The sequence below is a fragment of the Neodiprion fabricii genome, chromosome 1 (assembly GCF_021155785.1).
Source record: "Neodiprion fabricii isolate iyNeoFabr1 chromosome 1, iyNeoFabr1.1, whole genome shotgun sequence".
In the NCBI taxonomy this organism is placed as follows: domain Eukaryota; kingdom Metazoa; phylum Arthropoda; class Insecta; order Hymenoptera; family Diprionidae; genus Neodiprion; species Neodiprion fabricii.
The window spans coordinates 11,271,150-11,821,757 of NC_060239.1; the positions used below are offsets into that span (position 1 = coordinate 11,271,150).

Consider the following 550,608-nt stretch of genomic DNA (forward strand, 5'->3'; position numbering starts at 1 on the left):
TTATACGTATGTTTTTAATACACGTACATAAACCCTACGGGTGCCGTTCAAAATAATTTACGATCCATTCCCTCTTTTTATCTCTCTTTCTCTTTATCTCACCATCACATCACGTAAGATGTTCGTGTATAATATACAAACGGAATTAAATAATTTATAACTTATTTTTTTCAATAAAAATAAGGATAGTAACGCAGTATACGCATATATGTTGAGTATATACGTTTACTCGCTTGCGGATGATTCGATAGATAGCAGTTGTTTTTTTTTTTTTTGTTTTTTTTTTTTTTTTATGATGATACACACATTATTACATGTATTATATTTATTACATGAATGTGTCGATTAAATTTGTGTATAAATATAATACGTTTACGGCAGTATCTTTAAGGTATATTATTATTATTATTATTATTATTATTACTATTATCAACTTTCGTAAAATAACTTCAATTTCAATTGATTTATTTTTCATTTGTAATAAGACGACATGAGGAACCTCTGTGCATTTTATTTCACAATTATTGGTGTTTTCTGTTTCTTCGCTTTTCAAGTATACGGCCGACAATTAAAATTAATGTTGTTACATACTTACAATGTAATACAGTACGTTAACACGATATTGCGTTGTTACAATATGCGTATGTTTTAGAGAAAATACTGTTATTTCAATCGCGATTTATATCGCACAATGATATACAATGAAGCACAATGAAATTGCTTTTCAATAAATTTCCAATCAACAATTTTAGACAAAAATATATCTGCATTACTTTAACTTACACAAGTCATTCGTATAATAATGTTACAATCATTATAGCGTATATGAATACTGTTGTTTTACACGTTGGAAAAAAAAAGAAAAAAAAAAAAAAACAACTAAAGATAATTAAACTAATTATTCCTCATCCAATCAACATAATACTGGGGTTTACGTTTGTTTTTACTTTTTTCGATTTGAAACAAAAAAAAAAAAAAAATCAATCCTTTCTTTATTTTGTTTACGTTCTTGCTTTCCTGTTACAAATGTTATCACATCTGCCTGTATAGTTGCTCCAGAGCAACTGTACATATTATATGTATATACATATATGCATATATATAATATATATACAAATATTATATAAAGGTATTTTGAAATTGTCGGTTCAGATCCTTATGCAAAAATTATACTTTCGTTGACGAAGATATTTTTTCCTTCCTCATTTATTTATTAAATTATTTACTTAACAAAATTTATATTACTCAATATTTTAACACGTGGCATCGAAATCAACGAGGCATGAAAATATCGAAGATTGCAACTTTAATACAACTGGGCTCCAGGCTCGTGGTTGTTTTTTTTTTCTTTCTAATTCTTTGTTTCATAATTATTTTCGCAATGCATTTTTAAGTAATATTGTAACCAGCGGAAGGGTTACTTCTTTTTCTAAATCAACAATAAATAATGATAGCTTATATCGACGTGTCGATCATTCGTACGAACCCGACACTTGACAAGAATATATACATACATATTGATATATACATATATGTATATATATATGTATATGTGTGTGTTTTTGAGTACGTATAATCTATGTATTCGTTAGCTATTGTTATTGTATCTACCGTTGTACCAACAATCTATATGGGTATAGTTATTTTTTTCGAAAATATTAATTTCGCTCTTTAGTTTATTAAATTAGTCACACGGTTTATACGTGACGACATCCGGTCTTTGGAATCGCCAACACCTTACAATCTGTTGAGGGAAAAAACAAGAACACAGCATGGTGTTAGTTATTACGGGGTTGGTCTAAACTACGAAAAAACTTTAATTTGCATTATGACTATGAAAAATAGACACTGCGATGATTTCTCTAACTCGATACATAGGCCAAGTGATTCGCAACGAAAGTAAAACGTGACGAAGGTTTGTTTATCGCTATCAGAAACGATGCAAAAATATTTTTTTAAATTATTAACATCTGTCGAATATTGAACACAACAGTATTGTGTATGTATACAGCCTTGATTACTTATAAAATGCTTACAGCGTTTGCTATGTTTTGTTATTGAGAACTGTGTCACAGTTTGACTGATTCTTTTGCGTTGCAAAAATTTTAAGTTTTCTTTCAAATGGCTAATCAGATATTGCTTGATATAATCAACTGGCTGTCAGGAAGGAACGAAATTTTGAATTTAGAAGAAGTGAATACTCGTGTGCAGATAAAATTGCAGCGAATCATTCTACAAGTTTATACACATGATGTCGTTTAAATTGCTTGACTACGTAAGTGTGGCAGTATTTTCATAGAAAAACGACGAGAGGATGTACGAATGTTTGTTAAGGTGTAATTTTGTTCGTTGAAAGTATTGTATTATACCATATGCAAGAAAAAATGGTCACGCGATAAATAAATAAATAATTATATAACTTATTTGTCTATCCTTTTTCCCCGTGCAATGCCACAGGGTTAAGGATTATAGGTCATTCGTTTGAAGCTGACTAAAATGTTTTATAAATAATGCTGTCGCGTACATACCTATACGTATATGAAATAATACGTACACGTCCGTTAAGTTGTCAATTATTAATTATGCATACACAGATATACAATACATAAACATATCTATACATTTTGAAAATTTGAACTAAAGGACGTTGTAATAATACTTACAAAAGAAAATTTTTGCAACCTATAGATGATAGCCAGGCTAATTAAGCGGAGCATGCATCGATCGCTTCTCTGTCTATATTAATCAAATGATAAAAAAGTTTTGCGACCTCTCGAGGAGGTTTTTTAGTATACTGTTAATTCTTTTTTCAGCAATACATGGATGGGATGAAAAAAGTTATGTATTAAGATTAGAGCTGGGATGAAGTTGGGAGAAAATTAAGGGGGCGAGAAAAGGATTTGAGATTGGTCATCGATTTCGAGTGTCAAAGTGGGTAAGAAATGAAGATACGTAGAAATAAAATAAAATCTTCAGTCGTTATTGATGGACGTTAATACTCGTAAAATTATGATGCGATTGATGAAAATATATGTGAATTAGAATTAATAAGTGAAGATCACATGAATTTGGCGTTATTTGATGGAATTTTTCTTTTTTTTTTTTCTTTTTTTGTTGCTAGTTATTGCATCACGTTCCAAGTTAGCACGAAAAATCCATTTATCATCTTTTCATCAATTCTAGTTTTGTCAAAATTATGACTAGGACTAACTGTGGTAAAATTTCCTCGAGGTAAACTTGCTTTGAACGTGCAGGTAGACGGTTCATTCGGATGTGGTCCGTTTGTATAGAATCTCATTCATGATTCATGCAGGAACGCTTATTCGCACGCCAATAATCGGGTAATCGAATACGATGAGAACCCAACCTTTGTATAACGAATAATCGGCTAATATTGATAATCGTCATTTAAACTATAGTCCAGCAGTCGGATTTTGTTACAGATGTTTCAAATCATGATGGATTTTTGTATTTTTTCTGAAAAAAGATTAGTCAGGCTATAGCAGAGTTTTTTTTCTTTTTTTTTTTAACTTTATTTATTTTTAAATGTTTTTTTTCTCAATTGCATTTTTTTTTTTTTTGTTTGTTTGGGCAAGTTTTCTTTTTTGTTTTTCTGGCGGATTTATCGTTACTATAGATCGTAGTATTCTTTAAGCATCTTTAGTGTGTTACTGTACTGTCTGTGAAACAGAAGCATAATGAGAATAGTGGCAAATTTAAAAGAGTACAAGAAGAAGTAAAGGAGACTCAAAGTATTTGTAAACAGGAAGCAGAGATACCGCTGTTATTTTGTGCCGAAATCCTTTTTCTCATGGTCCATCGAACAAGGTATTCGAAAAAGAGAAAGTGCGGATAGAGAAAAAAACAAAAATAAGAATTTAAAAATATTACGCAAACTGCTTAAAAATTCTTCACTACAGGACTTTTCGAGGAACCATTAATCGTGCAGTCTTACACGCAAAATTAAAATGAGAACTGACAAGCATTTTTTTAGCAGCGATATGTATCAGAGCGTGTGAAACAATGACGAAAATTGAAAATACGGGCAGAAAAGATAAAGAATGTGATCAAGATCTGGTAATGAAAGTGAGGAGTATTTTTGGATAATAGATACTAAAGCATCAAATTTGAATCATACTTCTTAGACTACGCTGTAAAAAATATAGGTAAAACCTACGATGCGCAATGTTCTATGTGTTGTTGAACTGTAAACGTGCAACGTACGCCATAACGATAAAAAGAAAAAAAAAGATTTGTGTCTATGAAAAAATTGGATGAAAAACTTACTGTTCCGGAAGTACTCGAGGTTTGGCCGAATCACCGGGCCAGTCGTACATATTTGCTAGAGGACTGTCGTATGAGGCATCGTACATTTTGCTAACGATAAAATTTCGCATGTCTTTCGGCTCCGGATATTCGCTGGCTAGGCCACCTGTAATGAATAATGAATCTCAAATGGTAACGAAGCTCACGCGTCTCACTGATAATTAAGTAGGTTGGTTGGCCGGAAATAGATAAATTTTATTCATTTCATTGCGAGATAGTCGTGCGTTGTGTATTTATCAAATTTTTTTATTCGTAAGCTACGAAGATCTGTTTAAAAATACAAAAATTGGCAATACTAGAATTATAAAAGTAGCTTAGATATCGATGCTTTATTTCAATCGCTTTAAAATGGTTAAAAAAAACCTGTTAGATTCGTTCGGTTTCACGATACGATGAATTGCTTTATGTCGGAAGAATATTTTTCTTTAAGTTCACTGAAACACTTTGCTCTATCATCGTTAAATATTCAATTTTACAATATTGCACCGATATTGATCGTGATCGCTGATCAGCAAACGGCAATATTGAACGAAGAAGTGATGAGTGAAAAGAAAATCTGTTTCAATGACTTTGTGGAAAAGTAATCTTACGAATGAAACGAGCCATCGGGGTGTGAAATAGAATTATAGAACGAATCTACTGGAATTTCGACAATTGTGAAGCAATTTGAAACGAAGCATCGATAACTGAACTTTTGTTCATAACTCTAGTAGTTCCCTATTTTTGGCATTTTAAAAGAAATGTCTTATTGTTAGTACCTTACGGATGTGATAATTACGACCGCCTCGTATTCAGATTAACAAAAATTGTCAATTTCTGACCAATAAATCTCCTTAAAAACGACGAATCGTCGACCAACCGATTACTGACCCTTTTTGTAAGCGTATTCGGCAATCTTTATCGCAATTATGATCGAACACTCCTTGATGCAGCTCAACGGCGGATACAGACTTCCCAGTTCCAAATCCTCGTCTTTAACGTGGTCTGCTACCACCTGGGCGGAAATGAGGAACAGCTCCTCGGTTATGTGGTGACAACCCGTAGCTATCACACCCAAAGCTACACCTGGGAATATATAAGCGTTGTTCCCTTGTCCCGGCTTGTAGATTTTTCCGTTGTAGTTCACTTCCCCGAACGGCGATCCTGACGAGAATACACAACGACCCTGAAAAAGAGGTAGTTGAACAATTTCACTGCTCTTCTTCGAATGCGAACAGCATCATAGAGTACTTGAAGCTTATAATCTAACAAGTAGAGTTAAAACTATTAAAAAATGTGACATAAATAACCGGTTAGTGTAATTGCAGTCATCGATGGTCTGTTTGTTTTTTTTTTTTTTTAGTCAAACCAGGCCTTTATATTCTTTAATTTTTGTCGTACCATTACCGAATCACTGCAACAGTCACGATTTTTGATAATATTTACTATACTCGTTTTCACGTTGTACGGAGAATTTTATACTTATGACTATGTAGTAACTACAAATAGACACTTCTCATTAATCGTACCATCTGTCAGTCAGCTTATGAAAATTCTGTTCCCCGAACAAATCAAACTATCCTAATAATGTATTACAATTGCGAAGGTTCGACTGTGTCGAAAGGTGCAAAACGAGAAATTATCACCTCGTTCGTATGCGGTACGAAAATAGCATGTGCCGTGATACGATTTAATTCTCATACATTTTCACTCCCCAGCAACGAATTTGCACGTTAGACAAACGCTTATCACAAGCTAACGATTCATGGACTATTTTAGTAGGAGATCAGGAGATCTTATTTTTCCTTAAAACTTGACGTGAAATTTTGAAATTCTTTTCTGACGTTAACAAGTTTGGAGAGTTACGTGAATCAGGATCCTTTCGAAATCAATCGCAATCCGAGAATCACTTAATTCTGCAGAATCAGTACCCAAGTTTTTCGGTATCGATGAAAAAGTAGAATGCTCATAAAATAGAAGGGTTACAACTGTGTCCTATTTTTTTGTTCTATAATATTTTGGCCAAATTATAAAGTCTTCGGAATAAATGAAGAAACAAGAAAAACTACAGAAAATAACAATTGGATATTTTGAATTTCTACTTTGTCACCCTTCTACATTACGATTCTTTTTTCAACTTTGGACTCATTAAAAATTCGATATCGTGACTCTTCGAGAATTCGATGTTTGGCCATTTTAACTTCCAAGCTCCACCCGAGTTACTTTATCACAAGAGTTTATAATTTTTCGTCCCAGTAAACTCGGAAATTGTTGGATAAACGGATCAAGTTGATTAGAGAAAATTACACATTTGTAGTGAAAGTCGTGCAAGTTTGTAGCATTCTTCAATTCAAAAACTACAAATAATCGCCAAGCTTCGTCGATTCGAGTTGAATAACGGATTTCTCAGAACTTTGTTCACGATACTTGATTCGAGAATTCTGCAATGGACTTTTATACAGAGACTTTTTCCCGCATCGGAATACAACCCACCTCCGTGTTTTCGTAAGCTTGTTGAGCGGTGCACTCGGCTTTGCTCGTCGGATTGCTCAGCGCAAATATGAGGGGTCTTTCGTTGTTCTTGGCCATTTCTTGAAGCACTTCCGGCGTAAAAGCACCGGCAGCTGCCGACGCGCCTGTGAAGAGAGCGAAACGATTTTGACTTTAAAGAGGTTTTCCTGTCTGTCAAAGGGCCCGAAAATCCTTACCGATAAGCACCGTCGGCTTGATCTCCTTGACAACCTCCAGCAAGGACTTCATGACCGCGTGATCCTTAGCGTACCAGGCTTTGTGACCGTCCAGGTTTCCCACGGGCCGATTCTTCACCAGGAGACCGTCGATATCCATCATCCAGATGTTGGCTCTCGCTTCTTCTTGGGTACATCCGTCAGCTTCCATCGCCTTAACGCAGAGATCCGCGATTCCGATGGCTGCCTGGTGTAATTCATCACAAATCACGAATCAGAGATTGTTCTTTCAGAACATTTCACAGCTTTGGTATATAATACAAGTGGTAAAAATTTTGAACAGAATAACAAGCATCTCGAAGCTAATTCTTTGAAGTAAATGTGAAAATTTTAATACCAAGTCACTAAAAAATTGTGAAGATCTTTAAAAAGACAGAAGCTTGCGCAAAACGTAATATAGTCTCTACCGAGGATCAATCGGTTTGGTTGAAAATAATTTGTCTAGAATTTTTAAAAGAAACACGTTCATTGGTCTAATATATTCCATATGGTTTCGGTATTTATTGTTCGCAAACGCGTTGTACGAAGACAACGGTTTATAAGGAGGAAAAATTAACCCGGAAACCCACCTCGCCAGCACCCAAGAAAACGAATTTATTATCACGAATTTTCCGTTTGGTGATTCTTTTCGATGCGAGAATACCAGCAACCGCGACTGCGGCGGTTCCCTGAATGTCATCGTTGAATGTACAGTACTTATCCCTGTACTTGTCCAGAAAACGGAAGGCATTGTGGTTTCCAAAATCTTCAAACTGAAATTAAACATCATTGTCAAACGTCGGAGATATTCATTGAGAAATAATAATACACATGATTGCTACTAAATTACCTATAGGGTCGATAATTTTGCAGCATTTTTGGTCAAAACCTGATTGTCGACGATACAGATACTAATTCGTTTTCGAATTCAAAGCTCGCGCAAGGCGAATTAAATTACTAAGAGACGAAGTTTGAAATATTCTCTTACTATAGGACTACCTAATTTCGCACTATTTGACCGTTCGACTCTATTTTTATGTCCAAAAATGCAAGTTAACGAACCAATTTGTGAGGATTTAGAATTCTCAATGTTTATTTCAGAATAAATCGTCTGGGCTGTCTGAATAAAAAGTTGAAAAAAAAGAAAATTGTAAAGATCTCCAGCAATGTCATTTATGCCAATGATCGTGAAAACGAATGAAACAACACTTCTATCGTCATTAGAATGAAATAAAAACACCAGAGTTCAATCATTTCGAACGTTCCGAATAAAACCTCCTCTCAAATTGTTGATAACTTGAAATGGTGTTATTATAATTCGTTCAGATTCATTTCCGTTACACAGTAGCGATGTTGTTTGATAAAATATATGGAGATTTTCGACACGATTATTTCTATTTTCCCAACTTTTTCTTGTTGTTCAGACAGTCCCGCCAATGCGTCATTAAAATCACGGAACAATACCGTATCTAGGTCGTAAAACGAGTTGATTCGGTTTCTGTTCAGTGTTCGAACGATCGAAATCCACCCGTGCCTTGGAAGTTGATAAAAATTTTATGCCAAACTATACCTTAGCCGTGACAGTTATTACTGACCTGGATGAGGACATTTTGTCCGTATTTCTTGACGCATGCAGCCATGAATTCATCGATCAGTTCGTCGTACTCGGCGCCTTGTGATCTGGGCTTGTTGAGACCGATATAGTGCGGATCATTTCTAAGCTGTTCGTTGTTTGTCCCGACGTCGATTGTGATCGGTAAGCATTGGTGTGGCTTTATGCCGGCCAACGCCGTGTACAGAGCCAATTTTCCTACGGGAATTCCCATCCCGCAAGCACCCAAATCACCCAATCCCAGAATTCGCTCACCGTCAGTCACGCATATCGCCCGAACGGCTTGCTCCGGCCTGAAGGAAAAGGTGGAATGAAAAAGTGTATCGCAACTTTTCGCACAAGTCACCCACGACAGTTTTTATAACAAACGGACACTGAGAAAAATTTCATTTGTTACAGTAACTAGCAAAATTGAGTAAAACAGGTATCGTTAAAAAAAACTGTTTGAATATTGTTGGAATTACGAAAAACGAGGTACGCGTAAAAATTTTGCGCTTTTGTCGATCATTTTTTGGTAATTGCAACGCAAAATCAGTTTGTGAGGTTTACTCTATTTTTTTAGTTAAGTAAGGCTTTAACGTCAATTTATTGTTGCACAAGCATTTAATTTTCGCAACTTGCAAGAAAATATAGTAACAGTACTAGACCCTCTGGTAACAGTTACATTTTGTACCTAAAACTATATTTTTCGATTGTGGTAAAAAATGAGAATAATAGGACTGAGCGGTAACCGGAAATAAAAATTTCTCTCAGTGAATGAAAAGTGGTCGAGTGGTTTGCGTGGCAGTTTTGTGGGACGCGACTGGGCAATTTTTTCTCCCTAGGGACGAAAACGAACTCCCATGGGCTGAAAGTAAATGAATCGTAGAGTTCGCACGAGCGAACCTATCTTTACAACACTGAGATGAAATCGATCATTTTCCTCCCTCTAAACTGCTACGCAAAGTCCCACTTTTCATGCGCGTTAGTGATAAAAATTATTCACGAAACAAGGTAAAAGAATTGACAACTATTGGCTGGGACAATCTCTCTTCTTACATAATCCTCCTCAACTTCTCTCCGAATAATCGATCAGATTCTTGAATCCGGTGCTTGAACGTTTGATGAAAGGGGTGAAAAAGCAACGTCGTGGACGAATAAAAGTGCGTTACTAACCAGTTGTTGAGAATCTCGTATATGTGACCCTTGTCGTGGCAAGTGATGAAGAGACCTCGGGGTCTTCGGTAAATTACACCGAATTTCTGACAGGCAAGTCCCACGGTTGGTGTGTAGACTATGGGCATCATCTGCTCGATGTTTTCGCTGAGAAGACGAAAGAAGAGCCTTTCGTTTCTCTCCTGGTTTTGACGACGGTGAATTTCGCAAAATTAATCTGACGAATGATCGATATACATATACGTACACCGTGAACCGAAACTTTGAATTACCTGGAGCTCGACCAAGTAAAGATACCGGTTCAAATCCTCGGTGTACTTCATCACCGACGCCTTACACAGGGCAAGCTGTTCTTCTTGAGTTTTGAATCTTGGAGGCTGGAGACCGTGGATACCAAGGGCGATTCTTTCCTTCAACGTGAAGGCCAACCCCTGAAATAGCGTTCGCAGAAACGATTAAGTCACACCATGCAAGCACTTGTAAACGAGTTGTTGATTAAAAGATGGAAGTTCCTTTTTCGAAAACGAATTGCACAAGTTTGACGAATCGCGTTCGACTCGTGGGATTTCATTGAATCGCAAAGAATTTCAAAGGAACCTTGTGTTTCCGGAAAATGAAATTCGAGAAAAAAAAAGTTTTCAAAGTCTTTTCGAACGATCGGCGTTGCCTTTTAGACTCGAACCTTGACGGCGAAACCTCAATGTGTGTACCTTGTTCAATCTGGGATCTCGGAGATGACCTATACCCTTCACCATGTTGATTGGTACTACGTCTCCCGAGACCTCGTGAATCTCTCTGTGCTGAATGTCCTTGACGGCAGGGTGCGAAGGTGGAAGTGCGCGCGCCCAAGCGCCCATTCCACCCCTGCCATAGGAGGGTCTGAAAGAATGAATAACGAAAATTATCCTCTATAATCAACTCGTCGCCGTAAACAAGTGCGTGGCAATTTTTCACAGGGGGGGGGGGGGGATAATTGCTATCAAATTTACGTCATGTTCGATGAAATTTCACAATTCGCATCTACGTCGCGTCATCCCTTACTAAATTTATCCCCCGTCAGTCACACCTCCAGATCGTGACGTAATAGTCATTGGGGGTGAAATCAACCCCGCTCACTTTGAAGTGATAAATACTTGAAAAATTGAAAGAAAAAAAACTAAAAAAAAAAAAAGTGCAATGCATTTTCAACCCTTGTGTGTAAGGCCATGCCGATTATTTTCAAGTCGTGTCATTTTTAGTACAAAAACAAATGTCGTAAAAAAAATTCGGAAAGATGACTTTGTTTTACAAAAAATCATGCGGAAATTTGAATATTCGATTGAAAAGAAAAAAAAAAAAATTCTGGAAGGTATCGCAGGTCCAAAAACCGGCTGGGGTTGATTCAACCCCCGATGACTGTTAAGGGTTAATCTTTCAACGTTTTTTCTCCTCCGAATTTGTCGGATGAAATGTGTTTTCTATGTTTACACCGAGAAATGCTGCGGGGTAATAAAAAATCGTTCGTTAAAAATCGCCTGCTGCTAATGACGGGAAGAAAAGAAAAAAAAGAATTTGACGTTAAGTCTTGTCGTTAATAAGTGTGATCAAAAAATTTGTAGAAAAAAATTGTGCACATAAACAATAACAGCTAAGATTATAAATTTATCAATCGAGAATCCACGTGCCGGGATCGTACGTTTTTTTTATTTTTTATCGTTATATTCTTAGCCGTATTGCTTACGTTGTACACACTGCAAATATGCATGCAGAATGTTTTCTTCCTGCCGACGCAAATTGCCAATTTCACGCTAATTTTTCTTGCGTGTGTAAGAAATTCTTTCAATCCTCGTGGTACTCTATAGATTACAGACTGCGGACTGGCAATCATGCAGCGTTCGTTAGGTGCTGCTAGTCTACTTATTATTATACCGCAATTTGCCGTTGAAAGAAAATAAAATTCTTTGAAGTTGATACAGTATTCATAGATTAATCGGTATTCCTAGTTGAGGACATGTTGTATTGATTTTTTTAAACCTCTTCAAATCATTGTTACGGATATCTGACAAGTGCGTTAAGTACATATGTAAATACATGTTGCTTCGTGTATATACTCAGAACAATATACAGACGCTTGACGTAGTAAGTAAGTATAAGTAAAATATTGATCGTTTGATTTGAATTGGCTAGCGTGGAAAAAATCGAAAGGTTATTTCACCTCGACTAATTAATTAAGACAATAAAAACAGTCTCTGCCACAAGCCTGGTACTAAATAAAAAATGTCGATTATCAAATTGCAGACCCGAGTATATCCGGGGGATCGCAATATTCCGTTAATAATATTGACGCAATATGAAAGCTCATTCGTTAATTCTTTAGGGTATTTTCCAGTACCTGCAACAGTGAAAAAGTTTGGAAGACAAATATGAAACGAAGTGATTTGAAAACATTTTTTCGACGCCTTTGATGTCACGTGGAGCGTTTTTTGGCGAGCGTTTCAGATGTGAATCGAAACCTGGTACGAGTTCACTGAACTCGGTAGATTCGTTGAAAAATCGACGAGAAGAAACGAATGAAGAATAGTTAATACAAAATAAATACCTTACTTTTTAAATATCGCTTTGAACGACGATTGTCCGAATGACAGGAAGATTGATGTATTAATTGTTTAACAACGTCGTGTGATCGTTCTTTCTTGTTTTTTTGTACTTGGGGATAAAATGAAACTCACAAATCTAAGAGTTCGCTCAAGTATTTACCTACAATACATGTAACAAACGATAAAAAATTGTTTGATGCACGTCGAATTATATTTAAAGAAAAATTTTGTCACCAAGCCAAACTATCAAAATCCCGAATCATCGACGTGTGGTGATCGAATTAAAACGTGCGACAAGAACAGCAAGTTAACACGACAAAACAGCAATTTGTGTTTAATATTTGGTTACGTATACAATTTAACGCGAAACTCTGAAACGTCGTCATATATCATACACGTATCACGTGATACGCGTAGCGTAATGATGACAAAACATAATGAATAACAAACGAATAGCTTCCGGCAATTAAGCGAATTGCTATTATAAACGAGAGTGAAGTTATTGCAGTTAATTCCAGGATAAACGGTGGAAATATTTTAACGAAAATCTCGAAAAAAATTTTTTTTTTACCATATCTACGTATTTCTGCAAAATGTACATATACAAGGAAACTAACACGTGTCTCAACTCTTGGCTCGCTATCAAGCATGTGTCAACGGTGATGATGGAAGTTTGACTTAGCTAGTCGACATTCGAATTTTTTCACAACAGAAAAAATCCGCTGCTTATCTTACTTGAATTGAGCAACGAAAAATTACGCGGTACTCTGAATGAGAAGCCTCAACAAATGTAACAGGTGTCAGTGAGGTACGTTTGAACAACATGTTACTATGCCTTGAGGTTTAAAAAAAAAAAAAAAAAACGCTTTTCAAGTTATATTTAACGTATAAATGGTTTTCAAATAAATTCACACGTGTAAAAAGAGGAAGAATAAAATAATGACTCACGTATGAAAATGTTTGGTTAACAATCTTTAGAGATCATATCCCATTTTTTGCGATTTCTTTAGCAAAGGAATATATGTATATCTTTGCGATTATCTAATTTTAACCGTGCACTGAGAGAAATTTTTTAGTTCCGGTATTCGCTCAGTCCTTGACTATTTTCATTTTTTACGACAATCGAAAAATATAGTTCTAGGTAGAAAATGAAAATTAGTTTTTCAGCTGTTACCGGAAAGTCTAGTATCCGTTACTATCCTTTCTCACTACGATCACTGTTACTATATTTTCTTGTAACTGTTGCGAAAATTTAATGCTTGTGCAACAATAAATTGACGTTAAAGCCTTGCTTAACTAAAAAAAGTAGAGTAAACCGAACAAACTAATTTTGCGTTGCAATTACCAAAAAAGGATCGACGATAGCGCAAAATGGTTACGCGTACCTCGTTTTTCGTAATTCTAACAATATTCAAATAGTTTTTTTAACGATATCTATTTTACTCAATTTTTCTAGTTAATGTAAGAAATGAAATTTTTCTCAGTGTGAATATATTTAGACAGGTGATTGGCTTGTTGCAACGGATTATTCCGTATGAAATTGCATTTCAGTTTATTTAAAAGCAAATTCATCTTATCTCAATTCCGTATTAAATTCTGTTGCCAAAATACGTGATCGATATCAAGTTGAAGATCGAAGAAGCATTGATTTGTTTTTCATTGCCTACTACAAGGAAGTGGCGAAAAAATATACTTGATTGTAATATCTAATTGTTGAAAAAATTGTATATTTTTCACTTTCTTTACTCTATACTTTATTTTTCTTCTATTCCAATACGATTGCATCAAATCCATCTACGCTCCTTGGAATTCTATTTTAAAATTTAAAACCTGGTAGGTAGCAAAATCGAATACACAAGATAACTTCGTAAAGCGCGAAATAAAAAAATCTGGAACAAAATGCAAGATCACGATCAGTGGTCGAAATATTCTATTTATAAATGCTCGGGCGAAGAGGTATAAGGTCGGCGAGTAGATACAAACGACCTACACTCCCGTCGACCGACCATCCGGTTGGAAAAATAAAATTTACTTCCATCATTCAAACGGGTGAAAAAGTATTTTTTTCAATTAATGCCTAGTTTCATTCGTTGTCTTGACAAATTTCTCATACTTTGCCGATGGAAGGTGAAAGATTTGTGATAAGCTATCAATTTTCAATGGAATCATTAATTAAATGGACGTATGATTAATATCTATTATAATAATACACGCCGATAATCGCGAGCCTGGAAAACGAAAGTGAGTGCTTTTTCCGTCGATTCGTATCTCTCGTTTTTTCCTTCTTCTAAGGACTGTGGTTATCACATATGTAGTGCACGACGTATCAACGTCCAGTGGATAATCAGAAACGAGGACGTAATCTAACCTACTCGCCACGACGATGGTACGTTAGATAAAAATATATTATATGTATATATGTGTATCACATTGTACGCACAGTGTTGGTAATTAAACAATATAATATGAGTGAGATATTTAACTCGCGCGAAGTTAGCGGCCTTGTTGGAATTTTGCCATCTTTATCCTAACGTGCAGTTATAGGTGTACGTATTTATAATTCTCGGTCGTTTCGTTTATTGACCCATTTTTGCTACTGCGTGTTATTGTTATAGCATAATATTGTCAGAGTTAACAAAAACCCTACCATCGATAATAACGGTTAGTATTCGGTGATATTTGCCGTTGGTAAACTTGAAACAAGTATAAAGAACCACAAAATTTCGCAGACATTGCATAAAACAAAGAAAAATAATAAAGATAATGTCCCAGGACGGTTATTGCGTAATGATTTTGTATATAAATATAACGTATTTTTTTCTTTTGTCAGTCATTGTTGACTCATCATGCTGGTTACGCCTTACCGTCATTATACCGCAAATGTAAAACATGAAATAAAGAATAAGAAATAAGTGAATATAAAAACGAATCTGCCTGTAGTTACAAATTTACAAAAACTTTGGTCTGAATTTTGTACAAAATTATTAAAAATTTCGAATAGATTTGTTCGCAGCTCAATTTGAAGTAGCTTCGTTAACGCTGATAAAACGGAGGCGAGGCTGACGATCGTATCGATCATCGATCGTCGCAACGAAGATCATCGACAGATTACCGTTAACACCTTGACACCTAACAGGGGACAGAGATTTCTCCCGTGATTCACGGCTAAGCATATCCATCAGGTGTAACACCGACTTGGGTCGTTACAACGTTGACGCAATTTTCTGGTTTATAGTCGCGATAAAATTTGTGCAACAGAGTTTTGAGCTTCGCCAATGCAGGGCTCGAGGGCAAGAGAGAAACTATTATTGTTTCTGCATGGCTCCCAGCCAAGCTGACCGAGCTAAAGCTCAGCTGCAAAAGCTTTTTGACGATTTGAATTTTTTTTATTTTACAAATGCTACCTCGCAATGATGAAAAAATTTAGCATCAACGACTGTATAATCAAGTTAAATAGTTACGATTTACATGTAATAATTTACGCTATATTTTTTTCGAATTACAACAATATTTAAACCGTTGTTTCAAGGATACACATTTTTTTCGAAATTTTCTGGCGACGATGACAGAAGTCGAAGGAGAGTAAAAGTTTCTTTCTCGTTTTAATCCGATGAATTTCTCCTCTCCTATTTACCTTGAGGGAAAAACTAGATCGGAATTTGTTGACTACGAAGTGACAGTCATGAAACTACATAAATTGTAAGCATTCTTCTCGCTGGAGATTGTTCGGTGATTTGAAAAGCTCAAGAGATTCCAGTACATCGTAATTGATTTCACTCAATTTTCATGGCAAATTTCTGTTTCCAATGGCATTCCGGTTTACCGCAAGATTCGCAGATCCGTGCGACTTTATTAACGATTTCCAATCCGTTCTAGCATCCATAAAACTTTGATTTTATTTTGTTTTTAAACAAGCAACGATCACTTTAAGATTATTTACACCTGTCATATTCTGACGGAGTACATTATACCGTTCTGGTTTTGTTATTTCTTCAAAAAGAAGCTAAATAATAACGCTGCCAAAATCGTTAAAGGTCCAGTACCAAATTCTTGACGTTGTACATTCATACAATTTTCATCATCACGGTCGTTTCGTGATTTACTTTTTGAAAATAAGACCGACCATTGGTCGAATCAACGGACAACGACGAGGTCTACAGATATCTAGTTCTCAATTTCGAAATTCACTCTATACTCTGAGAACTTCCTCCGTCCATTTTTAATAATAAATTATGCAAGCTATAAAAGATGAATGAAAAAAACTACGAAGACGTTGAATCGTCGTCAGCTGTTTTCACTTTGAATTATCACCCTATCCCGTGAGTTTCGTAGCCTGATCATTTATCTCAGATCCAACCGATTAACCTTGAACGTGTGTTTTCACCTCGATATACAGAAAAGTCTCGATTACTGTTCGGTAAGCAATTACAGCGATGCGGTATCGCATGTTCATTATTTCCGATAAGGCAAAAGCAACTGTGCTAGCATTTTGCTGGGTATATTTAGGTACTCAGCTTGTCTAGCCGGCATGTCAGACGAGATTTGAGACGGTACAGTCAAAACAGAATTATCGCATAGTAGCATGCCTGTTATATGTCACAAGTGAAGAAATTTGAAGGATCACTTTACCCGTCAGCGCGAATAATTTGATATCTCAAAAATGTTGTATACTCCACGTCAGCTAGCGAAACTGATCTAATCGCGATAAGTGTTTTTCGTTCTTCTTTAAAAATCGCTTGACAAAGTGCGTTAAAACAAATAACAGAACAGGGAAATATCTGAAAGATTTTCGGAAATCGAGAAAAATCTGTTTCAAGGATTTCAATCATCAGCATTACTGCTGTTAGGTTTCTCTTTGAAAAATGTTTCTTTCCTCCAACTCTGGATTCGAGTGACTCGCTAAATTGTCGGCGTCTACAATTTGGCGTCTATTAGCGACGCGTTTCGCACGGACCAACGCCTACAAGGACATGAAACTCAATTAACCGGTTTTGGGTGAATAGCGTGGATTTTTTTCTGACCTTTGTCAGCTGCCGCTAGATTTTTGAGTCTTGCTTGAATGGGCGTGTTCACCCGATCGCGTTTTCGCACGAACAAATTTTATATGCGTACAATTAACCATAGAAGCAAAAAATAAACAGGTCACGTTTCTGCTTTGTTCTATCAAGTAACAAAAATTCAATCAATTACAGAAAAATGAAAACTACCTGAATATGACGTCATCCGCGCTAATTTTCTAATGTAAAAATGTGCAAAAATTCGATTGCGAGCAAAATCCGTAAAAAAAAAAGAAACAAAATACAACCTGATTAAGTTGTGTTAGTCTGCGTAATTTTTTTTCCCAATTCCGGAACTGGAACAAAGACTTCACCATAGTTGACTTATACGATAATGCAATCATTCCACAGTGATTTTGATTTTTTAATTGATTTTGTGTTAGTCAAAATTCCCAAGGTTCAATTGTCTTTTTCAATATTGGAAAGGTTGGGTTTTATAACATTTAATTTGAGCAGCTTCGGTCAAAGTTATTGGACTTCGGTTCTATTCGGTTTCTCGATAAAATTGTTCTGACAATAAATTATTAACTTGCACTGACAAAAATTTCATTTCTTACAGTAACTAGAAAAATTCAGTAACACAGGTATCGTTAAAAAAACTGTTTGAATATTGTTGGGATTACGAAAAACGAGGTACGCGTAACTATTTTGCGCTATTGCCGATCCTTTTAAAATCAGTTTCTTCGGTTTACTATACTTTTTTAGTTAAACAAGGCTTTAACGTCAATTTATTGTTGCACGAGCGTTAGATTTTCGCAACAGTTACAAGAAAATATAGCAACAGTGATCGTAATGTGAAAGAATAGTAACGGATACTAGACTTTCTGGTAATAGCTGCAAAACTAATTTTCATTTAGTACCTAGAACTATATTTTTCGATTGTGGTAAAAAATGAAAATAGTTAAGGACTGAGCGGTAACCGGAACTAAAAATTTCTCTCAGTGTGTAACCTTTCAAATTGGTCGCACAGGTTCAATTGGACAGGTATCAGAGTTTATATTGCGTGGAACGATCGTATATTCTATCCATGCGCGGATCCCTTGCGATTATCGAGCTTTGTCCTTGAGTATAGAACAATTTCCTCATTCAGCACGAACGTATCTGACGTAATAGGTGTGCTACACGTGTGTAGTACGAGTGAATACAAGGGTATCGTTAATTCGCACCATGCTCGCGGATCAATGCCAGCGGATATATCATCAGTTTTCGCCTTACGTACAAAAATTTGTTGTACATTATGACGATGCATCACACACGTATTAAACGAACAAGTATTATCTCTGTTTGATAAGCCGACAAAATATTTGCAAAACGCGGGGAGCGATTAATAAAAAGAATCGGCACATTATATCTGCAATCAGATTATAATAAATTACGAATTGAGTATTGATTGCATTTTTACTGCTCGCTTCTAGACAATGGAGACTAATTGACAGGAAGAAAACAACGATAATAGAGTTTCGGAAAGTTCGCACGGGTCTAAACATATCATGAGATATTTTGAGGAAATTTAATAGCACAATAAAAACACAGTTTTTATGTATTTAGGCGACGCGTTTATCGGATAAAAGACAGACAGATTTTAGTCGATTGTAAATATAACGGACAATCGTGAGTTTATAGTTTTTTGTTGGCTTTGAACAACTGCGGTATAAACTAATTTGAAGATGTTTAGCATCCCACCCCGTGCAATTTATCATGGTTTCTATAATTCGGTGTGAATTTAAAACAAAATTTCAATCTACATAATGATAAAAAGAACAAAAGGATTCACAGATTTCTTTTAAAAATCCAGGGCGAATTTCATTTGCAGGTTGACTAGAAGGTTTGGAAGGAAAACATTGATTTTTACAAAACCATTCAAGGATCACTTTCTTTAATGCATTACAATGACGGGGTTTTCGAATTTATAGTGATGTTTTTCTTTTTTTTTTTTTTCTTGTCTTGTTTTTACAACTAGGACTATAATTCAACAACGATTTTTCAGTTTACTTTGGTATCCTTTTTGCTGGACAATCACGGACCGAGGGCTCTTAAAGTGGTATTACCAGACCACTGGGTCATGTTTTATCGATTTCCAGCGGCTAATTCGTAACTGTAACCCACATAGTCTGTGGGCAGGGTCGTATAGTACAAAAACTGTTCGTGGAAGTATTTTCTATTTGATGAGGAGGCTGGGAGAAAAGTAGGTAAGTTATGGGTCCGAATTTACTGACATGAATACTTCACCAGGAGGACAGAGCTGAATATTTCCGTCCGCGAAATATATACGGCAGAATTGACGGTGAATTTTATGCCCCAAAGGAAATTTAGAGAACAGAATCCAGGAAACAAACGATTATTATAATAACAGGTTGATCTTGGATTTTTTACTTGAGTTATTCTGAAATGTAGCTACCCATTTTCCGATTAACATTACTTAAACAGAAGAACACCCGAAGTACTGAATTCGAATTGTAAAAAACTTGTTTTTTAGACTAATTTTGTTCACTATAGATATCTGCAGAGTTTGCTTGAAATTTTCACTATGAATAGTTACCTCCATACTGGATACAAATAGATTTGTGTAAGTGTGGTACAAAGACAGTTGAAACAATTTATGGGGACCTGATCAATGACAGAAATAAGCCCAAAAACATTGGAATTGGATAAGAAACATCAGAGTCCGTTCATTTTTAACAATCTAATTACAATACTTTTTCTGAAATCGTTGATATCTAAGCTTGTGTTATTCGAATTTGCTTGTATTAATTTCCGTAAAAATGCTGAGCTGTTGTTTCACTGATTGTCACCATTCATGTCGCTGGAGATGTTTCGAACGGTCTTTTCTCTTTTCCTGTTAAACTATGGGTCCCATTCATCTTCAAGCAGTGTTCAATGCTTGAATATAATAAAAACTGAAAAACTGAGGTAAACAGTGACGTAATGGAAATCATACAGCGGTCTGTTGCTTCTTCGGTGAGTGTCCATGTACGTTGATTAATTTAACCAATTCGTCATACACGCTTTTTAAAATGTCGCTAATTTTCAACTCGTTCTGTTTATTAGACCTTCGACGTACTTAGTCCCTTTCGAACACATGTATCATAATCCCTGCGATCGCTGTGATGATCCCATAGGACGTTCACAAGTTTGAAAAGGTTTTATCTCATTAAACTATTCGCGATGCCTCGGTATTTCACAATCCGAAACCTGCAGTTGGCCGCCGTCTGTGCCAACTGCTCCAATTGCATCGCGGAACTTGGAGAATTCAGAAGTGTGACAATAACGACGATGATAATTATACACCGGTGTAGGTACCTGCTGTTTTTTAACCTTGGTAATTTTATCTCTTTTTGTAGACGAACGGTGAAATATGCGGATTGATACGTTTGTTCATTTGCCGATCGGTATTCGTTCACCAATTACAGTTTCAGAGGAAACGCTTGACGGATTAATCGATTTCTCAATCGTCAGTAATACAGAGGTAGAAATATATCGCACATATAACAGTGATTGTTAATTTCGCTTTAGTACCAAACGCGATTCGCAAATACGCGAGTGTTATTCAACTCAAGGTATAGAGATCTGTCGAAAAGTTGTTCCTCTTCGGATATTTAAAACGAGTAATTCGTTGACGGCGATAAATTATTCCAATTGTAAACGAGTCGAGCTATTCTCGTCGAAAGCATCGGATGACATTTCGCTAGACTCGAAATCGGCAAATACCTCAACTGCATTGAAATAAATAGCGAACAAAGTTATCCTCGTACGTTTTTCGACCCTGGATTCGTGGCTATTTGTAGAATTGGCATTTCGAGATTAAAACCGACGGAATGTCGACCTGAAAATATATGCCAAACGATCGATTTTTCGGTCGATCAACGTATCGGATGTCTTGAAAAATGTGAGGTGCAAACCACTTCGCGTTAGTGTGTAAAAGATCGATGAAATCAGTCGGTAAAACGAATTCCTTTCAACCCGTTCGTTGACTATACAGAGTACATACATGAATACTAAGAAAACGATGAATCGATCCACGTCGAAGAATCGAGCAACGTTCACAGTTCAGGCGGAGGAGGACCGTTGAAAAAGGGTGAACGTCAAACGCGAACAAGAGAGAAGTTACAATTTGACAGGAGAAGTGACAGTGGGTCAGAAATTTTCCCTCAGGCTGAGAAAATCGCGTTGGTTTTTTCATTACGTACGAGAAACAAATCTAGACCGCAAATAACTCAGGTCCGGCTCTAAAAACACCTGCGAAGAAGCGAACGGATGAACGAGCCGAGAGCGAAACGGGGGGCTGCCTCGTATCGATCGGGAAGAGGGACTCGCCGGGAAGGTATTTTCGGTATGTTCGATGCAGCGTTTTTCGCGTAAACGCGAATACAACGTGTGACGGAGAGTTGAAAGAAGCGCAACGATGCGCGGCGAGTTATAGAACGACTCTAAAACGGAGGATGAGAGACCGGCGGATTTCGCAATTTGAATAAAATTTTTGAATTTTGTTAATATCGAATAATGTTATACTCACAAAACAGAACGTTGCAGAAAGAACATTTTTGCGAGGTGCTCCAGCTGATCGCAAAGATCGCTTCCCTCCCACTGATCTCTTTTGGCACGCGACTGCGCACGTCTCCTGCCTCACACCTCGCTACTCGAACCAGTTCAGCGCGGTTCTGGATCTCGGATGGACTCTGCGCCCCCCGGAACGAAACTGAACGTCACCTTCCTCCAACTCTCGTTTGGCGGAGCCACGCTGTGTGTTCACCTTCGCACAATACACCGATAAATCAACAGCTGAGTCGCCTCACGCACACGCGCTTCCTAACGCGCCGTCGAGAACCTCGACTTCGGGAAGATACCCGACCTGAGACTCGCCTGCCTGCAGGTAATAGCCGAACAACCGCAGCAAGGATCTTTCCTGATACCCCTTCTTCTACGAGAGAGTATCCCACGAGGGAATCAAAATTCTTTTTTTAATTATCGGCTTGTTTGCAGTTTGTCGATTCAATCCCGCCGCTCCATCAATTGTGTTTTGAATTTTTCCGCCTATTTTTTGTTTCAAATTTTCCCGCCGGTTTCCTACCTTACTTACCGACGGAACAGAAGTCCGCAAGCTAATTGCGAATTGAATTTTTATCGTAAATTTATCGACAAATTCTTGCAAACGTTCTGTCCTGCTTCGATCTGAATTCTTTCGTATCCAATTGATGAAAATCAGGTACAGGAGAAAAATAATCAGTTGTGATGAATATGTGATTTGTTTCCTGGAGCTTAAACTTTGCGGATTTAAAAAAATTATCAATGGTACTTCAGATCTTGCACAGTAGCACCTTAAAGTCGAGACACCGTTGAGTGTTTATTTTGAACTTCCTTAATGCGGTCGGCAAATACGTTATTTAATATTTACAACGTTATCAGCATGCCGTCACCAACCGCGTTTATCACCATCTAATCAGCGAGTGTATATGGATTCTATATATAGGTGTATATACAATTACATGTGTAACTGGATACCATTGTAGAGATTCGAGCAGGTCTCGTGGTCATATTGTCATACAAAACGGTTCACTGTTTATTTTAAAGACCTTCTCACACTCCAATTACGCTATGTGCATAGTTATCAAGTTAAATCTTCAAGGGCAGAACAGGCAGTTTATCTAAACAGGCACCTATGTACCGGTTTTATTTAGATTTTACGACACCGTCCTTCTCGCCAATGGCTGTAGGGCTTGCTTCAGTCATTCTCGTGCAAGCTGCTCGGCTGGGCATGATGATGTGATTTCGGGATTCAATGAAATACCGCTTTTTGTCATGGTGTAAACCTAGGTGGGTGGTTCCTTTTCAAACGAAGCTGCCAGGTCACAGGCTTAAACTTCACGTTCTCACGTTCCTATTTCTGGGAACTAATGACTTGTCGATTATATGTTAAATTTCTTTTCCAATTCCCTGATCCAAGAGATCTAGAACGTTTTTTCCGGGTTGTGTAATCAGTGAGAGTAAAATATTTGCAGAAAACATTAAAAGTGAAGTTTATTCACATTCAAATTATATCATTCGATATTTTTAATACAATAACTTTGAACTTAAAACTTTTTTCATGGCTCGATTAAAGGCACGATTCAAACGGGATGATGCGGTGTAGCTACGGCTGTTGACAACTGATTCCTACAACTGGAGTTACCGACTATCGGTTATGAAGTATTGCATCGCTTAACCATCCGTGGATAAGGTAGGAGCCTCGCACGGAAATCAGACGTCGGTAAAGCGACGTGCAAACTAACCGTTGCCCGTTGGCTGGTCGTGGATAAAAGTGAATAACACGTCTGGGTTCACACCAATGATAAGTTCCCTTGGTAAATAAGAACTACTGGCTGTAGATAGGTTTGACACGCGATATTTAGTTCGTTTCGCATCTCAGTTTTTTCCACTTCTCGAGCATGTGGGCAGATCATTTAATCTGGGAAACATTTTGAAAGCACTACAATTTCAACTTATTCTGCGGTTCTACTAAAGTCTAATTATTCCCGGAAATGCCTATTTGTGTCGGTAATGATTTAATTTTGAGTTGCTTTACCGACACGGCTGATCGTTGATCTGGATGTCTATTTTACATTCCGCAGGGTCCATTTAGTCTGAAAAGACGCGGACAAATCGATTCTGATATGATAACTTCAGCTTCGAAAATTGTGAAAAAAAGTGAAGCTGATCTCTATGAATATTTTTAGGATACTTTGAGATGATTTCCAGAATGATACAACCAATTGATTGGTGTAAATCTATTGGACGCAGTCCCAATACGCTGCGAGCAACGGATCAAAAGTTACAGCGAAACGACAGATTTTCTTGGTCATTTCTCTGCTCATGGTCTCACGCTTTCTTTCGTGTGTTCTGTGTTCCTGGGAGTCCTAATAATCTAAAAAGGGTTATACAGAAGGCCTCAAAACGAAATGAGAGGTTAATTTTATACGAATTATGTGACAATGACTCCGAATCTCTCACGTCGGCTGCATCATTACTGATGGTCACATGATTCGTACAAAATTGAACTCGCATTTTGTTTCGGACCAAAAACAAGATAACCGGAAAGGACAGATATTAACGAACATTATAGTAAAATGCATTAATGCCTCAACTTTCCGGCTAACCTGTTTTCAGTCCAAAACAAAATGCGACTTCGATTCAATGCGAATTATGTGACAATGCGGTCCATTTTTTCACGTCAGCTGCATCGTCAGTCATACTCACATAATTTCTATGGAATTGAACTCGCATTGTGTTTCGGACCGAAGGCAAGTTGGTCGGAAGATAAAGGCATTGTTGCATTTTACTGTACATACGTGTACCGATATATACGTAAAGTGTGTCATTGCGCATGTGTAGTTCGCATCGTAAACTACAAAGCAGAACAAACGACAATTTTATCTACCTCCACCATTTTCTTCGCCTACAGGTCCGTTAGGGTATTGGATTGGAAGGGTGAAATCCTTTGATGCCGATTATCACGCGCCACATCTCTCGTGAGCAATCGATATAGGTATCTACAAATATTGATGGAATTTCAAGCTTAACTTTTACGATGCAGGTCGATGCTCAGTAGAATGTGCCTTGCTAACAGACATAGTCATGCATCTCGGACTATATCTTTATTATTTTACCCTGAATTTAAGCGTAATTCAGGAATGTACCATAAATTCAAGCGTAAAATCAACATATTCATAAGAATTTGAGTGAATAAATCGATTTGAGTAATCCTATTATATCAAGTTAGGAAACTGGGGGTTTTTCAAATTTTCCGGTTCCCATTTCGTCAATCTAAATTCACTTTGTGTACTCAATTATATTCTGACGCCTAATTGAAAGCATAGAGAAGATCGTTGTTCGTCCATATTCCAATAATATATACACATTAGATAATTTTTTTACCCCTACCGTCTCCTTATTTATTGCAATCACTTGTATCTGATATGTATGTATGTATGTATGATAAGTTCTCCGTGCTGACTTAAGTGCACCTGGAAATGAATGAACACTGTATCTATTTCATTTCTTAATTTTCCACTAACAATTCCCGTAAATCCCATTAAGACTATCAAAGGGTAAATATTTACGCACGTACGAGTAATTTTCGCGCCTTAAATTCTAGATATTTAAGAAACATTTTAAGCATTTATTGGGTGGAAATTGTACGTTCGATGATTATTGTGGACGAAATAGTTGTGATGAGCTACTGTTGTAACTGAAGTTAGAATAAAATGTTAATAAAGTAGTCTGAATAGCTGACACATGGTTGCACCACATTGACATGGTGCCGCCGGAGTCAAGTGGAATCACATTTTAAAGATTATACAATGATTTTATGCACGTTAGAGACACTAAACATTATTTGATCCAAGATTCTAAATTATGCAAATTTAGGGGTGTAAATCACTCATAGGTGTGTACACCATGGACACCGCTTCACTGCCTTTCATCCGGAAACTTTTTCTGTTCACAATAATCAAAGAAAATTACCATCTCTTACTACAAAAATTGTGACTCACTCGTATGGTTTATAAGCTGGAAGTCTGATGAACGTAGGTTTATTAATGCAAAAAATTTCATCTTAAAACATCCCCGGTAACACATGTCGTGAGTCAACTTTCAGATGTCTTTACAAAGTCGTCTTTTTGTCATTCGTAGAGGTTTGTAAACGAATTACGCAACGCGAATTGGCGGAGGGGGGCGGGGCAAAAGTAAACGATTAACGTTACGTTACAGTTGCATTACGTAACAATCGCGTGACCCGGGAAAATTGTTTTAAAAGAGCGGTAAAATTGTCATTCGATTTCATCGGAGCAAATTTAGGGTACGTACAATCTCATTAATAACACATTGTGACCAATTTATTCGGAGTAATACACTATGTTTGATTTTACGGTAGAGTTGGTCGAGGAAGCAGAGTTGAAAAAAAAAAATGATTTTGAAACTTTGGCCATCTCTCAATCATCCTATAGCATTTGAAATAATTCTTAGATACACGAAGAAAATAAAAGAGCAAATTTTATTTAAAACTGCGGCCTTGCGTTAAAAAATTCAGAATTGAAAACAGAAGTTTTAATGATCTTTCGACAATTTTCGAAATATTAGAATATGGTGTTTCGATTGTTCAAAATGTTTAAAGTGCTCAACAAAATATAAGAAAAAAATCGTTCCGTCGTGCAACGGGTATCAGAATGATCGGATCGAAAAATAAGATTTTTCAGAATTTTTTGATATTTTTAAAAAATGCCAATTTTGAGATGGGTTTGAATAATCATAGAAAATTAACGGATGGAGGGAAAAATCGATAAATAATTCTGGAGTGCTTTTTTGCGACTGTAGAATCGTCTGAAAAATCGTGAAGCGAATCGAAAATGATAAGGGAAAATCATTGGTCGACTTGACATAGAATTTCTCATATATTTATTTATTTTAATATTCAGGGTAATTAACAACTGATTTATTGAAACTGGATCTACTTTGATTTTAAAAAGATGTTGGAGTGTGCTAATTTTGGCGCCATGCGTGTGATTGACGCGAGAAAAGATCGTAAAATGAAAAATACATCGCATAATCGGTGCAATATACGGTCATGATAATAAAAATTGAAATATGCTATGCATCGTCAATATAATATTTTAATATAAACCAGAATACGATAATCTTTGCTGAAATACGATGAAATTACGTCCCTCGTATGATAGACACCATTTTCAGGGTTGCCAACACTGCTCCGTCCATCCATAAGTTCCTAGTTATGCGGAATGAGCAGAATGGAAATGTCATATGACAACCTTATTGTTAGCGTAGTTTGTGCAAGTTAATTACGAACAGAGGAAAAAAGAGAAGTCGACGGTGCTGGTGGACAACGTAATTATATATTAAAAAGAAATCGGCAAAAAAAATGCAACTGACACCGTGTTGCTAAATTACTTGCCACAATCAGAAGATGCAGTTGGATTTACAAACTTCAGTAGGGACGTTGGCACAAGATTTTAGTATCATATAAAATATCATTTGACAAATAGTCCCGACTGATGAACGATTGGCAATAACTTTACGTTTTTTTGGAACTAACAATTCCTTTACTTGACAATATCTTTTTAAAGTATTGAAATAACTTGTACTTGAAACAGTTTCAAGATTACACCAAGGTAAATAAAAATATACAACAAATACTGGTTATGTAGAATCGTTTTACGTATAGATAGCTTTAAAAAAGCATTGACTGTTCTAATTGATGCAGTGAGATTTAGTGGTAGAAGCAGAAGGGATGTAGTCTTAATGATTGACAAAGCTGAGCTGCTATCTTAAATTACCAGACTGGATGATGCAGAACGATGAATGTCAGAACTAAGAATATTAATATTGTATTTCATAGTCATTGCGTTGATTTTTTCTACTTACTGCTGCATTTCAACTGTATATCGGGGAAAATTCCTGTGAATGACAGGAGCATAGTCGCAGTCCGACATCTCGATAAGATCACCCGCATTACGAACGCTTCCCCAGTTTCTCGCTCGCGCACATCTCCCGCACTGACTCAACGTCAAGGCCCAAATTACTAGCATGCGAACCTCTCAATAAATGCGCTCACCCTGTGAGAGCCTGTGAGTCAGGAGCACACGTATGGTGGAGGTATTCGAATTCGTGAAAAACTCTACACCTCAGGGGCTTTGGCGTTCTTATTAAGAGGTTGGATTGTACGGTTTACATGAATAAGTGTAAGTTATAAAAATATATAAGAATAATTTATTCAAGTTTCAATATGCTAACTTACATTCATCTCCAAATCGAATAAGGTGTTACTAATTCTGTGTTCTGCAATAGCACGTGATCGATCATCGAATTTGCGTAGTTTTGCCGCAATATAATCACCAAAGAGACTACATTCATCTTTCAACTGGTCAGATCTTGCAGGTACTTGTCGTATGTAATCAAACGCCTCTGCATTTCTTTGGTCTTGATCAATGTTATTTCTTTTCAGTACTCGGGTTCTCAGAGTACTGAACTCTGTTTTCTCAGTGTTTAATGCTTCTTCGGCATCCGATGCTTGCAAATTTTCTAATTCGATCTGTTCGTTTTTGAACTGGTTTCCTATGTTGTTACTGTCATCAAGACTTTCGCTGTTAAAATGCTCTGTTGGTATTTCATCAGACATGTTTTGCACATTCTAGAAACCACATCAAGAAAAAAACAAATAACTAATTGTACACCTATTATTTGTGCATTCTGTCGGAGTTGCTTTATATAATTTCCCAAACTTTGTTCATAGTTTCTCAAAATTGTCACCTCCTTGAATATTTATTCTCACACAAGCACTTAGTTTTCATTTATCAACATTTTCAGATGTCGTCCAATCCAGAAGCTGGAATGGAAATTCTTGCCACTTTTGATAATACTAAAAATTTCTCAAACTATCGACGAACAACAATACTCAGTGGAAACTATTTTCTCAATTGAAAATCCCAGTTCAGTACTGTCTTAATGACTGCAGTGGATGCTGATTACAATTTCATGTTCGCCGATATCAGCTGCCAAGGACATGTTTGCGATAAAGGTTTACTCAGAAGTTGTAGACAGATTGGAAAATTGGAAAGTAATAATTCTTTGCACTTGCGATAGCGAGCTCAATGAACAAATAATATTTAGGACATGGTGAAACAGCCAGGAGGCCTTGAAATTTATTATACCTTTGGGAAATGTATCTTTCAGAAGAAAACATAGTACTCGAGAAATAAGAGATGAATTGATAAGATTCTTTTGTAAAGCTGGTATGGTATTGTGGCGAAACGAATATGCTTGGACAAACATTCATTCCATACATCTTTAGCCTAACAATATTTGAAATTAAATCAGGATCTTTTTCAATAGAAACACTTACATTTAGCGTCTTGTAGGGTATATTTTTATTGTCCAGAAATTGTAGACTGGTGTAAGCAAACCATTGCGGTTGATGAATCTCACTTCGCCCTGTAAAATTGAATACTTTCAAGTAAATGTAACTTCGAGAAACGTCTCGTTACCTTTTCCTGTTTTATAGCGTTTTCTTGCTCGCGTCTTTTCACGCCTGTATGTGCTTTTGAGACTCTCTATTTTTTTTTTCAATTCTTCAGTACTCCTGCAACATTTTACAGCAATTTCTGTCCAAGCATCTTCCTTTGTTATTTTGTTATAATAAAGCGGATCGCGCGGGTTCCAAAGAACTTTTCTTTTACGATACTCGTTTATTACTTGTAAACACTCTTCCTGGGTCCAATTCATATCTGCAACATAGTTCAGCTAATGACATACGTACTTAATTGCTTGTGTCAATATCACAACTACTCTTCCTCATCTTGACTAGTAAGTTAACTTTATTGTTCTGAAATTTTGCTCACTGATATTCAATGTGTGTGGCTGGGGTTCTAAACTTCGCGCTGAATCATATTCACGCCGCCTACTCCCGAGACAGTTTCGGTGCACAACCCGAGGCAGTTTGCCGAGCCTCGTATTACCGTCCACATATTATATGCATCCCCGTGCGGCCAGATTCAACTTGCCTCATGCGTATACAGCAAGGGTATACGGTCTATCAATTCCGTTTGGGCAATCGGTGACAGTTGAAACTAGGGAGATTATAATAAGGATCACAAACTACTGTGCAGCGTATACATTAAACTATATTACCTGGAAATTGAACCATTGAGCTCAATATACTGAAATGCTCGCTGATCTATGTTTCGTACAGTACTCTGTACTAGGCGGTGAGAAAAAAATAGTGTAGTTTGGTTAGTACACCTATGTATCAGTGGTCCTAACGCATTTGTCTTATACATAGCGACTATCTTGCATAATAACTTTCAACACTCGAGTAATATGTTGTGATCAGAGAGTCGACATGGTTGCGACAAATGGCATGTGCCGTTGACGCAGTATTGCCAGATGCTCCACTAGATTGATTTCGTTTCTCACTAAAAATGTTCTAGATTCACCGACTACAATTACAATTGGACTGTGGGAAATCTAGACCTGGCGATTGAATTACGTCACTACCGGTCGAAATGGCATTTTAAATGGTTAATTTACGGATTTACGAATTTTGACAAATATCGTGGGACAGATTTAAAAGTATACGCAACAGCTTTAATAGTATATCAAATGGAAATTTAAGTCGGTCTCGATTAGAACCACAAATTAGAACTAAGGCATGTGTATATTTAACTCTAGGTAAGTAAAATCAAACAAAAACGGGTATATGTCCGATGAGAACGCTCGTGAATACGAAACCCAAGAAAATGACAACGCGCGTCGATGTACGACAAAATAAGTTTATATATTTGTATCACACCTCGACTTGTCCCAAAGTACAGTTACACCCGTATTCATAGTCCCTCCTTATTTCAAGGATAAAGGACTCCTTGATGAAGGCTTCCTTGAATCTCAGAGGCGTCCTCGTTTCATGGTCACAACTTGGCTCTCCCTTCCAGAAGGAAGACATATTTAGGGATATATGATTGCTTATGGTGGTAAAACTGCTGATCGAAGCGCCACTCGACTATATTTAAATCTAACTCGAACTGCTTAGCTCTCATTGTCAAGTTGCGTCGGTTGATGAGAGCGTATAACCTCAAAGAAGTTAACCTGTAAACTGGTTGTGATCCGCGTCATACGGGTCATAGGTGCATAGACGCCAAGCGCAAGCGTAAGCGTTGGCTACATGAAACGAACCAGCCAATCGCAGTGTCGAAGGTTTCCTCAAGGAAGCTCGAGACCTACCTTGAAAGAAGGAGGCCAATATGGTTCCTTGTTCTGTCGAGGAAGGTCTATGAAACGTGAAATGAGGAACAAGGAATCCTTGTTCCTCAAGAAAGGACTATGAATACGGGTGTAATTGGCCTCCTTCTTTCAAGGTAGGTCTCGAGCTCCCTTGAGGAAACCTTATGTATTTTGCTGTTTACATATGAACACGAATTTTGAAACATATAATTTTATACCTATTCGATTACGTTGGCAATGAGATCAGTCCACGTATCACCGACAGCCGGCCGCGAAACAGGCTCAATCTTCGTAAGTATAACAGAATTCAACAATACAAATTTCAAATGGGTTGCGGCCAGCCGGCGGTGGCGCTACGGGCTGACTCCATTGTCAACGAAGGGTGCGTTCCGAAACTAGCTGATAGCGTTAAAAACTCCCTAGGACAAAAGCAGAGGTAGTCGGCTCACGAGCTACTCACGAACTCGGCAGCGCAAAAGAGATAAAAGATAGTTGACAGCACTGGGAGTTCATTTCGGAACGCACCCGAAATCGACTAGGGACAAAATTAGCTGTTCAGTGTCTATGTTGCATGTAATGTACCTACAGTATATTCAACTTACGTTCTGGAGGCTCCATGATGCTATGAAACAGTCAAGTCAGAATAACACAACTAACAACCTGCCCGCACCAGGCTTCTCTTTCTCGGGCCGATTGAGGGTCGGCTTAATGCATGCCAGGAAGTAAAAGGGATACTTCCCATACGGTATAAGGACAGAATGAAGAAAATTGGGCGCTCGTAACAACCGATCTTCCTTCTCTCTCTAGTGACGCATGCGTAGTACTATTACAACAGCAGTTTGCAATGTATTCAAATGTGTAGGGTTATTTAGAGTAATGAATAGTGGAAAATCGTGCTTTTCACTGTAGAAGAAGATTATGTGTTGCGAAAATTTTTAGCTGATTTATTGAGTTCGTGTTATAGAAAACGTATGATCGTCGCCGTCAACTTATTTATTTTATTACACAAAACTGTATGGACAAGCGATTGAAACATGAGGGTAATAAGTAGGGGTGTGAGCCTGTTGATATACCAAATTTATTTCGGTATCTTCGTCCTAGAAACGTATCGATGTGGGAATCATTTGTCAATAGCGATACTCAAATATCGAGATTCCGGTATATACCATAATATCGTAATACTGGTTAATTAATATGGAAATATTGAAGGTTCGCTAAATCTCGCAATACCAAAAAATCGGTATGTATAGACGGAATATTAAGATTCGGTAGACAGTTAATATTGTTTTATCGTATATATGTGTATATTGTAGACATGGGAAATAATATGTTTCGTATATATATATATTTTCTAAAATATTAGGTAACGAAAATATCGTTTAAGGATTCTTGACCTATAATTAATATGAATCTGAGTTTAGAATATCTTGCCTACTGGCATTCACCGTTTCCAGATGCTGTTTACATTCAACAACGTTACTAACAGAATTTAAACGATTTTACTGTGAAATGCGTTACTGAGGCAATTTGGTTAATTTTCTAGTGAAATGTACTCACATGATGAGTTTCTAGTAGTCTGCTTCAATTTCCGTATTTTTTCAATTGCTTGAAAAGGTTCAAACAAAAAATTCGCAAATGGAAATAATTCACAAATCGTCGGTCTGCGGGATACTCAAAGTATAGATGTATCACGTATATGTACATAAGTAGGTACATGCATTACACAGCCACACAAAGTGTCTTGTTCTGGTAGTGCTGGAGCAATTCCGACACTGGATTCGGATTCAGCATGTCCAACACATATTGGTATGGTGGTCTAGTCCGCTGGACAAGACACTTTTTTTCATGAGGCTGCGTTATTATCGAGGATAAAAGCAAAAAGTATACGCATTACGTACGTGTAAAATAGAAAAGCGAGGGCAGCGGGGATCTTCAATGAACCCTCCGCGTTGCCTGTTCCGATCCCCTGGACCGCCCTTCGCGCCAGTTAGCCATATACTCGGGTTCGAGAACAGGTCTGATCGATTTTGGAAGGAGCTTATTTTCGAGCTCGGCCCAGCCCAACGGGCAATGTTCGGGTTACTCGACAAGCTGATCGTGAACGAAACCCTTGGGTACTGGTGCACTAGACTGTTATCTAATAAACATCTAGAGTAGAAACTTAGCCCTTCCTATTTCCTTGGGTAATTGGAAGCCAAAAGTCGAAGGACCACCCTTGAGAAATCATGATATTTACACTTCTCTGGCGGGAACGTCGCTTGGCGATAATCGCAAGACGTCTCGTCCCCGGCAGCGCTGCAGCGCTCTAATCTCCGAGGAATTCTGTGGGTTTATGAGGATCTCGTCTCAAGATCTGACACTCATCGAGTTATACGTCGGTGAATATCTATAGCATATCCATTTTCGGGAAACAGTACAAGGAGAGATACTTATTGACAAACAGTTGGAATCTTATGTGGTTATAAAATTATTCATTTCTCAACAGATTTTATAGTAAACTTCACACAAATTCTCGACTAATACATTATAAATCATAGCGTTGGATTTGCAAAAGTCTTTTTGTAATTAACACGCACTGAGAGAAATCTCATTTTGTTATAGTTACTAGGAATTTATTGTACAACAAGTATCGTCACAGTAATGTTGAAATATAGTTCTAATTACAAGAAAATGTGGTAAAAGTATAGTCAACTAACAATACTAAATCTTCTGGGAATAGCAACATTAACCTGTTCGCTGGGTGTACTATATTATTATAAAGGAATGAAATTTAAGAAAATTAACTATAAAACAGCGCAATGAGAAAATGAAATGTCCTGCAAAACATTTTTTTGTTTTCTGTGTTAACAGTGGCCGGAAAATGATCGGCTGACGTTGCAGACACATTGTTTCTATTAAAACTATGTTTCTAATTTCTCTTAAAATCACGATCAACTCGACTCGATGAGATGTTGGAAGGAGCGATGTTCGATCTACTTGATCACTAAAGCCTGCACTTGATCACTAAAGCCTGGAGGAGCATCGATACGACTACTGCGTATCAAATTGCCCACTTTCTCGGGGAATCACGCATAAAAAACATCACAGTGACCTCCGAAAATTTTGTTCGAGTCTGGGAAACGCTTGTATCTCAATACGAAAACAGAGGACTTGACTACTCTCATATTATGGATTTTTCGCGATGTATCGCGTTGCGAAAAAAATTGTATTCTGGTTTTTCACCGAATTTTCTTTGTGACGTATGCTATACGAAATTAGAGGGTGTACCATCGAAATTGCCGGTTATTCTTGACTCTGAGGATCATGCCTGACTCTCGTTTAGGGTAAACCCTTAAATTAAAATGGTAAATTACGTATTAGTTTAAAACATCGTGGGTCAAACGTCAATGGTTTAAGGTGATACCTACCCCGAAATTTATTTTGTTTCAGAAGATATGTCAATCTTATATTTTATCTCTCGTTGTATATCTTCTTCAACTAATTTACCCGGCGTAATGGTTAGGAAAGAAGCAGACAATAGATGCGACGATCTTTACTGTGTATCATTATTTTACTTTAAAATTTACTTTACCTTTACATCCTCTAATAAACAAACAAATAACAGTTATTCGCCTTAATTCATTATTGACAACCTACGGTGTATAAATATACATTCGCGTACACAAAAATGGTAATGTATGGCGAAGTATATATTCTCAATGACGAAAAATCACGTGTGTATTGTCTGCACTCAAATCATACAGGATGCAGAAAACTCGAAGAATAAATCCTCAATTTGCAGGTAAACTTCTACTTGGGGGTTGGTCCTGAATTTTGAGGCAAACCGTCCGTTCGGGAATACAAATGTACCGCTTTAAATTTAGTGTAAATTCAGGGGTTAATTTGGGGGCTTTTCCGTAAGGGTCAACCCTGAATTTGAAGATTGATCCGGAAATTTAGGGTAAACTATCAATTAAAAAGTACTAATATATCCCTCAAAGTTGGGGGTTAATTTCGCCGTGAAGTCAGCAGTCCATTTGGGTTTTTTTCCCCCACGAGGGAAGCCCTATCATTTTCCAAAGCTTAATGAGATTTTGCTAGTTAAAAAACAAAGGAATTGTAAAGTATGATTTACCGTATTCAACGCAGGTTCGAAATCCTCTTAAGAGTGCACGATAAATTTTTATTTCCATTATATAGGGACACAATTTGATCTCGTAATATATTCTGTACGTGTTTAAATTTAAGTTTTCCCAGATGTTTGTCAATTTTTCGTTATTCTAGCTCCAGACTTGACCTTAATTCTTCTAAGCACTCTCATGAATATAAAGAATTCGTTTATTACAAAGCGAAACGAATTCCCAACATATGCTTGCCAATTAAATGAAAGAGGACGGGAAGAATTAATTTTGTAAAAATTACACAGTGGATAGAGGAATGACAACACCGATAAAATTCAAAGACGAAAGTCTTACGACAAGTCTGCAGTTCGTAAAGTTGACGTAATAATAGTAGTATTGAAAAACAGCTATTCGCAACTGTTACGCTTCTCGTTGTCTAACTGATTCTAGTTCCAAAACAACTCTCTTTCGTAGTTTTTCCCATTTAATTTTGCAATAATTTTTTTCGAAAGGTAACACGTTTTTCTGGAAAGTCCAAAACGTTCTGGGAATTAAGAATTGCACTGGTTTGAGGAGAGAGTACCTATTCCTAGTTAGAAGTTTTCCCTTCGTCTTTCTTATCCGAGAACTTACACGCCTTTCTATTACCACAGCAACAAAAACAAATGTCGAAAAGGAAGCTGACTAGCAAGAGTGGTAGCATTGATTATAATAATATGAAACAATGGAAATATGTTTGCTTTTCTATCTCGATAGAGCACTGCGAAAAAATTGTGTCACCAACAAACGTGGAGGAAATCTCAAAAGTTCTACCACTCTTTGGTTACTTCATCACCCAGCTCGATTCAGGTAATAATGTTTTGCAATGGGTTTTAACGATACGAACGAAGGCTTCGCCGGCAGAAAGATAACCCAACTAACATCTACACCAAGTAAATATCCCAGATGTAACTTCCGTTGCCTATCTGCGGGCAAGTGTCGTTTTTTTCGTTATACTTCTAGAAATCCATACAGCATATTTCATCAAAAGTGCAAACGTTTTATATGCATCAATGCTCCATTGACCGTGTATCGATTCTCCATTGGCTCCGATTCAGCGGTTATTGAATTAACGTTTTCAACTGTCTCTGGCCAGAATTCAATTCCATAGGATTAAATTGAACCTGAAGCTCCGGGACTCTACGTACAGCACTGCTGATCTATTGTTGTCTGAATAATTGGATCGAGATAAACCTATATTTAGTACTAATCTGGCCCGTCCCAACTACCTCACCGAAGCGATAGCAAACCCATGTCAATATTCAACGAAATGATTCTTTAGACGGTCCATGGAACAAAGTTCCAATCTTGGCTTCCATTCAACACATCTGTTGCATAATTATTTTGGTTCTTGAATGTATCTCAAATACACCATAGCTAGTATAGCTTCATATCGACAGTGAGTTGTATTTTTTCACTTGATGTCTAAATGTTTCAGGTTACAATTATTCCCGACTTTTGTCTGCAGGATTGTCCGCTTCCTGCCGTTCAAAGACTGAAGCCCAACCTATGGAGAAACTTTCGAACCCTTTCGAGTTTTGTCTGATTCATTTTCCATGAGGAAGCTTTTGTTGTTACCTGGTAACTAATACGTAGAAAGTACGTTAGCTTTGAAGCTCGCATATTTTCTGCACCTGTTTTGAAGCTATAAGAGAATTATATATGAAATCTTTTGAACCAATGCTCTTAGCCAAGCGAATAGGAATATGCCTGATAAGATAGAAGGACGGGATTGTCAAATATATAATTTCTATGTTTTATTTGAACTCGAAGAAAACTATTCCGTTGTAGCAATATTTGAATAACTTGAAAAAAGGACGGTAAGCGTTTTCCACTACTCTCATTCAGTAGCATATTTTGTGATACATGCCGTTTACTTTATAGTTCCAGCAGTGTTGCTGCGCTCCATTTTAACTTCAATTCATGTCCCTGTTATTCATTTTCGATAGGGTGGGATCGACAATTGAGTCCATTCTTTCCTCAGTACCTACTCAGTACGCGGTGAATCTCATGTATACAATCAGATAACGCTAGTCACAGCGCGCTTAGCACTCTACAAATACCGAATTGAATGAAATCCGCGATGACAGGTAATGTAAGTGTTGCATGCTACTCTGGAATGCTATCTCAGCGGAACAAACTGTAGCCCAGGCATTAGGGCTGAAATACAGGGGTAATTTCACAATGAATTGGGGAAAAGTTTTTACTGCTGAAATGGCTTTACTTTGGCCTCCACATGAGCACATTGAGTTTTCCTCCTCGAGCGCTTCTACGTGAAAGACGATGGCGACCAATACTGAAGCAAACAAATCATTTACGAAATATGTTGAATGTTTTTTCTCTAAAAAGTGTTTAAAAATATTGATTTTGAAAACTCTGAGTGTGCGTAAAGTGGTTTATTTCCGAACAGTGCGGTAAAGTAATGTTGGTGCATACGCTGAATTTAAATGCTATATTCTTCATAGTAGGGCTTTCTTTGGCGCATGGAGTGGAATAAGAGGAAACTGTGAGATAAAAATTGACTCCCGGTATAGCTGGCACTGTCGTAAGTGAGGAACTGGGTAGTTCTTATTTAACGCAATTGCATATTTCAATCTTTGTTTACGCAGTCTTCGGTCAATTTTCAAAAGCTGGTTGTTTTCGGTACAAGATTTGAAAAATACACAGTGTTTGACGTCATTGAGCCAGTTTCGAAGTGGGACTAGATAAAATATACGTTTACAAAGCAAGAATAACAGTCTACAGTGAAAAAGCTGTCTCAGTTTACCCAATCAAAATTACCACGACTGAGGCACTCTGCGAGGAGTTTGAAAAATGTTCGGGGTGAAAGTCGCCCAGAGTGACAAAATAGGGTTAATACAGCAGCATATTTTATAGTTGTAGATATAGAGTGTCGCATAGCGTGTATAAGCAATGGACGATCTTATATTAATTATAAAACGTATTTTGTTAATTATAAAATCTTTGGTAGAATCACATTGAGAAATTTACGTACCATGTTCCATGCAAATTATACATTGGATGCAAACCGTTGCGGGGCTTTGAAGAAAAAAGAGATTGCCAACTGCATTTTTCACAAAGGGCTGTAACGTAGTAAATTTTGTGCAAACATGAGTCAAACGTTACTCAAGCCCAAAAACAAGGAAAAAGGACTAGATTGTTATTTCGGGTAACAGATAAGTTCACCGACGCTGTGGCGTAGCCGCGAAAAGGTGTTTCATCGTAGCATATCGTGACCCATAGAGTGTGTTACAGACTGTCATTTTCAATAATTTCCAAATTGCTTATTGTCATTAACGATCAGATTTGAATCTGACACCGTCAGCCATTTGTTAGAGAGAGAGGTTCATGATTGTCGTCGACTCGGTAAATCGTTACCCTTATGGTTAACAAGTGTTACGCGCCGGAGGTTTCTAAATAAAGAAATCACCCTTCGTAACAATATTGTGGTTGCGAGGTTCCCCGCTCTTTTTTGCATACAGGGTGGTCTTTTTCAATTGCTCCAGGCGAATATCCTGGTAACTAGAAGTGGTAGGAGAAAAAGTTTGATAGAAAACTTGAGAGGCTGCGAACGGAGAAGATGTTGCTGATGTGCGTTGGTTTGTGGATTGCGCCACTTCTGTGATTTTCGAGTGCTTCGTGATTTTAGATGGCGAACACATATTTCAATTATGATCGGGTAATACTGGATTTTGAAGATATATTCAAGAATGAAACTTTGGGAATTAATGCCTTGCCTCAGAAAAAAATGGCCAAGTACACTACTTCCCGAAAATTTTGAAAATTTTTAACAATTGATATTTTTTTTTTTTTACGTTTTTAATTTGTCCAGCATGGCGGCCATCAGTCCGTCATCGCGTCATAGTCAAAATACGTGTTCCTTGTTTAAAATCACGAAGTACTCAAAAAGTTTGTTAAAAAGTGGCGCAATCACAAATCAACTTGTGTCAGCATTATCTTTTCCCCTCGACACCCTCGAGGTTTTGTATCAATCTTTTCCTTGTATCTCTTCAAGCTTTCGAAATATTAGCCTGGGGCGATTAAAAGGGCCACCCTGTATATCAAAGTGCCTACCTCCATGTTAAGTTATCCGTGGACGTAATTTGGGTGGCTTTGAGTGGCAGGACTTTGCGGTTTCAAGTTTGTAGCTGAAATAATCTGGCTTGTCTCTGCAAGAGCTGCGTCAGTTAATAATTGAGTTTATTTCGAGTATCACGACCAGCTGGCAGTCAACCCTAGTCACGTGTTTCCGAAGTCTGGGCACACAAGTACCGACACAATACGTGAGCAGTTCCATATAATTTGTGCCACTGAAGCAATACCGGAACAGACTAAAATTAGATATTTCGAATTTATCGGAAAATGCTTCTTCCGATAAATATTAATTCATGGTCCATAAAATACATGCCAACGGAGAAACGTCATTGTCAGAACAAATGCAATACAATTTTGAAGTGCAGTTGAAGCTACATTTTTCGCACGATGTGCTCCACACGACTATTCTTAAATTTACCTCTTTTCATCCGATCAGTAACATATGCTTAGAAATAATTCACTCATTATCAATTAGGACACGTTTTACAAGACAAGATTTATAAAATGATAATGCAAACGATTTTTCTTCCTTACAATGAGACGTGATTTTTCAGAATTCGATTTGCTTGGAATGTTACACTTAGATGATATTCTAAATGATATGACTCTTATAATTGTTTGTACTATTCGAGAAATGGCGATTAATAAGTTGGAGATGGTGAAGGTCAGGATAGTCATGTTGGTATCAAGCGTCCCGCGCATATTCCATTCTGCAAAAACTGATCTTACGATCCGATGCATTGACTTTTGCAAGTGACAAAAAGATCTGCAGGAACATTAATTGGACACATTGGATATACATACTGCAACATCAAATTGATAACATCTCTATATCTGCGGTTGAAGTCTGTTACCATTAACCCTTGATCATGCATTCAGGGTTTCTAGCAGGGTGGAACTCCGCGCGAATTCTGGTTGCGTCATGTCATTGCTTACGCACAGACATGAACTAGTATGAGGATCAATATTATGGATATGGGAGACTGGGGCTAATTCGCGCAAGGGTAAATTGGCACACTGGTTGTATCTTTTGATCCAAGCCGTGTTTAGCAGTGGTTATGACATTTGAGTAATTAATCAGCTACCGTCAAATTCTGAACTAATTATGCTATCAGCCCATTTTTCATCACAGGACGAACTTGCGATTCTCAGGTACACTAGTTGGTTTCTTAGCTTTGATTCAATCAACGTCTATTTCCGGAAGTTGAAAATTTCAAAAACTGTTGCGGAAGTGCAAGGAATATATTGAGTTATTTATCTCAAAATGTGTGAATTTGCCACTTAAGCCGTTTCTAACGTAAATGATGAGATAAGCTGTTTCTAACTTACGATTAACTGATGAGATAAGCTGTTTCTGTCCGTAGGTATCGATTTGTTGTAAACGCGCCAACTAACGCCGAATACAGGGCACATTGGGGCATAATAGTTGATTATTACATACATATGGTATGGTTAACCTACCAAAAATTGAGAAGATCTAACAATGGGCATTGGTAGTGGAAGATTTACTCTTCGAGATAAGATTGTAGCTAATTATTATCATTGGACAAGACCAATTCTGACAACGAAAATTTGAAAAGTGCCTTGTTTAGACCGGTCTCCTCTATCTGTAGTCGAACGTCGGGCAAGATTCTGGTAGCTAAAAGAATTGGCGTTGCAAATAATTGCATGTAAGTTATTGATTTCAAACGGAAGTAACGAGTGAAGTCACTTTTTTTTATCTCAGGTGCATGAAAAGTGGGGCTTTGCTTAACAGTTTAGCGGGACGGAAGTAGCCAATTTCATCTTAGTGTTGTAAAGATGGGTTCGCGCATACGCAGTTCACAATTGCATAATTTTTGCTCCTTGGGAGATCAGTTTCGTTCCTAGGGAGAAGAAATGGGCCACTCGCGTCCCGCAACACGACCGTGCAAGGCCCCACCACGTTTCATTCACTTTTTATAGAAACTATCGTGTGTGACTCGGGCCAAAAGTTGGCGATGTGCAACTTCCGTCCCTTATCACACAATATACTATTACGATGGACCTATAGGAGGGGATGTAGTAGATCGTGGAATTCAAGATCACCGTTTTAAGTCTTGTAACATTAAGAGTGGAATGTAATAAGCTAATATCCACACGGAAGGGAATGATTATTTGAGTCAAGTGATATTGGTTTGATGCTACAGTCAAATGCAGCGAACACAATACTTACTTAATTCGACAAAATACTATTGACGGACGAAATATTTGCGAACCTAATCAAGCCTTTGAATGATCATGCCGACTATCAATTTATTCAAAATAACACGACGCGAGTTCCTAGCAATAATGTGAATTTTGTGTCAAATAAATGTGTGATGGAAATGCCTAAGAATTTGATTCAACGCATCGTAATCGCTTTGTTTCAAATATATGAAATTTTATTTTCAAAAACATAATTCTTCTAATGATATCATTTGTCATTCTGTTGGCTCAAAATTTTTCGGGATTCACCAAATATTTAAAACTATAAAACTTATTGTTGTATATATAGAAGTATAAATTGAACACGTATCAATAGTTTTTGTTTATCTATAGTCAATATCAACTTCGATGACTCAAAACTTGGTATTATGCTTTCTCCGGTTGTAGTAGATCTGTTGATAAATTTATGTTACGTTATTTGTACCTGACTTCCTAACCAACTACCTGGTTTTATAATTGTCTCTGAAGCTACTTCCGTAGCGAAAAAGTTCGCCGCCTATCGGCCGTTTATAGTTCTAATATACTGATATTTACGATGAATATATTCTGTAAAATTTTTTGTTGGCTAGATTCATGTACTTATTTTGTTTGGAGTATCTAATTGTTGCTATCATCGAACATGGTGCTTGGAAGAACGATACATAAACTTCGAACGAAATGACATTCAGTTGAGTCAATTCCGGAAACACATCAAAAGTTTCACTCTAATCAATACTTCACTCGATTTCGACAAGAAAGACTTTTATTCAATCAAGGAATTCGCCTGACTAAATCATTTTGACCGACTAACTAAATCGACATTGTTGAATTGACGTCATTGTATTTGATACAAATAATGGATACCAGATTGAACCGAACGGACTCCAAAAAAATCTATTTTGTTGGTTGATGAATTTCTTTTCCTCTGTACTCGGTTTGTAGTGAAGATATGAAAATGCACACACCGCACCTGACTTCCACGAATAAATTTACTTGCGGCATAGAGAAGTGTAAATAGTATACATAATTCACTTAACGTCACTGTATTTTATTAACACATTTATTAAATGATAGTACATAATATTTTATCAAGTAACGACAATTAGTAACACACTCGTATGTAGCGTTTTAGTCAACGTCACTCACAAGGTAGTCACATAAATTTCTGTATTTCTTTCGTTTCTAATATTTCAAATTCACTTTTCTCTCTTTTTTTCATACTTATAGATATTATTACAAACTAAAATGTTTCACAATTTGTGCCTGCGGTACCGACGATGTGAGCGCCTGAGTCTGTCAAATGTATTGGAGTAGCTAGTTTATCATATGATAGACATTTCATTTCATTCGAAAAATACAGAGGGCATTCCATTCCAGATTACCCAGCCTACGGCGCTGACCATTTTGTATTTTCTTTGTTTTGCATCTGTAGGTTCTCACTTAGAAAACTAATAAGAAATAAGTATAAAAGTTTTTTAATCCTATCGTTTTGTAAGATTAACCCCCCTATCTGAAAAAACGAAATTAATATAATTTCTGAAAAAATTTGAATGAACTTCACGAGGTAAAAATTATGATACTATTCCAAAACGGAATTGTGATGACCAATCGGTTTTTTTCTGGATTCAAATTTATAAACTGAATAGTTTCGACGAAATCGGTTATAATTTTTTTTACGCACATTTCCCATACAATTTCTTAAAATTAAATTAGTATAATACACAAATAAAGATTCTACAACTGATCATTTTGACATTACAGGCTCAGTTTTCGTCTTAAAATCGACGTTCTTGAGATGGTTCAAATTTTCACAAATACATGCATACAGAAAAATCTCTAAAATATCTTTTCGTAGTTTTGGTAGTGAAAACTATCATTCTATAAAAAGTTCCGAAATCGTCAGGGTCACAGAATGGACGTATTGGGATGGAATGCATTATGCATGCAATACTTGAAGTAAATGTAGTAAAAAAAGCGTCTACAACTTTGCATCCTTGCGGTCATAATTAGAGTTTTTTAGCGCACGTCGGGGCTACAAGTACTATAGGTATATAGAATGTTGACCGAATTATTTTCAATTGTATAATATATCGTTACCATTGAATTAAAATATCACCAACGAGTGAGATCACAGATGGAAACCATAAATATTTATAATATACATCTTTACACGTTCTTTTACACAACAATTTTACATGATAGTATACAATAATATTATAAAATGTACACGGTGATCTCATTTGTACGTAAATGCGTAAAATATAACTTAAAAATTTACAAATAAAATAAACACACTCACACGTTTATGGAATAAACGGAATGTAGAGCTGCACCAACGGAAATCATCGTCCGTAATAAATTATAAATCATATAATAAATATGTCATTAGATAAATGTATAACTTGTGACCATTTCTTTCACAAAATATACGCTACCTTCTATACAATATATAATATTTACGGATATGTTGATATATAATACTTTTTTATATACAGTACATATATATATATATACGCACTATATAATATATAATATATAAAGATTGTCGGGACGTGGGAATTGGTCCTTGTCGATTACAAATCGCAGATGGTCAGAGAAATGGATAATGTGGAATTTTTTCGCACGGAAGAATGTGAAAACAAATTATTCCCCTAATTGAATAAATAATTATGTAATTATTGTTACATTCCTAATTCTCTCGATATTTATATGATTCGCGCGTTAAATCGACACGACCCAAATCTCCCGGGGATATGGTACTTTTTGTTATTGTTTTGTTTCTGTTATATATATATATATATTATATATATATATATATATATATATATATCTCGTTCCTGAAGGGTTCATATCGGAGGTGGGGCAACATTGATCGACAGTTATTTGATGACTATACAACGTACATATTTTATTCTCTATCTAATCTACGTCTCTCAAAATATTTCGTACAGTTTACACAATATTTCAATATATATGAGGGTTATTTCAGGACAGAATAGTTCGCATTGTTTAACGCGACGCAAAGGATTATCCTAATGATATTGAAATCGTGTGCGATTCAAGAGCGTTGAAGAATAGTACCGTAGATACCGATATTCAAATTTCACGCTGTTAGTGACGATCACCTAAAGAAGTCACGGCTCATGATTTACATAAAAATTAGAAAATTTGAGTTACATTTTACGAAGAAGTAAATTGAGTTACAATAATAATTTTTTTATTCGCGAATATGATATGTTGGGAAATTCAATCGAAGTGGAATTATGAAAATAGTTTTCTTTGGGCCAGTTTTACTCGACACAACTCCCTTTTTGCACACGTATCGAAAGACTGTTTTTGAGGTGTAAGCCTCGAAAAGTTACATTTACGCAAATCCAGATACTCGGTTTACAAAGTATCGATTTCACGAAAACTTGCAAATCATACAGCAACGGCTTACAGTCTTTTTAGAAGTTTCAGGTCGGTCGGATTCACGTTTATTACGAAGGATTGTGGCGACGGTTTTCGACTTCGCGTGATTTAAGCCTCGAAGTTTTAGCTACGACTTAGAGGTGTTGATTTTAATTGAAAAGCCAAATTTTTTTGGCTAAATGAGTTTATAGTAGCGCACTTTTAATCCGTGTACATGTCGCTGATCGTTAATATTTTGTTGACGTATAATTTTCGGGTCGAATAGATAGAACTTGTCAAAATTTAAATTCACACTTAAACCTGGTAATGCCAGATTTTTCTTCTCGATACACCGTTAAACATTTTCGAATTGAATTTATTGGTAGGTACTAAAGTTGACACACTTTTTAAATTGATATTACACATTACATGTTATCGTCGATGGGTCATTCGCAGCGATGTCAGTCACCCAGTCAGTGTTGGGGGATTCCACGTGAACTGGTCCACTTCCAGACCCCGATAACTTCGATTTAGTTAATAACCTTTTTGGATTTTTTTTTATCATCTGAGAGTACGTTCCCTGATTGTTTTAAAAAGATTTTCACATCCCTGTGTCGAGGATCTCCAGAGTCAAAATTTGACGGTTTATGAAAACCCAAAATTTTCTATCGATGTCGTCTCGGAATCGAAATATTTTATCATCAAAAATAAAGTGTTCGATGGATTTGTATTAAGACCATTATAACGAATTTTATTGCATGAACATCAATTTGAAAGATGAAAATCAAAATTTCGTCAATTGCGTCGTACTTAAAAATATTGAAATGTTTTTTCCGGATTCTATATATTGTTTGACGCTCAACGGCGCCTTCATCGAGATGGACAAATTCGATTTTCATTTGCCATGAAATAATTTGAAAGAAGTTTTTGTTCTGCTGAACGTAAACCGTAGAGGTATAAAGTATATATGAATAATTTAAATGGCAAATTACATTCCAGCAGCTTAAGGGGACATATACACGTTGAGAAAAAAAAACAATAAAAAATGTTTTTCTCAAAACGCAACCACACGTCTTCAGGGGTAAATCACTTATTGTCATTTAGTTAAATTAGCTGTTGACCTGTGGAAATAATCCCCGTAGATGAACCCAACCTAAGGTGAAAAAGCAAACTCATAGAATTTCTTTTTCTATCAACTGTGTTTTTTTTTTACATTGTATGTTCTCTTGAATCATGAGTAAAATGACGGATGTACAGTCTCAGATAAAAGAACAAATCCCCTGTAAATCAACTGAAATAGAATCCGAAAATGAGGAAGTGCGAGCAAATAGCAAGGAGTTTTATAAGTACGTATGCATATGCATATGCAAGGACTTTTCTTCGCAATACGTTGGGCAAGTTAAAAATAGGTGAATCAAGTCCTTTTTAACGACGCAAAAATGACAAAAATCGTAAAGATTAAGCTAAAAGCATTTAGAAACGACAAAGATTCTGGAGCAAATATTGCTACACCGGCGGATTTGTTTCGTAACTCCGAGGGAGCTGACCGGAATCTTAAACTTAAGATACATCGGGTCCGTGGATGCAACAGGACGAACGGGTAGATATACACGTAAAAAAGCCGCTTACCGGGACACAGAATATGTCCTAAACTTGAACAGCTCAGTTCTATTTGACCTGTTTGCGATACCCTTTGCTAAATCCTTGGGTGAGTACGCTTATAATATAATATTATATAATATTATATTATAATTAAATAAAAATATTAATTATAATGTAATATAATATTACAATCCAGTTTAACAATAAGACATATTTAAAAACGCACACCGATAACTTAGGGCGCCCTGTATCTAGTCTAAAAGGATTCTACACGCTATTTCATACCGAATAACATCTTCACTAACGTCAGGAAACTCTATTTCCACTTACTATCAAGAAAACAAACAAAAAGTCAGATTATTTTATATCAAACGGAAATCATATTTTTTATCTCTGGAAAGATGTTATCACTGGCGAGACAATGTGTGAAAACTGAAAAAATAATTTTTGAAAATTTGAAAGCATGACACAGTTTAAAAGTCTACTACAACAGAAAAAAAAAAAAATGCAACATTGTTTCATGGCAAATGGCAATCGAATTTTTGTACTTCGAATGTTAAGTGTTACAAGCGTTGAGTGTAAAGAAATACGTTAAAGTTGAAGAAAATTTTTTTTGGACGGTTCAGAATAATGTAATTCACAAAATTTCGGTATTTTGCTTTCGTATTAATTTTTGGCAACCAAAATATTTTCGGAAAAATTGAAATAATTTTTTTCAGCAACTTTGATTCAAGTCGATTCCATCAATCACTTTGCTCTTGTCGATACAATGTTTGAATTCCGGGCTAATATCTATAGAAAATTCTCGTATTTCGTAAACTATGGAATTTTGACTCTCGAGAACCTCGGAACTGAGACCAGAAATTTTTTTTCTTTCAAATTAGTGAACTTTTACATGTCCTGAAACGGAAGAAAAATCGAGGATATCGGGATCTGGAGGTAGCTCACTTGACGTGAAATGCCCCTGGCTTACTTCGCTCTAGGCTAATAAAATATTGGCACATAAATTACCCATCATCGTTCGATAAGCAATGAGGTTTAGTAAAAGCCTCGGAAGGATGAAGAAGAGATCCAACATGGCTGACGTATATAGCGCGCAGCTTGTAGATAGATTCTAGATCGGTGTAATGTTGAAACAGTGATGAAGGGTATTTTTATACTATGTATACATAGACACATATCCACGTGAACAATTTGGCAAGAATATTCCTAATCCATAGGGTATCTTTTTCAGTATCTTGTTTCATTTCTGATTTACCTACAAACTAGACAAAGTGGTTCTGAGGAAAATTAATCTGTTCAAGTTGATTTTTGCAAGAATTCGAGTCGACGGTGTTGGAATGTAATAATGTCTCTTAAATTTCGTAGTTGCGAAACTTGTTTACCACCTCACTTGGTGGCTGGGAATCCCAATTGACGTCACGGCGTGCACCGTAATGAATGTTTGCGCCACCCTCCGAGGCTCGACGATGAGCATTGGCTGGTTGACCCCTGACATGACCAGGTGAGCCACCGGCTGCGTCAGGTAACATTCGGTCTTTGGTTTTGGGAGTAGTCCAGTGCATCGACTGATTCAGAAAAACAACGATGTCACTTACTTCATTTCGTTTTTCAAATGAAAATATAAGAAGCTTTTAAGAGTTCAAACAGAAAAGCTCTCAGGAACCTTTAAGCGTTCCAATTGCCAATTGAACAAAAAGGGAGAAGGAAGAAAAAAATCGTTGGACGGTCTTATTTCCTATAGAGTAAAACACTTACTTGATGAACGTGTTCCTTCATACCCAGCCACTGTTTGTAGCTGATGGAAATTCCACTGTGTCGCCATTTGTCGTAGTTGAGCCTTTTCTCCGGATCGCAGAGAGTTTCCTTGGCATTCTAAAAATTCAATTTCTCTTATTTACGACGTATGTGAATTATAGTCAAGAATGAACTCCGGTACGTTTTATAAACGCTTGATGAATAGAAATTATTTCCATTCGGGTGGGAACAGGAAGTAAATCCACGATCATACGGGTATTCTTCAGAATTATTTCCATGTTTTATGCCTTAGATGCGTCTTCAAAATTAGGCGCAGTATTTTACGGGAGTATAATATCAAACGCGGTGCGCGTAATGACTTCTCTCGATATCTTCAAAATTAGTCATAAATGAATTCAATAGCATGCCTGGCTAGTTCGAATACTAAGACTTAAAAAATTTTGGAACATTTTTATGAAACATTTAGTTACAGTATAAATGAAGGTATGTTGTACTGCTGAATTGGGTCTTCGCATGCAATAATTTTGTGTACGTATTAAACAGAAAAATATTTTTCCTTTATTCGATTAAACGAAAATGGAAGAAAAAATAGTAGGTTTAAAACTAAAATAATATAGTGTCCTCCATAAAATGTTATCTAATTATTTTGTGTTTGCGTTAGATACGTTTGAAAAATGATGTTATTTTTTCGAATGCAAAGACCCAATTTGAGTACAATGTTTCATTAGATTGACAAGAATAGTACTATATTGTTAATGCACATCTACAATTTACGTATGAGACATAAGAGTTACGTTTTCGAACGAATCTCGCAAAAGCAGCGTATTATCATCAAAAGTATGTCCTTAACTTTCTGTTACATTTCATTTTGCAGATAACGGGAAATTCAATTCATTCGTAAACAAATCAGAGTTGAAAAATGGGGAAAATATAGATTAAATCACGCTCTAACTCTGGCTAGAAAAATATATTTTTTGTACCATTTTATAAAACTAATAAGATTGACAACGTATTTCGATTTATAAAATTCACATCAGTTCATTGATAATTCCTAATCGATGAAAGTCGAGAAAATTAAACAACTTTGTGCAATTTGTTATTTACTGTAGTTAATAAAAGAATTTCAGGAAGCGAAAAATGTTGCTTGAACTGCTGGTTTTTAAATATACTGTTCAAGCCATTGAATGTTTGCAACATGATAACAGTGTGACTCAATCTGGATTTTCCCTATTTGACAACGTTCATACAGGCAAAGATTACCAGTTTTCTTGAAATTCACCGTGATCTCTTTTTCATGCCACACGCATTATGTGCGTCACGTCTCAACGCCAACGGGAAGTGTACTTTCAGTCTTAATAATCGAATCTTTTATATAACACGAAGTGATCAGTCACCTTGAGTTGCTGAAATTTTATTTCGGCCTCCTTGTTCCCCTCGTTTTTGTCAGGATGATATTGAAGAGCAAGTGCCTTGTATTCGGCGGTGATTTGTTCAACCTACAAGAAACACCTCTTTATAGATACGTAGTAGGGCTGCGTTAAAAAAGTTGCTGGGGTTGAAAGACAACTACAGTTTTTTATCGCCCAAGCTGAAGAACCTGAAGTTGATGGTGTAAAATATCACTTCTTCTCGATTTTATGGATTTTCAAAATTCAGAATATGTCACGCCGTTCATATTGATCGAATTAAACACAGCGACTATATCACTCTTTAAAATATTCAATAGCTTCCATCAGTTGAACAGATTAATTAACACGAGCCACGGACTAGAATTTTGCCATCCAGTTCACGAGGCCCTCACTAATATTTTTACATTATTTCATTGCTTTATAACTTCAAAAGCTTATCGAATTCGAGCCGCATTGAAAGCTTGTGTCCAGGTTACAAGCTTCGGATTAATTACAACGTCAAGCGACAATTAGTTATTCCCACGTTCACAATAATCAAGAACTAGTCGACAACGAACTTGTGGATTGTTGCAACGATTATAAAATAATATAACGACGAATCTTTGAGGCAAAATGGTTGGTTCAATATGCACCAGCACGACAAAACGACCGTTCGATAAATCTTGCGTAGTCGCAGTTTCGAGCTAGGATGCCCAAACGGAAAAAAATGACGACGTAGCCAGATGGCTTTAAAATTAAGACCATGATTCTTAATCGTGACTAATGAAAAGAAAAAACATGATCATCTTGCCAATTATTGTCTTGATCAATACACCATATTTTTAGCGCAAATTACTGAGTTGCAAATGAATATTGGTTAGCATCAATAATCACAACAGAATGAAGCTTGTTAGCGATTAACAAAATTCGCATAAGTCGAGTATTTCTTGAAAATGATAAAATGAAAGTCGTGAGCTGATGACTGAATAAAAAAGAAGCTAATTGTTTAGATTTATTCAATGTGGAGACAATCGAGATATACAGAAAAACTTGATGCTACTTCAAGTGCCGCAGTTTATTGTTGTTGCCATGCTGATATTTGACAGCTTAAACGAGATGAGACCCCACAAATCATAAAATCACAATAAACGGAAAGAAATCTGTGTTCACAGTGTGTTCAAATGGTTCCGATAGAATTAAAATAACGATGTTGAAACTTCGTGAGAAAAATATTAATCATCATATTTGAACGTATCTATACCAATGAAGTGAATGTTAGAGTTAAGAAAAAGGAAACTGCTCATGTCTAGCAACAAATATATCATTACAATTTGCGATATCAAGACCGGGCATTCGGCAAAAATAAAAACCGTATTGTAAAATCATTCAGCAAAAGCCAATGTGTCATTTAATGATTCAGCCAAGTGTGCGGTAAAAACATTTGCGTTTAAAATCGAATAGATACGCAGCATTCCAATTCGTGTGAAATCCGTGTGGTAAACTTACGGCTGTGAACAAGAACACTTTGCGCAATTTAAACCGCAAAAAACGATAATCACGATGTCGATCAGAGCTCCGGCTCACGCTATACGTCAATATAGCGTTGAAAAACGTTCGGCCTCACAGAGCGCACGTACTCGAAGTTATTGGCTAAGAAAATGTTCTAGTATGATTGGACATTTAATTAGAAATTTAATGGGTAAATTCAACGGATAATAACGAAAACTCACCGTCGCAGACTCATCGCATCCCAAAAGAGCGTAGAGATCCTCGTCCGGGTTGGGTTTGTAACTCAATATGTCATCGACACTCATTGTTTGTGTTGTTACTGTTGTTGATGGTCAAAAAAGAACTTTAACACTGCCTAGTAAAAGTTACTGGGGTAGCTGAGTAACGTCAGTAGGTTTGCACCTGTTGCCTGTCGAGCAAATCCGTAATTGTGAATGAGCGACTGTGGCCTAGAAAAAGCCTCCAAGGCTTCGCGACGCCCTGGATTGGCGGCGCGCGCGCTCTTCGCGGACTTTGTTAAAACGTGAGCAGCTGCGCAGTTCGTATTTATGAACGTATAAGCTGGACTTTTGCCGGACACTAGCGACCTCAGAGCGAGCGGCCAACTTCAACTTTCACTCGTTAACGGAATAACCTTGTCCGGCTGCTCTTCTTATCTTGGTCTCAATCTGTTTGAACGGTACTCTGTAGTTGGTTCCTCATGGTAACGGTCCAGTCTTCGGTATCACGCCGACTCAGAACGACGTGTGGACTCGGCGTGAAGCGCAGAATCGATTTCGTTGTCAGACTTCACACTTGAGGGATATATACCCTGCTCATCTCATTCCTTAGGTATTACATTTTGTAGAGGAACCGTATTTGAGCGTTGCAGCGATGATAAATCTGAAATAAATGCTTTTGAAGAAGGTGTAAAAGGGTGATTAATAAAATTAGAAAGTTTGGAGGCCAAATTTGTATAGGAAGAAAAAGGGTGGGTTTGCTCGGTCGGTAAAGGTAGGCGTACCACATGATCTTGAGGACTGCGCATGATGTTGTCCAATTTCACGTGAAAATCGAAACCGAAACAAAATACTGAAGAATGATTTGCAGCTAAAATGTATGAAGATACTACAGCTTCCTGTTGAATGCTTACAAGTTGTATCGGGGCCGACCATAAACTGCGTATTGATATTTTTGAGCAGGTTTAGACACTACCCTCCTCCTCTGTAACATTGCATAACGCGTTGCATATCCCACCTCCTTTTCCCAGAAGGCAACGTAACATTGGCTTAACAAATATTATTATAGATTTCCGCTTCCGCTTCAGTAGAATTCGGGCTATATTTAAGTAAATAATACAGGTAAAATATAACCGAATTCGTGCCCAATTTGAGTTGAAAAATCATTAATTCTGGGAAAAGATAAAGAGGCAGTGAACAGCGTTACGTCGCAACGGCTCTGATCCCCTTCCCCAACAAATCGTAACGCTTCGCTACCCCCCGCTCTCTTAAGTGCGTTACGTCGTTTATGAAAGACCTCATGCTTGGTAAATGAATTAGGAACTTACGAAATACTGTTGAACGTAACATGAAATCAGCCCGATTCAGCCAAAGATCTAATCAATTTTTTACGCGAGATACGTTCGTGCAGTGCTGATTTCGTGGTTATTCTTCTTGAAAAGAAATATCTTTTGCATTCTACGAAACTACGTACAGGTGGTACAAAAATGTATATATACTGCAATGCGGCAGATATAGAATACTCTTGAATTCTATTACAAAGGTCGTCGCGAAGTGAAATTGTGCTTCGACACTGATTTGCATATCTTCGTGATGCGAATTCGGTTTACTGTACTGCTTCACAGTAAAGTTGGAGTAGAGAGGGAAGCAATCAAAAGGTTTATGGACTCTTCCGAAATATTTTTCCGGTTGAACTCTTCCGTGATAATTTTCAGATAATCAGTGATAACTTGTTGGCAAGAGGGTGATGCATCAGTCTAAAAGTGAAAGAAGTAGGTATGAAGATGGTTCAAAAACCATAGATGGTTCCATTAGAAGGGAAGTGAATAGAGAATACCAAGACTGTGTATACCAGTCTGGTACCACCACTATACTCTGTGCTTGATCCGATATAATTTTTCTAATTACTCATAAAATCATCGAAAAAGGTACGAAGGCATAAACATTCAAATCTTTCCAATCCAGGTATCTGGATCGCGATGATAAGAACAAAAACTTTAACACTTCGCATTATTTTGCGATGCAAATAGATCAATTTGGAACGTACCCCAATGACTAACGATTGGATCGAAAGCTTCAGCTGAAGTTTCGAACTCGAGAACCTCTATCGGCTTCTGTGCTTTTTTTGACGCAATGTACGAAGCATAGATCCACAAGTGCCTCGCTTCGCGCCACTGCCAAATTTCAGCGTTCCCGATTCGTTATATTGTTTCGTTGTGCTGAATCATTCAGACGTATCGGGCTAGATCCTGCATTTTCGTTATTGAGTAATATCGCGGAGTGGTGAAAAACTCCAACTAAAGATAATGGGGAAGACGAGGAAGAGGAGGCGCTCGAATGACGACCAAGAAGACATGTCTCATAAGTGGCGTAAGCTTCAGAAGAAACTGAAGCGTTGGACCGAAAAGGAGGCATGGGACGCCATGTTGCGAAAGCGCGTTGACAGCTATCTGTCGAGCGGCTATAAGGCTACTTCACTTCTTTCCAGTGTCAGGAGCGTTCCACTGGATGGGGACGAACGCAATAAGGGATCGCTCTTCGACCATTGTGTCGCAACTAATGACCATAGTGTCAGAAACACAGGCCATAATGCCTGACTGAATGACCACAGTGTCGCCGAGTCCCTGGCAGGTAATTCACAAACACCAGACATAAACTCTCCGGCGCTTGACGAATAGATACTAGGGATGCTTGGTGACGATCCATCAGCTGCTATGGACGATATTGCGGATTTCCACCCTGATTTGGTTACACGCTGGAAGATTTGGGTGACGAAGGGACTTTCAGCCGACCTGAGGAAAGATCTGGTAGAGAAATACTCTCGCATCGGCCCTTATGGTATAGAAGCGCCAAAAATGAACCCCGAGGTAACGGCTTCGCTGTCAGAGATCGCTGCTAAACGTGATACTCACTTCGACCATACCGAAAATACTGTGGGTTCAGCGCTCGCGGCCCTAGGTCCGGCAATCTGAATGCTGATAGGAAACCCTGAGGACGGTGTAGACCGTCTTGCGCTCATTGAATATTTGTGCGATGCCGGATAGTTAATGACTGATGTCTTTAACTAAGATTCAGTAACTCGAAAAGATTTGATCACGCCACTGTTGAATAAATCCTTTAAATCAACTCCGGAGGCAGCTATACCGGACGAGTGGTTATACGGTACAGCGTTCACAGAAAATATTAGGAGTGCCAAAGCGATCGAAAAGGCGAGTAAGGATATCGTTAAACCCGCCGCAAAGCAGAAGAAACTCAACCAGAAGACGAATCAGGGAAACTGGAGGGGCCTGTCTGTGAGGTTCAAGCAGACGGGCCAACAACAACAAACCAACAAAAGCCATACGCGAAGTATCCGCAACCTCAGAAGTTCAGGGGCCAACAGAATCCGAATCAGAATCGCGATCATTCAGCACAGCCGCTGGGGATATCGGTCGACGTATCAGAGGAACTAGAGGTAAGTGTTCAAGCTGGCCGACTAAGGTAGTTTTCGGAAAATTGGAAACTCATAACCCGGGACCCGGTTGTTCTTGGCTACATAAACGGTTCTAAGTTGAAATTTTCATTCACCCCGTCACAATCGCGGGTACCATCCGAAGCTCCGAGATCGAAGGAAAATTCTGTTCAATTAAGAACAGAGGTGAGCAAATTGTTACAAAAGGGTGCAATTGAGCCATGTACACCGTGTGAAGGCCAGTTTCTATCAACGTACTTCATTCTACCAAAATCAGAGGGATCCAGTAGATTTATATTCAACCTTAAGCGGCTAAATCAGTTTCTATCTCCAGGACATTTTAAAACGGAGGACATAAGATTGGCCATAGCTTTATTGTCGCCAGGCGCTTTCATGGGAACGCTAGATATAAAAGATGCCTTTTTCTTGCTACCAGTGGATTGCCAGAGCCGAAAATTCTTGAGATTCAGTTTCGAGGGCCAGATATATGAGTTTACGTGTCTACCTTTCGGTCTTTGCACAGTACCACTGGTCTTCACCAAGGTGATGAAAGCAGTGATGAATGTACCTACTACGCGCAAAAGGTTTTCTGCCAACAATTTACTTGGACGATTTGTTATGTTTTGGCCTTTCGCGAGAGTCATGCACGACTAATATACAGGCGTCGGTTAGGCTGCTGAATGACCTGGGGTTCGTAATAAACAATAAAAATTGTTGCACTGAACCGAGTAGAATATTTAAATTCTTGGGCCTTATCTTCGACTCACAAGAATACGCGTTAGAATTGACTGATCATAAAAGATCAGCGACCTCACAGACGATCAGCAAGTTCCCCGTAGGTTCGGAATGTAAAATCCGGGAATTCGCGCATCTGGTAGGAGTGTTAGTGGCTTCCTGTCCGGCAGTCGCCTACGGCTGGTTATACTGTAAAAGGCTGGAGACAGAGAAACTAACTGCTCTGATTTTGAAGAACGGCAATTACAACGCAAAGATGACTGAAGTCTGACCTGGTGGAAGATCAATGTAGAAAGAAATTGGAATCCCATCCGCACGTCACTGGATAAATTAGGAATCAGCTTAGATGTTTAACTTACGGGATGGGGTGCTCAGTGTGGGGACGCGAGTACACACGGGTTTTGGAGCGCGGAGGAGCGTACTTGGCATATAAACCATCTCGAGCTGTTAACAGCCTTCCTTGCGTTGAAAAGTTTCGCTGCCAATCTGCGCAGCTGCGAGATTTTGTTGCGTATGGACAATACGACGGCCATCGCCTATATTAACAGACTGGGGGGTACCCAGGTGCTGAGTCTAAACAAATCAACACGGGAGTTTTGGCAGTGGTGCAAAGTCAGACAGCTCTGGGCCTTTGCATCCTAGATACCCTGGAAGCAAAACATCGAGGCGGATGCAGTATCTAGAATAGATAATATTTATACGTAATGGAAGTTGGCGGATTTCGTATTCCGAAAAATCATATCAGTGTTTGGTCCACATGACACAGAACTATTTGCCTCGAGAATAAAGAAGGAGTGTGTTAGGTTTTGTACGCGTTATCAAAGCCCCGAAGTCACGGCGGTTGATGCCTTCTTGATCTCGTGGGGTGGTATGAATTTCTATGCTTTTCCCCCGTTTGCGCTGGTTGCCAGAGTTTTAAGAAAGATAATCCTGGACCGCGCTACGGGCACTCTTGCAGTGCCACACTGGCCTGAACAGGCGTGGTACCCGTTGTTCGTGTCACATTTGACTAAGAAGTTAATAGAATTCAAACCTAACCCTGATTTATTATTGTCACCTTGCAGAAGCCTGGGTCATCCGATGGCGAAGAATCTTACCCTGGTAGTCGGAGTATTATCAGAAGAGCCTTCGCAAACAAGGACGCTCCAGAAGAGGCGATCGACGTTCTAGTAGATTCTTTATTGGAATCAACCTTAAAACAATATAATAGTTGCTAAGAAGCTGGTGGGAATTTTGCACATAGCACCACTACGATAAATTCGGAGCCACCGTCAAATAGGTGCTCCGGTTCTTATCCAGGAAGTTTCAAGAGGGAGCACGATATGGTTCGCTGAACACTGCCAGATCCGCATATCACTCATTTTGTCACATAGCATCTCGGATAACCCGATCATCAGCCGTTTCTTCCGTGGTATCTATAGAAGTCAACCTTCAAAGACCAAATACGAGAGTACTTGGGACACAGAACCGGTCCTCGACTTGATTGAATCCTTGCAACCGGAGTGCTCGCTCACAAGTCAACAAATGGCCGAAAAAACAGCAACGCTATTGGCTCTGATTACAGCCCACAGGCTTCAGACTTTTGAGCTGATTGATATCGATAACATTTCAGTGTCCTCGGCAGGCAATGCAATGGAAATTCCGGATCTGATTAAGACTTCTCGGCCGGGTCGATTTAAACCAAGTCTGATCTTGCCGTTCTTTAACAATCGACCTGTCTTATGCACAGCTATGGCGTTGTTAGACAACGTCAAGTTTACGGAAAGATTGAAAGGAGACTGTGAAAAACTCGAGATGAAGAGACCTTATAAACCAGTAGGCGCCCGGACAATTAGTCGGTGGATAAGAGCCTTCATACAGAAAGCGGGTGTAAATACAGCAGTATTCTCGGGCTACAGAGCCAGGCACGCATCGTTATTTGCAGATTTCAGAAACGGCGTAGATGTAAGCATCATCCGCAGGACGGCGGGTTGGACTCAGGGCTGAAAGGTTTTTGCCTGGTTTTACAATCAACCGATCCAGGCAGCCAGCGACAGTTTTGTGCTCTCTTTGATTGAGTCTCGTACAGATAATCCTCAACATGTTCCTACTTAGTTGGTCTCAGAACCTTACCTATAAAAAAAAAAAAAAAAAAAATACAGTATGGACAAAAGAAAAAAATATCACATTTTCTGAACATCTACAAATATAATCTCGAGAACGAGACTCGTGATATAATTACAAGATCAAATGAACTTACCTGCAAGTGACGTTCGATCGGATTTATATGGTGAGCCTCGTTCGAAGATGATTACATTCCCATCCCAATTACACCCTATTATTAAATAATAATTAATTCCCCGTGATCATCTTAGAACAACCTGTGCCTATTTTTCCTTTTATTTCCTCCAAACATAAAGCTCTGAAAAATATAACAAGTCGGGAACGCTGCTGCCCAGTGGGGATCATAGAGATGCAGCTATCTGTTGTTTTCTAGCTCTAAAAACGTTGTTAATGTTCACCTGTCGGTAACTCGACAAATGTAATCATTCTCGAACAAGAGTCTCCATATAATTCCGATCACACGTCACTTACAGGTGAGTTTGTTTGATCTTGTAATTATACATTATATCATATCATCATACATTATACATTATACATCGTATATCATGCATCATGCATCATGCATCATGTCATACATAGTATTAAAGTTCGAAACCAAAATTTGGATGACGGATGTTCGGATTTTCAGAAAGTGACGTCACCCAAAATTTGTTTCTCTTGACGTCATCGATCTATAGTTATTGTCGACGACGAAAATCAGCTGGCCGAATTCCTCAGTCTAGAAACAACCGCGCAGTAGAGCGGACGGATGAGAGTCGCGCTCCGCATATTTCGAGTACCGGGTTCTCAACCTCCCGGATCCTGCGATCCGGGTCCGCTTCCTGGTAACACTGGAGTTCCAGGACAAGCGCTCCGCAGTTTCTGCGCTCCAGGTCCACTACCAGGTGAAACTTGACTTCCAGGACGAGCGCTCCGTAGTTTCTGCGCTCAAGGTCCACTACCTGCAGGAACTCGACTTTCAGGACAAGCGCTCCGTAGTTCCTGCGCTGCAGGTCCGAGCTGCCTGGTGAAACTCGAGTTCTAGGACAAGCGCTCCGTAGTTCTGACTGTCGAGATCCACCTGACGACTTTTGACCTTACGGATTATTTTCAGGTTTACAAGTTTGATTATTGGAAACGTCATGTTTTTTACTATCAAACCAGTATTCATGCTTCATATAACATGTTGAATCGAACCTAAAAACCGAACGACCAGGATCAACAAATTGTAATTGATGAGTGGTACATGACAATACCGTCGTTCCATTATAGCTAAAATTGCTGTGCGTAGTGTTTCAAATCTGTCAGCACTTAGCTGATTGTTCTGTGGTATTTTTTCACGAAATTTATTGTCATAAAATCACAATACGTTATACCTACGTGCATGTGTAAACGTGATTTGTAGCATTATGTAGAAAAAATTTTACGGGCAGATTCGGTTTGCGTCACATGCACAAAGACAGTGTTGATTCTGTATACAATGAAGCAAATACCAGAACTTTTTGGGGACTCATCGTGCCCCAGTCACCCCTAAAACTATGTCATCTGGTAAAACACTGACAACGAGGAAGCGAGCGTACGAGCACAAAAACCAGTTACACTAGGCATCCGACCCCGAGCAAGCTTTGGCGACAAAACTTACGCACTCCATTTTTCTTCCCAATTCGAGATTCCAGTAGCGAGGCGCTTCAATGGCCAGCTCATCACTTCGCCATTTTACGACAATTGATGACATGAAAATTTTTTTGGTAGTTTCCAAATGTGAGTTGAAATATACTCGAAATTTTAGATAGCTTCGTTAGTTATCTCTCATTACAAATTAAATAGACAACAATGAACGTTTCGCTTAAGAATGATCGTATTTGATTGATTTGAAGAAAAATATGTGTACTTTTCTCGATCTTTCATATGGCAGCATTTAAAGAACCCGGTTTCCACTTTGAACCGACACGAAAGATATTTTTTGTCCATTATCTGATTTTATTATTCACCTTTTTTCGGTGTTACTTGAATATTTAGTTATACAATTATTGATTGCTTTCAGTTTTCAACCATTTGTATACCATAATAATATAAATGCAATAATTATGATCAACTATTTTCATGTAAACCAATAACAAAAAGCTATGTGACTATTTGTGCACGGTGAGTATAACATTTTTTTAATATTTAATGGTAATTGTGATTCTGTTAATCTAAACGTTTTTAAACTTGTAATGTTTATAACAAATTATTCCAATCCATTTTTGGCGCAAGCCCAAATTTTCTCATAATCTTCTTGGTAAAATGTGTTTATGAAAAAATTATATTAATCCTTACACAATATTTTTGATGTGTTCTAATACTGGAAATATTTGTTAGTATTTGAGGTATAACCCGAGGTGATAAGCGGTGGTCGTCGGACGTAGTTGAAGGTGATCGGAGGTGGTTAGAGATGGTTGCGGGTGATCAAGGTGGACGAGGATTTGTGCTAGGTGAGTGGAACATTCTTATGATATTTGATGGCAATGGTGATTGTATTTGATATTTAATTTTGCAAACTTGTCATGCTTACAATAAATTATTTCAATTCATTTTTCGCGCGAACACAATTTCAGTATATATAAATGCGCTAATGAAATTTATAATATAATTGATTAGTTGATTAATTACATTAATCCTAACACAATATTTTTGATGTGTTCTTATACTGAAAATATTTATTACTATTCCAGGTATAACACGAGGTGGTTAGCGGTCGTCGTTGGAGGTGGTTTGAGGTGGTTACGGGATGGTTGCGGGTGATCGAGGATTCCAAGGTAGGCATCTTAGATTTACGAGCAAAGTCTGATTAGTACTTTGTCAATCTTGTGAGACCTATGAGATAAGTTCCTAACCAGACAAAAATATATTGAAAATTTACAGTATATGACAACAGCGATACCTTATCACATGGACAATGGCCCACCTCATAATCAAGCTTTACAAGTCCTCATTAAGAGTAAGTTTTACAAGTTCTTGGTAACAGTACCAACAATTACTTAATAACTTCTTTCGAAATTAATAATATGTTTTTGTTTTCAGTATTAAAGGCTATTAATGAGGATAGTCCAACGGTGCCCACATTATTAACGGACTACATATTGAAAGGTGGGTTGATTTCTTTCACCTTGTCTTGAATCCGTGCGAGATAAACACTTGTAAATTTCACGGTCCAGTTATTATCATGAGGTTGAAGTTCGTAATGTTATTCAGGCGATGAATTTTTAGAAAAACTTGGAATACAACTTCAGGATTGTCTGAAAATAAGTAAACCGTAATAAACCAAATAGTAATCATATAAAGTTATCAGTAATAAGCAATTGCGGGTAAAATATTAGCTTACTTTTGTAAATATTTATGAATATAGCCTCTATGAATGTTCATTGTTGGTGTATAAGGTCTGGCAACGTACCTACTTTCTGTGAGACATGTTGAAGATTTTTAACATAATTATGTTTCAGTTCTGTGCCCCACCTACTGATCCACTGGTACATATCCTCCGACGTGACATCGCTCTGCTACGTATAAAGAAGAAAAGATTTATTAAGATGCAAATTGCTCCTCTCTTCTTGCCATTATGCTTTCAGCCATTGTTGCGCTGTGTGTTTAAAATTTAGGACAGTATATAATATAGAATAACAGGTACAGCTACGAATATAGCACTACAATAAATCTTATAGAAATGAGCTCTCATTGAGATTTCTCTGTATTTATAACTCGACGCGAGAAGGCAAAAATCAATGTAATGCCATCTGTAAGGTAATTTGACTCGTGTTTGCACAACGAGAACTCGTTGGGCATTTTGCGGTGAAGTTTGAAAAATTGTTGTACAAGAAATTAAATAACTATAAAAATGGATAAAAAATATTATCTCTAATTGTGAATGTAGCTAATACAGCTTTAACCGTATATTGATTATGTTAATGATCTATTGTTACAAGATCGGAATTAGATAAGCTCTCTAAATACTCTTTTCTAGACTATTAATTTATATCACGTATATGTATACTATGATTACCCTTGCCACGTTTTATGTTGCGCTTGTGTAATTTGTATATTATTAACCTTACGTTTTACTCTATTTGCGACAAGTTGTGAGTGTTTCTAATTTCTTGGCAATTATTTATGTACATGTATGTGTATATATGTATATGTATACTTATGCATGTGTATATACATATGTACACACATTTAAAACTAGATTCTTACAATAAACACAGAGGCTTTAGTATATTCACATACGGATTTCTGTGTATAGGTATACTTGGACTAAAATATCCTTATCTCTAACACGGAGTACTTCGTAATTCGCATTTGTTCTTGTGACCCAATGTCCTGCATACGATGGCAAAAATCGAGATCCAACTTAACTGAGTCTCAAAGCCCTGTTGACATAAAAGCAGCTATTTGATAGAAATTATAGTTTATAGTTTACACAGCCCATTGCATGATATTTCATTATAAATACGTATGTTTCAATGTATTTAGGAATAATTTATCAAATGTACAGAGGTCATGTGCAAATAATAAATAAATTCGACCGCTGTTTGACGTATTCATTAGAGCTTTAACAACAAATTTAAGCTTTGTTACTTCTTTTATTTCAATATGGATAATCAAAAACATTTCCGACTATTCGTACTGTGATTAGAAACAGTGATGTAGAGTACGGGTATTTTTCTAATAATGCAAACACGTGCCGCTAGCTTAGTTTTGACATATCTAGAATACCACGCCTTGCGAACTAGCTTTCCAGACAGAGATGAATGATGAATTTTAAGGACTGCATTATCGTTGTTGAATACTCTATGCCTCGTGGGAAACGAAAATCTGTAACGATAAAATTGATGCACCGGATCATCGTCGACTTTAACTTTTGAAATGTCCTACCATTTCCGAACACCTCCAACCATCCTATTTACCTATATTACTAGATTAGCTATGATATGAAAAGAGAAGAATTATTCATTTCGAAATGGGATTCTATTCGACGCGCGCACGACGTATTTCATAACATTGATATTCCGATGTATTCCGTAAGATAAATATTCATAAATATTCCAACAACTTTTCATTTGCTCTCTCGATCTTGGATTTTCGTAGGCATAGAATCGAAACGCTGTTTTAGCTAGTCGCAAGTGAAGTATCTACGTTGGGTAGAGATGCCGAATAGTTTTTCGAAAAGTGTTTGAATGGAAAAAAATTCAGAGTAACTGTAATACATCACGGATGCGCCAATTTTGATTAAGATGAAATGGATTCTCCGTACATGAGACAGTATTTAACGCAGCGTAGTGATTTAAAGACCTGAGAAGATGACAGGAAGAGAAGGAACGAGGCTTCTTAACACTTCGAGTGTATTTTAACACACATTTGAAAGGTACGAGTGAAGATTTTCATCATCCAACTGTCGCAGAACGGCAGCGTTATCAGCTGAGCCGTTAACTAAAGGATATATCTTCAGTCAACGGCTGACCATCGAAGGGCCTGGCCGCCTGAGTCTGGAATCGGCAGGAGAGATAAAGTGCGTATTGCTTGTATGAAATGTGAAAACTAAAATCATTATACATCGTATCATATTATCATACATCGTACATCATACATCATACATCATACATCATCATACATAGTATCAAAGTTCGAAACCAGAGTTTGGATGTCGGATGTTCAGAAAGTGACGTCACCAATTTAAAATCAGCCAGCCGAATTCCTCAGTCTGGAAACAACCGCGCAGTAGAGCGGACGGATGAGAGTCGCGCTCCGCAAATTTCGAGTACCGGGTTCTCAACCTCTCGGATCCCGCGCTTCGGGTCCGCTACGTATTTCGAGTACCGGGTTCTCAACCTCCCGGATCTACAATAAATTATTTCAATTCGTTTTTCGCGCAAGCCGAAATTCAGTAGCTGTCAGTCCGCTAATAAAATTTCTCGACTTCCGGGATAAGCGCTCCGTGGTTCCTGGTTCACGTTTACAATAAATTATTTCAATTCGTTTTTCGCGCAAGCCGAAATTCAGTAGCTGTCACTGCGCTAATAAAATTTCTCGACTTCCGGGATAAGCGCTCCGTGGTTCCTGGTTCACGTTTACAATAAATTATTTCAATTCGTTTTTCGCGCAAGCCGAAATTCAGTAGCTGTCAGTCCGCTAATAAAATTTCTCGACTTCCGGAATAAGCGCTCCGTGGTTCCTGGTTCACGTTTACAATAAATTATTTCAATTCGTTTTTCGCGCAACCCCAAATTCAGTAGCTGTCACTGCGCTAATAAAATTTCTCGACTTCCGGGATAAGCGCTCCGTGGTTCCTGGTTCACGTTTACAATAAATTATTTCAATTTGTTTTTCGCGCAAGCCGAAATTCAGTAGCTGTCAGTCCGCTAATAAAATTTCTCGACTTCCGGGATAAGCGCTCCGTGGTTCCTGGTTCACGTTTACAATAAATTATTTCAATTCGTTTTTCGCGCAACCCCAAATTCAGTAGCTGTCACTGCGCTAATAAAATTTCTCGACTTCCGGGATAAGCGCTCCGTGGTTCCTGGTTCACGTTTACAATAAATTATTTCAATTTGTTTTTCGCGCAAGCCGAAATTCAGTAGCTGTCAGTCCGCTAATAAAATTTCTCGACTTCCGGGATAAGCGCTCCGTGGTTCCTGGTTCACGTTTACAATAAATTATTTCAATTCGTTTTTCGCGCAAGCCGAAATTCAGTAGCTGTCACTGCGCTAATAAAATTTCTCGACTTCCGGGATAAGCGCTCCGTGGTTCCTGGTTCACGTTCACAATAAATTATTTCAATTCGTTTTTCGCGCAACCCCAAATTCAGTAGCTGTCACTGCGCTAATAAAATTTCTCGACTTCCGGGATAAGCGCTCCGTGGTTCCTGGTTCACGTTCACAATAAATTATTTCAATTCGTTTTTCGCGCAACCCCAAATTCAGTAGCTGTCACTGCGCTAATAAAATTTCTCGACTTCCGGGATAAGCGCTCCGTGGTTCCTGGTTCACGTTTACAATAAATTATTTCAATTTGTTTTTCGCGCAAGCCGAAATTCAGTAGCTGTCAGTCCGCTAATAAAATTTCTCGACTTCCGGGATAAGCGCTCCGTGGTTCCTGGTTCACGTTTACAATAAATTATTTCAATTCGTTTTTCGCGCAAGCCGAAATTCAGTAGCTGTCACTGCGCTAATAAAATTTCTCGACTTCCGGGATAAGCGCTCCGTGGTTCCTGGTTCACGTTCACAATAAATTATTTCAATTCGTTTTTCGCGCAACCCCAAATTCAGTAGCTGTCACTGCGCTAATAAAATTTCTCGACTTCCGGGATAAGCGCTCCGTGGTTCCTGGTTCACGTTTACAATAAATTATTTCAATTTGTTTTTCGCGCAAGCCGAAATTCAGTAGCTGTCAGTCCGCTAATAAAATTTCTCGACTTCCGGGATAAGCGCTCCGTGGTTCCTGGTTCACGTTTACAATAAATTATTTCAATTCGTTTTTCGCGCAAGCCGAAATTCAGTAGCTGTCACTGCGCTAATAAAATTTCTCGACTTCCGGGATAAGCGCTCCGTGGTTCCTGGTTCACGTTCACAATAAATTATTTCAATTCGTTTTTCGCGCAACCCCAAATTCAGTAGCTGTCACTGCGCTAATAAAATTTCTCGACTTCCGGGATAAGCGCTCCGTGGTTCCTGGTTCACGTTTACAATAAATTATTTCAATTCGTTTTTCGCGCAAGCCGAAATTCAGTAGCTGTCAGTCCGCTAATAAAATTTCTCGACTTCCGGAATAAGCGCTCCGTGGTTCCTGGTTCACGTTTACAATAAATTATTTCAATTCGTTTTTCGCGCAAGCCGAAATTCAGTAGCTGTCAGTCCGCTAATAAAATTTCTCGACTTCCGGGATAAGCGCTCCGTGGTTCCTGGTTCACGTTCACAATAAATTATTTCAATTCGTTTTTCGCGCAACCCCAAATTCAGTAGCTGTCACTGCGCTAATAAAATTTCTCGACTTCCGGGATAAGCGCTCCGTGGTTCCTGGTTCACGTTTACAATAAATTATTTCAATTCGTTTTTCGCGCAACCCCAAATTCAGTAGCTGTCACTGCGCTAATAAAATTTCTCGACTTCCGGGATAAGCGCTCCGTGGTTCCTGGTTCACGTTTACAATAAATTATTTCAATTCATTTTTCGCGCAAGCACAAATTCGGTAGCTATAAATGCGCTAGTGAAATTTATTCTACTATTAATTAATGAATTAATCATATTATTTCTAACACAATATTTTTGATGTGTTCTTATACCGAAAATCTCTATTATTATGGCAGGTATACCGGTGGTGGTTATCGGTGGTTGTTGGAGGTGATTGGCGGTGGTTGAAGGTGTTCGGAGTTGGACGAGGAGGAGGACGAGGAGGACGAGGATTTGTGCTCGGTGAGTAAAACACTTTTATGATATTTGATGGCAATTGTAATTATATTTTATCTCAAATATTTCAAACTAGTCATGGTTACATAAAATTATTTCAATTTATTTTTCGCGCAAGCACATATTCAGTAGCTATGAATAAGCTTATACAATTTATTATATTAATAATTGATTAATTAATTATATTAATCCTTATATAATATTTTTGATGTGTCCTCATACTGAAAATATTTATTACTATTTCAGGTATAACCCGAGGTGGTTGGCGGTGGTTGAAGGTGGTCGGAGGTGGACGAGGAAGAGGACGAGGACCAGGACCAGGAGGTGGACGAGGAGGAGGACGAGGTGGACGAGGAGGCGGTGGGGTGGGTCGCGGGAGAGGAGCGGAGGGGAGGGGGAGGGGGCGGGAAGGGGAAGAGGTGGGCGGGGAGGGGGAAGGGAAGGGATGGGGAGGGGGAAGGGATGGGAGGGGAGGGAGGGCGGGAGGGTGGGTGGGAGGGAGGGAGGGCGGAAGGGAGGGACGGGGGCGGGCCGGCGGGCACGTGGCGTGCTGTATTAATTTTAACGGGCTCACACTGACATCCGTCCTCCACTCCCCTCCCTCCCTCCCGCCCGGCCCGCCCTCCCTCCCTCCCTCCCTCCCGCCGCTCCCTCCCTCCCTCCCCTCCCTCCCCTCCCCTCCCCTTCCCTTCCCTTCCCCTCCCCATCCCGTCCCTTCCCTTCCCCCTCCCCGCCCACCTCTTCCCCTTTCCACCCCCTCCCCCTTCCCTTTCCCTCCCCTCCGCTCCTCTCCCACGACCCACCCCACCGCCTCCTCGTCCACCTCGTCCTCCTCCTCGTCCACCTCCTGGTCCTGGTCCTCGTCCTCTTCCTCGTCCACCGCCAACCACCTCGGGTTATACCTGAAATAGTAATAAATATTTTCAGTATAAGAACACATCGAAAATATTGTATAAGCATTAATATAATTAATTAATCAATTAATAATATAATAAATTGTATAGGATTAATCATAGCTACTGAATATGTGCTTGCGCGAAAAATAAATTGAAATAATTTTATGTAACCATGACTAGTTTGAAATATTTGAGATAAAATATAATTACAATTGCCATCAAATATTATAAAAGTGTTTTACTCACCGAGCACAAATCCTCGTCCTCCTCGTCCTCCTCCTCGTCCAACTCCGAACACCTTCAACCACCGCCAATCACCTCCAACAACCACCGATAACCACCACCGGTATACCTGCCATAATAATAGAGATTTTCGGTATAAGAACACATCAAAAATATTGTGTTAGAATTAATATGATTAATTCATTGATTGATAGTAGAATAAATTTCACTAGCGCATTTAAAGCTACCGAATTTGTGCTTGCGCGAAGAATGAATTGAAATAATTTATTGTAAACGTGAACCAGGAACCACGGAGCGTTTATCCCGGAAGTCGAGAAATTTTATTAGCGCAGTGACAACTACTGAATTTGGGGTTGCGCGAAAAAAGAATTGAAATAATTTATTGTAAACGTGAACCAGGAACCACGGAGCGCTTATCCCGGAAGTCGAGAAATTTTATTAGCGCAGTGACAACTACTGAATTTGGGGTTGCGCGAGAAACGAATTGAAATAATTTATTGTAAACGTGAACCAGGAACCACGGAGCGCTTATCCCGGAAGTCGAGAAATTTTATTAGCGGACTGACAGCTACTGAATTTCGGCTTGCGCGAAAAACGAATTGAAATAATTTATTGTAAACGTGAACCAGGAACCACGGAGCGCTTATTCCGGAAGTCGAGAAATTTTATTAGCGGACTGACAGCTACTGAATTTCGGCTTGCGCGAAAAACGAATTGAAATAATTTATTGTAAACGTGAACCAGGAACCACGGAGCGCTTATCCCGGAAGTCGAGAAATTTTATTAGCGCAGTGACAGCTACTGAATTTGGGGTTGCGCGAAAAACGAATTGAAATAATTTATTGTGAACGTGAACCAGGAACCACGGAGCGCTTATCCCGGAAGTCGAGAAATTTTATTAGCGCAGTGACAGCTACTGAATTTCGGCTTGCGCGAAAAACGAATTGAAATAATTTATTGTAAACGTGAACCAGGAACCACGGAGCGCTTATCCCGGAAGTCGAGAAATTTTATTAGCGGACTGACAGCTACTGAATTTCGGCTTGCGCGAAAAACAAATTGAAATAATTTATTGTAAACGTGAACCAGGAACCACGGAGCGCTTATCCCGGAAGTCGAGAAATTTTCTTAGCGCAGTGACAGCTACTGAATTTGGGGTTGCGCGAAAAACGAATTGAAATAATTTATTGTAAACGTGAACCAGGAACCACGGAGCGCTTATCCCGGAAGTCGAGAAATTTTATTAGCGGACTGACAGCTACTGAATTTCGGCTTGCGCGAAAAACAAATTGAAATAATTTATTGTAAACGTGAACCAGGAACCACGGAGCGCTTATCCCGGAAGTCGAGAAATTTTATTAGCGCAGTGACAGCTACTGAATTTGGGGTTGCGCGAAAAACGAATTGAAATAATTTATTGTAAACGTGAACCAGGAACCACGGAGCGCTTATTCCGGAAGTCGAGAAATTTTATTAGCGGACTGACAGCTACTGAATTTCGGCTTGCGCGAAAAACGAATTGAAATAATTTATTGTAAACGTGAACCAGGAACCACGGAGCGCTTATCCCGGAAGTCGAGAAATTTTATTAGCGCAGTGACAGCTACTGAATTTCGGCTTGCGCGAAAAACGAATTGAAATAATTTATTGTAAACGTGAACCAGGAACCACGGAGCGCTTATCCCGGAAGTCGAGAAATTTTATTAGCGGACTGACAGCTACTGAATTTGGGCTTGCGCGAAAAACAAATTGAAATAATTTATTGTAAACGTGAACCAGGAACCACGGAGCGCTTATCCCGGAAGTCGAGAAATTTTATTAGCGGACTGACAGCTACTGAATTTCGGCTTGCGCGAAAAACGAATTGAAATAATTTATTGTAGATCCGGGAGGTTGAGAACCCGGTACTCGAAATACGTAGCGGACCCGAAGCGCGGGATCCGAGAGGTTGAGAACCCGGTACTCGAAATTTGCGGAGCGCGACTCTCATCCGTCCGCTCTACTGCGCGGTTGTTTCCAGACTGAGGAATTCGGCTGGCTGATTTTAAATTGGTGACGTCACTTTCTGAACATCCGACATCCAAACTCTGGTTTCGAACTTTGATACTATGTATGATGATGTATGATGTATGATGTATGATGTACGATGTATGATAATATGATACGATGTATAATGATTTTAGTTTTCACATTTCATACAAGCAATACGCACTTTATCTCTCCTGCCGATTCCAGACTCAGGCGGCCAGGCCCTTCGATGGTCAGCCGTTGACTGAAGATATATCCTTTAGTTAACGGCTCAGCTGATAACGCTGCCGTTCTGCGACAGTTGGATGATGAAAATCTTCACTCGTACCTTTCAAATGTGTGTTAAAATACACTCGAAGTGTTAAGAAGCCTCGTTCCTTCTCTTCCTGTCATCTTCTTAGGTCTTTAAATCACTACGCTGCGTTAAATACTGTCTCATGTACGGAGAATCCATTTCATCTTAATCAAAATTGGCGCATCCGTGATGTATTACAGTTACTCTGAATTTTTTTCCATTCAAACACTTTTCGAAAAACTATTCGGCATCTCTACCCAACGTAGATACTTCACTTGCGACTAGCTAAAACAGCGTTTCGATTCTATGCCTACGAAAATCCAAGATCGAGAGAGCAAATGAAAAGTTGTTGGAATATTTATGAATATTTATCTTACGGAATACATCGGAATATCAATGTTATGAAATACGTCGTGCGCGCGTCGAATAGAATCCCATTTCGAAATGAATAATTCTTCTCTTTTCATATCATAGCTAATCTAGTAATATAGGTAAATAGGATGGTTGGAGGTGTTCGGAAATGGTAGGACATTTCAAAAGTTAAAGTCGACGATGATCCGGTGCATCAATTTTATCGTTACAGATTTTCGTTTCCCACGAGGCATAGAGTATTCAACAACGATAATGCAGTCCTTAAAATTCATCATTCATCTCTGTCTGGAAAGCTAGTTCGCAAGGCGTGGTATTCTAGATATGTCAAAACTAAGCTAGCGGCACGTGTTTGCATTATTAGAAAAATACCCGTACTCTACATCACTGTTTCTAATCACAGTACGAATAGTCGGAAATGTTTTTGATTATCCATATTGAAATAAAAGAAGTAACAAAGCTTAAATTTGTTGTTAAAGCTCTAATGAATACGTCAAACAGCGGTCGAATTTATTTATTATTTGCACATGACCTCTGTACATTTGATAAATTATTCCTAAATACATTGAAACATACGTATTTATAATGAAATATCATGCAATGGGCTGTGTAAACTATAAACTATAATTTCTATCAAATAGCTGCTTTTATGTCAACAGGGCTTTGAGACTCAGTTAAGTTGGATCTCGATTTTTGCCATCGTATGCAGGACATTGGGTCACAAGAACAAATGCGAATTACGAAGTACTCCGTGTTAGAGATAAGGATATTTTAGTCCAAGTATACCTATACACAGAAATCCGTATGTGAATATACTAAAGCCTCTGTGTTTATTGTAAGAATCTAGTTTTAAATGTGTGTACATATGTATATACACATGCATAAGTATACATATACATATATACACATACATGTACATAAATAATTGCCAAGAAATTAGAAACACTCACAACTTGTCGCAAATAGAGTAAAACGTAAGGTTAATAATATACAAATTACACAAGCGCAACATAAAACGTGGCAAGGGTAATCATAGTATACATATACGTGATATAAATTAATAGTCTAGAAAAGAGTATTTAGAGAGCTTATCTAATTCCGATCTTGTAACAATAGATCATTAACATAATCAATATACGGTTAAAGCTGTATTAGCTACATTCACAATTAGAGATAATATTTTTTATCCATTTTTATAGTTATTTAATTTCTTGTACAACAATTTTTCAAACTTCACCGCAAAATGCCCAACGAGTTCTCGTTGTGCAAACACGAGTCAAATTACCTTACAGATGGCATTACATTGATTTTTGCCTTCTCGCGTCGAGTTATAAATACAGAGAAATCTCAATGAGAGCTCATTTCTATAAGATTTATTGTAGTGCTATATTCGTAGCTGTACCTGTTATTCTATATTATATACTGTCCTAAATTTTAAACACACAGCGCAACAATGGCTGAAAGCATAATGGCAAGAAGAGAGGAGCAATTTGCATCTTAATAAATCTTTTCTTCTTTATACGTAGCAGAGCGATGTCACGTCGGAGGATATGTACCAGTGGATCAGTAGGTGGGGCACAGAACTGAAACATAATTATGTTAAAAATCTTCAACATGTCTCACAGAAAGTAGGTACGTTGCCAGACCTTATACACCAACAATGAACATTCATAGAGGCTATATTCATAAATATTTACAAAAGTAAGCTAATATTTTACCCGCAATTGCTTATTACTGATAACTTTATATGATTACTATTTGGTTTATTACGGTTTACTTATTTTCAGACAATCCTGAAGTTGTATTCCAAGTTTTTCTAAAAATTCATCGCCTGAATAACATTACGAACTTCAACCTCATGATAATAACTGGACCGTGAAATTTACAAGTGTTTATCTCGCACGGATTCAAGACAAGGTGAAAGAAATCAACCCACCTTTCAATATGTAGTCCGTTAATAATGTGGGCACCGTTGGACTATCCTCATTAATAGCCTTTAATACTGAAAACAAAAACATATTATTAATTTCGAAAGAAGTTATTAAGTAATTGTTGGTACTGTTACCAAGAACTTGTAAAACTTACTCTTAATGAGGACTTGTAAAGCTTGATTATGAGGTGGGCCATTGTCCATGTGATAAGGTATCGCTGTTGTCATATACTGTAAATTTTCAATATATTTTTGTCTGGTTAGGAACTTATCTCATAGGTCTCACAAGATTGACAAAGTACTAATCAGACTTTGCTCGTAAATCTAAGATGCCTACCTTGGAATCCTCGATCACCCGCAACCATCCCGTAACCACCTCAAACCACCTCCAACGACGACCGCTAACCACCTCGTGTTATACCTGGAATAGTAATAAATATTTTCAGTATAAGAACACATCAAAAATATTGTGTTAGGATTAATGTAATTAATCAACTAATCAATTATATTATAAATTTCATTAGCGCATTTATATATACTGAAATTGTGTTCGCGCGAAAAATGAATTGAAATAATTTATTGTAAGCATGACAAGTTTGCAAAATTAAATATCAAATACAATCACCATTGCCATCAAATATCATAAGAATGTTCCACTCACCTAGCACAAATCCTCGTCCACCTTGATCACCCGCAACCATCTCTAACCACCTCCGATCACCTTCAACTACGTCCGACGACCACCGCTTATCACCTCGGGTTATACCTCAAATACTAACAAATATTTCCAGTATTAGAACACATCAAAAATATTGTGTAAGGATTAATATAATTTTTTCATAAACACATTTTACCAAGAAGATTATGAGAAAATTTGGGCTTGCGCCAAAAATGGATTGGAATAATTTGTTATAAACATTACAAGTTTAAAAACGTTTAGATTAACAGAATCACAATTACCATTAAATATTAAAAAAATGTTATACTCACCGTGCACAAATAGTCACATAGCTTTTTGTTATTGGTTTACATGAAAATAGTTGATCATAATTATTGCATTTATATTATTATGGTATACAAATGGTTGAAAACTGAAAGCAATCAATAATTGTATAACTAAATATTCAAGTAACACCGAAAAAAGGTGAATAATAAAATCAGATAATGGACAAAAAATATCTTTCGTGTCGGTTCAAAGTGGAAACCGGGTTCTTTAAATGCTGCCATATGAAAGATCGAGAAAAGTACACATATTTTTCTTCAAATCAATCAAATACGATCATTCTTAAGCGAAACGTTCATTGTTGTCTATTTAATTTGTAATGAGAGATAACTAACGAAGCTATCTAAAATTTCGAGTATATTTCAACTCACATTTGGAAACTACCAAAAAAATTTTCATGTCATCAATTGTCGTAAAATGGCGAAGTGATGAGCTGGCCATTGAAGCGCCTCGCTACTGGAATCTCGAATTGGGAAGAAAAATGGAGTGCGTAAGTTTTGTCGCCAAAGCTTGCTCGGGGTCGGATGCCTAGTGTAACTGGTTTTTGTGCTCGTACGCTCGCTTCCTCGTTGTCAGTGTTTTACCAGATGACATAGTTTTAGGGGTGACTGGGGCACGATGAGTCCCCAAAAAGTTCTGGTATTTGCTTCATTGTATACAGAATCAACACTGTCTTTGTGCATGTGACGCAAACCGAATCTGCCCGTAAAATTTTTTCTACATAATGCTACAAATCACGTTTACACATGCACGTAGGTATAACGTATTGTGATTTTATGACAATAAATTTCGTGAAAAAATACCACAGAACAATCAGCTAAGTGCTGACAGATTTGAAACACTACGCACAGCAATTTTAGCTATAATGGAACGACGGTATTGTCATGTACCACTCATCAATTACAATTTGTTGATCCTGGTCGTTCGGTTTTTGGGTTCGATTCAACATGTTATATGAAGCATGAATACTGGTTTGATAGTAAAAAACATGACGTTTCCAATAATCAAACTTGTAAACCTGAAAATAATCCGTAAGGTCAAAAGTCGTCAGGTCAAGGACCTGGACAGTCAGAACTACGGAGCGCTTGTCCTAGAACTCGTGTTTCACCAGGCAGCGCGGACCTGCAGCGCAGGAACTACGGAGCGCTTGTCCTGAAAGTCGAGTTCCTGCAGGTAGTGGCCGTTGAGCGCAGAAATTACGGAGCACTCGTCTTGGAAGTCAAGCTTCACCAGGTCGCGGACCTGGAGCATAGAAATTACGGAGCACTTGTCCTGGAACTCGAGTTTCACCAGGTAGCGGACCCGGAGCGCAGGTTGCAGGAGGTAGAGAACCCGGTATTTGAAATTCGCGGAGCGCGATTTTCATACGTCCGCTCTACTGCGCGGTTGTTTACGGACTGAGGAATTCGGCTGGCTGATTTTCGTCTATGTAGATGGATGACGTCAACACAAAAAAAATTTTGGGTGTTGTCACTTTCTGAACATCCGAATATCCGAACATGCAAACTTGCATTTCGAACTTCAATACTATGTATGATGTGACGTATGACGGATGATGATGTATGATGCATGGTGTATCTCGATATGATATGATGTTTAATGATTTTAGTTCTTACATTTCATACAAGAAATACGCACTTCATCTCTCCTGCCGATTCCAGACTCAAGCGGTTAGGCCCTTCGACGGTCAGCCGTTGACTAAAGAATATTCTTCAGTTAACGGGTCAGCCAATAACGATGTCGTTCTGCGACAGTTGAATCATAAAAATTTTCGTTCGTACCTTTCAATTGTGTATTAATATACGCTCGAAGTTTTAAGAAGCTAGGTTGTAACTATACCTATCAAAAAAAAAATCGCCAACAATCACCTTTTTACAACAATCACATTTCATCTCGATCAAATTTAGCGCATCCCTGATGTATTACAGTTACTCTGAATTTTTTCCCTTCCGAACACCTTTCGAAAAACAATTCTGCTTCTCTACCCAACGTAGATACTTTACTTGCGACTAGCTAAAACAGCGTTTCGATTCTATGCCTACGAAAATTCAAGGTCGAGAGAGCAAATGAAAAGTTGTTGGAATAATTATGAATATTAATGTAATGGAATACACCGAGCGCGTGTCTTACAGAATCCCATTTCGAAATGAATAATTCTTCTATTTTCATATTATCGACGTATTATTGTAGATAACCTAGTTTGTCTCCTGGAAAACTTATAAAATTTATAGTATGCATCACGTATTAATCGTAAATGGATCATGTAATATATATTAATATCGTACATGAACCACATATACGTATAGACTTTTTGGTCTCCGCATCATTATTACATCTGATCTATTATTATTCATTATCTATGTATACATTCTTCTCTCGGGTACCTGTACTATTATTAAATCACTGTTTTGCTACGAATTTTGGAAGAAATATTTATTATTAATTTCTTTCATCGCCGACAAGTCGGTACGTACACACAGGCTTTGTACTGGCTTGGGCCTACCATTGCGAAGATTGTGTTACTCCGAAGGTGAATGCAGCCAGCATCATATCGAAATCGGCAACTCTCTGATGTTCTGCAATTAGATCTCAACTCTACCGCTGGAACATCTCAGGGAGCGCAAGCGCACGACGATTTTCGGTTGTCACACCAAAGCCCATTGGGTCAACTGTCTTTATATTCTTCAGTCAACGGTTATAATAACGAGGCTCCGATCCAAATATAATTTTCGTTTCATTGGCAGTATTTTGTCTTTGTAAAGCCAGATCAATATCGCAGTAGAAACATCCAGACAGATTCTAAAAAGATAGACGAGAGCAGCGCGTACGTATTCTGGCAATATGATGAAAAACATGTTCAAATCTGAGCCCCGTTATTATAAAGTAAATGAGACAGTTCATTCTGCAACCTTGTGCAAGTCTGGTACCAATTTTCATCCGAAAATCAATCGGGAAATTATTTAGTCTGTACTAAACATAATTTAATTCGATATATCAAAGCGATAGACTCGTTAGGGTGGAGTAACCATCGCCGGAGGATTGCCAGACTATACTATACCCTTCTCAGTACTATTGAAGGTGTCTTCCGTAGAAGTTGCAGGCTGGATCAAAAGACAGTACGGAAATATTTACTTACGCTTAGATCATTAAAATGAAGAAATTATTGCCAACTTTGCCGTGGAATCAAGCAAAAATACCAGAGCCGGACCACGATAACGACCTTTCTGCACGTACACGTCATCAAGCTGGATATCGCTTTTCGTGTAGTGATATTGAAACATCATACAAAGTGATACGTACTTATAGGGCACATTGAATTGTGCATATTCCCGCCTATACACTCGTTTTTCACTCATATTGATAATTGATCGGAAAAAAGTCCGTAAATGTGTACTGCCTTCATTAATTTAGAAACTCGAGGTTCGAATAGCGACGCTGTATATACCAAATAATTCCTGACATTTTTTCACTATCACTGTCGCTCTCTCTTTTTATGACAACAGCTGTTCACCTCATAGTTGACGCGGTACGATATCACCAGATTCTACAAATGCATAAATCCCGAGGAAATATCTTACAATTATTGTGGCACATTATATCTAGAGAAAAAAAGTGACCGATTACCGTTATGGTAAAAATTTGTACGGTCGTGAAATTCGTAATTACAGATCGTTGGTGTGAATTGGTAACAATAATATGCTGACAAAAAATACAGTATGCAGTACAATACATGATACGTTTTATCAGGAAAGCCTATGGTTACTGTAACTATAGTTTCGTTATAACGTTTTCACTGTTACGAATGACGATGTCTGTAAAATCCTCTCTGGATTTGGGGCTTGTCCAATAGGCACTCTCGGCAATTCCTGTAAGTTTTTCCGTCATCTTCTTTCCTGTCTGTTGAAGCAATCTCGAGAAATGACCGTTCGGATTTTGCAACAGTAAATGAGGATGACCGAACTCCTGTACATAATAGATAGTCAGTAGGTAATTATTCATCAAGGTCGATTTACACTCGACAAGATTGAACAACTCGGACATGAAGCTACAAACCACAATGCGACCCTCTCTTATGACCATAACTCGATCGCTGTCCATTACAGTGTTCAGTCGATGAGCCACGGTGAGCACCGTGTAATCGGCAAACCTCCGCTTGATGGTGTTTTGGATCAAAGCATCGGAGCTGCAATGATAGAAGCCGCTCATTGATCTCACCGTTATCCACAAAGTCGTTGACAAGTCATGAAATGAGACCAGAGCAAGGTCACGTTGTCGGATAATACACAACGACGTTGAAAATGAGCCTGATACTATTTATACTGACCCATGGTCGATGTTTGCGGTAGCTTCGTCAAGAACCAGCAATCGATTGTTCTTCAGTATGGCTCTAGCCAAGCATATGAGTTGGCGCTGTCCAACACTGAAGTTTGCTCCGCCTCCAATTACACGGAAGTCGAGGGATCGTACTGCATCGCCAAGTTTGACTTCTCGGAGACTGTCCCACAGCTGAGCGTCCGAGTATTCACCAAATGGGTCCAAGTTGTAGCGGAGACTTGCGGAGAACAAAATTGGCTCCTGAGGAATGATCGAGATGCGAGGACGCAGCTCGTGCAGTCCTATCGACTTCGTGTCTACTTCATCCAGTATTATTTCACCCTCCAGTTCATCTCCGGTCAAACGAAACAGCGCTGATATAAGCGAAGATTTTCCAGCACCGGTTCTTCCGACAATTCCAACTTTCCAGCCAGGATTTATCTTCACATTCAGGTTCTAATATTCAGTACAAGAATGAAAAAATTGGGATAAAAGACCTTTTCATGTACCTTCGACACTGCGCATGAGAAATCACGTGTACGATCCCATTGAAGAAACGTATTATGGAGTAAAGTGTAGAGTATCAGGACAAAATGTTTCCTTGGTTTTCCGGACCGAAAAGATAGAGTTTATACCTTTTTAGGAGAAATATTTTTATTGTTAGTCAAAAGATTACCTTCAGCACTAGCGGTTTGTTGCGGACATATCTCATGGAGACATCTCTGAAGACTAAACTGCCTTCAGAAGGCCAAGTGTCCGGAGGTGGTTTGTCAGTTTTGAAAGGTCCCTCGTTTGGCAGATTCGTGTACTGGAGGATCCTCTCCACTGCTGTGAATAATGAGATGACCGCGGCACTCTGTTGCATCCCGAACTGAACCATTCCGCCCAAGGCGAGGCACTTCGAAATGGCCAGCCCAACGTTGCCTCCGAGAACATTACCTACAAGTTTCAGAAATCATAATCGGAAATCTCTTCAATAACCTTATTCGCGGGTTTGGCGATCCGTGACGATCAGTAACAATCAATAGAAACTAACCCTTGCCCATCAGAATAAACAAGAAGCAAACGAAAGTCGTCAGACCACACAAAATCAGGTCAAGGGTGAATCCAAACGCAGTTTTTGTTGCAATGATCCAGTACCAGGCACTAGTGTGCCTATCTTGGAGACTGTCGAATTCGTGCAGTAACATTTTTCCAACCGATCCTCCCTGACTTCGTATCGTTGTCAACCCGTCCAGGGTGGAACTGACGTGCGAAAAGACTGGACTTTTGGCTAAAGACATACTGAGTTAATTCACGGTCTGGTGCTGACAATAAGTGCAAATTATAACGTTCGATGAGAGAATAAAACTGACTCATAACTTACCGAGTCCTTCAAGTCGCTTAATGTTCTGAGCCGTTCTAAGGTAGTAAATTCTTATTACATAGAACAGTCCACCTACGATAACCAGTGGTATGATCGTCAGTGGATTCACGATGCTCACCATTGCGAATGTGCCTAATGTTAGGGTAAAGATCTGAAGAGCGTCAAGCATCGTTATTGGCAGCTGCTCGTCCATGGTTCCGACATCCTTTGAAAATCGGTTTAAAATCCTCCCTGCATTGTGACAAGGGAAAGTAACTAATCACTCAAGTTTCTGTACAAAGGCTGGATTTAGAAACTGAAGTCACAAAATATATGATCATTCATCGTACCGGATGGGTTAGTTTGGAAGAATCTCATGGTGGCTTGCAACAGATTAGCGAACATCGAGTTGTGTAAGTTCCGATTGGCGTTCATGCATATTCGAAGGTGAAACACGTTACGAAAGATCATACTTAAAATATAGGTTGCTATGAGTATGCAGTAAACGTAAATTGCCATGTTATTACGAAGCAGTCCATGTTCGTCCAGCCATTGAGATTCGATTGTCGAGTCTAGCTGCTGATGGTTATATCTGGTAGAATTGCGGCTGATAGCAGCATCGGAAGGAGAGTCGTTTGACAGTGTGAACGTGGCTCTGTGAGCATTTTGGTTCGTCCAATATGTTATCCAGTACTCACTTGCATTAGTTGATACTTGCGTGATAACGAAAGCTGCAGCGGCTGTAATCAGTGTACACATGTTACCACCCGCTGTAATGTAGCTCTTGTACACATGGTTTGACATTTCTCCAGTTGCTACCTCCTCCTGTTTTACATCTAATGACGAAGTCTCTGTGCTCTCTGGGAGTTCGCTTGATTCGTCGTTGCCATTCACAACTGTAGCTGGATCCTGAAAGTACTGTCATCACTTAAAAGACTTACAAAATTTATTTTCCAAGTAAAATATCGTGATCAATTAAAATAGTAGTCGATACAGCGCCTCAGTTCAGTAAGAATTTGTAATTAATCATCTGAACTCTAACCCGTGCCGATAACAGGATGGATTCTTCCATCCTCTGAAATACCGTGCAAAATACCAAGCAATCGCGATGAATTGCATACCTTGGAAATGACGAAAAAGGCAGATTTCGAGGGTGTGCAATTCGTCGCGATTGCATTACTATGATGAAATCAATTTTGTCTCAGATAGTTGCACTAATGACCTCTCAAACCTCGCAGTAATACATTTTTTGGGCATTCTTACTTTTACAATAAAATACGTACTGAAAATGTGTTCGAAACACGTGTATTTGGAATGGAAAAATCCACCCTATAGTCGGCATGGGTGAAAGTTTAGATAAAAATCTAGAAGAAATAGGCAATTTTTTTAAATCACGCCGCCGACGTGTCATTAATCCAGCCCTTCCTTCCAGCACCCGTCCTTCCCGTCACTATCGTCACATTTATATCTATGCAGTTTCAACCCTTCATTCCACGTTCATGCCTTCATCGTTGTGACGATTCAACCCTCTACCTTGCGTATATACCATTGACATATAAAGATTCAACCCCTCATCCTACGTACATGCCCTTATAGCTCTGAAGATTTAACCCTCTACCCTATGTATATACCATCATACCTATACTGATATAACCCTTCGATCTACATATATAACGTAACACCTATGAAGACATGACCCTTCCCCTTCTGTATATAGATCCAACTAGGAATCAAGGATTCAACACTCAATCTGTCATACATATACATCCCTATACCTACAAAAATTTGATCCCTTACCGCCTTCCCTCCTCTGTTTCATCAAAACTTGAAAATCGGGGTTGGCGTGCGAAGCGTGCAGGGGGACGAAGCCCCTCTAGTATGTATAATGTAGTCCTTTATTAAGGGTGTATACACCGTTTTTTAACGGCCGAGCAACAATTTCGCTCGCGGGGGAAACACAGTAATAGATTACGACGAGGATTTTTCCACCTGCTCTTCAATATTGACGTAATCATCATGTAAATCGTTTGCGTGAAAAAAATCCCACATTTCCTGTCGTTATCGTGTTGTCGTGCCTAAAGCTATTCTGTATACGAATTTTCTGATTTTACCCTGTCTTCTGCGGTCTTTTCGAGAATCTCCTCATCTTCTTTGGGCGCATCAAATTCCTCTAACTTCACAGTATCCAATAGGTTTAGTCCAGAGTGAAGCAGTTCTTCATAAGTACCCTGGTACTTGACACTACCCTGAAATTGATGAGTCAATCAGACGATGTTGCTTGAATCCTTTCATCAGGTTCAATCTTCAGACCGTGTTACTCAAGATTCTAAGTGAAGAAAAGTGCCACTGACTCGATTGATAACGATGACACTATCAGCTTCTGGAAGAAATTGCAGCTGATGGGTGACGAGGATTCGAGTTTTGTCCCTCAAGAAACCCTGGATGCACTCCTTAAACAAGTGATTTCCCACTTTTGAATCCACAGCGCTGAGAGGATCGTCGAGTAAGTATAGATCGGCGTCTCTGTAGAGAGCTCTTGCCAGGTTAACCCGAACCTTCTGGCCTCCGGACAGAGTCGCTCCTTTTTCCCCTGCGTAAGTCAAATCACCCTGAGGCAGCTGCTCGAAGTCTTCGTTTAGCGCGCAGACTCTAGTTACCTACGAATAATACATGGGTAAGATAGGATACATGAAAACGTGTTATTTCACCTTAGAGTTGGCGTGTGAAAAGAGAAATTTGGTACTCGAGAATGTTCGTACACTTATTTATTACAAATGACCAATCAAGTGGTAACTTATATCTATTTACCTCTTGATATCGATCTCTCTCGTAAGGTTGGCCAAATATTATGTTGTCGCGTATTGATGCGGCGAAGATCCAAGGGTCTTGGCTAGCGTATGATATGCTAATGTCGGAATGGTTGATTTCAGTTTTGGTGTTGTTTTTGGTGGTGAAAAATGACATTTTTCCAGCACCAACTGATAACTCGCCCAAAAGCAGGTGAAGTAAGGACGACTTCCCGGAGCCGACGGGCCCCACAAGCATTGAAAGTGTCCGACTCTTGACCTTCGTCGAGAGATCGAACAAGGTGGCTGGTAGCTGTCCGTGAACCCAGTTAGCGGAAACCCGAATTATTTCAAACTCAACATTGCATTTACTCGAGGTGTTTCCGATACTCTGAATTTGACTGTTCGGAGCTGAAGCGATTTTCTCCATCGAACTTCCTTCATCCAACAGCAGCTGAATCAACGATTCATATCAAAGACATTTTCATTTACAAACCTACGTGAGATGACGACAGCAATTACCATTTGCACTCCTGGTCCGGTTTCACCCAATGCATCACGGCTTTTATCGGCAGGCACAGATTGAATATCTTTTCCATGGTTGACTTCGTCCAGTAGTAAGAATTCCTGAAAATAACGTGAACAAGAATTTGCCAACCGGTCATTAGTACGGAAACAAATTGTCTTGAACTTACAGTGATCCTCCTTAAAGACACCTTTGTTTCGGAAGCTCCGATGATTGCCTTGCGAACTTTTGTATCACACAGTACCCCCAGAATTTCGAATGATGTAGCGAGTGCGAAGGTGATTTCGGCAGTGAGCTGGTTTCCCATTAAGATAAACGTTATCAGAGTCGCGAACAGAGAAACTTTCCTCGACGATCTCGTAATGCTGATGAGTATAACCGAAAGGTAAGATGAGATGGAGATCAATTTCACCTCCAGTGAACGAATTTTTGACACTTCCTGTTCAAACGGTTTTTCCCACGCGTACATTTTTACAACCTGCGATAGTGAAGCCACACGTTAAATCGCTCGTTTTCTCGCGTAAATCATGTGATCGCCTCTAAAAACCTCTCAACCTCTATTCCAGAAATCAGTTCGCCCATCAGCTGCACTCGTTCGTCCGTCTTCACCGCGATTTTGGATCTTAATTTAGCCGTAAGGCGGCCGACGTAGAATTGGATCGGCATCGTCTGGATAATCATCACCGCTATTCCCACCAAGGCAATCACACCGACGAATTGCCACAACACGTATCCTATCACCAAAAACTGTGACAATTCACGCACCCGCACAGTTTCATCAGACTACTCAAAGATCATGCTTTAAAAAACGTCGCCCACTCACTTGCAACGGCATGATCCAAATGTAGTGGAGGTTATTCATAACGTAGTCGAACCTCGCCACGTCGTTGCTAATCAAGTTGGCCACTCGGCCTGTAGCTATTTTGTCAACCGAGGCCAGATCGAGGCGCAGAAGCTGAAATTTGAGAACGACGTCTTTGTAGCTGAGTCTTCCAGGCTGCCAGTCATTGTTAGTTGCGAGCGAATAAGGAGGGGTACAAAAAAACGAAAGGCAAAAAAGTCGACGAGACGAAATCCCGTAACTTGAATTACCGGCAGTTGAAAAAAAAAAAAAAACACAAACACCAAAAGAAGACTTTGAGAAAAATGAAAATTCAGGACGCAAAAATGTGATAATAAATTTGACCCGACATTTGTTTTGAGAATAGCCAAGGTTACGAAGGGCAAAATATTGAATTGCCAAAGTACCAAAGAGTCAAAAAATCGAATTTTCAAATGTCAGACTCTTGTCTTAATAGAAAATCTACGAATTCAAATTTAGCAGTTACCACTGACCAAAGACACGAAATGTCGAAATCTTGAAACCCGTTAAAGACAGAATGCCAAAATTCCCTAATGTTGGATGACGTCAGAATTACATACATTCTCTGCAACGCCACACGCATCCGATGGCCGGTGTCTAGTGCTATGTAGCACAAGTCTACATAACTATGACAACTGTATCACGGCCTTTCGTCTTTCTGGCCTTTCTGCATTTTGCGGATCGTAATTTCGCTCTTTCTCAACTTCGATTGTAGACAGCTAATTTTTGCGGTTGTGTGGCTGTTCGATTAGCCGCTCTCAATTTTTCATTTGGGAACTTTCATTCTTCTGTATATCCACATTCTGTGCGTCGCCATTCAGAATGGCGACTGTTCCGGATATACTTTTTCGGATAATAAAGCGGTTGGTTGAATGAGCTTTTGGGAAAATAGTTATTCCAATAGGTGATTTATCGTAAATCCCAAATTCGGTACGCTGTTCGTTCGTTGTTTTAAAATTCGCAGATCGAAAATTTTGGGTTTTCGACCATACGATTTTACCATATTATATTTCTGCGAGCGGATACATTATACCCTCCTTCTGTATTGAACGCGAATTCGTATAGATATACAAGAATTTAATAATGTTCATATATAATTTTCGTGGCATTCAATGATACAAATGAATGTCCAAATGCATATGTAATATATGTATATGATTGCGTGAAGACATCAAATGAGAAATAACCAGACAACTTCTTGATTAGTCAGTTTCTATTGTATTTACTAATGGTGTGCAATGCACTTTTGTAATACCGTTACATCTATAATCCCAATAAAATGACATAATCAGCTCTTGAGTCGAGAATTCTTTCAAAGTGAATCCTCGATTGGGAGGTTCACCCTCAACTTGGAGGTAAACCCTCAATTTGGGAGTAAACCCTCAACTTAGGAGTAAACCCTCAACTTGGGAGTAAACCCTCGACTTGGGATTAAACCTTCAACTTCGAGGTTAACCCTGAATTAAGGGGTACGAATTTACCCCTTAGAGGTGGAGGGTTATTTTGGGGGTTATTTTGGGGGTAAAATTAGGGTTTTTTTCCGTAAGAGTACCGAGAAATTGATTACGATTGAATCAATATATTGATAACTATTATTTATATTGCTCTTTCAAAATGCAAAAGGATATTTTAAGTAGAATTATCAATATTTAAATATAGTTTATGCTGAACGTTTGAATATATTAATATTTTGATAAAAAAAAAAATTGATTTTATATTATTATTTTCAATATCTAAAGTTGTTTGTACTTTAATTTATCAAATAAACTTCTTTGCTATTGTCTCAAAAGTACAAACATTGAAATATAATAGATTGATTTTTATATTGAAAAATCGGTTTTTTTCTCAGTATGGCATACCTTTTGATCAATTTGTTCTTTGAACAGTTGGTTTAAAAATTGTTCTAGAACGTCATCAGTAAGGAGAAAAGAATTTCGTAAAAAAATCGCCTGTTTCTAATGATTATTATGAAGTTCATGAGCTGTGATTGTTTCCCAGTATGATCTTTGTATACGCTTATAACGTATCTGAATTTCATTCAAATCGTTTGCTGCTTTTGAGAAAAAAATTAACATATGATCTTACATTTTTATCGATTTATTTGAACACCAAGATAGACAGAGATTTGAAACTTGCAGGATCGACGCATCCCACCAGTACCAACATACCATCAAAACATGATCCAGATATACTTTTGTGACCGAGTCATTACGCTTATCGTTCTGTGGCCTTTGATAGGGTTTCACAGGGTTTCGAATAAGAGAACCACTTACCTTTCGGTATATCATGGAACAGCACGCGACCCTGACGCGCATTCCGATTTCCTGATTTCGCAATATGGCGTGCTGAGTAATGAAAACCTTGCTCAGAATGAGAAGGATCAGGATGGTTGCGTAGAGAACAACCTGGCTTCGGGTTATGGGGTTTTCGCCTGGATTGAAGTAGCTGATAACCCAGCTTTGGACCACGGGCTGCAGAGGCTGTAGCACCACTGACAGCACGAAGAGACACAGTCCTTGCACCATGTAAGGAACCCACAAGACTCGAAACAGAGCCCAAGCCAGACTTGGCTGTCTCTTCGGCTTCTTCTTCTTACTGCCTTCTCCAAGCCTAGGAATTTCCTTCGCTTTCGCCAACTCCTTCTTCCACTCTCTAAATTCAAGTAAGCTTTGAAGAAGTGTCAAACCCGGGAATAAAAGTCATTGACTGTACCTACCGTTCGAGACGGTCACCGAGTCCCTTGGACTCGTCGGATTTTAAGGGATCGTACAAATCTGTGATCTGCAAATCACGCTTCGCTCCTTTTAAGAAGATCGGCAACGTCCAACTAAAATTCGATACATTTTGTCGTGAGGAGTCAGGTACGTATTTCGTCCGAATCGGGAGTCTCGAACTTCAGGTTTACTGTATTTATAACGATTTCCGAAAAGCTGTTATTATGCCCAAAGTCATCATCTCGTTTTTGCACTATTTTATTCATCGATTTCAATATCTAATGAACAACAATTTAAATCCAAAACCTATTTTCAGCTCAACTATCCATGAATTGCGTTTGCCAGTAAGAATATTTTTATACCTCTCGCTAAGAGAACCTCTAAAATAAGATGAAGCATTATTATTATTAATATTTGTTAATCGCTCGAAAACATTCAATGTATAGAACTCGAAAACATCTCGAACCCCCGAACTCGGTACGGTGTAAGATATTACAGGTTCGACGCCCACCGAGCGTGTTTTCGGATGAAAAATAGGACGGCAGCCAGGGAAGAACTCGGTATCTACGGAACCGAAAAACAGAATGCCGAATCGCAACTGGATCGCGGGACGAGTACTAAGGACGTCCTGGTTAGTCAGTGGCCGTGCGGGACTCAAATGACGCAAAAACTAATACATGGAAACTGAGGCTCTGATCGCAGACCAACTTCCCAAGGCAAGGTGGAAGCTATCATTGTTGCTCCTGCAGGTACTGCGGTTCGGTATTTTACGAAATATCGACTACAGTTGTTACGCGATAGATGGTGAACATTCCGATGCGCGACTACCGGAAAATTATCTATCTACGCCCAGCCAAGATGGTGATTAGTCTATTTTAAAGTCCGTACATGTCGATTATGCACTTACTCTCCACTATATCCCACGCAAGAAATGAGAGGAGGTTGAAGGAATCGATATTGTTGGGGGGTTGAATGGAGGAAGGCGTCAAGAGGCTGGTTAGTTGCTGTTTAACATTAAAGGGAGCATTCTGCTGATTCGACGTGTGAGGCGAGGCAGCGAGGTTATGATAAGAGGAGCATGTAGGATGTAAGTTAGCTGTTTGGAAAAAGAATCCGAGGCCTGGAGGACATAACACAGCGATTTGCTGGTTATAATCGTTTCTGAAGAATCCAACGATAGAAGAAATGGCAGATGTTCGGACACATTTTGTTACGATTTTATAATATCAGTAATAACTTGGGCATATCATGTTAGATCAAAGGTGAGTGCGATTTTCGTATTATTATAAGACGTGGATTTTGCGCCGGGTGCATAATAATGAAGAGTACAGCACCGAATAACGCGCTTCGCTACGTTGAAGTTGTGGAAAATAGTTGACTAAACGAAACAAGTCAAGGTAGAATGAGATCGAATTTTCTTAATCTTAAAACACTTTGAAATGGGAAATTCATATCAAAGCTATTGCTTTCAATACCTTGAGATTTTTTTTGGGAGATTTGAAGGGAATTCTCTCAGCTCCCGAGTAGACGAATGTCATTCATATCGAGTATGCGATTATTGCGCATGGAATGAATTGGAGAAGTACTTATTAAAATGTATAAACTACCCCAAGTCGATCAAATCAACTTTCTCAGGTGTAGTGGGACGATTGCTCATTTTGTATAACGAGTTATTAGTTGAAGGCAATGCTCGAGGAACATGGAATGGCACCGTCGTCGCACATGTTTTCAAAAATTAAAGTAGATCAAATGTTGTTAATTAATAATCAGTTTCCATGACAAATGCAATCGCTAGGATATTTGATAGCCTGAACGGTGAAGTGGTTGGCGATAACAGCAGATGAGATATTCTTTCAATGGCACAACAAAGCAAGGCCTTTCATAAATTTGATCATTGAATTCTGAGTGAGAAGATGAAGCAATTTCCGAATCAATTGGACCAGTGAAACAGATCTCCGATTATAATAAGGAAAAAGACTGAGTAAAGGTTAAGAATTTACAATCTGATTAATTTCAAAATTCAACTGGCATTCCCCAAAAAACTTTTCTTGGCCCAATATTATTTTCCACTCTTATAAATGACTTACCTAGGTATGTGAATAAGGTTGAAGTACGTAGGCTTATGACTTGAAAATTGCTCTGGAGATTGATAACAATATGAACTTATTTTATCTTCAACTTGATGTTGATGAAATTGTAAAATGATGAAAAAATGTCTCGTTTTCTATTTTTGTATCAGCATAACTCAATTCTTTAGTATAATTGTAGGTACCAAAATCATATGCATATTTGTGATTGTATACTTAATAAAAGACTTAGGTATTATTTTCGATTCTTAATTGAAATTTGTTAAGCATATCAATGATATTATTTTAAAAGCCACTAAAAGATAATCATTTCTAAATAGAAATTCTCGGAACTTCAAAAATTCTACAACTATTTCGACTCTTCACATTTTGCCAGTGAAATCAGTAATAACGTATACATCATAAATTTAGATTCCATTTCACGATAATGAGAAAATAAGTCCTGGAAAGATACAGTACGGGGCTTTGGGTAAATTGTTGTTTACGGACACGGAACCAATGAATAAGAGATATCATGATTATTCAAACGCATCTGAGAAATATGATCTTCCGTCGATTAATATTTATTTTGAACATCGGGATGCTGTAATTGTTTACAAAACTGTTAACTACTTACCTCATACAAAGCCACGATTGGCTTTTTGGCTGCTAAAGTTTCTAATTTTTTTTTCAGTATGTTAAAAAATTGTTTTCGAAAAACCAACTTTGAATACTACTTGTACATTTTTTGTTATATTGAATGTACTTTTTTTTTTCTTTTGTTATCTATGGTGAGTGCAAACTGTCAAACTATTCGAGTGAATGTGAAATTTTTATTCCATCTCCTTCATAATTCATGCAATAATGGGTCAATTGCAATATAAGCAACAGAGAACTCCAAAATCTGATTGAACGTACTAATATTCATATTGCACTAAGAAGCAGAAATCCTAACTTTGTGGAATGAGATCCTACAAATTGTTCAATGACGGTTGGTAATTGACTAATAAACAATTATGCGTCAACAATTAATTTTGATATTGATGAAGAATTTTCTGACAGGCTTTCAAAAGGATTAATTCCGATGTGTAAATAATAGTAATGCAATCACTTGATTGGATAATTTATACTCTATATTTACGTGATGGTTATCTATATTCATATAAGTATCAGCCGTTGTTCAAAGACTGGATCAGTACTAAGGAATATATGTGATTAAGGGCTGTACCGGTACGAGTTATTGAAATTTAAGAAAAAAAGTTCCGCACAAAATTCATCAACGGCAATCATGTACTTTTTTAAACCCATTGTTATCATAATTTTCTCACCCGAAACATAACGCGTTCAAGAAACTCGCTGTTTCCTCTGGACTCTTCAGGCTGTGTTTCATCGTGTTCTCCATGTTTCATTTATTGCACGTCCGCCTCACGATGCAGTTTTGACATTTATTCTCTTTTAGACGTAATATATTTCATCATCGTCATCTGCCGGAAACATAAAGCAGGAATTCGTTGAAGAATAGAAATATCGAATCAGTCAATTCAATATTATAATCATTAATTTTCTTCCCTTGAATTATTCAACAAGCTTAGTTCCAGTCAAAGCACAAATGATTAAACGAACAAGCTTATCGAATTTCATTCACATTTTTTCTTTTCAGTTTCAATCGTTGAGAGATTAACATTCAGAATTATCCACAAAATAGGTAAAAGAATATATACAAATTTCGATACTTCGTTTCTGTTTAGAAGAAAACTAAACATAAATCTTAGATTCGCAATCTCTTCGAATATTTAACGTAAAGTTGTGATTGCGTCTTGAACAGCCTTCAAAGAGAATAGAAATAAGATTTTGAGAAAAGAGGCTTGAGAACGTGTTACGCTCACACTTGTATTGTAAGTAAGTCATCGTATTACAAATGCATCTTAGACATATTTTAGCGTTTCATTTGAGATAAGATATCCTTTCGTTTCCGATGTACCTCACATACTGATTAGAAAACTTACCATCAAAAACGGCTGGCATCTGAATATAAATAAGTCGAGGTTATCGTTCATCAGTTATCTCGAGTCAGACGGTATAAATGATTTTTATTTCAAGCATTTGTTCTGCTAATTTCGTTGATTATTCTCTGAAGTACTTTTCGGAGATAAGGTTTGTTACTTTATTGCTCTGACGTCACGTTGCATTTCTGTTGTCAGTACGACTTAGTTACGAAATTAAACCAAGCCAAATTCAATCAACGAATATCATTGTCAGTAATTTATGTATCTTCCTATGTGTGTTGGAAGAAACATACGTCTTCTGGGTTTTCTAACGAAAAATAAAGTTCCAAAGGGTGATGCAAATATCATAAATTATTCCGTGGACGTACCAGGCAGAAAACTAAAAAAATTTTTCTCGACATTATTTTCATCAGCGGTCAATTTTTTCGAGGTAAGGCCTCTCGTGATAAAATGGACAATTGACCGAATCGTCAGTTTCAAAGATCTCAAGCAATCAACAGAGAGTCTCCGAACTCCCAGTAATTATTCCTGGTCACATTAAATTTTTCCCAATTCTCGACAAGCCTGATGTAAAAGTAAAGTTTCAAGTTCCTCGAGCATCGCTTTAGGCAGATGCTCGTCTGTCATTTTGACGTTGTCATGCAACTGGTTGTTAATCGTCCATTCACAGCGATTAGAAATACAAGGTCGTCACTGATACACGAGTTGTTACATCCGAGATTACATCATCAGGTGATAGAGGAATTAGAAGTTCTCAAATCCAATACGCAGAAGAATCTCATTTTTGTTTATAATAGGTTTGATGAAAATCGCGTTTCACAATCTGCAACTGAAAAAATTCGGAAAACCGGTCCGAAAGTATCATATTTCTGCTTCTACATATTGAATTTACCCGATTAAAATTACTTGCGTAAATATGAAAATTACTGTGCAATCAACATTACGGTCATTTTCCGTTCTGGCTGATGATTTGACCGATTGGAAAGCACAACAGTTTCTGGTCGTAGCATCAAGTGAAACTAAAATTCCTCGAGGTGATTTTAAAATTCAGATTTAAGAAATTCGAAATCAGACTACGTTATTTAAAGCACAGACGCGAAGCTTCCGAACGTAGTTATGGAATATTCGAAATTGCAGAGCGAAATTAATAGGGATGCATATTTATTCCGTTTGCCACAATAGATTTCTAATGTGAGGACTGTAATCGATGCTACTCACTATCGCTCTTACTCAGCTAATTCCATTCCCTTTCTTCTGCATTCTCACACCTTTCTTGCACCCATACGTTTTGTCTCTAGAAATACGCCCATTCTAACTCTCAACAACGTTCGCATCTAGACTTCTTATATAGCTTTTGTACAGCACACTTCGTTCCTACCACCATTGCATCATCTCAACGACTTCGCAAGTAATGTATAATTGATATTTCAAAAAGCCCAAGATTATTCGATCCTCATCCTTACTTACGTTTGTCCTGGTACGTAAAAGCGGAGCCGAACCAATTTATTTCTACCGCTCGGGAGTGAACCCCCTTCACGCACGCAACACATCGATAGGAAGTCTGCTATCAACAACCTTATTCTCGGCGTTCTTCCGAGAAAAAAGAAAAGGTGGACAAAGGTTTATGAAACTTTTTCAAACAAAACCATACAAATTTTTAGGTTTTTTTACAGGACGTTCGGATTTATTTGAGCTTTTATAATCACGGAATCAGATGCCAGTTAACATCTGTTTTTAAATGTCGAATCTTGAATTTTGATTTTAACCTCTCCTTCAATGGTTGGTAGATAGTTTTGTTTAGTCAGTGAATAAATATTCTTAAATGATTTGATTAGTTGGGTAAAACCGGTTGGAATTCAATGTTTCCGCGTAAACTACAAATATGAAAAATTAAGCATATTTTCAAATTTTAATATAAAGAGACACTATTGACACACTTACTTTTACAAAATATCTAAACATGATTGTGAAGGGTGAATATCGAGAACATAGATATTTTTTGTTCTTTTCAGGCTACCGAAAATGATATGAAGCTGATGGTGACGGTAATGAATTGAATTGATTGAAAAATAGTTGTATTGACTTGGATTGCGTTGCGCTGAATCGAATTGCCTTTAATTGATTTGCTGAGAATATTGCAAAATACGGATTTTCCAAATTTTGTACCGTACCAGGTACAACTACACAAACTGAAGAACAAGACGGCTTTTTCAGTTAATCGGTACAACTAAATAACATTTGGTTTGACGGCATTGTACCGAATTGTAACAGACTGTAGTGGATGATGGTGTGAGGTCACAGTCGGATCGATTTACCGCACGTTATGGATTTTCAATTTGAAGCAATTATCGAATATCGATCATCGATCCAAGACACGTCACTTCTCAGCTTACGCCGAGCGAATAACACCTCATGCGTGAACAGAAGTCCGATTTCGTAATTTGAATATCCCTCACAACACCATCCAATATAATCAAGTGGCAGTAGTAGGTAGGATAAACGATTAGTAATCCGAACGTCGCAAGCTAACGAGGTTCGTGCCTTGGTTAGGAAAAAATAATTTCGTAGGTTTTCTAATCGATCCAAAATACGTTATCATCGCTTTTATCTGGTGATAAGTTGTTAAAATGCTGTTTATGCTGACTAAAAATTATTACCATCAACTATACACCCTTTCTACATCTATATTTTTCTTAATTCATTAAAATCGCAGCCCATAATTGTAAAAACAATACCCAGTGCTAGTGACAGACCTCACAGCCGGGTACTACAAGTACCCAAGTTTCCTTGTGCACTAGCTATAGGTCTCGCGGTCACCCTTCTCGATAGATTCAAAACAATAATAGTGGGTTCGGGGTCGATTTAATGATTGATAATATGGCCACCAGATATGAAACTGTACTTCAGGGTTTATTGAACAGGTTTTACTTTCATTCAATCAGTAATTATTCAACGCTTGTGTTAACTGGGGTAACTTTCTAACGGTTATCCGTTCAACACGGGTCTCGTCGCGAGCAGAACCGGAGTAGGACCCAGGATGAGGTGACAGGTATCATCTCACCCAAGATCATTGATCAGTACCTGTACTATTTTAACCGGGGGCTGCAAGCCATTGCCAATTTCCCGACACGGAAACCACCCCGGGATAGCTTAGCTTACCCCGGCAAGGCCAGCCCACGTGGCTACACCAATTTCGTGTGATTTGTTATTTATTTTCAAGTGTTCGTGATTCGCGGATTATAATAACCACGTTGGTTTCCCAACGCGCCAACCACCCCGGGTCCAAACCCCAATCATGAGGCCCCGGGAAGGCCAGCGCGAGAATCCCCAACCGACTCTATCCAGTTCTGTTCTCGCATTTAATTACTCGATCACAACTATTTTTGAAACAGGATCCCAACGTCATTTAATAATGAAATCGATGATTATGAGCCTCGATTCGTCGAGTTGATAGCCTCATATTCACACAATTAGCTGCATCACTCTCGCACACATAACGAGCTACTTTTAACAAGACTCACGTGTTGTTGCTCCCGAGTTTCGACTAATACTGATCTGGTTTTGGATTCTTCTCCATATTTTCGTCTCGCTCGCTCTCGCGGGGATTTTCTGAACTTTGGACTGTATTGTCTTGTTGACCACTCGCTGTAGTGTGCGTGAGATTAGCGTACTTTGATTCAATGACACACACATCGTAGTATTATGATACATTCCGTCCCTTTACTAATCTCTAGCTGATCTATAGCGGTCGTTCACCCCCTCGTCTTACCATACCTCTCTGTTATTACATATGGTTTCAAGTAACGCTCGTCCAAACTGTAGTGCTATTCAGCACACTTCTTCATTTTTTACACATTCTCAGGTTGAGATCGCGTTAAACATCGAATTATAACTTAATAATCACATGGGGCGATAATGGTCTGTGGCAACGGCCGATTACGAAATTATAGATCATAAAGGACTAGTTTCAGCTGTTGTTTTCTGTCTATATATTGGTCTGCGTCGACAACAAACTATCCTCTCGACATTCAAAATATATTTTATAAATACGACCTCAATCGGTCAAGTGGTTCAAAAGTTACATGATCATTAACAGGCGCACCAAAGAATTAAATATGTTACGGAAATGTGTTCAAATTTTAATCAAATTGGTTAAGTTTACGAGCTTTTCGCTATCCAAATTTATTTAATTCTTAAATAATCGGTAAATTAACGGTGTAATTGTCCGATATTGAAACTTTGATTGCTAATTCCAAAATCCGAATGGTAATTTCCTGGGTTTTTGTATAAAATTTGATTCTAAAACTCGTGATTGGGAAATTCGAACTCGCAGAGTGAAATTAACAGAGATGCACGTTAATTCATTTTGTCACGATAGATTTTTAATTTTAACAGACCGTAATCGAATTTATTTGTACTTTTATCACGTAGATTCCGTAGTAGCTATAGGAAATTTATAAACATAATAAATTTACCACACAATTTATTCAACTCAGAACACGCTTTTGCATTTCTCCAACCAGGTTGAGTAAAATTAGGAAATTTAATTGCCAATTTAATGAGAATGCTTAGTATTTCACTTCGAAACACCAAATTTTTTTTTTCACCCACACTTTTGTGCAGTAAACGTGTAGTAAACTTATGAACATTTTTCACAATACATTTTTCCTCTACTTCTCTGTATTCAAAACTCAACCGATACCAAAGCGTTTTTATCAATCTCTGCGAGTTTTCCCGAATTGCGTCACGTATCCCGATATATTTCCCTAATTACCCGTCTGTTTGAATATTCTTGAAATATGATTGTCTGGATTACGCAAGAGCAAATGCGGGTGGTGAAAAATTCCGTGAATTGTGAAAAATCATGTAGAAATTTTTAATCTAATTTATTAAATTGTTGGAGTACAAATCAACTTTAAGAAATTGAAAAATTGGCTCAAAAAACTACGCACCACGATGCAGCCTCCTTCTATAACCAGAACCCGACCACCGTCTATGATCGTGTTAAGTCGATGAGCCACGGTCAGCAAATCTTCTCCTACCCATGCATGCCTCGATATTCTCACAAAGTTATTATAGCAACAATTGATTGATCGTCGTATTAGTGCTTGTAAACGAAAGTCAGAACATTTCCAATTATAGCAGCGAATTTAGAAGGAAATATTTGGGATCATGAGAATTGTATTTTGAGTTTAAGGGAAATGATCATTAAATGAACGAATTTTTTTACTGCACAGTACAATTGTTTTAAAACGAAATTCGATCTTTCAATGAATTTCATCTGACGAATTTTTTCAAAAATGGTTCAAAAATAGAAATAAATGTCCTTCCACTCTGAATCTTGCGTGAAAATATGTTATTTCGAAGACGGAATATGTTTACCTTGTTTCAAAAAAATCAACTCGGGTACGTTTGAGATGCGTTTAAAAATTCAAAGGGTAAAGACAAGTGATTGATTTTTTTTCCAATTTCTGGAAGGATTTCAAGGGTCGTACCAATATAGGAAAAGTCGTCGATGAAATGAAAAAATGTCACTGCCAACCGTTTGCAAAGTTAGCGTGGAGAGCCCCATGTATTAGTTTGTTCAATTTGTAACTTTTTAGGTAACTTTTGTAGGTAACATTTTTGTGTACGAATCCATTTTCCAGAAATATTTTGATATCTTAATTAAAACGATACATACTGAGTATGTAGAATTTTTTATTTCCCTCATTTTTTTTAGTGCATTAAATCAATCGTCAGCCCTTTGCCGAATGGAATACCATTGATTGAAAATATAAGGAAAAGAATTTTCATGGTTTCTGTCGACAGGCAACTTCGTATTGTCCTTTACAGCGTGGCTTTGATGACCTTTGCTATTCGGGGAATAGCAGGAGGTATTCATACATATTTCGCTGCGTTTTTTATTACCATTTCTTGCTTTCGTCGCAGCTTTTAATCCAACTCGATGAGGGACAACGGCAACGCAAAGGAGCAAGAAAGGGGCGAATGGAATGGAAAGAGCAAGAGGAATGAGAGGAGAAAACACGTGTCTCCCAAATGTCAAACCTTATACGAGGAAAACACGTTGCCTATTGCGGCTGCCTGACAGATGCCCGTTTGTCGAAACAGCTGCTTTGTATTTCGTATTGATCTCAGTTCTCTGAAATTTGGTGAGTAGTAAAAACTTAAATGACGATCGTAAATTCTGACTAAGTTAAAAATGTTAATAATTAGTATTTGCATTTGGGTGAGTATTTGATGAAAGAGTCTGCGTCGCTGACAACAAATTGCCTCGAGACAATGTATGTATTTAGTAGAAATTAGCTTACTTTTTAGTAGGAATAATCATTTAGTATATTCTATGAAATGAGTCTGACAAAATTTTCGGTATTTTTCTGTTTCTTTCATGAATGCAATGGCTATTTTTACGGAACACAATATTCAGCAATTGAAAACAACTATTCCATCGATGCATGTAAAACTTTATTATTGCATAAGGCGATGTTATACATGAGTAAATTACTATAATCGCAGGTTTTCATTCTACTTACGAACGGAATAACGAATCAAATTTTCGCTTACCAATTAACAATTTAGATAGTGTGGAATTTCGCTTGTTATTTTTATGTTCGTCGTAATCAACCAATTGTTTTAATGATGAAGTGATTGTAAAGACAGATCTTGGATAAATAGGTCATAAAAACACAGTAATTTATTACCGACATTTCGGTCCTTGGTATAGACCCTCCTCGGGGACTTTTATTCCATTGGAACAAAAGGTAAGAAATATTTTTCTATCAAGTTCAAGTGTACGAGCTTATGTCAGAAATCGGTATCGCCTTTTGATCATCGCCTCTCCCACTTCTCCATGCGTAGGAATATCTAACTTCTTTTTAAAAACAATCAAGAGTTAACGCGGGTACTTTTAACAGTCGCAAAGTGGAGGCGGTCTAAGTTAACGGATAGTTGAAACTAGTAAGTGGTTAACCTTCGTCAACTACATATTTTGGGGTCTTCTTTTTACCTCTTTCGCCTCCTTTACCTTGCAACCTTTAGAAATATCCACGTTAACTCTTGATTGTTTTTAAAAAAAAGTTAGATATTCCTTCGCATGGAGAAGTGGGAGAGGCGATGACCAAAAGGCGCATAGTATGCCGGGCTCTCCGACAACCACGATGGCCTCTTGCTTTAATGAGTTTTTAATGTAAATTCGATTTAATAAATTTAAGGTGAGTGTCCCTCGTTTGAGCTGTCGTGAATTTTGAATTACGATTACTTATAATTGTTCACCCAATCTTAGTTTCGCCTGAGCGGTATTTTTCGGGAGTACGTGATAAACTACGTTTTTCATTCTTTTGCACGGTAGCTACGTGCTTGTTTGTAATTATCAATAATTGTAACTTGATGACTGACTTCGACGCTGGCTGTTCCCGGTCTACGTGCGACCTGGTTGTAAATATAGGTTAATTATTTATGACACGGCTATCTAACACGTGTAATAACTTGAAATAATTTCAATGATTTCTTTCTTTTTCACAGTAATTAAATGCGCTTTGAGGAAGGTCCGCGTGTAGTCTGCAATAACTGACATAATTTTTAATCAACGCTAAGATACCTTGATCTACGTGACCTGACTTGTACATACGTGGTTAGTTACCTCATACGTGATACCGATTTCTGACATAAGCTCGTACACTTGAACTTGACAGAAAAATATTTCTTGCCTTCTGTTCCAATAGAATAAAAGTCCCTGAAAAGTGTCCATACCGAGGGCCGAAATGTCGGTAATAAATTACTGTATTCTTATGACTTACCTATCCAATATTTCTCTTCACAACGAATTATTTTGTAGTAGAAAGACTCCAACGGGGCCTTTATTTTATCTTGATGTATCGAGTTGGAGCTGACTAATAACAGAAACAATTAAAAATAAGATTACGCCTGAAAGTATGCAACTTAAGTTTCATCGACGTAACACGGGACCACTTGCTTCATTTGAATACCGGGATCGTATTAACCATATCATATGAAATGGTTTGATTGTGCGCATGCGCAAAAGCAACTGAAAAACTGTCGAGCCGATTTTCAAACTACTTGTTCCAGTGAATATTTTCGACATTCAGAAGTGACTAAAGTATGTTGTTTCGATGCGATAGAAGGAATGTGCTTACACGGAGAAAAAATATGAATGTCATTAGAGAATGCGGCACTTCATATCGCGTGCTCGGAATTCATGACCGTTCTATCTTTTGGCTTGCTGTATTTTTATTCCTCCTGGTGATTGTATGTTTTCGTTTGCCATAATTCGAATTACAGTGTTATATTTGATGGTAGAGGGAGTCTCGTTTATTGTTAGCTTAACCAGGAAAAACAAATCCGCCAGCTTCACTGCGATTTACGTATCCAATACGATAAGCATTCTGCCGACGAATTGTTTCATCCGTTGATATTATTTGATTATAAGTTATAGCTTAATTTATTCGATTAGGCTTTTTGAGCTGTTGATTGTGCGCATGGATCTATCTTTTTGAAATTGTATTTTTTGCAGAAATACCTTATGGTTTCATTCCGATAATAATAAGCTTATCATGATTAAATTGTTTAGAAATTGAAAAAAAATATATTCACGTCATAGTACTGATTAATGCCAAATTCAAGGAATCAATAAAAAAAAGTCAATCTTTTTAATGACCCGGCAAGAACAGGGGGGCACAACTGATTTCGGATAAAAACAAGGGCCAAACGACTTCGTGATGACTGTTGATTCTAAGACGTGGTTTAATTTATGAACGTACATAAAATGGTTTGGAATCTCTCGTTGCAGTGGAATCGACTCGCTGCTGGCTCAATTTTCTGCACCATTCTGTTAGTTCTTAGTTACTTTCTTACGGAAGTAATGGTATCTGATCGTATAACTGATTTCTCGCAAAACACTCGAGTACGAGATTCATGCTCACAATCATGACGTGGAAGTTAGTGGATCAATGTATTATTGTTCATTAGAAAAAACTAATGAAGTGCGAAAATTGAAAACTTTGTGAAATCTCATCAGTATTCAAGACCCTATTACAATCATGAGCAATGAACTGTAACTGCATTATTCTATTTGAAAGAGATTTAGCGCGTTCCGCCGCTAACTACAGACTCTTAAAGCTTCAGCTTCCGCTGACAATTTCTGTCAAGTTCTGTCGGATTCAAACCTATCAGAGAATCCGCTTGTTCGAAACAAAAATTCGTGGTGTCCGCAAAAATTTCCATGGAAATAAATAAGATTTCCTCGCTTACGCCAAGTAGATTATTTCATAGGTTTATATTCGAATTGGAGTATATTGTGTTACAAGGGCGTAAAGTGGCGGGCTTCCGGCGAGTGTGAAGTTTGCAGCATGAAGCAAGGCGAGCGCTATAATCACACGGATCAGTTATCGCCCATCTGCATGTGTGACATACTTTATTTCTTGCGATACCTGTGAAAGGAAATTTGATTTGAGAAGCAACAAACGAGCCATTGATACCGCATAAAATTGGGTTTAGGTAACTTAAGCTTACAATTAATGACAGTGCGTGAAATTGATTTATTCGAACGCGCGCTAAAGAAAACCCTAGTGTGTAAAATTGAGCACTTCAGCTGCGCGCATGCGCAAACGTTGCTCAACCAGATTGATCGGAAATGAGACACCTTACACACGTTCCACGGGATTTGAAAATTGAACTTTTTAAGCACGTGTTTGAAAACATATCTATTGCGATTCAACCTAATCGAAAATAATTTTTCCGTGAGTATATTCGTATTTCTATCTCATGAAATAATTAAGCACTTTCAGAAGTGTATACAATATTTATGTTCTACCGCGCAGGTAAAATTTTGTAGATTTCTTAACGGGATCTCATATTTATTATTACATGTTCGTTCCACGCAAAGAATGCATAAGTTTTTTTAACAGCAGCCATGTGCATACTGCGCTAAATTTTCAACACCCTTATCAAAATTATAGTAAAGAACAATCATTCATCTTCATCGTTAAACCAAAAATTATATAGCGTCATTTGCACTTCAAATATTAGTACTAAAAGAATTATTTTTGATGAGCAGTTTTACCTCTTGATTCGATTATTCAAAAATTACTTTTGCGCGTACGCATGTATTACAGAACGAAATTGGTAGTTCCAATGACACATCTGAGGGATTCATATTTCGAAATCATTCTTTTTAAGTTCTTTCATGATCGATCCCGAAATACTGTCTACTTGATGCTGGAGTCTGAAACTTGGGGAAATTTGAGCAGGAAACACACTCAAGATTTGATGAATTGCAAAAAGCACGTTCTTTATTAGAAAATGACCCCATGACGTCGGAGTCTGATTGTCGGCGCCATTACAAAATAGCACATAATCAAAGTTTTTAGTTTTAATGGATGCAAATTATAGTTTTTGGGGTTTCAAATTACTCATATCATACAAATTAATGAAACGTAATCGATAACATACCTGTCATACCATCCACACGCGAGATAACACGGTCAATGATTAGCTGTCAATCTGGTTGCATTAATTAACGCTTGTCAGACGCAGGGCTTCTGATTCCTTGACTTATTTCTCTCTCGGTACTCGAGAAATCTCGAATTTTCGAGAAATGTCTAAAGCCTTTAAAAAATCATAAAATTGTTAGTTAAATGCAAAGTAAAATTACGCTTATTAATAACCATGAACGTTTAGCATTTATTCAACCTTGTTTATATTAAAATTTTAATTACTTAGACATTTTCCTATCAAAACTATCCAAGTTATACTGTGTGTACCTTCTTATCAAACTTTAAATTCGTCTTATTATTAAAAAGTAGATCATCCGACTACATATCTTAGCTTTCATCCTGAGGTAAGTAAAAATACTAATCACACCATCTTTTGATTAAATAAATACTAGATACCTGAAGTATCGTCATAAAAACAATCCTTAGATCAAAGTCGCACACAATCAAGACTACAATTTCTCGATTCCTCGTAACTTTTTTTCCTCTCGAGCGAGTCCAGACATCCCAAGAATTCGCGTTTCGAGAAGTCAAGACCACAAAACCTTAGTCAGACAAGTCTAGCGATAACGAAGAAGTTTTCGAGAGGGAATTACGAAGTGGCCTCATCACCGCGTATATCCATCCGCAGCTGGAGCAAAATCCGTGCGGTTACAGCTGCACGTATGTTAAATCGCAGCCGGAGAGGCGCGCGGCAAAGAAACGCAGGCAAGGCAAGGCAAACCGAAGAAGGGAACGGTTTCTTTTAGATGCCAGATGCGCGGGTGTTCCGAGGAGCGCCCTAACCAGACTTGAACGCGGTCACGTGGCCGCGTCGCATGGCGAAGCAAAAGCTCTGTCAGTACGTCGCGTTGCGCGGTCGCGAACCGAACGCGAGGACTCCTCACATTCTGGGTACCATTCGCGTGTACGAAGACCAGCGTTAACCAAAGGATCGTCGATTCGCGACAAACGCCGGTGCGCGTGCGTGTTTGCTTATTTATTTATTTATTTATTTGTTTGTTTGTTTGTTTTTTTTTGGTTTTTTTGATTTTTTTTTCGTCTCCTTTACTCTGCAAATTGAACTCTGGGTATCGAACCTTTTTTCTCAACACGACTTCGTCTCCGTTTGCGGTAACAATTCCCTTCGTACTTCGGAAGAATATCACGAGGTTGAAAATAAGAGAGAGTGAGAGAGAAACTGTGTCCGATCGTTTCTATTGACTGGTGCTCGGTGTTCGCTAGCGATGTTCTTCTCATCTTGACAACTTCAGGTTTGAAAATCTGGAACACATGCCTGAACGGAGATTGTTTGGTGAGCTTTATTGTACTGTTAACTTCTGTTGTGACGGCAGGGTAATTACCTGCTGCTCAAATCGTATAACCGATGATAAACGATGGAGGAAAAATTGGTGCTACTCAATTTACCACCATTTCAATTCGTCAGTCGTCGACACTGCTTCTGGTGTTTACGATTATAGACAAGATTTGCAAAAGGTGTTGTCCCTCGTTGAAAACCTCTGTATTCTCGCGTACGAGAAAAGCTTGATATTCTGTCAAACGATGTGTCAAATTATATTTCCGATTCGGTACTGGAAGCAGTTTGGACGACCGTGTATTTTAAGAAGAATTCGATTGGCGCTGAAAGTTGCTCTAAATTCATTAACATTCGAATATATCCCAACCCCGATAGTACGTTCAATATTGGACGAAGTATTCTTTCGTACAGCGTGTGGAATACAGTGTGCTTTAAGGCTTGTAACAAGTGAAATAATACATTTTTCCGACCGCTTTGAAGAACCTGTGGGTGGGTACAACGAATATTCGTTCCATTAGGTGTTCCAGCCCACCAAGTATATTAATAGACTAAAACTGACAGGCGAACCAAACCAGACGTGCGCTGCTCTCTATTACCCCTCCCGCTATTCCCCTCCCCTGCCCCTTCCCCTTCACCACATTTATGCACGTGTGATTTACCCAGACTTTCCAGGATTTCGAAAGGAACGACCAAACTAGCGTTGCGGGTGGTTAAATAAATCGTAATTAAGTCGGTGCATAGATTTGTCAGCTGCAGCTGAAAATTTCCGTTGTTGCAAACCTAGATACGAAAGTTTCATTTTTTCTTATAATATGTACTCCTTTTTCCTGTAACTTTAAGTTCGATGCACATTAAGTTAGGTATGCTGAAATTTAAAATAGCCCCTGGATGATAAAATTTTCACGTATATTCATCACAGTATTCATGTATATATTTTGTACGAATGAAACTTCTGTATGATAATTTTGGTGAACATTTCTTTTCGCACTTTTGTTAAATTTTTATTATAAGAATTTTTCACATACGTATTTATAGTGTCCGATACACATTTTATTTTCTCAAAATTGACCTAGTTTTATAACGCATTAATAAAAACATTTTTTGTTAGTATTAGGCCGTGATTCTATACGAAACCGTTCAATTTCTTGTTCAAGAATATTCACCTCTTTTGTTGTACGTGTACCTTTATCTCGTTTTTTCTACAAAATTCACGTATGTCACTTTTATTTAATTGACATAAATCTTTCTTATGTCAAGTCAGGGCCAAACGAAATTAAGAAATAGATTTTTAAACAATATCGTTAGATTGGTTGTTTTCACGACTCATCTATAATCAACAACTCGCCCTCTAGATAATTCTAATTTATTAATTTTCAGCGAAACTACGAAAAAGTGATAATTTTCTGATCCCCCCAAATTTCACGTGAAGTCTTAATCGACACATTTCGGGTATTTACCGCATAAAAATGCAAAATTGATATACAAATCCATGGAACCGGACTACCAAGAATTTCCTTGACCGTATCAAAGAATGTTATTATTTGTTTAGTATTGTTAAAAATTACACCAAGGATGTAAGATCTCTGAAATGCCTGCACACGTATATATTAATGATTTCTGCGATGTATAATAGCGTCAATGATTTGCGTCATAATAATTACCGGCCGCCATTTTGAGCTGCCTGATTATTGCTACATCGACGAACACATCTGGACAGATGTGTCCAATATTCTGTATTACATATTCATTCGACAACTGATTCTGCGCACTGAACACATTAAGATTTTGCCCGAAACGTTATCTTTCACGAATCAGAGTTGAAAGTAATCTCTCATTGACTTAAGAAAACATTTACGCCATTTTAACCTGTTCCCACTAAACAATTCACCATGATTGAATAAATTCGATGTATTTTTCCTTAGGTATTTCATCTGTCGTTTATTCGTGATAAAAAAAAGATTTGTTTAATATGGCTAGTAGATGCTCAAGTGAACGACATTTTCTGCCGAGAATCGACATCTGCGTGAAAATGTTTTTTCGTGAACTCAAATATCAAACAAAAACAGATGCTGGCCTGAAATCAGCAGACGCGTTCTATTTCAATAAAAATCTACTATTATTAGCTGAATTGGATTGTAACCGCTTCAACTGCTCGTGAGGTACACACTGCATCTAACTTATCTGCAAATCATATATGGGGCATTCCACGAGTTTTCGATCGAGTTCGGAAGTTGAGATCTTAGATTTGCCCCGAAATCTTTCGTTTGAAAATACTATTCGTAAAACACAGCCCCGTTAATTTCTGTTTTTTTTTTTTTTTTATAACAAATCTCATCTAGTCTTCAGATATGATTTAATTAATTTGTTCCGAAAAACTAGTTTTCTGAAATCTGCAAACGTCCAGAGCACATTAAAAAAAAATAAAAATACAACCAAATTTTGGAGTTCTTGTGGACGGTCGAATTTAATTTCAAATAATGATTATAAATATTTATAAGGGATAAAATTTTGATTTCGCAATGTATTCGTTATTTTGTAAATCCCTAGGTGAATGTGGTTTCTTTTTACCCATATTACTAAAAATCTTTTCCTCTTTTTCGTATGACAAATTTGTCGCAATCATAATTTGTTTTTTTTTTTTATTTCCATTACCTTCCGAAACAACGCATCTTTTTCCGTAATGAAAATTCTATTTTCGACGAGTGCCAAAAAATTGTGTTACGTTTCGCTAGATTTTTGTGAATCTTTTTAGATTTTCAAAAATGGATGCCTCGGAAACAGTAAATTGAATCATGTCTCGGATTGGGACGATTGGTTAAGTAAAAACATAAATGGGGTTGTATTTTGTAGTCAGTATTGTAGTAAAAAAAATTCCAGAGCAATCTGAAATTTCAATTTCTGATCTTGATCGACACCTCATACATGGGGCATTCCATGCAAAATCATTGAACATTTTGCCCGATCATTTTCAATTTGATCAATTCTACTTCATCGTAGAATATCCATTTAAAAAATTAAATGCTATGTTTTTCATGAGTTGAATGCACTCAAGGTTTCAACGGGTAAAATTTTTCAAAAATTCTTATCTTTCGAAAGAGTGAGATTTAAAATTTGAAAAAAATTAGAATTTTTTCTTCACACGGATACTTTTTGACAAAACAAAACGGCCACATTGACATTAGTAGGTCACACCTTAGAAGAATCGCATAACGGTTACACTGTGTGAAATTTATCTCAAACGTGATGTTTTGCTTTAAAAATGAGTTTCTAAATATCCGAAAGAAATATCTAGGTATTGTTTAAGGATCGCAGAAAAAGCTCTCTCAGTTTTCCTAACCAAACTTGATTATTTAAATATTGTAAAACATCGGCAAAGTTAAGGAGAGTGCCAAAAATGTCTAAAAAAAAGTCTTGAAAAATGTTTCGGATGCAATTCACCCCAAGTGACCTATTAGGGTTAAAAGTAATCAGGTCAGAAGCTCGGTCATTTGAATTCGGCACTTTCCGAACTTTTCAAATTCGAGATTTCGGAGTAAGACGAATTAGGTACGTGGAATCGTAGGGGCAACCAACTGCGGAACAAGTATGAACTATAAATATTAACGAGAAGATTTACACGTGTTCCTTGGCACGCGTTTGTAAGGGCACGTATTTGACCGGAAATATGAGGCAGGTGCGAGGAAAGTGTAAAAATTATAAACAATCCGTCCCGATATGTGTAGCGGGACGGTCTTTATTTATCGTACCGAAATCAAGGTGAATTGATATTCACACAGTTCTTCTGATATTCCAGCTATCTGTCTCAACCGCAATAAACGTTATCATCAATCGTAAGCGACGAAAAGTTACTTTTCATTGATATTTTATACTGAAACCATTGTTTTCAAATTATTAAACTAGCGATACTCATTTATATGGGTGAACGTTGAATTGTAGAAAATTTGGTTTTTAAAACCAAATCGTAACATACTTAGGTACATAGTTTTTGCAACATGATTTAATAATATCTGACCAGCTTTCAATCGTTTCCGTTTCTTTTTGAATCTTTCAAATGCCATACACAGCCATTGACTAAAGTTTCTTAAAGACGACTAGCCTCATATTTCGATTAAATACAACATTCGAATAAGCTTTATAAGAAATTCAAACATCATTACAGGATCAGATCAAAGTGGATAATTTGTTTAACCAGTAACGACAGGAAAGGCAATCATGATAAATAAATTCTCTCTTATCTCTAAATACCGAAGCCTTCTTTTCAATTTTCCCTCCTTTTTTTCGACGAAAAAAAAAAGAATAAAAGATATTATTATAATCACCCTGAAAATTAAAAGTTGAGTACTTAGTAGATCTTGAAATTTCAAGAAACGATGATATTTCGAGAGTGGATCAACGGATTTTGATGATTTGAAATCTTGCAAGTTGTACCGAAAATTTATCGTATTCTACAAAATTCCACGATCAGTATGCTAAAATTCATTCAGAAGGAGAAAGGTTTTTGATTTCCTCGGTCGACAAATCCGAAATGATTAAAAAGTGCAAATGGAATAGCATAAGGTAAAATAAAATTTAATACAACGGATTCGAACAGCACACCTTCATGACGACTTTACGATACCGAGTTCTTTTAGAGCAATTAGGAATACAATAAAATATGAGGGATGGAAAGTTCTAAACAAGTCGAAAGTAACTTTGAACAACAATTTTTATTCGAAGTCGAGTGTTCTGCCCCAAGAGCTAAATAACCGTCCCAACGTATTCTGAGGCACGTGCCGATACCTTCGGGAAAAGTCTTTTCAATACCCTTTCGCAAACTCGTGCCGCAATTATAAAATGCTATTAGCCTGGTGTACAGGTATAAACACGCGGAGCACGGTAATAATCCGACCCTGAGGCATTCCGGACTTGCTGCAGCTGTACAAACATGAATTAAACAAAATATCTATTAAACGTTACTTATAGCTGTATTTTGCGGCTGTTTTTTGAATACGGTACAATTCTTCACATCTGTTAGTCAGCCCGTCTTGTTCCTAGCATAAAGTTTATGGAACAACGAAGAGCCGTTATTTTTACATGGTCTGACACAAGCGGTTATTTTCACTGTAAATATCACGTACTTGGAAAAAATGAAATCTATTATGCGTTGTTCGTTGCATTTTTGACAAAAGTTTAATCTACTTCTAAAGGGACAAATACCCGAATAAACGATCAATTGAAATTCTTATGAAAATTTGGTCATTTTGCAATGGAAAATAGGCATTTTTTCTTTTCTATGTGAATTTTGTCCGTTCTTGTTGTTCTATGAAACAAAATTGGTCTTGAAATATCTCAACCTTTATATTCGCGTTAACGTTTTCTTAGTGTGTTTCGGAAATTAATGATATTAAGAGATAATGACGGAATGACTGAATCATCGAGTCAGGAAATAAGTATGAACTACCGAATAAACAACTCGTATCAGTCTGTGAATCAATTTTAGAATTTATTCACAGGAGAAGTTACAATAAAACATTAGAATTTTTTAAGCAGTTGACTCCTTGTGCAGTTCTGATTTAAAATTCTGAAGCTGTTCAAAACTCTTGCTTTTAGTGGGTACATTTTTTCCTTTTTTTTATGTTGAATCTGTTTCTGTATACATGTTCATTATTCTTGAAGGGGATTGCAAATTTCAAAATGAATCAAAAGGCAATAAAACTTTCGAAAGTGATGTATTATGTATACATTAGGGTGGTCCTTAATAGGGTTGTTTTTGAATTTTTATGCTCCGAGGGGCTTAAACGTTTTCAAATTGATAAAAAAGAATTCCCTGAAGATTCGAGCTCTCTATATCAACTCTTAGATAATCCGCTTTTTGATCGAATTATTTTATGAGAAGAACGTGAGAAAAACTTTTTTTCTCTTTGAAATTTTATAAGTCGTTAACGAATATACCGAAAATAATGAAAAATACATATTTTTGTAGAGAATTGAAATCTCTGATGCATAAAATTCGTAAATGAAAGCGTTCATGTATTAATTAACATTTAAAGTTTATTTTTATAAAAAATTATCATTCTGTCAAGTATAGCTACAAAATGAACAATCGTGTATTAAAATATATCGCACATTACTTGTAGGCTATAAAATTTAAGATAAATTCATGTAATTACATTATTGTAAAACCTCATTACATGATAAATGAAAATCGAAAAATTACTTTCTACTAGTATTGATCGATGCAATGCTAAAAAAATTTACAAAGTCTTGATTGGTATTGTGACTCAGTCACAATTCTCTGCAACAATTTGTATTTTCCATTATTGTGGGTATATTCGTTAACGACTTATAAAATTTCAAAGAGCAACAGAAGCTTGTCCCATTTTATTTCCATAAGATACTTCGATCAGAAAGCCTACTATCTTATTGTTACAGTTGAAAGAAAGCCAAAAATTTCACGGATTTATTTTAAAACTAACTTGAAAGCTTTTAATCCTCTGGGAAAATGAAAATTCAAAGACAACCCTTTCATCGACTACCCTAACGTACATATCAACGGTGCATGATTTTTTCCCACACTTATGGAAGCAAGACTTGTCTACACGTATACTACACGTAAAGTTGGATACCGGGATTGGCAGAGCGACTTTCAGTGACCAGAGGACGACGTTCTGTTCGGTGCGAGTCCGATTCAAAGTCGCGGAACTATTTCTAGTGGTGAATGAAATGTTTAGCTCAGCAATGATCTATAAATTGTGTCCCCGCCCAGCAGGAGAGCTAAGCGTGCCACGATAAGATCCGAGATCGCAGAACCCCGCAGAAGACGAACGGAAAGTTCAATTGCGATTCGAGATTATCAACGTCAATGCTCTTTGATGTAGGTTTTTATCACGGGCAAGAGAAGGACATGGTTATACACGGTTTAAAACGCGTCGCGAATAACTCTCTTCGCGGCATTGGAAAACGTGAGAACCTTGCTTGACCGAAGCGATAATTCTGTGTGCAGATACATTAACATACCTACGGTGCCGCATCTCTTCTCTGCATAAATAAAACTCAACGTCTTTCTTTCCGCCTGTCCGTATCCTCGCTTGTAACTCCAGAACTACCGAACCAATTTAGATTCTTTTTTTTTTCTTCTGTGGATAGCTACAACGTCTGAACAGGTTTTAGGATATACTTTGTTACATACTGAGAAAAATTTCATTTGTTACAGTACGTGCCTAAATGTCAATCGAGAAACACACCTGATTAACTTTGAAGGAGGAATTCCTCAAATTCTCAACAACTCATTATCGAATAATTATTTTCATACAACCCCCGTTATAACTGAATTGTATGCGCCATTCGATCGGTTTTCACGTTTCTATAATTTCCAGTACACCAGAATTGGACCGCATTAAATTTCGCCTTACAAGTTTCTGCTCGAATTCGAAACCTTGGCCGTAGAAATAAATTATGAATTGTCAATCGATCGCGCTTCACGTTTCACCTTATAATTTAGAGATTGCACAATGAAATTATGTAGCCGTTTTTCACTCGTCGTTCATCTAACTCCTCAGAAATTCTAAGGCTTATTTTACTGGAAATCTTGGCCGATGATGATCATCGAGAAGCTATTGAAAATGCGTTAAAAAAATGTACGATTCACGCGGATGTAAACTACCAGGTATTAGATAATCAACGGTAATTTTCTCAATAACACCTGTGGTAGAATTTTTCCTCGACGTGTACCCTTCCAATTTGCTCCCCGAGCCTTAAATTTTTAGATATTCTTGCACGTACTTAAAAAATTTGTCCTTTCTGTGTCAAGCACACATAAAAATGGACACCCTGTAGTCACGGCTATACACAAGAAACGACAAGACGTAAAAATAAGTTAGAATCACGAATGCGAGACGCACTGCGGAAGAAGGCCATATCAGGACTTCCGAGTTGTCGCTGATCGCCATCCGCTGGCACTTATGCATGGTGCACATACAGCGCGAAGATATATAGTACGTGTAGACTTCATCGTGGCTACGTGTTTATTCGTATACAACGCCTGTACGTGCGGCTCGATCGGCAATAATATACCACTTATTATTAAGCAAGACATGTACAATTTTTGTCTTATTATTAGGCACCTTTCGGAGCCGTGTCCAACACGTGTCTGCATTGGGGATACAATGTTGTTCCATCTTGTTTCACTGCACAACTCGATACAGCGTCGAATTTCCTTTTCTCTTGATAGAAACTTTTACCATCGCACATGCCCGTGTTGGTTTACTAATTTTGAGAGAAACATTTTTGCGAATAGTTAAAAATTCGTAGGGTTCGAAATTTATTGTTCAGTCAACCAATTGCATGACGAACTTGATTGTAATTTTTGGTTGCTGAATTATAAATCAACGTTAATTTAACCAAACTCTGTTAATCAACGTGCAGCGGTCAAGGGTACAATAATGATTGTGCAAAGAATTTTACAAATAAGCTAAATGTTGTCTATTTATAGATCTTCAACTCGACTATTCGGTACCGTTGAAAACAAACCGCTTTAATGATGATCTGTGAGGTTTGCGGTTGGAGCAACTCCTCCACAGTCACCATTCACAAATATGTTAATTTTGACTATCTCACATTAATCAACGACACGATATACTTTGTTACTAATCGTTTTTGGTGTCGGTTAATTTTACGTGACTGCTGAAATATTTTCATTTCATTTCTCATTTAAATTGTGATCATTTGCAATTATCCTAGTAACGTTCAAGTCACGCTGCAATAGCTCGTATCGACAATAATATTTAATGGTAACTAAATTATATCGTTCAACAGATTAGACAAAGGAGCCGTAAATTTTTAAACAGTTAGTTTGGCGATGTGGTTATTAAAGAAAACGTCTGGCATTCAAATCCCTGCGAGCACAGCGATTTTTCATAAACCAAGAATGTGTTTTTCATCGATTTGCGGTCAATAGTAAATTGATAGGAACAAAAATGCGTCTTGCATATCACAGAATAAATAAAATTACGCATAGCTGATAGAAAATCGTTTTTTATGGCACTTATCGTGCAGATATTGTTCCGACTAAAGTTTCTCTCTGGTTTCAATTACTACATCTTACGGTGGAATTTCTGCATTGTTGTGTCAAATCTATATACAAATATCATCAATCACGCCGATAAATTTTTAGTTAAACACGCTATGATTTTACAAGCGATCTTAACTATAAATCTCGATTGTCCCCTCAGGCAACTATATTTTATAATATGTTTGATCAGAATCTTCTCCCAGTTCGTTAGGCACAGATTCGATTGAAAATCACTACGCATTCAATATTGCAGTCAAATTAGGTACCCACCTCGTCTACGTGACTCAGCGGTACGGCCTGATAGAAAGTTTTAGTTTGTCTCTTTTAATTCGTGGCTGTTTTTTAGCGAGTTGCATTACGCTAAAGAAGCCTAACGCGAAAAAAATTTTCTCAATGGTATTCGAAACGCAAATTGCCCAACAGTAGCTTAATTTTTAATCAAGAAATATCAATAATTTTTCAGATTTATTAGACACAAGCCAATTGAAAGTGAAGATAGTTCGGGATATAAAAAAATTCATAATTGTTTCAAGCGAGCCTTCAAAATATTATTTGAGAAAAAAACGAGATGCTATTACCGTAAATTGTCCTTATATTTCTTCGCATTGTTGTACAATAATGTGATCTAAACTTCGATAATTTTGGATCGATCCACCTAAACTTTGAATCTTCTAGAATTCTATGAAAATACGCATATTTTGAAGAAAAAAAATTAACAAAATTCTTACATTTGTGCAAAAGTTGTAGCGCTTTGAAAAAGAACGTATATCCGAGAAATCTGTATAAACGGGTATTTGTAAAATACAAATGGCAATAGTCATGCAGGCAAATCAACATTTTAAAGGGAGAAAACGAAGAAATACCGGTATTCTAAACTTTACCAAAGAATGATGCATATTTTTTTGTCTTTCAATTGTTCGTCTCTTGACATTTCGTATGAGAGTTGAATATCCTTTAGCCACAGCACACCGCAAGCCTAACTGTTTCTAATCCTGCATATATGCTCGTGTATCATGAATCCTACGTAATAAGAGATCATATGCTTTATTTCCTGTCTGACATAATCTATGCGACTGAATGCCACGTGTTATATTCCCTACGTGTCAAAAATTTATAATAAACCATGTTGAACGTGTGTCAATCAGCCATATTCTCTAGAGTCTAGATAATTACATTAATTTTCTAGGCATCTTTTGTTAAAAATGAATTTAGCATGTAGCAGATAAATATACTCTAATTTAGATTTGCGGACATTTTTATTATTAAATTGGTGACAATAGGTGTGAGATTTAATTTTGTTACTTTTTTTCAGAATGACCGATTTTCTGTCGTCTGAGTGGCAATGGCTGTTGGTAAGCACAATCTTATTTCTTAATATTTTAATGATCCCGTTAAAAATGGTAGAATCAGCATTAATTTTATTATTCTTATTTTTGTTCCGAAAAGTTACTTAACACTGTCGTATCGAAAAATTTAAATTAAAAACGAAAAAACTTATTAATTGTTTAAAAAAAAATCACATTCACCAGTTTTCCTTGATTTACGTACTCCATGTATCTATAAGTAACCTAGTGAAGTTAATCTCCCGTCAAATTAAAATCAAGTAATTATTCTACAATATCAATTTCAATATATTCAACAAGAGAAAGTGGTAAAAATTACAGTAATTATTCTACGTTCTTATGACAAATTTTTTCCCGAAAATTCAAATAAAATTCTTGAGATTTCGTTACATTTTACTCTATTTGAGTAAATTTTATTTGAATTACGTGAAATATTGTAGGGTTTCAAAGAGCCTCAATTATTTAAATAGTGTTTGTACGATATTTACATACAAAAGTAGGAATGAATCTGCTCCGATATATTTTTTGTAGCAGTAGATACTTACAGTGTTATTTATTTAACACTAGCCGCCTGATCCTTGAGTGTGAAAAAACCGCTTATGTGGATTTCTGATAAAATTTTCCGCCTCAGTCGCTCTCGCGGACATTATTCAACAAATGACTCTGTATTTTGTAAGATCTTATGCTATTACATTATGTTATGCGTGACATTACTTTTATTCGATTTTATTCACCCAATGTTTCGTTGATTTTTTTATAGTTAAAATAAATAATAGAAAAACTTTGATACGTTACGGTGCCAATTTTTACTGGAAAATAACCAGAAGCGAAATCACCTTTGTTAACTATCTTATGAACAGAAGCTTATGCTATTAGTCAGACTAGGTATTCTGTGAAGCGATCGGTATGATTATAATAATTAATACACGTTCGTGAATAAAGATAGTTATCGAAACTAATTTCGCTTCTGACTATTGTCCAATAAAAATTGGTACCGTAACATATCAAAGTTGCAGAGAATTTCGTAATCGAGAAGGAAGATGTCCACCGTTTTTGTCGTAGGATGCACGGTTCACGAGATATTCGATAAAACTTGTTTTCCAAGGTGGCGGAGAAAGCAGATAGAATAACTTGGTCTACAATTTAAGATTAAGCTTTTTTAAGCCCTCGCTACAGAATATGTAAAAATTAGCCTTCTCGGTTCATTTGCATTTGTATGTCTTTTTTCGAACAGAATGACTGGACTACGACAATAGCGGACTCCTAATTCTCCGATCGCTCGTCTCTCTCTTTCCTCGTTTCACTCTCTTCTTCTTCTCACAATATATAACACAACACACAACATTTCAACATTATTGGTGATCGTTCATTTAATATAACAATGATATGAAGAAAATCGTTACGTTCGGAATCGAGGTCACATTGTCATCGTTCCTACGTATATCAGACGAATGTTATGAACTTCACATTTACAAACCGACATATAATCACTGACATACTTATATTTCTCATCGCCTGTTTTCCTGGCCGGGCAGTCATTGTCGCAGAATTGTCGCAGCAATCAGATGACGTCATATCCAAATCGGATGTCACTTGTAAGATCTGAATAATAGCACGTTCCACAAGTTGACCCATGTCAGGATCAACTTTTCCCATTCAAGCCCTTCAAATTTTTTGTAAGTCTTTTCCATATATCTTTTTTCGTTCTTGCGATATTCGTTTGGGGCGATTAGAACCAACCATCCTGATACTTTATGCATAAACAATTTGAGTGATTATTGCTAATCGGTTACAGTTTCACTTCGTCAGAGTATGAGATGCTTGTTGGATCGTCTATTGATCGAAATTTGCGTAAAGTTTCAAGCAGATTTTTTGATTTGGTGTAAGATTATTAGATAGTTGACGATTATATCGTTGACACTTGTCGGTTAGTTGGATAGTTGTTGATTGTTTGAAAGATCGGTGTGTACTGGCTGTCGTTAGTTGATAAAAGAAAGAATTTCAAGGTTTTTTGGAAAAGTGGAAGGGCCAAGAGGTGTGACGGAGGTGATTTTAGTTGACTGGGTTGGTTAGCGATACTGTTTATTCGAAGTAGCGGAAAGGTCGAAGATGCTGTTCCTTCCGAAAAGTAGGAAAAGGATCGGGTAAATTTGTAAAGTTAAACAATACGCGACCCTCACATCTGTTCACCGAATGTTGTAAAGTGGGAAAACTCCGCGTCGGAAATCAAGTAAGAAATTTTTGTGTATTGATTCATTGTCGACAAAGTTATTTATTGTTTAATTGGAAAGTTTTGAGTGAAAACATCGTCTTGCCAGATGTGTACTGCTTTGCTTCAAACTCTTGTAGAAAACACTGGAATATAGCTGAATTGTCAGATAAAAAATTTTAATGTATGTCGATTCACGTGACGCCATTACTTGATAGAACTCAGAAGTGTTTGGAAATTATATGCGGATATACCGGGACAATTTCTTGAAACTTGAAAATCAACCGCGCATGCGCGAGTTTCATCGGCTGTTCATGCAGGCTGGCCATCCCGAGTTTCAGATGTGAAACTGTTTCTGGTGGCGATGTAGTTGATACGAATTTTCGAGGTTAGAATCTCAAGTAATCGAGCTAGTGACTCGGAAAAGTTTGAAAAGCATTTGTTGTTGGGTCGGAGAGTTGATTCTTCAAAGAACGGTCGGAATTTAATGCTTATGCTCTTTGAAAATTCAAATTTACAAATTGTGTGTTAGTTGGCCCGCCTGCATCGCAGACAAAATTTCGCCGACCAATGAGATCGAATTATTTGGCGCATGCGCAGTTGATTTTCAAGTTTCAATACATTTTTCCGGTATGTTACTGTCAAAATTATGTGCTGATACGCAACAATAGTATGCTTTGAAAAATGCAATTATAATTCAACTGAAATTACAACAATCTATTTTTTTACACAGCAGGCCCAGACTCCAAAATTTATTATTCTCTGGACTTGGTATTAGTATCGACTTGGGACTATAGACTAAATTTTTTTGAGGGATTCATCTACAACGTATCAAAAGTTATTAAAAAAAGTTTACGAAAAGGCAAATGCATAAGGCTTCCGCCTGGTATATTACGTACATCAAAGGGAGGGCCTGAAACTGACATTTCATTGCCTGCCACACTCGCAGTTGGCACTTTCAACAGAAATGAGAAAATACGACATTGTTTTTTCAACCTACTGTGGCAAATGGGCGTATTTAGATTCGCTAGTAAATTTTAGAACAATAAAGGCTAATTTGGTAAGATTATTTCGTCATTGAAAAAGAAACTATTACACGTTCTAACAATGTGCTTTGACTCACTTATTCTTTTAAGAAACTCAAGAATGACATTTATCTATGATAAGATGTGAACAACAATTTACAATTTTGGACAAGTGAAATTGTGTAGCTCGAAAAATGAGCCTACAAATTGGTGAAAAATGTAAAAGATGACTTGCATAAAATTCTTTTCGTAAAACAGCAGGATTTTCTTCGGTTAACTTTCCACAACAGCTGATTGTCATGATTATTCGAAGTGCGTCACTTGGCATATTCTGTTTTGATAAAAATAATCTAATTTATCCCCAGCATTAGTGTTTTTAATAAACTGTAGGTCCGTTACAAGTTTCTATCGAAGCGTTGTTAAATACTATAGGAATAAAAAACCCATTGCTCGAAAATCACGTCACTGCGTGAGATACTGTGAAAGTGGCCCACGTCTTTTAAATTCACAACTGATTCTAGCGGCGACAAATGCCCGTCTGGACTAAAGTATTTATGCAAGACATGATGGTTTTTACTTTCCGTTGTTTGACAATATACCGTTAGGGATCTTCACCGTTTATAAAAGATGTATAAAGCATCTCTGTATACAAGATTTTCATTTCTACCGCGACCGCCAACCCCAGCTAACCTGCCCTTCACCTCTTTCCTCCAATAACAAAAGAGGCCCAAAGAAGGGGTCAGAAAGGGTAAAGAGATACAGATGGCGGCAGTGTACTTCCGGTCCTGAACGTAGGACGGACTCTTGATTCCCAGTCCTCAACTCCCATGGGGGTGGGAGGAGTCTATTATCACGTCCGGTGCCCCGCCACCCGGTAGCGTAGCCCGAGCCCAACCCAACTTGACAGAGCCTAAGCCAACGAAGCCTAACTTGACTGACGCAAGTCGGCGGAGTGAGATATCGAGAGAGAGAGAGAGAGAGACAGGAACAGAGAGAGTGGGGGTGAGAGAGAAAGAGAGTCAGGTATAGAGACTTGCGACGGTTCAGGTTTTGTCTAGTCTCAATCAGACGCCTCTTGGCGACGGTTCTCACACGTAGATACACATACGTGAAGTACACGTGGTCAGATTACGGACTAAGTCGAAGTGGATTCAGATCAGCGTGTTTTTCTCGACTAACATACCAACGAAAGTGCGATTAGACCCCCCCGGTATTCTTGGAATATCAACTAAGACGCGATCGTTCTCTTATCGCGACCATGTTTTGACAGCTGATACGACAGTTGTCGAATTCTTCCGTGCGCGATACGTAGCGTACACGTGTGTGGATAATACGCTGCGTCGTCAGACCACACTGTGTTCAACGAGTACGAAAAAGCCCAATCCGAAACGGACGATTTTCATTTTCATCCTTTTTTTTTCATAAACGGTATTCAGTTGCGGTCGATCAAGTGATCGGAGTGCTTCCGAAGTCGATCCTTCGATCTTACTGAGCAATGCCCAAGACTCGATAGTGGCGCCAACCGCGAGGTTCGCAGCTGCGCAGAAATCTGATCGCAAAGAACTCGATCACCCAGCCCGACGTATGTTCACAGATAACCCAACGTACTTTTCGGTGGCGGGACCCGGTTCTTCATCCGGCGGGGTCCCCACGACTTCCTCGTCGCAGCCGAGAAGCCTGGCATCGTTCTTCCGCCGAAAGGGGGACAAGATGAGATCGACGACGTCGGCGAGCGTCGCGCCTACCTCAACAACCTCGACCAACATCGCCAGCAACGCGATCCAAATAATCGACAGGGCGAGGAGCTCATCGACGCTACCAGATGATCAGACCCTGGCCCAGAACGGAGGCCAGTCGCTTCAGCCAGGCGGCACGACGCCCCAACGACGCAGCTTCAAGAACTTCTTCCGGTCCGTTAGCGCCAATGCTGACCCGGAGAAGACCCAGCAGTTCCTCAACGGCGACCCCAGGCCCTCTGACGTAGCCCCACCGTCACCCTACCTGCCCCATAGGTCCCACTCGCACTCTGAGAACGACAGACGCCGACCTGGGAGGAAGAAGATCCTGAAGTCGGCGAGCGAACTTCTGTCCAACGACATGGTTTACTGCGGACTCGCTGGCGAGGATGTCGTCATCGGCCAATCGACGGCCGATCCTGGCGAGGAGGTCTTCCTTGGAGCCGAGGACGCCAGGTACTACAACGTGTCGGCCACTCTTCCCGTTCCTGGATCAGCTGCTGCTGGTCGGAGGCGACACTCGATTGGCACTTTCTTGAACAAGACCAACGGATCGAATCAATCGGTGAAAAAGGTCATCGAACCCCTCAGACAACCCGACACCATGGCGCCTCCAGTTCCGACTGTTGATGATGAGACTACCGAACCCCAACCACCCCAGGAAGCCAAAGTCTCACGCCGACGACGTCACAGGAGCGCTTGCGGCAAGGGTGAGTCGATTTTTTAATTATTTCAAAGTTTGAATGTCTTGCTTCAATTAGTTTTTCTACACCGCCGCCCAGTCTTGTAGCGTTATTCTACTTATGCTACCTGCACAACCTTTGAAATTACATAAGATGCTATAAAAGTTGGCGCCCAAAAAGACAAGACATGGTGGGACGCTTTCTATCTGAGCCATCACATTTGATACTTTTTCCTAAAGTGACCACAATAATGCACTCGAAGACAGTTCAATGCGTGGATTTGGAAATTCTATTATCGTGCTGATCATCATAGACAGTTGTTCGGTGAATTACTTACTTCTGCGTGGGAACACATATTTTAAACAAAATTCCTTACAGAGTGGCATCAACTTCTGTAATAAAATTCATATTTTGATCAGCCTGATCATAAACAAATCACACGAGCATGAAGAAAGCTCGGTTGCACTTTTCTATACGTTCTCACGTACCTCCTCACCCTGTAGTTTAAACTTTGGTGGATCTTTAAAACCAGAAGCCATAAAACTTGTAGGGTTATCTATAATTGAAACGTTCAAGAAATTTGCACAGTGACATTTTCACCGCTGTTTTCCAGATCAAATTCAAGGATAATACTCATTAATCTATGTCTATGGCAAATTTGCAAAAGTATAAAACCTTGAAGCTCAAGTTTTTTGTTACCAAGTGTTTGAAGTAACAATATGTTACGTTAGACATTTATTCGATTGCATTACAATGATAGAATCGATTCATTTTTCTTTGCTTATATTTTATTTTCCAGTCTTTCTCTTAGCTTCGAAACTAGTTTGACCTCTCTTTTATCCATGATCAACATCAACATCTGTTCGCTGCCATAATTTTCGTACATAGGTATCTACTCTTACTGTTAATTATAAATCTCTTAACAAAGATAAGATCCCCTTCGAGGAATCATTGCGTAGTTTTGATGAACGATCATAGCAATGCAACTAAAATATAAAACAAGCAGCAACAAAGTGACAGGCCGCTGATCAGATCCGTTTTCACGGTTTCCAGCCAATGACCAATATTTTAGCACACTGTGCCCGTATGCTCTGCAATCGACCGGTGAAGAGTTTGTTGATTGACAATGAGACTGGTCTGAGAGATAGCCGCACACTGCACTCTATGTGTAGTCTGCCTTGCGGAGATCGCGCGTTGAATGGACCACCATCACAATATTATAGAGTCTAATGAAGTTTCAATAAAGTAATTAAACGCGAGCGTCGGATCCTCTTGATGCATGATTTTATTTTATTTCTTTTGAATCGCCAACAATTACTGTCGCATGTCGGTAGAAAGGCATAAGTGATGTACAGGGTGGTCGGTTTCTATGGAAAAAGGATGTAATTATATGTATAGAAAAAGTCTTCTACAAAGACTTGTAGGGTTGTGAGGGACAAAGATGATGCCATTTTTGAGATTTTGTCATACGAGTAACGTCTAATTCTGGATAGAGAACGAACAGCTGGGTGGCACTTGCAAAATCTCAAAAATGGCACAATTCAGAAGTTGATCCATATCAGCATCGTTTTTTTCCTTTAAAAATCTACGGATATTGTACCAGACTTTTTCTTTTATCTCTTTTTGTTTTTGATAAAGAATATTCGATCATAGAATATCGAATTACTACTCGAGTTAACGTCTGACTTATCCGAAATTCGAATTGGTTTTTGACTTCAAAATATTTTGAACCACAGCGCAGTGGTAAATCGTTGAAATAAAAAATTAATGATCGAAACGCTGCAGCAGCACATCGAAAATATGAAGTAGCCAGTCGAATAAATTCAGTTAACGAATCGATAATTGGTTAGGTATATAAAATCTAGATTAATTAGATTCCGTAAAAAGTGGTCACGTTATAAAATATGATTGCATGTAGATATTTTCGATTGTCTTTTACACCGGAAGAGAATTCTTAGTAACAAGTTACCTCATTTTCCTATTCATAACTTGTTTCATCCAATTGTAAGCAATACGTTTTTGGATGAAATAGAATTCACTTGAATACAACAAATTTATCCGAGTTGATAAACTTATAATTTCACTAGATACCATATCGTTTTTGGCTGACGAAACCCTGTGACTATCTAATTAATTCGTCTTTTCTGTACCTCCTTTATTATTGTTTCAAACTTGTTATAAATAAAAATTATTTTTCTGAATGTTGAATTGAAGCAAGTGTACATTTAGACATACAGACATTATCTGACGACGGTATGATCCGTCGTCTGCTACAGTTTAATGCGCATGCGCCACTGTCAGAGAGCAATTGTTGGAAAGGGTGACCAACCGTCACGAACGTACCTTAAAAATTTTGACAGTTGTCACTGGCAGTTGTGTTCGACACCGATAGTTATGAAAATTTTTCAAGTTATGTACATCATGGCGACCTATCACCTGATTTTATGACCGTTGGTCACGCCGACGAACAACTTCTCTAGAATTTAAGCGCATGCGCATTGAATTGTAGCAGACGACGGACCATTCCGTCGTTAGATAATCACTGCCTATAGGTATGTTTTCTTCTCTTCGATGTAATGTACCGAGTTCGGTTGTTATACGATGCTCCAAGAATAGTTAATAATTTCAAAGCGTCTCGGATCAGTTGCTCGAAGAATCGAAAAGCTCGAACCCAGCAATCCAACGGTTTTCAAACGTAGGTACCCAAGGCAATAAACAGTTGCATTATACATTCATGAAAAAAGTTTATCGTATCAAATTACAGCGCTGCAGTAGCGTACACCGCGTTTATACGTATATAGCTGAAGCGGGACCGATGATAGAAAAGCCTCAAGGGTTCGTTCCTGGAATACTAATTAGACTTCCGTGGTAACGGGGCGGTATCTTTCGCATCTACAATATAGCCGAAGATGCATCTTCTACGGTGCATGCGCGTACGGTACCGGCGGGTCTTGGGGGGCCAAGGAAAGCGAGAGAGAGAGAGAGAGAGAGAGAGAGAGAGAGAAGGGAGAGAGTGAGAGAGAGAGAGAGAGAGAGAGAGAGAGAGAGAGAGAGATGGACTGCTGGTGGTGGCAGGGCGCGGGAGGACTGACGACTTCCGGCGACACCGGAAATCCCCTCCCAACAGCTGCTCGCAGCTCGTTTTCTCGTCTTTCATGTACGAATACCTTATACTTGTTTATAACGTGCAATACTCATCCCAACTCCAACGAGTAGGTACTGACTGAGTTATATCATTTTTGGTGCAACAGCACTCGGATCCAGCCGCGGAATCAGGGAACCAGGCCGAGAGTTTCAGAATCGCTGGAAAAAGTTGAGGAAAATTATTGAACCTGATTTAAAAAATCTGGAAAATTTAGAGGCACAGATTTAAGGTACTATGAAATAACAAAGTCATATTCTTACTGACAATCTGATACCCGCTTTGGATGTTTAAGGAAATAACGTAACATGAGGTTTTTTCAATGTAAGTTGCAAAAAATGTTTGAAACATTTTTTCAAGTTTTTGCAGGACCGGTCTCAAGCTTTTCGTTCTCAAACAATCATCGCAGGCTGCAACACTTTTGACCAATGTTGATAATTGTATAATGCAAATTTTGGAGAATATTTTTGATATATTCTGAAGCTGTATTGTGGTGACTATTGATAATTCTTTGAATATATTTAAGGTTTATTTGCTTGAGAATGATGAGATACTGTTCTGAATTGAGTAACGTTGTGGGATTATGCAGTTGATTAAAAGCAGGCAAATCCTGTAATCAGCCGTCGTGTATTTACCACTGTTGACATCTGGAGGCCCACAAAGGTGGTCACTAAAATGCCAACCAGAAATATTCCACACGTTTCCTACCACGTGTTGCCTTAAAGAAGTACCTAATTTGGTCAACGCAACAGCCAGACCCTCGGATTCTTGACTCGTAAGGTGATTGTGAATCATATGTCAAATTAGTTTTTCCTCATGCAAAAAATGCCGAAAGGAAGCGCATGAGATCAATGAGATTATAGAGGTTGACATTAAAGATGAAAATTCATGTAGGAAGAGGGGGACAAAGAAATCTTAACTTCAAAATCAGTGTATAATTGATTGGGAAAATGAATGTCACCAGAATATGTAACGAAGAACGTACAATAACATACAATATTTAGGATTCGAAAGGGAAAAGAAGATGAGAGTGTCTGATTTTTTGTAAGTCGATTCCCAAGGTCAGGTGCAGGTTAACTTGATGTTTTTAAATGGAATAATGTATTCTTTTCACCGGCATTTGAGAGGTTATCAAATTCTACATCAAAAAGTACTAAGGTTGGAAAAAGGGCAATTGCTTTGTTTGTATCGTATTTCATTTATTTGTTACCAAAAAGTAGCGTAAATTTATTTTCTACTTTCTAATTTTAGTTCAAATGCTTCGTGTGTATTTATTCATAAATATCTGAGAAGTATCAACGGTAAGAACAATCAGAAACAGAGTTGTAAAAATAATAAATTAAAAATAATACATTTTTCATTGTGAAAGTAAATAATAACCTTACTCAAATTTTTTTACTATGCCTTTCATTCGTTTCAGATAGATCAGAAAGTGTAGATGAAAATAGTATATTGCTTTACGAGTGCAGAAAATTAGCGATTTCTGGTGAGCGTGAAGTTGACAACGTGAGCTGCTGAAGCAAGTGCTGCGTTCAATAATTTATCAAGACTTCTATTAAATTAAATTTCGAAATACGCATTTTTTCCAACACCTACTTAGAAAATTTGATTTTCGAAGTCTGTGGAGCGTGCGAAAAGTGCTACATTTCCGAACAGTGCTGTCAGACACCGTTGGCGCATGCGCACAACGGAAATGCTCGATTGTATACACTGGAGCTATCTTTGGAGCATGCGCACTTTGGAACAACTTACTTTTGCCCACTCTGTCATGAAGCTTAAGTTAACAAACTTGAATTTTACGCGCTTTCAGTGGAACTTTTGTCACTTCTAAAAACAAACTTTCCTTCGCAGGTATTAGAAAAAGTAGCGTATATCGCACGTGCGGATTGGCGATATCCTGATCAGCGATCGCCTTGACGGCTCATGCTAGAAACTTCACATTCATCGGAAATCATGCAATTCTAGTATTTATAACAATGTAAAAAGTGTGCTATCATTTGCACAGCAAAACGTTCAGCCTCTGTCGATTTTCTCGAAACTTATTGTTCGTTAAAGTGCAACAACCAACGTCAAAGTGCGTGCATTTTTTCCGGAGCAGTACGCATATACAAAGTACCGTGTAATAAATGCGTACGCATCTGATGTTCACTGACAGGAAAAGCGCCAGTTCCGCTATACCAACTTCCGGCACGCATCTCGAAATCTACGCGTGCCCGACAATCATACAAACTTCTTAAAGCCGACGTGGTTTCGGAACATTTTAATAGCCGTACGTGCAGCGTACTTCATGGAACACTACGTGAGATGCCCTATTACTGTTTAATCGAACCCTAAAAGTGTTTCACTGTCGATGCAGCATACTCGAAGGGAAACTTTCTCCATTGCGTGCGTCCGCTTAATAAACGATATCCACATATTTGACGCCGTATCCATTTCCGGCTCACTCAATTTTCGCGGAATCGAAGCATGTTATGATTTCGGTGCATATGGGTACGTTACCGGTACATGGATATCGAGAAAAGGCGTATGGAGGCAGTCGAAAATAACTCTTCCGGTCTCCCCGTAAATCCTAACGCCGGACACAATAGATTGAACACAATCAAGCTTCGTTACGCACTTGCTTCAATTTCTGCTCCCCCTTTTCTTCTCTGCCCTTCCTCATGGATTCCTCAATGTTTCTGTCCTGATTCTCTTGAAGTATACTTATACATTAGTTTTGTACGGCAATTCTTGTAGTTACGGTCCCGATGCATGTGCGTGATCTGTACGATTTCTGACTTCCCTTCTCGGTAGAATTCTCTTTGCTGAGAAATGGCCTAATGGATGAAACTAGAAACTACACATCAGAAGCTCTAGATTTTTGGGGGAAAAAATACTCATAGAAATTTCAGCAGAATCCGTGATCTATAAGTCTGACTCTCCCTGTAAGTTCAATAGCTCTCACTTCGAATATTAGATCTTTGATGCCTTACACAATCAGGATCAACAGTGATTTTTGATAAACGGAATCCGAGGTAGAGATCGCGCCGTTTACGTATGTGGTATAAGGACGAGAAGTTGCATGATCTATGAATCCCACATACCCGCGACGCAATACTTACGAGTACCTAAGGCAATGTATAATACAGATAGACCTAGGCCTGCTTTAATTTATGTAAATAAATACGGGTACGTGTATACCTATACGTACGCACATGTGTGTACGGACATGTGTGTAGCTACAGGCCACAGCGACAGACTTCGCTTCCGGCCGGTAAACGTACAGCAGCCGGATGTATCGCTTGTCTACTGTTTTTCTACGCCGCGTAAAACTCTTTTTGCTGTCCCTGCAGAAGCCTGCGGATCCCACATACCCCTTTTCGAGATGAATATGAGGCACTAGACTACGTGGTACCACTAAACGTGCGCCTGACAGGGTAAACCAACGTGTGGGCGAAACACGTTTTGCGTACTGATTCTTATGAATAAAATGAAGAATTGAATGGCAGTAACAATTTTTGGGGAAACTTCGTCTTCAGAGGACCGATCCTCGAAACCAATAAACCACCCCACGTAGGCATTCGTCTCTTTATACTATAGTAGAAGAGTTCTTGAGCGAGTCTCACGCCCATCCTCTTTTTAAAAATATATATATAAATTTTGGGGTAATTATGAGGTAATTTTGAATTATTTTCCTCTACAATCTGCATGAGTTATTGAATTTCCCCAAAGAAAATCAAGCCAACTAATCGAGACACTTGCTCTGCGTTGTTCGTGCGTAAAAAATTGCAGTTCGATTACAAACGGGGAAACGGGTTGTCGCTGCTCCAATTCGCAGTGGTCTCCGTTTATATCCTCCCAATATAGCTTGAGTAAAAGGATGACAAAGTTATTTCGGAAGTAAAGGGGTAGAGGCAGCGGTGCAATGCAGCGGAATAAAGCGCCGCTGTGCTGAAAGCGAAGGAAGGCGTTAGCTACTTCCGCAGTCCTCATAAACAATTAACTCAAACAAACTGTTCAGTCTCAGCACGGCAAACGTAATCAAATGCAGCACGTGCTCCATGTGTTTCATTTTTAATTGCACTAGGAAATTCTTGCAACGCACGCGGCATACAAAGGAGTAGACGGATTGCAAGTCATTACAAATCTGGCGGCATCGATAAGATAAACTAACAAATCAATGGTACTACACCTTTTTCTTCTTTTTATCGCTATTGCGGGCAGAAAAACAGTTTCAGGGTTACGGAACAAATTTGATGTTATACAGTCGATCGTAGCTACTGTCGTTTATCTTATATAATATTTAACTACGTCAAGTCGAAACTTCAGCAGGAATAATTCAAGTTTATTCTTTATACGACATTCTAAAATAATCGACTATTCCAGATTATTCATTTTAATATGGTTTGGATCAATTGATTCTTAATTACTCGTATGAGGAGTGATTGTGAGAAAGCTTCATAGACAGTCGGGTGAGAAAATCTGGATTTTCGATTTGAGCATTTATGGTAATCTTAGGTTCAACACAAAACCGGCATTAGCTATAAGCGGGTCAAAGCACCCCCTATTGCAGAAATTGGTAGTATCCAGCTATCCCTTTGAATACTAGGTTAACTGCATTCAAAATAAGCACACAACTATTTGCTACCATTTAGGTAGAGTATGCTTGGCTAACGACAGGATGTTCCGTCGTCTGGTATACTTAAATACGCATGCGTTACAGTCCGAGAGCTATCGTTTGCCAGGGTGACCAACCGTGACGAACGTAACCTCAAAAATTTTAACAGTCATCGCACGGAACACTCCGTCTATTAGAAGTTCATCTACAGTTCCATGAAAGATCCACATCCATGATGGATCTCTAATCGATATCTACAGAAATCCACAATATATACGGTCAGATTAAAGCCAGTGATAGATATCCATTGGTTGTCTCTAAATATTTGTGCACGTAAGTGGAGGTAGCATAAACAACCATCAGGCGGCCAATGGTCGCTCTCCTCTCTCTAGCCATAAAAGAGAAATCCATATTATACAAATCCCTAGAAATTCAGTTCTTGTAGTCTATATCGCCTAAGCCTTTGACTTTTTGTCTGGGATAGAACAAAATGTGCACATAACAGTGTCTAATATTGTTCATGATCTGTCCGTTAGAGGTAAATGTTCCGTGTGCGTTGTCGCTGGCGGGTGCATTCAATATCGACAACTGTTAAAATTTTTGAGGTTAAGTACACTTGGGGACAATGAATCTGAGACAGATAGTTTTTTACACTAGACAGTTATGTTGGCAACACAGAGAAACCTACACCGCTATAGCGGACCGAAGGCGAAACAAACTCAATCTCAATAAACATAACATAACCCACGACCGTCGAATCTAACCTTAGAATACGTGTCAATCCAACGAATCATTATCCCTGCGGCATCTTCCGATGAGTTAGATCGCGATTGCTTGGCTCAATCGTGGTTATGGAAGTCAATATGAGATTTCTCGTCGAGGAGTGGAAAATCCTGCAGCTATAGACCGAATTTAAAATCGCTATTGAAAATTCAGGCTTAGATACAACCGAACAGCGTTGAAGCTTCTTTCAATTCAATGAACAACTTACGCACATCTAACCCTCCCATCGTCCGCTTGTGAGAGACTATTTTTGTTTTCACAGACCTCTACCGTACTATTTTTATGCAAGAGTCGTTTATTTTCGTACACTGTCTGCATTTTGTTAGTTGCTCACAGTGATTATCTGTCGATAGAAGAAGCTGGGATACATGTACCTGCTTTACAACATCATTCTAAAATCAATTTTGGGCTTTACACATATTAAACCGTTAGTTTAGTTGTGGTTACATTTCACGAATAACTTGAAATCACAAATGTTGTGGGTCTGTCTAGTTCGCGCATTGATTACCTCTATCATTGTGTAGTTTTACGAACGTTTTCAAAAATGAATTAGAATCCTCTTTCAAAAAACTACTTTAACTTCTGTTACTTGAGATACATGACAGCGTATATGACAAAAAACTGTAAGTGTTCAGAACTCAAATACAAATGTAAATAATAGGGCATCCGGCATAATATACCATAGGTATAACAAAGGCTAGTGGATTCTGGGGTTCAATTTATTGGTGGTATTGGAAAGTTTCCAGCCGTTCAGGACAATGGCCGAGAAGAAGGAATAGCCTCGTGGAAATAAAACCCGTAATTCTAGGTACCCGTAATTTTCAAGAGTCTTGCTCGGTCTGCGACTCATATGCAAGCCACATGAACAGGGACGTTGACGATTTGCTGCCCACGCTGATTTCCAAAAAGAAGAAAGTGTCCTTTCCATCAATTTATGGCCAAAATTTGGACCGTTTTCCCTTCAGAAGACACTTTAATTCTTACGAACAGTCGGTCTGGCCACAAGACCTCTGAGTTAACCTCAATATTTAAGTACACTGAGAAAAATTTCATTTGTTATAGTAACTTGAAAAATTCAGTACAACAGGTATCGTTAAAAAAACTGTTTGAATATTGTTGGAATTACGAAAAACGAGGTACGCGTAACCATTTTGCGCTATCGTCGATTCTTTTTTGGTAATTGCAACGCAAAATCAGTTTGTGAAGTTTACTCTACTTTTTTAGTTAAATAATGCTTTAACGTCAATTTATTGTTGCACAAGCATTAAATTTTCGCAACAGTTACAAGAAAACATAGTAACAGTGATGATAACGAGAAAGAATAGTAACGGTTACTAAACTTTCTGGTAACAGCAACAAAACTAATTTTCATTCTGTATCTAGAATTATATTTTTCGATTGTGATAAAAAATGGAAATAGTTAAGGACTGAGCGGTAACCGGAGCTAAAAACTTCTCTCAGTGTAGCAGCTCCGAACTTTGAACTATAACCAACGAATTTGTGAACCTACAATTTGTATCAAACTTCATTACTATCCAATATTACTATTATACGAAATTTTAATCTTGTACTTTAATATTGTGGCCCGGTGCATTTGAAAATCGACTGCGTTATAAAGTTTCAAACAGCAACGTGTTTGCACGAGGAACATCTTAAACTTTAAGCACAGGCATTCCTTAATCAGTTTCTGTACTGGATTTCTGACAACCAATTACTCCATTTCTTGCTAATTACTTTCTTTCTTGATATGCAATAAACAATCAGAGATTAAATTGACTTAAGCGAATGTTAGGACACAACTTGTCACTTTTAGGGATACTACTTAAGGCCCCGCTGACCCGGTGTGTCATGTACATATTTTGTGACGTCAGAAGCGAGGAAATTTCCTTGTCAAATCTTGCGAGAACGGGGGTACGAATCTGACTAGAAATTTTTTTAAATCGTAGCTTGAATAAAAGTGTACGTTTTTATCTCTGTCATTACCAACGTAGATCGCTGATAATACTTATTACGAATAATGATGAAATGAATAAAATCACGTCACATCAAACATGCCCGATCGGAAGTACCGACGTGTTGAATTGTTAAATATTTACCGCTTCTACGATTTCAGAAATTCTTTCACTTCCCACGGGGAGATAGAGACGTAAAAAAGCATACATGTAATCCGGAAAAACCTATTCCAGCAGTTATCTCTCCGTAAATATTGCACGATTCGACGAGGAAATTTTCAGGTGACAAGAGTCCGTTCATGATCGACAAGAAATCTGTCTCGACTTGTAAGTGATTTCAACGGTTGGATCTAACGAAACTGGCCAATGAAATCAGCAGCCGTAGATCAGCGTTGACGTCCAGAAGAGTTGTAAACGCTTATGACGTCACGAAAGTGATATTCACAATGCCAGGTTAGTCAGGCTCCTTAATATCTGAAATAACTGTATTCCAAATCATTCATAACAATCTATAACTGTAAAACGATTTTTATTGGTCGTGTTATATCACAGAAGAGAATGTAATAAATAACAATAGCTTCATTCAAACAGTAAGAAAAAAACAAATTGTTGAAGCATGGGAAAGAACTAAAATAAACATTGTCAAGCATAAAAAATGTTTAACACTCTTGAAATATAGTGAATAATAATAATATTCCGATCTAAAAACACGAACTGGACGAAAAAAAGACAAGTGAACTAGTCAATTCTAATTTTAATACAACGCTGTACAAATAAAACTGCACAGAAGGAAAACACGAGAACTTAACGAAAAATAGTGACTATGCTTTGAATGATAAAATATTCCCAATTTTCAGAGATCGGGGTTAGCAGTAATTTGTAATAAGAAAGAAGCTCCGTCATACGTGGATTACATAATAGAATGCAAAATTATGCAAATTCCTACAGTACAGTTCAGAATTTGAGTACACGTAGACAAGTTATTTCCTTATTGAAAGAGTCTTAACTCCTTCAAGCCGTTTGCATAATCACTCCACATTGTTTTCATCTCTGTAACAAGTAATTATGAACGTGACTCGCACAGCTTAAACTGGCCAGAATCTTCCGAGACGTTTGCGCTTCACGCTTCGTATACGTGTGGAATAAAATAATACTCTTTGGAATTTTACCTCCTGACGAAGAAGGAAAATAAAGAACAAAATGAAAAAAAAAAACGTAACACTATTTTCCTGTTTTCATTCGATGCAATATTTTTTTGACAATATTAAATAGTACGTAGATCTATGCAGTTTGATTAGGTTAATTGTAGTTCGTGCGGATTCTAGTTCGGTTATTGTGATGTTACAAAAACGTGATAATGTCAACTTAAAAAAGTAATATTCGTAATGTTTTTGTAACATTTCGATTAAACGATGGTGTGATCTTCCTTTATAAAATTTCTATAATATTTCTCGGGTGGGAAAAAAAACAATGCTTATAAATATTCGACAGCGAGAATCTGATTTCGAAATTTTCATCACGACTTTCGACAAGGTACTCCAAGTTCTAGACCGTAAAAATCAGATTGATTTTTTTGATTTTGAGGCTTAAACTTCGAATCCTATGGCCTCTCTGATTTGAAATCTTGTATGCTATCTACTCGGCTAATTCTAAGAAGCGCTTGTTTACTGCGACATAAAATGAGGCTACTAACAGTAAGCGATACAGGATCGAATTCAAGACGTAGTAGAATTCCTAGGAATGTTCATGATTTGAAAATAAATACTGTATATGTTTAGGAATAGTTGTATCTTATAGGTACGTAAGGAAAAATTGTAACTAGGCCGGAGGAAAACAATCAGACGCTAATGCTTGTCGCACATGTCATCATTGCATTGGTTGGGTTACATTTGAGTAATAATTTGACAACAACTGTGATTGGTCATCGTCCACTTTGAAACATTGGAATATCACAAAAATTTCGTGCAGAGAATGTTTCTATTACATCTATAAAGTTAAAATTAGAATATTTGATAATATACCAAACAATTGGAACATTCAGAATGTCTTGTATTGAAATTAAAACATTTTTGTAACGTTGAAAATTTATATAACAGCTGAAATGTTTCTAATTCCTCATAAAAATATGCCAGATAAAACGTTACAGAATGAATTTTATGAAAACGGTGACGACTAGCTATTTAATTGTTTTATTTTTTCAGCGCATGCCCTTCGCATCTATTTACAAAAAGACATTATCTCGCAAGTCGATTGTTAGGTATTTTATACGCCTTGCCTGTATACGCAGCGCTATAGGAGGACACCATGCGGTGTTTCAATATGCGTGAAATATTCAGGTCACTCCTCAGGGTCCAACACTTTCGAAGATTTATTGCTTAGAGTGAGTATACAAATACGGCTTACGTAATGAGGTCAGTTTCCAGGATAAGGCCCTTCAGAGGAATCTTGAGCTAGGCCCTGCTTATACCTACAGCAGCAATTCAGAAATGTCATCGACTACTTGAAACCCCATGCATGTATGACATCGAGTCAATCGCTGACTTGGGGCTTTGCAATAATGCTCTAGCGATCTAAAATGTTCCACTAATCAAGAAGTACGACGAACGTGATAAATGATCTATGAATTTTTTAATCGTTGCCATATTAAAAACGCATAATAAACAGGTTGGACATGTTTCGAGCTTCTTCGAAGAGACGATAATTTAACATGTAACGGCAACCTAAACAAAGTCGTGGATTAACGTTGAAATCACATTTTGTAAATGTTACGCAAAATGGTTCACAGATCCGTTTTCAAACGTTTTGCGAACAAGTCAGAGATCTCATTACCAAATGACATTACAGAAGCATTGACAGTGCATAGTGACAAACCAGTTTAGAGACATGTTGTCACTCACACACTAAACGGTATTAAACCCTTGGTTACTAAATATTCGAGATGATTAAAAGTGTGCTATCGAATGAAAAAATGTCTAAAAAATCAACGTCCTAGTTAAAGGTGTTTTAATTATTCGCAGTAAAACAGATTCTTTTTTTTAAATCATTTACCACTTTCACGCATATATTAATCGTGTTCTTATCAATCTCCAGTGATATTATCAATCATATAAGAAATTTTGGCATGGTGGAAAGTTAGCAACAATACACCCTATGCATAATCAATTCAAGCAAATTGACGTTGGACAAAAGAAGAATAAATTACCGTCGATAAGAACGGCATGTTTTATAAGCGAAACGGAATACACACGTACACCGGATGAATGGATCGTACAAGGTTCGATACTCATTGGCTACAACTCGACAGTTGATACAAACTGATTGATTGCTATCAATTAGAGGGGGTCAAGAGACTCGTATATCGTTAATACGGATAAATAGATGAACCTAGGACATAATTCGTTGTTGTAAAGGAGAAATCTACAACATTTTGTATCTATATTATTAATTTAACCAGTTGACAAGATCCGTAACGACATCTAATCTAATCCTCATCTATCATATAGTAAATCATTTCTGCAGCAAGAATGAAACCCAGAGCTTAAAACTCATTTACCAAAAGTAGTCTGTGAAGCTTGTCGTTCAGCGTCAAAGAGAGGCAATCGAAGCTACATTTTAGGTCTTTACTAACGTTTGTGAGAAAATATTCCTACATGAGTGACGGTATCCGCGTCAGCTGATATTTTCAGAAATGAGAGTATATACCGCAAATGAAACTACGATTGCCTATCTACTGGCGTATAGTGACTAGTTTCATGGAAAAGTTCCCGTATAGCGATGCCTGTCAGTTTTTAGCACTTTTGGAAACGAAAAGCAAGTATCGCAAACGTAGGAGTATGGTCCGAATGTGATTTTTTTCTTTGACAAATTTAACACACTTAAAAGAACAACAACAACAACAACGTTAGAAAAAATAAAGAGAATACGTTTCAAGTATCACCGGCAACGCGTAATGACGCTTGGGTTGCCTACGGTAAGGCGAAACGATGACACAATGAGTTCAAGCCTAGCGATCTGTAATTCCATAGCTCGATCTCGCCTCCAGAAGCTAGACCATACGGCAAAAATTCTTCATTGACCCTAAAAACGCGCACAAAGCCTCTTTGATTTTAAGAGTGGACGAAACGCTACCCTGATGCAGTCAAAAAATATTCTCGCTATGATCAACTGTACATTTTTCCATACAATAGAACCCTCTGTGTGTGGCAACAGGGCCAGAGGCGAGTGTATAAGTACGAACCGAAATGAAGAAAAAGTATGAACCAAAGTGAACAAAAAGAGAGGTATTAACAGAAAAGGAAAATTTATTATAACACAACAACTGTCACTTTTATAGTCGAGATTGCCATCATTTATTGAATATCTCTAATTCTTTCGGGCACAAGATTTTACCCTCGAATCTTACAAATCATATGTGCTAGTTTTCATAAATTAAAAATTTTTAATACATTATTAATAATCGCTTCCTGTCCCACCGTACCCATCTCGACCCTACAAGCTATTATATAAGATATTCCATGCGGGGTAAGGGAGGGTTGAGTCAGTATTTATCATTAAGAGAAGAAACCCAAAATTCGAAATGACATGAGATTTACACAAATTATTTCTAAAAGTAAGTATCTACGATGATTTGATGGTAATGTGAAGATCGGTAATACATCGGGAGCGCTCACTTGCGATAAGTGTATAACCAGTCTATCACAAATGTATAGAATTTGTTTTTTTTTTAAATCTTGAGACGTTGATACTTTATCACGCTTCAATTATACACACGATTTATTGCTGGCAGTGTTAGTTCCCATTTAATGTACCGTCGTTATGAATTATACCGTTCTGAGGTTTGTTGAGCTTGTAGATGAATCAGACACGACTATATTGGCGATAATACCGAGCGCATGAGATAGGAGCTTTCCAAGAAAGACCGAACGAACACGTGTTCTATCTCGAGGCATAATCTCGGCGCCTTAGCTCTTCCCTGGGGTCACATTGGGCCATCTTTTCCGGGTCGAACACGTCTATGAAGAGGCTTTCGCCTTCCGCCCGAGCCGATTGCTTCAGCGATAGTCAACTTTGGTGTCAAAAATGCGACCCTCGATCCTCTTACCTTTCGAAAAGAAGAACTAAATCGTCCTTCTTTCGTGATCAAAAATTTAACAGAGCTATTCAAGTTTCCCTGCGTAGTCAGACTGTGAAACGACCGAGATTCATTCAGATTCTGAATCACTCGTCATGTTTATACGCAACACTTGACCATAGGTTTTCGGAAATTTCCTATGACGCTGTTACAGATATAGAAATACGTGCGTATCGTAATATATAACATCGCATAACTGAATAAAAAATAAATGGGTAAAAGATGACGTATAGGAATATTCTCTGGCAAGCTGTCATTGCACATTAATCTTCCAGGCTACGAAAAAGCTCAAGTCAAGCTATAATGTTGGTTTTTAATTTTGAAAGGAACAACGTTGTTTTCGTACATGCGTTAATTAAATTAGAGACACACCGTACGCAATACAAGTTTGTTCTGTTTCCGGATACAAAATAGAACATTTTTGAACTCTGTATTAATCATTTTTAGGATTTCCCAAGTTACAGAGGAACGGCTAGACCGATTTGGACGAAATTTTGTTGATAGATACGTTCAGTACTTGGTGGAGACTTGTCACAAAATTATTGAAACTTCTGGAACTTTCGGTTACGTATAATATTTTAAATTCTGAAAAAACAGCCAAAGCGATTCAATTGAAATTCCGGAACAAAATCAATTACACCATTTTTTTTTTTTTTACAAAATAGTGCCAATTCCAACTTAAAAAATAATCAATTGCCTCGTTCTCCCCTATTCGAACATCTAACGAACTGAGCTGTGCTTTGAGAACAATAAGCGCTATCATCCGGTTGTGCCTGTTGTAAAAAGCTAATCTTCTTTGTTCAGCCGTCTACTTAAAATGTCAATTGTCGTCACTCATAACGGAAGTGGTAATGCAATGCTGGTCTGAATTATATCTCTGCTGTCCAGGATACAAAATAATTTCCGTAGACGCAAGTGCGCAGGCAGTGCGTCAATGAGGATATACGATTATTATTATGATGTTATGTGTGTATATACCTTATACATATATTATAACACGAGTATGCTTATTTATTAGGTTTGTGTTTCAATATTCAATATACAACTTACATAAATATACATAACTATACATAGATGTTGGGGTGATCCTTATTTGGGGGTCGAAAAAATTTTCATTACTCAAAAAAAAAAAGAAATCTGTCTACAGTTTTAAGCCACCGTAATAACTGCAGTATACGGGTTTCAAGGAACTTGAAGCTTCCCGTTCGTGTAAAGAAAAGAATTAACCTCAGGTAGATCAAAAAAATTCTCAGCCGGTAATAATATTCATGATATCCACGTCATAGATATAACTGTTTGATTGCTTGTAAAATAATTTATCAAAATTTTACATAGTAATGTTTTTCATGCGTTTATTATTATTATTAATGACATATTTAAAAACGTGTATTGGGTTATCGTTACATTCTTTTATCAATTTCTCGTAACAGTGATATCTATAATTTGTAATTATCAACTCTTCTTCATCCGGATTTTAATACGTCATTTTATTTACTGGCTCAGGAAGTCCGAAATCAGAGCGATTCATGTTTTCCAAACTCAGAATGTCAGTAATTTCTTTCGGTGCTTTATAATCCAATAATGGTTTTCAGTAAGACCTTCATAAAGGTATTGCTAAACACTAGTTTCATTCGGAAAAGATATATTATCTGAATCTGTTGATGCAAATTTTTTTTCAAAGTAACAAGCATCGCGCATCGCCATCTCAATGAAAAATTATTTTACCTCAAATTGTCAACAGACATATGGAAATTCCAGCTGTCCTTTGAGTTTATACAGGGAGAATCGATACAACGGGTAACACACAAGCCCCATTAATGAGACGGTCAAAGTTCCCCATATCAAAAAATGCAGACAACCATTATCCTTGTTGCTTCTCATCGCTACATCTTCTTTTGGTCACATCCGATGACATGTCAATGACGGATGATGAATTACGCATTTCATTGGCAAGCCTCGCACTTGAATTTGAATTGAAGTTGTTTCTAATCTGTACTCAATTCGATGTTTCAGATTACATACTTACAGAAGAGTCCGTTTCGTCGTAACGTTTTGGAAACGGTGTAAAATTTTCCATGCACAATAAGCGTCGGACTTGATTTAGACATTGCGTGCAAGCATAACAAGCAAAAGTATAATTTTTAAAGTGGTACAAATGCAAGATAAAGCAGCAGTTTGGATTTCGTCGAAATCTTTGAGGTGTATGTACAATCACGCGAGAGCTACAGGGCGAGAGAATAAATGATAAACCATCCCAAAGGACATGTCCTAACTAAACACACAGCGGATATTCTGTCGTCGACGCAGGCGTCTCGAGTATAACGTGCGTTCAGGATTACGGCCAGATATTTTCAGCGCCATATTTCACCTACTATACAATTATCTCAATCCAACCGATCCCGAAAAAACTATCAGAATTTTAACACAGTAATATATAATAATAAACTCCACGAATACAGGTATGGTATGATCACATCTACCTTGAATACATTGTAACGTGGTACTTTGATGCTACTCTTAAAAAAAAAAGGTCCCTGAACCTTGGATGGTCTAACTTATTGTTAAGGTATTTTTAGCGAAATACAGCAGCACATTATCAGAGAAATCAGTATAGCAATGAGTCTCACACAACAAAATTGATCGAGAATTTGACTTCACAATTGATCATGGATCATCGTGGATGCCAAAATTTGGCTGTCAACAGTATTGCGAACGATAAGAAGAGGCCGTCAGATTATCCAGACTTACAATTAGCGGTCGGATAAAAAATATTGTTTGAAGGTGTGATGATTTGTTAGTTGAAGAGTCATCTTACGCCCTTTCGATACAAGATCATCGTCGGTGATTAGCATACGTCTTTAAGGATTGTAGAAATAAATTCTCCGCACGAGATAATTAATCCAAAGCTCGACAACGTCAAAGCCTGAATTTAATTCCATTCGAATTTTCCCAAATAGCCACAAAGAGTCTTCATAACAACAATAGTTATACTCATACTCGACTTACTAATAAAGTTGTAACAGTCTTCCCAATCTTACGACTCCGGACGCGGTGCTAGAGGTCAAGCTGATTCATCGCGATGCTGAGGAAAGGGGCCCCGTCCACAGCTGGTCGAATAACGTATCTGAATACGCGAGGAGTTCAATACTTATCTAAAGAATTTTTAACTTTGACTTGAGGAAACAGGAGGTAGCTTTATCCACTGAAATAAAAACAACGTTGACAATCAAGATGCGTCTAAAGAATTATGTGCAGTAAGCTTCATTAATGGGTTCCCAGTGGCTCACTATTTTTTTTTTTTTTTTTTGGGTGGGGAACCTAACTCGAATGAGTTTCCTTTCTAAGCAAATTTTATATGCCAATGACTAGCGGTGCAAGTGACAGGGGAAACAAACGATACCTGGATACGTGACCATAGACTGATCAAATTTCCGTAGAAAAAAAACTTATTTTAGTTTTGAATCCAAAAAAATAGTGAGCCACCGGGAACCCATTAACGAACATTACCCTACGCGGATTGAAACAGAAAAATAACTCCTTACTAATCCAGTGTCCTTCGACCGAAAATGAGGTTCTAACGAATTTATAAATGCGATCGAGTGATTCAGCCGAAAACAACAGTCGTCAGTCCACTTGACGCCGGTTGATTTTTTCCCGTGAGTCAGGCAAACTGGGTTTTTCTAAAAAAAAAGTAATGGCATCGTAACGGAATCGGTAGTTTTCGACGTTCGGTATTATCGTAGTTCTACATACTTCATGCTAACGAGTGAGGATGCGCAGGAAGACCCGTGTAGGATTTTATTACAGTACTTGACCCGCCATTGATAACAATTGGGGGGTCTACTCATCGAAGATTGTGGTCGGACAGAAAGCCCCTTGAAATACGGCGACGACGCGCAGTGAGTCAACCACGTGCACTTGTGATTTGATCTGCGCATGCGCCGGCCGCCGCCTCAACAACTCGCCGAGTTCTCGCTTCCATTTAGTTTACAGTAGCAACAAGTCTGGTTCGCCTGGCTGTGGGCGGATGGATAGATGTTGATTTGCGTCGAGAGAAGGAACACGGAAATTCCTATATTTTCATCGAGATTAAGTGCGACGCTGCGATTATGCTACCGCGGTGATATGTTCTTGTCCACCGACTGTTTACACCGCAGTTTTCGCGGATCTCGGTGAGTGCAGCCGCAGTTTCGGTAGCCGCAGTGTTCAAATTTTGACATATTTGTTCAGTTTTTATTTTTCCTGTGGATTTTTTGGTTTCCTAAATTTTTCCCTTGCACCGATATTGGAATACTACGCACTGCGCTCGCTGCTGGTTGGAGACAAACGTCACCACTCCAATATTGCTGTAATTATCAATTAGAAGTACCGGGCTTAAATTGAACTTTTCGCAAAGTTATCTCCGAGACGTGGGCTGTACCTGAATTACACTCGCATAATGGGCATTAGAAAAGAAGTCAGGGAGGCCAGAAAGTACGCTGCTTATCTTGGTAAGGAAATTGTCAAATATATATTTTCCAAGCATTAAACCTGCTTTGGGTATTCAGTTCAAATATTGTGTCATTTATTCAATGTATTTATTGCTTGCAATTAGTTGCGATAATATTTCTTTCGGTAAATCTTTAACTATTTGTACCTCATTTCGCTAAAATTGTGATGATTGAGTCTCAATTTATTATAACATTGCTACGATACTTGAAGTTTGTGATACCGCGTGTATATAAAATCCTTTATTGTACGAATTCTAATCCACGCCGCTAGGTGCGAAATTCTCTCGCGGGTTAAACACAATCTTGCCACTACGTATCAAGATGTTTGTTTCACTTTCACATTCACCGTCCAGCAAAACTTGACTTTGGAATTTGCACTAATGATTTCAAAAGTTGCGTTTTCTCCTTCCTGAAAATATGAACAATTCTCATGTCCTTCTAATGTTCCATGTTTTACAAGTACATAATCGCTCTGTACGATTCTTCAATTACATAAATTGATATTGCGATGCGTCGGTCATAGGAGTGTAAGAAACGAAAACCGAGTTTGAATAATAATCGATTATACTCGGAATATCGGATAATCGGAAAGAATAATCTTCAATCGAAAATCGATTGTTTTTGGACATTCTTAACTCTTATTAACTACTCTTATACTTCAAGTATCTATACTGACTTCTTGTGATTCCTCAAATCTGCTTTATTCTGTTACATCATGTCATTTTAGATCCCACATCGTGTAGTTGCCCGCGTCTATCGTACTATCGTATTCAAGTTCTTTTCTTAAAGCTACGATTAGTGCATCTTTGTTCCGCGTTATCATTAAGTTATCGTTTGCTATAAGGTGTGTAAAATCACATTTATCATCTCATTCTGCCCTAAAGCGTAGCTAGGGCATAATAAATTTATCTGTCTGTCTATCTCCGGACAGAACGGGATAAACTGACGAACTTCAATTTTCTGTCCCGTCAGAGAGGAACGAAAGTAATCAAATCTGACTGACCGGGCCTCTCGTAGATAGCGTACAAACATATTCAGTGTGTGAGTGCGTAGGTCAGGCTCGATGTACAGACGTTCGCTCTTAACGAGCTAGATCATGTTTCAATTTTTATCGCCACTGCGCTTCGTAAAGATTAAATGAGATTCAGATTATTTGCTTAACTTTCCTTTGAATATCCAGTTGCTTGTAGAATCTGCTTCTGAAATTTTCCTTGATGAATCCTTCGAGGCAACACATTGTCAAGGACATCTGACAGGCAGACAATTTATTCCGCGATTAATTTTTCCTTATTCCTCAACCGCATAAACTTCAGCAAGACCAGTTGCACCGTGTCATAAATATTATCGAATTGTAGGCACTAGTAGTACACCGTTACTTTTATAAATCATAGCCATATCGGTTATGCCTGGAAGACCCATCCAGAGAAAATGGCATTCTGAAACAAATTCTTTGCGCGAGGCAGTTTATTGACGTAAATCACATTGAGTTAACTGCTCGCTGTAACCAGAAAGAAAAAGTCTGATTCATATCGTTCAAATGCTGCTTTCATACATAGACAGGACAGGATAATAACTGTATCCGTGTATATTTATGTGGAGTATATCTTTATTTGTTTCTTTTTTTTTGTTGTTGTTATTTCTACAATGTTTCATAATTATCCGCCTTGCGCCTGACGTTGAACCACATACATTAGCAGAACTATATTTTTCAAAGAATTAACGGGTGAATTAGTTGTAATAAAAATTTTCGCCACCAATAGTCGATGAAAGTAAAATTATAGTGCACAATGCGTACTTACAGAAGCACAAAGAATCTTCAAGACTGTTCTTCAAAGTTGTTCGTATAATATTAGCGTCTTATTAAAGGCTGAATAATAATTTCTTGTATATGAAGTGTAATTGATTTTTGCACATAGCAGGTACAAGGAGTTTAAAACGAGCATTAAATTCTGAAGTCTTGATTAGAGAAGAAAAATTGAAATTAGTTGAGACATTCGTTGAAAATGAATTGAATAATTGGCGATGGTTTTCATGCACTCAGGGACTCGTAAATAATAGAGCCTTCTTTTTCAGAGAATCTATTGATTTTGGTTTTGTCTCAATCAGACCCTGGGTTATTTTGGAGTAGTAGACTTGTTAGACGGTCTTAGGTATGGAATAAACTACGCAACAACATTTTGCTTGCTTCTTTGAAATAAGTTAAAATTACTTGTTTCGAAAAAATGCGTCGTGAGAATTGTCGAGATGTGTATTATAGTAATTATTTCAATTGTAGGAAACCATATCAAGGAATTCGTTGATATTACGAAATATGCAATGTTTATTTGGCATCGTTTTTAAATTGCAATGCTGATGAAGTATGGTAGAGAAAGAACACACGCGTAATTCGTTAATGGAAAATCTCGAAAAGGATCGATTATTTTTTTTCAAAGTAACATGTTTCATAGTTGTAGAAAGAGGAAATAAGACGCTAATTGTTATAATTGGAGCCCTTGATATTAATATTTAGTGGTTCCTGACCGTAAATTTTCCATTTTACATTTAATTTACGCGAGAAAGTAATTTTAGTTATTTCTGAACTTTGTAGCTCAGTAACGAAGCAATGTACATAGTAAATGCCATACATATTTTTGTAGGCAATTTAATGCTCTACAAAAACGGTCGGATATAATTTTTTGATAACTGAACTCTTTAAAAAATTATTCAATGTTAAAGTTGAAATCATATAAAAATTTACTTCTTTTCGAGATTAACAGCGAAAATACTAGACTTATCACAAAATATTGTTGGTTTTTCTCGTCAAGAATTTCAAAACAAATTTTCCCGAGTTGAAAATTAATTGAATGAAATGATTTTAAATCGGTTCAAATGCTTTGAAAAAAAAAACCCCACAATATTTTGTGATGAGTTCAGTATTTTCGCTATTAATCTGGAAAACAATGAAATTTTTCCATTATTTCAGGTATAACCTTGAATAACTTTCAAAAGAGTTCAGTTATTAATAAATTACAGCAGAAATTAAATTCTCTACAAACATATGTGTCAGAAATTTATATGTATTGCCTAGTTACTAAGCTACAATATTCAGAAATAACTGAAATTATTTTCTCGTGTTAATTAAATCAGAAACGGAAAATTGCGTTCAGGAACCACTAAATATTAATATTCGGGGCTCAAGTTATAACAAGCGTCTTACTTCCTCTTCCGACAACTATCAAACACGTAACTTTGAAAAATAAAAATATTTGATTTTTTTCGACCAGTCCAGTATACACATGCGGCCATCGTACACAGCGAGATTTATCTTACGATTCACAGATATAACCGAACTGTAAGAAAATAATATAATTTAGGTTCGAAGTCAGGCCCTAGGCCGGGGCAAAAGTTTCCTAGAAATTACGCTGTGGACAGAAGATCAAATCTTAATATCGTCGCGACGGTCGTCGACTAGTCGGCGTCGGACGTCGGACGGCGTAGCGAGTCGATGCCTCAACTTTCCGACGTCGCCGAGAGAATGGAGGAGAATGAAAAGAGATAAAACGATGAATTTTCACCCTCGACTCACCCCGCCTTGCCCAGTAACGCCTCGCATGAATATTACATTGAATATTTCGGCCCTCGGACCCTTGTCCGTCGGATAAGCCGTTTGTATGGGAATGTCTCATTTGTCGTTGTACGTATGCGGACTGCGGCACGCACATCTCTATAATACACCCGTACGTCTAATGTATGCAACTTCCGATCCTCTGGTCTCTCGCGTCTTATCTGCCAGCCATACTTTTATTAACATTGGTACATAAAGAAAGTGAAAATAACCGGACGAGTTAGGATATCGTACGAACGGAACGTATTCCTTCACGTCCTCTCGACCCGACAGCAAAAATTCTAAATATGCTAATATATTTTAGAGTCCGAAAGACAGGCGCCAGTCGAATCGTCTCCGTCTCCGTCTCCACCTCGGAACCTTGAGCATGGATCGTATTGAAGTTAGTCGCGTTGTCGTAACGATTCGTGCTGAGGAAGAAGCGTTATTTTGCGATTTTCGAATTGTTTGAAATTCAGTAAACCGTAATAAGAGAAAATACACGCATATTTCGAAATCTTAGTTCCTTCAAAATCATTGTAGAATTAAGAAAATAGGGAATTTTCATGCAATATTTCGATACGATAACGTTACTAACTTCAACCTCGTGAGCAAGGCAGCCTTTAATAAATGAAAAAAATACTAATTCAATCACATTTTTATTATTTTCCGAACAACTTGTTTGGTAAACTTACCGTAAATAGTCGGAGATACGAATGAAGACTAACCCAGGATTACTGAAAGTCATTCTATTCAACCTGTTAACTGCATCGAAACGAATCCCGTTGAAGTTCGAAACGTTAATGTCCCAATGCATTTTTTAGGAAAAATCGTTATTCCACTGGTTTAATAAATATTGTCTGACTTATTGTTCGTAAACCGTAATAAATTAGTACACACTTGTAGTTGAAAATTCGATTCCTAAATTAGTCACTCTGAAGTTGCAAAATTTCTAATATATATATATATATTATCATCCAAGGATACATTTTCATGTCAACGTTACTAACTTCAGCCTCATCAAATGAACACATTACTATTTTTTGATAAAAAGACTCGGCTTATCATTCTCTGGTCTAGAAGTGTCGATAGTAGTTCTATAAGTCTTTAGAAAAAAAAAGAAAAATCTTTCGCTCGAACGCAGGAAACTTTGATCGATGTACTTTCTTACAAAGATATTTACTAGAACTTTAGTCTCGAAATTCTATGATATTAACGACAGCATTAATTAATTTTTCGTCGTCAGTTCCTCAACGTTTATCATTTTTGAACGACTGTATTAGCATATACAAGGTTTCAACAGAGGCGTGCACTTTCTTTGACGAAAGTGATTGGTCGCTACGATTTACATTCTCAACGCGCGAAAATCAACCCAACAGAATTTAATGTATGAAACACGCATTTTAACCACTACAGTCATCGAGGTTCTCAGATGAGAATGTCAAGCAGATGTAAAGTGCTGCTTAATCACATGCCTCTTTTCTGAGCATACCGCTACCTCGCACATGAGTAGGTACTTTGATGGGTGAGAAAGAAACCGAGTATAGCTGCAAAGACGGCATCGGAAGAAGAAATGACTGTTTTACAATTAACTACAGGCACTTGATGAAAATAAGATACAGTTTGGACCACCCGCTCACTCTTGCCTTCTGCTATACAAACGTTAACATGAATGTTTTCTAACTTTTGAAAAACTCCCTAATATCCTACTACATTCTTTCGTACAATTTCCGTTCAGTATTCAAGTTTTACACGTACAGTGGATTAAAGTGAAAGACATCGAAATAATTTCTTATTCCATAACTGCACCCAGTTTTATTATATATACACAGTTTTAATCTAGGGTCAAAACTAACTGTAAATAAATTGCTCACAATCCGATGTTGTGTTGAAAAAACAGAATAAATTTTAATGATTTGTACCAAAACAGCAGAGATTACGATTTTTCTCGAAAGATAATAGCAGTTTTCATCACTCGTTTTATACACTAGTGTGTAAAATCTTGAGCTTGCGTAGAGGACGTCGTTTTTCGCACGAACACGCGCAAAGTACGAGATGTTGTTAGTTTTTTCACTACGTTCAGTACTTCTTTACATATCGTATGCGTAAAGTTGGAAATCGTTCGAAAAGTTGGTATGTTCACTTTACTCATGGTATGCGTAAAAGTACTGCTTTACTTACCGAAAGCACAGACAAAATCTCGTACTTTACGCGTACAAGTATTTATGGAATTGCTCGTCTCTTACAACCGTGATGATCGAAAGTTCGAAGAATATTCTTTAAAATGCTTTTCTGAAGCACGTTTTTTTGATTTTTTTAACGTCTAACGAAGCAGGAGTAGATATACATACATGTTGGATCTAATTCATTTGCAATTTCCTTGATACATTTTTCATTAGACTTATCATTCTATCGCAGTCTGATGTTGATTTATGAATTTGCCTCGGATCTAATACCTTAATGCCCCGTCAACATCATCGAAGGAAGCAAAAGGCCAAGGTTCTGTTCGCAACCCGTTCGAAAAAGGTTACCGCACGGCTTACATGGCGCGTTTCTTCGTCGATGGCGATTCTCCTTTCAAGACACGTACTTAATAATTATATGGCCATCGCCTAATTCGAAAACTGGCCAACCAAGACAATGGACTTCCCCCCTTGCTAAGACCGCCGGTTGGTTAGTCGCGCGGAATACGTCCTACAAGACAGTGCTTCGACAAACAAAGCGCCATCATCGTCTTGCGATTAGCGATTCGCGTCTCCGCTCGTCTCCAAGTGTAGATAAGATGGCAAATCTGACTCCACGTCTGCAGAGACGCAACAGGCCAACGTTCTTAGACTTGTCCATGGTTACCACGCGTGAGTAGCGTCCTGTAAAACATTCTTCTGAACTCAAATATTACGGGAAAAATGGTGAAAAATTGCTAAGTGCTTTGTTTTTTTTATCGAGAAACCACTTTACCAATACGATGGGCATCCAGATTTGAGATTAAAATATTTTCAAAGACTGAAACATAACTTCGCGCGACATAACACGACTTCGATCCTTAAACTGCACACCGGGGTCAAAATGACCCCGCGACATCTTCACCGTGAATTCTGTATGAAAAAAAATCCAAAGTTATCTGATTTAATCCAGCACATATAATATGAGCTGCTGTAAAAATCATTCGTCCATTCTCTTTTCAAAAATTCAACTTCACTTGCTCAGATAAATACCTTTTTTTCATCGCACAGTATCTTCATATGTTTTTCCTGACATATCTGTATCTTGAAAGTTATTCAGTAAATTTTCAACTCGAAATATTAAAAATTCAGTGAGTCGTGATTTTTTTAGTAGAGCGATCCACTTTTCTTTTATTTATTTTTTTTAATCATATTGGCAAATTCATTTTCCTAAAGATGACTAATTCTCCTAGAAACATAATGGTTAAAGAGTATGCTAGATTTTTTTTCAAGTTATTTGAATTGCGTAATGATTTTTGATGCGCGGTCTCCAGCGATAAGCAGCGTAAGGGTTAAGTTACCTTGACTTAGAACTTGAAGCAGTTACGTGCAATGACCTGGCAGAGCATCGGATCATTTTTTGTGTATTCAAGAGACGTCTGACGACCAATTGTCTCTCCACTGACTTGTAGAATATCTCAGATTGAATTTGTGTAACTTTAATTGGACTCGTAGAACTTGGTGTGATTTCGCATAACTTGAACTGATCTCGGAGGACATGAAGTAACTTGTCAAGACCTAAAATCAGCATAAGTGACTTCATGAAACTTCATACATAAAGTGGTCGTCAATAACCTTGTAGTTGCAAGGCGACCTTAAATAAATGAATGAAAAAAAAAAAAAAAACTTCATACAATTTTGATCTCTTTCATGTTTAGACTGTTTTAAAATATACAGTGACTGTATGTACAATTTCATGCTACCTTCACAGACTTCGCACAACCCAGAATCATTATATATCATAATTTTGAGTATCCAAATATTACTTGATATGATTTAAAAGAACAATGAATTTCTTTGAAGGATTTTACGTCTCTTGTTCAACTTTAAGTGACATTTCGTGATCTCAGAGACCTTATCGTTGGTCGCACTGTACATTAAGGTGATTTTATAATATTATTTCAAAATAACCCCATAAGTTAGCTTAATTTGCGTGTCTTTTCAATAACTGTAACAAAACTTGAATTTCGATAACTTCCATCATTATTACATTGTAATTTCAAGCACGTTCAAAAGATGCTCCACCAATGAGGGCATTGAACTTCAATTATAGAGACGAATCCCCCAATATCAACTACCGACCGTGTGATCAAAGGGATCCAACGTCATAAGACAAACAGTTTTCTATCGTTTTCAACAAAAGCTGATACCAAAAGTACATCGCTGGCTGAAACCGGATAACGAAAAACCTCCAGGGTTTAGGGAAAATCCAGAAATCGAGTGAGAACGCTCTCCCCATCACCCGGAGCTGGGGTGAAATTTATTGAAATGTGTATGGATCTAACACGAGTCTGTTTCGTAGCTGGCGCGGGCATGCCTTGCTCCGTTACGGTAGTCAAGTTCTATTCTTGTTACTGCCTTTGCTCTGCTCGTACAACGTGCAAGTGCACCCACCACCAACTGTAAACCGGCCTAGTTTACTTACCTTCGTTCCGTAGAACAGTTTACTTACGCTTACTTAAGCTCAGAGAGGGACCCCCGACATAAAAGGTATACATCGTTATTCCTGGCCGTCAATTTACAAGAATTTTCCACGCGCAAGGAAATTCGTTGGATACACTTAGTACTTCTTACATACCTGTTCAGGTATACCGAATTTTATCGACAAAGGGCTAAAACTAGCCTTTGTAAGACAGATCCAATGTCTCAATACATAGATGAGACCACACACTCGATTTAGAATTACATATATATTGATCGAGAAAACTTCATCCATGGATTCAACAACCGTATTTTATGCTTTGGAAAGAATTTTACCGAAACAGCGTGTTTCATACCATCAATATCTTCAGGCAGTCATTTGAAAAACGAATCAATCATTAAGAGAGCGGTACGGATCATGTCGTAATTATCATCTGAATTTGCAGCTAAACAATAACTAATAATAGTCAAGCATGGAAATTAAGCAATTACAGTTTATCGGCAACACAATCCGGTTCTTTGCTAGAAAGTTTGAAACGCCAAAGCTTTTAACTGTATAAAAATAGAATTATATAAATACTTTTTGATTTTTTGCTTTACAGCACAATAGGAGGGTAAAGTTTGGTACCTAATTTTTCAGTCAATAGTAGTTGAATTTTGAAGATAAATTTTAAATCCGTCAATAAAAGTGTCGTTTTCTATCATAATCAAAGCTGCAAACTTAACTTCAGTTATGTTTCCCTTGCTAATAACGTACATTTTTCATATGAAGATTTCGACACCCGAGAAATTAAAATTGAACCAACCATGTGCTTGAGCGCTAACATAAAGAAGGCATTTTTTGTGAAAGAACGATTATTTGTTCACCACTATACATTGAACAATGAATCAATGAACCGATTAGTGAATATTTAAAACACAGTATGAACCTTCAATCATGTACCATTTTTTTTTTCATCGATAGATAGTTTTAGAAACTAATTGTCCCCCAAAGGCTGTAGCAAAATCTACAACATTTTCATCATAAAAAATGATTATAATCTTATGATAACTGAAAATTCATCATAAAAACCAGTTTACAGTAAACAGAAGCGCAAAGTTGTATACCAAATCCCAAATTCTGAATATAAGCTTACGCATATTATAATTTCGCTTACGACAGTTGTCTAACAAAAGATATTCCCTGATATCTAAATTCTTAAGCAACTGTTTCTAGAAGCGCGGAAATATGAGTAAACGTTCTCGTCTGCGGTTTCGACCACTGTGCGTAATGATTCAAAAATTATTATTCACAGCTTCGTTCGTTATTTAAGGCGAAAAATGCTGGAGTAATCGCGAATTTATGCGAATACAGTTCCAGATATTTTCCGAAATAAATATGAAACCGTGCGGTTTCATAGAAACGGGTAGGATAAACGCGCATGCGCGAACAAACTCGGACTCACTGTGCAATACATGTGATGTGATTGTATTCGCGCATGCGCGTTCAGCCTACACGTGACCATCAAAACGCACGGTCTGCGAAGCGAAAATAAAAAAATGTGTTACCGGAACTCCCTTCGAGTCCCGAGAGAATTGCGTATGATGTGCATTCCGCGTTATTAAACTGGTTCGTTAATTATGCCTAAATTACACGGTGTGTAATTATGTGCCGACCCAGTTACTCGGACTTTTGTTAAAAATGACAGTGTCACCTGTATCAGATGATTTATAGAGAATTCAAAATTCCCTTTAATTAATCCTCGGAGCAGATACAAATTTCGTCCTAAATATCCTATTCGACAATACAAATCTAAAGTTTTAGCCAATAATACAAAAATTTTTTAAAAATTATAACACTTTCACAAAATTTTGTGTGTGAAAAAAAAATATTTTTTCTTAGGTATTTTTTCAGGGATCGATTCTACAACGTTTAAAAATTATCTAACGATTTTTTCAAAGTTAATCGGACGAGTATAAGTTTAGAAATGGTAGACCGTGAAAAATTGAACACGGTCTCACAGACTCGTGATCGAAAAAATAGATACGGGCTCCAAGGGTTAACGTCCTGAAAAAATTTAACACGTTTTTACGTGCTGCTGAAGTAATCGTAGAATTTTTTCATTGAAATTCGAAAAAGAATAGCTTTTCTTTTCGAATGTTTGTCGGTAAAATTGTTCCAGCACTGCAGTTGTCTAGCGTCTAGACTCCTCGTCATTACACGTCGTGTCATTTCCTCCGTGCGTTTGAAAATGTATACCTAGGTATTTACATCCACGTATCCTACATAATGTACACGTGTCTACACGTATAAGATACACATGGCACGTGTGCATGATGCACCTAAAACGAGAAAATGTAAACAGACGTGGCTATTCCTACAGGAGTTGAGGCTAATGGCTTTGCCCCGGCAAAACATAAACCGAATAATTCTACGGGGTTCGTAGTATATATTACTGCATGCACGGGCGTGTCGTTTGTCGATATTGCGTGGCTAGGCGAGGACTCGGAACCGGAAATACCTCTGTGTCTTAAATGTATTGCGGTTTGGTGCGTAACACGCGTGTATAGATATTGTATACTAGACGCTCGCACTTTCGCACCTTCGCGTCGTTCTTTTCTATTGGAGAACGGTTTTTTACGTTTGGTATTATAAATAAACTTCTGCGCGTAAAAAATTTCTGTCAATTTTTGCTTCCAAGTTTGCTGGCGGAACACATCGATGTTTCTAAATGGAGATACATCGAACCATTTGAAATTACGTAGAGTCACTTGAATATTTTTAAACTAGTTCAAAGTCTTGAAGTATTGAAGTAAGATAGTATATATATGTATGCACGCTCCATCTTATTGTTGAGAAACCGAAATCGATGTGTGATCGACTATTTTATTTTAGAATCGCAGAAAGATCAAAAACTTGACGCTTTTGCGGAGAAACTGTTCGTGATCTCATTTACCTAGCCGGCATGTATTTGTGCAAAGTGAACACTGTACGAAGATAGAACTTTATGTTAAGGTACGACGTATGATGAAGCAGAATCTCGGAAATTTCAGCTTTTTTGAAAAACTATTCTCAATTCGCCAGTTTCTGAATAAGAGAAAACAAAAATCGAAGATGAGTTGAGTGGAAATACCACCTCACACGCAATTTTACTCAAGTGCAGTAAGACATGTGCTGCAATTGCTCCAAATTTATGCTTCCGCAAGATAATTCGAACCTTGTATAAATAAGTATACAACTTGGTATCCTGGGTGGTCGACCAGCCGGGAAAATCAGGAACGTTGAGCGAATCGTTTGATTGTCTCATTCGATTACATCTATCAGTGTAGAACCCAAGAATCATCGATGCTCTTTCCAGATCCCAGTTGTTAATCAATTTTCATAAGTAACAAAAAAATAAATGAATAATAATAATCGAATTAAACTCATTAAATCAAAAGCTGCGATGATTTGTGGTGTATTTAAGAGGTTACTCGCTCGTCTAGCCCAAATAAAATCTGACAGGACTTCATATTACAACGAATAATATTTATGAATGAATAATAGGTTTTTATACTTCTTCATATTTTAGAGACCACGTCTCATACACAAATGTGTCTAACTTGTTCATCGGACCTAAAGCCTAACTATTTTACATTCAGGTTACAACAGTTTATGTTAAGAAAAACTTAAGACTCGCTGATTTGTCAACTTGAAAACTGTGACAATATGATAATTAATTCAGGCGGCTGCCGTTAACGGTACTTTCTTTTACACTGTCTTCTTTAAACTCAAATCAACATTAAATTTCTGCAATATACATATACACGTACATTCCATGGGGCATTCCATGACATCTCGAACAAAAATCTACGTCGATGTATCAGATTAGCTTTATAATTTTTTGTATGAAAGTACACGACGAAACACGCAATTCCAATTTTTTTCAGAATTTTTCGACCCAGCGTACCTGAAGTATAATTTAAGGACTTGAAAAAAAACCCAACATTCTAAAATCAGAAGAAATGTCAAAAAATGTTATACAAGATAGCCAAATTTTTGACACCTATTAGAAGATGGAGACTTTATAACTTCAAAAGATGAATAAGAAAAATGAAGATAAAAACAAAAATTATTTAAAACAAAATATAAATATAAACATCATCATAATATATTTGATTCTCTATAATCCTCTAAATAGACATTTTTCGACCCATTGTATAAAAAACTCTTATGTTCATTCTTATGTCAAAAATATACTCGAACAATAATAATTTTGTTCTCATTTATCTTTTGAAGTTACGAAATCTTCTTCTAACAGGTGTAAAAAAATTTGTTATATTTTATAAGATTTTTCAAAAAATTTTCAGATTTTTAAGAGTAGGATTTTTTCTCAAGTATTTGAAGTATAGTTCAGATATGTTGGAACGACAATTTCTGAAAAAATTGCAATTGTGGTTTTCATCGTGTACTTCCATACAAAAAAATTTAAAAACTAATCTGAGCAAACGACGTAGAATCTTGATCGAGATATCATGGAATGCCGCATAAATATTTAAATATATATATATATATATACATGTGTATTATCGTGACACGTGTTGTAACATTCTATACATGACTTTTCTTCGCATCATTACAGGAACTGCAGTGATGCCGTTCGTTACTGGAGAGGCCGCGATAGACGACGTCATTCTTGTATCAAGTAAGGAGAGCGAGGTTGCAGTGCTGTGGGTCAACTACCTTGTATCATGCTTTGCGCACATAAGCCAACAGCAAGGGCGACCACCCTTCAAGTAAGTTTACTCCTTATACCATAGACGAAGTTATACCTCTGTTTCAGAGAAACAAAGTCAAAAGCAAAATGGTAACGAGATGTAGAATAACAAAGACGCGTAATATCGCTTTATGTAACGCGAGAATGTTTCACGCATTTTCCATGCGTGTTTTCCGTACACAAAGTATCCGTTTCTATGACTGTCGAGTGAGTTTGCGAATGCGCATGCGCGAAGTGTTGAAAAACCACTTTCCACGTCCTAGGAGTGAAAAGTGGTATTTTCTGTACTGCGCGCATGCGCTGTTGCAAACAAATCTAACATGACGCGACCCTAACCTCAATTTCGTGTTCCGTGAAAAAACGCATAACATACTCTTGTTATATAAAGAATCGTGTGCATCGAAAAGGTAACGAGGAGCTTTTAAAAGATTCGAAAAAAATCAGTGCTTTCGAGAGTCAAAACAATCATGTGAAAAATCGCGAGTCAAATCGGTGAGGTCAAAGGTCTGACCCGGGTCGATTTGACATAGAATGCCCCGAATGTAAACTCACCCGTTGCATTAGCTGCTTTTTACTCAAGATACGAACAAACCGCTTGCACATTTTGAGTCACGGTGTTAAAAAGATGTAAGCATTTTTTTCAGTAGCTAAACATGTTACGCGAATAATCTGCACTCAGAAGTGAAATCGCGTAGGAATGGTATCAAAGCTTTCATCGTTTGAGTGTTGGAATATGAATTGAACGGGTACCTACTGTACACTTACAGCATTATATGCAGCATATTTTAAACCAAAGGGTTTCAAGTTCGAGGAGCATGTATAGTAGGCGTATGATATAGCTGTATGTAGGAGAGCTTGGAACAAGGTTTATTTTATCTCTTGTACTTGGCAAGCGATTCCAACGCCTAGCGTGCTTGCCGGTCAACAAGAAAGAATTTCTGCACGCTGAGGAAGCGGCTCGAACTCGCATATTTTTAGATGGGAGTATATGAATGAACGAGTGAATGAAGTTGCAACGGACACGCACGAAGAAAGACGGGGGAGACTGCGAAGGAGAAAATTAACTACCGACATTATTCGCATACTTACAGTGCTTGTACAACGTACATCGCAGATTGACCTAGCAAATTTTTCCTCTTCAATAATCAACTTTTCTTGAAATGATACCTATTGTTCATATTATTCGGACTGTGATTTATGCGAGTATACGTCATACAGATGATTCCACGAACATCCGTCTTGAGCATTCAAAATTGTGTCGGGCAAGGCTGCTATCGATGGACCGACTGAAAACGATTGTTAATAAAAATTAGATTTTTTGTCAGAGAAGCAAAAGTAATAGACGTTTTCATTAAAACCTGTTTTACTAAAAGTTTACACGTGAAAAACATTAGCGTTAACCTTCGATTCGGCAAAATTGATTCATACTGTTTGCACGCAGTCCAATCATACAACAACCAGTTCTTCGCTGTACTATCGAAATAATAAACTTGAAACAATTCAATGACGCATGTATAGGCGTGGATAGTGAATTGATGAAGAATGAATCGATATTTAAAAGTTATAAAACGTTATAAGATTGCCCTTATATTAGTACGTAAGATAATGTTATCACTTTGAAACTATTACAGAAGAAGCAAATATTTTTTGTTTTTCATTACACAGTTCTTCGCGAAACAAGACGATCCATCTGATTTAAATATATAAAAAGTTAATAGAAAGTAGATCAAAAATTTTTTTAATGCACCTGCTCCTCTTTACTGAAATATCACAGACAAAATAAAACATAAAATTCTTTGATTCTCCATGCCTGTGGACAATGAAACAATATGTAAATTGTTTACTTTTTCTACGTTGTCTATCGTCTTTCAACCATAATAGATAATCAACATCACAAAAAAAAAAAAATTAAACTCTTACAAATAGCAAAACCGTCTGTTAATTCTAAATCAAATGATGACAAGATAAACATCTTTTTAATGCAATTGTGAGTAAACCACAAAAGAAGCTATTGAGAGACTCCCTTGCAAACTTCAAAAATAAAAAGTAATCACGAAAACAAAATGAAACATCAGGCAGACAGTGATTCAGTCATGAAAATTCGTAAAAAAAAGCACATGATTAAACCTACGATCCCCGAGTGGGATAACAAAAATAAAATAGTTTATATTATTTCAAAGAGTGGATCTTTGACTTCAAAATCATGCAAGTCGATTGCGCAAAAATTAATGCTATAAAATTTCAAACATATAATAATGGTTCGACAAATTTGGGTAACCTAATTGTTGCAATACAAATTAAACCACGTTAAAATACATTCGGGCATGTTGCTGAATCATAGAAGATCAGGTTTCATCGGAACACACGTAGATCACTACAGACATCTCGGACGTGATGAAGGCTTGCATTCTTGGTGGTAGTGTAACTTCCAGTAAACCATGTACTTGACAAATTGGCGTAAATGATTACATCGACACAAGCACAGATTCATTCTATTTTTCAGAATAGTCCCAACTTTTAACGGCTGTGAAAGATTGATTCGAGTTTCCTCCCAAAATACCAGACGCTCCTATTCATTTTCCGTTACAAAAAACACCGTCGTTTCACTTCTATCTTTTATCATGCCGATTAATAATTTTTCCTATCAGCTCAACTCTTTCACTGAAATTCGACAGCAAATTATTATCATACTTATATTTGTAATTTTTTCAGAGTACAGCACGTGACCGTCGAGGAAACGAGGACTCCAGAAGCAGAGGAGAAAATAAGCGCGGCTCGTCTTCGGATAATCGTCTTGTGCCCGAGCCTTTTGGAGTATGCAACCTCGAATCCTGCGCAAGCAGCTAGCCTCTCGAGGCACTTGGTTTCGGATAAGGTCCTGGCTATGATGCTCGGGGTTGACGACACCCACATTACTGAAAATCATAAGGCCGCCCTGGTCTCCTATAACGAGTGGAGAAAGTTCTTCGTCAAAGATAAAGATGAAGATTTTGTAGGCGATCTTATGAGGGCGGCAGTAACAGTTCTGGGAACTTCGGCGTATCAAACTTCGAAGACCGACCAAACGTCCTTCTCCATTCTACCAAAGAAAGTCAAAATGGTTAGTTGCCGGCATCGATTATTCGACTTTACAATTTTTTTCTGAACGTAGATAAGTACTTGAGGTAGTCGACTGATTGACTTGAAAATTTAAGAAGTCGTTCTCTTCCCAATATGCTCATTTACACGACATACGTTACATCTAATAAAATTTAATACACTTTTGCCGGTCCCTTTCACGATGTCAAGAAGATAAAAATATTGTGTTCGCATTTGCGACACCGAAAATTTAGTTTACCCGATCATCAAAGCATTCAATTATTCATGCGTCATTCGACGATCAAAAATAAAGATTACTTCGATTAGCAAACAGGTAAAGTGATAAATTAATTAACTGTAAAGCGAGTGAAAAAAATTCAGCGATTGGACTGTGAATTGCGTTGGGACGAAATTTATGCACAACTGCACTACGATTTGATTCTTCACGATATCATGAATTGGTTGGCGCCTGAGTCAAGTGTTTAAAATTTGTGCACAGGGCCAGAGCAGAGTGATCGCCTTACTGAACGACCCTCTCCAGCCAGAGGACGTGGTTACAGTGGTAGTTGACAGATGCGGAGAAGCCATAGTCGTGTCGCATATGAAAAAAAGAAATCCCTATACCCTCCAATTCTCTATACCTGACAGATGCCTCGAAGTTTCCATGCTCGTCGGCGTTAGGATTTCCAAGAACGGTGAAGCTCTGGGCGTCCGACAAGTCAAATGCGAAAGTCGCCTGCGGGAGTTGGATCAAATTTTAAGGGCCAATGACAATCCTCTGGAATTCATGTGCCAGGTATGTGTGCACCTGCAAATCCTCCAACAACAATACGTTGTTCGCTAGCAAATCGCCAAGAAAATTATGTAAATGTCAAAAGTTATATTCACCTCTCTGTTTTTTTCCACGTTACGGAGGCAGCCTAAAAAAAAAACCTGTGAAAGAAACATCAATCTTCTTTGTCCTAGAAATATGTACGAAACTACGTTTTTTCATCCTTCAGTATCAACTGTTCGTATCTGCATTTCGAAATTATGTGATTATTGGGCTGGAAAAACAAAAATACGTCTTTGAACCCATCGATGTTTAAAATTTCGAAAACACGAATTTTTCCGTTTATTCGAAAAACGACTTTGGCTAATCTGAAAATTAGTTTTTTCGGATTGTACTGAGAATAAAAATTGCGCGCAGTGTCACTTCCCCTTGACTGTATCGAACTATTCTTTATTTTCTTAATGATTTACGTCCTTGTTACTTTGTTCATCTTCTTAAATTTCAGACTCTGGGCTTTAATTCGGGAGACCGCGAACAGCTGGATAATTGGATGGTGCACGCTTTTCAGCGAAACTTACCACCTCATTTTAATCTTCTGTCAAGTCCCGCTGGAACTGTGCCAGCTCACAAAAATCAGACGAGTAAGTTTACTCACTTCAGGGAAATTAGTTGATCAGAAAACAGCAGTGAAATCCACCTCTACCATTCTCAATGAAAGCTAGCTACGAAGTGGCTTGACCCTATTACAAATATCTAGCCATTTCCAACACCGATAACTAATCAAGTGTGTATGTGCAAAAAAATTTATCGCACTATCTGAAATTTTTGCCTCCTTTTCGCGGAATGTTTGTTGATGGTAATTTTTGTCCTGTAAATCTACAGCAATATCCCCCATGTAACCAAATACCGCATTTTTTGCGGCTTCTGCTTTTGCCTGATCAAATACCGGCTTTTGTTCCTGATGAACAATAAGAATAGCGCATTACAGAAAATTAGATGGCAACATGTACTTTCAGCAATTGAGATCAGTTGAAATTGATAGTAGCTAGATAGCAAAATTCTAACCAAAGCAAAATTCACTCTCATGTTGCCAGAAACTTGTATTGATTCTTAGGCAACTTGGTGTTTCAAGTTTCTGAAGAAAAGTGCTATACAGTACTTAAACAAATAATGAGCTTTGTTGGAAACTGTTTTGATATTTTCTTTCGCATGTGAAATATATTTCCAAGGATAAAGCTCTCTTCGAATTGAAACATTGAAGTTGTCGAAATTTTATGACATTGTGAAAAATGATTGGAATGGATTTTCTTAACTACTACTAGTGTAATAAAAAAGTATGGATTTGTCTCGGCCCATTCTATTTTGCACGGGATTCATCGTATGTAATACAAAACCAAATTTTTTTTTCATTTTCGGACATGTCTGATCGAAATCTACCTAGAATGCATAGTCGGTAAGATAACTCCTTTATGGTTCAGGCATGGATTGTTTATAGAAGCTATTTTCTTGCTGAAGTACTTCGAGTACTCGTTACGATTTTTCCGAGGTTAACTCTCAAGTATGATTTTCATCTAGTATACAGTCATTAATGAATATAACTTTCCGAATTTATATATAAAGTTGTATGCTTACCATCTTCCTTTCGAAAAATTAGCGGTTGTTTTACATTTTTTCGTGAAATATTCAAAAAATAAAGCATTATTTTGACGAAAATCTGTCACATCTAAGTACAAATACAAAGTTTTACTGATTTTTTGATAAATATTGCAGTTTCTTTTCCCTTTTTCTTTCAATTTTTAGTTCACCAATCGCTCTGCAATTCATTTGCAATTCTTTCACCGCCGTCATAAATGAATAAATGCATGTTTGTACGACGTTAGAAAATTTAATAATAAAAAATTGAAATTTTCAGGCCCTGAAGAGACCCCGACGCTTCTTCATTTCGCAGCACGTTTTGGTCTGGAGAAATTGGCTTGGCAACTTCTAGATTGCCCGGGCGGTGACCTAGCATGTGACCTTAGAAACGTGTCGGAGTTGACACCAGCCGATCTTGCGGAACAAGCTGGCCATACGAAACTAGCACAAACTCTTCGTGGCTACGTGGTAGGCTGACTCTATACCCAACATCTACGTAAATACAACATCTCCCTTCCTGTGTGCCTGCACATTTAACCTTTTTCCTACTATTCAGTCACTCTATGTCGCACGTTCCTTATTTCATGGCCATTGGAAGAAAGCTAAAAACATTCTTAACGACAAAATTTAGAGTGCTGGTTTCCCCAGTGATCATCAGGAACCTGGCCGTCCGTCTCTGACTTGGACTGAATTGCTTCGGTTTTAAAAACATAAAATTGTTCCTTGCTGACGTTCTTGTTCATGCCATTTGGTGTCACTCAGAGTAATCATTTTCTCTCGTTGAACAAAACCACATGACAATGATAATTATGAGTGTGAAAGTGAGCGCATATCTATAAACGTGACGTTGCAGCACTAACGAAAGAACTTCTCATTTTTCATTGCATGTTTTGGACATCATGCCATCTCTTCATCCGCTTCATCCACCTCGCAGCAAATGAACGAGTTCACTAACATGTACACTTACCTGAAAGTCATGAGCGAGTCAACATCGACACCAACGCCAGGTAAACAATTGAAGTAACTCTGGTTTTATTTGAAAAGTATTCTTATTTCATCCAAACTTTAAGAAATATTTTAAGATTGAATAAATCGGTTCGAAATGGGAAGTATAGTCAGATGAGTAGCTCGTAAAAGTTTAAAGATTTTTGGTCATTTTGGATAATTGATCCCAATCATCAGTGAAAAGTAATACACGCTGCTGCGAACAGAACCCTTAGCTAACCCTTGAAGTAGGTAACAACAATCCAATTGTAATTTCACTCCGTCAGGCAACCACACCCCAATTCAAGACAACGAGGATGAATACAGCCAACCCAGAGCTTTGAACGACGTGTATATGGTACCCCCAATAGCTAGACCGTTGACTTCCATAGTCACTCACCCATCTTCATGCCCTTCTTCAAGCACTGTAGCGGATTCAAATATGGGCGACTACGCTATAGCACCGGCACCGACACCAGTGCAAATCATACCTCCTCCGACAAGCACGTCGACAAATGGACTCGATCTTCCATTTCATGGTTATATGGAAATGCACCCTGCCAGTAAGTTGAATTATTATTTCATGATTGGACAATACTCAATCGACATATGTGAAAGGATATTCTTTTTCTATGAGTCTAACGATAAGGGTAATTTACAGGCTTCAAAACTCCGGCTACACCAACACTTTCTCGGTCCAACTTTGCATCCGGTAACTCAGGGACCTGTGAAACAGTTACGGAACAAAATCGGGACGAATCAACACCGACGCCAAGCTTATCAGGGAAATCAAACTTTGCCAAACCACGTGAACATGCGGGACCACAAGATGAGCTCCTTGAAATTATACACGACTTCAAAAACAATGTGTTCACGATTTCGGAGGTTGAAAAGCTGGTAGATTCTTGGAAGAAACGTAACGACGTACAACAGAATTTTAAAGAGAAAGACAGGCAGTTGATGGCGATGCGAGACGAGTACGAAATTATGCAGAAACTATTGAGGGAAAAAATGAAAAGGCCCACACCATTCGATAGAGTACGAAAGCTGTTCGGTATTTCGAAGAAAGGTCAGTTTGCAATGAACTTTCTGCATCTTAATTTGAGAAATGTATCAGCTTTTCCTACTTTTTTGTATATTCGTTCACAGATACAAAGGACACCTCTAGTGGAGAAGAAATACCGATACAAAATAAGAACGTAACTACTAATACCCGCCGACCAGTCAGCAGTTTAAGTCTTCACAGCGTATCGAGTAAGTAAAACCTATGCCAAAAAGCACACTCCCGCATAAGCAGCAGTCTGACTATGAGAAAACTGTGGTATTGTTCTTGTTGTTGATGAAAATAATACCGGTTTCAAATACATCCTTAAATATGACCAATGCAATATTTTCAAAAAATAGACCTGATTTGTGATGTCAGATTCTTTACATTTAGTCTATTTTCTCATGTTCAATCACATGTTTTCCGAAACTCACTCCGTGATGACTTGTTTTTTAGACCAATGATTCAGATATCTTTATTTTCCGACAGCATGTCGCAAAGTTTCTCCAATCTGAGTTGATCTTTTAATTACATACGAGTATTCAATGCAAAAACTGAGCTTAATAATAATGAATAACTTTCGTACGAATGAAAAAAGTTTTGTATATATACTCGAAAAGTAATGGTAATTGGGTAATCTTCAAATTGCGAATTATAAATTATAAAACTAACACCTATATCAGCGCAACAAATGGTTAATTCGCCTGACCTCAATCGGCCTACGGCCAGCTAACGACCTTACAGCTTAGATGCATCTCTAGCTCAAAAGAACATTTTCTTTATATAATATTTATTAATTTTATTGACCAGTGCAAACTCTCCCAGAGAACAAAATTCTAAATTCATTGCGGTGCGAGCAACATCAGAAACACGTCAGTATGTCCTTTCAAAAATTAAAGTTGACAGTAACTAAACAGCAAAATGCCAACTGAAGCAAAGTTCACTCTCAGATTGGCAAAAACTTATTGTATTTGACCAATAAAACTGATTGTATAATAGTGTATGTCCGTATGTTGCTTTATTTATTCTGTAAGATAATATTTATCCTCCAAATTATCCACCAAAGATGCTTTAAGTGCAACTATAATTCATGTGACTACAATTCCTTGATCAGGAACACAATGCTATCTTAGCTAACCAGTCTCAGTAAACCACTTACATATCACGCAATATAATGTCTAATAATGTCTCTTCACAGTAACATTCAATTACATTATTACTTAATTTCATCTTAAAATTATCTATGTACTAAGCGTTTCACAATTACTGAAGAATTTATGACACCAATGTGAGCATTCAAGAGTTTTATCAAACCTCACAACGTTTCTCTTGTTCCGCAGGTTCATCTTCCTCGGGACGCATGAGTATGGTTAGTGAATGCAGTGGAACGAGCCTCGGTGATAGTGGAACTCATTCTGATCCCGAGGATCGAAAAGTAAGTAAAAAGACCCCACGTGTGTGGGCAATCTCGTATACGATTGGATCACTTAAAAATAAAAATTTCCAATACCTGATTGAAAAGTGCGATTTTCGAATCCTGTGGCGTGTGCGTAAAGCGTCCCATTTCCACGTAGTGCGGAAAACACACGTTGGCGCATGCGCACAATTGAAATGTTAAATTTTATACACTAGAGCTTTCCTTGGCGCGTGCGTACTTTTGAACAACTCGATTTTACGCAGTGTAGCATTGAGCGTAATTGGTACCTAATCTTGATTTTACGCACTGTCAGTGGCATCTTCGTTGCTTTTCAAACACCGAACTCTAACAGTACTGGAATTCGTTCCTGCTATACTGTGGCGTATAGATCAAGCGAGCCGAAAGAGATAACTTGGCAATTACAGCTGATAGTATTTTTCTCTGCCTAGCTACGTTGCGCACGCGCACGTCTAATCTTGTATAATATATACTCAAAATTTATTCGCCAACTCGGTAACATTTACCCGAGTTCAGTGAAAGACAAATAATAATGATTAACTTGAAAATTGAAAATGACAAAAGTAGGATATTATGTATCAAGGGCGGAAACAACGCGATCATGAGTGTGATGCTTTCCGCTCGACCGAAACGAGAGTGGTAATCACACGTAGAATCGCCTTCTATCCGACATGTAGACGATTTTTCTTGTCCTAGTCCTTTTGAAAATTCGCCTTTCGTACATGAGACGCGGGTTCATGTAAACGACCAATTCACGCACGCTTCACATCCACGAAAAGCACTTTTTGAAGGATGGTTGGAAAAAAATAAGTTTTTTCACTGTTCTTCATAACAATATATTCATAAAATTTTGAATTTTTCACATTTTCTGCAATCCACATTTTTTCCTTATGAAAGTGACTCCTCCTGCCTCAAAATACGTCCTCGTTGAATATTCCATTATAGATGGGACCGAAGATATTACTTATTGAGTTAGTAGACGGCGCGTTAACTTTTCAAAGAAATTGAATATTTCGTAATTCTGATAAAAAAAAAATACCTCAGCCGCTTAAAAAATACAGGTCTTCTCTTTTTACATATACATCATTTTCGTTAAAAAAAATCGATTAAATTACATTTTCAATTCTTGCTCCTTTTGGTGTTAAATTCCCCATATCTATGTCGCTTGTGATTTAAATGAAAGCCAAATAGTCATCGTTAATCAATCAATTAAAAATTTGTGTAGCGTTCTAGCACGGACAAAGAAGAATCAATATACTACGAAGTCCCTCCAGCACCGCGACCATACCCGCAAAGGTATTCTCCGGTTCGTTGCGGCCCAACATCAATCAATTCAATCGGTACAAACAGCTTGGGCCGAAGACCACCACAAACTGCCGCGAAGCCATCGCCGGAAGCGTTCTACATGACCTGCACTCCATCCGGATTACCAATTCACTGTGTGTACTTTACCTTATCAGATTTATGTCATCACAATTAGATCTGAAGCATGGATCGCGGTTGACAGGCGAAAAAGTGTAACTGTTGATTAGAAACAGTAGAAGCGTGATTGGTTCGAGTCTGTTTCAGTCTCTGTCTTTTATGTCACACTGTTATCACTTTCTCCTTCCAAACAGCGGTTACATAAATATTGGACGAAATCAACGTGACACACAGTCGATCCTTCAAGTTTTGCTTTACCATTTTATAGCGATCGTCTGCAGAACCTTCAATTAATTATAACTACGTAACTACGCATTCTATTCTTTTACCGTCGTGTATTCTGGTCTACCCATAAGAAGTAATTTCTTTATTCGCAATCTTGCGTGTCGTGGCCTATAGAGTACGTTGACTAGGATGAAGGATTCATGGGATTCCATGGATACAGATTTTATTCCGGAATACTTTATACGCGTACATTAGCGTGCAGGTACCATGAGAAGAGAGAGAGGAAAAAAAACACCTCTTAAGTAATTATTCAGGCAAAGTTTTTCCACGTAAAGTGCGCACGTGCAAGTTAAATTCTTGCTGCGTAATTGAAATGACATGACTATTCATGATGCAACCGATGTAGTGTTCGTCAGTGATACATGTGTGAGTGATACTTTTTCGTTATTGGTTATTTCTAAATCTACATTTTTACAATCATAAATTTGCGATGAATTTTTATTGCTACTTTTCATGCTCATAAAGAAAGGAATACGCACCTTTGCGAAGAGTACAAGGCATTAAATTTTTCGAACAACAGGTATAAAAAGATGACTGTCGTCAAATGGACGTAGAATTTCAAGGCTGGAGAAATAATTATGCAATAAATGCGTTGGATGTTTCTTACAAATACTTATGTCTATTTCAGCCTTCAAAGCAGACGGGACACCCAGAGAGCCAAAAACTCCCATCTCGCCAACCGACCAGCCTGATTACCTTGATCTTCCAACGAGAGAATCTACCAATGGTAATTTGAACGCAAAACCTGTTTTCGGCAACACGGTAACTCCTCCACCAGGGATGTGCATTCCTACAGAGTACGTTAGCAATCAACAACAGAGGCAGATCACTCGAGAACAACCGACTTTTGGGCAACCTGAACAAGGTAGTAACTCCGAAAAAACAGTTGTCGGAGGTGACGAAGAATACGTCGAGTCGGATGTAGTCACGGAAGCTTTGACCGGTGATACAGGACTCTCGGACACGTCGGACCTTCCGGAGTACGTCAACGTCGAAGTGCCTGCGACGACGACTTTGCCGTCCAAGGTGAAAAAGTTACCTGCACCTCCGATACCTCCTCGTGTTAAGACGTGAGTTTCGATATTGTTTGCAAGAATTATTTTTATTTTTTTTTTTTCAATTATTCTACGTTTACAATTCAAGTATTTTTTACTACCAAAAGTAAGCAGTGGGGAAGGATTTATCCGATTCAGTGACGTTTTGTTCAGGGTTTCACGCGCGAACCAAATTGATCGAATATTTGAAATAAAATATTTCGAAACTTGACGAGTTATCAACTGTTGTGTGTAACTTTTTTTTTAAATACACTATAGCGATATGAAATTAGAAGAAGAAAAAAATAAGAATATAGCTAAACCTGCTCTGCCATCAAGTGCATGATCGAACATGCAGCTGGTTTTAGGCTCGTTGAATTTGATTTAACGCGTCGAACTGCTAATTCCTAGAATAAACTTATCTAGTTTCTAAGGATATCAGAAATTTCACATTTTAGTGTCGGTTTCATGAAAAAAAAAAACATCTGACTCTCTGCCCGCTTCAATTGTAGATGAAATCTGCTCTACGCGGATGACTCAGGTTTAAATTTATATTCAGCCCGTTAAAATTAGTGGCAAAATCATTGCGTAACGCGAAGTTTATAGGTTTTCAAAAATTAACCTATGCTCCAGTAAAAGGTATAATAATATCACGATAAATTTGAATCCCTGATCGATAAGCTGAAAATCAAGTAATAGATCAAATTGCCTACATTACAATATCTTCTGGAACGCTATAACTTCTGTTCGTTTAAACAATGTTATAAGAAAAATGTAATCTCTCAAGAACTGATTTAATACCGCAGTTTTTTATGTTATTTCGTATAGTAGTTTAGAGACATTGTTTCGTCACGGAAGTCAATTTTATTATCGGCTGCTTTATCAGAAATTTTATGTGCTTCATAATTCCTTGTTTTTTGCTGTGATCTCCAATTGCTTTTGAGCTGTACATAAATTATGAATACTGTAGGCTACTGTAACCGCACTCTGAAATTCTTGTACTGCCGGAACCCTTATCGACAAACCTCTCTCATTACACAACTCCTTATCTTTGGCTGCTCTTGATTCTGGAAACCGTTAGAGCGGTAATCACTGAATTCAACGTACGTACAATAATACTGTTCCACTATGCTATCCACTCTTCGTAACTGGTACCATTGATTTCTAATTCTGAAACTATTTACCCTCGCTTGAACGGAAGAGCTTAAACCCCATAGAACCCTGACATTTCGCATTGAAAATAATTATCCTCCATTTACGCTGAATCAACTGTATCGACTCTGATCAGTATGACGAAGAGTGTTAATTGGGAATACTTTCCATTTGAATATGAAAGAGATTGTTCCAAATCTTGGTTTACACATTCCCGAGATTAGAGGAAAACTGTCAAATGTCCAAATACGATCCGAAATGTTTCTCTTATCGTATATTTTCCGTATTACTGTAGCATTTCTTTCATATAAATGCAAACAGTATGAATAATAAACGTGGACAGCAATAATTAAATCTCTATCCATACCGTGCAATCCATCAGTCGCTGTCAACGATGAATTTCGTAAGATGTACTCTTAGATCACGTGATTTCGGTAAGGTGCGAAAAATAAATTGCTCTTGTTTTGCTTTAAAAAGCGGACATAATTTATTATATTCAAAAATGTTCAGAGTGGGTTGATTGAATTTGGACAATTATAAATTTTGTATATATATTCAGAGATTTCGAATTTTCGGAATAATTTTGTTTCAATACAAACGTAAATTTTTCTTATTGTTTCATGTTATAAGGTGCACATTTTTAAGTATATCCTAAAGTTTTCACGGAGCAATGAAAATGATATTACAATGAAATCGCTATAAATATTTCAGGGGCATAGAATATGTTTTATATATACTCATAAAATTCATCGTGAATAAATATTCCATTATTTATCTACTCTAAAAGTTTCAGGATTCAGTCCTAAATGTCTTCTCTTTTTGATAAAAGCAATTGACATTTGTAATTTCTTTAATTTACCTTTTTTATGTTACGATTATAATTATCATCTCATATTCGTCCCACTCTAAAAACTTAAACATACACTCCAATATTTGTATTTTATATTAAATTATTCACTTTTTGAAATAGAGAAATGAAAATCTTTCATTTTCCGGGCCTTCGCATTTTGGAACTTTCCGAAGAGCTGGCTCGAAACGGTCTTCAAATTCGAAAATATCACACTGTTTCACATAAAAAATACATTACGTTACTTTGTCATTCATCACATATTTGAAAATATTTATATCGCGTTCGATTACGTTTGGATTGGCGAAACACGATGGTTTTTTTCCTGCTGCCAATTGGTACTGTAACGAATTGTACCCAAATATAAACGAACACGACGTCACTCGCGGTAATTAATGCAATACTTAGAATGAGAATCGAACAAAATTCCTTTGCAGTGAATTAAATACACGTTAGTCACTAACTTCTTGCTTAGACTGACTCACAAGTACCGTAGTTGATCGTAATTATTCCATTAACACGTTTTTAATCATATTAAGATTGCACATTTGCAATGGAAAACTAAAAGCTTAGTTTGTATTTTTTGAATGACCTACGTTTTCTAATTCGCAATAATATGTTTTTGTGTTTTAGTGTTCGTTGAGGAATGAAGTATGTAAAGTTTGACAAAGAAGGCATCTCGCAATGTGTAAGTGTAAATATATTTTCATAGCATCTAAAGTGATTATACACCTATACGTATGTACATAACTATTTATGTTTTGATTCAGAATTATTTAATTGCAAGAAAAGCCAAACACGTATCTCGAGTTGAAATTTAACCCTTATGGTTTTGCTTGTGAATTTAATTCTAGAAATCAATTTTGCACGCATGTTACATACCTTTTAAAATACATTATATAATTCCGCTCGAAATGCAACGTCTTTGTAACGTGTAATAAGTCTTTGAAAGTGGTATTTCTGTAGCCATACAAAAATATGAAAAAAATATTTAATCTTCATGAACGATTTCAGATCGTAATTCAGTTTTCCGTTTCAGTATAATCACAGTTATTAATAAAATGGAAATAAAATTATCATAAGAAAGAAACGGATAGATATTGCAAAGATTACGGGTTCGATTGAGAAAACTTTTTCATCGCGAAATGTAATGGGATCACGTCAATGTGGTAATTCGAATTACGGTGCTGCAACGAAATCGATTGATTTAATGCACCTCGTAAACCGTTCTGCACCGATCTAGTATTAAAAAAATATCTGATTTGCATTCTATTAGTACATAAATATAGAATATTATATTATATTACACTTATATTAGATTAATATTATACTCGTATTACATATTACACATTTCGCCATAGTGACGTAATTATTCCGTTAGCGGAGTGGCTCGTTCTTCAAGTATTTCAATTTCTTTAATCAAGGAAAAATAATAATTCATGAATAACCAGACATTAGTGAAATTTGGGTATTCAGCAGCTCACTCAAATGATTTACAGAATTGCGAGAGCAAATTTTTTACTGGACATAAATCGGAGCGAAAATTACCAAAGAATTCGTGTTAAATTTTCGGTCGAAATACGTCGCAAAGAATTAAATTCGTAGCCCGATGGAAACTAAATTTTTATTCGTAAATTGTCGCTCTTTTGAAATAATATACCACGAAGAAAAATGAGACCACATAAAAGGAATAGCCATGTCCGGTAAATATGGTGTAATTTCGCTACGGATGGCTGATTTTCTCATAAAAATATTCAATGAATACGTAGTAAAGTTGAGAACATGTAAATTACCAAATACTTGGACGCGTGTCCAAATAGATAAATACAATGCTAGTGAGCACCAAATCAAATCTTTTGACTCTTGGCATACCTACATAAAAATATATAGATTTTGTATGTATAGAGAGAAAGAGAGAGAGAGCGGAAAGAAGGATTTGCCAAATATTGTAAATAGTTTAACGTAGTCTTCATAAATTTTTTTAGTAAATAATAATGAGAAAAGACTCATTGATTTGTTAACTTACTACGGCTCATCCTATACTGAGTCCTATGCGTATTTAGAGCATGCATAATTAGTTAACTTACGAACTAAATGACATATTTCTACTACTCCTGCAACCGCTGGGGATCGAAATATGAAAATTTTTCCGTTTAGGACGTCCTGGAATGGGACGTTAGTGATTAGAAATTTGTATAATTAATTGCAATAATTTTTCGGACGTTTTCTTACATCAATATTGTAAAATTTTTTTTTAAGCTCGTTTCCTTTCATGAAATTTCATTCGGCGAACACAAATCCTCTGCATACTTCTGCACGATTCTAATAATACCCCGGTTGTAATACCGATTACACAGTTATTTAGTATTTTTGTATAATGTATTTTATTTCATACCTGTAGATGCATCTTCCAAACAACTGCTATTGTGTAAAGCGTTTGGCGGAAACAATGCGCCTATATTTGAAATTTGTTGAACAGAATTAACGATCGACGGATAATCTAATCACTGTCAAATTTTATTCTAATTACGCAATTTTAGTTTCGTATGAAAAAATATGCCTTGCGCTATACAACTCATGAACATTGTTGTACGCGATATAATTATTGTAAATCGTAATTATTCACCAGCGCTTCGTTCTAGTTAGTACACTTTAGGTATACATCATGATAATATTCGTGCCCTAGTACCAACGATGCATTTATATCTACGGATTCTTTAGCCATAAACGTGAGCCGCGATAATTATTATAGCTATTTCTTATTAATGTAAGAGAAAAAAATGTCTCTATATAGATATATGCCTTCACGCTCTATATTATACAGCGCTAATTTATATTTATATTTTCAAGTACATAATATACTATATATATTATATATGTGTAAAATTTACTGTCGTATATACGTTAACTGAAAATACAAAGATGCGAAAAATTTTCCCCCAATACTTCAGGTTCGTGTTTATTCATGTAAATATCTCTACGGCATCGAGAATAATATTTATATTTAATGCTGCCTATAGCAGACGCAAACACATACATAATGTATGTATGCAAATGCCTGCATAGAACAAGCGCTATACCTTCATATCTTTTTTGTAAAGTTATAAACCCATGACACAATATATACAATTTATAAAACTCACGCGTTTTTCAAGTCGCGCGAGACGTGTGTCTTTTTAAACATTAATCAGTGCCAGTTTTAAGTTTCGAAATGTCAAGTTTGAATGTCAAGGTTTTCGATTTTGTACCTATACCCTAACGATACCAAGGTATAAGATCGGTTGCTTTATAAACTTCTGAAAACAACTAAATACCAATTTCAGATTCAGCATCCCGATACATTTTTTTTACAATATCTTGTTCTTAGCTTTCTGGACCATTATTTTTATGTTTAGAATTATTCAAAACTCATTTGGGTTTGATAATCCGGCTTCCAAGAACCGGACAGTAAATATTCAACTCCCTAATTTACACTTTGGTAACTCATCTTTACACGTAAATTCCACACTGATGCAAATTGCTATTCCGAATGTTCAAACTACTGTGAAATTTCGATGTAATAAAAGGTTTATCCAATTCTTAAATATTTCACAGGTCGAGATTTCTTGACAAATGGCTGGTTATGTTAAAATTTGACGATAATAGTGATTTGCTTTAAAAAAATGTGTTCATAAAAAGTTCTTACATTTTGCCAATCTCATGAAAATGAGACTTTTGGCTTGTACAACTTCTTAGAGGTGTCGAGTTAAAAGATTAAAAACGTTTACTTCTTTGAAATAAATTACATTGTAAATCTTTCTTTATACATTTGACAATTGAATATTTTTTTTATTTATACGTCAATTAACCAGTCAACTTCTATTTCAACTTTGAATTCCAAATCAGAAAAAACCAACACTTTTATCATTCTCCAAGTAACATCAATTCAAACACCCAGCATGATTACTAACGTATTTACTTTCCTTCTTGTTGCAATCAATTGTTATACATTCAAATATACATTTTTCTCACATCAATTCTTTCCCCTCCCTCCATTCCCTGATTTTAGAGTAGCGACGAGATCAAATCCAAAAGTACTCGAATTAATAACTTGGGTGGGTATAAAGCTACATTTGATAACCGCTCGTAACACAACCATGTTTTTTTCTTCTTTTTCCCGTTACGATGCCACTCTGTGACTATTAAGGATGTACTGATTATACATTTTGAACCAAAAGTAAGTCTCGTCGACAATATTGAATATTTTACGACAAGATAAAAATCGTAAAGAAATCAACCGCATTAAAGACTATAAGAAAATAAATCTTAACCGTAATAATGAGCAAAAGTTATCGATAAATTGATTAAACAAAACGTTGTTTAACATGTTATTAGGTAATGTTTTTTTTTTTTTTTCATGTGAAATGAATTCGTTGATTTTTATGAATACACGTTCATTTTTAAAGAATTTTCTGATTATTCAGTTTAGCCGTTTTTAAAAATTTTAAAGTTTGAAAAATGGAGCCAAAATCGCCAATTTTGAATACACTTTCGTAAAAACGTTGTCTATTACAAGTAAGAATTTTCCGGGGCATTGAACGAATACTTTCGTAAATATAGCCTTTACAAATTTTCGAAAATGGAAATTTCAAAATAATGAAAGAATTCTTTAAAAATTCATGTGTAATCCGAAAAATCAACGAATTCATCTCACACGACAAAAAAAAAAAAATATTCCCTAAAATTTTGTTGATCAATTTTTTCTTTAACCAATTTATTGACAACTTTTGGACATCATTATCATTAAAATTTAATTTTCTTATCGCCTTTATTGTGGTTGATTTTTTCCGATTCTTATCTCATCAGAGTATTTCATATTGCCGACAAGACTCACTTTTGGTTGCGAATGTATAGTTAGTACATTCTTAAGGACGCTAAAGCGGTTTAAACTGATCGAACCATATTCCAAGACGCAAATCTTTCACTCACTCAACCTTTTCTGACTATCCGACCGTTTCGCAAGCTAAACGTTAAGGTTTTGAATTTAATATGGGATTCAAGACAAAAAAAAATTCCATACTCGTTCTTGCCGACATTTTTTTTTTTTTCTTATCCGGATTTACGATTGATTAAAGGCAAACACATGTTATATTTTGTAATCGTTTATTTTTTTTTTTTTTTTATTCATAACTTGAATAAACATAAAAAAATTGAACAGCTAAACAGAATCATTCATAGACCTAAAAAAAATCACAGAGACTACTTTCAATTGATTCTAAAATCTGGCAAATTACATGCGATATTCTCGAGGGTCCGAAAAAAGCGGCTGACTGACGGGGAATGCCCCATATTTTTATAGATATTTCCTAACACGGGTGACGGTGTATTATTGTTATTTACGGTTTGCGGTATTCAATTCAATTTTGAAATAATTGAAAAATGGAAGTAAAATCCGATGATTTTTCGTTCTTTCACCTATGAACGCATAAAAAAAATTTCTCACGCCAAGATCCAATTACGCCCTCTGACTGAGGCACTATTAACTTCACCTGGACAGATTTATACTTGACACGGAGCTGAAGTTAGACTCTGTACGATTTATGTTTACGCATGAGTCATTAAGTTCCAACGAAATTCACCAGCTGACGACAATTATGATGACATATTTCTGCTGATCGATTTGCAATCTTCAAAGGTAGTCCGTTCTTGGTTGACGAGAAAAAGAGAAAGGTAACGTGGTTAAGAGTTGCTACCAATAATTATTGCAACCTTGATTCGACCTGATTTTTTGGGCAAGCTGGGATTTTTATAAAGGCTTGTAAGAACCAAAGTTTTAACTTTACCGCGGTATATACGTCGTTGAAAATAAAAACGATACGGGTAAGTGAAAAAATTAGTATAAATATAGTTTTGGCAAGGTGACTCGTCGTGCAACTTTTTAAGTGCGACTAAAGTATTTGAAATTCTCGTGGCGAATAGTCGACTGCAAGGTATTTGTGATTCATATCTTACTTGATCACCTTGGTGAAGAAATTTTACTGAACACACAATTGCCGAAACACTGTGAAACCGAATATTCCATGCAAAATTCCAAAAAACCTCATTTCACAGAATTTTTTATAGAATCCCATTAAAAGCGACAGTCATTACGACAAAACAATATTCAGGGTTTTTCAGTAAAATGATGGTTCTCTCGATTTATTTTGTGCAAGGGTGAAATTTTCGTTTGTTATAGTCACTAAAAAATTCTGCCTTAAATTCGTATAGTTACGAAAACTATTTGGATATGGCCAGAATTACAATAAATTGAAGTGAAAGTAACTATTTTGTGCAATCAAACTTGCCAATACTGCATTTTCCTATGATTAAATTAGTTTAATACCATTTCACTATTGCACCAATATCAAATTATCGCAATAGTCACAAGAAAATATAGTAACGTCGACCATATAATCAAAAAGAATAATATAACACATACCTACTTTTCTGCTTACAGCTGGAAAACTAATTTTGATTTTGTACCCGAAACTATATTATTCGGTTACGATATAAATTGAAAATATTCAAGGATTGTGTAGTAACTGCAAATTAAAATTTCTCTCCGTGTAATTTTCAAGTTATGCTTCGAACAATACTTAATTTTAGTCCTAAAGTTTCTTGTATTTTGCGATTTCTCAATTTTCCCCAAGCCTAATGAATAGCCTACACGGTTACAGGGTTGCATTTATGGGAATCCCTCACTGAGAGATATTTTTAGTTCCGGTCACCGCTCAGCCTTTAACTATTTTCATTTTTGACCACAATCGAAAAATATAGTTCTAGGTCCAAAATGAAAATTGGTTTTCTAGCTGTTACCAGAAAGTCTAGTATCTCTTACTATTCTTTCTCATTACCATCACTGTTACTATATTTTCTTGTAACTGTTACGAAAATTTAATGCTCGCGCAACAATAAATTGACGTTAAAGCCTTATTTAACTAAAAAAGTACAGTAAACCTCACAAACTGATTTTGCGTTGCAATTACCAAAAAAGGATCGACAATAGCGCAAAATGGTTACAATTTTTTTTAACGGTACCACTTTTACTGAATTTTTCTAGTTACTATAACAACTAAAATTTTTCTCAGTGCTTCCAGCTGCACAACAATAATAATAATAATAATAATAATAATAATAATAATAGTAATATCTCGAAATTCACTGCGCTGTGTTATTTCTCTTTCATTGTAATCCCCGATAGTAATTTAATTTCAGTTTTCAGTTGTGTGGGTATTCTTATTTTCTTTTATCGAGTTTAAACATTATTTTTGTACTTTTACTATACTTCTCTGTACTTATAGTTTGTTCCCGTATACTTGAATTTATTGTTTTACAGTTCCTCTCACTTTTACTGTATTTTAGTTAGTTTAATTTTTATTGTATTTCATTTTCTAAGATTGAACTTTTCGCTTTCTTATAATTCTAGAAAATTTGTCGGAGAAATTATACCGTCAATTTAATTAAGCTGAAATTAGCGAGCCAAATGTACGATTCTTGAGTCAAATAAAATATGTTTGATCGATAGAAATATGTATCAGAAAAATAGTTTCAGTGTGGTTGATTTATCAAATTCTTTCTTTGCGTGATACAAAGGGAATTTTTAGGCAAAACATTCAGTGTTTTCGTGAGATTTAAAAAATAAAATCTTCACTATCGCGATCTGTAAATTACTCCGTTTATGAAGATTTTATCCTTGATAGTGGAATAAAATTTGCAAGAAATTATCGAAATGTGAGAACCGCAGAAAAAATTTAAAAAGAAAAACAAGTCGGTCCAGATATGAGCCGAAGTTTATCGGGAAGCCTTCGCTCGATTCCTAAAACCACGTCCTTCCTGCAATGGAGCGCGGTTCGCCACAATTCGTCGTACTAATAATTACTTGGCTTGCGGTTTCCTATAGCTGTAGCGAATATCCTCTGCTGTTAACGACGGTTAAAGTAGGGATTCAACCGATAAATAAAGACTCGAACGCCTCTATATATACAGAAGGTCGTATGGCTCTTAATGCCAGTACAGGTTTCGGACTCTGCATCGCGAGGCCATTCGTCACAGGCTTTACCTCACTCATCGTGAACACACGTAATCAACTAGAAATACGCACCTCCGCAATTTACGCATCGAATATACAGGTAATCATTTTATTATTCCACATTTAATTTTTCTTCATATCATTGGGCAGGCAACTATTTTCGAACGCATCTGTTAAACAGGTCAGCACGAATTTTTTGTCTCGGTTCTAGATGTCAGATTTTCATTTCTTGCACGTAACGAACGATATTTCGTGTTTAAAAAAAAAAATCACCTATCTTCTCAAACATTTGTTGCGAATAACAATTAAACAATTTTCAGTCTCATATTTAAATCAGTTTTATTCAAAACTAATAATTAATCACAGGTCAACAGAAATTTTTTTTTTTTTTTTTCGTTCTTACATTTAAATAAATAAATTTTGATTCTATGCATTGAACAATAACCGATTTCATTTCTTACTTACAAAATTTGCTTTTGTCTTTTTTGCGTTGATAAATGAGTCTTGAAGTTTTTGGTTGATAGCTATGACCAAAAATTTCAAAACTTAATTATCGACGTAAGAAGTTTATTGTTCGATATATAGAATGAAAATTTATTTATTTAAATATAAAATAAAGAAACAAAAAATTTTCCCTAATCTATGTTATACGTCTTTACTCTTCCATTTATTTGAAAATTATTTTTAAACCAAATTAAACTCCTAATTTCTAAAGATAATATATGCCTGTAATCTTTGTGAAAAATTAAGGCTGTCTACAAATTTCTTTTTTTAATTTCATACCTGTTTCGTTAATCAAATAAGTTGTACAGTGTCAAGATTTTAAACGTTTAATTTTCACGGTTCAAATTATTGAAATTAGGGGCAATTTCGCGTAAATAAATATTGAGCAATAATTTACATTTATCAAGATCGGAAATAAATCATGGAAAATGATTTTTGTTTTACTTTTATTTTTAAATCCATTTTTTATATCATGACACAATTCATTCGATTAAGAGAAAAATCGAACCAGCAACATATATACGGGGCATTCCATGACAACTCAACCATAACCGTAACCTTATATTTTGGTTTCCATAAAAAATTTTGTAGGTGTAGTCGACCCATAAAAACGCCCCAGTTAATTTTTTTAACAGTTTTCTGAAATATACCCTACGCGCATCAACTGTCAAAAGTCGTGGAACACGCCAAAATTTCAAAGTCTGAAAAAATACCAAAATCGCTGCATTTTATTACGATCATTTCGGGACAAAGCTCATGATGGCAGACGATTACCTTCCAGCTGTACAGACACCTAATAATTTTTTTATTCGACCATCGCGTGGAAATATCTTCTTTTTATATTAACCCTAATAGGTCACTAGGGGTGAATTTCACCCCAAACATTTTTCAAACTCCTCGTAGAGTTCCTTGGTCGTGTAAATGGGCGTCGTGGCGCCATTCTTCATGCGAAATAAGAACCTTTTTTATACATTTTTGGCATTTTTTTTAACTTTACCGATGTTTTACAATATTTAAGCAATCAATTGTGGTTGGAAAAACTGAGAGAGCTTTTTCTGCGTTCCTTAAACGTTACCCAGACATTTTATTTAGATTATTAGAACTCATTTTTTAAGCAAAATATCACGTTTGGGGTGAATTTCACCCCCTTGTGACCGTTAAGCGATTAAACTGAGGTGTGACCTACTATGGTTAAGCATTCAAATTAAGGCTGCAATATTTTTTGGTCGGCGAAGATACATTTTCTTTCAAGTTTTCAAGAACAGCTTATCAACTTTTCTAACTGTCTTAAATTATCAGAAAAATAATAAATTCACCAAAGCGTGAAAAAAATCACACTTTTCCTTGCTCTGATCTAATGAAGAGAAAAATGTTCTAGGTTTCTGACGCTTGGCAGGATATCGATTGCCATCATGCGTGTTATGCCAAAATAATCGGTATAAGATGGAGTATTTTTGATATTCATTCAGATTTCATAATTGTGTGTTTTTTCACGAGTTTCGTCAGTCATTGCTCGTGGGGAATTTTCAGATAAATGGCAAGAAGAAATTAAATCAGATGTTTTTGAGGTCCGACTAACGTCTACTAAAAATTTCAAAAATTATAAAAATAACAGGATCCGGACCTAGTCGAGTTCGCACGGAATGCCCCACATATGTGTGTAGGAAATCTTACGCGCAAAATTATATCACAATTCGATTTGGTATTTGCAATATTCGATTTAATATATATTTATATTAATTAACAAAAAGAACGGAAGGCATTTATTAAAAATACAGGGAATTGTTAACGAATTTCCTGGTACATATTTGTATTAAAAAAATATCTTTTACATTCGATGGATTTTCGTGGGGACATTTTGGATAACTTGTCAGACGATTTATTAAGCGAAACAGAACGCAGTGAACAATATGCAAACGCAATATTCAAACAAATGTAAGAGATATTTTTGCAATAAAAATTACAGAAATGACGTTAACAATTTCCTGTATTTTCACACGATACCTGCTGTTAATTTTTTTTTGTTGATCAACACCTTACGACCATTATTTGCTAAGCAGCAGAGAGCAAGTTTAGTCCCGTCCTTGCAAGCATAATGTATTCAAAATAGTAATTCACCGGCATAAATCTATGCATAAGATATCTGGAAAATTTCAGTTGTATGCAATATATTTTAAATTAAACTGTGATGTAATTTTTCGCGTCAAGTTTGCAGCTTTATACATTTTACCGTAAAGCTCCATCATCATAATTATTAATTTGGAAGGTTGACACAGGATTTGCAAAAGTTACGGATAATAAGTCGTATTTGTCACTCGTACCTACTATTTCACTAAGGCTGATTGGAAAAAATAAAAATTTCCCAAGTTTGATATGAATGTTAGTGAATATTATAATTGAAATTTAAATGATATTTATTAGTGCAAGGTATTCAAATTATAATGTAGCAAGAGGCAGAATGATTTGCAGTTTGCGAGATATTAGTGGAAAACTTGGAAGTACGTATATGATAATGTCTGTAAACAAGAAAATCATGCAAATGAGATTACTCGTTATACTTTGAAACTTGTCTTGACTTCCAGGTGACAAGTTTTGCTTGTTATATAAAATACCCGATTCGTGTATTCGATAATTTCGTCCAGAAATTAACTCATGCCACTTCGACAATCACACAATGATAAAAATTATCATACCTTTTCATAGAACCTTTACGTTTTCTAATAAAAAGAAAAAATTGCAATCTTCAATTTTCCGATTCTTTCGGTTTTTTCAATATTTAAGAATTTTGTATGCAAATTACAGAAAATAATCATCCATACATCTTTCAACAAGTTCACCCTTGTAGACATGTTACGTGAATTCAAAGTCCGATCACATGTGTCCAATCATTATAATGCTGTTCATACGTACGCTATTCTGGACCCGAATCTTTCAGTCAGTAATTACAATTGCATGTACAAGAAATTTAATCTTATCACATTCCGCAACAATAATTATAATAATATTCCATTCACTGAGCCTCAAATCGTAAAATAATAACTCTAACGAAGCGTTACAAATACATCATTAGTTATACTTTAAGGTAATTGGCTAACATCATCAACGTTGTAGTTTATAAAATTCTTCATAATCCAAATTAGAAAAAAATCTTTTTTACCGCTCTGTATCGTTAAGGATCTAAATGAACTTAAACAACATCTTATTCGGACCATCAGAGGAATAATAAATTTTTCTTTTCACTTTACAGGGAGGCAAATAACGCAGAGGCTCTTATCGGTTCTAAAAATGGCTACTGGTAAGAAGTACTTAGTGGCCACCATCCTCGCCACTGCGATTGTTTCGATAACGATCTCAACCACAACTGCACAAGAAAACTATAATTATTATTCTGAGAAGCCAGGCTCGTGTCCGCCCGCACTTCCGGTACAAATATGTAGCAGAGGCTGTTACGTAGACGCGCATTGCCAAGGGATAGGAAAATGTTGCGCAACCACCTGCGGCGGCACAGTTTGCTCCAGGCCCGTGACGATGCGAGCCCGTCCAGCTGGTAGGTTGAAAACATTGCTGTGCAGGTCGAACTTCAACGTCGTCATGTCGTCAATCATTAATTTCAATAATAATCGTCGTACATTGTTTCATCACTGTCACTATCACTATCACTATACATTGTCAGAAAATTCACGGTGAAATTTCATTACACACCGAGTAGTGTAAAATTAAACATCATCGGTGTAAATCGTTCGATTCTTGACACTACGTGGTGTTAAAATCAACACCAAAATAGCGTGAACTTCTATAGAATATTTTCAGTATTAAATTTAACACCGAATTTCTAACAGTGTTTCATTATATTAGTATATCAGTATGTCACTATATCACTATATCACTAATATATCATTGTATCACTATCATTATTATATACGGTCCTCAGTCGCTCTGTATATACGCACATTTCGACGTTTTGCGATAGCGAATTGATCGTAGTAAAGTTTTCTAAGATATTTTCAAGAATTATATCTTGAATGTATTATTTTTATTACTAGCTTTGGAACCATCAGTCGCTATAGCTCGTTGGGGATCGCTGTGCACGTAGAGCTCGTTTTCTATTTTATCATAAGCAATAATAAGTAATTTTTTATTGCAATAAGAATAAGCAATTTCTCAATAAAAAAGTGACAGAATGTAATCTCAAATAGTACTAAAATTTGGTCTATTGACAGAAAAATTTATGAGAGTTCAAAATAAAATGAATTGCTTCGTGAGAATTATCTCACACAGATGTACTACATGAGCAATTACACTAAGAGACACTTTGAACAATGCTGATTACATTCACATAACTTCAAAATTTAATGTAGTTCTGAATGCTTACACATCGACAAGTGTTCTCAGGACCACAAAAATTATGATATGAACGATATATTTTTTACACATCCATCGACATCCGCGTTAATGTGACTTAAATTTACGTGTGACAGAAAAACCCGGATTTTGCCCATCGACTCCAACTGGAAGATGGGTCTGCACTCCCACTTGTTCCTCCGATGCCGACTGTCCAGGAGCTCGAAAATGCTGCAGGAACCGATGTGGAGCAATGGCTTGCCAGAAACCGGAAGAATCAGCGCCGGTACCAGCGGAAGTACCTGTTAATGCTAACCCGTACCTTGTATACATGCCGAAGTGAATGTGAATGCAGCCAAGCTGCAACCAACCAATCAAGTTTAAGTGGAGTATTAACAACAGGATTGTAAAAAATTTTTATACAACATACTTTTATCGACACCTTATACTTTAATCTCGGTTTTAAAAAAAATTTCACAAATACGTATATTCACCTGCGTCAAAATGTGTTGCATGATAGAATACTTATTGCTAATATCGAGGTTTCTTCGAGTTTATCTCCGAATTTAACCCTTTCGCCTGCAATATCGTACGTCGATCAGGTCAAACGTGAGAATCACGAGTGAAAACCATGGTATTTCAACGTGCAATCGACTTAGCTATTCATTATCGGTACGCGCTGTCGGCAGTTAAATCTCAGGCCAAGATATACTTACGCAGGTACGAACGCATTTATATCCTAGTCATTTGTAATTTATCGTGTACACTCACTGCGAGTGTAGTTGCGTGTGTGGATTTATATGATAAACGAATGAATCAATTTCTGTAACTTAAGTGACGTAATGTAATAGATTCAGATATACTTTTTCCAATACCTGCTCCGGAAGTTGGATATTTCCAAAGCCTGTGGAATGTGGGTATACTGCTCTGTTTCCGAACAGTGAGGTCAAACAAGGTTGGCACATGCGCACAACTTAAGTGCTATATTTCACACACTGGGGTAGTGGTCGCCTAACTTTTAAGCCACTAAGCAATCATAATACTCGTAAATTTTACTGTGAGCTACCAAAAGAAATCAGGACAAAACAAATTTTTTCTTTCTATACCACACATTTATTTATTACCTATAAACATACATTTCTAGTATATATTACATCCAATTGAATAAAATTGTTTATATTGTAAAGAATTTAATAAGAAGGGTGGGAAGAAAATTTTTTTTCATTCAACTACAATTAAGTTTGATGAGAAGGATGGCACTCTTTTTTGTCATCAACAATGTTTTCAATGTTAAGTGAGTAGATCATAGCTGCCATTCGAATGCAGTTGTCCAAATATTCATCGATCAATCTGTTTCTGTACAATCTGTTTTCGCGAGTCATCGGCCTGAGCTAAGCAGTACAACCTCAGGTTTGCCAACCTGGGCGTGACCGCGATCTATATAAAATTTCCCTGCGATCAAGACCATAATTTATCTAACCCCAATATTACGTACTGTATTGAAAGTTCTGTAGCTCGCATACTCGAAAACAAGCATAAATTGTCAACCAACACTTACAATTAGTTCACTTCGTCCCCTTGGAGCTGCACAAAATATTTACCCAGCTGGCTCCCTTTAGTAGGTTATGGTTACTTCATGGTCGCCTTGATTGATGCTGTATTCGCACGACCGTCTTGTTTACAGGTCTGAAAATGACCCTAACTTGTCGGTAGTAGGTGTGACACTCATTTTGAGGTCAAATTGGTAGTTTTATCAACGGTCACGCGGATTACCACCTATGCAGGGGTGTGATATTGTGTTATATTCATGAATTATATTATTTTACAATCGTTGCTGGAAAAATACACCAAAGATTAGAATTAACGACGGTTATTCAATGAAAAATATGCAAACGATTGTATGATCAAGTAGAATGCAAATTAGCTATTTTCGAACGATCTGCCCAAAAAATATCCAATTATTTACACAAATCAATCCGGGTTAAATGAATACAAGTAATGTTATTCAATAAAATTTGTTTATTTTTTTTTGATAATCATCATACATCATACATCATACATAGTATTAAGGTTCGAAACCAAATTTTGGATGTTCGGATGTTCGGATGTTCAGAGAGTGACGTCACCCAAAATTTTTTCTCACCTGACGTCATCGATCTATAGTAATCGTCGACGACGAAAATCAGCTAGCCAAATTCCTCAGTCCGGGAACAACCGCGCAGTAGAGAAGACGTATGAGAATCGCACTGGGCTGATTTCAAGTACCAGGTTCTCTACCTCCTGGATCCGGCGTTCCAGATCCGCTACGTGGTGAAACTCGACTTCCAGGACAAGCGCTCCGTGGTTTCGGTGCGCCAGGTCCCCTACTTGGTGAAACTCGACTTCCAGGACAAGCGCTCCGTAGTTTCTGCGCTCTAGGTACGTTACCTGGTGACTTTTGACCTTCAGGGCCAGAACTCCGTAGTTCCTCATAGTTCCTGCGCTCCAGGTGATTTACCTGACGAATTACGACCTCCAAGTCCTCTACCTGGTTAATTTCGACCTCCAGAACGAGTGCTTCGTAGTTCCTGCTCAGTGCAGTGGGCAGTGAAGGCGTGAAGTATCTCATTCATTTCGTATCAATTGGTAAAACACTGATAACGAGTAAGAAAGCGCAGCGAACACACAGCTAAAAAATGTTAAAAACACAGGTTCTCGTTTTCTGGCTGTAACTTTTGATTTGTTGCTCGCAGCGTATTCGGACTGCACCCAATCAATTTCTCTCGTAAAATTGCGTCGGTATAGTGCAACAAAGAATTTATTCTAGCATTTTTCAAAATGTCGAAAATTTTCGATAAAAATACAAAGCCTTTCCTCTTTGCTTATTTTTTGACCGTAAACTTGTTGCTGTTTAGTTGTTATTATTTAATTATTATAACTGTTTCCATTCGAATTAATATGTTCCAATCACTATTACTTGATTATTAGCGTTTCCGTTTTAGTTATTGTCATTACTTTGTCTTGAATATCCGATTTCATTTGTTGTTATATTAAAATAAAAATTACAATTAAATGATGAAAATGTTGCGTAAGGCATTTATACTTGAGTTTTCGCTACTGATGTTTTCCATTGGTGGAAATATTTCGATATGTAGAGCCGTGAACTGATTGATCGTCACGACCTGATTTTCACGAAACAAATAATCAATAATACCGATCTCGGAATCGCAGGAAATCTGTTGCGCGCAGAAGGTCTTGTTCAGAATTTGTTTGCCTTTCCGAATGAAATGTCTTTCGATAAGAAATTTAAAATTGTTTTATTCAGATAGGACGATCATTCATAAATGCCATAAGCTTCGGACGATGTGGTTTTTCATTGTGAATGAAAAATTGTAAAAGATTCCCCAGGAATAATAAAATAATATTTAGCTGCAAAGAATATGAACATCTCTCTCTCGTCGCCTAAAAATGTCGAAAGGTACGGGGAGACATGGGTCCCCTAAACCGATAAGCTATACGGCCCAGAGCGTCCTTTGTAACAGCTCTGAGTGTGTGTTAGATCCTTCGCGGAAGTTGCTTCCGAGATTTGTTGGATCATTCACTCGTGAACAAGTAAGCCGTGTGTTAACCTAGGGCCGATTTTGGCGTTGCGAGCATGGGGACGAGAGAGATGGAGGGAGAGAAACAGAGAATTAAAATTACTACCATCAGAGGAGGGTTCTTCTCTCAGAGATTCGGAATAAAATTCGGAGTCGTGATGACGCATGAAATGAAAATATTTATTCGATCCTGCGGAACCTTGATCCAAGAATACCACATTGTGGGTTACTTACCGTAGCGCTAAATAATATATAAGTAATAAATAACAAATAAATAAGTATAGATTTAATTTATACTGAAATCAAGGATTCTCGGGACATTGAGCATCATCAGTTGCGTGCGCACTCCTCCCCACTCCGCACTTGGCGATGGAAGGGGGGGTTTTCTGACCGTATAAACGATCGCGCTGGAGCGAGAGCGGCCTGTCTATAGAGAACTTCGGTACTAAATATCTCGTGACGATAAAGGGATTTAGAGACGAACCTTTTCTTGTTATACATATAACCCGTATAACCTCTTTCCTTAACCTGACCCGAACAAAACGTTTGGTCTCAGATTCGATTTGTATGACCCTTTTCTGACTAATTCGACCTCCAGGAACTCAGAAAAAGCATCGAAAAAAGGTCGGTATCAATAGCAGACAAATTACGAAGGAAATCTTTTAATAAAAATTATGTATTCACAAAAATTCTCAAGACTTTTTCGACCTTTACATATAAAAACTAGGGATTTTTTTTTTTTTATCCAAGATTAATACATCGAGTTGAAGAGCTAATATTTTACATATCATCACGTGTGATCACGTAAAATAATACAATGGCACAGCAAACAAATCGACTTTTGAATGCCAAATTATCCATATTGATTATAAATTTAATAACTGTAGTTCAAACTGATATGTTTGTATGCACTGGTTTTTGAATAAGAGTAAAAAGTATGAATTGAAAAGCGCGTGTGTGCAGCATGCGCATTGTTGCTATTCTACGTATAACACGGTTTCCTTTATAAACCGGATTTTACAGAGGCGAATCTAGGACTCATAATAACAAAACAGTGTTGGATGTGTAATACTTATTTTTTGGCATTCACACGGTTTTATACGATTCCGTAACGTATATCTAGGTATTGTATAATTGATTGATCAAATCCTGGATTAGAATAGAAACCTGTAATGGATTCTTTGGCTTCTGTTATAGCTCTGTAAATAAATCTTTAACTCATTTAATAAAAAGGCCCGCAAAGTACCAGTCACTACAAACTTTTCATTTCATCTATACTTCTTCATATTATAAATTTATTTCGATTTGTATGAACAGGAGTGTGATATATACTCAATGTACATGCCTACATTTGATGATGTACGTGACAATCCAGTTTGGTCACAATATTTTCTGTACACCAAGAAAGTATTATTGGCAATTTACAACTTTACTGTACTTGGTACAAGGATTCTGCACCTTTGGTGTTTTTTTTTTTTTTTATTTTTTTTTTGCGTGTTGGTGTGTGTGTGTGTGTGTGTGTGCGTGTGTGTGTGTGTGTGTGTAGGTGGGGGGTTATTAATATGTGCCACTAATCTACCTTTAATATGTTATACTTGCAGTAAATTTACAATTAGTTGGGAAAAAATCAAACATCCATCAATTTTGCCAGTGCAAGTTGCATTTTGACATTGGCTAGCATCGCGCTCTTGTATGCAGATGCGGTAACTTTGGTGGTAGGGATCACGTCGCTTAATGTCCCACGGATTGAGTAGTGCCTGCATCTAACATTAGAAGTACTATTGTCAAAGGATGCTGTTTCCTGATGACATTCCGTGATTACAGCGACAGACAAAGTCATAAGAAAAACTATTCAATCGGTGGACAGTTTGTGAATCCTTCCCACCAGAAAAAATTGAGCGGAGTTGCTGGACTTATATAAGGGACCGTGCACTAAATATTTTAGATGTAACTACAGCTGCCTATCTGCTGGTGAATCCTCATTAGCGTAGTTTCCCATAAGGAATCCTGGCTACAAGGAATGACGTTGAAGCTATGGTATGTTATATCTGTGACAAATTACAACAAATTGAATAATCACTCAAGTTATAGCTCAGGCTCATTATCTTGCATACAAAGTCTACAAATAATAGAATAGTAGCTTCTCGGTCAAAAACGAACGAATAATAAAATCGTCATAACATTGTCTATCAATAATCTTCATATCAACGTGAGTTGTGTGGAATGTGTTCTCAATAAATCTCACTTTTTCAATACCTCGAAACGGTTTAAGCGACATTGTATTTGCATGTTTCAGAAAAATACGATTTTTCGGTAAATTCTCCTTTTTATGTTTTTTTTTAGCTATTTTTATGTTTCCTACATTCACTTAAATTCTGTGAATCTGTAAGACTTGCCACATTTCTTATTTAATGATGTAATGCATAGATTGTCGATCAAGAAGCTATTTTTGCCCCCAATGGCTGCGGTCTTGCAGTTCGATCCATCCTTCTCTGTTGCTGTTCAAGCATTCTTTGTTGTCTCTCTTTCCGTTTCTGTTCTCTTAATGCTTCAGTCGGGTCTCCTAATTCTTTTACTGTCTCTTTTTCCCAACCAGCAGTATTATCCTCCCATTCTCCAAGTTCATTCTGGGGATTGTTGTATGTTTTTACCAATTGAAACAATTAATCAGGCTATAACCTAAGGCTAACGATTACTTGGGTACTTCTTTGATTGACTAGAAGATGCGAACTAAGGTAAAAACTTCAGAAATTAAAGTATCAATATTTTATGAACTATTTTGCTATGTTTAAAAACATTGTTCCGTGTGTATTCAAATTTTATATAAACTTATGGGTTTCTAAACAACAATCTATGTTGCACATAAGTACTACTTGTCATTGTCACAATTTTCTATCGATAAAAGAATCTCATTTTAGGTTATTGTTACAGAAAAAAACATCGTAGAGTTATAAAGAATGACAAAGACATATCAATTCATCACTCTTACTTTCTTAAGGTAGTTTGAGTGTGGTGTTACATGACCAATTCATTGGCTTTTACAAGAATCAATCTTATTCTTTTCACGAACATTGATTCGATTTGAAATTTTTTGTGACATGATCATTTCAATGTTAGGAACTGCGCTTTGGTCAGCGAAGACCGATAAACTGTCATAACAATTATTAATGAAGTAAGTAGCAAAACATAACTTCAAAGCCTGTCTCACGGCTAAATAAATAGATAAAAAATCGGTACAACGTTCATTCAGTGCTAGCTGACTGGAGCCCACTTTCCAACAATAGCACAGTCATATTACGAGAAATTTGGAATCGATTTAAAGTTTTAAGAGAGAATGTGATAGATTCTTGTAAAACCTCTTTAATCGACACCACGCTCAAAAGACCTTACCTCCTTCTATTTTTGTTAAATACTACACATTGGCAATATCTCAAAAGCATGTCTCTAATGGCATTAGATTTTTGATTGGTGGTTGATAAGTGTTTGTAATAGGAAACCTAATTTTTAAAACAGAGTTAGAAGAATGGATAATCGGAATATTAATACTTTAGACGATTTCCTAATTTCGTTTTCTCATGTTCCAAAATCTCATCTAACAGAAATAAGTCTAATGTGTGAACTGGAAAGGAATCCCAATCGAAATTTAGAGATCTTATCAAATTGCATTTACTGTAATCGCTTTACGGGTTTCGTAATTACTAATGTAGCTATAATCACTCCTGTAACTTAAACTTTCAATGAAAACCAACTGTCTCAATGTTTGTGTATAGCCTGAGAAATATTTATTGAATACCTACAAGTTATACGGCTTGTGAAAGTCAAAACTACCTACCCTCTTAGATTGTGGAAAATCCTCAAAGATCCAAAGTTGTGCTCTATTCTACAGCTTTTATCAGCCAGTATTAAATTACTGTGACAATTGTAACTAAGATACTTACAGTGGGTACAGGATCAGCTATGACTGCAAATCTGGAAGTATTCCAGTTTTTTTCTTCCTTTGGCTTATTCTTAATAAGAATTTTTGTTTGTCTTGTTATTTTTGGTGTCATGTCCTAAAAAAGTTTCAATGCATATGGTCACAGCAGTACTAATATAATGTAAAATTTGGTAAGAACTATTTGTCATTGAGTTTTATGATTTGTTTTCAATTAATACCTCAAAGAAATCTGGTTGTGCTTCATCATTGGGGGATTCTGGTGGCTTGGACACTTGTTGTCTATACTGTTCAATTTTTGCCTGAATAATGTTTTCTGGTTTGTCTGGTACAACAACAATGGGATTATCTCCCCATTGCGTCCACTGTTCCAATTCCTGTAGACAACATTTCAAATCGTTATTTGTACATCATGGCGATTTATTTTTCCACTACGTCTTACAAGTATCCAACTGTATTACAAGTTTACTTCTGTGTTTTAAAAGAAGAGCATAAAGCAGCGGCTACGCAGCAAACAAAATGAAAACAAATCACTGTTTATAAAATAGAAGCAAAAGAATAGATGAATGTCTTTGCTTTGAGTCTGATTTATACCATGTGATTATTGACGTTGTTGGGTATGACCCCAACGGCTGAAAGTGGTATGGATTCACAGGAAGATCTCCTACGTTTTCGAAAACAGCACATTGCTCGCCTGAAGACTCCAAAGATAATGAGGAACAGTGCCTTAATTCTATTCATCACATATTGAAGAGCCATCACACTAGGTTTGCCTAGGATTAGAGCTAAGCTCTAACCTAGATGTAGATTTGTGTTTAACAATATGCACAGCTCAACTAGCTACAAAAGTTAGATTGTTTTAAAAACTGCTGTGTCGTGGCAAGGTGCATGTTTCATTTGTCTCTATATCCCAGTGAATAAGGATCTGATTGTACATAAGCGTGTTAATTTCATACCGCGAATTTTCGGTGGCGACTTTCAGTCTTTAGAGAATCCTAACCAATAGTTTGTATCACGCATATCACGTATATTTAACCTAACCAAAAAGTTCAGGTCGTCATATCATCTGATTACGTGAAGTTTACTTGTTTAACGGGCTTACTTATATTTATTGTTATAATAATTTATTTATAATTGTTATAATGATTTTTAGGAATTCTGCGAAATAACAGTCGGCAAGTATTACAATCTATGTATACACCGAATACATACATATATATATATCGGTAGATGTATGCTTATAAGATATAATATATAAATGAATGTATATCATATAATATAGATAGAAATTCGTATACGTAGTATATTGTACAGGCACTTCACTGATAGTCTCTCAGGGTGCGTTCCGATCGCGGTCTTGTTACAGTGGGCCTAGGAACCGTGTGGGACACGCGTGTGCCATGCGTGTGCACCGTATGATTGGCTTCGCCAATTTCAGGAAAAACGATCCCGCGAATTTCGAATTATTAGGCAACTTACATACGTTGACTGAAAAATCGTTGACTGAAGAATATAAAGACGGTTGCCCTAATGGGCTTTGGTGTGACAAGCGAAATTTGTCGTGCGCTTGCGCCCCTGAGATGTTCCAACAATAGAGTTAAGAACTTATTGCAGAACATCAGAGAGTTACCAATTTCGACATAATACTGGCTGCATTCTCCTTCCGAGTAACACAGTTCTCGCAATAATATGCGCAATGGTATTTGTCGCTCTTCAGGTTAGTCATGATTTTCATCGAATTTAGGCTTCTTGAACTGATCGTAAAATCAGAGAAGCTGTGTATGTAAAATTCATTCCATGGTTATGTAACGTGAAAATCAAGCACATTTGTAAGCACGAGAAAACCTAATCAGCCCTGCCTATGACACTTGAGACGCAATATTAATTATGCATAATATTAGACTTATACTTGTCTGTTGCATGTACAGGCCATATCTAGGAGAAGAGAGTCGACTCTCGGCTACACAAAATTGGCCGTGCAGGGGGAACCTATGGATAAAAAATATTGTCTCTAATAGTGAATGTAGCTAATACAGCTTTAACCGTATATTGATTATGTTAATGACCTATTGTGACAAGATCGGAATTAGATAAGCTCTCTAAATACTCTTTTCTAGTCTATTAATTTATATCATGTATATGTAAATGTATATTTCTTTAGTTTATACAATCACTGCGCTAGGATTACCCTTGCCACGTTTTATGGTGTGCTTGTGTAATTTGTATATTATTAACCTTACGTTTTACTCTATTTACGACAAGTTGTGAGTGTTTCTGATTTCTTGGCAATCATTTATCTACATGTATGTGTATATATGTATATGTATACTTATGCATGTGTATATACATATATACACATGTTTAAAACTAGATTTTTACAATAAACACAGAGGTTTAAGTATTTTCACATACGGATTTCTGTGTATAGGTATACTTGAACTAAAATATCCTTATCTCTAATACGGAGTTCTTCGTAATTCGCATTTGTTCATGTAACCCAATGTCCTACATACGATGACAAGAATCGAGATCCAACTTAACTGAGTCTCAAAGCCCTGTTGACATAAGAGCAGCTATTTGATAGAAATTATAGTTTATAGTTTACACAGCCGTTTGCATAATATTTCATTATAAATACATATGTTTCAATGTACTTAGGAATAATTTATCAAATATACAGAGGTCATGTGCAAATAATAAATGAATTCGACCGCAGTTTGATGTATTCATTAGAGCTTTAACACTAAATTTGAGCTTTGTTACTTCTTTTATTTTATTATGGATAATCCAAAACATTTCCGACTGTTCGTGCTGTGGAAGCATGTGGATTGAACCAAATGTAGCAAAAGATTAGAAACAATGTATGTAGAGTACGGGTATTTTTCTAATAATGCAAACACGTGCCGCTAGCTTAGTTTTGACATATCTAGAATACTACGCCTTGCGAATTAGCTTTCCAGACAGAGATGAATGATGAATTTTAAGGACTGCATTATCGTTGTTGAATACTCTATGCCTCATGGGAAAAGAAAATCTGTAACGATAAAATTGATGCACCGGATCATCGTCGACTTTAAATTTTGAAATGTCCTACCATTTCCGAACACCTCCAACCATCCTATTTACCTATATTACTAGATCAGCTATGATATGAAAAGAGAAGAATTATTCATTTCGAAATGGGATTCTATTCGACACACGCACGATTTATTCCATAACATTGATATTCCGATGTATTCCATAACATTATTATACATAAATATTCCAACAACTTTTCATTTGCTCTCTCGATCTTGGATTTTCGTAGGCATAGAATCGAAACGCTGTTTTAGCTAGTCGCAAGTGAAGTATCTACGTTGGATAGAGAAGCTGAATAGTTTTTCGAAAAGTGTTCGGATGGAAAAAAATTCAGAGTAACTGTAATACATCACGGATGCGCCAATTTTGATTGAGATGAAATGGATTCTCTGTACATGAGACAGTATTTAACGCAGCGTAGTGATTTAAAGACCTAAGAAGGTGTTAGGAAGAGAAGGAACGAGGCTTCTTAACACTTCGAGTGTATTTTAACACACATTTGAAAGGTACGAGCAAAATTTTTCATCATCCAACTGTCGCAGAACGGCAGTGTTATCAGCTGACTCGTTAACTGAAGGATATATCTTCAGCCAACGGCTGACCATCGAAGGGCCTGGCCGCTTGAGTCTGGAACCGGCAGGAGAGATAAAGTGCGTATTTCTTGTATGAAATGTGAAAACTAAAATCATTGTACGAGTACATCATATCATATCATCATACATCATACATCGTACATCGTACATCATACATCATACATCATCATACCTAGTATTACAGTTCAAAACCAAAGTTTGAATTTTCGGGTGTTCGGAGAGTGACGTCAGCAATCTAAAATCGGCTAGCCAAGTTCCTCAGTCCGGTAACAACCGCGCAGTAGAGCGGACGGTTGAGAGTCGCGCTCCGCAGTTTCGAGTACCGGGTTCTCAACCTCTCGGATCCCGCGCTTCGGGTCAGCTACGTATTTCGAGTACCGGGTTCTCAACCTCCCGGATCCCGCGCTTCGGGTCCGCTACGCGGTGAAACTCGACTTCCAGGATAAGCGCTCCGTGGTTCCTGGTTCACGTTTACAATAAATTATTTCAATTCGTTTTTTGCGCAAGCCGAAATTCAGTAGCTGTCAGTCCGCTAATAAAATTTCTCGACTTCCGGGATGAGCGCTCCGTGGTTCCTGGTTCACGTTTACAATAAATTATTTCAATTCGGTTTTCGCGCAAGCCGAAATTCAGTAGCTGTCAGTCCGCTAATAAAATTTCTCGACTTCCAGGATAAGCGCTCCGTGGTTCCTGGTTCACGTTTACAATAAATTATTTCAATTCGGTTTTCGCGCAAGCCGAAATTCAGTAGCTGTCAGTCCGCTAATAAAATTTCTCGACTTCCAGGATAAGCGCTCCGTGGTTCCTGGTTCACGTTTACAATAAATTATTTCAGTTCGTTTTTCGCGCAACCCCAAATTCAGTAGCTGTCAGTCTGCTGATAAAATTTCTCGACTTCCAGGATAAGCGCTCCGTGGTTCCTGGTTCACGTTTACAATAAATTATTTCAATTCGTTTTTTGCGCAAGCCGAAATTCAGTAGCTGTCAGTCCGCTAATAAAATTTCTCGACTTCCGGGATGAGCGCTCCGTGGTTCCTGGTTCACGTTTACAATAAATTATTTCAATTCGGTTTTCGCGCAAGCCGAAATTCAGTAGCTGTCAGTCCGCTAATAAAATTTCTCGACTTCCGGGATGAGCGCTCCGTGGTTCCTGGTTCACGTTTACAATAAATTATTTCAATTCGGTTTTCGCGCAAGCCGAAATTCAGTAGCTGTCAGTCCGCTAATAAAATTTCTCGACTTCCAGGATAAGCGCTCCGTGGTTCCTGGTTCACGTTTACAATAAATTATTTCAATTCGGTTTTCGCGCAAGCCGAAATTCAGTAGCTGTCAGTCGGCTAATAAAATTTCTCGACTTCCAGGATAAGCGCTCCGTGGTTCCTGGTTCACGTTTACAATAAATTATTTCAATTCGTTTTTCGCGCAAGCCGAAATTCAGTAGCTGTCAGTCCGTTAATAAAATTTCTCGACTTCCGGGATAAGCGCTCCGTGGTTCCTGGTTCACGTTTACAATAAATTATTTCAATTCGTTTTTTGCGCAAGCCGAAATTCAGTAGCTGTCAGTCCGCTAATAAAATTTCTCGACTTCCGGGATGAGCGCTCCGTGGTTCCTGGTTCACGTTTACAATAAATTATTTCAATTCGGTTTTCGCGCAAGCCGAAATTCAGTAGCTGTCAGTCCGCTAATAAAATTTCTCGACTTCCAGGATAAGCGCTCCGTGGTTCCTGGTTCACGTTTACAATAAATTATTTCAGTTCGTTTTTCGCGCAACCCCAAATTCAGTAGCTGTCAGTCTGCTGATAAAATTTCTCGACTTCCAGGATAAGCGCTCCGTGGTTCCTGGTTCACGTTTACAATAAATTATTTCAATTCGTTTTTTGCGCAAGCCGAAATTCAGTAGCTGTCAGTCCGCTAATAAAATTTCTCGACTTCCGGGATGAGCGCTCCGTGGTTCCTGGTTCACGTTTACAATAAATTATTTCAATTCGGTTTTCGCGCAAGCCGAAATTCAGTAGCTGTCAGTCCGCTAATAAAATTTCTCGACTTCCAGGATAAGCGCTCCGTGGTTCCTGGTTCACGTTTACAATAAATTATTTCAATTCGTTTTTCGCGCAACCCCAAATTCAGTAGCTGTCAGTCTGCTGATAAAATTTCTCGACTTCCAGGATAAGCGCTCCGTGGTTCCTGGTTCACGTTTACAATAAATTATTTCAATTCGGTTTTCGCGCAAGCCGAAATTCAGTAGCTGTCAGTCCGCTAATAAAATTTCTCGACTTCCGGGATGAGCGCTCCGTGGTTCCTGGTTCACGTTTACAATAAATTATTTCAATTCGTTTTTCGCGCAAGCCGAAATTCAGTAGCTGTCAGTCCGCTAATAAAATTTCTCGACTTCCAGGATAAGCGCTCCGTGGTTCCTGGTTCACGTTTACAATAAATTATTTCAATTCGGTTTTCGCGCAAGCCGAAATTCAGTAGCTGTCAGTCGGCTAATAAAATTTCTCGACTTCCAGGATAAGCGCTCCGTGGTTCCTGGTTCACGTTTACAATAAATTATTTCAATTCGTTTTTCGCGCAAGCCGAAATTCAGTAGCTGTCAGTCCGTTAATAAAATTTCTCGACTTCCGGGATAAGCGCTCCGTGGTTCCTGGTTCACGTTTACAATAAATTATTTCAATTCGTTTTTCGCGCAACCCCAAATTCAGTAGCTGTCAGTCCGCTAATAAAATTTCTCGACTTCCGGGATAAGCGCTCCGTGGTTCCTGGTTCACGTTTACAATAAATTATTTCAATTCGTTTTTCGCGCAACCCCAAATTCAGTAGCTGTCAGTCCGCTAATAAAATTTCTCGACTTCCGGGATAAGCGCTCCGTGGTTCCTGGTTCACGTTTACAATAAATTATTTCAATTCGTTTTCCGCGCAACCTCAGATTCAGTAGCTGTCAGTCCGCTGATAAAATTTCTCGACTTCCGGGATAAGCGCTCCGTGGTTCCTGGTTCACGTTTACAATAAATTATTTCAATTCGTTTTTCGCGCAACCTCAGATTCAGTAGCTGTCAGTACGCTAGTAAAATTTCTATAACTTTATAATCTTCTTCTAATCTTTTTGATAAAATATGTCGATAAAGAAATTATATTAAACCTCACACATTATCTTTGATTTCTTCTCATGCTGAAAATATTTATTAGTATTCGAGGTATAACTCGTGGTGGTTGGCGGAGGTCGTTGGGGGTGGTTAGGGGTGGTTGCGGGTAATCAAGGTGATTCCGGAGGAGGGGACGAGGATTTGTACTCGGTGAGTTTAACGTTTTTATAATATTCGATGACAATTGTAATTATATTTCATCTAATCTTTTCCAAACTTGTCATCTTTACAATAAATTATTTCAATTCATTCTTCGCGCAAGCACAAATTCAGTAGCTATAAATGCGCTAGTGAAATTTGTTCTACTAACAATTCATTAAATAAATATATTAATTCTTACACAACATTTCTGATGTGTTCCCATACTGAAAATCTTTATTATTATTGCAGGTATACCCGTGGTGGTTATCGGTGGTTGTTGGAGGTGATTGGCGGTGGTTGAAGGTGTTCGGAGGAGGAGGTCGAGGAAGACAAGGAGATGAAGGTGGACGAGGATTTGTGCTCGGTGAGTAAAACACTTTTATCATATTTGATGGCAATTATAATTATATTTCATCTAAAATATTTCAAACTAGTCATGGTTACATAAAATTATTTCAATTCATTTTTCGCGCAAGCACATATTCAGTAGCTATGAATAAGCTAATACAATTTATTATATTATTAATTGATTAATAAAATTCTTATAATATTTAGCGGCAATTGTAATTACATTTCATCTGAAATATTACAAACTTGTCACGTTCACAATAAATTATTTCAATTAATTTCTCGTGCAAGCACATATTCAGTAGCTTTGAATAAGCTTATACAATTCATTATATTATCAATTAATTAATTAATATTTTTATAATATTTAATGGCAATTGTACTTATATTTCATCTGAAATATTACAGACTTGTCACGTTTACAATAAATTATTTCAATACATTTCTCGTGCAAGCACATATTCAGTAGCCATGAATAATCTTATACAATTGATTATATTAATCATTAATTAATTGATTATATTAATCTTTATACAATATTTTTGATGTGTTCTCATACTAAAAATATTTATTACTATTCCAGGTATAACCCGAGGTGGTTGACGGTGGTTGGAGGTGGTCGGAGGTGGACAAGGAGGAGGACGAGGACCAGGAGGAGGACGAGGTGGACGAGGAGGCGGCGGGGTGGGTCGTGGGAGAGGAGCGGCGGGGAGGGGGCGGGAAGGGGGAGGAAAAGGGAGGGGTGAGGAGGGAAGGGGGAAGGGAAGGGAAGGGAGGAAGGGAAGGGAGGGCGGGAAGGCGGGAGGGCGGGAGGGCGGGAGGGAGGGAGGGAGGGAAGGTGGGCGGGAGGGAGGGAGGGAGGGAGAGGAGTGGAGGCCGGATGTCAGTGCGAGCCCATTAAAGTTAATAGAGCATACCACGCGCCCCCCCCCCCCCCGTCTCCGTCCCCGTCCCCTTCCCGCCCTCCCGCCCACCCTCCCTCCCGCCCTCCCGCCCTCCCTTCCGCCCTCCCGCCCTCCCACCCACCCTCGCGCCCTCCCTTCCCTTCCTCCCTTCCCCCTTCCCGCCCCGCCCCTTCCCTTTTCCTCCCCCTTCCCGCCCCCTCCCCACCGCTCCTCTCCCACGACCCACCCCGCCGCCTCCTCGTCCACCTCGTCCTCCTCCTGGTCCTCGTCCTCCTCCTGGTCCACCTCCGACCACCTCCAACCACCGCCAACCACCTCGGGTTATACCTGGAATAGTAATAAATATTTTCAGTATGAGAACACATCAAAAATATTGTATAAAGATTAATATAATCAATTAATTAATGATTAATATAATCAATTGTATAAGATTATTCATAGCTACTGAATATGTGCTTGCACGAGAAATGTATTGAAATAATTTATTGTAAACGTGACAAGTTTGTAATATTTCAGATGAAATATAAGTACAATTGCCATCAAATATTATAAGAATATTAATTAGTTAATGAATAATATAATAAATTGTATAAGCTTATTCAAAGCTACTGAATATGTGCTTGCACGAGAAATTAATTGAAATAATTTATTGTAAACGTGACAAGTTTGTAACATTTCAGATGAAATGTAATTACAATTGCAGCTAAATATTATTAGAATTTTATTAATTAATTAATAATATTATAGATTGTATAAGCTTATTCATAGCTACTGAATATGTGCTTGCGCGAAAAATGAATTGAAATAATTTTATGTAACTATGACTAGTTTGAAATATTTTAGATAAAATATAATTACAATTGCCATCAAATATTATAGAATTGTTTTACTCACCGAGCACAAATCCTCGTCCACCTTCATCTCCTTGTCTTCCTCGACCTCCTCCTCCGAACACCTTCAACCACCGCCAATCACCTCCAACAACCACCGATAACCACCACGGGTATACCTGCAATAATAATAAAGATTTTCAGTATGGGAACACATCAGAAATGTTGTGTAAGAATTAATATAATTATTTAATGAATTGATAGTAGAACAAATTTCACTAGCGCATTTATAGCTACTGAATTTGTGCTTGCGCGAAGAATGAATTGAAATAATTTATTGTAAAGATGACAAGTTTGGAAAAGATTAGATGAAATATAATTACAATTGTCATCGAATATTATAAAAACGTTAAACTCACCGAGTACAAATCCTCGTCCCCTCCTCCGGAATCACCTTGATTACCCGCAACCACCCCTAACCACCCCCTACGACCACCGCCAACCACCGCGAGTTATACCTCGAATACTAATAAATATTTTCAGCATGAGAACAAATCAAAGATAATGTGTAAGGTTTAATATAATTTCTTTATCGACATATTTTATCAAAAAGATTATAAGAAGATTATGAAGTTATAGAAATTTTATTAGCGTACTGACAGCTACTGAATTTCGGCTTGAACGAAAAACGAATTAAAATAATTTATTGTAAACGTGAACCAGGAACCACGGAGAGCTTATCCTGGAAGTCGAGAAATTTTATTAGCGGACTGACAGCTACTGAATTTCGGCTTGCGCGAAAAACGAATTGAAATAATTTATTGTAAACGTGAACCAGGAACCACGGAGCGCTTATCCCGGAAGTCGAGAAATTTTATTAGCGGACTGACAGCTACTGAATTTGGGGTTGCGCGAAAAACGAATTGAAATAATTTATTGTAAACGTGAACCAGGAACCACGGAGCGCTTATCCTGGAAGTCGAGAAATTTTATTAGCGGACTGACAGCTACTGAATTTCGGCTTGCGCGAAAAACGAATTGAAATAATTTATTGTAAACGTGAACCAGGAACCACGGAGCGCTTATCCTGGAAGTCGAGAAATTTTATTAACGGACTGACAGCTACTGAATTTCGGCTTGCGCGAAAACCGAATTGAAATAATTTATTGTAAACGTGAACCAGGAACCACGGAGCGCTTATCCCGGAAGTCGAGAAATTTTATTAGCGGACTGACAGCTACTGAATTTGGGGTTGCGCGAAAAACGAATTGAAATAATTTATTGTAAACGTGAACCAGGAACCACGGAGCGCTCATCCCGGAAGTCGAGAAATTTTATTAGCGGACTGACAGCTACTGAATTTCGGCTTGCGCGAAAACCGAATTGCAATAATTTATTGTAAACGTGAACCAGGAACCACGGAGCGCTTATCCTGGAAGTCGAGAAATTTTATTAGCGGACTGACAGCTACTGAATCTGAGGTTGCGCGGAAAACGAATTGAAATAATTTATTGTGAACGTGAACCAGGAACCACGGAGCGCTTATCCCGGAAGTCGAGAAATTTTATTAGCGGACTGACAGCTACTGAATTTGGGGTTGCGCGAAAAACGAATTGAAATAATTTATTGTAAACGTGAACCAGGAACCACGGAGGGCTTATCCTGGAAGTCGAGACATTTTATTAGCGGACTGACAGCTACTGAATTTCGGCTTGCGCGAAAACCGAATTGAAATAATTTATTGTAAACGTGAACCAGGAACCACGGAGCGCTCATCCCGGAAGTCGAGAAATTTTATTAGCGGACTGACAGCTACTGAATTTCGGCTTGCGCGAAAACCGAATTGAAATAATTTATTGTAAACGTGAACCAGGAACCACGGAGCGCTTATCCTGGAAGTCGAGAAATTTTATTAGCGGACTGACAGCTACTGAATTTCGGCTTGCGCGAAAAACGAATTGAAATAATTTATTGTAAACGTGAACCAGGAACCACGGAGCGCTCATCCCGGAAGTCGAGAAATTTTATTAGCGGACTGACAGCTACTGAATTTCGGCTTGCGCGAAAACCGAATTGAAATAATTTATTGTAAACGTGAACCAGGAACCACGGAGCGCTTATCCTGGAAGTCGAGAAATTTTATCAGCAGACTGACAGCTACTGAATTTGGGGTTGCGCGAAAAACGAATTGAAATAATTTATTGTAAACGTGAACCAGGAACCACGGAGCGCTTATCCTGGAAGTCGAGAAATTTTATTAGCGGACTGACAGCTACTGAATTTCGGCTTGCGCGAAAACCGAATTGAAATAATTTATTGTAAACGTGAACCAGGAACCACGGAGCGCTCATCCCGGAAGTCGAGAAATTTTATTAGCGGACTGACAGCTACTGAATTTCGGCTTGCGCAAAAAACGAATTGAAATAATTTATTGTAAACGTGAACCAGGAACCACGGAGCGCTTATCCTGGAAGTCGAGAAATTTTATCAGCAGACTGACAGCTACTGAATTTGGGGTTGCGCGAAAAACGAACTGAAATAATTTATTGTAAACGTGAACCAGGAACCACGGAGCGCTTATCCTGGAAGTCGAGAAATTTTATTAGCGGACTGACAGCTACTGAATTTCGGCTTGCGCGAAAACCGAATTGAAATAATTTATTGTAAACGTGAACCAGGAACCACGGAGCGCTTATCCTGGAAGTCGAGAAATTTTATTAGCGGACTGACAGCTACTGAATTTCGGCTTGCGCGAAAACCGAATTGAAATAATTTATTGTAAACGTGAACCAGGAACCACGGAGCGCTCATCCCGGAAGTCGAGAAATTTTATTAGCGGACTGACAGCTACTGAATTTCGGCTTGCGCAAAAAACGAATTGAAATAATTTATTGTAAACGTGAACCAGGAACCACGGAGCGCTTATCCTGGAAGTCGAGTTTCACCGCGTAGCGGACCCGAAGCGCGGGATCCGGGAGGTTGAGAACCCGGTACTCGAAACTGCGGAGCGCGACTCTCAACCGTCCGCTCTACTGCGCGGTTGTTACCGGACTGAGGAACTTGGCTAGCCGATTTTAGATTGCTGACGTCACTCTCCGAACACCCGAAAATTCAAACTTTGGTTTTGAACTGTAATACTAGGTATGATGATGTATGATGTATGATGTACGATGTACGATGTATGATGTATGATGATATGATATGATGTACTCGTACAATGATTTTAGTTTTCACATTTCATACAAGAAATACGCACTTTATCTCTCCTGCCGGTTCCAGACTCAAGCGGCCAGGCCCTTCGATGGTCAGCCGTTGGCTGAAGATATATCCTTCAGTTAACGAGTCAGCTGATAACACTGCCGTTCTGCGACAGTTGGATGATGAAAAATTTTGCTCGTACCTTTCAAATGTGTGTTAAAATACACTCGAAGTGTCAAGAAGCCTCGTTCCTTCTCTTCCTAACACCTTCTTAGGTCTTTAAATCACTACGCTGCGTTAAATACTGTCTCATGTACAGAGAATCCATTTCATCTCAATCAAAATTGGCGCATCCGTGATGTATTACAGTTACTCTGAATTTTTTTCCATCCGAACACTTTTCGAAAAACTATTCAGCTTCTCTATCCAACGTAGATACTTCACTTGCGACTAGCTAAAACAGCGTTTCGATTCTATGCCTACGAAAATCCAAGATCGAGAGAGCAAATGAAAAGTTGTTGGAATATTTATGTATAATAATGTTATGGAATACATCGGAATATCAATGTTATGGAATAAATCGTGCGTGTGTCGAATAGAATCCCATTTCGAAATGAATAATTCTTCTCTTTTCATATCATAGCTGATCTAGTAATATAGGTAAATAGGATGGTTGGAGGTGTTCGGAAATGGTAGGACATTTCAAAATTTAAAGTCGACGATGATCCGGTGCATCAATTTTATCGTTACAGATTTTCTTTTCCCATGAGGCATAGAGTATTCAACAACGATAATGCAGTCCTTAAAATTCATCATTCATCTCTGTCTGGAAAGCTAATTCGCAAGGCGTAGTATTCTAGATATGTCAAAACTAAGCTAGCGGCACGTGTTTGCATTATTAGAAAAATACCCGTACTCTACATACATTGTTTCTAATCTTTTGCTACATTTGGTTCAATCCACATGCTTCCACAGCACGAACAGTCGGAAATGTTTTGGATTATCCATAATAAAATAAAAGAAGTAACAAAGCTCAAATTTAGTGTTAAAGCTCTAATGAATACATCAAACTGCGGTCGAATTCATTTATTATTTGCACATGACCTCTGTATATTTGATAAATTATTCCTAAGTACATTGAAACATATGTATTTATAATGAAATATTATGCAAACGGCTGTGTAAACTATAAACTATAATTTCTATCAAATAGCTGCTCTTATGTCAACAGGGCTTTGAGACTCAGTTAAGTTGGATCTCGATTCTTGTCATCGTATGTAGGACATTGGGTTACATGAACAAATGCGAATTACGAAGAACTCCGTATTAGAGATAAGGATATTTTAGTTCAAGTATACCTATACACAGAAATCCGTATGTGAAAATACTTAAACCTCTGTGTTTATTGTAAAAATCTAGTTTTAAACATGTGTATATATGTATATACACATGCATAAGTATACATATACATATATACACATACATGTAGATAAATGATTGCCAAGAAATCAGAAACACTCACAACTTGTCGTAAATAGAGTAAAACGTAAGGTTAATAATATACAAATTACACAAGCACACCATAAAACGTGGCAAGGGTAATCCTAGCGCAGTGATTGTATAAACTAAAGAAATATACATTTACATATACATGATATAAATTAATAGACTAGAAAAGAGTATTTAGAGAGCTTATCTAATTCCGATCTTGTCACAATAGGTCATTAACATAATCAATATACGGTTAAAGCTGTATTAGCTACATTCACTATTAGAGACAATATTTTTTATCCATAGGTTCCCCCTGCACGGCCAATTTTGTGTAGCCGAGAGTCGACTCTCTTCTCCTAGATATGGCCTGTACATGCAACAGACAAGTATAAGTCTAATATTATGCATAATTAATATTGCGTCTCAAGTGTCATAGGCAGGGCTGATTAGGTTTTCTCGTGCTTACAAATGTGCTTGATTTTCACGTTACATAATCATGGAATGAATTTTACATACACAGCTTCTCTGATTTTACGATCAGTTCAAGAAGCCTAAATTCGATGAAAATCATGACTAACCTGAAGAGCGACAAATATCGCGGCAAATAAAGCGATTGATGCAACGCAAATAGCAACTGCAAACGCAGTGGCTGCTGTTACAGCTAATGATGCAGAATCCTCGGTTTCTTATAGTTACAAAGATGCTTAAATTAATTAAAGTCTTAAATTAATCCTATACTTACAAAGATGCTGCAACTACTAACTGGGACCCTAACAAGTTGTTGAAGTAAAACTGAGGTGAATAATTTGACTACAGAAACGAAATGAACATATGAAAGTTTACCTTCGGAAAAATAAAGTCCAGGCTGACAACCGATGTACTGAGTTTCACCAGTGCCATTGCAAGTTTCACAGGATACATGACAGGCTTCGCAGTTATAATCCATCGTTTCGTACGTGTTTTTAGGACAGGCAGCGTAGCACGTGTTTTCGTGCAAGACTAAGTGGTGTTTGCACGCAGTGCAATGATCCAAACGATTTTGGCAGCTAGCGCAGTTTGCCTCGTATGGTATGCACGTCCCGTTTTCTAAATCTGAGTTTCGGTATTGTGTTTTAATGACAATTATGCTGATCTCGCGAAATTCCATTATAGTACGAATTTTTAATTAAAAATTTTAACGCTATGGAAAGTGTAAGTGCAAGGTTAAAGTTGAGCGTGCTAACGAGGTTTACCGGTTCGAGAATTTATGAAAGATTTAACCCAAAGTAAATGAAAAACTCGAGTAAACACTTTCCACGAGTTGACCGATTTTGATCCCTTTCAAACCTACTCTCTTAATATCCCTCGGGGCACTGTTGCAGGCAGACAGCAATGTCCGTGATCAGCAGATGAGCCGGAGTACAGGAAAGACAAGACCTACACCTGATCCTACTCCTGAGACTACCCCCACTCCTGATCCCACTCTCACTCCCACTCTTGATCCTGATCCTACTCCTTCTCCTACTTCTACTCCTAATTCTACTCCTACTTCTTCTTCTACTTTTATTAGGCCTCCGACTGCCACTTCTACAACTCCTGCTTCTACTTCTATTCCCACTCCAACTCCTAATCCTACTACTACCCACACTTCTACTTCCTTTTCTACACCTACTCCTGATCCTACTCCTACTACTACGACTACTTCTATTGCTACTTCAACTCATACTTTTTCTGTTCCTACTTCTACTTTTACTTTTACTCATTCTCCTACTCCTAATCATAATGCTTTCACCCCTACTCCTGATTTTACATTAACTCCTACTACTCCTACTTCTACTCCCATTCCGAATCCAACTACTACTTTTACTGCTATTCTCACTTTTACTCCTATTTTTACACCTACTTCTGACCCCACTTCCACTCTTATTCCTGATCCTATTCCTACTCTTATTCCTGCTCCAGATCCAACGCCTACTTCTACTCCTGATCCTACACCTGGTCTTACTCATGGTCCTACTTCTGATCCTACTTCAGATCCTACTTCTGATTTGACTCCTGATCCCACTCCTGATCCTAGTCCCGGTCCTGCTCCTGATCGTACTCCTGATCTTACTCCTGATCCCACTTCCACTTCTACTCTTGATCCTGATCCCACTCCTACTCCTGGTCCTACTCCTGATCCCACTTCAGTTCCTACTCCTGATCCAACTCTTACTCCTGATCCTATTTCTCCTATTGATTCTTCTCCCACTTCTGATCCTACTCCTGATTCTACTCCTGGTCCTACTCCTGGTACTACTCCTGATCCTACTTCTGATCCTACTCTGGATTTGACACCTGATCCCTTTCCTGATCCTACACCTGATCCTACTCCTGGAACTACTCCCACTCTCGATCCCACTTCCACTCCTACTCTTGATCCTCATCCCACTCCTACTTCTACTTCTACTCCTGATCCTACTCCTACTCCTGATCCTACTTCTCCTATTAATCCTTCTCCCACTTCTGATCCTACTCCTGATCCTACTCCTGGTCGTACTCCTGGTACTACTCCTGATCCTTCTTCTGATCCTACTCTGGATTTGACACCTGATCCCTTTCCTGATTCTACACCTGATCCCACTCCTGAAACTACTCCCACTCTCTATCCCACTTCCACTCCTACTCTTGATCCTCATCCCACTCCTACTCCTTCTCCTACTCCTGATCCTACTCCCACTCCATTAAATATTATAAAAGTGTTATACTCACAGTCCACAAATTATCGTCATCCTCGTCCTCCTCCCCCTCGTCCTCCGCGTCGTCCACTTCGATCACCCGCAACTACCGTTAACCACCTCCGACGACCACTGCCGACGACCTCCGGTTATACCTCGAATACTGATGAATATTTCAAGTATTAGAACTCATCAAAAATGTTGCGTAAGGATCAATATACTTTTTTCATTGCCACATTGTGCCAAGAAGTTCATGAGAAAATTATAAAAAATTATTTGAATTTTATTAACGCATTGATAGCCACTGAATTTGGGCTTGCGCGAAAAATGAATTGAAATAATTTATCGTAAATATGACAAGTTTGAAAAATCGTCATTAAATATCATAACAATGTTAAACTCACCGAGCACAAATCCTTGTCCTCCTCGTCCACCTCCTACCACCTCCAGCCACCGCCAACCACCTTTAGCGACCACCGATAACCACCTCGGGTTATACCTGGAATAGTAATAAATATTATCAGTATAAGAACACATCAAAAATATTGTTCAAGAATTAATATAATTAATTTATGAATCAACAATACGATAAATTTTATTACCGCATTCATAGCTACCGAATTTGTGCTTGCGCGCAAAATGAATTGAAATAAGATTTTGTAAACAGGACAAGTTTAAAAAATTTTAAATAAAATATAATGACAATTGTCACGAAATATTATAACAATGTCAAACTCACCGAGCACAAATCCTCGTCCTCCGAGTCCACGTTGTTCTCCTGGTCCACCTGCGACCACCTCCAGCCACCGCCTTCCACCTCCAGCGACCACCGCTAACCACCTCTGGTTATACCTTGAATAGTCATCAATATTTTTAGTATACGAACATATTAAAAATATCGTGTAAAGATTACCATAATTATTTAACTAAATAATAATATAATAAATTTCAATAGCGCATTTGTAGCTACTGAATTTGCTTTTCAGCGAAAAATGAATTGAAATAATTCATTGTAAAGACGACGAGTTTGAAAAATTTTAGATGAAATATAATTACAATTGCCGTTAAATAATATGAAAATGTTTCACTCACTGTTCACAAATCCTCGTCCTCCGAGTCCACGTTGTTCTCCTCGTCCACCTGCGACCACCTCCAGCCACCGCCAACCACCTTCAGCGACCACCGCTAACCACCTCGGGTTCTACCTGGAATAATAATAAATATTATTAGTATAAGAACACATCAAAAATATTGTGCAAGAATTAATATAATTAGTTAATGAATCAACAATACGATAAATTTCATTACCGCATTCATAGCTACCGAATTTGTGCTTGCGCGCAAAATGAATTGAAATAAGATTTTGTAAACAGGACAAGTTTAAAAAATTTTAAATAAAATATAATGACAATTGTCACGAAATATTATAACAATGTCAAACTCACCGAGCACAAATCCTCGTCCTCCGAGTCCACGATGTTCTCCTGGTCCACCTGCGACCACCTACAGCCACCGCCAACCACCTTCAGCGACCACCGCTAACCACCTCGGGTTCTACCTGGAATAATAATAAATATTATTAGTATAAGAACACATCAAAAATATTGTGCAAGAATTAATATAATTAGTTTATGAATCAACAATACGATAAATTTCATTACCGCATTCATAGCTTCCGAATTTGTGCTTGCGCGAAAAATGAATTGAAATAAGATTTTGTAAACAGGACAAGTTTAAAAAATTTTAAATAAAATGTAATGACAATTGTCATGAAATATTATAACACTGTCAAACTCACCGAGCACAAATCCTCGTCCTCCTCGTTTACCTTGTTCTCCTCGAATTTCTTGTCCTCCTCCTCGTCCACCTCGATCACCCGCAACCAGCCCTAACCACCTTCGACCAAGTTCAACCACCGCCAACCACCTCCGACGACCTCTAACGACCTCGGGTTATACCTCGAATACTAATAAATATTTCCAGTATTAGAACACATCAAAAATACTGTGTAAGGATTATTACAATTTTAGTATCGACCCATTCAACCAAGAAGATTATGAGAAAATTATAAAAGATTATAGAAATTTCATTAGCGCACTGACAGCTACTGAATTTGGGCTTGCGCAAAAAATGAATTGGAATAATTTATTGTAAACTGACACCGGAACCACGGAGCGCTTGTCCTGAAAGTCGAGTTTCACCAGGTAGTGGACTTTGAACGCAGAAACTACGGGGCGCTTGTCCGGGGAGTCGAGTTCCACCAGGTAGCGGACCCGGAGGGCAGGATCCAGGAAGTTGAGAACCCGACACTCGAAATCTGCGGATCGCGATTCTTCTACGTCCGCTCTGCTGCGCGGTTGTTTCCAGACTGAGGAATTCGGCTAGCTGATTTCAGATTGACGACGTCAAGTGAAAAAAAAATTTTGCCGACGTCACCTTCTGAACATTCGAACATCCAAACTTTAGTTCCGAACTTTGATACCATGAATGATGATGTATGATGTAATGTATGATGTATGATGTAAAATGATACGATATGATGTATTATTGTTTTAGTTTCTACATTTCAGACTAGAAATACGCACTTCATGTTTCTTGCTGATTCCAGACTCAAGCGGCTAGGTCTTTCGATGGTCAGCCGTTGACTAGAGATATATTCTTCAGTTAACGGGTCAGCTAATAACGCTGCCGTTCTTCAACAGTTGGATGTTAAAAATTCTCGCTCGTACCTTTCAAATGTGCGTTAAAATACACTCGAAGTCTCAAGAAACTTCATTTTTTATCATCCTTTCAAAAAACAAAAAAAATCGCTGACAATCACTTATTTAGATCTTTAAATCAGGACACTGCGTTACATACTGTCTCATATGCGGAGCATCCATTTCATTTCGAGCAAAATCAGCGCATCTCTGATGTATCACAGTTACTCTGCATTTTTTCCCATACAAACATTCTTAGAAAAACAATTCTGTTTCTCTACCCACCGTAGATACTTCACTTGCGACTAGGTAAAACAGCGTTACGATTCTATGTCTACGAAAATTCAAGATCGAGAGAGCAAAGGAAAAGTTGTTGGAAGAATTATGAATAATAATGATATGGAATATATCGAGCGCGTGTCGAATAGAATCCCATTTTGAAATGAATAATTCTTCCATTTTCATATTATAGCCATATTATTGTAGATAATCTAGTTTGTCTTACGGGAAATTATAAAATTTATAGTATGCCTTACGTATTATTCGTAAATGGATCATATATGTATATTAACATCGTACATGGACCGCATATAGGTATATACTTTTTGGTCTCTGCATTATTATCACATCTGATTCATTATTATTTATGATCTATGTATACGTTCTTCTCTCTGGTACCTTTTCTAACAATTAGTGTAAAAAAAATTGAAGTAGTCAAAGACCTCACGCCAACTTCACATGTGTGATTTTCACGTGGAGCAAACAGCTGGACGCAGCATGCTCTGATTGGTCAATTACCAAGCCAGCGAGTCTCATCCAGCTATTTGCTGCACGTGAAAATGCAGCCTAATACTACATTTTGCGACTGTATTCTGCACCAGTGTTGTACAATAGAGATGGTGGCACCAGTACAGTACCAGTGCAGAACTTGGAGCATATTACTGTATATGCTTCGAGGCGCAGAATCGTGCAGCAGATTAGCGCTAGCGAAAAACGCTAAAATAGTTACCAGAAAGTAGTTGCTTCAAATCCCCAGATCTAGGTCGCTTTCCTTTTACGTCAATCTTCTGATACCACTCGACACTAAGTGATTTCATTGGCGTGGCGTATTCTATTAGATTTAACTAATGAAATTATTTAATATCGAACTATGTCAGAAAATTAAGGTAAATGGAAATCGGCCCTTATCTAATCACATAACGATAATATGTATTATGCTTGGAGCACGTTAAGCTCTGTTCATTTTAGTTACACTTTCTACACTTTTTACACTTTACCTAGGAAAGGGCACCTTCCATTGGCTAGATTCAGGAAAAGTGTAAAAAGTGTAGAAAAGTGTAACTAAAACGAACAAATGTAAGGTATTATGCATCGTATTCGTACATCCCGTAATAGCAATCAGAATTGCCCAATAACGACTTCTATCGCATAGGCATAGCTTCAGCGAGTTGTACATACTTAGTAGGGTTATAATTATATTTGTTAAAATTACGAATACCGGGTCATACCACGATAATACACATCCCAATGTACTAGCATGTGACAATAATTCATGGTTTAAAATGTGCCTGTCATTTGAAAGTCTATGCAAGGTGGGTTATACCGTGTATTTGTGAGCCAACTTAGATTAAGTATAGAATGCTCTTCAAGACCTCTACGCAATTCGCATTAACAATTTCGTAAACGGTGATTTTGATAATTCTAGCAACAGTATTCAATAATTTGCCTTTTTAAACAAACCTATATAACAAAGTAAGACCGCAAGCGATTTTCAATATGCACATTTTGTTTCTTTTTCACATTATTTTATTTCTTGAGCTATCTCTATAGGGTGATCAATACCTAGCATAATTTTTCGACACTCATCGTTATGCAACTTGAATATATTTAACGATGATTTTTTTAGGTATTCCTCAAGTGGAGATAGTCATTTACTCAAGTAATCCACCTTAAAATGCAGAGTGATTACAGCGATTGCAAACAAGATTTAAAACGAAATAATCAGGTAAGTTATAATCAAGTTGAATCTAGTAGTCTGATCGTGAGTAACCGGCCAAACACACCGTCGATAATCAAAATCAAGCTGTGGAACTGGACAATCAAAATGTTGTCAAATTTCATGGAAAGGTGGTAGTTTCATGGAATCATAGGTATCAAACGTTACAGCAATATTATGCTTAAAAAAACTAGAATTCATGAAACTAAACCTATCAACCGGAGCTAACAGCCCAATATAGTAATCATGATTGATATAATACATAATCAAAATTTTGCCAAATTTGTGGGAAAGTAAGTACTCTACGAAACGACGAGTGAAAAACTGAACAGCATTAGGCTATTTTAAAGAGGTTTAGGTTCGTAATCTAGGAATCCAATCATAACAATTGTTTTTTTTCTCACAATCACAACCACTCCAGCTTTAACTGTGGAAATTGATTTCCACAAAATTCATGACAATTTTATTTTGTCAATAACATTATATTTTCACCACTTTATTTTAATATTTTTTTTACAGCAGTCCGTGTTGGAATCATTTATTGCTGGATCATGTTCTGGGACCGTGTCCACTATTTTATTTCAACCTTTGGATTTAATCAAGACCAGACTTCAGAGTAAAGTAACACGGCCAGTAGGGTAGGTAAGAGTCTATTCTGTAATTTCAACGTCTTATTGTACTACCTCAGTAAAAGTGATGTTTGTCCTTATGAGTAACTAGTAATGAGATTATAATTCTATAACGCTGTTTATTTATATGGACTTGAAGCCGGTTGCATACAGTTTTATTGGTCGAGTATGCCACGGTTAATTACTATTCCCGTTGCATGTGTTTAAGGCAATGTTTCAACGAGTGAGATAATTTTTACTGAGACTTTTATTAATACATAATATTATTCATTAATGCCCTAACACAGAGACTGCCAATAAAAATATCAGATTCAGATATATCATATACCTGCCAGTATGCTTAATTAAGTTAGCCATTTAGCTTCTTATGCGGAATCGGAGTTCATCATTTAATCCTATGTTGACACCTAATGTGGATCGAGTATTTTTGCAAATAGACACACAGTTGTAAATAATTCGTTCTCGTGTAAGTACTTCAGTGCCTTCGAAACAAGCTGATTTTTTTTTTCAAAAATGGAATGCGTCAATGTTTTTAACAAAAATCAGTGCGATGATGGGGACTAGATATTTTTAGCAAGTTTCTGAAAATTAAGCATGTGAGAATTATAGAAATCTTTACCAAGCATTTGATATTTTCATCTTCTAGTCATTTCTACAGCCTTAATTTCACCTGCTCCATTGTAGAGAATGTTGATCCATGTGAACAGCTTGATTCAAAACACAAAAGCAATTTCTTATAAACTCTTTTGAGGTTACTGTATTCAATTGTTCTATCAACCATGTGCTGAAATCAGCCTGGAATACCAAATCAAGGAAATAACAAGGTATTCTTCCAAAGTGAAACTATTTCTTCTAGTATCGTCAATAGATCGATCATAGCAAATCTGTTACTTTCAGTAATCAATATACTATGTGTATTCTCCTGCTGTAGAGGTAAAAAGAAGTGTTGCTTTATTCGGTAAAATATTTTGAAATTTTGGAATCACCACCGAAATTTAGTATCATGTTTCTCTTTGTAAGTGCAGAAATTACTCACGCTTTCCAATTTCTGCAGCATCTATTTTAATAACCCCACAAATGCACCAATTTATCGAGTTAGGTGCCAAATTTCAATTCGATATCCTATTCCAACTGATCACAATAATCTGCTACATAAGCTTCTGATCTCCAAGTCGAAACATTTCTTCCTTGCAAATTCCAATTGAATTCATCAAACAGTTTCATCAAATCCGTAAAAAATGCGAATTTCTGTCAACCTGGAATCACCCTCGCGGAGTAAAAATCTCAACTTGCATCTGAATTCGTATCCTTATCTTGCAGATGCTGATTTCCCGTTATTATTGTTATTGACCTTTACATTGTATTACAGTCAAAGTGATAACTGAGCAGCTTAAAAGAATAATGGCAAATGTTTGATTTTTTTATGTACCTAAGGGTATGTGATACTCCTACCTTTACCGACTGAGCAAATTCATCCTTATATTTACATATTGAAAAAAACAAACAAATGAGAATGGTTATAATTTCGACGATGCACCGCTCTTATAGTGGAATTAAACAATGTTATTTCATATCCCAATTATCATTACAACAATACGTGGTTTTTCTGGGGCCATAAATTCTATGGATGAGATACCTTTCGCCATACCTGAATGAATTAAGAGTAAAATGAGCTATCGTGAGACTTTTTTCATACAATATTGAGGTCAGCAAGCCAGAACTACGAATTATAATATTTCGTGAATAAAATACGCTCAGCTTAAAGTTTTTTGATTGGCGTGGCTGCGCAAAACAGAGTCCTGCCCATCGAACTATAATACAACACTGTATTTAGCACAGCAACTTGCTAGTTCTTTATAGTTCTGAGACTAATGGATCGAATTTCCACGGTGCGTTATGAGGTTGGCTACCTTTGATAAATCAAACATAAACGTAACCGTAAACACTGTACTGTTGTATGATTATCAATTATCTTGCGTAGAGAATGCATTTCTCAGTGGTATTAATACATAGATATGTATTTTTTTTTATGATATAAATATCTACAAAGTGATACAGACATACTCTTAGTAATATATAATTATATGACACATTTTTAATAAATAATATATTATCAGACTTTTTTTTTATCTATGTAAACATATACTTATAACCATGTTATCAATATTCTGTGATTTCACCATTCTGCGCTAAGCAACGTTACACATGAGACCTACGAACCGTGAGATATCACCTCATTATATTAAATGGTGAACGTTTCTTACTACGATAATATCGTAAATATTTTTTCAAAAATATCTTAACCCCTTGTAGCCCAAAATCATAAATTTTAAAATAAATAGCATTTAAGGACTTGTCATTAATATCATCCGTATGGATTTTGTAGGATCTTATTTAGTTTGTTACAGAAATGTCAGAAGGGGATACAAGGGGTTAAATCAATATTTTTGTTGTTTCTGGTCTATTCCATTGCTCGGATTGGCCGCTTACAATAGAAATTTGTACACTGTGTCACACTGTGCTTTAAATGGAAAGCACCCCGTGTGGTTCTGATTCCTGACCTGTCATAATGATTAACCTCAAAATATATACGTGCTTCTATTTATTTCGTGAACGTCTGGACACTAAGGGCGCAACTCGTTAAAGATTAACCTCAAAAAATTGAGCAAGATTGGTCAAAACTGGTTAATGCGGTAAAGTAAGTTTTATATTTTTTGGGCGAACGCGCATAGAAATTTTTGCCCACGTTATAGTGAGAAAAACTGGAACACGCGTGTCTTGACCTAGTATATCTAGCGACCTTGGATTCAGGCTGTGTCAGAGAGACTGAAACAGATTTCTAAACCATGGACCAGCAACAGCCTGTTTCTATCTCTCTTGCACAGCCTGAATCCCTCGATAGCAGCGACATTCGTGGTCCCTAGGCGAAACGGTTAATACTTCAATAAGGGGACACCCCCACCACTGATATTTTTAGCGAGTTCCCAGACCTGTATGTAAGACCGTGATTTCTACCTACCTATATGTGTTCACAACTTCCCTCAATTTCTGTTTGTCGGAATATGGCGGTCAAGATGGACGTGATTGACTGTACTCTGTTTTGCTGTGCGCGGCTGACGAAAGCTTTACTGAAGCGCCACTTCATGCTGCGTCGACCACACCACGGCGCAAACCAAGAACCGCCCAACTGCACCTGTTTTATTCACGAAATTATTATAATAATATCACGATGGCTCATTTTACTCCTCAGTCTTTCCGGAATCGCGAGAAGTATTTCGTTCACAAGCTTTATGGCCCCAACAATACGGAAAATGCAAAAATAAGAACACTTGTCAAAAAAAAACCACACATTTTCGTGACGATTTTTCGGATATTAGTACCTTTTCAGAATTCCGCTACGAAGAAGCGACATTCGAACCATTCCCGTTCATTTGTTTCCTCAATACGTGAAAAATAAGGGTGAGTTCGCTCGGTCGGTAAGGCTAGGAGCACTTACCCTTAAGAATCTATGTTTTCCGGTCCAATTCCAAATTATTACACAGAAACTCTTACTTAATGACTAGATATTATATATTAGTATATTAAGCTATTTCGATTCCTTCACATATTACATTATCCACATGTACTTTACTCTTGTTTTTTTAAATACTCAGTTAATTTCGTTTGTTTTTAGCTTCGCCTTTGGTTGTTTTCTATCACGTGTCTGCTTTTTCGGAAATGCAAGTATTAGATTGAATCGCTCCTTACTTACTATTCGAAATAGTTCAGTACGATTTCAATCGTCTCCCCAGCTTCTGTATGACCACCTGGAAGACCGGTCTTCGAAGATCGCGCGTGGCATCCAAGCCGAATTATAATTGCTACAATAAACTGGTAGTATGAGAGTGTCGATATGTTTGAAGGCCCGAGGATTCTTTCTTTTTTCTCTACTACAGTGCAACCTCTCAATAGTGCCACTTCCAATAATTCCGCATCCACTAATCTATACTCGGGCACTTCCCCCACTACCATACTACACTCCGGCATTTGCTGCATTCTCCCTGAACAATGCCGTTGGTGAAATACATACATTCTTACTTCAGTGATTCAGCAGTATGTACGTAACTTTCGTACCTCTCAATAGATAGGGTCGAGAACTAATTCTCGAGAATGAACGTTTGTAGTCAGAGTGGGGGAACTGAGATTCAAAGAAATGAATTCCCCCTACAGCCCGTGAGCGGTTCTAACGGAGAGGTTGCACTATAGTCTTATTAAGCACTACTGGTCATGATTGAGTTATTCTTATAGTAAGCTCATTTTCACGTGTAACAAGTTGAACTTACGAGTTTCAGATTGTATTTTCAGTTTAGAGGTTCCAGATTTCATCTTCATCAGTATAACGATTGTTAAGTTAGGGTTTGAATGTTATGAGGTTGAAATTAGTGATATTGATACGTAACGAAACATTTAAAAAATATCGCCATCTGGTAAATTTAGAATCATTTTAAAGTAGTTGCGTTTGCAAATTATGAAAACATTTTATTCTATATATCTTTCCTAAGCACATGCTGCTGAAATAAACGTTAACTTTGGCATTGCTTTTCCATTCAGTGATTTGAACTAATACTGTAAATAATAACAAACCGAGCCTAATGACCTTGAATATTATGTAATGATAATGCAACACATGTAGAAGAAAAATATTCAGCCACCGCAGCCTAGCCATTGGAAACGGTAAAAACAAGGAGCAGTACACTTGTTTCTCGAGTACTGATAAATTTTATTTTCCATGTTGCAACCTCTAATAATTCTGGCCGATTTTGTCACACCTTACGGTTCAAAAAACGTTTTATATTATTCTCAACAATTTATGTTAGTACTTGGTGGGTGCAGGCAATGTGAGATTTCCGTACACCAATCATAGTTCTCTGACATACCTTGTGATGTTAACAATTCCAGTATATTTTATGCAGCAAAATTTGAAGTGTCGTTTTAGGCGGTAAACAATAAAAAAAAAATATATTATGGACGCGTAGTTGAAAACATACAATTCATTACCTTACGTGATTCATTTATTGAATAATTTATTTCAAACAGACATAATGTTTCCTTTGTCGTGTAGTGTGAAGAATGATAATTGACGGCGAACTAATCTATTTTATTTTATCACTCCAACCATATGATGATATTGATAAATTTTTGTGACCAATTATTTACATATATATATCTATATATATATAGCACCCCTTCACCGGGAATAGTGGATATTGCGATCTACGTAATACGTAATGAGAACGTGTTTGGATTATGGAGGGGCATTACACCAGTAAGTACATTGAAATGCAAAAATAGCAATGCCCTCTGATTGTGAGTGTATCTAAGGAATTCCATGGGTTTTCACTTAGTGTCGGACCGTCACCATTTTCAATTTGGTTGTAGCTTCAACACACGGTAATATTACCGAATACGATTTTTAAAGATCTCGAAAAATTGCAGAAAATTCCCTGAACAACGAATATTTTGTAACAGATCGTACTACCTTCTGCAGAAAATTTCCCCTGCTAGTCAAGCGGGATAAGGTTATTATATTTACCTGTGTGGAGAGATAACAATGGAGACTGGATCGTTGACATCGGATCCGCGAATTATTGATGACTGACGATGGCGAGGAAGCGGGATGATGATTAAAAATATGTAGATTCTGTTTAACTATGAATAGAGGATACTTTATTTATGAGGGTACAAAGTTATACGATCTATATCGCGAGAGAACAGAACGACAACTGAGGATTTACAACGCGAGAATACACATAGATGATAAGCAGATATGATCTCGCAACAGTAGATAATAGGACATAGGATACAGAGCTGATTTGTTTTGAATCGCGACACGGGCAAGCGGCTAGATTTCAGGTAGAGACGGACAGGTAAACATTACACGCGAGTGTGAGTACATAGGTGAGGATGATTTCAAATATTCAGTGAAATGAGAATCGGATGAGTGCGAAATACTTTTGTTTAAACTTGTGCATCGCTACTTTGCCGAAACAGTACCCGAGTAAATAAATAAATAAATAAATAAATAATTGTACAGAAATGTTAAGATTTTATCGAAAGTCGTATTTGGTGTCTGACTTATATTGCTTTTGAAGTTAATAATTATTTATTACTGTTATGATTTAATTTAACCCTAGTCACTTACATGGAGTCCAGTGGAAACCAGAGCCGACTTTAACGTACAATTTTAGTCAGCGTGCTTGAATCAGGGTTGTTTGTGCAAGTAAAATGAAGAATAATTTAAAAAACCTTGGGGTCGCAGAGATCCCATGTATGTATTACATATTGCTGTACTTTTTTTGCTTCAAGAATTTCTCATCCATCATTTTTTGCTAAAACTCAGATTGAAAACTATTTCTAAATTTTTAAATTTTCTTCAAGTCGTGATGTATTGTCGTGTACAGTAATAACGTTCCAAAGTTAGCTGGGGTATAGGTAACCCTGTGTAAATAATGTGGAAGTTTGCATAGGCGTAAGTGACTAGGGTCAATGTTCTAAACTTTTTAGGACGTTCCTATGCAACTAAACAACTGCTTAACTTGACTGACTTAGATGGGGCCAGCATAAGAACACTCCGCTGGGATGCGTTTTGAGCCCATAAAATGTTAAAAAATTAAAATTATACAAGTAACCCATCAACTCGAAACGTCGAAACGTTGAGATTTAGTGAAAACACAACTTTTTATGTTCAGGGTGATTACATTAACTTTCCTTCTTCTTTTTTCGCGAAAGAAAAGAAGTGGGAAAGTAAAAATGCACAGAAATGGTGAGTAGGCAGCAAGAAAAATAGTTAAATTTCGATGTTTTTTATCACGAAAACTATTATTTTCATTCCAATTGGGTTTTTTTTTTTTTTACTCGAAAGTATATACATTTAGGTACCTGTACAAATTTTCGTCTGGGACCCATTTCCTAAAATCGCTGTTGTCGTCAACGGTTCGCAGTTCCCAGGATTCCGCCCAGTCGGTTGATCTCAAACATAAATTGAAAGAGAATTATTTCCGAAAAGATTTTCTTTTTAAAAAGGAATTTCCCGATTTTTTAAATTGACCCGAAAGTTCAACAGTTTTGGACTCGAGGATGGTGAATGATATTGAGGGAAAAAACGTTAACTTTATATTTTATTAAAATTGAAATAAAATTGGGATATGTGCTGATGGTCTGACGCTGAATGAAAACTCATGGAATTCCCTATATCTGCACCATTCGGTGCATAATCTTTCTTCTTCTACCATTTATACCTCCGTGAGTCCATTAAAAATTTCATATTGCCTGTACTTGCTTCACAACAATTCAATTACAATACTGTCTACAAAAGAAACAAAACTCACATTATGAAAAAAGGTATAGTATAAGTATAATTGTTGCAAAGATGAGTGAGTTCAAACAGTGACGTAGGCAAGTTGGGTTATAAGCTTATCATTAGCCCTGAAACTCCAGCATTTGCTCAGTTATATTTTTCTCATGATTATGAGCATGTCGTAAGTCAGTGACGACGACTCAAATCGGATGTAACAATAAAAAATCAGTTACTTACAATACATAATAACTTCACAGTCCCTAATCCGAGTGGTACCTGGGGTTGGATTGTACTTTGCATCATTGAACTGGTTGCAAAGTACTCTTCATCTCAAAGAGCCGCTAACTTCGCTGGAAGCAATTGCATTGGGTATTACCGCTCGTTCTATGGCTGGAACTATGCTCATTCCTATTACAGTTGTAAAGACACGATTTGAGGTGAGAATTACGATATGATTTTACCCGTTCATGATCAGTGTAACTTTTGATCTGGGAAATTTCGTGACAGTTACAAGGATGATATGCATGGTATTATCACATGTATGTGGCAAAATTTTTATCGAATAACTACTTATAGTATATTTTATGACAAAGGACGAAAGTTGCGATCGCCAACTTTTGGTCCGAGTAATACACGATAGTTTCTATAACCAGTGAATCAAAAGTGGTAGGCTCGTGGCAGTTTAATTTACGGGACGCGAGTGGCCGATCTTTTCCCTCAAGGGACGAAAGTGAGGCTACTATGAACTGCGCATGCGCAAACCAACCTTTACAACACTGCGATGAAATTGGCTACTTTTGTCCCGCTAAACTACCACGCAAAGCCTGACTTTTTATGTACGTGTGATGAAAAGTATTGTTTGTGTTTGTGCCCGCATATCACTATTGGAAAACTGAGCTTATATTGCGATAAATCTTGTGGAATCAAGTTTAATATTTATTAAAATCTTGTTTTCAGAGTGGCATTTACAAGTACAGTAGCATGCGTTCGGCCCTATATGCCATTTACAAGTACGAAGGTACCAAAGGTCTGGTGTGCGGTCTAGTACCAACGTTATTTCGCGACGCACCTTTCAGCGGGCTATATCTCATGTTTTATACCCACTGCAAAAAGGCAATACCCCAAGGTATGCTATATTTATTGAAGTATCAATATCAAGAACAATATTGCTATCATGTATTATAATTGGTGATATTTTATTTTGTGCTGAGAGGACGGATGTCAGCGAATCAAAATTAACCAAGTTGAGTCGCGCGCGATAAGAGAAGGTCTTCTCAAGAGAACCTCTCGGTATATAAACACATAAAAAAGTATTTGGAGTTGAATTTCTTTAATTACACTTTACAAATAATTAATACACAAGCTGAAATATCAAAGTGTTGCTGAATGTCCCTCGAAAATGTGAATTAATACTTTGGAGTAGCTGGATTATTAAAAAATCATAATACTCTTTCGCTTAGAATATTTCAGTAGATTTCTATGGACCATCTTAAATAATTTCAATATGGAGGAAAGCATGTTTTACGTATTCTCGAATTTCTTATCTCTCAAACGCCATTATACGGAATTTAGATTTTTTGATATGTTTCGGTTTCGTTTTGGTAGCGATCTGTATGGATATTGAGGCGCGAGTTAGTATGCTCATTAAGTTGTCTGTTCGATGTAGTACAGAATTATACATCTTATTTTTCCTCAGATTACAAAAGTTCCAATAGAACAACTTCAATGCACTTTGCGTGTGGATTGTTCGCCGGATTATTGGCTTCATGTGTAACTCAACCAGCAGATGTAATAAAGACTAGAATGCAGATTTATCCTCAGGAATTCAAAACACTCTACACTTCCTTTGTTTCCGTTTATAACGAACACGGAATCCTCGGCTATTTTAAGGGAATCGTGCCTCGTATGTTACGGAGAACATTAATGGCTGCAATAACTTGGACGATATATGAAGAAGTAAAATTATTTTATCCGTATTGCGAACATCGTAACATCCCGTTATAAATGATGATCAATATTCTTTCTATCCGTTTTCAGGTAACTAGTAAATAAACAACGTTTCGCGGTAGTGTTTCGTTCCAGTAATCAGGTGGATGGAAAGATCATATTGTTGTAAAATATGTGTATTGTAATGTGGCCATCTGTGGGAGTGTAACGTCCAGCAAGAATTTTAATTGCGGCCTGGCATGTTCAGTGGCCAGAGCAATCCCACAGAAAACGAGAGGTTCCAGGTTCAAAGTCCCGTCTAGTCCGAACCGTGAAACATTTTTGCCGAACTCACAGAATTACACGTCACAGTATATATCTGTGCAGGTATGCTGATAAGGAGAACACATATAAAGTTTGCTCATCGTATACACGATATGTGTATATATATTCACGTGAAATGTACCCGTGAGGGTATTATTGATCATAACTGAGCAGTGTAATTACATTTTAAGATACAATCAGGCCTAAGTCGCATGAATAATAAAAATGTAACAAATCATATTTTTAACCATACTTTGAGTATTTTTATGCAGAAAATTATGTATAGGTATATTTAAAAATAATATCTTATGCGAGAGTAAAAAGTACGAAGATTGTCAATTCCGCTATTGTATATACAATAATAATACCTTTTCTCTTCAAAGTTACAATAAATAGTCTGGAGATTTTTCTTTTACCTTATAATTAGTATTATTGTTTTAAGATTAACCTTAACATTGAAACTCTAACAAGGCTTACAATAATCAACTGTGAAATTCTCACTGTCAACGACGTGGTATCGATAATTTTTGTACGTTATCAAGTCCTGGTTACGCATCTCGGTCACATGATCCATAATTTCTTTAATTACCGGTGGGAAACTTGGCACTCCGGCTATCGTCGCGATGTCATCATAGTAAGCCCACTGTCTGTCTTTCAGCTTAATTATGTGTCTCAGCTGCGAAAAATCGATTAAACAAACCACACTTGAATACAGCGAATTACAGTAATATACAAGTAATATTTGTGACGATGATACTAATGTGGCAGTAATAATGCAGTAATCACTGACAAGACTCATGATAAAGTAACAACGTATTTTAATGACAGATGAAGTGCCTTAGACGACATTTGTCACCTTGTACTATGAGGTACTTTTAATAAAAATCTTACAATAGAATCTAAAATCGAACGTTACAGAATTCGTGAAAATTTCAGCACGACCCTACGAGGAATTTCTATAGTTGCGACCAATCGTGTAACCGCCTTCTCGTAGAGTTTCTTTTTCGTTAAGCTGATATATCTTCTTATACCTCTGCCCGTCTTACGACATTGCCTCAACCTAAGTTTAGTTTGGCGCGGTAATATTTGAATCTCACAAAGCGCTGCTTTTTTCCCGCAAGTGAGCAGGAAATAAGCACTTTTTTCCCGGAAATGCAGGAAAAAAGTATAAAAGTGAATCTTATGCTACTTTTGTTCCGCTTTTCAGGTCAATAAAGTGGCCATTTTATACAGTTGAGTCGGAAATAAACATATTTCCTAATATGCTCTTTCGAGATGCACAAATCAATGAATTTTGGCAGTCGTATAAATTGATAAGTTGTTAATAGTTAGTGATACAAAAAAAATTATTCAACAAAAAAGATAGAAAATATCATTATCTACAATAAAGGTCATTATCATTTTGGGCCTAGAGTGCACGCTTACGGAGATATAGGCCGAAACGGTTTTTCTCAAAATGGCGGCACTTCCGCCCTTAAAATTTGTAAGGATTTTGTGAATTCACATTCAGTGCGTCATACTGAACCTATTCATGAAAAAAAATAACTCCTGTAATTTAGTGCAGGAAAAAATTCCCTATTGCCTGTACTAAATCATTTATGTTTGAGTTGTATTCAACTGGGATATTATTGTTTGAGTTATTTTGTCAGGTTTATTTTGTTGCAAATTTATCGGACGTGAGACGAAACAGAGGCAACGAATTGTCTGTTTATTGAAAAACAACCGAAGGCAACTTTTCCACCCGGTCACCCGCTTCAAGGTTCTCCACGTCCAGATCATGCATCTATTTATCATGTAGCATATTCAAAACCAAACACCGAAAAAATAGTGAGACGCAAAGCGCCCCGCGGCAGAGCTTGAAGTAAAACTAATGCATCTTTGGGGTCATTTTGTATCCTCATCGATAATCAGTTATCTACATTCTTGAAACATTTCCAAATACCATTTACTCAGGATTTAATAAAAATTAATCAATAATTATAAAACCGTTCAACAAACCGGAATCCCTTCCTGTAACAACTTTCGCTTTTCCCTCTGAAAGTCCTCGCGCATTTCTGAGGAGGAAGGCAGCTTAACGCGACCGTCCATAACCTTCACGATATACTGGGCCTGAATGTGGAACATTGGAAATGGGACAGCGAGTCCTGGTAATCCCATGAAGAAAAGATTCGGTACGTCTGTGTGCACAAGATATTTGTAAACTGGTTCCACGAGGTTGTCCTTTGTACTGATAAACACTTTTTTAGATAGGAATGGAAACGTGAACTGGTAACCTACGATAAAATAATCAGAACTAATTAATTGGGTGTGTGCCAATAAATTGATATGTCGGTTTTAATTCGAGGTGAGATCTTACCTGTACAGTAAACGAACTCTTCAACGACCGCAGTAGCTCCACTTTTGAACACGAAAGTGTTTCCATGGATTCTATCAATTCCTGCTACTTCTTGTACGTTTTCTGGCAGTTTTTTCATTTTCAGATCTTCCAGATTGTGACTTAGGTAGATCTGAAACGATCATGAAACAGTGAAAGATTTGAAAATAGATGAAATAATGCGAATGATTCAATGTCGGTGACAGATTGTACACGGGTTTCATTCATTTTCTGTTCAAGATGTTTTTATTGCAAGGGCTATCGCTCTTAAACAGTAAATTTGCTCGTGTAAAATTCCGAAGGTATTCAAAATTTGAGAGACCGTAACAAATTACTTTTTGTGAGTTCTTTAGGAATTAAGTAAATTCATGCGACTGCAAGCACTGCGACCTTTTTTAATAGAGGCTTGTGAGGTTGTAAGTCTCACATCGAACGGCACGTCCGAACTCGCTGAACTTCAACCTAATTTAGTGCAGCTTATTTCGCATGATTGAAATGACGACTGCTGGTAATTATACGAACTAGTAAGAAATGGGCAATAGTGGGTGGAACCGAACAACATTTTCGGTGATATCATCTTAGTCACCTAAACTGAATTACACAAAATTCTCATTATCATAATATAATTTCATACAGAATTGGAGAAGAATTTTGGATTTATTGATAACATATCCAAAAGTAGTTCATTAAGAATTCGCCTGTGTGTTCGAAAGAAGTATAGGTATACGGGCAAGTTATTGGGATTTCATTTCGAGTCGTGAAAAATTCTCGCCTACTTTTTTCAGTGTCGAATAGGCAGCACACGTTTGCCATTTGCGCGTTACATTCTTGTGTAAATGCTTACACGCTGCCGGAACGGGATAACAATATATAAATTCCAGTTCAAGCTATTTATCGTACTATCTTTACGTAGCTAAGGTGATTATCAAAATATAGTGACATGAAAAATATTACGATTCACGCAACTTTAAACAAGCAGTGAAAATAGTATTTTAGCTGTACTTTTCATCACTACACAAGGCAATTTTTCATGTCCATCACTTGAATGTGAAATCTGTATATTTGAAATTTATCTAGCTGTTTTCGAGATTATCGCGTGCGTTTGTCGGAACAAACAGATGGACTGAAATTTTTCTAAGAACCTGTTTTTCGAATATCAGAAATCCGGAAATGCAGAAATTCATTGTAATTTTACTTCCGGCGTATCGCCACATCTCGTCACTTTCAAACGATCCTTACAGTAACCTTATCGTCTCATTTCTGTCCTCCTATTTCCGTTCTGGCACACGCTACTTGCTTTTGTCGAAAAGTAGGTAATAAAGATCAACTAACTACCAATTTTCAACCATCCGAGAATCAACCATTTATCATGAAGGTGGTGAAACGTCGTTGAATTTGTTATAAAAATGTAATTTGATATCTCCTACAGCCGAAAGAACTATAATAACCCCGAAATCCCCAATCTGAATAACGACCAGATGACCTTCTGTCAAAAATTGGTTTATATTTTTATCCAATACCTGGAAGCACTTATGAGATGCCTTACGCACTCTGACCCTATTCATTCTGTACCCATGGTCATTTTATAGTGGTAAGCATTTCGATCAAAGATGGAAGTCTTACCTTTTCAGCGTACTTGGATAGCTCGCAAGCAATGTCCACGCCAGACCACGAGGCGCCCAGAATGCAGACCTTCTTGTTCGCGTACGTCTCTGGCTTCCGGTACTGATGACTGTGTATAGATCTTCCAGGGAAAGTCTCAATTCCAGGAATGTGAGGAACGTCTCCCACAGTATAATGTCCGTTGCAAAGTATCACAGCGTCAAAGATCCTTGTCGTTACAACGTTTGTTTCCAAGTCCTCGGAAGTTACTAGCCACATTGTTTGGCCGCTTGGAAAACCTTCGGGCTCAACATTTTTCACTACCGTATTTAACTGCGGGCAGAAACATTGTCACAATTCAAGTTCTAGAACGTTAATGAAGAATCGTTACCGATTATCTTTATATTACTTGGAGCGTGGGATCTTTCAGGCTCCTCTGGCGCCCTTCAAAGCCATAAAAACATTTGTCTGACACTTATATTTGTAAAACGCTTATTTTTCGAGATCATTGACTGGTCTTATTGGAATAAGACCCCCTGTATATCCGCCCATGTTCCACATAATATATTAGATAGATCTAATAGATAGCGCACATTTCGGAATACGTCCTATGTATGCATATATTTCAAAACACATACCTTTATATGAGGGAAGAGATTGAAGTGCTCCGTATAACTCAATAGATAATTCCGAACAACGCTGTGATGCACGAAAGACGGCCCATCTTGATCTTGGAAGGGAAAGTCAGGAATTTGCATAATTTCTTTTGGCACGTTCGTCCTGTTAATACATAATCATATAAAGCGCATTTTTTGTGCACTTCGGGTCTAAGAGATGATTTGACGTGCACACTGAGTCATTACTACATTTAAGTGTGTTGGAAGCCTCATTTTTTCCGCGTAAGCATTTACAATTACTGCAAACTAGTCCCACTCAAGTAAAATATAAGGGGTGTTCTATTCAATTTTCATGCTTCGTACTTGAAAATCTACGTGAAACTACGTACAGAGGTCTAGCAAAATCAGGTGAATTTACTTATCTGTCAATTTGTGCGTCAGTTTTTCGGGTGATTTGAGTCTAGAGATTTTCGAAAGTTCAAAGGAAATGTTCATCTTAAAAAAAAAAATGTATTCGAAACATCTCAAATGCATGCGTATTTGTTGATAGACAAAGTGATTAAGGTTCATGGAAAAGTACGCCGGACCATTGCCGAGGAAAGAAAAGTCTGGAACGTGTGTAATGCCGGAACAACTTTTGATATGTCAAGAGTGAGGCTGCGTAGGTATAAGGGACGGTTACGTCATGTTGATTGAAAGCATCAATGTTGTCAATTGCGGACTTGGTTAGGTATAGTAAATGTGACAGGGAAGAGAAAAGAAGCCGTATTATAATAGTCCATGCCGTTCGGAAATATACCATTTTATTGTGTTTTTCATTTACTTTTGTCTCACCTGAGGTTCTTGTACATGCTGCTGTGAACTGGAAGTCCGCGAGAGTCGAAATCCGTCTCGTCGGTATAAACCCATGTTCCACCAACCTGGTCGGTTTGCTCAAACAGAGTGAAATCGAAAGTTTCTGGATTCGTGGCAAGATGTTTAGCTACGATAAGACCAGAAACACCACCGCCAATAATTGCGACTCTCGTTTTACTTCCGGGCATATCTCTCCGACTTGGTAGAAACTGACTCGGGTATATTGCTAAAAAGTAGAAATTAAGGTAAGGTCATCATTCAGGATGATTATAGCGATAGGTTCTCTTGAAATGACCTGGTCACCGCTGCACCGTAGCGCGTCGGATTCAATTCGCTCAATGTTAAATTCCCCAGGCGCGCACGCTCAAGCTTTGAGTTAGTGTATCATTTGCGTTTGTTTTCAGCTTGTCGGTATTATTTAATTTTTTATGACAGGATGAACTGTCATTACCGTACCGAGGATGACAAAATCACAGTTATATTCTTTGAATGAAGGCATATAACCGGGCGCCAACTGTCAAAACGACACACCACACCGACCAATCAGAGAACAAATAAAATGCCAACAATGTGCTGGATATATTTCGATGACTTCAAGATCCGATAGTCACGGCAACTTTTTAAGAGCGGACAAAAAAAAAAAAAAAAAACAATAAAGACCTCACCTTTTAAACTGAAGAAAATCAGAAGAGCAGAGGCGAAAGGAAATTCTCTTGAAGAAAATAATTAAGAGAATATACGATTTGAATGAAGCCGATTGAGTTGTCAAACGCTTACCAGATAAAGCTCCGCCCATTGTACAGAGAAATCATAACCTTCACGAACTGTTAGAATTGGATTTCTTACGTATTATTCAAATTGCGACAGCAAAATGTTCATGTACTGTCTCTGGAAAAAAAAAAAAAAAAAATAATAGCACGGCGTTTTCCTTTCAAGAGGTTTAATATTATGTTACTACGTATGGTTTCATGATGTGGCTAGACTGTGGGTTCATTGTAACTAAACCTGGATAAGCCGAGCTATCATCACACTTTAAATGCAAGGAGACACTCCACAGGACTGACTCCTCAGTCTCTACCCCTACACATGACAAGGCAACTCATCGCACTGCTCACCCTGAAATAGCTTATCTTTAAGTTTGCTCATGTAAGCGGCCAGTCAAGTGTCATTGCTTATAAGTTACTAGATTAGGCGTGAGTTCTGTAACTTGGTATTATTTGCATAACCAATATATATTTGAAGTAATATGTATATGTGCCAACCTCTGCTTCAATAACCGTATCCTAATCTTATCAACCACACGGAACTCATACGGGCTTCCAGTTATATTAGGACGCGAGAGGCATAGACTTAAAGTCTCGCTCAGTCTTCCCCTTGGCTGCCTGGCTGGAGTCGCGAGAGAAGCCAAAGTTCGGTAGGCAACGTCCTTAAACGTCAGTCTTCTTTACAAATTTTTTTTTTTCTTTTGTACAAGATTATTTAGTCATAACTTATACGTTACTGTATTCGATTAATATATTTTAGTTTCCCAAGGAGGGCCCCCACTCACGGCCGAAACGTCAAATTTTTTTCTTACTTTATTGACGTTTGACACCGAGAAACTCTACACACATATTTTAGCTCCAATATTACGGAAACAAAATTTTAATCGTGACACATGCCAGTGGAAGAAGAACTGGTTAAAGGGACTGCAGTTATAGTTTATAAATCAACATTTCTGAAGTAGTATTGCAAAACAAGGCGAAGAAAAAGTTGTACCAGTTTTTACAGAAATAATTCTTTCTCGTTTTACAGAACTTCTGACGTTGAAGATCGATTGATGCGTTCGGTACACGCTTGATTTTGAGAGGGCGATCAGCTTGACAGTACAAGAATCAAAGCATGTAGCATCGTTTAGTTTAATTGTTAGAGTGGTCATAAAGGTCATTTTTGAATTTGAACCGATTCAGCATCCCCTGGATCGGTTTCAAAAAAATTATCAAAAATTGGTATAAACACTTCGGCGTTCCAGTTCAACTAGAAAGGGTGCCTGTGAGCGTGAATTCATTTTGAGTTTCGAATTTGGGCAGAAACCGCCATTAATCACTGACAATGAAAAATCGATGTGAAAAATGAAATATTATATCAGCTATTTCAAAAGTATTTCCATTGTAGCGTGGAAACGAAGAAAAAGTCATAGCTTTGTACGTTGGCACTCCTGAAACAATTCAAACCTTGGCATAAAAATTCTTCGAATATTGAAGATAAAAAAGAGACAAATCACATGCAATTTTATTTCAAATCAATCAGTCGTCAATCCCAATTCGCATTCATTACTCACTTGAAGTTGGCGATCGATCATCATCGTCGAGTGTTTTTGTTTATCTCAAATTTTCGAAGAATATTTCCAATTTTTTTTGGAAGCTATCCGGAGAGAGACCTTTTTAAAATGAGGTTCTTAAGGACCACCTTAATGATTTTTGTTGAACTATTTTTGAAAACATTATACACCAATTTTTGTAACTATGATATGGCAACGATCGTAAAATTTATTTATAGTAACAAGTCATGAAAAAGACTGTGATCTCTGCAAGAGATGTAGTGGAATAAAAAAATTGACAAGTAATTATCCTGCATACTTCGAGGCAAACATGAACGCGTATTTCTGTTCTATTCCAAAATATTCATGGAACTATCAGCTAATATTATTCTTTTTACAGACTACTGTAAGGCTATGTTATTATATCGAATGATAACATATTTCTCTCTAATCAAACATTACTATGAACGATCAACAAGTTTGTTATCATCGACTTATTCTGTTCTCTTAATCGCGCTGTTACATGCGTTGATTAGACGTGAAGCAGTTTTCTGTTCCGGAATACATCACAGAAATAAAAGCAAAAAACTATACCTCATTACGACTGAATCGGTCTTTGTTACCCAAGAATGGATGTTTAGCACATGCTCTTGTAAAAATAATTTCAGAAATGTGGGACCCCATAAGCACCATAACTGACTTTGCATATATGTACGCTCTTGACCATGGAAGTTCCTACGTTGACCACCAGTCAACTCTACCCTCGACTATGGTTGACTCTTAATCACGGAGCATTAAAGAGGAGCACAATCTTTGACTACGAATATGGTACCTTTTTTTCATATGGCAACCAAGTGGCGTTCCGATCGCTCCAGACCCTCCGCGTCCGGCATAGCGGCCATGTTAAATACAATTTGCAAATGGCGGTTTCCGCGTCGGCGTTAGAGGCACGGAGCCACGGAGTATTAAAGGTATATATTTTCCGTCAAGCGCCTACGTCACAGTCCAATTTTAGTAGATGATTTTCAGCAAATTTCTCATTGCGTGGACCATTATGTTCAATTTGGTTGGATTTACATATAAATCGCGTAGACTTCATTTCCGGGTTTGTATTTTCCGCCTATTACGGATACTGAGGGTCTGGGCCGATCACAGCGCTACCGCCCGGCAGATTATTTTGGAACCACTTTTCGACTCGATACGTAACCAAGATTGTGCTCCTCTTTAATGCTCCGTGCTCTTAATAGATGCTCGAAATTCTACCCGTTAACTTCAATACACTTTTCAGTACGATTCACAAAAGATACATGACATCGTAGTAAATGTTCTCGTTCGATGTTTCTACAAGCATTTCCGATTCGCTCCTTCATATCCTCTGGAGCAGTTGGTACCACGCTGTAAACTTTTTCTTCGAGCTAGCCCCATAAAAAATAATCAGGGCTTGCAAGAACAAACACTTTGAAATAAAAGTTTTCCACTTTTTGTGTAGAATCCCAATATGTGAAAACAAGTTCACGTTCCCATTTAAAAAAGAAATCGTAACCGCTAAGTGACCCTGCAAAGGTGCACCGATGGAAAGTACGATAGCAGCCTCTCCCCGCTTTTCCCGTCAGTAGCTAATAACGAAATTTCATCAAAACGGATTAGCGGCAAGGAACCACCGTCCTCGCGCAATACCAGACCATCGAGGAACTACACACACGATAAATTTACTACATCACGATAAGCTCTGCATCGTAACGTTCCAGCAGGTGTACATCAGATAACAGAGTTAGCAAAATTGACATAAAATCGGTAGCGAAAAATGCTTGCTGCGCATGACGTCATGTAACAGGTGATTCATAGGTATTCGCGTTGCAGTATGTAGATTTCTGATCATTTTCGTTTTGTCGATTACCGGTAACGGACGTCTCAATTCTCGAAATGGCAAGAGCTAACGAAGGAGTTGGTAAGTACTGTTTTATTTCTTGCGATTGAATTTCGAGAGCAACACTTCAAGTTACACATTTTTAAGAGTAAACCGTTTTAATGCGTTTGGCTCATAGCTTTAGCTTTATGCTTACTGAGTAACGGATAGCCATTTTTGGATTAAGATAACGAATCTAAATTCGTTTCCCAATCTTTATACTTGATAAGCATAGCCTGAGATTCACGACAACGACAGACTCAGTTTTATTTGCAGAAAATTACGATTATTGTTCATTATTTATTATTGTACCCTCATATAGGTTTGTATATTAATATTTGTATTTCGGTGTGATTTTTCCCTGCATGAGTGCGTAGGGTTGTACGGTGAATCACGGTTTTGCATAGAATCCGGTTTATTGTAAACCACGTACAATCAAAATTCTGTTGTACTGGATCGAATCGCTTTTCTAGATTCTTCTGTCTCGCCTCTCGAGTAGGTCGCAAATTGTTGTGCGTGTGTGTGCGCAATGGCGCCGGGATGATTCTATAATCGCGAGAAAGATCACGAATTCCGGACGCGTTGAATTGATATGAATGTTTTTTTTTTTATCCAGAAAATGCAGACCTCAGTCGCTTCTGTAAGGTATCATTTAATTTGGGAACTCGCGGATTTAGGAGTGACGCAAAAATCTGGAAGGTAAGAATTGATTTAATATACATTGTAACGTGGCATTTTTGATGCCCGTTACAAAGGGCTCCTTGAACCCTGGGCGGAACCAAAATTTAGGAATTTCCGAAATTGAGTCGCGAAGTTTTTGCAAAAGAGCGCCAATTTTGTGGATTTTGTGATCGTTGAGTGACGTTTTAGTTAGGGAGCCGCGAGCTCATTAGAGTAAGAAATAGAGTAGGTTTCGTGTAATTTTCTGTTTAATTTTAGACTCGCGATGAGCGACTTTTGGATTATCTTTTTTTTTGTTTTGTATCACCGCTATTGGGAAATATGAGATTTTATTTTACTTCTGTTAAGGGCGTTGCCTATGCCTCGAAGAGCGCGCGCGAACAGAGACTCACGATTTTCCTTCTCATTTCCTCATTTTTGAAGATAATTAGGTTCTTAGGAGGTCATTTTGAAGGTAAAGGATAGATCTGTGTCGCCTCTTTTGCCGAATTTTTGATTTCGCTTTCAGATTTGCGAAAAACGTACTTGAAAGTACGTTATCTTTGAAGTGAGACACAGCGGACAGTGAATTTTTTTTCAAGATTCGGCGAAAGAGGCGACACAGATCTATTCTTTATCTTCAAAATGACTCCCTAAGAATCTAAGTATCTTCAAAAATGAGGAAATGAGAAGGAAAATCACGAAGCATGAAACAGCAAATTTTTCGCGCCAAAGGCGGGCGGCTGCTAGCGCCACGACCGCGTTGGCCGGCGACCATGCGAATTACGGGCGATGAGAGTAGACTCAAACCCCCCCACTACAATTCCCCTCGTTCGAATCCTCGTCGCTCGGCACGTGGATAGTGTTCCGCGCTTTTATTTTTGCTTGTGTTTTTCTACCGTGTTTTTTATTATTTCGAGTCAGTATTTATTCCCGCGATGGCTAAGAAGAGAAGGAACCTGTCTTTGAAGAAGGAGAAACGACCCGGCATAAAGATTTTGGCAAATTTCAGGAAAAAATTAGGTAAATCGAATTATTTATATGATTGATGTCGCATCCTCTCCGACTTCGAGATTCAATCACTTGAGTACGAACAATCGCAGGGCTTTAATCTAAGAAGGTACTTTCAAGAGCCGATATTGCTGTTCATGATAGCAGTATAAATTCATTCTCAAGTTTTTTACACATACGAAAATATAAACTAGAATGCATTGTGACGTGTGGTATTAGCCCGGTTTGCATTAGTCGCTAAAATATGTCATCAATTTGTTACGTGTTCAGGTTAAATGATCGAAATCATTATTCGGCAATTTGCATTAGTGTTTACACTTTGTCGATCATAAGGAATATTCTCATCACTTATTGTGACTACCTAAGTATCCAAGGTAAAGTTACAAGGTATCTGGCAGAATTTTCCACCAATTTGTTACCCGAGATCGTAGATTTTAGACGCGCCCGATAACTCTCAATCCGCGAACTCCCTCAAATCATCGAAGCTCAGATAAGGCCGCGCGTAAGAAACAGTAAATTCACGACCGACAGACGACAAAAAACTGTAATATATATATGTACACGTGTACATAAATATAATAGCTTTGTATCTAGCTTACGTGCAATATTTCTGCGATTTATGTTTAGCTAGTTATATGTATTACTGTGCTAAAAATTTGCTAGTCATATCGTTATAATTATATATCTGATTATTCATTCCAGGAGTACTTTCTGCAGTCGGACCAGACTGCGTGTATACCTATATATTATGTAAATATTCTATAGCCTATTTTTTCATTACTATCTGTGACCTGCACTCGTGACGTACTACTTTCCATAGTTTGCGCTTTCTATAGAATTTATTTAGCCATATAATGTATACAATGCTCGATGCTTTGTTATATCAATTTTCTCTATCAAGATTACTGTCATGTTTCACTTATACTGTTTCAATTTAATTTTTATGAGATCCTTCTCATACAGATTTCGTGATTATGTTTATTAAGTTTAAGCGAGTTTAATTTTACTTTTACCATTTTATATTATTTTTTATCATTTTGTATTCGTTTGGTGCAAACCCGATCACGGTTGGGAGGTAGGGACGGGTTAGGCGGGTCTCTGTTTGATAGCGACCTCCACGTGGTGAGACCTGGGAGATAGATGATATTTTCGTTGTTATATCATGAATTTGCTCACAGCTATTCGTTGCATTTTCAATTTAAAATGACCTGTGACGACGTCTGGCCGGTATTCGTAAATAGTTACGTATTATTTTCGAGACTGTATTTGGAATAGCTCTCAGCCGATCAAGCTATGCTTTGAGCTGACTCAAGACAGTCCTGCAAATCGAACCTGACTATGAATACCGGCTATTAGACTATTACCAGTCACGTGATCGCATTGCGTAGAAATACGGACGCCGGCGAATATAATTTTCGTTGAAATATTAAGAATGTGTATCTATATCAACATACGTATAAGGAATTCTACGTCACGTCAATCAAAAAATAACCTCGTATTTTTTCAATCTATTCATACTTTTCTTCACATGAAATAAAGGTAAAAAGAATCGACACGCATTTTGGTGTTCGTCCGAATTATGTTTGTTTTCGAAAGTTACAAGACAATCGTTCAATTTTGATGCAAAAGGAGCGCGCATATATCCGGTTCTATTCGACGTAAAGACATCATTTACAGTGCATTCGGAAGGTGAACGAATAAGCTTTCATAAAAAAAATGCAATGTTGAATATTATTGAAAATCCCAATTTTTATAAACAATTCAAATGTTTGACGATTTTTATCTCATTAATGACAAGTTTTCCAATTATAAAAAAAATAGTTTCGGGTTCCTTATTAAATTCTGTATTACTAGTAAATTTCTCAAGTGGAATCTGAAAGGAGTCTACTTTTTTTTTATATTATTCATCAGGCGCTGCGTCGTGCCGAGCGCGATACACTGCGCTGTTTAAAAGTATTTGAAACCGAATGCCCGTGAGGGGTGGAAGAGGCTAGCCGCGTCACCCGCCCCACTCCGGCGACAGCTCGGTTGCTCCGTCTCACTTTTTTCTTTACCCTCTCTCTCGCCACGGTTAACGCGGGAAGCGGAGTAGCCCGCGCTTTTTAGCTGGGCAACGCCCTTAATTAAGTAGCGTGTGTATTTCGAGTGTCTCTCTCTCACTCCAAAAATTACCCCTCCCCTCTCCGCGGTACTGAGCTATCGAGCATATGCCCGAGGAATAGCGCATTAATGATTTTGAGGCGTGTTAATCACGCCAGGCGCCCAACAAAACTTCGCGATATTGTTTTAGATCCAGGGTACATCGTGGTCGCCAAATTATTGTGCACGCGGTAAGCTCTCGGTCATTTTCTCCGAGTGACCGAGGAGCGGGAAAAATCCACGTCACAACATATAAGCAATTATTCTGATCTAGCGAAACTAATACGTGCATATTTACACACAGATTGGTGCCTGTATGGAAACGCATAACTTCCACACATACACTGAGCGAGTGGATGACACATGGAGAGTAATAACTGTCGACAATGGCTCGGAAGTTGTGGATGTGCCAGTAGATACAGATCTAGAGGAAACTCTGATCAATCAATTCTTGGAATTCCTGATGACTCGGGCACAGTCAAGACCAGTGATCCTCATAGCACACAACGCCTACGGGTGATTATTGTTGCTGTGTAATTTATCGATTTCTTAAACATTCGTACACGATTTGGTTTCAATTGCATTATTGATTGGCAGATTTCACGGGCCACGGATTCTACGACTGGTTAAACGTCTGGGTAAGATGAGAGAATTTCAGTCACGTGTCGCAGGATTTTCCTGCACGCTCCGTCTATTTCGAAAAAAATATCCTGAGCGCCATAGTCACACGCTCAGAAATGTCGCTCAAGATATACCCGGCTTCAACTGGGAAGAAGAAACAGCAAATAATGCGACTGGTAAAGCGCATATATTGATGGAAGTAATACTTCACTACCAGATTGAAAATATTATTACGAATTTTACGGAAAGCGTTGAAGCTTTATTAAGATGGGTTGAGATTATTGATAGGGCAGCCTCTCTGGGGAGGATTGCAGAACTTTCCTACCATCAAAGGAAGAAACTTATTGAGGCAGGAATGGACTACGAAGATTTAGCGGAAGCTTATCAATATTCCGGCACAGAATTACGAGGAGTTTTAGAATCACTGCCGAAAGTTAGGCTAAGTCCGGACGATATTGACAATATACTGGAGCATCTCAGCGTCTCGGTACCGGGAGCTCTTCAACCGATAGTGTGAAAATTATAGCCTCTAGATTCCACTTCGAAAATGATAAAACTTTTGTTTCGCTATCATTATCCGAGGTTAAACTTTTTCATCTTTCAGGAGGTGTCTGTTTGGGCAATGATGCCCCAGGGATAGAATAACTTATTTTTACATACATATATAAAGCAAGTACGGAAATTCTTACCTGCACTCGTGGGAAAAGCCGTGGTGGGCGTAACTAACCCACTACGCTGGACCCAGAGGACAAGGGTAGTTCAGGGTGAATAAGAAGACCCAAAACATTATTTATACATACTTGAAACTTCCTCATTCGCCTGAATTCCGTAAAAATGAATGGAACCAATTAGGAACCGCTTTAAAAATCGGCACGCTAAAGAACAAATCCTTAACAAGCCTTGCACTAACAATGAGCAGAAGCAGGGTAGTTCATCAAAAATCTTTCAACAAGACGTTTCAAAATTATCTCTTAAACAGAGCAGTTCTTCGTAAACCATCGATCGGAGTAGTTCAAAGATATTTTAAAATCTTGGCGAATGATGTAACTCTAAAGAAATTCCGTGCTTATAATACTGTGAAATAATATTATTACTATTAACAATATTCAAACATTATAATTTCAATTCAGCTTTTGAATAAACCTAATCATTGAATTTAATTGACGTTGTGATTTAACCTAATTGATAACCTTCAACGTGAATAGATCTATTAAACTGTATCCGTATCCATTTTAGTATATCCACCGGCGCTCTATCTGGCATTGGTGAATTCTTTTCTCCACTCTACCATTTTTTGCAATAGCTCTCGTATCATTCGTTAAGGGGTGACGCCATTCTAGGATTTTGTGAAATTTGATTTTTTTTATTGCTTGGATTGAACAATATTTTAGGGTCACAAAAACAATATCTAGTTGGTCTTGTAGTGGAAAAAAATCTCAAGAGGTTCAATTCTCGATTTATGCCTTGGAGCGCGCGCCGAGTGCTTGTAAAACTGAACGCATTTTTCTCGAAACCACTTTTTTCAAACCGGGAGGACAGATTACTTGAATATCGTTGCATGGATCGATCTGAAATTTTGACAGTAGCTTCACAATTACATTCTCTATGGAAGTACGTAGTTGTTTTTTTATTTAATGTAAAGTTTTATTGATTTATAAAAAAATTACTGCTTATTTTTTGCCCACAAATCGACTCATTTTTCTAAAAGTGTACCATTTCTATAGAATTTGATAAAAAAAAAAAAAAAAACCCTACGTAGTTCCATAGGCAATAACATGCAGATTGTAAAATTTTTTTGGTTTTTTGTGACGGGTCTTATACTCGATGGATTTCATTTTGCATCTGAATGATGATCAAATATTTTTTTTCATACTTTGATACGTAATAGGTGAACCCGCTAAAAAGAAATCATATTCCTTTATCCATACTCCCAAAATAAATCGTGAAAGTTGGGCCCATTTTTGACCAGTAGAGCGGTGTTACCCCTCAATCCACCGGCACGTGTTTGGTATTGGTGAATTAAACTTTCGATTGAAGACCTTTCCTTAAACCTCACTGTTGATGCCTAAGAGCCAAATTTCCAAAGCGCTTAGAAAAGGAGGCAGAGCAGGTAGAAGGGTTAAATTTCATAAAAACCAGAACGAACGTGCGTAAACAGTGTCACATAATTTTTAAACGGCGTATTGTCAGAAAAGTTGGAGACAACTTCACGATTTGTACCCCATTCAGTTCCCGTCGAATACGCAGAGCCGCCCGCAGAGCCCGAAATGATCTAAATCGAGTAAAGTTGAGTGATAACTTTTACTCCAAATCGTTATCTTCTCTCAATACCAGTTCAATCAACAAGGAAGAACAGCGTTCAGTTCAGGTAAATCGCACTTAAGAGTTTAATCCTAGTATGAGGTTTTAAATTATCGTGGCGAATTCGGGTTTCCGTAAATAAATAATAGCCAAACCCAATCCGTATCATAACACTGTTATTGGTTCACAATTATCAAGCTCAGTTTTTTAAAATGCCAATTTCAGCTGTCGAAAAAGCCAAAAATGATCCTACATACTCACGGATGCCTAATTACAATTATGTAGGGTTATATATTCAAAGATATTCACAAATATGCCGTTAACATGTATATGCACACAGATACCCCAACACAAAATTTTTAGGTTAAATTAACTCATTGACTTTATTTAAAAATTGTTGTCGGATCGAGGAGATATTAATCGTATTGCAATTCACCCGAATGAAGATATCAATTACTTTCATGAACTGCAATGAAACAAAATAAATCACTGAAAGTGTAATTTGCATTTCGTTCTACCCAAATATCAAAATACAAATGTGATTTGTATTTTACTTCTTGCTGATGGCAGTGTGCAAATCCACTTGGTATTATATTTCATCGCAATTGCAAAATACTGATGTAATTAACATTTTATTCCTTTTCAATTACAAAATCAAAATCTAATTTTGATGAAATACGTAATGGTCTCTAATCAAATTCCGAGATACAATGTTTTTGATTAAAATTCTCAAATACAGTGTTATTGAACTAAATCTTGAAATGCGTTCTTGTTGACCGAATCCCGAGTGACGATTTCTTTCTGCTCAGTCGTCGATGTAATTTAAAAAAAAAAAAAATTATAATTCATACTACATACTGACATGAATTATAAAAAATTGGATCACTTCTTATGCGAGCGATTCAAGTTCCTACTTCTTTTACCGTCTGGTTGTATTTCAACTACAATTGAGGTGCGGTAACTGTGATGTGCAGTTGTTATGAAAAGAGAGGGGAAAATTACCACGGAGTGCAAGTGTTTCAAGTACGTGCAAAAAACGATTTGATAAAGAGTGAGCCGGGAGTATTCCTTGAGGGACGTCAATGAGAACGACGCTCCACATATATTTGTTGTTCACATTGCGAATCCTCAAGGATTCCTCCCCGTACGATATAGCATTTTGAAAGTAAACCATTTCTACGTTCCATTTGAAATCATGAGCTTTCAAATTGTGACAACTGAAATTAGAAAGAAATAACGACTGTAGTTTTTTAAATCACATATTTCCGCGTCATCCCAATCATACGCTTCTGTAAAATGAAAAGTAACTAGATGGAAGTAAGACGTTCTGTTTTTCTACAGCGCTCAGTCAAGCTTTTGCCACTATCACCTGCACTCTGTACTCGAGGTTTTTGAACGCTATGATGAACTTTTATAACTTTGAGTCTCGTTATTCTCGAAAGGAAATCTTAATTTTATGCTCGATTTGTCAATAATCCATTATTTCCCGACGGATTATTAAACCTGGAATGGAAATAAAATTATAACTAAATAAGGTATAACGTACCCGATTCATGAATCTAGAATCTAGGCATGAAAATGGGCTTACATCGGTAATACTTTTTCAATTGTAAATACTGCTTCGGTGTTCCAAGACCGTCTGGATTTCAGGAAAGACGTGTGTGTATTCTTCAACGCTTTGGACGATAACAGTTTTTTTTTTTTTTATGGAAGCAATAACCTCGCTTGCACTATCTCTGATAGCAGCGGACATAACACATATTTCTGTAGAAAGTATGATAGCTTTGATAGCTGTTGTTCGAGAGCCTATCTATAATATGTATTAATCAAAATAATGTAAGGACGGTAAGACAGCTTGCTGCTAATTGTGAGTAAATACATTGCTGAAATTTCAGTATGTATGACCTAATTTCTACAATACAGTGTTATTTCATAGATTTGAGAATGCAATCGATAATATAAATATTCGTTTACAGGTGCATTGAACTTTATTTCAGATAATTCACTACCATCTAATTAACCGTAGCCACGTGTAATAGTTAAGAATTTTAGCATTATTCCGAAAAATCAAAAGCTTGAACTGATCGTATTTTTGATTCCGAGATTTCAATTGAAAAAATTAAGTAACATACGCAAACGAATGTGATTTATAAAATATACAGATCTTACTCACAGAATTAAAAAATTTTCATTGGTTCCGAATACGGAAAAAAATAAACAACACACATTTTGAGTTATGATAAAGTTTCGCAATTTATATTAGGAAAAATGTCTTAATCGCGGTAAGAATGGATTGGCATAAATAATCTTCTATCCATTGTTCATTGCAGACAAGATTTAAATACTTATGCTTCACAGGCTAGGATTATCTGAGGAAATGATTATTTTTCACCGTGTATATTTTCAGCTAGCATTTGATGAAAAATTTCGATACGGTCTCGGAAATCCTGACGAATGACTTTTTTGCCACGCTATTGAGTGAATGTCGCTTTTGATTTTTTCTTTATCGTTCTGTCTCGGACAGAAAAAAAATTCATGTTGCTCCAACAGTCCTTATTGGCTAATCATTCGACAATCGCAATTGTAAAACTTTGACTATAAGATCTGGATCTGTGATACCAAAGACCATAAAATGCCAATGTCTCAGAACCATTTAATCTACTCTAAGCGAAGTTTATACCCAATCTAAATCGAACAATTCTTTATTGCAAATCGGAATTTTGAAGTCCCCTAGATATCGATTCGCATACAATTCATACGTAGTTTGGAACTGTTTTCTAGTTGCCATTCTGAACTCTGGACTTTTCACTTATGACGCAAAATTAGTGGCCGATGAACTTCGTTGATACCAGTTTTGGAGCGACTTGGTCGAATTGAAATTTCGGATTGAAACATTTTGCGCACCAGATCAAAATCAGCAGCCGGAAAAACTTTCGGATATCAATTTCTCTACCCTTCGAATCGATCGATAGTAATTCTTTTCACAGCAATCAAAGGTACGCCAAATCAAATTTCTGAGCTTCGTCTTTAGATTTAACATCAGCGATGTTAAAGGATAGCCTGGTTCCGGAATGAAACAATATATTCCATATTGAGGTTCGCTGTTTCGAATTTTCGAGTTTTTTACTTCAAATGCAGAATCGGCTGTTCGAAAAACCTTTGGAATAACTCTCGATACCGTAAAGCTTTTAGCCGAAGTTTTTCAAGTGCTCGCGAGCAGCGTGACAAGACTACAAAATAATGTAATCTTCAGAGATAACCCTGAGGTACCGGGCGCCGAACATGGTGTATGTAGCGAATGCATTACCCATTACAAAAAAAATATGTAATACATCAAAACCATGATTTGTAACAACGTGAATAATTGACAATGGACGATAACGCAATTGGTGATCACCAAAGTAACAGGTAATGGATTTGAATTACATTATTAATGACCAAAATACTGAGGAATGGATTCGAATTGCAACGGTTTATTACTAAAGTAATAGGTCATCGTTATTGCATCATTATTGCCACAATGTATGCATGGATTCCAATTGCAATAATCATAACTGCAGTAATTGCTTTACTGATAACTCTTTTCTTGTAATAATAGCTGAAGTTAAATATTACAGCATCCGAAATGGCGGTTATCTAAAGAAAGAAGAGGAAAAAATTGCTCACTTAACCGTGGAGGTCAGATAATCGATTGACAACATTCCGATTAAATGATACTGGATATTCGCAGTTGAATGATTTAAAAATTAACCGTTACATTGAGAATGACGATACCTCAATTATCTTAATTTTATCATAATTTATCAATGTACTGACTATAAAAATAACGCCTAAGGGGGAAAAGTATATTATTCGCTGAAAATGGAATGAATAATACAGCGATGTCCCATTATTAACTATCAAAATGATTCACAGCGATGAGAAAACGCAATAATCATTGAAAAATTAATGTGTAATGGAATGGCTAATCCATTAATAAAGCAATGCACTTTTCACAATCACTCAGGTGGGTATTACGACAGGGAAATAAAATATATGTCGAGATGGGTTTTCAAAACACTACGCGACACGGCAGGGAGCGTCATCAGGTTCAAAGCACGACTGTCTGCCAGAGGCTTTCATGCAGCGAGAAGACGTGGACTACTCGGAGACGTTCTCACCAGTCGTGAGGTACGATTCTCTCTGAGTACTCCTAGCGATCATCGCGGAAGAAAATCTTGAAGCAGTACAGTTCGATGTTCGAACTGCTATTCTCCATGGACTTCTTGACGAGGTCGACATGATGGAGATTCCGACGGGACTGGAGGTCAACGGAAGTCGAGATAAAGTGGTGTGTCTTCTCGAGAAAGCATTGTACGGACTCGAGCAGGCTCCGCGCTGCTGGGACTTGGAAATCGCGAGTGTTTTGAAGAGGTTCAATCTGATAGAGACTAATGCGGACAAGCGTGTTTTTCCTCGTACCTCGCGCTGTTCGTAGACGACGGGATAATTGCATCGAAGTCTGCGGGTATAATCGAGAAAATTGTCAGAGAGTTGAGCAAAGAACTCGATATAACGATCGGAGATTGCATTAACTTCGCCGGAATGCAAATAAGTCGAGATCGCGAGTCAAGGTCGATGTTCGTACATCAAGAGGCCTACGCGAAGAAAGACATAGAGCGATTCGGAATGAGTCGAGCAAAAGGGGTCGCCGTACCGGCGGATCCTCACACAATTTTGTACCCGGTAGAATCAGAAGCGAACGAAAGGCAACCGGTAAGTAGTATGGCCATGAGAGTTCTACACGCAGATTCCGGTTACCGACACTTACCCACCGAGCCGCTCCGCGCAGCTCAGACTCAAACGCTTCTCCGCTCCGCGCACCCCAGACGCAAACCCTTTTCCGCGATGACGTCACAGTCTACCGTACCGAAGGTCAAAGTCTGTAGTGCTCGCCTGCCGAAGGTAGAGGGCGCAGCGGGGGGGCCAGAACTTTTTTACCGTCCCGCATTCTTTTCCCAAGATAGCACTGCTGATGTGTAACATTAACCACTCCAAATTCCTTTCCCACGGTAGGGACGGTAAAAAAGTTCTCGCCCCCCCGCTGCGCCCTCTACCTTCGGCAGGCGAGCACTACAGACTTTGACCTTCGGTACGGTAGACTGTGACGTCATCGCGGAAAAGGGTTTGCGTCTGGGGTGCGCGGAGCGGAGAAGCGTTTGAGTCTGAGCTGCGCGGAGCGGCTCGGTGGGCTGCGCGGAGCGGCTCGGTCGGTAAGTGTCGGTAACCGGAATCTGCGTTCAGAACTCTCATAGCCATACTACTCCGGTACCGTATCGCGAGGCAATAGGATCGCTAATGTTTCTCGCGGTAGTAACACGACCAGCTATTGCACACGCTGTAAATTCGGTTAGCAAGTTTCAGAACGAACACGACGAGAGTCATGTGCGAGCAGTGAGTCGAATTCGCGAATCAAACTCGCGGGATATTCAGATGCGGATTTCGCGAGCGATATAAGGACCAGAAGGTCGACGACGGGTTACGCGTTCTGTCTAGCAAACGGAATTGTAACGTGGTCGTCTCAGCGACAAAAACTCGCGTCTACGAGTAAGACGGAATCGGAGTATATCGCGGCATCGACGGCGGCGAAAGAAGCTGTATGGCTACCTACGTGCGCTGTTGAGTGAACTAGGGTACATGCGAAACGAGTCGACGAATTTGTACGTCGAAAATCAGAGCGCTATTCGATTGATTCGAGATCCGGAATTTCACAAGCGCGCGAAACATATTGATGTGAAGTTTCACTACATCCGCGAGAAAGTCGAAAACGGCGAAATCAATATAATCTTCGTGCCTACCGAGGTTCAATCGGCGGACATTTTTACCAAAGCGCTACCAAAGAATAGATTTGCCGAATTATATACGAATCTCGGGCTGTGCATAAAACGCTCCGACGGCGGAAGTGTTGTGGCAAGTTATCGCATTTGATGCGAACGCGGTGCGAGGAGGACCGAGTGTAGCCGAGCGCCTTGCAGCGATCGGAACCGTACCATAATTATCGTGCATATGCGATAATTTCATGCCTACGTACGATGTACGATAGCACATTATTAACGTACGCAGATTGTACGATAATTTCCATTATGATGCAAATTTTGAGAATTTAAGATGTTGGTGCCACTATTAATCTTGAAGTCGAGGGGGAATTGGTCAGGGGGTCGATTTTATATTTTCACTTTTTCATCTTACCTCAGCTGAGCATTGTGATTGGCTGTCTAACCTCATGTAGCCAATCAGAATGCTCAGTTGGGGTGAGATGAAAAAGCGAAAGATACGAAATTGACCCCCTGGTGTCTGTGCTACACGTAAAGCATATAGGGTACGTTCTAGTTGCGATCGCAGCGCTGACAAACTATAAAGTATTTACAAAAATGTCAATATTACGTTTAATATAATTTATTTATTCATTATAGACACTGTTTTGACACTTCACTTTAGGATGTGAACACTAGCGCCTCGGAGTCTCGAGCGAAGCGAGCGAGCGAGGTCTTACAGGAAGTTAGTTGTGAGCAAACTGTCGTTAGAAAAGTACGCAGTGTGTAATAAATAAAGATATTCATATGTTATTACGTTTCCAAAGATTAACAGAGGGTTATTATTCTACCGCGTCGTTTACCTCTCCATTCCTAAAACCACCTGCGATCCTTAGCCTTAACAGAGTGTTTTGCCTTTGCCCAGAGTTACGAAATGGCAACGGCTAACGTAAGAGTTGGTAAGTGCTGTTTTATTCCTTGCGATCGAATTTCGAGAGCAACACTTCGGACGTGTTCGGAAATTGACTGAAAGTACTGTCAGTACTGAAAATCTACAGTATACGTCACTTGGACTATACCATTTTCAGTACTGACAGTACTTTCAGTCAATTTCTGACCACCGCCCTTGGTAAGCATAGCCTGAGATTCACGATAACGATAGACTCAGTTTTATTTGCAGAAAATTACGATTATTGTTCATTGTTTATTGTTATACCCTCATACAGGTTCGTATATTAACATTTGTATTTCGGTGTGATTTTTCCCTGCATGAGTGCAAACTCGTGCGTAGGGTTGCAGGGTGAATCACGGTTTTGCATAGAATCCGGTTTATCGTGAATCACGTACAATCAAAATTCTGTTGTACTGGGTCGAATCGCTTTTGTGGATTCTTCAGTCTCGCCTCTCGAGTAGGTCGCGGATTGCTGTGTGTGCATGTGCATAATGGCGTCGGGATGATTCGAGAATTGCGAGAAAGGTCACGAATTTCAGTCGCGTTGATTTGAAATGAATTTTTTTTTTCATCCAAAAAATGCAGACTTCAGTGACTTCTGTTTAGTAACATTCAATTTGGGAACTCGCGGATTGTGGCGTGATGCACAAATCTGGAAGGTAAGAATTAATTTAATATACATATAAGCAATTATTCTGATCTAGCGAAACTAATACGTGCATATTTACACACAGATTGGTGCCTGTACCGAAACGCATCACTTCCAGACCTACACTAAGCTAGTAAATGACACAAGGCTAGTAATAACTGTCGTCATAGACTTGGAAGATGTGGATGTGGATGTGTCAGTAGATACAGGTCGAGAGGAAACTCTTATCAATAAATTCTTGGAATTCCTGAGGACTCGAGACCAGTCAAGACCAGTTATCCTTGTAGCACACGACGCCTACAGGTGATTATTGTTGCTGTGTAATTTATCGATTTCTTAAACATTCGTACACGATTTGGTTTCAATTGCATTATTGATTGGCAGTTTTCACGGGCCACGGATTCTACGACTCGTAATACGTCTGGGTATGATAAGGGAGTTCCAGTCACGTGTCGCAGGATTTGCGTGCACGCTCCTTCTATTTCAAACAGAACTTTCTAGCTCTGAGGTGGGTGGTAACACGCTGAGAGTAATCGCTAACAATATGTACGGCTTCAACTGGAATGAAAGAGCAGCAACTCGTAAGGAGCTAATATTATGGCAAGTAATAGATGCCTACGGGCTTGAAGACAACATTAGAAATTATACGAAAAGCGTTCAGCAAGAGATAAGAAGGGTTGAGATTATTGAAAGCGCAGCCTCTCTACAGAGGATATCAGGACTGTCTCGCTATATGAGGAAGAAAATTGCTGAGGCAGGAATCGACTACGTAAAATTACAGGAAGATTTTCAATCTGGCGGCGACGCAGAAGTATCACGATTACTGCAGAATATTGGGCTTAGACCGGACGTTATTGACAATATACTGCAGCATCTAAGGGTCGCGGAACCGCGAAATCCTCAACCAATCGAATGAAAATTATAGCCTCTAGATTTCACTTGGAATATGATCAAAATTTTGTTTCACCATCATTATCCAAGATTAAATTCTTCTGGCATATCATACAATTGTACGATAAGCAGAATTCTATACGAAGCTAACCGCATATGCAAAATCCGACGTTCGTGTCGGTAGATTTCTGTTACCCCGAATGCATTGCATGCATACGGCTTCTATTATCACCTAATAATTTTGGGAAACACTCATGTTAGTTTACGTTAATCTTATAGTTAAATAATTCTTAAGGACTATCCTAACCCAAACAGACTTACATGCACGTGTGTACAATAACCACACCAGATAATACGTGGTATTTTGTCAATACTGCAGGCTAGGATTTGTGGACGAGACTTCTCGAAGCGAGAATTCTCGGGAAATCTGGCCTTATTGGAGACGAGAAAAAAAATGATGATAAATCGTCAAATTGTGTCTTGATTATGAGTAACTGTAGATAGTGTATAATTTCAAATTACACATTGTTTTTATGAAGATACTTCAGGTACTTACCGATTTGTTTAATTAACAAACCGTGTGATTAATATTTTTACTGACCTAGGAAAGGAACCAAAGATACATATATATTCGAACACCTACTTTTTAATAAAGAAACAAACTAAAAGTTTTACACCAAGATACTCAAAGTCTAATTTAGTTAGTTTTGTTAGAAAAATTTTTAAGATGTGCAAAATTTTATTCAAACAAGACTGAATAAATAATAAACGTTGACGATTAATAAGCTTGATTGCAATTTGAATTTCAGTAGTAATCGTCTTTACAGCACTTTTTATGGCCCGAGCTGTTTATTTTAAACCAGACGCCCGAAGATCGCTTCACGATATTTTCGAACATACAGAAACTGGCGCGCACGTGTAGCGTAATAAGCCTTTTCATCTTTCAGGAGGTGTCTGTTTGGACAATGATGTCCCAGGGATAGAATAACTTATTTGTACATACATATATAAAGCAAGTACGGAAATTCTTACCTGCACTCGTGGGAAAAGCCGTGGTGGGCGTAACTAACCCACTACGCTGGACCCAGACGGCAAGGGTAGTTCAGGTTGAATGAGAAGACCCAAAACATTATTTATACATACTTGAAACTTCCTCATTCGCCTAAATTCCGTAAAAATGAACGGAACCAATTAGGAACCGCGTTAAAAATCGGCACGCTAAAGAACAAATCCTTAACAAGCCTTGCACTAACAATGAGCAGAAGCAGGGTAGTTCATCAAAAATCTTTTAACAAGACGTTTCAAAATTATCTCTTAAACAGAGCGGTTCTTCGTAAACCATCGATCGGAGCAGTTCAAAGATATTTTAAAATCTTAGCGAATGATGTAACTCTGAAGAAATTCCGTGCTTATACTACTGTTAAATAATATTATTACTCCCAACAATATTTAAGCATTATAATTTCAATTCAGCTTTTGAATAAACCTAGTCATTGAGTTTAATTGACGTTATGATTTGACCTAATTAATAACCTTCAACGTGAATAGATCTATTAAACTGTATCCGTATCCATTTTAGTATATCCACCGGCGCTCTATCTGGCATTGGTGAATTCCTTTCTCCACTCTACCATTTTTTTTAATAGCTCTCGTATCATTCGTTAAGGGGTGACGCCACTCTAGGATTTTGTGAAATTTGATTTCTCTTATTGCTTGGATTGAACAATATTTTAGGGTCACAAAAACAATATCTAGTTGGTCTTATAGTGGAAAAAAATTTCAAGAGGTTCAATTCTCGATTTATGCCTTGGAGCGCGCGCCGAGTGCTTGTAAAACTGAACGCATTTTTCTCGAAACCACTTTGTTCAAATTGGGAGGACAGATCATTTGAATATCGTTGCATGGATCGATCTGAAATTTTGACAGTAGCTTCACAATTACATTCTCTATGAAAGTACGTAGTTGTTTTTTTATTTAATGTAAAGTTTTATTGATTTATAAAAAAATTACTGCTTATTTTTTGCCCACAAATCGACTCATTTTTCTAAAAGTGTACCATTTCTATAGAATTTGATAAAAAAAAAAAAAACCCTACGTAGTTCCATAGGCAATAACATGTAGATTGTAAAATTTTTTTGGTTTTTTGTGACGGGTCTTATACTCGATGGATTTCATTGTGCATCTGAATGATGATCAAATATTTTTTTTCATACTTTGATACGTAATAGGTGAACCCGCTAAAAAGAAATCATATTCCTTTATCCATACTCCCAAAATAAATCGTGAAAGTTGGGCCCATTTTTGACCAGTAGAGCGGTGTTACCCCTCAATCCACCGGCACGTGTTTGGTATTGGTGAATTAAACTTTCGATTGAAGACCTTTCCTTAAACCTCACTGTTGATGCCTAAGAGCCAAATTTCCAAAGCGCTTAGAAAAGGAGGCAGAGCAGGTAGAAGGGTTAAATTTCATAAAAACCAGAACGAACGTGCGTAAACAGTGTCACATAATTTTTAAACGGCGTATTGTCAGAAAAGTTGGAGACAACTTCACGATTTGTACCCCATTCAGTTCCCGTCGAATACGCAGAGCCGCCCGCAGAGCCCGAAATGATCTAAATCGATTAAAGTTAAGTGATAACTTTTACTCCAAATCGTTATCTTCTCTCAATCAACAAGGAAGAACAGCGTTCAGTTCAGGTAAATCGCACTTAAGAGTTTAATCCTAGTATGAGGTTTTAAATTATCGTGGCGAATTCGGGTTTCCGTAAATAAATAATAGCCTAACCCAATCCGTATCATAACACTGTTATTGGTTTACAATTATCGAGCTCAGTTTTTTAAAATTCCAATTTCAGCTGTCGAAAACTAGCCGAAAATGATCCTACATACTCACGGATGCCTAATTACTATTATGTAGGGTTATATATTCAAAGGTATTCACAAATATGCCGTTAACATGTATATGCACACAGATACCCCCACACAAAATTATTAGGTTGAATTAACTCATTGACTTTATTTAAAAATTGTTGTCGGATCGAGGAGATATTAATCGTATTGCAATTCACCCGAATGAAGATATCAATTACTTTCATGAACTGCAATGAAACAAAATAAATCACTGAAAGTGTAATTTGCATTTCGTTCTACCCAAATATCAAAATACAAATGTGATTTGTATTTTACTTCTTGCTGATGGCAGTGTGCAAATCCACTTGGTATTATATTTCATCGCAATTGCAAAATACTGATGTAATTAACATTTTATTCCTTTTCAATTACAAAATCAAAATCTAATTTTGATGAAATACGTAATGGTCTCTAATCAAATTCCGAGATACAATGTTTTTGATTAAAATTCTCAAATACAGTGTTATTGAACTAAATCTTGAAATGCGTTCTTGTTGACCGAATCCCGAGTGACGATTTCTTTCTGCTCAGTCGTCGATGTAATTTAAAAAAAAAAAAAAATTATAATTCATACTACATACTGACATGAATTATAAAAAATTGGATCACTTCTTATGCGAGCGATTCAAGTTCCTACTTCTTTTACCGTCTGGTTGTATTTCAACTACAATTGAGGTGCGGTAACTGTGATATGCAGTTGTTATGAAAAGAGAGGGGAAAATTACCACGGAGTGCAAGTGTTTCAAGTACGTGCAAAAAACGATTTGATAAAGAGTGAGCCGGGAGTATTCCTTGAGGGACGTCAATGAGAACGACGCTCCACATATATTTGTTGTTCACATTGCGAATCCTCAAGGATTCCTCCCCGTACGATATAGCATTTTGAAAGTAAACCATTTCTACGTTCCATTTGAAATCATGAGCTTTCAAATTGTGACAACTGAAATTAGAAAGAAATAACGACTGTAGTTTTTTAAATCACATATTTCCGCGTCATCCCAATCATACGCTTCTGTAAAATGAAAAGTAACTAGATGGAAGTAAGACGTTCTGTTTTTCTACAGCGCTCAGTCAAGCTTTTGCCACTATCACCTGCACTCTGTACTCGAGGTTTTTGGACGCTATGATGAACTTTTATAACTTTGAGTCTCGTTATTCTCGAAAGGAAAATTTAATTTCATACTCGATTTGTCAATAATCCATTATTTCCCGACGGATTATTAAACCTGGAATGGAAATAAAATTATAACTAAACAAGGCATAACGTACCCGATTCATGAATCTAGAATCTAGGCATAAAAATGGGCTTACATCGGTAATACTTTTTCAATTGTAAATACTGCTTCGGTGTTCCAAGACCGTCTGGATTTCAGGAAAGACGTGTGTGTATTCTTCAACGCTTTGGACGATAACAGTTTTTTTTTTTTTTATGGAAGCAATAACCTCGCTTGCACTATCTCTGATAGCAGCGGACATAACACATATTTCTGTAGAAAGTGTGATAGCTTTAATAGCTGTTGTTCGAGAGCCTATCTATAATATGTATCAATCAAAATAATGTAAGGACGGTAAGACAGCTTGCTGCTAATTGTGAGTAAATACATTACTGACCGAGTTGAAATTTCAGTATGTATGACCTAATTTCTACAATACAGTGTTATTTCATAGATTTGAGAATGCAATCGATAATATAAATATTCGTTTACAGGTGCATTGAACTTTATTTCAGATAATTCACTACCATCTAATTAACCGTAGCCACGTGTAATAGTTAAGAATTTTAGCATTATTCCGAAAAATCAAAAGCTTGAACTGATCGTATTTTTGATTCCGAGATTTCAATTGAAAAAATTAAGTAACATACGCAAACGAATGTGATTTATAAAATATACAGATCTTACTCACAGAATTAAAAAATTTTCATTGGTTTCGAATACGGAAAAAAATAAACAACACACATTTTGAGTTATGATAAAGTTTCGCAATTTATATTAGGAAAAATGTCTTAATCGCGGTAAGAATGGATTGGCATAAATAATCTTCTATCCATTGTTCATTGCAGACAAGATATAAACACTTATGCTTCACAGGCTAGGATTATCTGAGGAAATGATTATTTTTCACCGTGTATATTTTCAGCTAGCATTTGATGAAAAATTTCGATACGGTCTCGGAAATCCTGACGAATAATTGATTTGCCACTCCATTGGGTGAATGTCGCTTCCGATTTTTTCTTCATCGTTTTGTCTCGGACAGAAAAAAAATTCGTGCTGCTCCAACAGTCCTTATTGGCTAATCATTCGACAATTGCAATTGTAAAACTTTGACTATAAGATCTGGATCTGTGATACCAAAGACCATAAAATGCCAATGTCTCGGAACCATTCGATCTACTCTAAGCGAAGTTTATACCCAATCTAAATTGAACAATTCTTTATTGCAAATCGGAATTTTGAAGTCCCCTAGATATCGATTCGCATACAATTCATACGTAGTTTGGAACTGTTTTCTAGTTGCCATTCTGAACTCTGGACTTTTCACTTATGACGCAAAATTAGTGGCCGATGAACTTCGTTGATACCAATTTTGGAGCGACTTGGTGGAATTGAAATTTCGAATTGAAACATTTTGCGCATCAGATCAAAAGCAGCAGCCGGAAAAACTTTCGGATATCAATTTCTATACCCTTCGAATCGATCGATAGTAATTCTTTTCACAGCAATCAAAGGTACGCCAAATCAAATTTCTGAGCTTGGTCTTTGGATTTAACATCAACGATGTTAAAGGATAGCTTGGTTCCGGAATGAAACAATATACTCCATATTGAGGTTCGCTGTTTCGAATTTTCGAGTTTTTTACTTCAAATTCAGAATCGGCTGTTCGAAAAACCTTTGGAATAATTCTCGATACCGTAAAGCTTTTAGCCGAAGTTTTTCAAGTGCTCGCGAGCAGCGAGGCAAGACTACAAAATAATGTAATCTTCAGAGATAACCCTTAGGTACCGGGCGCCGAACATGGTGTATGTAGCGAATGCATTACCCATTACAAAAATAATATGTAATACATCAAAACCATGATTTGTAACAACGTGAATAATTGACAATGGACGATAACGCAATTGATAATCACCAAAGTAACAGGTAATGGATTCGAATTACATTATTAATGACCAAAATACTGAGGAATGAATTCGAATTGCAACGGTTAGTTACTAAAGTAATAGGTTATCGTTATTGGATCATTATTGCCACAATGTATGCATGGATTCCAATTGCAATAATCATAACTGCAGTAATTGCTTTACTTAACCGTGGAGGTCAAATGATCGATTGACAACATTCCGATTAAATGATACTGGATATTCGCAGTTGAATGATTTAAAAATTAACCGTTACATTGAGAATGATGATACCTCAATTATTTCAATTTTATCACAATTTATCGTTGCACTAACTATAAAAATAATGCCTAATGGGGAAAAGTATATTGTTCATTGAAAATGGAATGAATAATACAGCGATGTCCCATTATTAACTACCAAAATGATTCACAGTGATGAAAAAACGCATTAATCATTGAAAAATTAATGAGTAATGGAATGGCTGATCTATTAATAAAACAATGCATTTTTCACAATCACTCAGGTGGTATTATGATAATGAAATAAAATACATGTCGATTGTTGTCAGTTAATTTGTAATTCTGCGAAGTTCGGTCAAGAGTGGTTGCGAACAACGGATGCTCCTTTATTAGAACTTTTTGAAATCATAGAGCACAGATAAACCAGTGAAACAGAGAATGCTAACGACACGACAGGTGGACACAATTGAAGATCTGTCAGCAACATTAATTATTCTTTGAAGTAGTGTGATAATCGTAAGTGAAAATGGTCAAGCGTTCGCAAAAAAAAAAAAAAAACTTGTTTTGAAAAATTTTGATGCTTGCTTTCGTGTGGATTTTTCTTTAAACAGCTGATCGATGAAACATTCACCTAGTATTTAAATCGATAATTTGTTTGAAAGGAGATCGGAAAATATTAGAGAAACTTATTCTTAATATCAATTGTATAGTGTCGCTCACAGACACAGATAAATTATTATTTGTATTGACGAACTCCTTACATATTTTGTATGTGTGCGAACAAACTCACGTGGCTATTGATACAGAAAACTGAATAAGTGAAAAAAAATCAGATAAGTGAAAAGTAAAGAAACTTACCTTGATCTCAACGGAAGAACTGTTGAAAAAATGCGTGTCTTGTCACAAGGCCGGTGCTGCTTCCAAAGTCACGAAAACTTTCAGCAGCAGTAAGAACGCTCACAATTTCTGATAAAGTGTCGTTACCCGATCGACGCTCGGAGAAACACTGACTGAGAAAGCGAGTATCCAGTAATTCCGTTTGTAATCGCGCCCTAAGCGAAAGCATGCCGCAACCGATTTAACTCGGAGATTCCAAACACAGCATTCCTCAGCATTGTTTAGTAAATCGCATTGAATTTCTCACTAGTAATACACCTTGTATTTTCCTTTGTTTCTAACTATAATTGCTCGTGAATGCTTCACAAAAGAGAGGATACCGTTGTAGAAGTATGTACACTTGGGGACAATGAATCTGAGACGGTCAATTTTGTACACTAGACAGACACAGAGAAACCTACAGCGCCACAGTCGGCCGAGCGCGAAACTAACTCAATCTCAATAAACATAACATAACCCATGACCGTTGAATCTAACCTTAAAATACCGCGGGGATAACGACTTGTTGGATTGACACGTATTCTAAGGTTAGATTCGACGGTCATTGATTATGTTATGTTTATTGAGATTGAGTTTGTTTCGCGCTCGGCCGAATGTGGCGCTCTAAGTTTCTCCGTGTTGCCAACATAACTGTCTAGTGTAAAAAATTAGCCGGCTCAGATTCATTGTCTCCAAGTGTACATGGGAAAAATCTACTTATTCTTCCTAAAAATAATTCGATCTTTATAAAAATGAATCACCTTCAATAGAGCAGGACACGGAATTTATGCTGTTGGTCACAATCGAATTTCTATTAAAAATGTGTCTTCACGGAATATACATTACGCGTTATTCATTGGATTCACTAATCGTTACTTGTTATGATTCAAGTAGACAGAAAATAAGTTCCAGTTAAGTCATTAGTGTCCGTTGATTCTCCATCGAAAACTAATTAATGATCCGTATGGCTTGATCGTAAGTGTCCTAGTAACGTAAATGTTTCCGTTTCGTGATTTAAGTAGATAAAAAATAAGTTCTCCTTAAGTCATTAGTGTCCATTGATTTCACATCGATAACTAATTAATGCTTCACATGGCTTGATCGAATTATTCCGTCACATGATATTCAATTCGAATCGTTGTTCGTCAAACTTTTACCCTTTTCTCCTCACCAAGGCACGTAATCGAATTTCGTTCGAATTATTTCTGTGATACTGGCAGTTATGGGCCGTGAAACATGTATTAGTGTCAATGATTAGCAACTGCGAGTTTGATCAATTTATTAAGGGCATTCGAAGTAACCCATTAATTACTTTGCAGGCAAACAGGGTGACAGGGGGGTCCATCACGTGTGACAAAACGCGACAAGGGGGGGAGGACATACTTCGTGACGTCACATCTAATCTAAAATAAGAATAAAACTGAATATGGCCACGGGTGAAATTATTTATTAGATAAATTAAGATATTTAAAACATCAAAATTTATTGTATTTACACTTTTTCGGCATGCGTGGCCTGATTCAAAACATTCGCAGGCCAACTCGTCGGCCGCCCATAATGTTCATACACCGAAAGACCGATAACGATTTCGTTCGACGCTTAATTTTCCTTGTTGACGGCCATTTTTTTTAACTCTGTAGCTTATTTGTCATTAAAAATTAGCAAGTTATACAAAACTCTGTTTAATGAACAATCAAGTTCTAAATTAAAATGGAGGGGGGAGGGGGAGTGTCACATGTGATTACTTGTGACAGGGAGGAGTGGCCTGCAGGCAATTCACTTAAATCGACATTCAGAATTTGTTTTCAACGTGTTATTCCCATTAAGCGTGTTGTGCGGCACGGTTCAGCACTCTCGTTGCAATCTCAAATCTCACATCAGAATCCCAAAATTTATTGAAAATTGCTGTACTAAATGGTAAAGTAATTTACAACATATACTTATACATATAGGCCGTGCATTGCAAAAGTGTTATGATTTAATTTTCATTTGACGTCGAGTTGATAGCACTTTCGAAAACAAGTTCCATCTAACTATTGGATAACTCCGTTTATTGGGAGACAAATGGTTATGCTCCGATAAATGTTATACGTGTGTCATATCGCCCCTATTCCGATTAATGGTTGCGCATTGAAAATTTAAGTTTCAATGAAATACATCTTTACCAAACACATTAATAGCTTATCGACTCGTGTTTGCAAATCACGTACCCCGTGCGGGAAATTATACACTAGTTGTTTGCATTTATCAAATTGTGGAGCGTGTGAAGTTTAGTTGCTGTAAATCCACTGTTGTGGTGAGATACACATGTATTAATTGATTTAATTCATCATTATTGGAGGTCAAGAAACATATTCTTCATTATTGGATGTAATCCATACTCACGCGGTCGAAGTGTATCTGACGCAAAGTGCTAGCACTGCGAGAAATAAATGGTATAATAATAAGGATATCCGTTAGCGTATCACGGCAAAGTTTTCATCCGGAGCTCACCAGCCATGCATATTTGTTGTTAAAACAAACTTATCGACGTGTGAAGTTCGATCGTAATTGTACTAGAACCTCCTCCATTACTTATTGTTAGCCATTCTAACTGTCCAGAATCGTAACTATCAACTTTGGCGCCCAGGGCAAGTGTCTGAGTTTGCGCCCTGTCTAAATAAAATTATTGAAGTTCTTACAATGATATATTACTTATTAGCTCCACGCGTTGTACCCATAATTAGAACATATTCCAACATTGTATTGAATTAATAGACGGGGCATCGTTCTTATGGAAATTGTTAACTATATGGTTCGTTTCTACGCAAATCGTTTCAATCGAAAACTAATTCACGTTTCCCTTTTCTACAGAATTGTTTTAAGACACAAAGTTCCTTTTTACAAAGTTCATGGCAATCTTTGATTCGGTTACCTTTACGGGACCGGTATTCGATATATCGGCCTTTAGCAGTTTAGGTAAATATATCCAATTTTACGGTGTTGAATGTTATGCGAGCTGTACCTCAAAGCAAAAAAACGGCAGATAATGCTCTTCGGCTCACTACTCGTCACTTTCCATGAAAATTTCGAAAGGGAGAAAGACAACATAATATTTGCAACTATCGATAAAGATTGTGAATTTTTTAAGAACACGAAGCAGTTGCTAGAGACTTGGAGAAAACATTATTTTCTTTATTTTTGAATCAACAATTAAAAACATATAACCAAAAATGTGAATTACTAGCACGGTTTCTTTATAATTCTCTACTTGATTCTTTTGCAATATCAAAGGCTAGCCAAAAAATGACAATACATTTAGCGTACGGTCTAGTAACTGGAAAGCGGTATTCAAAAAAAAAAAAAAAAACAAATTCAAAAAATACAAATACGGTCACAAACCTAAACGGTTTGACGCTCAAACTTAGAATCAAGCAAAAAGTGTCTGATTTATCTACGCTTGGAGGAATGAATTCGAAGCATTTACAGTAAAACATAAAAACAATTATCGTCGGAGCGTGATCAGTAAATAACGCAAATCTTATTTAATTTTGATTATTCTAATTAGCAAGTAGTCAATCAGACATAAAAATTTTCTTATCGCATGAACTTTGACTCTAGTCCCACTTCTTTGCAAATCATTATTTCTGATTTGGATAATTTCATAAAAATTCTTTATAACTGCAATACTTGCTTCTTTCTTGACTAACTACGGAATAAAACCAGGATTATAACGCAGGGATGCAGGAACGGCCTAACAGTTCGCCTCTGTAAGTGCAGCAACGAGTGCAAGCTATTCGTCTGCGAGGTCAGGAATTAAGTTAGACGTAAGCGCGAGAAGGGCTTCGCGGCCTGACTCCGTCATCCTGCGTCGAAAAAGTTAGACAGAATCCAGGACATGACAAAACAGAGAACTAACACATCTCCATCCCGATCCAAATAGAGCTCCTTTAAATAAATTTAATCTTACTGATTTGACAATCAATTTGGGACAGGAAACTCACCGGCAGGGTGTTTCGTCAACGCATTCTGCATTGAAAAACCCGTGAACGTTACATCGCATTTCTCTCAAAATAAATTTAATAAATTTATGTTATCTGTTCATACAGATTTGATGCATTTTCACCATCTCGTACCTCAAAATGCTTCGTATAAATATATCTCTTCTCTGATTCATGTTATCGGCTAAATTTCGCATCAAAAGTGATGTGACAAAAAATATTCGTCAATATTTTACTAAAAAATAGAAAGATTAAAAGTCGATTTTTTTCCGTTTATTTCGCCATCCAATGACATAGATAACAAAGTTTTAGGACGTTAAATTAAAAAGTCGAAAAAATCGGCGAAGGTTCCGTAAAGGTTGAGATACTCATAACATCGCGAATCTTACGTCAAGTCTAACTAATTCTAGCTTTCGGGGTGATACCTTCCACGTTTTTATCACGAAATTGTGCGTTGTGATTTCTGATTTGTCGAACTTATTCTAACCAGTAAGGTTCCAGAAATGAGTTAGATAAACTTTCCGAAAGAAAAGTTCTGAAATTTTGGCAACAATTTGTCCGCTGGAATTTTTCTGATGAAAAACTCCAGCCTTGATTATTTAATCTGGTTCGAGCGTGTTATTGTCGTCCCAGACGTATCATCGGTCATCTTCAAAAACTTCCGCTTCTCTTTTTCGATTAAAGTATCTAATCTATCGGTTTTTTTTCCTTCCGAGCTTTCATGTAGCGCGTTACGATAAACAAATAAATATCTGTTCATTAGAGTGATTTTCCTCCACTACGCCTCTTATCTCGCATCGCTTTATCAATTTCTCATTCAAATGACCCCACCTCATTCTCAACCAAACCATTCGTTGATGGACAGTATGGTGTAGTCTCTTTATATGTTATTCCATTTACTCTGCAATAACACTGGAATTCTTCTGAAACCAACTGACATCCGTTATCTCATATTGTACTGCAAAGAGATTCGATTCTAGGCCTAAGCTTGGTAATTTCCATTTCTTTCACGATTAGGTTCAAAGTAGGACATCATCAAGACTTCCACAGGTCCTGTGTATCCTTTACCGTATAATGTAATGTATTCGGTACAAAATTATCGCGTACAGCAAATATCGATGTTTATATGTAGACACGGATTCTGACTTTCTGAAGCGGTAAATTTTTTGGACAAAACCGTTACATTGGCAACGTGGATTCAGCTAGTTGCAGTTGGCCGTGAATAGGCTTCCACTTAGAAGGATTAGGACGTGTAATTTAATAAGACCTCGGTTACAAGGGTACCACCAAAACTCTTAATAGTGGATTTTCATAGGACTCACAATTAGCGGGCTACATCGAGTATCATTTTGCCTGCTAGAATTCTTTGAAGTTAATTATTTCTAATATTAAATGCAGTGTCTATTTAAATTTATAAAATTGAGAATCTCAATGTTACCGGGTGTATCGGCTGCTCCGAGTCCCGCTTAGCGACCTGTCGCGCTGGGTGATAATTTTGGAATGATCCCTCGCGCCGAGCGCTCCGATTTTGGGTTTGATCGCTTCGATTTCCGGTGGCGCCCTCTGCGCGGAACAGATTCTCCGCGCATTTACCCCATTTCGGTAGTGTACGTGCATAGTCTTATTCATCCGACATATCCATTAAGGCAACCCCGAACTTTGAATGCGAGTACTTGAGTGACACAGACACGTTTGCGTTCTGTCTTTCAGAACAGCCCGTTGCACGTTGCGTTCGCTCCTTGTACCGTGCCTTGGGTTTCAAAGTAACCTCTCAGAGCACTACCCTCGCTGTATCGGGGGTACAAGCTTTTTATTTTCCGGATTGCCTGGATTCGTAATTGACTTATCAATTGGTATATCAATAGACGAATTATAAGTATCGTTTGTAGAAAAAAAAAAAAAAAATCAACTAGACTGATTCGCGTACTACAATCGCTGAAATTAGAATATCCAAACATAGTTCGAAAATTAAAGTTTATCGAACTCATTGTCCAAGCGCGATCGATTTTGATAAATTTAAAACCATAGTTCTGATGTAGCTGGCAGTTGCATCTCCCTGCGTCTTGATTAATACTTGGGTACTCAGTGACCTCAATGCAACGTTTGCAAAGAAGAAAGAGGTAAAAATTCGATGCGATAATTTTTAGAGAGCTACATTATAAATGCCGATTTCAGAAAAATCGTGACGTCTGTTATAAAACATGGAAGAATTGTATCGGAGCATCGGCAAAAAATGCTAAATATCTTGGAGAATTTAAAAGTAATCGAAAACAAAATAAATCTTCTTCAACTCATGTGATTTTGGGTACGAATTAGTGTCTCTTGCCAAAAATGATTTTCTATCAATCTTTCAATTGCCCTCAATGCTTTAGCCTATTAATCTATTATACATTTATCTTCTCTGGCAAGAATTGATTTCAACCTTCGCTAGTTCTTGCACGTTCCCCATAGTGTATTTGAAAATAACTGTACAGAAGAGTTTTGTGAAGATATGTTTCGTTAAAAAATGATGATTTCGAAAATAACAGAAAATTGATAAAAAATTATTCTCGTTACTGAGAATTATTCCGTACTCGATTTGTTATCCTAAAAAAATCCACAACTTTGTTACGTCGACATGTAACGGGGTTAGAATTTCAATCGATGACTCTCCTTAAAAGAGAATAAATAAAATTTTATAAAAATGTAGTGAAATATTATCACTCATCTCGAAAGAGGTCTGGGTTGAGATTGGAAGCTGAATCCATGAAGAGTAGCCTAATAGCCGTAAATGTCCTGTACAAAGTTTTATAAATACTTAGCTTCGAGAATCCCCAATCGAAGCCAGGCATCCGATCAAGTAATACATAAAGAATTGACAAGAGTCTCGATTCACTCACGTGAATCATTTCTCAATTCACGGATAATCTGATGTGGAACAAGGTATATTATCCGTATAGACAACGCGGCTCCATACGCTTTTTCCTCCCGCGGTTGATTCTAGCGTGAAATCAGGCACGCCTAATCTGTTCGCCGAATGACGGTGACGGCGTTGTATTCGCTCCGTATTCCGTATACCGCCGGAATCCTTTTCACCAACAGAAAATAATTAACCGCGTATAATAAGAATTGCGGATGAGATGATATCACCGCGTGTGTGTTGAAAAATCCCGACGAGTGAGTGAAAAACGTTTCAAGATCCGCGTCAGTTACAGTTCATCGGTTCACGAAGGTCCCGGGTGCTGATTGGCCGTCGATTTCCAGTTTCCTTCCAGGATGCGTTTCGTTCTGTCGCCTTAGCAAGGACGCGAACCGCCTATAAGAGACACCGCGCGAGTCTCCGTACCGTAGTTGATTTCCGAACAGCGTTCTGCCTTCTCGCCCGATCGTCGCTCCTCGAAGAAGCTCTCGAGACCCCACCACCTCTGCATAAGGACTACTTAAACAAGGACCTTCGACGAGTGGTCGCAAGCGGGTGACGCCGGCGATAAAGAACGTATCGGCGAAGATGCCGCGAACCTTGGCGAAAGGGCTCCTCGTCCTCCTGGCACTTAATTCCGCGACTTGCTCTTTCGCTCCTCCGAGCGTCGGAGGTGCCGCGGAATCCGCTCTTTCTCTGAGCGACATAACGCAGCGGAAGAGCGGTTCGGAATACGTCGCACTCGGTGACGGGAGGACTAGCAATTCCGAGAGCAAGGGATTCGACAAGGGCGAAAAGGGCTATCATGGACTGAACGAGGATCGTGGTCACTACGACGATCGGGACAGCATCCAGAAGGGATACGACGTCGGTAAGCACAGCTCGGGACAGAGTCAGTCGGTAAATCAGGGGAACAACGAGTTCAAACAGCACGGAAGCGGGGACTATAAAAAGGGCTATCACAAAAGTGGCTTCACCAACAACTACCACAAGGACGAGTCGGGGAACAAGGCCAGCTTCTACGAGGACAGCGACGACGAACGCGGTCACAGGGGATACGACAATCGCGCCGGGTATTACGGGAAAAAGGCTGACGACGCCTACAGAGACGGAAGGTACGACGGAGCCTTCAATGGGAGGAACAACGGGCATCAAGGATTCTACGATAACGGTGCGAGGTGAGTCGTGTTCTATTCCCAGTATATTTCGTACCAGATGTTGCGAGAAAATTGCCGGATCTTTGAGAAGACTGAATTGTCGGGATTTTTCAGTTTTCATTCAGCAACGGTTACCCGAGAATTTCACTGATATTTGAACTTTTCGATGCAACTGAAGTTTCCTTGTATTGACTTCAATTATTTATTTACGTCAGACATGCGTGAAAATTTGAGTCTTAAATACATCATAGACTTTTTGTAAAAGCTTGGGATTAATCTGGCTGAACAGAGTATAACTTGTGGACATTTCGACGATGAATAACCAAACTTTAAATATTCTGTAGTACGAGTTCCAATTTCGCATTTTAAAAGTTTTTCAACCGAAATTCTTATCAAGTTACCACTTTTAGTATACAACGTTCGTTCGCAACCTTTCGATACGCCAAAAACTGATCGATAAACCAATAAAAATTTTATTCGTAAAATAGAAAAAACTTATCCAAATAACTTTCAAATCAAAATGTTAACTTTAATATTAAATTCACGAAGTATCCAACAAATGGTAATTCTTAAGCGACCCCCCCCCCCCCCTCTTCCCCCTTCCCGCACCCTTTCGAAATTGTAAGAATAGAAGTTCGAAAATGAAAATTCATTCAAATTTGGCTATACGGAAAGTTTTTTCCTTCTTAAAAATTCTACAAGTGATGCGCATTACGTAAGGTAAACATTTTTCACGACCAAGTGCATTTAAGAATGCAGCATGTGAAAATTTCTAGCCTGACAGACTAATTTAAGTCTTAAACAGTCACGTCGGAGGACGGAGAAGAAACTGTTCCGATCTACTGGGAAATTCATTAAAGGTATTAATTTTAATTTCATTAAAAATTTTTCGTAGATACGACAATCGGCAAGGCCACGCTGACGGTTACGACGACAGTCGATATCACGATGACAGAAGGAACTATCTGCATGATGGTTCCGGCAGATACTACGACAGGAATGGAAACGAAGTTTATTACCGCAGAGAGCAGCCCTATCAGCAGCCTTATCACAGTCACGCTCAATACCCTCAGGCGCCTTTGGTCTCCGGACCACTCTACTCCAAGGATTACCTAGACGCCCCACCACCAAGGTATATTTCCTCCGAGGAGTCCTACAGAGGCGGAAGAAGATTTGGGTAATTGTTGAGACGTTGTGTTTTACGACATCGCACGAGACAATGCAATGCCAATTACGCAGCCCTGATAATAATTATTCCTACAATTGTGTCTAGCTGGTATAACATGGCCGACGTGTATTTTAAGTCACGTGAGTGACGCTTATTCCTTAAAAAAAAAATGTCGTACGTGCGATCTGTATTATCCCCAAATTAGCAAAGCAAAGCAAAGTACAGTCAACCCGGTGTCTATTTAAAAGATCTAACGAAAAAAAAAAACTAGCTGCGGTCAGCGGTCAATCACCCTGCGATTGTCCGGATCGTGATCGTGAGTTGGCCAGACATTCTGAGCCTGTCATGCTCTCTGGACTGGACATTAGTTCTGCTTCTAGTGTACCGTTGAGGAATCAACGTAGATTTTATTCTCTCTCCTTATTCGTATTCTATAAACATGCTGAGAGATTTCTTGGCTGCGTATTAAATTTTATGCGTGTTTCATAATTTTTGGTTCGTTGTAATATTCAGTTGAGATATATTTGCTGAATATCGTTGTGATGAAACTTCTGGTCAAGGAAAACTTTGATGACTTTTCGACTCAAAGCCTTTGGTATCACTTTGATTTCGATATCGTTACTAGCATTTATACGTATAGCAGAATGAAGTCTTTCAGAGGAACTAGTCAGAGTCATTGATGAATTGGATAAATGTGATATCGGTCGCGTTGTAATTATTTGATAATAAATAACATGAAAATAATGTTATCAAAGTTTAGTCTGTTCAAACGATGGATGTTTATATTTCTATAAGTTACAAACGGTGGTAAATAAAGTCAGACAAATGTTCGATTCGTGAAAGAAAAGATTCGTTCACTTTTGTGCAACTACCGTTAATTACTGATTGTATCGATAATCTGGCGATAATTATGGTAACGAGAGCGAGACATCTGAATCGCAATATATTTCAATAATTTTCTACCCTAATTGTTTTCAAGCATCAAGTCTGTCACAAAATAATTATACGGTGACGGAAACCGTAACTTCGCATCTATCTGCAATCAAAGTTGCTCGTTATAATACCGGTTGCCTTAATTAACAACAGCGTCTTTAAATGCAAACTTAAACTAGGTCACTCCTCCGAAAGTTTTTGTTCAACTCGAAGTGTGTGTAATTTCAAATAGCGGGCATGTGCGCGTAACACAATAGCGTGATCAAAGGTGGCACGTTGAAGACAGGAACTTCGGTAAAAAGACAGCGGAAATCGTTACGAGAGCGTATAGCGTCAAATCCAGATCCATTACGTTACGAACTGACATACCTGTCGACTCTCTACAATTTCTCGCACTGTCCTATTTCAAAGTTGTCATTTATTTTCAGCATTAAATAGTTGCGTGCGAAATACTATTTAAGTGAAATATCAACCGCGTGTCCACATCAGTTACAAAATTTATGCATTGTCGCTTTAGTTACAAGATTGTAAAAATTTTTCATGAATTTTTCCATACAACTTTGTAAACATTTTTCCGAGATATTTTTTCCGACTAACGGTTGCAATGAATTTTCTTTGCTAAAACACAATCATTGTCAGATTAACTCTACATTTCTGACAATGATTCATTTTTTCTTACGAAACCTGCAAATGTGATTCTGAAATTTATCATTCTGTAGGTATTCATATCGAGAAACTAATTTTTTTAAAAACTTTTTATAAGATTCTGTACCGTTTAGTTTCGATAGTTTGCTTTCGTTTCATCCGAAAAGCTCTGAATTCTTCGCAGATTCTCATTTCATGTACCTCTGAATAATTATTAACTGTAATGAATTGTTTTGAATTTCTCTGAAAAAAGTCGAACGCTGTATCTGTACGTTCCACATTCGTACTGAGGCTCAATTTACTAAATCAAATTTAAATTTCGAACATATGAAAATTGTTTTTCTTTTACACTTATTATATGTAATACACTGATGAAATAAAATTTCTAAAATGAAATATAACAATTTATTTGAACGACCACGGTTTACTTCATTCAAAACACGGATTTTGAACCAATTAATCTTCAATAGGCTGCACCGTTAGATGTTCCTGGCAAGAAATAAAATAGCTATTGAGTAACCCTACGTGTAAATCGAATTGCTTGCATCCTATCCACGTACGTGAAGAAATCTTGCACGGAAACTTGAAAGCTCGCGGCATATTACGAGTGCAGAAATGTTTAAAATAAAATAGAGAATGCCATTGAAAAATACAGAGAAATCTCAGAGTTTTTCGGAAAAATTTATACCCTAATACGAAAAATTAGAAATTGACAGCAATTTTCTGTATACATCGTACCTAAAATTTTCTTCTGCATTACACGGAGGGAAAGAATTATTAAAGTCAAGTGATATTTGTTTGATTCAACTAAATGCTACAGTCAAACGCGGCGAACACAACACTTATTTGATCCAATGAAATACTTTTGTTGGACGAAAGGCTTCCGACAACTCAATATAGAACTGAATCAAGCCTTTGAATGATCATGTTGACTATCATTTTATTCAAGATAACACAGCGTCCTTGCAATAATATGAATTTGTTATCAAGAAAATGTGTGATTGGAATGATTAAAAATTTGATTTAACGAACCGTTATCGTTTCGTTTCAAAAATATGAAATTCTTCTATCAAAACAAATTTAGCTTGTTTGAATTCATGTTTAGTTGAGTCAAGAGTTCAAACGGTTGAAGCAGGTTGAATGAAATTTATTGTTACAAATATCTTTTGAATTGACTGAACATTAGAGTTATTCAAGCTCACAAAACGTGTTCTTCGGACAATATCATTTACAGTTCCGTTACCCCAAAATTATTGCGGGATTCTCTCGATATTTAATGGTTAAAACCAGAAAACCTGTTGTGTATGTCAAGTGTAAATTCAACACGTAAGAATAGCTTCCGTTCATTTGCAGTCAATATCAATTACGATAACTCGATATCGTGTATTATTATGCTTTCCTCGGTTGTAATCGGTCTGATAACAAATTAGACTTACGTTGTCCGTAGTCGACTGAGTACCCGGTTTTATAACTATCTCTGAAGCTACTCCTGTAGCGCGAAAGTTCACCGCCTGGTGGGCGTTTATGGTACTAGTACACTGATGGTTACGATGAATTTATTCTACTACTTCTTTCAAAGCATGTTGTTTATCTTTTATCTTGTAAACAAAGTAATGCTGCTGATTCAACCAGTTACGCCAAACAAGCTCCGATTATATCAACGAAGTACGTCGTTCAATCGATCCAAATTTTTTGTTGGCTAGATTTGTGTACTTATTTTATCTTAAATACCTAATTGCTTCTATCAACGAACGTGCGACTTGAAGGAACAATAAATAAACTTCAAATGGAACGGTGCCAAGTTGACTCAATTTCAGAAGTATGTCAAAAGGTTCACTCGAAACAATACTTCACTCGATCGTGATGAGAAATACTTTTGTTGAATCAAAGAATTCGCTTGACTGAATCGTTTTGACAAACTAACTAAATCGAAATTGTTGAATCGAAGTCATCGTATTTCGAACAAATAAGGGATACTGGATTGAAGTAAATGGACTCCAACAACATCTATTTTGGAATTCCTTTCCCTCTGCGTATAATCTCAATTTACAATTTCACTACTAAGGTATTTTGCGTATTCGTACGGAGAGCAATACGCAAAGTAAAATTTTCAAAATTGCAGTAGTTCAAAATTGAGTAAAGTTAATCCATGAAAATAAAATTTGGGCATTATCATCCGCAGATATTTTCCCAACCGGAGAGACTATCACGAAACGGAATATTACTATCCTGGAAGAGGTCGCTCGTATGACGATCCTTACATTGGTGGTGGTGGCGGCTACCGTGGAGGTAGTTACGGAAGTGCTCATTCGCGAGGATACCGAAAAGCTTATCACCAACCACTGGACGCTCATTACGGATACAGAAGAACGTATTGATCGCATACCTGTTCCAATATTGTCTACGCAGCTACTACATGTACAAAAGATGAATGAATAAATTAACGAACATATTTTGTTAACATGAATAAATTTTAACTATAAATCCTAAATACACTGACACTGTGAGAGAAATTTTTAGTTCCGATTACCGCTCAGTCCTGGACTATTTTCATTTTTTACCACAATCGCAAAGCATAGTTCTAGGTAGAAAATGAAAATTAGTTTTCTAGCTGTTACCGGAAAGTCTAGTATCCGTTACTATTCTTTCTAATTACGATCACGGTTATTATATTTTCTTGTGACTGTTGCGAAAATTTAATGCCTGTGCAACAATAAATTGACGTTAAAGCCTTACTTGACTAAAAATGTAGAGTAATCCGAACAAACTGATTTTGCATTGCAATTACCAAAAAAGGATCGACGATAGCGCAAAATTGTTAGGCGTACCTCGTTTTTCGTAATTCCAACAATATTCAGTTTTTTCAACGATACCTGTTTTACTGAATTTTCCTACTTACTATGACAAATAAAAATTTTCTCACTGTATATGTCGGAGTCAGAAGGGACTCATTCCTTCCATCGTTTTGTCCGTTTTCCATACTTATCCGGGAATTGTAACGAATTCACAGTAACGAGAACAGAACCGATATCTCTGGTTGCCCGACCAAGACTGATATCTGCTATCAGCTTATCGCTATCTCTAATCCTCTTGTTTATCAACTCTCCACTAATCCCGTGACCGTGACTACGTTTGGTATACATATATCCCATAACACCTAATGACGTGTTTAGCCCAGCTCATAACGAACCATCTCTCAACGAATAACTTGAACTCGTTTATTAACAATTAAAAAAATACAGCATAACGCCAAAGAAATACAGCTTTATTCCGACCTGTAGTTATATACTCGAAATGCCTCGACGGAAGCAGTGATAAGATGTAGACTCCATTATTCTTTGGCAGTAGAATTGCTGAGTTGGAAGCGATATGCTTGCTACATACTCAAGGTCAAGTACACGAGGAAATCCAAGGCTGTCAAAACGATCGGATAAGAATTTTCTGAAAAATGATTATTTGATCAATTGCAACTGATATTGCACTTCCCGTAAAAAGCGACGCAAGCATTGCAGGCGCGTCACGCAATTCAACACGACGCTCATTGACTGACATATGTAATTGCAAAAAAATGTCGAGTAACTGAGAATACAACTTACGACCATCATCCTGCTGCATAACCACGGAATTGTCATAAACGATTCGATTAAACATCGTCAGAAATACGTTGAACGCGTTGAAACACGTCCGACGTACCCAATTGTACTCGGGGTCTGTGACATCATCCATGATGCCTTCGCTCCCTTTTTTATTGCTTGAATTTTTTACATAATAGACGTTAGAATTTGGAAAATAATTTGTAGCGGGGAAAGTGTTTTTCAGTAACACGTGGTACGGACGACGGTTTACTCATAGCGTGAAACATTCAATGCCAACTGAGTTAAGAGCAAGTTTCATCTTCTTTTTTCACGCAATCTTTGAAATCGAAATTGCCGGGCGTGGAGACTTGATTATATTCGTCTATGTGGTAAGATCAGAGAATAAACGGTTGAATCGAGAGGAATGACAATTTTTTTTTTTCAATTTGAAATATGATACTATAATATTGCTACGAAGAACTGATTGGATTATTGCAATACGTACGTTCATAATTCGGGTAACACTGAACAAGAAATGAAAATTTATTAATTTTATACAGTCGTTTTTATTAGCGATAAATAAACTTACATATCTTTACAGTAACAATGTACGTCGTAACTCTCTGAAAATATATAATATCTATCATAATTTGTAGATAATATAATAATATCTGTTTATGTTACGATAAATTCATTCGACACTTAAAAAGATAAACAGAAAACGTAACCGTATCTCAAACAATCGCAATCAATGCTCGATATATGTATATACTATATAATTATCTCTTAATTGAATTTATCTTCCAACAAAATGTTTCAATGACTGTGACTGCTGTGATTTCACACGTTGCGTTTCACCGAAGAGAGATTTTCATTTTACAAATAAATAAATTCAGGAAAAAACGAAAAAACTTTCAACCCAAGTGTGATAAAATGTCAATAAGGCTCTCATTGCGAGATCCTCGCGCGTGTAAATTTTACAATATAGGTATAATATCTACAAATACGTGTGTGTGTGCGTGTGTGTGTGTGTGTGTGTGTGTGGAATGAGTCGAGTTTATCAAAGTTTTATCGTTTTCTCCAACATCATAACGTGTTCCACCTAATTATGAAATTTTGAAGACAATTACCAACGTTGTCTAATTGTAATATTAAGAAAGCGATCAAATACTAATTTGACACATGAAACGCGACTGCAACGATTAACAACACGCTAGTAGAGAATAAAAGGTGACGTACGAATGATAGTAGAATAACAATATATGATGATAAAGATTTGAGGTGAAAAAAAAAAAAAAAAAAAACCACTCTCGATTAAGTCGGCGTTTACGTAACGTAACGAGTGAAGCGATTGCATCTGAATAACAAATTTAATTTCGCATTATCGTGTATTGAATACATAATATTAATTAAAACTTACAATTTGTTTGTCATATACATCTGCCTATCAATATGGCTGCCGCGTAACTCAATATACATATTAATTAATTAATGACTCTCAGCCTCAAGCTGGCACCACATCGTTGTAGAAATAAAAATACGTGCGAGGTGTGATGTATAAACGCCTCGCGTTTCGTCTTTATAACGACTGAACTTATTTTACATAACGTTCTATTATACAGTTCTCCGTCGATGTGCAGCCAGCCTCGGTTTTAATTTTCGTATAATATATAGGTTTAAGGTATGCAGATTGACAATCGTATTTGGATAAATCTTAGTACTGTTACGTTATATAGTATGCCGCGGTTCGGGTGTAACAATTCACGTTACACCGGTAGAAATAATTGTTAGACTGTGTGATTCTTTGATTCGATAAAATGATTTGCTTTTAACTGCCTTGAAAATACTTTGCTTGACGTGAGAAAGTTCTTTACTTTTTTTACATCTAACAACTAGCAAACAATTTCAAGTTGAGAATAGTTTGATCAGTTTAATGAAATACTTTGCTTAAACCGTGTCGAGGAAATAGGTTCACAGCGTCATTGAATTACATTGTTTTATAAAATGTATAGAAGATTTTTCAATTTGCATAAATATGCTAAATGATAGACGTAATGACAACTTTTTTTTATCTCAAGCAAAGTTTTTTCAAATCAAATGAAAATTATTTCATTGAATCAGAGATTCATAATCTAAGAAGTATTTCTCTTCGTGTATTTATATAATCCTATTACATACTACACTGAATATAATATTTTTTCACTAGTAGTTTCCATATTGTTAAATGTATTAGGTGTATTTATTCGAATTTTCAAAGCTACAGATAAGTTATATATAATATGTAAGGGTTTATAGGTAACTGTTACAGTATAAATTTTGTTCACGAATTTAGATATCATCGTCGAATATATTAACAATAATGTTTATAATACATTGCATTTATATCTGTTTGTGTCTTTGTGTATGTATGTATATAGTTTTATATTTATATAATTAAATAAATTGGTAAAAATCTATACATACATAATACATCGTGATGCGTATCTTGTATTCTAAATTCGTGAAAAATTTTGAACGTCACATTAATTTCTTAATTGTAATTCATATAACCGTGGGTAAAACGTACAACCAGCAGTAGCTGATGCAACTTTTATCGGCAGTGAGATGATATTTCTTGACCGCAAGAAATATCAAATCACTTTCCATATCTATTGTACCCAATATAATATATCAAAGCCAGCAAACTGCAATAAAGGGACGTGGGTAAAATTCCCAATAAATAATAACTACATAGCATTAACAGCTATGAATCGTGTGTTTATGAACGCTATTTATTACCGTTACCAGTTACGTGCAAAGCAGCAGTTATAACTGCGAATTAATTTGAGTTTTAACTCAAGACGCCCTCTAAGTTCGAGATGGCTCATTTAAAAATTGTCTTAGATCTTTTTCTTGCCACCGGAACGCTTCTGTCGCGTATATATATATATAAGTGTTTATGTCGTTCGAATTAATGGAATATCTTCAACTCATCGAATTGGTCCTGCCCCAATAAAAATCCAATTTCCGGTGGTGATATACTTACAGTTTAAAACCTGTCATCATTTTTTCCTCTGCTTGATCCCGAATAATAGAGGCGTTACATGAGCACGATGGTTCCAATTTTCTGTTTCTTTTTTTTTTTTTTGTTTTTCATCTCTTGCGTGTTTCATTTTTTTGTTTTAGAATTCTTATTATCTTTTTCTTTTGTTTTATTTATTTATTTTTTTTTTTTATGGCCTATGTAAGCAGGTCAAATTTGTTTCTTTTCTTTCAAATAATTTCCGTACGAATTTCGGGAACTTTGATTTAAAGTTGTAACTCACTTAATAATTTATAAAGTATAAAACGCCCTTAGATACGACATTTATAATTATGCATACCTATTGTATTATATACATGTAATAATTTAAATTTCAAAAGACATCGTCTTAGCCTTTTTTTTCACAATACAAACTCACAGCAAATTATCATAGGCAATCGCATGTACCTTAGTACCATTACTTCCGAAACGGTATAAAAAAAAAGTAGGATAATTAATATTCAAGCGCGCATAAAAAAAAAAAGCAAAAACATCACCATTTCAACAATTTAACAATTTCTGTCATTTCTCGTGTGTATACCTACATGTATAACTATGAGTACATAATAGCAGGCGCATTTTCACGCCGGTAGAAAATATCAAAAAATGACCTCGTCGAAACTTCATGTATTACAGGTATATATTGCCTTAATAATGTTAAAAAGACGTATGTGAAGTGTATAAGCATTGGAGATACATGATCTCCTTAGCATTTGTATTATATGTTATTATTTGTCATATTCATATTCGATGGTATACCACGGCTCACTTTGAGCGTTATTATTTAAGGAGATCCAGTTCCAAAAAACAACAATTCTTTGAAAAAAGCATTTTGTTTGTCGACACGTATAACTTTGATCGATCGAGTTGGACTTGCAGTTGTTATTTAATGATTGTATAACACGTGTTCTTTTACGAAAATGTGTCAATTAATTTCTTAGGATTTATCGACAAATCTCCTAAATTCAATAAAAATAGTTTAATGTAATCAATTAACAACAGCTACACGAAACCTAGTTTTACCATCTTGCGGACACTAAATCCCCTCAAATAAATACAAACGTCATAAGTATCTCGTACTTGTCGGTATATATACGAGTATATATATATATATCGTTATTTTGTAAAAATTGATAATCTCCGACACATAGCAGTTGCCAATGGGTGAACTGTTAACGTATAAAAATTAATCTTACAATCATAATCAATTACAAAATTCGAAGCATTCTCTTCAACGAGACTGTACAGCATAATCACTTTCTGATTCAGGCGGAGTAAATATGTTTTAAATTATGTTGAGTTCGATTTTGTGTGGTACATAATTAATATAGTATACATACGTACATATACACTACGTATATGTACTGCGTAATATGTATATACTTAGTTGTATTGTCGTTTAATTGTAGGTAATATTGTGTTTGATTATTCACCATGAACAGTAAGTCAATAGTTTATTTGAACACGATCATTTCTTTCAATCCATATACTTTTTGTAAACAGGTAATCACTACATTACGATATAATCGTCACACTAAAAAAGAAGAGAAAAACATTCGCGCTGCCAACGTTGATTTCGAACCGCGGTTAATTCAGTTAAATATTTACTTTAAATTCAGAAGTACCGTTAATCAATCAATTATTAGATTGAAAAATTTAGAGAAAAAAAAACAGATATTTTTATCCGTTTTTATTTGCACGCCGGAACACACCAAGCCAAGTGATTTACATTGTACGTAATAGTACAAAGACCTCTTCACCCTTTCAATCTTTCATTGTCGCTCTGCATTTAATCGTCAACGATAATGTTACCTTCATTATTTTAACTAATTATAATATTATGCTAATTAACGAACGTAAAACATATATGTATTATACGTTTTAATTTTAAAAATGTAGGACGAATCTTAGTACCTGTTGTACGTAATCGTAGGTACCAATCGTCTGAAAAGACAAGTTTAAAGGCAAGAATGAAATTGGGATCACGAAAAGGCCCTTCCAAGTGCAACTCTCTTCCCAATGAAAGAATTGTTCATTTACGTGCAGAATAGATGCAATTTTTATCCTCTGCGTAAAGCGCGAAAGAAGCTTTAAAGAAGCTTCTTCTTCTCCTTTCCCACTTCCCAATGATAATCTTCCCTCGCGTCATCATTAGTATGGTGTTAATTAGACTTTAAATCTACATACATCTCAGCATTCGACGCAGCTGACCTACTGTGCAGCCTGACCATCACGCCCAACGGGTGGCTTTGTCGTTCGTGCAAGATGTTTCCTGAACTTACCAGACAGATTCCGAGCAGTAAACCGATTCGCCTTTCTGGTCGTATTTCACGTGCGCTAGACTACCGGCTCCTCTTCGGTCTCGCTGTCGTTTAATGGCTGAGACGCGCTACTCGCCGAGGCTGTGAAAGAGTTTGTTCTTGGTCTTCGATGCCTCTTCTGTTGGTTTGTTTCCTCGGTAAAACCTCGGGCAACGATCAGTGGCTGGAGGGCTGATCGCAGAGACCAATATAATCGCGGGTAAACTTGTTCTTGCTGCGCTATTATCTGCTTATTACGCTCCAGCTTCTGCGAAAGAAACACGATTGTTGTTTGTAGGACTTGCGAGGCTCAATTATTGGACACAAAGATGACACAGGGGCAGCTCGTTTGGCTTGTGAAAACTTCACCAGACGGACAGAATATTTCAACAACCAGTTTCGAGTTCCAATTACGTTTCATGTCAAGATTGGTTACGTTAAGAAATATCTGTCACTTTAGCGCTTTTTTTCGTGTACTCAAGAACGTTCGTCAAGCGAAATAAAACTGTCAGTTTACCTGGTCATTTGTCGATTTTCAATTTTGGGCTTCGTTCGACGAAAAAAGTAGCATTCTATAGATATGCATTTTACGAATCGATAAGCCAAATGACAGGGATCTTACAAAATGGAAAGCTAGACTTACCTTTGGAGCGTCTTCGCAAGTTTCGCACGTTTCTTGTACGACAGGGAGTTTCTTGCATTCTGCAAACTGTCTCAAAGCCTTTTCCCGGACGTATACGAACGGCCGAATAACCCTGAGGTCACGCTCTCGGATGTAATAATGTGCTTTCATGGTGCGGAGTTTACCGTTGTGAAATACGGACATGAGGAATCCCTCCGTAAGGTCGTCGAGGTGCTGCCCGAGCGCCAGGACATTGTACGAGTGCTCTTTAGCGACGGTGTACAAGCGGTTCCTCTTCGTTCTGCTGCAGAAGCTGCACGCCGACCTTCCAATCTCTTCCTCAAGAGCGGGTTGCTCTTCGTAAAAATACGGTACGTCCAGCGCCTTGAGGTACGTCATTAGCTGAAGGGGGTCGTAGGCTTTGCTGTCAACAGTTGCCGCCCCTATCTCGAAGTTGACACCCTTGGACCTGACGTAGAACTGGTACTGGTGCAGAGTGTGCAACAGGGACAGGGAGTCCTTGCCACCGGATAAGCAGATCATAACCTTGTCTCCGTCCCTGATCATGTCAAATTCTTGCATCGCCTCTACCGAAGGTTTCCAGATGTTTTTTGGGGGACACAGCCACTGCAGATTTCCATCCTCCGAGGGTTTGTCCGGATTCAGTCTTTCCTCTTCCTCAAGACCCGAGCACTCGGAAACGATCTCCTCGTCCTCGGAAAGATCATTGACCCGTTTTTGCTTCGCGTTTTTCCCGTTTATTCGCAGTCTCCTACATCCGTTAGAGTTTGACTCGGCGCTACTGCTTCTCCGAAGTTCGGACTCAGTTGACTTGTCGTTTTCATGGAAGGACAGGTTGATTCCACTGTCCTGAGAACTGACAGAGTTTATCGCCGAGTAGATCTTCGGCAGTGTTTTTAAGTCTATTTCGACCCCACTACGGTCCTCGTCGTCAGTTTTACCGCCAGCATCCTGCTTGATGACGTAGATCACAGTCTCGTCTGACGAACACTCGCTCGACATTTTACTCTCCTGAGAAAGTTCACTCAGCTTACCAATCGTTCCGGCCTTCGGTAAAACTCTTTCGGGTGAACCACATCCATTCGATGATTTGTCAGAGGATGAGGTGTCGGGTGAGAACCTGTGAAGACCGTCGACAGCGTTCACCATACACCTGATCTCCGATTTCACTTCGCTTGCCATTTCCTTTGAAAACTCCATGAGATACTCAGCAATATCGCTCGCCGAGAAGGAATCGTGCTTTTCCTCGCAATGGTTGAGGCTATGGATCCGCGAGTGGTGCTGGGGCGTGTTTTCCGTTGTGTTAGTTTCCGACAGTACGTCGTCGACCTGAGATATCACCTCGCGTATTTCCGATTTTATTTCCGTTGCTAATTCCTTCGTAACTTCCTTCAAATAAGCGTGAAGATCTTCCGAACTCTGCGAAAGGTTAGAGACCGGTGAGGACCTACCAACCCTCATGTCACAGTTACTGTAGGAGTTAGCGTTGGTCAAGGAGTGGGTCGGACTCCCATTCTCATACTCTAATGAGTTCAATTCCGTTTGACTACTGCAGCTGCAGTGTCGGTGTCTCGAGGTATTTATACCCAGACTAGCCATCGTCTGGGGACTCAATATCGGGGGAGAAGTACCCGAACTTCCCAAAGAGTTGCATCGCGCTCTACCCGTGTTACTCTGGTCACCAGCGATTAGCTGAGCAACCACAGGCGTTCCCAAAATTGCCGGAGTCACGGCCTCGCCGACTGCGAATCTCACGGGCATCGGGGAGCTTGGACAAGTCGACGGAGACCTTTGTTCACCCGAGGACGTCGCGTATTCCGGAAGGGACAGCTGCGCCATAAGTGGAGGCGACACGGTGTTCCTCAAGTGTGAGGACAGAGTTTGCCCGAAGGAATACTTTTTGGGATCAGGAACTGGTGGGATCGGCCTGGTCAATACTGGGAGGCTGTGATGTCTCGGAGAATTCGATGTTATCGGGGCGTTCCCGGTCCTGGGAATGTCGCTGTTCAATCTGCGAATCCCGTTTGCTAAAAGCAAAGAGTGGTTTGGTATATCAAAGGCGCTGTATCTGAGTCTGTATGTGACCGGATTGAAGGGAACGTCCTGCTTGACGTTTTGCGAATTGCCGAGAAGAAGGTCCTGTGCTTCGTTCGGCAGGATGAACCATCGAAGTGCTTTGCCTTGTTCGGTGAAGACGACGCTTTGGTCAATTTGCAGAGGATATCTCTGAGCCATTTTCCTCGCTCTGTTGAAGATGTTTCTCGCTGTTTGAAGGCAATCGCTGTAACTCTGAGGAAATACACCGGGTCCAGACACGCGTCGCTCGGATGTGATCATCTTTCCGTCTGTATACCTTATCGAACCCAGCCATTTGCGGTCTTTGAATACGCTGTTTGTATGGTGGCGCCATTCGCCTGTGTCCGGATTCAGAACATACTGAGGCAAAAGCTTCCATCCTTCCGTCGCAACCATTTTCAGCGCTTCGAGGACGAAAGCAACCTCGGTTTCCGACATGAAGAAGGGAAACGACAGACGGGCGAATCCTGGTCGGAGCATCTCCACGCTTGATTCTTCATTGCAGCCACTTGAATAACAAAAACAGAATATGTTGTAACAAGAGAAGAAGTGAGTAAAATGATAGAGTAAGTTACAAATCGTGCATTATTACCAACGAGTAAACGAGACTCACTTTTGCTGCAGAATGGCCTCGTATTCTTTGGCTAACTTTTCGTCAATTCCCATCAACTCGTGAGCATAACGTCCCGTGCAGGCGCAGCCGCCTCTTGCCTGGACTCCGAAAACGTCGTTGAGAACGGCGCAAACAAAGTTATGATGGAGAAACGTGCCTCGGGGATGACGGACCATGAACGAGAAGATTGAAAGTCGTTTGACGTTGTGTGAACTGCTACCGAGAAGTATGAGCTCTGGTATTGTGCGCACGTGTGCCAAAACTTGTCTGCAAAAAGAAAAAAGATTTTTTCCTTATAGTATGCATATAACTACGTACGGTTTAGTTGGAAGAGAAAGTCATCCCAATGTTCAGTAGAGAAGTCAGGATAACTGTCTTAATTTTCTACAGTAGCCAAGTGACATGGAAGAAATTCTTGGTACGTTCGAAAAAATAATCCTCCACTCTTTTTCGTTTTAAATGTCGCCCATATGCGAGTGCCGTCATGTTATGTTGCGTATATTTTCATCCTTAACATCGGTTTATTTGAAGACTTCGCTCCGTGATGCTATGCCGCTCAGGTAAAGAACCGCTCTGATGGCCGCCTGTACGAGATCCCCTTTTGGCAGGGACACAATTTTTATTTATGGAACTCGACGAAGTGTGGACGTTGGTGTGTGGAAAAAGTAAAGTCTTTGCACCTTTTTTGGGTCACGTTGGATTCGTAGCTTTTACAACGGATTTTGCTGACGATGAGTAGTGTGACACCTGATACGATTCAACCACGGCTATTTCAATTGCGTTCGCCGCGTTTGAATGTACCTACCTCCAGAAATACGTCGGAAGTAATCTTTCATCGTTTGAAAATTGACGCACATTGTAAGCTGAGAAAAATGAGTAAGCAACATGAATGAGTCTCCCCGGAGTGCATGTAGCAGTCGGATTTTCGCCGACGGAATTATACGCGTCGCAAAATGATCCCCAACGTAAATCATCAGAGATTTTCAGCGACGTATCACAAGTAACAAGCGATCCAAAATATAATTTCTAGCATTAAGGTGTACCTAACTATATTGGCCAGATTCCAAACCTACGAAAACCAGTTTGGAATCCCGGTCGCCGTGATATTTTTTACGGCTCCATTTATTCGCGCGACTTGTAAGAATTTCAGAGATGCTATGATCATTAATTGCAATTTATACAGTGCCCGGTATTCTAGTGGAGCGATATTACCGTTCGGCGCTAGCGAGGTCGTATTATCTACCACAAGCGGCGAAGCACTGTATCTCGTTTATTGCTTTCCACTTTTCATTTCACGGGCAATTCCCCGGAGTGAACCTTTAAGCTGAACGAAGACATATAAAGATGCAATAAGCTTAAAAAAAAAGTACCGATAGAGTTAACTTCTATTGAAAATATAAAACGCAAAAATACTCACTTGGTGATTTTATCCTGACGAGCCATGATTGCTTGTGGTGTAACATTTTCTTTCAGCTGAATGGCGAGTCCGCATCTAATGGTCTCCACCACAGCGGCAGTTCCGCTCTCCTCGCGCAGCTCGGGATCTTGCAAATATCTATGCGAATCCCTCATGTCTTCGAGGCTAGACTCAGTCTTGAGAAGCGTTCTCTTTGTCACCAGGACTCCCGGTGTTTGAGCGCCGCCGATGAATTTGTGACCGGTGAATATGATAGCATCTTTGTGGACCGTGTTCTCACCGACTCCGGGCAGGTGAGGATTCATGTCCATTTGTACGTACGGAGCTGTAGGACAAGAAATGTCAGGGGATAATTTTTATTACTGAGTCGTTGCAGGGGAGTCTCGCCATGAAGACTTTGCATAGAGCTTTACGAAAGGCTAAATCCGCACTGGTAGTAAAAGTTGATTAGATCCGCCTCCGAGTAAGAGTTAAATCCTCTTCAGAATCCCCAGATGATCACTGCACAGAAAGTTCGTTTCCATGATTGAATTCTTAAGAGATGTCCAGCTCTTTCTCTGGCTTTATTCGAGACTGAATTACCGAAGGGGCCAGCTTTTCACAGGTGGAAACTCATTTTCAGAGCAATTACGGTTCCTGGGAGATTCGCGGCGAATATTTCGAACTTGAAAAACACCTCGTACTAACCTGCCGATGTGTAATCCCAGATACTGATTGCACCATGCTGATGAAGAAGAAGAGTCGTCGCCACGTCATCGGCAAGAACGCCGGTGATGCAACTGGCAGCACTAAAACACCCGACAAGTTGAGCTCCAGTGAGACGTTCCTTAGCTAGTTGCCGGTCCAGGTCATTCAGGTCCAGGAAGCCTTCCTTGGTCTCGGCAATTCTTATTATCTGAAAAACGAAATCAAGAATGTAAGTTTATGGCAAGTCATTGCTATGACTGGCCGTAATTATTGTACCTACAGGTTTTCCCACTCAAGATCAAACGACGGTAGAAACCCCGCGATTATCCGATACAACAGGTTACCATGAACTTATCGAGTAACAGACCAGCATTGTTCAAGCTTAACTTACGGCGGGTGTTCGCCGATTTCATTTCATCTCGCAATGCAGGATTAGTCCTTCGACAATTACACGAGTGGAATTTCTGTGGTTAGTTAGATAGAAAGTACAATAAAACGAAAGGATTCGACTTCAAATTACTAGTCACGTGATGGAGTGGTTATTTTTAGCACTCCGGGCTGATTAGGCTTTATCACGACGCTATATTGACCCTCGAACTTGCCTTTTTCTTTATATATCTTGCGATGAGCCTGCACAAGCGTGTTCGATAGGCCACTGGCATGCTGATTGAGTAAAAATCACTTACGATACCGTGGAAACCATCAACTAAATTTTGTTAAAATTTTCTCGTTCCTGATATGAGAACGGTATACGTATGTGCATAGTTAAAGTTTACAGAAGCTATAGTTGTCTGCCGATGTACGTGTTTTTAATAATAATAACGGTATCGCGTTGGCAGTGATCACATCCAATAGCTGCAATATCTCGAGAGATACCCCCGTGAACCATTAAAGTGTTTGTGAAAGTCAACAATAAGTTCGTGTTACGTCTATATTCTATCTTACATATCGTCATAAATCATAATGGTAAAAAAAAAAGAATTCAGCATGCTATAATAATATGTCGGAATCATTCCGTGAAGAGCAGCGGGTTTTCTCCTAATCAACGGCTGTGAGGCCAACGTACCAGAGTCACGGTTCACGATGATCGGGAGTGACTATATATATATATATATATATATATCTGCCAGCGAGTAATCGACTTTATGTCGGTCACCGAGTAGTGGAATTCAAATGGCATGAGCTGAGCGATAGCTTCCCTGAACCTGTTTGCTGACGATAACTGGTGCAAAGCTTGCGGATCGAACTGTACGCTTAAAAGATAACGACGTTTACAACCCAATGCTCACTTCCCATTTGTAAATATGGCAATCTAATACTTTTCTTCACATGGATGCACAGAGCTGCTGCCACTTGAATATTAGTCGACGTTTTGGATAAACATCGAACCAGTGTGTTCTAAATGGTCAGATAAGTTTGACTTGATAGGGCTGAAAGAATCGAGATTTCCATTCTGCAATCCTAAGACATACATAATTTATCTTCCCAATTTCTGTATTAAACTTGGCAACACGAACACAGATGATAATCGAAAGATTAGAGACTGAACAGGTTTCGGTGCACATATTCAAAGTCAACGATTAGCACTGTTACTTGCAACCTATTATCAAACAACGATTTCATGGTAAAATTTCAATCGAAACGAGTCACGGTGCTGCCGCTGAAGTAAACCGAACTGTGTTTGACTTTTCATAAAGTACAAATAATAAATTGCCAACCAGTAATATCGATGTGCAAACCATAGACTTAAGGTTGTATTGAAGGTGTTCGTTTTCTGATAAGTTACGAAATAATAAATTTGTCATATCGAAAGATGCAGTCTGTTTACACGATGAATAAAATGACGCTGAAGAGCTGAATCGGGACATAGACGTCTGCATACCTTGACTCCGTGATCTCTCCAAGGTCGCAGGTTAGCATGGTGTTCGAAAGGGCCAACGAAGACAACGGTGGGCTTATTCATATCCAGATGCCGAAGCAATGCGCGTAGGGCGCCAGCGGTTCCATGACCCGTGAAAAGGACAGCGTCCTGTTCACTAGCACCGACAGCATGCCTCACAATATCTCGGGCCTCGTGCCTGCAAAGAAAATAATCATTTTCTAGTCATCTTCTTCAAACTTATTCCGTTATGTTGAGTATTTAACCACATTTACTTAAATTACTCGAATCTTCGCGTACGGATATTATGGATAGATTTTTAGATTGCGCTACACGAGAGAACAGTGGGACCTGTCTTCTCCAATTGTAGTGCACCGTCAAAACATATTGCAAAGCTTTATAAAGCGGTCCTTCTGAAAAAAAGTGCGTTTCGGAATGTTTCATGTATCCAATATCATGACTGGGATGAAAGACCGTAATTCTTCAGAATTTCACCAACACCTTCATATCATTTTTGCCAGGAAGAATTTCTTCGTTGCAAGTAAATTTTTATACCTAAAGGTGCAATGCAATTTATATCGGATACATATACTATAGCCGATACGTCAAAAAAATATTATAAAAAAATTGTGAAACTAACGTTAGTAGACAGAAATGTAAGTATATCCAACCGTACCAAAGGCGGGAGTTGCAGCAAATTGGGTTAGATATAAACAATAGTTATGATATTTTTAAGGTCGCTGATTGAAAATGTCATCCCGGAATTTCAAAGAATGCAATACAGCTGTCAGAAATATAAGAGCGCCGCTAATTCTATGTTTGAAACGATGATCGAATTCTCACAAAATTGTTTTTATGATCCTCTGACTCGCTCCAGATCTCTCTTATGTACACTACAATCCGATACGGCAGACTTGAAGTCACGTACGAGGATTGAGGTCAAAAAACAAATAAAAAATTTGTAAATCAATTAATTTTCATAAGGTTTTACTGCTTTTTATTCTCGACATTAGATCTGTCGGTTCCAAATTCGTATCTTCAAGGTCAGGTTACGTATCAGTGACCAAAAATTATCCAGCCATAGGAATCCTGTTACGAAGGAGTAAATCGATGCCTGCATATCCGTCTCCAGTCTCGAGCATCACGACTTCAGGGTGGCGATAATTTTGCTCAAATAAAATTCCCGACTTTTCCCTGACTTTTCCCGCGAAAAAAATTTGAATTCCCTGACATTTTATCCACGAAACTTAGGTAATGTCGGGCAGCTTTTATGACCGAAAGCTCCAGAAAATGTGCACCTTGAATATATAAATTTGGATCCAAAAAACACATAGTATTGCTTCGTTGCCTAAAAATAATTATAAATCCAACAATGTCATATCCGAAAATGAGCTTAACTCAATTTACAAAGCATAGCTGAAGTTTCAAAAACGATTTACAAGAGAATTACGTTGTTCCGACATTCCCTGACAATTCTCGGTTATCCATGTCTGTTCGTCACCTTGGACTCTACCACGCATGTGATATCTTCGTGACACAAATCGCGCACAATGAATTATTACTGTGCATGAAAAGTTGCTTCCCAACACGCGTACGGCTAAGGCGGTGTACCTTCGGGTGCGTAAATCGACCTGATTTACCGGTTCTTCTTCGCTGTTCCGGCATTTGAAGGCCCTTCTTTGTTTGGGGGTTAGAGCTGCGCCAAGCGGTGGTTGAAGTGAGGGATATTGATCCTCGGGAGGGAGTTGGCTGCCACCCCCGGCGCCATAAACTCAAGCCAACTCGACCGACTCTTGGTTCATACACGCCCTACATGTATATACGTGCATACGTGTATACGTATATATAATACATGTATAAATATATTCGTGGCTCTGTCGCCCTCTAGGTGCCAGTTTGCTGGGGGTGAATCCCAGCGGCGCTACCTGTGCCTCTTGTTTAATATTCATATAATGACGTGGAAGTGGTTCGTGACGAGCCGCGGAGCACGAGCTTACAGGTAAGCTTTCGTCAAACTGCTCGCTCGCTTTCGACAACTCAACGATTGTGTTCGATTGGTTAACGAGGGGACGATAATTGAGTATTCGAATCAAATTTTTTTTATTTCATATTCTTGTAGATTGGAAAAAAATATTTTGGACGTGTTTTTTATTTTTTCGATTGAATCAAAATTGCCATTAATATAACAGATTGAAAGCTATAACATCGTGACGTCACCCATTTTAAGATATATCTATATATATATGTATTAAAATCAGTGAAATTCAATCACCTATAACATGAAAAATTATCATTTTTAACGAAAAACAAAAAATACTTCCTCTTTATTTTGGCTTGCACTGCATTATGCACCCCTAAAAATGGAAAAAAAAAACTTCATTCAAATGCTCAATTGGCCAACTGAACAATTATTCAGCAGGCATTCCGTCTATTCATGGATGAATGATTTTTAATATTTACTCCAGTTCTCGATAAATCACACGTGCGCTGTATGATATATTTATTTATTATGTTTATTATGATATTTTATTTATTTGATATATATTTTGTGACGGAAGCGTTTTTCTTTCTTTTTTTTTGTCGCTCCCATTTTAATTCTCAGAACGTGGTACCAATTACCATCGAACACTTTTGGGCGTTCAAAGATCTATTTCTGGTTCGTCGGATACTCTGCAGCACTTGAAATACCAGAATTTTCCTATCTACGATTTCGCACGTTTCAAAATGTCCCGATCCTAGCCAGATCTAGACGTCGAGCTGATATTTTTTACTGACATAAAACGACTGGATATTCCATCAGACTGACGCGTACTACAACGATAGAAATAACAAAAATATTATCATTCCTCTCGACTGTAATTGTCGTAAATATTGAGAAAATTCAATTCAAAAAAATATGGAGTTAGATTGCTAGAAAGCAAATTTCATGTTACCAAAGAATCTGACATATAACAAGTATTGCTGCTAATTTGAAAAAAAAAATCACTGGACCTTCTCCGTCTCATCGAAGCCGAAAGTTTGGATTTTCGCTGGAGTTGCATTATAGAAAATATATACGAAACAGGAAGCAGAGTGTGGAAGCGAGGAAAACTTTCTCTTGATAAAAAAAATAGCTCTTGAAAGAGGAAGTTATAAGAGCACCGTACGTAATTGCGTATATCATCATGAATGGAAAACTGCTCATCGTCTCCCCGTAAATGAATAACTGATGTGAATTTACATTCATCGTCGCACGATACGCGTTACAGAGCCGATATTATGGTTGAACAAAAAAATACTTGCGAGGCGCGATGATAGTCCGAGGGCTGATTCGAGCGGTGAAATTACAGACCCAGAGGAAATGACTTTGTCCTTTACGACTTACGCCCGTGGTAAAATTACTTCCTGATCAAATAAATCAATATGATTGAAGGTCTTGGACTCGCGTATGCAACGGCTTACAGAAAGCCCGGAAATATTCAGGCGTCTTACAATTAGACGCGTACTTACATAGAGAGTAAAATTTCTAGCTATAAGATATAAAAATTGTGACGTCGCGATCTAAGCGAGCTTTCAAAAATATAAATTTATGTACCTATACACGTCTAACGGTAATCGAGAATAGATAAGGATTATCAGTTGTCTTTCGAACGGAACGTGAATGAAAAAGAAAAATGGCCGTAAAAAATTTAAACACAGTCGGTTGGAATCAATTTTTCACAACCATCCGTTGACGCACGTGGCGAGAACGTTTTTATCTTTTATTTTGCATTTTTTCTCGCTTCCTCATCGTGGCACCGGAGGTGTTAAATTGAAAAATAAGAACATATATCATTTCTATAATCACGATACTATCAAAAGCCGAGACTTTTAAATAGTGTGGATATTTCTTTGGCGCCACCCAGATTCCAATTATAAACACGTCTGAGTCAGTCAAAGGTCACTTAAGTACGAAAATAACATTTATATCTCGAACATTTTTTCGCAAGTTTTACAGTTTTCTTTTATTGTACACGATAATATTGCTTAAATAATCTAAATCATATCAGAGAATTCGACTCTGAATCTGATGAAGGAAACTAGATTCTCCTTTGAGTTCTCGGATCAAGGAAGCCATTTGCACGCGACAATAAAGAGCAACGTTTGCATTTTCCATGTAAACTATAACGTCCAGGATGTTTGTCGCCAACGCGACGACGCACGTCGAAAATTTCCTACGGAATTTTTTAATAAACACTCGTCAATTCCGCACCTACAAGGGACGTGATATAGCTCGTTTCTTTTGCGGAACTTGATTAAATATTCAGGAAACATTTACAAGGTACTGCTAATCCTGGAAGACATCACGGTAAATTACGTACTGTCTACTCAGCTGCACAAATGATGATAAACAAACATTTATCGATACACGATACGATTCAGCCGTTATGGCTGGGGAAAGAATCGAAATTGGAATATCCGTATGCAAACGTACTGTTCGCGAATTGAAAAGAAATAGACAAACCGCGGTGAAATTCGTGCGAAAACAAATTTCCAGTGGTTCGCTAATTTAAAATGCAAAATGATTAACAAAAAAAAAGAAAGACGTATCTTTTTGCAACGTTAATGACACCAGCAATTCAAAAATATTCAAATATCAATCTTCGTCTAAAATTAGACGATTATCGGAAGCTTTCAAACCACAAAAGAAGATGTGATATATTTTCTTGGCAAGCGAAATCTTTCAACACCTGAAAATTTATCGGTTAAGTTTTTACTATTTGTGCCTGGATATTTTTCACCTAACAATAAATTTCCTCTCATTTTCACATTACGTACGATGCAGTTTTTCTTAACGGTTTCAAGACCCTGACAATTGAATCGTATCGTTAGCAGAAATTAATTCTGACCATGCGAAGGTAACAATTTTATTGCGAAAATATAATTGTGATTCATAATTCTGTGCGACGCTTATAATTTTCAAAACAATCTTAAGACACTGTGAAAGTCTGACATGCCCAAAGTTGGGGGACTGAAGTATATTCCAGTTACTCTCAATTTTATGATACCTTACTACGCCTGTGTTTACGGTTAATATGTTTTTTTTTCAATATGCATATATTTTTACTTTTTATGACAGCGTCCAGATGAGGAACACATGTTTCGATAAAAATAACGTTACACCCCAAGGTTCTTCTTCACATATCTATAATATACGGAACGCAATAGCTATCGTATCCATTCACGGTGGAAAGTGAGTTGAATTCAATTTTTTAAAATATAATAATAAAATAGTGTTCGATGTTTATTCCAAATTAACATAGCACAATGTATCTCAGGATTCGACTGACCTGAATAAAGAAGACTGCAAACTGCAGATTGACGTTGATGTCCGAGTGTCACCGAGGCAGGGAAGAACTTCCTTGGTGATGTATTCCTCCAGGAACTGCAACGATCTTCCAGAGGCGGTGTAATCGCAGTAGACAACTGAAACCAATGAGTCTGAATTAATTAATTACAGGCAAAAGGATGATCTGTTGGAATTAATTCTTCGCAGGTTATTGTACAAGAATCCAGAAGCTAAAGTGAAGTAAAAAAGTTCATCTTTGAAGATACAGATACTAAGTTTGGAATCGTTTGAACAAAGTGTGAAAAATTAATCCTGAACAAAGTAGAAAATACCACGCGAAGAGAAGAAGATGTTGTACGAAGAGTTGAAAATAGAACAAAGACTGACAGCTATAAAAAATGAAGCAGAAATCAAACAAAACTACTTTTCCATCTTTGTGTACAGAGCATGAGTGAACATCCCGTATGAGCATAATGAATTGTATTCTTATTGTTAGTAAGTCAGCGTTCTTTGTTCCAAGAAAAATGATAAGAAGAATAAATTGAATGAGAAATGGATGTAGGATTGGAAAAAGTGACTAGCTTCTAAAAATGTGACGCGACTGGAACAAAGGTTGATGACATGTGTGTCATATTATGTTAAGATCAATCTTTGTACGATGTAAACATAACCGAAATCCGTATCTAAAAAAACATCGCAGACATGATGTTTATAATGCGATGTAAATCTCCGCCCTGCATGATCACATCTAGAGATATAATGTCGCGCTCAACGTCTGTAAACCAGGTTCCAAAAGTCTTTATCAGTGAACGTCAGGCTGCCTATTTAGGACAGCCTGTAACACTATCGATATATTTTCAGTACGATAAAGAACAAAAAAAAAAAAACTAGTCGACCAACCATGTATTCAATGCCATCGACGTACAGCTGCGGCATAATTTCATTCTTTAATTTCATCGCAGTTTTCGTTTACCTAATTGTTCCATCATTTTTATTGAATACTTGAATACAATTGCAGAGAAATCTGCAAACAGAATCACAATTACGGGGTGTAGAAACATCAACTTGGGTTGATGCTCCAGAGTTTCTACACTCAAAGTAATAGTTATTTCGTCGATTATATCATACAGAAGTCTAAAATTATGTCAGCTAATTGTTACGTACGCGTTAGATCGGAATGATTTTTATAAAATCAGGCATTCTTACGTAGATCGGTCGGGATCCTTATCGTATCTCAGAAATCGGTACATTCTCGAGCACTTATATATTAATCATAACAACAGCTAGCAATTAGCGTTAATTGACGGCTAGTCGTCGGTGCAACGGGTGGCAATTACGTATCTGGATGCATGTAGTATAATTATAATTACGATATCCGCCACGATGATAAAATAACAAATGAACGCTATTATCAGAATATAAAGTAGGTAAATTCATACATTTCCAGCCAATTTTATCAAGTATTATACTGATATCGCAATACTTTGTGATAACAGTACCGCCTCTGAAAATTTCAAATTTTTCAGTTTTATTTTTTTTTTCTACACGGGTGTTTTTGAGTTATTAATATTCAAACACTTTCGCAGTTTCACCTTTCCGAAATTCTCAATAATATAAAAAAAAAAATCTCTCCAGAGTTTCCGAATAAATTGAATATATAAAAATCTATGTACACCTCATAGTTTGCAAATTGTTGAAATACTTCGAAATATTTTCAACTTCGTGTAATAAACGTGCTCCAAATAGTTTACAAACAACGTTATAACCTGTCGCCACTTTGGGAGATAAGAATTTCTGCGCCACATCGAGAACTGTCATATAGACTGTTTTGCAATACATATTGTAATTTATTGAACGTTGAAACAGCAATAGAACTGCCGACAACCAGACTGATCTCGATCCCAGACTGCGAAGTAGACGTGCCAGTAATTACGATCGTTCGAACTTTGCCGACTTTGCGTGCATCCTGAGACGTGCTGAATGATCGCATCATAAAGGTATGTATACATACATACATATATAGAGCTGCGTGACCCCTAGTTAAAAGGTAATGGCGGCGTTTATGAACATACGCATAAAATCTCCCCATCCACCGCGGTGCGAATAACTAACCAATCCGTGGTTCAATTTATTTAAACTTTGCGGTATATCCTTTGCGTCATTGGTCAGACCGTGAATAGCAACGAGATAATTAATTGCATCGATGTAACCGGTTATCCTAAGTACCTTGTACACTCGGATATTTCATACATTCATTTATCTTTACATACTTACAACGTCTGGTTACAAATGGAACATGCAGTGTGTGCTTAACGACGGAATGACTGCTAAAACATCTCTGCAACGTTTTGAACAGTTCTTAGCAGGAATTCAAGCACGAGTGTTTTTCGGTACGTGATTTTACTATGAATTCTTTTCTGTTCCCAAATCGCTGAATAGAAAACTTCCAGACCGAGAAATGATGAATTGAATGTTTAAAATGAGCCGGCGTGTCTGGAAACGGTCGAAACGTGTCAGAAAAAAATCGGACATGTTCGGGCAAGTCCGGAAACCATCGGAACGGGTTAATAAATATTCGAACACGTTCGGGCGCGTCCGGAAACGATCGGAGCTGGTCGTAAAGGAATCGAAAGGGTTCGAGCGGGTCCGGAAAAAGTCGAAACGGTTCGGAAAAAATTTGGAACGGTTCTGGGGGGTCCAGAAGCGGCCGGAACAGGCGGGAAAAAAAAATCTGACGGATTCAAGCGAGTCCGAAAACGATCGGTACAGGAAGGTACAGAAATATTCGACCTACGTTAATTTTTTAAAGTTGAACCACCTCAATTGTTTGAAATCAAATCAGCAACTATAACGATTCTCGCGATTGTCATTCTTTTCAATTCAGCAAAAAATAAAGGTACATAAATAATCCAAGCTGTTGGGAATGGAAAACAAAAATTTATCGAACCGTGTAAAACGTGACCATGATAAAGAAATTAATAATACACATAATTATTGAATATAATGACAAAGATTTCTCGTCCAACTTTGTGTTATTCAATTCTTTGCGGTCACCGAACATTTTATACGCCTTTGTTAATGATGCACGCAGTTATTCGCGCAAGTCTCAGAGGTGTAAATTAATTCTCGACACAACTGGTTTTTCATTGTTTGACCGCGGTACAACTGTGAAGTGTATACCACACAAATGCAGAACGTCCGATATAATAAGCTCGCAGCACAATTCACGTCGCATGTTCTTTGAATTTTTTCAGGTGGCGAATACACGCTCAAAGTCTCGACTAATTACAAAGAAGCTCATTAAAGGCGAAAGCATGGCTGCAGTAAATGAGAATTATCAACCTGCTACCGCTAAGTAAAAAAATTGCGCAATTATTGCGTAGCTCGAAGCATGAATTACCGGGTGAGCACCTAAAAAAATCAAGCACCATAAGCAGCTAAATTTCATTAGTTTATGAGTCTACTAAAATCGGTTTATCTGACATACATTAATTTTTGTTTCGATCTGTCGCGTTTTTTATTCTGATAAATTTATATTTCGTTGAAAAAATTCACTTTCTTCAAATTTCTTCAAATTTATTCGCGCCATTACATTTTTTGTTTCTTACGGACGTCAGACTAAATCTACTTTCACGTAATACGAAATGCTTCAGTTTTCTGTGAAATTGACCAAGATTTTGGTAAATTTGCCTCCAGTAAATTTTTCGGTCAAACGGACGTGTTTGAAGGATTGACCTGCAGAACTATTATGCGGTAGGTTTGATTAATCGATTAATCAAGAAACAATTAATCGATTCATCGATTAATCGGAGAAAACGATTATTCAAAGCTGCCGATTAATATAGATTGATCGTGAAAGATCGTAGAAAAGCCGCAGCTTTCGCTGAGCACCAACTGTAAGCGACGAGGTGCTTGACACACGTACCTAAGGGACTAATAATCTCAATAAAAACTAATGCAAAGAGTAGCTCATCCTATTCAACGATCGAGTCTTGATATGGACGACATGATCAGGACCCGATTCAATTATGATATAACGGAATTGCGCGACAACGACCCGATCCAAAAATATTATCGGGAAATAAACTATGCATCTGTACATAACTTAAAAAGAAAAAGAAAAAAAAGATGATCAATTCCACTTGCCGCTATTTGCAAATATATAAGAAGTACTTGATTTTATAACACAGAGAGATCTACAACAGACTATTCAAGCTGTTCGCTAGACGAAACGTGTAAGGAAAGTTTACCTAACCTAACCTAACTTAACCTAAGCGAGGAGTACACCAGTTGGCAGGTGTAATTTACGTCTTATATGAACACACACAACAGGGGGAAGGGGGACAAAACATTATTATCGCTGCAAGTTTAAGTATGAGAAATATGCAGCTCAAAGGTTCAGAGGGATATTCGCGAGCATATATGCGGTTGATGTTGTTATGCAACGTTATCGCTCAAGTCGTTAACCCAATTGCAAAACGGCAAAGGCATTAGGCAGCGCGCGTTCAGTTAAAGAAATATTACATGCGGAGATGTATGCCTGCGGGTTTTACTTCCGCCTCGATCATTAGGTACACCACGAGGATTACTGGGATTATTGATTACACGCAGAGAAAGTGAGAGATGATGTTGTTTGACGATCGAAGGATGAGCTTGTAGTATTTCATGTGTTACGGACTTCCGTTGCAGCTTTCAAGGGTTTGAGGACGTTGGATTACAGATTTGTACGAAACTTCGTGTAATCGGAACCGGAGAATGTTCTTAACGATAAGATTTGTTCAATTTTTTTTCAACTTTTTCCATTCTCAGTAATAAAATTTCGAAATTTCACGACGATCTCAAGACATTCGACGTATTTCGCGATCTGAGATCGAAAACGAGGTTGAATTTTTATTTTGCGATACTTTTTTCGAATAAATTACCTCGAGAAATTGCAATCACATCTTGGCGCGGAATTTTTGTTTCATACACACGCCGCGGTGAATTTCCATAAGACCGGTGATCTACACCGTCCTTGGACTAGTGCCTAGGTCGAATAACCTTGAAATGATAAGATTTATTCACTAGCGAATTTTAAAAGCAGCTGTTCACCGCGTGTCGGGTTGTTTTCGTCGATACTTCGCACGTGTGTATATATTATATGTTATGTGTATAACATATACATATAAACTCTGTTGACGGTTATAATAAAGCTGATTATTGAATGACCGAAGACCGGGGATCAGGCCTGTCATGAGGTAGAGCGACGCACTTTTAATAATTCTGATCAAGACATCGCGTATTGTTGGATCTCCGAAAATTACATCACCTATGTATAGACAAACTCTATTTTGTGGGAGTAAGAAGTTTCTTCTCTGCATGCACGATGTATAAGGAGACTCTAATGTGTTGACGTTGTGTTTACCCTTTTTGAATCCTTGCTTCCGATGAGAATCCGATGTGCAAATCATTAATCTACGAGAGAATATTTGTTGAAAGAATGTAAATTCGGAAAATGATTTTTTTTTGTACGTAGATAGCATAATCGGGCTGTAAAAACTGTATTGTGATTTGAGATAAATTAAAAACTGTGGAAATCGAGGAGTTGGGTTTTTTATGACCCTGGTATAAAAAAAAAAGTGTTTCTTTTGTAATATTTTTTTAATTATCTTTTAGTAAGAAGAACAATCAAAAGTTGGACAACGGTTATGGGTAACAATCGAATTTTGTGTGTGTGAATAGAATGCGACTGAAAATGTTCAACGCTGTTGCAAAGTTCCCGAAATTCCTGAAATTTTGCACACGAAATCGGAACGTGAGAAAAAAAATTGCTCGAGGAGCAAAAGGAAAGAATGACTAACAACTTATATTCGGGTGTGATAAGTATCGCGTAAAGTGTAAACAAGTGCAAGTGACAGTGAATCCGAACGAAAGCAGAGCTTCGTTAATCCGGGACTTTGCACCTGCATCGGCTAGCATCAGTGAGTAAAGAAACGTGGCTCTTAGAAGCCACGAATAGCCGAGGCGGCCGGAAGTCTGGTGCCTTGCACTGGGACTTCCGCTGGAGCGTGAAGCACACGGAGTGTTTCGATGCTGACTTCTCCAAATAGACTTTACGAAGCACCGTTTAACTCCTTCGTGTCAACCATCTTACCCCGCAGACACACCGATGAGCTTTCCGTTTTTTGTCCATTTTGTGGCGTTTTTAAGCCGCACGCAATTTATGTTTGATTTACGTAATTTTTAGAATAATTTTCGAGACGGGTGCAGTTGAATTTTGACTGGAACAGTCCGTTGAAAAAATATTACTGTGCAAAAACTTGCGCATTGGAGATGGCTTTGAAAATTATTTGAATTTGGAATTTTTAGCGTTAGGTTACGCTCCGAAATAACAATTTTCACATAAATTTATGGTGAATATCGAAAAAATAGAAATAAAGGAAGTAAGGAATGAAGAAAGGCTCGGAAACTGATTTTTGTTTCAAATTTCAGAGAAATTGACTGAAACGGTCGATTTCAAAGTTATTTGCAGGATTATTAAAGAGAAAAATGTTTACCGGGACGCGGTGCGTATAATGTATGAGCAATAAAGCAATTTCACTTGTTTTTCAGGCATGCCACTTTGAATAATGGGAAGAGAATTAAATCGCAAGTAAAAAGCAATCGGTCGTTTCTTCGATATTTCAATTCTGCGCTACAAAAGTTTTGGGTCAATTGCAAAAAAAAACTATTGTCCGAAGACTTCCAGAAAAAATATGACTCGTCTGAAAAAAAAAAACTTGTGAAAATGAAAATTGCCGAATATTTTTCGCCTGTGATTTTCAAGTGCGATAAAAAATCATGTGACCGTACATGTATACACATAGAAGTAAATTCGACTTTGCGGATGAAAGTCGGCATTCGGCGACAGCCAGTTTGCTTACCTGCAAAATGAATATTCATAAAGCCGGAGTCAAGATATTCGTGTGTAAAAAGTCAGAGGCGGGAGTCTTTTTTAACAGTTATAAAATCTTGCAAAATATATATGCAAGTACAATACGCACACAAGCACCGTTTCTTGTCGATTTTCTATCCAAGCGTCACAATTCAAATCCGAATCTAACCCACGCGCGATCTGTTGAATTGGATTAAACACAGAAGGTCGCCTCCCTACGTACCTGCATATAAATATGCGTATGCAAATTATGCGAATACGAACGCATTGAACAAACGCGTAAAGTGTAAACGGGGTCAGATACACGCAGGCATGAGCGAAACAAAAAAATCGAAGAAAGAGAAAGAGAGAAAATGTCGTACAGACACTTTGTACAGGTTTGTGCGTTCTTCATGCATATGTATGGACATTATTACCTGCAGGGCGCATGAGAGTAACCCGTACAACCCATATAATACACGTGCTGGCCGGGAAAACTTTGCCATTTGAAACTGCGGCTGCGCAGATGTTTAGCACGTGTCGTGCTGGCGGTGGTTTTTAATATCGAGGAACTCGTGTATGAGTTGAGTTAAGATATGCAAGGCTGTCGTCATACCTGATTGAGAAGTTATACATCTGAAGAGAAACTGAAATTGGAGAAATGAAAGAACACAGAAAAGCACTAAAGCTCGAATTGGTATTTTTAGTCTAGTCAAAATGGGTGTGAATTAAAAATCTTCAAGATGTGGCTGCATTTTTGCGTACAGGGGTTTTCGACCCTCAGGAATTCAAATTTGAAGTCATTTTTGAGCTGCATAGCCGGTGTTTTGAGAAAACCGCCAAATTTGAAGTTTTTTTGCATTTTCCTCAAAAACTGCTATCGATAGATGAAAATTGACTTAACCATCGTGTAGAGTGGAAAATTCTACATCGAATTATGTCCTAACACGTCGGAAAGGGAGTCGGATTAACAAATCAAGAAAATGAAAATTCTACTTATCGACGACATCTGGGGAATTTTTTGGTGAAATAATTTCTTTTTTCTTAATCCGTTAATCCGACTCCTTTTCCAACATATCAGAACAGAATTCGATGTAGAATTTTCAGCTCTACACGATAGTTAAGTCAATTTTCATCTATCGATAGCAGTTTTTGTGGAAAACACAAATAACGTCGAATTATGCAGTTTTCTCGAAACTTTGGCTATGCAGCTCAAAAATGATGTCAGATTTGAGTTTCTGAGGGTCGAGAACCCCTGTAAATAAAAATGCAGCCATATCCCCAATATTTTTAATATATAATTATTTTGACTGGACTATTTACTTAGAAATTAAACGCTGGTTGTAATTATTCTTATAGCGGATGAACACTGAGTCAAACATTCAGAGGTTCTCAATATTTGCAAAAATCTGTTAGTCCATATTAAATTGTGCGTCGAAAGTAACGAACACCTGTCCAACATTCATTATCACGTGAATGTGAAATCAACCTTAAACAAGTCTTGTATAAACTTTGGCTATAAAAATATTGACACACATAATTCGCGAATGCTTGAGTTGAATTTTGTCCAGGTGCCGATAAGTTCCTGCTCAAGCTCAAAGCGTATAATGCAAGTAATGCCCGTTAGCAGCTGCTGCATTCCATTTCAGGCTTGCGAAATAATTCAAGTGCGGTTAATGCCTGTAATAAATGGAAGTTGAATCGAGCGGGACAAATTGCCGGAGGTATAAGGTATATAAACGCAAATTACTGGACTGGCTGCTTTCATCGCGGGTGTATATATATAAGGATAAATTGCACGAGTGATCGAGTAATAATATTCCATTGCGTAATAATTAATAATCCCCGTCATGCATTCGCCTTTCCCAACAGCGATTCATATCGAATGATTCCGTGCAAAAATTTTCACGCGTAACATTCGAATTATTCAAGTGTTGCGAATTGTGATTCAGAAAATTTAAATCCAGGACTCAATTATTCAGGCGTAAGAAATCATCCCCGAAAAACACTGCTGTTTGTTATTACGCTTGTCAAATTTTCTGAAACGCACTGAACGCATCAGGATGAATTTTGACAGTGTAGAAAATTTTTGATAGCAAATACTAATCGCATTCAATTAATTCACCAATTAGTGACGAAACAATATTTGACTAGAACAAAGTTAACTTGAACCTAGAAGAAAGTCATTTCAATGATTCGCATTTCTTCTATCTACCAACTCAGATTCTTATCCGGCTTGATAAGAATCAGATAGTTCTGTATTAAATTTTATAAAACTCAAATGTTCAATTAGTCGGTATCCCAAATTACCCAAGTAATTGCCTCTTGAATATGCAAACGTTTTTATCACACGAATCTACTTTGATAGAACATTATAAAACAAGAACTGCGATTCAGTCTCTGAAACGAGTTAATTTCTGATTATCCTTTCCAGGAATAATTCTGCTTTCAGACTTACGTTATACAGAGTTAAATAACTATATCCCCCGATTTTCAACAACCTTGCAAACTTGTTTTCACTGTTCAAACAACAACACCAAAGTTTTAAGGAAACCTGAACAACACTGAACTAACTGTTTTGTGTTATAATATTAGTTCGATTCCAGTTGTCCGCGATTAAAAATGAAATTCGACGAATGGTTTCCCGGCAAGCAGTGAAATAAGATCAAACTTACGAGTTACTTCACATTCATGTACGGCAATACAGCGTTATGGAAAGGCAATTTTTTAGGGTCTCATAAGTATACCGATGGCGAGTCCACTTAATGTTATTAGCTTGATTATCGCCGCAGCTCGAGGCGTTAAATCTAGGTTTTTCTTTCGTCTAAGAAATCCAATTACTTAACACCAGCTCTCGTAACATGTAACGTACCTACTCTCAAAAGCTGTGCTCCACTACTTCTGTAACCATGTGTTGTAAAGTAGTTGTCCGATCTTTTTCACTCAGAAATCTGTAGTGATTTCTTTTCAAACTTTTTCCAATCAATAATGAAGCTATCAAAGAGGCAAATGAACATTTTTTAATTGTAATAAAATATGTGTTACTGTGACAGCGTTTGTCCGATCTAATTGCAATTTTTTCACAATATATTTACACCTTTGACCAAATTCACCTTTCACCGGAAGAAATTCGTTGTTAAAAGAATACAAATTACAATTATCAATCAATCGCTTGCATTGGAAGTAACATAAATTTTTTTCAGACGTCCTCTCGTAAAGTTCCGGAAATTAAAGTCATCAGGTATTTTCTTTTGCATTGGTCAGTATATTTCCAAACGCTTCTTGGTTCATTGTATCTACGTTACTCAATTCGCTTCTGATAGTTGAGCCAAGTGCCAGGCCGGTCCTCTCTCTCTCTCTCTCTCTCTCTCTCTCTCTCTTTCTGTCTGCCGAGAATTTAATCAAAGAGTGTGTGTTTTCTTTCGGCGAGCGACGTATCTCCCACCTCGCCAATTTATTTATACACATCGATGATTGAACCCCCAAGGCGAATAGGAATTTCGCCGAATAGACTAAATTCAGAGGTTCAACGTGCATGAAACCTTTTTTACCCATTCTTCTTAAAAGTAAAATTTACTCTTTATAAAAAAATATTATGAGATCTATTATTGTACTAAGTTTGAGCTTGGAGTAACATCCTTGCGATTAATTCGTACAGAATTTTTTACAGGATTGAGAATATCATTGATAGACGTAGTGCGGTAACAGGTGAAAATCTGTAAAAAAAAAAAAAATGCCAGGGCGTTTCAGAATTGGGATAACGATTAGAAATTTCAACGCAAAGTCAATCGGAGATGGTTAGAATAGTTAGACGCTAATCGAATTAGTACACTATGCCTACAATTACAGTATATAAGGTGCTCGATGACGTCACTACGATTGCACGAGTCCTTCAATAACTAATCATTACAGACACAATTTGGTACAGATGAATTTTACACGATACGTTTTGGCTTTCGATTATAACCTTCGCATATATACACTTTTTTTGACCTCGACGAAAAATTTTTTAAACAGGCATCGTCCTTATGCGGACCGCAACATACCTGCGTCGGTTTCTCATAAATGATACTGAAATTTTGTACCGCACTGACAAAACGAAGGGAAATTAGTTGTATGGATTTGAGACTGCAAAATTCCAAAGTTGTAACGATACGTGATTTCGTCATTCAAATTCGATATTGACATGCGGGATAAATTTGAAAATCCTAAAGTGGCATCACCATGAGAGGAAAAAAGTGACACGACATTCTAAAGTCTGTTATATGAAGCGTTATGAAGCAATTTATCCCATCCTTTGTATATGCTCCAAATGAATCACGTTCGATGCAGAATTTTTGTTGCATCGTTTTGGCCAGGAGCCAGAAATCTGTAAGGATCTAGGAGAATAAATACCCGTGATCTGCTTTGCAAGCCTTATTTAGGAAATCAGAAGCCTGTTTTTCTCGAGGGATTTCGCGAATGCAGAACATGAACGGAAAAATCAAGAGTAAAATAATTCTCGTCTCAAGATTTCGTGCCTTAGGCATGTGGCAAGAAGACGGACCGATCGTAGTGATTTAATTCTTCAATTGATTTAATTCTTCGGCACTTCATGCAAATGCAGGAAACGCATTTTTCACGCCCAAACAACGCGAATAATGTATTTATACAACGCGAGCATGTTTTACGCGTTTTTCTGTTTCTATGACGGTATAATGAGTCTGCGAATGCGCATGCGCGAAGTACCGAAGGGAGCACTTTTAAGTCCTACGAGTTCAAAGTGGCCTTTTCTTTTCTGTATTCCGCGCATGCGCCGTTGCGAACAAATCTGACATTACGCGACCCTAACCTCAATTCCGTGCTTCGTGAACAAACGCGTATAGGTACAGGAATAACTGCAACGAATAATTCGAACATCTCAAATTGGCACAGCCGTTATGTATCGGCTAGCTTAAGGTCGAACCGTTGCTGGCATTTAATTAAACTGACCTTATTGCAAAAACAGGAAAGTCTGCAACGTTAGTCAAGCGCGAGCGCGGTCATTACGCCCGTTATTCGCGTATTTAGGTAATATATGTTATACAGCGTACAACGTGCATGAGAGCCTCGCATTTTCGAATCGATAAAACCGAGCCAGTCATTCGAAACCAGTTGTAAAAAAATGAACAAAATTCAGCATGCTAGACGTTTCACCCGTTGCCGATTTTCACCAAATGTATAGTGGAAAAATCTTTTTCTTCTATGTATGAGACTTGCATAATATTTTGCGATTTATTTGCAACTATCCGAACACCTGTTATTTTTTGAAAACAAGTTTTGTATGAAGATTAAAAATATCTATCTATTTATTTATGGAATTAATATTTGCCGCAGGTTTAAATACGTTGGAAAAAACCCAATTGTACTTTTTCAATGTAGAGATTCTTCGTGTCGACCTAAATTCGTAAAACGCGAAATACGAAATTGTAACTTGTACTGTAAGAAAATGTATAAACACGTAGTATGTAGCACATGATTTCAACGTTGTTCTATAAAGTATTCATATATTCCAAGGAGATGACCAAACGATTTTGCAACGTTCGCAAAGTCAAGTAAATATTTCGTTTTGTTATTGCGAACCAACAATATTTGCCTTTATTTATTTTTCTCGAAATAAAGAAAATTAGTTGGCATTATATAAGATATTTTTGGTCGCTTGACTGTTTGGAAACAAAACGCGTTTGCAAGTTTCGTGAACAAAGAGCGTTCCATATAGTACATTCAATGACAATTTGACAAACGTTCGATCCTCGTCATCTCTCCCTCACATTTTTCCGATATTTATCTCAACTGTAATTTGCAGATTGAGGAAATTGTTGAGCTTAAAAAAAATCAGCTGTTCCGTATTTATAGACAACAGTAAATTGGAGTCATTTTCAAAACTGATGAACACAAAATTTGTCAAGTTACTTTAAATCTTTAGGCTCGTAAAAAACTTGTAAATGACTAATGTTACAAGAAACAATTAAAGAAAATTTTACAAATATTCAAAGTTGGCACAATGATTTCAAAGCATGGTCCAGAAATCTGAAATGACGGTCAGGGTTAGACGTGAATGGATTTGAAATAAACTTGTATAAAAGCACAAAACGGTTATTTTTTTTCCAAAGTAATAAAATTCCAGTTACGACGTAAAGTGTTTCTGTTTTTTTTTTTTTAACTAATATGTAGATGAATATATTATTTTTTATATATGTAAAAAAGGATATACCTGTGTACATAAATTTAATTTTGCGAATCTCGTATATCTTTTTAAGTATTACGACCGGTAGTAACAATTTGATTTACGCGCATATTTTACAGATTCGGTCGGTTTTCTCGCATTTTACGAGGTTTCACCCGTTTTAGCACGTGAAAGACGAAATGGTTATAATACAAAGCTTTCGGCGCGTGTTTTTTCCTCCTTGTTGCGTTGATTTCTTGAAAACTTGTTTCCCTCCCCACGTTGCGTAACCCTCGCCGCGCTACGTTGATTCTGTTTTTGTTTTTGTTTTCATTTTGGTGTATTTTTTTTAATTGAATTAGGAACTTGGCAGGGGAGGATCCTCCGATGCCAGGCGTGAATCGGCCGATGCCTAGCCTCTAAATTTATAGTTATCTCTTCCCTTCCGCGTGTTACAAGCAGACTGGTCACGTGTATTTTTGTATCGCGTCTACGGTATCGCATACACGCGTGTTCGAATAGCAACAGAGATAATTTATCACGGATAAAAGATCGGTGAACACCTGATAAGATAATGAAACGTTCGCTTCAGATTAGAATAGAATTGGTAACTTTCCTCGGGTTACAATTAGGAAATGTGCGTTAGTTACAACAAAAAATTTAGTTCGTGATCATAAATTTAGAATGAAAATTAACGGTGAATGTATGCCGATTGCGATTCAGAGCCGATTTGAAACTCGAAATATCGAATTCTGCAAAAAAAAAAAAGAATTCACCATTTAACTGCATCAAAGTCGATTGTTAATACGTTTAGTGAAATTCACGTAATCGCGAAACGCAGTTAAAAATAATAACTGTACAAAATTTACACAAACGATTTTGCACCCACACTTACGCAAGATGCTGACGCCTGGTATAATAATAGCTCTAGACGCCTTTATCAAAAATCTTAGTGTAATCTCGTGTTGTTGACGTTAAATTTGAAGCAGCGAATACGCGTGTACTTCATATCCGTATAGTATACGTTCACTACTCATACATTCGCACCCACATCACCAGACAAACAACTTTATTCGCCTATCGTTATTGTGTAGATAAAAATTATTGTCTAGTGCCTAAAGACAGAATGATTTACTTCACGCACTCATCCAGCCAATAAAAACATTTTGGCCACACAAGAATGGAAAATTTATCAACATTTTCCCCAACGATAGTGTAACACTATTAACTCCGGTTTCAGTTTCACATCTCTATCATATAAGAAGAACGCGCCATACAAGTCGCAAACAATTTCCTCGCCGTTATTGTTCACACCGCAACCTTTCTTCGAATACAATGCCGCAGTTTCTTGACTCGATCTGAAGGAGGTTTGCAAAGCGGAAAAGGCTTAAATGCCACTGGTCTTTCTTTTTCGCGTCAAAGCCTCGCGGGGACGTTTCAAGAGAAAAAGCTCCGCGCTTAAGTTGAGCCCTTTTTTCCGGATTGTCAACCCTGCGGAAGGATCTTCAGCGGAATTCATTTCCGTTCAACCATGTATGTACGGAACCATGCAAGAAACAGAATCAAAGGATTCTCGATGGCACTTTAAGTCATTCGGAAATCATTGATAAGCAACGGGAGAAATCAATAGTGGAATGGAAACCATTGGAAATCGTGCAATTGCGCGGTAGTGAAAATATCAAGTGTCTTAACAAGACTACGAGGTCGTTTTAATAATCCTTCTCCATTTTTCCAGTGCCCTGTAAGGAACGGCGAAACATACCCATGAACTACCAATGAATATGCAAACTTACCGCTCACTAGGATCGTAATAAGGAAGTCCGATAAGCTTAAGGGATAAGCCACCATGTGAAGTTAGAACGTGTGCCTGGGATCTTCCCATTTTTCATTCTAGTCAATTTTTTTGTCCGGCTTCGGTAATCCGGTTAAGAGAACTCAAAAGTAGCTTATGCCAGTCTTATCTCTCGCCTGCACTTATCTCGGTAAACCTTCAGCTGACATCTCGACTGTACTTACGAAATGTGAAATAAATGCGAGCAATGCACAATTATCGTTGCGCGAATTCGTTCTATAATTTGTCTTCAGTCAGAAATGGTAGCGAAAATACAGCTCAATACTCCATAACAACATGCAGTGTTCAAATTTTGTTTCGAGAGGAACTTGTTTGCACAGCTATTCATGGTTCGTAATTTTCACAGTTAGTCGGACTCATTTTCCACTTCAACAACTTGGAGGCGATCATTTCTACAAAGTCCTTCTTCATTTTATATTTATCTTTTCACGCGGAGAGGTAATCGATGTTCCTAAATATTGTAAAAAAAATAAAATTTATTCATCTCCATCGCTTATCACATCTTCAACCTGATTGCACGCAAAGATTAACTCGGGAAAAATCGAAGGTATTACAAGGATGAAAATGTCATTGCTATTACCTATACTTTACAAAATTCGACACATATATTGAGATTTCCTTTCAAAAGGACTCTTTGTTATAATGTCTCGATCGAAAGCCTTTGAAGTTTGAAACTGGCCACTTTGTTTCAGCTCATCCAAATACAGCTTTTAGAATTTCTTTGTCAGCTTTATTAGACTTTTATCGGATATAAAACCCTGAGATATTTGAACATTAATTTCAATCCTCAAACGTTCTTCTCACGGATTATCGATTCATCTTGTAATCCTGTTTCCCCAGTAATATGAAAAGCTAGAGGCTTTTCTATCGTCGATCTTGTTATTTCGTAAATTTTTAACGACTTCAAGATACCCAGCAAATCGAATAAACTTAGAGATTGTAAGTCAGACCTCTGCAGTTGAAGTATACGCAATGAAAACGTAAAATCTGGGTAGTCCATTAATTGGAATCACATTAGCAACGTCCTCACGAGAAACTTTAACAAACGACACCTTCTCGTGTTTCCTGTGTGACTATGATCAGTGAAGGAAAGTGAGCCCCTCACGTCCTGCAGATAAAACTTGATTTACGTGGCCGATTTTCCGCGACATGAAATCGACCTCATCCGATCCCACATATCTTCGAAGCAATGATAACGACATTGATCCCAAGGAAGGTATCCCAGGTCGAGATCTCCGATTTGATTGCTTTTGTAATATGTTATAGTAGACTAAAAACTAAGCGAGACGTGTCTTTCTTTACCTGCCATTAAACACTTTAAGGGGATGAAACCACCCCCCAAAGTAAGACATGTCAAGGATCGATTTGGCAGTTGTTTGTTTCGTATCTAACTGAGAAAATAACATTTTTCATTTCTCGTTGCGAGAAAACATTTCCAGTCGGATTTGTGAAAAACATAATGTTCTTGCGGGTGGAACTGCCGAATCGCCCATTGACATCCCTTACTTTAGAGGGTCGTTTCACCCCTTTAAACTGTTTAATGGCAGGTAAAAAAAAACACGTGTCGCTTAGTTTTCAGTCTATCATAACATAGTAAAAAAGAAATGAAATCGGAGAGACCGACCTGAGATACCTTCCTTGTCGGAGCCCTTGATCCTTGCGCGTCGGTCATGCGGTCGAACGGTTAACAGTACTTCCTCAGAGAGGCTGGCAAGACGGCGAACGGGTCAGTTGCCACGTGACGACGGGGATCCCGTGGCGTTCCTCACCTGCAGGAGTTCACCGTTTACATTTTTCGTTTTTGCCGCTCTGAGTCCATCCTGCAGAGCTTGTCGCGTTAGTCGCGTAGCCCGCAGTGCCAACTGCAGTCGGTGACACTCTCGTCCCGGGTCGTCGTTGGGTAGGTAGGTCGGTCAGGTTAGGTGCCACCGATCGAACTGACGACCCAGTTCCGAGTTCACTACCCCCTGGGTTCCACCGCCTCGTCGGCCAGCGAACAGCGCCGGTTCACCCGCCTGGTATGAGCTTCTAGGTTCAATTACTTCCGCGCAGACCTTCTCCCACCCCGATTACGGTTAAGCAGCGGCGTCACGATCGCTTTAATTTGAAAATTCGTTCGCCGAAACATCCACCTAGAGAAAAATTTCTTCTTATGGTTTCAGGCTGTACCGCGGTCCGTAACTATTTATAGTTTCTACCATAACCGAACAGTATTTTAACGCTGGGTACAAGGTGAAAATTAGTTTTGTATGCGGTAACGAGAAAATTCTTTTTTGTCATTACGATTAATTGTACTGTATTTTTTTTTTTTTTTTGAAACTCCTGCGATGTATTGATTTTGGTGCTAACGCATTGAAGCTCTTGTTTAATTGAAACGTGTACTGAACTAAACGCACAGATTCAATTTTACAACAACTAGAAAATGTAACACTGGCAACTATAATTACAGTCAGTATTTACTTCTACCGCATATTTTGTTTTTAATTGCCAACAATATTCAAACCGTCATTGCATAGATAACAATTTTATTCGATTGTTCTAGTAATTTCAAGAAACGAAATTTTTCTCAGTACATTATCTATTTCGTAGTCAAAATCAGTTTCAAGGGTTACGTAATTTTCTGTCACATTATTCGACAAAAACGTCGCGTATATGACTATAATCATATATTCAGGTCCATCTTTATTCGATTCTAAGAGGCATTAACGATGCAAATTTTGGCACAAAAGAGATGAATGACAGTTGAAGAACTTGACGAAGAATAACCGAACAGCACAGCTGAAAAACGCAACAAATTTTTGACGATGATGAGTCAGGCTCACTTTATGATCATTTTCACTACTGTTATTATTAGGGTAAAGTCGTTTTGGAACATTGGCCGTAAGCCATTGTCGAAGGGGATGCGTCTTGCGATCTCAGTGCCAAGGTGAAATTTATGAACTTACGATTACAACGACATCTTTATTCTGTATTTATTTATCCATGTGTTTTCATGTCCCTTGCGCAACCATATATCGACACCATAAACGAAGCTAAAAATATGAAACCGTACGAAAGTAGGTTTTGCATCGCGCAGACAAACCGTACAAAATTCATTTCATCAATCATTTTTTACTAGTACCTACACTTCTTTCAATCTCACCGAAAATTGGACAATAACGGACGTTCTTTGTTCTTGCAAAAGCTTTGAAATTCTTATCAGACTAACAAATCGCAGTTTTTAAAACATATGTGATCAACGTGACTGATGGATAACGATATTCTTCAGGGTGACATAATACCGTGAGATATTACAATTCGTGTAACCCAAGAGGAAGTTAGATGTGAAGTGTGAATCGAAAGCTGAGGTTATGCATCAAATCAGTAGATTGGTGGAGAGATTTTCTAATGTTCGAAATTTAAGTTGCTGAAATCAACATTAAATATGTACTTATCTACCGATCATTTCTCTCACACGGGATACTTCCAAATTCAATTCCATATTTTCCTCTTTTAATTTCAACGGTTCAGATTTTCCAATCAAGGTTTCATAGTTTTTCAATTGTTACACTTTTTCCGCAATCCTCAAAACTCGGCGACGTTGAAGGTGTAACTATTGATAGGTATCCAATCAGGATTTCGTTTCAATACTGAGAAAATTTCGCGTACACAGAATGTTAAGATAGGATACTTGTTATACTCAGTCAAGCATTCATACGTATGCCACGGGCAGGAAGCCAAAATTGATAGCAGCCGTGTCCCCACACATGTCGAAATGTACGAAGCAAGGTGGAACGACGTGGAGGACAACCGATACAAGAAGCTTCAACGTCTGAAAACACGAGCCAGAAACGATCCTGAATAATTGAATCTCGGACCGTGTAACTCTGGAGAAGGGCTGCTGATTTTGGAAGAATCCAGTTCTACCGGTAATAGAAAGGTATTCCTTTTTGTTTTCGACTTTCCAGCCTAATGTCTGCTGAACTCGTGCGCGTCTTTCTTCAGAAAGATTATGATTCCGAAAAAAGGATTGTTGTATATTTAAGAGTTTAATCGCCCGTTTAACCCAAATAAAGGTTCACAGGAGTTCATATTGGAACAAGTAACATTTAACAATGAATATCAAGCTCTTACATATTTTCATATTACGCGTCTTCTTTACGAACTGACGACGATCGACGTTGCCCATAAAAGATTGGTTATTCAAACCGGACGTCTCATACCCACGTGTGTCTAACTTGTCCACCGGACCTTGGCCTAACTATTTTTCAACATCAGATTACAACGGGATTGGAAGTCGATTGCAATTCTTCATCGACGTGCGAATTCTTTCGATTAATGGAAGGTGGAAGGTGATTTGAAAGTGGGCGTATTTACCGCGAGCCTGAAGTGCTGGGTGTGATTGAAGGCGTTTGCAATGACCGAGCCGAGAGTCGAGCCAGCTAGTCCGAAGACCCCGAGAGACCTAAATCCGAAGAAACGTGACCCAGAAGCATAGCTGGCAGGTCAAACGGCTCTTGAAACGCCCTGTAGTTGGAATGTGGTGCGACCCAAATACGCGGACGGCATTATATACACACAGCCACACGGTTTGCGGGGTCAGTTCCATGAAGAAGAGGCAAAAATAGTTCTTCTTTGTTCGCGATTTACCAAAGCTAGCGAGTCTTCGAGAATTCAGGAGAAACGCTCAACTAAACACCAAAGTCTACGTGTCGTCCATACTTTCGTCACCTACTGTTGCTGAGCTTGATGATTAGCTGAATTATTTGATGAAAACAAACATCTGATCCGCAATAAAAAATATTGCCTTCATAGCTACAGTACTTGAGGTTAAAATGATGTATAGATAAATACGGTTTATAGATATAGATACTATATAGATAGTTGCATAAGTTTCGCCCAAATGAAATAATAAAGTGCATAAAAAAAAGAAACTCCTACAGATAAAGTTTGATAAAAAAAAAAAAAAAAAAAATAGGAGTCTATTGCACTTTAAGCAATAACTTCTTATGTCATCTGCAAAATTATTTACCAAGATGCCAAGCCGTCGATATGACTAACAAGCTAGCCGTGCGGAGCAACGAATTTCAAAAAATTTAACCATGTAATAAATCGGTGCCACGTAACGCAAACATTATTTACCTGTCATTTCCTCATCCCTGATGTTTATTCCTAGCCTCAACAGTTCAGTTGAAAAATTGAAACAGTTTCAAACCGAGTCCAGTTTCAACGAAACCATAAAATATATTTAAAAAAATCCTAGCAATATTTGAGTACAGATTACAACAGATTGACGGAAAACACTCGTAAGACTACATTTCAAAATCGATATCTAAATTAGAAAAAAAACTGTTCACCATAGGACCTCCAGTCGTACAGCATAGCTGAGAGAATTGCTACGTCTCATCGTGGTATCACCTCGTCGTTCAATGCGTATACCTACTCGTATATTCGCGCGCCAACTTGTCTGGCGTACAATAATTCAAACTGTCATACCATTTTGTTTGCCAGGTTCGTAACACCCGTGTATATATCGTACAACGTCGTTCAAGCGTGCGTGAGATGTACAATCACAGGTACCAGCTCTATACCCACATTTACATCTATGCGTACACGACGTATCATGACTATGAGAAATATACCGGCGGATAATGTTCGCGCGGCATTTTGCACACGGGTATAATTATTCCAGTTCAAGCCATCAGCCGGCGATTATCTCTTGCATAACAATCAGGTATACGATGTATCTGCATGTTAAGGCGTGTAAACGGTTAGTCCTGAAAACAGGGCGTGCCAAAGATGATTTTAGGTAGTAAGTGTGTGTTTATCTCGACAACAATACAAACCATTGTAAATGAAAATCGCGTTGCCTGGCGCGTGGCGTCACTTTCGCCGGGCCAATTAGAGCACCGAAGTTCAGTGTTGCCACTTTGGTAACTGGGAATGTAGCAGCTCTGTGAAAAAAATTTACTAGATAGGTCGTAGAATGTACCGAATGGTGTTCAACTGTTGTGAGGTTATGTTTCATGCCGCCAGATGGTACTTTCATTGTTTTCGTATTTGTCAGTGAGGTAGGATACCCAAAGCAGTGTTGTCAACCTTAAAGAAATTTTTTGAGATATAAAGAAATTAGAGCCCGCTGAAAGGAAGAAGAAAAATTGTTTTCCCAAAATCTGAAAAAAATATGAAGATCTCAAACTAAATCTCAAGACTAATAGCAAAATCTCCAAAAATGATCTGTGAAATCGAAACAACAACCTAAAAAACAACCACTTGTGAGGTTTCTGAAAAAATATGCCCTAAGCAGTGGCGACAGTGGCGACAATCATAGACTGGGAAAAAACTAATTTATATTTTATTATTTATAGATTTCGTAGATTTTTTGAAAATCGACAAATTAACTATCCAGTATTAACCCCTTATTGCATGAATTATGAAGGAAATGAATAAAATTTTTACATTTACGCGAATAATTTGACAATTTACACTTACCGTAGACAACAGAAAATACGTTCAGTTACACGAAGTGTAAAAATTAGTATTCAAAGTTGGTTTTGAAAAAAAAAACCTTCTAACATACGGAAAAAAATAGAACTTCAGCAGCCAAATGGCTTTGTATGAGATAAGAGGTTAAATACTGAAAAATGGATAACAATTCCCTTTATTTGCTTGGGGTGTGGGTTGGGTTGCTTGGAGTATGACCAATTGACTTGGTGTTGGAGTTTGGATAATTATGGTTTATCTGAGTCGCTTTTTCAAAATTTTCTTACTTTCTGTTTAAATTTTGTCCGTTTCTTGTTTATTTACGAATTTCTATTGTTTCGAGTTTCATTTAAAACGAAATTGACTTCAAATTTTCGTTTTCCTCTAAAAAATGTACCAAACAAAGAAAGCTGAGGCAATTTCGACCGCCTACTGAAGATTTGCTTGCTTCGGAGGTTGGCAACACCTGTCTGAAAGGTCTCTTTCAACAAGTTGCGCATGCGTGGCCTACACAAAAGTGTACGAAATTCCCAAAGTTTAAATTTTCACTCAAGATCTGTACCAGTTTATGGAAAATGGCCTTGAGATAAATACAGTTTCCAGACCTTAATCTCTTCCATACCAGATATTCTTGATCATGGAGTACCTAGTACATCTGATCCTTGATCGGGTAAAGTCCAATTCCAATTCAATTTCGCAAATGCAAACTCACTAAAATATTTCCAAAACCTACTAAAAAATCACAAAGTGTACCAGCGTAATAAAAACAATTGAAATGTACTAGAAAATGACAATTTTACTAGAAACGGCAACACTGCCGGACCGAACGTTCTTGTCCACGGCGTCATCTTTTATCAGTGACATGCGCCGTGAGTGGGTGCGATAAAGTCAATTAGTCGATGCCTGGCATACTGCAACCGTATGCAATTCCGGCCTCGAGCACGTGGCGGCCCCTCCCGCGTACCATAATTGCAAGTTACGTAAAAGACCCGAGAACGTAGGTGACGCACAATGCCAAGGCTACGGACGGCACCTTTATGCACGCAATAAATTTATACCGCTCGTGCGTATCGCGCACGCAAATTAACCTGCATGCCGGCGTGTGCGAGCACCATTATGGGAACCCATTACTGGACAGTGTTTGTAGCTATTGATTCGATTTACCAAATATCGCGCGATCAAACGGGCAAAAGAAATGCTTGTTCTTTTATTCGTTTTACCAAAAAAGTTATATAGCAAAACAATAATTTGGAGTATCGAATGAAACCTGCATACGTGTAATTTCAACCACCTATCCTAGGTGAAATTTGTGAATTATTCATGACATTCGTACAAGAAAGCCTCAATTCCAAGTACCTATATTATTTTCAATATTTAAGCTACCTCGCATAATAGCTATTTATGTGGCATGCCCGTAAACCGCCTGTTGTTTTGACAAGGATAAAAATTTCCGAAATTATTCTGAAATTATCCGAGCCAAAAAACGGTTTACGGGCATACCACATACAATATTTTTTACGGGATGGGAATTGAAAAGCAAAACGAAGAGTGAGGTTATGTCGCGATCCGTTCGACGAAGCTACTTTATTCGGCAGTTTGGGATACGCACTTCGAACTGCGCATCAAAACTGCGGAATAAAGACTTTATTCCGCAACTTTGTTCGCTGCCGTAGAAAGCGTCACTTTACGGAACGAAAACTGCCACAAAAAGTGGACTTTTCAATACCCATGCCGTAAAAAAATATATTTTGTGTCGATCGAAGCATTAATTTATAAAGACGTGAATCAGGTTTAACTTTTTCTTTTTTTGTATTTGAAGAACGGTAAGGATAAAAAAAACTACCCGATGATATAAAGTGTGTTACGAGTAGATTACTGGTAATTGTTAAATACATAATTTCAACTATTTCCGCTATAATATCCATTAATTTTAATCGAATATCAATTATAATTAATTGCTGGGGTTACGTACGAATTACATTAGAAAATTATTCTTTTGCTGGGGCGAAGGTGTTACACAGCTTTTAATTTACGAATAACTTGAAGGCTTTCACACATTTCTCTATTTGTAAGATTAGACGAATTATTAGACATTTATTTCTCTGCAATTAGTTTATGAGTGTGTATTAAAACTTTCCCCTTCAAACCAAGAAAGTGTGGAAGGAATTAAAAGACCTTGTCTATATCATAAAAATTCTATCAATATATAAAGTTATGTTTGAACAAATAAGCGATTAATAAATATTTTGTGTGATATGGGTCATTCGTTCGAATGAATATTTATTTATGTCACTATGGTTTTTCTTGAGGATATATGAAAACTATATATCCACCAAAAATTCTGACAACGTGACCGAATCTGTAGGTTGTTTCTCCATCAAAGAAATTCGAGTGGAATCGTGACTGAAAATTTCATAACTCATATTTGAGCAAGAACAAGGATGGTGATAATAAATCTTGTATCATTTTTGAAAATAAAAAATATTCAGTTTTCAGAATGCACTCATCGACTTGTAACGAAACTATTAATGAATAATGTATAGATACCAAGAAATAGGCGAGGGACTTCATTTTATTTACGTAGACTTTAAACGTCAAGGAAGAAACTAGTTTTTGATGGCAATTCGACAAATACAGGTTTAGTTGTGTATAATTAATATTCAGTTAAAATTCTTAAAAATCATTAGAGATTAGTGAAATAATCATAATGATTCTAAAAGCCACTAGAATTTCAAGGAAAACTGCAAAATTATTAACCAATTAGCCAAACTTTGCAAGAATCGTATAAAAGGCAGGCTAAAAGCTGAAAGTCATTCGGATGAATTTGACTTTATAGTCGTTTCAAAACGTATAATAATAAACAAGTGTAGAACTATAATACGATAACAGAGCCGTTATTGTTACCGATAAGCCTGCACAAGCACATGTATAAAACGTGGGTAAACGCCGAGATAAATAACAAGTCTGCATGTAACCTCGTACATCTCGAACCGCTCTCGTAAAAGTTATCAATTATCATCGAACGTCACAGACTCAACACAAACCTGACCTCAATCGCGAGATAAAAAACGGAGAGTCCCAACACCGGCGAAACCACGAAGGATGATTTACGATAGTCAAGATGTATGAATTTTTAATCATCACCTTCCTCGACATCTGCATCATAATCCATATCGTGAAAATCGACTTGTTGCCCAACGGTGCACGGGCAAATAATTTACACAGCTGCACGCATCGGAATATTTTATCCGCAAAGGCCGGAGAATTGTAGGCATAATCGTCGTAATACCGCAGTGCAATATACAATGGAAAACAGCAGACGCAGTGCGTGCCAGCAGAATGTAGGATATCGGTTTTATCAAGTATACACGAGCAGTATCGGCCACTGCACGTTTCCATGACTTTAACAAGCCGCTTGAACTCCAGTGTCCGCAACGATGTGTGTCTGAACGTTTCTTACATAACAGATCTATACCGTGTGCCCGTGAGGAAAGTGCGCGTGCGTCAAGTCGTTCGAATTTTATTGGCTGACAGTGACCGCCTGATTGAGCAGCCGACGCAATACCAATCGCGACTTTCAGAAAATGTCCCTAGGAGCCCACAGCTACCTGTGCGGCAACTGCTTGCGGTGTTGTTAAAAAAAACAGTTCGTTTATCCGGAGCTAATCCGAAGTAAAATAAATCACTCACACGTTGATCGTGTAAATCAAATCGCGGGATTCCTTCGACGGTTAATTTATTACTGTAATCCGGAAATCGTTATTAACAAAAATACTTTGCAAAAACTTCGCGCTTCCCTTGCGAACTAGGAAGAGGTTATATTCGCACATAATTGGGCTCCTAGGGACATTTTTTGACAGTTGCGATTGGTATTGCGTCGGCTGCTCAATCAAGCGGTAACTGTCAGCCGATAAAATTCGAACAACTTGACGCACGCGCATAAGGTGCGCACTTTCCTCATGGACACACGGTATATTTAAGGTATAGACACGGCGGCGAGACGAGCAGTGAAAGGGAATAAATATTTTTTGCTTCTTTTCTTCTCTTTCCCGCGAGATCGATTGTTACTCGCAACTTCTTCTTATTTTCGTTCTGTTTCCATCTATGGTACATAAATTATGCACTCAGTATACGCAAATCCTTCGCAAGAATATCATGTTGTACATATCGAAGAAATTGAAAGGAGCGGTTTTTGTAATGTCACATTGGTGCCCACTTTTGGCGGGCGATTCAAAATCGGTTCAGAGTTAATTATTATCGTTTGTCATTTGTTTCTTATCTCATTCGGCAATTGAGTAGCAAGACGCGGCTAAGCTCAACTCTAACACGCGTTGCGTAATATCGCGAAACTGCACAATCGAGTTGCATAATTACGCCACACGCATGCCGAGAGTGCTAAATCTGCAGTCGACAAGAGTAATTTGTTTGATTGGATGGTGGGGAAGTTGCGTTCTATAGCGTTAAAGCGAGTGCTGAGCCAAAGCCAGGAATCAATCGAGCTATTTTCTTTTCGCGTCAGAATTTGCCGAGCATAATAAGATTATCTTTCATTTATCACTTTGCCGATACGTGTATACGTATATGATAAATTCATTATGAAAAATATGGAGGTGAAATGCATTTGAATATACTCACCAATAAATGTCAAGCGTATTGTGGAGGAATTTCAAACGCATTGCTTACCTGTAACAAAGAGAGACATGATTTAAAAAAAATTACAGCATCGATTCAATTTCTGGTTTCAATCATCTCCTGCTTACAACGTAAATTTAAAATTTACGACACGGATTCGATGATCAGGGTGTCCCATATTTTAGAATCCTATTTATTCCTCCAAAGTCCCAAGTCTTGAATAACGCGAAACGAACACGGTATAAAACTTGAATGTTAATATCCGTTTGTCAACGTTCTGTACAAATAGGAAATAATACATAATATTTGAAATAACAACTGTGGTGTAAAGAGGTTCAAGAACTTCAAACATGAACGTGTATACATACATGTGTAAAAAAAAGTAAAGAGCCATTGTGCGAACTGATTATGCAAAAGCTGAGTTTACAGGTGAGTGTGCACGATTTCACTGCCACGAGAACGAAGTCAGTGCTTGTAGTAGAAAAAGTCTTCGTATCGCAAAATCGTGACAAACGGGTAGAGCGAAAATGCCTTGGCCGTGGTCCGCTGGCTTTCGTAGGAATTATGCAATACTCGTGTTCTATCTTTGGTTGAAAATGCAAATACACAATGCTCGTTCAGCGGCAAGGTCTGACAATCAGACTCGCTTTGTTCCCAGTGTGCATCGTAATTGACGAGCAAGGTAACGGGTATAAAGTGTTACCGATGGATCACCTCCTGTTTCCGAATCTCTTGAGCGATTGATCGCGCCTCGCTCTGTCAACCATTTCAATAACATTTCCATGGGCTGTAGGTGTTTGCTGTTGAATGAATTTAATGAAATGAGAAGCCTGGAATATATTCTGAAATTGGACTGATTTCTCACACTGCCCTGACTTTCAGAGGTGCTGGAATAATGATTTATTTTTTGCACGTAACCAATTTTATTTGCAGTTCCTGTGAATCGTTTCACATTTTCACCGTTAGATACACGCTTACTCTATATTTCAGGGTTCGAATATGAATTACGATTTGGTACTTCGATCGCTCTATATTTTATCAGAGAGGATATATCTATTTTACCGACCAATTACTAATAGAATCTATAGTGTTATGTTTATTCTCGTCAAAGCTACATTACGTATATTTGATCAATTTTTACAGGCATGGTCCAACTTTTTCAATTGTTTTCAGATAGAATTAATTAGCTGCGCGTAGGCCTGATTGTAAGACTAGAAGATGTAGATCGAGTCAATTACTCAATTTCCGCAAGTGTGGCCAAAAGATTTTGGAACGATGAACAATTGAATCTAATTAAGCGAACAAAATGTGTATCGATTCAATTAAATCTGTAGACAAACGAATTTATGCAAGCTCTGATACATGTCTGCCATACACAAAAAAAAAATCATCTTCGCAGCTGTTTCTGTGAGCAAAATATTTAATCATTTCTGTGCAGTTGAAAAAAATATTTACCCATTACAACCCCGTGAAATTTGTTTTTCCCCCGTTATTTTATAGAAGGCAATAAACACAGCTGTGTGATTATGATCCCGAGTTCGGAGGAAGACCGGTACTCGTACAATTTTAGTCAAGTGTCTAAACAAATTGGCAAACGATCGTGGGAAAGTGGAAATCGATCGTTACCAGTCTCCTAGGCGCAGTAACAGCGGAAACATACATCGTGCGAGATAAGAATGTTTCCGGTGCTGATTCACCTTGTTGGCTGCTGCAGCGTGACGCTGTTGCATTTTACTTTTCACTACACACCATGAACACATAAATTCTGCATGGATCGTCACAGGGAGATATGTGTGAGTTTGGGTTATCTGTTCTGCAGAATTTGTTTGCGATGTCAAGGCAAGCGGATACACGATTAATTACAAATACAATGCGCGTGCATGATTCCTCGACCACAATTAAATATTGTGCAGCAGTCAATCCCGATTCACTCAGCTTAACGTGAAATCTCTGAAAATTATCAATATTCAGATTGTAATGCAACATTTTTATTTCTATGATCGATACTTGCGTTGTCTGTACAATGTATAATATTGAATTTGGCACTCACAATCATACTCGAATGTTCCAGGAACTGCAATAATACGCTTAATTATTTGTGCATATATAACGTCGAATTATAATTGGCGGTTGAGAATCAGCGCCAAATTCACCGCACAGCTGTGTTCAGCAATGTGTATTAATGCCTTCCCGTTCCGACTAACTTGTTTTCGGTTCGAAACAAACAGCGAGTTCGATTCTATAAGAATTACGTGATAACGACTGCCAATCTCTCACGTCGGCTGCATCACCGGTCATTGTTACATAATTCCAATAGAATCTAACCCGCATTTTGTTTCGTACCGAGAACAAGTTAGCCGGAAAGGGGTTGCACCAATGAACATTACCGCACACGCATAATCGTATACAGAGTGAATTCCTAACGACTGCACGTTACGTCGTCTGCTAAACTTTAACGCCCACGCGGTATAATCCGAGAACAATTGTTTACGAGGGCGACCAACCGTCATAAATGTAACCTCCAACTGCCAGCGACAATTGTCAAAATTTTTGAGGTTACATTTACGACGGTTCGTCGCCCTGGCAAACAATTGTTCTCGGATTGTAGCGCGTGCGCGTTAAAGTTTAGCAGACGATGGAACGTGCGGTCGTTAGGAATTCACTCTCTATATGCATGAAGAGGTAAGATTTTCGAGCCAATAAAATTCGCTGACCATTTATTAATACGCGTACTCTTTTCTCTCATCTGGCACTGATCCAGGCGGGAAAAGCTACGCTAACGAGGATCCGCATGGCTTGAAGGTATTGCAGTGTCACTTAGCAGAGGGTTGGCCTATGATTTGGGGCTTCGTGGGTTTAAAATTTTCGTTCTGGTGTAGCACGTGTCGGTGACGTGCCTTCGTCACCAGTCCTTGTTTTCCACAATTTTATAACCCAAACATTATCTCTCCGCATCGATCAAGTTCGCCAAGGTCTCGGTCGAAACTACTTCATCGTATCATCATCACATACACGCGCCGTAACTACGACGAATTAATTCAGCGCTGTTCAGTATCTTTCCGCCTGAGCGTACACAGATATACTTTGCAAAAATAGACGAGGTAAGTTATGTCCGCTTTTCTCTCACCTCCGGCTATTTTATTGCGGGAAACATCGCATTTCGCGATATTTAGCGTAACGATCTATAGTTCAATTCGCGTGATCGTTACTTGGCACCACCTTCAGCGCATTTCCGTTATCATCATCACCATCTGTTCTCGCATAATTTTCACCGCAATTTTCAGCTCTTCCTGTTGCAAAATATGTCAGGAAATTCTTCCAAGAATTTCTGCGAATAATCCAGCTCCTTCGATCTTCTTCTATTACAGAATCATGACTTCGTCGCAAAATTTCCTTGTCGTAAAAACCTAGTATTCGTAGGTGTCGCAGAATGAGAAACGAAGATCAGCGTTTGCTGAAGGAGAACCGGTTTCGTGTAGATCCCGGCAGGGTTTCCTAGGGAGACGTTATCTCCGGATCTGCAGACTACGTCACTCCAGGGGCTGCTTCACCGGTCGTCTCGAGAATCACAAAACGAGAATAACGATCCCCCGAGATATCGACTAGATTTCGGGACAACGGCTCCGAGAGATCTCCCGATATAAGAAGGAGAATTGTTTCTTCACGAGATCGCCGTGAAGGTCATTGGTTACTGGCGAACCATATTATCGACTATATTCGTTATGACAGATTCGTTTCTTATCACCAATAGGTGATTATTTCGCTATTTTTCAAAAAGATTCATGATTTCGCCTCTGTTATTTTCATCTTTTTTTTTATTTTTTATCCTCTTTGTTTTCCAATATTTCTCGCAAACAAAATTTATCGAATATGGATCATATGCAGCGCGTTGTTTTCCGCGCGTCTGCAGCTTCGTCAATGAACATATTATGTAGAAGATAGAAGTCTTTTATTTAAAAAATACGCATAACCGCCTTGGATTATGACTCGGGTTTTGAAGTGATACGCCGATTTAACATTGAACAACAAAGTCAATGTTGTCCGATTAAAATTGTGACGAAAAGAATGCTCGGAATTATACAGTAAACAACGAATAACAATATAGATAGTAATAATACACACGTATAATTCAATGCCGCGACATTAAAAATGTTGAAAATTATGATTGTCAATTTGCACTTTGCCCCCTACGGTCAGAGGTTTTCACAACTTTTCTGATTGCTCTCTGTTACTTTTCCACGCGATTACGCAACTGTTTACATTATAACGATACGGTCCATGAACGAATATGTTTATAATGTTGATATTATTATTTTCTAATCAGATAAAATATATTAGGCGCAGGTAGACAATATAAGTACACATAGGTAAGTACTAGTGTTCGCGTATGTATTATTATTCCATGTGCGAAATTTTCCCGCGACAATTACCCGCGTCTATGTGTGATTTCAGATTCAATGCATCCGTCCGATAATGAACTTTTTCATCTATTCAAAGTTTAACACTTTGATGAATATCAGCTTTCGGTGTTCTTTTATAATATACACACATGTTATTATTACGGTATTATTGTATGCATAAGCGTTAACAGACTTGTCATTGGTATAATTATGTGCACGCGTGCTCGCATTTATGTGACGCGTGTATCCATTTATATCTGAGCGTTTTTAAACCTGGCCAAGTCCCATCGAGAGTCAATAATTATTCACCGTCAATTTTGACGTCATCACAACTCGGCCGTAGATACAAAATGAGAACTTCTTAAATTACAATACAATGGAACGAAATGATCAGCCCCATTATGAAAAATGTTTTCAGGCGAAATAAATTCCAGGCGATTATTAGTCAGTGCATTCGATATCGAACCGCGGCTAGAAGCACGGATTTTACGCTGCTGTCATATCTCAACATCCAGAATCTCAGACGCCGCGACGCCGCGACGCTGCGAAACCATTTTAGGCGGAAATCAGGGCCCTGCTTGTGTTCCGATTCAATAACTCGTAACTCCATAACTCCGAAGCTCCTGCGCATCGAATTCACCACGGTTTTCTCGATTTTTATCCATCAATGAATTTACGAGTTTATTTTATTCCACTTTCCAATACATCCTTAGATCGTAAATTTCTACCATTGGATTAGAAATTTTTAAATCGAAGAACATTGCAGGAATTAGAGTAGACTTTAAAAATGCTGTTTGAGGTTCAAATCGATGCATCATATTATTCCTAACTCTGTATACGTGAAATCGACGACACTGTGATGTTAGAAAATCTCCAATCAAAGTTCGTGTCATTATATTTCACCCTTGGATTATTACAAGACCGTGAAGTAGTACAAGCAGATCGAATCAACGATTGGCGCAAGCGCAAACAAAATGGCCGCGACTTGAACGAACAGCTGATTTCCATGCGGCCAAAATGAAGGAGACACAAAACGCGAGGATAATTCGGTTTCATCCATTGCAGGTGCAGTTGCACTTTCTTATCGTCAATATTTCCATTCCAAAATGGTTGTTGTATATTGATATAGCTGTAAGATAAATTGTAAATACATGTAACTCATATCCTGCGCCGCATTGCGATTCGGAAGCAATTGAGCGCTGGCTGACATAGATGTATGTTTTACAGCAAGTAGCAAGAATTAACTGGCCAAAGTTGCGAATGAATGGCTCCGCGTTGCGTTTCATCGCGAAATTGAGGAATTCCATTAGCAGTACAACAGCTGAACGTTGTACTTACACAAGCGGCAGCGCGAACTTCTCGCTGCGCGATGACGCAACAATCTCGTAGAGCAAGATTTTTATCCAAAAATAACCGACTTATATAAGCCGATGTTAATATCGTACATTGACGACGAACAACAGACGATACGTGTGTCGTATACGTGTATTTTGAACCCCCTTTTGTTAGTGGAAAGTTAGTTAGACCGAATAGCAAACATCTAAACTTCCGCATATCAGCTCTATACCCGATATTTTGCAAACTGCAGATGCTGCTGGTCGATCAATAGCTATGCCACACTTTTACAGCTCGCTAGACGATAAGTCAGATTGTGAACTCATTTCATGTGACTCTGAAGACGCACGAATAACGAAAATAAAATAATAACCAAACCTTGAATTAGGGTAGGAAAGTAAACTAATTAAGAAACCATCGATTCAATTGCACAAGAATTTAAAGTAAGCATTGCAGATTAAAAAGAACAATTAGGAAAACTAACTGGTTTGAAAAAATCGATTGCAGACCTTCCCGCGGTTCCTGTTATTTGCGAAAAATTTTTATCTTCCTAACTTTTTACTCGGGAATGAGTCGGTCAATTTTGCTCAAGATCTAATCAGCTCTTAGTTAAAGGAGGAAGATGCAATGGGTTAAATTAACCGTAAATTGTTCCATCCATTTACGAGTTATTGTGAAACAAAGAAAATATTATCGTTCCTGCAGAAAAAATAAAACAAAAATGGAGTAGCGTGACCGGTTATGCTCAAAATCAATATGTGAATTACATGATTCAACTCTGAACAGTTGTTTTCGAGGTGTCCTGTTACAAATAAAGTAATCACACGCATAAACATCCATCTGAAAATAGTCGGAGACGATATCTAAACCTATCGAAACGTGAAAATTCGACTTTTCGCATTCGGGGAGCAATTACGAATTCCGCAATCAGCGATCTGCTGTCCGACAGAATAGCAAATGCAATTAGCCTAAAGGATAACAACGTCGGCAAGTGCTTGAGGCTTGATCATGATCGAGGCAAAATGAAAGATGAAAAAGGCAGGCGGAAATCATGGCTCGTAATCGAGAGTCCCGTTAGTTCTTCGATCGGCGAATGGACAAGGCGCAGTTGCGTATGTCGTAAACGCGTATAATATGTGGCAGTACGTACAGTTGTGCATGATTGCAAAAAGTCGCGTACACACCGTTCCGGAGATAAGAGGCGACTGCAGGTCTGGCGAAGTCAGATATCGACGAGAAGCAGCCTCACCGCGATGCGATAGTACGATATGTAGTCTCTGGTAAATACCGAGAATCGTACATGGTCTACAAACCGAAGTGAACACGTGAAACGAACACGGAAGTTCATGCGACGTGTGTAATTTGCGTAAACGGAGAGGTGGGGGGGAAAAAAAAATGGAAAAAATACACGGGCACGTTATCCTTGTTTGTTTGCACAGAGAGCAACTTTCTCGCCTGACACTTGTCCTCTTTTACCAAGGAACATTATCCGGAGGAGTGAATTTCACGCTAAGTGATGTAGCCACACGCATAAAACTGCTGTACACGTTGGTCAAATCGCAAGGAGATCTACCACCATTGCTCGATGAAAGTTTTAGTGCACAGGTGCGGTCGCGTAAAGGGTGATAATATGTTACAGGTATGAGGAAAAATAATTGAATATTGCGAAATAATTAAGTGCACGTTATAATGGCTACAGGTGTTATATTAATTTATACCAGTCTGTATCTTACGTATAGTGATTTATCGTCGAGAAGATATGAATATTATTTTGTAATACGTGAAAAACGAAAACGTTGTGCCTGTAATTTACGTTACGTACAGAATTACCTGCAGATTCGTTAACTTTGAACAATGATAAACATTGCTTTAATCAATCGTCATTTGCGTCTTTCTCGGTGTTTTACGTAAGATATACAATCTTTTACTCGAAATGTAAATAGCTTGAATTTTTGGTACGCATTAATTGTGCGGACATTATACTTATGCTTGAAAGATACATCAGTTCCATAAAAAGTGCGAAAATATCTTCGCAATCGTTGTACAAATAGTCTGATTTTAATTCCTCCACAAATTTGTCGGATGGTGTTTTTTTCCCGGCGATATCAATTAACCCAAGTTATATAAACTGATATTTTTGTAAATAATTGCTTTTTCTATTCGTCGAAATTTTTGCCCGAAAAAACTACCGATTCAAGTTTGGTACAATTAGAGGGAAGGCCAAGCGTCTGACGTTACCTATCCAACGCGCCTAGTGATTCATTGCCCAATTCCCTGCCTGATTACTACACTAATCACGGCTATTGTCCCATTGTATTCTCCATCTTTCACTCTTTATCTTCTCGTCTTTCATGGTCTATTTCATACTCTTACTATGTAAGGTAAGTGCCGATGTTGTACTTACAAAGCTATTCGTGCACCTTAACGAAATATGATCTGCACATGCTTCACCGTAACTCTTCAACCTGCCGGAGAGACCGTAAAGCTGCTTGAATCGTAGCTTGAAAGTGATATCGTTACTTCACGTGAAAGTGTAATAGGTGCATAGATTCTCACGCGATGATCGAATTCGTTGGATGGATGAATAATGTGGATAGCGAAGAAACGTCGTACCTACGATCGGTGTACAAATAAAGCCGGATTGTTGTGGTTGCGGTTGGATCGGTTGCTCCTTGTGGGTCACAGGTCAATCTACTTAGCACTTTCCCTTCTCTCGATACCGCGGGATTCCGTGTTATTGCAGATTTACCGCTGTGGCCGTGTACCAACGCTTGAAAAATTCAGAATTCTATTCGCCGTTCCGCAATGGTGATGGATGAATGGATATACGTGTATGCAGAAAACCGCGGGTGCGGATAATAATTTATGCAAGACATCTGCATACCGCCGCATGCTTTCCCTGCCTATATTGCATGTGCAGTGATATCGAGTGAAAGTCGGAATATTTGTTGCAGTTAAGTGAACCAAAGAAATTGAACAGAAATAAATAGTACTCGTACACCCAGCGATATAAATACGCCAATTTCAACCTCGTGGAAAGTAACTTAAAAGATACTTGGAAGAATCTGTTCGAATTTTGGGATCACCAAGAATTATGCCCATTTTTCAGCTAGTCAGTAATGATAATTCAACATGGTTTTGCCCTTTTCGAAGTTTAATTCTGTTAAAACCGTTTGAAGGTTTTAGGATAGCAAAGCCGGTTCTGGACACGGATTGCTTTACCGATATTTATCGACAGTTAGCCAAGACTAAAAACTTTTTGTAGAATGTTCGGTGCTGAAGGGATATCCATCAAGTGATAAAACAGTCTAGCAAAAGGTTTGCGTATCGGCTAAGTGTCGGTAAAATGTTGGTATAGGAATCTGTGTTTAGTTTCTCAGTATAACTGCTAATTCCCGGTCCTTGACGTCCCGGCGCAATTCATTGACCAAACTGGCGAGCCACGAACGCGAGATACACATGCGACGATGTGAATTACGCGAGGCGAAGACACGTGAGCCAAGGAGCACATGTTGGTTGTGGTCACATGACCGCACCGCCCACCGAATGACTGACTAACTATCTGTGAATGACCTGATTAGCGGAATTGGATGATTACCTACAACGTCTCAGTGGTTCTCAGGGGGTTTCATCGACCGATTACGATACCTCAATCGATCCGTTCCGGTATGCGGTGCAATGATGCAATTATTTTTAACAAAGTTGGGAACCGCCCGCAGGCTGCCTGGATGCCTGAATGCTCGAGTGCCGCCGCCAGGCTGAGAGCCTGAGAGCCTCCGACAGACCAACTGCATCCTTGTCTACAGGAAATGGTTCATACCAGACGATCATTGCAGCACCACTCAAGTACCCGTAGGTCCGTTTGTCCGCGGAGTATTTGAATCAACCATGGTTAACGAGGAAGAGATTTTCTCAGCTTTGTACAGGATATTACCGCTCTTGCCAGATCCCTTCCGTTACACACCCAGCTTTTTCGCTTGCGAAACGGGCTGCACGCTTGAGCCGTATTACAAGCTCTGTCAATTTGTGATGTTAGTTGCCGCACCTTATCACACGACGACTTGGATTAAATTAACTTATACGCTTCGACGGATATACTCGTATATGAACTAGAAAAGTATGATAATGATTTTGAAAAATTGAACCTTCAATGCCCCAACTCCAAATTTTATGTCGCGTTATTTCAATTAACTGAGGACTAATTGCTTTTCTTTCATGTGAGTTGTTCCTTACACCGCGATAAACGGCGATAGTTAATACCTGGAAAATTCGTTGAGAACCATCTCAAGGTCTGCACGGTTATTACTGCAGATTCAAACAATCTAATTGTCTTCGCAATAGCACTCTAAATTTTGAATGTCATAAATTTTCACATTTCGAACTAGCCAGGACTAAATTTTTAAGAATTGTTGATTACTCTATTCGCATAAGTTGCAATTTACACTATCAAGCAGCCATAATATTATAGAACATATTGAATTGACATTTCGTTTCTACGTGCGTGGATAAAAAAAAAAAAAAAAAATTTAATGCAACACTAATTAATATCGATGTACTTTTTATCTTCATTGACGCGGACGTGGGTCAATTTGCATGAATTGGTTACATAATTAGACTATTATCGTTATCAATCGTAGACGTCTGGCGATTTGCCGGGATATCCAGAGGTGATTCAACTCTGCACTTCCGCTGACCAATATATAACTTCATCTCAAGTTCCACCGCGACAAACGGTCGCACGGTTGATCGGTTGCAATACGACCTTCGGCGTGTTTATGTCGTGATAATTGATGCACGTTGTAGACATATTTCTTACAATGCAGATTTGCAAACGAGTCAGTCTATATCTCTACAAGAGATTTCGATTCTACAGCTTTATTTCTTGGAGATATAATCGTGTATTTTCAATTAGAAACAAATAACAGTATCAATTTACGTGGAAATTGTCTAAAAAATGAAGGATGAGGAAGATTTGTCATAAAATTTATCAAACGCCCTTCGTGACTAGCAATAAGAAAATAATGACTTCCGAAACGTTGAGAAAAATGATGATTCCTAAGATGCTGAAATAAAACAAAATAAAAAAAAAAACAATCTGCATCCTCATCCGGGCTTTTGATTTAAACTGTAGTTCCGATTGTTTTAAAGTAAATTCTTTTTTTTTCATTCCCCTATCAGATGTGACATATTTTAATTTCTCAACCATGCCCTTCGTGATGTTTACGCTACGGAAATCGCAGACAGCTGTATATCGTTGAATTTCATCCTTGACCAGATGTACGAAGAATAAGAGTTTGCTGTTGCCGAATGTCCAAAAATAACATATCGCGCGTTGGCTAATTGCTTAATAGTTACTTTACACTATCGTCGGACTGGAAACGGAGCCAACAGTACGCGTCGTACGATAGTTTGCTACAGAAATAAAGCGTAAACGCTACTACGTACATTTTCGCTGGTTTTATACAAACAAGACAATTTTATAACCGCAGACGCGGGGTAAACGCCGAGACGTCTGGATATGATTTACCCATTAAATTCGTTACTCACTGCTGGCAACGCGCGTCATTACTCACCGAGTGTAATGTTTTATATTTATACATCGTGCGCGTAACTCCGTACGCAAGCCGCAAGACTTTTTATCCTGACTAAGAAAAGTGCGAACGTAACTTTTGCAAGTTTCATCATTGCTGAACATTTGCATCCGATCGTAATACTGACAGTGAAACGAGCTGCATTAAAATTTGGATGTAACGAAGAAGACCTGCATAATTTGGGTCCATGGATAATATCAAGCGGCGTAATTACTTCCAAGTTTTCGTCATATTTACCTTCGCACACTAATTGTATGTAAACAAATGAATAATAAATAGCCTGTATATTAATTACTTATACTTCTTCAAATCAATTACCGATATGTTGTCTCGGAATGTGCGGTTAAACCGGTTTATCAACATTTGCCATCGTTGGAATTCTCATTCTGCGTCTCCATGGCAATTCTTGAAGAGATCGCGAAGAACAAAAAAGTAACAAAATAATGCAAACATTAATAACTTTAAACGATTATCAGGATCCTTTTTCGAAAACGAAAATTATTAATTATTATATTTCTTCCGGCATAAAAGTCACTTCGGGATTCTTGAACCCGCGAGACGTTAAAAACTCATGTTTTTTACCAAAATCATGCTCAAAATTCAAAATCACCTGCCGTCTATGTGCTGCAGTAAATATTCATGGACGTCCGATACTGTCGCTCAGACGGTAGGATTCTACGTGGGATTTATTCTAGTGGGTATATTACTTCCCGTTGTCATGTCTCTTGATATATGACAGAGGTAACCTTTGCACGGATTGAAACAACGATAAATGAAAAATTATAAACACGAATAAATAAATAAAAAATCACACACATTAAATTGATCTTCTAAAATAAAATCTATTTCGAGTTTCTCGTCTGTCTCCCTTTTATGAGGCGATAAAACCTTTGTTCAGAAAATCTAGTATAAACACAGTGATGTGAAGGATTCGAGCACGTGACGAAAAAACGTTATATTCTACATGCTGCACGGAAGGTGCTATTTTCAAGACGCATATGCTTATTCTTGAATGATTTGAATGATGCAAGTAACAAAATTCCAGATCAAATTTGTGGATTACGCAACATCAAGAAAAATGGACGCATCGTTTAATATATGTATAGTTCTACAAATTCGGAAGCGAAAAAAGCGTCAAAATTTCTGTAATTCAATTTTGTTACTCTGCGATATTTTTATCCATCGATCATAATTTGTCATTGCAGAAAAATCGGGTTCAAAGTCCGTCGTTACACCTTCGATTCGAATCCTCTAAAAACTCCCCCTGATTTCGGAAGAGTAAAACTAAAAAAAAAGTAACTTCAATATTAACCTCCTTTATGTTCTAATGAAAAAATTTGTTGATTTTTATCGATCCGGTACTTTGGCGATAAATTGTGTGTGGATTATTGCTAAAAACATTAAATTTTATCAATAGCTTTATCACAAAAACTTATTAAATAATCGTTGTTCTTTTCGATTCGGTAATCTTCGAGAACGCTGAGTAGTCTGGTGGATTTTAACGTGATTCGTGAAACTCCCTAGCGGTATAATGACTTTAATTTAAGTTGGCAATACTGGTCACCTAATGGAACACACGCGTACCACATAATTAAAAAGCCCTTCTACCGACTCGTCGTATAGAGTCATTGTTTAATGAAATAGGAAGAATAGCAATTCGTGCGATAATCAAACTCTGAATGTACTTCGGCAGACCTTCACGGTTATTCGAGTTTCGCAGCGGAAATTTATCGCCGCTAGAGAACATAACACGAGGCTAACCATGAGGCGTTTTTTATTTCCCTGAATTTTAAGGTTACCTATATATTATATCGTACAGCGTTACAAATATGGTGATCCTGAAGAAAAAAAAAAAAAGGTAAAAGGAAAAAAAGAACCGTTCGTTCGACACCGATTATCCTTGGGAGATTTTTTTTTCAAATACTTGGCAGAAACGACAGCCTAACCGATTCTGCAATAATTTGCGCACTATTTTAATAACCTCGTAACACAATACACGCGCTACCTACTCGCCAAAAGAATTCTGCCTTATGCTGACAAAACCGGAAGTATTCCAAATGATGACGCCCCTCGGGGTCAAGTGAAATTGCCTTTTAAAATATAGGCTAAGGTCACTTAGTCCCGAGTGCTTCTTCTGGGTAGAAAAAAAAAAAACAAAACCAAAAAAATAACGAGTTTAAATACTAATTAAATTGTCTCACGATGCGTAGCGATGCGATGTAATCGACGGTATATTATGATTGATACCCTAACTGACGGGTATGCGGATATGAGTAGAAGCCAATTGAGCTTCCAAAGTGGAGTAACGTAACGTTAAGACAAAATATCGCTTCTCACGGTTACATCAAAGTCTCAAGTGTACACGGAAAAAAAAATTCTGTTCGGCGAGCTGTATTCTACAGCTCCAGTAACTATACGCACTCTACGGTCTATCTTGTAGTTACAGCAACTATATATTAGTCAGCTCTGATAGCTGCAAGTTGTTCAGCTCTCACAGCTGAATGGTTTTGCTCTAAGAGCTGTAAGTTGCGCTGTGCTCTGGTGCGTTGACATATTTCATAACCTTCAAATTTCATAAGTATGATTTAAATACAGTTGATAGATAATTGTTTAAATAGTCCATTCAAATATGTAAATGACACTGAATAAATAATGATAATAATGATGAAAAATAATACTAACAGCAATATAATTGTACTATTTAATAATAAGCGCTGTGAGCGGAGCCGAAAAATTCTGGTCTAGCTCTTCGAACGAAGCTGTTTAGCTGAGAGAGCTGAACAACGTACAGCTATGACAGCTGACTAACAGTCAGTTATACGAACCATGCAGTGCTCTTCCAATAACAGAACGCTTAGTTCGACGAACTGTTTACAAGTAGCTATCTAATATTTAGTTCCACGAGCTGAATTTTTTTTTCCGTGTAGTTATTTTTGCAAGCTACCATAAACAACTAGCAAGTGTTCATTTTTTACGCATCATATGTTTTATCTATCAGCAGACGTAATTGACAGCTATAGGTCGGAACGGTAGCCATTTCAAAACACTTCATGGGCATGCTTACGGTCAGTAAGGATCATTCGCAAAGAATAACTTGATACTTTTTTAATCCACATTCCACGCGTATGTCGTTTCTTTGGGATTTATCGATTGCATTGAGCATAAATTGAGATAAATAATTGTTGAAAGAATATTTCCTACAATAATAATCAGTGTGTTATTATTCGGAGTAAAGTTTTCGACAATTGTTTATATTTTTCGGGGAAAACCGGCAGAATGTTGATCATTAACGAGCAAATTAATGTTTGCCGCATCGTAAATACACGATAATTTTTTTTTTTTTTTTTTTTTACGTGTAGTTAGGTTGAATTTAAACGAATCTGAAAGTAGGATGGTAATACTGACGGTAGGACGGTGGCAATTTATTTGTTATAATTTGATGGCGTCGCGCCATATTGACCCGAGTACTTTGTAGAAATTATTCCGGTGCGATCGAGCCTGGTTAGAAAAAAACCAGCCTTGATAGATGGTACACGAACATCGGTGGTTCTCCCACACATGACTGATGCAGGGACAGAAATACGTCGAAGCACAAGGTCAGCGATGTCGCGAATGTATTTCGAGGCACGACGGAATGTATTTATTCGTGAATAAATCGGCGGAATGAACTAAATTTGAAATCGATATTACAAATACGAGACGTTCGGACATAGTCCGGCGCCACGTGAGACTCTTTAGTCACGGTCCGTTAAAAATCCTATTTTTCTAGTCCAATCAAAACAGATCCGAATTAAAAACATTCGGGATACGGCTGGTTTTTGAGTATAGGGCTGTTTACGACACTCAGGAACTCAAATCTCAAGTAATTTTACAGCTGCATAGCCGACGTTTGGAGAAAGCAGAAACATTTCAGGTTTTATGCAATGAGAGAAATTTTTAGTTCTCCGGTTACCGCTCAGTTCTTAACTATTTTCATTTTTTACCACGATCGAAAAATATAGTTCGAGGTACAAAATGAAAATTAGTTTAAGCCTTATTTTACCGAACAAACTGATTTTGCGTTGCAATTACCAAAAAAGGATCGACAATAGTGCAAAATCGTTTCGTGTACCTCGTTTTTCGTGATTCCAGCAATATTCAAACAGTTTTTATAACGATACCTGTTTTACTGAATTTTTCCAATTACTGTGACAAATGAAGTTTTTCTCAGTGTACGGTTTCCTCGAACACTGATATCGATAGATAAAAAATGACTCGACCATCGTGCAGACTGGAAAATTCTACATCGAATTATGCCCTCGCATGTCGGAAACGAAGTCGGATTAACGAATGAAGACAAAAGAAATTATTTTACCTAAAAATTCCACAAATGCCGTCGATAACTGAAATTTATTTTTTCTTAACTTGTGAATCCGACTTCGTTTCCGACATGCGAGGGCATAATTCGACGTAGAATTTTCCAGTCTACACGATGGTCAAGTCAAATTTTCATCTATCGATAGTAGTTTCTGAGGAAAACTTAAATAATGTCAAATTTACTGATTTCTCGAAACGCCGACCATAAAGCTCAAAAGTGACTCCAAATTTGAGTTCCTGATATGCGAAAATCCCTATTATGTACACAAAAATGCAACCATATCACGAATATTTATGACTCAGATCTATTTTGACTAAATTATCTCATCTTTAACTCTCGGCTGCGGAAAGAAAAATTACGATTTCCAAAAAAAAAAAGAAAAAAAATAAATAAAATAAAATCAAACCAACCAACATTTGTAACATCTATAACAAACGAAATGCGCAATGAGATTTCGCGAGCTTTCACTCTGATTTTTAAGTAGCTATAACATACACTTACCGAATAGAATCTCGCATTCGAAATCAGACGTCACACTCCATTCACCCCATTAATTACCGTACATATCACACATATTATACGACAGCAATATTATTATTCCTTTTCGACAGGTTGCTTTTTGATTTCCATTTATTTTTTCTCTTTGTTTTTTATTTTTCTATTTTGTTCCTTCATTATTATTCACCGTCCGCTATTCATCCGCGGCGAGTAAATTCGATGCTATCTGTATAATGAATGAAAATTTACTCGGCGGTAAATCGCGCGTAACAGTGTGTAAGTCGCAAAATGGGTTACGCGTAGATCGTTTATTGCGTGGCGTGCCTTTCAAATAGTAAATGTAAGAAAGGATTTTTTAAAGTCCGTGAGAGTGTAACAAGTTTGCTCGCGGTCGTTGCTGCCACGGCTAATTTCTCAAAGTTTTTTTTCATTCGTTTCTCTGATGAATTGCTTCGGTAATGGGCCGAAGCAATTTCGTCCACGTTTACGACGAGCCCCTCGAGCGTTATTAGCGAATTCGGAGATTTGACAGCTGCAGTTTGACCCCGTTCGCCAATTTCGCCCCGTGCGCACCGCTGATACACGCCGGTGATTATATTTGCAAACATGTTATTATATGCCTCGTGATTTTTAAATTACACCCTAGGGTAGGATACCTATAGAATTGCGCCGATGGTGCGTGCGTGAAAATCTCTGCAGATTACCGAACCTTGGCAACATTCTGTTTCGTACATGTATACATATGATATTCTGTATAACTATACACTTTTGTACATACAACTGCGTGGTTTCGCAAATTTTTTGCTTATATACACACGGTGCCGCAGCCTCCGAATCTACCGATATCGGAGGACCGAGTGGAAGCCATTTTTTAATCTCGGTATCGGGTTACAATCCAATTCTCTCTTTTTTTTTTTTTTTTGCCCGTGTGGTTCGATGCATGAATGTAACCAGGTCAGAGACCTTTGAGCGTTGCCCAATATCCGATACAACGATCGTGCCCGAGGCGTTGGAGGTCTGTATTTGCGACGCGAAATGAAATTTACGGGTATTCGCCGCATGGTCGCCACGCAGGTGAAAACCTACGCAAGCCGACAATCGGATAGAGTCGAAAAATTTTGCGTTAGATCTGGAAATACACAGCTTTATTTTCTGGAATGCTTTTTCTACATTTATGTGAATTTCAAGAGGTTTTTCTAAATAACAGTACCCGTATGATTTGTATGACGTTACTTGTCTACATTAACGTTGTAAATTTTGTCCGGCGATATTTTTTCGAAACATTTAAAACAAATATTTAATGCAATGAAAATCATTGTTTCGCTTGTACATTACTGTGTTTATGAGGATGAACTGAGCATTTTTCGACTTCAAATAACTTTGACGAGTTAGGATTGCAAAAAATTGATATGTTTATGGATTCTTACGGTTGACTGAATTTCAGATAATTCTAAACTTACGAACCGTAATTTATTTTTTCTAAAAATACATCGTCGCAATTACGTTTCGATCTTCAATCTAATCTGTTTCTTCGATTAAGCCTTCCTAGGTCAAGTCCCTAAGGTATAAAACTATCGGCAAACTTGTGCGCTTACACCGTATATATATACAAAAATAAAAGGATTCCTGGATTCAAGAAAGTTTATCACAATGAAATCAATATTCATTAATGTGTCTAAGTGATAGCTTTTCAGCAGTAAAAGAAAACAACATGTTTCACAATTGAAAGACTGTGCAACTATTGACCGTAACAGACATCATTGTGAAATAAATACGTGAATATAATAATGATTACTTCGCAATTTGACAAACTCTAAAGTGATATGGCTGTAATCAAAAATTCAGTCTGAAATGCGAATTTATTTACTAGCTTTGTTAACCCTTTCAGTTAACATTTTTCCACTCAATATTCTGGCCTGAATTTTGTTACACGGGGATTTTTCAGGCCGCTGATCACGAAACTGAATTTAGAATTTGGATTCATCGCCGTATCGGATCCGGCATCTTGGACTTAGAAATGATCAAATTCTGATTTCAGATTGGTGCCAAAATATTGAGTGGAAAAATGTGCGACTGAACTGACTAGTCTGTTTTAGAAATTTTTGAAGTGCGACGCTGAGCATTTCACTGTGACCGAAAGGATTAAACTAACGAACGGTTTTGTCCTGTAGCAAACGAATACACGCGTTTAATTGTAAGCTGTAGAATATACAAGTGAAATTGCTCAACCGCGTTTCAACGCCATAAGGTGTAGTTACAGGTAATTACTCTCGATTCTGTAAACACAGCGATAAACGGAATTCAACAACGAAATTGCGAAGCAGAAATTCTAACAGTAACGTGGCACTAAAGCATCGTTAATTTCATTCCTGACCACAACATGGCAACTGAAACCTTCCGAATTCAATTTCCCGAAATAACTAATACCGTAAAACCGACGTCTGATCACGAAACGAGAAAACAAAGGAGAGAAAGAAAATTTTACACCACATTTGTATTCAACAGTCCGTTACATTATGCCAGCAAAACTTTTATCTCTGTGAAATAGGTACCTAATTGTGACCAATAGTGCTTAACTGTTCGCATATTGGCGACCATTTATCGCCACTTATGTAACAACGACCCCAATTGTTGTGTTTCGACAAGATATTCTCATGATAATGAATTAACATCGAAATAGCTGTTCGACCATCCGATCAATGTCAACGTCCGTTGGTACTCGTTGAATATGGGGAAATTAATTGCCAGAACAATGTCGCCAGAGAAGTTTGCGAGCGAGCTATAAATGCTCGACAGTTTCGAAAAAACAACTAGACGCAACGACGCGTTCGTATTAAGGGAAAATTTTTTACCTCCCGAACGGTATCGATTCCAAACTGCAAATAAACTCGTTTTTACACGTAGACGAAACAGCTGGAACTTTTCCTTTGCTGATCTTTGAAAAAAGTTGTTTACTTCGATCTTGTAAATCTGCGATTAAGCTCAAGTAAAGGCTTACGTTCTGTGGTAAGCTTCTCTAGAATCCGGAGATAGCGAATGAAATTTCATAACCTTGTGCGATTCTTCAAGTGTGAGGATAGGCTTATGCGGAATTCTGTAGGCTTTCTCACGATTGGAGTTTTACACTTACGAACGGCTAAACAAGCATCGGTGACATGGCGATGTCATACGATACTTCGTCGGTAATTGACGGTATAATGTTTGTTTCATCGTTACGAATGGCTTCTTATTAATGTTATTCTACCGTTACAGGAGCATAAAATAGAGAAGGAGATATTCAGAAATATTCAATTCCTTGGAGAAGCATATTTTTCTTCACAATCGAACAATGCACTGAAATGAATAATTTATTTAAATATTTTCCAGGCATTGAAGAATTTATTGGTTACAGGTTTGTCTAACTTTCATTCTCACTGAATCGAAAAAATACATTTGATTTAAACAATTTCATTTCATTTAAACCAAATGAAATATTTACAGTGTGATTCTTTTTTTGTTTCCTTTTTTTTTTTTTGTAATGCATGAATATTGACCAATCACAGTATGAATCATTTCACGCAATCGTAATCAAATCTCCAGATTACAACGCCAAGTTCGAGAGAATTTAATTTCCCTTAAAATTTTTATTCCTCACTTAAGAAAAAGTCTAAGAAACTCTGCGAAGATTTTTTCCTAAACATTAAAGTAGCGTGCCGTCTTTTTTCGCTTCTTGCCAATGCTCGAATTATAACCAACTTGTCGCAAATTTTTTTCACCATTGTTAACCGTATTGCCAAATGATCAACGCGTTGAAATTAAAAGGTTGCAAATCGCGTTACAAAATGTTGGGGTCAATATACTTGGTTCGGCGGCTCATCAAATTCATAATTGGCTAATAGATCACGTATCCATAATAATTTCAGTTGTTTAAAGATGCGATCAATTTTTCAAATCTCTTTCGATCCTTGCATCTAATGCAGCATTATGGCACCTAAATATTATACAAAAATGTTGAATTGCCGAAAATTGAATTTGCCGAACAAGTTTCGCTTACCATCAGAAGTCCAATTTCTTCCAAAATTTAGTCGCTTGTCATTCTTACGTAATGGTTATTAAAGTGAAAGGAGGAACAACGCGACTTTAACCGTACAATTAGCCAGGCACCCACGTAAATTATACTGTACTATGTCCGACAACTTGGATTATTGAAAAGAAAAAAAAAAAGAAAGAAAGAAAGAAAAAAACGCCACCTTTTCGCGTCTGCTGCGTCACTTTTGGGAGTCAAGACGTTACTTGCGAAAATCATGACTTAATTGCGACGTAGATATGGAGCCAATATCTCGTCGCGAAATAACAACCGGTTGTGTAAAGCGATAATAATTACCGAAATAGTTTGTGATCCTTCTAGACGATGACTATAATTATAGCGAAGAGTGCACAAACTGATTGCACCATGTTAGGGATGGGCGATGTAAAATCGATTTTTTGACCATGGGTGTTTTTACGGGAACGTAGATATTTCCGATCGATGTTTTTTAAAGTCGATGGAAAATATTGAACTATCGACATCGTCAATTCGGGAGGAAATTAAATTTCTGTGCCAACATCTGACGGTAACTTGTCTATAAAAATTAAATACACATTACTAAGTTCGATGGTAAATCTGTACTTTCCACTAAATATCTCACTGGTAATTAGAACACTCGATTAATTCAACCTTCTATAAATACTCATATTTTACACTTATCTTTAACAACGATGGTAATTTGAAATTTCCGCGCTCGCTTTTCTTTCCGCGATTACAGCTGGAAGGTTTGAAATTTTCGCGCTTCTTTTCACCATCGATATTTTATAATCGATAGTTCGATGGTAAGGAATTGAAAAAATCGATGGTACGATGTCGATGTGTTTTTTACTACAACATCGCCCATCCTTACCGAATATGTTAATGACCGAGGAGGAAAGAGGATGGCCGAATATAATGAAACAAAGGACCAACGTTGGTCACGACGCGGTCAATTTCATTCGGCATCGCTTCGCGACGTAACGCGTGATGCTATTCTCGTCAAATAGGTTAACTGCTTCATCAATAACGCTTAGCCAGCCTACTTGTCGTCGAGCACATCACACCTCCGTTTGAAATCGCGATAGGATGAATACGTCAGCCGCGAAAGAATCGCACGTTTCTTACAAATTTCGCACTGCCGTTATCGTCCAGCTTTTCTTCCGGTATATTCCCGGCTTCCCGGTTTTCCCGGTGAGTGCCGAACGTGTAAAAGTAGGTACCGCACACGATGAAGAACTTTTGGAAACTTGCCCGAAGTATTTTGCTCAAAACAAGCAGCAATTCGTAGCTGTGCGTGGACTTGAATAACAAGACTCTCAGGATATAATATTTTTTCCAGCGTAAAAAACATTTACGGATGATATTATTTCACACGTTTCCAAATTTTTTATATAACCTTTCTAAATCTAAAGGGGATCCTCCTTAAAGGTCAATATCGTTAACCCGATCTCCGTTGTTTTTGGGGATACAACTTTTTTGCACCATTCACGGATCGTCAAACGGCGAAAGAGAGATTCTGTAGTTTTAACTTTTCCCTGGCCGGTGCTTATTAAAAAATATTAACAATAATCCCAGTTGGAGTTCGGGCAAGAGAAAGAATTTTTACATAAAAGCATCGGAAACTTTCACGTGAGGCTAAAGCTAGAAGTTAGCAGCCAAGCGTGTTAAGCTTTTTGGAAATAAAAAAATACAGTTCAGTTTTATCTTGATAATTCTACAAGTGGATTTGGGGTTCAAGGCAATTCATAAAATTTTGATTTGCGAATTTCGTTACCTTGTTCAAACGAACAACGTTTGGCTGCTAGATTCAGCCTCGTAACTTTCCCCTGATCACAGTTGTTACTTGAGTCGTACGAGGCTGAAATTTTATAATTTTTAAATCCTCTGTTGATCTATATTTCTAGCGTAACGTGATCACTCTACGTTCCATTCGCAAAGTTATCGTTTTCAATAACGAGGAAAATCATCTGCAGCGATTCGTACGACAATTTGAATTAACCGCTAGGTATGGAGGGTGAATAATTTCAAAATTACTATTCATTGTTTATGAAACTATAATGATTTTCGGAAAAACTATCGCATCAAGATTCGAGTTCTTTCCTTCGTACTAATTTTTGCGACATCGCTATTGTTTCAAAACACTATTCCATACCTTTGTTTCATTTTTCGAATACTCTCAATGCGCTTACTTTTTGTGTATTACGACTAGAAAATGCAATTTTAGTACAGTAAAAGTGAAAAATGACCGTAAGGATCGTATCGTGTTTTTTATTTTAAGGCCCCGCGGTTTTCATTTCAATTCGTATTCTCCTTTAAAATAGATCTATTCGAAAATATTCAACAGTTTAGATGTCGTTGGAACATCTGGTACAAATCGCCTATCCGTGGAACTTCCATACATTTTACTCGCAAAATTGATCAGTGTATCGACATTTAACGAAACGTGAAACACCTCTTTTAAGGTGCACCTGACCTTAATCCAGCCGTCTGAAAAATAAACACTTGTTTCCTAGTTTGAGATCACAGCATGTACACGGATGTGTACGACACTTATACAATAAACGATTGTTTCATATCGCGTCATGCCGATCTGTACAAAGTTGGCCAAGGCCAAGTCTTATAAAAGATCGCCCATTATCTTATATCGTATGTATATGATCACTTGCCCGATGGCTAAGTCGCGGATTGAGTCTCTGATCTTTGTTTTTGACGAATTAATCTCATGCACAAATTAAGCTCATGTAATATATGATCGTGTGTAACAATAGACTACATTCTACACAATCCATAAACAATTCTATCGTTATTCGTCGTTGATGTGAATGATTTTTCTCCTCGAATTATCGGTAAATATAAGCTTATAAATAGCTAGACGAAAGGCGATTCAAAAATAGGAGCTACGATTTTCAGAATACGTAATTCAATCAATCAATTATGATTGATTTAATAATAACTTGTGACAGCTTGCGTTGACTTGTGGTCGAAATAATTCCCTTACAGTTTCGTCGCGTCATCAAAGTTTTAACTACACCAATTTTAAGATTATTGAATGTTTTTTAGGTGCGAATAATACCTTCGAAACTATCATTTTTTCCCCTTTATCTAATCGTTTCGGGGATACGAACATTAGATCCTTTCCACAGTTTCAATTTTTTAAATTCTTCCAAATATTCTCGAAACATAGATTTTTATAGTTTCAAAATTCATTCCGAGATCGATTTTAAAATGATCAGAACAATTAATGAAAGGTTTGAAAATTTTGAAACAAGGTGTATTATTATGAAAAGGCTTAAATAATCGTAACTGCTTACAACTTTTATGTAAATTGAATGAAATGAAACGAAAAATTTAAGGGTTTCAGAAACGAACACCCATCACCTGAAAAAGTATCAACGAAATAAAAAATGGTGAGATCAAAATTTACGAATTCAACTGGCATGAAATATATCCAACAGGTTTTAGTAAACCGACTATCTTTTTACCTACGTAAAAAAACTGGCCAAATTATAAACGAAAAATTTGACGGCACTTGAACGATTCTCTCTAAATAAATAATCGTAAACATTTGAATGTGATATTTCACGAAAAGATTATTAATTTGCTGTTACAATTTTTTAAACTACAGGATGAACATCGTCTTCGTCGTTACACAAGGACCGATAAAAATTGTTTACGGACTTGCATACATAATACGAAGGTGAATATTATTTCATACACTTGGGTAATTGTTACTGCGTTTGTCGTTGCATAAAGAAAGAATAATAACCTCTGTGTTATTCGGTGAACATAATGGCGTAAAATTGACTAAATAAAACAGTAAGTGTTTGGTATTTACCGACTCAACAAGCGCCATTTGATCAATTAACCGCTTGTTTAATTGCTGTAAATAACGGAAATTGTACGGTCCAATCAGTGCTTGACGCGCGCATATGTTGATTCGTACGTGTATTGTACAAAATGATAATAGCTCAGGGTTGAGTTTCGGGTCGACCGGCCATTAGACCCGCAGAGATCGTTGACCTCGTCACGTTAGTTTCACGTGTGAAAATTTATTGCAACAAACACATTAATCACCCGGTGTATTTTGGCCCACACGAAGCAGCGTTTCTCCATACAGTTATAAAAGGCACGTGCAAATACCACGCGTTTGTACGACTTATTGCACATACGTTCGCTGTTTTTAAACTCGGCCGCGTTCGCTGAAAACAACTGTATTACCGTTTTTAATCTCTAAATTTTATCTTGTCTCATTTTCTGTTATCCACGGAGGAGACAAACACGGGCTTCGTTAAACCAGCAACAAAAAATCAGCGATCGCTGATCGAACTTTGGTGAAAGTTTTTTATCTGATTTTAAATTCAAACATTCCACTTGCCTCGAACGGTTGTTCGGCAGTTCCTCCGATACGGTAGATCAATAATTAGCTAATTATCTGAAGAATGGCAATTAGAAACTGATGGATCATAGCTATATAATTACACTCTACATTTCGCAGTTACGTATCTAATTCCTTTAGTCTTTTAATTTTTAGGACGATTATTCGAAATCGGTTCTGTCTCTTAATAGTGTAGAAGAGTCCAATCGACGTACTGCATTCACCTTTATTTCTGATGCAGATATCCTCGTACTAAAATATATACCGCTACGTGTTACGACGGTGCGTGAAAACTGTATAATAAGGATTCTGAAAAGGATCGATCGTAATAAACGCTAACGATCTTTTGAAAGGATACTTCCGTGACATTTTGAAAATCGTTACTAGAAGTCGAATAAAAAAAAATCCTTCAACCAAGGTTTAGATTATGGTAGTATAGACCTTAAAACGATGTTTCAATCTCCTGCGATGAAAGTGTATGCGAAAGTATTTTTTCGCAGTGGCGGGTATAATCTTCTTCAAAAGATTCCTTGCGCATACATTTTCATCGCAAAGGGTTCAAATTTTTTTTCAATGCATATAATACCATAACCTAAAAATTGCTGGAAGAATTTTTTTAGCGACTTTTTTTTAATCGTATAAAAATTGGAAAACCGATTTTTTTCCATTTCATCCAAGTATCCCCTTAACGCTTTGAGTCACACATTATTGTGCCGAGTCAACGTTTGTAACAAGATGGTATTCCATGGTTTTTGGGGTCGCTGATTACGAGACTGAAATCAGATTTCGAAATTCAACATGGTGGATCCAATATGGAGGAAAAAAAATTTTAATTTGATAGAATACAGTCAAACAACTCTACGCAGAGTTTTTCGGGGTCACTGATTGGATTCGCTGTACTGAATATCCAAAATCTGATGTCAGATTCTTAATCAGCGACCCTAAAAACCCCTCGTCGGGGTATTTTCTCCGGAATCGATCGAATTTGAAATTTTCGTCCGCCATATTGGATCCACCGTCTCAAGTTTTCAAAACCCGATTTTAGAATTGTACTTAGAGACCAGCGACACTCATCGCCGGCAAGTATTCACGAGTCTTTGGATAGACGGACAAAATAAGTCGACTAAGGTTGTAAGAGGCGAGTATACTCGGAAGTGAATAGCCCCTCGTCTCGAGTGTTGAAAACCTACTAATTGTAAGCCGGTTTCAGACACATCGCGAGCATCCGCGAGTGCAATTATTGACGAGTATAGCTGATGTCAAGTCTAACCTCCCACACCACTCGCGGATACTTGTACGTACTTGGACTTGGGTAGGCTCTTAATTATTCGCCCGTCTTCGACCGTTTCTACTTGCGAATATTCGCAAAAGATCGCGAGGATTCCCGCGTTGTGTGGGAGTTCATTCAAGAGTACGATGACGAGTAAAATTTTCCATTCACTCGCGACAATTTACCGTCAGCGATCGGATAAAGGCCGAATAAGAGCACGACTATGAACGAGTGTCCGAACAAAAAAATGCATGTAAAGTATGTGGTAAGAATACTTGGCACTATGACTTAAGGCGTTGAGTCTTAGCTCCAGTCTTATCGTTAGTGAAATTTGAGAATTGCTGAAAAGAGTCAGGGGTATCAAAATTTGTTTATTCCTAAAGCTAGTGATCGCCTGGAACTTTGAGCGTGAATATAAACGAAACACTAATACCACGACTCAAGGTTGGCGAGAGTAATATGATTCAATTATATGGTTAAAACTTCAGAAATTAGTTCGTCGTTTCGTGTGGCAAAAAGTGTGTAGATAGCGTACAAGTGCTGGAATATATAATGTGAAACGTGCAACGGCGTAGCGCAAATGTGGCGTGAAGAAATTCCCTGAACATATCTCGGGTTGGGACAATGAGTTGGCACTTTGGCAGGACGCCAGATGCTGCACGCAACTTTTTATAAACACATATCACTGTTTTGCTTGTTAAGGTCTTTCTTCATCAGGGCCTTTTCGCAACAATAAAAAAGGGCTTGAAAGTTTCTCAATAACAAAAAACGTGCAAAGGTACAAAGCTCAGATGGGTTCGTACCAGACTGAACATTCGAGCTGATCAACCTATACGTTTCATAAATTGATCACGGATCATCGATCCTTTTTTTTTTTCTTCACGAAATCGAAGTGTAACACAAGTATAACTCAAAATAATCTAAAAAAAAATAAGCAAAAAATTAAAAACTCGGTGGAAGATGTTCTTTTTGTACACTCTACACCATACTTGAAAGTAAAAGGGATCGCCGAAGATGAGGGTCAGAGGTTGGTCTGGGTTGGAATGCCTCAGCTATTGGTATATTTAGCGGTATAGACAATAGATGATTTTCTACCATTCCATTCGGTATAAGAAATCGAAACCCATAATCCACCGCTGTCGTCCGCTGATTAGGTATAACGGACAAATGGCAATCTCCGTACCACGTCTAGTCAACAATTCACGACTATCCTCTCAAATGGCTTTCTTGTGCGATTTGAAAGGATTTTAACATGATCAATCCAAGTTATCCAGCAGCTTGGCGGCGCATGAGGAGGGCTTAGACACGAGGGGCAGAAGTGGTTCTTGAATGTCAGACGACGCACGTTTCGAGGTGAGCAATTTTGAAACACGTACTCAAGCTACAAGAAGCCAAAGCGAGTCGCGATGCTTACAATTAGCCAAGGCCCAGGAGAGGAAAGTCGAGAGGATAAATACCCATGATGCATGTGTGCACGAGTACACGAAGATGATCTTCTCTTACCGCGGATGTATTTCAGTCGCCGTCACGCAATTGTGCCTACGCAAAAATAATACCCGGTTGATCAATCGCCAAGTAGTAAACGTCTTAGACCGCGGCTATATAACGCAGGCATAACGGGTATAGCGCTAATGTTTAGAAGATTTCAAGCATCGTTGCAGACTATAATAAGTTCCCTGTACCTACTCGGTGCTCGTTGGGCTTCTTCTATGATACACGGTACCAACCGCGTCACATACGAAGTGTAGATGTAGCATGTCTTCAAGAGTCACAAAGTATCGTCGTCAACTATAACGGTACATGCGTACAACCGTCTAATTAGAATTTTTCATTGCCGTTCGCTGATGAGATCCCAAGCATCGTGGCATTCGATTATTAACTACTCTGAGCTATAGTTTTAATAGCTTCGTTAGATTGTAGTGAAAAAAAAAAATGCAATCCTGACTTTTATGTTACGTAATTGAACCGCAAAAACGTATCGCTGTTGTCATTCTTGCAGCAATTTAGCTTAGCTAAAGATCAAGGCTGTACTTTTTAGTCGGACTGGGTATGCTGGTTAGCTGGCTAAGACACTTAGCTATTGTATGGAAAAAAAATTCATATCGAATTGGATTGCATCATCTGCTAACTGATCAACGCGCCGGGTGGGGGTCAGCTTTGATTGATAAGAAAGATATTCGAAAGTATAAGTATTGAAAACAGAAATTTCTTATCACAAAGGCTTCTCTTCTCCTCCAATGAGTTGTATGTACAAAGTACATAAAAAAATATCTTGATCTCGGCCCAACGGTCAAGTGATTTCCTTCGAAGATGCTTACTTTTTATTTTTCACGTAATGATGCATCATCAATTCGTATTATCATGGTAAGTTCCATCAGGCCCGAACCTTTACGTTTGCACCATTATTACGCTCCCGTCATCAGTCTAAATTTTGCATTTGTCAAAGTTGAAGCTCGTATACCGCGATGACGACGACGTGACGAAGGCAAGAGAAGTTTCGTTGACCCTTTTTTTTGGTGATTATTCTGACCTAAATAAAACGAACCGCACGTGGAAATATTGCGAACACCGCACACATTCGCAATCATCGTGGGGTTTCTTTGCCATCATTTCGGCTACGTATATACGCATACTTATATAAATATATATATATATATATATATATATATATATATATGTAATACACACGTACGCACGTACGAATGTGTGGATATTATCGTACGATCTCATCTGCACGCTCATCAACCGTTCTTAGAAAGGAACAAACGTCTACAATGTGGTTATGTTAGAGTGTACAGGATATGCTGTATAATACAGACTGCTTGCCGCCCGGGTTTCTCAGAATGAAATTAGCGCGCAAAATTGCTCAATCGACGCTTGACGCCCGCGGCTAGCTTTTTGCCAGACTTACGCCTTGGTCTAAATATCGTTTATGTAACGCGAGCATGTTTCACGCGTTTTTCCATGCGTGTTTTCCGTACACAAAGTACCCATTTCTATGACGGTCGAGTGAGTCTGCGAATGCGCATGCGCGGAGTACTCGAACGACCACTTTCAAGCCCTAGGAGCTAAAAGTGATCCTTTCTGTACTCCGCGCATGCGCCGTCGCGAACAAATCTGACATTACGCGACCCTAACCTCAAATTTCGTGCTTCGTGATAAAACGCGTAATATACTCTTGTTACATGAAGAATCGTTTTGCCTACTTGTTACACAATATATTATTTCCCATACTGAGCGCATATACCAATGTATGACACGTCGCATAATGTATATATATTAGTGTTTCAAAAAAAAAAATTCGAATTTTTCTTAACGCTACCCGATAAAATGCCTGTTTGGGACTTAAAAAATAATCTCTTAAAATTTGACCCACGTAGCTTATGCGTAAGAACTGCCGCAATTGATTTTTCCTTTTTTTTCAGTTTTTCCTAAAAATCTCCCAAAATATAACATATATGGGACAAAGTGTGACACAATCTTTTTTATGAAATTCAATTTACCGTGAAAAAAGTCTCTTGTGATTTTTTCATATATTGCGTATTTATCAATATATTTACAAAATGCAAAATTACAACTTCAAATATTGACTTTTCTTTTCCAAAACAATTTTTTTTTTTCTAATCTTCAGATCTCATATTAATTTTCAATTCTCAATAAAAAAATGAAATTTCATATGGAATCCCAAATTTTGTTGATTGACTCTGAAATGACAAAAAAAAGAATTGTTTTGGAAAAGAAAAGTTTTTAAAGCACTCTAATATATGTATATACCTGCCATGCCACTCTGACATGATAAAAAAAACGAACGTCTGATACTTGACGTAGCTGTATTCCAAACTTCAATTCATGTGAATTTATATGTATAACGTAAATATAGTATAGGTATACACAAAGAGACATAGATTCCTTCCACTGCGTGTAAATAAGATTAGCTTATTGTTATCGCATTTGCCTAGCAATAAGATACATGCTGCGCTATCATAATACTTAGAAAGGATAACATTTTACCCGACGGATAACGATCCTGCGAAAAAAAATATGCCTCGCCAACTTGTAACATTTTCTTCATAGACAGTCACGAAAATATGATAGACGGATTTCACAAGGTATATATAGTACCTATTCTTATAACTCTTTCATCTATTTCGGTAAAGCGACTACTTTTTCACCTCTCTTTTCTTACTCCAAGCTCCTTCTATAATTACTGTCACTGACAGAATGTTTGACGGCCGACCATTTTCTTTTCACTCCGAAGCGATTAATTTTCAAAAACTAAATGACGACCGAATGTTTACTACATTATAGACGGTAGATTGTACCTGCATTATGCTAACTGTACTTTTCTTATCGCACTCCGAGACGACAATAATTCCGGATTGTATTAATTAACTCAAGGCTGGCAGAAATGGATTAATTTTTTGCATCAGGTAAAAATTTGTGGTGTGTGTATACTCACGAATGAATTATCGATCATGGTGGAGGGATTACAAACGTATGTCTTACCTGAAACAAAAAGAAACAAACGATATAATTATACACAGAATAATCGCGTCGTTGGTTTATTCTCTCGTTTTAAATATCATCGATCATGTAAATATTTTACCTCAGAGATTAACATACATCGTTACCTGTATATTATACACGCGCATTTTTATCAGACTCATTCCGCCATTATACTCTTATTATCTTTCGAGAGAATAGAGCCGATGTACGTCTTATTTTTCTACCTGTTCCACGTTTTACACTGAAATACGTACAAACGTCACATTGAACGTAATAACATTGAAGCGATACGTAGTAATGGAATCTGCGCAAAACACAAAACCCAGAACCAGAACGATAAATAGCTTTTACAAGTATATTCCTGCAAGCTTTGCAGACCACGCTGCAACGCGTAAGACGCACTGCAGCATCGATTTGTATCTGGGGCACCAAAACGTGCTTCTCTAATGAAAATAAACGCGGAGCCATTTGGGTGCAGGTATAACGCGTGAGAATGATGACGTGGAAAAGGGTTAACGATCGCTAAAATAGGCGAAGTAAGCCGGTGTGACGGAGCTCGGGTTTTCCATAAGCTCGTAGGACTGTACCGCAGTTGATGAAAAGCGAGCGAACAGCTTCTTGCGTATTCTAATGTTCACGGTTTTACCATCCCGTGTGAAAATTAATTCGAGAGAAAAATCCATGGAACATAATATTTGGCTACCGACAAGGAACAGCAGCTTGGGTTAAAGATTCTTCAATACAAATATAACATAGGTATTATATGCACAGTTGGAAACCGTCGACGTGGAAAGCATGGCAAAATGACAGGCAGTTCTTGATTCATCGTGTGGAAAGTCCATCAGCACGTCCCTAATATCGATAAAAAGCATTTTCAAATCCCTCTTGAGCGTATCCGGCTTCCCAACGTTCACGGATCAGTTCACGGTTCATCCTCCTATTTCCGTAATTTTACAAATTGTTGGCTCTGACATGCGGTGAAATATATTTTCAGGGAAAGAAACGTCGATAGAAGATCCGGAATAATAGCTACGATCCTTGCTTCCCGCTCAGGTGTAACGGTACTATGGTACTAAAGTGCCTCCTGTATACATATATTGCTATTTTACATCTGGGAATTTTTTTCGCGCATTCATTCGCGATGAAATGAAAATTGCGGTTATCAATCACTCGACTTTGATATTAATAATAATTCTGCAGAGCACCGTAGACAGACGTGTCTATGAATTTATAAGGAAGTGTCTTTTACGAGGAAGCAATCTCTTATTCTCGTCAAGCATCACGTACGGCTTTTATCGCCGTAGTTAAAATTTATTTCCTAATGAAATTCGGGAAGGAAACAAAACGGCTCTGGAATTTGCAGAAGAACGTCACGGGGCGTTTGAATTTGAAAAGATCCTAAGGCGCCTAATTCCGAATTATTCGGGGGCGAAACTTGAAGTAAAGAAATCAAACGTTTTAGAAACAACAAAATTTGGAAGGATCGAAAACCCGATAGCTCGAAATTCCGAAATGCAAGATTCCGAATATTCAAATTACGATAGAACAAAGTTCCAAAGAGTAAAGTTCTGGTAGAGGAAAATTCCGAAAAATAACGTTTCGATAGAGTAAAATTCCAAAAATTCAAACATACTGACGCAGCGTAGTTTACTCAACGAGAGAGTGTAAGAAATCAGAAAAACCGAAAATCAGAACAACCACGATTCCGGACGCAAAAATATCGAAAATTTAAAACAAAGACCCAAAGAGGTAAAATTTCACCAAGCCAGAAATTCAGAGAACTGAAAATCTTGGATCATTCAGAATTTCGATGTTTCGGATTTTTAAGCTTTCTCATTTTCGCACTTTCGGAGTTATATGCCCTTTTGGAACATTGAGCGTCGATGTTCGTACCATTCGAAATTTTGATGTTTCGTCACAGTTTGATTTATATACTTTAAATTTCACCCCCAAAAAATTTCAAATTCGTAATTTCAACCCCGCCCGAATGCCACGTCGCGTCGTAAAAAATCGAGCATCCACGTAAAATCAAAGAAATTGTTTTTTACTTTCTATCAAAAGATGTACCTATTGCACGAAAACCTTACGTACATATAATACTACATTCATCCTGGCAAAATATCCTCTGCAATTTTATTAACCAGCTCATACGTTGCATCGTTTCCACCATCGTTTAAAAACTCAAATTCTCTCTTGTGTACAAGACAAGCGCGTAGGTAAAAACGTTTCCTCAGCATAAAGAATCACCAATGTTTATACGATAGCGGTGTTCCAAGTGTCATAGAATGGTCGCGTGTCCGCGTCAACTTCCGGCGTTTAATCACCGGAAATAGGCTTGGATCAACCAACTCTGTCCCTCTGGGTAACGTGTCCATCCGTCAGTCCGTCCAAATCGTATTCTGTTAGTCTGTCTATTTCTCCGTTTCTCTGTTTGCCGTTTACGATGTGTATTATTTTCTTCGCGCTATTGTTCTTCTTTGGAGAGCGTCTCGATTACCTGGGAACAAGTTCAACACGTTCACCAAATCAAACAAAACCGATGCAGTCGTAAACGATATTCGAAGTTTTACCCCTTTTAAGGGTTTTTCCGAAGCGAAATCAAACTTTTTCACTGATTCTTATGCAAATGCATTGAAACTTGTCGTTGTTTAGGTTTCCCAAAAATTATACGGTTTCATTTCAAGTCCTGATGACAATAACGCGGTATTTTTTTTTTTTTTCTTTGTATAATTGGAAATCAAACTAGGCGTATCTTGTTCATAGCTGCAATATGACCTCTAGTACGTCTGGTTGTTTTTTCTTGCACATTAAATTTGAATATACGTACATATATCGATTTGTCTTTTTTTTTCCCCTTTTTTTTTCTTTATTACGCACTACAGCCGAACAGGACTAGAATTGTAAGTTAGAGACGTCAAACAATGTCGAAAATGAATCTGGAACCTTGACTCACATGTTGATCCGTGTTTAAAGTCGATAGAACACGACATGTACATACATAATATATATATATATATGTATATATAGGTATGTACGGATATTACCCTGTTACAGCGTGCGCGAAAAAAAGCATTCAAAAATTTATTTGTCATAATTTCAAACTCACAATCAATTACAACTGTCGAAGAAGAAACGAGGGACCTTTTTTTTCACAGCCACACACGGATTCTGCATGTGAAATTTGATTTCAGATAATATTTAATCTTCATTTACATTAGCACCACTAATTCTTCCTAAACTTCATAAAAATAACCTTGGCCTTTACTGAAATTCGAGAGTTAATTGCAGCTCCGAACGCGGTTGGTCCATTAGACAGTGATGTCGGACAACAACTCAGCCATTGTAGAATAGAGCTACGTGCACTTTTTCGGGTATCTGTACTATCCCAACTATCCAAACTATTCGAATAGTTAGAGCACTTGATTCATTTGGATACTTAAACTATCCGAACGGTACGAATAGTTCGGTTTCCAGTGCGGAGTTCGTGTTAAGATAATTGTACTACAAGTATCACAGCTACGTGTTAATTATAACTACTATTATATGTTTACTCTTGAAAACGTTTGTGAATTCACCAGAGATTTTCTACGCAGAAATGGAGCAAGAGTACAATTTCCGTACAGCGAGGTGGAATTGCCATAAATTCCATGTGAATTCGTCAGCTAATTCACGATCTTATGAAACTTTGTTGCAAAAATACACAACCGTTTTTCAAATTTTTCAAACTTGTGGTGTGAACGTAATTTATCTGCAAATTTTGTACAAATTCTTCTGGATATACTAACTATTCGGATAGTCAAACAATCCGGATTTGAGGTTTCGCATCCGAACAGGTCTGCTTGGCAAAATGAATTTCCCGCCATTACCCTGGAAGTTAATAGTAACGATACAGCGCGCTTTGGCATATCGAATCAGCAATCGCCGATGATATTACAATATCGGGAGAGAAAAGTGGATTGAGCCGACCGAGATATGACCCCGAACGATCTTGCTGGGTACGAATTCGATCTTGTGACAACGCACATGTGGCACGTTGCGGGGTTTGAAATTGCGAAGTGAATTTGACGTGCACTTTTAGGTCACGGACGACGAGTCTCAGCTTATAATACACCTCGTACGCGTTACAGACTCGAGTATTTTTGCGAGAGTGGAACTCGGAGAGCCCTGACTAGAGTCGGACTTCGTCACCCAACGGGTGCGAACCTTTCGTTGCGGGACAGATGTCGCAGTGGATAACCGCAGACGCGTATACGTGTATAGATTACAGTCTGGTATTTAGGGATGAAAATAGTTTGCGAATTGGGACAAGGTCTAGATTCGCGGAAGAGTCGGTGGTATCCGCAATTCTCACGGTGAGATACCGCCAAAATTTCGACGTACGCTTCTTTCCGCGAAAGTATGTATGACTGGCTTTGGCAACTCCGTCGGTAAGTGTATACCTACACAGATGACGTTCGGTTAAGGATCGTTAATAATTTCGCCCTTGAGAAACAAGTTTCGCCGCAACACACGGAGAGGGAGAGGAGGAAAAAAAACGGAAGAAAAAAAGAAGAGAACAGAAAAGAAAAGGGAAGGGAAGGGAAGGGACGGGGAAAAAAGGGGGAATAGAAAGGGGGACAAAGACCAAGAAGGTCTCTGGTTTCTCCGTGCTCTTGAAGCTTCCTACACGCTCTTCCTTAGGTAAGCTTCAGCTGTTGGATGTTCCGCTTAAAATGGCTTCGCTTTGTGTTAATAACCAAGACTCCCGGACAGGTTTCAGTAAAGTCACTGAAAGCCTTCTTCTGCATCGTAATCGATGTGCAGTACGCGATCTATACGCTGTGATGCGTAAACTTACGTAACTTCGACTCTAGGTTGTAATGTGATTATGGAAAGATATTCGCATGCTGTGCTGTTGGCAACAATGGTTGACGGTTGCCACTTAAGATTATCCGAACCCTTCTGTGAAAACTGAATAAAACATGTTAATTCAAGATCAACGTCAACGGAGATCAATCAATGAGTGTCTTATACCGTAAATTGAGTAAAGTAATAATAATCAAATACGCAAACAATAATAATAATAAGAGCTGTTACGAACGCAAAGAAAACGCATCGATCAGTAGAATTACAATTCTGTTAACCCTTTCAATCACAGTATGATATTCAGCGTCCCACCTCAAAAATCTCTATGTCCTAGCCTCGTCACAGTTTGTATACAACTTCAAATGATCTTTGTTATTTTGTATAATCCCCGAAAACCCCCGATTAACGAGATTCGACCACAATCATCGAATTTTGATAGTTTTATTGATTTTACATCCGCCATATTGGAATCGCCATCTTGAATTTAGAAATCATCAAATGCCGGCTTCAGATTCGTGATCGGTAACCCCAATAACCCCTGAATAACAAAATTCAAGCCAAGATATTGGGTTAAAAAATTTGTGACTGAAAGAATTAATCAGAGTTTATCAAAACGATTTTAACTCAATCGAAGGAGCAAGTGCCGTAATTATTTATTCTGCACTTTAAAAGAACCTTTGCATGTTCTTTCTAATTCACGATATTCGTAACCGTTCTGGGCAAACCGCAAACCGCATATATGTGTCTGCGTGTGTGTGTGTAGATATACGTATCATGCGGTTACACGCATGCTGGCATATCTTGCGGCGGTAGACGAAAAAAGAAGTGAAAAATTGAGCAGCGGTCAAAAATTTCGCCAGTCCGGCCGAGGAACAGTGGTAAAAAGTGTACCCGTAGAGCTGAAGCATAATGGAAGAAGAGAAGCATGAGAAGAAAGAAAACTTAGACGGAAAAAATAACGAATGACTAAAAGAATGACGTCACTCGATTCGTACAACACAGGAAGGAGCTTACAATCCATCCGTTGGATATCCCGCGAGAGACGTACGCACGAATAAACACGGACATTATCTTTAGCTGAACGTGTAAATGTTTTGCCAAACTTATGCCTACATACCTACACGTCTAGCTATTTTATACAACGCGCAAAACTATTCTAACAATTTGTCAACAAGCAGTTCTTATAGCTGCATGATTCGTTTCGTCGTCCCACTCGTACCTATATGGAGAGGAAGATTTCTATCAAACTGAAAATGAACAAGAAACAAACGAGATGGTTACTTGAACAGTTCTCGTTCCTTTTTCCCAAGAACAGGTGTATTTTCATACGAAATGTGAACGAAAATCAGGATAGATACTTAAGCTGATGGAATTAAGAGGCAATCGAATCGAATTTAAACGAAAAATGAAGGTGTGAGTAAATAATGCTTTATGGATAGTTACAGCTTTATAAACTGAACAATTAAGTCACGAATAACGACCGTACGATTCGAGAAGTAGGGAAAGAAATATCTTCGACGATACTTTCGTAGTCGAAATCACCCAAGTTTCTTTTTTTGAAAAAACAGAAGAAAAAAAAAAACAATTAACCGTAAAAAACTGAAGGAATAATAAAATGTTGTTAAAGAGAAATAGCAATAACAAACGCGGCTGCTGTATATATGTGTAAGTATGTATTTTCCTCTCGACCGAAACAAATCCGTTTCTACAAGAGAACGATAAGCATACCGATTGTACGTAAATATTATTTCGTAATAATATTTCTAAATATGTTTTCACAATTTCAGGCGAAAAATCGTACTGCCATGATTAATCCGTGAGCCGCATCACATGATCGTTAAATGCCTTTTAAATATCGGATTCCGTCTGATATAACAGGCGAGACAATCGCCCGATGCAAGCATCGGTCGATTATGCTAATACGACGTATGGTAGGTATGAGAGGTAGCTGATTTTCATTAATTTTACGACTTGTTTATCAACGGTAAAAACGAATAACCTCTCCTCTTAGCTTCTGAATAACCGATGAAACAACAACAAGACATAGCCATTCGAGTTTCATTATTCCGATTACTTTTCCTACCTCTTTTAGTTAATTACAGCGCTTCCGGTCGGTGCTGCTTCTGATTAGATTCGCGGAAATAGAGGTGAAAGAAATTACAAACGAATACAGAAGTGCCCGGTAAAAGAGAGAGTTATCAATTTGCACTAATTCATTCACACATGTTAACAACAAAAAAAATTTTTTTTTTTGGAATTTACATTTAAATAAATAAATTTTGATTCTATACAGCAAATAATGACCAAAATCTTTATTTATTACTTATAAAGTTTACTTTTATCTTTTGTTCACGATGATAAGTAAGTCTTGAAGTTTTTGATTGATAGCTATGACCAGAAACTTCGAGACTTATTCATTAACGTGAAAAAGACAAAAGCGGACTGTATAAATACGCAATGAAGATTTTGGTTATTGTTCGACGTATGGAATCAAAATTTTTTGATTCAAATACAAACTCAAGAGAAGTTTTTTTTTCTGTTGACCTGTGATTAATTGTTATTTTTGAAAAAAGTGATTCAATTGTTTTTTGGTTTTGAATTTTGTTTAGCTGGTATTTGCGATATTTGTTTGAGAAAATAGGTAACATTTCTCAAAATCTGAAATATCGTTCTGGTTTCTACAAAAGCAAACTTTACTTAACTTTATCTTACCTTTCATTAGTTATGGAAGAAATGAAAATTTGTCATCTAGGACCCAGATTCAAAATTCGTGTCAACCCGAGTAATCATATCCTCCGAACATGGCATTGTACAAAAAAATTCGTTCGTCTGTATCCAGATCACGACATCGCGGTTAATAATTGCAAGGCGATAATATAAGCAGAGCTTAATTGATCTACAATAATACGATCTAACTTCTGTATAAAAATCGCGATAAGTGAAAAATATTACAATTGCGCAACAACGATATAGCGATAAAAAATAATGACAGTGTAGTGGTAGGAAAATATCTGCAACCCTATTTACGCGTCTCTGTGTGTTTGTGTGTGTTTGCGCATATCTGTGCAGCTCAGCTGTCTAATTAAATATGGCGAAGCCCAGTTACGTGATTACACGCATCGCACACACACGCGTACTACGGGCGATTGTAAGTTAAATTATTGTTGTTATGCACACAACCGTGGGTACGAAGATAATTATTATTGAGTCAAGCCTACGCGTTGGTGCCAGCGTGTCTGGTAAAGACGTTGGAGCTCGCTCACGATCAGCTCGGTTTAGAAAGTGACAAGGCCTCGTCGTCATTTGGCACTCTGCACGGCCAAACCTCGCCAGCGTTATAGCCAGACAATATCGTAGGAATACGAAGTTGAAGTTCGTTACGTTATTAGACCGATGCATGGTCAGGAAGAAAAACGTTACCTCGCAATTTCAGGATTGTTGGAAATTCGGCAATCCATAATTAAAACAAAACGTGCTCGTATTGTGCTGACTAAACTTTCTCAAAATCTTTCCAAAATAGTAAATCAACAATTTTTCTTTCGATGCTTTATTACGTTAACTTTACTCAACTTTAATACTAAAATAGGGCTCGCGTAATAGTTGAGCTCGGATTAGAAACTTCTATTCGCATACGCAAATTCATACCGATCTATGCATCTATGGCGATAATGCGATTCACGTATGCGTGTAATGTATGCATAGATCGAACGTGGAAGTTGACGATACCTACGTGTTCGTAATATGCAAATAGCGCGATAAGCATTCGCCGATTCCTTTGTAATTATATGTATATGTATGCTGATCGGAGAATCACCCGATCGCTAAACGGAATCGGTAGAAAATAATTCTTACGAAATTTGCAACTGGTTCGGGTTGACTGACTCCGCACTACCGCGGACTGCGCAATAAAATATTTTTAAATTAAAACACAGGCGCAGCGCACAAACTTTGTATTCATTTTTAACTACCCGTCCCCCAATTCTAAAACCTCTTTCAGTGCACATAACATAATCGTACCTGTAAAAATAACTTGATCATTCTTCTATTCAAAGCGAGAAGCCTGAGTTCGTTTATTACGTGGTTTATACGAGACGAATTTTTTCTTGTGATGCTATTTTGCGTCGCATGGGTAACAATATGCGAAAAGCAGAATAAAACAAAATAAAAAATACTTACTAATTATTGGTATTGTAGACAGCGAACGTATTGCACTCGCATTGAGAAAATTTACGAACTTGATCATACATCTGATAGAACAAAGAAATTCCAGTTAAACGGAAAAAAGTTAAAGCTTAAAGGAAGTTAAACGATGTTAATTTCGAATGGATCGAACGCACGAGATCCATCAACGCCTGATATGCTCCGTTATTCCCGGGGCATTTTTGATCGCCAAAAGATATAAGTTGCGCCTTATACGAAGAATCGAGAAAGCACAACATATTATTATAAATTCGCAATTTCGTTACCGCCAGCGGTTGAGGCATATAGGACGTAAGGTGTTGGTCTACACCTACTTGAAAGTTTGAAGTGCGCACGAAAAATCATATTCATACGAAAGTTCGGTTTGTATGAGCTAGAAACTAACGGTCTATTAATTTTACGCACTGGGCAGGTGCCTTTCATGCAAAGGTTCGATGACACCTCCCTCTTTCACCCATGATCTCATCATGGTACACCTGATTACAACCGATGGAACATTTCTAAGAGAAATAAATAATAAGAGTCGTGTGTTCGCACAGTCGTTCATTTAAAATGCGAGGTCGTCCATAACTGCCAACAAAGCAACGTCACTTTCTAACGTTAAATTGTCGGTGTATGAGAAAGGCAGAAAATCAGACCATTTTTTCCACTTATACGTGATCCGGAAAAGAGTTGACCGATGGGAAAATGGAAATCTTTCACGCATCCACCTACGGTTGGATGCCCGTTTACAATAATGATCATACTGACCTATCGCAATGATCGCAACGCAGGCGGCGGCAATTGACTTGAAAAAGAAAAGAAATAACGAAGGAGGAAAAAGCCTTGTAGGTATACTTTCGCGCTGACATCAGCGGTCGATATCTCAGCTACAATCTCAACCGGGACTCGCATTCCTTTGTCCGTACGAGGACGGATCGACCAAATCCGCAGAGTGACGTCAGACCATGATCAGAGACGTGAAAGCTGAGATTTGGCAGGCACCGATGTATCCCGACCGTAGACGGTAGACACTTCGCAGACGTTGCTGTCACGTTGCGGTGCAACAGCTGGATGCAGATTTCAAACCGAACGTCGCATGTGCAGGTTTCCGATTTCAACCCGAGGAAATAGTGATTGTTCTTGAACGAACCGCGTACCACCGTCGCCATCAAAGCAATCCACTTTTGCCACAAACCGCAAACTCGCCAACGTCACGTTGTAGGTTGAAAGCCCCTTGAAACTGGACAACACTGGGAAATGAAAATATCAAGCTTCTAGCTTGTTCAGAAACTGCGGTAAATCTCATCGAAGGACTCGGCATAGTGCTGTGTATTTTCCACGACGAAAGAAGGTAAGGGTGTGTTTTTGCGCAGCCATATCTAAAAACTAATCGCATCTCGTGTCCAATGAAGACCGTCTTGAATTTTCAAGCAATCGCATTCGAGTTCATTCAGCGTAGATTTTAAACTCTAGAAATCTCCACGTGGTATGTGTGTAGCGTTGTATGTTTTCAAGATGGTTTCCATCGGGCTAACAGCTTAATATGCTCTCCACAGAATTGGACTAAGAGCACACCTTATCTTCTTTCATCGTGGTATTTTCAATCACTGCAAATGAATTCGATTCTAACCTGACCAATTTCATTCGAGAGTTGTCTGATTCGCAGGGCAGAGGTTCCGAAATCCCAGGTGTAGTACAATGGGCCATGAAATGAAATGAAACGGTCGCCACGGTCCGGAAACGCAAGTGGCCTACTTCCCTGATTAAACGTGACCAATCGTTTCATCTCTGAAAAGCTCAGTCTTGAACGTATGAGTAGCATCGTAAGAACCGCGCATGATATCGTTATAATGTCCCAAGGATACAAAAAAAAAAACAAAAAAACAAACAAGTCGCTGACCTCGCTACGAAACTACTTGAATTTAGATTCTAACCATGAAGCATTTTAGTACCAAGCGTACATTGTACGGTAATGTTCATTAATGGGTTTTCAGTGGCTCACGATTTTTTTGGAATAAAAACTGCAACGAGTTTCCTTTCGATGAAAATTTCATGCGCCAATGATCATAGACGCATAAGACTTCTACAGAAAAAAAAAACTGGTTTCAGTTTGGATTCCAAAGAATAGTTGGCTGCTGGGAACCTATCAATGAACATTACTGTACCGATATTGTTGCGCATTCAAAACTGTACCCCGAGCTGTGCATATACAGCAGTTGCAATGTCACTTTGGTGATTTTGTTTAGCGACTGTTTACGTGCCATCACATGAGAGGTACAGCGTATGCTTCATTGCAGTGACATGACAGGGACAAATTTCTCATCGCTTTGTTTTCGCTCAGTGGCACAACGCGTCAGTAGACACGCATGACGAGTGTGGCAACGGGAGATTGTATAACTCAGGGAATAGATTTTCAAGTTCACCCACGGTTTCCGATTACGGATTATGAGGTTTCAGCATAGTGGTACCGCTGGTATAAATATGCGCGATGACTTCCTCAGAGGGCAATAGTGACACCGCCATGCACTTGGCGTGTTCTTTTTTGTTTACCCATTTTTAGAGGTGATCATACACAACAACGATTCGTCCACCGACTGTAATTGGACATTGTACATTACACGTCACCTCGTAAGGTCTCGGTCGTTTATTCAGTTAGACCCGTGACGGAATAATTAATGCATATGTTTATTGTTGATCACAAGGTAAGCTTCCAAATTTCGATGTGAGGCCTGAATACCGTGTAATCGTTGGGTGAAATGACCTCCGCAAGAATAATGACACGGACATACAATTGACTTGAATTTAAGATTACTTTCAGTCCGAACAACATCCTGCTTTTCGGGCCGGCGATTCTGGTATTAATGATTGTTCATTATTCTGACATACATGTTAGGTCTTTCTATGTACACATTTGCATTCGTATATTTGACATTTCGGATGCATAACTAAATACGTGCCATTTTTATCATTTCGTCATCACCGTACATTTTTCTATTTTTTATTTACACAATTTTGGTCCGTTAAAGTAAACCAAATTGAATTTCAAAAGAGAAGGAACAGAGAAAGCAAGTTCCTACGTACCCATTTGCTACTTGAACACTCGACTCTTGATAAAAATATAAAAACTCGATGAATAAATCGTCATACCGATCCAACGAAACACAGACAGAGGAAAAAACATTGATTCATTGTTCGAAATCAAGCGAAGTAGTCCATAGTGATGATGAGAATGTAGATAAATATCTGGTGGCAATCTTTTTGAAATTTTGCGTAAGAATGAAATCAAGATGGAATACTGAAGACAAAGTGGTTTTATTCAGTTTCGTGAGTAATTGTTAATTGTAAGAGGCTGCTTTCTTGGGGTGAAAAGGAAATATTGAAAAACATCTTTATTGGCTATAAGAGTTACAAATAGATTCTGCGGCAGAAACTCGGGAAAGACTTTTCTATATCAAGTTTCGCACGTACAATCATTAACGTGATTGATATATCATTTGCAGATATCCGTTAACAACAAATACATACATATATGTACAATGACACGCATCGTGGCAGAAGCCTCGTTGCGATGAGCTTTGCGCGATATCATGGAGTCATAAAGAACCCGACCATTCGTTGCAACCTCTCGCCGCCATCCCATTAAAATAAGGTTACAGGCCATCTAATTTTTTAGTTAGTTATTGCGGACAGTTAACTTTTCGAATTAACTTTGAGGCGCAAACCAATTAATTTTCCCCACCATCTTTTTGTAATTTCGCCTTTTTATCAGTGGCTGAAATCGCGGAGATGAAACTCGAACGATGAGTTTACTGAAGATGGAAATGACGATGACGAAAATCTGCAATGTCATGTGTTCGAAACACGTCATTGATGAACTTAAATTGATTTCGCTAACTTGAGTCAACAATGGTCAAAGTTAGCTGTAAAAAAAAAAAGTGCCAATAAAACCGAAGAACGTATATTCCTGATATAATCATATTTATCAATGGCCCAGTATCTGATGATAAGAAGGCTTATAGCGAGCGCGTAAATCGGCCATAAAAAATTCCACAGTATAACAAACGTAATCTGTAATATTACCGCAATTACCCGTTGGTTATAATCTAACGATTAAACGACGAACTTCCTCAAATAGGAATAATTTTTTATCAAGCTTACTCGTATTGTACAAGTCATGAAAACAAACTCATGCCGGGATCAAACCGCAAACTCTGCATGGTGACCTAGAGGCGACCTTCGTAGAGCTTTGAAACACTTCGTAGTCTTCCAACCGGCACCGTCGATCGACCTTCAATATTGCACGAGGTGATGGGATCATAGCGCGATCAGGTTGTCAGATTTCTAGCGAAGGTAATACTACATAATCGACCAATAATCAACAGGTTATTGCATGCCACGTACATACGCCAAAGTCTACACAAGCGACGAAATGAGTAGCTACGCGTTCGATTCGGCTGCGATAAAAAATGGCGACCTTATCGCATGTCTTCAGGCATTGGGCACCTGTTACTTGAGCATAAACTGCAGGCCAACCGAAGCAGTTATTGCCTTGCAAACGCAATTACACGTGCCTGCCTGCTGAGTAAAATAATATGATTACCTACTGCCTACGGGTTTGGTGAACGCTGCACAATGGGCGCTTTCGACGAGGGTACCTACACTATTCGGCCTTGTGATTGTGCCATTGGATTTATTTTTTAATCGTATCTTCGATCCCGCTGTCCTTGAACGGGCACGTGCAATTTCATTTTGCTCTTTTTCTTTTTCATCGATTTGGTTACCGATCGATTACAGAAAGGTCCGATTCGATGTATCTGATTATTTCAGCATGAGAAACAGAATACGTAACATGTGATTACAAAGCATAATGTCAAATAGCGGGTCACTGGGGCAAATATATAGAACTACTCGATGTCATGGCCCTTCACATTATGTCCCTCACCTTATCCGGCACTTGCGGTCGTTCGTTATGCATGCGATAAAAATCGGAAATACGACTGTTCTCTTACGAATGAGTCAACCCGTTATAAAGTCAACCGTATATACTTGACCGTCAAATTTTTACATTGATGATTAGACTGCAACGGTCTGCCCGGAAGTGCAGCAGTGTTGGATCTACTTATGTGACACAAACGTTGACCGATCATTCCTAAGTCGTACATCAAAACAACTGTACCAAAGTCATCGTTTCTTGTTCTGGTCACGGATAGTGTTGATTTTCAGCGGTTTTCAGCGACTTACGAGAATACGATCAGTCGGTGAGTTCGTAATTATTGTAGATCATCACGGTTGCTGATAAATCATTTTCCCCGCGATAAAACAGTACGGGGTACAACTAATCGAACGTACTGCTATTAATTGAGTTAAAGGAGAATGAAAAAGTGACGCAGACACGATAAGGGTGAGTAAAAAATTAGACACTTGATCAAGTCTGATCGTTGCGCTGTTGATCATTGAAATTATAGTGCGGATACACACTTATACGACTATCTACTTAATCTCGAATAATAATCAATCGCCGTGGTTATAATTGTTCGAGATACGAGAAATCTTTTTGAAGGCCGAGTCTAAGTTGGATCGTTGCTTATCCACGAGTAATGGAATCCCAATTGTTTATCAATAATAAAAGCCTCACGCGAGACGGTACTCGATGATATCTATTTACGGAGGTGAGTCAAGTCGAGTCAATTCACCAAGTGAGGAGGGAGTGAACGTCGAATAGGTTCACAGCATGTTAAACACGCCACGGACCTATTCGCGTGCCGCCGCAACTTATCGATGTTGAGTTCCGGGAAATTTAGGAATAACGCTGATAGCCAACGGAAAGAGACGAAAGAAGAGGAATGAAAAAGGGAGAAGAGGACAGCGGTAAGGCAAAAAAGCTTCTCTCTACGCAACTTACCGCAGACCGCACGCCAACCCATTTCACATTAGTGGCGTCAGCGTTATTTTAACAATTGAAAAGTTCACGCTATTTATACGCATCGCCGTGCGTTATACATCGAACGGCTAAAGTATCATCTTGTTCGTTACTCGCCACCGTGGACTTGAGGCCATGTAGGTTCAAATCTCACGCTCGCACGTTCTTCCAGACAATTAATTTCACACCATTGCAGGTTATTATAGTCGCAGTCACAACCTCGGTCAATTTACCTCAGCCATTACAAAGCTAAAAATTTTTCAATGCACGTTTTTCATAGATGCTCGCATTTTCAAACTCGTAAAAATCTGGTGGTGGATATATTTCATTGAATGATATCGGAAGTTTCGAACTTCTGTGTCAAAAGAAAGATGTGTCAGTAACACCAAATGTACACAGTAGGTGAACATATTTATCTTGTAGACAAAGAAAAACCTCGTATTTTTACGCAAAATAAATCGTTTTTATAAATACTGATTTTAATAACTAGGAGAGAGCGTCAGAGTCAAAGGAGGTCACCAACCTCGTCTCACTCATGAACTTTAGCAATTTTTCAAAGGGGACTGTAAAATGTCAGCAGCGAATGATTGATTTATTGTCAACTGCAGACACTTTCAGATTCTGACATTTTTTTTTTTTTTTTTACTATTTCTTTTGTCTTACCCTGTATATCTAAATTGATGAATTTTTATCTTATTCGAGGTAATTTCTTTCAAACGTGGTGCAAACGCAAGTACGGAGGTAAGTATCTCTTAATATCTCTTAATGATCCGGTCGAGTTCACGTATCTTATCGTTGACAAAAGCCGTCGAGAGGAAACACGCGGTACGATAAACATTAATAAGCGCCACTCTCGACCCAACTATAAGTGAGAATGCAAACGCTTTGTTATTGTTATAAATTCCTGACAGAGATCCGTGTCGGTGTCATTTTTTAATCAGCATACCATAGCGAGAGTGCCGATGTATGTATCATATTCGATTCACCGAAGATGCTGACGATCTGTCTCAAGTCTGGCTCTACATGACAATATTTACGCTTCTCGTTCGTCATACGTTATACGAGAAGCTAATATTTATTTTCTCGAGATATGATTCGGTGTTTTTTCGAAAGACTACATACGGAAGAATTTCATTGTTCGCGTGCGACAGTAATTACTGAATTTTATGAATGAACAGAACCTTGTATAAATCATATTTTTGAATGCATTTAAAAAAATTCACTCGAATAAATTAACTAGGAAATTTCCAACTCCCATAACTATCTACGACCGCAATAAAGGTGGAAATTCCCGATTTTTTACTGCACAAGTCTGACAAGCAAGGTATTTCAAATTCTGCAACTTTAAGATTGGTGCACAATACCTATGCTTGTTATTTTTTTAACGCAATGCGAACATGACGAGTGTTTTATTCAAATCACAATGGCAGAACCAGAGTGGAGATTCTGAGCGCCATTTACTTGCGGAAAAATAACAAAACGTCGGGCATGAAAACGTCTATGTCAAGAAAAGTTCCTGTTTTCAGGAACGTTGATAACACAACACTGTCACGATCCAGACAAACGAGCTCAACATTTTCCCCTCCGCGTATCAGGTGGAAAGTATAAAACCGAAGCTGCAACACAACAGCAGAAATGCTATTTTCGTTTTACGTACGATTATGCCAGTAAATTTGTTTAGTTTTTCAATCATACTATAGATAAATATTTGAATACTCCTGAAGCAGAGATAGTACACTACCTCTATTTCTTCCTATTACACACATGTTTGGCTTAGTACTATAAAACTAGAAAGAGAAAGTGTTGCTGTCGGTCTGTCCCGCAGTGATGAACTCATCTTTGATTTCGTTGAAAACAGTCATTTTTCTTCGGTGAAAAACTACCACCAGAGTATAGACTCCGTATAATTTCTTAAATATTGATGCCGAATCAGCTGCTATTGCATGAGATTCAAACAGAAACGATCGTTTGAAGTTTGAATCGCAAAGATCCATTCAATCAAGACTTTATTTACATTTCAAATGAAATCTAAACAGTGAGACGAAAAATAGTCGAATCTATAGCGCGATATAAAACAGAGAACTTTTGAATTACGAAACGTGAAACGTAATAAATGCGTGAAAAATGGCGATGAGTGACAGTTGGCTAAACTTTTAGAGATTCTTCGACATCCACGAGTAACCTTCGACCTGCTTTATACTTGCTGAAATCGGATCACGACCGCGTGTAAAATTCATTCATAGTAGGTACTGGTCTGTCCCACGCCCAGAGAATCGCAGGTCCTTGAACGGGTCGTGGAGTTCAGAGTTTATCGTTGTTGTACAGTTTATCAGTACATACCTACACTGTGTACAAGAAGGCGGTCCGCCAGTGTCGGATAACGCAGATACCGGGAGAGCTTGAGCTTCCCATCACATCATGGTATAGACATTCCGCCAAGGCTGTACAAACATTCCTCGACGAGAAAGCGTTCCGAAAAATACTCACTTGGTTTTGGTAGAAGGAAATGTCGATGATGCCAAAGCCGGATAACAAGTCGATAACTGCGCAAAACTGTCTGTCTGGTAATCGTTATACTGTTTGGCAATTAAGGGGAGCAATAAAAACCGATATCATCGTCTCCTTTCTGGGACAACGATGAACTCATCGATGTCTGCGGGCTGCATAAAACTGGTTCTCTCGACCGATTCAAATTCCGTGAAGCCTAGTACCGAGATAATAACACCTCGTACGTACAAACTGAGGTGAAAGTAATGAATTAATATCTCTTCGGACGATCCAGTTGAACACGGTTATAAACTATCGGGTGGCTGCCGTTTTTTTGTTACGTCGCTACTTCGGGTCCCATTTGTCAAACGCACGCATGCGCGTGTTTGCGAATACCCTGGATTAGAGGACGTTGGGCGAATCCATTATGCTTTTGGTGACTTGGAATCAACTTCATGTATATCCTCTGCAATATTATAGTTGAAAATAAACTTTTCATGATAGAAACAACGACAATTTGGGAAATATAAATCATTCTAGTTCCAACTGATATAAACTTCTTATCATTCGAATCGGATTTCCTCTGCTTCCTTACACGGGTGTATGGCAGTAATAAGGAGGAATGCTCTTTTGAAGTGCTTCGGACGAGGCCACCTTGATACAGACGGTCCAACACGTGTCGAGCAACGTTATTGCAGATGGTTAACCGTACGTAACGAAAGTCGCCGGATCAATATCGACTGAGTAAACAGATTACTGATAGTATTCTATCACGCATAACCCATTCTCAAACGACATACGTCACTTGTAGGTATTCCTATTTGACTAATGATAAACAAGTTCGGATAAACCTTGATACATCGTGGTGTTCGTGTATACGACTTCAACAAAATTTATCCACCATTGAATACATGGCCAAATGTACCAAACATATTACGTATCGTATACTTTACACATACCGATACTCCCGTCTATCTATACCTGCAATTTTATCTCGAACCCTTTACAGCGTACAATATTGATTCGCGATTTTGCGGTACCGTGGACTGTAAAGATAGGGTCTGACTGTTTGAGAACACGACTGGTCAGCTTTCATCCTACGGATAAATTCGAAAAATTCGTGCACTGGCAATGAATGTATATTAACAGTAAGCTCGTGCGAATGTTATGTTTTTAATGTTTTTAAAATTAGCATAGACTCTTACTTTCTCAATCTTTCGCTCTAATGCGCTCAATGGTCAATAAACAGATATCATAAAATTCTAACACAATCGAAACATCGACAGATTTCTATGGTCAGAATAGTGTAAAGTTTATGATATTATAAATGACGAATTGTTTCATTTTCGTATCATATTTTACCCGTCGACGCCCAACGTCATGCTCATATCTCGAATTAACGCGATCGTATCTCAATTCAACCTTCTGAATGATTGAAAAAATTGTTCAATTGACATAAATAATATTTACAACGGGACAACTACTTTTTTTGGACTTTAACTCAAGATTGTTCACCTTCTTAACGACCTGCGAGTCTGTCAAACTTATCAAGGCTAATGCTCCGCAGCACGAATCGTACCTCTGAATATATTTTTAGACACAGCATACTAAACTCACGAGATTGATTATCATTAACTTGGCGTATTACGTAGGCCGGATTCTGTCTTCTATGGCTTATTTACGGAAAAGTAATTCACTCTCATCGACGAGAAGTAATACATTCAAACAAGCGCCCGAAAAAAGAACATTGAAATTTACTTCCGCTTCAGTCACCATACGACAATTTGTGTGTACCTGTAGCCTTGCTCACTGACTAAAAGTAGGTTACAGATACAAGTTGCGAAGCGCTGCTTGCGTACCTGGTAAATAAAGTCAAAACAGTTTTTTACCGCAATGATTAACAGTCTCACATTACTCAAATATTGAATGAAGTATATTATATTTACGGATAAACCAAAATTAGCGGTTAATTATAATGGCTCGTTAGCTTTTCCCTTCACGTTTTTCACATGTAGTAAATTACGTAATATACCTTCACGAAGATATTCAATTAAGAATTAACGATTACAAAACTTCAAATATTTACGGCGTAAAGCGCGATACAAAACTGCCATTAAGGCCATATAACAGTCCTACCTTTACCGATCGAGCAAACTCACCCTTTTTCTTCCTATATTAAATAAACAAATGAACGAAAAGTGTTCACATTTCATATTTTCGATAAAGTTAGGACTACTACATGACGTTAAAATCCGCATAAGTATAAAATGCCAATAAAACGTGACAAGATGAACATCGATCTCTTTCCAAACACATGAAGCTTTGAGAAAAGTTTTACTTGTACGGAAGAATTGGTGTAAAGACTATTTCTGCAAAAGTAGAAAATGCTCCTTCGGCAATCGTCCTGTTCAATACCTCCGATGTATTGACGGTTACATTATATTGAGCACCACAGGAGGAATTTGATCGATGAAACAAAGGTGTCTAGGCGTCTGTAATGTTTACTAAAGTAAAAATTCCTGTGTGCCTAATACCCATGTCTACGTGGTGTTAAAAGTTTCATTGAGCATTAAACTATTGTCGGCTTAGAGTTATAAATAGCCTGTTGGCGACAATGTTGGCATAATATAAGGGACCAGTTACCGAGCTACGAGGTACTACCTACATTATCTATGTTCGTTAGACGTGGTTGCACTTAATGAAGTGAGTAGCATCCACGTGCCCATTTTACAGGTGGACGAACTTTTTCCTTTGCAGTCGAAAAGAATGTCGAGTACTCGTGAACTTTAACACAGATATTTGCGACATGATTTAGAGTGCCCGAATAAAAGTTCGCAGGAAAGATTCCGGCACTGCTGATCAGAGTTTTCGTAAGACGTTCTACGTAATGTGTGGCCGATCTCTTGTAACTTTACTTTATACATAAATCGGATCGTCACGTGGCAGGCTTATCCCGCGACGGAATCTATTGTATGCACTAGTATTCAAACGAGCAACATTTTTGGATCCTTAATATTTTAAGCATCTAGTGGTCAAAGTTTCACATAGGGTCTTGGGGACTCTATTGAAGTCCGTGAAATTTCATGAAGATCTGAGAAATCTAATGAAACCTCGCAAAGTCATCGAAATCTTATACGCATGAGACATGAACTTGTGAAAAGTCCCACGCAGTTGGATACGAAGCCTTCTAAAGCCTTTTAAATCGTTACGAAGTACCGTGACATGTTATGAAGTTTCACGGAGTCCCGTAAGTCTTATGTCGCCCTGATATAGTAACTAGTACTGTACATTACAATACATAATTATAATTAATACCTAGATAAAGATAAGATTATTCATTTTCAAATACAACGAGATGAGATGCAAAATAGTTTCTCGTGACATTATGTTTATAGAATGAGGATTTTTTTCATTTTCATCCTGATGATCAATAACGTAACAATAAAAACTGGACATTTTTGATACATTGAAGGTAAAAAATTGTTGGGTCAAAAAAATGTTTCTTTGTTGATGGCAAATAAAATATATGGCTGTTACGGGTAGTAAGTTTCACTTGAGGACAGTAAATAAAAAAATTAAATAAGACTTTGTTCAAACAACAAAATATTTTCCTGGTAGTTTGGCCCGAACAATCTTTTTTCTCAGTAATAGTAGATTTCGAAGACTTTCTTTCAGTAAGGCATTATTATTGAATTATTTATCTTCGCAAAATTACATCGAAGCCGTAGCTCCATGTGACGTCGCCTATGTTCCATTAAGCAGTTTGTCTCATCTCTGTACCGTAACAGAGATGAAAATCAAGATGAAATAAAGCTTTCTAGATAACGTATTCAAAACTGCTAAAAGCTCAAGTGGAGTTCCACAAAATTCCATGAAGCTTCACATAAATCGAATATCATGAAGCCGTGGAAGTCTCATGAAGTTCTATAGAGTTTCATATTGTACAAGCCCTGAAGTCTCTTGAACTCCTCCAATGTATTGAGTCCGATGTACTAAAATTATCAAAACGACTATAACCCATCGAAATGATCAAATTCCCACTGAAAGCATATTACTTTCGTATTATACACTGGCTTATTCCCGTGATGCGCCCTACAGGGACTCCTAATTGTAGGCAAATTAGGGTACGAGATCACTCTGAGCAATTCAAAGTTTCGCCGAGGTAACACATCAGCCGTGCTAACAAAAGAGCATCGGAGCTGTTCTGAGTGGGCTTGTACCCTGATTTGCCCACAATTAGGGGTCCCCATGAAGCGCATCATCCATAAACCTAAATGGAGAAGGACTGCGCGGTCCGTGCACCGAGCTGAAGCCCTAATAAAAAAAAGAAAACAACAGCGGGAGTCCGACCTCTCCGTTGCGCAGTCGAAAGTACGACGAAGAGCCGGACAGGAGAGGAAAGCTATACAGGCAAGCGGGTAGGTATACTTGTGTAAGCTAGGTGTTTCCCTAGTCAAGTCACCGATTAAAGTGAGAGGTAGGACTCCCGCTGTGCCTTTCTCTTTCTAATTAGGGCCTCAGCTCGGTGCACAATCTATCTTTATAAGTCTATATGGCATCGTCGCAATAACCCGATATACGAAACAATACTGCCATTACATCACGCCCAAATAAGGTATATTTGTATAAGCTAGGTGTTACCCTAGCCAAGTCACCGATTAGAGTGAGAGGTTGGACTCCCGCTGTTCCTTTCTCTTTCTAATTAGGGCCTCAACTCGGTGCACAGTCCACGGACTTACATACAGGTCTGGCAACTCCGCCAAAATTTCAGTGGTGGGGGTGTTCTCTTATTGAAGCACCGATCGTTTCGCCTATTGACCACGAGTGTCGCTGCGACAGAGGGATGCAGGCTGTCTGAGAGAGACGGAAACAGGTTTAGCCTGCATCCCGTGCTGCATCCCTCTATTGCAGCGAAACTCGTGGTCACTAGGCGAAACGATCGGTGCTTCAATAAGAGTACATACCCCCACCACCGGAGTTGCCAGACCTGTATGTAAGACCGTGGTACAATCTATCTCCGGTATACGAAACAATACTGCCAACACATCACGCCCAAATAACATCGCTGTTCCGTAACACCTGAATCGTGTGACATTTCAATTTAAAATCGCGTCCACTTGAAATATCTGGCTATTTGAATAAAACATTTCCTCCGTCACGGTCGACGGCGGGCATCAGGTATACGCACCTATGTGTGGATGCATACCTATACGCTCTCCAGCCATCCCGTAAGCACGTGGTAAATCTTGGAGGTCACGAGCAGGACGGACCGCAGAAGCTGGCCGTCGTATGTGCACGCCTACACCTCCCCGCGTAAACAAGATATGACGTCATCCGGTTATTTACGATATGCCGGGAGACGTTCGGGTTCGGCGATATTCAACGGCTGGCTCTCTCGCATCATTATGCGCGGCTGGGTGATGTGATGCCAGCGTGGTTGGGTGTAGCGTCTGTTATTATGATGCGTGCGTATGAATGCAGGCGTGCGCGGCTGTGCGTGTGCTTTTGATACTCGCGTGCTGCACGCATCAGGGATCACGCGATTTCATTGTACCTCTCTGTTGGCTTTGAAAGTCTGAAATGACTACTTCGTACACTGGTACTACCCTGGTGAAAATTTCAATGACTAGGAATTTTTACAGAAATCGGAACATTTCGTATTAGATCGCACAGAATTGTAGATTTGCGTAGTTTTTCACAAACAATTGTTGATTTTCTCTCAAAATTGTACAGTGTATTGTTGATTTTTTATGAAAAAATTACAAATTCTTATGACAAATTATGTTTGTTCACAATTTTTTGTAAAAAATTATAAGTAATATTCCAAATTCCCTAAAAATTGGTAGACAAAGTTGTTTTCACCAGGGTAGCCCGTGTTGGATCGGTTATTTTCGCCGAATTCCAGCCGGCAGTTGTTTCAAATTCATAAACAATCTTTCCTGTTTCCGTGCACATATTTTCAAAATTACGCGAGTATTTTACAAGAGTACATATGAAGTCGATATTCAAAATTCTCCGACACCTCTCGAGTGTGCGGTGAACGCAACGTGTTCCATGTGGACTTAGGTTATGCAAGTGTATAATATACGACTCGCGTACCATTATAGCGAACAGAACGGACAGAACTTCTTTGTCAAATGGCAATCTGGCGGTTTGTGGACACGTTCCTTATATCACGTAGATGTTTTTTTTTTTTTATATCTGCGTTGAATGACTTCCGGGAAGGTTGAGGAAACCAATTTTGAAATTGACTAGCCGCGGAATGAATTATAACGATTCAAACTAAAGGATGTAGAAATCGTTGTTTGTCAGAAACAAATGATTCTTCAACTATCAGTATGAATCAGTTACACTACAGAAATATAAGTTTGTATTTGATAAACCTCGTTTTACTTTACATGACTGTTATACTACATTAAATCTGACCTAACCTAACCTAACGATTGACGAGTTTGTAGCAAAAGAAAATCAGTTCAAATGATCATAGCTTTGAGCCTTCAACCCTACGTCAACTTCTCCTACGTATACCTATCACATAATAAAGTTTGAATTTAAATTACTTATTTAACAACAGAGTCTCATAAAAGAAAAATTAACATCAATCACGAAAAATTAATGCATGTTCGCTAATAATCAATTTCAAAGGCGATCCTTTAATATTTTGCCTTTGATGTATGCGACTGAATAAAAGAGACCGATTGAAATTTCGTTAAAACGGAATAAAATAAGAACAAAAAACTGTTGGCACAAAAACTGTTTTGAGTGCTAACTGCAGGCATCCCGCATTGTTATGTTTCGTTTCTTTTCGCTGTTTTCTTTTGTAGGCTGTATAATGGATATTCAAAGTAATGCCTGAACGTTAATTTCGACATGATATTGCAAATTTGAAAGATCAACAAAAGCCTCCTTCACACATATATAATTTAGCGTACGTGCCAACATTGTACCTACACATATATAAATTTCCTTGTAAGAAGAGATGGAACGCGAAACTATACATCTATAACAAACATGTTTAATTAGAACTTCCTCCGCAATCGCTACATACAGATATTTGCAGCTACAGAGCAGGCAGGAGAAAGGATTCTTCAATTAATCGTCAGACAGTCGCAGAAAATTGCAGCAACCGTGCCTCTTGTAGCTAGAATTACAGATTGCACCTTACAAATTGATCGGGAGTTGCGTCATGGAATTTTTTGCAAAACTCATACCGTAAAAACGAAATTTTACAGTAAGCCTTATAAAAACCAGGACAGATGAGAATACGATCGAATAACAAACGATATATTTCGAACACCGTACATTACCGGTGATGGAAAATTTCTCTTGCAAACTTTTGCACCGTCTCAATTTCCGATGTAAAGGCGTATCGATTTTACGAGTGAAAACAACATCCGATACACGAAACATATAATGCTGTGAAATTATTGTTGTTGTAAAGAAATCTGAATGTTTATCGCAGCTATAACTAGAGGAAGGAAAGCGAAGACCAACTCTCTCGCGAATCTTCCGGTCACTTGCGCACGTATATCTACCTACCTGCTATACTTGCGGAATGTGAAATTAGTATCCTGAACATGCCTCTACGCGCTCTGAAGTTTACCGCTCCGAGCCTTGTTTATATTTTAAGTAAGCGCTGGCAGGGTACGAGATAGAAATCTCTGCAGCAGCTGATATCGTGGCATGGTCGATGCAAGGTGCTCAGCTGTGCCTACCTACGTGTATGGTGGTTGTATGGTGGTTGCACGGTGCATCGAGTTCGACGTTACCTCCGCAGATTTCAATGGTTCGTCTGTTTTTCATACAGGCGTAGCAGCCGCGATTACGTAACCGCAATGTTCTGTACCACTCACATTGGTAATGACGATTAAAATTCTTTAAACATCTGCACAGTCGAGAAGCGCAGGATATTAAGCGTGTGGCATCTTAACCGAGCTTGGGATACACGATGAACGGTCTGGTCACAAAAGTGTAGATTACGGGGAAAAAATTCGGTACTTATTAAAATGGAAAAGCCTGACGTCTTTTCAATGGCTTGATGAACTCATTCGGTCGCAAATGTTCATTTGACTGTAAAAGCTGTAACGAATAAATGCATTATACGAATGGAAGGGAAAAAGTTGTTTGCAACAGAATCAATGTGCCTTGTTGTACGGATGTAAGGTCGCTGGATGTTTACAAGTTTACATTTGTAAACGAATAAGCTTCGTTCGATTGAATGGAAGTTGCCTTCGTCAAGATATGTATATAGATATATACTGAGAAACAAATATGTTCAACATAGCCCTCAACCTTGTGCATAATAAGACTCTGAAGATGTCATCTCAACAACAGACACTTAGTATTTTGGGTCAAGTGCACCGTAAAAGATAGTTGAGGACGTACACAATCACGCAAATTATTGATAGTATACATATATGGCCATATTTTTCCTCTTACACCAGCGCTGAAAATTGATTCTGTAGAAATTAATATAAGGAAAGTAAAATTCAGTACGAGATAACAAATTGCTTATAGGTGATGAAATAGTCAACGAATTATGTTATAGTCGAAATGGTGTAAGAAAAACTACATACGTAATAACACGTGCATGTTCAATAAAATATAATACTTTTTTTAAAAGATAACCTACTGTTTATGTTGATAATGTAAATCAATCAGTACTGCTGTTCTTCCCGTGAACGTAATAAACTATCTAACCAAACACTAAGTGGCTTCGTAAATTGTGCCTGTTGTTTTTTAAATTTCCAAAGTATTCGATCGAAAGCAGCAGTGATTATTAGTATTTTTTTTTTTTTTTAAATTACGAATACTTGCATTCATTAATATTTCTGGAATGCCTGAGTTTTTGGTCGTTTTTGCAACCGATCATCAGAGTATAAATCTACAACCAGCTGTTTTGAGTTCAAAATTGAAAAAGTAAATTCTGTCAAAATATATTCACAACAGTATAAAAGATCGGCGCAATATTCCGTAGTTAAATATCGATAAATTTTTACGAAAACGAAGTTCGGTAACATTGAAATTTATTTTTTCTTCATATCTATTTTCTCTGATGCTCGTAACATTTCAATTAGCCATAAGGTACCTACGGAATTAATCATAATGCCAGACTATACGACGTGTAAGAAATTTAAATACGCATAATAAGCCGGAGTATTGAATTTGCAGGATAAATAAATACACAAATACCTAACAATTTTTTATTCTTAAACGGTGCTACTGTGTAATCTCGTAGCGGTCGAGACGGCGGTGTCGAATGTTGCGAGACGTTATTTTGAAAAGGCCAAGGTGCTAGAAGTCAAAACCATATCAGGCACAGAAACGAAACGAGTCGAACAAGAAGCACTCACGGCATACTTTATTATCGAAGAGCCGCGGACACCGGCCGGTGCGTATTATACCTGCCGATGTAGGTATACGAACCAATGCCCGACACACACAACGTCTTGCCGAAGTGCTGAAACCGCTTTATAGTTATATAGATATACATTCTTGTCTTTACGAGTGTTTACCTCTGAGTCTGCTTATAAAAGAGAACGATATGAGAGGAGACACGGAGCGGAAGAGGGAGGGTGGGAGAGAGAGAGAGAAAGAGAGAGAGAGGGAGAGAGAGAGAGAGAGAGACGAGGCTGAGATAACTCGCAGCACGTGCTAGTCACGCTAAATAAGTATAGTAGTTGACTGTCAGTAAGAAGTACACAGCCGGGCTGCAGATGTAACAAATAGATTTGATTCATTTGAATTTACGTGCTGCGAATGCATATTTTCGCCCACGATTCGCCTATATGTGATGTATATATTGCCGATTGGTGATGAGGCTGAAGTTGGTAACGTTAACGTAGCGAAACATCGGGAGAGAAAATCATTATTTACTCAATTTTAGAACGACTTTCAAGGAATTGGCTTTTGTAAATAAGGGTATGTTTTTTTCATCATGGTTTGATAAATTTCGGACATTGCTAAGGGTGCGAAGTAGCAATTTTTCCTAAACACGCATCGTTATGGTGATATGCCAAAAGTGAGTCCCGGTGAAAATATTGGACACTTCGCGAAGAGATAAAGATCTGAAATAAATCAATCATAACCAACTTGATAAGATAACTTGTTTTCGATAATATTAATGCCAAAAAGTTGTTAGCAAATTGTTTAAACGAAAATTTGTGTAACCAATCTCTAGTGAAATTGTTTTTATTTCATACACTTAAAATGAATTTATTAATGCTTCTGAATACCTAACAAATTTTTTTTGAATTTTCGGCGATTCCGAAAAATACGTTTTCGAGAATTATAAAAATTTTTAAAATGGATCAAAAGTCCTGAATTTTGGATAGGTAAATGGTTATACATTATACCGAAAATATTTTAGAGGCATGGAACGAATAGCTTCATGAATAGAGCGTTAAAAAATTTTGAAAAATAGAATTATTCAAAATCGTCGAAAATTCCAAAAAAATTATACGTCCCATAACACCTTAAAATAACGTTAGGTATTAATTTCATCCTCACGATTGGCGACGACACTCAACAGCGTGCATTTTAATTATAAAATTAGTGTACGTATCATATTATACGTGTAATATCTGTTGATTTGTATTTATCTTATTTACGGTTAATGTTCTACAGCAACTTGATGCAGTGTTTTTATCAACAAAAAAAAAAACATCCAGCTTTGTTCACTTAATATTTATAACAATTGTACACAATCTCAAGCGACAACATTTATCGATGGTTTATTTTCTCCCAGTGCTGTGGAGAAAGCACGAGCACAGCTGTGATGACACAGGTCAATAACCGAAAATCATCAGAATAAAGACTGGATGTTTAATTTATAAAAATTCTTCTTCTTGTCTTTAGTCTCCGATTTAAACAACCTCTGAAATAAGTATTTTATTTTCAAACAATTGACGAAGGGAGAGAAAGAAATTTAATGATCTAAAGTCGCCATAGCGTGCAGGCGGCATAGTTAACACGCGAAAACAAAATTATAGCTATAATTACGTTTCGGTTATTTACTGGCCACCTCATTTTTTCTCTCTGACGTATTTCCTTGCACGACTTACTTTAGGCCTACCCGTGGGCGTATATGATGACGCAATGATGAAACACATCCGTCGGCTTTAACCTTGCACGAACATAAGTATGCATGTTTTGCGTTCTCGCGTTTAGTTGAAACGTTTGAATTATCCCTGTTATGAATTGTTCTTCTCATTCCTACGAGTACGGCGGCAGCATGTCCATATCAGTTAGCCTGCGGCGTAATGAAAACGTAACAATTAACCTCGTCTCGCCCATCGCCATACCGCAGTTCACGGTGTTGCATCACCGTGGAATTGCAACGCTACGGTGTACGAAAACTAATTTTCCTCGACTTATTACGGATATATCTGTTCTGTATACCGGGACAATCTCTTGAAACTTGAAAATCAACCGCGCATGCGCGAGTTTTATCCGCTGTTCGCGCAGGCTGGCCATCCCGAGTTTCAGCTGTCAAACTGTTTCTGCCGGCGATGTAGTTGATACGAATTTTCGAGGTTAGAATCTCAAGTAATCGAGCTAGTGACTCGGAAAGGTTTGAAAAGCATTTGTTGTTGGGTCGGAGAGTTGATTCTTCAAAGATAGGTCGGAATTTAATGCTTATGCTCTTTGAAAATTCAAACTTATACATTTTGCGTACGTTGGCCCGCCTGCATCGCAAACAAAAATGTCGCTGCGGGAAGAATTCGCCGACCAATGAGATTGAATTATTTGAGGCATGCGTAGTTGATTTTCAAGTTTCAAAAGATTGTCTCGGTATGTACTCGGCATAGATGTTTTACATTTATGTTTGTATCTAGAGATATCGATCTAATCTCAACCCGATATCATATATCATTTAAAGTACAAATGATACTCATAGTCAGAACAAACGTTTCGAAAACCAAAAATTACTCATCGCATCTTATTATTCACGGTGAGGTAAAAAGCATCGATATCCGATACGTGAGCGAGACGTTTGAGCAACATCTGAACGAGGCAAAGCAATATGGCGTCGGAACGGGTGATCAGCTGATTATTGAAATAAATCATACGGATATCAAGACGTATATCATTACTGATTACAAAACACAGCGAGAGGCACTTTTCTCATTGAATGCAAGCAATGCGACTCGCTCAGAATTGCAGGTAGTATTACTTTCGCGCTCGGACGACGGTTTTAAAATAATACATAATATCGTTACCCATAATGCATCGGAACGAACACTCGATTAGTGATAACGCGTAAAGCTGTGATCTCTTGATTGAAATGTATTCAAGGTCAAACAAAATCTAAAAATGTACAACGTCAATACACCAAAAAGTGAGATCGAATGATGTTTCGCTGATAAAATTAAACTTATTTTCACTTTTGACCGTCTCATTACGACAGTCATTGCGATACGAACGTTATCGAATATTCGCATTTGTAATTTATCACCAAAGCCCGGTGTGCACAACCATTGGTATGCCTGCGATTGTGAGTCATTGTTTGAATTAAATTACGAGTACATAACCGATATAATAATAACGTTCGCGCGATATCCACTATTTGTGAATTTCCAATAACATTCACCATGAATGTGTGTATATCACACATGTGTAATATTTATCAACGAACAATATCTAGCTCGAGTTCCGCCATGCCTGAGATATATCGGCTTCAACGTTACGTAGCTAGAAGTTTTAAATTCGTAGTTTGAGCGTAGACTAGCGACGATACACACGTACACATACCTCGTGGAATATTCCGCGGATAGCAAATCGCGCGTGGAATTCGCACAACACATTATCAAACCGACAGTCAGCCATCGTCGCCGACACGTCTAGGTATATTATACGAAGCCGCAACCATGTTGGCAGTTCTCGTACGGCGCGTAACAGCTAGGTTTTCAAACTGTACGCACACTCGTGCATGCTTGGCTATGCATACACCACCGGAATTAAATACTCTCGCACAGAGGCGTGTATAATGCATCGTCTATTGTTCACCGGCGCTAATTACGCAACAACTGTTATTACTGCGGCGAAGCAAAGCAGCTGATAGGGTGGACGAATGTTATTAGCCACGTGCATCGTACCTGTGATACACGTATACGCAGTTATATATACGTTTAAGCGTACAGTGGTTTTGCGGAATACGCATCACGCGTGACTGAAAACAAAGAAAAAAAAAAAAAATGTTCGGATCTCTATGATTGCGGAGTATCTTCATAATAACTGTTTTTCACTTCTTTAGTTTTCAAATTGGGATACAGAGGGATATGGAAGAAAGCTTTGAATCTTAACGTTAGTCCCAAAGAAGTGCTTAAACATCGATCCGACAGTTATGAAACCTCAAATCCGGATGGTTAGTATATCCAGAACAATTCGTACGAAATTTGCAAATAAATTACGTTCGCACCACAAGTTTGAAAAATTTGAATAACAGTTGTGTATTTTTGCAACAAAGTTTTTATATGATCGTGAATTAGCTGCCGAATTCACACGGAACGTACAGCGATTCCGCTTTACTGTGCGAAAATTGTAATCTTACTCCAATTCTGCGTAGAAAATCTGTACCGTATTTATAAACGTTTTCAAGAGCATACGTATAATAGTTGCTATAACTAACACGTAGCTGTGATACTTGTAGTACCAATTATCTCAACACGAACCCCGCATGCGAATCCGGACTATTCGTACCATTCGTATAGTTTAAGTATTCAAGTAATTCAAGTGCTCCAACTATTCGAATAGTTCTGATAGTTGAGATAGTACGGATAGTCGGGACTCGAGTACTCGAGCTATCCCGTATAGTCCGGATACTCGAATTTGAAACGTTGGATCGAGTGGATCCGGGTTGTTCGGATAAACCGGATATTCGAAAAAGTGGTAACTCTAATTTGAACCTAAAATAAGACTTGATTATTTTTCACCTGTATCTATGTACACATACAATGATGTAATATTATTTTGAGTTTAGCCTGATCTTGAATTATAATATTACATACGTCATTAAGTTTCTTTTTCAACTTAAAGTTTTTTCTATGATAGAACTGCGGTTCGCGAGGGAATCGTCACGTGTAAATTCACTGTACGTACAACACCTATATGTATAATACGACACGCTGTGTGCGAGAATTTCGAAGGAGGAGGAGGAAAACATCGGGAGAGAATCATCCTTGACGAGATTTTATGTTGTAATAGAAGAACTTTGAATCACGCTCCTTCCCACGCTAAATTATTTGTAGCTCCGCATGTAACGCGAATTTTATTCTTGCAGGTTGGATTCTCCGTTGCTTGGTGCTCCTTTATTTTTAATCCCGCCTCGCCGTGATCTGGCAATTGGATAATCAAATTTACGACGATTCTCACGTGCAGTATTCAAACAGGAACAGGAAAATGTATGAAAGAATTTGAATCTTTTTTTTCCATGTATTTTTTCCCATTATTTTTTGGATTCGTCTTGCCTATTTATTATCCTCTCACGAGGGCATAAAGAAAAACTCTATGAAATCTGCCGGTTTCCTTGTTTAATCAGCTGTTGAAAGCTAAATTCTCGCAACATTATTTACTGAATTTGTAAATGGAAGAAATCCACTCACATTGTATTGTTCATAAAAAATATCAGTCGTCTCTTTATACACAATATATATATGCTGTATAAAAATTTAGCCTGCTGATATAAAAAAATGTCACCTAATTATGGCAACAGCACCGTCAGATTATTATAGCAATATTATTCTCAGATAGCAGTCTTGTGTGGTTTACGAGATCCAAATCATCCCTCCCATAATTTGCTATGGTTATATATTCTTTCATCCATACTCATACACGTTCAAATCTTCTCTCAAAATTTAGTATGGGACTGAATAGTGAAGAATTAAAACGATGTAAAACTGAGCTGTAGGATTTGGTATAATCATTAAACATTCGGGCATTTGTTTGTTAGATCATCCCTGTCCCACTTTTTGTGTTGAACGCAAAAATCATGAGAAGAAATGAGGCTGAAGTTAGTAACGTTGACGTAACGATACATCAGGAGTAAAAATCATTATTCGGCAATTTTAGAATGACTTTCAAGGAGTTGGCTTGTTAAAATCAGTGTATATTTTGTTTATGGCGTACTAAATTTTGGAAAGTCATGAAGGCGCGATTTAGCGATTTTCCCAAACCTGCTGAAAATGACCTTGTCTTGAATCATATAATGTTATAACAGAAATCGATGTGTAATTTATTACACGATTTATCGTGTCAATATGAGAAAAATTTATAAAAAATTACGTAATAAATTATAAGAGCAAGAATCATAAAATACGTTAAATCAAAAATCGTGTATAGTTAACTATATAATTTTTTATCTTGTACGATTCGCATTTTTCTGATTCATTACGTGATTTTTTATATATTTTTCTCGAATTTATACAATAAATCTTGTAATAAATTACACGTTGATTTCAGTTATAAAATTCCATATTATTTTCAGTCGGGTAAACACGTATCGTTACAGTAACTTTACTAACTTCATCCTCATGGCAAGAATTAATGCTTCGCTGGGTCGGTATTGCGAATAAAAAAATCAAATTGCAGTAGAAGTGATCGCGTAACGCGGTTGAAAATAACCAATCAAACATTATGGTTGCCTTTTAGAGAATATTTACGTTTTACCGTAACAGTTGAAATAAATCGTATCATTTGGACAAAGCGTGCTGATTGGTCTAGGAGCCATTGGGAATTAAGTGAAGAGAGAATGGGTCAAGGGAAGAGAAGAACAGTGGCCAATGCTGATAAGGAAGACAAAGTTGGACGAAAATAATATTTTAGGACGAACGATTTCCTCATGCAATCGCTTTTCTTATACCAATAGTATGTAACCGCAGGTACGTTTTAATCGTAACGGTTTCCGTAGAGTGTGAAAGACGAGTGTAGCAGATTGCGAAATATCTTGAATAAGTTTATCCTCGTTTGGCGGAACTCAATTTTCGAAAGATCTGATTTCTAAGTTCCATCAAGCTTGCGGTTCCCCCTTTCCATTATTAGTCTTCTCTATCCGACACTTGGTATTTCCCGGTGATTCGATATTACATTTTGTGGTATCAAAGAAAGTGGAATTGAATCACGCGGCCGTTCTCTTTGTGTTATCTTTGATATGCTCAAAGTTCTGTGAAAGTTACGTCTACCGCAGAAGTGAAATAATAAAAACTGAAAACGAGAAGAAGAATAATAGAACAAGGATAAACATGCAAGAATTACTTCAAAGGAATCGCATGATGGAAAGAGATTCTCACCAAGTTTTGCAATCGCCAACTTCGCGTTCTTTCGCGTGATAAAATTATACCAGCTTTGCATGTCTGTCTGTATTTCACGTAGCTATACGATTTTGAAAGCACAACATTTTTATAATCCTGGTACAGACACTTTTCTGAAGAATTCAGCCGTGACCTTCATCGTGAAACGATCGGTTCTTCACGATTAGGATGGAAATTCAATAACACAGAGCTTTGTACCGAATCTTTCGATGAGAAAATTTTTTACGCACTTTTCGAGATGTTTAATTTTGCTCAAAAAAAGGATTGCTTCGCTGACAATTATACGAAAATCATTCCAGCAGTTCTTACTTTCATTGATAATATTTTTCAACGAAAGAGAAAAAAAAAGTTCCAAGACCGATTCATTTCGCAGAACTATAATCAATCTCTCTTCCTGAAACACGGACAAAATCACCTTCGAGCTAGCTGGAAATCGTTAATTGTAGTACAGACTGATGTCAAATGTGACGACATTGCACTATCTGAAGGTCGGTAAGTATCGGAGCGAAGAGAGCGGATAATAAGAAGAAAAGAGATAATTTCGATATGCATTTCCAGGAGTATAATCCAACCCCGCCGACAGTAAAGACGTTAACAGGAACTTGGGACAATAAGGATGAACATCTAATGGGACACTGAGCACCAATTAACCGATTTTCGATATGACACTTCATGCACTCTGAATCGTCAATTATTGAAAGTTTGTCCATATTTTCGCTACTCTATACTATAACACAAAATCTACACGTAGACCTTACTCTGTATTCTACGTCATCATAAAATGATCGACGACGGGAAGTCACGAACAAAAACATTCGACGGATGTAAAAGCAAATTATTATCCTGACATTTTTCCAACGCACCTGAAGTTCAGGCACATCGAATTTGACCGAAAACCCAAGTCGCTGCTGGAACTGAGATTCTACGATAAATTTTTAAAGAGTAACCGGAACCCAGAAAAGTTATCGACTAAATATCAGAGCAGTGCATTCGTTGATTATTGATACGGTTTTTCGACGAGTCTGAAGCTAGTAACGTCAACGTAACGAAACATGCCAGGCATAAAATCATTACCGTGGAAATTTCTGAATGACTTTCAAGGGAGTTGGCTTTTAAAAATGTAAGTATATCTCGCTTATCATGGTTCATAAAATTTCAGACGATCCTGAAAAGTGCGAGGTAACGATTTCTCCTAAGCATCCATTGTTGGAATAACGTTACTGACTTCATCCTCATGTTCTTCGATGAAGTTCTATCTCTTTTAATTTAAATCCCCGTTTTTTGGCGAGGTGTATTCGATTCGCTCCCACTGACCTTTTCTGCGTCCGAAGGGTCCGAAGAACGTGCTGCTTTTGCCGATGACATTGTCGTCGATGTACTTCAACAGTTTGGTGGTGTCTTCGCCCTTCTTAACGGCGATAGATTTTACGGGGCGAGGCGGAGTCCTAGGCAAGGCACTCTGCAGGGGCAGAGATTCCTCCGACAGGGAGTTGATCCTGCGCTGCGAACCACCCCAGTTTTTCGAACTGGATATCTTCACGGAACAGCTCATCCTCTCATAGTATGCGGGATTACAACTGTCGCGAATTCAACCAAATTCACCAATTCAAATATCACTGTGTAATATCTTAAATCGATTAATTATACGACGTTTTTATCCTCGAGTTTTTGGATTTTCACAAAACTTTTTTACCGACTGAACCACGCTGTTTTACCGACTAAACTAGCGAGCAGTTGTCTTTACGATTTCTACCCGTCGAGGTGACGAGGACGACTCACTTAATCCTCAACGATTTTGGACGGGGTTTTGCAAGATAAATATAAGAATATAGACGAACAATCCCGAGGATGTGATCTCTGCATATATAATAGTCGCAAAATCATAAACGCGAACGACGTAAAGTACCGGCAAAATATTTCAAATATCTCGGAAAAGCTGCAAGCTTTTACAATCGAACAAACGACGCGAGATATATTTTTTTACCGCTTTCCGTTTCGATAATGTACTGCGTGACAATAAATATTAATTGATAGATGTATATTTTGTAAGACACTTGAATTTATTGAATATTATTATCACTTGGTATTCTTATTGCAGATTTCACATATAATGTAGGTGGGTACCTTAAGTATCGATTCAATAAACCAATTTCATTTATGCTCCGCGCTATTATTGTACTCGATACTTTTTCTTCTCTTATTCAATCATCAACATTTTTTATCCACAATTTATTTTCACTTTGTTTCACTGTGTATTCTTCAATCCAACGAGCACTATAATTGTTTAAAACACGAATTCTCACAAAAACGAATCGCGAAGTCAACTTCGAGTTATTAGTGGTAGAATAATTTGACCTGGCACCAGTACAATATTATGGCATCCCAATCAGCGAGACGAGTTTCCCAATCTGCCGCAACTGATCTGCATCGTTAAAAGATTTTTCCTTTTATTCAAACACCCGTGGTATTAAACGAAAACCGTGAGCGCACTTTTTCCACCTTAAACGGACAATCCCGAGCTGTTTCCAATGTGCAATTTGAATTACGATCAACGTTACAAACGCAGCTTTAAAGTCGAAGCACCAAAAGTCGTTTTCAACAAATTTGTCTTGACTTTTTTTGATTCTCAAATATCCAATATCATCTTCAATTCGAATTCACCATCGATCATCAATTTTAAACAATATGGCGGATAATCCAGAAACAGTAAAGAATTATAATAGTTTTCTTGCCTTATTCGTCTTTTGTTTTTTAAATCTTCATCTCCTCCTTCTTGTTTGATCCCTCCTCACTCTTTCTTTCACTTTGTATTTTCCTTTCGTTCTTTATGCGTCTGGCTTTTAAACTGCCGACGCGTGATCGAGTTGCGTGCTAGCGTGTGTTTCTATGTGTATGTGTGTGTATGTGGGTGTGGGTGTTTCTCGTTTTATCGAGAAAACAAACGTGATAAGTCCGTGCAGCCACTACGAGCGTCTTACCGAGACTGGCAGTCTGCTCGTAAATGTCCCTCCCGCCAGACTCTGAGCATCTATGACGTCACGGTTTAGCGCACGCGCTCAGCGACCATTTTCTACCTTGTGGGAATGGAGCGAATATCTCTCCGCGACCAGCTCTCGTTGTCCGATATCGTTAGATCATCGCATTATCGACGAAAAGTTAATGAATAATCGGCTATCGACCGTGGCTTTGATTATATGCGCATTTCGAATTTATTTTACAATTTTTCTCCGATATCAACTCAAAAGAATAAGTCATGAGAAAAACTTGTGGAAACACACTCGTTTATTGCGTTTCCCGACGTCTGGTGAACGAGACTTCCCGATTTCCTCAGACGAAACTGAATTATTACGGAATCCGTCTGAAACACATCGAAGAATTTACGGAGTGACACTTTCCATGGTTTCAGAGTGGAAGAAAAAAGAAATTATGAGCAGAAAAGCACAGCAGAACTTAGTCTACTAATTAGTGATGGCTACCAAGCTAAAAATAATCGACTCGATTAAATCCGTAACGATAGATCGATTATTTCATATTTTTGTTAGCAACGACGCATTTCAAAACAAAGTTCCGTAAATCTTAGTACGTAGTCTTAATGGCGTTAAGTTTTTTGATAATTTATGGTTTCATTAAAAATACTCTTCAATTTCAGGTAAAAATATACGTTTATATTTCACTAATCATACCAAATCGATTATTCTTCAAACTCGATTAATCGACCGACTTAAATTTAATGGATTATTTTTGGTCATTTTTACACTACTAATAAAATCTTTCTTGGAATCGTCCATATACATATTTCATCCTTTCTTTACTCCGAAAATATTCGAACTTTCATTCTATACCCTTTTATTGCAAAACAATCCCTTCATCAAATCTATATCGTTTCTACTACATCTGATCTATTTTTTAAATTTGATTCAATTTAATTTCAAACGCGATGAAACAAATCACCCGCGTCTTTGTCTTTGTCGTCCAGCTCATGTCTTGTTTTTATATCGATCCTCTCTCACTGATTCAATGAATCTTTTTTTCGCGTGCAACTCTTTTTGCACAACATGCTGATTTATAAGAAAAAATAATTTCAACTACGCTTGAAATGAAGATCTGGGAAAAATCGTCGAGTGTTATTTCAGCCCACGAAAACTATAATCTTGCAAATCGTACAAAATATCCAAGATATTGACGGGAAACGTGGCCCAGTTTACGAAGAGAGCTCCATATGGCGCATACGTTATCCGTTCGCAGGACAAAGAACTAGACTCATACGGCGATATAAACGGAGGCCTTATTCGTGAGCCAGGCGGGTGTGCCACTCCACTGATTAATCATCGATCATGTTTCGACTTAGAAAAATGTAATGCGATTAAATTAGCATTTTTTAAAGTAATCAGTGTAGCTTTTCTAATGACATTTTCGTAACTATTCAACTTATTTATTTGCTACGCTTTTTTTTTTATTCAGAAATTTTGTTCATTTTGTTAATTTGAATATAAAATCATCAACGTACGGCACAATCAAAATATTTATTGACCGAAAGCCAATATCGATTATTTAAACGTTTGAATTATTCGATTTATCCGCATTCTTTAAAATTTCTAAACTTTCATAGATACATCCTAAATTGTTTAAGCACAAAATTGAAACAATTTGATATTATTCTATGCTTATCGCAAATTTCTATAAAATTAATTGAGAATCTCTAAATTTATTGCAATTTGTATGCCGCCTGTAACTTTTAAAAACTCTCCGAGAACCTGTAAAAATGTTTCAACTTTGGTACTAATAATTTGGTACAGATGTTGAAATAAAAATTGTTACGGTACGGTAAGCATAATATAAAAAGACGTTTGGGTTTGAATTTTTTGTTTTAAGCGATTGATTAAATCATCAGTTCTCCTATACGAGAAATTGGCTTTGGCCAATTATTTCTGAAATTATAAAACTCTTGTATTTTTCGAACATCAATGACTTGAAATTGGAGTCACGTTTAATTTTGTTTAGAAAATCGAATATTTTGGATAAACGAGCTATGAACTAGACGACGACGATAAAAGGGTGAACCTGTATACTACATATACGAGTATATATTCGTTTGTGTTGCACAGATATGCGTGATACGTCCGTGTGACGTACACATTTCAGCTGACCTAATAACCACGCAGCCTCCTAGCTATTTTACTATTTTTGTCAATGGCAGTTGCCACTACGCAGTGGCGAATAGTGACAAAGAACAAAGAAATTCATTCAAAATTCAATGCGGTCTAGCTCAGAAATTGCTCTATGCATTTGCCACGGTGTAAAAAAATTATTATCAATAGTAAAAATTAGTTCTAATGCCAAAAAAATTAATATCGAGACAATGTTTTTCATCGATCTTTTGGATACTTTTTTTCACATTTTGTCAGATACTGGGATTGTTACTTACGTACTAGTTACGGTAAACTTTGGTCAGTTTTTTTAAGGCTTACAAACCAAAACAATCGGGCAAATTCTTTCGTTTTGAATGATAGACTGTTTGAAAATATTCTAGTTTTTTATAAACCTTCGAATATACAATTATAACTATGGCGTAATATCCAATATGTATATTAACTTTGGATAGAAAAATGGTAAAGAAATTGATTTGTAAATGCGGTTGCGTTTTAGGAAAATCTTTCCAATTATAGCGATAGAACGGAATTTCAGATGGGATAATTTTGGAATATCAAAATGAAAAAAGTACAAATTCACTGAAAACTGTTTACCTAAAAATATGTTTTGTATAACATTCTTTATTCTGAGCATTATTTATTGAAAGAATTGATATGAGCGTATTTTTGATAATATTAGGTTGAAATGTGCATTTATAGCGAGATATCGATAACACAACTAGTTTGAATTTCGCTATTAGGCGATTCTTTCATTTTCTTAATCTTCAATATTCAAAACTTAGAATATTCAGATTTTTCAATGGGGCTTAAAGCAAAAAGTATTTTCAGCTTTCTAGCCATTGAGCATCTTCGATGTATTTGCAAAAAAGATTCATAGAAGATTATAATAAGCAAAATTTTTATAATTTCATTGCAGACGAAAGAAGCTCATATTCGAAATAAAATAGGAAAAAAATAACGATGCACCTGTATTATAAATAAATAATTGAATCTATCGAATTAAACCGTTCGATTTTTCGTACATCATAGTGTACAATTTTGATTTTCGTTTTTTACGATTTTCTCGAGTTATACTGCGTATTAAATAATTGTCAAGTACGTGAAACAGAAGTAAATTTTCCGACAAATCGATTGCCGGTATTTATTTTGTTGATTTATTCTCGCTTTGCGAAAAAAGGCAAATTTTTTTTTTAATAATTCGGTATCCGAAACATGTCCAATACATCTCAAAATTGTCCAAAAACTGTTTCTTCGCTCAAATAAAGGCATCAAGTGTTAATATCTTAATTCAAAAGTGAACGGGTAAAAAAACATCCAAGCTGTTGATCGCACCATTCGGCTTATCAAGTCTACAGAGAATTACCCAAAACTAATTATTAAAAAAGTTACGCACCAAACTGTGACCATTGACCGGTTGGCGGTAAATAGGAGGGTTGCCCTGCCAACCAGATCCGGGGGTGCCGAGTCAAACTTTCCATGACAACCCGGTTATATTTGCGGGCATTTGGACAAAGGAAAATGACCAAAGACTCCGAGACTTCCCTGACAGCGTGTCGCGGTTTAATTTTTCCTCCCGTTTCGCGGCTTTCTATCAATCACAAAAATCCTTAAATCGCTTCAACTTTGCCCGCAACATGCTCAAGTTCCAGCTTGCAACGCCGCAGGATCTCAGGGCTGCTGCAAAAGTCGAGCACAAGCGGCAGATCGAGGAGGCGAGGAAATCCCGCATATTCAACCCTCGATCCAGGCGCATTGGGGTGAGTTCAGATCGTCGGACCCTGTTTCGTTCTCACTGAAGAACTAGACACGTGATTTTTACAATTTTTCATTCGTGATTATCCGCCGACGTCTCATTTTCAGGACCAGTGTTTCACGTTTTTTACAATTCGTGTAAAACTTTGTTAATGCTTGAACAAATTTAAACGCATTACCGATTGGTGATGTATCGTAGATTTTTACGGTTGCGTTGGATTTTTGCGTCTACCGTTCATTGTACGGTCCATTTTAAGAATAACTTCGATCTTACTTTCGTGATTGGTAAAAATATTGGTCATCTTACAGTAAGACTGCTCTGCAAGATTGAGATTCATTTTTAATCTTATATCGTACGTAATTCAAGTGTATTTTAGGTGATTAACAAGTTTCGCTAATGAAAAGCTTAAGAGTTTTCGGTCTTTTACGCTGAGAAAGACTTCATTTGTTATAGTAACTAGAAAAATTCAGTAAAACAGGTATCGTTAAAAAAAAACTGTTTAAATATTGTTGTGATTACGAAAAACGAGGTACACGCAACCATTTTGCTCTATTGTCGATATTTTTTTTAAATTATATAATAATAATGTTAAATAAGGCTTTAACATTAATTTATTGTTGCACAAGCATTAAATTTTCGCAACAGTTACACGAAAATCTAGTGATCGTAATGAGAAAGAATAGTAACGGATACTAGACTTTCTGGTAACAGCTACAAAACTAATTTTCATTTTGTACCTAAAACTATATTTTGCGGTTGTGGTGAAAAATGAAAATAGTTAAAGACTGAGCGGTAACCGGAATTAAAAGTTTCTTTCAACGTATAACCCTAGAACACTTGTACGGGGTTGTAAACGACTCCGGCCGACTTTTAACCCTCGCTCCTAAATCAATTGCGATTATTAGCTAGGAACCGTGACCATAATTCAGTTTTACTTCTATTTCACTATATGGCCGTTTATGTTTCGTGGCGGTAGGTGAATTTTACTTTTCTTACTTAAATTATGATATTTTGATTTTTTATTACGTATTTTAATTTTAACATACTTCATATACTGAAGCAATTTTCATTGTGGAATCGGACGCTTTGTAAAAATTGTATGTGATATTTTTACGCAGAAAATGGCTTAAATTCGAAATCAGGTCCGAAATTTGGAAATCGGTTCATTACAAAAAAAAGATATACGATTTTGTGCGAAAAATTACGTTTTTGCGGTTTATTAGTTCTTTTTAGTAGTGAATTGAATTTTTGCACCAACTAAAATTTAATGAAACTAAATTTGCTCTTCACCCATCGTTTCCTTATTGAAAAACGAAAACATTTATTGCTTAACCGAGTCCCATTATTACTTTTAGAACGATTTTGCGAACACGAATCGTGTGGGGTATGAGCTAAAAATTAAAATAAGAGATGTGTTTTAAGGAATAAAAATCTTTCAATCTCTCAAAGGTCAATGAAAGGCCTTAAATAATTTTTGAATGAGTAGATTAATCATAAAATGACAAGAGACCTTTTTTTAGACAGCGTTTAATACCCTAAAAAAATAGTTTCTAGTTTTATCAGTACACTATGGCGTTGGCGAGTTATAAAATTCCAAAGTTTGAAAAAAAAAAAAAAAAAATGTCCTACGATATTTAAATGGGAAATAGGAAAATCGCGTCGACGCATCTCTCAATATTAATATTAAGAACACAAACTTTGACAGCAATTTTTTTCTTGTCGCAATTTGGAACAATTTTTGTGTCTTGAATATTGAAAAAAATGAGTAAATTTTTTTTGACACACTCTAGTGTTCACGGATAAAATTAGATGTGCACCGCGAGCCCACGCTGAGGTCGGAATTCTATTTTAAGCCGTGCCTCTACGTCAGGTACGTATGTATAGGCAGGTTTTCCTGAACCTCGAAAAAGGTAATCGCACACGCAGCCCTTGGCGTCCGAGGCTTGAAACCTGGCTGCATAAAACGCGTCGATACGAACGCGCCCACGTCGCGTGAGCGTAACTCGTTACTCAGGTGTTGATGCGGTATAGCTGATGGTGCATGTGCCTACAAACTCGAGGAATAGCGGCGTAGGAGCAACGCGGGATTAAAAAAACTTACTGTCATCATCGAAAATACGCTGATAAACTGCTGACTTTGCCTTGGCCTGCAATGGAACGAGCGCCTTAAAAGTTTATGGGACTTACTCGAAGACAGGAGGAAAATACCCTGAAACTAAAACGCGTTTCATGGATCTTTTATGTTACATTTTGCGTAAGGATTACGTATTTTTTTTTTTTTTTTTTTACATTTTGCTTGATAAATTTATTGTTGAACTATAACGATTGTACAGTAATGTTCATTAATGGACAAATCAAAATTGGAACCAGTTTCCTTTCCAAGCAAATTTTATGTTTCAACGACCAGCGGCGCAAGTGACGGGAGAAACAAACGATGCGTTGATCGTAGACACATAAAATTTCCATAGAAAAAAAAGCTTATCTCACTTTTGATAGCCAGCCACTCGGAATCCATAAATAAACATTATTCTACATATGTATTGCAGAATTTTTTTTCACCAATCGTCAAGCTCGTGAAGAAATCTGTTGCAGACGATTTCAGGCTACACTGTGGGTCCCATATTTCCCTAAAAGTACATACCATCTTTTTTTCCTTCCCTTATAACCACTGTGATACTGAAGGTTTCCCCTAAATGTACCCTAAAGCAGTCAGTTTTTCGTCAAAACTCCCCTATTTGAATCAGTTGGTTGGTTTTTTCTTTTATAAACTAAAATGGACTGAAAAAATCAATTTGATCGTTGAGAACAATGTTTATATTTGCAACTAAACGTGCAACAAAATGATTCCGTAAAAATTATGATTTTATAAAATATAATAAAGTTTTGAGATTCGGTGTATTTCTTTTTTTCTTTTTTTTTTTTGTATCTATGTCAAGCTGGAAGTTTTAGTTGATGAAAACAAAAAGAATCAAGTAAAATGTAATACTTCAATATATTTTACATTAGAAATTTCTTTTAATCCCCCCTAATATTACCCGAAAATTTTTGTATTTGCATGGGATTTTTTTTTCTCTGCAATATGAACATGTTTTTGGGGTGCAATCGACGAAATTCCACAACGAGCAAAATTACGGACATCCTAGTGTTTATCTAATTTTGCTCTATTTGGTCGGAACAGTGGAAAAATATTGAAATCCTAATACTTACCCATTTTTACAAAGCTTTGTCCGAAGGGTGTTTCAGCGAAGTGGTTGGAGTGCCGATATCATTCGAAGCCATTTCGTAATCTCCAAAACCAAACTGAAATTGGTAAATGTTAAAATAAAATTCTGTATTAGTAATCATCAAGGCAATGATTGGTAGTCACGAGAAATAATTTAGGATTACAGGAATCTCTTCGTAATCTTAAAAAATCACGTATAATCAAAGTAAAATTTATCTATCAAGTCATTTCTTGTAATCACTCTATAAAATGTAAGTAATCACGAAACACGTAACCGTAGTATCAATTTTTGTTCGATGAAACACCCCTTACCTTTGCTTAAGTTCCCCTAAAGTTACTTTACCTGAGCACTACGAAACCTGCGATTTGTATAAAGAATTAAAGAATAACAGATAAAATGACGTTAAACTCAGACACAAACAACCTTCTCAAACAAATTTCAAATCGTTAAGTTACAAAGTTCAGGGCAGTGATCACATAGATATGTATATTATACGACCAGGAAGTGAGTCTATGATTTTTGAGGTAACGCCAGAAATGTGAAAGGTTGCGTGACGGGTTGACAAATATTCACAAAGGTCTGACCTCTTCTCATTCTGCAGAATTGTGTAAAAAAAAAAAAAAAACATTTCAATTCCAACACACACTTCACTCTTTTCCTCCCTCTACGATATTTCCTCTGAAACTATTTTCCTCATTTCTCTTGCATAACTATCACCGTGTGAATTAAACTCCGATGCGTTACGGGAAATCGTTGCGTGATAGAATCTCTCTCGAGTTGGTATTGCAAAGGCTGATGCATATTTCTTGTCTTGAGCACGACTGAAAATACTCCTGCGCTCTTGATTGATAACACGTGAGTGTTGGAACTATAGACGTGACGATAAATGTATGGACGCGTGTACGTACGTGGGTACAAGAGTACAGGAAGTCGACTGTTGGGCTGCTTCATGTTCGGCGCCAGGAAATACGTAAGCGTAACATCAACCGAGTTAACAAGTATGTTGGTACGAATTGATATACCTACTCGATTCTCGCTTCGAGAAGGTGGAAGTCCTTTCGCATTTTAAGGAATAAATTTGGTTTTAGCACAATTGTAAACAATTCCCTCGGCAAATGCTTAAACCGACATGTATTTGTTATTCAATCTGTCAATTATATTATACTAACTAGAATTCGCAACCTCGTATAGACTAGGACTGTGCGATGAATAGATTAATCAACAGCTTCGGTTAGTCACTCTTTTTTTTCCATACCAAACAAGTCATCGGTGAAGCATCAAATCTCGAAACAGGTGTTTTGAACAGTAAAATTAACATCGGCGTTAAATTGTTTGTTGCACGTATATTTCTTTCACATTGCATAAATTTGGAAATTGATGGTGTGGATGCAGAGCGTCGTTTAAAAAAGTTCATTCTTATTTGCGTTGCAGATAGATAAGGAATTCCTGGACAAACAGGTAGAGGAGAAAAAACAGCTGGCTCAGCTCGAGAAGGAGAAAGAATACCGGATGGACGAGCAACTAGTGCGTAGCAGCCGATTGGCGATGATGTTGGAAAAACGAGAGGAAGAGGTACGATACCTGATAATTAATAAACATTAAGTTGGCCCGACTATTTCACGCGTATACCGGGACAATTTCTTGAAACTTGAAAATCAACCGCGCATGCGCCAAATAATTCAATCTCATTGGTCGGCGAAATCTTCCCGCAGCGATATTTTCGTCTGCGATGCACGCGGGCCAACTTACACAAAATGTGTAAGTTTGAATTTTCAAAGAGCATTAACATTAAATGCCGACCGTTCTATGAAGAATCAACTCTCCGACCCAACAACAAATGCTTTCCAAACCTTTCCGAGTCCCTTGCTCAATTACTTGAGATTCTAACCTCGAAAATTCGCATCAACCACATCGCCGGCAGAAACAGTTTGACAGCTGAAACTCGGGATGGCCAGCCTGCGCGAACAGCCGATAAAACTCGCGCATGCGCGGTTGATTTTCAAGTTTCAAGAGATTGTCCCGGTATTGCCATAGTTGATCCGATCACGTTACCAGTTTCTAATTGAATAAATAGTCATGTCTCTGAAATAACGCAGATCACAATTCACTGCACTTGGCTATAGTTTAAATGTAAAAATAACCAGTAGAAAGTTATTTCCATTATTTACACAAGTCTGTTTTTTCCGCAAACTTCCTTTCGCCGTTTTAAGCTCACTCGCGGGGCTTTCTGTAGAAGCTTGACGGCCTTTCGACATGAACTTGTCACCATGCAATAATTTCTTCCCAACGCAGACGCGTATACACGCACCCATTATTATATGTGAGCCCAGTAATGCCGCACCACCGGAAGTTTCTCATCCGAGATCACCGCATGACTCCTTGAACGGACGTATGATCGCATTCGTGTCTCTTCTGCGGTGGCTAACGACAATCCAAGAAACGATCTTGCTGAAATATCCGTCACTAGAGGATGCTACCGAGGATTACGTGACGTTCGGATTAGAGTAGATCAGCATGAGTTCACTTTTATAAATAGGCCAATTACAATAGGAGTACGTAAATGTTATAGTAGTCAAATCGATTTGAACATCGAATAAAATATTCGAGACTTTGAATTAATTCTAGTCATTCGAATGGTTCAAAGGCGTCAAATAATGCGGTTCCTATCTTGAATTCTCCGTGTTTTTCTGATTCGAAAATACTTGGACGAACGTAAAATGTAACCGTGAAAATTTTTTTGGACAGGAAATTGAATGTGATTTTGGAAATGAGACTAGTAAATGTTGAGTTAACAGATCAGCAAATTGGAACGGTTGCCAAACTCCAGAATGAATCGAAACTGTAAAGAGTCGCCTTAGGAAAAAAATTACTTAAAAATTGCGTATTCTAACTGATAAATTTCAGTAACCTCGCGATCATTTTTTTAATAAATTCCATTTTTCAGGCTGTATCGACATCAGACCAAGATTTTGATTGTTTGGAATTCATTTTCGTTAATTTTTTAATCGTAATTTATGATATTTACACTCATACAAACATCGAGTACTTATGAAGACATTTTTTACCATAAAAGTCAATGTTCAAATAACTGTAACTGAAATCTATTTGCAGAAATATTTTCTTTTGATAAAAAATTGCAGTTTTTAGGATGCAAGCTTTCTTCAGGCAAATTATCATCAATTAAAGCTTGAGGTGTTTTCTTAAATCGGAGAAATTATCACTTTCAAAAAATGAAGAAAACTATCGAATTTCAAACAGGCTTCGAAGACACGAGGTGCAAGGTATATTCGGTAAAATAATTACCTGAATTGCGTGCGTTGTAGCTACTTTCAGCTTATATTTAGGGTATTTTTAGGCTGCTCGATAAGGTTTCCTCGTGACAGGTAAACTTGAAAGGAAGTAGCCCGACGGATCTACACAGCCTTGTATTAAGAGGGTATCGAACCTGATACTGGCACCATTTGTAGCCACTACCAGGTATCATCGGATAGAAAAGTTACGGGATATAAAATATGGATTCCGTTCTCATTGAAAGTTTTGCCATTTTTTCTTGCCTTTTATTGCAGATAAACTTTCAAAGAAATTTACCCCCACGCGTGATATTCATTACGAAACTTCAAAACGATAGATATTAAAACTTGCAAGCTGAAAATGATAAAAAGTGTAACATTTGTACAAGTGTATAAACTGATGATTTAACGATTGGCCTAATGAATGTTCTATCATTTTCTCGAGTATTAGAAGTAGTAGCCAAATACAGAGATTGATTTCGTGATTAGACGTTTACTTCAGTGGTTATAATAGGAGTCTGATTAAAAAATATCGCGTGCCTAATGGCTAAGGTCGTAACCACCAGAAATAAGATTATAGTCGCAAAAGTAGCGTATTGTTTTTTGTTTTTTTTTTTTTCACCATATTCTCTGAAAATGATCCAAACGTATAATTCAATTAAAATCAAGCGCTCGAAAATATAAAGGCAGAAGGCTATATGGTAGGCATGTACAATCTTTTTTCAGCAATAAGTAATAATAAGTATACATAAAAAAAAATCAAAACAGAAGATCGTAACTAATTTTTTTTTCTTTTTTGCAAAGATAAAACCAAAAGGTAGTCATTGCAATTTCTTCATTTTTTTTTGCTTTAAAAACTACCGCAGTGCATAAAAAATGAAGACTAATAAAGTTATATACAGTAAGGATGTCGATTTTCTGAACGTCGGCTATCCAAATCGTCAATTATCGTAGCGATAGGAATACCAATAATAATTTGTGGCGGTTACGCCCTTAATCAATTACCACAGTACATCATTCTTTCAATTTTCATCATGACCAGAAGGTCTTATCTATCAGTAAATATGATGTTTTGCTATTAATTAAACTGTTATTCAATTTTAACGTTTCTGACCATATTTTCATGTTTTAAGCTTAGATACAATCGGAAAACAAAAAATATACGCCCTTTTGCCTTTTTCAACAGCGAAAGGTCGTAAGATGACGCTTACGACCTTGCGCCATTAGACACGCGATATAAGAAATATTTCTAAAGAATGCTTCAAACAGTTTTCCCTGCAAAAATTTGATTTTGGTTACTTTTTATCACCTTTGGTGATATAAGAAGAGTATTGGTTTTGGTAGAAAATGACTTTTTCCAACACTCAACGAATCTTTACGTTTTCAAATCTCTAGAATCCGAAAAACAGGTTTTCAGAGAAATGTCGGTCTTTCGGTATGTCCGGCAAACTCTTGCAATAATGTCGGAAACAACGAGATGAAAAAATTTGAATCTTCCAGGATTTTACGATCAAATGATGGACATAAAAAATTGCCGTATCCCGTTTGATTTTTACATCCGGTTCTATCGAAAATGAATCGATTCTCAATGTTGAACCGATAAATCTGTAATTTTCCTTCTTTATCACTTCTTCTGAATTTCTGTAAATTTTCTTATTTTTTCAGAAACTTATGTTTTTTTGCTCATTTTGCTTTCAAAACTCTTTCATTTGGCTGCCAAGCCCTATCAATTTCAGATTTATCACTCGGCCGTTTTCGACATCATCACGCAAATTTGTGGTACAGATCGCCAGAGTCTTTCCTTATGATGTTGATGAAAAGTATAGCGAAAAAACTATTTTTACGGCTTGTTTTTAATGGTGCATTTCCAGAAGTTTTTAAAAAACAGTCAAATTTCACTTCATGTCAAAAATATGTTTTCCATAGCTTGACTTACTGGAATTACAGCATGATTGATACAAAGAGTTTTGAAAATTGTTGCCTATTGTTAACAGCCAAGAGCTAGCTCTTCAACATTTCCTGCTTTTTTTCAGGAAAAGCGAAAAATAAATAAAGAGATCAACACTTTCCGCACTGTTTACCAACGCCCTGAGGATCGCAGAGACTTCGATCTGTACGATCCCGACATTTTAAAAAAGACAATGCCAGCACGGGTCAGAGACGAAGATCCTCGTCTCGGTCTTGCTTCAGCTCAAAAGTAATAATATTCGTCAATCGTTACCTTCTTGGTTCGTCAAGCCGTCCAAGATTCTCCATAATGTATTTTTCACATTTCAACCGCTTCCTGATTTCCGTTGCCTTCCGAATTCACGCTTTTCCATCCTTCAACAGATTCGAGGGTGAGGATGAGAATGCCCAAGCACGAGCAAGAGTTCTGAAGGAACAGATGCAGTCGTGGCTTGAGCAGCAAACCCAGGAGCGACGCAAGGCGGAAAAGGAGCTGAAAGATGCGGATGAAGCTTATCAAAACGCTGTGGTAGCCAGAGACAAACGCGCTGTTATACTCGAGGGAATGGAGCATGAATGTCGCCGAAAATTGAACGAAACAACAGCAAAATTCAATAAAGCTCTCGTAAGCTGCCGATGAATTCTTTCAATTTCACTATCATGCAACGGAATAACGCGTATAAGAGTAATAACTCAAAAAAGCTGCAAAAGAAAAATTGGGGGCTATCAAAAATCAAGTGTTTGAATTTCTTACAGTTAATTCACCGTCACGTAAATTATTAAAATTAATTCATATGGAATATATTAACTACGACTTAATGCGAGGAACGGGATTTAAAAGAAGCAGAGAAATGACTCAAACAGTGGTATAATACGGAAAGTTCTACGGACAGATTCCGATACCGACAGCTTACCGACATTTTAGCCGCTTCACAGCTCAGACACAAACCCTTTAATCGGATGGGTGTTTATCCGCACTTTGTTTGACTTTATCGATCATCGGGAAGGAATGAAAATGTCAACTCTTCGAAAACAAATGATCTGACGGGAGTTAGGTTGGGATCTATAATTCATGTCCGTTCAGTTACAATTTGAACAATAAATTGTCTTTTAATACATCACAGAAGAAAGAAAGATAAAAAAGACTTTCTGCACGACAAACATAACAGTTTTGCACAAAAGAATCGTATTAAGAGATTAACTTCACCTTCCGCAGTGTGTCAAAAATTTATTTCCTCGTGTCCATATACCATACAATTAATATATCACATTTATTTCCTCGTCATTGACACAGATTTTCCAGGGTTAAATAAAACTTACGGTCCTGCGGTCTACTTTTGCAAAATTTCAATGCCAAACTGCAGTTGAGTAGATCGCTGTAACAGTTCGCTGAATAAATAACTCAATTCAGCCTCTATGCGAGTAAAATGAATGCGCGTAATAACTTAATTGGCTGTAAGAGTGAGAGTAGAAAAAGCGACGTCGCGAAGTTGCGGGATTGATTTAATTGGCTGTCCTGCAGGCGGAGGAGCAGGAGTACCGCAGAAGACGCGCCGCGGTCCAAGATGAGGAAGATAAGATGGCAGAAATCTACAACCATGTAACCGGAGATTTCCTGACCGAGGCACCGGAACAAGCGGCGAGTAACAGAGGGCCGGACAAGCCGCTGGCTAGTCGGTACAAGGGCATGTCAGCTGCTGAACTCAAGGCATTCAGGGACGTTCAAGCAATTCAGATGGAAGAGATTACGGTAAGTGACTTTCGCCATATTTGTACAGCCACAATCGCACTGCGCAATGGTTTATTTCACCTGACGAGCAAGGCTTCCATACGCAGAGTTGACACAAAGTGATGATATTACGTCTTTTGTCACGGCCGTTCCTTGCGGCTCTTGTGTCCTTAGCCCGCGAATACGAGCGGACTTTATACCGTCCATGGTGTGATGTACGATTTTGCCTCGCATTACACCTACGCATGATGGAGAGGAGAACCCGAGCAACTCGCAGAGCCGCTGATGCAGATCTGCGCAGTCGCTCGGGTATCAAACCGGACGAACTTGCATTTTCATGGACAATTATATGCCCGAGTCGTGTTAAACTGACAAGATTTTCAGACTCCAGTATTAGCTGCAACGCGGAAAAGAGACGGCAAAATCTCACCAAAATCTTCCGATTCCACTTTTTCATATGATACCGCAAAATAATTGCTCATTTTTTCAATTATACCCAACATTTTTCAAAATCCATATCGAAATCGAAAAAATATATATATATATATATATACTCGCATTAGTTTCACGGTCTGATTGCAGCTGCATGATATTCAATAACAACAATAATAGAAACGAAAACATTACAACAACGTAATAAACTTTTTCCAAAACAAAACCAGACCAAACGAAATTCTGATGTTGTCTGAAAAGGAGGAGTTTACCATTTCTATATTGAATTGCACTGGATCCAATATTCAAAGATAAACTTTGAAGTGATCATATTTTTTCAAAAAAGTGTACCGAAATTAAATTCGAGATTTGAACATGTCGCAGAAAATGAGACACGCGGAGAAATGCAGGGACCAAGAATGGGACAAACAAATGTCGGGGAATGCTCACGCTGCAGTAGCATTTGAGCGAGAACTGGAACGCAAGAAGAGGTGACGAGCCTTACTCTTATGATATTTATAAATATGTTGTGTAAAGACAACCGAACACCTCTGGTTAATCTCGAATTCGTGTGGTATTTACAATTTCAATAAACAATGGCTTATTCAGTTTATAACTCAATTCTACTATTTTTACATAGCATGAATATATGTTGAAATAAGGCACAATTGTTTATTATATGTGATAATTTGACATAAATTGGTTTTCTATGAATTGAAAAGCTGGGTAAAAACTATTCAGGTGATTTGTAGATAATTCATTTACAAACAAAATAAGGTACGATTGATTGAAATTGTGTATGCTGTACAGTTTTTTCATTGAAAAAGATGGCGTTCGCATTTTTCCTACGATTAAATTGCATTCTGCATTGGCATTTATAGACAAATCAGCAAGCAAGTGGCGGAAGAAAATCTCCAGCTTGCCGAAGCTCAGAAATCCCATCAAGACTACCTGAACCGCGTTGTTTACAAGAACAAACCCACAGCAGCATTTTTTGAACAATTCAACAAAGGAACTCGTTAGATCTTCGATAATGACTGATATATGCAAATTTATAATTTCCTTGCAGGTCGTTGAGACTCAAGTTTTTTACCACTGTATTTTGCTAGTATAATGTTTTTACTACTTATCGTATCCGCAGCTCTGTGTGCCTGTACAATGTCAATGTAGTGAATAAAGAAGCAAATGAAGATGTAATTTTAAAAGATGTGTCAAACACAGAGCGTGTACAATGTGCAAATTAGGTGTAATAAACGAATCGTATCAACTATGCATTCGTGATAGCAAAATTTTCATTTAATTCATTACTGGTGTGATTAAGAAGTACTTGTTCCATGATTTGCGGTTTGACTGAACTTTTGCACATAGAAAAAGTAATTACGATGTGTAAATATTGCCATGGTAATTGGTATAATGTGCGAGATACAATTATTTTTGATTCCTTTCTAACCAGAGAAATCAAACTTTTTGTATCTCTATTTAATCTCAGTAAACAATTATCTGCCAATTGAAAAATAAATAATTCATTCGAATCTAATAAATTCCCATCGATCATACTTGGCGTGTTCTAGAATCAACTAAGCTTTTCTTACGTCGAATAAATGATACTTGATCCAACCAATCCAATTACAAAAGTTTACTTGCGATATCAGATGAGTCATCGTTTGCTCGCATCAAATAAATCTTTTTTAGTGTGTATAAATATCACCGCAGAAATAATATCAGTTCAAGTATTTAAAAAGCAGCGTGTTAGCACCAAGATCAAATTGTATTATATGATCACATTTCAAATTCCAGGATCAATTTCAGCAGGTAGGTTGATGGGAAAGTTCTGACTTACACAAATGACTTGCTGCTTTATTGTGAACGGCGTTGGCCAATTCCAATATGAGGTGTCGTATAATTCGACATGAGACGTATACGACTTGTTCGATCTTTCTCATACACGAAGCATAAATGCAAAGGATGACAAAAAACTTGTGAGAATTGTTATAATCCGTACAATATTTCAACACCCATTCTCTCTTAAGCGATAACACGACTCTAGGATTTTGGTAAATTTGATTTTTTTAAATTTCGTTCAACAATACTTCACGGTCATAAAAACAATATCCAGTTAGTCCGATAGTGAAAAAAAAGTTGCTAAAAGGTTCAATTCTCGATTTTGTCAGAGTGCCTCGAACCGCGCACTGAGTGCTTATAAACTTTAGGGAATAGTCTATAGGTAATAAATTTTTATTTTTTTTTACACCAAGTCTTATACCTTGCGAAAAATCCGTCCTCCCGCGAAGGAGTTCTAAAGAAAAAGGGATTTGAAAGATTGGCTTCGTCGTCGCCATTTTGCATCACAATGATGACCAAAAATTTCTTTTTTTTATACTTCAAAACGTGTTTTCCTTTTTTCCTTTTCCCACACTCCCAAAATAAATCGTCAATGTTAGGCCTTTTTCGTCCGTTAGAGTGGTGTTACCACTTAACGTGAATTCATTTTATTGTTAGTTTGACGGAGTGAAAAAGGCATACAAGGCGAAGAAACGCTCTACGCACAAATGCCTGTTATAACGTCCGAGGGCCCAATTCTTATCCCAATTACTGGCGAACTTATTTATCGAATAATAAAAATAAACGAAGTAACATACGAGAAAACTGACCGGTCCGCGGTCATCCTGCGAATGCGTGATGTTATCGGTTCGACCGTGCCTGAATTGTTTTCGCAAATTATGTTTACCACAGTCGCGTTAGGTATTTCGAGTTTGAGCACGATCTGGCATACTCTGATCGAGTGTTTCTGAGAAGCAGAATGAATATTCATTGAAACGTTTACAGCTCGAACTCGCTTCTGCATCACGAGCCCATCCGAAACCCTTGAAAATTAATCGAGTGTTTTGCTTTCTGATAAAATTTAATATCACGAGTCAAGACCAAACGGTATTTCGGTTGACGCTTATCTTTATTGCTGGTATCCACAACGAGGAAGTTAGGGCGATATTATAACGCGTCATGTAAAAAAAAAAAATGTATATTAGATGCAAGGTATGGTCGATATGGAACATTTCAAAGATGAGAAGCATGTCCAGGGTGTCTAGTTTTTTTCAGGAACAAATGAGGATTTTTCATGACTCTTTTAACGCTGCAGTACTACATTCCAAACTTTAGCATTACGTGCGCGATTAATATAACAGTATGTTGCGTACATGTAAGGAGGAAAAAAAATCACAATCTATACAAGATTCAGATTAACAAAAGAATAAAAAAATGTAAACGAGTATCAAAACTCTGCATATTACTGAAATCTGAGTTACCAATTAACTTAAAAATAAATTTTTCAGGTGCATTAGTAAAATTTCATGACATTTCAAGACATTTTCAGGTTTTTTCAGATCGTCAGGCACCCCGCATGTCCTATTGCGCAAAAAATCGTTGTTGCTAAACAGAATATTCCTCCATAACTAACTTAAAATACCCATTAGGTATTCACATTTGCATTTTTGTCACAAGTCACAAAGCTCACGCTATATGTGGTGGTATCAACGCGAATGACTTATCATTTCCACACTCCGCAAACTGCGTTACAAGTTATGTAAACATGTCTTGACTCTGTCACGCAATGAAACCATCAATATTTACAGGAGTGTAATATAAGCATGCCAAGTTATTCCAAAATATCTACGGAGAAACCATAATTGCTAAACATTTTAATTAACGGCGTAAATAATACGGACGAAACAAGTAGTATTTAATATTTATGCGTGTTGAATTCTTGAAGGTTCGTAAGATTCTCAACTTGAGTAGAATTAAATACGTTACTATTTTACTGGAACAGACTAGTAGTTGTTTATCAATTGATAACAAATCGGGCTGTAATATAATGTTATTGTGAACTAGTTTTCGTTCGTAGATCTTGAATTGTGAGAATTCTTAAAATCGATTTCAAGTGTATGTTCGAAATTTTCAACTACGCATGATTGTTCAAAACTGAGAGAAGTTATATTTCATTGTTAAACTCGATAGCATATAGCATTCGAATCAATGCATCAATATTTTTGTTTTAACTAAAAAGTGGTTCTTCTGAGTGAGAAATTGTTCGAATCAAATAGACTGAAAGTCAAAAAAATTATTTGCTTCATTAGATAACTTTTTTTTTCTCAGTCTGCGCTACTCCTTTTATTGTATACTACGCTTTCCTCTCAACACGAAATATTGCGGTCCAAACTATGCAAAGTCTCAGCGCCAACTGAACGAAATCTTATTACCACCTTGAATATAGTGTCAACTGTTGAAAATAATTAAATTCGTGATAGATAGGTAAAGTGTCGTCGCATTAGCCTGATGCGACGATTTATTGTACAGGGCGTGGCAATTTTCCAAATTTCTTACCAAGTTACTTACATAATACGTCAATAAAAGAGAAATCCATTTGATAAAAAACATGGGATATACTGTAATCAATTCAAAAATATACTTTTTATACACAAGACCGTGACTAAACAAAGGTTGGCAAACTGTCACTAAACATCACTAATCTAAATATGATATTTATGAGCCCGTGTGTTCGGCGAAAAAAAATATTAACACTAAATTTTAACCGCATGTAGCCTGTCAGAAAGAATGTTGAAGAAATCACGTCATTATAATAATTTTTTTTATCAAAAAATTCGTCCAATTCATCCTATTTCGATGAACAACAGCCTATTTTATTCGTCAATCAATTCGCTACAAATCAATTTGGAAAAATTCTTCATCTTGAGCTTGTCGGTTGGTTGAAAACATTCAATATCTTGTACATTGTGATTCGATATAGATAATAAACTTTTGATTTAGTAATAAATAAATCGCAGACTTAATTTTTACCCAAAATTTAATTCCGAAAATTAATGGAGGATTAATTAACAAAAAATAACAAAAAATAAGCAAAAGGCAAAGAGAATCAGTTAAAATTTTGCATTCTTAATTTTTTCCTCGAGTTGCCGGAACTTCTTTTAATAACATGTAACGATATTAGCTTCAGTGATATTTTGTGAATTTATGTTTCATCACGTTTCTATTTCAACGTTTTCTGGACCTAACTTTTTGAATTTGCAGAATGATTTCCGTCGAAAATTCCAAGATTTTAAGCATGTTTTTTTGTGAACAATATAAAAATATTCAATTCAACGCATGAGTAGTTGTAAGAACATATAAAATTAGGAAACCCTGACAAATGTCTCCATGAAAATGGTCAGGAATGAATAAACAAGTTGATTCGATTTTTAGCAGCCGTTTTTTGAATTTGAATAATTCTTTCTCAAACGCAGCGCCACTATGCGCGGCATATAGAAATTAAATATGTAAATAAACACTTAGTGGATTGTTTTGTGTATCGTCAAAATTCATGCCTATGTAATGTTTGTTTGTAAATCGATCCGTCTGTGAATTTCTTTGAAAAACAAATCACATTTAACTGTCCAAAATTCAACGCTATTCAACAGTAACGTATGTCGCGTATACTTAAAGAAAAATGGAATTTGAACAAGGATTACCGTTGGAGAACACGTGAGTTTGAGGTTATGTTCTGTCGTGTCAACTCGTTTCTATTTTATTTCTATCAAATTCATGGTATGATTATTTTTTTGACAGCGAAAAAGAGGGAAGCACGATCATCAAGGAATACGTTATTACGGTAGAAAATTTAAAACAAGAATTGCAGAACTGTAAGGTAAGATGTTTCCCTCTTCGTTGCAGCTATATCGTTGCAAGTTTCGCCAGATTCTAATTCCAATCTTTTTCTTTTCAAGGTTGAGCAGGCCACTCTTCGCTCCCAGCTTGGAAATATTCAAGAAAGTAACAAGGCAACTGCAGCAACTGTTCGAGACACATTTTCAAAAAGTCAAATAAATGACAATGGCGTCGAGTCGCCGAGCACCAAAGAAATGATATCAAATTTACAAAAACGGATTACGATTGTACAGATGGAAAAAGAATCCGTGTTTCAATTGTGGCAAATGGCTTTGAAGGCCATAGATATATTAGAGGAGGAGTTAAGAGGGTTTCATCGGGATGGCAAGGGAACAAAATTTTACGAAGAGCAAATGAATGGCGTAAGGGAGACTTACTCGGATGCGATTAAAGCGCTTGAGGCAAAGCTTGTGCAAGCCAGGGAAAATTTCATCAAACAGCAAACGCTCTGGGAAACTAGTAAAGATAAAATCAATGTACTAACTACAGAGAAAGACGAACTTCTAAGGCAGTTTTTGAATTTGCAAAAAGATTCTCAGGAGAAAGATTTAGCTGCGCAACAGCGTATAGAAACTTTGAAAGCGGAATTGACTTTGTCAAAGTCGGAGGTACGGAGGGTCACCGAATCGCAAATCAAACTGGAGGCAAAGTTGAGAGAAGCACAGCAGTTTATAGCGACTGTTGTTGCCAAGGATAATGAGGCAAAGAGTAAGGTTTCCGAGGCAATAGAATTGGTCGAGTCTGCAGTTAAGGAAAAAGAACTTGCATTGCAAAGAGAAGCACGGGCTGTGGAAGAAAGATTAGCGTTGGAAAATAACGTACCTAAGATTGTTGAAGAGTACAAAACATCGTTGGAAACGGAAACTTCGAAACTGAAAGAAGCCTACGAAAGGAATATTAAAAAGTATGCACTGGATATGAAAGAACTGAAAGTAGAACTTCAGCAAAAGTCAACATTGCTGGACAGAGCACAAAGGGAATCCAGACTGGTAGAAGAAGAATTAAATAAAGTGCGACTCGGTTCCGATGACTTTCTTCACCATTCAAACGCAAAGTTTCTTGCATTGCAACAACAACTACAAGATGCCGAGTTCAAGCTGCAAGTTAACGAAGAGACTTGTAGGAAAAAATACACTCTAAAGATTCAACAACTCGAACAACATGTTACAGAATTGGAGGAAAAGTTGGTTGCCACTGGTGACCAGTTAAAACGCATGCAGAAACAAAGTTGCAGAGAAATGGAGGAACGAGTTCGCGAAGCAGACGAACGGACCAAGGAGGCTGTAGAGAGGTATGCAAATTTAGAGAGGAGGTTGGCACGAACCATTGATGAGAGAGAGAGTGTGACGGTTGAGCTACGCTTGCTGCAAGGGAATTTTGACCGCGATATCAAGCGAAAAGATCAAGAAAGGAGGTTTTTGGAAAATAGAGTCAGAGAGTTGCAGGAGGATGTACGAGCTGCGGCTAGCTCCATGGAGCAAACAGCTGCGCACGGAGACTCGCTTGCTCGTCAGATAAATATTCTGGAATTAGAGCTGAAGAAAAAAGCTGGAATAGAAAAATTGTACGTTTCATTGGGATGCAATTTAAATATGGATTTCGCTAATTCGTTGTTGCGTGTAAAAAACCGTTCGTGATTTCTAAGACTAATACGTACTTTGAGAAAAGAACGAGTCAAAAATTGCTTCAATGCACTTTTTGTACAATCTTCAGGATATTCATTTTTACAGGGTCAGTGATACTGAGCATCGTTGCAAAACGGAACTAATAGAGAAGATGAAGATATTGCAAGAAAAATGTGATAGAAGAACCAAAGAATTAACTCAGCATGTAGAGACCCATCAGAAGTTAAGCAATAAGTATGTGAATCAAATATACTGTATAATATAGAAGCATGATTTGGGTACTTGTTACAGATTTTCGTTATACTTCCTTATATTCTCGAGACTAAAAATTAAAAAAAAATAAGATGCAAATTACCAGTGTGTTTTTTCACAAAGATAGACTAACGATGAAATAATTGCATTATTTTAATGAAAATTAAATTTTAGGTGGAAAGAAGAAGCAAAACGACTTACGTCCAGTTTTCGGAAACGACTAAAGGAACTTCGTGCAAAAGTCATTGCCCTTCAGAAGGAGAATGAAGAATTGAACAAGGAACTTCTAGCTTCTCGGTACCAACTTGCAGAATTCAGAGAAAGAATGATTCATAGGTACCAGCATTAATTTTAACCGTCCTTCATGCTTAGGATAAGGAAAGAATTTTCACATTCTTGTACATTGAATTTAAGCTGTTGTATTACTTTTAATTACAGGTATGATCAAGGCGATACACCGAGGTGACGACTTTCAAGTATTTTGGTACTTAACACAATGTGGCCATTAGTAGATGTATATAATTCAATGATACAAAATCTAATTTATTTTCAATACACATTCCAGTACTTTTTCCAAAGCGATACTCATTTTCACCTAGCCTTGACCTCAACATTGTTTACGCGTTTCACGGCGCTTCTCAACTCTCGTAACTGAACGGAGTGTTACATTTCATACGTCAGTTGCAAAGTTCTCTATTTACATTCCACATACAAGTCATCACGAATGACCGTGCGTGTTGATTTACAGTGTGATAAAAACAAGCCCTAAGTTTACGAGAAAATATTGAGAAATCAGAGACTTCGAACTACGTTGAGGATTGAATACAAGCATTAAATAAACTGGGAAACCAGTAAAGAGGCTCAGACGCACCCTGGTGATCAAACCATGCGAGTCCCTCTTTCACCATATGATCTAAAGCCTTCTGTGCCCTCTGTCGTTCCCATCGTAATTCTTTTTCCAATAGCGACCGGGAGACGTGAGCGTTTCCCGATATTGAAGCTTGTTGGAGAACAGCGGTATGATCCATGCTCAGTTCTCCTGGGATTGATTGAACCAAGTATTTTCCTCTGCCAATCGGAACTATCGAAAATCCATTTCCAAATATTCTGAGTTTCTTTGCAGCTGCGAGCAAATCTTCATTAGATATTTCTTGGTGCTCTTTGCGCCTTCCTCTGGCCTGGACCAATCTCTCTCGCAACTCGTCCAGTAAAATCAAACCCCCGTTTTTATAGTTCGTTGCTAGGCATACCTCAACAATTTGCACAGCAATTTCGTAATAAAAGTCGCCAATTCCAAGAACAGACCAAAATCCCTTCCCAGATGCTAAAGGATCAACTCCGATGGAAGCACACATCTCCGTGAACTGACGTCGGAACTGGGGATTCTTTTTTATTTCATTTTTATGCTTTGAAGCAAACTCTTCTAGGTTTACTCTGAAGACTTCCAGCTGCTTAGTCATCTGTTCCAACTGGTTTTCCTGAATTTCCGTCCCCTTATCTTTGTATTTTTCTTGTTCAAGTTTTTGTTTGTGAATCGCACCTACTCCTGCCTTTCGCCGCATATTTTGATCGTTGGAGGATACTAGCCTGAAAATCAATGTCCATTATTCCAGGAATAGCATTTTCTCAACTAACGGTTTACCTATTGCTCCACTTCAAACCTACAAAACGCTGTATAGATGCCAATTTTATTGATATAAGCAAATGACAAATTAGTTCTTGATCGAAGTTTCATGGCATGTTACTTGAATTTGGCACAGTAGAAAGACTGCCAAGATATTTACACACTATTTATGCAAATACATTGAAAGATGAAAATAAATGTAATAAATCGGATAATGAGAGATGTCTAATACATTTTCTTATATTTAACTCTTGGCTCAGGGACAAAACAGAGGCAAGCACAAATATTCCTATGCATAATGTGTGAAGTAAAATAATTCAACAAATTGAACTAAAGATTAGAGACTTGTTGAAGTAAATAATATATCATGCATAACAAGTTATAAAAATAGCAGCGCATAACGATTCAATCGACAAAAGAATATAAAATAATTACGTCCAAGGGCGCTGAATCAATGAAATAAATGATATTCAACATCAATAATACATTGATCGAATTGTAAAAAGTACCTTCAATTATCAAATAATTCCTCTATGTATGATTTCTCCAAAATGTCTGCCTTCGTTTCACTCGATAAATAGAATTACTCTCGTGGTTTCTAAAAACCAACTGGTTGTAAAGGTTATGTATTTCTGTCAGATACGTTGTACGGATATGTTGGTAATCACATTCAGGTTTGAAGCAACGACTACGCAAATCCTGATTTAATATTATATATTATTTTTAGGAAATCGTAGTCACGGGGTTCCATGGTGTAATGGTTAGCACTCTGGACTCTGAATCCAGCGATCCGAGTTCAAATCTCGGTGGGACCTAATATTTTTATTTATTCAAGTCCATGAAGTCATGATGGAAAGTATTTTTACCACTTGTTTCAAATCTATTTTTTAAGTATTACGAGAATTTTTCAACATACTACAGTACGGTTCTCTACTTGCTCTGATAGTATGCAGATATGTCTCCAAAACCTAAAACGTCGACTGAAGAATATACCTTAGACTAATTATTGCGAGATATTGTGTATTATTATTGTTAGAAACTCACTGTGACTCGAAAACTCACTGTGCTCAGATTTTTGTCCAACTTTGATTAATTTTTCACACTTTTATCTTCCATATTGAATCCGCTATCTTGAATTTTCAAATTCTGATTTTAGATTTGTAACTCACTACCCCAGAAATCCTAAAGAATTATATTGTTATAAAAGTTGACTCACAATCAGAGCAATAATGTGTGACTCAAAGGGTTAGGAAAAATCCGTCTGATAGTTAATTAAACAAAACGAAAAATAAATTGGTGTGATACGAAATAGTCGTACATACTACGCACGATCAACACATGTTCTTCGGGAATGCATATAGATCTTCCTCTTGTGTAGATAAAGTCAAATAGAAGAATCTTTTCTAGAGGGCATTGCCACTTTGTACTTGGTATATGCATACGTACCTATGCAGATGACAATATGATAAGTGGCCGCGAGGTACGGTGGAATGATCTATAGAGTAGATTTTTAAATAAAGAAAGATTTGTTGGTAATTACCAAGGCAAAGTGTCATTCAAAATGAAACGTCCACTTGAAGATCAAGACAATGGGTATGAGAAAAACCCTATCGTTTTTCTGGACATCGCCGTCGACGGTGAAAAAGGTGCGTAGATCAGTTCGATATTTTTTAGGTTATATTGCGCCGCCCTTTGAGCAGTTATTATACCCTTTGAGCATTTCGTCAACATCGTCAATTGTTATTTTTCTCGTCGTTAAGATGTAAAAATAACGTTCTTATTATCTTGTGAAAGTGGGACGCGTCGTGCTCGAGTTATTCAAACACTTGGTGCCAAGAACAGCTGAAAATTTCAGAGCGCTTTGCACCGGAGAAAAGGGAATCGGAGTGAATGGAAAACCCCTGCACTACAAAGGCTCCATTTTTCACAAAGGTATGAATTGCATTACATCGATGCCAAAATTCATCGATTCACCAATTTTGAGTTTTCTTTTTCATCAATCTTTCAGTCGTGCCTCAATGCATGATTCAGGGTGGTGACATTATAAACTTCGATGGCTCTGGAGGGGAGAGCATATACGGATCAAACTTTGAGGATGAGAGTTTTGAATACAAAAGTTTAGAACACGGATGTCTTGTGATGGTCAATGAAGGGTCTAAGAATTCGAATAGTTCCCAATTTGTCATCACCACTGTACCTTGCTCTCATTTAGATGAAACAAACGTTGCATTTGGAAAAGTGATCAAAGGGATGGGCGTCGTGTTTGAAGTAAATGAGGTGGAAACAATTAAAGATGTGCCACAAAAGGTAACAATGAGAAAATCATTACGGTACCATGTTTATTGGTCGTGAGTGGTAATCGATCAGAACTGATGTCTCACTTTGTAAATGATACACAGGAAATACGTATAGTGGATTGTGGGGAACTCAAAAGAGGTGAATCATGGGGATTGGAGGAAAGAGATGGTACAGAAGATGTGTTTCCTTCTTGGCCAGAGGATTGGGATTTAGATTTAACTGCTAACAAAATCGATGTAAGATTGAATATAGAACAAATTACCATTGCTTTCCTTGGTGATACTTTGTATAGTCTATTTCAGTAGATGGCATTACTTTGAACTGAATTCACTGGAATTCCGGTCATAATCAGTGAAACTTATATTTTGGTAGCCTCTGTAACGAAGTTGTGGCTGAAATAAATGGTGTATAATTACACAAAACTTATCAACGAGTTATAAGGAAATTCAATGTGAAATGGAGAAAAACGTATAAGCGCGAAATACATAAACGAGCTTTCACTGCAATATTATTGAACCAAGGAAAATTTGAAAACTAACCAAGCATGATCATACGTCATTTATGTTATTATCAACAGATTTCCTGCATTGAAGATGTTGTAAAAAAAATCAAAGACTCTGGCAATCATTATTTTTCAAAAAAAGATTATGCAACAGCGGAGAGGAAGTATACAAAGGCGTTGAGATATATCGAGTGGGGGACGAAATTGAATGACTCGACCGAGAAGTCGAGTGAGATTACAGAGGGAGGAGAACTGAAAGTCGCTATTCTATCAAATCTTGCGGCAGTGAAATTAAAACGAGACCAATATAGGGAAGCCCTGAAAATTTGTAATAAGGTAAAAAAAAAAAAAAACATACCTGACAATACAAATTATATGGATAAATCACACAAGTATCAAGTTGTTTTGTGACTGATGAGATTATCAAGACCGATTTATAATAAATTAATATTTATCCAGATTCTCAACGTTGATAGAAACAATTGCAAAGCAATGTACAGAAGAGGTCTAGCACATATGGGTCTAAACGAATATCAACTTGCTCTGATGGATATGAAACAAGCATTGGAAGAGATGCCCAATAATAGGGAGATCATACAGAAAATGGAAAAAGTGAACAAGATTATACAATCGTACCTGGTTTATGAAAAAGAGATATGCCTGAAAATGTTCAAATGAAATTTATGTACATACCATGTAAATGCACGCACTCGCGGAAACGGAATTTTGTAAACGGTTATATGGAGTCTGTTATCATGAAGGATTAAATTTATCAATATTTGAGTTAAGGCCTATATATTTCTTTGTTAAAGAAGCTGGCTTGGAAATTTTTATGATCATTATTTAAGATTACAAACAAGAACTGATTGATCACGGCTTGGCTATACGCTGCTGATTTCCTAAAAAATGTCAATTCATTAATTCAAACATATAGAACAATCCGAGTACATGGTATTAAGTTTAGTGACTTTGTAATGAATCAAATTTATTGATCTAATTCTCATGTATAGCGGACATTGGAAATCGTGACTCAAGCTCTAGCTTTTTACGTCACTTTATCGGATGATGTTTAAGATTGTTAAAACTGCAGAATTTTGTTAAATCTACTTTCCAGCACTGATAATACGGCAAAATTGTAAATTCATGATTATGGAGCCAGTTACATGCCTGATGTGTTAATAAATGAATAAAGTCAGAAGGAATACATATATTTTTAAAAATTCAATTCTAAATTAAGAGTTTTACCCTGTTTTGTTCGGAATTTCAAAGATCAAAAACATCATTTGTTCATTACATAAAGAAACGATCAGCTAAGAATATTTTGGTTCATGAATTGTTTTCTGAAATGAAATAGTTACTATTGATGATTCAATTTCAGTGTAGCGTTTGAAAAGAAATATTTATAATAGTAACAATACAATTTCTGAGTCGATCAATTTGATTTTTATACTGTGATGGAATTGATGAAAAAAAAAAACTAAACTTAGGCATTCGAAGGAGGTTAAAGGGAATGAAATGACCGAATTTATCTAACTGTGATTTGTTGATAATTTTATCAATATCTTGTATATTTTTTATCTAGTATGAATTGTGGGAGCAGAAAAAAGTTATTGGTAGAAAATTAGAAAGCAATGGATGTGAAAAGTCAGAATATAAAGTGGTTACATTGTGTATTTATTTGCTTGTGAACGTGCAGTTATTTTATGTCTAACCATTTTATGAAAAAGGCCTGTATAAATTAGATTTATATACCTATGTAACATTACATATTCAACTAACTTGTAGTAATTATAAATATTTCATGTAATTGAATTAGCGACAAAAGCATTTTATGAAGCCAATGTCAAGAATGAGGTTCTACGAAAACTGATTTATGGATTATTGATGCCATCTTTCAGTACAACGTTTAATTACAATATTAAGTAATATAGTAAATATACATACTAACAAAATTGAGGTAACATGTAATCTTCTGCTTCATCTAATTCATACAGACTTTTTAATATTGCGAGTAACTCAGATGACTTAATAAAATTCAATGTGTAAATATATATATATATATATATATATATATATATATATATATATATATATGTATATATACATATATCATCAATGCATTTCATATTATTTTGCTACCTATCTTAACTGTCGATCAACAGTTTTAAATTACCAAGTATAGCGTTCATAGCATCATTATTATAAAAAACGTTTGAGTTCTATAACATTTTTACTAATATTTTTTTTGTATGAAATTCATAAGCATTAATTGCGCCGTACAAATTATCGTTAATTTGGGTACACGTCAGCAAATTTTCCAAATCTGTCAAGATTTTGCCACCTTCTCTAAGTATACTTACGTGGGAATCTTATTTTCACGGAAAAAATTGTATATGAGTTTAAATTTATGTTTCATTTTTGTATACTAATATGTATATTTCACATCAGCTCTTAGAATAAAGTAACATTAGAATCTGTGCTCTTTACAATTTGATATTAGTGAAATAAAATTGGATGGAGAATACAGCTGGAATGTGTTATACAATGAATACAAAAGCTTTCGGATATCTCAGATATATAGTCCAATGTTTCAGTCTGTTATTAAGACTCAACAACGAATGTAATTTAAATCTACTTTTTGATAATGACGCATGTATGTTATTCAAGTGTGATGTTATTTCACATGGCAGTCTGCGGTAACTTGCTTATTACAGTTGTGCTTATTTTATTTTCTTGGAATGTAGTATAGTAACTGAAAGTTATTCGGTCTGTTTACTTACATACTTAGGTATATTACAAGATAGATATTCATCAGGGGTGCAAATTTTCATTACATGACTTTAAAAAAGTACTAACTGTTGTTAGTTTATAACTGTGCATCTTTGTATTTTTCATAAAAGTATACACATAGCATGCACGTTTGGTGCACAATGACACTATCGCACAGTATAATCATTCTTTAGAGAAGAATATGATAAATCATAATGTCATAGATTCCCATACCGTCTGGGGTGTAGATAAAAATCTGCAAGGAGTAATCTAAATTTATAAGATAAATTTATCAAGATAAGATTCAACATTTTGGCTACTATTCAGATCAAGCTTCGTTTCGCATCGCATTGTTACACGAATAAATGATTCTGTTCTGACTGAATTACATTTAGGTGTGAAGTAGGAACTAGTAAAGTAGAATGCAATTATGAATACTTTTAATCGATATTCTCACACTAAATTTTAATTCGTAATTATAACAGCATAGGTTAGTACTAAAAATATAAAATAGAGGCATAGCTATGCATAACTAATAAAAATGCACAGCACTACTTGATTCGAATCGCAGCCTTTGTCACAACAAACAGTAGCTACGTAACAAGTCTAATAAGATTACTATTATGTACGTTAAAGCTTGGAGCTAAAATATTGACTAGATCGAAGGATAACTTCGGAATACAATTGATCGCAAGAAGATTTTGCGCAGATCTGAAATTATCAGAATGTTTTGCCTTAAGTTTATAAAGTCACTACCGATCTTGTACGAAGTGTCGGTAGTTTCCTTTAGAACTATCATCTTTACCTTTATATAATTAGGGTTGTTTTTCATCTACTGAAATCTTTTAACTCGATCGACTTATCCCGATTATCTGAAGGTAAAGTTACTGTTAATATTATTCTACACAAAGTAAAAGGATAGATTAAGGAGACGGGGTATTTACCATTTTATTGGCTCTTTCCACTCGATTCTATTTACGATTGGCTGAACATTCTGACTTTAGGTGTGTGCAAAGAACAGTTAATGACGAGGGAACAACTTGCCATGCAGTGCCTTTGCTTTAGCTTTCAACAAGATAATTTGACGTGCTGATGGTACGATTTAGTTTGGCTTGGTCTTGAATCGAGGCTAAAGGATGGATCTACTGCATCTCTGAGATCACGCGATAGCACAGGTACTTGGAATATTTGTCTCTTTGAAAAATCGATTCAAAGATTGCAAATTTCATGACAAATGTGACCCACATACGTCCTTCAACAACAAAATGTAACCCAAGAAATATTACTATTGTTAAAAATAACGATAAGATTGTATACGGTGAGCATCAGGAAAGGCTGCCATTGTGGTGGCTAGACAGCATTCTTTAAATTAAAATAATATTTCATGCACAAATTGATAAATTTTTAAATCTGACGAAAATTTATCTCTTATAGTAATAGACATTTTCATAAAGATCAGACTCCTAACATCCGGAGCAAACCACTCAACATCACCACTTCGAGAAAGTTCCTCTCTCTCATCACAAATCACAATAAAAAATATACATTGTAGAGTTCTCGAGTTTCAAAGTAATCATGTAATGTTGGATTGCTTTTTCAGTTCTTTCTTCTGCTTTACGTATTATATATAAATATTGGATTGCTGTTTCATTTCTTTCTTCTACTTTACGTATTATGTATAAATATTGGATTTTATTTATCGAATCCTGAATCTGACCTTTCTGGTCTGTGGTCTTAGTTACTTTTACATTTACAATATATGTGCTGCAGCATGGATCATATTTCCGCGATTACGGAACTTGCTCATTTTACAAAAGCGATGGGAAGACTAATCAGGAGTTGATCAGACGCAGATGTATTAAAGAAGAGAAAACAGGAAGCAAGAAGAATGGAAAAGCTTTGTGCTCTACGTAATGTTAGAAGAGTAAATTCAATCGGGAAAACGGGTTTTATCGTTCAGCTGGAGAGGAACTTAGTCATGTAAGTGTTGAAAGCGTTGTCGAAGATCTAAGATACATTATACATCTTACAATTAATACAGAAGCATTTCCGATTTATGAGTGACTGAGAATGTACATTTAACAGAGTAAGCTTTTACTACTTATAAACCATATTTTCGCAACTTGGAGAAAAAATGTATTTCATTATGGTTGCAAAATACAGTCTGTCTGAACATACCCAGAAATATTTACAACTTTGGGATAATTAAATTGTACATCCCATTGTTCTAACTACTCATGATTTTCTGTAATCTGAAACGAAATTGGAAACCCATTTACTATGGTGGAGTTATGATATAACAGTCACTATTGTGATACGATAACTGAGTGATACGATAATGTTGAATTATTCTACCAAATGTTTAGGAGGATGATGAAGAATTGATTAAATGTTATGTTCAGTGCATTAACTAAAATTAAAATAACCTATCGTTTTTTAAACAATCGAATGTAGTCCAGACGTTTGGATATGCCAATAAGTGAATGTTTAAAAAATGAATCCACTACCAATTTTCTTAGATTTTAAATCTGGATTAAATTAATAATATCGTTTTCTCTTTGGTAAAGTTACTTTTGGTATGTATAGATATACCTACTTATTATGAACATGTGAGCATTTTTCCGTACGAGCATGAAATATAGGTATTTTTTCCGTTAAAAAATCTGCAAATAGGTAGCTGCCGTTTTTTGCCATTCATCGCATCGATGATTGATGACATGATACTGAAATAGTTTTAATTTACCCTATGAAAAGCAATGTATGTGATTATATTGTAGTACTATTGTGCTCTTTTTCTTTTTTGTATTTGGCACAAATTATCATTAAAATTTGTACCATGTTAAGTTGTCAATAGTTATTTTCGCAAGACTTTCACTTATAGTACCTCCAGGTGGTCAGTTATGAATTATGCTATCGACACATGCATTATAACTTATTCATCATCCTGATTTAAGCTGACATCACGCTCTTTGGAATCTTTTTCCTTTTCACTATCGGCGTCGCTTTCCCTTCTATTTTCCGTTTTAATTAAACTATGTAATTCTTTGCAAAGAGTCTCTTCGCAAACCTCACCATCTATAGCTGCGTCCTCGATGACGTCTTTATATTCGATCTCCACTTCTCCATCTACATCTTTATATTCACCTTCCATAATCTCTTCACAGCTTTTAAACACATCAGGATTTTCATTAGAATTTAGCAATTCCGGATTTTCGTTGGAATTTAAAATGTCTGTGTTTACTTCATCGTCCGTTGTATCTGTCGATTGCGAAACCTTTTTCAAAACACTATCTACTAAATTTGATGCGAAACTTTTATTTTCATTTCCTTCGTGTATAGTCTGATGAATTGACAATGATTGAGGCCTGCTTGCACGTGAATATGGAAACGTATTGGCTTCGCCAGCTGGAGTGTGAACCGCTGATATTTCAGTTTGCGTTGCAACACCGTTGTCCAACGTTGTGGGCTTTGGTTGCATGTTAGACATACAGCGTTTTATTTCTGACATGGAGTCTTGCAATTGTTGTACCTGCAAATATAATAAAATAGCCGTAATCTTTCATCTGATATGCCTATATCTGCATATTTTACTCACTGCAATGCAAATACAATTGCCTACTTGTGAGTGCAGCAAAGTACACGTTTGGGCAAGGTTATTAACCACAACTGAGTTAGCGTGTGACGTTCCTTCAACATCTCCACCAGTGTTCGATCCTGGCTGAAGACTGACTATTTTTTTCCAAAGTGCATTTATAGCTTGCATTTGTAATAATTGCAACTTATGCTCGCTTTCTAAAGCTGTTCTCGTTGCCTCCATGTCGGTCGATAATTTTCTGTTGATAGGTGTTTCAATATATTGAATTGTAAATCGGAAAATGACCCTAACACATGAGTAATCTTCAGTAATTTCATTATCCAAAATTCAACGTTTGAAGTTTTATACTTACTGAATATATTTGTTTGTTCTCATCATTTCAATATTTTTTAATATATTGGTTGCTTTTTTATTCAGATTTCGGGTACGGTACCCTCGCCACAGTCTTTGTATGCAAATAGCTGCTTTCTCTGTTTGATCATCTAAAACAAATTATGTTGGGTAAAGAAGAATAGCCCTATTTAAGGTATATTTAACAAAAAGGTGCTAATGTGATGAATCATTTTTATCTATTCATACCCTTATTGGTGTCCTCTTGACGCCGTTGATTTGCTCTGTGTCGAATTCCATCCAACTTTGCCTGACAGACTTCGCTGTCTTCGTCGCTACTCATCGTTATGTTGTTATCACCGTCACCGTCCTTACTTCGCCTACCTGGAGCAGGTCTCCCCCTTTCCGTAGCGCTTTTTGGCCTATTAATACTTCGGCCTAAGTTTGGTGAGCTTTTATTATTCTTTTTGATCGGTAATGTTTTACTTTGAACGTAATTATTTATTTTAACACTGTGTGGACATTTTCCATTGGTATTAGTAATAACGGGCTTTGAAATGTTAGATTTTCCAATGTTGCAATTTGTTGCAGAGTTACTCTTTATTAAAGCATTGGTTTTAAGGACTCCCACATTTGTTTTGGCCATTGGATTAGGTGTAAAAGCAGTGGATACAGCTTTCCCTGCATTGTCCGGACAGGGTTTCACAGGAATTGTAGTTTGAATTGGGGAATTCAATTTGCTAGGAGGCGTTTTTGGTAAAATTCGTGAAAGACCTGACGGAGGTCTGAAATCTGGACTCATCAGCGATTCTGGTACCGGTAACAATTTTGTTGCTGCTTGCAAAGGACTGGAGGTTTCTGCAACAGTTTCATTAACATCAACACTCTGTTTTATGTTCGCTAAATTTTAATAAGATTATCTAGCAACTGACACGATTATTTTGAATCATGTTAAGTGAAGTTTAATGTATTCACCTTCGACCTGCAGTGAAGATTCGTTGTTATGTGTCATTTTGTGGCTCAGGCTATTGCTAAGCAAACTAGGGTCCAGACTTTGCGTCATCAGTACATCATCTCCTCCAAGAAGCGTGTGACCACTGTTAGATGTAGAATTAGGAGCATGGCAAGACGATACCATAGCATCAGGGTGACAACCAGCTAATATTTGATCTGGCGATCTTATTCTCATAGATTTTCGTGACGAGCCTAACAAAAGGGAATCTGTTTCAACTTTGGAAGATATCAGATTTTGAATACTGTATTAAAGTGCTTGGAAGACTTATGCTAGCTGAGCTAGCCGTTGTGTGCAAATGATAAATGTAATGGTAATCTTCTAGTCTGAACATTAATTTTGTTACCAAGCTTAGCTTTGTAAATTTTACCTAATTTACGTACTGCAGAAACAGTATTCTAGCCTACTATGGCAATAATTGTCTTATATTTTTTAGATATATTTATAGAACTCTCGACACTGAGTTTTGAGTAGCAATAAATGAAAACGCATTAAATGTTATCCAAGCTTTGTGAAGTACAGTCTATACTTCAAATAAATAGAATCAAGAACCACTCAAACGTTGAGTCTGAGATACCTGATCCTGGACATAACACATTGAGAATTATCTGATCAGGCTCGGATTTGCAGATAAATAAGCATTAGAATTTAAAATCTCAATTTGATGGCATAAATTTTGTCTGAATATTTCGCGCTGAATTTATTTCATATTATAGAGTATACACGGCATTTTAAATTAATCAAATAACATGAATAGTGTCTTTTTGTGTGTTCTCACACACTGTTTGTTTGACCAGGATCGAGGGTTTTCTTTGCTAAGTTTAGGGAACTTGACACCTCGTTGGGAAGCTTCTATTAGTACAAATATGTATGCTACGCATATTGTATGTGATATTTATGAAGCGGAATAATCTGATGAATATGGGTAATTTTAAATGCAATGTGACGTTGTGAATGCATTGTTTTCATATTGACAAGCATGATAATACCTCCAGTTCAATAGCAGTTTAGTGATCATTTTAGTTCCTAGTGATTTTGGGAAATCTATTTCTTTGTTATGCCGTAAACTTATGGCCATGCACTTTCGTGCATACAACCAAAACAATACTCCTTGTAAATGGCACAGAATAATATTAATAAGCTAAGTATAAGCAGCTGCTCAATGAAGACGAATACACTACAATATGCGACTTAATAATATTTGGCCAACTTTAATATCTGTGTACCTTTGCAAGGTGAATAGCAGGCACAAAATTTTGCATCGTAATATTTTGGTGATTGTATGTTCTTTTCTTCGTAATAAGACAACATGGGTGCAACTGGAGAAAAAATGTATAATGAGTGTGCATGGCCAGTTGAGATTTTCTAAGAAAATATTATTACCTAATATGGATTGTCCAACACACAACTTCCACTACATCGAACTATCTTATTTGACTTTCAAATAATCATGGTTCAAATATACATATTGACCTGGTAGTGGTCAGGTAGGGTAAGTTTTATACCCCAGCAGCCAGAAATTAAAGCTCATAGTTTAGAAATAGCAATTGCAACCACTTTCATAGCGTTTATTTCTACTTTCTAGAAAATAGAGAGCACGTCATGAATTGCCTGTGATCAGCTGGATCAGAGAATGAGTGCATTTAATCTTACTCGGGTATAATAACACATTACATATGCTACGAAGAAGTGTTTCAATAATGCTAAATTTATTAATATGACCAGAGAATAATTACTGATAAAGAGAAACTACGCTATAGGAGGAACCAATTTAGAAAAATATTTTTTTTATCTACTTTGTGGTGAAAATGGAGAGATCGGGTTTCATTGTAAGTAAATTTGTCGGTGAGGTGAAAATTTTGAATATTTAATTTTCCATGTTTCTGAAAATTATTCTATTGTTCTGAGAATTTACTGAAAACATCCTGGTCTTTTTGTTCAACTCTTTCACATTTTTCACATACCTTAGATCTAATTATCAATATTTTTATTTCGTTAATAAATACTCATCCATTGAAACACAGTTATTTTTATATCTGTCCAATATTAGAGTGTGTCAAAAAACTTAGGTCAAAATTAATCTCCCTTATTGCACGATCTTCCCTTATGAGAATATGTCTCCTGAATTACAATATTTACCAGACCATTTTTGAAATATTTTCAATACTTCGATTGCTCATAATTTTAAAAAGATTAATCTGAGAGAGAAATATACACAAGTTTACAAAGTTTGAAAGAGGTCCTCGAGGACCGAAACGCCAGCATTTGATGTGCTGATACTGCTATGTATGATTTAATTTACGTGGCATTATTGAGCCGTAATTTAGCATACGCTGAAGTGTATAACGATGGAGACATTCAAAAATAATTTGAAACCAGAGTCTATACGTCACTCCACTCCCGGGTTAGATACTAATGTGTGTAGGTGGGTGTGCGTGCACGCGTGTTAAATTTCTTTATGCCAAGAAGTAAAATGAAAATGATGTTAAACCTACCATCGTGTAAAACTCAATCAATAACAATATCTGAATTTCCAAACGATATCCTCCACAGCTTGGAAAGCAATTTCGTGATAACAAGAACAGAACTATGATTGACTTAAGAGTACAAGATGAATGTCGATATCCATGTACGCTACTTTAACAGAGAATCCATGTATGTCGTGATTTTAAAATCAGGCTTACCAGGTCGTCTTGGCGAGCTTGTCCTGTTTGTGTTAAGTCTGCGTCTAGCTGCTGGTGATGGACTCATTCCAACGCTACTCAAACTGTGCACACTACCAGAGTCGCTTTGTTGGTTCAACTGTTGCTGATGATGCTGCGCTTTACTTAGAATCAATCGAAGTTTACGGTCTGCTTCATTTTCAAGGGACTCACCCGACAGAGGACAGACTGAAGCAAGGTAATGTGAGAGTAGTGTATGCTCACCAACCCGAAACTGCCTGCCACGCCCCTGTGAATAAAGCCACTCTGCTTTCAGGCTGAGTGGACAATGATTGTAAAGATATTTGTATCATTGTTCAATTGGTAAACATTGTTTCTGTTTAATGGTGTTGATTATTTGATAATGTCAAGTGCAAGTCCGGCACAAGCCAAATCGTAGTGGTTTTCAAAATAGATCGTTATGGAGATGACAAAAGTCATTACGGATGCTTCCACAAATAGAATAAGATTGTAATAAAGATTTCATGTATGAATGGCTTTTATGTATTCTATTATTGGGAGAATATTCTTGTTAGGTACTTAGGGAATTTGTAATTGATGTAAGCTTGTTTTAAATATACAGTACGTACGGTGAGAAGAAAAGTGTGTATGTGAATAATATTTCAAAACAATACTCACCTCTCAATTGGATCCACAGCATAGCCGTCAATTGATTTCAGACTCATACACCAATTGATAACAAATGGACGATAGTCAAATCCACTATAAACTATTGATTAAAGAATAATAAACTAGTGATAGAATACTAAATGTAATATAAAACCAAGTTTTAATGTTTTAGACAGATTCATCAGTCAGAAATATCCTTCACTAAATGTTTGTTTAGAAAACGATAGCAAAGCGTAGTTTCTAATACTTAAGGTACATTAATCAGACTCCGTACATTACTAGGAAATCGATGTGTGGTTTCTGACAACACACTTACTCCTCTCAAATTGGAAAAGTTGAGTAAAGTTTCGATTGATGTTAATAAAGATACTACAATGTTAATACGAACACTAATAAGTTCGTACAAAAATGATCCTATGATTTTTGTGCAAGATTATCAACTATTGAAAGAACAGGCATGATCACGTTTTTGAATATTGATTTAACTGTATACATAATTAATAGATGGTTTTTTAGAGTCTCAACGTCCGGAGTGATAATATTTCTATACGATTCAAATTGATTTTCAATAACTACTGAAAGAGTAACTTAGAGTAGTAAGTTTGATACAAAATTTAAAAATTGGCAAAGGATGACGTAGCTGAATATAGACACATTTTTATTTTTGGCTGTAAAATTATTACTTGTTAAAAAGGATACATACTGTTACCTGTCATACTGACACAAGGGTTGTTAGCAATTGAAAAATTGACTAAATTTGTTAAATTAGCCAAGTGCGACATCTCATTCAAATCCGTTATATTATTGTTAGCCAATGTCAAAGTTTCTAAACATCCAGGTAAATAACGTTCGCACTGTCGCAACGTTACTATACGATTATTGTGCAAAAATAATTCCTAAAAATCATTTCATCCATTTATTTACGATTATCTTGAAGATGAAAATAATTGTTGAGTCACGTGTGTTAGAAATAGGAAATATGAATTTTGGTCTGTAATTTTTCTAATAATAGCATCAAATTTCTCATAAAACGACTTTCCTTGGAAGTGAGTTTCAGAGGGCAAGTTTTTAGAATTTCATACAGAAAAACACTAGGTTTAAATTGCACATGACACTACATAGTGTTGATAGCAGACAACTACATGCAATTACTAATGGCTTACTTTGTGATATGGATCTAGCTGTGTTTCTTTAACATAGTGTGCATAAGCGAGCAACGTTTTTCACGATTCGTTACGCTTGCCAGGTTGAATTTTTGTAATATTTAATATTGCTCGGTGATTTTCATTGATGTTGTAAACTACATTTTGATGAAATATCAATAGTAACTAAAGTAGCTAACTTTCATATTTTGAACAATAATTGTAAGATATCTTTTTACACTTCACACAACACCAAATGAATGTATTGTATACTTCATATTGATTGGAAATGAAAGTGGAGATATAGCCAAGCAATATGGCACAAAGAGGTGAAGGGCGATTATCAGATGGTTTTAGGTAAATTACACGAACCTAAAGGTGGAGAGAGCTTTGTGCAACCCGAGTGGCTCTCATTTTTTACAATGGGGTAATACATAGTACAAAAAATACAATACTTGACATATTTCAAAATAATTTACACATCCAGAAAAGCAGTAAATTTCCCACTACCAGATGTCAGAATAGGTATCACATTTTCGTTACCAATTAAATATGTCTAGTAGTAATATTCAAGTTCATTAAAATTGGTTAAAAATGATACGGGTGTGCAAGAAAAAACATTACAAAATAAACAAGGGCTAGGATCCAAAAAAAATTACCTTTAAACATCGTAGGTACGAGATGTCTGATAGATGACTAATACTGTTCTCTGACAAATCCAGATGCTCCAATTTTGTGTTCGTATGTAAATGTTCGATGGACTGCAAAATAAAAAAAAAAAAATGAAATATACATGAATTAATCTGTGGTACCGCCTCTATTATTGAAAATTGGTGTCGAACCTGCAAACTATTTACTAAAAAATAATAAAATTATATTTCTAACGTGAAACTCCTGCTAAATATAGTGTTAATCATCAGTTAATCCAATTTTACCTTTATATTATTACCAGCGAGGCAGAGAGTTTGTAAATTGCTCATGTCCTTAATGCCCTCTATAGTGAGAATGCCATTATTTGCCAGATTCAGTGTTACAAGATTGTGTAGCTTGGAAACTCCATACATTCGTAATAACTGGTTTCTTACGATCGATAGCTGAAAGTTTCGAATTGTGTTAATGTTCTTTGAAATTATATCTCTGATATTAATTACATGATAGAGAAACAGGAATCAAATTAATATTTATAAAAAAGAAAGTAAAAAAATGAATTAAATATGTGCGAATAATGTAAGTACTTTTTGAAACTTTTGAAGTCACTAATATTCTAAATATAAACAAATCTGCATAGGTATTGTTCGTAAAGTCTATTCCAATGTTTCGAATTCTTCAACTGTCCGGACTTTGTAATACAAATAAATTTAGTGACACAGAGTTGCTCCAATGTTTCATTTTCGATACTTTGTTATTCCTGCACATTTAAACAAATATTATGGTTTACAATTTTCAATCTTAGTTTCCAAGCTTATAACAAAACATATCTCAGATGCCAAGGAAATAAGATCTTAAACCCAGCTTTGTTTTCACAGAATAAAAATAAATAGGAATCAATTTAAATTTAAACATCATAAAGCGAAACTTTCAATTGTTGAGCTTCTTTGTACTTTTTCAACCAATTTCAGCGTGTGTGGCCACTATTTTCGGCTGTAGCTTCAACGGGATTTGAACATTGAAAATATTAAGGTGTCTTCAAGGAACTGCCAAAAATTTTTCTATAGATAGATAGAAATCTCTGAGCTTTCCAGGTTGTTCAGGTTTTCTATCTTATATTCGAAGTATGAAACTGGCAAGAAGTGACAGCTTCAATTACCTTGGTAATTTTGTTGTATGAGTCAAGATTATCCAAACGCTGTATTTCATTATCGTCAACAATTAGGGTATTGATGTCTGCATCCGATGGACATCTGCTCAATTTCTTTAGTCCCTGTCCACTCAGATCCAAGGTATCGCAGACAAGAGATTCTGTAAAATATTTCTGTACATTAATCATTTGTTCACTGAATGTTGTACTATTTAAAGTTTTCAAACAGAATCAGGCTGGTGTGCAGAATAGAAAATAGCAATACGTCAAAAGTGACAGCGCGAAAATATCATGAATTACTGTCAGTTTGAGAATTAGCACGCGGCAACATTGCACTTCGAAATTGATAAGCTTAAGTTTTCTCAGAATTCGCAATGTCGTATTCGCAATTTCTAAATTAACACGTTAAACCTTGATTACGGTAAACGAAAATACATTAACTAACCCGTGGACGCCATGATGAACACAATAAATTGGCACGAAATCTATAAACGCTGTAAACTGGCAGACGCCGCAAATATGGCGTCTGCTCCGTAATACCACTGCATTCTGGGAAACTGCTTTCGTGTATTCCGAAATATACTTCCAGTAAGACTTTCTGTATAAAGTTTCACCAATGCTACTTCTTTCCCTTGTTCGTGCGCTGTGAGGCGGACTCGTTTGAATATTTTCCAGTCAACGTTTAAAGGCTCGAAAGAGGTTGCAAACTGCCGTAGTCGACGTTTTATTCTTCAATTCAATATCTTTAGGAAAATCCTTGATAGAGTCGTAAGCAAAGTAGTAAAGTTTATCAGAAGAAATATCCTTTCGAGAAAAGTTGTAGAAAGTCTACGGTATTTTTTTTTTTGTAATCGAATCATTTCTTTATTTTAGGAGTTTTTTAGGCGTAGCCAACTGAAGTCTTTGCAAATTTGATTCTTATGTTTCGTTTTATCTGATGATGAAAAATTGAAACCTATTTTACACGCCAAGTGAAGAAAGCGTTGATGGAAAGTATATGATGGAATGAATTGAAATAAAATATGTGATACTTTGAGTAAACTAAAATATATTTGTTCAGATATCATGTATTAATTCTTTTCTGAGACTCTTGGGATTTTTGAAGTTGACGTTTTGACGAGGCGCATGCGTCACGAATATAAACTTATAAATAATCGACTATGGTCAAATCATGGTTAGCAGTAGAATTTTAAATTTCCCGTAAACTATAAATGTTGAATATCCCCGTGCTCGGAGGCGTTGTCGGGGGTAAAACGCTCATTTGTCACGTACATTTAAAATCCAATACATTGTATACGGCGATTGCGCACAAAAATTTACATCGAATCACGACAATATTCGCATTAAATTTAAGCGGGCTAGAAGTGAGATTTAAGACGTGACATTTGCGCTGAATGTATCTGTAGAGTAGATCGACTTCAAAATCAGACACAGATGTAACGGCAACGATGCAACAGCTAGTTGTGACGTTTTATGAACCAGAAAATTAGCGCTGATAAGTGAAAGTTGGGAAAAAAAATGCAGACAGCATTTGACAGCGCACCGGCGAGCGGGTCATTTGTATGCTACTCTGGCTAGTTTGCAGACTCACACAGCTGGCACGAGCCGTTTTCGTAACGTATTATTAAATTTGTCGAACTTTTTGGGCTTCTTAGAATCCTATAAAACAGTGTAATTCGGCATCAGCATTGAACGGGTACAGGTAAGGGAAAATTATTTTTGGTTACATTTTTAGCACATTTTCATGTTCGAATGTGTACATCGGTTGCAGAATACTCGTCACGTGCCTATGTTTTGAAAAGTAGAAAACTTCTGCGAAATGAAGGGAAAAATTCAGTTGCTCAACAGTTGTATAACGCGTAGTTACGCTCAAAGTAATTCTACTGCCGGTCCTAAGCGGGCAAGTAAACAATTTTCCAAAAAGTTGATCAAGCTGAAAAAATCAAAGGATTTGAAACCTAACCAAACATCTTTAACCTCAAACTACGAAACTCGCGAGGCCCAGAATGTCTCCGTTGAATCTCGAATTGAAAAACCATCCTTAACACGTGTTAACGAACTCAATATGCAAATGCTATCCAAAGGTCTGTATGAACAATTGTTTAAAAATGATTCGATCCATCGCCCGTCCGAGCAGGAGCTTGCAACTCTGAACAAGGATTTAAACAAATTTGGAATAAACGTTGAGGACTCGACACGTCTAGAAGACGTTTTAATGAAGCTGCCAACTTTGGAAGGTAAGAATTTAGAAGAGCATTTTTACAATATTGGAAAAGCACAGGTCGAACCCTATCTGAAGATAATAAATAACATCGTGAAAGAGATTCCGGAGATGCCGAAAGAGTGGATTTTCCAAGATGGTTGGACCAGATATACGGACACAGGCGCGGATAGGGTTGATTATCCTTTGGAAACGGGCCTCGTATTTGACGTAGAAGTTTGCATGAATGCCGGACCTCTTCCTACACTGGCCACAGCTGTCAGCCAGAAAGCCTGGTACAGTTGGGTATCCAAGTCGTTGGTAGACGGAAGTAACATGCCAGCCGGGAGTCGAAAGTTTACTACAGATATGCTGATACCGTTGGAGAGTAGTCGCACGCAATATGGTGGAAAATTGAACGATCTACAAAATATGCCAAAGATTGTAGTCGGACACAATGTTTCATACGACAGGGCAAGAATCAAAGAGCAGTATTGGCTCAATTGTACTGGTACGAGGTTCGTTGATACAATGTCTATGCACGCTTGTGTCAGCGGTGTGACCAGCTATCAAAGAGCTGTATTGAAAGCCAACAAACCAAATTTGAACGATGAAGAATGGAGGCGTTGCAGCTCGATGAATGGCTTGGCTGACGTACATGAATTGTACTGTGGTGAGAAATTGAGCAAGAAGATGAGGGATGTTTTTGTCGAAGGAACGTTGTCTGAAATCCGAGATAAATTCCAAGAGTTAACTACGTATTGTGCTTTGGACGTTGAAGCGACACACAGAGTTCTACAAAAGTTGTTTCCAATGTTTGAAGAAAGATTTCCTCACCCAGTTACACTTGCTGGTATGTTGGAACTGGGCACCGCATATCTACCTGTAAACTCAAACTGGGAGCGATATTTAGAAGAATCTGAGCTGACGTATGAAGATTTGAATAATGAGACCAAGCATATATTAGCAAAAAAAGCTGATGAGACATGTAAGCTTTTGCATAACGAAGATTATAAAAGGGACCTTTGGATGTGGGACGAAGACTGGAGTACACAGTCGATAAAATTGAAGTCTTCGCTGTCTAAGGCCAAATTGAGAGAAATCGAAGAGATAAAATCTAAGGAAACGAAGGAATTGTCGGATATAGAAAAATACCTCACTGATGGTGAAGATGAAGTCGATTCTCTAGAAGAGAAATTTGCATATCTTAAAGATACTAAATATCTCTTACCTGCTCGGATGCCTCATAAACCAGGTTATCCAGCCTGGTACAGGAAATTGTGCCCTAAGAGAGGTGACGCAGATTGGGCTCCGCATCCACAGAATATAAGCACAACCATGCAAATAACTCCAAAGCTGTTGAGATTGTCTTGGGAAAATTATCCTTTACATTACATCAAAGAACATGGATGGGGCTTTTTAGTACCTTATAATAATGAGCCGGATGTTGAAACAAAATTACCATTGAAAGAATTATTTGAACAATGCCCGTTGTTGAACAGCGGTGATAGGGACAGTGATACAGATTATTTGATGCAAAATCTTAGAGCTGAAGTACAGGATGATTTGGGTAAAACTGAATTTTGGAGACATAAAAAAGTCACACATCCAGCCGAGCACGTCTACAAAGGCACTGGAGTTTGGTGCAACATCGACATAGATGGCTGCTGTTGGTTCTTCAAGCTGCCGCACAAAGATGGAAAGTCGCACAATGTTGGAAATCCACTAGCAAAAGATTTTCTGAATAAATTTTCAGAGAATATTTTGACCGGTCCTGATTCGAGTGCACAAAAAGTTTTGAAAATAGCTAGGATGCTCTCGTATTGGCGGAACAATAGAGCAAGAATATTTTCGCAGACAGTTATATGGCTCAATAAACGAGACATGCCACCTGAATCGAGGAACCTACCGCAAGACGATTTGTTTATCAATCACGATTCGACCTACATGCAGTACGGAGCAATTGTACCGCAAGTTGTCGTTTCTGGTACCTTGACTCGTAGAGCTATCGAATCAACTTGGATGACTGCGTCGAATGCTCACATAGAACGTGTTGGCTCCGAGTTACGTGCAATGATACAAGCACCACCTGGATACAACATTGTCGGTGCTGACGTAGACTCACAGGAACTTTGGATAGCTTCTGTTCTTGGAGATGCATACCGTGCTCAGATTCATGGTGCTACACCTTTTGGTCGGATGACATTGATTGGTAGTAAAACAAACGGGACGGACATGCACAGCGTAACGGCAAAGGCTGTTGGAATATCGAGAGATCATGCAAAAGTAATAAATTATGCGAGGATATATGGCGCTGGTCAAAAATTTGCCACTGGATTGTTGAAGCAGTTTAATCCTTCGATGCCAGAAACAGAAGCTATTTCAAAAGCTCAGAAAATGTTCACCATGACAAAAGGAAAGCGTGTTTTTCGATTGAAACCAGAATACATCGGCAAAGATATCGAAGACGTACCTTTCTCCAGCTATAATGCCTTCAGGATAGCACAACTTCATGGGAAAACCATTCATGAAATGTTTGGAAATAGTAAATGGGTCGGTGGCACGGAGTCAGCCATGTTCAATCGGCTTGAAGAAATTGCCGGGAGCTCGAAGCCTGTAACACCATTTCTAAACTGTCGACTAAGTCGTGCTTTAGAACCCGAAAGCGGCGTCGATGATAAGTATTTGCCAACCAGAGTGAATTGGGTAGTTCAAAGCGGAGCTGTTGATTTTCTGCATTTGATGCTAGTGTGCATGAGGTGGTTGATGAAGGATAAAACTCGTTTTTGTCTCTCGTTTCATGATGAAATTAGGTATCTGGTTCCTTCCAAGTACAAGTATAATGCTGCCTTAGCAATGCACATGACAAACCTGTTTACCAGATCATTCTGTGCTCATAGATTAGGATTGAACGACTTACCTATGTCAGTAGCCTTCTTCACCTCTGTCGAAGTAGATACTGTTTTGCGAAAAGAATCAAGTCACGATTGTCAGACACCGTCCAATCCTCATGGCTTGAAAAATCGTTACGGTGTACCTATCGGAGAGAGTTTAAACGTACAGCAAGCGTTAGTTAAATCTGGAGGATCTGTTGCTCTCGAGCATGAATCGCGTAGTACAACGACTAAATTGCAAACATGAATGAAAATCATTGTATAAAATATTAGCGTTTTTCCATTATATACGGCCAGCCGCTAAATTATTTTAAGACATTTCATGATACAAATACTTTGTAGTATGTAGTATCTAATATTAATTATTAGTTTATTTTAAATACTTATGTACACACATATTAATTAAGAATAAAAACTCAACAAGGTTTATTATTTTTTCTCATTGAACTTGATCTCTATCGGTGAAATAACTAGCCTTCGCTCGATAATCGTCCTGAGCCCGCATTTAATTGAAATAATCACATACGGTTACGTTTCAGGTCTAAGTTGTGTAAGTATAAGTGTATTATTATCATGTGGAAATTCTTGTGTTCAGCCTTGAAGATGTCTAAAGCAACAAAACGAAAACACGTTGTGAAAGAAATCAGGGAGGACTTGAATATTCCCACGGAATCGCAGTCTATAGTAAGAATCGTTGCATCAAAAGGTAATAATCTTCACGAAGCGAGCAGTCCAGGAGGCGGGAACTACTTGGTTTCAATGCCTACCAAGTACCGGAAAAACATATGGATCAAGAGAGGAGACTATGTTTTAGTGGAGCCAATTCCCGAAGGGGACAAAGTCAAGGCTGAGATAGTGAAAATACTGACAAAGGTAAGACGTAGGTTCAAACACAATAATGAGGAGAGAATGAAAAAAGATAACTAGCACTACCATAGTTCAATTTCTGATGATATTTCGGTTATTAATAATAACGATATAACTGCTAATTTCAGGAGCATATCAAATTTTATCGCTTGAGAAACTGTTGGCCACAGGAGTTTGAGAAAGGTTCAAAACGTGTGGAACGCGACGAAGATGAAGATCTGTTCATAAATACGAACAGACGGCCAGAAAATCATGACACCACGGAAACTGAAAGCGATACAAGTTCAGAAGCTTCAGATTCAGATTGATGACAAAACTCTTAGGGCTACCGTCATGCTCAATGATGAATTGGCGATAAGGAATTTTTTATTATTTGTACAAACTGGTGTTTAAGTGTATCAGCACTGTGCAGTAATTATTTTATTTCGTGGATACAGATTTAATTTAAACGTATTTTATGATGGTTTGTATCGTCGTGTCAAGAATGAGGTTTCTGAAATCAGGTTTAAATTTATTGCGAAGTTTATCCAAAATCAATATCGTACAGCTTAATCCGTTATCGGAGATTATACACGTTTAAATATCTATTTGTCGAAGACTATATATTTAACACGAAAGGCCAAAAATGATCTCTGTATTGTAAAAAATACAAATAAAAACAAGATTCCTCCATTCGCATATTTGGAACTTTCTGAAGCTGATTGTCACTAAAATAATTAATGCAGTTCATTGTAAATTACTGAATTTCAACACAACAGTTTTATATAAAATACATAAATTTGAGTTCAATAAGATTAGTTTTGATAATCCAATCAGCGTATACTTTTCTCGTGATTAGTAAAACATCTCGTTTTCTAAAACGTTATAAAAGCATTTGAAAAATTCAGAGCTTTTCCCAATTATCCGGGCTTACAGAGCTCGACGGTTGCAGCTTTACAGTATCCACAGGTAGTCACGTGTGATACGTATTTTATGAAAAAAATTCAGAGCTTTTTCCAATTATCCGGGTTTACAAAGCTCGGCGGCAGTATCCACAGGTGGTCACGTACATTCCGACAATACTCGCCTGGCTTTGCAAATCAATAACATGTTCAATGTTTAGATGTGAACTTTTACATTTTATAGATTCTGAAAACTTTTTTTTTTTTTTTTAAACAGATTTCTCAAGTCGTGTAATAAAATTTTTCGTAGAAAAGTTTAACATCTATTGTTGATAGTTGATCAGTGCAAAAGTTAATGTCATTTTTTTTTTTTTTAAAGCAACGCTGATTTAACTTCACCAATCCGATGGTCCCCGAATACTGATACATCCTGTATGCATGACACGATGCTTAGGAAAAATATAACGGATGACTATGATATAGTTATCGAAAATTAACCAAGGTATTGTTGACTTGCAAGAAATATGAGAACGGTTATAAACCATAGATTCAACTGGTTATCTTCGCGAAAAATATTCGTCATACCTATAAGTTGGCTATGAATAAGTCGTATTGCATCTGAACAAATTAGTTTAATATTTTTGGAGCCATCAAGTATCGGTATTATTCAGCGGTGTACTTCTCAATCAAAATATATTAATTGCGGATGAAGGATAGTGTAACTAGGAGAAAAAGAGACAATGACTCATTGAACCATCGAGACATAAAATTCCAGTTACGTGTGCAAAGTATAGTCGCTCACTGTCAATTGGCTCGAATTAAAGAATCAGGCGGCGGTTTAACATTTGGATTTGAACGAGAACCAATTGTTTTTATTCCTATCGAAAAACTTGCGTAATAATTACAGCGAGTAACCTTTTTCTCGGATGAATATAAAAAAAATAAAATAAAAAATACCTGCATTTGGGGTAGTCCAAATGAACGTGAACAAGATTTCCCCCACCCCCACTACATTAGACGCTGGTTTATTTCCTACGACTTCTACTCCATAAAATGGCGTATTTTCTGAAGGCGAAACAATATCGATTATTTTCGTTTCTGCTGGTTTTTATGATATCGCATATTTTTTCCTCGAAACTACGTTCGAACACGATACCTTTTTGTTCTTGATGTTTTTTTGAAATATCCATTTTTTTGTATTAGAAACTTGGCCTTGAATATGACATTTTTCAAACTCACCGAGAGTGATTCTGTCCAAACGAAGGCGGCAATTAAAAAATCTCTTAAGGAGTATATTTCCAAACTCAAAACCTTTTAGAAAAAAGTATATATGGCTCAAATTCGAGACCCCATCGGTTTAGCTTGGTCGTATCTTTGTGAAATCCCCCGTATACAGGGAGCTATGGAGCGCGAACTACTTACAAGCACGAAGTAGACCAAATACGTAGTGATTTGATGGGCCTTTTGTCATTTTCACGTTGCTTTACTTGCTCATAAATCATTTGCTGTCTGCTTTTACCCGGATCGCTCTCTATATTACCTCTGTGGCAATGCTCCGTAGCAACCCTTCGAGCAACCGAGTTTCTTGGGTTTCCATATATATTATTCACATTACTATCGTGCTATTTCCCAGCTTTTTTGTGGCGGTGATGAAGGTGCGATGAGAAGTTTAGCAATGTAACGATTGGGTGAAAAAAGCTGCAGGTCATCGGCAGATGTTCTAGGATAATACTTAAATTTAGTTATTTACCAGAACAGATTAACAGCACTGCAGTTCAAACATACAATCACACAAAGAGAAAAATTTCTACCTATGATTATTATACAGTCCTTAACAGTTTTCATTTTTACCATAACTGAACGTTTTACCATTAGAAAACCATGAGAAGTACGTGGATTTCATCAGTTGAGCTTATTGTTAGTAGCTGGAACCACGAAATCTAGTGTGTTACTATTCTTTCTCATTTGAGTCAATCATGTTATATTTTCTAATAAAAAATTGTGGTAATTTATGAGGTCTTATTGAACTAAAGAAAAAAAATGTAGGTACTTCAACAAATAGATTTACCTTTGCAACAAATGGAAAATTGTCACATTGGCTACTATATTTACACTAAATAGTTACTTGTGCCGTATTTTACTAGAATTCTTTTAATAACTGTTAGTAGCAATTTTTCCGAGTGTGCAGAAAATATTTCTCACGTAAGTCAGTTAAAAGACTGCCACGCATATTGAAAAAATAAAAATCGTTTCTTTCTTAAAGTTTAATCAAAAGTTTTGGATCAAATTGAATGAAACTATTGCCATTTTAAGGGGTAAAAAAGACATGAAAAATTAAATAAAATGAAACTTGACGTGTTTTTGCATTTTTGCAAAAACGCAAACTCAAGGGCGTAAGCTACCCCTTACATGAAATTCCGTGTCGTAGCTGTCTCCCATTCGTTTAAAATGTGTCCGCTGATTCAAAATATATCTTTAAGCTCGTAGTTGACGTTTCAAGACGTTACAAAATTATCAGGCGTGTCTGAGAGGGTGAACCACCCTCTCTATTTTGCTTTTCACTCACGGCATCAAACATTTGACAATCCATTCTGGTACGACTGTTGCCGTTATATTGAAAACAGAAATGTTGCGTGTGTGTGTGTGTACTCTTGCATATTTGAAAAACCCTCCATAAAGGGGGTAAACTATTCGTCCATTAAGGGCTAGTACCAATACTAATATTTGTATATAGGAAAAATTGTTCTATTTGATGTGCCTGAGTAAAAGCATACGGGGCATTCCATGTCAACTCGACCAGTGATTTTCCCTAATAATTTTGGATTTGCTTTAGAATTTTTCATACGGTTCTTCAGTCACAAGAAAGCACTCCTTAATTTTTTCAGATTTTTTTCTACAACCGTTAATTTTATATGATTATCAAACCTGTATAAAAATTTTTTCTCAAATCTCAATAAGTTCTCTAAAATCTTATTTCTCATCCGGATCATTACGAGGTCACGGGCTAGAGGCGGCTTGATTCGACGGGCGGTTATCGAACCACTTCTATACTCATCTTAGATGTCCTCGATCCTGGGAGATGGAAGCAGTGATAATGAGATGGAAAAGGTATACCTTTGGTTGTTATAAAGGTTTTGTTAGAACTGAGAAACGTGTAATTGCATAACTAGGCAAAGTGGATTAGGAATAGATTTAATGATTATTTAGACTGGAACTAAGTGTAAGGTTGAACTTGGAAGTTGGTGTTGAAATCGATTGTACGAACGTTGGATTAGAAGTATACTTGATGAAGGATGGAATAGAAGTGCCTTGGGGCAAAGAGTACGAGTGTACGAAAGGTGCGAGAATTTAAAATAGCGGGGAATAGAATTTTTGAAACGTTAAAACATGTTGTTTTGTTTGTTCAAAATGTTTGGAATACTAAAAGAAAATGGAAAAAAAAATCGCCCCGTCGTGGAACGAGTGACAGAATGATCGGGATAAAGAATAAGATTTTTGAGAATTTTTTCAGATTTAAAAAAATGCCAATTTTTAGATAGATTTGAATAATCATAAAAAATGAACGGTTGTAGGAAAAAATCTACAAAACATAACAAGTCCCTTTTTCTGACCAGAGAACCGTATGAAAAATCCTAAAGCAAATCAAAAATGGTGAGGGAAAATCATGGGTCGAGTTGACATGGAATGCCCCATACCTATTTTCACTGTAGCCTGATCGTCGAATCCGTTTGTTATGAATCCGTAATACGTATTGACCACTCAACGATTTTACTAGTTCTATCCTGAAAAGATTGATTCTTTGTACCAATTTGTTGCTTTTACGAGTTGAAAATTTTTAATCACGTAATATGTATCATTTCTTAACTGGTCCATAAATTTAAATCACACGTTTTAATAAAACTAGTAGCCTGTTCAAATGGTGAATCTAGATAAAAATGTTAAAAAAAGGGCGTTCAACATTTTACTGAAAAATCAATTTGATTGCCTAAACCACTTTTGCTTTATCACTATTATAAAATATCTCATTTATATTATATCATATCTTTATGTTGTATCCTATTGATTGATACTACAGTTACGAACAATAATGGATCGAACGTGGTGAAAAAATGGTAGTTATCAAAAAAGTGTTCTAAGCACAAAGATTTTTCACACCATGCTTGTCTTAGAACAGCTGTATGATACAACGAGGTTTTGAGAACGTGTTTTTGATCGGCGGAAACCAAATTATCAGTGTTTTTAAAATATTTTTACTTTTGACTTGATATAATTACTTTTCAATCATGAATATTTAAAAATATTTACGTACCGTGGCAATGGCAGTTAATCACGTGTAAGAGATTGCAGTTTGATAATATTATTCCTTAAATGTAAATTTTATTTAAGTTTTATTCGGGTGTTCAATCGAATTGTACCAGAAGAGGTAGAATTCGAGAAGGATTTAATAATCGGGGTTTTAATAAGAATACAGTCATTCCGCGGCTAATTTAGTGAATTATAACTTAATTACTCGGGCGTAAAAACTCTCACGGAGCAGAGAGAAGACTCCGAGCAAGTTAGATAGTGATAGCAAGTTTATTAGACAGAAGTAACATGAGACCTGATTACATAAAAGTTAGGGCCTCATCACCTTAATTTCTGAATTAAGCCTAAGAGAGCTCTTTTATTTTAGTCTAATGATCGTATGAGGGACGGTCTTAATAGCACTTGTTAGATCAATTTGTATAGTATTTTGGAAGGTACACCTAAAACCTGCAACGCGGCCCCGACGTCTCGTCTTCAGATAATTCAAAAATAAATTTATAATTTATAAAAAATTTTATCTCAACTCTAACTTGTGCCCCAAACACAGTGGATTTCACTGAACCCTTTCCGGGGCACGTCAAATCTACCGAACGGATTTAGATGAAATTTGCTGTAGAGGGGTTTGTTGGATCGATGATTATAAATCTGAACTCAAAATTTGAAAACTCAAAATTGCGGATCTAACATGGTGGAGCAAAATCCAAGAACTCATTGGATATCAATAAAACTCAGTGCTCCGGGGTTTTTGAGTCACTGATTACGAATCTGAAGTCAAAATTACAAGATTCAAAATGATGGATCCAATATGGCAATATCAAGTGACTCTTGTGGTTTTGGTCCACCATATTGGATCCGCCACTTCGAATCTTCAAATTTTGAGTTCAGATTCGTAATGAGCCATCCAAAAACTCCTATACCAATGGGGAAATCCACCCTCTTGGGGGCACGGGTTAAAGTTGAGATAAAAGTTTGAAAAAATTAGGGAATTGTTTTTGAATTATGCGGAGTCGGTTCGGGGGCCGAGCTGATCAAAATTCAAGAACGACCTTTTCACGGACCACCGTAGTGACTACAGCGTGTGTCTCCCCCAGCTGATGCACCCTGATTAGCTAGACGAGCTAGTCGAATAATTTGCTACTGGCTCTAGTTGGTACAGGGAACAGCCCTGGTACTGTGGCAGCTCGATACGTGGAACGGCCACAGTAGAGAGTGGACCAATTACAGAGAAACCCGATTGAGGGTAAGGTGGTTTAAGGAACACGCGCCAGTACATCGGTTTAAGATCAAGGAGCACTTCGCCTTAAGCTATACTGAGCGCGCTAGGCGCGAACAACGGAAATTAAGACCGATGGGAGAATTAATAAGACTGCTAAGAAAACACTGTTTTCAAATTATTCCAACCCTTTGCCATAACGCTGGAACGGAAATATTTGGGAGGGCTATGATAATGAAATCCGCATGCGTACGAGCGACAAAAGATACCAAAGATTATTAATCGAGAGGAAATTTTTCTTCTACAAATTATTGTCATCTCTCACGATTTGGATACCGAAATCTTATTTCTCACTAGCGATAGAAAAGCGATTATGTTTGGTCATTCTTATTTCTCACTTCGAATGTTCACAGGTTCGGTTCCTGTTGGTCTATAGAGCTCTGCAACTCCCCGAATCGTAGGTTTTGTTGCCGTCTATCAATATGAATCAGCAGCGAAAACTCAATAGGCACGAAACATTATTACAAAACGGCTGAAGACGGAAAGAAGTTTAATAAATTTATTTAGCTTGTTTCTGCAATTATCTCTCATAATACATCGTCAACATTTAGTTCAGCTACTGAAAAAAATTCTTATACGTTTTTGTTGCGGTAGAAAATCGCATCAAAGAGTTTTAACCCGATGCACTTGCGTGGGGTCCAGTTGACTCAAGAACCGACTTTAACGCCAATTTTAAAATAAACGTGATTGATTCAGGGTTGTTTGTGCTGCAAGTAAAATGAAGAATGATTGATAAAACATTGGGGTCTCAAAGGCCCCACGTATGTATTGCATATTGTTTTACGTTTTTTGCTTCAAGAATTCCTCCCACATCCTCCATCGTTTTTTACTAAAACTAAGATTGTAATCTATTTCCGAATTGTCAAATTTTGTCTCAGAACTTTGTTTAAGTCGTAACGTAATATGTGTACAGTAATAAAGTTCCAAAGTTTACTGGGGTTTGAGTAACTCCGTGTAAGTAATGTGGAAGTTTCCATGGGCGGAAGTGACTAGGTTTAAATTTAGGGATGAAGGAAAGTTTTTATGTCTGTAAAATCGATTTCACTGAGATATTCGAATCTAAGAAAAAGCCGATGCTTCAGGCACTATAAGGGAGCAATCTTTTTGGGCCGGACGAATTTTTTCCTCCGTTTTACGTCAAACGAGGAAGAATCCCGCCCGGCAATTCCTGGAATATACAGTTTGGGAAATAAGAGACACCCTACTACGTAACGTCTTGTTTATAAGAACATCGAAATTAACCATTGACGACACAAAATCCAAAATCATTTAATATTGTACATACATATATGAGGTGTGTGATTAATTTTTGTCCAACGACATTTCGATATTATTTTTAAAAAAGGAGAAGGAAAAGTATAACGAACGAACAGTTCAACGCGGATTCTCTTAGCTGCCTTAATTTGGATTTTACGAGTTTTCTGCGAAAAATGTCCGTCAAGTTATAGTTGGACTACAATTTTTTTTTCCTTTTATTATACGTCATGTTTATTTCGCTATTTTTCCTTGGTCCTTTATTTTTCTCCGTAAAGGGCAACGTAGTTGCCATGCAATTTAATTTAAAAAACCTCGATCCAGCACGAGCGAATGCCTCAGGGGTTCTGGAATCTACTCACCGTCTGCCTACCTTGTACCTCGTTCCGTATATATCTATGTGCATCAACCACTGTCCATTTCCCGTCTATCTAATTTTCACACTCGCAGTTTCTTGATATTCCTCTCGGCGACTGGGTCACGAGGCGTTTACCTACAAGCTTAAAAGCTCTGCCAGACCTCCTGACGGCACCTGCGTCTCACAGTTGTGACATGGACATCGACTCTACCCTAATATACGTATACTCTAATGTATTTCACGATACCGTAGGCGTCATTAGTCCTGTGTTAAGATAGTGGACCATGCAATCTCCCCCATGATCTCTCTTCCCTGTCATTTCGAACACCATTCGCTTCCAGCACATCACTTTCTCATCATGAGACAACCTTTTCGGCTATACATATTTCATTCGTGTCTGTTACGTCTTTCGTCGCTACTTGTCATGTTCCAAGAAAGTGCGCATTGATAGGCTCGTATCTACACTAGAGTTACAAGTATTAAACTTACGTGTTAGTTATAACTACTATTATATGTATACTTTTGAAAATGTTTGCGAATTCGTAAAGTACGTACGTTAGTCATGTCATTTTAAATAATACCTGGACTCGTATGGAACGTAACTGATTGGAACAGAGTGAAATCTACTTGTTTCACGGAGCTTCATTATGAGTACACATTTTAAGGAAATCGGAAAAGTCTAAAGTTTCACTAACCTGTCCCCTTAAAGTATTGCTTGTTTAAGCAGAGAACTTTTGTATCTGACTCTTACATCTTCATTTGTAGGCGGTCGAAGTTACTCAAGATTTTAACAACATTTTTCTACCATTGTGCTTGAAAATTTCCGTCTATAATATATTAAGATGACAATGCGTTGTTGATTTAGAACAAACAATTACACTGTATGTGAAGTGCTAACTCTGTGGAGTTCCGATGTGACGTGTAGTGCACAGTTTAAACATAAATGTAACAACAGACACTTCAAATTTTATCAATTGAGATCAGAAAGTTGCAATCCATGTGTAAGCTATGCATGACTTACTTCATATTTGCCTGTTATATTTACACTGTTTGTATTTGGAACTATACGCAAAGAATTTTAGTGCGTAGTTATTTTCACGGTTTCAAATTTAAAGAAAATTATCTTACAGGTTGTTATAACTTTGCTGCACTTAGCGCAAGTTTTCTGCGGTGTTTTTTGAGGGATTAGACTTACCTCGAGATTTACTGATGGGTCTTAGTAGAATCAACACGATGGAATATTTTTTTTTAAACTTTACCCCACGAAATGCTTTCTGAGTAAAAGCAGGTAAACAGATGGAAACTAATTGAGAAAATAACATTCTATTACATCTCGCACCTTCCAGCGTTGAACTCCGAGGAAACGTGGCGACAGAGTTAAAGGAGGTTGTAACTCAAGTGGCGAGAATATGACGCGGTGCTAATGTCAAAGGGGCGTATATCCAAGCTTAAAGCTAAAGAGGCGTATATATTTTTTTCAACATTTACATTGAAAATATATCTAGGAAGCGATTGGTAATGAAAAAAAAGAAAAAATTATTCGCCCTTTGGCATTAGCGCCGTGACAAGTTTAGTTAGTGATGCTACAGCACTGACGAAACGTTTCAAGTTAAATTGAGACTTTGATATCGTAGATTTAAATCACAAGCTTATACTTCTTGAGCAGACTCTTGATGATTTCAGTTTAGAATATTTTCAGAAATAGTCCCTCGTTACATTCTCTCATGCCATTAGTTCTTACTGCATCTCTTTAATTGCGTACTCAGCCCCCCCCCCCCCCAAATAAAAATATAAAATTCTTCCATAGATGTTTCAGCTCAAAATTCGGAATTTTATTATTTCCATAGCTGATAAATAGCTAATAATTCTGGTGTTTTTCATTTTTTGCTTTCATGTTTTTTCCGCATTGGGGGAGGGGGCCGATTACATACCTGCCCCCCCCCCTTCCCGCCCGGCCACGATTCAAAATTGATAATTCCTGCTAGACCGGTTGAGCTCAAAAATCTTGGGACTTGGACATTCGGAGAGCTCATAAATAGCTCGTAATTTTCCACGTATCAATTTATTTTCTTTCCAAAGTGGGGTGCTTGGTACTGGTCGATGATTTCTGCGAATATGTGCGACTTGTATGCATTCTTGTACGATCTGTTGCATCACTTACATTTTCTCATTGTTGGGAAATTACTGCCGGAACTAGAGAAGACTGAACAGATTGTAGAGTTGGATTTACCCAAGTCACTTCTTCAGTTTTAATACATGATACTTGATTTCTTTCGAAACTTGCATCATTCAGATTTGGCTTGTTGTTTCGGCAAAGTAGCGATGTATAAGTTTGAGCGAAAGTATTTCGCACTTATCACATTCTCATTTCACTCAATATTTGAAATCATCCTCACCTATGTACTCACACTCGCGTGCAATGTTTACCTGTCCGTCTCTACCTGAAATCTAGCCGCTTGCCCGTGTCGCGATTCAAAACAAATCAGCGAAAATCATGTCTGTGTATCATTTATGTGTATTCTCGCTTTGTAAGTCCTCAGTTGTCGTTCTGTTCTCTTGCGATACAGATCGTATCGTCTTTGCATTATTCTCGAATAAAGTATCCTTCATTGCTAATTCAACATCAATCTATCTCAATCATCATCCCGCTTCCTCGCTATAGTCATTCATCACTAATTCGCGGATTCTACGTCAACGATCCGGTCTCTATCGTTATCTCTCCACAAACTTGTGTTCATCATCTCCTGCATATGGTGCGTCTGCAAATTTTTCGTTCGGATTTGTTTCGGTCCAAAATCAAGGTCCGTAAATATGTTGCGGTTAAATGGTTAGATGCCAGTTTTGTTAAAACCAGCCTGAATACAGCTGTTCGAAGTGAGAGCTAATGGCACAACAGTGGCTACAATACCAGGTATGTCATAAATATTGATGGTATTGCCAAGGTGGTTTCGCATCCAATCATCGCACTGTGAATTAAGAGCTTTTTAAATGGTCCAAGTACCGATCGATCAAGTGATTGCAGCTTGTGCGAGCAGTGTGTCGGAAATTACAGACACATGATTCCATTTTCTTTACAAAAATCCAAAGCATCAATGCGAATGTGAGATGAATGGTTGTTTAACACAAGTAATGCTTTATGGGCAGTTGAAGAGTTTGTGTGTTTTTGAAAATGTTTCAAAAAGAGTATAAAACCCTCGTTCTGCACCCAACTTGAAGAATTTCTGTTCCCACTGCGCCTGATGGATTTCACCAATCCAACCTGGCGAATACCACGTTTAGTCACTCTATCAAGTTTGTGGACTGTAGTTATGACCGTTTCATCCATATTGTAAATATCTTGTGGCTCGAAACGATCCCGCTTCTTAAATTTTCGTGAATTATCGGCCTTGACAAATTAGTGGCTTGAGCAGCTCTTACAGAAAGTTGTGGATTTCTACTCATAAATGCGTTAAACCAATCCTCTCCGGCCATTTTATTTTTCATCCAGGAGCGTGGTCGTTTTTGGTTATACTTCTTAGTCATCTCGTAACTTAATTTTCTCACTTCTTTTGGTGGCAGCCCAAAGTAAATGTTTGTTAATCACATCAAATACTTGGCTAAGGTCTTCTCTTGTACATCTGTGAACATCGTTATAATCTTGATCTAACTGAATTTGAATAAACTTAATCATTGTGTTTAATCTATTTTGTGGGTTAAACAAATTGATTTCCTTCAACGTGATTCAAAACTGCTATCAGACAACTATTGGTAAACGTTTTATTCATTTAAATAGAGAGAATAATTCCATAAACGTGCGTAAATATTGTCAATTCGTATTATAGTCACCGTTTAGCACGCAGAACCGCTCACAGTCCGAATTATCAAAATCAACTAATGCTAAGTGAGAACTTTTATTTCAAACGCTCAGCTCCTCTCACACGAGCTCGACCAAAAGGACACAACCCTGCTTTCATCTGCGGTAAACCGTGGTTAAGAATTTTGTCTTAGCACGAGCATCAAATTATTGTGGCACGTTAGTTCTTTGTTACATAAATAATATCAGAGTCCAGGGTGGCCACCCGTCTGGAAAACCGGGAAAACCGGGAAATGTCAGGGAATTTTTTGGTTGGTCAGGGACTTTTTATAGAACTCGCGGATTTCAAAAGCCTTGTCCATAAAATTGAGATGCTATCACCCCATCGTCCCAATTTTTCTTCTCTTCTTATTGACGATTATAAACTTAGTTGTTGATTGTCATATGAATTCAGTAGTACGAGCAGACATCGGTCTGATTTATTTATGGCCGTCACTGCGTGTGGAGACGCACGTTCACCGACGCCTAATAGTCTAGAGAAAACGAAGCCTCAGTTTTTTGGCAATAACTCAAAAAGTAAGAGCGCTAGCGAAAATTTTAAAAAGATTCTTAAAGAGGAGGAAATTTTAATTCAATTCCTGGACAACGTCTAACAGAGATTGCAACGATTCTATTAAAATTATTTAGTGACTCTTTAATCGGCAGAGCGATACATTTCTTGCTTCCTGTTGAAGGCACTCGTGCTCTTCCTAACATAGCTTCAGTGATCTTTGATAATTTATGTGTGCTTTGTGAATCTTTGGGTCCCTCCTTTATCGGGATTCCCCGAGTAGTTATGAAAATAACACAGTCATCGTTCCGTATAAAAAGTCTATCCCTAGTTTCGAAATTTTTTGGGTTGTCTTGTAACTCATCCTGACCCGATTGGCGATCTGCTATTTCTATGTCGCTATCTGCTGATAATTCTGTATCCTTGTCAGGTTCGTGATCGGAGCATGCAATAGGGCTATCTATTATTGTTTTCCTTTCATTTTCAATATACTCACGAACGTTTAATACCCATGCTAATAGTTTCTAAAACTTCGTTGAGTATTGTATTATCCATTTGCTCTTGGCTTACATCGTAAAAACGGTTGAAATCATTTATAATATCTTCTGGATCAACGTGTGATTGGGATTTTGAATTTCGTTTTATCAAATTGTCCGTGTATCTCTCTGGTGTTTTTAATTTTCGTCGGTTTCTACAATTTTTTGTGTGTTATAGGCTGGAAAATGAGTTATATTCGCTGCAGCTGTAATTCCCTGTAGCAATTTCAAGATAATATACCTAAGAATATATCTTCCAAAGGGAAAAATGATTGGATGAGACCTAATGCGCAAGGAATTTTTTGAATTCCTGAAAATATAGTTCCGAGATAGATGCGATTGAACGAATTCAGATTCGTGACCTGCTGAGGAGCAAATATGAAGTATGCTCAGAATGAGTTATTTACTATAAGACACTTTGACTCGATTGAATTTAACGTTGATTTGGATCATAAAAAATTGGGTCGAGAGGGAAAAAATTCGTTATTCGGTACTTACTTTTTTCTTTAATTCCATTTATTTGAATTGAGTTCTAAATTCGTCTGAGAATATAAGTAATAATATTGATAAATCATGTGTCGCTCGTCAGTGCCCATCGCTGTTTTAATTGATCTTCAATTCCATTTCTCAGTTGCCGGTTTGTATCCAACCAGCTTCCGCGTGTCTGCTCTGAGGTCAACCCTTTTCTCACTTCGCTTCTTCTTCCAGAATCATCCAATTATCAATGAGCTCGGTCCGGCGCGTAAAGACAAAGGAAAATTCAATTATTTTATTGTGGAATGATTATTGGGGCTGGAAAAATATTCGAATAATATAATGAGTAACTGAAATCGATCGACTGATATTTATCCAGCCCCCACTTGAGTCTACTGTACAATAACGCACCTGAATTTAACTTTGGAGCCGACTGCTTGCAAATTAGTCCTGCGAATAAACGGTTAGAATTCCCCGGCACCATACGTTATCCTTTCAGCTTCTGTTCGTTGCTTTCTATTCAGCATCAAGATTTTGTCCGGCATCTCTTTGCCGGCTTATCTTTTTTGCATTATCTGCCGCCGCAGACCTCACCGATTTTCGAATGTCGCGGTTCCAGCTTGCTATAGCGACGAATCCGAAATATCGTGACCCACGTTCCGTGTCATATCGAATTGGGTATTTTCGCTCGAAAAAACGAAGCCAAGCATCGAGTTCAAGTAGCGTGAAAACTGAAAATTTTCGTTCGCCAGGAAACGTCGTTTCACCTTGCAGATGTTGGTGTTTCAGTGCCTCGTGCCTCGAACTGAAAATCCGAAGTACCGTAAAGCACGTTCGGTTTGAACCGTCTGTTCGGCAGGTATTTTCCGGTTGTCCTGGTGCTAACTTCGTCGTAACAGAAGCCACCGGCAGATTCTCTCGGCTGCCGTGATTGCTTTTCGATCCTCTTGCGCATCGCGTCGCCGGCATTCCGCGTCCTAAATCGCAAGTGAGGATGCAAGGTCTCGACGAGTGCCTCGTTCTCCTCATACACGTCTATCCGAACCACTAACGTTTCTCTCTGACCCAGAAATCGTCGAGCGCGTCGCGTGCCGCAATCACGGGATCTCCTTGCTCATAGAAGCGGCCAAGTCTCCGATGTAAATATTGTTTTGCGTAAACTCTCCCATCTTACTTTGGGAAAATTTTATTTTCCCGGTCTGGACGAGCCTACGCAAATCGGCCACGGGTATATTATATTGTCGCATGATGCTGTGATATTCACTATTTATTCACTTCAACTATTACTCGCTTGAGAAAGAACCAACTCACTTCAATAATCCGACGGTCTCGCTAAAACAAAGTTCTTGAACGCGGATTAACTGGATTGGAGTTGTTCTGTTTCGGTTCTCCGCCAGCGTTTTAAAATCACGTTAAAGGCGACCGATTTGTTTCACTCGCAAGATGGTGTTTGTGAAACTCAATGTTTATTCAAATGAAAGAGGAGTACGAAACTTTTACGGTTATTTTACCTGTTTTAAAAGAATTCTTCAAAGATTCTCCCGCACTGCTCTCGCCAAATGATTTTGTTCAACTGCACTCGGTAAGAGATTTAGTTGAACTGTCCTGATTCTGCATACTGCAACGCTCTTCCGAGTTCATTTTTGAGGGTGTGATCTTCTATCGTACTTCCCGATTGGTTCTTTTTATTTTTACGAAAATTGGGCCAATGAGGAATTTCAGGTACCTGTAGGTAACATTTGGGCCTCCTTATTGGGCCGAGTCCAGTGTAACGGCTAAGTCAGGCCCATAATTGTAGGTAAGAATGTCCGTATTACCCTTGCAATTACACCTCGATGATTTTTACTACCGAAATGATTTCCAAGTATAGGATTATCGTAAACGATTTAGTTAAATCCGATTTTGCATGGAATGACATTAATATTGTGGAATTGAGTTACCACATTTCCCATTTTGGCGGAATCGATGAACGAAGTCTTTCTCGACGTTCCTCCCCAGTCGTAAGCCACTACACTAGAGCCCAAATAAGGCGGTATCCACAACGTGATTGCAACAAAATAATTCTGTATAAAGCAGGTATGAACAGAAAATTTGTTTCGATTGAGAATACCATAATTAATTAAAGTCAATGAATAATATGCATATTTCATCTGTCTGTTTCCGTGTCTGTTTTGATTGGAATTCCAGTTAAAATTGCTTATTATGAAAACAATATATTTGTATTCGAATGATTGATAGTTATTTCTTATTATTTACATGAGCTTCTATCAAATTTAACTAGTATCATTCCTGAATTCAACTCGATTAACATAATTATACAAAATGACTTGCCTGCGATGCAAGACCTATGATTATCCTTATCTAGTTATAAGTAACTATAATAATTAATTATCCTTTCAGGATTTCAAACTTGTTTGTGTGAACCATCTTGATTCTATTGCCAACTTGAATTTTGACATTATGATTTTCCAATATTTCCTCTACCTCGTAAGGTCCGGAATATTGATCTGTAAATTTTCCTTCTTCGAGTTCTTTTGAAAGAAAAACTAAATCTCCTTTTATCAAGTCAGTAACTTTATTTGTAGATTTGGAGCCCCTAAGCAAATTCTCACCGATGAAGGTGCCAATCTCACAAGTTCACTTATGAAAGCCATAACAAAGAAGTTCAGGATTAAGCAATGCAAAACAACTGCTTTTAATCATCAATCAGGAGGATCTATAGAAAGATCTTGTCGCAATGATTTTTAGTCCATGGTATTAAATGCATCCACAACAAATTTCAAACTTCTACGATGAAACCTAATATGTGCAAGGGATGTTTCGAATAAATCTTAGAAAAATGCATAGCTTTGGAATAACCCGACCTATTGAGCTGAATTTTGGATCAGAATCTAGTTTTAGGATTGTAAATAAATGATCTAAATTTTAATAAATCTGATCCAAAAATACGGGTTTTTTTTTCATCGAAGTCTTCCCTTAACTTGGCTTGTTTCGAGTCAGGAGTCTCTCGGTGTTCTGGACACAGATGTTGTTCACGGTGAATGTCGTGAATAGCTTGCGGGTACTCCAACTCGACTTCCGGTATATTTCACACTTTTGGTTGCACACTAGGGTGCTTTTGTTTTTGGGACTATTTTTTTTTTCCCTCCCGACCTGAAACTTTGTTGGCAATGCTTAAAAAAAAATTCCCCTCAAAATTTGAGCCCTTAATATTAATATTAAGTACTCTTCCAGAACGTGAGAAGATTTCTCGTTTAAATTACATGTTAAATAAAATTTTTTCTTTTCAAATTTCTATAACTCGGCGGCATTTTGTGCTATTATATCGCAGCTCTCTACAAAATTGCCCATTACGACTCAACTGTAACTCACACCGGTGAGGCAGTACAGATCACTAAAGTCAAATTTTGTAGAAATTTCTTGTTTTTTTGTTGTTCTGTTGTCGATGGCTCAACCTACAGGAAAAATTTAAATAAAGCATTTGTAGGAAATTTAATTTTCTACAAAAAAAAATCCTTTGAACCAAATCTCTAACAATAAGATCGATATTTCTCGAGATATTGAGCTTTGACTTTTTTGTAGCATGAAATTTCAATGGATTGTTGAGTGAAATTTAAAAAAATATTTATTTTCTATTCCTTATTATAAAATTTTTTAAACTGTATTCACGCATAAAATTATAATCATTGTTTTCACTCGCAGCTTGAAAAATAGGTAACTATAAAAAAAATTTGGGATGATGTAATATACTCGGAAAACCGCACTCGACGAGATCTGACATGCTTTGGAACGTTGCAGTCTTAGTATGAAGAAATTTCGTATCAGCTTTACCGTGGAGCTCAAAACCAGCCGCTAGCGTGGCGTTGACTTTAACATGTAGATGTCTTTGAATGAAGTTTGCATACGAGTGAGAGCCGTGAAAATTTACAGGCCAAAAGTAAGGTTATAAATATGGTAACCCAGTTTTTACAACGAAACACAGCAATTATGAAAAGTACAATTTTAGTACGAGTATAAATTCCGGATAAAAATGATGCCATTGGAACTGTTTGAAACATGCATATCGGTGTTATAAATGGAAATGAGAAAATTATTCGGGAAACTTTTTACTCGTGGTACTTGGATGGAAATTGACACCGTATTGAATCGAGTTATTTTCGCAGGTGATAACGTGAATACTGAATAAATCGTGCTCACCGGTACCATGGAGAGGCGAATGTAGCTGAAAACATTAAACAGTCAGAGGATATGTCTCAGATACCTTACAGATTCCTGACGCGAACCACCTTGGACCAAAGTTTTAGAGTTTTGCACGGCTTGTTGAGATGTTACTTTAACAATGACAGTTTGTATCTTCCGCTTATCACTGAAACTAGTTGTTCGATTTTCCTACATGTTATTCAAGGTTTTTATAACGTTCAAAGCAGTCCTGTTCCAATGCAAAGCACGTTCTTCGTCAAAGTCTCTGGTTAGTATTCGATCGGAGCAATATTTCTTTTAGATAAATCAGATGGTACATTAAGGGAGTTGTAATTGTATTCATTCAATTTTAATTGTTCATAAGATATAAGCGAACATGTCTTCCCTCATTTTACACGTATTCTTATGGAGGAATGGAGGAGAATTGAAGAAAGCAATCAAATTTGTAACGAAGTGACATTGAAATTTCATGGAAATTTTTTTTTCGCAGTAGAAGCAAGTCTAATAATAAATGATCAAGATATTTCAGAATTATTCACCACTTCCCTGATGTTGGAAAAAATTATTTACTTATTTTTAATTATGTGATGAAAAATGTCAACGTACCTAGTTGAGAAATAAATGTTGACCTCCAATCGACCTTGTGAATCTTCGACGAGTGTTTTACCCCCTTCGAACGATGAAACTTTTATTGCAAACATCCTTGTCTAAAATCCATCGTTCTCAAAATATTCTGCTGTCTTAACTCAAATGGACCACCCTGTATATTGTACAATTGCAAGGCGTGGTTTCAGTAATTATTTTTTTCAATTCTTTACTGCGTCGGCTTCTACAGAATTTGAACACTAGTGATTTTACTTTTCGAGCTTAAGGAACACGAGCCAACTTTCGAGATTGTAACATACGGGGTATACTTTAGCACAGAATTCAGACAGACTTCCACAAATTGAAGGTAATTGATCGATGATACATCAGACTTAATGCGCGCTCCTGCTTGGATCCAGAAACGGTTGATGCATCTGTGCACGAAAGTAAGTCGTAACGCGTTATCATCGTTCAAAAAACATTTCAGCATATAATGGGCGGCTAAAATACATTATACAGGGTGAGTTTTTTATCTTGAGACATCGAAATATCTCACGAAATACGCATTGTACGTATAAATGTTCATAGCAAAAACTGTTCGATGTTGAGGGGAAAAACTAATCCCGTAAAATTCAATCCCCCACCCCAACTCCTGAGGGCCTGAGGGGCAGTAAATTCGAAATCTTAAATGAAAACCCCTATTTTTTTATTCCAGATTCAAATTTTTCACATGAAAATACACAAGTTTTATTGGAAAATTCGTTTCGATCCGACACAGAAGGCGCTGTAATTGCAAAAAATCAAATTTCTCATTATTCCAGGACATGCGCCTTACATCGAAAATGAGGAAGTCAGAAATCAGATCGACAAAAATTTTCCAGTAAAAATGGCGTATTTTCTCATATAAAATTTGAACCTGCAATAAAAAATAGGGGTTTCCATTTAAGATTTCGAAATTACTGCCCCTAACGCTCTTAGGGGTTGCGGTGGGGGGTTGAATTTTACGGGGTTAGTTTTCCCTCTCAACATCGAACAGTTTTTGTCATGAACAAAATTTCCTTGTACGATGCGCATTTGTTGAGATATTTCGATGTCTCAAGATAAAAAACGCACCCTGTATGCAATAAATATGTACTTTCACGTTCTTATTATATCTTGGTACGACAATTGAGACGGTACTCGAAATCTCTGGAACGCAATGGAATTCAATGTTATACCGCGCGTGGAAACTTTGATTCATTAGGCAAGCGAAAAGTCAAAGTGGTTTCCGAGAAAGATAAACTGAGGATTCCAATTTATAAAAATCTGCAATTTTCCATGGACCGGCGTAACTCAGTATTCCGAAATGTTTGTTAATGCGCAGTTGAGCTCTCAGGAATAGCAGTTATAAAAATATTTGCGTAACAGTGTGGTTTATATAATGTAGCAGAGTTAACAGAGAACGACGAGATAATTAACGGTGAGCTCGGTTTTCGAGATGTAAATCGTATCAAAGTTTGTGCATATTATATCTATGCCGAAGAGTTGCTCCGTGAAGTAAAACAGCTTCAGGCAATGTTGAAGGTCTCCCGTATGACTGTTTAGTAACGCGAGACATCGATCGAAGTAATCTACATCGAAAATGTTTATTGAATGAATTTATTACCTGTTTTTTCAGCCGCATAAATCGTTCACTCATATTTTTTCCGTAATACCGCAGCGACCGAGTTTTATCTATTGTTACAATATTTGACCAACTTTCCCCGTCTGGAATAAACAACAGAGATTAAAACGTACTGCAATGCAGGTATTTTTTTTTTATTCGGGCGAGAAGAAGGTTACTCAATGCAATTATGCAAGCCTTTCGTTCGGAATGGATTTAATCAGGTATTGCGAAACTTAGATTTTCTACGACAAGTTGCGAAAACAACAGACAACAGGAATACCCTAATTTTTCAAGAGACCATTGACACCGTTCATTCATTGGTGACCATTCATCTAGTGGTCCGCTCACCGTACTATTTTCGAATTTCTCTTGAAAGGTTTTTACATGATGTTGTGCTATCCTGAAGGCATTATAGTTGGAGAAAGGTTTGTCCTCGATATCTTTGTCGATGTGTTCTGGTTTCATTCGAAAAACACGTTTTCTTTTTGTCATTGTGAAAATTTTCTGAGCTTTTGAAATAGCTTCTGTTTTTGGCATCGAAGGATTAAACTGCTTCAAAAATCCAGTGGCAAATTTTTGACCAGCGCCATATATCCTCACATAATTATTACTTTTGCATGTTCTCTCGATATTCCAACACCTTTTGCAGTTACGCTGTGCATGTCCGTCCCGTTTGTTTTATTATCAATCAATATCATCCGACCAAAAGGTGTAGCACCACGAATCTGAGTACGGTATGCATCTCCAAGAACATAAGCTATCCAAAGTTCCTGCGAGTCTACGTCAGCACCGACAATGTTGTATTCAGATGGTGTTTGTATCATTCCCCGTAGGGTTTCTGGTTGAGACTCCTTGAAGCGAGAATTATCGGGAAGTCTGGCCTTACTCGAGACGAGAAAAAAGTGTCGAGAAATCGAGAAATCGCATCTTGATTGTATGTAACTTTAATTTAACGATTACTTTTATGAAGATATTTCAGGTACCTACTATTTGTTTAATTAAAAGACTAAATGGTTAATATTTTCACTCACCTCAGGAAGGAAGCTAAGATACATATTCAAAGTACCTACATATTTAGTTTCTTTGAGATATGCGAACTTCTCTTTTAGATACTCGACTTCATTTTCGCCGGCAATCAGGTACTTTTCAATTTCAGACAATTCCTCCGTTTCCATTAATTTGATCTCTTTCATTTCTTTTAATTTGAACTCAGATAGTGAAGCTTTCAATTTCATGAACTCGGTACTTCCGAAGGATAATCGACTCTGCCAGCCACCGTGTCCGTATATCTGGTCCAACCTTCTTGGAAAATGTTCTTCAAGAATTTCGGTAAACTCTTTCACGGTGTTGTTTATGTTCTTCAAACAGCTATGGACCTGTGCTTTTCCAATATGTAAAAATATTCGACTAAATTGTTCCGTCTTAAGGGCGGCAGCTTTACCGAACCGTCTCTCAAACATGTCGGGTATTCAACGTTTACTTGAAATTTGTCCAAATCTTTCTTTAGAGTTGCAAGCTCTTGCTTGGACGAGCGATGGATCAAATAATTTTTAAACAATTGTTTATACAAACCTTCCGGTATCATTTACATATTGAGTTTGTTAACACGTGTTACGGATGATTCTTTAGTTTGAGATTCATTAGAGACATTCTAGACCTCACGGGTTTCGTCGTCCTAGGTTGAGGTTGAATTTTACATCTGGTTATAAAGAAGGATCGTTGTGGACATAAATTCAGTTTCAGTATTTATTATGCGATATCAAAAGAGAGATATTTACGTAAAATAATCAACTTCCGTCATCGTTTTGGTAAGAGAGAATCGTTAGATCAACGAAATGAGCTGAAAGGCATTGCTAGTAATTGATAATCACATCGAGTAAGCCACAGGGTCAAATGTCAATCGTTGCTACACTGAATTACGGCAGGGATGAAGATGTATGTAATCAATCACCAGTAAATAAGATGAAGCTGTAAATAATTTTATCAATGTCGTCTTCCAATAATGCTCCATGCGTGTGGTCAAGTCCCTACACTTTACAGCCTCTGATTGAAAATGCTTACGATTAGATACTCTATTCCAGAACAACCTTCCATTAATGACGAGGTACTCGCAGTGTGAACCGTGAGAGCGAAGTAAAAGAAAAAACTGTCGTACATGATCAACATAAGAAGACCTGTTGTGAGGTTCAAATGTTACCGAGCCAAACTGGCCCACGAAGCATTTGGAAGCATGAACTACGAGAGAGAGAAAGAGAGAGATAGATGGATCGAGTTTATTATGCCATGACCCGCTTGGGCTTTAAGGCAAACAAAAAGGCGATCAGTGGAGGAATTTCAAAGATCGATGCAGGTAATTTTGATACATTGGTAGAGACATAGAATACAAGAACCGGATTGTACAATAGATCCAGTGATAGTAGTATAACATAACAAAAGTATAACACAATAAAAAGGATATATTACTGACCACCGGACCAGAAAGATAAAGTAAGTAGATAACTAACTAATAATAGGTATACAGACTAGAGTTCATAATTGTTGAAAATGATAAATGGTTTATAGTTTAAAGAACCGACGGTAGGAATAAAATAACAGTGCACAATTAGATAGATACAGGATAAGAATAGGTAGTACAAGAAAATATATATAATAAATTATAAATAGTAATAAAATTAAGAGTAACAATGAGAATAAAAGTATAACATAGTAAAACGGAAATAGACATAGATTGTAAAAATAGAACAACAGTGGATAGACGAAAACCAGATAATTGATAGTTAGTCCACGCTGTGAAGTTTCCTGCTCTACGGCCGCTGCCAGTCACAGCCTAGATCTTATTAGGGTCACGGAAGAGCCCGATTCTGCTGCTAGGAGATAGTGATGGAGCTTAGGCTTGAAAACTTCAAGCGACGGGGAGTTTTTTAGGGACGATGGAAGGCTGTTCCAAAACCGCATGGCAGATAAGAGAAAGGAGTTTTGGTAGACCGCTGTCCTGGCCAACGGAATAGGCAGCGTCATGCCCTGAGAAGAGGCCGCTAACCTGGATGATCGTCGCGTACTACGATCATCCTCAGGGATTAACTTATTTAGATAAGATGGCCTAGACGTTAGGAGCACTTGATAGAAGAGACATCCATTAAAATAAAGCCTACGATCCACGACAGAGAGCCATTGGAGCTTGACACGATGAGGGGTTATATGGATGTCTCTCCGCAGGTTAAAGATATATCTAATGCCACTATTTACTAGACTTTGTAACTTGAGATTCAAATACTCTGTGGCATCATGGTAGACTAAACTAAAGTAATCAACGTGAGGCATGATGAGTGCATGGACTAGCATGGCCTTCGCCTGAGGAGAGAGCGTATCGCCCCTGTGCTTGAGCCTATAAAGCGAGGCATAGACTTTTCTCGACACTTGCGCTACGTGTCCATTCCAAGGTAGGTCCGCAGATATATGAACACCGAGATTTCGGACTGTGTCGACGAAAGGCACAGATTTACCATCGATGATAATCAGTGATTTTGATTGGCGTTTCAACTGCTCAACATAGGGCGAACTACCTAAATAATTGCCTTAGTTTTGTAGTTTTGCTGATGTTCAACTGTAGGCCATTTGTCCGGGCCCAATCCGTGACTGACTCCGCGTCGAGATTCAATTTGGCTATGGCCTCTGCAATGCAACTGGGTGAAGCATGCAGATAGGTCTGAAGATCATCGGCGAAGATTACATGCTTGGTATACCTCAACCCAAGCCCAATATCATTGATAAATATCAGAAAGAGCAGCGGCCCAAGAACAGAACCCTGTGGCACCCCGGAGCTGTTGGGCAGAAAAGTAAAGTGATGGCCGCTAAGATCTTGCACGGACTGGGTTCTACCTGTAAAGTAGGAATGAAACCACTTTATCACCTCATTGGAAAAGCCATAGTTTTTGAGCTTGGTCAGGCGCAGTCTATGATTAATACTATCGAACGCTTTACTGAAATCGAACAATAAGAGAACGGTAACACACCTATCATCAACAGCTTCCCGTGCATCATCAAGCACCTTGAGGATAGCAGTCTGGGTGCTATGGTGCTTTCGAAAACCTGCCTGTACCGGGTCCAGAATGTTATTTTGGTCTAAAAAGTTAGTAACTTGCTCTGACACTAATCTTTCAAGTACTTTAGCCAGGTGACTGAGATTCGCTATAGGCCTTGTGTCCGACTCGGACCTGGGTGGGTAAGATTTACTCAGAGGAATGATGTAAGCAGTTTTCCAAATGGTCGGGAACAAACAGGAGGACGTCGATGCATTGAAAAGGTCAGTGAGGCGCGGTACTAGTATTGACAGAAGATCCCTTATATGGATCAGCTTGATGCCGTCAGGGCCTTGGCCACGCGAACTTGTGAGAAAGGATGTCAAGATTTTCAATACCTGCTGATCCGTGACATGAGAAAACGCAAAATTAGAATTTACAATTGCTTGCTGAGTCAAGATAAATGCTAGTCCTGACGCTGAGCAGAGAGAGTGCGCACTTGTCACCGAAGAATAATGGGTGTTCAATTGATCTGCCGAAAAATGGTGGAGCGGAGATGACGATTCCGTATTTTTAGCAATGAGACCCTGACGTCTAAGTTCCGCCCAGATGCTATTTGGACTGGTAAGTTTGGCTAGCCGCTTCTTAAAGTACAGATTTTTCGCACGTTTTACATCACGCTTGACCTCTCTCCAAATAATTAGAAACTGACTGAAAAGTTCATTGGAGTTAAGACGCTTGGCAGCTGCGTAGGTTTTGTTCCGCAGTTTGATGCTACATTTGAGCTCTGGTGTAAGCCAGCCAACAGGAGGTTTTCCTACTTCACGTGTGATTAATGGAGCCTGATTATCAAGCGCAGTCACGATAGAGCAACACAGCATCTCTGTATAGAGATCAAGATCTGGGTTTGCATTTATATGCTCTAGTGCATTGTTTAGAATTGAGAGAAAGCTAATCCGAAGGGCATTGACATCACACCCTCGAAAATCGCGATATATTTTGACACTCTTGGCGAAGGTCTTGATTGGCAAGCTATATTCTAGTCGAGTAGTTTGTGACCCGCTATAAACGGAGATGAGGACTTATCATGTGAAAGTAGTTTCTCAGCTGAGTCCAATATAACGACATCTAGCCATGAGTCCGAGTGGACCGTATGATGTGAGCTTCCATGGGGAACAAGAAAGAGCGAATGACTATAAATAAGATCTCGCAGATAATCTGCCTCAAAGTTCTGTCGATTTAGATCACAATTTAAATCTCCAGTGATTATGACATTATTATAATTATGAAAGAATTTGTCGAACTCCACTAGAAAGTCGTCTAATAAAACGCTCTTTGGCCTACGATAGATGATGACAAATAATATTCTGTCATTCTGAACTATCAGCTCAAGTATTAGGAATTCTGGAGAATTTGTGAACAGAGATGGAGATGAATCTAAAGTCTGGCATTTTATGGATTTGTGGACATACACGCCCACTCCTCCTCCTATTTTACCGAGTCTGTCATTCCGCAAGAAGCAATAATCGCTAATGGTCACCACATCACTAGCAATGTCCGTGTGTAGCCATGTTTCAGTGACAGAAATTACATGGAAGAATTTCTTGGAGAAGTGAGATCTTGTCTGATCGATATGGGCCGGTAAGGAGTTCGCATTGAAGCTGGCAATCCTCGTATTGCGATGGTTTAGGTCAGCTGAACCGCCCGAAGAGTTTGCACCGTCAAAAGCAGCTCCTGTAGACCCCGCAGTAGTCTCCTCTGTCAGCAAATCACCTAGGTGGCGTCAATCTCTCGGAACAGGAACCGATAAATCTAGATTGGCCTCCGAGTTGATAATGAGTTTATCTGCCCCTTCGCTCTTCTTCACGTGGACAATTCCATTGTGGATCCACACAAAACGATAGCCACATTCCTTTGCCCGAGTCTTGACTGTCGCTAAGAATCTCACTAATGAGGGGGGAAGATGTTCGTTGAAGAAAACTGGTGTATGCGGGTGGTTTCCGGCAAGACTGATCTCATCAGCATGGATGCCACCTTTCGCCCGCTTGGCTGACAGAATCTCGTTCCGGCATTGCACAGTCCGCAGACGGAAGAGGATCAGCGAAATAGGTAGGGCGGGAGGGTGGAAGCTAGATGAACGAACACTCTACGAAAAAACGCCCAACAATAAACGTCATTTCTCATAATCTCCGTAATCAATGTTTTTAATGACGAAAAGAATTTCTGAGCCAGTGTTGAAAAGTTCGCAAATGTAGGAAATAAATCGACGAACATCATTTGCATCGATTTGTTTTTTCTATAATGATGTTGCGGCGTAAAATTGGACCAAGTATGGCTTCGCATTCTCGAACAACGATGCCTTCCCTTTTAGGTTTATGCGAGCAGAGCTGTTGAAATAATGAGGATAATGAATAAGAAAGCAATCGAACGTGCTCTAATTGCAAAACGAAGGCGTGAAAAATTTATTACGTATATTCTACACGAGAAAAGAGTTTCCTGACAAATAATCATCAAAAAATTATTCTGCTAACGAGTATGACGGCACGGCGATTACTTTGAGCTTGGTGTGAGAAAATTTTTATGACGCAGAACAGTGTGCTTGGTGGGATACATTTTCATTCTATCAGTCACGAAATAATATGCAATGCAACGGTGATAAGACGATAAGATTACAAGCGTATTAAAATATCAATTACTATTAGTTTTCATACGAACGACTCGAACGAAGATTACGCTGATACAGGAAAAAGAATTAAAGCTGCAAAAGCATGCCATCCAAAAAGTAGTTTTATCACATCGACTAGACCTCGATATCTAATTGTGAATATATTCAGAGCGCGGTGACAAAAATATTCTAATTCTTAAACGAGTGTCTGGGGAAAATTCTACAACTTCCTCGCATCGTAGTTTTGATAAAGTGATGAACCTCATTGCCATTGTAACGATTTTATTTTTTCTACAAGCTATGCAAGAAAATAAGAAAAATATATGTACACAGAAGATCAGAGACCAAGAGAAAAGGAGTTTGTCGTACAACTTTTGATACTGCGAATTCTTTATTTTACTTCTCCACTCTTTCTGGAATAAGTTATTCAAAGGTTACAGTAAAAAAGCACAATTGTCGTCACAGGCTTTCCAACTTAGGCTGATAGTTTAGAAATAACAAAACACCTAATAAATAACAAATAACATAAAGATGTATGATTAAAAAGATAAAAACTAGACGTGAGGAAAAAATTATCCGTAAGATAAAATTGAGACGAGAGAGGAGTTTTTCGGCGGACGTATAAAGATGTAGGTACAGAAGACAGTGACGATATTGAAAATGAATAAAATAGATAGTGATTGAAGTCTTTCTATGCTCGGTTGTATATTTAGTTAAAATTTGTACCTGGCCAGGGTTTCGCTTCAAATCATTATTGTCACATGTCTTATCCTATCGAGCTAACAATAAGTAGATCTACTAACTCTTTCGATCCAAACTCGTCACTCTCTCTTCCTCTCTGTCTCTTCTCCGTTACCCTATATAATCCGTCATAACATTAGTTGAGAAAAATATGTCCATTTTTCCGTAAAGTGGTCGTATGGAAGAAAATTCAGAGTGACTGTAATACATCACGGAAGCGCTAATTTTGATCTACATGAGACGGATGCTCCGTATATGAGACAGTATTTAACGCAGTGCAGTGTCTTGATTTAAAGACCTGAAAAGGTGGTTGTCGGTGATTTTTTTTTTTTGATAGGGAGAGATAGAACGAAACTTCTTGAAATTTTAAAGGTATTTTAACACACATTTGAAAGGTATGAGCAAAAATTTTTATGATCCAACTGTTGCAGAACGGCAGCGTTATTAGCTGACCCGTTAACTGAAGGATATATCTTTAGTCGACGGCTGACCATAGAAGGGCCTAGCCGCCTGAGTCTGGAATCGGCAGGAAAGATAGAGTGCGTATTTCTTGTATGAAATGTAAAGACTGAAATCATTATACATCGTATCATATCACCATACATCATACATCATCATACATCACATCATACATCATCATACACAGTATTAAAGTTCAAAACTAATGTTTGGATGTTCAGAAAGTGACGTCACCCAAAATTTTTTTTCTCTTGACGTCTTCGATCTATATAGACGAGAATCAGCTAGCCGAATTCCTCAGTCCGGAAACAACCGCTCTGTAGAAAGGTTGTATGAGAATCGCGCTCCGCAAATTTCGAGTACCGGGTTCTGTACCTCGTGGTTCCTGCGCACCAGGTCTGCTACCCGGTGAAACTTGACTTCCAGGACAAGTGCTCCGTAGTTTCTGCACTCAAGGTCCACTACCTAGTGAAACTCGACTTCCAGGACAAGCGTTTCCTGGGTCCTGCGCTCCAGGTCAGCTACTTGGTGGAACTCGACTTCCAGGACAAGTGCTCCGTAGTTTCTGCACTCAAAGTCCACTACGTGGTGAAACTCGACTTCCAGGACAAGCGTTTCCTGGGTCCTGCGCTCCAGGTCAGCTACCTGGTGGAACTCGACTTCCAGGACAAGTGCTCCGTAGTTTCTGCACTCAAGGTCCACTACGTGGTGAAACTCGACTTCCAGGACAAGTGCTCCGTAGTTTCTGCACTCAAGGTCCACTACCTGGTGAAACTCGACTTCCAGGACAAGCGTTTCCTGGGTCCTGCGCTCCAGGTCAGCTACCTGGTGGAACTCGACTTCCAGAACAAGTGTTCCGTAGTTTTTGCGCTCCAGATCTGCTACCTGATGACACTAGACTTCCTGGGCAAGTGCTCCATGGTTCTTGTAGTCCAGGTTCGCTACCTCGTGAAACTCGACTTCCAGGACAAGTGCTCCATAGTTTCTGCGCTCCAGGTACGCTACCTGGTGAAACTCGACTTCCAGGTTGAGCGCTCCGTAGTTCTGGATGTCCAGGTCCTTGACCTGATGACTTTTGACCTTCCGGGCTAATTTTCAAGTTTGCAAGTTTGATTATTGAAAACGTTATGTTTTGTACTATCAAACCAATATGCATGCTTTAGATAACATTTTAAATCGGAAAAAAACCGAACGACCAGGATAAACAAATTGCAATTGGTGAGTGGACGGCATTGTATACATAGGGATACATGACAATAACTTCGTTCAATTAGAGCTAAGATTGCTGTGCGTAGTGTTTCAAATCTGTCAGCACTTAGCTGATTGTTCTGTAGTATTTTTTGACGAAATTTAGTGTCATAAAACCGTAATTATACTTACATGGATGTGTAAACGTGATTTGTAGCATTATGTAGAAAAAATCTTACAGGCAGATTCGGTTTGCGTCACATGCACAAAGGCAGTGTTCATTATGTATACAGTGAAGCAAATACCACAATTTTTTAGGAAGTATCGTGCCCCAGTCTCCCCCACAACTATGTCATCTGGTAAAACACTGACATCGAGTAAGCGAGCGCACGAGCACAAAAACCAGTTACACAAGGCATTGGACCCCGAGCGAGCTTTAGGGAGCGAGTATCTTAAAACTAGTTATTTTTAATTTGGGCACCATTCTATTATCGATGGACTAAAATAACTCAAAAAACCGTGATATATTAACTGTCGAGCTCAAACGTAGAAAGTAACGCTTTTTACCAAGAAAATTGCGAACAAAAATGAATGTGATTTAACGTTTTTTTTAAGAATCTTTTGATTCATCGATGACAAGAATATATGTCAATACAAAGTAATTTTAGTTTTTAGATTTCAGACTGAAATTAAAATAACTAAAATAACTAAAATAACTCAAAAAACCGTGATATATTAACTGTCGAGCTCAAACGTAGAAAGTAACGCTTTTTACCAAGAAAATTGCGAACAAAAATGAATGTGATTTAACGTTTTTTTTAAGAATCTTTTGATTCATCGATGACAAGAATATATGTCAATACAAAGTAATTTTAGTTTTTAGATTTCAGACTGAAATTACGCACTTCATCTTTCCTGCCAATTTGAAATTCCAGCGGTGAGGCGCTGCAATGGCCTGCTAATAACTTCGCCAGTTAGCGACACTTGATGATAAGTAAATTTTTCTCTTACTGTCCAAATGTGAGTTAAGATACGCTCGAAATTTTGAGAAGCTTCGTTAGTAATCTCCCATTCAAAACGAAAACAGCCGACAATCGACACATTGCTTGAAAATTATCGTATATAATTAATTAAAAAAAAAATATATGTGTGTACTTTTCCCGTTTTTTCATATGACAGCATTTGAAAAACCCGGATTCCACTTTGAACAGACATAAAAGATATTTTTTCTCCATCATCTAATATAATTATTGACCAGTTTTCGGTGTTACTTGAATATTTGACTGTATGATTATTGATTGCTTTCAGTTTTTGACCATTTGTATACGATGATAGTACGAAATAAATGATTATAATCGACTATTTTCATGTAAACCAGTATCAAAAAGCTATGTTTCTATTTCTGCACGGCGAGTATAACATTTTTCTAATATTTAATGGCAATTGTAATTATATTTTATCTGAAATTTTTCAAACTTGTCACGTTTACAAAGAATTATTTCAATTCATTTTTCGTGTAAGCCCACATTCAGTAGCTATGAATGTGCTAATAAAATTTCTATATAGTTTTTTATAATTTTCTCATAATCTTCTTGGTAAAATGTGTCAATAAAAAAAATTATATTAATCTTTACACGATATTTTTGATGTGTTCTAATTTTTCTGAAAATATTAGTTATCATTCCAGGTATAACCAGAGGTGGTTAGCGGTGGTCATTGCAGGTGGTTGACGGTGGTTGGAGGTGGTCGCAGGTGGACGAGGAGAAGGACAAAGAAGTCGAGGAGAACAAGGTGGACGATGAGGACGAGGATTTGTGGTCGGTGAGTAAAACCTTTTTATGATATTTGATGGCATTTTTAATTATATTTCATCTCAAATATTTCAAACTTGTCATGTTTACAGTAAATTATTTGAATTTATTTTTCGCGCGAACACATATTCAGTAGCTTCAAATGCGCTGATAAAATTCATTACATATTAAATAATTATATTAATCCTTAGACAATAATTTTGATGTGTTTTTATACTGAAAATATTTATTACCATTCCAGGTATAACCCGACGTGGTTATCGGTGGTTGTTGGGGGTGGTTGGCGGTGGTTGGAGGTGGTCGGAGGTAGACGTGGTGAGGGACGAGGAAGACGAGAACAATATGGACGAGGAGGGCGAAGATTAGTGCTCGGTGAGTTCAACATTATTGTAATATTTAATGGCAATTGTAGTTATATTTGATCCAAAATTTTTCAAATTGTCACGTTTACAATAAATTATTTCAATTCATTCTCCGCGCAAGTACAAATTCAGGAGCTATTATTGCGCCAATCGAATTTGTTATATTGTTAATCAATTAATTAAATTATTACATTAATCCTTACACAATATTTTTGATGTGTTCTTATACTGAAAATATTTTTACTATTCAAGGTATAACCCGAGGTGGTTCGAGGTGGTTGTTGGAGGTGGTTGGCGGTGGTTGGAGGTGGTTGCAGCTGATCAGGGAGGAGGACGAAGAAGATAAGGAGAACGAGGATTTCTACATGGTGAGTAAAATATTTTTATAACATTAAATGGCAATTGTCATTATATTTTATCTAGAATTTTTCGATCTTGTCACGTTTACAATTAATTATTTCAATTCACTTTTCGCTCATGCCCAAATTCAGTAGCTATCAGTGGGCTAGTAAAATTTGTATAATTTTTCATAATTTTCTCATAATCTTCTTAATGAAATTTGTCAATACAAAAATTATAACAATCCTTACACAATATTTTTTATGTTTTCTAATACTTAAAATAATTATTGCTAATCTAGGTATAACCCAAGGTGGTTATCGATGGTTACTGGAGGTGGTTGGCGGTGGCTGGAGGTGTTCGGAGGTGGACGAGGAGGAGAACGAGGAAGACGAGGAAACCAAGGTCGACGAGTATGATGAGGATTTGTGCACTGTGAGTATAACATTCTTAAATAACGAATAGAGTAGGAGTAGAAGTGGGAATAGGAGTAGGATCAGGAGAAGGTTCACAAGTAGGAGTAGGAATAGGATTAGGATCAGGAGTAGGAGTAGGAGTAGGATCAGGGGTAGGAGTAGGAGTACGAAAGGACTAGGATCCGGGGTAGGAGTAGGAGTAGGAGTAGAAGTTGGAGTTGGAGTGGAAAGGTGAGTGGAGGGGCGGGAGGAAAAGGAGACGCAACTCCCAAGCTAGGAATGAGCGCACGCGCGCTGAGGAGCCGGGAGTCCCCCCGAAGTTATGCTTCGGTGGTTCCGGGGAGTCTCTTATCCCGTACCAGAGTGGCCGATGGGTTTTTAGTGGGGGCGGATCCCACACTACCCTGTGTTTCTTGCGTGAAACAGAGGGTGTGCATAAGGCATTTTCCCATCGAGAGACAAAAAAAAAAAAGGATAGGATAGGGTAGGGTCCCCTCTCCTCCCCGCCCCGCCCACCCCCCTCCCCGCCCCACCTCTCCCCCCTCCCCACACCCCGCCAAAATATCTCAAACTTGTCAAGTTTACAATAAATTGTTTCAATTCATTTTTCACGCAAGCACATATTCAGTAGCTATAAACGCGCTACTGAAATTTATTACATATTGATTAAATAATTAATTATAATAATCCTTGCATAATATTTTTGATGTGTTCTTAGTCTGAGAATATTTATTACCATTCCAGGTATAACCCGAGGTGTTTGGCGGTGGTTGGCGTTGGTCGAGCTGGACGAGGTGGAGGACGAGGATTCGTGCTCGGTGAGTTTAACATTTTGACAATATTTGATGAAGTAGAATCAGCATCAGGAGTAGGATCAGGGAAAGATGTAGAAATAGGAGTAGAAGTAGGAGTAGTGGTAGGAATAGGACTTGGAGTAAGAATATGAGTAGAAGTAGGAATAGTAGGAGTTGGAGTGGGATTAGGAGTAGGAGTAGTCGGAGTAGGAATAGGAGTAGGAGTAGGAGCAGAAGTAGGTAGGGCAGGGTGGGTCGTGAGAGGGGAGGGGAGGGGTGGGAAGGGGATATTATCATATCAAGTTATCAGTAATAAGCAATAGCGGGTAAAATATTAGCTTACTTTTGTAAGTATTGATGAATATAGCCTCTATGAATATTCATTGTTGATATATAAGGTCTGGCAACGTACCTACTTTCTGTAAGAGATGTTGACGATTTTCAACATAATTATGTTTCAGTTCTGTGCCCCACCTAGTGATCCACTAGTACATATCCTCCGACGTGACATCGCTGTGCTACGTATAAAGAAGAAAAGATTTATTAAGATGCAAATTGCTCCTCTCTTCTTGCCATTGAGCTTTCAGCCATTGTTGCGCTATGTGTTTAAAATTTAGGACAGTATATAATATAGAATAACAGGTACAGCTACGAATATAGCACTACAATAAATCTTATAGAAATGAGCTCTCATTGAGATTTCTCTGTATTTATAACTCGACGCGAGAAGGCAAAAATCAATGTAATGCCATCTGTAAGGTAATTGGACTCGTATTTGCACTACGAGAACTCGTTGGGCATTTTGCGGTGAAGTTTGAAAAATTGTTGTACAAGAAATTAAATAACTATAAAAATGGATGAAAAATATTATCTCTAATAGTGAATGTAGCTAATACAGCTCTAACCGTATATTGATTATGTTAATGATCTATTGTTACAAGATCGGAATTAGATGAGCTCTCTAAATACTTTTTTCTAGTCTATTAATTTATATCATGTATATGTAAATGTATATTTCTTCAGTTTATACAATCACTGGACTAGGATTACCCTTGCCACGTTTTATGGTGCGCTTGTGTAATTTGTATATTATTAACCTTACGTTTTACTGTATTTGCGAGAAGTTGTGAGTGTTTCTGATTTCTTGGCAATCATTTATCTACATGTATGTGTATAGATGTATATGTATACTTATGCGTGTATATATACATATATACACATGTTTAAAACTAGATTTTCACAATAAACACAGAGGTTTTAGTATATTCACATACGGATTTCTGTGTATAGGTAGACTTGAACAAAGATATCCTTATCTCTAATACGGAGTACTTCTTAATTCGCATTTGTTCATGTAACCCAATGTCCTACATACGATGGCAAAAATCGAGATCCAACTCAACTGAGTCTCAAAGCCCTGTTGACATAAAAGCAGCTATTTGATAGAAATTATAGTTTATAGTTTACACAGCCCATTGCATGATATTTCATTATAAATACGTATGTTTCAATGTATTTAGGAATAATTTATCAAATATACAGAGGTCATGTGCAAATAATAAATGAATTCGACCGCAGTTTGATGTATTCATTAGAGCTTTAACAATAAATTTAAGCTTTGTTACTTCTTTTATTTTATTATGGATAATCAAAAACATTTCCGACTATTCGTGCTGTGGAAGCATGGGGATTAAACCAAATGTAGCAAAAGATTAGAAACAGTGTATGTAGAATACGGGTATTTTTCTAATAATGCAAACACGTTCCGCTAGCTTAGTTTCGACATATCTAGAATACTACGCCTTGCGAACTAGCTTTCCAGACAGAGATAAATGATGAATTTTAAGGACTGCATTATCGTTGTTGAATACTCTATGCCTCATGGGAAACGAAAATCTGTAACGATATAATTGATGCACCGGATCATCGTCGACTTTAACATTTGAAATGTCCTACCATTTCCGAACACCTCCAACCATCCTATTTACCTATATTACTAGATTAGCTATGATATGAAAAGAGAAGAATTATTCATCTCGAAATGGGATTATATTCGACGCGCGCACGACGTATTCCATAACATTGATATTCCGATGTATTCCATAACATAAATATTCATAAATATTCCAACAACTTTTCATTTGCTCTCTCGATCTTGGATTTTCGTAGGCATATAATCGAAAAGCTGTTTTAGCTAGTCGCAAGTGAAGTATCTACGTTGGGTAGAGAAGCTGAATAGTTTTTCGAAAAGTGTTTGAATGGAAAAAAATTCAGAGTAACTGTAATACATCACGGATGCGCCAATTTTGATTAAGATGAAATGGATTCTCCGTACATGAGACAGTATTTAACGCAGCGTAGTGATTTAAAGACCTAAGAAGGTGACAGGAAGAGAAGGAACGAGGCTTCTTAACACTTCGAGTGTATTTTAACACACATTTGAAAGGTACGAGCAAAATTTTTCATCATCCAACTGTCGCAGAACGGCAGCGTTATCAGCTGAGCCGTTAACTGAAGGATATATCTTCAGTCAACGGCTGACCATCGAAGGGCCTGGCCGCTTGAGTCTGGAATCGGCAGGAGAGATAAAGTGCGTATTTCTTGTATGAAATGTGAAAACTAAAATCATTATACATCGTATCACATCATCGTACATCACACATGATACATCATACATCATACATCATCATACATAGTATCAAAGTTCGAAACCAAAGTTTGGATGTCGTATGTTCAGAAAGTGACGTCACCAATTCAAAATCAGCTAGCCGAATTCCTCAGTCTGGAAACAACCGCGCAGTAGAGCGGACGGATGAGAGTCGCGCTCCGCAAATTTCGAGTACCGGGTTCTCAACCTCCCGGATCTACAATAAATTATTTCAATTCGTTTTTCGCGCAAGCCGAAATTCAGTAGCTGTCAGTCCGCTAATAAAATTTCTCGACTTCCAGGATAAGCGCTCCGTGGTTCCTGGTTCATGTTTACAATAAATTATTTCAATTCGTTTTTCGCGCAAGCCGAAATTCAGTAGCTGTCAGTCCGCTAATAAAATTTCTCGACTTCCAGGATAAGCGCTCCGTGGTTCCTGGTTCATGTTTACAATAAATTATTTCAATTCGTTTTTCGCGCAAGCCGAAATTCAGTAGCTGTCAGTCCGCTAATAAAATTTCTCGACTTCCAGGATAAGCGCTCCGTGGTTCCTGGTTCATGTTTACAATGAATTATTTCAATTCGTTTTTCGCGCAAGCCGAAATTCAGTAGCTGTCAGTCCGCTAATAAAATTTCTCGACTTCCAGGATAAGCGCTCCGTGGTTCCTGGTTCATGTTTACAATAAATTATTTCAATTCGTTTTTCGCGCAAGCCGAAATTCAGTAGCTGTCAGTCCGCTAATAAAATTTCTCGACTTCCAGGATGAGCGCTCCGTGGTTCCTCGTTCATGTTTACAATAAATTATTTCAATTCGTTTTTCGCGCAAGCCGAAATTCAGTAGCTGTCAGTCCGCTAATAAAATTTCTCGACTTCCAGGATAAGCGCTCCGTGGTTCCTGGTTCATGTTTACAATAAATTATTTCAATTCGTTTTTCGCGCAAGCCGAAATTCAGTAGCTGTCAGTCCGCTAATAAAATTTCTCGACTTCCAGGATGAGCGCTCCGTGGTTCCTGGTTCATGTTTACAATAAATTATTTCAATTCGTTTTTCGCGCAAGCCGAAATTCAGTAGCTGTCAGTCCGCTAATAAAATTTCTCGACTTCCAGGATGAGCGCTCCGTGGTTCCTGGTTCATGTTTACAATAAATTATTTCAATTCGTTTTTCGCGCAAGCCGAAATTCAGTAGCTGTCAGTCCGCTAATAAAATTTCTCGACTTCCAGGATAAGCGCTCCGTGGTTCCTGGTTCATGTTTACAATAAATTATTTCAATTCGTTTTTCGCGCAAGCCGAAATTCAGTAGCTGTCAGTCCGCTAATAAAATTTCTCGACTTCCAGGATAAGCGCTCCGTGGTTCCTGGTTCATGTTTACAATGAATTATTTCAATTCGTTTTTCGCGCAAGCCGAAATTCAGTAGCTGTCAGTCCGCTAATAAAATTTCTCGACTTCCAGGATAAGCGCTCCGTGGTTCCTGGTTCATGTTTACAATAAATTATTTCAATTCGTTTTTCGCGCAAGCCGAAATTCAGTAGCTGTCAGTCCGCTAATAAAATTTCTCGACTTCCAGGATGAGCGCTCCGTGGTTCCTCGTTCATGTTTACAATAAATTATTTCAATTCGTTTTTCGCGCAAGCCGAAATTCAGTAGCTGTCAGTCCGCTAATAAAATTTCTCGACTTCCAGGATAAGCGCTCCGTGGTTCCTGGTTCATGTTTACAATAAATTATTTCAATTCGTTTTTCGCGCAAGCCGAAATTCAGTAGCTGTCAGTCCGCTAATAAAATTTCTCGACTTCCAGGATAAGCGCTCCGTGGTTCCTGGTTCATGTTTACAATAAATTATTTCAATTCGTTTTTCGCGCAAGCCGAAATTCAGTAGCTGTCAGTCCGCTAATAAAATTTCTCGACTTCCAGGATAAGCGCTCCGTGGTTCCTGGTTCATGTTTACAATAAATTATTTCAATTCGTTTTTCGCGCAAGCCGAAATTCAGTAGCTGTCAGTCCGCTAATAAAATTTCTCGACTTCCAGGATGAGCGCTCCGTGGTTCCTGGTTCATGTTTACAATAAATTATTTCAATTCGTTTTTCGCGCAAGCCGAAATTCAGTAGCTGTCAGTCCGCTAATAAAATTTCTCGACTTCCAGGATAAGCGCTCCGTGGTTCCTGGTTCATGTTTACAATAAATTATTTCAATTCGTTTTTCGCGCAAGCCGAAATTCAGTAGCTGTCAGTCCGCTAATAAAATTTCTCGACTTCCAGGATAAGCGCTCCGTGGTTCCTGGTTCATGTTTACAATAAATTATTTCAATTCGTTTTTCGCGCAAGCCGAAATTCAGTAGCTGTCAGTCCGCTAATAAAATTTCTCGACTTCCAGGATGAGCGCTCCGTGGTTCCTGGTTCATGTTTACAATAAATTATTTCAATTCGTTTTTCGCGCAAGCCGAAATTCAGTAGCTGTCAGTCCGCTAATAAAATTTCTCGACTTCCAGGATGAGCGCTCCGTGGTTCCTCGTTCATGTTTACAATAAATTATTTCAATTCGTTTTTCGCGCAAGCCGAAATTCAGTAGCTGTCGGTACGCTAATAAAATTTCTATAACTTTATAATCTTCTCATAATCATTCTGGTAAAATATGCCGATAAAAAAATTGTATGAAACCTTACACATTATCTTTGATTTGTTCTCGTGCTGAAAATATTTATTAGTATTAGAGGTATAACTCGAGGTGGTTGGCGGTGGTTGATGGTGTTCGGAGACGGACGAGGAGGAGGACGAGGAGGACGAGGATTTGTGCTCGGTGAGTAAAACACTTTTATAATATTTGATGGCAATTGTAATTATGTTTTATCTAAAATATTTCAAACTAGTCACGTTTACAATAAATTATTTCAATTCATTCCTCGTGCAAGCACATATTCAGTGGCTTTGAATAAGCTTATACAATTTATTATTTTATTAATCAATTAATTAATATTCTTATATTATTTAACGGCAATTGTAATTATATTTCATCTGAAATATTACAAACTTGTCACGTTTACAATAAATTATTTCAATTCATTCCTCGTGCAAGCACATATTCAGTGGCTTTGAATAAGCTTATACAATTTATTATTTTATTAATCAATTAATTAATATTCTTATATTATTTAACGGCAATTGTAATTATATTTCATCTGAAATATTACAAACTTGTCACGTTTACAATAAATTATTTCAATTCATTCCTCGTGCAAGCACATATTCAGTGGCTTTGAATAAGCTTATACAATTTATTATATTATTGATTAATTAATTAATATTCTTATAATATTCAATGGCAATTGTAATTATATTTCATCTGAAATATTACAAACTTGTCACGTTTACAATAAATTATTTCAATTCATTCCTCGTGCAAGTACATATTCAGTAGCTATGAATAATCTTATACAATTTATAATATTATCAATTAATTAATTAATTGTATTAATCCATATAAAATATTTTTGATGTGTTCTCATACTGAAAATATTTATTACTATTCCAGGTGTAACCCGAGGTGGCTGGCGGTGGTTGGAGGTGGACGAGGAGGAGGACGAGGACCAGGAGGAGGACGAGGTGGCCGAGGAGGCGGCGGGGTGGGTCGTGGGAGAGGAGCGGAGGGAAGGGGGCGGGAAGGGGGAGGGAAGGGGGAGGGGAAGGGGAAGAGGTGGGCGGGGAGGGTGACGGGAAGGGAAGGGGAGGGAGGAAGGGAAGGGGCGGGAGGGGGGCGGGAGGGAGGGCGGGAGGGAGGGCGGGAGGGAGGGAGGGAGGGTGGGGAGGGTGGCCGGGAGGGAGGGACGGGGACGGGGACGGGGGGCGCGTGGCATACTCTATTAACTTTAACGGGCTCGCACTAACATCCGGCCTCCACTCCCCTCCCTCCCTCCCGCCCACCCTCCCCACCCTCCCTCCCTCCCTCCCTCCCGCCCCCCCTCCCGCCCCTTCCCTTCCTCCCTCCCCTTCCCTTCCCGTCACCCTCCCCGCCCACCTCTTCCCCTTCCCCTCCCCCTCCCCCTTCCTTCCCCCTTCCCGCCCCCTCCCCTCCGCTCCTCTCCCACGACCCACCCCGCCGCCTCCTCGGCCACCTCGTCCTCCTCCTGGTCCTCGTCCTCCTCCTCGTCCACCTCCAACCACCGCCAGCCACCTCGGGTTACACCTGGAATAGTAATAAATATTTTCAGTATGAGAACACATCAAAAATATTTTATATGGATTAATACAATTAATTAATTAATTGATAATATTATAAATTGTATAAGATTATTCATAGCTACTGAATATGTACTTGCACGAGGAATGAATTAAAATAATTTATTGTAAACGTGACAAGTTTGTAATATTTCAGATGAAATATAATTACAATTGCTATTGAATATTATAAGAATATTAATTAATAAATGAACAATATAATAAATTGTATAAGCTTATTCAAAGCCATTGAATATGTGCTTGCACGAGGAATGAATTAAAATAATTTATTGTAAACGTGACAAGTTTGTAATATTTCAGATGAAATATAATTACAATTGCCATTGAATATTATAAGAATATTAATTAATTAATTATTAAGATAATAAATTGTATAAGCTTATTCAAAGCCACTGAATATGTGCTTGCACGAGGAATGAATTGAAATAATTTATTGTAAACGTGACAAGTTTGTAATATTTCAGATGAAATATAATTACAATTGCCATTGAATATTATAAGAATATTAATTAATTAATCAATAATATAATAAATTGTATAAGCTTATTCAAAGCCACTGAATATGTGCTTGCACGAGAAATGAATTGAAATAATTTATTGTAAACGTGACAAGTTTGTAATAATTCAGATGAAATATAATTACAATTGCCGTTAAATAATATAAGAATATTAATTAATTGATTAATAAAATAATAAATTGTATAAGCTTATTCAAAGCCACTGAATATGTGCTTGCACGAGGAATGAATTGAAATAATTTATTGTAAACGTGACTAGTTTGAAATATTTTAGATAAAATATAATTACAATTGCCATCAAATATTATAAAAGTGTTTTACTCACCGAGCACAAATCCTCGTCCTCCTCGTCCTCCTCCTCGTCCGTCTCCGAACACCTTCAACCACCGCCAACCACCTCGAGTTATACCTCTAATACTAATAAATATTTTCAGCACGAGAACAAATCAAAGATAATGTGTAAGGTTTCATACAATTTTTTTATCGGCATATTTTACCAGAATGATTATGAGAAGATTATAAAGTTATAGAAATTTTATTAGCGTACCGACAGCTACTGAATTTCGGCTTGCGCGAAAAACGAATTGAAATAATTTATTGTAAACATGAACGAGGAACCACGGAGCGCTTATCCTGGAAGTCGAGAAATTTTATTAGCGGACTGACAGCTACTGAATTTCGGCTTGCGCGAAAAACGAATTGAAATAATTTATTGTAAACATGAACGAGGAACCACGGAGCGCTCATCCTGGAAGTCGAGAAATTTTATTAGCGGACTGACAGCTACTGAATTTCGGCTTGCGCGAAAAACGAATTGAAATAATTTATTGTAAACATGAACGAGGAACCACGGAGCGCTCATCCTGGAAGTCGAGAAATTTTATTAGCGGACTGACAGCTACTGAATTTCGGCTTGCGCGAAAAACGAATTGAAATAATTTATTGTAAACATGAACCAGGAACCACGGAGCGCTTATCCTGGAAGTCGAGAAATTTTATTAGCGGACTGACAGTTACTGAATTTCGGCTTGAGCGAAAAACGAATTGAAATAATTTATTGTAAACATGAACGAGGAACCACGGAGCGCTTATCCTGGAAGTCGAGAAATTTTATTAGCGGACTGACAGCTACTGAATTTCGGCTTGCGCGAAAAACGAATTGAAATAATTTATTGTAAACATGAACCAGGAACCACGGAGCGCTTATCCTGGAAGTCGAGAAATTTTATTAGCGGACTGACAGTTACTGAATTTCGGCTTGAGCGAAAAACGAATTGAAATAATTTATTGTAAACATGAACGAGGAACCACGGAGCGCTCATCCTGGAAGTCGAGAAATTTTATTAGCGGACTGACAGCTACTGAATTTCGGCTTGCGCGAAAAACGAATTGAAATAATTTATTGTAAACATGAACCAGGAACCACGGAGCGCTTATCCTGGAAGTCGAGAAATTTTATTAGCGGACTGACAGTTACTGAATTTCGGCTTGAGCGAAAAACGAATTGAAATAATTTATTGTAAACATGAACGAGGAACCACGGAGCGCTCATCCTGGAAGTCGAGAAATTTTATTAGCGGACTGACAGCTACTGAATTTCGGCTTGCGCGAAAAACGAATTGAAATAATTTATTGTAAACATGAACGAGGAACCACGGAGCGCTCATCCTGGAAGTCGAGAAATTTTATTAGCGGACTGACAGCTACTGAATTTCGGCTTGCGCGAAAAACGAATTGAAATAATTTATTGTAAACATGAACCAGGAACCACGGAGCGCTTATCCTGGAAGTCGAGAAATTTTATTAGCGGACTGACAGTTACTGAATTTCGGCTTGAGCGAAAAACGAATTGAAATAATTTATTGTAAACATGAACGAGGAACCACGGAGCGCTTATCCTGGAAGTCGAGAAATTTTATTAGCGGACTGACAGCTACTGAATTTCGGCTTGCGCGAAAAACGAATTGAAATAATTTATTGTAAACATGAACCAGGAACCACGGAGCGCTTATCCTGGAAGTCGAGAAATTTTATTAGCGGACTGACAGTTACTGAATTTCGGCTTGAGCGAAAAACGAATTGAAATAATTTATTGTAAACATGAACGAGGAACCACGGAGCGCTCATCCTGGAAGTCGAGAAATTTTATTAGCGGACTGACAGCTACTGAATTTCGGCTTGCGCGAAAAACGAATTGAAATAATTTATTGTAAACATGAACCAGGAACCACGGAGCGCTTATCCTGGAAGTCGAGAAATTTTATTAGCGGACTGACAGTTACTGAATTTCGGCTTGAGCGAAAAACGAATTGAAATAATTTATTGTAAACATGAACGAGGAACCACGGAGCGCTCATCCTGGAAGTCGAGAAATTTTATTAGCGGACTGACAGCTACTGAATTTCGGCTTGCGCGAAAAACGAATTGAAATAATTTATTGTAAACATGAACCAGGAACCACGGAGCGCTTATCCTGGAAGTCGAGAAATTTTATTAGCGGACTGACAGCTACTGAATTTCGGCTTGCGCGAAAAACGAATTGAAATAATTCATTGTAAACATGAACCAGGAACCACGGAGCGCTTATCCTGGAAGTCGAGAAATTTTATTAGCGGACTGACAGCTACTGAATTTCGGCTTGCGCGAAAAACGAATTGAAATAATTTATTGTAAACATGAACCAGGAACCACGGAGCGCTTATCCTGGAAGTCGAGAAATTTTATTAGCGGACTGACAGCTACTGAATTTCGGCTTGCGCGAAAAACGAATTGAAATAATTTATTGTAAACATGAACCAGGAACCACGGAGCGCTTATCCTGGAAGTCGAGAAATTTTATTAGCGGACTGACAGCTACTGAATTTCGGCTTGCGCGAAAAACGAATTGAAATAATTTATTGTAAACATGAACCAGGAACCACGGAGCGCTTATCCTGGAAGTCGAGAAATTTTATTAGCGGACTGACAGCTACTGAATTTCGGCTTGCGCGAAAAACGAATTGAAATAATTTATTGTAGATCCGGGAGGTTGAGAACCCGGTACTCGAAATTTGCGGAGCGCGACTCTCATCCGTCCGCTCTACTGCGCGGTTGTTTCCAGACTGAGGAATTCGGCTAGCTGATTTTGAATTGGTGACGTCACTTTCTGAACATACGACATCCAAACTTTGGTTTCGAACTTTGATACTATGTATGATGATGTATGATGTATGATGTATCATGTGTGATGTACGATGATGTGATACGATGTATAATGATTTTAGTTTTCACATTTCATACAAGAAATACGCACTTTATCTCTCCTGCCGATTCCAGACTCAAGCGGCCAGGCCCTTCGATGGTCAGCCGTTGACTGAAGATATATCCTTCAGTTAACGGCTCAGCTGATAACGCTGCCGTTCTGCGACAGTTGGATGATGAAAAATTTTGCTCGTACCTTTCAAATGTGTGTTAAAATACACTCGAAGTGTTAAGAAGCCTCGTTCCTTCTCTTCCTGTCACCTTCTTAGGTCTTTAAATCACTACGCTGCGTTAAATACTGTCTCATGTACGGAGAATCCATTTCATCTTAATCAAAATTGGCGCATCCGTGATGTATTACAGTTACTCTGAATTTTTTTCCATTCAAACACTTTTCGAAAAACTATTCAGCTTCTCTACCCAACGTAGATACTTCACTTGCGACTAGCTAAAACAGCTTTTCGATTATATGCCTACGAAAATCCAAGATCGAGAGAGCAAATGAAAAGTTGTTGGAATATTTATGAATATTTATGTTATGGAATACATCGGAATATCAATGTTATGGAATACGTCGTGCGCGCGTCGAATATAATCCCATTTCGAGATGAATAATTCTTCTCTTTTCATATCATAGCTAATCTAGTAATATAGGTAAATAGGATGGTTGGAGGTGTTCGGAAATGGTAGGACATTTCAAATGTTAAAGTCGACGATGATCCGGTGCATCAATTATATCGTTACAGATTTTCGTTTCCCATGAGGCATAGAGTATTCAACAACGATAATGCAGTCCTTAAAATTCATCATTTATCTCTGTCTGGAAAGCTAGTTCGCAAGGCGTAGTATTCTAGATATGTCGAAACTAAGCTAGCGGAACGTGTTTGCATTATTAGAAAAATACCCGTATTCTACATACACTGTTTCTAATCTTTTGCTACATTTGGTTTAATCCCCATGCTTCCACAGCACGAATAGTCGGAAATGTTTTTGATTATCCATAATAAAATAAAAGAAGTAACAAAGCTTAAATTTATTGTTAAAGCTCTAATGAATACATCAAACTGCGGTCGAATTCATTTATTATTTGCACATGACCTCTGTATATTTGATAAATTATTCCTAAATACATTGAAACATACGTATTTATAATGAAATATCATGCAATGGGCTGTGTAAACTATAAACTATAATTTCTATCAAATAGCTGCTTTTATGTCAACAGGGCTTTGAGACTCAGTTGAGTTGGATCTCGATTTTTGCCATCGTATGTAGGACATTGGGTTACATGAACAAATGCGAATTAAGAAGTACTCCGTATTAGAGATAAGGATATCTTTGTTCAAGTCTACCTATACACAGAAATCCGTATGTGAATATACTAAAACCTCTGTGTTTATTGTGAAAATCTAGTTTTAAACATGTGTATATATGTATATATACACGCATAAGTATACATATACATCTATACACATACATGTAGATAAATGATTGCCAAGAAATCAGAAACACTCACAACTTCTCGCAAATACAGTAAAACGTAAGGTTAATAATATACAAATTACACAAGCGCACCATAAAACGTGGCAAGGGTAATCCTAGTCCAGTGATTGTATAAACTGAAGAAATATACATTTACATATACATGATATAAATTAATAGACTAGAAAAAAGTATTTAGAGAGCTCATCTAATTCCGATCTTGTAACAATAGATCATTAACATAATCAATATACGGTTAGAGCTGTATTAGCTACATTCACTATTAGAGATAATATTTTTCATCCATTTTTATAGTTATTTAATTTCTTGTACAACAATTTTTCAAACTTCACCGCAAAATGCCCAACGAGTTCTCGTAGTGCAAATACGAGTCCAATTACCTTACAGATGGCATTACATTGATTTTTGCCTTCTCGCGTCGAGTTATAAATACAGAGAAATCTCAATGAGAGCTCATTTCTATAAGATTTATTGTAGTGCTATATTCGTAGCTGTACCTGTTATTCTATATTATATACTGTCCTAAATTTTAAACACATAGCGCAACAATGGCTGAAAGCTCAATGGCAAGAAGAGAGGAGCAATTTGCATCTTAATAAATCTTTTCTTCTTTATACGTAGCACAGCGATGTCACGTCGGAGGATATGTACTAGTGGATCACTAGGTGGGGCACAGAACTGAAACATAATTATGTTGAAAATCGTCAACATCTCTTACAGAAAGTAGGTACGTTGCCAGACCTTATATATCAACAATGAATATTCATAGAGGCTATATTCATCAATACTTACAAAAGTAAGCTAATATTTTACCCGCTATTGCTTATTACTGATAACTTGATATGATAATATCCCCTTCCCACCCCTCCCCTCCCCTCTCACGACCCACCCTGCCCTACCTACTTCTGCTCCTACTCCTACTCCTATTCCTACTCCGACTACTCCTACTCCTAATCCCACTCCAACTCCTACTATTCCTACTTCTACTCATATTCTTACTCCAAGTCCTATTCCTACCACTACTCCTACTTCTACTCCTATTTCTACATCTTTCCCTGATCCTACTCCTGATGCTGATTCTACTTCATCAAATATTGTCAAAATGTTAAACTCACCGAGCACGAATCCTCGTCCTCCACCTCGTCCAGCTCGACCAACGCCAACCACCGCCAACCACCTCGGGTTATACCTGGAATAGTAATAAATATTCTCAGACTAAGAACACATCAAAAATATTATGCAAGGATTATTATAATTAATTATTTAATCAATATGTAATAAATTTCAGTAGCGCGTTTATAGCTACTGAATATGTGCTTGCGTGAAAAATGAATTGAAACAATTTATTGTAAACTTGACAAGTTTGAGATATTTTGGCGGGGTGTGGGGAGGGGGGAGAGGTGGGGCGGGGAGGGGGGTGGGCGGGGCGGGGAGGAGAGGGGACCCTACCCTATCCTATCCTTTTTTTTTTTTGTCTCTCGATGGGAAAATGCCTTATGCACACCCTCTGTTTCACGCAAGAAACACAGGGTAGTGTGGGATCCGCCCCCACTAAAAACCCATCGGCCACTCTGGTACGGGATAAGAGACTCCCCGGAACCACCGAAGCATAACTTCGGGGGGACTCCCGGCTCCTCAGCGCGCGTGCGCTCATTCCTAGCTTGGGAGTTGCGTCTCCCTTTCCTCCCTCCCCTCCACTCACCTTTTCACTCCAACTCCAACTTCTACTCCTACTCCTACTCCTACCCTGATCCTACTCCTACTCCTACTCCTGATCCTAATCCTATTCCTACTCCTACTTGTGAACCTTCTCCTGATCCTACTCCTATTCCCACTTCTACTCCTACTCTATTCGTTATTTAAGAATGTTATACTCACAGTGCACAAATCCTCATCATCCTCGTCCACCTTGGTTTCCTCGTCTTCCTCGTTCTCCTCCTCGTCCACCTCCGAACACCTCCAGCCACCGCCAACCACCTCCAGTAACCATCGATAACCACCTTGGGTTATACCTAGATTAGCAATAATTATTTTAAGTATTAGAAAACATAAAAAATATTGTGTAAGGATTCTTATAATTTTTGTATTGACAAATTTCATTAAGAAGATTATGAGAAAATTATGAAAAATTATAGAAATTTTACTAGCCCACTGATAGCTACTGAATTTGGGCATGCGCGAAAAATGAATTGAAATAATAATTAATTGTAAACGTGACAAGATTAAAGAATTGTAGATAAAATATAATGACAATTGCCATTTAATGTTATAAAAATATTTTACTCACCATGCAGAAATCCTCGTTCTCCTCGTCTTCTTCGTCCACCTCCCTGATCAGCTGCAACCACCTCCAACCACCGCCAACCACCTCCAACCACCGCCAACCACCTCCAACAACCACCTCGAACCACCTCGGGTTATACCTTGAATAGTAAAAATATTTTCAGTATAAGAACACATCAAAAATATTGTGTAAGGATTAATGTAATTATTTAATTAATTGATTAACAATATAACAAATTGGATCGGCGCAATAATAGCTCCCGAATTTGGACTTGCGCAGAAAATGAATTGAAATAATTTATTGTAAACCTGACAAGTTTAATAAATTTGAGATAAAATATTATTACAATTGCCATTAAATATTATAAAAATGTATTACTCACCGAGCACTATTCCTCGTCTTCCTTGTCCACCTTGTTCCCCTCGTCTTCCTCGTCCTCCTCCTCGTCCATCTCCCACCACCTCCAACGACCACCGCTAACCACCTTGGGTTATACCTTGAATAGTATTAAATATTTTCAGTATAAGAACACATCAAAATTATTGTTTAAGGATTAATGTAAATCATTAACTAATCGATTTTATAATAAATTTGATTATTGTATTGACAGCTCCTGAATTTGGGCTAGCGCGAAAAATGAATCGAACTAATTCATTGTAAACATGAAACAGGAAGGACGGAGCACTTGAACTGGGAGTCGAACTTCACCAGATAGTGGGCCTTGAGCGTGGAAACTACGGAGCTCTTGTCCTGGAAGTCGAGTTTCACCAGGTAGCGTACCTGCTTCGTAAGAACCACGGAACGCTTGTCCTGGAAGTCCAGCTTCACCAGGTAGTGGACCTTGAGCGCAGAAACTACGGAGCGCTTGTTCTGGAACTCGAGTTGCATCAGGTAGCGAACCTGCAGCATAGAAACCACGGAGCGCTTGTCCTGGAACTCGAGTTGCACGAGAAAGCGGACCCGGAACGCAGGATGCAGGAGGTAGAGAACCCGGTATTCGAAATTTGCGGAGCGCGATTTTCATACGTCCGCTCTACTGCGCGGTTATTTCCGGACTGAGGAATTCGGCTAGCTGAGTTTCGTCTATATAGATGGAGACCTCACGAAGAAAAAAAATTTTCGTTGACGTCACTTTCTGAACATCCGAATATCCGACATGCAAACTTGGATTTCGAACTTCAATAGTATGTATGATATGATGTATGATGGATGATCATGTATGATGTATGGTGTATGATGATATGATATATAGGAGTAAAAGTGGGAATAGCAGTAAAAGTAGGAGTTGGAGTCGAAATGGGAGTAGAAGTAGGAGTAGTAGGAGTTAATGCAAAATAAGGAGTAGGGGTCGAAGCAGTAGGATTAGGAGTAGGAGAATGAGTAAAAGTAAGAGTAGAAGTAGGAATCGAAAAAGTAGGAGTTGAAGTAGCAATAGAAGTAGTCGTAGTAGTAGGAGTAGGAATAAAAGTAGGAGAAGAAGTAGGAGTAGAATTAGGAGTAGAGGTAGGAGAAGGAGTAGGAGTAGGATCAGGAGTGGTAGTAGGAGTAGGATCAGGAGTAGAAGTAGAAGTAGCAGTAGGATCAGGATCAAGAGTAGCAGCGAAAGTGGGATCAGGAGTAGGAGCAGTCTCAGGAGTAGGATCAGGTGTAGGATCAGGAGAGGAATCAGAATTGGGATCAGGAGTAGACTCAGGACTAGGATCAGGAGTAGCATCAGGAGTCAAATCGGGAGTAGGATCTGAAGTAGGATCAGAAGTAGTACCAGGAGTAGGACCAGGAATAGGATAAGGAGTAGGATGTGAAGTAGGAGTGGGATCAGGAGGAGAAGTAGGATCAGGAGTAGAAGTAGGATCAGGGGTAGTAGTCTCAGGATCAGGAGTAGGATCTGCAGTAGGATCAGGAGTAGGACCAGGAGTAAGAGTGGGATCAACTATTTTCATGTAAACACTAACAAAAAGCTATGGTTCTATTTCTGCACGTTGAGTTTAACATTTTTCTAATATTTAATGGCAATTGTAATTATATTTTATCTGAAATTTTTTAAACTTTTCACGTTTACAATGAATTATTTCAATTCATTTTTCCCGTAAGCCCAAATTCAGTAGCTATGAATGCGCTAATAAAATTTCTATATAATTTTTTATAATTTTCTCATAATCTTCTTGGTAAAATGTGTAAATAAAAAAAATTATATTAATCTTGACACGATATGTTTGATGTGTTCTAATTTTTCTAAAAATATTAATCATCATTTCAGGTATAACCAGAGTTGGTTAGGGGTGGTCGTTGGAGATGGTTGGCGGTGGTTGGCTGTGGTCGGAGGTGGACGAGGAGAAGGACGAGAAAGACGAGGAGAACAAGGTGGACGAGGAACACGAGGATATGTGCTCGGTGAGTAAAACATTTTTATATTATTTGATGGCATTTGTAATTATATTTCATCGAAAATATTTCAAACTTGCCATGTTTACAATAAATTATTTGAATTCACTTTTAGCGCAAACACATATTCAGTAGCTTCAAATGCGTTGGTACAATTTATTACATATTAATTAATTATATTAATCCTTACAGAATATGTTTGATGTGTTCTTATACGGTAAATATTTATTACTATTCTAGGTATAACCCAAGGTGGTTATCGGTGGTTGTTGGAGGTGGTTGGCGGTGGTTGGAGGTGGTAGGAGCTAGTAGGAAGTGCTGGGATGTGGTTAAGTGTGGCAGGGGGTAGTAGGAGGTGGATGCACATGGTAGACGGTGTTTGGAGGTGGTAGGAAGTGATCGGAGGTGGTCGAGGAGGACGAGGACAACGAGGATGACGAGGGAGTGGAGGAGGACGAAGGTCATCGGAGGTGATTGGAGGTGGTTGACGGTTGTTAGAGGTGCTCGGAGGTAGTTGGGGGTGGTTGGCGGTGGACGCGATTACGCTTCTTCTCACGGGGATGATCGACTTGATCGACATTTCTAAGTCGCAGTCGACAAGTAGTCTCACTTTGTACCGTCTCAATCTCGAGCTTTCATACCGATACTACTTTGGATGTTACGAATGTCGGAGCGAGCTCGTTAGGTAGAGTCGCTAAAACAGAACCCTCCTGCTCTCCCAGGCCCACCTGGGCCCACTTGCCCGCCGAAAACTGGTCACAAAAATTTATCAAGGGGTATCCGTCTTTATGTTCTTCAGTCAACGCGTATTCTAAGGTTAGATTCGACAGTCATGGGTTATGTTTCGTTTATTGAGATTGAGTTTGTTTCGCGCTCGGCCGACTGTGGCGCTGTAGGTTTCTCTGTATTGCCAACGTAACTGTCTAGTGTAAAAAATTAGCCGTCTCAGATTCATTGTCCCAAGTGCTCATCGACCCGGCTCAGCGATTGGCAAGCAAGAATCACATCTGGCCCTGTTACTTCGTCAATTTCTGTTTATTCATTTATGAGCATGTGGGTTGAAAACTTTTGTCGTACGCGATGTAAGCTATACGGTTGGCGAATAAGTACTTAAACACGATTCATGGTTTCATATATTCTTCAAGTCATAAATTCGAGTATAAGCATGTATAATGTATAGTGCTCTGTTTTACGCAATGTATTTTTCTGTCTATCCCGATTGTTAAGACATTCTTTCTACATTTTAGCCACCAAAAGCTTTGACGAAATCAAAATTGCCGTGACGTGGGCATTGACATCTTGTTTTCCAAATATGAACGACCAAATGCAGGATCAAGCACCATAATCAGGGGGTCATTCACTTGAGGAATCAGTTGAAAACCACCGGAACTTGCTGAAATTCGAGCTGTACTTTAATATTGAAAGTCACTAGGAAATCAGCAATATGCCGAACATCTTCAAATGTTTAGGAACCACTTAAAAATTAGTGGAATTCAAGCTACATATTTCATTATTTCCTAATATTGGCAATCATCAGGAAATCACTTGTAAGTCGTTGATGATTTCAAAGCGACTATCATCCTCGAATTTGTCCACAGATTTCTTTGTACAACTTTATGGTGTAGTAAACATAGTTTTATAGTATCACTTTAGGTGGATTTGAGAATTTCACACATTCCGAATTTGAAGTCCAGTCTTTTGGTAAAATTATAGTGTGATACTAATTTAAAAGCAAAGTTTCACACGTGTTGATCTTCATATAATTAAACGTTGGTCACTTTGAAGTAAAAGTTTACAAAATGCAAAATAATTCTTGCATGTTTACTCTTGATGTTGTGTAGTTTTCAACGATCAAGTCTTGTGTTATGTGATATTTGCTAACCAAATTTTTTATCTTATAGTGCTTCATTCGGAAACGAAGTTTACCTAGAGTTCTCGTCAATAAATTTTAATAAAATTCGGTGTTGATATCGATATTCCATGGTAAATATTTGAAGAATTACGGTAACTTGGGCAGTTTGAAATCCTGCAAATAAGCTCGATCGATCGAAACTTCAAGTGTATGAAGCGAGATACGTTTCACTTGTCAGTGTGCAGCCTGAGTTGGGTTTCATTGGGGCGCAGTCCAGAATCAATTACAGATTGTACAAACTGTAAGGTAACTTCTAACAATGTGTAATTACTATCGGATCACATAATAAGGGGATGCCCCTTACAAGTTTATATTATTGCATGAATTTAAATTTGCATTAACCACCTTACTCCGAAAATATCAATAAAAAAAAAAATTTCAAATTCAGGTCTGCTCACAAAGAATTTGTTACTTGTTAACCTACGTAGAAACATGCCCCGAACGAATTTTAGCAGAGATCTCAAGCTTTGATATGTAAATTTCTGACGACTAATTGTCTCGGAAAATTTGCAACAATCGCGTATAAAGAACACTTTTTAGTCATGGAAGAGCCTCATGAATACAGAGATTATACATCAATATTGGCCGTGAATTAATTACTTTATCTGCAGTTAGCTCCACATTCAGGTCAAGGCAGACTCTTATTTTCAAACGATAATCATAATCTGAATTTTTAATTACTGGCAAGCGGATCACGAATAAAATTTTACGTTATTAAAAAATCTTTCGACAAAACTTGTCCAGTCTGTTATTCAATTCCTAATTTTACGCTTCAGCTACTTTTTACCTAAAGAAAGAAAAGTATAATTAAAACAATAAAATTGTATTATTACATGCTTTGTTCAGATGTTGTCATTAATTAGTCATCATCAAAAACATCCAAAATAATCTGATTTGATCCAAGATAAAAAATTAAATATCATAAAAACCGTTGATTCATCCTTTTTCCAAAAATTCAACGTCACTCACTCAAATAAATACCTATTTTTCATAATGCAGTATCTCTGTCTTTTTTTCTCAAATATCTGCGTCTTGAGAGTTACTCAGTAAATTTTCAGCTAAAAATGTTGAAAATTCCGTGGACTATGATTTTTGTTGTTTCATGAATTCTTTTTTCATATTCAAAACTTCGTTTTGCCAAAGATAACTAATTTGTCTTGAAATATCGTAGTTAAACAGTATCCCAGAATTTTTTCAAGTAACCTTAATCGATATTTCTCTTTCTACGCAATGATTTTTGATGAATTCCGCGCATTTTCAGAATCCGAGGTCAAAAATAAGGGTTATTTCATTTGAAAAACACAAGTTAACCTTCAAATAACCCTACAAATGAAGTTCAGCGCCAAAGTTGGATCAGCCCTTCGATACTCAACAACGTAACTTTGAAACATTTTCTGATTGGCTTGCAATTTTTTGAGTTATTCAGCTGTGTAAGCTGAAACGGGACACCCTGTATATGACACGCCAAGTCAGCGGGGCCTCAAACTTTGAACCAATGGAGATTTAATCTATCATGAAGTGAAATATCGTTAATCCCAACCCGCTGCCTCCTATTAGCTCAATTTTTGGAAGCTTCTCTACGTCACAGCTAACAGACAATACTTACCTGCGTCATTCGTCGTCAACTCCAGCCTCGTGAAGACGTCAGACGGAGGAATAAAATTACAGTTCTCTTTGTCCGGGAATTATACATGTGCAAACAGCGTTATCAAGCGGTGTGTTCAGTGAGTTTTTACTTCATCGCAAATGAACGAGTCAAAATAAAATGTAAGGAAGGCGGAATACTCGATAACAAGAATTTGTCACATTTTAATAACGTTGATTTTAATCAAGATTACTGGAACATCATTATTTCAGTTAAGAGTACCTTACTAAATATCGCAGAAATTGCTCGTAAAACGCGACTTAATGAAAGCAAAGTATTTTATTATTAGGTACATTTAGCAAATTGGTAATCGGAATTCAAGTAAAGAATTTTTGTCAGCTTCAAGAAATACTTTTATATACTGAAACTGGATCAATTCATTTGTAAATTTAATACGAATTGTTCGAATTGTTCGACCATACTGTTCTAAAAATCCACAAGTTTTATTAGTTCGGTTACCTGAAGATAACGTAGCCCTTGATAAATTTATGGAAGATACATACGAGTATCAGCATGGATTCTGTCGATAACTCTGAAACTCGATATTAAATGCGCGATATTATAACTGTTACAGTCAAACTGAAACCGAGTCTAAAACTATGCAATGTAGCTTAGGTCAACAATTTGATGTTAATCCAAAGTACTGCAGTATTGGTCGGTAAAGTTTGTAAAATAAAACCTAGTATGAGTGGCCATAAAGCAAAGGAAAGAAATAGTAACACATACTAGATTTTTTATTTAATACAGCTACATAATCAATTTTAATTTCTTCCATATTTCTGTATTTTTCAGTAATGATGAAAAATAAAAATAGTTAAAAACTGAATAGTAACAATTGCTATAAATTTTTCTTGCTGTAAGAACCCTCCACACTGTATCGTAATACCAGTTCAAATGGTTTGATTGTTTTGTCATCGAAAAAACCAAGTCAGATTCAGCTTTTGCTGACCTGTATCGTCATTATTTTTAATGGCAAACTTTTTGCGCGTTGATTCGTATATTCGCAGCCTAGATACGTAGAATAAACACATTTCAAAGCGTTCTACTTATGATAGTTAATTAAAGCACGTACAACGAACTCTGGAAAATCCGATAATTTCAATTTACAGTTACGCTGCTGCTAACTAATCAATGTTACAAAGTTTCATTTTAAATAATTCAATCTTGAACTTATAATCTACGTACACTTTAACACCGCGAAGCGCTTGCAGCGCACTTCATTACTTACATCGTGTTCCTATTTCCAAATCCAACATTAAAACTTTTGTAATTAATTCTGATAATATCGTAGTGCCCTCGTACATACATCTAATAATTTAATGCTTGTCACTGTGTAAACACAAAGGACACACTTTTCAACGCCTTCGTGAAATAGGCAAGATTCGTACCTCATATTGTTTTTTGTATTAATTTTTTTTTATGCATAATTGTAAACTTCAAATCTCACACTGGTGCGAATTAATAACAGCGAAAAAACGCTATTCTGGGCGAGTTTCTTTTTACAGTCAACCATTGTTATTTTCTAATTTCAACGTCACTCGTTCAATCTGTCAGGAAATTTTACCCCAAGAAAGATTTTATAAGTGAAAAGCAGTTGGAAAATTCAACAGCCAAATTCGTATCGGTATGAAATTTAATAGTTCTTTACTTGTTCTATTCTCTAAACAACTTTAGAGATTCGTAAGTTCTGTAGATCTATTGTGCATTGATGCAATCAATTGTAAATTAGCAAATTCACGTACATGATATGAAATTTTAACTGGAAAAAATTTCCCATGCTTTGTCCAAATTTTTTCAAACCAACAGCTTTCTTATCTTGTATGGAATCAGAAATTTACGAAACAATCAAATTATTTCGACGCAAGAAGTAATACCATAAAAATGTTTCGGTTACTGGCATGGTTGTCCGTCGAGATAGAGAGCTGAAATTTTCAACGGATGAAAAAAAAAAATCATTACATGTATTAAAACAGAGATTTATTTGTAAAGTGGAAACTGTTCAGAATTTCTCCTTAACAAACACGCATAAATACACTCAGAATATTTCACCATAAGACAATTCAGCATATGGAGGTGGTTTCCATTGCAAGAAACTTTAAACCTAAAAATTGCTAATCAGAGTAACAACATGAAAGTTAACCTAATGCAGTTTCTACTTCACGGGGTCCATTTCAGCTAACTGCCGGATAAAGTTACTTTAGTAAATCCCTGCAGCAAAAGACCATGTAGAAACTTTTGAATATACGCCAGTTTGTACGCTCTGCGGATAGACGACACCCCATTTAAAACTTTAAACCACGTATCAAAATTGTTGACGTCTTAAACTACGGAAGTATCACTCTTCTCAATATGGCCAACGTTGCTTTAACGATTATTGCTTTATCGATAACCATCTACTACTCGTTGTTAATCGGAACACGATGCGACTTTACATTATCAGTTACTGTAAGGTCGCATAAAGTGTTCCTGCATTGCAGCATCCAGGATGAACGGGTAAGGATAAGCTCATGCAGTTAAGCAAAATGATTAAGATCCCTAATTAGCTTGTACTATAACGGTATGGCTTAGAGTTATTACTCGCAAGTAACTGTGTCAAAAATTTTACATTGAGAAAAATTTCATTTGTTACAGTAACTAGAAAAATTCAGTAAAACAGGTATCGTTAAAAAAAGTGTTTGAATATTGTTGGAATTACGAAAAACGAGGTACGCGTAACCATTTTGTGCTATTTTCGATCCTTTTTTGGTAATTGCAACGCGAAATCAGTTTGTGAGGTTTACTCTACTTTTTTAGTTGAATAAGGCTTCAACATCAATTTATTGTTGCACAAGCATTAAATTTTCGCAACAGTTACAAGAAAATATAGTAACAGTGATCTTAATGAGAAAGAATAGTAACGGATTCTAGACTTTCCGGTAACAGCTAGAAAACTAATTTTCATTTTCTGCGTATAAGAACTATATTTTTCGATTGTGGTAAAAAATGAAAATAGTTAAAGACTGAGCGGTAACCGCAACTAAAAATTTCTCTCAGTATATGAGTCTACGCTAAGTGATTTTGTATCCAGTAAGATTACAAGTTATGAAGAAAAAAAATTTTCAAAACCTAATTTACTTTCACTTTAGAATTATATCCATAACGATTTTCATTATGAATGACTTTACATCTTTCATGATGTATCAAATTAGAGCTTGAATACGGCTGCCCAAGAACTGAAATCTCTAGTTTTCATAGCGAAACTGGACTGCGGTAAAGCAACCAACATTGATTCGTTTTTTTCAGCAACATCATGATTAATTTTTTCTTTAGCATATGTTCACCAAATGGATTTATATGATATAGAAAGTATCTCACGTTATAATAACTCTGGTACGATTGCTAATTGTTATTACTATAATCGCATTACACGATTATTGATTAATAATATGAGGAGTAAAAGATAAAATTAATGAACGTAATAAAATAGCGTCCAAAGTATGCGTCAACAGTTTGAATTCTCTCACTGAAATCGGATCGATAGCTTGTGTTTTTCTTTCACGTCATTTTCCGAAGAGATTTATTGTAACAATCGTAATTTCACGTTTGATTGTGAGTTGGATACGCAATAAGTTTATACCTATGGTTCGACGCTTATTCTCCCACTTCGTTTCACTGGTATCAATAAAAGCTTTTTTCAACTTGATTTGAATGAAATGCTAGGGTTCGATGAGTTTTATGCAAAGTTGCAGATTGTTGAGCATCTTGAAAGTAGAAAAGGACACGAATTCTACTGGAATCATAGTTATTAATTCTCATCGTTACTTTAAATCGAATGTAACATCAGATTTGAAAATTTTTGGTAACCGTGGACTCAATTTTAACGTACTCGTTGCATTTTGCACATTATATCGATGTACTCTGCATTGTTTATGCTTATACTTCTTTTCGACTCAAACATGTTTAATGCACAGTGCACATTTGTATCGTGAAAAACAAAAATGATAAAGCATTCGGAAAGCAGCAAGATTGAATTTCTATCGTATCTTGGCAACGGGTGCCATTCCTAAGACTGGGTTTAAAAAAAGCTTCACGTACGGGAGTCGAGCTCGGTAGTCGTTCGAAAAAAATTTATATCAGATCAGCGAACTTTGATTTCTCTACATGCATGTGATTTGCTTGAAAAAGAAAAGGATGAATACAGAGTCATCGATTTCGTAGTGAAGAAAACTAGGTGAACGACAGGATTTAAAGATGTTTGTAATAATTGAAAGGTTAGATGCTTAATAATAGCATCATGCTTTCCAATATGCCAATTTCACGGTGCTACACGAAGAGAATGGAAGAGCAGATTTCACTCAAAATTCCAGACCCGATTCGTAGTATCGACTAATGAAGCTTTTTGATTCACGTTTGATACGAGCTCATGGTATTGATTTTCGGATAGCATAATCCAATTGTAATTAACCAATATAAATTCTCGTCCGTCAACAGACGATGTATGCGATGTAGAATGATCGATGGAAGACGATTGATAGTTTGACGGTGAAAATTTACCAATGATATTCTTTACTTTTTACTGATTAGTTATGTTACGAATAAGACCAGATAAAACGGAAAGAAAACAGGGTAGAAGAAGAATAATGATAGATGATCGCAGCGTTACATGTTCATGAAAAACGTATCTAGATGTGCGGACAAGACAAATGACGCTTCCAGCCAACATAAAGAAAGGTTTTTTAAGAATAATTACGTGCTGTTTGAAAGAGACATTTTTGAAATTTTTAAAGAATTGATAATGCTGTAGGTTCTTGGCGAAACTTTCAACCGTGTAATACCTTTTTAAATACAACATTTTTGAAATTTTTAAAGAATTGATAATGCTGTAGGTTCTTGGCGAAACTTTCAACCGTGTAATACCTTTTTAAATACAACAGGGAACTGCAAGGCAACAGATGTCTAACATGCGTTAGTTTTGTAACGAGAAATCGGGCTCATGGCGACGATTTGTAATTTGATAAGAGTTCATCACACGAGAAAATTTAATAATATTATTATCATGTAGACTTTCGCTGTATAAGGAATAAATACAGTAATAATTTATTATATCGGTGTCCCATTTTAATCTTACATCTGATTTATCTCGGAAAATACGGCTCCGATCAAGTATTGAGTATTATGAAATTTTTAGGGTTCAAAGGGGGACGTTCAAAAAAAAAAAAAAAATTATCGTATGAATTAATAATCAGACAATTTCTAAAATATAACCAAAAATTCGTTTTTGCAGTAAAATAAGTAGACGTAAAATCCGTACGAAATTCATGCATTAGCGTTGAAAATTTTACTCTTCAAGCGCATATGAAATCAAAATTTCTTAACTTTTTTTTTTGATGATTTATAATTCAATATAATATTTAATATAACATAGTATTAATCACATAAATTGATATTGTATTGCATGATTCATGGGGGTAAAAAACAAAAACCGACTGTGAAGAAAAAAAACCGCATCGGTCGATTAATCGAGTTTGAAAAATAATCGGTTATACTCGATTAGACGGAAAAAAATATGCGATTTGATCGAAAATCGATTATTTTAGGTCATTCTTACGTCCGGTTGATTATTGGAATGGATCGAAAGATACGAATTGCGAGTAATGAATGACGGATTCTCAGAAAAATGTCTAAAATAATTCGGTAGAATGCGAGAATTGTCGCACCAAAAGAATTCCAATGCTGAATCAGGCGCGGGTGAATTATGAAGTAGCGAAAAGAATTCACCAGGTATGACAAAAGTCTAACTAATTATTTTAGAAAGAGGAAAACAAATGAAAACTAAACAGACAGTGAGGAATATAATCAGAGTTAAGGTCTATGAAATAATATAATATTCGTTGCGCAATGAGATATTTTCATTGAAATCTTTTGGAGAACTAGTTTGTTTAAGATAATCTGTACGTGAGACAAACTGTGACCGCATCTCTTCAAGATCAGTTTTTATTTCTTATTGAATAATGTTTTGCAACGAATTTAGTTTCTTTTATCAATCTACGCGATAAAATCAGATAACGACAGAAAAACATGAAACCAGACACCAAGAGAAATTGAGTCTTTTGTATAATTTTTGGAACTTCGATTTTTTTCTTTTATTTCTCCACTCTCTCTCAAATTCGTTATTCTCTGGTTACGGTATAAAAGGGACACTGCTCGTGGCAGATCTAACAAACTTAGCTTGACAGTTTAAAAAAACCACATAATAAATAACGAATAACACTCGTATGGATAAATAAAAAGATAAAACGATGAGTTAGGATAAAATTGTCCGTGAAATAAAATTTAAACGAGAGAGGTTTTTTAGTCGAACATATGAATATGTACAGAAGACGGTGTCGATGTTTAAAAATGTATAAAAAAGATTGTGAGTCAAGTCTTTGTGTTTTCTGTACTATATTCAGTGAAAATTTCTACTTCGCCAGGATTTACGCTTCAACTCACCGTTATGACACGTCTTACATTATCGAACTACGTAGATCTAGCAAACGATCTCGACCCAAACTCGTCTCTCTCTCCCTCTCTGTTTCTTCTCCTATTTCCAATACGAATTGTCACGGTATTAAAAAACTACAGGAAAAGTATTGAAGTGGCGTGCTTTTGTACGTTTTCGAAACTTCATACTCGTCAGGTTTATTGTGTTTTCTCCTTCCTTTGCGTCCAGAGAATTCGTCACAGTCATGACGTAATAACACCGTTGAGTTATTTTGTGTTGTTTTATATTTCATTCTGAAAGCACGCTAACAAAGCGTGGATCGTTAAGGATTCCGAGAATATCCAGAATACTTTGTTGAAAATTATGTAATGGAATTTTCCACGGGTTCGAGAAGATTAATTTTCTGAAGTTGGAACATTGCAGATTGAGTAATACCAATTCTTTACATAACTAAAACCCTTGATTCTTTCATCGAAGAATTTAAAACGCACAAATTGATTCAATAGCTCACAATCCTTTAATATTAATTGCCGATAGGCTGGGATTCTTGAAAACTTTGAAAGAAAGGGTCAAGAGGCAACAAGAAATAATATATCTAGACACAATCCTTGAGGATTTTTTAATTCATTCGAGAATGATTCGGAACTACTTTTCATTCGAATTTTCCTAGTTATCATCATATTTGTAGGACAATTACTGCTTTAATTTGTTTAATATTTTCTAAAATTTTTTTTCAACGCATTGGAAACAGAATTTCTCTCTCTTTTGCTATCCGAGACGCTCACCTCTGGGAATGGAAATTTCATCACTTTATCACTTTGGCAAAAATTCACTTCCGTCAGCGGCATTGTTCCCGATTCAATGTATAATATATTGGTTGCGTTGAATAGAGCCAAACAATGAGGGTAAGATAACGATGAAAATTTGTGCATCACCATCACGAGCAAAGAAATTTCCCCTCGAACCAATAATTGATTATGCAAATCCGATAACAAATTTACTGAGTCAAGACCGCGGGAATTGTCACAATCTATAACTCGCCTGTTGAGAGTTTGAAATCATTTCGTCTTTCTCATTATTGATTTTTATTATCAAACAACAGATTATTATTATAATGATTGTTTCGATAAATTACTTTTCAACATTTTATTGCCATTTTTGATTGGGTTCAATCGAGGATTCGACATACTTTTTTTAGGGTTTATCACTGCTATCTGGATAACAATCAATTTTGACTCGATCGAATACCGAATGAATCAATTGCAGAAATTGCAAGTTAGATTCAACAGAATCAGAATCGTATTACAGCTTTAAAAAGAGTACCACTTAAAGATGATTCGAGTCAATATCCACTAATGGACTAAGGTAGATGTTTCAGAAAATGAAACTAAGACCATCTTCTATTATCTTTAAAATTAAGCAATACTTACCGATAAATAAGACTGTTTCTCACGTGGATGAAGAATCGGTGAAGACCGGCAACCCTCCCTTCGCTCTCCCCCTCGGTACTCTTCGCTCTGCTGGGCTATACCGAGACAATCTCTTGATACTTGAAAATCAACCGCGCATGCGCCAAATAATTAAATCTCATTGGTCGGCGAAATCTTCCCGCAGCGATATTTTCGTCTGCGATGCAGGCGGGCCAACTTACACAAAATGTGTAAGTTTGAATTCTCAAAGAGCACAAGCATTAAATGCCGACCGTTCTTTGAAGAATCAACTCTCCGACCCAATGACAAATGCTTTCCAAACCTTTCCGAGTCACTAGCTCAATTATTTGAGATTCTAACCTCGAAAATTTGCATCAACTACATCGCCGCCAGAAACAGTTTAACAGCTGAAACTCGGCATGGCTACGGTGACGGTTTCAAAAAATGGATTTCTTGAAAACCATTTTAAAAAATCTAAAATACTTTTAAGATTAAGATGCCGTTGGACCCAGGTCAAAAAAATAATTATTTTCGTAGATATTGAATATTTTGTGGAGCGGTGCGTCGGTCTCAACGCAAAAGTTGAAACAATTTAGGTCGATGATTATCCCCAACGTCTCCAGAACTTTCACGAGGCTTCTCAGGCCATCATTGAACACTAATACCGCGATATCAGTTGCAATATCGACGATTTTTTTGCCTCCGGAGTGGGACAAATTAACAAACTTAAAACTTTGAACGCGTTTTTCTCGAAACCACTTTTTTGAGTGCGGTCCGCAGCAAAACTCAAGCAAATTTTCTCCGATCGACTTAAAATTTTTACTGTATTAAGGAAAATAAATTATCTAATGTACGACATAAGATTTTTTCAATATCTCAATAATAATAAAAGTTATAGCCTATATTCGACGAGAAATTTTGCTCAAAAATCATTCTTTAATTTCAAAAGCGTGGCTATTTTTTAAAAATCAATGTTTTTTCAAATCCTTACGTACTGCACTTCAAAATATCATATTGTTAACGAAAACACTGCGCATGTTTTTTTAAGTTGACGTTGAAGAGAGTTTTTCTGTATGCCGCGAACCACTGTGGGGACAATAACACCTGACGCGGGAGCCTCCCCAGTGCCACCATGCGGCGTTAAAAATGTGTAAAAAATGTTTTTTGAAGAATTAATAAACAAGGAATAAAACCCAAAAAAATTTTTTCGAATACCTCTTATTTTTGCCACAAAAAAAAATTATTGAAAAATGTAAAAAAAACAGGGGGTCACAGTGGTGTTGTCCCTTAAGGTTCGTCGACACATCAAGTCTCGCCCACCGCTACGACATATCCAGGTCCAACATTTTCTCCAAGGTCTCCAACTTTTACAAAGTCACTTAAATTCAAAAAGATTAATCTTCAATATTTGCGTATTGCCTTCATTTGCTATTCATACGAATCATCGTTTTGCTTTTATACTCTTTGAGCCGTCAATCTCTCAAAACTTCTGGTGGAACGGGAAGTTCTTGGCCCCGTGCGACTTGTCTGAGAGTTTTTCTCCAGGGATCTTCTATCCGTTTTTCTCAGCAGATTCTCGGCTTCTTTATATTGCAACAAGCTTCCCATATCGACGCACAATTTAAAACTTTTAATTTTTACCGATTTTCATTTAATCTGTTCCACCAACTTGACATTTAATTTCACAACTTTACGTTTCTCCTCGAGCTTCCTTTCTGAACATCACTGTGTTCGAATATGAAAATTCCAAAATTCAGAAGCCTAATTCGTTTAGATTATTTCATCATCGGCTGTGGTTGTTTTAATACAACATTTTTACATTTAACGAAATTTTGACGGGTCACAATTAACAAATTTATACATCAATCATAAGAACAAATTAGCCACGAGTAATATTTTATTACGATTCCTCGTGATTGGGCAAACTTTGCTTGATACAAATGACCCAAAGTTTACTGATTTACTAATAATTGAGTGATCATTCACACAATCATACATTGAATTTCGAACTTGAATGTAAGAAGAAATAATTCGCAATAAAACTAAACATTTACCCACACTCACGCCTATTTGTCCCCTCAGGGGTTGGCAAATTCAAAAAGTAAGTTCCGATATGAAATCAGGGACCCAAAAAACCACTGGGTACCAATTTTGGTCTAATTTGGTCGATTGTACGTGGCTAACAATTTTGGCACGAAAACTGGAAAAACTCGTACCAGTCAACCGGTTAAAAGACTGTGTGATTCATATTTTTACTCACCTCAGGAAGGAAGCAAAGATACATATTGAAAGCATTTACTTTTCAATAAAAATACAAATTAAAAGTTTCATGGGGAGATACTCAAAGTTTAATTTAGTTAGTTTTGTTAGAGAAATGTGTGAGTAATTCAAATTTTAATTTAAAGAGAGCTGAATAAATGATATCTGTTGAACATTATAAGCTTGACTTCATTTTGCATTTGATTAACAGTCTTACGATTTTTTTCAAGTTTTGGAAATTTTTCAAAAATTCGAGAATTCCCGGGAATTCCTAGTCGGGAATTCTCAGGTCCCGAGAAAAAAATAGGTCGAGAAATCAAACTCTATTTTCACAATCTGGTTAATACAAGACGAGGGTTGGACAAAAAATTTACATATTTGCACCTCTTATCGCACTTGAGGTAACAAGCGCCTGCTTTGTCTTTCGTTCTCGAACTGGACAAAAAAAAAGTATCAGCAATTCATTTCATCAGACGTCAGAAATTAGGATTTTATACTTCAAAAAGTAGAACAACTATCAATTTCACGGCGAATATTGTTTCACCTGGAGGATGAATAAAAAACGTTCGTTCATCTCTCGGAAATTATTACCTATAACATTTAACCCTGCGCCGTCGCACTGGAACGATTTTATCCCAAGTGAAATTTTACTATTACACTTTTTCCTTGCATTTTCGCTCAGATAATAATGTATAGTACAAAATGTAATAAATTTTGTACACAAATAATTGTTGATTTCCAGTTCAGAAGGATTCAGGAGTATTGATGAATTTTATGAGATTTCTTAAAGCAATTTAACGCGTTGTTAACTGTACGTGGACGCTTTCGTGCCAGTGCCTTCACGGAAGTAGCAACATTACAGAGCAACCCTGCAAGGTTGATTGAGATAAAAATTTAAAAACTGGTGGACATGTTTTATTAATCAAAACGCATCACAGAGAAGAAAAAAAATAGTGAAATAAAAAATTATGTGGAGTCAGGGACACGATGAACGATAAACATTCAATGACCAATAATACCAAATATCAAAATATATTTCGTGTGGTTCCAAACTAGTAACATTTATCACACACTTGATCATACCATTCGAAAAGTTCCAAAAATTTTATCGAGAATTAGATTACCTGCTTGGCATATAACAGCGCAAGTGTTGAATGTGCAGTGATGTTGGTCACAAAAATCAAACAAGGAAAAAATTTGTGTACAACATCATTCGGCATTATCAAATCTCGCATTGATTACTATGTATTCCACTTTTTCGTAAGACGTACCTGATTTCCAAAAGAGAAAAGAAAGCTTTGCTGCGTAGGTACGTACATGTCTGATAAATTGATTTCTTGGAACCAGACTTACAAAAATAATTTCCGCCGCTGTACGCTGCTGTCTTTTCCATCACTTCAGAGACTTGCCTCCGAGGTGAACAAGAAAAATACGCATTTGCTCTCGAACTCGTACAAAGTGAGTTAAATTTAATTGTAATTGCCCCAAACCCATCAGCTAGAAATCAGCGCTGATATCAGTGTCAACGTTTCGGTGAAGGTGTCTAGATTGGCTGACGATGAGTAAGATTGCGAATCGCGCGGGATGAATCTGTTGGATCGTAACATTTTTTACCGGTGAGTTTCACCGGTTCACAAGTCAACGCGGTTTGAACATAATCATTGGGCCGCTTCTGCTGGATGAAGCTTAATCCTGTTACATAATCAAAGTTAGTGGAATTTTTATACGTACGAAGTAATGTTTCATAAGTATCAAAATGGCGAGACGCGTGTAGAGGACGAGATACAGGCGTGACTTTGAACTTTAAATAAAAATAGCCCGCGACGTCCAATCCGTACGCCTGTCGCAGCTTCATTCGGTTAACTCGAGTAGAAGCAGTCGTAAACGTAAAGCAAACCACTACAATGATCTAGTGCGCCTTCACCGTGATCTTTTGATGACTTTGTGTCAAATTGCCGCCCGGGTGGTGTGAATAAATTTACCTGCGTGTTCGTGGAACTGTGAATATTCTAAACAAAGTTTTTCTTCAGTTTGACGATCACAGATCTGTGTATACAGAATATGACCATCAATTTTTTACGTATGTTTAGGTTACGTGACGTACGCTCGAATTGTGATAGAGCCTAACGGTTTTCTTACATATCATTTGAAACATGAGAGATGTGTCGAAAAAATGACTAGCAGAATAAAAAAAAAAAAAAAAAAAATAGCGTGTGAATACGAATCTATCAGAGAAATGATTTGTTTGTACCGAAAATTTATTAGGCTGAACTAGATGACAATCATGTAAACCAAAAGTGATACAACTATGGAATATGTTCAAATTCAAATAAATATGTGCGTTTTTCACAAGCTCAGAATTTTTTTTTCAACTGTGGGATGTTTCTAGCTGATTTTTGGTTGATCCGCTTTTGTTTTGAAAATACAATAGTCTTTTCAGGTAAGAAATGTGAAAAAATGATTAGATTTGACATTCTTGTATTTAAAATGGTTCAAACAACAATCTTGTTTTAGTAGAACGCTGAGATTTTCAATACCTCAATTTCTGTAGTTGCGAAGACGAAAAAGTCCCAAGAAATCACCGTTGAAAACTGAGTGGTGAATTGTACAAGAATCCAGAAAACTGTATTTTAAATTTTGGTAGAGTTATACAGAAGTCACCCGAATCGACGAAAATTTGAAACATATTCCTTTAGATACCTTTGGAAATCACTGATACAAACTAAGGGTTGTAAATGATAAGGTTTAGAATTTTTTCGAAGGTATTTTACGACTCAATTCGTAGTAATTTTTCCGACACATGCCGCTGCATGAAAGGTTCTTTCGACACATCTAATATCACTTTCGTCACTTTCATTTTTATTTCTTACTTTACCGATTTTTCCAATTATTAAAATGGCGTTCCGGCTATAGATTTTTTTTTTTACTAACCTGAATTAGTCGCATTGCATTCTTTCCAACGACTCGTAAACGGGGAGTAAAATCCAATTTCCTTTCGGTGTTCGAATGTTTGTAAAGAGCAGAATTGCGCGACGATGAAACATCTGACGGAATCTGGAGAAAAATTGCTACTGACAGTAGTTGATCGATTCTAACGAAAAAAGCTAATAGTGTACCACTCTCGATGTATTGCCGAGTAAAAAGCATAAAAATTTATTTTGGGTGAGTTTAGTTTTTTTTATTTTTTTCAGTTACGATTTCAATGAATATTTCCATCAGAAGGGATATGAGGCTGTGATTCAACAATTCACTGATCTGTTTTTGACGAGAATCACTTCCACTTCGCATTTCGTTGTGGAAAGTGACACGGGTTTTGTTTCTCACGTAATTATACCACCGTAGAATACTCAAGGTCTGTGATAAAATTGCATCTTTGAAGATTTATTTCGAGAGAGTTTCTGTAACCCTTGAAAGGTATCTCCTTCTGAGGGGTTCCGTAAAGTTACCTTTTTTATACCGTTAGACATCCATGCTCTGCATTCAATTTCAAGGTGAAATTATGAGAATTCTTTCAAGATTTTTTTAAATAACCTCGCAGCTTTGATATTCACCCATATCGTATAGATTAAGCATTTCTCTTGAAACTGACCCACGTTTGCCCTTGACCATTGGCGATTTCCTTTATTCTCAAATATGGTATTGAGTGTGCAAAATATCCTTTACCGAGCTTTACATTTTTTGTACCATGTGTTTTTATTCAATTCAATTTACTGCTCCCATAAAAAACAAAAATCCAATTCCCGAATAAACAGCTTGAATCGATTGGTAATAATTTTTTCTCACGAATTCTTTGCTGAAACGAACTGTACGTGAAAAGTGAGACAAATCGAATTAGACATGAATTTAAAGAATACAAATTTATGTTTTATACCTTTTTTTAAACTTCTTAATCGCCTGTTTCGACTGTACATTCTCAAGAAAATCTGTGTGTTCCAAATCGTTGTAACAAAAAAAGGTGTAAGGCTTCGCTCCGCTGCGTCAAGTGGAACACATGATTCAAATCTCTGTAAGTTTTAAATGGAAGATACACGTAGTTTTTTTCATAATTATTGCTTCCGTATGTGTAAGCTTAGATACATGTGTGATAACGTCGCGAATTTCCGGCTTTTCGTTGTGTGTGCCGTTGCTGCGGGTGGATAACAGTGGAATGTCATCCCAGATGTCAGAGCTAGGTAAAACGGCCTAAGTACACAGGGACGAATAAATGGAGATATCGAAATGAAATTTGGAGGAAATATATGGTAGCAAAGAATGTAACCTTTTGAAGGAGGCTTTTCCCCGAAAATCTGAGGAAAAGATGTGGGGTGTATGATAAAAATCCTAAATGATAAGTCAGGTCAAGTGACGACTCGTTTGAAAGATCTTTTTGAAGAGAATATTTTATCCGAATTTTAGCTTGATTGATGCAGCTAATTAGAAATGGCTTTGGAACAGTTGACGGAATTTTTTAAATATAAAAGTACCCATGGTTGCCACGTATACTCGACTCGTTAAGCGTAGTCGGAATGGCGGCTGGATAACAAACTGATGTTTCACCGTTTTGGAGTAGGGGTAAAAATTCCGAAAGATCAAAAAGTCGATCGGTCGAAAGGCCGAAATTTTAGAGATACGAATTTTAAGACAGCGAATCGTCAGCGTACCGAAGCTGGGATTTTCGATAAATCACCCAGTAGAATGACTGTTTTCGCGGAAGTTCATTTAACCGAACGCTCTATTATCCGAACAAATATTTTCAGAACAATCGGCATTTCGAATGACCAAAGCACAGAATGTGAAGATACGGAAAAATGAAAGTTCCGAAATTGAAAATTGAGAGCAGCTAATCGCGTGGTGTTGCAGAGAATATACGTGTTACTGACGTCATCCAACCTTGCGGCATTTTGGCCATTCTATCTTTGGCGGGTTTAGGGATTTTGACCTTTCGAGTCGTTGGTCAGTCGTTACTGATAAATTCGGTTTTGTAGATTTTCGACAAGGGTACGAGTCTCACATTTGAAAAGGCAATTTTTTGACTCTTCGATATTTATGCAATTCAATATTTTGCCCTTATTGTAATATTGGCCATTTTCAGAAAAAAAATCTCGGTACAAATTTATTTATACAATTTTGCGTTCTTAATTTGTGTTTTTCTACAAGTCGTCTTTTCGTATTCATGGTCTTTCTACGTTTTTAACTTCGGTAGTTTGACTTTCGGGATTTTCTCCCGTAGATTTTTGGATCTTTCGCATTTTTGTTACCCACCCGCGCTTCGGGTTGGCTACATCAATAGTTGCTCGAAAAGATCTGTCGAACAAACCGTCACTCGACTTTTCTTGACATTTTAGATTGTCACCTTACACTCCGGGCTTTGCCCACCCTTTCGGGAACTACATTTTTCAGTCTCACGCAATTCCTATAAATTTCATTTCGATGTCTGCATTTTTTCCGCTTGCACCAGAAAAACTAATTATGAATATGAAGAAAAAAATTCTCGCTCAAGGGTATCTGTCGAATCCAATGTTCGAAGTTCACCCTGGAAACTCGAAGCTTTTCCGTTGAAATAGTACTGTGAGGACGTAATTTTTCTCAAATTGTTACTACCTTAACACATTTGGTGCTACCGACTTGGTTCTGGAAGCATTTTGTATAGAACTTATCTCTGTGAAAAGATGTCTATTCGAAGGAATTCGTTGAACAGTTTTAAGCCTCCGCGAAAGTCAAGTTTATATAAAAAAATTCATCTTGGTGCATCTTCTGCGGCTACACTTATAATTTTATAAAAAAAATTCATTTACAAACTTTCACGCAGTTCAATTCTGTTTAAAAACGTCTGCAGAGCAAAGTCTGTAGCTTCAATTGCTTACGTACTATGTAGGTACGTCTTTTCATGTAAAAATTCAACTTTTGATATTTATAGCTGGTTAAGCTGTTTTGACTTCAGACAAAAATTCTAATGACGCTTTAATGGAGAATTCGTTGCTTTAAAACGTGATTTCACGATCAAGTCCGTATCACTAAATGCGGCTAAATAGTCACGATTTTTTTGGATGAATCTTCTTTGCGTTATGAATACGATTATATTTAAATAAAACATCTTTGAGTTTCAAGAACGATCGTTATAAATTCAATTTAAGAGATTTTTTTGTTAACAAAAAGTTTTACAGGTGACAGCAGAAAAAACATTGCTTTTGAATAAAACACGCATCGTATCATCTGCACTGCGAGGATCGAGACTATTAAGTTAAAGTATGATGTATAGATGAAGGGTTGAGTTATTCAGAAGCAAGATCTCGTTTAACGATTACATAGCAAATGGAAAATTATACCTCACCCAAAATTAAATATATAATTTTGCATATCTGAGGATACGTGATAGAAATAGTTCATTGAAACAAAAACGATTCAAAAAAAACAAAAAACCATTGTAATCGTATTACTGTTGAAAAGTAAAACTGAAGTTGATTGAGTTGAAATTTACTACAAGAATATTTATGTTTTCATTATTCAATATACGAATAAGTTGAAAACGCTATAATCAAATAGCTAAATTGGAATCATAATTGCATAAATTGCCTTTCATCTTCGCGTTTGCCATAAGCATACCGTTTACCCAATTTTAATTAATCAGTACTCGTTTAATGTGTCAACAGACTCTACAATTCGGCTGAAAATAAGCGTAGGATGTAATGTATGACAAATTTACCGTCATAATAATAATTTATTACACCTGATCAAAGATTTCGAATGTACCTAGCGGAATAAAATTTTGCCTCCCAATGGTAGTCGCTGTTTGTACAATCGTGACGAAAATCTGTGCGAGTATGTAATTACTATTGGAAATCGTATTGCCATCGATAATATTATCATCGTTTCGGATGGTACGGGTATAAAAAGAGAAAAATATATTTGTCAAATACGTGATTTTGAAGTCGATTCGTACAGCCGTTTGACACATGACGAAGTTCCATCCAGCAGAGGTTCTGCGAAAATAGGGTGGAGACGATAAAAAAGAAGATTACGTTTTCCATCAATTTACCAGTTCATGTCTGTGGAATTATTCAACATATTGCCAACGGACTTATAAAGCAAGATGTCATATAGGCTGGGTCTCCTAGTCCTGACAATTTTATTGCGAAATGTTCGCTCGTTTTTCCCGAGAAGATTTTATTTTGATTGCATTTAACTTTATCAACTTCGGTAATGCATCTTAAGCCGTAGATTTATCACTTTTTTCCGTTTCCATACTATTAGTTAATTCTACGGCATAAAAGGCAGCTCTTTCATCTTCTATCGTTCATCCGGCGACGGAAATATTGAAGCCTGTGAGATCGTTTCTTAATTCTGAGAAATGTTCGTACTTCTGAGGTTAATTTTGACCACGTATCTTTGTTAGATGTTTAAAATTGCCGATAATTGATTGCAAACACTGTTCCATGTTTGGGAGATTGGCAAAATTAAGCACATGTCCACTTTTTAATTGATTTAACAGAACAAAATAATTTTATTCATGATACATTTAGTTATGCGTCGCTAGAGAGTCAGACGCGTGGCGTGCGTAACTGGAGAAAAAACAAAAAAACCCCAAAAAACGGGGAGGCGGTCAACCGTCGCTGCTGTCTGTAGAATCGTTTAGACTCTGTCCTTGCAAGAGCGCGCTGCACGTAAATTTGAGGAGAAAAACACGAAAAAACACCGTTAAAAACAATCATTGAAACACTTCGCCTTGATACAAACACATATCATTACCACCGTCATCATTTGCTTTACGAAAAATATCTGTTCGTGGCGATATTCATCAATTGCAAGTGGTAACCGTAATTCGTAAAAACATGCATAGCAAAATATGAATTTTGTGTTTTAATTCTAAGGGAGTAATGCTGAATCTGATGTTGGAATAGAGGCCCAATACTTTGGATCTGTTGGATCAAGTGACCGGGTCGCGATGAACATTTCCGAAAATTTGTACCTCGCGATAACTCGGGGTCAACAATACTGTGATCTCGACTTTGCCATCCCGATGACTTTGACTTATGTGACAATTTTTATTACCGGTGTATTTGGCAATGTTATGACGTGTTTGGTGGTCATCAGAAACCCCACCATGCAAACGGCGACGAATTACTATCTCTTCAGCCTGGCCATTTCCGACCTTACTCTGCTTCTACTTGGTGAGTTATAACGAATAAGAACTAGAGTTAATTAATGATAAGGATGACGATGATAGTAAAAATCACAGCGACGGCTGTTTCGCGGTCTGATCCGTAATTAAAAAATGATCGGCGAGATATTCGGGTCTTTATTTATTTATTTTTTTTTTTTGATCGGACGGTATTCACACCCTCCAAAACGTGCGAATTCTCACTACTGAATCCATATTGATAAGAAAGCATCGTGTAACAGCTTGCGCAATGTAAAGATAATTAAACGCTCGCCAATCGGTGTACGTTATCAAGTTTCTGGGCGAGATCTCTCGGAAGAAGACTTGTAAACAAATGGGTCAACAGAACCAGAGAAACGGACTATATACGTGTAAATACGTTGGTCGCTAAGCCTGGCAAGTTTACATTTGGGGCGTCCTAACTGCTTGGTAAGAGACAGCAGATAAAAAACGTGAGATTCGGACAGCGTTCATCGATGAGGAAAAAGCTTGACTACCTGTCTTTCACGCTGAAAATTTCGTCGATACCAAAGGTTATCCGAGTTACATCGGCATCTCGAATTATACGAGTTGAGAGGGAAACACAGACGAGAGACTGCATTATGCCCATCACTTTTCCCTTTATCAGTTGTACCGTGATTGAGATAAGGCCGTTATATTAAGATATTTACATTGCAGATCCGTAGCCTGATAGACGTATTGTGCAGAGTCTACGTTTGTGTTCGTCACGCGTCATCCTCCGTTTATAATTTACGTAATTTCGAGGCCATTGCATGGAGCGATTCAATTGACTATGTTGTATGCCGAGAGCTTAATCATATCTAGGAATGCCGTTTTTACGTTTCGTCGTGAACCGTTTGACTCTGCGAGGTTTCACGTTTCACGGCACTCGCTACTTCTGTCCCTGGATTCTCGGGGAAATGCAAAGCTTCCAAGAAGAGTTTCAAATGAGTCCTTTCAGGTCAGAAAGTCTGAAAAAGCAGTGGCAGAGTGAGCTGGCGCAATTACGACTAAGAGTGACAGCATATTACAAACGTTTCTGGGTTTGCACCTCAGCTATTTACAAATAATATAAATATAATCTTGCCGTAGAGCTGTGAGTGTTTGATAAGAATATTCATTATACAACGCGAGCATGTTTTATGCGTTTTTCCCCGCGTGTTTTCTGTACCCGTTTCTGCGACGGTCGACTGAGTCTGCGAATGCGCATGCGTCCTACGAGTTGAAAGTGGTCCTTTCTGTACTGCGCGCATGCGCTGTCGCCAGCAAATCTGACATTACCCGGCGTGACCCTAACCTCAATTGCGTGCTGCGTAAAAAAAATTCGTGACATACCTTTGTTATGTAGAGAATCGTGTGCAACAAGAAGGAGACGGTCTTTTCGCCTCGCGTATTTGCAATATTCTGTAGGTGATCTCTGATGTGTATGATGATCATGTCTGAATCTAATTGTTGCTTATTCTAAATTATTTTTTTTTTTATACTCACATTTCACAATCTGGTTAATACAAGATGGAGGTTAGATAAAAAATTGACATATTTACACCTCTTATCGTACTTGCGGTAACAAGTGCCTGCTTTTTTTTTCGTTCTGGAACTTGACGGAAAAACTTTTCAGCAATTTACTTTATCAAGCGACGAGAATCAAATTTTTATACTTCAAAACATGTAAAAAATATCAATTGCACGTTGAATATTTTCTCACCTCTTTTTATGATAAAGTACAATCCAAGATGTACTCGCTTCTGTTAATATTTGGTCTTGATGATCAAAATGAGGGCGAACAAAAATCCTTCGTTCATGTCTCGGAAATTAATACCTTGAATACGATTTAAGATGAAAATTCAAAAACTGGTGAACATGTTTTATCAATCGAACGCAATCACAAAGAAAAAATGAATGGTATAACAAAAATTTCATGGGTCAGCGACACTACGAATCGTAAACGTTTGTCGACCAAAAATGCCAAACCTAACACTTGTCGCAGACTTAATCATATCATTTAAAGAGTTCCAAAAATGTTCTAAAAAATTAGACTACCTACTCACCATATAACAGCGCAAGTATTGAATGCGCAGTGACGCTGGTCGCAAAAGTAAAACAAGGAAAAGATTTGTGTCCAATATCATTCGGGATTATCAAATCTCGCATTGATTACTATGTATTCCACTTTTTCGTAAGACGTACCTGATTTCCAAAAGAGAAAAGAAAGCTTTGCTGCGTAGGTACGTACATGCCTGATGAATTGATTTCTTGGTACCAGACTTACAAAAATAACTTCCGTCGCTGTACGCTGCTGTCTTTTCCATCATCTCGAGAGACTTGCCTCCGAGGTAAACAAGAAAGATACGCATTTGCTCTCGAACTCGTGCCAAGCGAGTCACATCTCATTGTAATTGCCCCAAACCTACCAGCCAGAAATCAGCGCTGATATCAGTGTCAACGTTTCCGCGAAGGTGTCTAGATTGGGTGACGATGAGTTAGATTGCGAATCGCGCGGGATGAATCTGTTGGATCGTAACATTTTTTACCGGTGAGTTTCACCGGTTCACAAGTCAACGCGGTTTGAACATAATTATTGGGCCGCTTCTGCTGGATGAAGCTTAATCCTGTTACATAATCAAAGTTAGTGGAATTTTTATACGTGCGAAGTAATGTTTCATACGTATCAAAATCGCGAGATGCGTGCAGACGACGAGATACAGGCGTGACTTTGAACTTTAAATAAAAATATCCCGCGACGTCTAATCCATACGCCTGTCGCAGCTTCATTCGACTAACTGGAGTGCAAACAGTCGTTAACATGAACCAAATTATTACAATGATCTAGTGCGCTTTCACCGTGATCTATTGATTACTTAGTGTCCAATTGCCACCCAGGTGGTGTGAATAAACTTATCTGTGTGTTCGTGGCACTGTGAATATCCCAAACAAAGTTTTTCTTCAGTTTGACGCTCCGCGGTTTGTGTATACAGAAAATGATCTTCATGTTCTCACGAATGTTTAGGTTACGCGGTGTACGCTCGAGTTTACGATAGAGATGAAGAGTTTCCCTACATATCGATTAAAAGATGAGAGACGTCGTGTCGCAAAATTTACTGGCAGAAAAAATAGCGTGTGAATATGAACCCATCAGATAATTGACTTGTTCGTAACGAAAATTCATTAGGAAGTAAATCAATCATCAAATGTGTGAGAAAAATTATATTTCGTTCAAGTAAATTACACTGATGTTGGATTGATATTAAGAAGGGAAAGAATAACTGATATTCGAATATGCCACTTGCCTTTTCTCTATGACCGTTCGCTTTCAAGTCCCCATTTTTGGGTCTGGCAGGAGTATCTTCTCTTGCCTCTGAAACTCTGGGCATTCACAGCAGTCGAGGAAGGCCATATGGCCCTTGACATCTTGAAGATAAGGCTCAGAGACTAAGGGAAATGTAAAACGCAAAATCTTCTCACAAATGTGTTCAAATCCAGACGAAATTTGTTCGTTTTTCCGAAATTCAGAATTTTTTTTTTTATCTGTGAAATGTTTCCAGCTCACATTTGGTTGATCCGCTTTTGTTTTGAAAATTTAACAGTCTTTTTAAATAACAAAAGTGAAGAAATGATTACTTTTGACATTCTTGTATTCCAAATGGTTCAAAGAACAATTTTGTTTTAGTGGAAGACTGAGATTTTCAATACCTCAGTTTTCCAGTTTCGGAAAACTTCTTACTGAATTGCACAAGAATCTAGAAAACTGTATTTTAAATTTTGGTAGGGTTATACAGAAGTCACCCGAATCGACGAAAATTTGAAACATATTCCTTTAGATACCTTTGGAAATCACTGATACAAACTAAGGGTTGTAAATGATGAGGTTTAGAATTTTTTCGAAGGTATTTCACGACTCAATTCGTAGTAATTTTTCCGACACATGCCGCTGCATGAAAGGTTCTTTCGACACATCGAACATCACTTTCGTCACTTTAATTTTTATTTCTTACTTTACCGATTTTTCCAATTATTAAAACGGCGCTCCGGCTATAGATTTTTTTTCTTTTACCAACCTGAATTAGTCGCATTGCATTCTTTCCAACGACTCGTAAACGGGTAGTAAAATCCAATTTACGTTCGGCGTTCGAACGTTTGTAAAGAGCAGAATTGCGCGACCATGAAACATCTGACGGAATCTGGAGAAAAATCACTACTGACAGTAGTTGATCGATTCAAACGAGAAAAGCTAATAGTGTACCACTCTCGATGTATTGCCAAGTAAAAAGCATGACAATTTATTTTAGGTCGAAATAATTCTTTTTTTTTTTTGTTACCATTTTAATGAATATTTGTATCAGAAGGGATGTGAGGCTGTAATTCAACAATCCACTGATCTGTTTTTTCACGAGTATCACTTTCACTTGACATCTCGTGATGATTTAGAAGCCACAGGCGAAAAAAGTAATTGAAAAGTGAGAAAAAAGGTATAAAGTATAAATTTGCATTATGTAAATTGATATTTAATCCGATTTTTCTCACTCTTCAATTCCTTGTTTCATCTGCTGCTTCTAAACCAAAAGCTTGCTCACCTTCATTCTGGTCTTAAAATTCTTATTTTTCAACCAAGAATTCATGAGAAAAGTTTTGAGCCAATTGGTCTATCGTAACTATTAGTCGATCACGACCAGGCAAAGAAAAATATATGGCTCCGCCAAGAAATATTTCATTCAATTCTATGGTAAAGATTTGAGATTAGTAAATCGCACAGAGTTTGAACAGTAAGCAATATATCTTGGATTTGATCAAGTCGGCCAATCCTGTGATACATCGGAAATGAAAATGTGGGTCGGTTTGGTGTGGAATGCCTCAGATATATTAGGGTGTTCTTTATTTGAGGTGCGGGAAAAATTTCCATTTAGATGCCCCCAGATCTTTTCCAAATCGTTTAATCAAAAAAAAAAACGGTGTCAAGTTTGAAGTCAACTGGAACGAGTGCCCCAAAGCTCCGAAAGTTTTAAATGGACAATACATGTAATTTTTCTAACCAATAACTTCATTTTTTTATGATTTTGGTGAAGATTAAAGAAACGATTCGAAACTTGGCAGAATTGTTGCTTAAAATGATTGGAACAAATAATAAAAATTTCAAATGTTCATCGTTATCGTTTCTTTACATGTAAGCTTAATGAAAATGATACTCTTAATTTTCATAAAATAAACAGGTTTGAGGGGCGTCACAATGAATATTTTTCCAAGCCCTAAATAAGGACCACTCTAAGATATACACAGATAGAATTACACATATGCTAACATTTATTCACTCATCTTCAGCTAAAATCAATACGCGTGCATAAGCCATTAAAAACTTCGCTAATTGGATAACAAACTGATAAACTGCTTTGGATTCGCTGCATCAATCAAGATGAAGTGTGTACAAATGTATTCTGCTCGAGAAGATCTTTCAAACGAGCCGTCACTTGATTTTTCTGGACATTTTAGATTGTCACCTTACACTCCGGGCTTTGCCCGTCCTTTCGGAAACTACGTTTTTCAGTCTCACGCAATTCTTATAAATTTCACTTCCATGTCTGCATTTTTTCCGCTTGCACTAGAAAAACTAATTATGAATATGAAGAAAAAAATCCTCGCTCAAGGGTATCTGTCGAATCCATTTTTCGAAGTTCACCCTGGAAACTCGAAGCTTTTCCGATGAAATAACACTGTATGGTCGTAATTTTTCTCAAATTGTTACTACTTTAACACATTTGGTGCTACCGACTTGGTTCTGGAAGCATTTTGTATAGAATTTATCTCTGTGAAAAGATATCTGTTCGAAGGAATTCGTTCAAAAGTTTTAAGACTCCGCGAAAGTCAATTTTATATAAAAAATTTATCTTTAATTTGAAAAAAATTTGAAAAAATTCATTTAAAAACTTGTAAGCTGTTCAATTCTGTTTAGAAACGTTTGTAGAGCAAAGTCTGTACCTTCAACTGTTCACGAACTATGTACGTCTTTTCATATAAAAAATCAACTTTTCATATTTATAGCTCGTTAAGCTGTTAACTTTGCAACAAAAATCGCAAAAGCGTTTATATGGAGAATTCATTGATTTAAAAATTATTTTCAGGATCGAGTTCAATGCGGCTAAATAGTTGCCATTTTTTTTATATGATATCTTTTTTGCGTTATGAATATGATTATATTTAAATAAAGCATCTTTGAGTTTCGAGAACGATCGTTAAAAATTCAATTTAAGAGGTTTTTTTATTAGCAAAAAGATTTTCAGGTGACAGCAGAAAAAATATTGCTTCTGAATAAAACACGCATCGTATCATCTGCACTGCGAGGATCGAGAGTATTAAGTTAAAGTATGATATATAGATGGAGGATTGAGTTATTCAGAAGCAAGATCTCGTTTAACGATTACATAGCAAATGGAAAATTATACCTCACCCAAGATTAAATATACAATTTTGCATAGCTGAGGATACGTGATAGAAATAGTTCATTGAAACAAAAACGATTAAAAAAAAAAACAAAAAACCATTGTAATCGTATTACTGTTGAAAAGTAAAACTGAAGTTGATTGAGTTGAAATTTACTACAAGAATATTTATGTTTTCATTATTCAATATACGAATAAGTTGAAAACGCTATAATCAAATAGCTAAATTGGAATCATAATTGCATAAATTGCCTTTCATCTTCGCGTTTGCCATAAGCATACCGTTTACCCAATTTTAATTAATCAGTACTCGTTTAATGTGTCAACAGACTCTACAATTCGGCTGAAAATAAGCGTAGGATGTAATGTATGACAAATTTACCGTCATAATAATAATTTATCATACTTTATCAAAAATTTCGAATACACCTAGCTGACTAAAATTTTGCCTCCCGGAGTTAGTCGCCGTCTGTATAATCGTGACGAAAATCTCTGTGAATACGTTATTACTATTGGAAATCGTATTGCCATCGGTAATATTATTACCGTTTCAGGTGGTACAGGTATGAAAAGAGAGAAATATATTTGTCAAGCACGTGATTATAAAGCCGATTTGTAATGCCGTTTTACAGATGTCGAAGTTTCATTAAACAGAGGTTCTGCGACAATGGGGTGGAATAGATAAAAAAGAAGATTACGGTTTTCATTAATGTACTAGTTCAAGCCTCCGGAACCGTTTAACAGACTTTCAACGCATTTATGAAGCAGGATGTCATGTAGGCTGGGTCACCTAATCCTGGCATTTCATTGTAGACTATTTGCTCATTTTTCCTGAAGAGATGTTATTTTGATTGCATTCAACTTCACCAACTTCAGTAACGCATCTTAACCCTTTGAATCACACCTCATTGTGCTGAGTCAACTTTTACAACAAGATTGTACCCAATGGCTTTCGGGGTCACTGATTACGAATCTGAAATCAGATTTTGAAATTTCAACATGGTGGATCCAATATGGTGGACAAGAATTTCAAATTTGATCGAATAGGGTGAAAAAACTTTCTGCAGGGGTTTTCAGAGTGGCTGATTGGAATCACCATACTGAATTTTTTAAATCCGATTTTAGATTCGTAATCATCAATCCCAAAAACTTACAATTTATGTAGAACACGTGTACATGTAGAAGGGTAACTTTTTCGGAAATGACTTATTTCTTCAATTTTCACGATTTTTTTTCAATTAATTCGTTTCTATCGATAATAATTTACATTATATCGCAATGATTATTCTCGAGTACTGAAAGTCCATCAGTATACTATCAGAACTAGTAAAAAACCTCAAAGAAATATGTTGACAAGTTCTCTATATATACAAAAAACTGATGTAAAATAGGTTGTAAGAATACTTACCAATACGACTTGTAAGGGTTAATCCCTAAGTTTATCACTATTTTCCATTTCCAGACTAACCATTAATTCTGCAGAATATAAGGAACCTCTTCTATCTTCTATCGTTGTTCTGGTTACGAAAATATCGAAGCCTGTGAGATCGTTTCTTAATTTTGAAAAATATACTTCTGCGGTTAAATTTGAACACGTATTATTGTTAACAATTGCTTGCAAGCATCGTCAAAAATAATCATTGAAATGTATAGCTTCGATAAAAGCGCGCATCATTACAAATATATCTGTTTGTGGCGATATTCATCAATTGCAAGTGGTGACCGTAATTTGTTCGAAAAAAGTGCTTTGCATCACGTGGGCTTTGTGTTTTTATAATAAGAGAGTGATGCCGAATCCGATGCTGGAATAGCGGCCGAATACTTGACAATCATTTCTTCCGCATTCCGCGCGAAGATCAGGTACTGATGGGTAATTGCTCGTATGTATCCGATGGGTTAGGCGACCCGATCACGGTGGACATTTTCGAAAGTCACATCGTGGATTGTATTGGGCCAAAATACTTGGACCTCGAATTTGCCATCCCGATGACTTTGACTTATGTGACAATTTTTATTACCGGTGTATTTGGCAATGTTATGACGTGTTTGGTGGTCATCAGAAACCCCACCATGCAAACGGCGACGAATTACTATCTCTTCAGCCTGGCCATTTCCGACCTTACTCTGCTTCTACTTGGTGAGTTATAACGAATAAGAACTAGAGTTAATTAATGATAAGGATGACGATGATAGTAAAAATCACAGCGACGGCTGTTTCGCGGTCTGATCCGTAATTAAAAAATGATCGGCGAGATATTCGGGTCTTTATTTATTTATTTTTTTTTTGATCGGACGGTATTCACACGCTCCAGAACGTGCGAATTCTCACTACTGAATCCATATTGATAAAAAAGCATCGTGTAACGGCTTGCGCAATGTAAAGATAATTAAACGCTCGTCAATCGGTGTACGTTATCAAGTTTCTGGGCGAGATCTGTCGGAAGAAGATTTGTAAACAAATGGGTCAACAGAACCAGAGAAACGGACTATATACGTGTAAATACGTTGGTCGCTAAGTCTGGCAAGTTTACATTTGGGGCGTCCTAACTGCTTGGTAAGAGACAGCAGATAAAAAACGTGAGATTCGGACAGCGTTCATCGATGAGGAAAAAGCTTGACTACCTGTCTTTCACGCTGAAAATTTCGTCGATACCGAAGGTTATCCGAGTTACATCGGCATCTCGAATTATACGAGTTGAGAGGGAAACACAGACGAGAGACTGCATTATGCCCATCACTTTTCCCTTTATCAGTTGTACCGTGATTGAGATAAGGCCGTTATATTAAGATATTTACATTGCAGATCCGTAGCCTGATAGACGTATTGTGCAGAGTCTACGTTTGTGTTCGTCACGCGTCATCCTCCGTTTATAATTTACGTAATTTCGAGGCCATTGCATGGAGCGATTCAATTGACTATGTTGTATGCCGAGAGCTTAATCATATCTAGGAATGCCGTTTTTACGTTTCGTCGTGAACCGTTTGACTCTGCGAGGTTTCACGTTTCACGGCACTCGCTACTTCTGTCCCTGGATTCTCGGGGAAATGCAAAGCTTCCAAGAAGAGTTTCAAATGAGTCCTTTCAGGTCAGAAAGTCTGAAAAAGCAGTGGCAGAGTGAGCTGGCGCAATTACGACTAAGAGTGACAGCATATTACAAACGTTTCTGGGTTTGCACCTCAGCTATTTGCAAATAATATACACATTATCATGTCTTACAGTCGTAAGAATTTGATAAGAATATCCTGTTCGGTGAATTTCAAAGATACCGAATAACTGTCTCGTTCTACATTATATTCATTTCACTTAAGGAATTGTATGAACGTGATCAGGACTCTTCTTTATAAACACAACGTTTTTGTATTACAACATTTATAGCTGGAACATTTGGTCTAAAATTCTACAAATTCCACCTTAATGGCGGTGTTGCGGCATAATTCTAACTGCCAGTGATAATTGACACAACTTTCCCGAAATTAATGTGAAATGTTCAGTTAGCTGACGGTTACAAATATTCATCCTTGCTTTTTGGGATTAAATATTCCAATATTTACATATTATTGATGGGGGGTAAAAAATATTTTGTCACGATTTTTTTTACCATTGTAACCAAAGCATTGTCAATTCAATATGAATAATCACCTCTACCTTTGAGTACTAATTACTAATTCAATGACCAATTATTCATCTACCTAAATACCCAGTAGCATATCTGTAAAGCAAACATATGGCTCGATAACGAGGAATAATTGAATCGGAATTCCATGCCGTGCAAAATAACGATCCTTCAATCAAGCAGACCTCGCAAAAGCCATTAACGGCCAAACTAATTTATTACTCGCCACGTGAAGGGATATCGCAAGATTAAACTGAATGCGACCCTCGAGTATAGATGGAATGGAACGTTGACGTGGTTCTAAAAGTGAACAATACAGTTCATAGATTGAGGGGTGCTGCGTCAGTCGGTCATTTGATTTAGCAAACCCAATACACCGTTTGAATATTCAAAAGTACTTTTTCAGGGGTTGATAACAAGTCGGTGATATTGAAAACAAATCAAATAAACAGGGCATGCCAAAAATCACTGATTATATGCCGTACGTGCATCGAATTTTATCGAGAAACGAATATTGTGATCACTGAATTTATACCTTTTTCAAGTTTTCTTTTTCAGTGAATTTGACTTAAAGAGGCAACCTTCAAATATAAAATTGATAACGGTTACTTATAAAGTCGATAATATTTATAAGTATATGTTACCAAACGGGTAACGTGATATCAAATTTGTATCGTATGCTAATAATAACAACAATAGCAACAATAACAACAACAACAATAAAGTTTATAAAAAAAGTATATACGGAAATAATGCGCATTACTGAATCGAGGCATAACAAATTTGGCGTAGAAATAAATATGACGTATATTTAGAGACTGTGAAAAGCCAAAAATAGATGATAATGAGAGAGAAAAAATTCTTCACTTAACGCGTAAAAATTTACTGGAATTTCACACTATGGTTAAGCGAACCTCAAGTTCAATTTGTAAATGTCTGCGTAATGGCTTCTGGCAATAAATTAGCTGAGCTTCTTATCGAATCTTAGGAGGAAAGAAACAGAGTTTATTTTAGTTACGGTTGGGCGTGTTTCATTTTACGTTTTTTGAAAGTCACAGCTGAGTTGCAGAATTCTGGGATCTCTTATTGTTAGATTCTAGTCTGTTAAGAGTTAATTTTTCAAGATAAAACAAATGAATAGAAATAACAACTTAATTCAATACAACGCATGTAGAAATTTGCAAGAACGAGGAGTTACTTTTTTTTTCTGATCATTACCCGAATTAATGCCTTCTTTCACTCACAAGTTATGAGTTTTTTGCTGAATTAATTAAGAACGAAATAACAAATACGATAATAATTTTTCTGCAGTTGTAGAGAACTTTACAATACTCAAAGTAAACAGAGTTCATAATTAAAAGTTGTCTTTACTTTACGGTGTCTGTAGATTTTATGAAAAGAATTTTTGACCGATTACTTTGTTACCCTCAACTTTGCAGAGCGTTCTTAACGTGTTGTTAAATTATTATACATAATAATATTGTTTGGTAATAAATTGAATTATATTTATTCATAAAAATAAGTTATTCCGACTTCAAAATACGTCTCAATACTGAAATTACATTATTCTCCATTTTTTTTTTATACCATGATTTACTGTTTTTAAGTTATACCTTCTGTTTTGAAACTCGGATGTTGTCGGGCTTCCAACTTTTTTCTTGCCGAAAATGTCCAAAAAATATACTACGGATTGATGATGTAGCCTAAATTACGGTGTGCGATTCAATGTTTTTCATTTCTTAGCGAATCGCACGTATCCTTCAGCGCTTGTGAATTAACGAAATATTCGAAAATATTATCACAGAATCAATGATAATTGTGGTAAAGTTGTTACTACGACGCACAAACATTTTGAAACTTGTAAGATTTTCGGAACTCTTAGGATAAAGTTAATCAAATGATCGCAAGATGAATTCAATTTCTGAAGTTGGTTCTAGCCCTTGAAACTCTTACACTCAATGGCAGTAATTTCATGACCGAATGAATACAAATGACTTACGCTCTCGAAACTCGCAAAGACACATCAAAATTCTTATTTTATTCCAGCCGAGAAAGAAACTTGTCAGGGATTTCAGTTCATTTAAACCATCGGGCCTAATTTATTTAATCACATTCTGCTTCAATGCCGCGAAAAATTTAATTTTCTTAAACTGTTGAAAGCATTTGCAGGAAACTGTGCCAACGGAATGCCCTCTATACTAGGAAATGTCACGTTGAATGGAAGAGCTTTGACAGAGGGAAGGTCATTGATCTTTTTCCAAACGCGCCCATTCCGCCCACGCTGCTATTTGGAGGATCGATGGTAGAAATGAAGTTGTCGGTAAATTTTGAAAAAAAAAATGGTGGTATTCGTATACATATACAACCTGTAACAATAATGAATCGGCGGATCTCAACTGAGTCTAACTAATTACCGTAAATAGATAATACAGCGTATTGAAGACATCAGTTAATCAAGAACACCAATCGGTCGAAACGCATTTCAACGCACTCGTTGTTATTATCATTATTGTTATTATTATTTAGCAAAAAAGTTTCCAAGGCTGATTTGCTCCTCGCATCGAAGTATTTCGTACGATCTTAAAACTCAAGGAAAGATTTAAATGCTCAGAACCGTGGCTTTTCACGAACTGAAAGATTCCAACGATCCAGTTTCAATAGATGAGCCAAATACTTCGTTGATTCATTTCAAGATTCCGTTTCATTCTCGTAAGGCAATTTCGTTGAGTTTAAGACTCCTTTGATTCCTCTATCTCACGAGAGGAAGGTTATTTGCATTATTGCATTACAAAGGACGTGATTTCTATGGTTTGATCGGACAACAATCTCGCAATGCAGATCTGCATTCATATGTGAATTCCTAATTATCGTGAAATGAATCTGAAACCAAGGTTGTCTCATATCAGACAATCACATTAAGAGAGAGAGACAAGAAAGAAATAGAAGAAAAACCATGTCAATGGAAGAGAATAAGCTCTTTCAATCTTGACTGTGCTCACGCAAACGAGCGATTACATCTGCGCTGTTTATTTGCTCGGACAAGGATAACAAGTTACTACGACTGTCGACTTTCCGGAAAAAGGGATCTGGATTAGACGGACATTTACGGAAGGAACGCGATGCGATGGTTATACGAATGATACTTTTCTACTTCCATTCACTTCCAATTAACGGAGACATTGCACGTTCTGACAATGAGTTGGCAATAAATCAATTCTTTCCCTCTCTTGATAAACTTGGACACGTTCGGAAAATGTAAGAAAACAATGCATCATGAGATTGTTATTAATTGATGAATGTTATTAATACTGTAGTCCCCGACATCGATGCGAGCCTAATAACCGTGTATTCTTGCACAGTTTCGGCCTGTTGGGCAAATTGAAATGCGCAAAGTTGAACCTCCACAAAACTGAAAAGCTTAATCCTGGTGGTTTTAACGGGCTGAAATATCTGAAAAGCTTTTCTCGGGTCTAAAACGATATAAATGTCCCGAGGTAGGTACGCTGTTTTTCAGAGCTTAAGCAACTTGACGCGGTTCTGTATAATTTAAATGACAATGAAAGTACCGCCGTTCGTTCTTTGGGCTGTAAGGGGCTGGACAAACTTGACGCAAGATTAAATTTGTTTTTTGAGCAGTTAAAACCTCTGGCTACGGATAAAACAACACAACTGGCATGAACGAGTTGAAACGTATCATGGTCTTACCGCGGAATCGCATATATTTTAGATTCAAGCAAGCAAGTAATACAAATAAGGTTTTTCGATTGTCATAAATATCACTATCAAAGCGTCTAACATATGGATATACTCTCAGGTATTCAATCCAAATTTAAGAACCTTCACTCTACTTTGACACTATGTCTAAATGATATTATGTCCTTTATGAGGTTTTATGCTCCGAGAAATCGCAGCCGAAGTCAAAAACAGTTTTGAACAACATTAGTCTAATTGAAGGTAAATTTATGAAAAGAAATACTTGCAAATTGAATATGGGATAGGAACTACTTATACAGATGTCCTGCATACTTAGGTTTTACAAGTCATTAATTTCAGAAATTTGAACTAATTCTTAGTCTTCTTAATGCGTTACGTAAATTGTAAAAATCAAATAAATTCCAAAAATTCAGCGATACAAGCTACTTTGTTGGATTTTTTTTCCTATAATCGAAATACGATTCATCGCGATCGGCCTCCATTCCCACTAAACTCCAAGTTTTAGTGTGTGTCGGGATTAATGGATAAAGTTTTTTCATTTGTGACGATTGTCAGGTAAAGGTTTTGTCACTGTACGTTTCTTATTTGCAATACTTTTTCGGTTGCTTTCGGAAACAATTGGAGATATGACAAAAGCAGTTTCTCTAAACTAATGAAAATGCTGAGCTTCGTGTATTAGAGGCTCCTAAATAAAAGCCCAATGCTGTAAAAAGAAGTCTTTTAACGAACTGTGATCACGCAAAGAAGCGATCATGCGTGTGCTCTTTACTTTTTCAATACAGCTTACCCTGATCGCTGGACCTCCATGAAAAGGAAACCATGTCCAATCATGTCCATAGACATTACATTCTTTACGTTATCCGAATAATTGTTGAAGGTGATCGTGACATGGCTAGCTCTGAAATGATTCGACTGCCATTACGAAAAGAAACTCTCCAAAATTGAATAAGATATACATTATTGTATTAATAAATTTAAGGGCTGGTCTTTTATTTTCTAGGGTAAGTTCACAGCCATTAGGCAGCACCCTCGTCTTTGTTTAGGATAAATCCGCAACTTTAACACTTCGTTAGTAGCGTGGGGGTCGTAATACCTCAGAGCTTTTATTTTCTTCTCCGCTAGTGCGAAACAATTTTTCCTGCGATGCCATTTTCAGTACCTCCCAGAAGCCTTCCAATAAAGCAATTGCTTATGTTCGCGCGCTGTTTTCGTTATTCGTTTCGCAGCCATAAGTCACTAAGCTTCGCCGGGGTCTTGACGGACATTTTATCGAAAGTTGAAGATCATGTTAATGATGTAAAGTTTGAAATTCATAAGTATTTATCTAGTTTTTTCTTCTCATTACGTGTAATTTTTAATTGGTCGAAAAATGTACTTTTTCTAGGTCAATAAGAACTGTATTCATTTGTTAAAAAATTTTGCGCATTGGATTATTTTGGTTTGTTTATATCTTCGTCTTAGCAACTGTGCTAAAAAAGAACCATTCTTATGCGATATCGTCCGTAGTGGTGAAAATTCACGTTCTTCGACTTCCCAGATGAAATATTGTTTATTTATGATGAGTAATGGATTTAGTGCAATCCGTAAATCCTTATTGCCAGATGCATGACAAACACAGTTCTCAGTCTGATACCTTTAATTTATATTTCAGAAGTAAATATTTCATCAACAAAATGGGGTCGCCGAAAACACTACGAAAGCTGATGCGCCTAACGAAGGGTTAAGGGCATCCCTCTGGAGAATAGTGCTAAACATTTATCTTTGTTTAAAATTATATTCACTACAGGGCTTACACCCAACAGAGTTGACCTCATAAGTTCGAGGTAAAAGTGTGTTTACCTTGAACTTATGAGGTGAACTCTGTTCCAAAGTGTCGAGTTTGTTTTTAACCATCAAATTGATGCATGGTTACTACACTAATAGATGCTCAAAGTAAATTAAATTCATTGTATCAATTTGCGTAGCAACAATATGTGACACCATTGAATGGAAATCTTTGAAGTTACTTTCGTCCATATTCAACTGTTCGTTTGCACTCGAAGTTTTGCGCATTTTATTTTCTTTTGATTGGAATTAAATTATTAAAAATCACGCATCCTGATTTATTCGTATGTTAAACTGTGGGGTTGATTTCGCAAGCTAAGAGGAATATTATATGTCAGATGAAATAGAGGCATGAATTTATCTCGTCCAATTCGAGAAACAAGAAATGGAAACAAGGTATCAATTACGGAACGCTTCGAATCTTCGAAGCGACGATTTCAGTAATAAAAATCCGCTATTATCGGTATCATGCATTTAAATTGTTGATTTACAATTGAATTATTTGTTATCTCAACCAATCGTGTAAGCGGCTTCGGTTTTTCGGGGCTTATCACAACGTGATGCAATTTTTAAGTGGAATTGTTCGATCGACTGGCTCAGAAGACCTACGAAAAGTATGAAGAAAAATAAACGCAGAAACATTGTTGATTGTACTTTTACTCGTATCTATGGTGTTTTGATCATTTATACAGATAACAGGTACAGGAGGGATGAATGCTAACGTGAAATTTAGATATACAAGATAGATACGATCGATCGTATCGATAAGTTTCCCGAAACCCAACAACGTAAATTGTCAATGAAACTTGACGAAGTGATAGATTCTGACAGATCCACAAGGAAGCTTGCCGGGGAACCTGGGCAAGGTGATTTATAAAACGAGCCTTGTGGAAGTTGATTTTCTCAAATTAGAAGCGCCCACTGCGATAATTCAGAGAATTCACTTCTAAGGATAATACCACAAGGGGAAAACTTTATTGTACAGAAACACAGACATTTGAACGATTAGATAAACTCTGATACGTATAACTCTATCTGCTTGGTAAACCTCAAATTAACGATGATTCGACACAACACTACCAGTAATCGCACTTGAGATTTGTTCGCTCGTACGACGTGTTCTTGCCGAGAGACGATTTTGAACTGAACTCTAGCGTAGACAACTGGCTTTTATATAGCCGGGCAGCGTTTCCGGAAATGGACTGCGTAGTTAGACTTATCGAGCAAACACAGGTAGACAGCTATTATCTCGTGGTTCCGATCCGATTCCTTTGGTCCAAACCCTCACCACTTTCTGTTCTCCCGAACGCTTCGATTGATATTTAACAGGAATGATCAAATATCTCGGAGAAATGGGTTTCGCAGAAAAAAAAGTTTTAGATAGAAGTTTTAGAGTTTTGAGGGGAAGATGAAACGATACCTCAAATTTATTTTTCTATAGGAAACCTATCGCTTTCAATATTAGATATCGTGGTTGGTCTTGGTACGAATCCAACCGTATACAAAAGCAATCTATCCAATTAGCTCAGATAATTCAGGAGGTTTGAAACTTTCAATACTACACTTGAGAACCGACGGTCACGCACGTATGGATAGTATCTTAAAGCAGTTTGAGAAAGCAGTTCAAAGAAGCGATACCCACAAAAATTCTTTCCTGTTACTTAAAATGGAAGCAAATATTGCACAAGATTTCTTGTGATCACGGTTTCATGGGATGATGGAGTTGTTTTTTTTTTTTTTTATTTCAAAAACTTCAAAGATTGCAAAAGATTTCATACGATTAGGCAGGATTTGAACAGATTTCACGCAATTTCATTGGTTGTCACGAGAGGCGTACGCTAGATTTCAAGTGTCGTCAATTTCTCGGTCCCGTTTGACGTGGAACGGTTAAACGTAAGACTAATTATTGTGAAATTCACGATTTCCTCTCGCTCATTTAGACCTTCAGCCACGTCAGATTTCAAGGGTCGTTAACTCTCCAGTCCCATTTGACGTGAAATGGTTAAAGGTAGGACTGATTATTGAGGTATTCACGACTTCCTCTCTCTCACCCAGATATTTAGCTAGGATGTGAATAATACCTGATTACGAATGTAAATTTGGAATATAACGTCAAAGAGAATCTAAAGTTTATCATCTGCTCATTTAGGATCTAATTTAATACCCATCGTTTTGAAAAATGCAAGTGGAGGAGACGTGGCATAATTGATATAAGTACCAGCGTAAGCATAATAACGTTGTATCTCTTTTTTGAATTCTGGACCAAGGAACTCACTTAAATCAATAAATCACTGACGCGTAGTCTCGGAGAATATTTAAAATAAGTGACACGTGCGCGCATAAAAGTGATTTTTTCTAGATTTCGATGATTTATATGACTTCAACAGATCCTAACATTGATAAATCATCGAACTCCAAAGAAACAATCCGCTACGTAGCATCGTTTCAGATATATACTCATTTTTCGTCAAAATCGACTGGAACTTCGTCTTAAGGTCATGCAGTACTGCTACCCTTACGGACCGCACAAGCTCACCTTTGATTCCTTTCCGTTCGTTTGTTATTTAATATGGAAAGGAGAAATGGTGTGTTTGCTCGGTCGGTAAGGGTAGCAATACCGCATGAGTTTAAAGATACTTATTAAGATTGCTACTACGTGAAATCTTCTATTTCCATCTGTGCCCATTCCAAAATTGGCCAGAATATAGACTTTTTGAATCTTTCTTTAGAGGTGTTCATACTTTTTCGGGCTTTGGGTAGTTGCCTTGGATAGCTTTCACGAAAACTTGATGAAGCGTAAGGAATCTAGCGAGTCGCTACATTAGTAACTTCGGGATGAACTTTGCATGAAAAGGTCTTGTTCAAAACCACGACTACGTTTCAGTAGATCGTAGCCGAGGTTTCTACGTCTACTAAAGTTTGTCAATACCTGAATGTAATTCGACATACCGTCCGTTTGTCTCCACTTCAACTAAAGTCCCGTCGAAGTTTGAGTTGGAATAGCCGGCGGACCCACATAGAAACTGAACAGCAAATTAGAACTAACTTATCACTAGACTCAACTTATAATTCGTGATTTGTAAAACATTTGCATGGTGACATTTTCCTTCAACGCCATCGAATTTACCAGTATTTTTAATATAGCATCATCTATACCGATGAAATTTTTACCTTTCAGTCTAAGAGCTTCAAGCAATCGAATCAACTTGGCGAACAATTTTTTGGTCAATTCAAGACCTTGCGAATACTTACCTTCACTTAAAGTGCTGCAATATAATGGCAACATGCTAAAAACAGTTTAAGAAAATGCGTTCGGAAAATTATCAATTTGGACAAGCCATGAAATCAATGTTCAATGGAAATTTTACATAAAAATTGGTAACTGAAAATTATCAGTTTAAACTGAGGTCTGTACACATTCGAATAGATTAGTCTGACAGAATATAAAAGGGCGCTGAAATAAATTCGGAATATTATAATTGTTTTATCATGAATTTCGATAACGGTCGAACAGTCGTAAAATTTTCTCCTCAATCGTTAAATGTACGAAAATTCTATTAACTTGTTGAAGTTTCTGTCTCTAGTATACGTTAATTCCCCTTTACAGAAATATATACTTTGCACTAGTTTACGGACTTGTTATAATTTACGGGACTTTTTGCATAGAATTTAAGCTACTTTTAAGAATTTCGGTACTGAATTATCAGTACAGATTCACAAGTTTTATTTATTTTAATATAAACATTCTTTAATCCGCATCAATTCGTTATCATTTGCTTGGCATCGAAACTGCACACTTAGAAAATTCCTTTGATATCAACCAATCTTTCAAAAAAGATTCGTTTTAACGCGGCGATTTTTTGTCCTTATTCCTGTAAGAAAATCAAATATTCCCTCAACGAGCGTCACTCAAGGGTTCAACTTCACAGTAGGTATAATTTAAAGAAACTTACAGTATCCTGAGTGGTAGAGATTTTAAAGTGTCGCTGGTCCGTTTTCTAATTCCCAAGGTGTAAAAGCGCCGCTTTCTGGCAGAGTTTCGTGTCGTCTTTTTACTCCGATTTCTTTCTTCCTACGTCACCTGAAGTTCGTTCATGAATATTCAGCGTGATACGGATAGAATATGGTAGAGAATATAAGAAAATGTTACTACCGTACGGTGCTTTGGGCAGGTACGGAAAAATCCCATGAAGATAGTTTTACCATTAGCCGAACAGCATTCATCTAGTGAAAAATGTTTGGAAAATTACTAAGCCATTTTATTTTACATCGTATTAAGAGTTTGTGCGCTTGCCAATGGCACGATTATTCAAATTGGATTTTTTCACCTGTCTAGCGCATATAGATCTGTTATTCAGAATTATAAGCAGTATTAATAAATTCATACCGATATATTATGCACATGCTAAAATATGATTTGCAATTATAGTTTTGTGAACCGGAATGTCCTAAGCGAGGCTTGGTCTCGTATATCCACGCTTTCACAGCCTCACTTGTAATATTTATTTTCTACCAAACGACAGACATAATAAACAAATTTCTTTTCTTGCACAAAGTTGAACAATGATTATTTTTATTAATTTCAAGGTTAACCAGTTGTAAACATAATATGGAACACCAACTTTGGATATGTGAGCAAAATTATTCATACATCCATTCGATGATCCGAAATTTATTCAAGGTATAAATTATTGACGAAAAAGGTGTGTCTGTTTGAAACCATGCTTCTGAATTGTCTTTCTTTGTCAAAATTGTTTCTCTTTGCATTTATTGACCGAAGTTTTCTCAACATTCTAACTTAGCTGTTATCTTTACGCTGTGCATCTCACGAGCAGACGGTGTTAAAAGTTGTATCCATTGCAACGTAATGAACTCTGGTCAGAGGTTTCGGTGATCCATGGATCGATTCTCGTCGTATATGTAGATTATTGGTTTCCAGTACTGGACCACTGTGAGGATCTCGTGTTCCTTCGACGACTTGTTTAAGAGAGAGCATTTTAAAAAAAACCGGTGTAATTGGCACAGGCTTCTGTCACGTGACAGATACCACAAGTCAAACTCCTTCCAGTCGTTATTCTGACTCTGACGCCGGAATACCTAAATAGTTCGACAAGATTTGATGACGACTGTCGATAGAGTACTTTGAAATCCAGCGAAAGATCTTATACATAAATAATTCAGTCCACTGAGACATGAACTTTGAGTAAACGAACCATGTTTAATGAAATCGAAGAATCTTATTCACGAAGGGAATGAGGCACGTCGTTTCAATGCTAACGAAGCAACGCCAGCTTCGGATTTTCTTAGCGGGTCGCTACTTATTTCAACTTTGTTAATAAGTTTTACTGTTCAATTGGTGGGGTAATCTTAAAAAATCAATCCGTCTCAATTTCGTAAATAACAAAGAAGTGATTTGTCTTAAAGTAGAGTCGCACGCTGAAAACGGTTTCGCATTGATTCACACTCTTTAAATTGAAGGGGGTGCACGTAACCACGCGTCCACGTATCTCAAATGCGAAAAAGGGCACAACTGCCCCATTCTATACGTAATTCTGAACAAAAACACTCCGACAAATTTTCTTTAGAAATGGGAATAAAGAAATGACATGGATTCTACGGAATAGCATTAGTAAATACGTAGAATTCGTGCCGTTTCTTTATTTCTGCATCAAATGAAAATTCGTTGAAGCATTTTTGTTCAGAATTGCGTACAGAATGGGACTGTTAAGTCTCTGACATTTGGAGATAGATACGTAAACGTAGAAATCGACCAGGGCACTCCCTTGAGGCAAGAGAGAATTTCTTTCCATTTCTGCACGGATCGATGCAAATTCAAACATCATTTCACGTTTGGTTTGTTCAGGCAAGTTGCTCCCTCACCGTTTATCTCCCTTTTAATCGTAACGACGTTGCAGAGCGTAACGTAACTTTGAGTCGCTGTTTGCGAACCACGAGATAGGCACGAGAATCAAAATCAAGGTAGGGAAAATACAAACATGCAAGCATCAGGGACAGCGGTGGTTGCCCGTATTCTACGTTCATACGAGTTATTTTTCATCGTATCTATTTTATCATTATAAAGCGAGCAGACCACGAAAATCGAAAAAACTGACAGTTAATCGTAATTGAATTCTACTCATTTTCCTGAATATCTGGCAGTTAACTCTTTCGGCGACTGCGTGACAGCGGTGAGAGTTAAACGATTTGAACTCAACTTAAATACAAGTCAAAAGTTCCGAACCTGGAGAACACTCCAAGTTTGAATCGAATAACATCACCACTTTTCGAAGTACCCTAATTTCGCGAAAGTTGAAAGGTATGGTGAAACGGGTTAATAACAATTCCCCGAGATGAAATTTCGGCTCTAACGTATAGGCCTGCAAAGTCTTAAACTGGGTACGGACTTGAGCATATTTTCCCGCACGAACTGTATGCGCGTAAATATGCTCAAGTGTGTACCCAACTTTGCGTTCGTTAGGGGGTGAAATAGAAACAACGGAGGATTATTTTGTACTTAAAAGAGATGCTATTCTAGGCCTAAACTTGGCAGATGTTTCGATTTCTTAAAAATTAGTTTAAAATTATAGAAATGACGTATTAAATTTTGCTCCACTACGAGGAATGAAATTGGTGAGTATAACAGTCAGGCGTCTTCTCGTCGAGTCACACAATTGGTCAACATCAGCTAACATTACGGGCGTCGCGCACACTTCTACAATCACGTGTTATCGTCACAGAGGGATTGATTCCACTTTCAGCTGACATGAAATCTCAATATTCTAGCGCAACTTATAATAATCCATTGAACACTTTCAAACGCGAAAACAATATGCGCTACGGCGCCCCTGGCGGCAGACGCAAAAGTTAATCAGGACAATGCCAGAATTTCGAAGAAAAACTTGTTGACCAAACGCTCTGCGATACGCGAGGACTTTAAGGTCGTAAATAGTAGTACGAGGATTAGGTAGGACATGTAGGGCCAAAATAGGTTGTAGTAGGATGTCGAAGATCATATTAGAAATAAATATCGAGCACGTAGGTCTCAAGGCTTTGAATAACGACTTAAAATTTCGACTCAGGTCCGAAATCCCGAGTCACTAAAGTTTTCTGAAGTGCGAGAAACTATGCGAATTATAACGATCGCCGTCTTTATCATTTATCATCCTAATTGTTTTAGTCCGTATTCGTATCTTTCACAGACCGAAAGAGTGAGCGATTCGATGAGAATGTAGCAGATGCTTAAGGATCACTTGAGTGAAAAGGGCAGAACAGACAGTGATCCATTCCAGCTATAGTTGGAATGGAACTGGCAAAATTCAAGTGAATTTGGCTGGTTGGTTCAACGATTGAAGCGGAGACAAATTGGATAACCTCATTAAGTATCTGTTTGAATCCGACTCTGCTCCCTCCATAACGGTATTGTGCCCATGGAATTTCATTAATTGTTATCCGTGAATCGATATACATAGCGTAGCATCCACGACCATAGACGGCTAGTTGTTTAGTGCAACGTGACTGTTTTCATTACTTCTTTACAGCCAATGTTGGATTTTCACTGTGGAAAGATGCAAGGCCATGAAGTAGTTAATTAGTCCAATTAAGAACGAGAGGCTTTGTTGACAATATTTCTTCGAATTACGGTGCTTTGTATAATAAGTAAAAATTCTGTTCTGCTCATTAAAAAAATGTAATTTCTTACGTTTGAATACTTGTAATCAAATTCACACAATCGAGGACGAATGAAACAAGATTACTGTGAACAGGAACCCATTCTTCTGTTTTTTACCGATAAGACTTGCTAAAATCCGCTCATTTTTATCAGGGATTGGCCAAGACAACTTTTGAAATGCTTAAGCACACTCTAAGTATCAGTAAGTTTATAAGTATCATTTGCAGTATACCTAGCTCCCTCATCTCACGTATATGACGGAAGACTGTGGCTATGTAAGTTTGCGCGGAGTTACTTTGAAATAACTTCGGTAACAAGAGATTGTTGAAGAGACTTAATTACATTGTTCGTTCAAATATTATTTATAGAGTCTTTCGCAAAAGCCAGAAGAAGGTTCATTTTGATTAAGCCGATGCTTGTGAACTTTTTCTATGCAGTTAAATACGTTACTTGCAATAACTACAGGAATCTTTGGATGTTGGAGAAAACACCGGAGTGAATGGAAACCATCACTTTCACTTACGTTTTTTCATTTCCAATTTTCCACTGTGAAGAGCGCAGTTTTTGTATTCGAAGATTCAAACAAGACGTAGTTAAACATTGTTATCAGTTCTTGCGCAATATGTTAAGATGTAGAAAGACTTTTTCTACAGCCCAAATTCACAAACGAATTGCAGTACTTTTGTATTTCAACCTTCAGATAATTCCGAAAAAAATACAAAGTGCAATGAATCTACGATTTTGATAAGTAAAGTCGTTCTTTCAAAGCCAACGTTCGTAATTCTCTGTGCACTGAAATTTTCTGTACGTAATTCTGCAGATTTAAATTTTTTTCAAAAGTAAACGAACCACGCTGCTGAATAACTGAACTTTACTATATTTTCGTACAGTTTTTTCGAGATAAAAATTTGAGAATTACGTGATGTTACGGAAAATTCACCGAGGTCAATATTATTATGAATTCGAATGACCTGTACATTTTTTTAAATTAAACCTTTCTAATGGAGATGTTTTTTTCTGTTTACAGGCCTGCCTAACGAGCTGAGTCAATTTTGGCGGCAGTATCCTTGGACACTTGGGTTGGCATTATGTAAGCTCAGAGCTTACGTTTCTGAGATGTAAGTCACAATAATGGTAGATTCAGGGTTGAGTCTGCTGGCATTCGAGATTTTTTATAATCAGGCAGTTGGTTATCGGATTATTATAAAGTACCAACAAACGAAAAACTGCTCACTTCACCAAGGGTGAAATATGTGCTTCGTTAATTCATATGAATGTGGCTTTGCTTGATGACGCAGATTATGCAGTTCCGATCACTCTTATGTTAAGTCGAATGACATATTTCTTTCATGAAAATTGAGTAACATTTTTGCAATACCTGACCGTCACATTTGGTTTAAATTCAACAAATCCTATCTCCGCGTGTTGGCATCAAAAGAATCATTAGCATGTATACCGGAACGCGTATTCAAACAGACTTTTTTATATTCAGCTCACTGCCTTCGACTCTTTGGAATTTTTTTCAATCTGTGCCCCTTTGTCACATTTATCAGTTTAAACCTTTTTCATTGAATCACTGCCACATTGCTGTGCAGTATGAGAATCGGATACTTTCTTTAAAGACCTAGTAGCTCTGTGTTTGGGAGTTTGTCTTCACACGAATCATGAATTGATTTGAATTGAATTCTCTAGAAAAGTCTTTCTAACGATGTATAAACAGTACCGATAAATCGTTTCTGTAATATGGCTCGTGGTCGCCCGAATATAAAGTCTGTAAGTTTTCATCAACAAATTTCATTTTGTAAGTCTCTCAGTTGATCCGATCCACAGACTCACCGAGAGTTCAATAATTCTTTCGAAAGATCTGCATTCGTTCGAAAGTATAAAAAATGAGCGTGTCTAAAAAAACAAGTTCCATGTTCTACTAGGTATAAATTTTGAATAACAACTACTGTATCACTGATCCGCGTATCCGACTGTCATCAGGTCATCCTACGTATCGGTTTTGACAATCGTGGCCTTCTCGATGGAAAGATACCTAGCGATTTGTCATCCCCTGCACCTTCACGCAATGAGCGGACTGAAGAGACCGCTTCGGTTTATCCTGGCAGCATGGCTCGTTGGAATTATCTGTGCAATTCCATTCGGTGTCTACATGAAAATCAACTACTTGGATTATCCTCCAGGTTGGCACAAATCATCGTTTAATACACTATTATTCGTCTCCTTGAACAGCTTCGAGTCGAGTGACCTTGGTTATGACGTACATCGACCTTAAAAGATCCCAAAGGATCGTTCTGAGTGTCAGACATTAATATCAACCGCTGACAAGGAGTTCCTTGCGGATGCCATAAATCGAACCAAATTGGTGTTTCATTCTTTATCTTTTATTCTACCATTTCTCTCTATCTAATAAAAAAGTTCTGAACAAATGAACAGGTAAAGAAGATTATAATAAAAATAGTATAAAGAAGATTATAATAACAATAGTATAAAAAAGATTATAATAACAATAGTATATGCATGAAGTTGGCGGTGGGGTGAGATCCCGAAAACAAAACAAAAAGCATCTAGCAACCAAAACTTCTTTTGTCAGCTGTTATCGGTTGTTTATGACAGTCTTTGACAAATGTTTTTATAGTTATCTGTTTCTGACACGCAAGAAATAAGCATGCAAACGAGAATTATCAAGATGATTCCCGACGGGAATTGTCTTTTTCGCGCGCTGGCGTATCGTGTATACGGCACTCAAGATCGACACGCAGAGGTGAGACTGAGTATCGTTTCAAATATGTCATACTGGCAAACATGTCAGCAGAAGTAATGAAACAGAACTCGAGAAGAGTTATATCAGAGAAGAAATAGGTTTTCTCGGATCCTGTAAATCCTTGATCCGGTTAACCACTAAGTAAGGGCCTTCCCAGTTTCTTTGTAGTTTCGGGCATCGCCCTTTCTGTCTTCGAGGTTGAAAAAGCCAGACAGAATCTCCGGGATTAACTTTTATATCCCTGGCTCGAATATCATAACGAGTTTTTAATTTGTCTAAAGCCATAGAAATTCTACTTATAGCAAAGCTATGAATTTTTTCTACTGTGGGGAAAATGATAACTATAGCAAAATAAGTCGCCAAATGCAATTGGGGGTGCATGGCATCGGGGGTTTTGTACATGTGAGTGGATTCGTTTACGAAAACAATCTGAGCAGACCTGCATAGGGAGCCAATAGCAATGTCGGGTTGATCGGAAACAACCGATCAACAGCTGCAGACCTGTCATCAAATCAGCACAAATAAATTCACCTCTCTAACAGACACTGTATAAGGAAATAGTGAGGCGAGAAGCGCGCAGGGACGAAGCCCCTAGTATTTTCAAATACATCCATGCAAGCCGCGCGTGGACTTAGATAATACATCGATCTTTGGGCTTTGCATTATACTCAGTGAGATTATTGCGTTCAAAATTCATAAAAAATACGTTCGATGAGTGTGCAAAGCTCTACAGTTAAAATTGTGTACAATAAAGTATGCGTTAGAAAAACTTGTAGTTTTGAGAAAGAAAATCTATGCTTAACGGCGTGAAAGTATTAAATATGAAAATATTAGTACAACTCGATATCAAAATCTGTCGTTGCAAGTAAAAATTGGTTAAGGCAAAGCTTTGTGGGGAACATCGGAGAACAGAAGATTGATTTGAAGCTTTTTTAGTCACAAGCATAATCGTACAACGAGTTATTTCTTGGGTAGAAAGTAGAAAAAGCAAAAACAGACTTTTAAGGATGTTGGGAAATTCTGGTAGTATCAAAAGTAACATGTTACTAAAATTAAACTGCCGGCTTCAGATAGGCTGATCTTTCTAACCTCGAACTCAGTCTTATTGAGGCGCACATCGTGCGTTGTTTCACTGAGTCCAAAACTTAATAAATTTTTGGAAATCCTGCATTGGCTTTGAGCCAAGATATTCTTGAAAGATGTAGCTGTGATAATGAGCATGAAAAAACTATTTTTCCAAATTTTTAGGCTATAAGCCCTCTTTAAAAGCCAATTTTGTTTGCAAATTGAACATCTGTCTAGGCAACAGTTATCTTGTAAAAACAAGGAAAATATTCAACAGTTTGTCATGATGCAAAATATTACAAAAAATCGTTAAGTCCAGACTTTATTATACTGATATGCAGGATGAAAAGCGATTTTCTTACATGATAGAGGTTTGCGAAATTTGTTTTTTTTTCTATCATCGTCTTCGAGATAAAAAGTACACTCAAACGATAATAAACCGTGTCCAATTGCTAGTTAATTCTTCGATCAGGAATTTCGAGAGGTTTCTCTGTCTAGACGTCCTAAAAAACAAAGATAATCTTCGAGCCTTATGCTTGAAAATAAAGACAGGTAATATGAATCGAACTACGTACATACTTTCACTGAATATGATGTGCTGTATTCATGCAAAATAAAAAATTTGTACTCGATGAGGAACTGCGAAATTAACAGTGCTTCATCGTGTACATCTCTGTACCTTTGTAAAACAAAATCTATACCCGTATAACCTTTAACAAGAGCAGGCAAGCGTATGCATCGTGATCTTTATTAAATCCTTCCAAGCTTTGGCTTTTAAATTTAATATCAAGTACGAATTCATTGAATGACTCTGTTCGAGCAGTGAATTTCATGAATTGTAAAAGAGGCTACATCAAGTATCATTCGCTTTCTCCGAAATTAGGTTGCCAACAATACGTCTGGTATGCTTTTAACATTGATTCAATAGCTGGCGTATGGGGCATTCCACGTCTAATCTCAGGATCAGTCAAATCTTATTAGTAAAATGACGTCGTTCTTTGTTACGATTATGTGCGATTTTTTGTATAATTTTATTTGAGACGTTAGCAGCCGTTTAAATATATTCAAAAATCGACGACGTCCGAGTTTCAATCCAATATAACTCTGGAATTTAGATCGTAGAAGAGTTTCATTCTTGAGTGAATTTTGACGTCGTAATGTGCAGAATATTATGGCAGTCCCTGAAAGTTTATGAAATATAAAAGGTATAAATATAATATATTTTATATAAATATATATTTATAAATAATTATAAAATAAAAAAAAAAGGATATAATCACACGCGTAAATTCTTTCCCCGTCCGAAATACACGTGATTTTTTGGTCCCGGTCCCTTTCAAAATTAGCTTTTCACGCATGTTGAGTGGGTGGAAAATTGTCGATGTCACAAGCGCGAAATGGGATTTTTTTAAAAGTGATCAGATGAAAAAAAATGTCAGTACATGAATAACGAAATCGGCAAACTCAAAGGAAACAAAATGCCTAATCAAAAAATCTGTTTATTCGGTGGTTTCTGAAAATTTTAACGGTTAAAACAGTGTCCGACCCCCGTTTATTCCAAACTCTATGGAAAGCTTCTGCCTATTAGGACGCTTTTTTTCAAAGAACTGTAATACTTCCATTTTCGAGTTAAATCATTTTGAATTTTAAAATTCACTCAAAATTGATACATTTTTCTTATTATCATCGGGGTTTCTTTTTATGGCCCACAGTTTGCCAACTTATTATGGATTGAAAGTGGAAAGTTGTCAATTTTTCAATATATGCTAACGTCTAAATGCCTTTGAATAAAAATTCACAGAGTCACACACATTCTTATCAACTCGTGACATCTCAAATTGTGCTCGAAGAACGTGACAGATCGATCGGGATTAAATTTTTCATTGATACGGCACTGGAATTTAGGGTGCATGAAGTATACGAAACATTTTTTCCAATGGATTAAATGATTGTTTCAATCATTTTCTCATGTGTTTAACCTTCATAGTGAGTTCGATTTTACGTGAAAGTTTTTGACCATTCTGTAAACCCAATGCAGGGTTATGTGTAAATATTATCCCAATTCCGTAATGTATATAATTTTTGTCTTCATTGCATAAATTGAAAAATTCAATGTAATTAGCATATTAGAATTGAAGAACATTTGTTTGTTCGATTTTATGTGAAAATTTCTGGTTCCTCGTTATAAATGCTGAGTAAATAAAAAAATGATTTTAAAAATTATTGATTCCATCGGAAAAAAATGCTTCGTATAATTCATGTATCCTAGATTTCAGTCCCGTATCAATGAAAAATTTAATCTCGATCGAGATGTCACGTTCTTCTCTCACAATTTGAGATGTCGCGTTCTTCGATACTGCCGTCGAGTTGATAAGCTCGTTATCAAGCGTCGAATGCTATACCGGGACAATCTCTTGGTACTTGAAAATCAACCGCGCATGCGCCAAATAATTCAATCTCATTGGTCGGCGAAGTCTTTCCACAGCGATATTTACGTCTGCGATGCAGGCGTGCCAACGTACGCAAAATGTGTACGTTTGAATTTTCAAAGAGCATAAGCATTAAATGCCGATCGTTCTTTGAAGAATCAACTCTCCGACCCAATGACAAATGCTTCCCAAGCCTTTCCCAGTCACTATCTCAATTATTAGAGAATCTAACCTCAAAAATTCGTATCAAGCACATCGTCGCCAGAACAGCCGATAAAACTCGCGCATGCGCGGTTGATTTTCAAGTTTAAGAGATTGTCCCGGTATAACTAAAGGTATCAATCGCATTGTTTATTTTCAGGTTCTCGCAACCCTTTACTAGAATCAGCCGTCTGCGCCATGCTGTTCCTGCCGGATTTTCCCATCTACCAACTGAGCTGCGCAATATTTTTCTTAGTACCAATGATCGTGATTTTGGTTCTTTACACCGCGATGGGCTTGCAGATTCGTAAAACCACGAGAAGTACCCTTGGGCAAAATGTCGACGGTGTCGTCCACGGTGAAGTTCGTCAGATCCAATCGCGCCGAGGCGTCATCCGAATGCTGAGTAAGATTATTTCGTAATTCACGCTGTCTTAAGGCAGTGGCATCCTGGCTAGTTCTCAAAGACATGGTATTACAGTTACAGCAGTGACACCCTCGTCACGTTACCTAATATCTTTATAACTGTTTCGCGAACAAAAATTGCATCTCTTACCACCATCGTAAACAGTTAACACCGACATTCAGAGAATCCTCCTGAGATCAAAGTTTATACGTCGTAAGATATCTTTGAAATGCAGTTCGATTAAATAAACATTAATTTTTTTGTCAGATTTTTCCACTTGTAATATTGTAACGAGTCCACGTATCCTATTCCTTTGCCTGTGAATTCTTAAACCCATGAAGCACTGATGGAGATTTGGATGAGACGGAGGAAGAGAGATTGGAGAATTCCCGTTGTTAAAAATTGGCAATGACAATGATCGATTCCTTCGGTCGAGTTTACTGTTTTGAAAAGATGGTACATGACTAGTTTCCTCCTTTGTATCGTTATGTGCCAATGTGAATATTAATAATTATCGGCGATGTCGTGAAGTGTAAATATTGGAATCCTTACAAGTCATGATCTGAATTCGTACCAAATGCTTAGATAAATAAATACATGTCCAGCGAAGGGCTCACACCAAGGGCCGAAAAGTTGACAAAGTTTTTCTGATCACAGTACATTTGCGAGATTTCTTCCTACATTCAACACCGACGTAGCAATAACGGTAATTTTTTTTAATAATAACGATGATTAGGTCCAAGCTAATGTCACAGGCATTGAGTTGGGAATTTATTGCATGGAACGTGTCTCAAGCACGTAATAATTTTCAGCATACGATCGATTCTGAACCACATTGTGGGAAGTAGCGTCAATATATTTTTTATTAAAAAAATGTATTATTAAAATCTTAGTTGGAGATAACAAGTTGTTGAAAGAAATTCTGTGATACGATGTTTTTGAGTCAAATTCTGAGGTACGATCTATGTCTTTTAACCCTTTAATTCATATTGAAAGGATCGAAGTACGTACTTTTGCACGAAAAAAAGCATTTTCTGCTAATCTGCCATGAAAACCCGAATGTCTCTATCCTAAAAAACGTATCTTAGACGCATCGCGTATTGTGACGGATACCGAATCGCTACTGTCAAATCCGCTCTTCACACTTTATATGCACGGTGTACGCAAACCAAAGGTTTCCCTCGAGATAGCGAGACTTGGCGGGTGTAAGAAACAGGGTGACGATGTTTAGCTGACGATGAGAGTTAAACAGCCTCCCGGGGGGCGTTTCGTTCCGAGACCAAAGTGGAATTGATTCTACCTCTGGCAAAGATTTGAACTTTTCGAAAGCGAGCGGGTGTCTGAAGAGCTCGACAGCGGTCGAGAAAGCCAAATTAGGCTAGTCCGTGTGAGCTTTGATCTCAAATTTGACGTGTCATTATTTGCAGGCGCTGTTGTCGTCACGTTTTTCCTCTGCTGGGCACCATTTCACGCGCAGCGTGTTCTTTACGTCTACGGTGTGGCGGAGAATTGGAAATTTTACGATAAGATGAAGGAACAGATCTTCGTCACGAGTGGCATCCTCTACTACTTCAGTGCTACGGTTAATCCCATCCTTTACAACGTCATGAGCGCCAAATACAGAACCGCTTTCAAGGAGCTTCTCTGCTGTTGCTTCGGTGGTGCGAACCAGTCAAAACGCAAAATCACGCTCAACACGTATTCTCTTTGTCAATGCAACTCAGGTGGTAGTACACAATTAACGCAACTTGGAAGTTCCAAGCATCCTTCCTCGGTTAGGTAAGATTTTATTTTTTTATATTCTTTTTTTTTTTGATTGGAAGTGGGGTCAAGATTTGTCGAGAATCGTCCAATAAAGCGAAAGTATTTGTTGAATGGCCTCCAATGTGGTGCCACTTTCTCGATCAATTTCATCTACGTATGCTTGTTAATTTTTAGATGCACTATTCACGGGACGAAGAAATCTCCTCAAATGAATTCGGAAAAGAGTGAATTTCCTCCATCAAAAGGCCTCGACTCAGCAGAAAATGGTACCAAGGAACCCCTTTTGAACAGCGGATCTACGGTTGAGGAAAATGGAAACGGTCGACCACCTTTACAGCCTTCAGACTCCACTGCGAGCAGCAATTTGTGATCCCACAGTAGTTGTATACTTTGGAATAGAATTCCTTTAAAGTCAGGCACTTCGGATATATATTGCCAATTATCGTAACTAACGACCTGAGGGTGAAGTCAAGATTAAATCTATATTATTATATTTTTATCAAATTTTACACAAAATATTGTATCTTGTTCAATTTGAATGGAAATTGCCAAAGTGTGTGATGTTTAAAGAACACGATGCAAATACAATTTTGGAAGCTGCATGTTATGTGATAGTTTTTTTCTACAGACGAAAGTAAGATTAATTTTTCGATAATTTTTTTATGATCGGGTAAGCTATTGGAGGAATTGGAAATTGCGAATTAGTATCTTCGACTTGTATTAATACGCCATTCGCTACGGGTACGAACAACTTTTGGCTTTGGCCTTGAAAAAGGAAAGATAGAAATCCTGGTCTCCTAACCGTGGTCCACCAAAATTTCAGATTCAGCTTTAAAAAATTCTAAACTGTCAATCTTCATAAATGTATTGAGCAATTTTAAACGTTGATTGAACGAAGCAGTTGTCGAATTTAAGTTTGTATGTAATCAACTCTGTAAATCTTCCATTGAAATTTCAATTGGTAAAATCCTCACCGGAGTTTCAAAAAACCAAAATTGAAGGCAATTGACGTTGATTGAAATTACTGTGGATATATTCACAATAGCATGGCGATGAAAAAAATTGGACAAACGTTGTCACGATTTCTTCAAAGCCGTGCAATTACTATACATTTTTCAACGATATTTCATACTGAAAAAAATCCAAGAAAATATGTATAATGCACGTCAAAAGTCTTTCGTAGACGTATAACGATTTTTTATGATAAAAATTGACCTGAAACCAAAATTTTACTTTATCGAAACGAAAGAATGTTTTTTTTAAAACAATAAGTCAGCGGCTCAACCTAATTGAAATAAATATCTCCTTAAATTCATGCATTATTTCTGCCAATGTCTGCGCAGACAGACTTACTTTGTTATTTTCACCGCGTTCCACAATTGAACATCATATTTTATGGACAGTGTTTGTGCAGGATTATTTTTGATATTTAATTCTTGTAATTAAAGCCTTTTATTACTCCGAAGGAAAACAGCCTCAGACTGTCGAGTGTTCAAAATGACAAAACTTTCGAGTGAAATAATCCTGCAGCTATTTACGTTGCTTAAAACTGCTCTTCAGCTTTAACAATTATGCGAAAATTAAGGTGCTTTGCCGACTATTTGAACGGCTGGTGAGCAGATAATTAGGCAATTGTCTTAGCAAGTCATCACAATATAAGTTTCTCCATTGATTTTCTTATTTTCGTTCAACTGTACGAGCAGAAGATGGAATTTTTTTCAACATTTATTTTTTTTTCTTTTATTTTTATTTTACTTCCATTTTGCATCACGGAGAATAATGAAGATCGTCTTTCCTGAAAGTGAGTGATCGAACAAACAATGTTATCAAGGTCTGATTACTTCCGTCTGATTGGTCGAGCTTTCTGCGATTTTCAGCAGATTTTCCCTCGGGATTTTTATTTGATAACTACAAGAGCAAATCAAGGACCTTGTTTCAATGCCGAATGACAAAAATCTGCCCCATATTTGCTTTTGAATGCATGAATTGATCAATCACCGTGGCGTTGTTGTAAACATATTTACGGAAGTAAGCATAATGAATAAAAATTGTCAGAGAATACATTCAAGGGAGCTTCGATATACCCACGTGATGTAGAGATGTTTGGGAAATATTTGGGTGTATTCTATCAATGATCAATTTCCACGCTTTATTTAATCAACAGGCAGTTTCTTGAAATGTAAAATATAAGTGTGTATACATCGTTATACATATTTAGGTGGTTCCAAGAAAAAGTTGTTTGTTTCGTTTGCACCCCCTTCCCAAATCTTGGTGCTTATGAAAAAAAATATCCTCTCAAAAGATAAGCTCTATAGCTCAAGTCTGATAGTTCGCTCTTTTAATTTTTATTCCTCATTCATGAGAACGTAACATGAGAAAATTAAATTTTTCTTTAAAAGTTAGAATATTCGTAAACTGTTTTTTTTTAAAACATTTTTAAACCACCTTAATACGTATACATGATTTTTTAATATTTATAGAAAACACGTTTGCAAAATCTGTCATATACCCTTGAAAATAAAGGCACTTGATTCGAACGAGATATTTCAAGAGGTGTGACTCTCAAAAATTTTGCTCGGATTATTGTTCGTTTAAAAATTCTCTAATTATTTACCACAGTAATGTGAAAGTACGAATCTAAATTGTGCGGAGAAGACGTTGGTGTGTCATGTGTGAATGAAGCGAGTTCGATTGAGCAAATTGTCTACCTCAGTCTTCAATTTTAACTGAGATATTGATTGAGTCTTTCATCATTCCAATCCTGCGGTTATATTCGTTTGTATAACCTGTGAACATGCATGAAGCTGTGCAATCCGGCCGTGAGTCGCCATAAGTGAGTCGAATTCATAATTCATACCATTCGATATTTCTGCATGTTTGCCGATAAACTTATCGGTTAGATCGATGTTGGATTTTCGATTGAAATCAGATCAAGGTCTGCAATAATTGAGGAATGATTTTTTAGAAAACAATATTGCCAATCGAATAACGGAACACATATTGGTAATTCGTAGAAATGTTGAATAAAAACTTTTCGAATAAATATTGTTTAGTCTTGTTGTCTTAACAAACTTGAAGAGTCACCCTTTAGGGGAAAAAACCTCACGAACTCCCAGCTTCGCAAATACACTCCTGATTTTTGGGTTTACCCCCTACGTCGGGGGTTTGCTATCAATATTTAGGGTGTAACCCCTATTACGGAAGCTTACTCTCAACTTTGACGAATATCCTCGAAAGTTAGCGGTAGACCGTCAACAATCGAGGGTTAATCTTCATGATTTGAAGGTTAACCCTCAATATCTGAGGATTTATTGTTCAGGGTTGAAAACGATCCCTCGAATTTGAAGGGTGTATCTCTAACGTTGGTAGTTATTCTCGATTCTGAGGATAATATCTCACACTCTTTGAGGGTATACCCTTAAATTCAAGCGTTGAATAACGTGTAACTCGAAACATTCAGGGCGAACGTCAAGGGTTGAGGGTTATACCCTTACATCGGAATGGAATTCATTCAAGTTCAACTGAGAGTATCGAACGCTGATCCGACAGCAGAGAGGATTCATATTATTTCTAACAAAACAGGTAGTAAGATGTTTAATCGACCTTTTAACTCCCGAAATTTGCAATTAACTCGAAACACCTTTTCCCCCATGCTTGCGTTACAACTGTCCCCATGTGGAAGAAATAACTGTACATCCTGAACTGAAATAACCATAAACTTCAACACGATATTAAACAGTTTCGTATCATGTCTTTATATTTATCAATAATACGCGTATTTTATTCGATGACGGTAATGTGTTGAACGTTGTGTAAATTCTCGATAACTAATTATGTATGCAATGTATACGCTTACCATAAAAGCCCGGAGTTTCACCCGTGACTTCGCACCGAAATTAACCCTCGAGATCAGGGTTAACTCCCAGGATGAGGAGTCTACCTCAAAATTGAAGATTTATCCTTTGAGGTTTCTGCACGCTGTATGATTCGAGTGTTATAATACATGCGAAATTAGACATTGAGAATTTATACAATACAATACATCACCATTATTGCGTAAGGTACACGTATAATAAATTATGCATAAACAACGACGCTATGCTAAACGATGTAATATTACCCTAAACGAGATTCGGAAGTTATTCTCGGAGTTGAGAGTCGCTAACCGTGTTGATGATACGTCGTCAAATTTGAGGGTCTACCTTCAAAGTCAAATGTACCCTTCAACTCTAAGTTGAATCAATTGTTGTCAATTGCCATGGTGATTAACCCTCGATTGTTGAGGATTCAATTTCAAATTTTAGGTGTGACCCGCAAAGTTTAGGTTAAACCCCCCTGAAAATAAGGGTCCAGTTCACAAAATTGAGGGTTTGTGGACAAATTCAGAAAATTTCTGGCTGTTTCCTCCGAATGTTAAATTTTGAGCGCATAACGACAAGACTTGTGTCTTAATCATCTGTCAGCTTCTGTCGAAAGTTTTATCCTGAAACGTAACGAAAGCTTCTGCAATTTGTGACGTTTCGTAAAAAGTGAATCGTGACTCCGCATACGTATTAAAAAAAAAATTGAAGAACTATAAAATGGTGAAACAGACCATATTTCAAAGGAAATAATTAGAATAACATTTTTAAATTAGCGACGAACTAGATTTGTGCACTTTAGATCAAAGAAAATCCGACCTCGATTATTCTGCGTTGAATTTGGAACTCAATGTAGAAAGATAGAAAAGTTATCACGATCGGCACAAAAAAAAAAAAAATAAAAAAAACAACAGAGCTGAGTTTTCGTCATATCCGAATACTGTTCCTTGTAACTAAAAACCGAACAAATTTCAAACAAAATCAGTTAGTTTCCAAACTGTCGTGAAAATTTTTTTTTAAATTTCGCTGATAACAAACCTCATTTGGTTTCACCTAATTTACCTAGCTGTAGCAAAATTATAAACCGTGAGTAAAAATAAAATCGTTTCTTGTGAAAAGTTTTATATTTCAACAAAAAAGTTATTCAAATTAAGTGAAAAACTTACATTCAAGTTTTCTTTATTCATTAAATTATTCACGGCATGGAAATTTTTCCGGACCGTGACACAGACGTCTTACATACTGCAGCGGCCAATATTTTTTCGCAGAATAAGTTCCGTCAAGCACTAAAAGGGCTAAGAAAGATGAACTAATATTATAGGAGACACGAGTGACCTCTTAATCGATTTTTAATACTCTTGGATATTTACTCGCTCGGTAATGCTGCACGAGCGCGTGTTCGGTACCAGACAAAAAAGAAAAAAGAAAAAAGAAGAAAGAAAAAAAAAAAAAACCAAACACCAGGGGGGAAAAAGTAGTTGAAGAGGATGGATTGGAGGAAAACGTCTGCTACTCGAAGATTTTCCTCTCCGGTGCGCGAGTCCCTTCCTTCCACTTTATACCCTACGTCTATCTTACAAACCGCTGAGCCGCTTCCGGCTTCGTCGTTCCATTACGTTGAATCATGAGGCATGCTCGGGATCAGTTAAGAGCGTGAGTAACCAAGGGTAACGGCGTCGCAGAGGCAAACAGAAAAGGGCGAGATTCCCGCATTATCAGAGTAAACAACGTAACCTCCCATCCGATGTTTGTTATTCACATGTCTTCTCTAAATTAGCTGGAGTACGTGCAAGCAATTGAAAGAAAAAGAAAATGATATGCATGAATTTACCGTAGAACAAAGTCGACAATGAGATGACAAAACTTTTTCGCGATAATAAAGCTGTAGCATCGAGTCGTTTGAAATTCTAAAACCGAGAGATACAATTCCGGTCTGTGAATGTATTTCATTAGTTCATTAATTTACCACGGGGAATAATACAATGATAGATAATATACTTACATCATAGCCACAGCAAAACACTGTTATTGGTCAATGTGGTGCGAAACTTTGTTAGAATTACTCGCGTCGATCTCCAAGGTATGAATATTATCACCTGTATTGTACGAAGTGAAGTTGTAGTTTGTTTCATCGCACCAACGATAACTAACACATGCACTGACAATGAGTAGAAAAAGTTATTGTATTTAATAAATATTAATTGATCCAAATCATCCATGCGTTTGTATAGTCCTGAGAGCACATTTATTCAAAGCGACAATTTACATGGTTTTTAATTTTAAAAATCAGTCCTTAGGTCCAGCAAAAAATTATTTCAATGAATTAAACAGATATTGAGCGACATAAATCACCCAGTTGCTCTTCTGGTTCGATATTTTTATCCAAGCGCTGCACGGCTTCACTCAAATAACGTTTACAAGGACCAATTGGATATTATTCTTCCCATCAAAGAAGATACGGCATTTTACAACAAAAAAAAAAAAAAACTGAAATCACAACGACTAGCCCCGTATTTGGATTACAATTGTATTTAAATAATTCAATGCTTTATTTAGTATTTGAGAATATTATGGCCAGTTCTGCGATCAGGTAATGTACTGCTCTGAGATATGTAAATGTTGCGTATAAAGTTGCTGGATAGACATGTTTTTTTTTTATTATCCAATACGGTATGCTATTATTATTGTCTGCCGCCGATCAAGTGTATCAGCGTCACACCAAAATATTTTTTGTGAAACATGGTTGAGATGTCGAAACTATAACCCAACATATCACATCACTTGTAGTTGGCCGATTCGCGTATGAATCTAGACTAACGTGATGCCAAGGATTCGGGTATAATATAAACATCTTTGGGTCTACTTTTCAAACGGGAAAGCTTGCCGTCTAGTGACCGAAATTGGTACTACTTCGAATGAACTATCATTTTAGTTGAAAATGTGAAACATGCACATCAAAACATCAGAAGACTATCGAATAAAGAAAAATTTTATTTCGATGAAATAATGTTCATTTCGTAGAAACAATGATTCGTTTATTGCAATCGCGTATGCAAAGGTATCAAGTGTTCTTGAAATCAATTTCAAGTATATGTTTGTAATTTTTAACTACACATGATTGTTTCAAACTGTTTTGTTTGAAGTAGCTGTATAATATCATGAAGAAAATAATTTTCTTAAATGAATATCAAAACCTGTCTTGTGAAAAAAATTCTTGTTTCAACATATTACACAATTCTTTGATCACAGTTATCATTGATTATGTCGGTCAAACATCACATTGAGCCAAATATACTATCCGGCAATAACGTTAATATTTCAGCAGGCGTGGGATTATTGTTTCCAATCTCTCGCTACTTTCGAATCGATACGTTCAGCAGTTAAAGCACTATAATTTCACGAATGAAATGAGGTTTGTTGATTCATGCGAAATTTTCGTTCCGAAATTTCCAGATTAACCCTATGACATAAATATACTCTGGTTTGAAACACATTAAACTCGAAACATTACATGCGTAACATTCAAATCAATGCATCAATATTTTTGTTTCAATTAAAAAGTGATTTTTCTGACTGAAAAACTGTTCGAACCAAATAAACTGAAGGTGCAAAAAAATTGGTTGGTTGGTTCGATAACTTTTATTTTTCAGTGTGTGACACCTGCATCCGTGATCATAAAAAGAGGATCAAAGCATTGGTCTTGATCACCGTAACTGAGGGGTAGGTAATGTTTTGAACATTGCAAGTACGTACGTATTTGCATTTTAGCTAGGATCAAAATGATCCTTTATACAACAAAACATCCGAAGCATCGTGTGTTCAAATTATCTAATTATTATGGCACATGCAAGTTTTTGAATGAACTGATACTGACAATGCGTAGTGTTTTAAACTTAATTTGGAAGAAGGAAGATGTATCCTGGTAAAATGTTATCTTTTTCAGTAAAGTTTGAGATACTGTCTTCTCCAGTCGTATTTTGTGACATGCATTTCAACCATAACGTTGCACACGTCTTGGGTACAATATTGGTGTCACGATGGGGTCGCTGGAGACCACACATAAAAAATCATTGCGTAGAAATGGAGATATCGATTCAAACAGGCAGAAAAAAATGTTCATATGCTTTTTAACTGTTACATCTCAAGGCGAATTAGTAATGTTTCGAAAAATGAACTTTTGAATGCGAAAGAAAACTCATAGAACAACGAAATACCAGAAAATGGATTATTTTACTCAAAAATACATAATTCACTGAATTTTCAATATTTTGAGGTGAAAATTAACTGATTGTGAGTAACTTTCAAGAAACAGTTATTTGAGCAAAAAAAAAAAAAAAATATTTAGATACTGCGCGATGAACAAAAGATATTTATTTGAGTGAGTGAGGTTGAAATTTTGGAAAAAGAATGATTCAACGATTTTTACGATATTTTCATTATCTATTTTGTCATCATAATTATCTCTTATTCAATGTGACTGCGATTAAATCTTTCTCAATGCATTTTCAAATATATAAAAAATTATTCAAAAACTTAAGATGCCGTCCATGGAATTTGCACTTTCCTTTCATTCCTTTGGAAACGTTGATCTAAATATTCTCACACCTAAAGACTCCACAGGAAAGTTGCCCAGAACGTTTTTCACACACCACGGGGTTGCGAGAAGCGGATTGAAGGAAGGGTGAGCTATCTACGTTTCACAGTACCTTCCCAACGATGATGGAGGGTAGGTGAACCAAACTCCATTTCCTTCTCTGGAGTCGATCCGATCCCAATTTACCAAATGTCATTCCAAACTTGCTCTTATATTCGGCGTAACGGCCCGCCGCCTAAAATTGGAAGCAATGAAGATAGAGCAACGGCGAAAAATACAGGTACGTAACGCCAGGCTTACGATCCAGAAGTCGAAAGAGTTCTTTTTCCAACGAGATAGGGATCTACTGAAGAATGGTTTCTTAATCTCGATTGTGATGAATTGAGGGATCTTCTTGGATACGAAGGTCAACGACACGTTTTCTACAGAGCGTAACTAGGTCAAACATTTTAGGTAACTTTAAAGCATGGTCCGTAATATCTTTCCTTTGTATTTAGTAATTGTTTCATCTCATTGACCTTTATATCCAAGAAAATCCCCCAATTTATAGAGATCCACTATAAATTGTAACCTTTCATCAGTTGCTATCAGCATGATGCAGCAATCGTTTTGATATTTTTCTACCACATCTATTGTCTCTTTAACGTAGCGCACTACGCTTCTTTCCGCGTGACTAGATTCGCCTTCCAAACCCATAATTTTCCTTACACTCGACATTGTAGCAAAAGATCACAATTTCAACATCATGAAACTATTCGGGCCGTTCGGCCCGATCGTTCGATAAGTATAAAATAAAATTGCTCAGTCGATGTAACGTTTACGTTCAAACCGATTCAGGTCAGATGATTTTATTTGTGGGAAATTTTGTCGGAACGAAGAGAAAGCAATTTTCTTTGTCCCAGGAATTACCCAACTGACTTCTATGCAACTTCCTTCTATACGGCACCTTTTTACCTGCGAAAGATTTTCTTACATTTCATTTCTATTTCTTATTTTGTACTATTTTTTGTTTAGCACTACTTCAGTTACGTGCAACTCGACCGTTTCATCACATACAGGTAGTCATCGTGGACGTATTTATTGATTTCATTATTAGCTTAAAGAGTATTTCTAAACATCCGCATTATTATTCCATTTCAGCCAGTGAAGTAAAGTGACTAAAGCGTTTTAATCAGTCGTTTTCTCTCCCGTGAAACGCAATGCCATAAATTGCACCAATCTGTTATGAAATTTACACGAAACATTCTTGGACGAGTCCCAATTTTCCGTACTTTCCTCGCGTGACTCAAATTCCGCGTAATCAATTACAGGAGCTGTTCATATGCGTAGGTGCAGAGTCCAGACTGAAATTCCCAAGACATAGTCGTACAGACACAGTGGAAAAGTGTGAGGAATCCTTCGCTTAGCTGCTTGGTAAATTAAATTTCCAGTGCAGCGCAGCTCGAAGTTATTCGATTAATTTGCGATGAGAACCTTGCTGAATATTGCAGTAACAACATTCAGCTATTCGCACGAAGTTAGTTTTTTTCCTTGGGAATGCTGCTCGGTGATCAGCAAAATGAACTGCTAGGAGCAAGTGAATTTTAGTTGCGTATAAACTTGCTAAAAAGTTGACCTGCTGTCATACTTACTTGTATAAATGGAGGCCTTTAAAGTGTTTACACGTGTTTCACGTGGTACCGTCTCTGTTGAAGAATGAACGTATTACCGCAGAATTCTTGAAATAAGAAATTAGGAAAACAAAGAGCTACTGTATTAAATACTAATACTGCGGCATGCCACAAAATTCAAACTAAATAAACAAAACTGGTCTGTTCAACTGTAGTATCAACATTAGCGTTTATGAATATATATCATTGTTCTGTTTAAAATATATCGCTTGCACCCTGCGTTTGTTGTATTTTATTCATTTTAGGCTCCTTTACGCGATGTTGTTTTTTGCTTTAGCACCATCCTCGTCAATTTACCTCCTCGTCTAGTATTGACACCAAGGGCTTGTGCATTCTATGAGTACCTACTCTTTTCAGTTCCTCGCGAGGTGTTCTAGTGTTTCTTGATCCATTTTCGTAACATATTCCATTACTTCGCCGTCACTAAGTTGTCATCTTGACCTTGGCTTCTCTTACGTGTGTTTTGCAGCCTTCGTTTAATCGTAAATGTAAAAGTGTTCACGTACTCTTTGACTCAATCCTTCCACGTGAATTCTTCTTTCCTTTCTTGCCCCTGCCTTTCTCGAATACCATGACTTGAGATTTCTACGCGTTTGGTGACATCTTCACCTACTTTACTAAGTTGCTTCCGAATCTGCTTGTCACTACTCTGAACTCTCCCAGTGTCTCACGTGTTAGCACCAGGAAATCCGGACATCAGAGTTCACATCATTTCTTTTTCGATTACGACTCTTCCTGTCTGGCTTTTCCTCAATCCTCCCACTAAAAAAAGTCCGCCGTGCAGAGAGCAAAGAGCGTTAACTTACTCCTTTCGGTGTCAAGTCTTACTCAACGAATGTCCGTTTACTCCGACTACGTATCTTGTCTTCTGGCGTTCTTTCCACGAGCTTGCGACCAATCTCTCATCTCTCAGTTGCAAAACTCGTATGTTCTCTCGCTAACACCTTCTCAAATGTTCCACTTAGGTACACGAAGAAGGCATATATTTTCCCACCCTTGTTAGCAGCCTGCTTATGCAACAATTTTGCATAAAGGTATTTTATATCGCGCTGTTTCCTCTCCTGAAGCCAGCTTGGGTTACGGGAATATTATTCTTTTCCTTCAGCTCCACTTTCAGTCTTTCCTCTAGCACCATTGCATACTTTTATTTTCTTGCCGTATTTAACATCTTGATTCCTCTACAGTTCTTCGTATTTTCCTTATCTCTTTTCCTAAATCCAGACTTCGTTTTCCAACCCGTCTTTGCCTGGACCTTTCCTGGTCGGATTTCCGCTTTTGTATTTCCGTCCTCCTGTTATCCTATTTCTCTGTGCTCACCCGCTGTCCCTGCGGGTCTTTCTGGCGTGGCGTTACCTTTTCTTACAGCTGCATAAAGCGCGCTCTCCTTTTCCTCATCTTCACGCTCTTTGAGATTCCTGATCTGCTCCTTTCATTTCTCATTCGCTGAATCTCGTGTTCTTCCCGTTCTTGTAGCGCCCTCTTCTTCTTTTTGCATTTTTCTCCGAACTTTTTTTTCCTTCTTTGCTACCAATTCCTCTTTTCCACTTTGTTAGCACTGTCTTTGGTTCCTCTATGACCTTCGTGCATTTCATTTCCACCGTTTGCTGGAGTCTGTTTTTCAGACTCCTCACCTTGTCTCCGTGCCGTGTTTTGTGAATTTGATTACATATTTATAATAAGGGCATGAGTTTTTTTTAACCTTACTGATACGGTTTGATTTTTCTATTTTTCAATTATTCGTATTGGTGGAGGTTGGATCGACAACAGATAAAAAGCAATCGATAATCACTAGAGAATCCTGCGGGAATGAATCGTATAGGTGTATTAATATTCATAATTAGCCGTATATGTAAAATATACGTTCGTATATTTGCTGAATGCAAGCTTACAACTATTTCTTTTTCCAACAATGTTTATTGCATCATCAACGTTGACAAGTAGTCAACAAAATATAAATTCATATTTCTTTTTCAATACACTTGGGGTGTAAATGTTCCGACCAAACAATATTACGAGAAGGATGTGATTCGGTTTGTGTAAGGAGCCAGAAAAATTTACGCATAAATGAGAGAATTTTATTTTTCTTCATATCATTACTATTACTCTTATACGAATGCACGATGGTGGCGTATTTTCACATGATTTCTTAGAGTGAGAGCTTACAAGCTGCCGCGGAATATAAGAAGGTAAATCTTAATACTTCAAAACGGTACAGTACTTACATGAAAACTTGGCAAAATTGAGTAGATACGCAAGTTGACTAGAATACTTCAAAATTAAACGTAAAGTAGCTAGATGCTCAGAATTAATTCTTGCCGAGACGAAGTGAAGCATACTCGTTAATTTCTTCTGCATATAAAATGTTGAGCTTGTTAAAGCTTAACTAATTTCGCTAATTTCGAATTATACTTCAAGGATAAAAAAGTTTCTGACTATAAGTTATTCCTCACTTGAAAATCTCGTACATATAAAACGTGGTCCATTTTGCCATAATAAAATAAAATTCGTAGTTTCAATTTCTCAATGTGATTTAGAATATTTTGCAAAATTACCGGAGATCAATTTTAGAAAGAATTTAACCATTTTTTCGTCGTGAGACGATTCAGATTTTATAAATAATGTTGCCTAACCAAGTGTGTTAGAAATTTGATGGAAATCCAAAAGTTTTCTTACCTAATAATGACGCATTTTAAACGTACGATTCACATATCCGGTAGCGTATAATTAAACCTATAACGAATGCTTTAATCAAGATTACTAAGATTTAAACACGTTTATCAAATAAATTTTCAGTGCAGTAAATTTATGTCATGTCCCTTTAAACTTGATACTTTTTCTTTTACTCTCTGGTATCTGGAGCGTAAAATTTTGCTAATAATAAAATGATGTATATATAAATATATATATACCTATAAAAAATTTAAGCCTACCTCATGTTTTCTCTACATACAAAAAACTTGGATTGTGGAAAGAGACCGAAAGTGAAATGATTTTCATTGCATGTACTAATAGTTTAAAATTTGCACCTACTACGTAAGTCAAATAAGAAAATAGTTAAATACGAGTAGTTTGCGTGGACGAATGAATTTCACCGGTTTTTAATCTGCGAGAAATCGCCAAAGAATTAATATCTAATCAATACACATTTGAAAATATATCCAATTTTAGAATTTATATTCGTTTTTACTAAACAAAGTCTAGTCACATTCTTTCTAAAACTCCAAACGAAAGCATAAGAATTTCAACAAGTTTATAACAATCAAAAGTGTAAAGTCATCTACGAAAATGTGGCAAAGTACAAGTTGAGGAAAAACAAAAAGAAAAACATTATTGTTTGAAGGAAAGACTTCTCACGAAAAAATTGTCGAATTGAATTTGAGAATAAACATTTATGTACAGAAGAGGCGTATTTTGATCTTGCGAGTGAATTGATAGATGAATAAATGATTAATTACTTTTACAATTTTATTTATTTATTAAGTTAAGACGGCTCTGATCTATTAATTTATTTAACAAAAACAAGATATATGTAGTTTACCTGAAAAGACAGAAATTGTCTCAAAATTATTAAAAAAACAAAATTGACTGATATTGCCTCTTTAAATACATGTCTAAACAATTTTCTTTATAATTTAAACCTTGTATCGTTAACAATAAGTATTTTTTTGTGCTAATGGAATATTTCTTGTCGTAGACGATAACCGTTACAATATGAACTCAATTGGAAAACGATCCTTGTAAATTATTCTACATGTCTCCAAGAATTTGAGTTTCACGCGTCAACCATACAGTTTTCTAATCGCTTCGTCTTGCGGCTACGAAATCTGATATAAACTGTGAAGAAAAACGAACGATGAGCGTAGAATATCGAAGCCATGCGCATCACGTAATAAGGACACTGCGTATAAGCATCGCTTGCAGTACGGTATTAAATTTTCCGCCGAGTGAACCGAGCTGCGATAAAAATAGAGGAAAGCGCCGCTTTTTTGTTACATACCTTATTTTCGATCAAAAATAACCAAACAGAGTAATGACGGACAAAAATGTATGTGCAATAACCTCACCACTGCCGACCGAGGGCTGTAAATATGAACCATGTGAAGAAATCAGCGCCCAGAATTCTTCAGTGTCGATTAAAAAGGCCGTAAAATCGGTAATTATTTCACCGCATTACTCACGTTGCACGAAAGAGAGCTTAAATTAATGAATTTCATAAAAATTTCGCAGATCCTTTTATTCGTATTCACAATTGGCTTCCTGCTGTTGATCTTCGGTCCGAATTCTTCGACCAGAGACAGATGGACCCAGACCAACGGACAAATCATCATTGAACAATACCAGATACACATGCCTTTGGCTGCTGCTGAAATGGCAGCCGAATTTAGGAAATCTTTAAAAAAACGATCCATCGTTGACGGTCAAACATTACATCAAAATGGCGAAGCCGTTTGTTTTTATGTGAGAGAGAAGGGGATCGAATCGTATCTGAACGATTTTGGTTTACCCTCTTGAATATATTTTAGAAATTTTGAACGACCTTCTACCAGCGTTAAACAGATTTAAGTATACAAACGATCGATCGATCTATGATGGAAATACATGAGCACGAAACGGTGACGGCGGATCTTCTGAATATTAATAGAATTGCATAATGCATGAGTTATTTCTGTGCGTTTAATGGGGAATTTAGTGCTAACCAAGTCGATATTTATTGATCGACTTTCGTAATTCACTACAAAATGTTGTGTCGTGTAATGCGACAAAAAATAATTCAGACCTGATTACAGGATTTTTCAATATTATTACCGTGGCTAAAAATCTAAATTAATCGTTGTTTCAGTTTTTAGAAAATGGTATAATATGCGTGGCACGTTTGGTTATAAACTCTAGTTTTCGTGTAATTTTAATTCTCACTTGTCAAATTACTTTTCACCACAATGCATGGTCAGTCATGACCTTAAAGCGTATTTGCATAGCATAGCCGGTGTCTAGTCGACGTATTAGACATAAATAGTAATAAGAGAAGAATCTGTATTTGACCAAAACCGTATTACCAAAACGTAGCAGAAACAGGAAACCGTGGAAGAGTGCAGATTCAAGATAACAGAATAAACATGCTATAAGTATTAGCAAGCTAAATGCGATAGCAAATCAAAGGCAGAAGAAGAAAAAGGAGCAGCGGACGAAATTTTACCACCCAAAGTAGACAAGTGATTAAGTATATAAACTCGAGTCATCACGTTACATAGACTTTGATTTCGGTGAGGAAACCTATTATTTTTGTAAACTAACAATTACTTATTTATCATTACGTATGAATTGATTCTCTGGTACCGAAAGGCAGATTAAAAGAGTATCTTTCATACCTCACGGAAAGAAACCTCCAACTCGGGTATAAATTCAAACCCTCAATTTATTCTTATGGGAATTTAGCTTTACCCATGATTTGGGGAGTTTTTACCGTGAGGGATGACACTGTGAGAATTCAATTGAGGAATTGACGCGATAGATCATCGCTGAACTGACCTTACCATGTTGTCATTGACTGTCGTGTCCTATCGGGGTTCAGAAAAGGGACTATTTGTTCAATGCAATTACGAATTTATGAGCAAATAGAAATTTCACTCAATTGGTACTGTACGGAATTGAAACCTGCTTGTAGTGGGAATAATTGAACAGCTCTGAACTGAATCGGGTTTGTAATTAAACTGAACTAGAGGTTCGGACTGATTGTGAATTAACCTAAACTGTGGAGAATTTGTGGTCTTTCGCTGCTCGTATGCATACACCTGCAAATCGTAGAACGATTCGCTTTAGCCTTTCGTTAATTAAATGTTTCTAATAATAACTGTAAGTAAAGTTATTATTATTTATCATTATTATTTAAATTAGTATTATAATTTTTTATGCTTAACAGTCAAATGATAATTATCATTGTTTGGCATTAATTACAGCCACATGGAAATAATGTCTGACTTAAAGGGTTAATCCTGAACAACTACTCACCGAAGAATAACAATGATAAACATTGTTCTTTGATAAGCTTGTCTTAGCAGAAAAAGTATTTTTGAAATTTTTTTAAAAATTTAATCCGACCGAACACGACGCTTTTCAAAACTTCCAATTTGCTATCAGCGTCGAAGTATATTGGACTTTACTCAACTCTACACCGTTACTGAGTTTCGAAGCGCACTCTGTCTCAGCGAACCAGAGAGTGTCGATAAGAAATAAAAACTCTTATCTCTCCAGTTCGAACGATTTCAATATAGTGCTAAAGTTTTTACACGACACGTTTCGTTGTATAAAGCATATTACGCATCGTCAAACGGTATAAAATAATAATATAACGTCCAATTATGTAACGTCCATATTGTAACGTCCCAGAAATCGACGCGTTCCATAAATAATCATTTTATTAAAAGACCGGGATGATTGTTCTGCTTGTCCAAACATCAATATTCGTTTAGCTTCTCGATCGTGTGCTCAAGTTGCAAGTGAACGCATCGCGGATCGTACCTCGATCTTTCCGCCTCTCGGATCCTCCGATATTACGAATTTAATCACCGGTCGCACATCCGGATTGACTCTGGTCTCTCTGCCTGCAAGCCGGTTGATTTTGTCAGAGTAGATCTCGGAGAGTAGAGTCATTGGAGAGAAAACACCCAGAGTTTAATCTCAGCGTCTGGCGTGGGATTCTCCGTTTCTCTTAGCAATATTAAATTATACTTTTTTCTTATTTTTATAGCTTGAAAGCAATTGGCGGCCAACATGAAGCACTATAAGACAACAAATCATAGCTACTTGTTCACTGTAGTTGGAGCATCACGATCCCTAGGTACTTGTGAAAAATTTCTTAATGCTTGACGTAATGGCAAGAAAATCATTCGTAGTTACTTAAGCTATGACCTCAAGTAAATGCTGATTTTTCGCATACCATGAAAACTTTTTATCACTCCACTCGAATAATCAATGAGATGGGTTGTTCGAAAGGTATAAAGGTTTTCATTTTGGCAGTGAATGACGATTGTTTTGAATAGAATGAGAAATTGGTAATTTGAAATGGATTTATTCTGAATATACGAGTTTGTTTATTCTGTGTATATAATATGTATGAAGGCTTTGTAAAGCGGAGCTTAAACAACGGAGGCTTTCCTTAATGGCCCCATTCGTGGCAGTTTAGCTAATTGTCTAGAAAAGCTCGTTATCAGACTTGTTCCAAATAACAGATTTTGAGAGAGAATAAACGGACCGAGGCATTATTTTCTCACAATCGCTTTTATTCGATATAAAGCGGCAAAGCAATCACGGAAATCCACAAAGGAAATCTTGTGGCGTTTACTAAGATATCGATTTTCAACGCAATAAAGCCTGAGTCGTGGGATGCGCATAACAAATTTTCCAATGTTCCAATTTCCTCTAATTTGTTATATGAGGCTCCAGTCTGGGATATATGGTACATGGACCCTGTGGAAAGGTTCAGTGATCTTTCTTTTCTTTTTTTTCAATCTCACCTTGGAAGTCCCACTTTTACGCAATGAGAATTGAAACCGGTCGGCCAAGGGTTGCTTTAGAAATCCTTGAACAGTCTTGAAAGTCTACCTATCATGAAACTTAAGGAGGTGATAAAGAGGGGCTCTTTTCGCGTCAAGTTTATCTGGGCGAGGCAGATTAGGAAAACTTTCCTTGGCCCAATGGGATCACTGCAAGCTTGGGAGGACCGAGATTTATCTATAATTTGCCAATGAAAAAGTGAATCCAATCGCAGAATACGAAAATTTCATTTGGGCACAGGACAATCCTCTCTTTTGCCTTCACATGCGCATTTGGAACTACAAAAAAACGCATAAGTATGCTTCATTTTAAGAGGCTTGTTTTGCCCTTTGCAATTAATTTTGCAAACCCGTCTTTGTGTCAACTGCCGCGGTAGTATGATAACCGGTTCTAAACTTATCGAAATTGAAAATTCAGAACATCACATCCGACCAGTAACAACTATGGAAAAATTTGAAGCTGAATTGGTGCACGCGGAAATGTGAAATCAGTATTAGACAAATGAAACCCGAAAAGAATACTACAAGTCAATACTACCAGCAGAATGAAAAATTGCAGACGTCACGAAACCAACCAAATACAAGAGACGTTGGTTAGATTTTTTTAAAAAGGGTGCAGACCGTAATTTGATACTTGGAAATACTAGCGCCATAATATTACGAATAGCACAAATTTTCTCATTATAGTAATATGAAATGAAAATAGTTGTTGGAGAGCTGTGAGAAACATGAAATGCAAATATCTATCTCAAGTATCACCCACACAAGGAAACATAAAATTCGTAAAGTGATGATATTCATAAACAATTCTTTCTACTGCATTTTACCAAACTTATTTTAACATATTTCCAAGGGATCGGCCATTCATAAAAAAGTGACGCATTGATTGCAGACTACAGAGATTACACAAATTTTTTTATGATTTTAAAAGATTTCCTGTTTAAAATTTGACTGTATGAATAGAGGAAAATTACTCGACTACTGCGATTACATAAAAAAGCAGCTATACGTAATCATCTGTAATCATCGGTGATTTTGTTGTTGCCATCTAACGAACAACAAATGAGGCTATCATATTGGCGTGATTTTCAAATTTCGTATAGTTAAGGTCAACGTTTTGAATAATTCATGATTAATGTAATCACAATGACTACGATACGTTTGAAAATGATTACATTAAAAATGGATTATTAGGTTGGAGGTTTTTTCATGATTACAACGCGATTGCAATGATTACAAAATAATTACGATAAAAATATTTCCTTTGATTGTTATACGTTAAATATGCTCGAAAGTAAAATTTAACGTTCGTAGTGTTAGAAAATTGCCATGAAGTACAATAAACTTGAGAGGATGATGTTTATTTTCGATTTACTAGAAACGTAATTGCATCCACTTTTTTTGTAAGAGCACGCGAACGGATTAATCCAGACCACGAGGCACTCTTTTGGCACTTATTTTCGCTCCAGTATCTCCGTAGTTTATCAGCCTCGTCTAAATACGCTGTTTGCTTTGTCGTTGCATGTCAGACCGCCATAATACTAATACGCACTACTTTTTGTCTGTCTCCGAATCATCACGCAATCAGATCTTGTTCTTGTCGTCCTACGTTCGCCCGTCTAAATGCGGAAACGGCATAGAAATTCCGAATGTACGGATTCGTAGTTCTACATGGAATGCCGAAGAGAGTGAAATTTTGCAATTTTGCAATACACCGTTCACTCTGACGGCGTGTTGTAATAAAATGGGTCGAGAATGACGGGAGCAAAACATTTGAGGTTTACAATTCCAACACAAATTGAATACTTGGGTAAAGGCTTGGGTACCTAAAGTATCCCGCTTGGGTACTTGCCATTTTTCGATCACGATCAAAGCGGCACTTTTTTGCTGCTTTACTGCAAGAATGCTGCTCAACCGTGGAAAAAATAAGTGGCCGCAAAATGTACCATCACCCTCGTTCCATGCGGTGCTATCTTTGATTAACATCTCGCCTGTGAAAGTTATGTGTATTCGGCAGATCTTGACGATAATTCCATTCCCACGTCATCGAAGCTCCGTTGACATAGCGAAGAGGCAAGAACCTGTATAACAGTCTCGTGTTATTCTTACCATTATCTAACACGCAAGCTATGTAATTTTCTACTCAAAGAACAAGTTCACCTTGAACAAATTGAATCCAGTGATTCGTGACCCAAGAGTAAAATATATCCATTATCCTAATACAGAGAAGGATTCTGTTATGAATATACGTTAACACGGCGAAAAATGTCAGTACAGTCGGGTCTCTCATTAGTGCCGCCCGTAATAGTATCGCTTACCCAGTTTTATGCGTGACCCCTTTCCTCCACTTCCCAGAAAATTATCGCTGGCCATGATTTCTCTCATACCGTTCTCTTACAGTGCCGTCAGCTAAGACTTCATTTCGTCCATACACCGGGACAAGCTCTTGAAACTTGAAAATTAACTGCGCATGCGCGAGTTTTATCGGCTGTTCGCGCAGGCTGGCCATCCCGAGTTTCAGCTGTCAAACTGTTTCTGGCGGCGATGTGGTTGATGCGAATTTTCGAGGTTAGAATCTCAAGTAATTGAGCTAGTGACTCGGAAAGGTTTGGGAAGCATTTGTTGTTGGGTCGGAGAGTTGATTCTTCAAAGAACGGTCGGCATTTAATGCTTATGCTCTTTGAGAATTCAAACTTACACATTTTGTGTAAGTTGGCCCGCCTGCATCGCAGACGAAAATATCGCTGCGGGAAGATTTCGTCGACCAATGAGATTGAATTATTTGGCGCATGCGCGGTTGATTTTCAAGTGTCAAGAGATTGTCCCGGTATAATATGTGTGTCACACGAGCGCTCGGCACTAATCACCGAAGCGAACAAAAAATCCGCCGGTGAGCGCGGAGGTCAAAGGTGGGGAACATCGATTGGCTGAAAAAAAAATTCCCCTTTCATCCCTGCTTGGTACTAACGGGAGACTCGGCTGTATAATTTTTTGTTTCCTGCGAGCTTACATGAACGGACAGTAATTCTTAAACTCTAAATCTTAAAGTCAAGTATTGATTCGAGTGAACCTTTTGATGTGTTTCCGAAATTGAGGCATTTTAATATCATTTTATTTGAAGTTTATATATTGTTCCTCGAAGTTGCATGTTTGTTGACAGAAACAATTAGGTAGTTAAAAAAAAAAAAAAAAAAAAATATCAGTCGGATAAACGTATTCTAACGTTCAGATCTTATCCACTGTTTATCCACAAGTTAGCCAGGAATCACATGATATATTCCAGTGGCGCATTATTCAGTTAGCGAATTTCATTTCAACGTTTACGGTATTTCCGGATTAATTGGGCGTATATTATCAAGCATAATGCAATTGATTTATTCTTTACCAGATCCGATTTTAATGGTGTTACTGTAACGAATTAATATGACATTCGTAAAAGGTAATAATTCCATCAAATAATTGGATAATCGTCAAACTACAATTTCCTTTTACGTTCGGAAAAAACAGCACTGAATTTTGACTTTTTTTTTTTTTTTTTTTTTTTTTTTTCAATTGAAGACTTTATTTTTTGCTTATCTCATTATCCTTTATCATGGCCATTCCATTATCATCTCTTGCAATAATGCATATTTGACGGAGTGATTTTTATGAAACAATGAGTAAAATCCTACGTCACGCTACTGTCACAGAGACAAATGCTAGGTGAGAGTATCAACCTGTCATGATATGTTTTTGATTAGTATTGAAATAGACACTCTTCATTAGTTATCGGATTAGTATTATCTTATTACATTTCTACACGAGTATGCACGAGTAACGACTTTGAAGCGCCATATTTTAACGGACTACTGGCTCGAAACTAATCCCATCATCGCAAGCCTATATACTATGACACTACCGATTTCTGATGTCCACCACACAAGCTACTCTCATCTACTTCGTGCTTTTATCGCCAGTTTGATGGCGAAAAGCTCTTTGAAGAGCCTATATCGAAACTTGATCCACAAACTAACTTGTCGTTAAAATGGTCTTCAAGAAGTTTGATTCTAAGAGGTTGTTTTATAAAGAAGTAGGTTGTTTCTGCGCGAGCCAACTGCGGTTGGACGTCTAAGCTCAAACCACGTCGGCGTGAGAAAAAAACTTGAAGTAAATGAATAGTTACCTTCAATGTTGTCATAATTATACGTAGTGTTCTGTGAAAATCGAAGGTGAAGAAATCGAAACCGATGTGATTATCTGTAATGAGAAAAAGGTTTCGCTGAATCAACAAAATATAATTAGTTAGAGTTAAATCGGTTGAACCAACTATTCATGATTTAAAGCACGTATATAATTAGTTGGAATATGAAATTTTAGCTGTCTCACTCGAGCAAATAATTTGGTCAAAAATATGAACTGAAATGCTCATGAATATCTTGGATCACTATTGCGAAATCCTAGAGTCAATGTCACGATAATCGCGAGTCACGCTGGTATTGACAAATTCAAAAAACGGTGCGCTTTCGAACAAAATAAAAAAAATTAGCAGCTACTACAGCGAGGAGGTTTCGATCTCAGAAAATGGTCGTTATATTCACAAGCTGTCGGAGGCAAGATGGTTCAATCAATTCCTCGGCATATTAAATTTTTTCAGCCGTCAAGGATGAAAATACAGAGGCGCTGAATTCAATAGAACGCCGAGGGTGACAGGTTTCAATTATTGTTAGAAAACGTCCTCATGACGTCAGAGCCTGGTTGTTGGCACCGCTTTATCACCACATAACCTACGTTTTTAATTTTAATGGATGCAAATCGTAATTCTTGGACTATCAAACTACTCATGTCACATACATTAAAAAAACGTAATCAATAATATACCTGTTCCACCATCCACATGAAAAGCACGGTCAACGGTCAGCTGTTACCTTGGTTGCGGTAGTTTGATTTTTCCAGATGACGCATTGCAATGTGTCAATTCCAATATCACTCCAGTCAATTTGAATATCATAAAAATCACAAAGTGATCGACATTATCTGGTATCGCCTAAATTTTTGATCCAATTAACTTGCTAGGACCGATTATCGTAGTTGCAAAAATATTAATACATATGGGTCGGCCTTTCGTGTAAGGATTCAGGGCAGTGTGAGTACCTGGATTATGAAGAAGATGCAGTGTATCATTGAACGTATGTATTTCTCTAATAGTGTAGACTATAAGCTACGTATTAAAGCTTGGACCCGTTTGTTCACTTCGCCGCGCCGTGGCGTAGCAAAGCCATATTTGTTTACAAAGTTGCACGACCGGGAAAAATGAGGAGCTTTGGTGTAGGGTAAAATGGTGATATCACTGAAATATAATACTGGAACGCTCGCTGCATGGTCTGGTAAACGGCTAGCTTTCAAGAGTTATTATATGTGTTTCATTGTCGGTGGGTGATATCCGCCCACTTATGTTTTTGCGTTATCAATGCTGTCAACAAACAAAGTCAGATCATTGAGCAAAAATGAATTATTCATTGATTTCAGATGCCTACAAAAGCAAGTCTAACCAGTAGCCCTGGTTCCAAGATTGTTAAAGTATTAACAGAGGTGGCACAGACTATATTTGTCACTATTGTAATCAATAATAAATAGCGCTTTTGTAATTTTTACTCAACTTTGTGTGTAACTTTCTTTTCTGCAATAGAGTGTTTTATTCCAACTTTAAATAAATAGCCGTTTCGATCGTTTTCCTCTGGTCACAATCTTACCAGCACGTTCGGGTAAAATGGGGACTTCTGCACTCAACGATAAAATAATTTTTCTTTGGCCCGATAATAAATCATTCGAAATTGTCTTGCTACTGGTAGCCAGATAAAGGTCCACAGATGGCTATCGGAGTATAGTTTGGCTTTTCTCGTTATGAAGGTTTCTAGTGTTTGGGATTATCGAGTTATTGGGCTTTCGGGTTATTAGGGTGTCGGGCTTTGGAGTTTAATAGATATTGGACATTTGGGTGATTGTGACACTTGAATACGACACACGTGTATAGATATAGACATCTATGACAAGAAATAAAGTTCCCTATGTTCCCCTTATTTTCTAAGTTTTTAACTGGTGTTTTCACGCTAGCGACCAAATAAGGTTACTGAGCCCCAACTTTAACTCCAGATTCGTGTTCAGAAGGTCGAAATACATAGGAAACGATGAGACTCGACTCCAGAAAAACACAGTTTCTTTTGTGGGCTTGTGCAATTAGAGTTCGTTTTATTTACGCCCTAACTTCGATTCTAACTTCTTTCAGAGTCCGTTCTTTACTTTGCAATTTCTGACAAACTTTCCAATTGGTCCTTTTCAATTTTATGGTATCTGGGACAACGAGGAAGGTTCATGAATGCAATAGTGTATTGTGTAACAAAGACACAAACTCGGTCTTGTCGAGCCAAGCGTGAGTTTGCAATATGAGTCGCAAGTGGCGAATATTGCAGATACGCGAGGCGAAAAGACCGTTGCCTCCTTGTTGCACATGACTCTTTATACAACAAGCGTATGTTGCGCGTCTTTTCACGACGCGCAAAATTGAGGTTAGGATTTGCACTTTAGCCACCTGGGCCTAGGGTAGGAGATTAGTTATGTCCACTTAAACTCTTCCCAAAAGTGCGGTTATATTTTAAATAAGTTATATAATATAAGTTAAATTATAGTGAATTGTTTTCGTGATTGTTAGTAACGATAGGGACACTCTTCAACAATAAATGAAATGAAAAGAAAGAAATGGAAATATCCTTTTTCAATAAGCTTTGAATGGTTTCCATATTTCCAAAAGATTAGTATTGTGATTAAGTTGAAAACAGAATTTTTTCAATCTGTGGTGTACCGGTGTCCACCATACGCTATGCGCCACTGTAGTATCTGATATTTGGTATTGATTCTATAAGCTTAATACATATTATACATGTAGTCATTCCCAAACGAAATAAATTATAATCGTTTGAATTCAATCACCTAGAGATTGTGCGCAATATATGGAAAATCTGATACTTACGCGTTTGTCAGATACTTGATCGTAAGCCACTTATTCGTACCTTACTTACTTTTTTGTCTCCTGTGTGTTTGCCCGGACGCTTTTGTCTCAAAGACACTCCTGCGTCTAAGACAATTTTTTGTCCCGACACTTATTCGTCTGAGTATTTTTTCGTCTAGTCCTCTGGTACGTACTCACGATCAGAATATTATCATATCGAATAAGCTAGATTTCAAGTGATCTGTGGTAGGTACTTCGAAAGTTACATAAATCAGGTCATACAAGCGTCACATATTTGACAAACATGTTTTTGAGATGCAGAAGTGACTAGTTTAAGTAGTGTGTTGAATGAAAATAAGCCGTCAAAATAGTATTTTTTGTAGTACTTTCATGACTTCGCAAAAGAATTCTTCTCTATTGCGTAATTTGTTTTTTTTTTTTTTTTTGCGACATAGTAATCTGTGTAAAAATTTGTATAAAAATCGCCGCGTCGTGTAAACTGCGTCAGAGTGCTTTGAATTTTTTTCGATAGAAGCACACGTTCAAAAAAAGAGCTATGGCTATTTTTCATGTCTGTTATTTGAATGGAAAGTCTTGTAAACTTCAAATCCTTTCACCAAGTCGTCTCCAAGAACATCGCGGAAGTTTTTCGAGACAGACAGACAGAGAAAAAAGTTGTCTGCAATGATAATAAAGTCACCGATCTCGGCGTTCAGAGATTAAGGTCTTGATGAGATGGTTTTTGGTAATTCTTCAGCCAAGTTTTTTGCAAACATATTTTCACAAATTTGGGAATCATACCAGTTGTTACAATAACTTATAAAATTCCACTGTGATATTTCACCATTGTCATTTACTATAGTTTTCCAGAGTTTTAGATTTCCACTTTATCTAATTTCCGAATTTCTATACATTCTACCACCATTTCCGATTGGGAATCCAAAGCCTTGGGTAGTTCTTTGAAACCGAATCAACAAAACGCTGCAAACAGCAAATCCCTTCCCTCTGAACCGTCTGTTTCTATATAAAGTCCTTCCGCCTTTGTTCGTCAGACTCTTCGATGTCCTGGTCAACTTTCATAATATTGTTGTTATTATCGTTAACCTGATAGACCTCGGAGTTTGCCGTCTTTTTGTAACATTTTTTTCGAAGGAGAGATGCTGCTATTTATGTATGTTGGTGGACGTTTCCTTGAAATGGGTTTAATGTAACCGATGTCAACCTTGATCACTGTACCACCACCCTCTTACCAAATTAATTGGCGTGATACTTAAAGGGGTGCATCTGGTTCAAGCGTTTGAACGTGGGGCAATGTGACCTTGTGGTAGTGCTGACGGATATTTGCACTGATCCACTCTTGTAATTTCATTTTTATCGTAGCAGAATAATTTAACACTATTAGCTCGTTGGGTAGTCTATCGAAATTCACGATGACAATTATAAGGATGTAATTGTCAGTCTTTATCGACAGCGTAAAATATCATTTATTTTGACTGTCAAAGCTTGAACAGCACTGATGCAAAAATGTCGCAGCCTGCATCAATTCTATTGAGCAAAACTATCTAATAACTTTTTGATGTCATGCGAAAAATCTGAAAAATTAAAAGCTATTCTTTGCAAAATAAACAATGCGATCGATCAGTTAATAATACAATAAAGGAGTAAAAAAATTCCGTACATTTTGAGCTATAATTGCTTCGCCAATACTGAGAAAAAAAATCGGTTATACCGACTAAATTTACCAACACGGGCTGATGAATTTTCCACGTAGCGGCCCGTGTCGACAAATTTATTAGACATAACAGTTTTTTTTTTTTTCAGTGAAACTTCAGACCTTTTTAACATCGCATCATCGCACTATCTCGCCCTTCAGAGGCTGCAGATTTCTGCGCTAATTGGTTCATAACAAGAAAATATTGCACCTGGTTGTCATTTTATTAACGAGCAATATAGGTTGCGCTGTGTATAAATATAGGTATACACTATACATATAGCCTTTTAATAATTTTTGCTCAAAGTCCAATACTCGCGGAATGATTATTTATAGATTTCTCAACTACGAATCAAACGAGATACCGTGAAATTCGTAAGATTGCTTATTCAAATTTCAAGTTTTTAATTCGACATTTAGGAGTTGCAGTCATGTATTATAAAAAAACTTTGATCTATGGTTGTGCCAAAATTGGTTCTACCGGGACAATTTCTTGAAACTTGAAAATCAACCGCGCATGCGCCGAATAATTAAATCTCATTGGTCGGCGAAATCTTCCCGCAGCGATATTTTCGTCTGCGATGCAGGCGGGCCAACGTACACAAAATGTGTATATTTGAATTTTCAAAGAGCATAAGCATAAAATTCCGATCGTTCTTTGAAGAATCAACTCTCCGACCCAAAAACAAATGCTTCCCAAACTTTTCCGAGTCACTATCTCAAGTATTTGAGATTCTAACCTCGAAAATTCGCATCAACCACATCGCCGCCAGAAACAGTTTGACAGCTGAAACTCGGGATGGCCAGCCTGCGCGAACAGCCGATAAAACTCGCGCATGCGTAGTTGATTTTCAAGTTTCAAGAAATTGTTTCGGTATATAATTTGTATCTTACTCTTCGTCGTTATTGATTTTTATACGCACCGTGCGACCTATCATCACTCTTATTCATTATCCTTTCCCTACCGACTTAACGTCAGTAACAGCACATCCTAATGAAAAATTCAAATCTAAAGAATTTCAGAGTTAGTTAAATTATGAGTCTCAAATTCTGAAGCCGGTGAATTCAAAAGAGACTACATGAGATGATGGCCTGAATACAAGGAGGCATATTACAAGAGTGCATGGCTAAAAAGTGGGTGAACTTTTAGAACTTGTATCAGAACAAGCAATTACCAAATTCGTTCGATGTTTGTTTCGTTTAAAAGTAGACCACTGATTGTTACAAATAACTTTGACAATGTTTGATTTCACATATGTGTATCCGCAAATGGGAAAAATAATGCAATTATCACCATTTGTTACATACTATTCTCATTCTGTAAACTAACAAACCACCCAAATGCAACGATTTGTTTTAAACAGAT

General features: G+C 37.4%; 20 protein-coding genes, 6 long non-coding RNA genes and 1 other non-coding gene across 51 annotated transcripts; 14 read left to right on the forward strand and 13 right to left on the reverse strand.

Moving 5' to 3' along the window:
- Nucleotides 1–537: 537 nt before the first annotated feature.
- LOC124187135 (NADP-dependent malic enzyme-like) lies at nt 538–22,110 on the reverse strand. 2 transcript variants are annotated; one of them, XM_046579442.1, is made up of 11 exons: nt 21,945–22,110; nt 10,509–10,677; nt 10,071–10,229; nt 9,799–9,980; nt 8,627–8,936; nt 7,622–7,804; nt 7,014–7,239; nt 6,799–6,941; nt 5,197–5,491; nt 4,288–4,432; nt 538–3,477 (listed from the first exon to the last, which is right to left on the reverse strand). In XM_046579442.1, the coding sequence occupies exons 1-11, from the start codon at nt 21,968–21,970 to the stop codon at nt 3,438–3,440; spliced, it is 1,878 nt and encodes a 625-aa protein (XP_046435398.1). In that variant the 5' UTR covers nt 21,971–22,110; the 3' UTR covers nt 538–3,437. The 2 variants fall into 2 exon arrangements, with proteins under 2 accessions (XP_046435398.1, XP_046435486.1); XM_046579530.1 differs by having other exon boundaries at nt 538–1,744; nt 21,945–22,109.
- LOC124187865 lies at nt 14,287–78,809 on the forward strand. Its single transcript, XR_006872191.1, has 8 exons — nt 14,287–14,615; nt 14,690–14,760; nt 60,126–60,238; nt 60,479–60,562; nt 60,669–60,744; nt 60,828–60,893; nt 61,247–61,289; nt 78,796–78,809. It is a non-coding gene; the product is annotated as an uncharacterized LOC124187865 (long non-coding RNA).
- On the reverse strand, nt 26,850–31,886 carry LOC124187749. 7 transcript variants are annotated; one of them, XM_046579876.1, is made up of 7 exons: nt 31,795–31,886; nt 29,815–30,103; nt 29,461–29,700; nt 29,319–29,407; nt 28,215–28,607; nt 27,842–27,972; nt 26,850–27,185 (listed from the first exon to the last, which is right to left on the reverse strand). In XM_046579876.1, the coding sequence occupies exons 3-7, from the start codon at nt 29,696–29,698 to the stop codon at nt 27,119–27,121; spliced, it is 918 nt and encodes a 305-aa protein (XP_046435832.1). In that variant the 5' UTR covers nt 29,699–29,700; nt 29,815–30,103; nt 31,795–31,886; the 3' UTR covers nt 26,850–27,118. The 7 variants fall into 7 exon arrangements, with proteins under 7 accessions (XP_046435832.1, XP_046435822.1, XP_046435811.1 ...); XM_046579866.1 differs by lacking the exon at nt 31,795–31,886 and adding an exon at nt 30,765–31,075; XM_046579855.1 differs by lacking the exon at nt 31,795–31,886 and adding an exon at nt 30,104–30,701 and having other exon boundaries at nt 29,815–30,005.
- LOC124187895 lies at nt 27,192–28,958 on the forward strand. Of its 2 annotated transcripts, none has more exons than XR_006872195.1 (3): nt 27,192–27,588; nt 27,816–28,158; nt 28,784–28,958. It is a non-coding gene; the product is annotated as an uncharacterized LOC124187895 (long non-coding RNA). The 2 variants fall into 2 exon arrangements; XR_006872196.1 differs by lacking the exon at nt 28,784–28,958 and adding an exon at nt 28,265–28,362.
- Nucleotides 47,020–51,974, reverse strand: LOC124187819 (J domain-containing protein). 2 transcript variants are annotated; one of them, XM_046580009.1, is made up of 4 exons: nt 51,500–51,797; nt 49,776–49,877; nt 48,382–48,498; nt 47,020–48,191 (listed from the first exon to the last, which is right to left on the reverse strand). In XM_046580009.1, exons 1-4 carry the CDS (start codon nt 51,581–51,583, stop codon nt 47,979–47,981), a joined length of 516 nt encoding a protein of 171 aa, XP_046435965.1. In that variant the 5' UTR covers nt 51,584–51,797; the 3' UTR covers nt 47,020–47,978. The 2 variants fall into 2 exon arrangements, with proteins under 2 accessions (XP_046435965.1, XP_046435969.1); XM_046580013.1 differs by lacking the exon at nt 49,776–49,877 and having other exon boundaries at nt 51,500–51,974.
- On the reverse strand, nt 71,561–74,363 carry LOC124187872. The gene is made up of 5 exons (XR_006872192.1): nt 72,625–74,363; nt 72,301–72,384; nt 72,119–72,194; nt 71,970–72,035; nt 71,561–71,616 (listed from the first exon to the last, which is right to left on the reverse strand). It is a non-coding gene; the product is annotated as an uncharacterized LOC124187872 (long non-coding RNA).
- On the reverse strand, nt 76,375–89,277 carry LOC124185677 (ATP-binding cassette sub-family C member 4-like). Its single transcript, XM_046576714.1, has 17 exons — nt 88,908–89,277; nt 85,516–85,626; nt 85,073–85,451; nt 82,761–82,892; nt 82,493–82,684; nt 82,107–82,415; nt 81,934–82,038; nt 81,434–81,865; nt 80,977–81,282; nt 80,737–80,871; nt 78,976–79,534; nt 78,647–78,877; nt 78,317–78,553; nt 77,957–78,219; nt 77,291–77,736; nt 77,020–77,149; nt 76,375–76,929 (listed from the first exon to the last, which is right to left on the reverse strand). Exons 1-17 carry the CDS (start codon nt 88,979–88,981, stop codon nt 76,735–76,737), a joined length of 4,236 nt encoding a protein of 1,411 aa, XP_046432670.1. The 5' UTR covers nt 88,982–89,277; the 3' UTR covers nt 76,375–76,734.
- Nucleotides 89,278–101,170: 11,893 nt separating this feature from the next.
- On the forward strand, nt 101,171–167,765 carry LOC124185997. 3 transcript variants are annotated; one of them, XM_046577331.1, is made up of 16 exons: nt 101,171–101,387; nt 111,752–111,791; nt 116,611–117,462; nt 150,358–150,511; nt 153,205–153,592; nt 154,070–154,366; nt 154,848–154,983; nt 156,255–156,445; nt 156,912–156,984; nt 157,249–157,524; nt 157,623–158,030; nt 158,111–158,215; nt 159,347–159,441; nt 160,667–160,880; nt 161,777–162,218; nt 164,815–167,765. In XM_046577331.1, exons 2-16 carry the CDS (start codon nt 111,782–111,784, stop codon nt 164,822–164,824), a joined length of 3,651 nt encoding a protein of 1,216 aa, XP_046433287.1. In that variant the 5' UTR covers nt 101,171–101,387; nt 111,752–111,781; the 3' UTR covers nt 164,825–167,765. The 3 variants fall into 3 exon arrangements, with proteins under 3 accessions (XP_046433287.1, XP_046433450.1, XP_046433368.1); XM_046577494.1 differs by lacking the exons at nt 101,171–101,387; nt 111,752–111,791; nt 116,611–117,462 and adding an exon at nt 137,043–137,530; XM_046577412.1 differs by lacking the exons at nt 101,171–101,387; nt 111,752–111,791; nt 116,611–117,462 and adding an exon at nt 143,818–143,968.
- Nucleotides 167,766–172,171: 4,406 nt separating this feature from the next.
- Nucleotides 172,172–178,262, forward strand: LOC124187838 (waprin-Phi1-like). The gene is made up of 3 exons (XM_046580030.1): nt 172,172–172,328; nt 175,980–176,279; nt 177,211–178,262. The coding sequence occupies exons 2-3, from the start codon at nt 176,018–176,020 to the stop codon at nt 177,414–177,416; spliced, it is 468 nt and encodes a 155-aa protein (XP_046435986.1). The 5' UTR covers nt 172,172–172,328; nt 175,980–176,017; the 3' UTR covers nt 177,417–178,262.
- A 3,852-nt stretch (nt 178,263–182,114) lies between these two features.
- LOC124187813 (receptor-binding cancer antigen expressed on SiSo cells) lies at nt 182,115–185,809 on the reverse strand. The gene is made up of 5 exons (XM_046580004.1): nt 185,542–185,809; nt 185,180–185,425; nt 184,807–184,962; nt 184,590–184,703; nt 182,115–183,278 (listed from the first exon to the last, which is right to left on the reverse strand). The coding sequence occupies exons 2-5, from the start codon at nt 185,342–185,344 to the stop codon at nt 183,087–183,089; spliced, it is 627 nt and encodes a 208-aa protein (XP_046435960.1). The 5' UTR covers nt 185,345–185,425; nt 185,542–185,809; the 3' UTR covers nt 182,115–183,086.
- Nucleotides 185,810–199,161: 13,352 nt separating this feature from the next.
- On the reverse strand, nt 199,162–201,450 carry LOC124187906. Its single transcript, XR_006872197.1, has 3 exons — nt 201,414–201,450; nt 201,044–201,172; nt 199,162–199,405 (listed from the first exon to the last, which is right to left on the reverse strand). It is a non-coding gene; the product is annotated as an uncharacterized LOC124187906 (long non-coding RNA).
- Nucleotides 201,451–201,459: 9 nt separating this feature from the next.
- Nucleotides 201,460–203,740, reverse strand: LOC124187888. The gene is made up of 4 exons (XR_006872194.1): nt 203,170–203,740; nt 202,808–202,975; nt 201,749–201,861; nt 201,460–201,508 (listed from the first exon to the last, which is right to left on the reverse strand). It is a non-coding gene; the product is annotated as an uncharacterized LOC124187888 (long non-coding RNA).
- Nucleotides 203,741–204,748: 1,008 nt separating this feature from the next.
- Nucleotides 204,749–216,263, forward strand: LOC124187778 (mitochondrial glycine transporter-like). Of its 4 annotated transcripts, none has more exons than XM_046579929.1 (8): nt 204,749–204,874; nt 205,615–205,713; nt 206,224–206,342; nt 211,554–211,638; nt 213,927–214,106; nt 214,627–214,795; nt 215,366–215,625; nt 215,707–216,263. In XM_046579929.1, the coding sequence occupies exons 2-8, from the start codon at nt 205,663–205,665 to the stop codon at nt 215,719–215,721; spliced, it is 879 nt and encodes a 292-aa protein (XP_046435885.1). In that variant the 5' UTR covers nt 204,749–204,874; nt 205,615–205,662; the 3' UTR covers nt 215,722–216,263. The 4 variants fall into 4 exon arrangements, with proteins under 4 accessions (XP_046435885.1, XP_046435874.1, XP_046435907.1 ...); XM_046579918.1 differs by lacking the exon at nt 204,749–204,874 and adding an exon at nt 204,933–205,300; XM_046579951.1 differs by lacking the exon at nt 204,749–204,874 and adding an exon at nt 205,316–205,394.
- On the reverse strand, nt 215,950–261,561 carry LOC124187339 (flavin-containing monooxygenase FMO GS-OX3-like). Of its 4 annotated transcripts, XM_046579678.1 has the most exons (8): nt 261,440–261,552; nt 222,145–222,255; nt 221,347–221,593; nt 220,534–220,675; nt 219,917–220,228; nt 218,276–218,426; nt 217,918–218,192; nt 215,950–216,595 (listed from the first exon to the last, which is right to left on the reverse strand). In XM_046579678.1, the coding sequence occupies exons 2-8, from the start codon at nt 222,161–222,163 to the stop codon at nt 216,383–216,385; spliced, it is 1,359 nt and encodes a 452-aa protein (XP_046435634.1). In that variant the 5' UTR covers nt 222,164–222,255; nt 261,440–261,552; the 3' UTR covers nt 215,950–216,382. The 4 variants fall into 4 exon arrangements, with proteins under 4 accessions (XP_046435634.1, XP_046435675.1, XP_046435647.1 ...); XM_046579719.1 differs by lacking the exon at nt 222,145–222,255 and having other exon boundaries at nt 261,440–261,561; XM_046579691.1 differs by lacking the exons at nt 222,145–222,255; nt 261,440–261,552 and adding an exon at nt 247,717–248,027.
- LOC124187723 lies at nt 254,464–261,034 on the forward strand. 2 transcript variants are annotated; one of them, XM_046579798.1, is made up of 3 exons: nt 254,464–255,791; nt 256,666–256,902; nt 260,699–261,034. In XM_046579798.1, exons 1-3 carry the CDS (start codon nt 255,202–255,204, stop codon nt 260,892–260,894), a joined length of 1,023 nt encoding a protein of 340 aa, XP_046435754.1. In that variant the 5' UTR covers nt 254,464–255,201; the 3' UTR covers nt 260,895–261,034. The 2 variants fall into 2 exon arrangements, with proteins under 2 accessions (XP_046435754.1, XP_046435746.1); XM_046579790.1 differs by having other exon boundaries at nt 254,466–255,791; nt 256,666–256,947.
- A 1,076-nt stretch (nt 261,562–262,637) lies between the features above and the next one.
- LOC124185734 lies at nt 262,638–373,209 on the reverse strand. 2 transcript variants are annotated; one of them, XM_046576840.1, is made up of 8 exons: nt 371,530–373,209; nt 280,077–280,212; nt 274,771–274,966; nt 272,889–273,096; nt 272,202–272,526; nt 270,785–271,051; nt 268,096–270,679; nt 262,638–267,720 (listed from the first exon to the last, which is right to left on the reverse strand). In XM_046576840.1, the coding sequence occupies exons 1-8, from the start codon at nt 371,765–371,767 to the stop codon at nt 267,490–267,492; spliced, it is 4,185 nt and encodes a 1,394-aa protein (XP_046432796.1). In that variant the 5' UTR covers nt 371,768–373,209; the 3' UTR covers nt 262,638–267,489. The 2 variants fall into 2 exon arrangements, with proteins under 2 accessions (XP_046432796.1, XP_046432881.1); XM_046576925.1 differs by lacking the exon at nt 371,530–373,209 and adding an exon at nt 306,101–306,117.
- A 3,790-nt stretch (nt 373,210–376,999) lies between these two features.
- Nucleotides 377,000–388,978, forward strand: LOC124187714 (RIB43A-like with coiled-coils protein 2). Its single transcript, XM_046579778.1, has 7 exons — nt 377,000–377,122; nt 381,774–381,914; nt 385,666–385,829; nt 385,964–386,204; nt 387,102–387,329; nt 388,125–388,231; nt 388,622–388,978. The coding sequence occupies exons 1-7, from the start codon at nt 377,000–377,002 to the stop codon at nt 388,761–388,763; spliced, it is 1,146 nt and encodes a 381-aa protein (XP_046435734.1). The 3' UTR covers nt 388,764–388,978.
- Nucleotides 388,979–393,066: 4,088 nt separating this feature from the next.
- On the forward strand, nt 393,067–396,109 carry LOC124186712 (sodium channel and clathrin linker 1-like). 2 transcript variants are annotated; one of them, XM_046578666.1, is made up of 6 exons: nt 393,067–393,272; nt 393,357–393,435; nt 393,515–395,019; nt 395,186–395,314; nt 395,507–395,668; nt 395,771–396,109. In XM_046578666.1, the coding sequence occupies exons 1-6, from the start codon at nt 393,238–393,240 to the stop codon at nt 395,796–395,798; spliced, it is 1,938 nt and encodes a 645-aa protein (XP_046434622.1). In that variant the 5' UTR covers nt 393,067–393,237; the 3' UTR covers nt 395,799–396,109. The 2 variants fall into 2 exon arrangements, with proteins under 2 accessions (XP_046434622.1, XP_046434707.1); XM_046578751.1 differs by having other exon boundaries at nt 393,515–394,746.
- Nucleotides 395,736–398,276, reverse strand: LOC124187801 (vacuolar-sorting protein SNF8). Of its 3 annotated transcripts, none has more exons than XM_046579995.1 (2): nt 398,173–398,276; nt 395,736–396,919 (listed from the first exon to the last, which is right to left on the reverse strand). In XM_046579995.1, the coding sequence occupies exon 2, from the start codon at nt 396,892–396,894 to the stop codon at nt 396,139–396,141; it is 756 nt and encodes a 251-aa protein (XP_046435951.1). In that variant the 5' UTR covers nt 396,895–396,919; nt 398,173–398,276; the 3' UTR covers nt 395,736–396,138. The 3 variants fall into 3 exon arrangements, with proteins under 3 accessions (XP_046435951.1, XP_046435945.1, XP_046435952.1); XM_046579989.1 differs by lacking the exon at nt 398,173–398,276 and adding an exon at nt 397,466–397,684; XM_046579996.1 differs by lacking the exon at nt 398,173–398,276 and adding an exon at nt 396,975–397,262.
- On the forward strand, nt 397,700–397,771 carry Trnaq-cug. The gene has a single exon. It is a non-coding gene; the product is annotated as a tRNA-Gln (tRNA).
- A 100-nt stretch (nt 398,277–398,376) lies between the features above and the next one.
- On the forward strand, nt 398,377–401,352 carry LOC124187706 (peptidyl-prolyl cis-trans isomerase D). Its single transcript, XM_046579765.1, has 6 exons — nt 398,377–398,602; nt 398,751–398,888; nt 398,965–399,263; nt 399,356–399,490; nt 399,832–400,092; nt 400,216–401,352. The coding sequence occupies exons 1-6, from the start codon at nt 398,518–398,520 to the stop codon at nt 400,432–400,434; spliced, it is 1,137 nt and encodes a 378-aa protein (XP_046435721.1). The 5' UTR covers nt 398,377–398,517; the 3' UTR covers nt 400,435–401,352.
- Nucleotides 401,353–404,852: 3,500 nt separating this feature from the next.
- On the reverse strand, nt 404,853–414,262 carry LOC124186143 (centrosomal protein of 97 kDa). 3 transcript variants are annotated; one of them, XM_046577787.1, is made up of 12 exons: nt 414,180–414,262; nt 413,744–413,895; nt 412,872–413,030; nt 412,596–412,697; nt 411,494–411,690; nt 410,804–410,887; nt 410,147–410,442; nt 407,426–407,656; nt 406,700–407,308; nt 406,473–406,602; nt 406,145–406,358; nt 404,853–406,054 (listed from the first exon to the last, which is right to left on the reverse strand). In XM_046577787.1, the coding sequence occupies exons 1-12, from the start codon at nt 414,190–414,192 to the stop codon at nt 405,458–405,460; spliced, it is 2,784 nt and encodes a 927-aa protein (XP_046433743.1). In that variant the 5' UTR covers nt 414,193–414,262; the 3' UTR covers nt 404,853–405,457. The 3 variants fall into 3 exon arrangements, with proteins under 3 accessions (XP_046433743.1, XP_046433658.1, XP_046433573.1); XM_046577702.1 differs by having other exon boundaries at nt 407,426–407,671; XM_046577617.1 differs by having other exon boundaries at nt 407,426–407,680.
- An 817-nt stretch (nt 414,263–415,079) lies between these two features.
- Nucleotides 415,080–420,373, forward strand: LOC124187845 (probable RNA-binding protein EIF1AD). Its single transcript, XM_046580035.1, has 3 exons — nt 415,080–415,436; nt 419,424–419,701; nt 419,824–420,373. Exons 2-3 carry the CDS (start codon nt 419,432–419,434, stop codon nt 420,001–420,003), a joined length of 450 nt encoding a protein of 149 aa, XP_046435991.1. The 5' UTR covers nt 415,080–415,436; nt 419,424–419,431; the 3' UTR covers nt 420,004–420,373.
- Nucleotides 415,447–419,417, forward strand: LOC124187854 (DNA polymerase subunit gamma-1, mitochondrial). Its single transcript, XM_046580045.1, has one exon. The coding sequence runs from the start codon at nt 415,554–415,556 to the stop codon at nt 419,073–419,075; it is 3,522 nt and encodes a 1,173-aa protein (XP_046436001.1). The 5' UTR covers nt 415,447–415,553; the 3' UTR covers nt 419,076–419,417.
- Nucleotides 420,374–465,449: 45,076 nt separating the features above from the next.
- On the reverse strand, nt 465,450–466,802 carry LOC124187880. The gene is made up of 3 exons (XR_006872193.1): nt 466,770–466,802; nt 466,361–466,494; nt 465,450–465,671 (listed from the first exon to the last, which is right to left on the reverse strand). It is a non-coding gene; the product is annotated as an uncharacterized LOC124187880 (long non-coding RNA).
- Nucleotides 466,803–484,371: 17,569 nt separating this feature from the next.
- Nucleotides 484,372–492,064, forward strand: LOC124181125 (neuropeptide CCHamide-2 receptor-like). Its single transcript, XM_046567373.1, has 4 exons — nt 484,372–484,937; nt 486,931–487,029; nt 490,705–491,004; nt 491,820–492,064. Exons 1-4 carry the CDS (start codon nt 484,919–484,921, stop codon nt 492,062–492,064), a joined length of 663 nt encoding a protein of 220 aa, XP_046423329.1. The 5' UTR covers nt 484,372–484,918.
- A 1,347-nt stretch (nt 492,065–493,411) lies between these two features.
- Nucleotides 493,412–523,610, forward strand: LOC124179833 (neuropeptides capa receptor-like). The gene is made up of 7 exons (XM_046564634.1): nt 493,412–494,186; nt 499,278–499,559; nt 515,271–515,361; nt 516,230–516,429; nt 520,866–521,111; nt 522,539–522,890; nt 523,050–523,610. Exons 1-7 carry the CDS (start codon nt 494,183–494,185, stop codon nt 523,243–523,245), a joined length of 1,371 nt encoding a protein of 456 aa, XP_046420590.1. The 5' UTR covers nt 493,412–494,182; the 3' UTR covers nt 523,246–523,610.
- Nucleotides 523,611–550,608: the final 26,998 nt, after the last annotated feature.

Excerpts from the sequence above, each read along its gene's own strand:
- LOC124185677 (XM_046576714.1), bottom strand. The coding sequence starts at position 88,981 with ATGGAGAACACGATGAAACACAGCCTGAAGAGTCCAGAGGAAACAGCG. Across the intron at positions 82,685-82,760 it reads TTTGGATCATGCCGTTGCAA|TTTTTGGTGATAGGATACGT; the intron begins GTGAGTGGGCGA and ends GAATTGTCACAG. Across the intron at positions 78,220-78,316 it reads GTTTATTCTGATGGGCAAGG|GTAATGTTCTCGGAGGCAAC; the intron begins GTTAGTTTCTAT and ends TGAAACTTGTAG.
- LOC124181125 (XM_046567373.1), top strand. Across the intron at positions 487,030-490,704 it reads ATCCCAGATGTCAGAGCTAG|GGAGTAATGCTGAATCTGAT; the intron begins GTAAAACGGCCT and ends TTTAATTCTAAG. Across the intron at positions 491,005-491,819 it reads CCTTACTCTGCTTCTACTTG|GAATGCCGTTTTTACGTTTC; the intron begins GTGAGTTATAAC and ends AATCATATCTAG.
- LOC124179833 (XM_046564634.1), top strand. Across the intron at positions 499,560-515,270 it reads CCTTACTCTGCTTCTACTTG|GCCTGCCTAACGAGCTGAGT; the intron begins GTGAGTTATAAC and ends TTCTGTTTACAG. Across the intron at positions 521,112-522,538 it reads AGGCGTCATCCGAATGCTGA|GCGCTGTTGTCGTCACGTTT; the intron begins GTAAGATTATTT and ends CATTATTTGCAG.
- LOC124187339 (XM_046579678.1), bottom strand. Across the intron at positions 220,676-221,346 it reads AGCATGTACAAGAACCTCAG|GACGAACGTGCCAAAAGAAA; the intron begins GTGAGACAAAAG and ends ATGTATTAACAG. Across the intron at positions 220,229-220,533 it reads ATCTCTTCCCTCATATAAAG|TTAAATACGGTAGTGAAAAA; the intron begins GTATGTGTTTTG and ends TTCTGCCCGCAG.
- LOC124185997 (XM_046577331.1), top strand. Across the intron at positions 150,512-153,204 it reads CAAGGGCGACCACCCTTCAA|AGTACAGCACGTGACCGTCG; the intron begins GTAAGTTTACTC and ends TAATTTTTTCAG. Across the intron at positions 154,984-156,254 it reads AGCTCACAAAAATCAGACGA|GCCCTGAAGAGACCCCGACG; the intron begins GTAAGTTTACTC and ends TGAAATTTTCAG.
- LOC124187723 (XM_046579790.1), top strand. The coding sequence starts at position 255,202 with ATGCCGCGAACCTTGGCGAAAGGGCTCCTCGTCCTCCTGGCACTTAAT. Across the intron at positions 255,792-256,665 it reads TTCTACGATAACGGTGCGAG|ATACGACAATCGGCAAGGCC; the intron begins GTGAGTCGTGTT and ends AATTTTTCGTAG. Across the intron at positions 256,948-260,698 it reads AGAGGCGGAAGAAGATTTGG|ATATTTTCCCAACCGGAGAG; the intron begins GTAATTGTTGAG and ends TATCATCCGCAG.
- LOC124187819 (XM_046580009.1), bottom strand. The coding sequence starts at position 51,583 with ATGAGTGTCGATGACATATTGAGTTACAAACCCAACCCGGACGAGGAT. Across the intron at positions 49,878-51,499 it reads GATGCGATGAGTCTGCGACG|GTTGAACAAATCACCGCCGA; the intron begins GTGAGTTTTCGT and ends TGTTTCTTGTAG. Across the intron at positions 48,499-49,775 it reads TAAAATTTCAGCAACTCAAG|AATGCCAAGGAAACTCTCTG; the intron begins GTGACTGATCAC and ends TTGAATTTTTAG.
- LOC124186143 (XM_046577617.1), bottom strand. Across the intron at positions 410,888-411,493 it reads AGTATGACAGGTAACAGTAT|TGGATTTGACTATCGTCCAT; the intron begins GTATCCTTTTTA and ends AATAGTTTATAG. Across the intron at positions 410,443-410,803 it reads GCTGTGGATCCAATTGAGAG|CCTGAAAGCAGAGTGGCTTT; the intron begins GTGAGTATTGTT and ends TTGTCCACTCAG.
- LOC124187838 (XM_046580030.1), top strand. The coding sequence starts at position 176,018 with ATGGCTACTGGTAAGAAGTACTTAGTGGCCACCATCCTCGCCACTGCG. Across the intron at positions 176,280-177,210 it reads GATGCGAGCCCGTCCAGCTG|AAAAACCCGGATTTTGCCCA; the intron begins GTAGGTTGAAAA and ends TACGTGTGACAG.
- LOC124187801 (XM_046579995.1), bottom strand. The coding sequence starts at position 396,894 with ATGCGGCGAAAGGCAGGAGTAGGTGCGATTCACAAACAAAAACTTGAA.
- LOC124187854 (XM_046580045.1), top strand. The coding sequence starts at position 415,554 with ATGAAGGGAAAAATTCAGTTGCTCAACAGTTGTATAACGCGTAGTTAC.
- LOC124187813 (XM_046580004.1), bottom strand. The coding sequence starts at position 185,344 with ATGGCTCTTCAATATGTGATGAATAGAATTAAGGCACTGTTCCTCATT. Across the intron at positions 184,963-185,179 it reads ACAACGTCAATAATCACATG|GAATTGGAACAGTGGACGCA; the intron begins GTATAAATCAGA and ends TGTTGTCTACAG. Across the intron at positions 184,704-184,806 it reads CACAACCAGATTTCTTTGAG|GACATGACACCAAAAATAAC; the intron begins GTATTAATTGAA and ends AAACTTTTTTAG.
- LOC124187749 (XM_046579837.1), bottom strand. Across the intron at positions 28,608-29,318 it reads TACCCTACAAGACGCTAAAT|AATGTGCAAAACATGTCTGA; the intron begins GTAAGTGTTTCT and ends TGTGGTTTCTAG. Across the intron at positions 27,973-28,214 it reads TATTCGATTTGGAGATGAAT|TGCGGGAGATGTGCGCGAGC; the intron begins GTAAGTTAGCAT and ends ACGTTGAGTCAG.
- LOC124187714 (XM_046579778.1), top strand. The coding sequence starts at position 377,000 with ATGCTCAAGTTCCAGCTTGCAACGCCGCAGGATCTCAGGGCTGCTGCA. Across the intron at positions 381,915-385,665 it reads TGGAAAAACGAGAGGAAGAG|GAAAAGCGAAAAATAAATAA; the intron begins GTACGATACCTG and ends GCTTTTTTTCAG. Across the intron at positions 385,830-385,963 it reads GGTCTTGCTTCAGCTCAAAA|ATTCGAGGGTGAGGATGAGA; the intron begins GTAATAATATTC and ends ATCCTTCAACAG.
- LOC124185734 (XM_046576840.1), bottom strand. The coding sequence starts at position 371,767 with ATGAGCTGTTCCGTGAAGATATCCAGTTCGAAAAACTGGGGTGGTTCG. Across the intron at positions 280,213-371,529 it reads ACCCTTCGGACGCAGAAAAG|TTGTCTACTGCGATTACACC; the intron begins GTCAGTGGGAGC and ends CATTGGTTTCAG. Across the intron at positions 273,097-274,770 it reads GGAGAGATCACGGAGTCAAG|ATAATAAGAATTGCCGAGAC; the intron begins GTATGCAGACGT and ends TTCGTTTTTCAG.
- LOC124187706 (XM_046579765.1), top strand. The coding sequence starts at position 398,518 with ATGAAACGTCCACTTGAAGATCAAGACAATGGGTATGAGAAAAACCCT. Across the intron at positions 398,889-398,964 it reads AGGCTCCATTTTTCACAAAG|TCGTGCCTCAATGCATGATT; the intron begins GTATGAATTGCA and ends TCAATCTTTCAG. Across the intron at positions 399,264-399,355 it reads TTAAAGATGTGCCACAAAAG|GAAATACGTATAGTGGATTG; the intron begins GTAACAATGAGA and ends AATGATACACAG.
- LOC124187135 (XM_046579442.1), bottom strand. The coding sequence starts at position 21,970 with ATGTTCTTTCTGCAACGTTCTGTTTT. Across the intron at positions 10,678-21,944 it reads TTTCTGCAACGTTCTGTTTT|ACCCTCCTATGGCAGGGGTG; the intron begins GTGAGTATAACA and ends TCATTCTTTCAG. Across the intron at positions 9,981-10,070 it reads TTTACTTGGTCGAGCTCCAG|GAGAGAAACGAAAGGCTCTT; the intron begins GTAATTCAAAGT and ends CGTCAAAACCAG.
- LOC124187778 (XM_046579929.1), top strand. The coding sequence starts at position 205,663 with ATGCAGAGTGATTACAGCGATTGCAAACAAGATTTAAAACGAAATAAT. Across the intron at positions 206,343-211,553 it reads AAAGTAACACGGCCAGTAGG|CACCCCTTCACCGGGAATAG; the intron begins GTAGGTAAGAGT and ends ATATATATATAG. Across the intron at positions 214,796-215,365 it reads CAAAAAGGCAATACCCCAAG|ATTACAAAAGTTCCAATAGA; the intron begins GTATGCTATATT and ends ATTTTTCCTCAG.
- LOC124186712 (XM_046578666.1), top strand. The coding sequence starts at position 393,238 with ATGGAATTTGAACAAGGATTACCGTTGGAGAACAC. Across the intron at positions 395,020-395,185 it reads AAAGCTGGAATAGAAAAATT|GGTCAGTGATACTGAGCATC; the intron begins GTACGTTTCATT and ends TCATTTTTACAG. Across the intron at positions 395,669-395,770 it reads AGAGAAAGAATGATTCATAG|GTATGATCAAGGCGATACAC; the intron begins GTACCAGCATTA and ends TTTTAATTACAG.
- LOC124187845 (XM_046580035.1), top strand. The coding sequence starts at position 419,432 with ATGTCTAAAGCAACAAAACGAAAACACGTTGTGAAAGAAATCAGGGAG. Across the intron at positions 419,702-419,823 it reads TAGTGAAAATACTGACAAAG|GAGCATATCAAATTTTATCG; the intron begins GTAAGACGTAGG and ends TGCTAATTTCAG.